This window comes from Molossus molossus, unplaced genomic scaffold (genome assembly GCF_014108415.1).
Source record: "Molossus molossus isolate mMolMol1 unplaced genomic scaffold, mMolMol1.p scaffold_m16_p_4, whole genome shotgun sequence".
NCBI classification, from domain to species: Eukaryota; Metazoa; Chordata; class Mammalia; order Chiroptera; family Molossidae; genus Molossus; species Molossus molossus.
In genome coordinates, this window is record NW_023425377.1 from 44,726,148 (window position 1) to 45,302,863 (window position 576,716).

At 38.8% G+C, this 576,716-nt stretch overlaps 2 protein-coding genes and 1 non-coding gene across 3 annotated transcripts in view; all 3 read right to left on the minus strand.

Moving 5' to 3' along the window:
• Positions 1–109,347: 109,347 nt before the first annotated feature.
• On the minus strand, positions 109,348–431,863 carry CHSY3 (chondroitin sulfate synthase 3). The gene is made up of 3 exons (XM_036241107.1): positions 430,692–431,863; positions 428,186–428,469; positions 109,348–111,754 (listed from the first exon to the last, which is right to left on the minus strand). The coding sequence occupies exons 1-3, from the start codon at positions 431,491–431,493 to the stop codon at positions 110,192–110,194; spliced, it is 2,649 nt and encodes an 882-aa protein (XP_036097000.1). The 5' UTR covers positions 431,494–431,863; the 3' UTR covers positions 109,348–110,191.
• Positions 431,864–537,720: 105,857 nt separating this feature from the next.
• LOC118616721 lies at positions 537,721–537,884 on the minus strand. Its single transcript, XR_004956695.1, has one exon. It is a non-coding gene; the product is annotated as a U1 spliceosomal RNA (small nuclear RNA).
• Positions 537,885–570,900: 33,016 nt separating this feature from the next.
• The window catches only part of MINAR2 (membrane integral NOTCH2 associated receptor 2), an 18,355-nt gene continuing 12,539 nt past the window's right edge, over positions 570,901–576,716 (minus strand). The window contains exon 3 of the mRNA XM_036281619.1: positions 570,901–571,080. Coding sequence (XP_036137512.1) covers positions 570,901–571,080 — 180 coding nt within the window. The remainder of the gene's footprint in view (positions 571,081–576,716) is intronic.

Consider the following 576,716-nt stretch of genomic DNA (forward strand, 5'->3'; position numbering starts at 1 on the left):
TGGATTCAGATCCTTGTTTTTCATGACCTTGATTACTTCATGCCATTCCCTTCTGGCCCGTAGTGTTTTTTGTGAGAAGTCAGCTGAGAGCCTTATGGGGTTTCCTTTGTAGGTAACCTGTTGCTTATCTCTTGGTGCTTTTAGGATTCTCTCTTTGTCTTGAATTTTTGGCAGTTTGATTACTATGTGTCTTGGTGTGGGCCTGTTTGGGTTCTTCTTATTTGGGGCTCTTTGTGTTTCTTGAACTTGAATGCCTTCTTCCTTCACCAAATTCGGGAAGTTTTTTGTCACTATTTCTTTGAATATATTCTCTAATCCTTGCTTATTTTCTTCTTCTTCAGGGACTCCTATGATGCGAATATTTTTCTGACTCCAGTTGTCCCACAGTTATCTTAAGCTGTCTTCCTGTTTTTTAATCGTTTTTTCCTTTTGGTTTTCTGATTGGTAGATTTTTTCTAGCCTGTCTTCTAATTCACTGATCCGGTCCTCAGCTTCCCCTACTCTGCTTTTTAGACCTTCCAATGTGTTTTTCATTTCTGATATGTCATTCTTCATTTCTTCCTGTTGGTTTTTAATTTTCAACTGGTTGATTTTCAACATTTCTATGTCTTTACTCATGGTGCTCATATCCTTACACATGCTGTTGAGCTTCCTCAACATCATGGCTCTAAATTCTAGTTCTATTAACTTGCTTAATTACACCTCATTTATCTCATCTTCCGTGGAGGTCTCTTGTTCTTTCATTTGGCTTTTGTTTCTGTTTTTCACCATTTTGGCTATCACAGTGGGCTTTGGAGTCTGCCAAAATTTCCCTGTGGATGTTGGTGTTGTGCTGTTTATGGCTCCCTCTCCTGGGTTTGGATGAGCCAGGGAGGATCCACTTTAAACACCACCGTCAAGTCTTAGCTTTTCTGGTTAGTGTTGCTAGCCCAGGGAATGGTAGTTATCCTCTACCTTTTTTTGCCTGGAGGCTATTAGTAGAGGTCACCTGAAGACCCTTGGTTTATGAGTTGCCTGAAAAACTCCCTCAGGTGCTCTGTGTAAGAGGTTTTCCCGAGGGTGGGGCAGCTGCTGGTTGTTAATGGGCCTCAATTAGCATTTCAATGGCCACCAGGTGGGATTGAATCTCTGAGAGAGGGGCCTCCGCCTCTCCCCAGGGCCCTGGGAAGGAGTAAAATGACCACAGTCCTGCGTGGCTGCACTCAGCGAAAGCTCTTAGCACCCTCCATATCCCGAGTGTCCCCACACAGTTCCAGTCCAGTCTGCCTTCCCTCTGCCGGAGCCCAAGGTGAGTGGCTGCTGCCAATTTAGCCTCTGTCTAGACTCTGCGTCATGGAGCCACCTGAGACTTTTAACCCAAGGGCGCTGCTTCCAGCCAAGGGCAGCTGCGGTTCTGGCACCAGCCAAGGGCGTTGCACTCAGCAGAAGCCCCAGGACTGAGCCACGGTAGCGGGACACTGCCGAGGTGGCAACAGCTTCCAGCAGAGTCTCCTGGTCCCCGCGAGTCCATGCGGCACCAGCCAAGGGCTTAGCAAGCAGAGATCGCAGGACTCAGCCTTGGTAGCAGCGTCCTGCCCAGTCCCCTGGTCTCAGACAGTTCGTGCCAGTCCGTGCAGCACCATCCGAGGGCTTAGCAGGCAGCATAGTTCGCAGGACTCAGGCGGGGTCCCAGTGGAGGCTTTAGCAGCATCTTCCCGCCCCTGAGTTCCCCGGTCCCCGCCCAGGCCGCTGACCGTGGCCTCCCGGCCCCCTCTCGCGTCCTCGCAAGCCTACCAGGATTGAGTCGGTGTCCCTGATTATGTGGTCTTCCAAGGTGTCTTTTGGTTGCCCCTTCCTGAAGATTTGCCTTTATTTTTGTTGTAAATCCAGTTTGGTCCTGGCAGATGGTCTGTGTAGCTCCATTCACTCTGCCGCCATTTCTCCTTCTCCTGGACTATTTTATTCCATTAAACTATGTGTCTGTTTTCACATCAATAACATACTGTTTTGCTTTAGTTTCAAATCAGGAAATGTGATGCTTCTGTCTTCTTTTTCATGATTGCTTTGGCTATTTGGGATCTTTTGTAGTTCCTTCCAAATTTTAGAAATGTTTATTCTACTTCCGTGAAGAATGCTATTCAAATTTTGATAGGAATCACACTGAATATGTAGGACGCTTTAGTAGTATGGATATTTTTAACAATTTGTATTGTTCCATGAGTATGGACTATCTTTTCATCTATTTGGATCTTCTTCAATTTCTTTTATCCATGTCTTATAGTGTTCAGTGTTTAGATTTTTTACCTCCTTGGTTAAATTCATTTTCAGGTACTTTATTCTCCTAAATGCAAGTATAAATGGGATTGTTTTCTTAATGTCTCTTTTTGATAGCCTGTTGCTAGTGTATAGAAATAAAATTGAATTTTGTATATTACTTTTGTATACTGCAACTTTACTGAATTGCTTTAGTTATAACAGTTTTTTGAAGGAGTCTTTAGAGTTTCTATATATGACATCATGTCATTTACAAATAGATAGATTTACTTCTTCCTTTCTGATTAGGATGATTTTTATACATTTTATGTGCCTAATTGCTCTAGCTAGGCCTTCCAACGTTAGGATAAATAAGAATGGCAAGATTGAGCATCCTTATCTTTTTCCTGATTTTTATGTTTTAACACCCACACAAAATATCAGCAAGCCTTTCCTTTGTAACATTCAGGCAATCCATTGGTTGCCTGGCCAGGATCAGATCACATCACCCTTGTTATTTTTGGTGGAACAAAATTGGCATCTTGTCAGGGAGAGACAATTTCAAAGAAAACTGTGTTCATTTGCGAAAAGAAGGTAGAGTAATCTTTGGCAGATAAAACAGTAAATGTTCTCATTCGGAAGAAAATAAAAAATTAAAACTCTGAAAGTGAATGAATGCAGAACTGATATCACCTGAGGCAACCCAGTTATGTCCTTTGAGCCTATACTCCACCAGGTAACCAATACAGAAGATGAGTTATTCTCTAGACTCTCACAGTTGATAGAAACTCCATTAAATAAACTAGATTATGTACTTGCATAGAACATCAGGGACTCTTCACTTTGTTCTTATATTCTCTGATTACATGAAATTCATGCTTATGAAGTAACAACAAAATGTTAATAATAGTCAACATTTATATAGTGCTCATTATTTGCCAGATTCTGTTCTAAGTACTTTACATATATTATTTAATCCTTACAACAACCTTAAGCTGCAACCATTATTAGCACTCCTACTTAAGAGGTTAGTAAAAGGCAGAGCAGGAATTCAGACTCACATCCTGTTTTCTGCTGAGTATATTATCTTCACCTCTCCACATGCTGACTTTCTTTTATTAAACAGTCAAATCTCAATATGACTTTTAAAAATGGTGAATATTCCAGGGGATATAGACCTAATAAAAGAAGAATTTGTATTTTTTTCTTAATCATGAAGCACTAAATAGTATAATGTTCTTTTGGAGTAAATTTAAAGGAAAGATTTTAATTTGCATTAAAAATTTCTCCACTACCACATTTGGTTTTGTAAGAGCTGTGTTTCATATCTTCTCTGTACTCTAGAAATATTACTTACTTCCCTCATTTAATTTCTCATGCCATAGATGTTTTGATGTAATTGATCTTTTGAAAGTACATAAAGAGAGACTTAAGAGCTGCTTAAGCACAGGAAGAATCTAAGGTCTATACCCACTCACTGGAAATGAAAGTTTTGGAGGAGGTAAAAGTTTCTTGCTGCTGTTTTATAGGAGTAAATACTCCTATACTGTGCCAGGAACCATTTTAAGCACTTTCTCACCTCTGTCACCTCTAGTCAGGTGTGGAGCTCAGTACTCCCTGAGCAAAGGCTACTCTGTGTGTAGTCACTTCTGTTCGTCTAGTCTTTGAAGGGATTCTCAGGCCTTTCTTCATCATCATCACAGGCCAAATTCTTTTAATTGTGCTTATTATCTCAGTGGGTCTCTGACACAGGCAGAAAGCATTTTTTCTGCTGAATTAAGCAAGGCTATAAATTCAAAGAAGATAGCTTACTTTTAAGGCTATGGGGTTACAAATCAATGTAAACAATTTATTTCAGGGGCCTCTACCTGGATCACCATTTAAATTTGAAATATGCTTCAATGGTACCTGAAAGCTTAAATAAAATCGTCTTTTAAATACTTCACATTTTAACACATTCTAATTATTATAATGATTTCACAGATTTTGAGAGTCACCAAGACATTTATTTTCATTTTATGTGTAATGTGACAAAATCAATAGGAATTCTCATTACCCCAAAATACTAACACAACCTTTGACAGAGCTGTTTATTGTACAACACACCATTAGTGGAACCACAAGTTTTACTGAAGCTATAAACTTACTTAATCCTATGATTCTTGAAATTTTAAATGGTGATGGGAAATTATGGTTTTTCCATGATGTCCATGTTTTTACTGTTGAACAGTATGAAGGTAGAACACCTTTAAGAATTAATTTTTTATCATCCTTTTATTTGTGTCACGGGTGTGAATATATATCAAATGATTTTCTAAATTAAAATAAATGAATATTATAGTTTATAAAGAGTAGCATTAAGCAGCAAGATTATTAGAAAGTTATTCTCCTTTTCCCTTCTAACCTAGAAAACCACATTTCATATGGGAAAGAGTTAAAAGCATGGGATACTTAATAACATTACTCTAATTTCTTTTTACTAACTTACTCTAATATTGTCCTAAAGAACATGAATGAACTTTTCATATTCTAAAGGATAAATGCTAAAGACCTATTTCTACAAATAAAGAGTCCAGATTCCATTATATGGTGTTTTGTAACCTTAGATTAAAACTATACATGCAAATGTATATAGATATAGATAATATAGATATAGATAGATGAATAGATATAGATAGATATAGATATATAGATAGATATAGATATATAGATATAGATAGATATAGATATAGATATATAGGTATAGATAAAGTGTGTCTATATATACATACTTTAAAATTATTTTCCAAAAAAATTTTGAAGTAGCCAATTTCTCAATGGAATTTAGTGACAATACCTACATTACAAGTTAAAATAAAATTATACACACAAAATTCTACAAATCTGTTTACTTATATACTTTCAGAAACAGGGAAATCTGTGTGGTTTTTAGAAAGCATTATTGATCACAGATATTAAATTAATGACCCTCTGACACATCTGCATGTCACCAATACTCATTCTCAAGAGTAAAATACAGAGGCTATATGTAAAGGTTTGAGTAACCTGTAGGTTAATCTTTTACTTTATCACCTAATAATTCCACAGACGGTCCAGCCGGTGTAGCTCAGTGGTTGAGCATCGACCCATGCACCAAGAGGTCGCCAGTTTGATTCCTGGTCAGAACATATACCCAGGTTGTGGGCCCGATCCCCAGTGGGGGGCATGCAAGAGGTGGCCAATCAATGTTCTCTCTCATCAATGTTTCTCTCTCTCTCTCTCTCCCTCTCACTTCTCTCTCTAAAATTAATAAAGGAAAAAAAAATTTTTAAATAATTCCACAGACGTTTTGCTTACCTAAAATTATACCACAATAATATTTGCAATGTTGAGAACACATTTAAAAAATAATTAGAACAAACAAATATAAATCTTTTACTAAGTCAATATTATGAAAACTGTAAAGAGTGTGTGAGAAAGACATAATGCATTGTTGTTTTCATATATTTCAGCAAAAATTCTACAAATGTCTGTTATTATAGTTTGAATAACACATGCTAATATGCTGGCACTTGGCAGTGTCATGTTTATAACGTTATACTATTGATTCTATCATTTAAAATTCACCATATTACCTAATTTGGAACCAACAAACCCCTGAAACAGCATCTAAAGCTTAGAACAGTCTGGGTATGAACTCTGCCACAAAGAACTATAATTAACATACAAACTACAGTGCTTGTGCAAATATTCTTAAAAATCAAATAACCTATGTTTTTAAATATACATCTTATTTGCAAAATTTCATTCCCTTCAAATGTTGGATATTCACCTTCACGATTCTCTGAAAACTGCACTTCTATAAATGGCAAGTGTGAATCTCATTCAATATTTGTGAAAAACAAATAATTGGGATTCAATTGTTTTGTTACAGACCTAGTTTCTCTCCTGTTTCCTACCAAAAACAAACAAAAATAATAATTAAATAAATCAGGCATGTGTGTTTTAGAATTTTCAGAGAGTTCTTTTATTTACCTATTGTTACTTTTGAATACATTAAAAAGAATTTTCAGAATACAAGTTACATAGAATATTCATAGTCTAAGAAAAATTTTACTCTGAAGTAAACTAGAAGAAACAAATTCTTAATTTAAATATGTTTATAAAATTTCTTTTAAAAAGACTGTTCATACAATTCCAATATCAAATTTTCTTTCAATTTTGACTTCAGTACAGAAGACTACCTGAAAGTAAAATGTACATGAAAAATTCATGCAAGAAACCTCCCCTATCTATATCTCTATATCTCTCCCCTTTCCTCCCCTACATGCTACTCCTTCCCCACCTCCACCCCAACCAAAACACCACGCTATACTGTTGTGTTGTTTTTTTCTGCTCAGTATGTGGTTTATAAAACATACATTGTTGTTTTGTGTGCATGTATTTTTAATTTATGTAAATGATGTTGAGCTATACAGCTTATTCTGATTTGTTTTTTATTTTGTTTATTTATTTATTTTTGTTACAGATATTTCTTTTTTCCCCACTGATACTTTCCTCCCCCTCCCTCCCCACCCTGTCCCCAGCTTTGTTGTCCATATCCATTGTTCATGCATACATGCATATAAATTCTGTGGTTTATCTCTTCCCCACCACTCCCTCTGCTGGGGATTGTCAGTCTGTACCCCACTTCCACGTCTCTGGGACTACCGCATTCCTCAGACTGTTATGTTCATTATATTCCACAAATAAGTGACATCATATGATACTTGTCTTTCTCTGCTTGGCTTGTTTTGCTTAGGATAATACTTTCCGGGTCCCTCCATGTCACCTCAAAGGATAAGAGATCTTTCTTTCTTACAGCTACATACTACTCCATTGTGTATATGTACCACCGCTTTTTTTCTATTTGTCTACTGATGGACACTTGGGCTGTTTCCAGATCTTAACGATTGTAAATAGTGCTGCTACAAACATGGGGTTATATATATTCTTTCTGATTGGTATTTCAGGCTTCTTAGTGTATATTCCTAGAAATGGGATCACTGGGTCAAATGGCAGTTCCATTTTTAATTTTTTGAGGTAATACCATATTGTTTTTCATAGTGGCTGCACCAGTCTGCATTCCCACCAGCAGTGTACTAGAGTCCCCTTTTCTCCATACCCTCGCCAACACTTGTTTGATGATTTGTTGATGGCAGACATTCTGACAGGTGTGAGGTGATACCTCATTGTTGTTTTAATTTGCATCTCTCTGATGATTAGTGATGTTGAGCATTTCTTCATATGTCTCTTAGCCATTTGTATGTCCTGTTTGAAGAGGTGTCTATTTAGTTCCTCTGCCCATTTTGTAATTGGGTTCTTTGTCTTCATTTTGTCGAGTTGTATGAGCACTCGCTATATATTGGAAATTAACCCTTTATCTGGTATATCATTGGCAATGATGCTCTCCCATACAGTAGGTTGCCTTTCCGTTTTGATGACTGTATTGTTTGCTGTGCAGAAGCTTTTTAGTTTGATGGAGTCCCATGTGTTCATTTTCTCCTTTGTTTCTCTTGCCTTAGGTGTGGTATCAGTGAAAATTCTGCTGCAAACGATGTCTGAAATTTTGTTGCCTAAAGTTTCTTCCAGGATTTTTATGGATTCATGAGTCACATATAAGTCTTTTATCCATTTTGAGTTTATTCTTGTGTATGGTGTAAGTTGATGGTCTAGTTTTATTTTATTTTTTTGCATGTAGCTGTCCAATTTTCCCAACACCATTTATTACAGAGGCTGTGCTTACTCCACTGTATGCTCTTGCCACCTTTGTGAAATATTAATTAAGCATATTGCCTTGGGTCCATTTCTGGGTTCTCTGTTCTGTTCCATTGGTCTATATGCCTGTTCTTGTGCCAGTGCCAGGCTGTTTTGATTACAGTGGCTTTGTAGTATAACCTGAAATCTGGTAATATGATCCCTGCAACTTTCTTCCTTTTTTTTCTAGATTGCTGTGGCTATGCAAGGTCTTTTTTGGTTCCATATGAACTTTTGAAGTATTTGTTCTAGTTCTGTGAAGTATGTTCTTGGTTTTTTGATGGGGATTGCTTCCCCAGGTTTTTTTTTCCTTTCCGTTTGCTTGGAAGATTTTTTTCCATCTCTTCACTTTCAACCTATGTGAGTCTTTTGTTGTAAGGTCTCTTGTAAACAACATATAGATGAGTCTTGCTTTCTTATCCAATCAGCTACTCTGTGTCTTTTTAATTGTAGCATTCAATCCATTTACATATAAGGTGATTATTGATATGTATTTATTTATTGCCATTTTTGTTTAATGTGGTTATATTTTTCTTACTATTTCTTCTACTAATTACAGCAGTCCTTTTAAAATTTTTTGCAATGATGGTTTGGTGCTAATGTATTCCCTTAGCCTTTTTTTTTTTTTTTTTTTTTTTGTCTGGGAAGCTCTTTATTTAACTTTCTATTCTGAATGATAGCCTTACTGGGTAGGGTAGTCTTGGATTCAGATCCTTGTTTTCAGTGTCCTTTGATTCAGTGACCTTGGTTACTTCATGCCAGTCCCTTCTGGCCTGTAGTGTTTCTTGTGAGAAGTCAGCTGAGAGCCATATGGGGGTTCCTTTGTAGGTAACCTGTTGCTTATCTTTTGCTGCCTTTAGGATTCTCTTTTTGTCTTTAACTTTTGGCATATTAATTACTATGTGTCTTGGTGTGGGTCTGTGTGGGTTCTTCTTACTTGGGGCTTTCTGTGCTTCTTGAACTTGAATGCCTTCTTCCTTCACCAAGTTAGGAAAGTTTTCTGTCACTATTTCTTCAAATATATTCTCTAACCCTTGCTCATTTTTTTCCTCTTTGGAGATTCCTGTGATATGAATGTTATTACGTTTCCAGGTGTCCCACAGTTCTCTTAAGCTGTCTTCCTGTTTTTTAATCATTTTTTTCCTTTTGGTTTTCTGATTGGTTGATTTTTTTTTATCCTGTCTTCTAATTCACTTATCTCGTCCTCAGCTTCCTCTACTATGCTGGTTAGTCCTTCCAATTTGTTCTTAATTTCTGCTATGTCATTCTTAATTTCCACTTGGCTGGTTTTCAATGTTTCTATATCGTTACTCATGGTGCTGATGTTCTTACTCATGCTGTTGAGCTTCCTCAAGATCATGGCTCTGAACTCTACCCATGATAATTTGCTTAGCTGCATTTTATTTATCTCATCTTTGATAAAGTTCTCTTGTTCTTTCATCTGGGATTTGTTTCTTTGTTTCACCATTTTGGCTATCTCAGTGGGTTTTGGAGCCTGCCAAACTTTCCCTGTGGGTGTTGGTGTTTTGCTTTTTGTGGCTCCCTCTACTGGGTTTGGATGAGCCTTCGTGGGTCCATGTTAAACACCACTGTCAAGTCTTACTTTCCTGGGTATATTTGCAAGCCCAGGAAAGTTTGAATTATCCTCTAGCTTTTTCCTGGTGGCTAGTAGTCTTAGTTACTCAGTACCTTGGAATGTAGCCCTGGTGTTCGGCATAAGAGGATTTCCAGAGGGTGGGATAGATGCTGGTTTTAGTGAGCCTCAATTTGCATTTCTTTGCCTCACCTGGGAAAGGCTGAATCTCTGAGGGGTGGGAGGTGGCTGCTGCTTTTCCCCACAGCTCTGGGAAGGAGCACACTCACCACAGTCCTTTGTGGCCACAACTCTGCAAAAACTCTGAGTGCCCTCCAAATCCCGGGTGTCCCCACAGAGTTCCAGCCCAGTCTGTCCTCCCTCTGCTAGAGCCCCCAGGTGAGTGGCTGTGGCTATTTTAGTGCTCTGTCCAGGCCCTATGCACTATGGAGTGGGCTTGGTCTTTATTCTCAGAGGGCACTGCTCACAGCTAAGACTGCTGCTGTCTGTGGGCTCCCAGCCCGCCACCCTCTCGTGGCTCTGCAGATCCTACCAGTGTCCCTGGTTTTATGGTCCTGTCCTGCTGCTTTTCTGTTGTTTTTTTTTTTTGTTTTTTTTTTTCCGAGGATTTGTCTTTTAGTTGTAATTCCTGTTCGGTCCTGGGAGATCTACGTAGCTTCTATTCACTCTGCCTCCATTTTCACATCCCCTCTGCCTATTTTGTGCGCAGCTGGGTTGCACAGGCCTTTCTGGTGTTCCAGCACCCTGTAGGTCCCACAGGTAACTGGATAACACAGTCCCTTTGGGGACCCAGCTCTTTTCCTATGTCATGGGCTGCTGGGTTGCACAGGCCTCCCTGGTGCTTCAGCACCCCACAGGTCCCGCGGGTAACTGGATGGCACGGTCCCTGCTGGGTCATGCAGGCCTCTCTGGTGCTTCAGCACCTGGCAGGTACCTCAGGTAACTAGATGGCACAATCCCTGCTCTGTTGTACAGGCCTCTCTGGTGCTTCAGCACCCCACAGGCCCCGTGGGTTACTAGACTGCACAGTCCCTGCTGGGTTGCACAGGCTTCTCTGGTGCCCCTGCACCCTGCAGTTCCTGAGGGTGGGCAGCTGGGTTGCACCAGTTTCTCTCAGGCTCCAGCTTCCCACTGCACTTGTAGGCTACTGGACCACACAGGCCTCTGTGGAGTCCCAGGTCCTCCTGCTTGTGGCTGGGGAGTGCTGCTGCCCCATGGGGCTCAACTGCTGCTCAGCTTTTGCTGTAGTTTTTGGGGATGGGTCTCAGCTGCTGGTCTGTGCTTCTGTTGCCTGAGGATTTATGTCTGCTCCCCAGCCTCTGTTTCTGGGGGTATATCTGGACTCTGATAGGGCTGCTACTATGGGGGATGGTGCTGGGCTCCCGGCTGTCTGCAGCTTCCACAACCAGCACCTTGGGAGCTCCATTACTGTGCAATGGTCTTTGTTGACACAGAGTGTCCTGTCCCATGGTGCCAGGTGTGCTGGTGGGCTCAGGTTGCTGGGCCCTAGCTGCTCCCACTGCCTCCTCCCAGGGAAGACCTGGGATGTTCCAAAATGGTGGAACCTCCCTGCAGCACAGGGAGAAGTGCCCTGAAGGGCTGCTTACCATGGTAGCTGGCTGCTCCTTCCACAGCACAGGGACCTTCTGCTCCACGGCTCTACACTGCTCGGGTTTGGTCATCTACCTTTAAGTCCACTCACACTCTCTCACACACTTGCTCACCCTCTCACACACTCACTCTCCCTCCCATCATGCCTGCCACCATCTTCCCTGATTTGTTTTTTAACTTTTCTCACATAAGTAGTTTCTTATTTTGCTTCTCTGGTTGAATTTTTTATCATGGTTAAATTTACATGCTGTGAAATGCACAGATCTTAAGTACACATTTTGATGAGTTTTGGTAAAGCATTTATTTGCATATAACCATTACCCCAGTGAAATATAGGATAATTCCAATGCTCCAGAAATTTCCTTTTGACTTCATTAGTCAATTCTCAACCACTATTTTAATTTCTATCAACACTTTGCAGATAAAATTTACAAATCAGAAGCCCTAGCTAGGTGGCTTAGTTGGTTGTAGCATTGTTCCATGCACCAAAAGGTTGTAAGTTCAATTCCTGGTCAGGGCACATATCTAGGTTGTAGGTTTGATCCCCAGATGGGACCATTTGGGAGACAACCAATAGATGTTTCTCTCTCTCTCTCCCTATTTCTCTCTTTTTAAAATCAATTAAAACTATATATCCTCAGATGAGGATAAAAACACAAATTTACAAATCAGAAGATATTAAAAATTACTCCTACAAAAGCAAGTGAGGAAATGAACAAATTGAATGATGAAATAAACAGTATACAAGATTTAATTCTGAAATTCTGTAATTACATTTTGTGATATTTGGTCTGTTGGAAGTCTCTTTTGACAAAACTCCCACTTTTAGTTAGAAAAATTTACATTCTAGAACAGAGTGGAATTAAATTGAGAAGGCCTATGATTTGTATCTAAATGTGGTGAAATATTCAAAAGGATTACAAGTAGAATTATGAGTTTAAGCTTTAAAAAATACGTATCAAAATATATTCTAAAACGGGATAAAAGGCAGTACTTGGGAACATATATTTATACATTTCAATATGAAAAGAATAAAAATTGAGAATATTCTCTATTTAGAAAAAATATTGCTTGGCTATTAGCAGGTACCTCACCATGTATAGAAAGAAACTTTCCCCATTAAAACCAGTATGGTCCTGAGAGAGGAGCTGATTAAAAATGCCAAGTATTTCATAATTACTAATAATAAAATTAAACTTTTTAGATTATTGGAATTATTTAAAATAACAAAAGTAAGACCAGTTGAAATTTAAAAAAGAAACCCTTCATAAGAAAACACCAGTGACAATGTATTGAAGAATAAAAAGTTTAAAAGGAGTATAAAGTTTAAAAAATGATTAAAGTATTTAAATATGTATTAAGAATATGTAATTAAATTATGCTATTTTTAATGTTAGGTAATCAATAATTTTAAAAAAATTTGCTTTAATGTTATGTTATGCATGTTATTTTTATTTTAAGAAAATAATATTTAAAAATAATTTTTGAGCAAAAGTATTTTATAGATCCAGACATATAGTGAACCCAATTTCTCAGTCAATAAATAAATATTTACAATTTTAATTATTTTAACAAATTTAACACCCCCTTTTACTTTCCAAAGTGCCCTGGTTCAGACAATAAATTACATAATCACCCTAATAAAGGAGTGGTGTCTTTGAGACCTTTTATATATAACATTCACTCTTTAAGAAAGAAAGATTACACTCTCTAACAATGGGTTTTCTTTTTGTTTCATGTTTGGATAGTTCCTGCCCCTTGACATGGTAGCTGTCTAAGGGGCCCTAGAGTTTCTCCATCTCCTTCACTGCATTAGGCTGAGCATTTAGAATAGTGCCAAAACCCAATAGAGGCTGACTAACACATTCTCTAAAAAATGGTCCATCATTATTGGATGGGTGCATTTTCATCACAACTAATGGGACTTTGTATTCCCACTACAACCATTTATATGAAATTATTTTTATTTATATTTGGCCATGGCAATAAAATGAATTTTACCATGTACTGTTACAACATTTTAAAAATCTATTTTTGTATTATATTTTTACTCGGGGTTTTTAAAAATTCAATATTAAAAGATTCTTCACTTTTAAATACAAATAGAATTTCCCCTAGAACAATGATGCTACAATTTTATGCCCTTAGAAGTTATTGCATTGTCCACTGTGAAATACAAATTACCCTAAATATCAAGAGCATTTATGTTCAAGTGAGGTCACATTAACATTAACTTTAGTAGCATTCATCGTTAAGTAAATAGTGCAGGATTTTTATTCCTACAATTAAAAAATTATATAGCACTTATTATATAAACAGTACTTTTAGCCCCCCACCTCTTTCACACAGTTTTATTTTATTATATTGTATTTTCTTTCCAAAAGGCAAGTTCTTCAAGTTTTTCTTGATCTGTCCACCAGTCTATTAGTATATGTTTATCTCATCAGTCAGCAGTATTGGAAACCTATAAATTGGTTATTAGTATATTACAATGATTTAGTATTTTTAATGGGTGAATAGAAGCATGAGAAATCAAAGATTGCCTAATTATTTCCCAAGGATTGAGATTTTTTTGAAGCTGGAATAAGTTCCTTCAAGTACTAAATTATAAAGGCAATATCCAATAAAAGACAGAATCCCCATAAATTAAATCTGGCATTTGGGTCTGCTTTTCTCCTGACGATATCTGATGATTCCAGAAGAAGAAGCTAAGAGTTTAAAACACTGGATAGTGTGATTTTGACAAACTTTGAGGGCCAGGATCTCAGATAATAATATGATTTTTTATTATTACTATTATTATTTTATTATTATTTTTCCTAAGAGGTTTTACCATCCAGCATATGACTGATTGACCTACACATTTAATCTCTTAAGAATATTTAATTTATCATTTTATATCACAACTATGTTTTTATATACATCATATTCACTTTTCCCCTTTGAGTATCAAGAAGTGGTAGATTTGCACATATTCAATTTATTCCAATTAGTCATAATTATTACTCCCTTTGAGAATCTCACTTTGTACCAATTTAGCTAATGGAAATGCCTCAAAGCTGGCTTCTTTCAACACTGCCTCAGCTATCTTCAAAGCATCTCTGTTTTCTGGGAATATTTCAAACACTTTATTTTTCATGCTTTCCTAGATAAAGACATGAAACCAACTATTCTTCAAATAATATTTTTAATGTAGAGTAGAATAGAGTAAAAAATATGAGCATTAGTTATGAATATGAATTTTTTTTCCTCCATATTCACTGTTAGTATTGATACCCTATTGGGTCTCTCTGGTGGCAGTGATGAAACATATACTTCTTATTAAAATAGAATACTTATTGCATAGGTATTTCCTAATTAACTCTATTAAAATGTTTTTTTCCAATATAAATTTTTAAGTAATTTTTCTACATTAATCTTCTTAATTTTGACCATTCTCCCAAGCATTAATTTCTCCCAATTCCCCTTTATTAGAATTTACACTGAACCTACATATACACATACTTCTCACTACATTGGATTTAGCACAGGTTCAAACTGATATCTCTGCTAAAATCATAGCAACAAAAGGCCTGTGAGCAATTAACTGGGACATTAAATTGTTTTTCCTATTATAGAAAAACCAGGTTTTCTAATACAATGATGGTTATAAAAGGTCTAGCCTGACTTTAAATTATGAACATCTATGGCCAACTATCATTTAAACATCTCTAAATTTGTTCATTTCTCCGATTACATTTTCTTCTTGTTTCTGCCTTGAACTAGAATTATAGTGGTTTCTTACTTCTGGACAAAAAATTTACTTTATTTCAGAAAGTATTTCATTATAAATTTTATTTTATTTTTTTAATCACAGGGATAGATGTACTTATACAAAAGGTAAGAGAATGAGAATGTTACCTCCATTTCCAATCATCACAAGCAAGGTAGTTCAGACCAACAGTCCCAGTGAGAACAATTAGTAGCTGAAAAAAATATTAAAAATATATACTTGATGGTACTGGAGAGATGACAAGACAGTGAAGAAGTCTAAGGCCAAAGTCTGAAAGGCAGAACCTGAGGGAAGTGTGTCCAGCATCTGAAGCTGCATTTCTCCAACTGATGTTTGCTGGACTGAGAAGAGGACGTTGAGAAGCTAAAGAGATAAGCTGTGAGTTTTGACAACTTTGTGCTAGTGGGAAAGAACAGGAGTTAGACCATACGAGGAAGAGGCACCTGGCATCTCTTTTTCACTTGGTGCTGGGATCTCAAAAGACAATATCTTGGGAAGTAGAGTAAATTTGGAGGAATATTGGCTCTGTGATTTTGACTCTGATAACCATAGCCATCTGACAGAAGCAAATAAATGCTTCTTTGAAGGAACATCATCTAAGGCCTAAACAGTATTTCTACATTTTGTTTTCATATTTGATGTCTGTCATTCAAAACTGAAGTGACATCTGAGAAATAAAGTAGCATAAATATAAACCAAGAAAAATAATAGACAATAAAATGAGCGCTCAGGGAATGCAAGTAATGAGGGTACAAGACACATAATTACAATAAATGTACTTACTTTGTTCAAAGAGATATAAAGAAAACAAAGTAAGACTTACAGGAGAAAACTGCAAAAACCGAAACAATCTAAATTCTATAACTTTATTGAAAACACAACCTCCACAGTAAGAACTCTAAATATGGATTTAACAGCATAGTACAAAAATATAAGTCACTCACTGCAAGATAGGTCAGAAGAAAATTTCCAAAAGTAAGTAGAAAGAGATTTTTTTAAAGAAAAAGAAAAATGCAGAAGAAAGAGTAAAATACCCAGGTTATAGAGAAAAACTACAATATATGTGTATATGTACTTGGAGTGGCAGAAAGAAAGGAGACAGAAGATGGGTAGGAATAAGACTAGAAAAGACCCTTGGCTGGTTTGGCTCAGTGGTTGGAGAGTCGGCCTGCAGACCAGAGAGTCCTGGGTTCAGTTCCCGCTAGGGGCATATACCAAAAAAAAAAAAAAAAGACTATAAAAGAAGTGAGAAATTTTCAAAGTTTATTTTTTTTTTAAATCAGGCTGTAGTTGCAGAGAGTCATATGCACTAAACAGAATAAATAAAAAGAAAAGCACATTGGACTTCCATTTCCAGCCAGTCACTAAATAGTGTGAAATAATATATAAATATAACACAATATATAAAAATGTTTTTCAATCAATTAGACCTTAGGAAATGAATGACTCTGATTCCTGAGAGGCAGGAAATAAATGAGTTGCGGCCTAAGACTGCCAGAGTTTATTTCCTGAAGAGAGTTCTCCAGGTCATGCACAGGGACTGGGATTTCAGTAGAATCTTTGTTCCCTGAGTGAGAAGACAGAACTGCAAGTCCAGGGAATTCTAAACAGCTAAAGCATACAGGACAGAGTCCCAGAGACCAAAGGGCTGCACCAACAGAGATTGGCTCCTCTCAAGTCTTTTGCTGAGGACTGATGAGCACATATGACTAAGAAAAGAACCACTGGAAAAAAGTAAAGGGATTACTCCAGCTAAAATGATAATTCTCAGATACAAAAATGTACAAGATATAAAAAAAGTACAATACAAAAACATGCAACATTATATGATATAAAATTCATAATATCTGGCATTTGACAAGAAATTATCAGATAGGCAAAGAAGAAGAAAAATGTTGTACAAAAACAGGAGGAAAATAAATTGAAACTGGCAGAGAAATAACATAGATGTAACTAGCAGTAGACAGGACATTAAAACAATTTTGTAACTGTACGAAATTTCCAAAAATATATAATACTGACTTGTTAAAAAGAGATAAGGAGATATAAAAAGACCCAATATTTCTAAAATTGAAAATGATAATGTAACATATAAAGAAATTACATAGGCTGTGATTAATGGCAGATTGGACAAAGAAGCCAAAAAAGATTTGTAAAATAGAAAACCAGCTGACACTGTACAAAATGAAACACAGGACAAAATTGCAAAAAACAACTTCATGTTTGCTAATATACATGTGCCCAGAGTTCACAAAGAGGTAATAAACAGGAGAAAAAGACACGTGGTGGAAAATTTTTCAAATTTGATGAAAACTACAACCCCACAGATACAAAACACTCAGATAACCAACCACAATCACAAGAAACAAATAAAACTACATCAAGGTGCATCTCAATCAAATTGCTTCAAGCTAGGAGTATAGGTATACTCATAAAATCAACCTGATTAAAAATATAATGTGTACAGATGAAAAGAAATATAGATGACAGATATTTCTTACTAGAAACAATGCAGCCCAAAAGACAATAGAGCAATATCATTATTAAAGTAATGGGGTGAGCTGTCTCAACATAGACTTATTTTTTCAGAAAATATTTTGTTTAAATTAAGAAAACCTAAGACCTGTACTGTTTTTTATTTTTACTTATCTTTTTTTGTTGTTGTTGTTAACTGAGCAGAGTTTATTTTTTTCTAATTTTTAAATTTAATTAATTAATATATTTTTGTTACAGATGTCTCTCCTTTTCCCCCTACCAATTCCCCCATCCCCAACCCTCCCCACCCTGTCCCCAGCTTTTTTGTCCATGTCCATTGTTCAGGCACACATGAATATAAGTTCTGTGGTTTATCTCTCCCCCACCACCCCCTCTTCTGGGGATTGTCAGTTTGTACCCCACTTCTACGTCTCTGGGACTACCCCATTCCTCAGATGGTTATGTTCATTATATTCCACACATAAGTGACATCATATGATACTTGTCATTCTCTGTTTGGCTTGTTTCACTTAGGATGACACATTCTAGGTCCCTCCATGTCGTCTCAAAGAATAAGAGATCGTTCTTTCTTACAGCTGCATAGTACTCCATTATGTATATACACCCGATCTTTTTTATCCATTTGTCTACTGATGGATATTTGGGCTGTTTATAGATCTTAGCTACTGTAAATAGTGCTGCTACAAACATGGGAGTACATATATTCTTTCTAATTGGTGCTTCAGGCTTCTTAGTGTATATTCCTAGAACTGGGATCACTGGGTCAAATGGCAGTTCCATCTTGAATTTTTTGAGGTAACACCATATTGTTTTCCATTGTGGCTGCACCAGTCTGCATTCCCACCGGCAGTGCACTAGAGTCCCCTTTTCTCCACACCCTCGCCAACACTTGTTGTTTGATGATTTGTTGATGGCGGCCATTCTGACAGGTGTGAAGTGATACCTCATTGTTGTTTTAATTTGCATCTCTCTGATGATTAGTGATGTCCAGCATTTCTTCTTATGTCTCCTGGCCATTTGTATGTCCTGTTAGGAGAGGTGGCTATTTAGCCCATGTTTTAATTGGGTTCTCAGTCTTCCATTTGTTGAGTTGTATGAGCACTCTATATATATTTGAAATTAACCCCTAATCTGATATATCATTGGCAATGATGCTCTCCCATACAGTGGGTTGCCTTTCCATTTTTATGGTTGTTTCTTTGGCTGTGCAGAAGATTTTTAGTATGATGTGGTCCCATGTGTTCATTTTTTCCTTTGTTTCTCTTTTCTTAGGTGATATGTCAGTGAAAATTCTGCTGCATGTGATGTCTGAAATTTTGTTGCCTACAGTTTCTTCTAGGACTTTTATGGATTCATGAGTCACATTTAAGTATTTTATTAATTTTGAGTTTATTCTTGTGTAGGGTGTAAGTTGATGGTCTAGTTCCATTTTTTTGCATGTAGCTGTCCAATTTTCCCCAACGCCATTTATTAAAGAGGCTGTCTTTACTCCACTGTATGCTCTTGCACCTTTGTCAAATATTAATTGAGCATATTGCCTTGGTTCCATTTCTGGGTTCTCTGTTCCGTTCCACTGGTCTACATGCCTGTTCTCCTGCTTTGATTACTGTTGCTTTGTAGTATAACCTGAAAACTGGTAATGTGATCCCTCCAACTTTGTTCTTTTTTTTCAAGATTGCTGTAGCTATTGAGGTCTTTTTTGGTTCCATATGAACTTTTGAAGTATTTGTTCTAGTTCTGTGAAATATGTCGTTGGTATTTTGATGGGGACTGCATTGAATCTATAGATTACTTTGGGTAGAGTGGACATTTTAATGATGTAATTCTTCCAATTCATGAACAATGTATGTGCTTCCACTTTTTTATATCTTTCTCTATTTCTTTTTTCAGTGACCTGTAGTTTTCTGCAAATGGGTCTTTTATTTCTGTGGTTAAGTTTATTCCTAGGTATCTTAATTTTTTTTTACCACAATGGTAAATGGGATTGTTTTCTTAGTTTCTCTTTCGGTGAGTTCATCATTGGTACATAAGAATACCATTGATTTCTTGATGTTAATTTTGTATCCTGCTACTTTGCCAAATTCATTTACTAAGTCTAGTAAATTTTTGATGGAGTCTTTGGGGTTTCCTTTTTTTTTTAATCCTCACCTGAGGATATTTTTTCCATTTTTTGTACAGATAGAGCGGGAGGGAGAGAGAGGAAGGGAGAGAGAGAGAGAAACATCGACGTGAAGGGACACATCGAGTGGCTGCCACCCGCACGACAAACCAGGGCCGGGAACAAACTGCAACCGAGGTACGTGCCCTTAGCGGGAACCGAACCCGGGTCTCTCCGGACCGCAGGCCGACGCTCTAACCGCTGAGCCAAACTGGCCAGGGCGTCTTTGGGGTTTTCTACGTATAGTATCATCTCATCTGCGAATAATGAAAGTTTCACTTCCTCCTTTCCAATTTGGATCGCTTTTAATTTTTCTTCCTGTCTGATTGCTGTGGCTAAGATTTCCACTGCTATGCTAAATAGCAGTGGCAAAAGTTGGCATCCTTGTCTTGTTCCTGTACTTAAGGGAAATGTTTTTAGTGTTTCCCCATTGAGTATGATGTTGGCTGTAGGTCTTTCATGTATGGCCTTTATTATATCGAGATATTATCCCTCTATTCCCACATTGCTGAGCATTTTTATTAGAAATGGATACTGGAGCCCTGGCAGGTTTGCCTCAGCGGTTAGAGCGTCAACCTGCGGTCCGGAGAGACCCGGGTTTGGTTCCCGCTAAGGGCATGTGCCTCGGTTGCAGTTTGTCCCCGGCCCTGGTTGGTCATGCGGGTGGCAGCCACTCGATGTGTCCCTTTCATGTCGATGTTTCTCTCTCTCTCTCTCTTCCTCTCTCTCCCTCCCACTCTAACTGTACAAAAAAAATGGAAAAATGTCCTCAGATGAGGATAAAAAAAAAAAAAGAAAGAAATGGATGCTGGAATGTGTCAATGGCTTTTTTGGCATCTACTGATATGATCATGTGGTTTTTACTCTTCCTTTTACTTATGTGGTGTATCACATTTATTGATTTGCAAATATTGTACCAGCCTTGCATCCCTGGATGAATCCCACTTGGTCATGGCGAATAATTTTTTTTTATGTATTGCTGGATTCGATTTGCTGCTATCTTGTTCGGGATTTTGGCATCCCTGTTTATAAGGGATATTGGCCTGTAGTTTTATTTCTTGGTAGTGTCTTTTTCTGGTTTTGGAGTTAAAAGTATGCTGGCCTCATAGAATGAGTTTGGAAGTCTTCCTTCTTCTTGAATTTTTTGAAATAGTTTGAAGAGAATGGGTGTTAGTTTTTTTTTAATGTTCTGTAAAACTCCCGATGAAGCCCCCTGGACCTGGGCTTTTGTTTGCTGGGAGAGTCTTGATTACCCTTTCAATTTCCTTAGTTGTTATTGGTCTATTCAAGTTTTGATCTCTTCCCAGTCCAGTTTTGGGAGACTGTGTTTCTTAAAATTTATCCATTTCACTTAGACTGTCGAATTTGTTGCCATAACTGTTCATAGTAGTTGTTAACAATCCTTTGTATTTATGTGATATCAGTTGTTACTTCTCCTCTTTTATTTCTGATTTTGTATATTTGGGTTCTCTCTCTTTGTTTCTTGGTGAGTCTAGCTCAGGGTCTATCAAACTTGTTTATCTTTTCCAAAAACAATCTATTTGTTTCATTGATCTTTTGAATTGTTTTTTTTACTCTATGTCATTTAATTCTGCTCTGATCTTTACTATTTCCTTCCTTCTACTTGCTCTGGGGTTTTCTTTTTGTTTGTTTTCTAGTTCTTTAAATTGTGAGATTAGATAGTCTATTAGAGATTTTTCTTGTTTCTTGAGGTAGGCCTGTGGTGCTATGAACTTCCCTCTCAGAACTGCTTTTGCTGCATCCATAGATTTTGTGTTGTTGTGTGTTCATTTTAGATGGTTTCCAAGAAGTTTTTAATTTCTTCCTTGATTCCTTCGGTAACCCATTCATTGTTTAATAACATGCTATTTAGCCTCCATGTGTTCAAATGTCTTTGCATGTTCTTGTTGCAATTGATTTCTAGATTCATGCCATTGTGATCTGAGAAGATGCTTGATATGATTTCAGTATTCTTGAACTTGTAGAGACTTAGTTTGTGTCCTATCATGTGGTCTATCTTTGAGAATGTCCCATGTGCACTCGAGAAGAATGTGAATTCTGTAGTTTTGGGGTGCAATTCTCTGTAGATATCTATTAAATCTATTTGGTCTAGTGCTTCATTTAGAGTCTCTGTTTCCTTGCTAATTTTTTGTCTAGAGGATCTATCCAGTGATGTCAGAAGAGTGTTGCAGTCCCCTGCTGTGATTGTATTACTGTCAATTTTCCTTTGAAGTCCACCAGAAGATTTTTAATATATTTTGGTGCTCCTATATTGGGTACATATATGCTTACCATGGATAGATATTTTCAATATTATGTAGTAGCCTTCTTTGTCTCTAGTTAGGGTCTTCATTTTGAAATCTATTTTATCGGATATGAGTATTGCTACCCAATTTTTTTTTGCTTTTCGTTTGCTTGGAAGATTTTTTTCCATCCCTTCACTTTTAACCTATGTGAGTCTTTTGTTGTAAGGTGGATCTCTTGTAAACAACATATAGATAAGTCCTGCTTTCTTATCCAATCAGCCTCTCTGTGTCTTTTTATGGGAGCATTCAATCCATTTACATTTAAGGTGATTATTGATATGTACTTTTTTTTTCTCTTTTTTAAAAAAATCTTTATTGTTGAATATATTACAGATGTTCCTCATTTTTCCCCCATTGACCCCCTCCTCCCCACTCCCGCCCCGCTCCTGCCTTTTCCCACACTATTGTCCATGTTCATTGGTTATGCATATAAGTTCTTTGGTTTATTTCTTCCCGCCCTCCAACCTCTTTCCCTTTGAGGTTTGTCAGTCTAGCAATCAATTTGTACTTCTTAATCTCTTCACCTTTTTCACCCATTCCCGCAAACCCCCTCCCATCTGGCAACCAACAAAATGTTCTCTGTATCTATGAGAATGTTTCTGTTATGCCTGTTCATTTTGTTGTAGATTCCATTTTCGATAGATATGTATTCGTTGCCATTTTGTTTGTTCATATATTTTATCTTTTCCTTCAAAATGACCCTTCATTATTTCATATAACAACAGTTTGGTGGTGATGAACTCCTTTAACTTTTTCCTGTCTGGGAAAGTCTTTATATGGCCATCGATTCTAAATGACAGCTTTGCAGGATAGAGTAATCTTGGTTGTAGGTTCTTGCTTTTCATCACTCTGAATATTTCTTGCCACTGCCTTCTGGCCTGCAAAGTTTCTTTTGAGAAATCAGCTGACAGTCTTATGGGAACACCCTTGTAGGTAACTAGCTGCCTTTCTCTTGCTGCTTTTAAGATCCTCTCTTTGTCTGGAACCTTTTGCATTTTGATGATGATGTGTCTTTGTGTGGGCCTCTTGGGGTTCATCTTATTTGGGACTCTCTGTGCTTCCTGGACTTGTATGTCTGTTTCCTTCACCAAGTTAGGAAAGTTTTCTCCCATTATTGTTTCAAACATGTTTTCAATTTTTTGTTCTCTCTCTTTTCCTTCTGGCACCCACAAGATCCTGCTTGGCACACTTGATGTTATCCCAGAGGCTCCTTACACTATCCTCAGTTTTTTGGATTCTTTTTTCTTTTTGCTGTACTGATTGGGTATTTTTTGCTTCCTTATATTCCAAATCAATGGTTTGCTTCTTGGATTTAAGTACTCTACTATTGAATCTGTATAAATTATTCTTTATTTCAGTTAATGCCTCCTTCTTTTCTGACTGTGCATCCATCATTTCTGACTGTTCCTTTTTTATGCTCTTGAGGCCCTCACTAAGTTAATTGAGCATCCTTATATTTTGAACTCAGTATCTGTTAGGTTGCTTATCTTCATTTTGCTTAGTTCTCTTCTTGGGGTTTTGTTCTGTTCTTTCATTTGGGACTTGTTTTTTGTCTCCTTATTTTGGCTGCCTCTTTGTGTTTGTTTCTGTGTATTACTTAATGAGAGGTATGGGGCTGTCTGAGACCAGATGCTGCTTGTTTGAAAGAATTTAGGAAAACCTGAAGCAGGATCCAAGACAGGCCAATCCTATGGTTAAGCAAGTGGCAACAGCTTGGGTGGGCCTGTACGTTGGGTGGGGCGGGGCGTCAGGAAATCACCAGGGCAGGGCTACCAGTGTGAGCCAGGTTGCTGGAGTCCCAGATATGGCGACTGTCTGCTGCCCCAGGGAAGGGCTCACCAAAGGAACAAAGGCCTCTGACAGCACGTCTGTCCTGGCGAAAGCCCCCTCTCCAGTCCTCGCTCCAATGCCAAACAGCTCAGTTATTCCCTGTGTGTCTCGGGTGCCCCTCGTGCTGCCTCCCCTCCAAGCTTAGAGGGAGTGAGTCTGATAAGTCTGTCGTGGAGCTCCAGCTGCATCAGCTTCCCTGAGTCTCAGTTCCTGCTGGTTTTTGCAGCCAGAAGTTATGAGGACTTCTCTTTCTGGCACTGGAACTCTGAGCAAGGCGTCTGGTGTGAGACTGGGACTTCTCAGTCCTCAGTGAGGACCTTCCCAGCTGAGGTGTCATCCTGATTTTTATCCGCCACACTTGGGTGTGGCACCGGCCCATCCTCCTCCACCCCTCCTACCAGTCTTGATGTGGCTGCTTTAATTCCGTAGTTGTAGGACTTCCATTCAGCTTGATTTCAGGCAGTTTTGGATGATGGTTGTTCTGTAGTTTAGTTGTAACTTTGATGTGGTTGTGGGAAGACGCGATACCGCATTTACCTACACTGCCATCTTGACCGGAAGTTCGATGTGTCTTATTTACTGCCATTTTTATTTAATTTGGTTATATTTTTCTTCCTATTTCTTCTACTAATTACAGCAGTCCTTTTAACAATTCTTGCAGTGCTAGTTTGGTGCTAATATATTCCCTTAGCCTTTTTTTGTCTGTAAAGCTCTTTATTTAACCTTCTGTTTTGAATGATGGCCTTGCTGGATAGAGTAGTCTTGGATTCAGATCCTTGCTTTTCATGACCTTGATTACTTCATGCCATTCCCTTCTGGCGTGTAGTGTTTCTTGTGAGAAGTCAGCTGAGAGCCTTATGGGGTTTCCTTTGTAGGTAACCTGTTGCTTATCTCTTGCTGCTTTTAGGATTCTCTCTTTGTTTTAAATTTTTGGCATTTTAATTACTATATGTCTTGGTGTGGGCCTGTTTGGGTTCTTCTTACTTGGGGCTCTCTGTGCTTCTTGAACTTGAATGCTTTCTTTCATCACCAAATTAGGGAAGTTTTCTGTCACTATTTCTTCAAATATATTTTCTAACACTTGCTCATTTTCTTCTTTTTCGGGGACTCCTATGATGTGAATATTATTACATTTCCAATTGTCCCACAGTTCTCTTAAGCTGTCTTCCTGTATTTTAATTGTTTTTTTCCTTTTGGTTTTCTAATTGGTTGAGTTTTTCTACCCTGTCTTTTAATTAACTGATCCAGTCCTCTTCTTCTTGTACTCTGCTGTTTAGACCTTCCAATGTGTTCTGTATTTCTGTTATGTCATTCTTTATTTCTTCTTGGTGGTTTTTAATTTCCAACTGGTTGATTTTCAATGTTTCTATGTCTCTACTCATGATGCTCATGTCCTTACACATAATGTTGAGCTTCCTCCAGATCATGGCTCTGAATTCTAGTTCTGTTAACTTGCTTAACTGCACCTCATTTATCTCATCTTCAGTAGAGGTCTCTTGGTCTTTCATTTGGCATTTGTTTCTTTGTTTCATAATTTTGGCTTCTCAATGGGCTTTGAAGCCTGCCAAATTTTTCCTATGGGTGTTGGTGTTCGCTGTTTGTGGCTTCCTGTCCTGGGTTTGGATGAGGCAGGGAAGACCCATGTTAAACACCACTGTCAAGTCTTACTTTCCTGGTTAGAATTGGTAGCTCAGGAATGGTACAGTTATCCTCTAGCTTTTTGCCTGCAGGGTATCAGTAGTGGGTATTTGAAGTGCCTGGTTCTTAGTTGAATGAAAAACTCCCTCAGGTGCTCATCTTAAGGGGATTTCCTGAGGGTGGCGCAGATGCTGGTTGTTAATTGGCCCCAATTTGCATTTCAATGGCCACCAGGTGGGGTTGAATCTCTGAGGGAGGGGCCACCTCTCCCTAGAGCCTTTGGAAAGAGTAAGATGACCACTGTCCTGCGTAGCCACAACTCAGCAAAAGCTCTGAGTGCCCTCCAAATCCCGACTGTCCCCACACAGTTCCAGTCCAGTCTACCCTCCCTCTGCCGGAGCCCAAGATGCATGGCTGTGGCTATTTTAGCATCAGTCCCAGCTCTGCACTATGGAGCCGCTTGTGAGTTTAACTCATGGGCACTGCGCTTGTGAGTTTAACTCATGGGCACTGCTCACAGCTAAGGCCGCTGCTGTCCACGGGCTCCCAGCCCCCCTCTCACGCCTCTGAAATCCTACCAGGATCAAATCAGTGTCCCTGGTTATATGGTCCTCCAAGCTACTATTCTGTTGCTTTTTCCTGATGATTTGTCTTTATTTTTGTTGTAATTCCAGTTTGGTCCTGGGAGTCGGTCTGTGTAGCTTCCATTCACTCCGCTAACATTTTGGAATCCCCCCAAGGTATTTTTTTTTTTTTTTTTAATCCTCACCTGAGGACATTTTTTGCACAGAGTGGGAGGGAGAGAGAGGATGAGAGAGAGAGAGGGAAACATCGAGGTGAAAGGGACACATCGAGTGGCTGCCACCCGCATGACCAAGCAGGGCCGGGGACAAACTGCAACCGAGGTACATGCCCTTAGCGGGAACCGAACCCGGGTCTCTCCGGACCGCAGGCAGATGCTCTAACCGCTGAGCCAAACCGGCCAGGGCTCAAGGTATTTTTTATATCAGTTATGTCATTCATCATTTCCACATGATTTTTATTCATAGCTTCTATCTCTTTTTTATGCTGGTGTAGTTCTCATTAGGTTGCTTAGAGTTCTTATTAAGTTGTTTGAGCAACCTTAAAACCATTCCTTTGAATTCTTTATCTGACAAACTGTTTGCCTCCATTTCATGTAGTTCCGTTTCTTGTGATTCCTTTTTTTTCCCCCTTTCATTTAGGGGTTGTTTCTTTATCTCACCATTTTAGCAGTCTGGCAGTTCTCGGCCAGCTGAAGTGTGTTGGGATGGCAGGCAGGTCTGTGTGTATCAGATAAGAGTGCTATGCCTCCCATTCTGTTCTGGTGTGTGGCCATCTGACTAGTGCCTCTCATTTGCTGCGAGTCCTAGAGGGTTTATGGCTGGCAGCTCTGTGTTTATCTGTTGTGGTAGGTGTTGCTGTGGTGAATGGGTCTAGCCGGTGCTTTGCTGGGGTATGTGAGTCCCCAGGGACCACTCCTGCCTGATTTGTGTTGTTGCTGCTGCTGCTGCTGTTGCTGCTGGTGGGGGTGGCGCTCAGCTTCTGAGCCTTGCTGCTGCTGCTAGAAACAGGTGCCTTGACAGCATGGCTACTGTGCGCTGGCCTGTGTTGGCACAGCAGAGGCCTCTTATCTGATGGTGCCAGTTGCACCAGTGGCCGTGGGTTGCTCCTGGACACCTCCTACCAGAGAGGACCCAGCCCCGAGCAGGGAGAAGTGCCCTGCTAAGTAACACACTGTGGTAGCTGGCTGCTTCCGCATCCACAGCTCCTGAACCATCTGTCCTACATCTCTGCATTGCTGTACAATTGCTCATCCACACTCACATCCACTCACTCTCTCTCACACTTGCTCACACACTTACCCTTGCTCTGATCCTGCCCATTGCCATCTTGTTTTCCGCACATACATTTTTTACGTACAATCCCACTGCTAGTAATTTCCCTATGACTGCACTCGTGAATTTTTGCCAAGATTTATATAATTATAAACAACCAAAATAGCATCTATAATAATTATTGATATGCTTGAATATATTCTTACACCTTATTTTATGTTTTTAATATAATTTTCTTTTTTCTTGTTGCTTTCACCTTGCATGTTATTTGTTATATAGATGAGGTTTTCTTAACACTTTTTTTCTGGTGACCTGGAAATTGTAAATTCTATTTCTAAAGTATTATTGGCTACTCTTGATGACTGAGTAAACTTATTCAAGCATGTTTTTCTATCACTGTAGTCAAATACTGTTCTTCCACAAAAAAAGAAATCTTCATAACTTTCAAATATAATGTCACACATGACAAGCATAACATGTTAAATACTAAAACTCTATTTTACTTCCCATTTAAATCTGGTCCTACCTGGTATTCCCATCTCAATAAATAGCATCACTACCTTCCTTGTTTCTCAACTAAAGTATCTAGGAATCATCCCCAAAGCCACAACCTTGGTTTAAGACACCATCACTCTTGCCTAGACTACAGTCATAGACCGTTCATTGGTCTCCCTTTGCCCTTATTCGATTTATTTTCCACAGAGCTGATGTAGTCAAGTTATTAAAAAATAAATCAGATGAAGCCACTTTCTGGAAAAAATATTTAATGACAACTTACTGATCAGATAAAAATAACTAAGATTCTACATTGTTTTATAAGGCACTTAAAAAAAAAAGTATTTTATTTTTAATTTTTTTATTGATTTTTGTTTTAGGGAGGGAAAGAGAGAGATCTTGAATTGCTTAAACAATTGTGAAACTAGTTTTCACAATAGGTTTACTTCTGAATAAAAAGGATGAATTTTTACTGTAATTTGACATTCCTTTAGGTAAGTAGATGAGGAGTAGATACTCAAGACAGGGCCTTTAAGATTGTAAAGTGAGAGATGACATGACTAGGAAGGTCACCAAATGCATCTGCCTTTTCTTTCTGTTTTCTCAATTGTCAGTTTGGTATTTCCTTAGGCTCTGATTTGTTTTCTTCTCTCTACCTCAATGCCCAATGGGCAGAGGTCCACCTTGATTAGTTTATTTACTTCATTCTCACTTGAGCTCGATAAGGACACAACAACAACAACAAAAAATCACAATATCTCTAATAATATACAGATGTAAAAATTCTCACCGAATATTAGCAAACTGAATTCAACAAAGTATTAAAAGAATCATATACCATTACCAAGTGGTATTTATCCCTGAGAAATAACAATGGTTCAACATACACAAATCAATAAATGTGATATACCACGTTAATAGAATAAATGATAAAAATCATATGATCATCTCAATAGATGTAGATAAAGCATATGATAAAATAAAATATACTTTCATGATTAAAATTCAACAAATTGGATATGGAAGGAATATACCTCAACATAACAAAGGCAGTATATGACAAACCTACAGCTATCATCATACTTAGTGGTAAAATATTGAAAGCTTTCCTCTAAGATCAGGAATAAGACAAAGGTTCTCACTCTCACTACCCTTATTCAACATAGTATGGAAAATACTAGCTAGAGCAATTAGGCAAGACAAAGAAATAAAAGGCATCCAAATCAGAAAGGAGGGAGTAAAATTGTCATTATGTGCAGGTGATGCTATCTTACATATGGAAAGTTGTAAAGCTTAAGACAAGTGTCCCATCCTGAAGGCTTCTATATTCTGAGAATGTAATTGGTGTCTCTTGCCCAATATCTGACAGGAAAGTATGTGATCACATCTACCCACTCACTCCTCTTGACTCCAGATTTGGAATTTCTCCAGGTCCAATCATCATCTCTGAAGAGGTATGCACATTATTTATATGGTAAGGTTTTAGGTGACTGTGTTCTAAATTTATCTACCAATTCCAAATCATCAGTCATTCATGGTGAATTTGGGATAAAATCATCATAATACTTGTTTGCCTGATGAAAATTTGGTGAAATCAGTTTAATTTGTGATGCTCGAGCAGTAAAATTGAAGTTATGTAAATGTAAGAGACTATAGAAGTGTGATATAAAATTTCTAACTTGGACTAAAATTTGTATTTCCTTTCATTTATGTTGAACCCTTCAAGAATGGAAGTCATGACTTCTTATTTCTCTAGTCCCAATATATACACAGTGCCAAGCTTTTCCTACATATTCAGGGACTGTTTGTTGAATGGCTGAAAATAATATTTAACATTTGATAAATTTAATATTTCTAACATTTGCCCTGAATTGTAAGCAGCTGCGGCACAATTTTATTTGCCTTTTTTTTTTTAATCATCACCTGAGAATATTTTCCCCTTTATCTTCAGATAGAATAGGGGGTGGAGAGAGAGAGAGAAACATCTATGTGAGAGAAATATATCTACGAGTTCCCTCCCGCATGACCCCGACCAGAACAGGGGACTTAACCACAACAAAGGCACGTGCCCTTGACTGGATTCAAACCCACAACTCTTTGGTCTGCAGGCCAACACTCTAACCACTAAGCCAAACTGGCCAGGGCTATTTACCTTTTTTAAAAAATATTTTTCTTTATTGATTTTATAGAGAGAGACTGGGAGAAGGAGAGAGAGATAGAAACATTGATCAACTGCCTCCTGAACACCCTCAATGGGGATTAGCCTGCCACCTGGGCATGTGCCCTGACTGGGAATCAAACTGGAGACCTCTTGGTGCATGGGTCGACACTTAACCACTGAGCCACACCGACCAGACTTATTTGCCTTTTTAGCACTGACTCAATATATATATCAATTTGATACCCTATCAATTAATTTATATTTTCAAAATGTCCAAGTATTATTATTGGTGGAAGTGAGGTTCATGGAGTACCACTGGAATAAGCACTTCAGTAGGCCCCATGAGAGGATGAGATATAGTAGAAAGCTTTATTTCCATGGAATTTCACCCCTGGATTTCCAAAGTTCCATTTCCCTTAGTCCAGTCATAGAAGAAGTATAGCTGGGATTTCAGTAAATCTAAAAGTAAAGCCAAAGTCCATAGTTTCCTGTCCATGTTGGAGCTGGGTCCAGTTCAGCATCAAGCTAGTTCCAGTCCATGAGTCCACTGTGCATGTGCTCACATGGCCCAGGGCAAATGCAGGGAAGCAGGAGCAAAGGAGCCCTGCAAGCCCAGAGTCATAAGAGTCCCAATACAGCCGAGAGCACAAGAGATCAAATTCCTTTATTTAGGGGCTTAAATATACCAAATCTTCATGAACTTGCAGTGGCCATGCCCATTCTGGCCAATGATCTCTGTTCCCAGGTGTGACTGACAGCAAGCACCTTCCCTATGTCAATCCAACTGTATTGGGCATGCTTCTGTCTTCCCTTTGTCCACACCCCTTCCCCCAGTGTTTTGCAGGGAACTTGTGCTTATAATGGCTGGACTTCTCTTTGCTCTTTTCCTGTTATTAATAACTATCTAATTACAACAGTATCAGTATGATTCTACATAACATAATTTTTTTAAGGCACATTCATTTACCTTGTACTTTCCTGATAATTATAAATGATTGTAATAAGAAGTGAAGGACTATGGACACCAAAAAATATTATTCCAACTAGAAGCACAAACCTGTCATCATGTACCAACTTTAAAAACAAATAAAAGCATGATTTTATTGGGTGAATATGTAACGATCCAAAAAAATTCTGAAAAACATTGCTATGCTGACTAATGATCAAAATGTTTTTGTAGAAATTCCCAAAACAAGTTTGTGAGAAAGTGTTATTACCCTTCTTGTCCTTCTTTTTTTGGCTTGTGTTTGATTTCAGTTATTTTAATCAGTGTTTTTTCCAAGCTTAATTGATGCTGTTTGCTAGTCTCCCCATGTCACATCAAATTAATTTGAATACCCTCTGAGACATCTAAATAGCAATTGCAGTAAATATTCATCATGTGGAATTAATAATGACATCTTGAAATGTTCTGGATATTTTTTCTTTTTTTTTTTACGAGGTCTCTTTACGACAAAAAACCATTACCCAATATGGTATTAAAAACAAAGGAGGGCCGTGGCTGAATTTTATATCACAATGACAGAAGGAAAAGCTGAACTATAAGAGCGCCTGTTGATGAGCTCTGAATAACTCATTTGCAAAGCATAAAAGCTTATCAAGTATGTTGGCCATAGCAAAACCTGAATTTATGATTACTCAGACAATATTTCTAACATAAAATCAACTAAATAATTATAAATTGACTAGATAAATAAAACATCTGTTAATTGCTCATTTTCTGATGCAATGAAATTTCAAATTGAACATTTCCTACCTATAAGGTAAAAATGAAAATTTATTTTCAAATGTTAATTACATAGAAAAAATAAACAAACTTTGCAGAATTATGTATATGATTTCTGGTTTATGGAGAAAGCTTTATCATGACTCGCATTCAGTTAGCATATCATTTTTATGTGTTATGATCAAATGTAAGAGAAGAAAAATAAAGACAAAGGGGCAAAGATGCATAAAATCAAATAACAGAAGACTTGATGTCACTGAGATTTTTTTTAAATGTGCTTTATTGCTTGGGTGGTGCTTGCTTTTGGTGTATAGTTTTGCCTTTCGTGTTTAAAATAAACTTTAAAAGCTAGAAAAATAACTAGATCTGCCAATTGTTGTGATCATTTTTCTTCCTGCCACTCTTCTCATTAGCATTTACTTGGAAAAAGAATAGATTCCAAGAATTGGTGACAGTAATTTTAGTTCCATGTGTTAAAATTTATTTTATTGAACTGTTAGGAAATTTCAAAACTTCAAGCTACCTTGATATAAAATTAATATCAAAATCTGTTTGTCTCTAGTAATCACTAGATTTTTTTAATGCACAATTTCCAAAGAACTAGAATAAAGAGAAAAACAACAACAAAAACTCAATAAGTTAAGTGAAAGGCAGGAAAGATTAAAAAAATAATCCCCTACCCCTCCCCCCCCCCCCAACCACCAAACTTCAGAAAAACAATAATGTAGATCTGGATAAATGCAGAGTGTCTGTTAGTTAGATCGACTTTATAGCCTATTTGGGGTAGAATTCACACATTTTTCTCCTTTATAAACTTTTCTTGAGACGGCATTAAATATTGAGATTAAAGGGTCCACTGGTTCCATTTTCCTGGCAAATACAAGAGTTTATATTTTGTCAAACATTTGGAAATCAAATGTTGGTATTTTTCTTATACTTATTGTCAAGAAACATTTCCTTAGAGATGTCAAACTGACTGCCACTGGAAGGGACACATTTCTCCATTTGTTCTTCCTCCAGAAACTGTTTCCCTTGCCACCTCTGTACCCACTGGTAATGCAAACACATTAGAACAAATTAAAACTAACAATCTGTGCAACAGACACCCACTGCCTTTCACAACGTGTCAAAGGAATGCCACTGGTGCCACTGGTGCAATTAGGATTTAAATGCAATTAGACTTTGACCTCTGTTTTATTTGCTAAATTTAATCTGTTGCTTTTTGTTGAAGATCTTTCTACTTCACTGGAATGTTTATTTCAAAGGCACCATAAAAATTGTTCTTGTAAGAACACATTACTTTTCATAAACTCTTCACAAGCAAAGAGACCCTTCTTTTCTCCTTATCTCCTACAGATGTTCATGAGTATGAATATACACACCTAAGGGGGCCAAACCAAAGTTCCCCAAAATAGCTATGAAGAAATTGAAATTTTGAAAAGAAGTTTAATAGGAGCATTAATTCTAATAGCAATCGTAGGTGATTGTTTCCAGAAAGAATTGAATAAAACAACACAAAATTAAAAGTGAGATGAAGAGCAAAACAGATGCCCTCCATTTTTATTCTGTCTTGTTGGGGGAAAAAAATTAGAAAATCTGACTATAAACACTAAAATCTGTGTTTAGTCCCAGTTCATGTTGATTAAGAAGAATTTATCTGTATGTACTTTATAGGCCACGGAGCAGAATGGGAACCTCAATTAATATCAAATGTCAAATATTATTTCAATCTACTAGCAACTGGAAGAGATTGGAAGTCAATGTCAGTTAAATTAGATGAGCTAAGGTTTCCCAGGGAAAAGTCTCAGAATACATGTGACTGAGAAGTGTAAATGTGGAAGTAAAAAGTGTTCCTTCATCAGTTGATAGAGAAAACACAGACCAGACTATGAATTATAAAGTTTAACAAGATAAGAAATATATAAGGGAAGAAATGCCCCTGGTGAACTAATCATGAAATTAACCATTGATGCTTTAGTTGTACAAATAAACAAGAGTAAAAAGTTATATATTAAATAGTACATCAATATATGTACTTTCATTCATTAGCAATTACAATAGTGTCAAGAACAAGTGTACCAGGAAACTTTGTGGTATTTACACCAATGAATTCACCCTATATACTTATATATCATTATTTACTTTTGTGAAATGAGAAAAAAGTCTAAACGAGAACAAAATAACCAATGACCCTAATGGATATCCTCAAGGAAATATTGTGCAAGAATTAAAGTGTTAATTAAATTTATAGTAACATAAAAATCTTTCACTTTTATAATGACAAACTGAAAACACAGCACAAAAATTTGCATAGAGAGTTTGACTAAAAAACAAAAAAAAGCTGTAAGGTAAACCACAGTCTATGCATAGAAACAACCAAAATAGTCACTGAAGTTTTCTTCAGGAGCACATACTATCAATGATACACATTTCTCTTATGGTTATTTTCCTATATATTATAAGTTATAAATCTTAGTGCATACTTTATATTTGTAAAATATAATATATACTTCACATAATAAAATATAATATAAAATGTAAGATTTTTTTAGGCTCACTTAGGCTCTGCAAAAGTGTCCATTTCCCTTTGCAGGTGTTATATAACATTACTGTATTTACTCACCTCTTTTCTTGAGGTAGAAATTCTTCTATATCCCTCTCAGCTTCTATCTCATTTTCTTCTTCTTCAGCCTGGATTTAAATAAACCAAACATAATCAACTGATAAACAATTAATAACACAGATTAATCATTTTGCTTTTTCCTTTTTTAGCCAATCAGATTTTTTCATTAATTAATTAAATTATTTGACATTATGTTCCTTCCCCCAGTATCTGCACTCCATCTTTTTAATATACTCTTCAACAAAGATGCAATTCATGTAAGGAGACTACCACCAAATATGATGGTAGAATCAAGAATGTCATAGAAGTGTTGACTTACAGAAAACTTCAGGACATTCTAATTTAGTTCGTTAGGCTACCAACAACAAAAACCTTAAAACAATGTATCCCATTTAATGTGGAATTTAGTTTGCTCCTTTCTTTCTTAATTTCCTAAAGTATTCTATCTCATTTTAAAGCTTTGTTTAATTCTCTTCAGTTTTACATAATTATTTTAATAGAGAGTCCTTCCTCAGACAAGGAACAAAGAATAATGCCATCTATTTCCATCAACTTCAGTGTATGTGAATACAAGGTGTCTAGTCACAGTTAACACAGCTAAAGTGCACAGGTCTACTGGATTAGTTATATTTTGTAGTCATAGATTTTATATCATTTTTCTTAATTATGCTAATGAAGATGCATAAAGGCCAAAGTTCTAGTACATCCTTAAATCCTAATGATTTAAAATTCATGTCTAGACTTCCGGTCAAGATGGCAGTGTAAGTAAACGTGGTATCGCATCCTCCAACAACTACATAAAAGTTACAACTAAATTACAGAACAACCATCATTCAAAACCACCTGAAATCAAGCTGAATGGAAGTCCTACAACTACGGAATTAAAGAAGCAGCCACATCCAGACTGGTAGGAGGGGCGGAGGCAGACGGGCTGCTCCCACACCCATGTGTGGCGGAAAAAAATTAGAAAGATACCTCGGCTGGGAAGATCCTCCCTGAAAACTGAGGGGTCCCCATCCCATAACAGGTGCCCAGCTCAGGGTTTCAGTGCCAGGAAGAGAAGTCTCCATAACTTCTGGCTGGAAAAACCAGCAGGAACTGAAGCTGGGGGAGGCTGACACAGCTGGAGCCCCAGGAAGCTCCTTTTAAAGGGCCTGTGCACAAACTTACTAGAGCTTGCACCCTCCATGCTCCAGCATGGGGGAGGCAGCTTGAAAGGCACCAGAGACATACAGGGAAGTACTGAGTTGTTGGCATTGGAACAAGGGCTGGAGAGGGGCTTTCTCCTGGACAGACGTGCTATCAAAGGCCTTTGTTCCTTTGGTAAGCCCTTCCCTGGGGCAGCAGACAGCACCATATCTGGGACTCCAGCAACCTGGTTCACACTGTTTGCCCCACCCTGGTGATTCCCTGGGGCCCTGCCCCACCAAATTTTTAGGCCCACCCAAGCTGATGCCAGTTGCTTTACCATAGGATTAGCCTGGCTTGGATCCTGCTTCAGGTTTTCCTAAATTCTTTCAAACAAGCAGCAACTGGTCTCAGGTAGCCTCATACCTCTTGTTAAGTAATACATAGAAACAAACACAGGGAGGCAGCAAAAATTAGGAGACAAAGAAACAGATTCCAAATGAAAGAACAAAACAAAACTCTAGGAAAAGAACTAAGCAAAATAGAGATAAGCAACCTAACAGATGCAGAGTTCAAAATACTGCTTATAAGGATGCTCAATGAATTTAGTGAGTACCATAGTGAACTTAGTGAGGTTTTTAGAGCATAAAAAAAGAGGAGTCAGAAATGAAGGATGCACAGTCAGAAATGAAGGAGGCATTAACTGAAATAAAGAATAATTTACACAGATTCAATTGTAGAGTAGGTAAAGCCAAGAAGCAAACCATCGATTTGGAATATAAGGAAGCAAAAAATGCCCAATCAGAACAGCCAAAAGAAAAAAGAATCCAAAAAAATGAGGATAGTGTAAGGAGCCTCTGGGGCAACTTCAAGCGTATCAACATTTGCATCTTAGGGGTGCCAAAAGAAGAAGAGAGAGAACAAGTATTCGAAATCCTATTCAAAACAATAATGACAGAAAACTTCCCTAACTTGATGAAGGATACAGATATACTAGTCCAGGAAGCACAGAAAATCCCAAATAAGATGAACCCCAAGAGGCCCACACCAAGATATATCATCATCAAAATGCAAAATATTCAAGACAAAGAGAGAATCTTAAAAGCAGCAAGAGAAAAGCAGTTAGGTACCTACAAGGGAGTTCCCATAAGACTGTCAGCTGATTTCTCAAAAGAAACTTTGCAGGCCAGAAGGGAGTGGCAAGAACTATTCAGAATGATGAAAAGCAAAAACCTACAACCACAATTACTCTATCCTGCAAAGCTCTCACTTAGAATGGCTATATAAAGAGTTTCTCAGACAAGAAAAAATTAAAGGAGTTTATCATATTATTATATGAAAGGATGAAGGGTCTTTTTGAAGAAAAAGATAAAATATATAAACAAACAAATGGCAATGAATACATATCTATCAACAATGGAATTTACAAACAAAATGAATAGGCAGGACAGAAGCATTCTCATAGATACAGAGAACATTTTGTTGGTTGCCAGATGGGAGGTGGGTTGGGGAAATGGGTGAAAAAGGTGAAGGGATTAAGAAGTACAAATAGGTTGTTAGACTGACAAATCTCAAAGGAAAGGGGGTTGGGGGGTGGGAAGAGATAAACCAAAAACTTATATGTATATATGCATAACCAATGGACACAGACAACAGTATGTGGAAAGGCAGGAGGGGGAGGAGTGGGGAGGAGAGGGTCAGTAGGGGAAAAATGAGGAACATGTGTAGTACATTCAACAATAAAAACAAAATTTTTTAAAAAATCATAAAACATAAATAAATAAAAATAAAACATATCTAAATTTTCTCCGTCCTTTTATGCTGATAAAAAGACTAATAAAAATATAGAAAACAAATAATTGCCTCTTATTGGTCTACTGTGACGTGAAAACATTTCAATGTTCATTAAAACTTATCTTAAAATATGAGTAAATTTTCTTTTCACATTAATTTTATTTATGCATAATTAAAGACCAAAATATTCCAACAGGAGAACGAAAAGAAAAAAGAGCACGTAATAAAAAAAATTGTGACTGGTGTAATTGCTTCTATTTGTTTACTGACAGTCCTAGTTTTGCTTATATATATTAGGTACTTCAATTTATAAAAGTCTGAAGTCAGGAAACTCAAAATTATAAAGTAAAATGGAAACTGAAAGTGCAAAATGTAAATTATAATTGATGTGTAATATGCCATAATAAAATTTCTTATGGTTAGGAGTTCATATTAGCTCAGCCATCTATAATTACTGAACAAATAATCAGATGGGAAGAGAATAGATAGGAATTCTGTTCTGAATTGGTTGACTTTACAGACAATTTGAATAGCTAAGCACAATCATCAGAATTACCGAAAACAGATTCCCTTCTAACTCATTTAGTTGGTGCCTCTGCGTATGCTTGCTTTGTGCTATCAATAAATTCTTCCTAAGGTGTTTGTTACAGTGGACTCAGTAAGTTGATAATCTATAAAAAAAAGTCATGCAATTTTCCATCCACTGAAAAAAGCTTGCTGCTCAGGGTTGCTAGATAGGTTTGTACTACCCCTTCCACTGGGTCAGCTCAGCCCACTGGTCTTTTTGAGAGTTGATTATAATATAATTGCTACCTTCCTTCCTCTATCACACACAAAAAAATTCTCCTCTCTTCTACTCTCATGGAACAAAGTAAAAAATTGTATTGCCCCGGAGGTTTTATGAACTCAGTAACTATCTCAGTCTGTGTAAGGAGGAAATTTGCTACCAACTTTGGCAATCCACTGTGCTAACCCACAGCATTCCTTAGAATGACAGCCACTATTCTCAACAATCACTAAGGCTAAACTGGAAAATTTATTCATTTCTCTAGTCCTTGGGCACTTTTAGCAACTCTGGAGTAGCAAAGCCAGTGATTTGGGGTTTCAACAAAATTGTGCTCTGGGGTAAAACATTGTAACTTGGACTATGTCAGGATTTACTGGCTTGGTCCAAATGGAATATAGAAAGACTATGAGTGCACACACACACACACACACACACACACACAGCTGTGTGTAGGCAATGTAGGATTACAAGGATTTTTTCATGACAACTACCACAATTTTCATTTTAACTATCTTTTAAAATAGTCTTTTTCAAGCCCAAATTCTGCTAAAGAAAGTCTGTTTAGCTTACATCTTGCTATATGAATATTAAGCACATATTCATCATTCAGCATATGGAACTTCAATTCAGTCAAAAGTAAAAAATTAGAGTCAGTATAAGGAATTAAAATAGTATGTATTTTTAGTATTTAACATAAATACAATAATAATTAATCTTTATTTAGTTTTTATATGTGCTAGACACTATGCTAAGTTCCACTCCTTAAATATTTTATTTGTTGCTTTTAGCAACTTTGTGAGGTTGATTACATTATTATCTCTCTTTCTAAAATATTAAGAAACAAGCTCAGAGAGGTTAAGACACTTGCACAAAGTACACAGTCAAAAAGTGGCAAAACTGGAATTGGAACATAAATTTGACTCTGCCTGACACCAAAGGTAAGGCTTCCAGGATCTAAAAGTCTTACCTCTCTGGCTATAATACTATGTACCGTTTCTCCTCGACTACTCTGTGTCCAAATCACTCTGGCCTTCATGCAGTTTCTCATACTTTTCATGTTCCTTCATATGTCAGGGTTTCTCTACATAATGTTTCTACTCCTAGACATGCCCCATTATTATATTTTATAATCATATATTTATTGTAATTATTCAATTCATTTTATTCTCCGTTGTTAATGAAATTAAGTACTATGTCTACCTTGCTTACTATTTTTTAAAATAAATATGTCTTTATTGATTTTTTTAGAGATAGAGGAAGGGAGAGAGAGAGAAACATCTATCGGCTGCCTCCTGCACACCCCCTACTGGGAACTGAGCCCTCAACCCAGGCATGTGCTCTACCCAGGAATCATACAGAGGCCTCTCAGTCCATGAGACAATGCTCAATCCACTGAGCCACACTGACTGGCTACCTTGCTTACTATTATGTGAAAAACAGTACGGAGTACTCAAAATGAGTTTTGAAATCAGACTGCCTGGCTTCTGGATTTACTATTTTATGTTGCCCTTGGTGAGTTATTTAACTTCTGTCTCAAGTTTCTTACCTATAAAATGGGAGTAACAATAGCTATTTCAGGACAAATATTGAGAAGTAAAAAAAAAAAAAGTATTTAAACCATATCCTGGTACCAGCAGGATTTAATAAAAATTAGCTATTATTGTTTTGTCTATTTCTGACACCTATAACAATGCTGGTCACATAGTGGGCTCTTAAAACATATTTTTTGGCCCGACAGTTGTGGCTCAGTGGTTGAGCATTGACCCATGCACCAAGAGGATGCCGATTCGATTCCCACTCAGGGCACATGCGCAGGTTGTGGGCCCAATCCCCAGTGGGGGCATGCAGGAGTGGCCAATAGATGTTCTCATTCATCTATGTTTCTCTCTCTCTCTCCCTCTCTCTCTCTCTCTCCCTCCCTCCCCCTTCCTGTCTCTCTAAAATCAATAAAGAAAGAAAAAAATTAAGAAAAACCCATATTTTTTGTAATAAATACACATGCATACATGAATAAATAAGTGAATGAATGACTAAATCTGCTGGAGTTATTCAAATACTTTTTCTGGTTTTATCACATACAGCTATTCAAACTTTGACACTGCCTACCAAAAATTTAGCCACAGAGTAGTGCTACTTATTCCTGCTTCAAGGAACAATCATCATCTCTTTGGATATTCTTGAAAAAGGTCTGGCTTTGGAGTACAGAGGCCATGGATCTGAAGCCACCACTCGTAAACAAATAACTTAGAGTTATTGTTTGGTTCTAGCATCTTCAAAATATTTTTGTCTTCTAAGAAAGTGAGAATGAATACAGAAAATTCATCAACTATGTTTTGGGCTTAGAAAAGATGGGTATACTGAAAATTGCCTTACAGGTATGAAAAACAGAATCCCCTTCTGACAACCACAATGCACGTTGAGCTTTCATATCAATAATAAGGCATGTACCATGTTCCAAGAACTTAACATATATAATCCCCAATCATCATAACAACTCTGAAGGAAAATTGCCATTATTTCCATTTTATCATGGAGAAGACAGATCTTCATAGAAGTTAAGAAACTTGAGCAAACTCACACAGCAAGGAAAGAGTATGACTGGGAAACTACATCACCCTATTTATTCTTGTGTAGTTTATTCTTTACTCAGTAATTAAATTAGCATAAAATACCTTCTAAAGGAAAGATAATTGTTAAAAGGTTACATTTTTAACATACTGAAAGCAATTGGGAAAGACGTTGAACAAAATATCATTAGCAAATGTGGTTTGCCTTCAAATGTCAAAGATAAAAATAATACTAAGACCTCTGGCATCTTTATTGGACAGCCCATCTTTAGGAACAAACTAAGGCAATGGTTTTAGTCATGCTTCCTCAGGAACACAGCTAAGAGGTAGTGGGTAGATTTCAATGTGGAGCTCCTATATGCATCTGTCTCTTGTAAAGAAGGTGTTATATCCTGTCATTATCATCATATTTGCAGAAAAATACAATTTTATTGGCTTTAATGTGTAAAAAAGTAAGATCTTTCCTAACAGAGAAACCCTGGCGGCCATCCTTGCAAGGGGAAGAGGCTATTCCCAAGCTGACTATAACACCACCAAAAGTATTTATTTTAAAACTGAATCTTAAAGCCCTTTGACCAAGCTTTAAATGGCCAAACTGTATCAGGATTCTATCCTGGCAGACAAAAAAAAAAAGTGCCCCAGCTGGGAAAAGCAGTGAAGAGAGATGTGAGTGAGTTTTCCTTTAAATTGGGGTCAGACATAAAATGATGCTCGCAGTTCCACTGACCAAAACGGCCTTAACATTCTTTTCTGTTTGACTAAACTTGTCAGGAAAACAAGTTTCTTCCTGACTATGAGAACCTTTTCCTAGACCATGTCCTTTAGTAACATTTCAAGTGTAAATTATTTGAGGAACAGAAGTCCTCAAAACATGTAAATCTTCTCCCAGCCTTTTACCAGTTTTAGAACCCAGGGATGTCTTTCTCAAGGACCTGGGAGCCATCACTTTGGGAGATAATCAGTAAGAAAGAGAGTGCCCCAGATATCTCCCAGTCTCTGTGGTAAAGTAGGAGCCTAATTTCCACAGGCACCAATTAGCAAACACTGATGGCCTGATCACATGGACCAATCCTCCCTAACATATTAGAATACTTCCCCACAGCTTGCCTCAGTGCTTAAAAACTCTCCCACCCTTTATTTTATTAGTTGCAGCAGGAGTTGAGTTCAATCTCTCTCCCCTCTTGAAATAGTCTTGAACAAAATTTTCCTTACCTGTTTAACTCTGTCCAGTGTAATTTTTCTTTCTGGCTTTGCTAGTTTGTGTTACCATGGGTGAGTTATTTAACTCCTGTCTCAGAACAGAACAGAACAACTTTCAGAAATAACTGTTAGATGGGCAAGTTTCTAAAAGCTCCACATCCACTCTATAATTCAATTGCCAAAATATTAGTAATACCCACTCCAGCTATTATACCCTATTCTCTCTTACCAGTTTTATGTATGTATCCAACACTGAAATCACTATATAATTTTTGAAATATTTTTATTGCAAGATACGTTAGTTTTATGAAATTATGGTTAAGAAAAATTCTCTCCAAAATTTATTATTTAATGTTTCACCAAATTTAGATGTTAAAAAATCATAGGCTGCCCTGGCCAGTTTGGCTCAGCAGTTGGAGCGTTGGCCTGCAGATCAGAGAGTCCCGGGTTCGGTTCCCACGAGGGGCACGTACCAAAAAATAAAATAAAAAATAAAAAATCATAGGCCTTCTAAATTTCACTCCATTCCATAATAAGAGTTGGGGAAGAAGGTAGTAAAAAAAGGTAAATAAAATGGGTCAAATATATGGTGACAGGAGATTTGACTTTGGGTGGTAAACACAAAATGCAATATACAAATGATGTTTCATAAAATAGTATACTTGAAACTCATATAATTTTATTAACCAAAATCACTCCAATAAATGTAATTTTAAAAAACAATACCAATTTATAAGCTACGAATAGAAGTTCATCAAATATACTTCACATAAGTAAAGATATTCCAAAGCACAGTAGTAGGATTTCAAAATTCATCTTATACATTATTTGAGCTCTCATTTAACTTCTTTTTTTCTCCCTTGATTTGGCAGGGATAAATTTCAATGTCTCTCTGCAAGCTTTGGTTTTGAAAATTCAATTTGATAAAGCCTAATTTTTCTTTTTGGTGTTCCATATGTTGAATACCTTTATTAAAGATTTTTAACTAATTTTTAAAAATGTGGCATCAAAATTTATTTTCCAATAATGGTCAATACTATTGTAGAACATTTAGATTGAAATGTTTTCCAAAGGCTCAGCATTTCTAAAATCTGTCTAATAGGGGGTAACAAGGAGAGACACAGTAATGCTGAAATATTTTTATGCAACATGGCTTTACTAGGAAACAATTTGTAATCCTGTTACTATATATAATATTAGGTGTATATTTAAATTTTTTTTTTCTTCTATGTAAAGTGGTAGTACATTACAACTTATTTGGATGCATTGAGCACCTCAACCAATTTCAAGTTCACTTCTGCTCCATCAATGCTTTAATTAATTAAGAATATTAGAACATTGTTTTCATACTATGATGCTCTCAGCTAAAATCTGTATTTACATTATAAAAACAAATGAAATTATTTTAACGATTGAATGAATTCATATCTTTTCCAATAGTGTCACTTTTGATAGAATTCCAGAAGCTTTCCTTTCTTCCACAAATTGAATGGCAAAAAAAATAATAAAATTTTTGTTGGAATTAACTGGTTTCTATTTCAAGCAACTAATGCTATTGACATTAAATTCACATTGAGTAATTCCCCATCGAGTAATTCCCCTTTTACTAATGCATTAATAGCCTTCAATTCACTCTATTTACATATACAACAAAATCTGAAGTGATAATGTGCAAAATTAATATTGATGAAGTTACTTAATGTAAATGAAAGTCAGGTTTCTCGAGTGATATGCAAATTGAACTTTGTAGCTACATGTGTCTTTGGTCACAGTCCTAAGATAACTAATATGTTTTATTTTATTTATTTATTTTTTAAATTAATTTATTTTTGTTAGAGATGTTTCTCCTTTTTTCCCCCATTGACACCCTCCTCCCCACCCCACCCACCCCATCCCTGGCTTTGTTATCCGTGTCCATCGGTTATGCGTACATGCGTGTAAGTTCCATGATTTATCTTTTCCCTCCCCTCCCCACCCCCCTCTTATGAGGATTGTCAGTCTGTACCCTACTTCCATGTCTCTGGGTCTGCCCTATTCCTCAGACTGTTTTGTTCATTATATTCCACAAATAAGTGAGATCATGTGATATTTATCTTTCTCTACTTGCCTTGTTTTGCTTAGGATAATACTTTCCAGGTCCCTCCATGTCATCTCAAAGGATAAGAGATCTTTTTTTCTTACAGCTGCATAGTACTCCATTGTGTATATGTACCACTGCTTTTTTATCCATTTGTCTACCAATGGACACTTGGGCTGTTTCCAGATCTTAGCTATTGTAAATAGTGCTGCTATGAACATGGGGGTACATATATTCTTTCTGAATGGTGTTTCGGCTTCTTAGGGTATATTCCTAGCTGTGGGATCACTGGGTCAAGTGGAAGTTCAATTTTTAATTTTTTGAGGTAACAATATAGTGTTTTCCATAGTGGCTGCACCAGTCTGCATTCCCACCAGCAGTGTTCTAGAGTCCCTTTTTCTCCACACCCTCACCAACACTTGTTGTTTGATGATTTGTTGATGGTGGCCATTCTGAGAGGTGTGAGGTGATACCTCATTGTTGTTTTAATTTACAACTCTCAGATGATTAGTGATGTTGAGCATTTCTTCATATGTCTCTTGGCCATTTGTATGTCCTGTCAGAGAGGTGTCTATTTAGGTCCTCTGCCCATGTTTTAATTGGGTTCTTTTTGTTGAGTTGTATGAGTACTCTCTATATTTTGGAAATAACCCCTTAACTGATGTATCATTGGCAATTATGCTCTCCCATACAGTGGATTGCCTTTCCATTTTGGTGGTTGTTTTTTGTTTTGTTTTGTTTTGTTTTTTTGCTGTGCAGAACCTTTTTAGTTTGATGCAGTCCCATGTATTCATTTTTAAATTAATTTAAAATTTGTTTCTGTTGCCTTAGGTGATGTAACAGTGAAAATACTGCTGCGTATGATGTCTGAAATTTTGTTCCTACATTTTCTTCTAGGATTTTTATGAATTCACAGGTCACATTTAAGTCTTTTATCCATTTTGAGTTTATTCTTATGTATGGTGTAAGTTGATGGTCTAGTTTCATTTTTTTACATGTAGCTGTCCAATTTTCCCAACACCATTTATTAAAGAGGCTGTCTTTACTTCATTGTATGCTCTTGCCACCTTTGTCAAATATTAATTGAGCATAATGACTTGAGTCCATTTCTGGGTACCCTGTTTTGTTCCACTGGTCTTTATGCCTGTTCTTGTGCCAGTACCAGGCTGTGTTGATTACAGTAGCTTTGTTGTATAACCTGATATCTGTTATTGTGATCCCACCTACTTTGTCCCTCTTTTTTCAAGATTGCTGTAGCTATTCAGGTTTTTTTTTTTTGTTCCATATGAATGTTTGAAGTATTTGTTCTAGTTCTGTGAAATATGTCATTGGTATTTTGATGGGGATTTCATTGCATCCATAGATTGCTTTGGGTAATATGGACATTTTTTTTTTTTTTTTTATCGTCACCCGAGGACATTTTTCCATTTTTTGTTCAGGTAGAGTGGAAGGGAGAGAGAGGAAGAGAGAGAGAGGGAGAAAAAAAAAACCCATCAATGTGAAAGGGACACATTGAGTGGCTGCCACCTGCACAACCCACCAGGGCAGGGGACAAACTGCAACCGAGGTATGAGCCCTTAGCAGGAACCAAGCCCGGGGCTCTCAGGACCCTAGGTCGATGCTCTATTAACTGGCCAGGGTGTAATATGGAATCCAAGGTCTGTGCTTCTACATTTTATATCTTTCCTTATTTCTTTATTTAATGTCCTGTAGTTTTCTGCAAATAGGTCTATTACTTCTTTGGTTAAGTTTATTCCTAGGTATCTTAGTTTTTTTGCATGATGATAAATGGGATTATATTTTAGTTTCTCTTTCTGTGGCTTTATCATTGGTGTATAAGAATGCTGTCGATTTCTTGACATTAATTTTGTATCCTGCTACTTTGCTAAATTCATTTATTAAGTCTAGTAAATTTTTGATGGAGTCTTTAGGGTTTTCTATGTATAATAACATGTCATCTGCAAATAATGACAGTTTCACTTCCTCCTTTCCCATTTGGATCCCTTTTATTTTTCTACATGTCTGATTGCTGTGGCTAAGACTTCCAGAACTATGTTAAATAAGAGTGGCAAAAGTGGGCATCCCTGTCTTGTTCTTGTTCTTAAGGGAAATGCTTTTAGTTTTTGTCTATTGAGTCTGATGTTGGCTATAGGTCTTTCATATATGGCCTTTATTATGTCAAGATATGATCTCTCTAGTCCCACATTGCTGAGTGTTTTTATCAGAAATGGATGCTGGATTTTGTCGAAGGCTTTTTCAGCATCTATTGATATGATCATGTGGTTTTTATTCTTTATTTTGTTTATGTGGTGTATCACATTTATTGCTTTGAAAATATTGTACCAGCTTTGCATCCCGGAGATGAATCCCAGTTGGTCATGGTGAATAATTTTTTTGGTGTATTGCTGGATTTGATTGGCTAGTATTTTTTTCAGGATTTTGGCGTCTATGTTCATCAGGGATATTGGCCTGTAGTTTTCTTTCTTCGTAGTGTCTTTTTCTGGTTTTGGAATTAGAATTATGCTGGCCTCATATAAGAAGTTTGTAAGTATTCCTTTTTCTTGAATTTTTTGAAATAGTTTGAGGAGAATGGGTGTTAGTTCTTCTTTGAATGTTCGGTAAAACTCCCCCATGAAGCCGTCCGGACCTGGGCTTTTGTTTGCTGGGAGAGTCTTGATTACCTTTTCAATTTCCTTAGTTGTTATTGGTCTGTTCAAGTTTTCTGTCCCTCCCTGGTCCAGTTTTGGGAGACTATGTGTTTCTAGAGAATTGTCCATTTCACTTAGATTGTCGAATTTGTTGCCATATAATTGTTCATAGTACTTGTCAACGATCCTTTGTATTTCTGTGGTGTCAATAGTTACTTCTCCTCTTTCATCTCTGATTTTGTGCATTTGGGTTCTCTTTGTTTCTTGATGAATCTAGCTAAGGGTCCATCAATCTTGTTCATCTTTTTGAAAAACCAGCTCTTTGTTTCATTGATCCTTTGAATTATTTTTTTTTATCTCCATGTCATTTATTTCTGCCTGATCTTTACTATTTCCTTCCTTCTACTTGCTCTGGGGCTTTCTTTTTGTTTGCTTTCTAGTTCTTTAAGTTGTGAGGTTAGATAGTCTATTAGAAATTTTTCTTGTTTCTTGAGATAGGCCTGTAGTGCTATGAACTTCCCTCTCAGAACTCTTTTTGCTGCATCCCATAGATTTTGTGTTGTTGTGTGTTCATTTTTATTGGTTTCCAGGAAATTTTTAATTTCTTCCTTGATGTCCATGGTAACCCATTCATTGTTTAATAACATGCTATTTAGCCTCCATGTGTTCAAATGTCTTTGCATGTTCTTGTTACAATTTATTTCTAGTGTCATGCCATTGTGATTGGAGAAGATGCTTGGTATGATTTCAATCTTCTTGAACTAGTAGAGACAGTTTGTGTCCTAACATGTGGTCGATCTTTGAGAATGTCCCATGTGCACTTGAGAAGAATGTGAATTCTGTAGTTTTCGTGTGTAATTCTCTGTAGATATCTATTAAATTCATTTGGTCTGGTGCTTCATTTAGAGTCTCTGTTTCCTTGCTAATTTTTGTCTAGAGGATCTATCAAGTGATGTCAGCGGGGTGTTGAAGTCCCCTACTATGATTGTATTGCTGTCGATTTATCCCTTGAATTCCTCCAGAAGATTTTTAATATATTTTGGTGCTCCTCTATTGGGTACATATATGATTATGAAGGTTATATCTTCCTCTCGGATAGATCCTTTCACTATTATGTAGTGGCTTTTTTTGTCTCTAGTTATGGTCTCCATTTTGAAATCTATTTTATCAGATGTGGTATTGCTACCCCAGCTTTTTTTTGCTTTCCATTTGCTTGGAAAATTTTTTCCATCCCTTTACTTTCAACCTATGTGAGTCTGTTGCTGTGAGTTGGGTCTCTTATAAACAACATATAGATGAGTCATGCTTTCTTATCCAATCAGCTACTCTGTATCTTTTTATGGGGGCGTTCAATCCATTTACATTTAAGATGATTATTGATGTGTACTTATTTATTGCCATTTTTGTTTAGTGTGGTTATATTTTTCTTCCTATTTTTTCTACTAATTACAGCAGTCCTTTTAAAATTTCTTGCAGTGATGGTTTGGTGCTAATGTATTCCCTTAGCCTTTTTTTTTTTTTTTGTCTGGGAAACTCTTTATTTGACCTATTTTGAATGATACCCTTACTGGATAGAGTAGTCTTGGATTCAGATCCTTGTTTTTCATGACTTTGATTACTTCATGCCATTCCCTTCTGTCCTGTAGTGTTTCTGTTGAGAAGTCAGCTGAGAGCCTTATGGGGTCCCTTTTTAGGAAACCTGTTGCTTATCTCTTGCTGCTTTTAGGATTCTCTCTTTGTCTTTAATTTTTGGCATTTTAATTATTATGTGTCTTGGTGTGGGCCTGTTTGGGTTCTTCTTACTTGGGGCTCTTTGCGTTTCTTGAACTTGAATGCATTCTTCCTTCACCAAATTAAGGAAGTTTTCTGTCACTATTTCTTCAAACATATTCTCTAACCCTTGCTCATTTTCTTCTTCTTTGGGGACTCCTATGATGCAAGTATTAGTATGTTTCCTGTTGTCCCATAGTTCTCTTAAGCTGTCTTCCTGTTTTTAAATTATGTTTTCTTTTGGTTTTCTGATTGGTTGATTTTTTTCTACCCTGTCTTTTAATTCACTAATCCAGTCCTCAGCTTCCTCTACTGTGCTTTTTAATCCTTCCAATGTGTTCTTTATTTCTGCTATGTCATTCTTCACTTCTTCTTGGTGGTTTTTAATTTCTAATTGGTTGATTTTCAATGTTCCTATGTCTTTACCCATGGTGTTGATGTCCTTACTCATGCTGCTGAGCTTCCTCAAGATCATGGCTCTGAATTCTAGCTCTGTTAATGTGCTTAACTGCATTTCATATATCTCATCTTCAGTAGAGGTCTCTTGTTCTCTCATTTGGGATTTGTTTTTTGTTTCACCATTTTGGCTATCTCAGTGGGTTTTGGAGCCTGGCATATTTTACCTGTGGGTACTGGTGTTCTGCTGTTTTTGGCTCCCTCTACTGGGTTTGGATGAGTGTGGGAGGACCCACATTAAACACCTCTGTCAAGTCTTACTTTCCTGGGCAGAGTTGCAAGCCTAGGAATGATTCAGTGATCCTCTAGCTTTTTGCCTGGAGGCTCTTAGTTGCAGTTTCTTAAAGAGCCTTGGGTTCTCAGTGGAATGAAAAACTCCCTCAGGTGTTCAGTATTAAGAGGATTTGCTGGGTGGTGGTGCAGATGCTGGTTGTTAATGAGATTCAATTTGCATTTCAATGGCCCACTGGGTGGGGTTGAATCTCTGAAGGAGGGCCTGCTGCCTCTTCCCAGAGCCCTGGGAAGGAGTAAGATGACACTGTCCTGTGTGGCTGCAACTCAGCAAAAGCTCTGAGCACCTTCCAAATCCCAAGTGTCCCCACAAAGTTCCAGTCCAGTCTGCCCTCCCTGTGCTGAAGACCAAGGTGAGTGGCTGTGGCTATTTCAGGGTGTGTCCCAGCTCTGAGCTGTGGAGCAGCTTGGGAGTGTAACCCGAAGGCGCTGCTCTCAGCTAAGGCTGCTGCTGTCTGTGGGCTCCCAGCCCCCTCTGTCGCCTCCAATCCTACCAGAATCGATTAGGTGTCCCTGGTTATATGATCCTCGCAAGCTGCTTTTCTATTGCTTTTTCCCTAGATTTGTCTTTGTTTTAATTGTAATTCCATTTTGGTCCTGGGAGACAGTCTGTGTAGCTTCCATTCACTTCACCGCCATTTTGGAATCTCCACTAATGCGTTTTAAAAAGGTGAAGCAGATTTATATTCTCTGATTTTTATATTGTCAGTGTTGTCACTTTTGTGCCCTTGGTGGATGGTAAATGTTCACAAACATTTGAAGTTAAATGTATAGCTCTCTCTCTTTTTTAAGGTAGATGAAGGCTACTTTATGGAATGATTGACCCATGTCATTTCCCAGGCCACTTCCGGGCTGCCTCGCCTCATCTGTCCTGCCTGGGGCCACGCACAGAGCCTTGCCCGCCCAGGCCCCTGGGTCAACCCAGGTCGAAGACCCGCGTGCCTTCACCTCATCTATAATAACATTCCGAGTAACAAAAACTATGTGTTCATTTTTTTCATTAATGATATGATTTTGTTTTTCTAAGCATTGCTTTCAAAATGATTTAATTCCAGCCCTGGCCGGTTTGGCTCAGCGGTTGGAGCCGAGACCCGGTTGGGTTCCCACTAAGGGCACGTACCTCAGTTGCGGTTTGTCCCCGGCCCTGGTTGGTCGTGCGGGTGGCAGCCACTCGATGTGTCCCTTTCATATCGATGTTTCCTTCTCTCTCTCTGTTCCTCTCTCTCCCTCCCACTCTACCTGAACAAAAAATGGGAAAGTGTCCTTGGGTGAGGATTAAAAAAAAAAAAAAAAGATTTAATTCCAAATCGAAAACATTATAAAATGGTAAAGTAACTGCAGATTTACAGCATAGGATACAGAGCCAAATCACCGCAGCAAGAAGCTGCAGTGGGATCACTAACTCCACTTCACACACTCCTGCCTCTAACTCCCATGGCTGCCCCTGACCTTGCGCACCTGACCTCTAGCAGGCTGACACCATGGGGTCAGCTGTGAAAGTCAGGTCACTTTCCTCACTAATTCTTGGAGGTTTCTTTAGGAAAAAGACAAAACTATAAATCTAAAATTATGCTCAATTCCTTGAAGGAAACCTGTGCACGTGGAGCCCTGAATCTTACGCGTCTTCGCTTCGCAGTAAAACAGCCTGTGGAGCTGGCCAAGCAGAGCGCACAGCGAGGACCGGGCGCTCTGATAACCCACTAGGTGAGCAACAAGAGATGAGGTGGCGAGGAGAGCAGGAACTAGACCACGTACTAATGTATAATCCATGGTGAGAATTTCAATAGGATGAATGAATAAATAAACAAATGAAGGAGTGAATTAATAGGAAACTGTTTGATTGATTGATTGATTGATTGCAGGGAGAGGACCGTTACAGTGCACTGAGCGTGGGCGACGCCTCAGAGAACGGTGAAATCCGGACTGAGGTGCCCCCGCTGAAGCCTGATCTCCCAGGATCTCGGGAGATCTAGGTGGGCTGGCAGGGAAGTCCTGGGATGAGAAACACTTGGGTGCCCCTGCCCAGGCTCCCCCTCCAGACTCCAAGCAGTTTGGCTTACCCCACCTATCACAGAGTCCCACTGCCTGTGGACTTCCCCACACCCTCAGCTCCAGTGGTCGGTCCAGGCGCCCAGAAACTGGCTCAGGCGTGAACACTGAGCGTGGGAGGGACCGGGATCCCTCCCTCCACCCCAAACCAAAGCCAGAATCAGGGAGTAAACTGCACATTGCAGGCTGAAAACTATTGCCTTCCAGAAGCTGGAAGGGTCCAGGGCAGTGACCCTGGCTTCTGACACAGCATCCTGGCGCCCCAGTGCGACCTCTGTGAAGGTCCAAGGGCAAAGCAAACCAAACGTGCTATTCCAGGGCCCTTCCGCAGAGCCCATTTCTCCCAGTAACTTCGAAGTGTCTAAAATTCTTCCCAGAAGATCATCACTGCCTGTTCCTCTAGCATTTGCCTTGAGGAGCAGCCTCCGGCCATTACTCTGTTTCTAACCCTTGCCACCTATCAGTTACTCGGAGAAGGGGGAGCTGGCTCCACCCAATCCCCTTCATCGGGAAATATTCTCTCTTTTTGAAAAACACGGGGAATATCAAGAGCCAATGCTTGGTCAGGTGGAATTTGGGATTTCCCAGGAAGGACTTGAGAGTAAGAAAAAAAGATGGCTAATGGCAGTCATCTGTGGAAATCTAAGCTGTGGGATGAGGAGGGTCCTGCATTGCCATGGCTACCGACTCTCCATGTTCTCGTGTGCAGTGGGAGAATTAGACTAAGATTGTTTATGCCTCTAAAATTTAGTTTCAAAATTCTTTGAAAACATTCTCCTTTCCTTTTATTGAGATTGGTGGAAAGAAGAGTTTTCCATAGCTCCCTAACTCCAAGGTAAATTTTAACTGTTTTATTGTGATATATTTTCTGGTATTGGGAAACAATGTGATTCTACCATTTGTTTTTATGACACATTTTGTGACATATTTATATCCTGTGATATTATGCCTAATTAATATTTGGTAAATACCATTTTAAAGTGTTCTATTTATGCAACCAAGGTTTGTTAATATGGAGTGCTCCAAAGAGTGTACATTTTGGTATTTAGATTATCATTTAAATTCTACCTAGGCCACTTCCTAGCATGTGACTTTGAGGAAAATACTTAAACACTTACCCTCAGTTTTTTAATTTGTTAAATGAGATAATCATACCTCAGAAGACAGCTCTGAGGATTAAAAACAATGTAACATATATGCGTGATACATGTTATGCACTCAAAAATTGGTTTCTTTCTTTCCTTTCTTACATTTATCCTTTCTTTGATTTAAATAGTACCGTGTACTTTTTTTGTAAATAAATGAGTTTTTAATTCCTAACATTTTAAAACTTGGCTTTCTATGTTAAAGCTGACACATATATATGTATGTGTATATGTATACAGTAACCCTGTAACGGCTCTTACTGGGTTCCAAGTACTGGTCTAAGTGTTCTAGTAAAATAATTCCTTTAACCCTCACAAGGTATCCATGAGGTTGATAATGTTGCCATGATTTAACAGAGAAGAAAATGTGTTTCTTACACATGGTAAGAAATGAAGCTGAAATTCTAAGCCCCGCAGTGTGTTTCCTGATATGTCCTTCTAACGACTGTATTAAAGCTACAATTTGCTCTATGACAAAGACTCAGCACACCTACAATTTATAAAATGACTTTTCAAAATTAATCTATGAATTATACTGAAATGTGATTGTTTAATTTTTTTTACTTGGCAATTTTTCCATGTACTTGAACTTATTCTCCCTAACAAAATAGCTTATATTAAAAGAAAAATCTAGTAAGGGAAATACCATTCACACTGAACTGCTTGTTTTTCTAAAATTGTTTTGGAAGATGGTCTTAATTTGAGTAAATTTTCATGGTATTATAATTTTGTTAACAGCAAAACAGCACCAGAATTACTGGACCTTGGTTCAGCAACCTTGGTACTTGAGTTTGGCCAGGAAAGAAGTCAGAGTCAAGGAATTCGAATAATAAAAGAAAGTTTATTTAGAAAATGGCAAAGGTAGAGGAAGTGAGCCAGCTAGGCTATGTAAGCTCAGGAAACAAGTTACAGAGGCAAAGGGAGAACGCTGGGTCCTTATCTTAAGGGCTTTTACCTGAATTATCTCAGGGGAGGATCTCAACAGAATATTCATCAGCTTTCCAGGTGTGTCTTCACAGGTCATGGTCTCTGCTGATTGGTCAGTGCCAGGACAGGGGCTATTAGTCAGTGCAGCTGGTCCTGATGTCAGCTATGGTATTGCCCTACCTGGCCTTGCTGCTTTTCTGAGCCTGGAGCTGAAACACAACTGAGGCCTAAATGTTATCTCTAGGGCTTACCACTTATGGGAGTGGGCATGCTAGGGCTTGTGTGGGAGTGGTATGAGGCTATCCTTGGGCCTCCCTTGAGGTGACATGCCAGTGGAGGAAAGGTCAAGGGAGGGTCCAAACTGCATGACCAGTAATATGAAAAGGTCAGGGGGGTCTAAACCACATGACCAGTGAGTGATATGTTGATGGAGGAAAGGTTACCCTTGGGGTGAAGTTCCAACGTAGGTTTGCCTCTTGCTAGGTACCTGAGCTTTCTGCCCTGGTGACCTTCAGTACCTGGCCTATTGTTCCTATTCTGCTCCTGTCTAATTGCCTACTACGTGAGTTTTCCTGGGTTATTACAGTGCCTTGCAATTCAGAACACAGTGTTCTAAGCTTGCTCTAACAAGGATGGGTTGGATATGCAAGAATGTAGCTCAACCCTAGCAAACTTTCAGAATTAAAATGAATAGTCATTTTGAAAAGGACAAGGACATGGTAAAATATTTAAAAGGTCAGAGGCACATTTTGCTATACCTAAAATAGTCACACTTTATCATATAGTTCGAAATGTCACCTAGGTCCAAATTGTACAGCCATTTTAATTCTATTTGCATTTGTGAAATTCTAAGAACATACTTGATAGGCATTTTGAAAGAGATGTACAATATAATTTTGTATGGAAATAAATCCTTTCTTACAGAGAATTCAATTCAGCATTACCTAACAAAACTGAGTAAACTAGATATATTCATGTAGCTCAATACTGAAAATACATGATAGTGGGGAAAATCTAGCATCTCTCACTTATGGAGGACAGAGCACAACGTCTTTCTCTAGTTTTGCTTCCTACCTTCCCAAGACTTCCTTTCTGCCACCCTTATTCCCTTCACTGCATATTTTGTGCCCTTCCTGAATTAACTGAACTGACTTACTGTGCAATTTTCAGCTGCAGTGGTCACTCAGCTGTCAGGTTGGGACAAGACTGGTAGTCTTTGTGCTTGATATTGCTATTTCCCTCTAGATCACTGCAAATGCCTCATGGTAAAAACAGCTGCGTTCCTGAGATTCTATTACTGGGCTATACTCATAGCAACCTCCTATATTTCTACCCTGGACATACTCTATATTAACAGGAAGTAAAAGCCACCAGGAACAGAGCTATCTATGCTCTTTGTGTGTCTTTTTTCTTTAATTCTTTAAAAATGATTTTTAGAGAGAAAGGAAGGTAGAGGAAGAGAGAGAAACAAACATTGATGAGAGAGAACATCAACTGGCTGCCTCCTGCATGCCCCCCCTGGGGATCAGTCCCACAACCTGAACTGGTGACCTCTTGGTGTATGGGTCAATGCTCAACCACTGAGCCATATCAGCCAGTCTCTGTGTGTCTTTTTCTTACTCTGAGGACTTTTTTTTCACCTCTGATTCTCTCAGTGGGTTGGATCAGTCTTCTTTCTCTCTCTGAAGAGCTGATTTCTCTGGTGTTCTTCTTCATGGACCAGCATGGTTGACTTAGGCTCTGCTTTCTATCTCTTTTTTTTAGATTTTATTTATTTAATTAATTAATTTATTTTTGTTACAGGTGTTTCCCCCACCCCCCACTGATTCCCTCCTCCCCTGTCCCCAGCTTTGTTGTCCATGTCCATTGTTCATGCATACATGCATACAAGTTCTGTGGTTTATCTCTTTCATGTTGAACTGACCAACAAATGGACTAGTCTTTGTGTCCTATTACTAAATCCCCAGGAGCATATTATTATCTTAGCCTAGGCTATGGATTGATGCCTATTGACTCAGTCAATTCGCTTGACAGCAGGGATTCATTCACCTATGGTTTGAAGATAGGGGTGAGTGTTTTTAGAAAAAAGAGAGTAGATTGAATGACTGTCACTTTATCCTTTCCTCTCATAATGTTCTAAAGCCAAAAACTGGTGTTTAAGGATGATCTGCATAACATAGAGTATGTTGAAAGACTATTACTTTTCCTTTCTTGCACATGATTTACTACTAAAGTATCTATTTTTTAATTTTGCCATTTTATACTTTTTTTTTTTTTATCATTTCTTCATTTTGTTTTACCTTTGACGTACATAAATCTGTAGATATGTTTGATAAAGCTTGAAAGCTTTTTGGCCCTAAATGTGTATATGAATAGCAGGATAGAAGATCAACAGCTACATTAAAGGTCTGTCATGCACTCCTTTATAATTACAGAGCAATAACTCATATACTAATAATATTTTAGGACAGTTTTAAGCATATTTGATAATATACATTATATAAAAGGCTATAATTGTTCAGTGTTCTCAAAAGCCTTTTTAGACACACAATACAATGCCTCTTTGAACACCCTGTCATTATTTTTCTTTTGCTAAATTTAGTTCAGATGTCATAGTGATGCTGCTGAAAGCAGAGTATTGACAGTTCCCATTCACAGAGGGCTTGCCCTTGCTGGTACACTTACAGACTGTTTTCCCCACATAATGCATTTCAATTTTATTTCAAATAAAAACATTTTTTGAGTAGCATTCCAATTGTTTCTTCTTTGTACAAAAGTTTAAGATAAGTGGCTATATTTCTCTGCATTGAAAGGAAATGAATGAGCTGGGTTGGTGCCTTTAGTGTTTATTAATTTCAAATCTAAATTGTCATGTTTTGCTTTTAAGAACTTTTTGCTGCATTTTCCTAGGTCTCCGTCTGGCTTTTGTGAATAGCAAGTATCATAGGAAAGGGATAGAAGAAATAAACAAGTTTGATAGGCACACATAATGCATTAGGTTCTTTAAGAACAGCCTGCTATCAAAGGATATCTGAACTGTTTCTGAGTTTGAGCAGAAAATCTAATGCACCAGGTTTTAGGTATAAGTGTAGGTATGTATGTATGTACATATGTCTACCCTCCCAGCTAGAGATAATCTCTTTACTCTAGCCTTAGAACATTTTATATGCACCTTGATGTAGTGTTGGTATCTATATTTTCACAAATGCATGCACATTAAGTAGGATATGCTATGTCAATTTAGTTTTCTATCTTCCATGGGCCTAGTACAGTGTTTCTCACAGAGAAGGTAATTAATAAATATTCATTAAGTGAAGAAATCAATGCTGTTTGAAGGAGAAATCTGGGCAGCTAGAGTGAGTGTTGAAGCTCAAGAGCAAAATTCTCCACAGTCTGGTGTTAAAGAGTTTCAAGCAAAATGGCCAGTGTTACCACCTACACTGAGCTCCTGGTCAGAATTGCTACTGACACACTCTTGGGAAGGGACAATAAAGAATATAAGAAAGTTCCATAAATAAAAGTGCCCAAGACAAACAGAAAAAAAGTCCCCAAGAAAACATAGATGATAGGAGAAAAAGGAGAAAAAAGTCATAAAACATAAATCTACTGAAGATTAAAAATATAAAAATAGGATTTTTAATGTAAAAAAATGAATAGAAAGTTTAAAGCATATTAGTGGAAAAGTAGATAGATATTGAAATTAAACAAAAGAAAAACAATAAAAGGTAGAAGAATGTAAGTGAAAAACAAGAGACAAAGAATCAAGCTTAGAAGAGTCATATCTGAAAAACAGACCTAAAAAATGAAGTGTAGGAATAGAAGGGAAATCATTATTTTAAAAAAATACAGGATTGAGACATTAAAGCTAAAGCAAGTTAGGTTATAATAAAAATTTCTAATTGATTGTTGCTTGTATATTGATGTTTGAGCAGTGATCTTGGATCTTGCCCTATTTATCATTCCTATTCAATATTTTACTGCAAGGCCTAGTCATTGCAAGCAGGCATGAACAAAAAAAGAAAGAAAAGGCAGAAATAAAACTGCCTCTATCAATAGATGATATGATTCTGCATAGATAATCCCAATAAGTCTACAAAAAAGCTATTAGCAATTAGTAGTTTTAGCAAGATGCTAAAATACAAAGTCAACATACAATATCAATTGTATTTCTATGTACTAGCAAAGAACAATTAAAAACTGAAAAAAAATTACTTTGCAATAGCACAGAAAAACATGGAATGCTTAGGTATTATTCTAACAAATTCTTTATAAGATATGTATGCTGTGTATTGCAAAACACTGATATAAGAAGGAAAAAGGACCTAAATATGTGAGGTACTGTGTTCTGTATAGAAAACTCAATATCCTAATATCTCCCCAAACTGATCAGTTAAATACCACTACCTACATATTAGAATGACTATAATTAGTAAGATAAAAACCTGACAGTACCAAATGCTGGAGGGCTGACAATACCAATACTAGAATTTTCCAATTGAACAGCTAGAATTCTCAAACATTGCTTATAGGATTGCAACAGAGAAAAACAAGTTTGGCATCTTTTATGAAATTAAATATCTACACATAACCCATCAATCCTACTCCTAGGCATTTACCCAAGCAAAATAAACTTATGTTCACAGAAAAATCTATGTGTGGATGCTTATAACAGCTTTATTCATAATTTCTAAAAATTAGAAATAATTTCAATTTCCTTTGGCTGCTAAGTTAATGGTACAACAAAATGCTATTCAGCAAAGGAAGATACAAACTACTGATATAGCAAACAAGATGAAAGACTTACAAAAGTAGTATGCTAAGAAAGGACCATGTCATTCTGGAATAGGCAAAACTATAGGATGAGAAAAATAATCAATAGTTACCATGGGTTGGAAATCAAAGGAGAGTTTGGTTCTGAAAAGGCACCAACATTTTAATTTAAGGAACATCAAAACAGGTACAGATAATATAGTTAAGATGTGATAGCATTGCAAGCAATAAGTAACATTAGCTCAGTATTTGTCATTTGGCCATTTAATAGGTTTATTAAATTGAAATTATGGAGGACATGTAACCCATATGCTTTAGGCTGATCACTTCATATCTAAAGTAATATTTTCAATATCTGTGTCATATTTCAAAGGTCTATTTGAAAAAAAAAGAGAGATAAAAGCATTTGTACAGAACTAAGTGTCTGTACATAATCATGTCATATTTGGAATGTTTGAAATAAGTAAGGATGATTGAACTTAATATAATTGTCTTTTAAAAAAGATAGAAAAAAATTACAAGTGCCATGAAAAAGCAATGATTCATTACACTTTGTTTCTCCAAAGAGGAGAACTCAGACACATGGTTGAAGTTACACTCATACATACTTGGGCCCTAAATAAAGACAGCAACAATGAAAGGGCTGTCATAGAAAGAATAGTAACATAACAATACCTGAATACCTTTGGGTAAAAATTGGGTAACCATATGTTAGAATGCTTTGAAAGAGATTCTTTGTATTAATGGGCAATTTAACTAAATCACTCTCAGGGCTATGGTAGTGGCCATGACCACTCTTGCAGCCACAATTAATCTATTGAACATCAATATTAAGACAGGCATTGTGTAAAATGCTGGAAATGGAAATATGTGTTAGTTTCCCCAATAGAACATTTCTAAATTTGATGGAGGAGAGAGACTGTAATTCTGTGATTTATAATAAGAAATACATATTGGGTCTTCTTCCATGGTTCTTGGCTCAGAGCTGCTAATAGGAGGTAAATGTTTCTCTTAGTCTTATGAGCACTCTGGCAAATTGATTGAATCCAAGGAGGGTTCAATGGGGTCATGGGAACCTCTGGTTTATGGCTACTTGGTCAGAAGTACAGGTAACAAACCTGGACTTGTGACCAGCATCTTAAATACAAGGAGAGGGTCATGGGAACCTCTAATGTAGTCTGTCAGTCAGAGTACAAGTAACAACCCGAGCTTGGGACTGGGGTCTGAGTGTGTATGGGGAAGGGGTGGGTGGGGGGGTGGTTTGTGGGATGAGCCCTCAACTTGTGGAGTTTGATGCTATCTCTGGATAGTGTTAGAACTAAGTTGAATTGTGGGACACCCACCTGGTGTCTGGAGACTAGCTTCATAGTGTGTGTGGGTAACACCTCCCCTCTAGTGGAATTGAGTCCAGAACCTAACTTAGAGACATATACACAAATGGTAACAGTATAATAATGGTAACCACATATCGAGAACACTGAGGAAGATAAAACTGACTAACATTCCCAACCCTCTTGCCTCAGGGTAAGAGACTGGTCCATACAGAGAAAAAATGTGAAATAAAGGTGAAGTGATTGGTTTATAAAGCAGAGAGAACAGCCTGTGCTTTTATATAGCCATGGGAACGAGATGGCAATGCTTAAGAACCACAAATATACACTAGAGCTAGAATAGTTGTCTGCAAACCTCATTTGCATACTGCTGGCAGAATATTTAGACTTTGAAAGCATATAAACAACTGGTAAATATTAAGGGATTTATTTTGAAATCCTCAATTCACTAAATTTGTTTTCATAAAACTGATGTGCTTGAGAAAACACCTTTTTTAAGGCTCCATGGAGGAGAATCAGGGTATTATAGCCTGTGCGGGATGTTCTAAATTTTGATGTACTGTGTAGTGGGGCAGAGGGAATGAGGACAATTATCATATGAAGACTTTGCTGCTTCTTGTATTAGACTTCCTAAAAATATATCACTCCTGAGAAAATAAGAAAGAAATATAGAAGCCAGCAAAGCTTATTTTCTGCTGGTGACAAATCCATGGCAAGATTGTGTGTCTTGTCCATCTATTTTAGGATGAGATTTTCCAAGATTTGTTTGTATAAAACAGGGAGCAAATACCTAATCTATGAGAAGCAGGTCCTCTCTGCTGTCTTATTAAGAAAATACTTGGGAAGAACTCTCATACATCAGTGTCTTCCTTTTTTGCATAATTTAAGCATGAAAAAGTTAAAAATGCTACTTTTATTTCTGACAGATCAATGTTACATATTCAAAAAACTTGTAAAAGAGGCTAGTTCATGCTTGAAATATTCCTGAACATTTATTCAAACGCATTCAAATATAGTTCCATTAAAGTTTGCCAAGAGATTTATTGAAAGCCATAAATCTGGTCTCATTTTTCATTCAAATGAAATTTTCTGCTCATTGTTACTTGTCAAACACTTTGCTGCTTGTTTACTTATTCAAACTAAATGCATATTAGATGTAGATTAGCTTAATCTGAATATTGTGAATTCTATTTTAAATAACACATATATTACATTATTAACATGGTATTGAAGCCCTCATCTACCAGAGGGTCAATACCTTCCTTTTGTTGGCTGCTAATTTCAATAAATTAGCCCAATTTCACTTAAAAATATTGAATGATATTTATACATATACTTATAGGACAAAAATACTTGTTCCCAAATTCAAAGTAAAGCATAATGTCCTTAACTTTAGAAAATCTCTTTTATTTCATTATGACTAATTCCTCCCTCTTGAACACTGATATAATGTTTTAATTCTGTCAGACTATGTTTATAAACATAATGGTTTTAAACCATGAAATAGTATTATAAATCTAGCTAAAGATAACAATGCCTACGTGTCCACATTGCTGGCCTATTTGGCATGCTTTCATAAGGTCCTTCCAGATAATCTAGAGTATTAAAATTTGGAGTGAATGTATAGTTCTTTGTTCATGAGGGGTAAACAAATCAAATTATTTTTCCCAATTGCATTTCATAAAGTTCCTTCCAATGAAAGCATAACAAAGTTATCACTGAATAAGTCATGATAAATTTTTTTTTAATAACTTCCAAGAAACTGAAAAATTAAATGACTCTAATGACAAAAATAGTAACTATTGTGCAGGTCATTAGTTTCAATTCTTTGCATTCAATAAAACTGAAGGAAGTCTCATCAGATTGTCAACCATAAATCTTTAATTTCTATAATAGATCAAAATGTGATTGTTGTCATATAACTCAGAAGTTTAAGTAATTGAGTGACTTTGAACTAATAAAATTTCTTCCATTCTGTTTACATATTTGTGAGAATGAAGCTTCTCAACTTTTATATCTATAGAAAGAAATGAATGCCAATCATTAATTTTACATTGGATATTTACTGTCAAAATGTCCAAAATATGTTGTTTCAATTACCTATTTACTAATAATTGCTGTATTACTAGTTGACTTCAGAATAAATATTTTAACTCTTAAAACCTTTGGTTGCAGGGAACTCAAGAACCAAACTCAATGTTTAAATATATTTCTGTTGGGGAGCTTCAAAAATAGATGAAGTCATCTGGCCATGTGGTGGGGGAGAAGAGAAGAGAGCTTTAAGAAGGACAGTATGGAACTCTGGACAACTAGCTCAGTTGGTTAGAGTGTCATCTGGAAACACTAAGGTTGTGAGCTTGATCCCTGATCCCAGATCCCCATCCGGTCCTGGGACAAGGCACATATAAGAATCAACCAATGAATGCATAGATGGGTGGAATGCAAATCAATATTTCTCTCTCTCTCACTCTCTCTCTCTATCCCTTCCTCTTAAATAAAATCATTGAAAAAAGCCAGACAGTATGAAGAGAAGGCCAAGGAGGAGAAAGAGGTAGATGGGGGAGGGTGGGAGAGGGAGGAAACCAGTTGAGACATGCTGTATTGCCAGAAATGTGCAAGTACCTTGTAGGCATTGCATTGCTTAATTTCACAAAGAATCCCACGGGACAAGTAGAAGTACAGAAAAGATGAGGAATTCCAGGACCAGAGGGTGAATGTCATAAAGTTTAAAAGACAATCTTCATAAATTAGATATCTTTACTTTTTATAAAACTCCATTTCATAGTCTCTCCTTACATTCCAAATGTATAATACATGAAAGCAGCAAAAATGTATCTTCACTTTAATTTTGGAAATTCATTAACTCCACATACATGCTTTCCTTTTATTTAAGCCATAGAAAGACAAATAATTGATTACTGACTCTTACAGATTAAGGGAAGAGGTGAGGGATATAGAAAACATGCAAACTGGCATAAAAAATAAACATGATGTAGTAATTATAGTCAGTGTAATTTACTTTTAATTAGTTACAACCAATAATAGATCAGCATACTAAGTGCCATTTAGGACATTGAAATTAAAGCAATCTTTAATAATTTAAAAATATAAAATTTCACTAAAAGTTTCCGTGAAATTTGTTGAAGCTGGTATTTGGATGGGGTTAATAAATGCCACATAAAAGGATAAAATAGGTGAAACCATCTGAAATTTCTTTACTTTTAAATATATATACAATGTCTTTGCAATATTACTGTCGTATAAATGATCAACCTGGTACTTTCCACATAAAACATTCTCTGAAAACACCGTCCTCCTAATACTTTTACCCCTCAACACTGACTGTGCTAATTGTGCGAAAAGTCATTTCTGAAGATAAACAAACAAGAAAGCCTTGAGTTGTAAATGTTGGAAAGACAGTGGTGTCCTGGGTGTAGCTCCCACTGACCATGATGTCTCCCTCCATCGTGCTGCGAGAACCAATGCAGTATAACCTGAAGGTGCTTAAGAATATGGTGAGCTTTCATAGATGACCCCTCTTGTCCAAGATACCATCCTGATTTTTAGCCTCTGCAATCTGCGTTTATTTGGTTACATGATTTCCTGTCTTCTTTAATAGAGTTTATAGTAAAATATTCAATGAAAGATTCTTTATGAAAATTAATGATTATTAAAAATAGTTGTGATTTTAAATGTTGTGATTATTTTTAACACTCTTTACTCTCTGTAATAAGGCCATTTATATGATACCAAAAATCCCTTGGATAATCTAATTTGAAGAAGATAAGGTTGCATCTTCCAGCATGGTAGTCACCAGCCACATGTGGCTATTGGGTGCATAAAATATGGCTAGTGACACATGCTGAAATGATATTTTGCACACATTAGGTTAATTAAAATACATTATTAAAATTTATTTTGCCTGTTTCTTTGTACTTTTTAAAAGTGTACTGCCGCACCAGTGTCACTCAGTGGTTGAGCCTTGCCCCATGTACCAAGAGGTCACCAGTTCAATTCCCAGTCAGGGCACATGCTCAGGTTGTGGACCTGATCCCCAGCGGGGGGCCTGCAGGAGGTGGCCAATCGATGTTCTCTCTCATCAATGTTTCTATCTCTCTCCCTCTCCCTTCCTCTCTCTCTAAAATCAATAAAGAAAAAAAAATTTTTTAAAGGGGTGGCTACTAAAATGTTTAAAATTATAGATGTGGCATGCTTTATATTTCTTTTGAACTGTGCAGGTAAGCCCTGTCCACTCAAATCACAGGCCATAAAGGAGAGGGGTTTTTGACGTTAAGAGTAGACAGGCAGCAAATGGTACCTCTAGGAGGTGGAAAGTAGGATGCTTTTCCCACAGAGGGAAGCTATTTGGCTGGTGATTGAGGGAAGAGACTTTGGCATTAAAGGGTCTGGGGTTTGAGTTTTATTTTCCATTTAAGAGTTGTGGACAAATTATTTAATATAATCCCTTCTCTTTTGTAAAAATGATATTATTTTTATCATAAGAGTGTTGTGAGGAATAAATAAAATAATAGCTATGGAAAGCACTTAGGCTATTACCTTGCTCTACACTGAGCGCAAAATAAGCACTAACTCTATTGGTGGTATTCTACTATGATTATAGACATATATGAATTAGACATATAAAGGGATCAAATAGTGATAAATGATGATAAACACCTGGATGAACAATATAAAATGTACAGAAACATGTTCTCTGAACACAGCCATGCTCCTGGCATGTGCTGGATACATGACTGACTCAAGCATTTAAAAGAACAGTGAGTATGATCCCTGAGAGCAGTTTAATGTACAGTAAAGCACAGAGATGTTTAGTCATGAAGTTATGAGAAAAGCACTTGCCTTCTTTAAAAGTATATAGTCCATACCCTGGATGGTTTGGGTCAGTGGTTAGAGCATCGGTTCATGGACCAGAGTCTCCGGTTGGGTTCCCGCTAAGGGCACGTACCTCGGTTGCAGTTTTTCTCCGGCCCCGGTTGGGGTTGTGTGGGTGGCAGCCACTCCATGTGTCTCTCTCACATCGATGTTTCTCTCTCTCTCTTCGTCCTTCTCTCCCTCCCACTCTATTTGAAGATACATGCAAAAATGTCCTTAGGTGAGGATATAAAAAAAAAAAGTATACAGTCCATAAAAGTTTAAATTATATAGACTATGACCAACAAGAATGTAAAGACTGTTTCACTAAAAGTTGTAAAAAGTTTCTTGTGACTTGAATCAACCATTCGAAGTTGGTAAAAATCTAATAAGTCAAGTGTTATCCATTTTTATAATTTCAGTGAGTAAATTAACTGGATAGACACCTGTTTTTAATAACAAGTATAAAGAACATTAAAAATCTTTATAATTTAGCCAATTAGATAGGAAGAAATGCAGCTATTTATTTTATTCAATAAGCATTCCTATAAAATTAGTGCATTAAAACTTTAATTGTTTGTATTAATTATATTCTAATAAGCTGAAATTATAATTAAAAGTTAATAAGACAGTTGGAAGTCTGCTAAATCCTTTGATATCAGAACAAAAAGTATAAATTTTATTATTTTAAGATTAATTTTAAAAAATATCAAATCTACTTCAACAGTCAGGCAGGTTTTGTCCTTGGAGAAGGAAATATAATTTTCTTCTAAATGAAAAAAGGCTATTTCAGATTTTCTTTCAGGCCACTAACATCACATTACTGGACAATTGTGCTTTCACTGTGGCCAAAAGGTGAAAGGGGAAAATAGATCTTGAAAATGCCAATAGGGTCTTTCCAGCTTCTAAAGTTGCAAGCAGGTAGTAATCAATTATCTCCTGATGGAACAAAGATTAAAGGCTTTTAAAAAAATCCTCACCCAAGGATATGCTTTTATTGATTAGAGAGAGAGAGAGATGTCTGTGTGAGAGAGAAATCATCCATCCTGTACTTACCGGACCGGAGAACAAACCGGCAACCCTGGAGTGTGTCCTGAGCAGGAATTGAACCGGAAACCTTTTGGTGTAGGGATGATGCTCCAACCTACTAAGCCACCCAACTAGGGCAGATTAAAAGCTTTTAAGAAAGCTTTTTTCTCCTATAAAACTATCAACCCAGTTTTAAAAACTTCAGGAAGATACGAGTGCTCCAAAATATAGAGATGATTTGTTTCAAATCAAGATGAACTAAAATGGAGGGAGAGGATTTTCTCATGGCTCTCCTGATTAAACATTCTTGAGAAATATACTTGATTGGATCCTGTGTTACTATTTCTTTAAATCAGATGCAACTATCACAATCCTTTTAAGTGAGTTGTTTTAAAATATTGAATATTTATAGTCCCTGCTTTTTTCAAAGAATTTTTGAAGCTCACAGATCTGTAAGGTTAACATAAGCACTTACTATGTGGCAAACACTCTAAGTACATTATTCCATTTACTGCTCAATTTCCCCGCCCCACCCCCACCCCCCAGCCCCCAGAAAGTGAGTGCTATGGCTGCATCTGATTTTAGGGTGAGACAGTTGGGACCTAACGGGGTGCAGTAATGAGTCTGGAGGTTAGAACTGGCAGGTGCAGCCTGCAACCCAGACAGGCTAACTCCTGAACCCAACATGAGCAATTTGAAACCTTACTATAAATTAGCTTCACAAGTTCTGACTCCTTGCCCAAGAAGTCAATTCAGGAAGTATGGGGAGTGACCCGTCCCGCAGGTCGAGCAACACTACGAGGACTCTAGAGGGGGAGTGAGGATGAGGAGGGACAAGAAACACGAGAAATGGAGACAAGACAGGGCTCTGATCAAGTCTCGTTTATTCTGGGGAGATCCACAGTATATATAGGGCAAGAAGCAGAAAAACAAGAACATTTGTTGCCAAGCTATAAGTCCTGAAGCAATTTCAGGTAAATATCCGGGGTGTAACAAAAGACAAACAGAGCATAACTGGCTGAGTAAATGGTTACTTAAAGGAATGCAGAAACATTGTTTACAGAGGTATCCTGCCTTGGGGCAGGAGATGGCAGAGCAGATTTTAGCAAAATGGATGCCATGCAAACAGTCTCCCACAGGGGAGTAGCTGAGAAACCTGCCTTTTTTACAGATACAAAATGGTGTTGGTTTTATTTGTTTTGCTTTCCCAATGTTGTCTTTTTTTTTTTTTAATCCTCATCAGAGGATATTTTTCTATTTATCTTCAGATAGAGTGGGAGGCAGTGGGGAGAAAGAGAGAGAGAGAAATTGACCTCAACTAGTTGCCTCCCCAACCAGGGTCTGGGACAACAGCAACCATCCAACCAAGGTACCTGCTCATGCCCTTGGCCAGAATCCAACCCGCAACTCAGTAGTGCGCAGGCAGACAATCTAACCGCTGAGCCAAACCGGCCAGGGTTCCCAACGCTGTCTTCACCCAGTCTTGAGGCCCTGGCTAGTGGTGGTCAGTTCCCCTTCTTGAGCAGCTGATTAAGTCTACACTCCAACCACTTCTCACTTCTCTCTCTCTTTTTTTCCCCCCCATTTTTTGTTCAGATAGAATGGGAGGGAGAGAGAGAGAAACATCGACATGAAAGGGACACATCGAGTGGCTGCCACCCGCACGACCAAGCCAGGGCCGGGGACAAACTGCAATCGAGGTACGTGCCCTTAGCGGGAACCGAACCCGGGTCTCTCTGTACCACAGGCTGACGCTCTAACCGCTGAGCCAAACCGACTAGGGCCCAACCACTTCTCTTATTGGAGCTCACACTCTGGGCCACAAAACACCCACCCTAATTACTCAGGGCCAGATACTAAAGACAACTAGACAGAGCCCCAATACCCTAGAAACCCCGAAATTATTCAAATTAGCCAATTCACTGGGAGTTGTAAAACCAAGCTAACCCCAGCGGAAAGAGGGGAGCTGCCCCTGCTGCTGCCGCTTGCTGTACCTGCCCCAGCATGCACTCCCACAGGCCCTGCCTGCCGGCCTTCTCTCCGTTCAGCCTGTGAGTGACAAAGAGTTCTGCCTTTCACCTATTGGAGTGTTTGCCTTGTGTCTCACCACCAAAAGAACCTTTAAGTTATAAAACAATTGGTGCTGGAACAGGACGGCAAGGCTACGGCCCCTGACTCTTGAAGAGCTTCTTGAGGGTTTGCTGTTGGTTTACGGAGTGGTCTGAGGCATCCCAGAGCAGCTTGGGCCTGAACAGGAAGTCACGTTAGCCTTATTGCCCACTGGTGTGCGCCAGGACTCTCTGTGGGAATATTCAAAACAAGCAGTGGCATAGGCTACCCTCCAGAGACCAGAGACTAGCCCCGGGGGGGCCCACTTTAGAGCAAAAGGAGAGTGAGTCTTTTGAACCTTATTCTCCCAGTCTGCACTCTTATATAGAAATTAAGTAATGAATAGATAATTAATCTCATTCCTTTTATATTTAACTGATTTTATCTGTTCTTAAATCTGAAAAAAAAGTGGGGGGTGGCTCATAGTGGATTAGTACAACCTTAATGCTGTGGTTTCATTCATTAAGGTTCCCAATCCAATACCCAGTATTATTAAAATCACTAACCCCATTTAATCAACAACTGGTAAACATACTGCTATTATAGATTTGCTAATATGCTCTGTTCTGAAGTGCCTATTTCAGCAGCTTGTGTCTCTAAAGGGACACATACACATTCGCTGGGCTACCATGGACTACCTCAGGAGCTCCTTACACAGTCCTTACAGCCAAGATCTGAACTGTTTATGTCTTTCTCCAGGAGCACGGGTACCGACACTACCTTGATGACACCCTCCTCCAAGGAGGTTCATGTCCCACATTCATTGACGACATTAAGTTCGCTTTTAGTCCTTTTTGTTTCTGGAGACAGTATATTCCTCATTACAAGTTTTACTAAAGATTACTAATGCTGCTACTCTGGAATCAGCCCACTTTAAATGGGCCCACTCCAGCAAAAGGCGCCAGAATCTCTGGATGCATGGGCGTTCCTGTTAGTGCCCCGAGAGACTCCTTCCCTACAGAGGCTCCAGCGGCCCCTCTCCTGCTTCCTGGGCCTAAGATCAAGTGTTTGATTAGCCATCGTCCCTATGGCTCTTCAAAACGATGGTGCACCAGATTCCCGACCCATATTTATACATATGAAATCCAAGAAAAGGTATAAGAAGGCATTTGAAGTCTGAAGTATGGGGCAAAAGGTGGAGGAGCAAATTTACTTTGTTAATAGTAGAATTTGGGGGGATAAGGACAGACTCAAACTTTTACTTTTTAAGTATAACTCTGTGTGAAGAGACAATAAAGGTCAGAGAGAATAGATACAAATATTCTATTGGAAGGACTTTGAAATAGTAAGAGATCATAAGAGCTAAATTAAGAAAACAACAGTGTGGCTAGAAAGTTCAGTAAACAGTTTTGAAATAGACTCTAATCAAATGAAATGAGAACTGAAGTAGAGGAAATATCTGTGAAGTAGTAGATCACCAGCATGAAAAATGATGACAACTGTCAATGACAGTGGAAGAACAAAGTTTCCTAATTGTTTAAACTCCAGGATTCCGTCCTGTCCAAAAAGTGGGGGAGGAAGTCTAAATAATTACTAAGGTGAAAGCAAAATTTATAATATATTATAATATATACATAAAATATATAAAGTAAAAATTCTGATGAAAAACCATTTTGATTGTTCTGAAGTTACCAATAAGAGGTCACTTATGTAAGAATCAGTAGCAAAAATAAATAAAATCATTGAGTATTTTTTATTTTATTTTTTAGAGAGAGAGAAACATCGATGTGAGAGAGAAACATCAATCGGCTGCTTCCTGTACGCCCCTACTGGGAATCGAGGCCAAAACCTGGACATATGCCCTGACTGGGAATTGAACTGGGACCTCTCAGTCCATGGGATGATGCTCAATCCACTGAACCACACCAGCCAGGCCATTGAGTATTTTTTAAAAGGAAACATAATGGAATAAACTGAGTCATTGGCCTGAATAATTTACTAAAGAGGCAGATATATTGAAGTTGATAAAGCAAAATGAATTATTTAAAAATGCATGAATTCTTACTGATTATGAAAGAACTCATTTGTATGTAAGGCCCATAATTTTTTTAAATCAGGAGAACATTTTAAAAAACACTCTATAGTGATTTATCAAAGCATTTGTAAAAATTTCTCCCGAGACTTTAGAACAAAATAGAGAAACGAGGCTCACTGATGTACACAAAGTTTCAATTGACTCGTGACAAACCAGAAGTAAGAAAATAAAATTTAGTAGGCATGCATAAAAAATGGGGCATTAAAATAAAACTATTGGATACAGCTAAACCATGGAAATAAAATGTAGTAACAACTTAAATCCAACATTTTTCTGTTATGATTAGGAAGAAATACCCAAATAGCATATACCTCCTAAAGAAAGCATATAATACCCATGTAGTATTCTTGCCAAAAAGAAAAAGAAAAGAAAGAAAGAAACTGAACTGAATGTAATTTTCTGATTTTTATGAAAACTCACAAAATTATTTCTGGAAAATATTGTATTTTAACTGGTTTTTATGAAAACTGATGTTTATAACTAGTCAGCAGAGAACAGATAAAGAGGCTGAGTGGACAACCCATTTAGGAAACTGCTCTTGGGAACATGCCACTAGCCATCTGGAAAGCTTTAGAAACAGCTGGTGAGACAATTTTAAAGGAGTTATCTTATGGAAATGAAACTGGTGAGTTCGTGTTTCAATAATAATTTGGTTTGCAATAGTGATCGTGAACAGAGTTGTCTCCAATCACAGTTTTACCTCAGCTCCCACTTTCTTTTGACGTTCCACTGAGACTATTCATGCCACATCACCAATGACCTCCAGTGGTCAGTTCTCTGTCCTTAAGCTACCTGATTTATCAGTATCGTCTGCGAAGTTGGCCACACCCTCCTGAATACACTTCCTTTATTTGGCTTAGGACCTCACTCTTGGTTTTCCTTTTGCTTCACAGACTATTTCTTCTCAATATATGTTATGGAGTTCTCTTTTTCTTCTAAACCTCCAAGAGTTTGAGGTTAATCTAATACTCATCTTTCCCCCTCACTTGCTCTTCAATCCAGCAGCAAGTCCTGAAGGCCTATATCTTCAAAAGACATACCACGTCTGACCTCTTTATCATCACTATGACTGTCACGTTAGTCCACGTTACCGGATCTCTCACCCGCACTAACAGGTGTCTCGCTTCTCTACTGTTCTGCGACATGAACGTTCTCTGCCCCTCGGGGCCTCTGTGCCTTCGCTCCGCACGCACCACTCCCACTACAGAGCCTTGCTACTCGCTCTCTCAAAGACAATCCTTTCTCCAATAACTGCCACTTCTTTTCTACTACCCTGCTCTACGCTTTCTCGTAGCACATAGGGATCATTGAAATTCTAGCATAAATCTATGTGCTTATTGTTTACCTCCCCCAATTAGAATGCAGACTCCACAAAGATAGTACTTTGCCCCTTGAACACCCGGGTGTATCCTCAGCATAAGCGGAATGTCAGGTGTGGATTATTTGTTGGATGAGTGAAATGATGAAGTGAATTGCAGAATAAAGTAATAATCCCACTATAATCTGCTCTGATCAAAGTCATTCAGAGTATTTTGTTTAACATTTAGAACCACATTTTAAGGACATTGTCAAGGTAGAACTGTCGGAGCTGGCAATGATGGTGTTAGGGGTTGAACTGTGTCCCTTTCTCCCCAAAATAGGTTGAAGTTCTACTCCCGAGTACCTCAGAATGCGGACTTATTTGGAAAGAGGGTTGTGGCTGATGTAATTAGTTAACACGAGGTCATACTGGAGTAGGGTGGGTCCCCAATCCTGCATAACCGGTGTCCTTATAAGAAGACAGCTACACACACAAACACAGAGAATGCCGTGTAACGATAAAGGCAGAGATTGGAGTGAAACAGCAGCAAGCCTAGGAATGCCAAAGATTTCTAGCAGACCACCAGAAGCTAGGGAGAGGCAAGGAATGATTCCCCTACAGGTTTCAGAGGGAGGATGGCCCTGCCTAAACCAACACCTTGATTTTGGACAGCTAGCCTGCAGTACTGTGAGACAAATTTCTCTTGTTTCTTTTAATTTTTAATATATATGTTTATTGATTTTTAGAAAGAGGAAGGGAGAGAGAGAGAGAGAAATATGTATATAAGAGAGAAACATTGATTAGTTGCCTCCTGCATGCACCCCCACTGGGGATCAAACCCACAATCCCAGCATGTGTCCTGACCAGGAATTGAACCAGCAACCCTTTGGTGAATGGGACTACGTTCCTACCCACTGAGCCTCACCAGCCAGGGCACAGATTTCTCTTGTTTTAAGCCACCCAGTTTGCAGCACTTTGCTATAGCAGCCCTAGAAAATTAATACAGATGGTAAGTCTAGAAAATCATGTATTTTTGTGGAATAGATATTTCATTTTAAAAAAAGAATGCTTGCATGAGAAGTGTGATTATGAACAAACATGAAAAACAACTTTCGATGCCTTGATGGGATACTGCAGAGCAGAAAATGTATACTTATTTGAGTAGGTTTGGAGGACATATCCTGGTTATACGTTAACTGGGGTCATATTTCAGAGTTGTAAAATACTAGGTAGTCTGGGTTTACAGCTCGAGAAAGAGAAAGCCAGATGTGTCTGGCCGCATCTGGTAAACAGTCAAAGAGGATCTACTAGCTGCTTATGTAAATGGGAGCTGGGAATTCTGCTGACAAAGAACTCAAGCAGTATGCTGCTCAAGTTCAAACACTTCTGTGCATTTACGGCAAGCGTCCAGAGTGGAGCTAAAAGAGTCTGTGTTAGAAGACTACTGAAGAACTTCCAAGAAAAAAAACTTAAAGAAGAAGCAACCAAGCACTTTGAGGGTATACTAGTTAGGGTTGAAGCAGAGAAGTAGAACTGTGATGAGCCATATGGAATAGGGATGAGACGACACAACTGTGGGACCTGGTGAAGAAATCTATGAAAAACTGTTGCGACCACGTCTGGTGGTGGGCCTGAATAGTTGTAGGCCAGCAGGGTCAGAAGTTGGAATGGAAAACACAATGTGAAACGTGAAATGGGAGAATGAGACTAAACTAGAACCTGAAACCCATAGTAACAAACTGAAATCACAAGGTCAAACTTTAACCCATGTCTATCTTTCATTACCTCTAACCTCAGCCACATGGGGGATCTCCAGACGAGGCTGTTGTCCTGCTCACAGAGCTGCACATGTGTGTCCCATAATCAGAGAAGCTGGAGGAAATCTGGCAGGAGCTGGATACACAGTGGGGTGAGTGACACATTAGTCCCTGAGAACTATTCCTTGGCACCAAATTTTATGGAATGCCAAAAACTTAGTAAGCAAGATAAATAATATTTTAATGCAATATTTTTTTTTTTTTTTTTTTTTTTTTTTATCCTCACCCGAGGACATTTTTCCATTTTTTGTACAGACAGAGTGGGAGGGAGAGAGAGGAAGAGAGAGAGAGGGAAACATCGATGTGAAAGGGACACATCGAGTGGCTGCCACCCGCACGACCAACCAGGGCCGGGGACAAACTGCAACCAAGGTACATGCCCTTAGTGGGAACCGAACCCGGGTCTCTCCAGACCGCAGGCCGACGCTCTAACCGCTGAGCCAAACTGGCCAGGGCTAATGCAATATTTTAAAAGTAAAAATTGGTGCATAAATCTGTAATGAACAAAATATCAAAATTTTAAATAAAGACATTTAGTGTCTAACAGGGTTTAGGGTAAGGCTAGTGAGGTCAAGCCATGCTAGGGCAGGGTCAGATCCTGCATTTTAACAGTATAAATGTTAATAGTGTACATTCTTAGTGATGTAGCAGGATCAAGAAAACCCAGTCTCTTTCACAGGCCTGTTTAGTTGCATTGGCCTAAGTCTGGGGATTTGTTGAAGAGATTCAGTTCTGACTTCTGTTTACCAAACTAGAGACTGGTCTGAATTAGTCAGTCAACACCAGAAAATCTCTGTGGATCAAACCACCCTACTCACTGCTCCTCTGCTGCCTGCTACAGAAACCATGCCCAATTTATTTCTAGTAATTTCCTGCCACCACTTGGCTCCTAGTGTCCTGGGATCCTGTTTCCTCCACTGAAATCATGCCTTAAGTTTGCGAACAGCAGTTCCCACTGTCATTTCTTGTCTACCAACAATAGCTATGACAGAGCCCTTCAACGATGCTGATGATTTATTCTCACCACCCTCGTGGAGAGACTGTTCTCCGACCCTTCTGGAAGAAAAAGTTAGGAGTTGGGTATATGATTTACATAACAAATCCACTTCAGAATTCTGATATCCTTAAACATTTAGATACCTCCCTCTATGGCATGCCAAAGAAGTTTTGACAACTCAACTTTTTTCAGCGTGGGTCAGCTTCGGGCCCAGGTTTCTTTGAGTCAACCCAGGAAACTGCTAGAGCAAATCCGAGCTGCCCAAGTTAACACACAGAATCCAGAATCTCTGCTCAGTGCATCCATTAACAAATTCAGTCCATTGCAACTTTATAGTCCTTCCATTCTGATTCAGTATGCCCTGGGATCTACTCCCATACATGTAACCTAGATTTGTATCACTGTGAAATGACAAACTCTTGGAACTTTTGATGTGGTTTGAGACTCCTCATAGGTTATACTTTTTATCTCATCTCCTGGGGTTTTCTGGGACTTGAACCTGATTATAGCTCTAGAGGGCACAGTGGTGTTGAAGTCCTTAGTTGGATCAACAGTCCCTTGTAAAGGAATAACTACCAGGGAAGGAGGCAAGCAGAGCCTGACCTCCCATAGAAGAGAAAAACTGTGTCTACTGACAACGGAAGTTTGACAAAAGTTAGTGGTCAAGGTGGTCAGCTGAACAGGTTGCTGCCCTATCCCAACAAGATAAGCCAGCAGATCAACAGCAACATGTGCTACCATGGTGACACCTAGTACCCTCCTTACACCGGCCTTGGGAGCTATGGCAGCTGATGCACTTCTACCCTCTACATGGCACACTTCCTTCTGTGGCCAACCGCCACTCAAAACCACGATGGGGCGTCCCGGACTGAAGGCAGTTCTGCCAACGTGGCGCGTGTCCGTGCTGTCGTCGCTCCCGTGGGCTGGCGACCCGGGGACAGGGCTGGTCCAGGGCTGGAGCCGGATTCCGGCGGCGAACAGGAGCGGGAACTGCGGCGGCGGCGGTGCGGGCTCCTGCTCGCCCGCGCTCCAGGCCCTGGTTCCCTGCTCTTTCAGGGGCGCAGGGGCAAGCGTTCCGCTCCTCTGGGACCCGGGTCCCTTCACTAGTGACGTGCTTCGTTGCTGGTTGGAGAGCTGGGCTCGCTCGGGGCAGTTCCAGGTGTCAGGTTTCGGGTGGCGGACAGAGAAGCCGGCTGGGCGCTGGGTGACCGGCCCCAGGCTCCTCACCACCCGCCTTGCTCCCACGCGGTTCTGCCCTTGGCTCTCTGTCCCCCAGCGCCCTGAAACGGCAGGAAGAAGCCACAGAACATTGGGACCAGTGGAGCCGCCGGTGCCCAGCCGGACTCCCGGGAAGCGTGGAGCCCACCCGGGATTTACATACAGACTTCCAGCGTCCTGGTAGTTCCCGACTGGCCGTCGGCGTTCATGTTACACCGAGGGGCTCAGAAGGGTGTTAAAAAGCACTGTACCCGCGCTGGGGCCACACTGAGGCAGGATGAGAACCTCAGGAAAGCGGGGCTTGCCCGGCGGCTCCGCCAGCTTCCCGCTCCGGGACTCCTGCCAGCCGGTCTGCGGCCTCGCCCCAAGGCCAGGGCCACGGCAGCTGCGAAGGGGGTGGAACCGAACACTCACAGAACAAACACACCGAGGAGACAGAGGAGGAGAGGAGGAACCCAGAGGCGGGAGAAGGAGAACTCTGTGCTGAGCTGCGGCTGAGGGCGTCGGCCAGAGCTGCAGAAGTACTCCACGGGTCTGCCCCGGCCGGCCGGGTTGGCTCAGCGGTTAGAGCGTCGGCCTGCGGTCGGGAGAGACCCGGGTTCGGTTCCGCTAAGGGCGCGTACCTCGGTTGCAGTTTGTCCCCGGCCCTGGTTGATGTGTCCCTTTCACGTCGATGTTTCTCTCTCTCTTCCTCTCTCTCCCTCCCACTCTATCTGTACAAAAAATGGAAAAATGTCCTCAGGTGAGGATAAAAAAAAACAAAACAAAACAAAACCCACGGGTGATTGTGAGGGCACGGCGAACTGACGGCCGTGCACAGGAGCTGGAAGAGTGGACAGCAGAACTGGGTGACCAGAACTTCAGCAGCAGGTGCGTGAGTCCTTTAATGGCAATGGGAACTTCCTGCACAGATTTGAACTGGAGCCTGGCTTGTGGAGATGCCACATGAAACAGCCGGGCAAGTGTATTTGAGCTGCCTGGATTTCTGTTTATGGATTATCCATCTTGGAATAAGTGCAAATGATGAGCCCGGAAATGGAGGAAAGGGCTGCTTGGATTTCATTCTGCAGGGGACACTGAACTTCACAGGGCAGATGTATTTGGGGGCAGCGTGAATGGCTGGCTAGGTGTACTTTGGCTTCCTGGAGCATGGCTCCTGGTCTGACCTCTGTGGATATTTAGTGCTCACCCTTCTTGCTTAGGTTCTCTATGTGTCAAAACCAGCCTGTGTCACATGTGTTAGGAGGCTTCTGTTGCACTTGCAATATATGTTTGAGAGAAATTGAAAAGTTTGCCTTCTGACTTCGTTTACTTCTTGATTAATGAACACTAATAGTTCTGGAACTTCTTAGTCAACTGGTTGTTTTCATCGTATGCAAAATAAAGTGAAATGTAGCACAAAACAAAACACCACAAAAACAAAAACCATGATGGGTGGAAGGGAATTATCACAAAAGTAGTTTTAGCTTAGCTAAATGGTTTTTGTGTGTGTTTGTTTATAATAATTTTGTACATCAAATCAGAGTGCACTAGGACTGATACTATTTTCTTTTGAAATACAAACTTTTTGTTTTGTAAATATACTTTGTGGAGAATACATATGGTTAGAATGAAATAGAAATATATTATTTATTTTATTTTATATTAAAACTCAAAATGTTTGATCATTATCATATCAACCTAAACCTTGGAGATACTTTAACTTTGACTCTTTAAAACTGACTCACTTTAATTCTCATTAATCATTGAAAAGTAGATATTGGTAGTGTTTCTACCCTCACCATCTCCTAGAAACCACATAACACAAGAATAAGGAAAGAAAACTACAGAGGCCATTCAATTTCACATGCTCCATTCTAGGCTATTGTCAACATTAGTTTCTAGTACATCAATCACTGATGTATTTCCTGAGACAAGATAATAACTGGCAAGAGCATCTGCATACCAAGTACAAAATGAGGACAGGAGCCTTGCTTGCTTTCAGAAAAATACATCAATATCTACCTGATTAAATAAAATAGTTCGCATTTGCCCACGATCTCATAGTTCTTCAGGCTGCAAAGTCAAAATAAAAGTCACTCATAGACCTGTTACAGGACAACTAGAATACAAATGCTAAAGTGTAAATTAAGAAAGAAGCTCTTAGTAACTCATAGTTAATTAGAAAGGATCAGGTCAGGAATTTGGGAAAGTGTCTGGGGACAGCCATTGTCAAACTTTACAACCTGTTTTTCCTGTGACATTCATCTGATCTTCCAGCTCTTTTTTCCCCCCACTTTTTATTTATCTTGATCTTTATTATAGAGTATTATTTATTATAGAGTATTATGGAGTATCACTTTGTCCCCCCTTTGCCCCTCTCCTCCCAGTTCCCACCCTGCCCCAGGCTTTCACCACCCTATTGTTTGTGCCCATGGACAATACATATACCCATAAAAATTCTTTGGTTAATCTCTTCCTGCTCACCCAACCCCCTTCCAGCTCTTTTTTAACATGAGCTCTGCATTGATTGCCCCTATGTTTCTATGTTTCCTCTGACACAAGAAGTTGGATCCCTTTCCTTTTGGCTTGTAGGCATGTCAGGTAGATCTACTGTTTCCTCTGCCGCAGCCTTGATCCATCCTGACAGATGGCATAAGTGGTACAGTCTTTCCCTATCTCCTCTTCTTGGTGTATTAAGAGGGAATAGTACAAAGTGAAAAGGGAAGGGAAGGGGAGGGGAGGGGAGGGGAGGGGAGGGGAGGGGAGGGGGAGGGGAGGGGAGGGAGGGGAGGGGAGGGGAGAAGGGAAGGGAAGGGAGGAAGGGAAGGGAAGGGAATTTAATGGGATCCTTCACCTTTATTTTACAAATTCCCTCTCAGAATTCGTTCACTCACTCCATCCCCAGGTACTTGATATTTTCAAGATGCTATTTCAATATCTGAGACTGCTATCACCCTTCACCAGCACACTGTCTTGACTATCTGCTAGGCTACCTTTAATTAGGTTCTTCTAAGATCAAAACATTAACTAAAAGTATACATGTGAACTTGATATGCTGAATGTTGTATTATGATAATTTGTGAATTAGTGGGCTCTCAATTAATGATTATCATTATGCTTAATATTTTTTATCTAAAATTTGAAATACAGTGATATCTACACATGTAATTTATCTCCCTCTTTTACAACATCTTTTTTGAATGTGATATTTGATAAGTAAGAGAATATATATAACATATATATAAATTAGAAAGCATAAAATAAAAAGGACACCTATAATCCCACTTCCAATTTAAGATCTAGAACATAACCAGTGCCTTGTATGTATGTGTGTTCCTCTCTTAGTTGATCTCATTCCTCCATCCCAACAACATACCCTAAATTTATTAACTCCTGCTTTTTCTCTATACAGTTTTATCATATATATATGTATTCCTAAAAATATGTTGTTTGGTTTTATTTGTTCCTGAGATTTATTTATATACATGGAATCTCCTTAAGGACTTACTTTTTTTAGTGCAAAATTAGTTTGTATGTAATATCTTGTAGACCTTCTTTGTATAGTATTCCATTGTATACATATACTAGAATTTATTTATCTATTCTCTTGCTAACATCCATTTGGGATGTTTCTGGTTTGTTGCTAGTATAAGTAGTGCTGTTGAGAACATTTTTTGTATAGGTTTAGTGGTGCCCATTCTTTATGGTGTATGCCTAGAAGTAGAATTGCTGGATTATAAGAAATGCAAATGTTCAAACACACAATATGTGTCTTCAGACAAGTCCTACACATTTGGGTAGTAATAGTTTTGTTTTACTATTATCAACTATTCTAAATATTATTTTTCCTAATTTTATTTCTAAACTAATATCTACTCTTCCTTTATTCTGATTTATTTATAATTCATTCATTTTTACTGGGGTTGTTAGTCTATTGACACTTGCTTGTATTATCTAATTTTTTCTGTTTGTCTTTTTTTTCTATATTATTGGTTTTGTTTTTCCTTCTTCTTATTTTTTAAATCCTCACCTCAGGATATTTTTCCATTTATTTTCAGACAGAGTGGGAGAGAGAGAAACATTGATGCAAAAGAGACACATCAACTGGTTGTCTCCTGCACGACCCCAACCAGGGCCAGGGACTGAACCACAACCAGGTAGATGCCCTTGACCAGAACTGAACCCGCAACTCTTTGGTCTGCAGGCCGATGCTCTAACTGCTGAGCCAAAGCAGCCGAGGCTCTGCTTATTGTTTCAGAAACGTGTATCCTATATTTCTTTTAGCTTTTATCTTTGAATTTTACCCCCAGAATTCTAACATTAAACAATTTATTAACCCTTCTCCATAATAAAACATGGCTCTTAAAACAGTCATGTCCCACCTAACGTACATCTACTATTATTTTGTATTTTAGTTTTTTGACTATACATAAATATATATACACACAATATTTGTTTAGATTTACATATATTTTCCATTTCATATCTTGCCACTTTCTTTACATTTCAGATTTTCCTCTTCCTTAAAAGTATATGTCCTGTTGTGAGAATTTCCTCAGAAACCCAAGCCTGCCACTGTGGCAGAAGCAGGCTATCAAATGATTAATTTTTAAAATACCCAGATAAAATGAAGCTCATATAATTGCTCTACTCAGGATGAACACTAAACTCAAATAGTGGATTTTTATAAAGTTAGAACTATTTTTTTTAAAGCAAATTCCAGATGGCAGAAATATCCTCCCAGTTGGTATATGTGACAGTATTATGAGCACTTCTAATTCCATATATTTTATTTTATAGAAGTCCATGTCTCCATTTCATTGATTTTTAAAAAGTTCTCTTATGTTCTTGGAAATAGTGATCTATTCTATAATCAGATCCTAGATGCTTGTCTGTCTCCCTGCATTATATCATTTGCTTTATTTCTTAGAGATCTCTATGGATCATGACCACAGTCTGAAATATTATAGAAGCACAATGAAAATCTAACTCAGAAATCTTAACTTTCCTGTGAAATCACAAATAAAAAAATTGTGAGCGTGCCTCATTATGAATCCATACAGTATACTAAAATTATACTCAGCCAGATGTCTTCTATATATATGTTAAAATGTCAGAGTATTTAGATAGATTGAATGCATTATTAGTGCCATTCAGTTAGACCATTTACTTATCAAAGAAAACCTCGAGGTCAGTAAGGCATTCTTCACTACCTACACTGATGTGCAAAATGTCTTCAAAGTATCTACCCAGCAAATAATTGGTTCCATTTCTAAAAAAAGTTTCAGCATTCTTACGTAAGGAATTTTAAAAGTGCTAACCAAAAGTGTATTTGCACACTTCTTTACAGAACCACAGTTTAAGTAAAATTACCCTAGAAATCTTATAGATATTCATTAGACAGTTATTGAAAGGAAGAGAGCAAGGGAAGTCAGAAATTGTTGGCACAGTCAGCTGGGAAGCAGAAGCTTGTTTGCTTCACCAGGGAGCTTCACACTCCTCCCAGGAAACCTTTGGTCCATTCCCTGCAGATCCCTGGGGGATGCATAGAACAAAGGGGAGGTAAACACATTTGTAATAAAGTCAAAGTGGCCAGGAGGAGGTGCTGGACCTGTCAGTCCAACCTAGGGAAAAGATCATTGCCTAAGGGGTGGACCCCATTAGAAGCCCACTAAAGTTTGGGAAGTTGATTGGTTATTTTGAAAAAGATCCTGGTGCCTCCCAAGCCTGAGAATACATAATGCCAGGTGAACAGATCTCTCTCTCTCTGATTGGCATTGTCCCTATTTGTTCTGTCCCTGCCCAGGAGCACATGAGCATCTTAGTCGAGTGGCCGCCTGGGGCCCACAGCAGACTGCATGGGCTCCAAAGGACTATGAAACAGAAACTCTGGGAACTGACCTTTGTCTTGGCCTTGTTGAAGACATGGTTGTACTTTTTTCATGGTGGGACAGATGATGATGGGGTAATGGGACATTGGAAGCCTAAGGGCAGGGTCAGCCATCACAAATAAATCATCTTGCCACATCTTGCCAATCTCCTGTGTGTGAATCCTCAGAATTCTTTCCTCTTGATCCCATGGAAGATACTGTTTGCAACCCACAACAAAAACATTTGTGGCAATAAAAATATTTGTTGAGGACTGGAAAAGCAAATGGCATTAAGATTTATTATTAAAAAGTCTGATTTTAAATAAAACTCTAGATAAGTTACTGAACTGCTACACACATTACTGAGCAAAACAGTCTTTCCTACCTGGATATTTTAATGTGAAGTTTTTAGTAGGTTTCTTGCAATTGTTCCTTTGATTCTGTCTCTCTTGGTCAGTGTCCCACCTGTACCAGGTAATACTGCTATTTTCAAACTTCGATGAAAACCACACTACAAAGTATGGAACCTCATCACCTGAGTGTTTGCTGAAAGGCCAGATGATTTTATTCTGTATTCTTACAATAAAGTAAGCTAGAGAGAAGAACATGTTATGAATATCATAAGAAAGAAAAAATACATTTACAGTATTTATTGAGAAAAATCTGCATATAAATGGACCCATGCAGTCCAAACCTGTGTTGTTCAAGGGTCAACTGTATATATAGCTATATATTAATGATGAGACTATAGACTATAGATATAGACTATAGATATAGAATTGTATCTATATAGAGGTAGCTATATAGATATCTTTTCATATCTATATACACATACAGTAAATGTGTAAATATACAATAATGTATTTTCTCTTCCTTATTATATTCTTAATAACATTTTATTTTCTCTAGCTTACTTTAAGAATGCTATATATAATACTTATACAAAATATGCATTGATAAACTGTTTATATTATCAGTAAGGCTTCTGGTCAACAGTACGCTATTAGAAGTTAACTTTTTGAAGAATCAAAAGTTATATGCATATTTTGACTGAACAGGGGTCAGCACCTCTAACCCCTATGTTCAAGAGTCAACTGTATATGGAGAGAGTGAGAGAGAAGTATGTATAGAAAGAGACTTATCAAAGATACCAGCACGTGCCCCTTTGGGGAGCCATGCTAGAGGTGCCTAGGACAATCACAAACTCCATTTGTGCAATTAGGATTTTTAGCCCTAGAACGAGGACTTTGATTACTGCCCCCACTTTTTGTTCTTTCTTATTGGTTTATTCCAACAGCTATTGACCACACATTAGTTCCACTAAAGCCACTACTTTTTCTGCCCATTGTAGATGTTTTCATTCACTGACAGCTTTCAGGCAAATCTAGTGTATCCATCCATTCCCCCACCCCAATATATTTGAGCTCACTAGAAATATTTTATAACCTAAATCAGATCACATCACTTCTCTGCTTACAATCTCCAAAGGCTTCCTATATCACTAAAAGTTAAAGCCAAAGTCATTACTTCTTACTATGCCCTACATAACCTGGCTCCTCACTGCCTCTGAGGCCTCATCTCTTTGCCACCTTCCACCCCTGCCAGCTTTATCACACATGCCTCTTTGCTATTCCTGCAACATCAAGTAGAGTCCCACCTTAAAACACTGAACTTGCTATTTCCTTTGCTGAGGACATATTACTTCAGATATCAACCTCTCCTTAGTTAACTCAAGTCTTTGCTCAACTCTCAACTGTCACTTTATTATTGAGTCATTCGCAGGCTACTATGTACAGAATAGCAACCTCTGCTCATTCTGGCACCGCCTATCGTCCTTACTCTGCTTTACCTTCTTCACAGCATAAATATACTCTGACAGATTGTATATTTGCCTGATTTCTTTTCTGTTTCTTCCAGTAGAAAATGAGAATGGTACTTTGTTTTGTCCACTGTTAATCTCCAGTACTTGGAATGGTACCCAACACTTAGGAGGTCCTCATTAAATATTTGCTAAAGACTGATTTTCTAAGGTATTTTATTCTATTCCTGTGCTGATCATTAAACGCAGATTTGCACTGCAGTACAGATTCACACATTTTTTGTTCTGTGCATTGCATTCCTAGATCTTTAAGCACTGAGATTGTGCAAAACCTCAACACAGCACATAAGAATGGAATGGATAAACAAAAGAATATTGTGACATAGAAACAAGATAAATTTCTAGATAAGAGTATGTTTACAGGAATAAAGAATATACATTTTGTGAAGAAATAAGAAATCAAATATACACAGAGACATCATCTGTTTATTTATTTATCTTTATTGTTGAAAGTATTACAGATGTCCCTCCATTACCCTTCCATTGACACCCTCCAATCCCGATGATTAGTGATTTTCATTACCTTGACTACTTCATGCCATTCCCTTTTGGCCTGTAGTGTTTCTGTTGAGAAATAAGTTGACAGACAGCCTTACGGGAGCTCCTTTGTAGGTAACAAATATCTTTTCTTATGTTGCCTTTAAAATTCTCTCTTTGTCTTTAATTGGCATTTTAATTATGATGAGTTCTGGCATGGGGCTTTTTGGATTCTTCTTGCTTGCTACTCTCTGCTCCCTGAACTTGCTTCCTTCACCATGCTAGGGACATTTTCTGCCATTACTTTTTTAAACAGGATCTCTATCCCTTTAGTTTTCGTATGGTACTCTTATGATGCAGATTTTGTTATGTTTGATATTGTCCCACAGCTCCCTGAAGTTGTCCTCCTGCCCTCTTCTTTTTTTATTGTTTTTTTTTTCTTTTTGATTCTCTGATTAAGTGATTTTTTCCCTACCCTGTCTTCTAATTCACTGATCTGATTCTTGGCTTCTTCTAATCTGTTGTTTATTTCTGCCAGTGTATTTTTATAACTGGATGTTCTTCATAGTTTCTATGTCTTTTTTCATGCTGTTTTGCATCCTTATAATCATTACTTTGAAGTCTATATCTGATCAATTGCTTATCTCCATTTTACTTAGCTCTTCTTCTAGAAAATTCTCTTGTTCGCTCATGTGGGGCTTGCTTCTTTGTCTCCCCATTTTGGCTGCCTGTTTGAATTTGTTTCTGTGTATTAGGTAGGTCTTTTATGCCTTCCAGTTTGGGTAGTAGATGACTTGTGGGATTCAGAAGAACAGACTCCCTGATCATCAGACATGGGTGCTCTAATAATGTCCCTTGTGTGCATTGTGTGGGCCCTCCTATTGTAATTGAGCCTTGATTATTAGTGGCTCATCAGTGCATGGGTTTGGCCCTCAGGCTGAATGACAGTAAGGTGGAACCACCAACACAGTGTGCAGGCTGCTATGAAGATGCTTATCACATGAAGCAGAATTGGCCTTAGCAGGGTTTGGAGCCTGCCAAAATCTCCCTGTGGATATACTGTTTGTGAAGTTTATTGGTCCTGCTCTGTTGTTGACTGAAGAAGGCCACTGGATTTATTGGTTTTAGGCCTTTCAGAGGGTCTCTGGTACAAGCCAATGTCAGATGCTGTTTGTGATGGACCATGAGTACCCTGTTTGGAGCTATTAATAATCTGCAGCCTGTGCCTCCCTCTGCTGTGGCTAGGGTGTATGAAAAGGACCAAGCTGAACACCAAAGACTGCTTTTATTAGCCCTTGGCAGAGGAGCAGGTCAGGCAAAGACTCAAAGCACCCAAAGATCTGCCTCTGTATGCAGGTTGACTATTAATCTCAGTCACTTAATGAGCATCGGGCTGTATTCTTCAGCCAGGTGTAAACTCCACAGGGTGTGACAAGAGAGTTTCCAACAGGTGGGGTAATTGCTTCCCCCCAGGCTAAAGCTTCACTGATAGGAACACTTTGCCTGAGATAGATGGTTTCTGCAGCATGGGGAACAACTTAGCACAGGGATCCTGGTGGCTGCTTTCTCAGCTCTCTCTCCAGACCAACCAACCTGAGATTCTCCTCATGCAGTTCTAGGCCACTCTGTTCTCCCTCTACCAGAGCCCAAGGTGCATGGCTGCAAATAAAATGTAGTGTTTTAGCCCTTTAACAGGGTGCCTGTGTTTCTGGCCATCTCTCCCTGCTAGATAGAACCTCTAGTGCTTTGCACAGCTAGACATTATTTGAGCATCTTTCCTGGTTCTATTACTCTCATCTGGGAAGCCCAGCTTGGAGTTTAGACTCAAGACTTCTCAGGGGGAACTCCCCACATCTGAGATAGCCCTCCAGAACTTTGCCTGCTGCTTATGGGAGCCCAGCCAGCCCTCTTGTGCCTCCACAATTCCTCCCAGTGTTGATGTGGGCTCCTCTTTACATCCTTGGTTTTAAGGGTTCTCTCTAGCTAGCCTTCAGTTGGTTATTCAGGATGATTTTTCTATATTTTAGTTGTAATTCTAGTTTGGTCCTGGGAGAAGGTCAGTGTAGCTTCCACTAAATTTATTGCCATCTTGGAACCTCACCTCGTCTGTCTATTTAGTTCATCAAAGATTTTGAGAGTGATGAATAACTGGAAATGTATTGAAAATTTGGGGACCTGAGCAGACTCTTCTTTCTCTTATGTGATTCTTCTTACTCAGCAGCTTGGATGCCTATTTGACTTGGTCTAGGATACTATGACACCTGATTTATAATGAATAATACAATTTACAAGCAAAATAAGATAAAGTAATAATTTTTCCAAAAAGCTTTCCCCTGGGAAGTTCTGCTTGTAAGTACTAGCCTGAGTTGACTTTAAGGCTTATTAAGAGAAAATCAAAGATTTGTAAATGGTCCTGTTTGTTTTAAGTAAGAGTAGGAATGCATCATTTTTATCCCCTAGGGAGAAAATATGCAGCAACTTGATTCTAATCTTTCCACTGCAGAGGCCAGAAGCAATTTCCTCATAAGCATTTCCATTCTTTTCCCCCAAGTCCTCTATTAAGTAGCAAAAATGTTCACTAAGAGAAACAGGAGAGTTACATGAATATAAAACAAAAGAACATATTTAGGTTATTTGGGTTAGAAAGTAAAGCAGCATGATCTACATGATTTCTACTTTTTAAAAACTATTGAGGTTATCTTGGTGGCCTAATAAATAACCAGTTGTAAGAGTTTCATAGGAATACACAAAGAAAAAGTATTCTTTATTATCAATGTATTGTGTTTGAGATATATTGATTAGGCAAGCATACAGTTGATAATATTATATACACTTTTACATATTTTGGTCTACCTCATCAATCATGAACTGACAGTACTTATTTAAATTCACCTACAACTATTGCAAATTTGTTACTGAACTCAAGGGGTTTACTGCTTGGGGTATTCTATTCAAGAACAAGATGTGGTTGTCATTAGGTAGTTTGAGTTAGTTGTAACAAGGAAAGCAGGCAGGAGATTTATATCCAAAGCTCTGTCTCCTGGAAGGGAGGCTTAGCCACTGTTTACATACATTATTTGATTTCTTCTTTGCAGTTGGCTAAGTTTATCTGGTTGTGGTTCTAATCAAGCTCAAGCTCATCTGATTCCAGCGGTGTCTACAAAATACTGTGCTACCTTTTAGTATTTAGCAAGAATAACATTTAGTAAGAACTGCCCAGACCTTGAGATTCTTGTCCTATCTAACACACTTCTACTAACATTTCTGCTTTATGTATTTCTGTGGTGTGATAGTGAATAAAGATATTATGTTTATTTTGGATTTGCGCGTTTCATCATTTAAAAATGCCCTTATTTTCTTATTTAACATTTTGCTGTAAATGAAACTCATCCACCAAGTCTACTACTTTGCTAAATATCCAAATACATCTTTCATCCCATTAGTAACTATTTTTATATCTGGATATTAATCTTCCAAATTTAGTCCTAGTGCTACTCTGATATAATGAAAACTCATAACTAAATTATAAATTTAACCACTACCAACACATTTTGGAAGAAATAGTAAAGGATAAAAAAGGGAAAATCGATTCAATACGTAAATATACAAATAAAAAAAACCAACAAACAAACAAAATACCATGGGTCCACTGTTATACTTATTTCTCCAACTGACCTTGAGGTCACAGATGGTATTTATACCTTCCATATTCCTCAGCTGGTAGGATTCAGTGATACCAACCTTTCTTCCAGTGGGGTCTGAGCCGTGGATTTTTTAAAAATTGATTTGTTTGAAACTCTCATGAACTGGATGCAGAAGTGGTAAGGAGCATTCCAGAGAAACTGCTGGGTTTCAGATACACTTCTCCCTTCCTCTATCGTGTAATAACATCAATCATATTCACTCTGGGATCAGTCACCAGACGATCTACCACGTCCCTTCTTGCTTCATTGTTCGAAGGGCAGGAGAAGCCCCAGTAATCAACTGGAAGCCTCAGCATTGAGGTCAATTGAACCATTATTTTGTGCCCTTGTGAAAACATTTCTGCCTTGAAAACCAAAAATTCTAAATTAACCAAAAGCATAGTTACAGGGAATGATAGCAAAATCTTCACAACAATGGTCATTAAGAGAAATAATGAAAAGTACCACACCCTTGGAGTCTATATTCTGGCTATGGAAAGAAAGAGAGAAAAAGCATTGGATCCTGGTTACTGGTTCAGAGCACAGAGCATCATGTGCAAGTTGTTGTCACCCAGATGGTGTCATATTGAAGTAATTTATTGACCATTGCACCATTTCGTAATAAATTCTTTAAGCATCAGCCTATTTCCTCACCATTTCACCATAAAATAGTTTCTTTGTTAAAAGCCATGTATATGGTATACAATTTTGAGAGATAAGATATTCAGGATTGTCTAAGAAAGACAAATCTGCATCTAGAATAAATATTTATTCTGCTGGGGATAAATTTCTGCCCCATTCATGTTGACATGTTGGCTTATAAAACACTCTCCTCTTTAACCTGAGGAAAGAGGACCAGTTTTGGTCTCTGCTGTTAGGTGAGACACTTAGTAGTGCAATTAGCCAGATAATCTTTGGTGAAGAAAAGCCAAGGTTATTGAGAATACATATACCTTCCATCTTTGCCACTGTGGCTACTTTTCTCATTAACCCATCAAGCAAACAAACACTGAAGTAATGGGGAAAAGTCACACAGATATCCATGGAATGTGTCATTCTGATTATTGAAAGCCTGAGCCTGCAGTTGGTGCCTTTGATGAATATTCATACAGGACACATATTCTTATACTCTGAGACATTCTGAGAAGGTCATCCTTAAAATAGGCTCAAATCTTGTTCCTAGTCCTCAAATCCTGTTCCTTCCAATTATCTGACCATTCTGTCCAAACTTTAGCCACTATTCATGAGCCAGAATACATTCATATTCCTTGCCATTTGTTTTTCCAGGCCATCCAGATATATCACCTAAAAACAGAGACAACAGAATTCAACTGCTTTCTCACTGTAGTTGAGGATACCCCTGAAATACTGCAACAGTCCATTCCTGGCTAGTACTATCACACTGTGCTTACTTATCTGCAAACCAGGCTCACGATTTCCTTCCTCAGTCACTCTGGGATCTTGACATGTGGCCACAGACGTAAGTTGAGGAAGAGGTGGCAGTGCCACAGGAGTAGATGCCCTGAGTAGACCCCCTGACCACTAAAGGGCACACGCATGCCCAGTACAAAATAGCTCAGCAGGCCTTGGTCTATGGGGCACTCCAGGCCTCTGGGGCTATGGCCTGCCCAAACTAGCTGGATATTGTCCTAGGTGGAGGGACTCCCCTTGCAATATAGACTGATACTGAGGCTGCAAATGTGATGACAGTTAGTCCCCATTTGGTCGTGCTGCTCATGGGATGGTGGGTCTCTCCAGGAACTGGGATTCCCAGGTGTCTCTTTCTACAATGAGTCAGTCTCACCCATCAAGGCTTTAGTGTTCATGCCATGTCTGCCTTCAGGATGAATTAGGGTCTCTGCAGGTGCCGGCTGGGACACTGGCAGATGCCTCATTTCCCACAAGAGTTTCAGAGAGTAAACTGGACTCTAAAGAAGGAGTCTGGCCGGACTGGATCTGGGCTGGGTCTCATTTCCTCTGGCTCCAGAGAGCTGCTCAGGATCCACATGTGCATTCGCTCTCTGGCTCCACCTCCAGCGGCTGTGATTACCCCAGGATTCCTAGGTGTCTCTTATTTGAGAGAGTTCCCAGCCAGCTCCTCCCTACCTGGTCCTAGCAAGGCTTTTGAGTTTCCCCCAGCTCTGCCTTTGTGGGGAATAGACATTAGGATAGGGATTAGATGCTTTGGGTGTCCCATGAACCTACTCTAGTGGCTTGGACTCTCACCACTCTTTGTGTGTGTGTATGTGTGTGTGCGTGCGTGTGTGTGCACACACGCGTGTGCACTTCCATTTTATTTTATTTATTTATTTTTTAAATTTACTGTTGGCACTATTACAGATGTCCTCCATTTATTCCACCTTTACCCACATCCACCCAGGCCCTGCCCCTCCTCCCTCTGGCCATCACTACACTGTCTGTGTTGCTATGCATATATGTTCTTTGGCTAATCTCTTTCTCTTCTTTCATCCCTCTCCCCCACCCCCCTGACCTCTATAATCTGTTCCATGTATCATGAATTCTCCTAGATCTCTGGCTTCCTTGAACTTTAAAGCACAGACATGCTCAGTTCTCACGTCTTGGGCTAAAGGGCAGTCTGGGCCTGTGAGGCCTAGCAGGATCCAACCCCTTGAATATTGTCCTGGGTAGAGGGCTGCCTCCCTCCCAATATGATCTGAAACTGGGATGACAAAGGTGGCAATGGTCAGTCCACATTAGGACCTTTTTACAAACCAGCAAACTACAAAAGAAGATATAAAATAAAACAGGTACAAACATCTGACATGTGAGACAATAGTAGGGACTGTAAAACTTGGAAGAAAATACCTAGGCTGGTGACATTGGTTCGTCTGATTACAGGTGTCCCAGAGTGGTAAGGAAATATAAGAGGTATTGTCATATAGTGGTTAAGATTGTGAGTTACACCCTGGCCAGTTTGGCTCAGCGGTTGGAGTGTCGACCTGTGGACCAGAGAGTCCTGGGTTTGGTTTCTGCGAGGGGCACGTACCAAAAAAAAAAAAAAGATTGTGAGTTACAGCCCTGGCCAGTTTTTTCAGTGGTTAGAGTGTCAGCCTGCAGACCAAAGGGTTTTGGGTTCAATCCCTGGCCCTGCCTGGTCTGAGTCTCTGGAGGCAAACAATGTTTCTCTCTCCCTCCCTCCCTTTCACACTGCCTAGAGATCATTGGAGAAATGTCCTTGAGTGAGGATTAACAACAACAAAAAGATTGTGAGTTATAGAGAAACCACTTAATAAATCAGTGATTGGGTCTGTTACTTCTTTGAGCCTCACATTTGCTAATAATAAAATGGTAATACTAATTATATATGTCTCAGAGGATTGTGTTGAGCTCTAAATGACAATACATAAAAACTTTTAGAACAGTACATAGCACATGAAAGAGTTGAGTAAAAGTTAACTATTGTGGTTTAGATTATAAGAAGAATCTTCTTAGAGATGCATGAAAAATATATATATATGTATATGAAAATTGGATTCTGCAGCTCATCTAGAGTTGACTAAAAATATCTACAATACCATCCCTACATAAATAATGAACAAGTCAAAGAGATGGCCCCTCAGGGAATTGGAGCTTGAGTTAATCACAGGTGAACATTATTTACAACTTCAACCTAATTCCAGCTCAGCATATCTTGGGAGGAATCTGAATCATCAGCCCGCAACAAAACTGATAGAGAACAAAACTTGCATTGATTGAGAAATAAAGAAAACATATATATTCAGTCTCCAATATTATTCTCTACATGATTCTCAGAATACAATAAACTGTAAATATATATCCAGTGGGTGTGGCTCAGTGGTTGAGCATCGACCCATGCACCAAGAGGTCACCAGTTTGATTCCTGGTCAGGGCACATGCCCAGGTTGTGGCCCCAATCCCCAGTGGGGGGCATGCAGGAGGTAGACAATTGATGTTCTCTCTCATTGATGTTTCTATCTCTCTTTCCCTCTCCCTTCCTCTCTCTCTAAAATCAATAAAAAATAAATTTAAAAAAAACCTGCAAACATATGCAGAAGGAGGATAATGTGACTCAGAATTAAGAACAGTCAAGAAAAGCAGACTTGCAGATAGGCAAGCTATTGAAATTAGCATGAACTTGAATACAGTGTACGTTAAATAATTTAAAGGAAAAGATGGGTGTAATGTGTGATGATATGAAACACTTTAACAAAAAAATAGAAACTCTGAAATAAACCTAAATAGAAATTTTAATCATAAAATTTAGTAACTAAAATTAAAATTCCAATGAATTGGTGTTTTTATTTTCCTTGCAATGTTCAATCTGCTCTTTATATCATGATCTAGTGATTGCTCAAGGAAGTGGAGGTTAAATCCAAAATGAAATATCACAAAAACTAAAATGAGCAAGAATTTATGTACCAGAGACATTATAATTAACTCTCATTTGTGCTGGTAAGGGTGTAAGTAAAATAGTAAACCATTCTGAGCAACCCTTTGCACATACTAATAAAATTAAACATAGACCTATTCTGTGTTCTAGCAATTCTACTTCTTGGATTGCATAGTCAAAAGAAACAAGAGCCTGTAGATACAAAAAAAGAATGCATAGATTTAATTATAACCCCAAATCAAAAACAACTAAAATGTCCACCCATAGTATAATTCATTTAAAAATTGTGGTATATTCAGACAATAGGATACTATATAGCAGGGAAAAAAATCACCACTACATGTAACTACATGGATAAATCACAAAACATTATATTGAATGGAAGAAGCAAGACTCAAAAATGTACCCATTATATGATTCTGTTTATAGGAAAGAGAATGAAACTAATTTATGGTGATGGAGTTTAGGATGGTGGTTACCTCTGGGTGCATAGTTGGCTATTTACTAGAAAGTGTCAGAAAAACTTCTCAAGAAAAGGGATATGTCTTGATCTGGGTGGAATTAATATGTGTCCACATATATAAAAATTCATCAAGCTGTACATTAAGATTTGGGCATTTTACTGAATTCAAGTTACTTGGCAACAGCTAAATGGAGGGCTCACTTTAGCACAGGCTATTCAAGTAAACTAGAATGTTTGGGAATTTTCAGGATTGCATAGCTAAGTAAAAAAATAAAACTAATAACAATACAGTAAATATGATGTGCTTATAACTTACGAGAATACAGGATAATATCTATTAAGTAGCTCCTAGTACTGTAATTTTGAAGTTTCTTATTTAAAATGCTTTAGATACTCTAGAATCCTGGTGCTTTTATTAGGGTCCTTCATGCTCTATCTCCTGGTAACTTAATCTGATTCTGTGTTCTTATTTGTAAAATAGAGATAATATTACCTTATAGGATCATTGTAGAACAAAATGAGAAAATATCTATAATTAGTAGATATTTGGAAAATGAGTAGATACTAGTAAAATTTATTATTATTATTTGTAGTAGTCAAACTTTTTTTTTTTTTTTTTTCAGATATAAATACTGGTTAAAAATAGCCCAAGCACTATTTTAAGGCTATTAATAACAAATAAAAAATTATTTCACAGTAAAATATTTCTGAGGATTTATTCGAAAACTAAGAAGAGATATTTAGGGAGGCAAATTCATTTAGATTTCTTTTTTTTATCCTCACCTGAGGACTTTTTTTGCATTTATCTTCGGAGAGAGCAGGAGGGAGAGAGAGGAAGAGAGAGAGAGAAACATCGACGTGAGAGAGACGCATCGAGTGGTTGTCACACACACGACCCCAACTGGGGCTAGGGACAAACTGCAATCGAAGCACCGTGCCCTTAGCAGAAACCAAACTGGGGACTCTCTGGTCCACGGGCCGATGCTCTAACCGCTGAGCCAAACCGGCCAGGGCCATTCAGATTTCTTATATGGAAATATTTGGGGAAGGGTGAAACTTTATACACATATATAGATGCATGGAGAGATAGATAATTTTATAAACAGTATATTAGAAATGTTCACAAAATTAAAGATAAAGGTCATGGACTTTAACATTTAATTATGAAAAAAATTCTAAAGTCATGTTTGTCCTTGCCATTCTCCATCTAGCCCTTGATTACAGAATAAATTCCAAAGTCCTTAGTATGACAGTAAAGGTCTTCATTTGGCCTCTTTTTGGAAAGATGATCCTTGCCTGCTCTCTTTTGTCCACAGGAAAAGCTTGCAGATTCTTCTATACCTCCAGTGAACTCCTCTCTGGGGCATCTCCTGTGCCTTGCAATGGCTCTTTGCTCTTCTCCCTCCTTTGCTAGACCATGCCTTTCTTAAAGCCAAGAGCCCTCTATTAATCAATTTTGATTGACCAGAAATGAGGGCCTGATGAGAGGAGGACAGTAGACACACCAAAACCATTTTCTGAATAAGTGACTATTTAAAAGTCTATAATTAATAGGAGAAAGTGTGGAGAAGTCAGAGGACAGGCAGCTTTCGGAAATTATCGGACATGTTCACTCTTCAAACCAATGTACATACGAAGAGCAGGAGTGTCGGCATCTGCCCGAAGGAAGAATGCTGAGAACTAACGATGTAGCAATAGCTTTTGATTTTTAGAGCACTAAGTAGCTATTTAGAGCCGTTCATTAAAGGTTACTTAAAAAAAAAAAAAGAAAAAGATGATGAAATGTGATGACCTTTAGGTTAAAAAATTATTACTATTATTATTATTATTTACTGCAATGGAAAGGAGAAAGGAAAAAGAAATTTTCTAACATCCCATTCTTGAAAATTAAAACTGTTGGATAACAGGAATATTGAAAGTACATATAAATCAGACTGTTCTGAATTATTTTTTTAAAAAAGGAAGAGGGTGACATCTATGACAAGAAAATAATGACAAGGTAACACATTGTCTATGGGAGCATCAAAGATATTGTTTGTTTGTAGGAAATGTTAAACATGTATTATATATATTTTTATATAAAAACGAGTTTATTTTTATTTTTATTTGTTTTTGTTATTTTATGAGCTAGTGGTATGCAAAAGTGCTGGGTGAAAGTGCTTAGTTCTTCAGAGCACTTGAAAATTGCGAGAGAGGTAAAGCAACCAATTGAACATACTCTGGTGAGATTTAAGTTTCCTGTGTCGATTTGACATTACTTTTTGTTTGTTTTGTGTGTGTTTTTTTAAATATATTTTTTATTGATTTCAGAGAGAGGAAGGAAGAGGGAGATAGAAACATCATTGATGAGGAAGACATCAATTGGCTGCCTCCTGCACACCCTCTACTGGGGATTGAGCCTGAAACCCAGGCATGTGCCTTGACCGGTAATTGAACCAGGGACCTCCTGGTGAACAGGTCGATGCTCAACCCCTGACCCACACCAGCCTGGCTGTTTTGTGTGTTTTGTTGTTGTTGTTGTTTGTTAATCCTCACCTGAGGATATTTTTCCATGGATTTTTAGATAGAGTGGAAGGGAGGGAGGGAGAGAGAGAGAGAGAAACATCAATGTGAAAGAGACACATTGATTGGTTGCCTCCCATACAACCCTGATCAGGGCCAGGGGGATCAAACCTGCAATTTAGGTGCATGCCCTTGACTGGACATTGAACCAACAACGCTTTGGTCCGCGGGCTGATGCTGTAACCACTGAGCCAAACTGGCTAGTGCAACATTTAGGTTTAATCAAAAGTCTTTGTTGACATGTCTTCATACCATGGCATCTGCAGCCCGCTAGAAACCTTTTGTGTCTGTGAGAGACTGACAGGCAACTGTGCAAGAATTTAGTGAAGTTCGTTTTAAATCTACATTCCATGAGTACACCTGCTTCTTCCTGAGGAAAAGAATAATTTTAAAAGGTCAACTCTTTGTCCTTTTCTTTATGGTTAAATGCATCATTTTGTTCATTTTAATTTGTCTGATATTGAGAATGATGTTTAGAGCTTTGAGGAGAGTCAGTGTTCCTTTGCTAGCTTTAATCCCCAGTTTGCAGGAGAGGAAGAGGTGAAGCAATTTTCTAAGCATATTGAATGTGTGATATATTTATTTATTTATTTATTTATTTATTTATCCTCACCCGAGGCTATTTTTCCATTTTTTGTACAGATAGAGTGGGAGGGAGAGAAAGGAAGGGAGAGACAGACAGAAACATCGACGTGAAGGGACACATCGAGTGGCTGCCACCCTCACGACCAACCAGGGCCGGGGACAAACTGCAACCGAAGTTCGTGCCCTTAGCGGGAACCGAACCCGGGTCTCTCCAGACCGTAGGCCAATGCTCTAACCGCTGAGCCAAACTGGCCAGGGCGAATGTGTGATATATTTAAAAGAGCTACAAATTCTTTTTAAATATTCCCATTGAGAAGTAGAGTGAAATCCCCTCCTTTTTAGTCACTTACTTGATAAATGGAATTTGTTCAAGTTCTGAAGATGGATTATAAGAAGCCTGACTTCCAGATTCTGTCTTGGTCTCAATTTTTGTTTTTGGAGTCCTGAGCTGCTTTGTAAGGATCTCAACTGCCCTGGAGCAACCATACATTGGGAAGCCCAGGTCGCAGAAAGAGGGCTGCGGAGGATGAGACAGCATGGGGAGACCGCGGACCACGAGCACCACGCCTCCCATGTGTGAGTGTGGACACCGCCGTGGAAGTGGGTCCCCCAGCCCCAGCCCTCCAGCAGACGCTATGGGAACTGGCTGGGCCCTTTCAGTATTTCTGACTCACAAAATCATGAACAATAAAAATGTTTGTTTGAAGCTGCTAAATTATGGGATTAGTTGGTTATGCAGCCAATAGTTAACTAGAACAAATGGGAATCTACTGCAAACTTAAAATACATTTTAAAGATCAACTTTGCTTTCTATTTCTACTTCAACTTCAGTAGAGCATTTGAATAAATAGTAAAATAATTTATTAAATTATAAAGGTAAGAAAAGTTATCCAAATTGCATGTAATTAGGTCACTTAGAAAATGTTCAACTAAAACACTTTTATTATTTTTGATTACAGAAATTATAGTAATAACCAAAAAATGGATATACTTCACACTCATCCTTAATTTTCCCCTGAGCATTGCTAAGCTGTCAGCATTACCAACTACCGAAACATTTCTGGAGAACAGCGTGTGCCTTTTGAGCTGGTTGGAAATCGATGAGAGAAGAGGATGTTAAGTTTATAAAAACAATAAGTGCTTCTGCATTAGTGGATGCACTAACTTCTGCCAGGAGAAAACATTTTATTTGAGGGATAAACAAAATTATAATGCTGGAATTCCATTTCAATTGAAAACAAGCTTGTAATGTCTAGTAATATCTAGCCTTTCATGGGATGAGTAGTTTTATTTGTTTGCTGTTTTTTTTGTTTTGTTTTGTTTTGTTTTACTTGTAAGTGTGGATACAACAAAATGCCACATTTCTGCCTAGAAAATAACATTCCAATGAATGGCTGCAGATTTAGAAGTGAAATGTGATAGAAGGAATACCTGTTATGATGTTATTTTTTCAGGAGAAAGTTTATAAGAGTTTTCTAGACAGAACCATTGAGCCAGACTTGAATTTTACACCTTTTAAAAACAGTACTTTATTGCTTGTTTTAGTTTTCTGAATCAATACAAAAGTGGGCCTTCCAAAACCTAATTTCATGAGTTATTGACAGGAAGAGAATTGTGAAAAAAGAAGAAACAAAGTCACCCTGATAACCAAGGATTAAAAGAAAATAAGACATTTTATTTATTTATTTATTTATTTTTATATACCCAGAAGTGAGATTGCTGGATCAGTAGATAGTTCTATAGTTATATATTTTTATTTTATTTTTTTTTCTCACCCGAGGACATTTTTCTATTTTTTGTACAGATAGAGTGGGAGAGAGAGAGAGGAAGAGAGAGAGAGAGAAACATCAATGTGAAAGGGACACATCGAGTGGTTGCCACCCGCACAACCCATCCAAGGCCGGGGAGAAACTGCAACCGAGGTACGCGCCCTTAGCGGGAACCGAACCCGGGTCTCTCTGGACCGCAGGCCAACGCTCGAACCGCTGAGCCAAACTGGCCAGGGCGAAAATAAGACATTTTAAAATGGGGACTAAGAGACCGTATGGTTAATTCCCGACCTCAGTAGAAACCCCGCATCCTGCTGCAGACACTGCCGCAGCATGTCATATGTGTGCTGTTACGTCACTAAGGTGATCTGAAGAGCAAGTGCACTGGAGTTTCAGGAGATAATGTCCCATGAATATTTTCACGTATCTTCGTGGTCAGAGTTTTCTGAGCAGAGTTGAGTTCTAGCAACCTGGATTAAAATATGAACAAGCAGCAAGCACACTTTGGAAGCTCAATTTCATATTCCCCAGTGAGAGATGTACAGATTTATCTCCAAGCACACTTTGGAAGCTCAATTTCATATTCCCCAGTGAGAGATGTACAGATTTATCTCCCCTGCAACCATTTGTTTAGATTACAGTAGTAATGGTTCTAGAGACCTTGCCCTCCTCTCCCGAGAGTTCATCTGTTCACATCAGAAAGATAAGGTCTCGCCTTCTCCTGAGGAGACAGCTGGGCTGGACACCCTATGAAAGCTCTGAGACTCCTGGTTGCAGAGTTCGTCTCCTGTGATACCGACCCCACCCCTTGCATAGCAGGTGCATCTGGACTGCAGTGCATCGGCCTGGGGCATGGGAAACCAAAAAGTGACCAGTCTGTCACTAAGCCAGAAAACTCATGTCTTCTGTCAGGACAAAAGTAATACAGAGATCAAAACTTAACAGGGCTGTGGTCTATATGGTGAAGTCCCCCATTCCTGTGGTGAAAACTATGTTGTTTGGGGTTTGGAGCTCACTAAGTCTGCTTAATCATATTCTTATTGTTATTCTTTTTCTATAATTCTGAAAAATAATATATTCTAATAAAGACAGTACTATTTGTTGAGAAATGTTATTAAAGATAAAAATTAAGCACTTATTTTGTTAAGTAGAATTGCATACAAATTTTAGCTAGACCCAAAACTCTATGCAACACCAGAATTTGAGAGTAAGGGCAGGAAAATTATTTCTCTCACTTATATGAGATGGATGAGAGTGTTGGGGGTAAGGTGCAGGTTTTGTCAACTTTACATTTCTGATCTTGGCACAGTGCCTTGGATTAGCCAGGTGTGAGGACGCTTTAGTGGAGGTGAACATAGGAGTTTGTTCTAAGACACAGTTTGTATGTTGTGTGGCTTCTGAGATCAGAGATTCACCCTCAAATTTTGTACATTCAGTGTAATAATGAAACTAATATAAATAACCTATAATCTGATCATATTTAATATGTCCGTCATGAAGGCATGACGTCATGATAGCAGAATAATGGTTTGCTTGGAGGCTATAATAGGAAGAAGGAGAAAGGTATTTCTAGTAGTATCTCCATCATTTTAGACTGGCAGACTGGAGTTTTCTGGGATGCCTGGTAATTACACGCTGCTAGTGAAGAAGCCAGAGCTCACCTGGAATTAGCAAAGGTCAAGGGGTATAGCCCAATTCTCTTTCACTTATACATACATGAGTGATGGATATAACACATCAATTAGCCATTAGTGATTAACTGTGGTTAGTCACTCCTTTCATTGATCACTTAAAAGACATTGCCTTCATGTCCTACTTTTCTAGTTTAGTTGCAAAGTAAACATAATTGCAAAGTTCAAATAGTTGACTTAAAAAAACTGTATAACAGAAGTGAGATCAAGATACTGCAGGCCTCTGATTATTTTTATTTGCTTTTATCCTTTTAGCCTAACCATTAGATTTTCATTTATAAGAATATAGTTTTTTAAAATAATTATTCTTGCATGGAATGCAAATGCAAGTTTTTAATTTGCCCTAGTTAATATTTTACAAAATGTAATTTAATAAATTCTGAAAGTGAAATAGGCCAAAATATATTGCCTTCTGTAAACTAGTGGATACATGCTCACAAAAATAGTTTATTCAAACAGCTCTCATGGCTGAAGGAATATAGTAATGTGCTATAGAATGTCCTACGACTCCCTATAGTAATGGAAAGGGGAGTATTGCCCTCTAGAATAAAGGCACATGATCCAGGGAGGTCTCTCCCTTGGAAAATAGTCATCTATGTTCCTTCTGACTCCCAGGCAAAGGCTCCCTTGACCTTCAGGCCCCCGGAGCCTGATGGCAGTATGATTTAAAGTCATCATCTGTTTTCATTAACTCCAAACCTGTGCTTACCAGACAACCTTTCCCCCTAAATGTTGCTTTTAAGAAGGTTTTGGATATTGCCCTGGCCAGTGTTGCTCAATGGTTAGAGTGTCAACTGAGCACTGAAGGGTTGCAGGTTTGATATCCAGCCCATTGGGGTGCATGTGGGAGGCAACCAATCGGTGTGTCTCTCTCACATGAATGCTTCTCTCTCTCTCCCTCCCACTCTATCTGAACAAAAAATGAAAAAAATGTCCTTGGGTTAGGATAAAATACTACTACTACTACTACTACTACTAATAATAATAATAATAATAGGCCAACCAGTATGCCCTTGTGAATGAATCAGCAGCTGTTATCTTTGTATTGAGGACGCAACTGGAATTCTGTGCCTTGTGAGATTTTCTAATACAGATCAATCATTTCAAAACCTGCTCAAACCCCTAGATAAGGTGGAGCCCTGAGTCCACAAGGGTCGCTGACAGATCCCAGAGCTGTTCAGATTCAACAGAAGACTAGACTCTCTTAAGTCATAGTCTTTGATGTGAAACTTCAAACATCAGAGATTGGGGAGCATGAATTCGGTGAGGGTCACACCCAGAGACTTGGTTTACTTTCATATTTTGGGAGAAAACAACAACTTTCAAAGGGAACCCTGCCAGAATTGTGTCCAGTAGGCCGAAGGAAGGAAGAAGCAATTGTATCCGTAGTATCCTTGCTGATATCCTGAAGGAGACTTTTAATTGGAGTTTGGTTTCTTGTGTTTTGTTATTATTATAGGGAGGGGGTATTTTCCCCCTGCATTGCTTGGTATTTAACAAATATTCAGCTTAGACTAAAAGATGAAAAACTGGCTGATGAATGGGTGGAGGGGTAAAATAATTCAGGACCCCGAATACGATGAAGTTAGATATCCAGAAAGCTAAAATAATGAAAAAAGTGAACCAAAAAAACAGAACGAGAGAAAGAGATTTAGAAGGCTAGCTGGTAGAGAAGACAAAAGTGCAGAGGAAGAAAGATGAGCTGAGTCTGAACAGTCAGTATCAGTGGTGCCCATTCTGAGTCAGTCCATGGTCCCGGTATTGAGATGCGTGAGCCAGTGTATGAGCTCAGTGTGTGCGTCCCTCTCCCAGAGCCTCACAGCACCGAGCAGGAGACCTATTGCCCCTCCTCTCCTGAGTGTGCATTTCAGAGAGGAAGGAGACTAGGAGATGGGCATATAAAAAAGAAAACAAAGAAAATACCAGGTTCACTGTGAACAGACTATACCAGACAAAGGAATAGGGGATGCCCTATCAGAGTGACAATAACTGTCTGATGGTGATAAACAGAGAAGTCAAGGAACCTAGTTGGAGGGGTGGCAGAGGGAGCTATTTAAGACTGGGTGGTTAGGAAAGCCTCTCTCCCAAAGTGACGTTTTTGGCGAGATCGGATTACAAAAAGGAGCAACCATGAGAAGAGCCCAAGAACAAACTTTCCAGGTTCAGGCAGCAAGCAGGGCAGAGCCTAAAGGTGGGGCAGGCTTGGCGTGCTCAGAAGTCCAGCAGGGGTCAGTGTGATCGATGGGAGCAAAGGAAGCAGGTGTAGTGAGGGGAGAGGCAGGGAGGAGGCAGGGGCAGGTCACACTGTTAAATGACAGGATAAGGAGTTTAGGTTTTATTCTAATAAATGTAAAACTTTAGAGAGTCTTAAAAGAGAAGTAGCAATGAGTGTACATAATCAAAATCCTGCTTATTTTTGGAGTTTTATAACACTCAAATTCAAATACTTGGGTCTTCAAAAGTCAGTGTAGATTTTTTTTAAAAAGGAGACTAAATATTCTTAGATATTATTTTAAAACAAAATGAATCCAGTCGTCCCTAGAGTGATTTCCTGTTTTTTAAACTACATTTAAAAGAACCACACTGGGCTTCAGTGGAAAGCGAGAAGAGGTTAGTACTCTGCATCTTTGATCTATTTTGAGATGAAATATATTTTTCAAAAATTAATCTTTAAAAAATTATTTGATTAATTATCCGCTGAAAGATTACACTTTCTGAAGATGCTGAAGAAATCAGTTAGACGGAGAAGTGGATCTGGCTGCTCCGCCCAGGCGAAGAGATGCTGCGAACAAGAGAAACAGGACGCAGGTCACAGCTCCTGGTTTCGGAACCAGTTCCCCCCCGAAAGCTGTGCTGGCGTCAACAGGTCAAGGAGTAAAGAGAATATAAAAATACCTATAAAAGCACAGAAGGAAGAAGCAACTCATTTCCACGCACTTATCTCCCAAAAGATGGCAATTTCCTTGTAGCCAATGTTTTGCACAGAAATTTAAAGCTCAAATTTCTTTGCTGAGAATGCCCAGGGAAATAATACCTGCAACTGACTCACAACTGGATTTTAAAATAATTTTCTTTCTTTCTTTTTATTGATTCTTCTTGGTTTTGAGAGAGAATAGGGAGAGGGAGAGAGAAGCATAGATGGGCTGCCTCCCATATGCACCCTGACCGGGACTGAACCCGCAGCCTGGCCATGTGCCCTGACTGGGAATCAAACTGGTGATTTTCAGTGCATGGGACAATGCTCAAGCAACTGAGCCACACCAGTCAGGGCCACATCTGGATTATTTAAAACCAAAAATGTGCTGTTACAAATTGTCCCAGAATATCTTCCATTAAAAAAATGGCTGACATTTCACTGTATGATTCATAGTCAAACATTATTTTATTAAATAACAATAAAATTAAAATATTTAAGAAGTAAGCTCAATAAATTATGCATTTTAAAAGCATATATAAAAGCAAGAAACTTTATTCCAAAATACAGGGGTTGGCAAAAGTAGGTTTATAATTTTTGAACACATGAAACAGAATTTATTCTTTTATTATTATTTATTAATTATTGTATTTTTTCCATTCGAACTGTAAACCTGCTTTTGCCAACTCCTGTGTGCGCATTCTGTGAAGTTTTAAAGTCTTTCTTTTAGACATTTGTCCTGCTATCTGTGAGTCTTTATTTTTTAATATCCACCTTCTCTCCTTTAAGGTGTTTTAATGTGACCAAATTATGAACTGTGGCATTATGGACAACCCAGTCCCTCGGTGTGGATTGGTGTTGCCAAGGCAGTGGTTGGAACAAAATGAGATGTTATTCTTCCACGTTGTTGCAAATAAGACATTAGTGTATGATTATTAAGTGAAGGAACTCAGGAAGGAGGGAACGAGAGGGGGAGGTGGGGAGAATGGATGGAAGAAAATTTTTCTGCCAGAACCATTCGCCATCACTGACAGGACACCAGTATAAATGCTACTAGACCTTGATCAAAGAGCACCCTGAGCCATCTTTAAGGCAGGAAAATAGATAGATGCACACTCCATCCTGCCTCACTCATTGTTTCTGGGGAAATGTCTCTCTGGACCCAGGCAGACCTGTGTTTGAGTCCCAGCTCAAACCCAGACATTTTCATTTTGGAGAAGAAAATGAATCTGTCATCCATTTTGCTCATCTGTAAAATGGGAATAATGGCACCTACTTTAGAGTTGAAGCTCAAAGGAGTTAATGTTTCCCCAGTAACAGTGTAGAGTAAGTAAGCACTTAATGGACAATAGCTCTTTTGCTATAATAATGATGAATCAAATAACAAATACATCACTTTGCCTTTCCCCCTCCTTATTAAAATGGCTTCTTGTATGAACTGACTAAGGGGAGAGGTGTTTGGAGACAAAGAGACCCTTTTCTGAATTAAAGGCCCATGGCCTAAGGGGCAGGGGTAACCGCAAAGGAGCAATGATGATTTCTTTGCCTCCTGAGCCCTTCGTGAGCTCTTAGCCTTCTTTAAAGAATTCTGCTGGTCTTACGTAGAATATGAACATATAAACATTATAGATATTGGGGAAACATAGTGATAACTATGTAAAACATAATTTTTGATATTCTTTTTAAAAAATATTTTTTCTTTATTGATTTTAGAGAGAGGAAGGGAGAGAGGAGAGACATAGAAATATCCATGAGAGAGAACATTGATTGGCCGCCTCCTGCATGCCCCCCACTGGGGATTTGGCCCACAACCTGGGCATGTGCTCAGACCAGGAATTGAACCAGCGACCTCTTGGTGCATGGGTTGATGCTCAACCAGTGAGCCACACCAGCCAGGCTTAATTTTTATACTTAAGCTTCATATAATAATGGCCTATCACATAAATTGCAAAATATATATAAACTATCTTTTATTATAATTTAGTTTCTGAAAGCAAAATAGTTTCTAAAAATACACATTAAGATTTATTCATGAAATCTCTTTTCTTCTAAATAAATAAATAATTAATTTGTAAGTATTTTGGTGCATTATTTTTCTATTAAAGTACAAATCTGAATTTAATGTTAGACAGATTAGTTGAGAAATGGGGAGCACTCGGAGGGGATCGGAGTCTCAAACTTCTCTGCCTTCTGCTGTTCAACTAGCTATGAAAGAGGCAGTTGGGGTCCCTGCCCTTGGGACTCCAGCTGGCTAACAAGGAGGAGAAGTAAATTCCAGCATGCTTTAAATAGACCAGGGTTGCTAATGAAAAAGAGTTGAAAAATTTATGCTAACTTCAGCCTTCAAGTTCATGATTTATACATTGGCAACTTCTCAAAAGCAATACTAGAGACTAATAGTCTAAAACTTATGTATCTTGTAGCAAGTGTTTCCTAAGTGTGGGAGACAGGGAAGAACACACTAGCAGAGAAAAGGAAAAATTTTAAAAAGCAGACACACAATGCACTGCCTTCACCCTTCATTTTCTTAGCATTATGCCTTTAACATTTTATTTATCACCTATTAAAGATTTCCCTTTTAGAAATAGATATTAGAGCCACTTTGGTGGGTAGAGGAGGGAAAGGGAAATAAATTCGAGGCTGATTGTGGTGACCGGATAGGTAACAGATTAGATACAGGAAGTTATTCATCCTAATGCTGCCGTATTTATTCTTGTTTTTATGTGAATCTCTGGCACTGAGTTATTTTTGACTGATGTCAAACTGAACATGTGATGCCAGAGTCAAGACATGTTTATACTTCTGTACTTGAAATTCACCCACAGGTCTTAGCTTTTATTTTGCATATACACAAATTTTCTCCACTTGGATGAAATAAGACAATGTGATATTTTGGGGAACTAGGGGATAGGAGCCAGGGTAGAACTTAGAAAGAGATGGAGAACAGCCCTAGAAGGAGGCCTGACAGAGGGGAGAGGTTTCTTTTCAGTGATGCATATTTCAGTCTTAAAGTTTCTACTTGAGAGTACTGTTCTCAAACAAGTTGTAAGTAAATATTTGTTCATTGATTAACATTGCAGATAACTGCAAGTATTCTAAAGGAAAACACTTCTTTTTTTCTGGTGAAGTCACTCTTTTTATAAGTCTATTTAAAATAAAATTGTATCCTTCTAATCTTATACTCACTAATTCCTTTGGAATTAATCCTATAAAGACTGAAGTTGGGTCTGAATAAAAAACCTGTGCATGATGGATAATGAAAACTAAATGATCCCAGCTTTTATACCAACCTATGGACTAATACATATGGATTGAATTCGATTAGAATAAAATCCTGCATGGAGTAGGATTTCAAATATGGTGCAGACCTTGGCAGCTTCAGACATAAGAGCGAAGAGGGAAACAGGTGCTGGTCAAACAGGCTGCAATACAAGAATATGCTGGCATCTTTGTGCCAGTGCCTGGTGGCTTGCTGCTTGCTTCAGATATAACTGTATAGCTGTGGGGGTGAGGGGTTGATGGACGATTTGTAGCCTTGTGATATGCATTCTCACAACCTGGCCAGCCTAGGATTAAAGTGTGTGTGTGGACAGACAGGTTTGACTGATAGACAGGAAGACCACCTTGCTTGCATTGAATGCTTCTTTTCTTTTGCATGTGAATAAGATAAGGTTTTCTTGACTATGGCTGGAACACCTCCTCAAGAGGACTAATGGGTCCTAGGACTCAATAATGTCTGTGTTTGTTATCTTTTAGTTTCAAAGTGTCCCTCCGCCTAAAATGCAAGAGACAAAGCTAGGCTATATGGTTTGCAGAGATGCCATCTCAAGGAAATATTTTACATAACTCCACCTGTAACCTTGGGGTACCAATCTGCAAATAAATGGGACTGCGTCCAAAGATCTGGAGCATTTGCTGCCTTGCAAAGCTCCCTCTCACTCCAAGCAGCATGTGCTTGTAGTCTCATTGCCTTGCACCAAACCTGGCAGGCGGAGAGATGGCATATTGCCATCTGGGGGCACCATCACGCCCACCATCTGCCAGGCAGTGCAAGTGCCCTGGAGAGGCTGTGGGCACAGAGGCAGAGCTGCACCGGCATATTCCACCAGCCACCCTGACCTGTCCTGTTGCTACTGCTCGAAAACTGAAGTCTAAGATGCTTCTGAACACAGCAGACAGACTACCTTACTGTATGCTTGACAGTGATCGGGATGCTAATAAAAGTGGAGATGGGGAAGGGAGGCAAGTCAGCACTAAGAACTGATAACATCCCTTTAGGGCACCTTACGACACTATTTTGCCCATTTGCCCCGTAATCACCATACTCACAGGCTACTTCCTAAAGAGATATGTCTTCAACAATTCCAGTAGTACCTTCTGACCTGTGGAGATACGTTCCAAGACCCTAGTAGATGCCTGAAACCATAAATAGTACAGAACCATATATATACTATGTGTTTTCTCCATAAATACTTATAATAAAGTTTAATTTATAAATTAGACACAATGAGATTAACACTATTAGTAATAAAACAAAACAATTATGACAATATACTGTTACAAAAGTTATGTAAATGTACTGCACTCGCCCTTCTTGTGATGATGCAAGGACACGACGCCCACGGTCGACGTGAGGGGGGTGAGTGAGGTAGCACCGGGACGACCCGCGTAGCCTCTCCCCCCTCTCAGCACGCTGGCCTGGGTTTCTTTCTCCTTCTTCACAGTTCAAGGATAGGACATTCGTTCTCACCTCCCGGAACGACTCTCTCCTCACTGAGGCCAGAGCGTCCACCTTTCACCCGCAGGAAGCACTTCACGACTCCCGGCCCGTCCCTTGCCAGCATCACTCCTGTCGTGCTCTGGGTCACTATGACGTAAAATCAAGGTGACCTGAGCACTAGCACTCAACACTGACAGCGGATCTGGTAACCGAGACGGCCACCAAGAGAGCACCGGGCAGCGGCCCAGAGCTGGAGACACTGGGCACATGGATGAGTCACGCGCTGGGGACAGAGGGGCACTTGGGAGATTTCTCACTGCTCAGAATGGTGCACAGTGAACACCTATGGATCACTTATTTCTGGAATTTCCCATTTAATATTTTCAGACTGAGGTTGACCACAGGTTGCTGAAAGGGAAACTGCAAATGAAGGGGTGACTACTGTAAGAGCAGTCCCCTCTGAGAGATCCCTAGGGTAAGGCACATCAGGTTCCTATGACGTGGGGGACAAAGATGCAGTCACTCAGAAAGCAGGTGTCAGGAAAGAAAGGTTACAAAATGTAGGTTGTACTGATGCCTTCATTCTCCTGTATAAATCTCATCACCGTGGCCAAGGTAGGGCCACAGGCTATTTTACTGGCTATTTGAGACTCATATTGATATATTTTATCTGCTTAAATAAATCTTCTCTTAGGTGGGGAGATGCAAAGAGGGGTGACACAAAGTTTTTCTAGGTCCAAGTCTAGCTTGAGCTGTTTCCTCTAGGACAAGGCAGTCCCGGGTGAGGGCTCACTGGGCCTGGCGGCACTGTCGCCTCTCATTTGGGCAATTCCAGCCGTTGGAAAGTGGCCTCATCTTCTGGACCTCCTCTCGGAAGAAGGAACTGCCCAGGGCCAATCTGAAAATGCAACTTGGTGAAACCAGAGTATCCCAGCCATGGGACTGCTGACTAGAGATGGGCTCAGCTTTCTTATGCTAAAAACAGAGGAACTTTATCATTTACCTGTCCAGTGTACATGTGTTCTCTTGGTTGGACTTCCAGCCCACATTTGGGTATCTCATTCCTGTAGCTCCCCATATTTTAACTAGGCATAATGGTCTCCCCTTTGAGATTCAGAAATATCTCGGCTCTGACAAAGCTGCTTTAGCCAAGTCTGTATGGGTGAAGGGACGTAAATAGCCAGGCAATGGCGTGGTGGTGCTCATTGCGGACAGCTTGTGCTGTCAGCTGGCTGGGACCATACAGAAGGGCCGCTACTGGCATCAGGAATTCTGAGCATGTTTTTCTGCTGGCTGAGGTCCAGGGACATGTGAGTAAGTACACAGAAGAAACCCTTTCTCGGAGCAGTATTACTCAGAGGTGGAAGACAGAGAGATTAAAAGCTTGAAGAGGCTCTGAGTAAAACAACAGCAAAATTAGCTCTGTCAGAAAGAGCGGACAGCAGAAGCAAGCTGCATGGGGTCTCAGGATGGCTCGGAGGCAGCTAGACCCTTGCTCTCCCATTGTCGCCTACATCTCCCTCCAACTGAGAAGCTGCGGGTCAGAGTGAAAAGACAGCTGCTTCAGATTCTGACACAAATTAAATCTTAACACTACAGCTGTATGAGCTTGAAACAAGTTACTTAATCAGTTGTGGCCTCAGTTTCTATATCTGCTGAATGAAGAACATAACATCAATACTGCGGTATCTGTTGTAAGGATTAAATTTAAAAGGACAATGCAGGTTAATGCAAGTGTGGTGTTGAAAGGACAACAGCTGATCAATAAGATGATGTTGATGAAATTGTTACTGGGGAACATTGAAACAGAACCTCCATAGCTCTCTAAATAAGGTAATGTCAATAACATACATATATTGTGCTCCAGGTTGCATTCATAATTTGTTGCTCTTCAACCTTAAAGAAATTTTGAGCAACAGATACTAAGCAAATTTAAAAAAAAACAAACAACTCTTAATTTTATAATTCTAATAAATTTTCAGTCAGGAAATATTGCAGTGCTTGAAAAAAATCACAGGAAAGCTTAATGCAAAATTATAAAATAGAATTTAAATACACCTATGTGAATTTCAGTCCAGTGGGTATGTTCAAATAAGATCTGTACATTCCCTTGTCTCATCAGTGTAATTTCGCAGGAACAGTGGGAGAAGGCCACTGCCTTCCTGGGCTGCTGCCTCATGACTAAGACCTCGCTGATTTAAATGGGGCCTTTATATTTAACCCTCTGTACAACTCTCTGCTATTTCAGTTGTCTAAGTTAAAAAAAAGAGCAGACCCTGATTTTTTCATTAATAAAACATTAATAATTGTTATTAGTAATAGATCTTCCCAAATAACTGTCTTTACTGCATGTTAACATATACACTGTTCAAGAAAATAAAACCTGCAAAAGAGCTAAGTCTCACAATGTAGAAAAATGAGCTATTAAAGCAAGGGTTTGTGAAGGCCAGCAACAATATCAGAGCAGAGATCAATTCTGACTTGTTGGCTCTGTCAAGTTTTTTAACATCAAAAAGTGCCATTAGCCCTGGCCGGTTTGGTTCAGCGGTTAGAGCGTCGGCCTGCGGTCCAGAGAGACCCGGGTTCGGTTTCCGCTAAGGGCACGTACCTCGGTTGCGGTTTGTCCCCAGCCCTGGTCAGTTGTGCGGGTGGCAGCCACTCGATGTGTTCCTTTCACCTCGATGCTTCTCTCTCTCTCTCTGTTCCTCTCTCTCCCTTCCACTCTACCTGAACAAAAAATGGAAAAATGTCCTCGGTTGAGGATAAAAAAAAAAAAAAAAAAAAGTGCCATTAATTCCTTTCTAATGAATATGACATTATGAAGCTTATATGTTGTAGTCAAGGAGGGTGCCATCATGTCTCTTGCAATATTAAGCAATGCTACTTTTGTGAGGCCCCAAAAGGTCTTCACAAAAACATTACCATCACTACAGCAAATGCTACATGGCCTGTCAATCAGATCCAAATCATGGCAACAATTTATAACAGTCACTTTCAAATCTATTTTAATGCCAATTTTAGTCTTATTGTGTGAAAGAAGACACTCAAAGTGCAGAACAGTATGTACAATGTGCTACCTTTGTGCATATAAAGGGAGGGAAAATAAAGCACATGTCTCTTCTGCTTAAACTCTAGGAAAACATGCACAAAAAACACGCACACACCCAAAACAGTGGTGTGTGTGGTTGAGACAGACCTGGGGAAAGGGAATGGGACCAAAAGTTGTAGACATTTTTAAATTTAGTTTAATTTTGGAACCATACAAATGTATTACCTATTTACAAAATAAAATTTAAAAAGTATGCTTTCATGAGGTCTTCTTGCATGGATTTTCATTTTCTCTCTTGAAAATGATATTTTTCTACCAAGTGAAACCATTTATTCAGTTTTAAAAAAGAATGATATGTGAAATTAAATGAGATATTCTGTGTTTTCTATAATTGCACAATTATAATTGTAATATTAATTTTATAGTCATAATTTCCCCATTGATTTTTGTATCACTGAGTCATCTACAATCCATCTTAAAGGCTGTTTCTGACCTGTTCTGGGTTCTGGTTGATCACAAAGCTGAGGAGGTTGAGGATGACTGCTTCTCGGGGACTGGAAATTATTGAATAAAGAAACTGCTCATTTTAATCATGTACAAAGGCTAGATTTAAAGCATAATAATACAAACACCATGCCCATAATCTCTTATTCACTTTCCAGTCTGTGTAGCAAGCACATTTTGGTGACTATAACCACTATAAGAAATACACTAAATATGAGTAAAAGAAAACAACACAACTTTTTCAGTGTTTTTGAAAAAGAATACTGTTATACCTGTGTTTTATTATAAATAACCAGGTTCTGTCATTTTTATCTTCTTGCCAGCAAATGAAGGACATTGTTTCATAAAGCTTCTAAAATGTACATGAGTATTTAATTAAATCATATTTCCTTGAGAAAATAAAGGTCATTCGCATTTATCGCAGACAGTTGTGAGGAGTACATAATTTTCTTAAGACCAGGGTAGCCAGTACCGGTTGCTTGTGAAACAAAACTCCTCAATTTTTAAAACCTTTTTTAAAAAATAAACATACAATCATAAGTGTTCATTTACTTTAAAAATTCTAAAGATGAAGAAAATTATTGTCTATATATTTAAGTCCTTGTATAAATTACAAAACTCAAGTTTATGTTACAGAGTCCCTTCCCCATAGGAAGCATAAAGCACTTTTGTGGTACCTTTCACCAGTAAATATTTGTATCACATTGAATTTGACAAACAAAATAAAAGTTGATATTGCATCTGTCAGCCCCAAGAGAACATTCTTCTAAGCTGTCTCTCATGATGAATGAGCTTCAAAAGTCACTTGATCACCATGGTTTAACTCAATCTCAAATAAAGATATATCAACGTAATACTTCAGTAGAAATCTGAAAAATCAGTGAACTGCAGACTCTTCTTGCTTGAGGTCAACAAACACCCTTTGGAAGACAACCAAGAGTTGTTTAAGACCAGGACAACAAAATAAAATTATGACAATAATAATTATAATAATAAAAATAACAATAATAAAATAATAACAACAACAACCAACAATGAGGTAAACTCCCCTTTTAAAAGGCAATATGTGTTGCCTGGACTGTCAGGAGAGAGTTCGATTGTACCTGACACCCAAATGTTTTTCCAACCAGAGTTCAGCCAGTTGCATGGTTGATGCAAAAGTACTTGCCTTGGATCCTAAGCACATCTTATACTGCTTAGGGTCCAAGTTTGGGTCACAATAAACTGGATGGAAAATATGCACCACTCCTACTTCTTGACTTCTGAATGGTCTTAAGCCAGATAGAATAACTTTATTGTAGAGATCTACATCTTCCAGGCCCCAGCCCTGTATTGAGGTATCAAATCCACCTGCACGCAGAAGATCACTTTTATAAATACAGGTAATTCCATATCCATAGTCTCTCCAAAATCCAGTCTTCTTTGAGAAGACAAAGTCATCATCAGTAGGAGGATTTCCCCCATTGATTACCTTTGGATCATACTGGCTAAAGATGATGGGGTAGTACACCTGTTGTCCCTGAATTGTATTGTCTCTACATCGTTGGAGAAAGTCTCCTCTGAAGATCAAGTCAACATCACAAAATAGCAGCAAAGTATCATTGTCAAACTGGGAAGAAGCCATTTCAAGACCAAGACCTCTGGAAAACTCTCCCTTCATGGGGATCAGGGTCATTTCTGCTTTAGGGTGCTTGTTCTGATAGTCTTTTATCAGCTCAGTATGCTTATTGGAATCTTGGCCAGAATCCCTACTGAAAAGAATGATGGTGAGTTTTACATTCTGCTTCGGGATAAGACAAGTATTTTCAAAGTTGTCCATGAACCTCAGGAAAATGTCATACCTTCCAATGAGAGGAACAAGAATGTGTATTTTCTTGTTATTGTGCCCTCCCATTTCTTTGGCACCTTGAAAAGAGGACAGTATCTTTAAAGAATTAGATATAAAGGAAAATGACTCAGTGTCACTGTTAATACTCTCCACAAGACTGCTGACATCTAGTTCTTCAATTTCTCTGAAGAAAGGCTTGCTGAACAACTGCTGAAGATAGGCATGGCGTCTCACTGGCACGGTCAGCTTTCTCCCCTTGTGTCTTTTGTATAAGAGGAGTAAATCCAAAATGTACTCCACCCCATGAATGGGGTGAACCCTGCGGTAGCCATACTGAATTTCCTTGAAGTCAATGAGCCGTCCCCTACTCTTGGCATTCTCGTTGATCATCTCCATCACCTGGAGGACAGTGTCATCCAGCGCTGTTCTTAGGATGCTGTTGATGCTCTGTCGAGGGGGCTGGTTCTCAGATGCAGAGTAAAGGAGCTTTCCTGTCAGGAACTCCCATTCTATCACCTCGTCCCTCTCCTGAGGCTGGAAGTGGTTGAAAGAAGGCCTCACTCCCAGCCGCTGGTCCTCTTTGCTCACTTCACTGTTACAGAGCTTGCTCATCAGCGCGCTCTCCCGGTGGAGCTGGATGGTGCGGTAGCGAAGTTCAGAAATTTTGCGGCTCAGCATGTAATTATGAAGCCTGTATTGGTAGGCAGGCCTTTTGTTGGGATGAAGTGTTATGGCTGCATGGATTTTGCTGTTGTGAAGGTCTTGAATATAACCCTTTCGATTGTGTTCATAATTTTCATGGAACAATTGCTGCATCTGAAAAGCAAAAGGAAACCAGGACATTAGAATAAATTTTAAAAGAAATAAAGCAATAGCTCTGGACAGTGTCACACAGTGATTAGAGTGTCAGCCTGTGCACCGAAGGGTCTTGGGTTTGATTCCTGGTCAAAAGCAGGTGTCTGGATTGCAGGATTGATACCCGGCTAGTGATGGAGAGTGCAGGAGGCAACTAATCGGTGTCTCTCGTACATCGATGTTTCTCTCTCCCTATTCCCCTCCTTCCCTTCCACTCTCTCTAAAAATCAATGGAAAAAATATCCTGAGGATTAATTACAATAACAAAATTTTCAATTAAAATATTTAATAAAAATTAGTTATATGGTATTTAGTAACAAAATGAGTTGTAAATTTTATAAATAAATGAAAATAATTTTACAATGTCAAATTCATATGCTCAAATCCTATAAACTAATCTGTCTATTCATATGCAAATACTGCATGCTAACTTCCCGCTATAGATTTTGAAATAAAAAATCTTTGTCCCTCTACTCATTCTGAAATCAACCTAAAATATCAAAGAAAACAAGAACTGAATATATCTATAACCCTCCAATGGATCACTGTGAGGGAGAGGCACAATGGGGAGCACATGGGTTTTTCTAAAATATGGGCATTTCACCTGAGGTATGAACTCAGGGTATTGCCCTGTTGCTTAAAATGGCAATATCACTCCCAGAGCAGACGTAAATTTTATTTAGTATCTGATATACCATTTTTATGGACTAAGTTCTTGGTAAAATAAGGTGGGAAAGAAATTATATTGATCTATACTCTTGTCCAAAATTAGACATGCATGATATCCTTATTCACCAGAAAGTCTCTCTGCTAGTCTAGAACAAGCTCACGTCTTCAGGTAGAAACAAAAATGAGGAAAATGTAGGATTATGAGATCACACTTCAAACTGCTAGCTAGTTCCTCCTCTGCCAATCAGTAAAGAAACCTCCATCACAACCATTCAAGATAACTACTGGAGGAGGAGGAGGAGGAGGAGGAGGAGGAGGGGAATATATTAATGAATAATAAGAAAAGAAATATTGCAAGCTTAAGAATATGTATCCAAAGCAAGTAAAAGTTATTGACCTATCAAATAGAGTAAAAAGAAAAAATGCAATCTCCATAAAAAAGAACTCAGGGAATAGATAAATGAGTTTAAAGAAGATAATACAACCACTAATAGTTACATTAAAAGAAGCATGAAAAGAGATTTGTGGAAAACACAGGAAGAAGAGACTTGAGAAATTTTTATCAAAATAATAGAAATATAAAGCACAACATATATCTCCATATCATATACATATATTTAATATAAATTATTTATTTTATTTTATTTTTTGTTAATCCTCATCTGAGGATATTTTTCCATTGATTTTTTTTTAGATAGAGTGGAAGGGAGAGAGGGAGAGAAAGAGAGAAGAAACATTGATGTGAGAGAGACACATAGATTGGCTGCCTCCTGCATGACCCCAACTGGGGTCAGGGATCCAACCTGCAACCCAGATATGTGCCCTTGACCAGGAATCAAACACTTGACACCTCAGTTCGTGAGCCAACACTTTAACTGCTGAGTCAAACTGGCCAGGGTTTTAATATAGATTTTAAATTTGGGTATCTATTTAAATACTATAAAATATATTAAAGGAGATAAAAATACGTATGTAAAATATGTCTGAGGGTCATACTATCTGTAAAATAAAGGTGGATATATGTGTGCAATTAGGCCAAGAGAAAAACAAAATAAAATAAACAAATAGAACCCACTTTGGCTCTAAGAAAAGAATGAATCTTGCCACAACATTCTCCACAGCAACTTGGCTGAATAACAGTAGAGCAGAGCCGAGGAAGACCCCAACAAAGCAAATTAATGACTCATAATTTTATATTCAATCAAACTGGAGCTCAAGTTATCCAAACCAAGATAGAGTTCAAAGTCATTGCAAAAATAAACAGCTCCTAACATGTAAGAGCTTGTGGCAGATTGGTGGTGATAAATTCTGTGACACTCCTCCTATGGAAAGGTGTGGTCTATGATCCCTTCTCTTAAATCTGGGTGACTCTGTGACACTTTAACTAATGGACCACAGTAGAAATGACACTGTGCCAGTTTCCAGATTAGCAACTTCTATTCTTTGGCACTCTCACTGAGCAGAAGCCAGCTGCTAAGTAAAACGTCTGAGTTAGTTTCCCTATTGCTGGCCAGGACCTTCAGTAAAACGTGATACAGCAGAATCCTTGTTCCAATCCCTGAGTCAGGGAAGAAGTTGTCAATATCTCATTTTAACACATTAAAGAAGTTTCTTTCTGGTTCTAGTTTGCAAAAAGTTTTTATCATGAATAAGTTTAGATGCTAAGCAAATGTTTTGTTCTCCATCCATTGAAAAGATTGTGGGATGTCTCTTTTTTACTGTTATGGTGATTTGTACTGGTTGATTTTCTATGAAACCACCTTTTATTCCTTGACTAAATTCATCATTATACTCTATCCTTTTTACATATGGCTGGAATAAATTTGTAAATATTTGTATAGTGTATACTGTGAGATACCAATTCTCCCCAATTGATATATAGATACAGTGCAATTCTGGTACAAATCTCATGACAAAAAAGTTGCTGTTAATATTATCAAGTTGATTCTAAAATTTATATAGAAATCAAAAGTCAAGGATACTGTCCGACCGGTGTGGCTCAGTGGTTGAGCGTCGACCCATGCACCAAGAGGTCGCTTGTTCGATTCCTGATCGGGACACATGCCCAGGTTGTGGGCCTGGTCCCCAGTGAGGGGCATGCAGGAGGCGGCCAATCAGTGTTCTCTCTCATTGATGTTTCCATCTCTCTCTCCCTCTCATGTCCTCTCTTTCTAAAATCAATAAAGGAAACAAAATTTTTTTAAAAAACTCAAGGATTCTAAGAACAATCTTTTTTTTTTTTCCTCAAGTCGATGTTTCTTTTTTTTTTATTGATTAATTTTTGTTACAGATGATTCTCCGTTTTTCCCCCACTGATTCCCCCCTCTCCCTCCCTCCCTGCCCCTTCCCCAGATTGTTGTCCATGTCCACTGCTAAGAACAATCTTAAAAAAAGATACATTACAAAGAAAAAGTTAAAGAAATTTAGACAGTATGATATTAGTAGAAGGATAAATAATAGAACAAAGGACCCAAATAATCCTTAAACAAATGTATACATGACTTAGGACTTATTACTTGACTTGTAACAAATATGACACTACAGAGTGAAGAAAGGGTGGTCTTTTCAGAAGACAGTACAAGGTCACTTGGATACTCATATGGAAAACAGTAAAAATTGACCCCCTACATTCCACAATGTAAAAAACCCATCCCAGATGAATTATTAATATAAATATAAAGGTAAAAAAATATAATTTCTAAAAGTTAACACAAGAAAATATCTGCATGACTTTTGGTTAGGTGAAGATGCTTTAAATATGACACACAGTACTAATCATAAAAATAGATTAATAAATTGGGCTGCATTAAAATTAAGAACTCTGGCCCAGGTCGGTTTAGCTTAGTGGTCAGATAGTTGGCCCTTGGACCAAAAAGTTCAGTGTTTGATTCTGGTCAAGGGCACGTACCTTGTTTGTGGTTCAGTCCCAGCCCTGGTAAGGGTCATGCAACAGGCAACCAATCAATGTGTCTCTCTCACATGGATGTTTCTTTTTTTCTCTCTCTCTCCTTCCCACTCTATCTGACAAAAAATGGAAAAATATCCTTGGGTGAGGATTTAAAAAAAAAAATTAAGAACTCTGTTCCTCAAAACCATCATTAAGACATTATAAAAGGAAAACTAGAGAGTAGAAGATCTATTTTTAATAGATCTTATCAAAAAGGACTAATACCCAGAATATGTAATGAACCCATACAAATTAGTAAGAAAGAAGGACAAACCCAATTAAAAATGAAAAAACCTGAACAAGCACTTCACCAAAGAGAATATGCAACTACCCAATAAACGTACAAGTACATTCTCTAGTTCATTGATCATCAGAGTAATGCAATTTAAAGTCACAATGTGATAACATTATGGACCTCTAAGAATGGCTTGAAACTGAACAAATGGATAATGCACTGTCAAGATTTGGAACTCTAATACATGGCTGGTGAGAATGGAACTTGGTTCAACCACTGTGGAAAACTGTATCAACTAAAATGACCATATACATTCCCGTGACTCAGTAATTCTAGTCTTCGATATACATCTGATACAAATGTATACCTTCATATTCTTAAACATATACAAAAATTTTTGTAGTAGCATTATTCAAAATACCCCCAAACTGAAAGTAACCCAAATTTATATCAAGAGTAGAATAGATAAATATCATATATTCACTTAATAGAAAGCAATACATCAATTAAAACAAATGAAACACTACTACTCACAACAGTGTGGTCAAATCTCACAAACAAGTGAAGGAAGCCACATACAAAAATTATATTTGTTTGATTGTTTGTATATGATATTTAGAAACAGGTAAAGCTAATCTATCCTGTTAGATATTAGAACAGTGATCAAAGATCAAGAAAGGGAACTGGGAGCTCTGGGATGCTCGCAATGTCGATCTGGGCCATGGTTTACACGTATGCATTCAATTTTTGAACATTGATTGAACTGTTACTTAACATATTTGTCTGTTATACTCCAACTAATAACATACATTATTTAAAAGTATACAGGCCAGCTGGTGTGCCTCAGTGGTTGAGCATCAACCCATGCACCAAGAGGTTGCCAGTTTGATTCCTGGTCAGGGCACATGCCAAGGTTGTGGGCCCAATCCCCAGTGGGGAGCGTGCAGGAGGTGGCCAATCGATGTTCTCGCTCATAGATGTTTCTATCTCTCTCTGCCTCTCCCTTTGTCTCTCTCTAGAAATCAATGAAGAAAAAAAAATTTTTTAAATGTATACACATACATGCATGTGGAATTAGGTAGATTTTTCTGATATGCATATAGATAAATGTTTGTGTGAATATGTGGGTGGGGAGAGGGAGGGAGAGAGAAAGAGAATGAGAACAAGAAAAAATATATCACAAAAGTTTCCCTAGAGAAGGTGAACTAAAAGGAGCAAGTCCAAGACCATAGTAGATTCTTAATGTCCAGTGTTTCACCTGGTTGCTTTTCCATACTCAGATTTTTCAAATCAACATCCTTTGACTTTGAAGACTAGAACAGGAGATATTTTGAGAAAGATTTTGGATTTGATTTAAGATTTAATTCAGTTGCATCCAATATTTTTTTCTGAAAACACATGCCAATAGCTACTTGAAACTATAATCTATATTAAGTCAAATTAGATCCATGATCTGCAGTGGGCTGTCATATCTCCATTTTCGTAGCATTATTTTTATCTGAAAATTTTCAGCATTTTACTTTATGTAATTTTTATATACATTTTTTTTCTTTTGATGCATGAAGTTTAAAAAAAAAACAAGCACCTTCCTGCCCTGGCCTGTTTGGCTCAGCGCTTGGAGCATAGGCCCACAGACCAGAGAGTCACGGGTTCGAGTCTGATCAAAGGCATGTACCTCAGTTGTGGTTTGGTCCCCAGCCCTGGTCAGGGTTGTGTGGGAGGCAACCAATCAATGCATCTCTCTCACAACGATGTTTCTTTCTCTCTCTTCCTCCCCCTCTGTCTGTAAATAAATGGAAAAATATCCTTGGGTAAATATTTAAAAAACAAACAAACAAACAACAACAAAACACCTTCCTATCACATATAGACTACTAATTTTACCACCTCTAAAAAGTATTGGCTATCTGAAACTATTCTTTCTTAAGGCATGCTTTACATTATTAAGAAAAAGGAAATGTTCTAAATTAAATAGAAAACATTGCTCAGAGGTAAATAAACTATTAAATTGCAGACTTATCACTCTTCTTTAGTGATATGATTAATACTGTGCAATTTGATAAAGATGGCATTTTGTTATAGAACAAAAAATGTCTTAGTATTGAAATTTTAGCTAACTTGCATCACTCATCATTTGCAATGCAAGATGTCTTCACAGTGCTTATCTTTCTAATGCACTCCTTTGCAGAAATATTACAGGCAAACCAAGACAGTGATGGGGACACATTATACATTATACATTAATACATATAGGTGGTACAGTAATAATGAGAACATCTTGAATTTATGTCATATTTTGCATTGAGAAGCATACAGCATATCAAAATCTTCTATTCTTATATATAGGGAGGCCTAAGCTATACAGGATAGACATGAGAATGTTATACATGAGAATGTTTAAGAGCCTAGCTATGGAATCAGCCAGACTTGGATTTGAATTCTAGCTCTGCAAATTCTAACCTATTTCTAAGTCAGTCTGTCTAAATCTCAGTCTCCTTATCTATAAAAGGGAAAATGCCAACTACCTAAATTATATTAAAATGTTTCCCAATAAGAAATATACACACACACACACACACACACTCTCACACACAGTGCTTAGCATTGTGTCAGGCACATAGAAAACACTTCATAAGTGACAACTGTGTATAAATACTAGTTCAGGGATTTGCCAACCTGTTCCTGAGATTGTTCTTTTTAGCTAGGAGTTTTCAGAGAATGAGAGTGGCATCCTCAGCTGGCTTGCTTCATCTTTGTTTATTTCTGGAAATGCCTGGGAAGTCATACTTTGAGCACATACACTCAGTGATCCAATGTACCTAACATGCCATTGAGGCACTTTCTGCTAACAAAAGTCCTCAACATTTTACTAAAAGACAGATAAATTATTGTAGAGATTTCAGAAACCCAAGGTTCAAGAGGGCTGAGTGATTTATTTAACCAAAGGTCTAGTGAGAAGAAAGACATTAGATTAAAGCTCGAATAAGTAGCCAGTTTTGCTAGTAAATTTTGAAGGTAGCATATTGTTACAAAGTGTAAAATTTACTTTTCAAATTATATTACTTTGAAATAATCCAGGGCCTCTCCTTTAGTTGGTTTCCTCTCCTTTACTGAATTTTCAGTTAATGCCATGGTACCTCCAGAGCCTTACTCTGAAAGGAAAGATTATGTCCCAGTTACAAAATCACAGCAGCTATTAACACTAATGTGTCCTGACTGACCCCGGCACTGTAAGTGTATCATTCGAACTCTCACCCTCTGGGAAGAAAAAGATCTGAGAAGCTACAGAAAAAAATCTGTTTTAAAAATCAGAGAGTGGAAGAAAAATTGCTAAAATATAGTTGTATGTTATTAATCTTCTACTAGAGAAAACTTCCATTTCCCCCTTAGGTTTATTAATAATGAAAACATAGCAGAGTAACTTCTGAAATGATCACAGCTATGTAAATTAAGGACTTCCACTTCAGCAGTTAAAATGTTAAAAGAAACAGTAAGGGCTTGACTGCAACCAGGCACAAGGCAATTTTTGGAACAACGCAAGTTCATAAAATTAGATTGTGGTGGTGATTGAACAACTGTGTACATTTACTTAGTATTATTAAACTCTACACTTACAAAGGGAGAATTTGTAGAACGTAAAATGTAAAAAGGGCCCTGGCCGGTTTGGCTCGGCGGTTGGAGCATCAGCCTGCGGACCAGAGAGTCCTGGGTTTGGTTCCCGCTAGGGGCACGTACCAGGAAAAAAAAAAAAAAGAAGTAAAAAGGCTAGTTTTAAAAAGACATAAGGAATGTTAAAAATTAAATACAGCAAACTCCAGCTTTAAAATAGAAGAGAATGGAACAACACGTAGTCACTAAACTATGTGTAGAATTTCTGAAAGCTGATGAGGTTGAGCAAAATCGTCTGGAAGCCAGTGGAGACAAAACACCAAGCAATGTCAGTGGCAAAAGGGTTCAAGAACAGCAGATCTCAGAAATAACTAGGCAAAATATACTGCCTGGCAATGTAGGGCATAAAACTGATTCTTTGAGTGTAGCTGTGGGAGCGGGAACTGAAGTGGATCCCACTTGGTGGAAACGTTTCGTTTCAGAGAAGTAGAAAGGAAGTAGAAGAGAGAGCCACAGAAAGCAAGTTACACAGCTAAGCCATGCTTTCATGAAGCAGGTTTAATCTGAGACAGCAGAGCGGACCAATGCCTTTTCTTTGTGGAGGTTAGCAAGCCTAGAACTGTAATAAACATCTCTGCCAAAAGAAGTCTACGGTGACGAAAGGAGATCAGACTTTGGATGGTGGACATACAATACAATATACAGATGATGTATCATAGAATTGTACACTTGAAACCTACATTATTAACCAATGTCACCCCAATAAATTTAATTTAAAAAATAAACCTATGGTGAAGTGCTTTCCAGGGAAAAGTAATTTTTCCAGAGGTAAGTATGTTTTCTAAAAAGAGGAAAGAGTACAGTACTAACACAAAGTTTCTATGAAAAGGAGAAAAAAAACAAGATGAAAAACCAGCCTTTCTACCCACTGACTCTAAAAAACCCCAAAGGTATGGAATTGAGGAAAACATTAAGCAACTATTTTACACACATTCCTTTGTCTTTGAAAACAGCAGAGTAGAAGTATAAGACCTAAGGGGTGTGATTGGCAAGATGTAACAATGTTAGCTCACAGAACTAAGAAGTAAAGAATAAAAAATAAATTATCACAGACATGAAACAAAATCAGAAGGAAAAGAATACATTGTGGAAATCTCAGTAAGGGATAGAAAAAAATAAAAATTAAGAAAGCTAAAAAATTGAATAGAAATAAAGACTATAAGGTGAAAAGTCATGCTAAAATATTGACTATACAGCTTTACGCATGCAATGTAGACAATTTTGGGAAACACTAAAAGGTACACTGAAACAAGTATACTTTAAAGTAAAACATGCAAAAGTATATATTTAAAAAATAGTACAATGGATTAGAGAAACAATTCAGGATTTTGGAGTATTTGGTATGTAGTAACTGCTATTTGAGTTGTAAGAGTTAGCTATTATTATTGTAGTTATTTGTTTTTACTATTATTATTAGTGTAGGTATTGAATGAATGGGTAAATAAGAATAACCTTGATTAAGTTTTCCTCAGAAAATAATTAGAATATGCTTAGTATTGCCATCATTTGACTTCAGGTCATCAATTAAAATCTAAAACATTGAATTGACATCATGATGTCTCTGCTGAAATGAAGGGAATATAAGGAGCCAAGCCTGATTGGAAAGCTGTTCACAGACGTCTTTCATTATTGCATTAACATTTTTTTCCATTAAGAAGAAAATTTCCTTTATTCATTTGTGTAAAGAAGCTTTATCAATTTAGTGCACCCTTTAACTTAGAAAATTCCCTTTGAATCTCTTCCTGTGTAGGAGATTAAGGACGATTTGAGAAAAGGAGGGATTCTTGTTTTAGGAAGTACAGAGTCTGCAAATATGAATAATTTATAAATATAAACAAGAAAATAAATCATTAGAGTGGTATAAAATATAATGGTGCATTTGTACCTTAGGGTTGGTTAATTTGCCTTACAAATATTTAATCTCATTTTATTCTGTATGATTTATTCTCTATGATTCAGTTATGCAGTATTACATAACTACATGAAGAGTTTATAGCCCTTACTGCAAATGCCTAATGATCATTAAATAAAACCAGTATATATATAATGGTTCTAAGCAAAACACTGACTTTTAAAATTAAAACTATTATTTTCCCTCAATTATTGTCTTCAAATACTAACAGTAAAATTCACTTCTCTGGTGATAGTGAAACAATAAAAACAGTACCTAATTCTAAATGCCAAATATATATATATATATATATATATATATATATATATTCTTTCTGATTGGTATTTCAGGCTTCTTAGGGTATATTTCTAGAAGTGGGATCACTGGGTCAAATGGCAATTCAATTTTTAATTTTGTGAGGTAACATCATAGTGTTTTCCATAGTGGCTGCACCAGTCTGCATTCCCACCAGCAGTGCACTAGAGTCCCCTTTTCTCCACATCCTCGCCAACACTTGTTTGATGATTTGTTGATGGCAGACATTCTGACAGGTGTGAGGTGATACCTCATTGTTGTTTTAATTTGTATCTCTCTGATGATTAGTGATGTTGAGCATTTCTTCATATGTCTCTTGGCCATTTGTATGGCCTGTTTGGAGAGGTGTCTCTTTAGGTCCTCTGCCCATGTTTTAATTGGGTTCTTTGTCTTCCTTTTGTTACGTTATATGAGTACTCTATATATATTGGAAATTAATCCCTTATCTGATGTATCATTGTTCATAGCAGCACTATTTACAAAAGCTTAGATCTGGAAACAGCCCAAGTGTCCATCAATAGACAAATGGATAAAAAAGCTGTGGTACATATACACAATGGAGTACTATGCAGCTGTAAGAAAGAAAGATCTCTTATCCTTTGAGACAACATGGAGGGACCTGGAGAGTATTATCCTAACTGAAACAAGCTAAGCAGAGAAAGACTAATATCACATGATCTCACTTATTTGTGTAATATAATGAACCTAACAGTCTGAGGAACAGGGTAGACCCAGAGACGTGGAAGTAGGGTACAGACTGACAACCCTCAGAAGAAGGGGTGGTGGGGGGAGGGAAAAGATAAACCACAGAACTTATATGCATGTACGCATAACCGATGGACATAGACAACATAGCTGGGGGAGGGGTGGGAGGATGGGGAGGAGGGTGTCAATGGGGAAAAAAAGAAACATTTATAACAAAAATAAATTAATAAAAAAAAGGACGTGGAAGTAGGGAACAGAGGAACAAACCTCAGATGAAAGGGAGTGGGGGAGATAAACCAAAGAACTGATATGCATATGTGCACAACCAATGGACACAGACAACAGTGCGGTGAAGGTGGGGGGGAAGCAGGAATGGGGAGGAGGGTGTGGGTGGGGGAAGGAACATCTGTAATGCTTTCAACAATATAGATACATTTTAAAAATAAAAAAATAAAAAAAGATCTGAAAAAGAAAGAGAAAATACACATATATCACTCTATGACTGTAGAGAGAAAAACAAATGTTCAAGGGTATAGCTTGGATAAGTTGTCACATAACATTAAAAGGAATATTTTGCTACTTACATTTATAAAAATAATGACACCTTGGAAATAGCCAGATCTAGTCCACAAAATATACTTTAAAAATTTACTGGACATGTAATATAGTTGCATGGAACTAAATACATTTATGTGTGCATACACACACCTAAATAAACACAAGTAAAACTGGGGAAATCTGAGTGAGACCAGGTGAATATATCAATGTCAATATCCTGACTGTGATATTTAACTACTGTTTAGCAAGATTTTGCCATTTGGGGGAAGTAATTAAGGGGTACATGGAATTTATTTGCATTATTTTTTTTTTACAACTGTATGTGAATCAATAATTATGTAAAAAATAAAAGGTTTAATTTAATCTATACTGTACAAAATTTTAAAATAAAATATTTTGTTTCTTTTTTTAAAAGAAATCACTCCAAAGTATACTTAAAAGCATTAGGTATTGACAACTTGTAGTCCAAAGGTTGTAGGTGTGATTTTAAATTTTCGGGGGGGTGGGGGAGGGGTGAATTTTCCAGTTTTTTTCAGTCCTATAAACCATGTTTGTTTTATGAATTTATTTGCCTGGGGGCATTTATGTTACTGGATAGCTCTTTTAAAGTAAATAAAAAACTATTTTAAGTGTCTTCCTTTTGAAATTCTGTCACATGCTACAACAGAGATGGACCTTGAGGACATTATATGAAGTGAAATAAGCCTGTCACAAAAAGACAACTACTGTATGATTCCATTTCTCTGAAATATCTAAAGCAGGGAAATTCATTTAAACAGAAGGTGGAATGGCAGTTTCCAGGGCTGAGGGGTAAAGGAACGGGGAGCTGTTTAATGGGCATAGACTTTAGTTTTACAAGATGAAAAAGTTCTAGAGCTTTGTTGCACAACATTGTGAATATATTTGACATTACTCAACTGTATACTTAAAAATGATTAAGATGGTGAAGTTTTCTCTTTTTCTTTTATTTCACATGGTCCGCACCTAAAGACTTATATTCACAAGTCAGTCTGGCCAATTAATATAATTTGTTGTACAATTTTATCCAGATTAGGTTCATTCATGGGCAAGATCTCTCTCATGGTAGCAATAAATGGTTCCCTGTGCTATGGGTTCACATTTTACATATTATAATCCTGCAGAAAGAAAAGTAAACTTGCCACCCAGGCGAGTTGGTGCTGCTGAGAGCACTGAACACAGCACTGAGCTGTGCCTAAGCCAGACCCGCCTCAGACTTTCTAGTGTCCTAAGAAAGGAGTTTCTCCTCCTTTCCAGGTAGATTAGCTGTGGTTCTGTCAATTGTGGCCAAAGGCATCCTGTTGAAAAGGGTCCCATAAACTGATACGCTTTAGTTCCAGCTGTGTACCAATGGTCTCATCTCCTCACCTGCCTTTGTTTAATGAGCTAACTCAGTCTTGCTTGAAGTCCAGTCTCATATGGGCAATCTGGACCATTAAAACTGGTATTTTTCTTCCTGTTACATTGCATTTTGTTAGCTATTTTAGTTTTTAAGAAATCTGTCAAAGAACACAGAAAATAGCTTCCAGATATACAGGTTGAGCAAAAGTTGGTTTACAGTTGTTCTTGTGGAAAACAATACACTAATGCATACTCGCAACTGTAAACCTGCTTTTGCCACACCCTGTATATGATCAAATGTTCTCAACAGTATATTCTCTACAGTTTAAACATACTTTTAGATAACATAAAATAATCATGTGATATACGTTTCCTGGAGGGATATTTTAGACACATGCTATCTTAAGCAAATATCAAAGAGATTTAAAATCAGAAAGAAATCACTAGGTTGATCAGATTTCAGTTTATAATGTTATGTAGCACATAACACACAATCATTTTAGTTAAATAAAACCATATACCTTAACTTAAATTACCCTATGAGAAAGAAAAGAATACCCTTATCAACCCCCGCCCCAAACTGCTAATGATAATCTAACTTGACTGCTCATCAATTTGCTTGATTTATCCTACTATAAGTATATTCAGGCAGTGTCCACATAGATGCTTCCTGATCTGTAGTTAGGATAATAGTGGGTGATTTGTTGAAACCTACTCAATTCACTTCCCCTGCAGATATTTTAAAAATTTTGGTAAAATGTTAAATACATTTTTGCTTTCATTATTTCCTTAAACTTTTTTTCTACTCATAATTTATTACAGAGAAGAGGAAAAGAATTTCAGGAGGTTGTCAAGTTGCCACTTTGCAAACAGCGCATATCCTTTATTTACGTAATACCGATATAATTTACCCCTCATTGATGGTTTAATTTATCACACCATCCCTAATAGCAAACAATGGGAAGGAGAGAGGTATTGCTTCCAAACTAGGCTTTCAAGACCTCTGAAAAGCAAAATGTAAAGATAGTTGCCATACAAGGTTGAAAGATGTTAATGAATGTATTGTATCACTTGGAGGGGATGTATCAACTGTATGATCACACTGATTGTGCATAAAATTACACTTCACTTTCCAAATAAAAAAAGAGAGAAAATAATTTGCTTTCTAATTCATGGGTTTTATTCCAGTTATGAAACATTTCAAACCCCAGGTAAACTCCTATTTAACTATAGGTGCTAAAGCCAAAGTAAAATATTTTCTTGGTTGTTGTTGCAGTTCATTTTTTATTTCTGTTTGCCCACAATTCCAGCAACCAGCCATTTTACCTCATGAAAAACTTAACATGAGCTTATCTAATTCTGCATAAACATCATGCCATTCACTAACTAGAAGGTATAAAAACAGGGCAGGTAAGGATGGGGGTAATATTTTGTACAAAGGATGACATATACTTCTGTGATTATGGACTTCAACTATATATAACAATTTTTAGTGATCATCATTGATGTTTCTATAGTAACCTTCAGGGAAATTTGAAGTTCTGTTCGCAAGAAGCTAATGTTTGATGACCTTCCAACAAAAAGAAGAACCATTACACAGTGTTCATTGTTAATTGGCTTTTGTTCAGTTTCTTATGTCAGCAGATCTATGTTCAAATATATTCTGACCAAACCTTTCCTGATCCAATCCTCCCCAACATTTTGGCTACCTGATTTACTCATTTAAAAAATATTCATTGACATTTGCTGATGACAAGGTATTGTACATAGAAAACCCTAAAGACTCCACCAAAACACTACTATATTTAACAAGTGAATTTGGCAATGTAGCAGAGTACAAAATCAACATCCCAAAATTGATGGCATTTTTATCTACCATAATAAACTCTCAGAAAGAAAAACTAAAAAAAAAAATCTCATTCACCCTTGCAACGACGACAACAGAAAGATACTTAGGGATAAACTTAAACCAAGTTAAAAGACTTGTACTTGGAAAACTATAGGACATTGAAAAAACAAATAGAGGAAATGTATACCATATTCATGGATTGGAAGAATTAACGTTATTAAAATATACATACTACCCAAAGCAATCTATAGATTCAATGCAATCCCCATTAAAATACCAACAGTACAGTTCACTGAATTAGAACAAACACTCCAAAAATTTATGTGGAACCAAAAACACCTTGAATAGCTACTGCAATCTTGAGAAAGAAGAACAAAGTTGGAGGAATCACAATACTGGACATGAAATTATACTACAAAGCCATTGTAATCAAAACAGCCTAGGACTGGCACAAGAACAGGCATACAAACCAATGGAACAGAACAGAGAACCCATAAATCAATCCACAGTATTACAGTAAATTAATATTTGACAAAGGTAGGCAAGAACATACAATGGAGTAAAGATAGTTTCTTTAACAAATAGTGTTGGGAAAACTGGACAGGCACATGCAAAAAGATGAAACTATACCATTAAATTACACCATAGATGAAAATAAACTCAAAACGGATGAAAGACTTACATGTAAGTACTAAGACCATAAAAATCCTTGAAGAAAACATAGGCTAAAATCTTAGACATCACACACAGCAGAATTTTCACCAGTACATCTCCAAGGACAAAAAAAATAAAAGAAAAAAATGAACAAAATGGGAGTACATCAAACTAAAGAGCTTTTCTGAACATCAGAAGAAACCACCGTCATAGCAGGATACAAATTAGCATGAAGAAATCAATGACATTTTTATACACCAATAATAAAGTCACAGACAGAGTAAATGAAAAAAATCCCATTTATGATTGCAGCAAAAAAATTAAGATACCTAAGAATAAACTTAAACAAAGAAGTAAAGGACCTGTTCACAGAAAAATACAGGACATTGAAAAAAAAATAGAGGAAGATATAAAAAAGTGGAAGCATATACCTTGTTCATGGATTGGAAGAATCAACATCATTAAAATGCCCATACCACCCAAAGCAATCTATAGATTCAATGCAATCCCCATTAAAATACCAATGACATATTTCACAGAACTAGAACAAATACTCCATAAGTTTATATGGAACCAAAAACAACTCCAAATAGCAACAGTAATATTGAAAAAGAAGAACAAAATAGGAGGGATCACAATGAGATATCAGGTTAAACTACAAAGCCACTGTAATCAAAACAGCCTGGTACTGGCACAAGAACAGGCATATAAATCAATGGAACAGAAGAGAGAACCCCGAAACTGACCCAAGACATTATGCTCAATTAATATTTGACAGAGATGGCAAGAGCATACAATGGAGTAAAGACAGCCTCTTTAATAAATGGTGTTGGGAACATTGGACAGCTACATGCAAAAAAATGAAACTAGACCACCAATTTACACCATACAAAAGAATAAACTCAAAATGGATAAAAGACTTAAATATGACTCATGAATCCATAAAAATCCTAGAAAAAAATGTAGGCAACAAAATTTCAGACATCATACGCAGCAGAATTTTTTACTGATACATCACCTAAGGCAAGAGAAACAAAGGAAAAAATGAACACATGGGACTATGTCAAACTAAAAAGCTTCTGCACAGCAAAAGAAACAAGCATCAAAATGGAAAGGCAACCCACTTTATGGGAGAGCATAATTGCCAATGATACATCAGATAAAGGGTTAATTTCCAAAATATATAGAGTGCTCATACAATTCCACAAAAGGAAGACAAAAAATCCAATTAAAATGGACAGAGGACCTAAAGAGACACCTCTCCAAAAGGACATACAAATGGCCAATAGACATATGAAAAAATGTTAAATGTCACTAATTATCAGAGAAATGCAAATTAAAACAACTATGAGTTATTACCTCACACCTGCCAGAATGGTTGCCATCAAAAAATCATCAAACAACAAGTGTTGGCGAGGGTGTGGAGAAAAGGGGACTCTAGTACACTGCTGGTGGGAATGCAGACTGGTGCAGCCACTGTGAAAAACAATATGGTGTTACCTCAAAAAATTAAAAACTCAACTGTCATTTGACCCAGTGATCCCACTTCTAGGAATATATCCTAAGAAGCCTGAAACACCAATCAGAAAGAAATATATGCACCCCTAAGTTCGTAGTAGAACTGTTTATAATAGCTATGATATGGAAATAGCCCAAGTGTCCATCAGTAGATGAGTGGATAAAAAACTGTGGTACATTTGCACAATACATTTACAGTATACTATGCAGCTGTAAGAAAGAAAGATTTCTTATCCTTTGAGATGACATGGAGGGTCCTGGAGTGTATAATGCTAAGCAAAATAAGCCAATCAGAGAAAGACAAAAATCATATGACCTCACTTATTTGTGGACTATAATGAACAATACAAGCTGATGAACAAAATAGACCCAGAGACATGGAAGTGGTGTACAGACTGACAAACCTCAGAGAAGGGGGGAGGGGAGAGGGATGAGACAAACCAAAGAACATATATGCATGTATGCGTAACCAAAGGACAATGCTCGGGGAGGATGGGGGGGATCGGGAGGAGGGTGTCAATGGGGGAAAAAGGAGAAACATCTGTAACAAAAATAAATTAATATAAAAACAAAATTTAAAAAACAAAAAAGAAAACTGACCATAGACCCTCAGCATCCCAAAAGCACTTGGATGGTATCACTTGGGGTGGGGGTGGGGGGTGTTATCGGACAATGAAAAGCTAAGAAAACTCTGTGATAGGAGGAATAGGGAAACTAAGGCAGAAAATTAGACTAAAGCCAACAAGCTTTGCAGACTACTTGTAGCAGGCCTTGTCTCAGGAATAAGGTTAAACCTGTTCTCACAGAAGAATGCAGGAGAGGAGGGGGAATGGAAGGGGAGAGGAGGAGGAATCAGAGATCACTTAGTGCAAATCACGCCAAAGTTGTTAGGACAGCAGGGAGGAGGAGAAAAGAAGAGTATAAACAACAACAACAAAAAAGCCAGGACTTGTGATTTAATTGCCAGTAACCTCCCATAAATTCTGGGAACGCATAACAAAGAAAAGGGGAAACTTTTAGAGTGAATCTGTACCAGGATATCTATCAATGGAATTTTTTTAAAAACGTATAGACAGAAGGGTATATAAGGCAGAAACCACCTACCCTACTTGCTCTTCAGATTAGTTGAGAGCCCATCTGTGCTTCATAATCCAAATGTATAGTTTTGCTGCTTTGTTTTATTAATATATGTGCATGCTTTAATGTTTTACTAAATTCACTTGCAGTAATATTTTAATAAATTCACTGAACACACACATATAGACAACAAAGAAACCACCATCAATGAAAAGGGAACCTACTCCATGGGAATACATATTTGCTAATGATATGTCTGACAAGAGGTTAATTTTCAAAATATATAAAGAACTCCTACAACTCTATAAGAGGAAGACAAACAATCCAATTTAAAAATGGGCAAAAGACGTGAAAAGACACTTCTCCAAAAAGGACATACATATGACTAATAGACATATGACAAAAATGCTCAGAGTCACTAATCATCAGAGAAATGCAAATCAAAACCACACGGAAATATCACCTCACACCTGTCAGAGTGGCTATCATCAATAAATCAACAAACAACAAGTGCTGGTGAAGATGTGGTGAAAACGGGACTCTAGTACACTGCTTAGTGGGACTGCAGACTGATGCAACCACTATGGAACACAATGTGGAGTTTCCTCAAAAAGTCAAAAATGGAACCCAGTGATCCTACTTCTGGGAATATACCTCCAAAACCCTGAAACAGTAATCAGAAAGAATATATGCAACTCTATGTTCATAGTGGTGCTATTTATAATAGCTAAGATCTAGAAATAGCCCAAGTGCCTGTCGGTAGATGAATGGATAAAAAAAAAAACTAGTACATTTACACAGTGGAATACTATGCAGCTGTAAAAAGGAAGGACCTTTTACCCTTTGAGACAGCATGAAGGGACCTGGAGATTATTATATTAAGCAAAATAAGCCAGTCAAAGAAAGACAAGTATCACATGACCTCACTTATATGTGGAACAAAACAAACTGATGAATAAAATAGATCCAGAGCAATGGAAACATGGAACAGACTGATGAATCTAGGAGGGAATGGGGGTGTGTGGTGGAAAGAGATAAACCAAAGAATTTATATGCATGTGTGCATTGCCTATGAACAGGGACAATGGGGTGGTAGGGGCCTGGGATGGGGGGTGAGCTGGGTTACGGGGTAATAGGGGGAGAAGGGGAGATCTGTAATACTCTCAACAATAAAGGTAAAAAATAAATTTCTAAAATAGTTAAAATTAAATTAATTTATTAGAATTTATTAAAATGCCTTTTTATTACAATGCAATTATAGAAAATTTTATCAGCTTTTAAAAAAATGTAACTTGATAAGCTTACCTGAAAATATCTATGGTGTCAAAAAGGCTTGCAAAGGAGGATATCAAATATCTTTGAGTAATTTAAATAGTGTGATAACAGACCAAGAACAGACAAATAGATCAAAGAATAAAATGATCAATCCAGAAGGAGTCCTACATATATACAGAAATTTAATAAATTAAAGTGTAGTATTTCTAATAGGTGAGTCAAGGATAAATTATTTAACAAATGCTGTTAGCATGATTGTCTATAATACAGAAAAAATACATCTGATTCCTAATTTAGAACACACACACAAATATATATTCTAGATAATTTATATATGTATTAAAGAAGAATTACCTTTTTTCTCTCTTTTACAAGGATGAGATATTTTAGAGCCTACTCTGAGTAATGAGCGAATGCATTTTCATTGAGAAAGGACTGCACATGTTATGGGGTATACACAGGAAAATTCTCCACTGGACTCCAAGAATTCTCTGTTTCTGCCACTTAAATTTCATAGGAAAAGACTTGAGATTAATAGATTTCACTTTGTTTTCTTAAGTAAGGTGTACCAAAGTCACTGAGTATATTTGTCTGAAGAAACACAATTAAGTTTTTGTTGAGCCTTTTTCAGACGGTCTTCCTCCACAGACTGCAGAGAATCTCGGGGCAGGGCTGAGAGTGCTGGATCTGCCGTCAGTGACCCGGGGGGAAACGCTGCTCTGCCAAACGTGACCCAGCACACGTCACTTAATATATTTCTTTATCCTGGTAGACTTACCAATACAGTGTAAAACCTATTATGGTTATCATGAAGATTATATTAAATGGTACACAGCACGTTCTGAAGAATGTCTTCCATACAGTAACCACTCCATAAACAAGCATTTCCCATGAATAGTAGTGATGAATATCTCCGAGAGCCTATAGCTATGCTCCCTGGAAAGGAACAAAAAAGACCAGAACTTTGTTCCACTTTCTGGAGCTGTCTCCTGATACCACCAGCTGCTTTTGCTGCAGCTGTGCTGAAACGCTCTGCGGGCATCCCTTCACCCTCTACCCTACCTACCCTCGCTTGCCAGCGGACAAGGCCACCTGGATTAGATACTTCCCAACAACCGGAGAGTCCTTTCTGAGGACATAGAGTTGAAACCAGAGTAGGTTTCTTCTAAATACTGTTAGAATATTTCATTGAATGAGAGAGAAAGAAGGAAAATTTCCATGAATTTCCCCCTGTGAGAATAAAAGAATCAAAACTGTATTTAGCTCAGAAATGGGAAACATGTAAGAGATACCAGAACAGCACAGAGTCTGTCCTTGCAAACCGTTTAAGGGATTTTGAAAGAAAGCAAGAGGCAAAGGGAGGGACTTAGAGGGAAGAAGACAGATGTTTGACAAGAAAGAGGCCCAAAGCTCCAGAGATGGATGGGCCTTTGACAGAAACAAAGACTTTTTGTGTTACCTCAGAGGAAGTGAGAAGTGGGGCTCAGACGCGGGCAGGACCTACGATCCTGTGGTGGGCAGATGGGGGTTGTCTGTAGTAGGGCTTCTAAGTAATACTTCCCAGTCAGGCAAGCGTTGGGATTAAGATAGCCAGGAACTTGCTTGTTCTCAATTTAACTCTGCTTGGTTGAAATGAGTAAATCTGTGATTTTAATTTACATAATCTTTCCATGAATAAAAATAGAATGCAAAAACTCAATCTGTTCCTGATTTAGACCTCAACTGCAATGCAAGATTTGACAGAAATCATCTCCTAAGATGAAATTGTCTTTAAATGGTGCTAACCCATCTCAAAATAGCCTATCTCCAAAAACATATGGCTCCTTCAAACACTTTTCAAACCACTGTGTTGCCTTCGACCTTCTTTTTAAAAAAATTTACTATTAGGGAATTTTATTGGAAATGTTTCATGTCACATTAGGTAGGCACTTTCACTATGAAGCTGTTCCATGGTAAGTGTTGCCAGTAACCGTTTACCTGGGCTGCGTTCCAGTAATCACTGGTGCCCATCTCTGCTTCTAGTGGCCCTTTCAAATACTACCAATGTACTAAGTCTCACCACTCACACCTCTAATCATGTGTACAAAATTGCTATGATAAGTGTAATTGACATGGGCTAATTCAGTTGTTTAAGTCATTAGATTTAATTTGCATTCTTATAGAGAAAATTCATATTACATAATTAAGATACTGCATTCAAGCTTTTATTTCATGTCTTTCTGATGTCTCCATTGACATGGTTGAAAGGATAAAGGGGAGGGGATACAAAATGTAAAAGAAAAGTACTTATAGCTCAATTTAAAGTTATTGCAAGTACAACTTACGAGTGAAACATACTTTAAAAATCTTAATACAGAATAAAAAAATAAATGTTTTATAATATACTGAAAAATCACTGTAATTTTCTCTTTCTCTCCTTACACTTAGGAACACTTACTTTTCAGAGACCTGATGCAAAAACTTAGGAATAAACTTTCAACTCATCTGGAATTTCCTTTATGAAATATCCCCACTGACAAAATTCATGCCCTGATCAACATCTGCCCCTGATTTAGTAATCAAAGGCCCTCCAGGGCCCAGTGCTGAGCCTTTAAAGCACAAGTTGTTCCATTTGATGTTATATGCTTTTTTTAAATCCTCACCTGAGGATATTTTTCCATTGATTTTTAGATAGTGTGGAAGGGAGGGAGGGAGACAGAAGAGAGAGAAAAACATCAATGTGAGAGAGTGAAAGATATTAATTGGTTGCCCCCCCCCCGCCCCCCACAACCCCAACCAGGGGCCTTGACTGGGAATCGAATCTGTGATGTTTAAGTCTGTGGGCTGATGCTCTAACCACTGAGCAAAACCAGGCTGGCCTGATGTTAAATGCTTTCTATCAGGTCCCTCTCTAAAGTAAGCCAGTGACATTAAAGATTTACTAGGTGCTTTCGTTGGCAATCAACAGAGGGTAGACTCTATGGTTACTTGACTCTTTAAGAACAAAACAACATCCGGGCAAATAGCAGAGTTAGGATTCCCATTCTGGCATTTCAGGCTCCAAAGGTAAGTTCCCACCACACCACTCGCTATTCAAATGACTCGGATAATTGGGACTCGGTACCTTGGTTAATGATTTATTGCTTAGACAGATCTGACTCTCAAAAATTTTCTCTAGTAGACAAGCCTTTGGCCCTTTAACTCTAAACCACTGGTGTTAATTTTAACATCTAGTGTCAGTGCCTAATGCAGGTTCTATTCCTTCTTCTATGTGACATTCCTTTATGTGAAAGATGGCTGTGATCACTTAGGTCTGCTGCTAGCCTTGGAGTTCCTATAGCCTTCGAGTCACTCGCCTCTAAACATATTTCTGCTAGATTTGAGTTCCCTTAAAGCAGCAGTACTCAACCTGTGGGTTGCAACCCCTTTGGGGGTTGAACAACCCTTTCACAGGGGTCGCCTAAGACATAACAGTAACAAAATTACAGTTATGAAGTAGCAATAAAAATAATTTTATGGTTGGGGGTCACCACAACATGAGGAACTGTATTAAAGGGTCATGGCACTAGGAAGGTTGAGAACCACTGCCTTAAAGTATAACAACCAAACTAAACACTCGATAGAGTTCCAAATGTACCCGATCAGCACAGGACTTGATTTGGCTCGTTGTCTTGGCCTTTTGAAAATGTCGTGTATCCCTATTCTCTTTTGCAGCATCTATTCTATTCACCATCACAGGGCTCTACACAGGACCTGCTTGTTGTCTATGACTTCACCCAAGTCATGGACAAGAATGAGAGCGAGAAGTCAAGTTGAGTGTCTGGCCAACAAAGGTCTTCTCTCCAGTTTCACATTTAACCTTATTGGCTGGATGTTTGGGAACTACAGGTAAATTATCCATGAATTTCTGTTTGGTTCTAAGCCTGACCTCAAATCACTCAAGTGATCTGGACAAGGAATTTCACCCATAAACCTTAGTTTCTTAAATTCAAACACTGGGAATGACAATACTTCCTCACAGTTGTGGATTCTAAGATATCTCAGAGTGGATACTCAATAACAAGTATTTCCTGCTGTGAAAAAACAGTCTCCATGCTGTTGTCAGAGAGAAGGGTCAAGAAGCCTGTTCTATAGCTTCCATTAGTAGCCCTATATGATGCTACTTGCTTACACATAGTTGACCTAGTTCATGTAGCAATTAATTAAACTCTTTAATAATTTGTCCCATTGTTGGTTAAATAAAACTGTCTCGGCATTTACCAATATTAAGCCCCCGCTGAGCACAGGTGGAGGGGCCCTGATGCGGAGAGTGCACCCCGGCTGGCCTCCAGGCTGCTTTCCACTGGTCTATTTCCTCAGTCAAATAACTCATCCTGTCATCCCACTTCTCTGATCTGTAAAGTGGTAATGATGATATTGGCCCATCCACAGGCAGGCTGTGGAGCAATGCTAATTAATGTGGACTGAACACTTTGGAAATGAAAATTGCTATTTAAATGCTAAATATGTGTATTCAGCAGAGGACCAGTATACCTGGGGATGAACAGGTCCGGGATGCTGAAATGGCTTTGCCGTGCTTAGCTTACAGTGGGAAGCCAAGTAAACAACCCGCCCCTGCTCCAAATCCACTCTTTCTCCCTGTTTTGAAACTACACAACTGTGAATGGATTTTGTGACTGAAAGCTAGAAATAAGCAGTAACTTGAACGGTTTTTGGAAGGCAGAGGATATACTTTAAGGGACTGTCAGAAAGAGAAGTACCTACTGTGCTCAGGGGAGAAGTGATTCCAGGTAGGATAAGGTTTAAAGAAACTTGACAGTTTAAGACTTTTTTACTGTAAAAACTCAATATCACTGATAAAGGTATAATTGCTCTCTTTTCAGACAATAATATCCATTGATTTGGATTAACAGATATAGCTTGCTCTCAAATTCTAAACTGTCAGGTTAAATAAATATTTTGAGATTGCAAAATAAATTGAGGGTGTAAATGGTTGAAACACGAGAGACTGCATAGGCCATCTCAGACTTCTGCTCAGGCAGCTCTTCCCTAGCCGAACAGCTGCTCAGAGGAGTCTCACCGATGTGTGGTACCAGGAACTACCAGCTTCTGAAAAAGAAGTGGCTAAACATTCCCCAAAATGACTTTCCACTAACTGGCCCAGCTTAGGATCCCTCCCTTGCTTGAGGACATAAAAAACCAAATACCTAAACCATCTGGAAACGTTTTATTTGAGTTGTCTTTTTACCCCACCAGAGGCCTGTGGGGGGATTTGCATTTTCAGGGCTTTTCAGTTTTAAACAGTTATTTAATCATCTTGGAGGACAGGGATATGCAAAGCTGGTAGTGTTTCTTGGGAGGATTGATAGCAATTCAGTGGAGGAAAAGAAACGTTTTGAGTTTGAAGTGGAAGGTTGCATTAAACATGAAATAAACACTACTTCCTGGGTTGCAAGAGTCTGAAAATAGGCCCTTGAACAGATTTTGAAATGCCAGTCTCCGATTTCTCCAGTGAAGCCACTGGCACTATTATCCTGATTGCTACGCAAGGAGAGGGCCAGATGGCTTGCCCTTGAACTGAATTCAAAGGGCCTTCTTTTATGTGAACAATTTTTTTTTCAAAGTGAGGGCTTCCTAAATACATAGAGGTCCATATTTACTGTGCAAAGGGAATCTGCTGGCCCATTACAAACTCCCTACCCAAGTCCAGTACTCTGTTATCTTGGCACACCGAATAATGGAACCCACAGCGAAGTAAATCAGGGAAATGCCTCCCACTGCCCAGGGAGGTGGTCTACTACTGAGCCAACTTTACATTCTCTACTGAAGAACTGAATATGTTGGACTTGTTATTCAAGGTTCCGGTATGGGCATGACCTTGGAGCTTGTTAGAAATGCAGACTCTCAGGCCCCACCCAGGAATGACTGAGTCAGAAACTGCAGTTTAGCAAGATGCCCAAGTGACCTGGATGCAAGTTCAAGTTTTAGCTATACAGGGTTATTCAGTTCCCACCCAATTCTCTGTCTCTGTAGGAAGCTCTCTAACTCCCTCAGTTGTATTATCTCCCACTTCTTAAAATAACTTTAATTTCCCTGCTGCAATATTGAATAGAAAAGAATTTAATCTGAGGGATACACAGAAATATCACAGGCACCTCAAATCAAAGTTAATTCACAAATACACTAATATCTATTGAACATCTATGTGCTATGTAACATTCAGAAATAAAAAGACACACGCTCAACCCAAGAGCTAAGAATGTCTATACACACATGAATACTCACAGCACTGGAAGGACAGACACACAGAAACATGGCATTAACAAAGCTCTGACATTCTGAATGGGCAAAACTAAGATATAGATTAAGATAATCTTGAGTTAGATGTGATGATGTTTTAGATTTTATTCTGTGTACGAAAAGGGGCCACGTGCTAACCTGACAAGCTCAGCCTTGCAAACTCAGAGACCTAAAGTAACCACACAGGATGGTTTGAAATGAAAACTTTATATTTATTTATTTATTTTTAATTGTTTTTTCTTTATTGATTTTAGAGAGGAAAGGAGAGGGAGAGAGAGATAGAAACATTGATGAGCGAGAACATCCATTGGCCACCTCCTGCATGCCCCCCACTTGGGACCTGCCCCACAACCTGGGCATGTGCCCTGACCAGAAATCCAACTGGTGACCTCTTGGTGCATGGGTCAATGCTCAACCTCTGAGCCACACTGACTGGGCAAAATGAAAACTTTTTAAATAAAAGCAACTTATGGCAGGTAGTCATGTCCTAGGCTAGAATCTTCCTTGACTAATCAAATCTATTGTCTTTTACATCTAAAATAACATTCCTTAGAAATGTCAGGGTAACTCCCCCTTTCCCGACCCCTCAAGTCACAACCAATCCACCAGGGTGGAGACCATAAATCCTCTCATTGTTATTGTTAACCTGTTCATTGTTGACTGTTAATTATTGTGTACCCACCTATGTAAAAGATGTATGTGTTTATCATTTTACTTTTCATCCAATCCCAGAGGTTCCCCTCTTTGCTTTCTCCCACCTCCCTAATCTATCACCAGTGAATTTCATGTAACCCACTTACATCTTCTCTTTCTATTGTAAAGTATGAAATAAGGTGCAAAACTGCCTTTCTCCAGAGCATTATCTCAGTCTGTTGAGCTTTTGCTTCCCAGCAATTGTCAACAGTTTGACTCAATCTCACAAAAATTCTTCACAGCTTTGAATATTTCTTACGTTGACAATTCTAAGGCTTTTGAAATTTAAAACAAATTCTAATACCTATAAGAAGCAGGAGCCCAGTATTGCCATATCTTCTGATTTTTAGAACTAGCCAGAAATCCAGATTTTGTCATGTGCAATCTCCTAATGTTTAAGTACTGGCTACAACAAACAAACAAACAACAACACAAAACACAACCTAACAATGAATAGACCAGACAAACTACCTCTGTGGGCAAACTGAGTATTTGGACCCAACAGAGGCTTGGCAGCAGCAGCCTGGCAATGGGGCTTCCACACAAGGCTGTGGCATTTCTGGGGCAGACAGAGCAAGAAAGCACAATGTGACACGTGCTTAAGTGGAGTCCGGTGGGCAGAGGATGCGAGTGAAAAGCGACGAACTCCCCAGAGCATGGGAAAGGCTGTTCAGGCTGGGGATTATGAGCTGAGGTTTCAAGATCTAGAGATGCAAAGTATCATGGGAAAAAGTATTCCAGGTGAGAAAAGTAAACTTGCAAAATGTAAAGACTTGATCAAGAATGACTTTTTTGATGAAAGATGATAGTTCAGAACGGCCAGGCGAGTGTACAAAGGCAACAACTTTGCTTAATTTTAAAGAGTTGGTAAATATCTTATGCTTTCCTCTTAAGAATGACCATTCTCCAGACAAGAAATAGAAAACTTTCTTTTATCAATAGTTGCTGTTATGTGATGTATCTTTGATTTGACTGGGGCTATAGAAAAAATGCACATAGAACTAGGGACTTTTATAAGATTTCACCAGAAGGAAACTCATATTGACAGAGGAAGTAAACCAACATTTTAACTGAGCCACCATCTTAGAAATGACATGACCCCTTTCGCTTCCTGCTTCTGTAAATTGCTTATGGCTTTCTCGCCCAAAGAATGCCCGCCCAGCCACTATAAAGCTAGGCGCACCCTACAACTTGGGCCCAGAATTTGGAGACTGCCTCCTCTGGGTCCTCATGTGTGAATAAAGGAACCTCTTCTTTTCTCTGGTGTTCTGTCTGAGTCTTTTCCATGACATTTTGGTTCCCTGACCAGGAAACGACTCACACAAACAGGTGATTGTCACCGGGTGAGGTGGCCCTGTGGGCGCTCGGTGAAGCCCTGTGATAGAGAGAAGCACACGCCCCAGCCATTTTGGGTCCCTGCCCATTCTGGGCTCCATGATCAGCTGTCAGCAAGGTTCACACCCCACCCAGGCTGCCAGGGGAAATGAACGGGACCAGCTTCAGGGACTGCGCAGCTTCAGGACCAGTGAGTGCCCTGGGGACCAGGAGCCCGAGCACAGGCCCACCCTTGAGGTGGAAGGAGAGACTGATCACCTCTCAGGCCTTCCAGCCACCAGGCAGGACAAGCCCTAACGGGAGGGGATGTTTAAACTCGTTTGAATGTCAGTGCGTGAGTGAGTGTGAATGTCTGTGTGGCTCCATCGGTGCAAACCTACAGAATCTGAGTGGGCCCCACCTGCAGTACCATGGTGACCTCATATGGCTCAGGGCAGTATCGGGTTCTGGGGGACACAGTCCCTCCCTGCGAACCTGATCCGAGTCAGGGGTTTGTACTGACCTGCCAAAGCTAAGAGGCACTTAAATCCCCATGAGGGGAGCGGCCAGGCGGGCGAACTGAAAACCCCCACCCCTCGTCTGTCTGTGCCGTTATGGGAGGAGAAACCATGGGAGGAGGCCCATCAACAGTACTTGACTGCAGGTTGCAGAATTGTGATCGGTTCTGGGGCCAGGATCCGAGCATGACCCTGAGCCAATTGGAAACCTTCTGTTCAGCTGTATAGCCTAGTTTTGGGGTAGGCTGGCCCCCTGAGGGAACCCTCAACCTGGGAATCATATGGGCAGTACATCTGATAGTAACAGAGAGGCCAGGACACCCAGACCAGTATCTCTACATAGATAGATGGCAGGAACTAGCTCAGGACATGCCAAAGTGGCTCCAACACTGTGCTGGGCAGAAGCTGAAATTGGCAGGGGTGACTGGAAAAAGGAGAAAGACCTCAGCTCGCCAAACGCGAGCAGTCCCTGCCCACGTCCTCATGGCTCAATCTAAGGAGGCACGTCGACTCCCCCATTCTCAAAGGTAACCCAGAGGAATAACCGCCCATCCACTTATACCCCAGGCCCCCCAGAAATCAACACTCCACCACCATCTATCTCGCCAGCCCCAGAAGCGCCCCCGGCCTCCCCGGTCTTGACAAGGCGCCGGCAATGGCAGCCACTCCAGATGCCTCTCAGAGACCCGGGCCCCGCCACAAATTGGGTCAGATGGTACCAAGCAGTAAGGATGGACCATTATTTATTTCCAACTGTTCACCACCACTGACCTCTTAAACTGGAAGCACCATACCCCATCCTACTTGGACAAACCCCAGGCCCTGATTGACCTTATGGAGTCCATCATGCAGACACATTGTCCCACCTGGTATGACTACTGACAGCTACTCCTCACGCTGTTCATCACCGAGGAGCAAAGGCGCATTCTCCAGGAAGCCCACCATATCTGGAGACCACAGCACCCATGGGCACTTTAGACCCAGCCCAATGGGCAAGAGCAGCAGCACCTGAGGCCCAACCTGACTGGAACAACCACTCAGAAGAAGGAAGGGCCACGCTTCAAAGATACAGGGATGCCCTTCTCCGAGGGTGGGGGCCCGACGGCCTACTAACATGTCAAAGGTAGCTAATGTGACTCAGTGTCCTGGGGATTTTTATGAACGTCTGTGTGAGGCCTATCGGAGATACACCCCGTTAGATCCTAAAGGGCCAGACAACCAGAGGATGGTCAACACGGCGTTCGTCTCCCAATCAGCCTCGGACATCAGGAAGAAGCTTCAGAAACTTGAGGGCTTTGCCAGAATAAACATAAGCCAACTATAGAGATTGCCAACAAGATATACAATAACAGAGAGGAGGCGGCCGAGTGGGAGGCTTGAAAAAGAATGGAGAGAAAGGCGGCCCTCCCAGCAGCCACGCTAGGAAAGCCCCTGCCACCCAGGAAATGCCAGCAGCCAGAAGGAAAAAGCAAGCCTACACACTGGAGTGTGGAACCAGACCAATGTACATACTGCAAAGAAAGGGGACCCTGGAAAAGAGAAAGTCCCAACCAAAAGAAGAAAAGGCAGGCCGATAGGCAATCAGGACCTGAGACCCAGGTGCCTACCATCCTCAGTCTGGCAGGCGCAGACTCGGACTAGGGGACACCGGGCTCACTACACCTCGGCCCCCATGAGCCCGTGGTCCAAATGACAGTAGGGGGCCAAATCCTCTCTTTTTGGTAGATACTGTGGTAGAACATTCAGTAGTAACAACCGCGGTTGCACTTCCTTCAGGGCATGAGATGCCACCGGACAGCCTAGTGTCCCCAGACAGTTTTGTCAAGCTTGAACTGTAGAACTCAGAGCCACCAGGTAAAGCATGAATTCCTGTACATGCCAGAGTGCCCAGTTCTGCTCCTGGGACGCGACCTGTTTTCTAAGCTAAGAGCCCAGATCTCCTTTTGCCCATCGGGAGAGGCTCACTTACAAGTTGGCGCCCCACACCTCATAGCAGTCTTAGTTCCCTGGGAAGAAGAATATTGACTATATAAGGAAGCGAAGGAAGGCCAACGGGAGCCCACAGAGGGAAGGGGGTTTGACTTTCAAAAGAGATACCAAGAAGTCTGGGCAGAAGACAACCCGCCAGGATTGGCAGGGAATCATCCGCCTATAATTATAGAACTGAGGCCGGGAGCCCAACCGAAACAGATCCGCCAGTACCCCTTCCCCAGGAAGGCTAGGCTGGGCATCACAGAGGTCATCCAGAAGCATCTGAGGGAAGGTGTACTTGTCCCAGGCCAGTCCCCCTGGGACACTCCCTTGCTGCCAGTGAAGAAGCCAGATGGGAGCAGATACAGGTCAGTACAGGACCTGTGAGCAGTGAACGAGGCAGCAGTTGCGCTGCACCCCGTGGTACCGAACCCACACACGCTCCTTAGCCAGCTCCCGCCGGAGGAGGCCTGGTTCACCTGTTTGGACTTGAAGGACGCCTTTTTCTGCCTTCGACTTGTGAAGGTGAGCCAACCGCTCTTTGCTTTCGAATGGAAAGTCCCCACACTACGGGCAAAGACCCAACTGACCTGGACCAGGTTGCCACAAGGATTTAAAAATTCACCCACTTTCTTTGGAGAGGCCCTGGCCAGAGACTTAAAACCGTTTACTGATACAGAAACGGACCGAGTGCTGCTACAATATGTAGATGATCTCCTACTGGCCGCCCCCACATTGGACCAGTGCTGGGAGGGTACCTGCCAGCTCCTTGAACAAAGGCAGGTACCGGGCCTCATGGAAGAAAGCACAGCTATGCCAGGCCCAGGTAAAATATCTGGGATTCCTCATTTCCTAAGGGAAACGGGTCCTGGGCCAGGAAAGGAAGCAGGTCATAATGGCCCTACCAACTCCAGCCAATGGAGGGAATTTTGAGAGTTCCTAGGGGTGTCCAGGTTCTACCTAATCTGGATACCGGGGTATGCAGCATTAGCCAAACCACTTTACCAAGTGCTAAAAGGCCCAGGCACAGCACCCCTCTTATGGGAAGCTGAACAGGAGAAAGCCTTCCAGGCTATAAAAGATCGTCTTGGGCACGCGCCAGCCCTAGGGCTGCCAGAACCCAGGCAGCCTTTCAACCTCTACACGCACGAAAAGGAGAAAATAGCATTAGGGGGTCCTTACACAACTAATGGGACCATGGCAAAGGCCAGTTGTATACCTGTCTAAACAACTGGACAACGTAGCAGCAGGCTGGCTGCCCTGCCTGAGGGTCATAGCTGCAGCTGTCGCTCTCTTCCAGGAGGCAGACAAACTAACACTGGGGCAAGAGATCAACATATTTGTTCCCCACGCGGTATCTAGCCTTCTGGCTGGACAGGGACACAAATGGCTCTCCAACCCAAGACTGACCCAGTACCAGGGACTTCTCCATGAGAATCCCCGAGTGAAAGTCAGCACTGTCCGGGAAATAAACCCGGCTACGTTCCTCCCTGCTGAGCTGAGAGAACCAGACCACAACTGCCTCGAGACAACTGCAGAGGTGCCTGCCAGCCGTCCAGACCTGCGGGACCAGCCTCTAGACAAGCCAGACTTAACGCTCTGCACCCATGGGCACAGTTACATGACTGAGGGGAACGAATGGCGGGGTACGCTGTGTGGACAATGAGAAATAACTGAAGCAAAGCCCCTGCCGGCTGGCGGGTCCACCCAAAGGGCAGGACTCTGGGCATTAATTAGGGCGCTTGAAACAGCAGAAGGAAAAGGGTCAATATTTACACAGACTCTCGGTATGCCTTCGCCACCATACATATCCATGGGGCAATCTGCCGAGAGAGAGGACTCTTAACAGCCGAGGGGAAAGAAATTAAAACCAAGGCAGAAATACTTCGACTGCTAGAAGCAGTCTGGGCCTCTTGGGGAGTAGCAGTAATGCACTGCAGGGGCCACCAGAAGGAAGAGACAGAAGTAGCCCAGGGAACAGAAGGGCAGATCAGGCAGCAAAGGCAGCAGCTACAGAAAGGGAGGCCCCGACAAATACCCCAGCCATAGAAGGTACCCTATTAGAACTGAACTTCAATCATCCAGACTATACCCCGGAGGAACAGAAATGGGCCATATAAGAAAACTGCCTCCAAACACCCACCAGCAAATGGAAACTGCTGGACAAACGGCTTACATACCCCAAGGCCAGGCCAGCAATCTCGTCAGGCAGTGCCAGGCCCTCACACACCTAGGGAAAACATCTCTAGAGGCCTTACTCGAGAGGTGTTACTACTCATGTCTGGACTATGTATAGCGACAGCAGCTCGATGCCTGGCCTGTACCAGGAACAATGCAGCAGGTCACCCAAAAAGGCTCCCTGGAATACAACACAGGGGACAACAGCCTCTTGAGGACATACAGATTGATTTTACTGAGATCAGGCTAAACCTGGGATACAGATACTTACTCGTATTAGTCTGTACTTTCTCTGGATGGGTAAAAGCATTTCCCACGAGGACAGAAAAAAGCAGAGAGGTAGTGAAGACCCTCCTCAGGGAAATTACCCCCCGCTTTGCGTTGCCTATGACCACTGGCAGTGACAACGGGCCAGCGTTTGTTGCTAAAGTGCTCCAGGAACTAGCAGCACAGTTAAAAATTACTTGGAAGCTACACACTGCCTATCACCCTCAGAGCTCATTAAAGGTAGAACGCATGAACCGGACTCTAAAAGAAACCCTTTCAAAGTTCCATCAGGAGATTGACCTGCCCTGCCCTGGCCAGACCTGCTACCCTTAGCATTGTTCAGGGCACGAAACGCCCCTAATGCCACAGGGTATACACCATTTGAGTTAGTTTATGGGAGGCCACCAGCCATACTACCCCTACCTACAGGAGAGCTTCGGATTATAGGGGAAGCAGGGCAGACTAAGTACCTCCAGAAGCTAGGGGAGACACTTAGCCAGATACATCAGGCCGGACTAGGCCAAGGACCCTTACCACAAAGGGGGCAATGCACTCACATAAACCAGGGGACTATGTATGGATTAAAGACTGGAAAAAGAAACCCCTCCAATCCACATGAACCAGGTCCCACCTTGTCATACTAACAACCCCTACCACACTTAAGGTTGCAGGAATCACCCCCTGGATCCATCACAGCCAAGCCAAGAGGGCAACGGACCCAGCAGATTACAGGAGGACAGATGGGGACCCAGAGGACCAGCCGCCACGGTTGCCGACCCTGAAGCTGAAAAGGAAACCAGGCATTGTCGGAGGCTCAGAGGAATGGACAGTTGCCCAGGATGATACCTGACTGCAGTGGGAAGTTTTGCTATAATCTTAGGAATTGGACTGATGACTGTAGCCCCAACAGAATGGAACACCTGGGAGCGACTGCCTCCAGGGGAGACATATCTTGGGCTTGTCTGTGCTTTTGGATACTTAGTATGCTTTGCTTAGCAGACCCTGCCCCAATTCAAGCCCCTGTATGTAAATGTAGCAAGCCTGCAGAAAGGATAGACTTGCAGGAGGAGTAGCAAGCTATAGATTCCCTGCATCCCTTCACACATGCCACTGCTAGGCCCGCAGAGTGCCTACAATGCTATCTCCCAGGTATCAACCAGGCTGGGCCCCCCACATGTGTCTGGGACAATAAATTATACATGATGGGGAATTTGGGAGGGACTAGAATACCAGAGTCAGAGTGTCAGGCATACGGGCCCCTGGGTAGACAGGTTTGTTGGAGTACCTCATAACATGGACCATAGTCCAAACTTTAGAGTCCACTGTAACCAGGCAGGCCACGGCCAAAATACTGGCCCTCCAACAGTATCAGTACAGATATCAACTCCTACCAAGGTCTGAAGACCCAGATCATAGAGATCTGTATCATGATGCAATTGGCAGCAATAGCAGCTAATAGCATCAAAAGGGGGGGATGGCAGAGGAAGTAAACCACCATTTTAATTGAGTCACCATCTTAGGAATGACATGACCCCTTTCGCTTCCCACTTCTGTAAAGTGCTTATGGCTTTCACGCCCAAGGAATGGCAGGCCCAGCCACTATAAAGTTGTAGGCATGCCCTATAACTCAGGGCCCAGAATTTGGGAACTGCCTCCTCTGGGTCCTCATGGGTGAATAAAGGAACCTCTTTGCTTCCTCAGGTGTTCTGTCTGAGTCTTTTCCATAACAATATTCCTTAGGCCAGTAAGTAGTTTGTAATAATTCCTTCAGGTTTTAGATATTACTGGGGAGATTTTATCAGCCCAAAATATGCCTTTTCAGCTTAAGTGGTGTCTGAACTGGCTATTTTTAAAGAAATGATAAACATAGGAGAAGCTCTGAAAATTTAATAGAAGTTCCCCTTTTATAAGGGACATTTATATTTTTAAGGGAAATCTTCATTTGTAAGGGTGTCTCCTTCTCTACCTGGAAGATGGGGATGACTGAGTCTCTTGTCATTGGAGGGGGTATTGACTTATATCTGCATAACAACCTTACTTTTGTTTCCTGTGCTTTTCCTGGTAACCTCCCATAACTAACCTCTTTGATGTCCCAACGTTTTCTGTTGTCTTTATTGGAGGTGGTATTTAAAGTGGTGGCTTGGGCCATTTCTGAGTGTAGGTTTTCCTAGATATCTCCTATGGATACAGGGGGTATACATGTTATTAAATTTCTGTATATTTTTTCTCTTGCTAACCTGTCTTATTACAGGGGGATCTCATCCAAGAACCTAGAAGGATGGAGATAAAATTATTTTCCTCCCCTACATTGCCAAAAATGAAGGAAGGGCTTTGGACAGATGTGCAAAAAGCACTAAATGTTATCAATCAAGATGGCTTTATGTGTTCTTTGCAAAACAGCTTTTAACAACATCTGTGATTGTTTTATTTGCCGCTTCTGTAGAAAGCTTTTATATCTATTGCTATATCTGTAGTTTTAATTGTAAATATTCTATCTGTGATTTTTAGTTATTTATTTACCGCCAATGTTAGCAAAAGAGCATCAGTAACCCTCCTCTCTTAGTCACCATCATAGAACTGATGGGAAAAGTTTTAAATGCTCTTTGGTATAGAAAAGAGCTCAACACAAAAATATCTTCAAAAAATACCAGAAGAGAATTGATTAAATTTATCAGAACATTACAGCATGCTGTTAAGCACATTTTATTTAATTTTTCAATATGTGTTCTGAAAATTATTAGTATAGTCAGTCTGTGGCTGCTTCTTTCTGAATACAGAGAGTTACAATGGGAAGACTACAACTGTCAGCACAAGTCAACACTTTTGATTATGGTCATAAAGTTTGCACATTAATCTGGCCTCACCTCAAATATTTTGCTATTATTTCTTCATAATAAACATTAGAAATAATTAGTTTTAATTATTTAAAAAATGTAATTACAAAATTGAACTACTTTACTGAGGAATGTATGACATAAAAAATTGTACATATTTAATGTATATAAGTGGATGAATTTGGGGATACATACACACTCATGAAACCATCAACACCATAGACATATCCATCATTTCCCCAAGTTTCCTATCATCCCCATTATTGTTATTTTATTATGTGTGTGTGTGTGCGCGCGCACGCTTGCGTATTATGAACACTTAACATAAGATCTGCCCTCCTGGATCAGTGGATTTTAAACTTCAGTGTGAAGAAACAGCTATGTGTGTGTGTGTGGTGGGGGTGTGTGTGGGGGGTGCTTTTTAAAATGCAGATTTCCAGGCCTTGCCTGCGGAAAGTCTGATTCTGATTTTTCTAAGGTGTCCTAAGTGATTCTGATGCACATGTCTCAGAATTGTGTTTTAATTCATGCTGAGCTGATAGTGTACTGAGTGTTTGGCCCAGCCAAGTCTTCAAGGAAGTTAAGAACTTCTGAGATGTATGCACAATGATAATGCCAGTGAGTGCAAACTCTGTGAGGGGAAGGATTTTCCCTGTTTTGTTCACAGCCATGTCCCCAGCATTGTGACTGGTACATAGGGGGGACTTCATAATCATTTGTTGATGTGAAAAAATGAAGTGAGCACATCAGCACTTGTTTTCTGAACTTCATGCCTTTCTCTTGTTCCCAATCGCACACTAATCATCAGCCAGTTAAAGAGCTCATATCACAACCTCATGAAAAAAGGCTTTTGCAGGCTCAGAATGATGACATTCTGCAAAGTCATCAGCAGTCCTGAAACTATAATGTTGATTAAAGTTTTCTTTTATGACCACCTAGAAAACTGAGCATGGACCTGACAGAGTTGCAACAACTTGGGGGGATCATAACAAATGAGGTTCCAGATCCCAAATGCATTCTCTAACACATCATACAGAATATTGCCCCTATAGTCCCAGCAAAATGTTGTGTGGGTCTGAATGATACTGAGCTACAGAACTCATTTTCCTTTTTTTCAGACCCTTTGAGCATGTGAAATGCTTCTGTATTTATTGTCATGCTCTGAAACCAATTTGGTGTGTGCTGCAACTGGATCACGAGGTGATGGGGTGCAGACCCACATAAATATATGATTTCTTTAAAGAAATCTTTTATTTCTCAAGGGTACATGAAAATATTTTTATGAAACTTTAAAGTTATTTAAAACACAGAAGGAGAGATCAATGTAGCTGCAAGTTTTCTTCTTCCAAAGAGACTCAGAAGAGATGAAAAATCAGTGGTATTAACCACTGAAGCTACTTCAAATGTGCTTTTCATTAATAAGGATATAAGCACTAATACAGTTTATATATCCAACAGAGGTCCTAATTTATCTTGTAAATTCTCACACTCAGCAAATGAAAGTTCACAGTGCTCTTAACATCACAGGTATAAGTAATCCTTGTGAGACTGCGTTAGCCCTAAATATCATACTAGCATTAGAATTCTATTGATAGTATATGTTCATGTATTGATTGTTATTAATACTGGTTGACTGACTACTTCTCTACTTAGCAATAGAATTTTCAGTGGTTCTCTAGTGCACATTATTTCTGCTTTTTTTCCATGTTAACGTAAAAACTATTTAAACCAAAGAAAGACAAAGTAGCTATACTTATATTAGACAAAATAGACTTAAGATAAAGACTGTAATAAGAGACAAAGAAGGGCATTAAATAATGATAAACAGGTCAATTCAACAAGAGAATATAACATTTAAAAATATTTATGTACCTAACATAGGAGCACTAAATATAAATAAGAGTGCCTAATAAAGCAAATATTAACAGATCTAAAAGGAGAAACAGACAGCAGTACAATAATAGTAGAGAACTTTAATATCTCACTTATATCAATGGATAGAACATCCAGACAGAAAATCAATAAGGAAGCATTGGCCTTAAACAACATGCTGGAACAGATGGACTTAACAGATATTTACAAAATAATTCATCCAAAAGTACAGAATACACATTCTTTTCAAGTGCACATGGAATATTTTCTAAGATAGATCATATATTAGCCCACCAAACAGTTTCTTAAAAAAAAATTGATGACTGAAGTCCACATTTCTGACCACAATGGTATGAAATGAGAAATTAATTACATGAAGAAAACTGGAACATTCACAAATATGTGGAGATTAAACAATATGTTACTGAATAACTGATGGGTCACAGAAGAAATCAAAAGCGAAGTCAAATAATACCTTAATATCAACAAAAATGAAAATGTGACATACCAAAATTTATGATGCAACAAAAGCAGTTCTAAAAGGGAATTTCATAGCAACAAATGCCTTCATTAAGAAACAAGACAAGTCTCAAATAAATAACCTAACTTTACACCAAAAAAAAAAAAAAAAGCTAGAAAAAGAACAAACAACACCTTGAGTTAGTAGAATGAAGGAAATAAGAAAGATTAGAGCAGCAATAAATGAAATTGAGACTAGAAAGACAATAGAAAAGATCAATGAAACTAAAAGCTGGTATTTGAAAAGATAAACAAACTTTTAGCTGGACTCACCAGGAAGAAAAGAGAGGACTCAAATAAAATAAAAAATGAAAGAAGAGATGTTAAAACTGATACCACAGAAATCAAAGGACTACTATGAACAATTACACACCAAAAACTTGGACAACCTATATAAAGTGGATAAACTCTTAGAAACATACATCCTATGAAGATTCAAGTATGATGAAATAGGAAATCTGAACATATTAATCACTGACAAGGAGATTAATCAAAAACTTCCCAACAAACAAAAGTCCAGGGCCAGACTGCTTCACTGGTGAATTCTATCAACATTCAAATCATTAATACCAATACTTCTCAAACTCTTCCAGAAAATAGAAGAGTGGGGACAGCTTTCAAATACATTTTATAAGGCCAGTATTACCCTGGTACCATAACCAGACAAGGATGCCAGGAAAAAAAGAAAAAAAAAATTATAGGTCAATATCACTGACAAACATAGATGTAAAAATCTTTAACAAAATATTGACAAAACAAATTCAACAATACATTAAAAAAGTATTATACACAATGACCAAGCAATATTTATTCTAAGAATGCAAGATGGCTCAAATCCACAAATCAGTCAATGTGCTATATATACCACATTAAAAAATGATGGATAAAAATCATATGATCACCTCAATAGATGCAGAAAAAGCATTTGACAAAATCAATATACAAAAAAATCTGTGGTAATTTACACAAATTATCAACTATCTGAAAGAGAAATTTAAAGAATAATCCCCTTTACAATTGCATCAAAAAAATTAAAATATCTAGGAATAAATTTAAGCAAGGATGAAAAACTTGTGTATTGTAAACTACAAGACATTATTGAAAGAAATTAAAGAAGACAGTAATAAATAAATACCCATGGCTTGGAAGAATTAATATTGTTAAAATGTCCATACTACCCAAAGCAATATACAGATTCAGTGCAATCCCTATCAAATTTCTACGGTACTTTTCACAGAAATAGAACAAACAATTCTAAAATTTGTATGGAACTTCAAAACATCTCAAATAGCCAAAGCAATCTTGAGTAAAAAAAGAATAAAGCTAGAAGTGCATACTCCCTGATTTTAAACTATATTCCAAAGCTATAGTAATTTAAACTGGATGGTATTGGCATGAATGCAGACACATAGATCAATGGAAGAGAATAGAGAGCACAGAAATAAACCCATGTGTATATGGTCAGTTAGTTTATGACAAGGGAGACAACAATACACAATAGGCAAAGGATAGTCTCTTCAATAAATGGTACTGGGAAAACTGGACAGTGATACGCAAAAGAATGAAACAACCACCATCTTACAATCCACAAAAAATGAACTAAAAACGTATTAAACACTTGAATGTAAGATCTGAAACTATTAACATTCCTAGAAGAAAACAGGTGAGGTGACCCGGCTGGTGTGGTTCAACGGTTGAGTGTCGACCCATGCACCAAGAGGTAGCTGGTTCGATTCCCAGCCAGAACACATGTCCAGGTTGTGGGCTCAATCCCCAGTGGAGGTCATGCAGGAGGCAACCAATTGATGTTCTCTCTCTCTCGCTCTCTCTTTCCCTTCCTCTCTCTAAAATCAATAAAATGTTTTTTCAAAAAAAGAAAACAGAGGTGGTAAGCTCCTTGACATAGGTTTTGGCAATGATTTTTTGACCTGACACCAAAACAAAAACAATAAAAGCAAAATAACCAAGTGGCACTATATCAAACTAAAATGCTTCCGCACAGCAAAGAAAGCCATCAACAAAATGAAAAGACCACCTGCTGAATGGTAAAAAACTGTAAATCATATCTGGTAAGAGGCTAATATCTAAAATATACAAAGAACTCATACAACTCAATAGCAATAAAATCAAACAATCTGATATAAAAAATGGGGCCCAACTGGTGTGGCTCAGTGGTTGAGCATCAACCCATGAACCAGGAGGTTGCCAGTTTGATTCCTGGTCAGGACACATGCCCAGGTTGTGGGCCCGATCCTCAGTGGGGGGCATGCAGGAGGCAGGCAATCAGTGTTATCTCTCATCAATGTTTCTATTTCTCTCTCTCTCTTTCCATTCCTCTCTTTAAAATCAATAAAGAAAAATATTTTAAAAGTGGGCAGAAGATCTAAATAGACATTTTTCCAAAAAAGACATACAGATGGCCAACAGGTACCTGGGAAGATGCTCAATTACGGAAATACCTGTCTTAGAACTCTGGTTACCTTAGTGTGACTTATAAGAGTCCTCTGTTTCATGTTCTGCTTATTTTTCCGAGTAAATCAGTATCATCTTGTTATTATAACCATTCTCATACTTAACGTTGGAGGAGTGTTCCCTTTCTATTTCAACTGATGAAATAGACTAGTTGTGACAATGATCAAAGAAAAGAAATAGTGAAAGAAGAACTAGCTAGCTCTTTATGCTAAGCAATTAGTACACATTTATCTACAAATAATGTTCTCTCTGTTGTAATTAAAAATCTATTTTTTCAAGTAGACACAGAAAATTGTAGCAATTCATATTTGTGTGAAAACAGCATTGACAAGTGAAAGATTGAGTGTTAGGCCTTTATACATTTTCATACTTTTACAGAAAATAGAATGCATGTTCAGTTCTGGGTACACTATTTCTGTCTCTACATGTAGCTTTTTCCCCCCTCTTTCTGCCCCCCTCACCCACCCACTTCCTACCATCTCCAGTGTTCTGATTAATGGGAAATCCTCAACTCCACTCACACAGGTTCATTTGATTCTGCCTTATTTCCTGGAGGTCAGTCCTTCCAGAACAACTGGAAACTCACCAAAGCAGCTATTAAGGCCATCGATTCTCCTTCCTTAGAAAGTGGAGATGGGGTCTTGACCAGATGACTTAGGATCTCCCTACACATTTACTAGCAGCAGAAACTTCCAGGATAATTTTTGCTCAGAAACAGCTCAAAAGTAAGGTTTCGATGATCTTAAGTTTATGCTTTCATTTATCTCTTGATATTATATAACTAATTCCAACAACAACAACAAAAACACTTTAAAAAGGGACAGATTTTGATGCCTTACTTCAAAATAGTTTCCTCAAACATAGTCACAGTGGAATATTTTATTTCCTGTTTAGCTAAAAGTAACATTTCAGAAAAGTGAGGTTGCAATTTTCCAATTGGAAAAGAAAAATTATAAACAAAAGGCCAAGATTCTCACATTAGAGAATGTTTGTAGCCAAATGAAGTCATGAATTATTTTAAATAAATAAAATCATTACACACACACACACACACACACACACACTTATAAGTTTCACAGATCCCCATCTAAAGTCTGTGGCTTTAAGGATTGGACATATGAGCAACAGTCTAAATAAAAGTCAGGAAATACTGATTGCTGGTCCAGTGATGTGAAAATCACATTACTAATGGAATTTTTAAAAATTGCTTCAAAACCTTGTAACTGCACCTGACTTGATAGCTGAATTTTGTGCCAAGTAACTACACCTTTTTTTTTTATTGATTTTTTTAGAGGAAGAAAGGAAGGGAGAGGGAGAGAGAGAGATGGAAACATTGATGAGAGAGAAGCATCAACACTGATTGGCTGCCTCCTGCACATCCCCTACTGGGGATCGAGCCCACAACCTGGGCATGTGCCCTAAATGGGAATTGAACCAGCAACCTCTTGGTGCATATGTCGATGCCATTGAGTCACACCAGCCAGGCAAGTAACTACACTTTTGACATAAAGTCTATTGTAAGCACAACCATTCGCTAGAAATTTGTTTTAAAATCATACCAGTAAGCAATATAGTAATACAGAATCCCTAGAAATATAAGCATTTGCTTCCAATTCCTCTACAATTGTCCAGATCTATTATGATTATTATGAATATTCTTTGCCATATTTTAAATATAGAATAGTCAGAGTAGATCTATGTGGTTTTCATACTCTCTTGTAAAAACTCAGAGGGTAGCCACATGTCCCCATTAGCAGGACAGAAGAAAGCCTCTTGAACTTAAAATAAAGCAGCTCCTATTCTAAAAAATTGCTTTTAGATTTTCTTACAATGTATTGCTCTCATCTATTCTTGCTGAAAGCTTTTTGCCTCACCAGCTTCAGTTTCAAGATGTAAGGTTATCACATTCACTGTAACCGGGAGCTCACACTAAGCAAGACTTCAGTGATCTGCTAAAGTATAACAGAGCCCGCACAGCTTGCTCAGAGCTTCTAAACCTCTAAAATCGTCACCTGCTGTTATCTCTACCTCTCTCTCCAAGGTTGTTTCTCCAGTGTCTTGCCCAAGGGAACACCCTGAGCCAATCAATCACCAGCCTTGGCTGAATAGATGTTTTGGATACACTTCTTTTTGAGAGCCTCATCATTATTCTACTTGAACAAAAGGGTCCAACCTACAGGAAGTGTATAAACTCTTGAGTTAACATATTCTTATCTCATAATCCATCACTATTTTAGCAATCTCTTGCTGTTGCTAAATTAGATTAAGGGTTCATTATCTATGTGGCCTCTATTTTCTCTGTATTATCCTTGCCAATAATTATGAAATAAACAAAATTGGCTAGAATGATTCCTTTTATATACTGAGTGGGGAAAAAGTAGGTTTACAGTTGTTAATATGGAAAATAAAACAATAGTTAATAAATAATACAAGAATAAACTCTGTATTTTGAGTACTTATAACTGTAAACCTACTTTTGCCCCACCCTGTATATTACATAGGATTATTCCACAAACAGTAGTTTTTTAAAAAAGAATATACTGATTTATAACTATGATTTAATAGTTTATATTTTCATAAGGGTTAGTCTAGCCTTTTGGACCTCTAAGTAAAATTAACATAAATGCTCACTTTGGAAAGTTTATTTTTTACCATAAAACAAAATTTTCTACACATGTTATTTATCATCATTCTTGTGAAAAATACATCTCCCACAAGCACAAATTAAGAAGGAACTTTCATTTATCTCTCCCTTAGAATACTTAAAAAAAATTAATTTATTTAAATTATTTTTATTAATTTATTTTTGCTACAGATATGTCTCCTTTTTCCCCCACTGACACCCTCCTCCCCATCCCCTCCACCCCGTCCCCAGCTTTGTTGTCCACCCCGTGCCCAGCTTTGTTGTCAGTTTGTTTAGTTCATTATATTCCATAAATAAGTGAGATCATGTGATATTTGTCTTTCTCTGCCTGGCTGGTTTTGCTTAGCATAATACTCTCCAGGTCCCTCCATGTCATCTCAAAGAATAACAGATCTTTCTTTCTTACACCTGCATAGTATTCCATTGTGTATATGTACCACAGCTTTTTTATTCACTCATCTACTGATGGACACTTGGGCTGTTTCCAGATCTTAGCTATTGTAAACAGTGCTGCTATGAACACAGGGGTATATACATTCTTTCTGATTGGTGTTTCAGGCTCCCTTAGAGTACTTTAAACCATTTTCCATACTGTGAAACATTCTTTCATTCCACAAATATTAATCAAACACCAATATACAATGTGTACTGTACCAGACCAGGTATATAGAGGCAAATGCAATGACATGGTACAGGCTTTCTACCAGGCTATTTTCTTTTTCTTTTCATACATTTGATTTCAGAATCTTATGAGGATTATCAAGAAATTCTCCTTTAGGAATATTTTATATATATAGGCTAGGGAGATTGTATATATTATATATGTAATATATGTCTTATATATCTCATTATATATTTTATATATGTATATATATAATCTCTATATATGAATATAATCTCTAGCTTTGGCTGAATCAATTTTTGGGTGTTTTCCTTTGATACAGTTTCATTATTGTTTTACTTTAGCCAAGGGAAGGTATACACACACACACACACACACACACACACACACCCCTATTTGTGCATTTTAAATAATCTTTAGTCCGTAGGGTTTTTAGGTAAAGATTAAAAATACCTCTGTGATAATGGGTTTTTTTGTTTGTTTGTTTGTTTTTCACACTCCTGCTTCCCCCCCTGCCACTCTGTCAAGCACCTACCCACCACAGGGTCAGCCTCATTCTCAGCTCTGGAACTAATTCTGTTTCTGGGCAGACGGACTCTGGGCTAATAGTTCAGCATTAGGTCAGCCTTGTTGTCTGCTCTTATTCTAGTATCTGCTCTGTTTTGCCTTCTTTCCTATAACCCACCTTCTGCCATGTAAACAGGTTCCGTTTACAGAATCTCTGCCTGGCTGGCTGCCTCTGAATCCTGCCCTCTAAAGCCATGCCTGCCTGCAGTGCGCCTGTGGGCACAGGGTCCTTCCTTGCTGGCTCCACCAGCCTTTCAGACAAAGCCTGCCTACCTTTTGGTGGGTGTGAGTCTTCCTCACTGCTGCTGACAGCCTAAGTCTACCTCTGGCCACAGCCTGCTGCCAGACTCCTAAGGAGATGCTGCCCTTGGCTAATTTAGAGATGCCCTGGACCTGGTGTGGGCTCACCCCTCGCACAGACTTGTTCCTCTTTGGATCCACACTTCTGCCAAATAAGCTTCAATCCTGAAAGCAACACCTGTAGTAGTGATTGGTAAGCAGGAGTTACAAACCTGCCATGTCTGGCATACAGAGGTATTTTGTTTGGCAAGTACTGTATTGAAACACAGAGATTTCCTTCCTTCCTTCCTTCCTTCCTTCCTTCCTTCCTTCCTTCCTTCCTTCCTTCCTTCCTTCCTTCCTTCCTTCCTTCCTCCCTCCCTCCCTCCCTCCCTCTTTCTTTTAAAAAAAGTCACTGCTAACATTTAAAAATTAGAAAGTTTCACATAAAATCACCCAAAAAACAACAACCACAAAACTGGATTTCCAGGCTGGCTTGAAGGTGGAAGCTATAACGTGCTGGATCCATGCTGCCACCTGGTCCTCCTCTACCAGAGATGAGCTGCCCTGATTCTTCAGGCTCTGTGTGACTTCTCCCTCTGGATGTCACAGACGCTGAGTAAGCTGTTGTCTTCCTCAACTGCAGCCAAATGTCAATGACCCTGTTCATCATATTTGTACCGTTGCTTTTTTTTTTTTCCCCAATATGGAAGATTTAAGTAGAATGTTAATATATTCTTCTACTTTTGTTTCTACTAAAAGTGGGAAAACATACAATCTAGCCATATGCTAAAAAAAAAAAAAGTACAAGAATCAACCAATGAATGCATAAATAAATGGGACAGCAAATCTGTGTTTCTCTCTCTCTCTCTCTCTCTCTCTCTCTCTCTCTCTCTCTCTCTCCTCTCTTCCCTTCCTCTTTCCTTCTCTAAAATTAAATAAAAATGGAAGGCGTATTTCTTAATAGAATAGAAGACTATTCCTAAATGTTTAATGTGTAACATTTCTGATATACTACCCGTCAAACCCCCACATTCATATTGACTGCCTGATTCCTGTTGGCATTTAAGTTTTCGACCTATATAATATTATGAGTGCTTTGGGGAAAAGGATCTGGATGGTGAAAGGATTCAAATATAAGCAAAAATACTGAGCATACTGGGATAAAAGAAAACTTAGAGGATCATGGTAATCTTCACATATCAGGAAGGCTGTTAGAAGAAAAATGAACATTTTCTATATGGTCCCAGAGGCCCGATACTGGGGAAGAACTGTAGGGAGACATACTTTGGGACATGAATGGAGGACCACAGGGCACGACTTCTTTCCTGGACATGTGCAAGCAGGGTCTACAGAAACACCTAGAGACCTTAGTTTTCCTTTTAGCCCTCAATGTATATAATTATTATACAGTGGAAGACATTATTGAGAACAAAGATTTTTTTCAGTTTTTTTCTGAAGAGGAGAGGCTGGGGACAGGATGTGGGTAAGGGAAATTGCGGAAAGAATGAAGGCTGGTAACAGTTTTGAATACTGAGTATCACTTGGAGCTGGTGGAAGATCAGAAAACCCTCAGAATTGGGAAGGCACACTAGACTTTTTGAGGCTTATTAGCCTTTGGGCACTGAAGTACTTTTTTTCAGAGAAAATATGTTTGGATCTTCTTATTAGAAAGTACAAGTTCCACAGGAGAAAAATCCATGGAACAGACTCTTCGGTGATTAAGCACAGAGATATCTACCGTTTCTTCGCAAGTTAAGTGCCAACAAATGCTACTTCACATTTGCATTAGGCATATGCTAGGATCAACCAAAATAATATATCTTTTAAAATAAAAGTGGCTTTTTAAGTACAAATATATTCCTGTCTTTGAAAATGAACACTGTAAAATATTCTGTGCATAACAACTAAATCTTTTATTCTGGAGTATTTTGTTCAGTTAAAGAAATAGAAAATTCAAAATACAATAAATTACCCTTTTTTCTTCTTTTTCTCCTCCTGTATAAGTTAAAAAATGTTTTCAATCCTCACCCGAGGATATCTTTTTATTTATTTATTTTTTTAGAGAGAGGAAAAGGGGCAAGGGAGAGAGAGAGAGAAATATCATTTGGCAGCCTTCCACATGTGCCCCAACTGGAGATCAAACCTGAGACCTGGGAACCTGGGTATGTGCCCTGACCAGGAATTGACCCTGCCTTCTGGTGTACAAGACAACGCTCCAACCAACTGAACCACCCGGCCAGGGTATATGTTAACATTTTTATGGGTTAAGGGGTATGTCTCCTTTGTGTCTATGGTGGATAACCCAAACCCCTGTATATAGTGGTAGCTTAATAAATATTACTGAATATTGACTAAATTTTACTAAAGAAATCTTTTTAACTACCCTGACATTTTTACAAGTGGCCTCAGGTAATTTCAGTTGTTTATTTGGGTTTTGCTTCAAAATTCATGTTATTATAGATTTCTTTAAAATCACAAAGCATATATCCTTCACATGGTACACTATATATTACATAGATGATCAGACATTATGACAAACCTTAAACAAAAGTGTTCACTATATTTTCTAAATGAGAAGAAGAGGCATTTAGGAAACAAATATACCTTAACAAAATGCATAGCTATGCAAGTCCAATTCTCTCTAGCAAAATGTGAAAATGCTTTAGCATGTTCGAAATGCATCCGCTATTTGTGGCTGATACTTATGACAGCCAACAAAATGAAGCCTCTCTCCCAGGAAAAAAGTAAACTGTGCTCAGGGTGATTAGCTAGACGCTTCAAAATGATATCCATATTAAAAGATTTTTTATTTTAATTATTATTATTGTTTTGTTAATCCTCACCTGAGGATATTTTTCCAATGATTTTCAGACAGAGGGGAAGGGAGGGAGGGAGGGGGAGAGAGAGAGAAACATTGATGTGAGAGAGATACACTGACTGGTTGCCTGCCACACGACCTCAACTGGGGCCAGGGATAGAACCTGCAACTCAGGCACATGCCCTTGATCAGGAATTGAACCCATGACCCTTTGGTCAGCAGGCTGACCCTCTAAGTGCTGAGCCAAAGCAGCCAGGGCTAAAAGCTTTTTTAATAAACAATTTTAACTATATTATTCTATCACTGTCTTTCAGAGATCATAGCTCATACTCTCTGTTTTTATTTTATTTTATTTTATTTTATTTTTTCAGCTCTAAATTCTTATCTTTGAAGTAGGAAATGTAAGAAAATTTTAGAAGAAAAAAGAAAAACAATTTGTCAATTGGAAAGGAAGAGTTTATCATAGATAAGAGTGTGTGGGGGGGGAATCTACTTTGTTACTAACACCATGGACTTCTCTTGAATTTTCTTTCAAAAATAAATCTTGTGGAATTGAAGACTTGATGTCTTCATGGGAATTTCAATACTTTATTTTCTGTTTATACAACATATTAGCCAGTCCTTATTTATTATTTTGTCGTATCTGTATACTATTATCTGAAGCAGTGGGATTATCCATTTCCCTGATATTTTTTAATTATGCAAATGACAAAGAAATTAATATTATATATTCACATACATACCTGTATGTTAAAGAATTAGAAAATCTAAAATGTAATAAATACTTACCATTTTATTTTTCTCCTCATGAATAAGTTATTTTACAGGTTACCATATAAATAACATCTAACCTGAATATTCTTTAAATACTATATGTCCAGAATTTCCATTTGTTTGCATAGACAGAGCTACAATTCCAACTATATCATATGATCTCTCATAAAAAGTGGGGATTTATTGGAAAGTATAGACATGAATATATTTTTATGCAATGAAACTTGCCTTTAAAGGTCAAAAGACAAGTCACAAACTGGGAGAGAAGATTTGCAACACATATAATTGACCCAGGGTAGCATACAGTATACACAATAACAACCAAATCAATAGACAAGAAGGTGAAAGATGAAGACATTTCTCACAAAAGGAACAACAATGACCAGTAAATTATAAAAAAATGCCTAACCTTTTAAGTAACCAGGGAAATGCAATTAAACCTCAATGAAAAATCATTTCTATGTATGCAACTGCAAATAGCAAAAAGTCAGAAGGTAAGTGTTAGTAATGATCTGCACTACAGAGAGACCTGCCTATGCACCTGCTGGAAGTGTAAGCCGAGACAATCACTTAGGAACAATTTGGCACTCCTCAGCTAGCTATGACCCCATGGCAAATCCATCGCTGAGAGTATACCCAGGGCAGGACTTCTCAAAGTGTGGTCCTCAAGCTCTGGTACTGTCTGCAACAAGACTGGCAGAGAATCTGAAACTGTAATAACAATTTGACAGAGTAATTTTACAACTGTTAAATCTAATTAAAAATTAGGCTAGAACTTTTTTTTCTTAGAAGTTAATTTTTATTATCTTTGGTGTTTTTTACAAAATGTTATTTTTAATCTTTGAAGTACTGATAACTAAGCAAATAAAAAAGAAAAATGAAACAGATCAGTTAACAAAGTTTGAGGAGCACTACTCTAGAAAACTCTTGCATTAGAAAGTTGTCAAGAATGTTCATCTCACCCTAGTTGGTTTTGCTTAGTGGTTAGAGCGTTGGCACACAGACTGGAGAGTCCCAGGTTCAGTTCCCGCTAAGGGCACATATATCGGTTGCAGTTTGTCCCCGGCCCAAGGGCACATATATCGGTTGCAGTTTGTCCCCGGCCCTGGTTGGGGTCATGTGGGTGGCAACCAGTAGATGTGTCTCTCACATAGATGTTTCTCTCTCTCTCTTTCTCCCTGTCTCTCCCTCCGCTCTATCTGAAGATAAATGCAAAAATGTCCTTGGGTGAGAATTAAAAAAAAAAAATGTTCATCTCAATCTTATTTGTTATAGCAAAACAACCACACAAACTTTAAAAATGGAAACTGAAATAAACCTACAAAAAGAAAAGAAAAAAAATCCATTAAAAGGGACTAGATAAATATTTTATGGTATACCCAAACAATGAAATATTATCCAATAGTAAAAATTAATGCATTATATTCTAAACTATAATAATGCAAAATAACATGAATAAATCCTGGAAAAGTAATGAGTGAGTGATGAAAGCAAATCCCAGAAAGATCTATACAGTGTAACACCATTTTTATAAAACTTAATAACATAACTAATTCATTAAATAATGGGTTGATTAATGAATTAATTATTATAGTTTTTAGGCATACATACTCAAATAATAGAATTGTTTTTTTAAAGCAGGAAAATCATGAACTCAGCATAGTGGATCCTATGCTAAGGCAGAGGGATTAGAATAGGGGAAAAGTAAATACTGTAGACAGATTCATTTATTGATGATGATCTGGCTCTTGAGTTGGATGATACGTTAAAAAATGTTTCTATTATTATTAGGCTTTATATTCTAAATAAATATTATAGATATTTTTGGTGTATAAAATAAAAATATGTTCCAAATAAAATTTAATCTCTTGGAAAACAACTGTCAAAAATTTAGCGGTTCAAGGTTACAAGTAAACAATTCTGACTAAAATGTCAAAATAATTAAAATCTCCACCTAGATTATGAAATCTATACAAATATTTAACATTGGATACTGTAGTAATATATGCTGTTAAAACAAAAACATAAAAGTTATGGGAACATAAAAAAACTGTCATGGTATTTCTGCAAATCCACATATAGTTGAAAATCAGAATAAAGCTGACAATTATATATCCCATATATAAAAATGAAATCACACCATAGCCAGTGTTGCTCAGTGGTTAAAACTTCAACCTGCACACAGAAGGGTCTTGAGTTCAATTTCCAGTCAAGGGCATGTAACTGGGTTGCAGCTTCAATCCCTGGTTCCCCGTCAGGGTTGTTTGGGAGGCAACCAATTGATGTGTCTGTCTCACATTGATGTTTCTCTCTCTCCCTCCCTCCCGCCCTTCCACTCTTTCTAAAAAAAAAGAAAAAGAAAAAAATATCCTTCTCAGGAGAGGGTTAACAACAACAACAAAAAGAAATAAAATAAAATCTCATCTGGTGTTAGGAATTTGGCATTCTTTCATAGTTGAAATATTTCTCAAGTACCTATCACATCTCAGGCACAAACCTGGGGCTGAAGTACAGTGGCAAAGTCAGCTGTGAAGATCAAGATGGAGGGAATTAGGAGAGGCAATGGGATGCTAAATAAGTGATCATCCAAAATCACTGGGATATATGAAGATAATAAAATACAAGGACTGTGATAGAGACGACAGAGATGTGAATTGGGGGGAGGGGGGCTCTAATACAGGGTGGTCAGAGATGTCCTCTATGAGGAAGTAGTCATTAAGCAAAACATTTTCTGCTAAAAAATACCTGCTTATTAAATGGTCCTAAATGGGAACAAGTTTGAAGTATTAAAAAATAGAACAAGATTGGTAAGGCTGAAGCCATGAAGTTGGAGAAGTTTTCCAGGGGAGGTCATGTGGCCCTTGCCCACCATGGGGATGAGTTTCTCAGAAGTTTGTTCGTCAACTTCTTTGGGGTTCAGTCAGCACAGTCTTCCTGAACATTTAGGACATCTTCATGGACACAACTGCCAACTCGACACAAAGTCTGTTTTTGCATCATTTGCCAGACAACACTGCTGATGTTCAGTCCCATATATTCAGCTACCTGCCGGACTTGTCCACTTTGTGTTGCCACATTGTACTTTCCAGGAGTGTAGCCCCTTGTGTGGCATTCCTGTTCTGTTCACTCAGGTGGCCATGCAGAATTTGGAGTTATCCTCAGCTCTTGTCCCACTCACCCTCCACTTCCTGACTGTGTACTATTCATTCTAACTTGGAACGTCTGTCTTCTGTCCTCCCCTCCACTCCCACCATGACTTTAGAAATTTTTGTCTCACCTATATCATTAAACTAGCCTTTTTATTATTTGTCCTGACTCAGGTCTTGCCAAATCTCCAATCTGTCTTCCACATGATTTTCACAGTAACCTTTTAAAAATGCATATCTGGCTTAAAACCTGCCAAACTATTTGGACTTTGACCTTTCACCTTTATTAGGAAACTTGAGGCATGTGAGACCTCTGGGGTCTGTCCCCTGACTCCCTTCTCTGCCATTTGCATGCAGGGCTCTGTCAGGATTTAGACCACAGTTCCCCAGGTGGAAATGATCACTCTCTCCTTTGGCCCTCATTGAGCCTCATATAAACTCGCAATGGAAAACATCATTGCTCCTAGTTGATAACTGCCTCATTTCTTTCTATGCTCTGTGGATCCTCAGTATTTAGGGCAGAGCCTACTAGTCAAGTGGTCCTGGGTAGCTTCTGTTGGATGATTCAGGAGTGAATTAAGCTCTGTCTGTTTAATTTCTAAATACATCTCAAACTATTATTTTCTTTCCATCATCCCTGCCAAAGCTTAGGTCTGTGTCTCATCAGCTTTTGCCTGGATGATTTCAGTAGTTTCTGAAATGGTCCACTCTCATCTTTCTCAACTCCATCTGCCATACAGCTGCCAGAGCTAAAATCCATTCCTGTTGCTCCCTGCCTGGAAACCCTAGCTGCTCACAGCTCCGGGGTGTGAGGATCCGTGACTGTCCCGGGGATTTCTGTACAGCCATCATCGCATTCCCAGTGCGCCCCAGTTATGCCAAACTACTGACAGGTTCCCGAATACATGATGCTGCCTCTTGCCTTGGATGGAGCTCACTCCTTGTGCTTGAACCTGTCCCCATTTCTCTTCTTGCGTTGCTCCTCCCTCATCCCCTTCTCCATCTCCTTGTTCATCTTCTCAGCCATTAAGGTTCCAATCAAGCATTCCATTCTTAGTGAAGCCTTCCTTTGAGCCCTACCGGGCTCCTTTCCAGTTCCCACAGTATCCAATGAACATTGTAATTTCAGAACATCATGTCCTATTATTTTTCACCCACTGGTGTGTCTCCTTTACTAGCTTTATTGAAGGCAGTGGTGTGGAACTTTGCTTAGTGAATCCTGAACACATGACATAATGCTTAGAAAACACAGGGCCTTCAATAAATGTTTGGAAAACGTAACTTCTCACATCTGCACCACTATCAACCCAGTCCAAGCCACCATCATTTCCCATCTGTCTCCTACTAATCTGAGCACCCTATCTGAAATATGCCCTTCCTCTTCATCTTTCTCTGCTTACCTTTATTTTTTACTTTATGACACTTTGGGAGTACATGATATGATTTGTCTCTCTGTCTCCATCACTAAAACAGATGCTCTGTGAGGGTACGAAGTGGCTCATTTGTTCACTGCTGTATCCCCAGTTCCCCAGAACACTGCTTAGCACATGGTAGATTCTTAACTGCAATATATCAAGTGGTTGCCAATAAATACACTAAGGTAAATCATGAGTCTTAGGGAGGGTAATATAATAAAATAAATAAATAAATGAATGTTTGGAAGAACAAAAGAAAAATTAACATTCTTAATTTCAGTCAATTGGTAAGGTACAGCCGCTAAACAACTATATAAGCAAAAAAAAATGGATTTTTCTGATTTCTTCTGAGTCTGAAGATTAACAAGAGTAGCAAAAGAATCTTCTGTCTCTTTTACCTTTATTAGGAAACATAATTAAGACATGGTCCCTCTTGAGAAACACTAGCTTATTTCCAGAGAGATGAGTAATGAGTTCAGCACCACTTGCAGAGCCTGAGAGCGTTCCGAATAGGATTTCGGTGCCAGTTTTGACACGCAGGGAGACCGATTCCTTGTGAAATGAGGAGGCAGAGGGAAATGATGGCAACAAACAATATTAGATTTGAAAGTGTGTAAAAATGTGAAAGAACATGACTGGCATGAGCTCCAAAGCTAATGTAAACAAATGAAAATATCTGAAAAGGAATTAAAAGTTTATTTCAGACAATTAAAATGCTCCTCGGGCTCATTTCCTAAGACAAATCTTACCATCTCTCCAGCAATTCATTTGCGGTACTTAAAAGGAATAAGGTAAATCTGTATTTGTTGGAGTGAATGTTTTAAGAGAGATTGTTGTGTGGAAGAAAAATTAAAGTACAGACGAGTATTTATATATTCACTTTTATAGCTAAAAAGAAGAGACCACTTGTATACATGTGCACACGCGTGCATACCTACAGCCATCTATCACTACCTGCACAGAACATTTCTGGAAAGATGATTCACAAATGGGTGACTCTGGGGACTCTGGAGGATGGGCTGACATTGGAGAGAAATACTTTTCCTTGTTTACCGTTCTGTAGCTCATGAATATTTAGCCGCATGCCACATAATAATCAGTGGAAAAAACACAAAATGTGAAAAACCTCTTAAGTAAATAAAACCAGAGGTGATTGTGCAATTTAATTATTCACTTAGCTTTAAGAAACCTATGCTGTTCTCCTTACCATTCAAAACATTGAAATATGACACTGTGTACAGATAAATGTTGCAGGCAAAAATATTACATATTTTTTAGTTAAAACCTTCAATCATAAGGTCTTATATAAATCAAAGTAATAGTATTAATAGTAGTAAGTAATTTCAAGATGATTTAATAATTTTTAGGAATAACATTAAAAACTCAGTTAAGCTTCTCCTTTCAGCAGGTGAAGCCCCTCTTGAAGACAGTAAATGTCTTCAACATATGTGAGATGTGACATAAACTCACAATGAGAGATCCCAGTGGGTGAAGGTCAGTAGGATTCAGAAGTCTCCATGTTCTGGACCAGTACCTGCCACAGTCACTATAATGACCCTAAACCTTTTGGTGTCTCATGGAAACATATAACTTGTATATTATATTTTGATTTCTAAGGTTCCTCTTCTAAAGTTACTATAAAACTATGACTTCCCTAACTGAAATAAAACAAGGTAAACAGAAAAACCTGGGTTTAAATCCAGATCTGCCACTTACAAGCTGTGTGACCCCAGGAAAGCAATTTAGTTTCTTTGGACCTCGTGCCCTTGGATAACAAAAGGAACAGATTACACTGGGCTGTTTAAAGGATTCATGAGAAAATGTAAATGGCACTTAGTAAATGCTCAAATGTTATTAACATAACACTAATACGTAATAGTTGTTAATCATTACCTGGTATTGTTTTTATGAAACAACTGAAATCAAAATCAAGACTTAGAATTAAGCATGGGGTGGAAGTAGATGGTCAAAATAAAAGTAGAGCTGGGGAGGGGGCAACCCAAACAGCTTTCCCGCGGCTGCTCTGCTCAGGTGGTAGCTCCTTCACGTGGCCCTTTCACTGTCTTTTTTACCTTACAGACTTATCTCTGTGCTTCACTTCTGAAACCTACTTTCTGAGGTATAGTAAAAATATTAATGTTCATTCATTCCAAGTTCTTGACAATTAAAAGTATAAATGATGTGTCCCAGACGGCACCTAAGGCCACCCAATAGTTATGGATGTCTATATACCACAAGGGGCAATTCCAACACTGACTCAGAGGAAAATAAACATATTACAAGTCATTTGCACAATTATTTCACAGATGATTGAGAATTTAATGAAAGCAAAATTATTAAAACTTTCTAACTTTGCCTCTGTCAAAGAGCTGAGACTAGGAGGAGCTTTTGATAAATTGGTAAATGACTAAATGGTCTTTTACATAAAAATCCCAGGACTCAGTGCTAATAATACATCTCTCCAACACGTTCAATGCTATTACAGAAAGTCAAGAAGGGCCATGTCTTATACTCCCACAGTAATTTCCAATAAAGATTTTTCCAAGTAAATTATACCTAGTAAAGGGCTTAGAAAATATTAACTGTGACTTTTACGTCTTTGGAGAAAGACTACAGAAGTGTCACTCTGAATCCTGTATTAGCCTTTCTCAGAGTTTTCAAACCTTAGTATGATTGACATTTGGGGACAGAAAATGTTTTGTGTGTGAGTGAGTGCACGCGCGTGCGTGAAGGTGGGCATCCTGCACATTACAGGACGTAGGAAATCTGACAGCATCCTGGCTTTTACTGACTAGACGGACCCCCGCTATCACCATCATGAATACCGCCAGACATTACCAAATGTCTTCTTGGGTGGGAGGGAAAACTGCCCCCAGTCGAAAACCATGGGGGCTATCTGTACTAACCAAATCAATTCTCACTATCCTAAGCCTATTCTCTTTCTAAAAGACTGTATATATTACATGTTTAATTTGCTTTGGGAGGGGAGGGTGTCTAAGCATTTATATCTTTTGCTCCTTCATCAATTTATTTATTCTTTTTCTATTTTATTATTATTATTGGTTAATCCTCACCGAGGATAGTTTTCCCACTGATTTTTAGAGAGAGTGGAAAGAAGAGAGTGGGAAAGAGAGAAACATTCATACGAGAGAGAGACACATCGATTGGCTGCCTCCTGCACGAGGTAACCGGGGCTGGGGATCAAACCTGCAACCCAGATACATGCTATTGATGGGGAAATGAAACTGCAACCCTTTGGTGTGTGGGCTGATACTCTAATCACAGAGCCACACAGGGCTATTTATTCTTTTTCTAAAGAAATGATCATTAGTTATAAATATTACTTTAAAAATTTTATTTTTCGATTATAATTTACATTCAATATTATTTTGTATTAGTTTCAAGTGTACAGCATAGTGGTCATGCAATCATATACTTTGGAAGCACTTTAATGATATTTATGAATCTAACCTGCCAACTGTTATTCTACAGGATGAAAATTGTTACTAGCAAAGCTTTTGTTTTCTTCTTTGCTTTAATTTTCTGCTGACTCTCTTTCATGTAAATGACTAGGATAGTGTATTGGTTATAATCATCATAATAATTATTCCCCCTCATGTTTAATTTCTCATTGTGGACACAAGTCCACTATAAATCATATCTACTGTGTTGACTATTTTGATATTTCCATGGGGAGATACACATGTGATTTACATACACCCCCCATACACAGATGCACATGCATACGCCCATGTAGGGGGTGTATGTAAACCACATGTAGTGGTATGTGATACAGAGTGGAGGTAGACAGGATGCAGCATTAGGTCCTGGGGAAGCATCTTGGATGGCTGATATCTCCAGCCATCCCTCAGTAGAAATTTGGGGCTTAATTTTTAAGACAGATTATTGAAAATTTCAACAAAAGTGGGTGAAGATGAGAAAAGTTAAATACAGTGAGAGTGTGAGGTCCTGCAGACGAAGGGTGAAACTGGACTTTTGGTGAATTAGCTGCCAATGCTGCAGAACAAAATAGACTTAGATACAGAGTTCATGAACGTGTGGAGAACAAGAAGAAGGCAGAGGGACACAAAAGAGGAAGAAAATGAGACTTCTTGAAAAGTTCAGTTCTGACTCATTTCTGATGAGGCAGAAGCCAGAGCTTGAGAAGGAGCTCACAACAACAGGAATCACTAAACAACACTGTGTGCAAAGTAGGTTACTACTTGTCCTGTGAGGAAGGTCAAACCCAAAACAAAGGGCATCTTCCTGTTAGAAGATTTAGGGGAGACTACAGTTTAGCCCCAAGAATGTCAGTTAAGAGGACTGCTGTCTTTATGAAGTATGTATGTATAGCAGAGCCATTGGAAAGTAAAAGGTTTAGCTACTTATATCACCTTGGATTTCAGTATTGTGGCTTATATACCAAGAAGAATGGGTTATTTATAATAACATCCACCATATTATATTATAATCATTTAGTGCTGTTTTTAATATTTCGCCTTGTTCTAGACTATGAGCTCTCTGAGGTTCAGGACCTTGTTTATATTACTGTGGCATCTCCAATTCCTAGTATAGAATGAGTCTTACGATAAATGACTTTAATCTGATGAATTTATGACTGTACCAGGAAGAAGTATGCTGGTTTGAGATTGTCTCAGCGCTTGAACAGCTTAAAGTTGAAATGGGAAGTGGATTTATTCAACAGATATTTTCTGAATGCCTACTATGGGGCCACTGAGTTTACAACAGTTCAGATGTCTATGCCCTTGTGGAGATTACATTCTGGCAGATAAGTTAGAAGGGAAAAGAATACATTGATTAACAGTAAGTTCAAATGGGAGAACATCATGAAGGAAATTAACTGAATGATGAGGTAAGAATAGCCATACAGGACTTAACTATAAGTAGGGTGGACAGGGAAGGCCTTTTTTGGGTGGGTTGGGAGTAGGGATCATAGTTTAGGTAAGACCTTAAAGACAAGGAGGACATTTCCATGGTAGGATTTAAAAGTGTATCCAGATAGAGGAATCAGAATGTGCAAAATTCACTGGTGGATGAGAGCTTGCCTCCCAGGTACACACCTTGTTCCAGGTTCTCAGACACCTGAGAAGACAGACACCTCTGCCTGCGTGGAGCTTATGTTTTAGTGGACACTGTGGGCTGAATGGGTAGACAGTGGCCAACTCTGTAGGGCCTCTAGTAGTGACCTGCACTAGTTCATGGTATAGACTCTGCAGGTTACTGCCCAAGTTTTAATGCTGGACTCACCAGTTATTGCTGGTATAACTTTGAATGGGTTTACTGTCTTCTTGGTGCCTCAGACTTCTAGTCTATCCAATGAGGATATTAACAGTACTTACCTCATAGGGTGCTTGTGGGAATACATCAAAAGATACATTTAAATATGGGTTATTATCTTTAGACTTGGTACAGATATTGGATTTTACTTGAAGTGCAAATTTAAGCCTTTCCTGGGTTTTCAGTAGGCCGATGCCGTGACCAACCAGGCGTCAGAGGTGCTTCCTTGCTGCCGTGTGGAGAGCAGAGAGGAAGCAGCAGAGACCAGTAGGAGGTCTACTGCCCATCAAGAGGCAAGAGCAGCATGGAGACATAGAAAAGTGCACCAAAGTGTGTGTGTGGGGTGTTCGGGCACACTGAGCATGGATGAGAAGAGAAAGAGAGCTATCCAAGAACGCTCAGGAGTTTCCAACTTTATCTCTTCAATGATTTCCTAAGGGGGAGACAGCTGTGAGGAAACAGATTTGGGGAGCTATTCTAGAAAGCAGTCTCAATGTGTTAGTGTGGTCCTACCAAAGGCTATCTGAGCAGATGATCAGTGGGTGATGGGCTACACAAGCAGTGAAGGTGAAAGATATTCCTTAGGAAGCATGTGCAGATAAAAGAGGAAGAGGGAAGAGTGGGCTCTAAGGAGCCTCAGTGAGCCAAGACGGGTGGGGAACCTCCGGCACGCCCTAGAAGGCCCGAGAAATCAATACCAGCTAACATCACACACCTCACCAAATTAGCCTGGCCAAATATAGCAGGCTAATTTTTAAGTTGATAATGTTGTATGACCCATGAATGATGTTATGAACATCCCAGGGGCCCTTGGCAGAAGAGGTTCCCCGCCCCTGGGGCCGGTCTGGGAGCGGGCGCAGGGAGAGCAGAAAGCACGACCCAGTACCACCATTTCCTAGAAACAGTTTCTGGTGGAAATGGGTCTGAGGAGTACTTCTTCAGAGAAGATGAGCACCTGTGTGGCAGTTTGTGACGCCGAGGGAGTAGTAAAGACAAAGGGAAGGCAGCAGGATTGCTCACTGCAGGAAGGCGCTCCGATGGTCGGCCGACTAGGAGAAGCGCGATGCCCACCTGGTGTCCCGCCCAGTGAAGGGCGGAAGCAGTGCTGACTGTGAACTGTTGTTCGAAGACTAAAGGGGTCTCAGTGTCCCAAGGAGGAGATGTGACAGCAGGATGGGTTACTGTAAACCTAATTCTGTGTAATGAGGAATTATTTAGTGAACTAATAGGAGCCTCAAAAAAGTGATCGTAGCAGTGCAGATTGTAAAGCTAGGGAGAGAACAGTAGAGAAGAATCTAGGGACACACCATCGATTTAAAAATATAGACTTCTAAATGGCTACATGGGGTGGAATTCTGGGAGAGGATGGTTCCGAAGAATTGGGAGGTCTGAAGTGCATAAACTGGGCGAGCCAGTCAAGAGCCTAAAGGCAAGGTGACCGGTGGACAGTGCCCAGGTATATAACCTTCTGGTCACTGTGCTATCAGAAAGGAGACCTGGCCCTTGGCGGACCTGCCTAGGGCCAGTTGGTAGTGTGCGGGTTCTTGACTTCCTCTAGGAAGCTTCACAATGCGAGTCCAGGCAGAAGTCAGGGTTCTGCTGACTTCATTGCCATTTGGGTCTGAGGTCAGGAAAGCAAAATAAGGATGAGCAAGAGAGAGGGAGAGAGGAAGAAGAAGGAGGAAGAGAAAAAGAGAACGAAATAAGGAAGTAGGTAAGGAGAAGGGGAAGAATAACAAAAATAGAATAAAGAAAGAGAATGAGAGAGAGAGCGAGAGAAAACTTAAGGAAGATATATGTTAACAGTAAGAAAATTAAAAAAATAAATCATGTAAGTGAAAATATATACTTAGACCATTTGTCTATAAACTCATCCTACTAGAATAAACACTTTATAAAATTTAGATTATAATGAATTAAATTACTCTATTTTTAGTTTCTCATAAAATTATCTTGATGTAGAAATTATTTTATTTAAAATTTCTTTTTCTTTATTGATTTTAGAGAGCGAGGAAAGGAGAGGGAGAGAGAAATAGAAACATAGATGAGAGAGAACATTGTTTGGCCGCCTACTGCATGCCGCCCCCGGCCCCCCGCCCCGGGAATTTGGCCCACAACCTGGCATGTGCCCTGACTGGGAATTGAACCGGTAACCTCTTGGTGCATGGGTCCACGCTCAACCAATGAGTCACACCAGCCCAATTATTTTCTATCATTGTGGCAATATTTTCCCCATCAAAAGCCAGTTTTGTTTTACTTGAGATTCAGAGGAAAAGTTTGTTAACTGCAATATTTTAAATAATATCAGTTTACAGGTATGTAGCACTTTATAGCTTCAAGAGGATTTCACGTGCTTCCCTTCACTGGGACCCCCTGGCCTCTGTGAGGTCAGGAATGTGGTGGCGTCCACACAATAGCAAGGAGACCAAGGCTTGGTGTCTGCAGCTTCCTGCAGGCAGTGCCAGCTCGAGTTATCACTTCTGACAGAGGTTGCCTTGTTCTTTCCATTACTACATGTTTTTACAACAAAATTTAAAATTAATGACTTTAATATAAATTTTTCTAAATTGCTATGTGTATTTGCATCATCGCTTTTATAAAGAAGGATAAAGGTCTAAACATTTTATCAGCTTTGTAAATAACACATGTATACCCCATAAGGGAAGATTATCATTCTATTTTGCAACTTAGAAAGAGAAACAGGATAATGACTTTCTTGTGTGATATAAATTAATTTGTGCCATGTAAACAGGGAGGATTTCTGACAAAGCCAAGAGATTCCATTGTTTACTTAAAAGTTTGGAACCCTTAGTTTTTCAATCAACTGACAACCCAAAACTCTTCAAGTAATCTGGACTGCTAGCCTCAGGCAAAAGCTAGAGGATAACAGTACCTTTCCTGGGCTGGCAACTTTAACCAGAAAAGTAAGACTTGACAGTGGTGTTTAACGTGGGTCCTCCCTCGCTCATCTAAACATAGGAGAGGAAACCACAAACAGCAGAACACCAATACCCAAGGGAAAACTTGACAGGCTCCAAAGCCCACAGTGATAGCCAAAATGGTGAAACACAGAAACAGAAGCTAAATGAAAGAGCAAGAGACCTCCACTGAAGATGAGATCAATGTGGAGCAATTAGGCATGTTAACAGAGCTAGAATTCAGAGCCATGATCTTGAGAAAGCGGAACAGCATGAGTAAGGACATAGAGACACTGAAAATAAGCCAACTGGAAATTAAAAACCATCAAGAAGAGATAAAAAATGACATATCAGAAATGAAAAACACATTGGAAGGTTTAAAAAGCAGAGTAGAGGAAGCTGAGGACAAGATCAGTGAATTAGAAGACAGTAGAAAAAATCAACCAATCAGAAAACCAAAAGAAAAAAAAACAATTAAAAAACAGGAAGACAGCTTAAGAGAACTGAGGGACAATTGGAAATGTAATAATATTCACATCATAGGAGTCCCCGAAGAAGAAGAAAATGAGCAAGGGATAGAGAATATATTCAAAAAAATAGTGACAGAAAACTTCCCTAATTTGGTGAAGGAAGAAGGCATTCAAGTTTAAGAAGCGCAGAGAGTCCCAAGTAAGAAGAACCCAAACAGGCCCACACCAAGACAAATAGTAATTAAAATGCCAAAAATTAAAGACAAAGAGAGAATCCAAAAAGCAGCAAGAGATAAGCAACAGGTTACCTACAAAGGAAACCCCATAAGGCTCTCAGCTGACTTCTCACAAGAAACACTACAGGCCAGAAGGGAATGGCATGAAGTAATCAAAGTCATGAAAAACAAAAATCTGAATCCAAGACTACTCTACCCAGCTAGGCTATCATTCAAAATAGAAGGTCAAATAAAGAGCTTCCCAGACAAAAAAGGCTAAGGGAATACATTAGCACCAAACCAGCACTGCAAAAAATGTTAAAAGGACTGCTATAATTAGCAGTAGAAATGGGAAGAAAAATGGAACCACACTAATCAAAAATGGCAATAAATAAGTACATATCAATAATCACCTTAAACGTAAATGGATTGAATGCTCCCATAAAAAGACACAGAGTAGCTGATTGGATAAGAAAGCATGACTCATCTATATGTTGTTTATAAGAGACCCACCTCACAACAAAAGACTCACATAGGTTGAAAGTGAAGGGATGGAAAAAAATTTTCCAAGCAAATGGAAAGCTAAAAAAAGCTGGGGAAGCAATTCTCATATCTGATAAAATAGATTTCAAAACGAAGACCATAACTAGAGACAAAGAAGGCAACTACATAATATTGAAAGGATCTATCCAACAGGAAGATATAACCTTGATAAACATATATGCACCCAATATAGGAGCACCAAAATATATTAAAAATCTTCTGGAGGACTTCCAAGGTGAAATCGACAACAATACAATCATAGCAGGGGACTTCAAAACCCCGTTGACAGCAATGGATAGATGCTCTAGGCAAAATATTAGCAAGGAAACAGAGACTCTAAATGAAGCATTAGACCAAATGGATTTAATAGATATCTACAGAGAGTTACACCCCAAAACTACAGAATACACATTCTTCTCAAGTGCACATGGGACATTATCAAAGATATACCACATGATAGGACACAAACTAAATCTCTACAAGTTCAAGAAGATTGAAATCATATCAAGCATCTTCTCAGATCACAATGGCATGAAACTAGAAATCAATTGCAACAAGAACGTGCAAAGACATTTCAACACATGGAGGCAAATAGCATGTTATTAAACAATGAATGGGTCACCGAGGAGATCAAGGAAGAAATTAAAAACTTCCTGGAAACCAATGAAAATGAAGACACAACAACACAAAATCTATGGGATGCAGCGAAAGCAGTTCTGACAGGGAATTTCATAGCACTACAGGCCTACCTCAAAAAACAAGAAAAATTTCTTATTGACTATCTAACCTCACAACTTAAAGAACTAGAGAGCAAACAAAAAGAAAACCCCAGAGCAAGTAGAAGGAAGGAAATAGTAAAGATCAGAGCAGAAATAAATGACATAGAGACCAAAAAAACAATTCAAAGGATCAATGAAACAAAGAGCTGGTTTTTTGAAAAAATAAACAAGATTGATGGACCCTTAGCTAGACTCACCAAGAAACAAAGAGAGAGAACCCAAATACACAAAATCAGAAATGAAAGAGGAGAAGTAACAACCAACACCACGGAAATACAAAAGATCTTTAACAACTACTATGAACAACTATATGGCAACAAATTCGACAATCTAAGCGAAATGGACAAATTTCTAGAAACACACAGACTCCCAAAACTGGACCGGGAAGAGATAGAAAACTTGAACAGACCAATAACAACTAAGGAAATTGAAGAGGTAATCAAGACTCTCCCAGCAAACAAAAGCCCAGACCCAGATGGCTTCACGGGGGAGTTTTACCGAACATTCAAAAAAGAACTAACACCCATTCTCCTCAAACTATTTCAAAAAATTCAAGAAGTAGGAAGACTTCCAAACACGTTCTATGAGGCCAGCATAATTCTAATTCCAAAACCAGAAAAAGACACTACAAAGAAAGAAAACTACAGGCCAATATCCCTGATGAACATAGACGCCAAAATCCTGAACAAAATATTAGCAAATCGGATCCAGAAATACATCAAAAAAATTATCCACCATGACCAAGTGGGATTCATTCCAGGGATGCAAGGCTGGTACAATATTCGCAAATCAATAAATGTGATACACCACATAAACAAAATGAAGAATAAAAACCATATGATCATATCAATAGATGCTGAAAAAGCCTTCGACAAAATCCAGCATCCATTTCTGATAAAAACGCTCAGCAATGTGGAAATAGAGGGATCATATCTTGACATAATAAAGGCCATATAAGAAAGACCTACAGCCAACATCATACTCAATGGACAGAAACTAAAAACATTTCCATTAAGAACAGGAACAAGACAGGGATGTCCACTTTCACCACTCTTATTTAACATTGTACTGGAAGTATTAGCCACAGCAATCAGACATGAAGAAAAAATAAAAGGGATCCAAATTGGAAAGGAGGAAGTGAAACTGTCATTATTTGCAGATGACATGATATTATACATAGAAAACCCTAAAGACTCCATCAAAAATCTACTAGACTTAATAAACGAATTTGGCAAAGTAGCAGGATACAAAATTAACATCAAGAAATCGACGGCATTCTTGTACACCAATGATGAACTCACAGAAAGAGAAACTGAAAAAACAATCCCATTTACCATTGCGGCAAAAAATTAAGATACCTAGGAATAAACTTAACCAAAGAAGTAAAGGACCTATTTGCAGAAAACTACAGGTCATTTAAAAAAGAAATAGAGGAAGATATAAAAAAGTGGAAGCACATACCCTGTTCATGGATTGGAAGAATTAACATCATTAAAATCTCCATACTACCCAAAGCAATCCTTAGATTCAATGCAATCCCCATCAAAATACCAACGACATATTTCATAGAACTAGAACAAATACTTCAAAAGTTCATATGGAACCAAAAAAGACCCCGTATAGCCACAGCAATCTTGAAAAAGAAGAACAAAGTGTAGGTGGGATCACAATACCAGTTTTCAGGTTATACTACAAAGCGACTGTAACCAAGACAGCCTGGTACTGGCACAAGAACAGGCATATAGACCAGTGGAACAGAACTGAAAACCCAGAAATGGACCCAAAGCAATACGCTCAATTAATATTTGACAAAGGTGGCAAGAGCATACAGTGGAGTAAAGATGGCCTCTTTAATAAATGGTGTTGGAAAAATTGGACAGCTACATGCAAAAAAAATGAAACTAGAGCATCAACTTACACCATACACAAAAATAAACTCAAAATGGATAAAAGACTTAAATGTGACCCGTGAATCCATAAAAATTGTAGAAGAAAATGTAGGCAACAAAATTTCGGACATCATACGGAGCAGAATTTTCACTGATACATCACCTAAGGCAACAGAAACAAAGGAAAAAATGAACACATGGGACTACATCAAACTCAAAAGCTTCGGCACAGCAAAAGAAACAATCATCAAAATGGAAAGGTAACCCACTGTATGGGAGAACTTCATTGCCAGTGATGTATCAGATAAGGGGTTAATTTCCAATATATATAGAGTGCTCATACAACTCAACAAAAGGAAGACAAAGAACCCAATTAAAAAATGGGCAGAGGAGCTGAATAGACACCTCTCCAAACAGGACATACAAATAGCCAAGAGACATATGAAGAAATGCTCAACATCACTAATCATCAGAGAGATGCAAATTAAAACAACAATGAGGTATCACCTCACACCTGTCAGAATGGCCGCCATCAACAAATCATCAAACAACAAGTGTTGGCGAGGGTGTGGAGAAAAGGGGACTCTAATACACTGCTGGTGGGAATGCAGACTGGTGCAGCCACAATGGAAAACAATATGGTGTTACCTCAAAAAATTAAAAATTGAACTTCCATTTGACTCAGTGATCCCACTTTAGGAATATACCCTAAGAAGCCTGAAGCACCAATCAGGAAGAATATATGTACCCCCATGTTCATAGCAGCACTATTTACAATAGCTAAGATCTGGAAACAGCCCAAGTGTCCATCAGTAGATGAATGGATAAAAAAGTCGTGGTACATATACACAATGGAGTACTATGCAGCAGTAAGAAAGATCTCTTATCCTTTGAGTCGACATGGAGGGACCTGGAAAGTATTATCCTAAGTGAAATATGCCAAGCAGAAAAAGGCAAATACCACATGATCTCACTTATATACGGAATATAATGAACATAACAGTCTGAGGAATACGGTAGACCCAGAAACATGGAAGTAGGGCACAGACTGACATCCCTCAGAAGAGGGGGTGGGGGGGTGGGAAGAGATAAACCACAGAACTTATATGCATGTATGCATGATCAATGGACTTGGACAACTAAGCCGGGGACGGGGCGGTGTGGGGGTGGGGAGGGGGTGCCAATGGGGTAAAAAAGGTAAAATATCTGTAACAAAAAAATAAATTAAAAATTAAAAAAAAAAAAGTTTGGAACCCTTAACCATGTCCAACAAGTGGCATGCCATGAATAACGAGCTCAGAAGCCCTTTTTACCTGACCCTTTTAAATGAGCCCACACTTCAGGTTGGTCAAACATTGACTCAAACAACCTCCCATGGGCCCTTCGGTCAAGGGAAGATCTGAGCTAAAGTGATGATATCTTCCATGAATGCTATATTTCAGGCATACTAACTGGTGGAGAATGACTCAACGCTGTGGACCATCCACATAATTGGCACAGATTATCATGAGGAAACCAGGCACAGGGGACTTCCTGTATCCAGCTTAGTTCAGAGGTGCATCCCTAGAAGCAAGGAGGTAAGTGTGCCTGTGCACATTTCCCTAAAGCACTGGCCGACTAGAAGAGCCATAACTTTGCTTGAGCATTCTCCAGGCAGAGGTGTTGAAAGAGGGGGGAAAAGATCTCACAGTTTCATCAGCACACACACATGCCCTTCCTTTAATGAGAAATAAAGGTGTTAGGGAAATAGCTTTTAATTTTGCTCACTTCTGAGAGCAGAATTTTTGAAAGAGATTCTTTTACTCTGTAGAATTTTGCTATTTTCATTCCTCCGTATATGTTCATTGTTAGAACTGAAAACATTTTCTGGGAACTAGCTAAAAACACTGCTTTTTGTATTAAATTCTCCATAAAGATAAAGTTGGCATATAATCCTTTCAAATTTTGTGAACAATTTAAAGTTGCAAGTTGTTAGTGTGGTGGTAACAATTTAGGTACATATTTCCTTTCTTGGTTGATTAGGTGCTGAAATTGTACCTCATTGCTATATCTCAAAGCATGTATTTATAGAATTGAGAACACAAATAGTATATAACCATAATAAAGCATACTCCACTCTGAAATAATCTTTATAGAATAGAACAAAACCTTGTTAGTTCCTCTTCATGGAGAAAAAGCACAAGAAACAAGTTAATCTTTAAGCAGCTGCTGCATTGTTCAGAATTTCAGCTTTGGCAAGTTCCTTATTATTTACCTAAAACTGAGTACTTGAGAATTGTGGGACTGTCTAGTGTTCCTAATTTATGTCTTAACAATAGTCATAAATAAGATGAGAATAACATAAAATACTTTTATTCATAGCATTATAGAAAATGACTACCAGATAGTAACTGAGAACAAGGCATAATTATGTTTTAGAGTTGATGGTTATTATTAATTAAAGAGGCATCGGTGCTTAGCAGAAAGACCATGGGCTTCGAGTCAGACAGATCTAGATTGCAACCCAGAATCTATGCTTATTGAGTAGGCAAGTTTCCTGATCTCTCTGCTCTTCTTCAGATTTCACACGGGGACAAGCACTTAGCATGCAGGGCTGGTTGTTTTAATGATCAGAGGTAATGCAGGAATGGGCACCGTGAGGGCAGAAAACAGGGGCCTACTTTGGAAATATTAATATTATTGACATGATTCCCCACAGGTTGAAATTTAGAAAAAGGCAAAGTCCATGATGATTAGCTCAAGAGAAAAGTGTGGCAGGAGTCACACCGACTCATGCTATGGCATTTATGTCTAGCGCAGTGCGTTTGATAATATCTACTTGGAAAACAAAGCTGCAGCTCAACTCAGATTAGATTCCCTGATAGTGTCTGCTCACGTATCAGAGAAAAATAGATGCTGCCTTTGCTGGGAGATGCCAGCATCTTTCCTGTCTGTTTGAAAGATGCCCCAGTGGGTGCAAAGCAGAAAGCATTAGCAGAGCCACACGGGCCATGAGCAGCGAACCCAGCAAGGCCCTTTTTCGCATCTGCTGAAGTCAGACAGAGGAGGCTTGCAAGTGAAGTAAGAGCTTACAGGAAGAGAGACAATAATGACAAGGTGACCCCACAGTTCCCAGTGGTACTCTTCATTCCTGGATAACTATTAAAGTGCCCCTTTTATCTCAAAGTGTCCTGGTTGGTATGACCTAATATGTGGTCATGCTACTCTTAAATTACAGAATTAAAAAAACAACAACCCATAAACACCAGAAAATGAAATGTGAATGATCTGACCATTCACATCCTGGCTGACCAGGGCAAAACACAAAATCATAAATTCGTAAGATCAATGTGCATTCTTCAGCTTCGAGACAGAGTAGGGTCTCTCTCTCTCTCGCTCTCTCATTCTCTTATAACAAAATTACAAGCCAATCTTACCACTAGAGGAAGAAAAACAGATGGGCAGTGTTCTTTCTAGAAAGTTCTACTTAATACCACAAGCATAATCTCGTCTCCACTGATTCAGAGTTAGTACCTTCGTGGCTATAAACACAGCCCATAAGGATGGATTTGAAGCAGAGCAGCAAGATTATGCTGCAGCCTCAGACCTAACGGTCTCACTAACCCTGCAACCAATAACCCCTGGTCTTCCTTCCTTAGGTGAGGTTACTGAGCCCAGCGGAGGCCATTCAGCAGGAAATCAATACACACATATTTATCCAGTCGCCATCATGGGCTAGGGACTCTGTAATGACAAGAAAACTATACTGGGGACAGACATGAAATCAGTTCCCGTGCAACCTCAATTAGAATAGCATTTGTCAAAGGACAATGAGAAAATAAGTATAGAAAAAAGTGTGCAAAAGCTAAAACTCAGGTATTAGCATAATGACCAATATGAAATACATCAAAAAAAGGGTGGGAGGGAGCTACCTTGAGAACTGGGGGGGTTACAGCCCAGCTTAAAAGCTTGGATTAATTGTGTCCCTTTTATTAGCTACAAAGTGGGAAGGATGACATTCCTGGGACCAGTTTGCACAGTCATGAGAGATAAACTAAAAAAACATAAAATTCAGGCCCCCCCCTTCCAAGGTTTCCTTGGAGAGTAGCACATCCGGCAGGAGCAGCTCTCTGGGACCACTTTATCTCTTTGCTTTGGGTTTCGCTACCAACGGTTCAAGAGATTCAAAGGCACCACAGTCCTGTTACAGATTTGGGGTCAGAATGTGGATCACGAGGCTAAATTTTGACCCTCATTTTCTTCCCTTAAATTAGATATTTACTTGGAGTTTATGGTTATCTCTATATTGAAATGTCATTATCCCTAGCTCGGTATTTAATTTCTAACCATTCCTCTCTCTTGTTCTCTGGGGATGAAGTGAAAAGGCAGAAAATGCAGTACCACTGACATGCGATCCATTTATTTTTTAACAAGCATCTTCTCAAGTAGAATTTTTACTGACATTGAGAGCAAAATGTGAGAGATGTTTTGAGAATAAGGAGAGAGAAATCACACGTAGAGCCGAATTTAAAGAGCTGCATTTCTGAACAGCAAAAGTTCAAAGTGCATGTTTTTTGTATTCTTACCCAAAGAACTTTCTACAAATTGAAGCATTGATAAACATGTACAGTAAGACACAAACACAGTTTCCCGTTTCACAGACATGGTTATGAAGGTTACTACTGCTGGCTCCTTCTCAGGAGGGTGTTTCTATGGAGGAACTTCAGGGCAGAGGACCAGGGAGGAAGACTCGAGATGCAAGCTCAACCTCACAGGCTGAGATGGTTCAGTGGCGCTTCAGCCCTGGGAGACACTGCTTTGCCCCAGGGCACACATGCCTGTGACACCCATATAAACCACCCGAGCAAATTCTCTATTTTATCATCTGACTTTTCTGAGCCTTATATGGTTTAATCCATTCTATGCTTTTTCCCCCATTGGTCTAAGAACTGTTCATCTTACTTTGTTTATATTAATTTCGTCACCACTGTAGTACAAGCTATTTTGCGGCACTAATTGTGTCTCTGTGTGTGTATGTTTGTGTACTGACACTTGAGAACTTGAGAGGAAGAGCAGAAGCTGATGGGCCCTAACAGACTTATCTGTAATATTACCATATTCGTTTGATTGAAAATGGTGAATTTAAAACCTACTCTTTTTCTGAAATAGTCTCCCTATTTGGGACTCAATAGACACATTTTCAAATTACTCTAATTTTATTTTTAATACTCTGGCAATTCTTTAAAATAAATCTTTTGCTTTATAAATATTTGGTGAAAATGTTTTTAGTTTTTGACTCTCTTGGCTGTTGGACCTTGCACTAACCTCTCTGGAGGCGGGGGTCACAACCTACCAACTCAAGAAAAGGCCAATAGACTTCCGGTCAAGATGGCGGCGTAGGTAAACGCGGTATCGCGTCCTCCCACAACCACATCAAAGTTACAACTAAACTACAGAACAACCATCATTCAAAACCACCTGAAATCAAGCTGAATGGAAGTCCTACAACTACGGAATTTAAAAAAGCAGCTACATCCAGACTGGTAGGAGGGGCGGCGGTGCGAGGGGTGGCGGTGAGACGGGCTGGTCCCACACCCACGTGTGGCGGATAAAAATCAGGAGGCTCCCACAGCTGGGAAGGTCCTTCCTGAGGACTGAGGGGTCCCCGTCCCACACCAGGTGCCCCGTTCAGGGTTCCAGTGCCAGTGCCAGGAAGAGAAGTCCCCATAACTTCTGGCTGGAAAAACCAGCGGAAACTGAGGCTCAGGGAAGCTGAAGCGGCTGGAGCCCCAGGCAGCTCCTTAAAGGGCCCGCGCACGGACTTATCGGGCTCTCTCCCTCTAAGCTCGGAGGGGAGGCAGCTCGAGGGGCGCCAGAGACATACAGGGAAGAACTGAGCTGTTTGGCACTGGAGCGAGGGCTGGAGAGGGGGCTTCCTCGGGGACAATCGTGCTGTAAGAGGCCTTTGTTCCTTTGGTGAGCCCTTACCGGGGGCGGCAGACAGAAGCCATATCTGGGACTCCAGCAACCTGGCTCACACTGGTAGCCCCGCCCTGCTGACTCCCAGAGGGCCCGCCCCGCTGACTCCCTGAGGCCCTGCCCCACCCCACACAACTTTCAAGCCCACCTAAGCTGTTGCCACTTGCTTAACCATAGGATTGGCCGGTCTTGGATCCTGCTTCAGGTTTTCCCTAAATTCTTTCAAAAGAGCAACATTGGGTCTCAGCGAGCCCCATACCTCTCATTAAGTAATACACAAACAAACACAGAGAGGCAGCCAAAATGAAGATACAAAGAAACAGGTCCCAAATGAAAGAACAGAACAAAACCCCAATAAAAGAACTAAGCGAAAGGGAAATAAGCAACCTAACAGATACTGAGTTCAAAATACTGCTTATAAGGATGCTCAATGAACTTAGTGAGAACCTCAGTGAACTTAAGGAGGGCCTCAAGAGCATAAAAAAGGACCAGTTAGAAATCATGGATACACAGTTAGAATTGAAGGAGGCATTAACTGAAATAAAGAATAATTTACACAGCTTCAATAATAGAGTATGTAAATCCAAGGAGCAAACCATCGATTTGGAATCTAAGGAAGCAAAAAATCCCCAATCAGAACAGCAAAAAGAAAAAAGAATCCAAAAAAATGAGGATAGTATAAGGAGCCTCTGGGACAACTTCAAGCGTGCCAACATTCGCATCTTGGGGGTGCCAGAAGGAGAAGAGAGAGAACAAGAAATCGAAAACCTGTTTGAAACAATAATGGCAGAAAACTTTCCTAACTTGGTGAAGGAAACAGACATACAAGTCCAGGAAGCACAGAGAGTCCCAAACAAGATGAACCCCAAGAGGCCCACACCAAGACACATCATCATCAAAATACAAAAGGTTCAAGACAAATAGAGAATCTTAAAAGCAGCAAGAGAAAGGCAGCTAGTTACCTACAAGGGAGTACCCATTAGGCTGTCAGCTGATTTCTCAAAAGAAACTTTGCAGGCCAGAAGGGAGTGGCAAGAAATATTCAGAGTGATGAAAACCAAGAACCTACAACGAAAATTACTCTATCCTGCAAAGCTATCATTTAGAATCGATGGACATATAAAAACTTTCCCAAACAAGAAAAAGTTAAAGGAGTTCATCACTACCAAACCATTATTATATGAAATGATGAAGGGTCTTTTTGAAGAAAAAGATAAAATGTATGAACAAACAAAATGGCAATGAATACATATCCACCAACAATGGAATCTACAAACAAAATGAACAGGAAGAACAGAAACATTCTCATAGATACAGAGAACATTTTGTTGGTTGCCAGTTGGGAAGGGGGTTGGGGGAATAGGTGTAAAAGGTGAAGGGATTAAGAAGCACAAATTCATTGCTAGACTGACAAACCTCAGAGGGAAAGGGGTTGGGGGGGTGGGAAGAAATAAACCAAAGAACTTATATGCATAACCAATGGACACAGACAATAGTGTGGGAAAAGGTGGGAGGGGGGCGGGAGTGGGGAGGAGGGGGTCAATGGGGGAAAAATGTGGAACATCTGTAATACATTTTACATCCAACAATAAAGATTTGAAAAAAAAAAGAAAAGGCCAATAGGTTGGATTCCAGCATATTTGTTCCAAGCACATGAAATCTAAAGGTGAGATAGCAGCTCACAACATAGAAAAATTGCTGTGTGGTCAATCAACATCTCCCTCGACCAATAACATGAGAGCAAATGGACACGAGAAATGCCCCTAGGCAATTTTCTCACATTATATGCTGCTTCTAATATGTGTTGGTATGGGGTTGGGGGGGTTGGATGATGGACGTTTTGTAACCTTGTGTTAATGCACTCACGAAAACCTGGCCTGCCCAGGTGCATTTGAGTGCTTCATTTGCAGGTAAATAAGGGTTTGTTATCTTTTGGCTTCAAAGTCTCTTCCCGTAAAAAACAAGAGACAAAGCTTGGGTGTATGGTTTACAGAAACGCCATCTCAAGAAAATAATTTACATAAATCTGCTTGTAACTTGGGGGTGCCAATCTGCAAATAAATGGGACTGAATCCAAAGATCTGGAGCATTTGCTCCCTTGCAAAACTCCCCCTCACTCCAAGCAGCGTGTGCTTGTAGTTCATTGCGTTGCACTGATCCTGGCAGCCGAGAGACGGCATGTTGGTAGAACACTTAGAAATGACATGAAAGGAAAGCACACTATACTTTAATAAACTTACTCCTGGCTGGCAATAATCGTTTTTCACTGATTGCAAAATATTTAGGTAAGCCAAAATATTTATCAGTTTCCCGGAAATTTGGGAAGTCACAGAAGCAGCACTACTCTCAGCCTGACACAAACACTAGCTGCTGTGTAGCCATAGCCATGGGACTGTATGAACACACCTCTTTGAAAATGGACACAGGTACTTTCTTCCAGACAGTGTTGTTAGAATTTGTGCTACTTGCCACAGGCTTTTAGAGAATGAAAATGTATACTTTTTATTTTTCTTTCCAGTAAGTCTTCAAGAACAAGCCTAAGAGGGGAATCATTCATCATTAAGACATGAACAACACAAAACAAGAGTCCTGCTTAGATAAGGCCCATCTTTTGCTTTGCCCAAATCTTATCATAAAATCTGAAAAGAGATCTAATTCAACTTCAAGAATATGGTCTAATAATTATAGAAAGAGGGGGAAATAACAAAAATAGTAACAAATTGAAGAGTATCTAAATCTGTTCTTATCACAGATTGATTTTATGTACTGTATATTCATTCATTCACTTATTTACTTATTCATGTATTCATGTCTACTTTGGCAGGTCACAGATATTACCAACATTACAACTGAAAAGGGGTTTTGTAGTCACCTAATTCACAGTACTCATGCACACACCTGGGTGCAGGATCCTTACACGCAGTAAGTGCTCGATGAATACGTGCCTGCCAGACTGATGAACTGTGCAGGGAGGGCAGTGCGGCCCAGACCTCGTCCAGGGTCCCTCTGCCATGAACCGCGGGCCAGTCTCTTGCTTTCAGCCATTGCCAGCTCCATCATGCCCAGCCTTATCCCTCTCAGCCTCATTTTCTTCATTTCCAGAATGAGATAAGCAATTTGGAGATAAAACAAATGTGTTTTCCCTTATTGTTTGTCCACACCAATGACAAAGTATGCACATCTTGTTATTTCTTAGAGGCAAAGAGGTAAATACTGAAATGAACAGGGTCAAGTTGATTCAACAAGATTACTGCCCTAAGTTCCTCAAAAATTACATAAACACAACAGCATACAAACATTTCACAGTAGTTATTTAACATGAGATGTACCCCGTGTATCTACATGTATGTCGAGGCTGTGTTGGGGCTGAGCTTCATGGTTAGGCCTACAGAGCAGCTCTGAGAGAACACAAAGAACACAATGGATGCACAGTCTGGCCCTAAATGGAGAAAAATGTTTACCTAAAGAAAAAATTCACAATTCTCCTCTATCATTTTATATTTACTTCACATTTTTTCTCTAAATACATTAGAAAAATGGATCTTTGTGTCTCTGGTGTGTATGAAATATGGCTCCATCCGTCCATCCCTCCCATTTACTCATCTAGTCAAATTACTTATGGAGCCCCTGCTATGTGCTAAGAACACTGCTAGATTTGAGGACCTTGCCATTCAATGTGTGGCTCAGCAGCAGCAGCCCTAGAACCACTGAATCAGAACCTGCAGTTTAACAAGACCCCCAGGTGATTTACATTTGAATTCAAATTAGGGAAGCACTATAAAGACTTAGTCCTCACCCTTGAGATTTACAGAACAGCTGGGCACATTTTTAAAAGGTGCTGATCCCTAGATGGATGAAGCCCTGTGGGCACATGGCTTGGTAAGTGGAGACATTTTTGTGCAAATTAAAGGAGACTCTCCTTCCAGGCAGTCTCATCCAGTGCTTGGACTCAGGGCTACAGAAAGCAGCATGCAGGCCAGATCCCAGTGACTGGCTGACAGCAAACAGTAGTAGTGCTGTTCAGTGTGTTCCTGAGACCTTGTACGCTTTTCCTCCCTCCCTGCCTCCCTCCCTTTCCTCCTTCAATTTCTCTCTCTCCCTCCCTGCCTCACTCTCTCTTGCTCTCCCTGTCTCTCTTTCGAGTAATAGACTGTATATTCTGTGGGAAGACAATGTTGTCAACATTTAGACCTTGGTAGCAATATAAGAAAAAAAAACATGGCAGAGTTATTTGAGGGAAGTCCCTACAATGATCTAGGCAAAAGGAAATGAGGCCCTGGAGGTGGTAACGGACACCAAAAAGCAAGAATGGAAGTCTCTGCATGTAAATGAGTGGATGGGGTTCGCAAGGGGCAGAGAAGAGGTTTCTAATTTAGAAAACAACATGGATGATGAGTCAAGGATACAAGCAATGAACGTCTACCAGGGAAAGGAAATCCCTGCAGTCAGGAGTAAAGATCAAATATTCAAATAGAAACTGGAATAAATACAGAAACTCTGAGCCCATGCTGGTCTAGGAGGGACAGTGGCCATGAGGTCTGAGACCCTTCAAAGGCATTTTACACACTAAATGCCCACATAATAAATCAAATGCACAAAGAAATAGCTGGGGTATTTAGCACAGTTTCATTTTCCTCACGCAGCCAACCCTGACTGCTGCAGTGACAGCCACAAAATGGCATGTTTGTGCAAATAATCTGGGAACTGCTGAACTGCACAGAAAGACGACATAGAGCGAAGAGCATCTGCTCTGGGGTCAGCCAGTCCAGAGCTGAAATCCTGCAGGTTCCACTTTCTAAACACAACCCTGGACAAATGAGTTCTTTCCTCTAAATCTCAGTTTTCCTGCCTGTACAAAGGGAAGGTTTGATGCTCTTATCTCAGGGTCAAAGATGAAATGGTCATCCTGATGTTCTCAGGATAGTCTTTTTTTTTTCCGAGTAATTCTGACATAGCGCTATTTATTCTAAGATGTGTCCAGGTTGAAAGCAAACTGTATGCTCCTGCCTTGTCATAGGGACATTAAAAGATGTGATGTGTTAAAGCACCGGGCTCCTGGTCATCTTTCTCCATCCACCTGTCTGTACGTGAAGGGAGAAGGCCTGATGCCACATCTGGAACACAGCGTGTCGGAGAGCTCCTAGTTCATGGGCCCTTGGCTAAGGAAACACTTTAGCAAAGTGCTTTATCCAGGGTAATTTAGGAAGATTTCACTGCCATTGAAAGAAAAGGCACAATTCTCCATTTTAAGGTTACGTGTGCAGAAAGAAAATTGATGGTAATTTGCAAAAGTACTGCTAAAAAATATACTCTGAAGCTCATGCTCACATGCTCTGATTTATTCTCTCCATATACAGAGAAATAACCTCAAGTCAATGTGGATCACAGTGTGGATTATTAATAAGAGTAGTACTGTAACCCTGGGCATGCTGTTAATTGCCTTCTTAGAATAACCTGGTCTATTGATAAAACAACTTGGCAAATTCTGATTGTTTTGTTAAGTTTATCTGCATTTAAAATACTATGGATGCCCTGATTTGTATATACAAGGTAGGCAAAAGTAGATTTACAGTTGTTCATATGAAAAATACAATAAATAATACAAAAATAAACTTTCATGTACTCACAACTGTAAACCTACTTTTGTCCCATCCCATATGTTAGAAATAAAGTTAAAATGTTAGTCATTAATGCTAAGAATTTTGTGAAAATGCAGCAGTGTTTCTCTGAGCACCAAAAAATAATAATCTGGAGACATCGGTATTCAGTAGATATATAGTATGTTTGATACTAGATGGGTTACTTATTCCTACCTCTCAGTATTGAGCCATAAGATCCCAAGTCTGGGCAAGATGTCTTGCCCAGACATCTTTGGGCTTTGGTTTTATTGGCTATAAAATAAATGGTTTGGAAGCCTTTATTTCCAACATTTCATCACTAAAGTTCCATGATTGAATGGTTCCTTAGTATAGAAAGTACTGACATTTGATACATCTTCCAGGCCCCTCTACATCCTGGAGGCACATCAACACCATCACTCCTTCACTCCCACCAACTCCTTGTCCTCCACCAGGAGGGCTTCCAGCTTTCCCGGTGCCCAGATGGACCTCCTATTGGTTCCTCATCACACCATGTGACAGGTTTCTGCGTTCTCCTAGACATGCTCCCATCCAGTTCCATCTGAGTGCTAAGAGGTTGCTAGGTAGGAAGAGACACACTCACACTGTAAGGAATAAGATGCTCTCCATTCCTATCTCAACTCTTTTATCCAGCCTCCAAAATGTAGCCTGTTTCCCCTGGAATGATGCCAAACTGTCTACCTACTTCACAAAATATAATACTTACTACTCAGTCAACAATTCTGTTTTTACTGCAATAATTTCTTTAAAAGTCAAATGATTTAAGCTAAAGCCAAAAGGTGATTTCCACTAAGGGCAAGTTACTCAAGTCATTTAGGATACTGCTTGGCTAGGAGAGCCACAGTGGATCTTCTGACCTTTGCTGGCATGGCCTTCAGGCTGGCATCCTACCAGCGGCACACAGATGGCTCTGTGTGATCTCAGGCGACCCACACAGGTAGCAGAGTCTCCATTTCAGGAGGAGAGCTGGACTAATGAAATCAGGAAGCATCACTCCACTTGGAACCAGCCAAAGGCCCACAGAGGTGGAATAATTCATCACAGCCAACTACAGTGACATCAGGAAGAAAGAAAAACATGTGCCAAATTAAGCTTCTTGCCCAGACTGTTAAAGTTACAGGATTTATACTGCCCATGAATCTTCCTACTCTTTGATTCATAGGAACTCTTGTCTAATCCATAGGAAGAGACATACCAGAAGAGGTAAATATTGGATATAAAAAGTGACAAACCTATTTCTAGAACATACTTAAAAGCATGGTGCTGACTTGGACCTAGAAGTCAGTATTTATAGCCTGACTGGATCAGAGATGAACATTACAATTAGTGCTCTATCCTTGTCACATTTTCGTGAACTCCTGTAAGATAATTAGTATGATTGCTTCAGGCTGTAGGAGTATAACCCTCCTCTTTTTCACTGCTGGAAATGTTATTATTGCTATTTGGGTCACCTATCTTAACACTTCCCAGAAAGGATTTTCAGACATAATTCTGGGAGGCAAGTGGGGGAATCCAGGAAGATTCTGGAGAAGAAATGAGGCACTGATAACCTTCAGCTGGGTCACTCTGGGATATATAATGAACTGAGGATAAAGGCCTCCCCTAGACAAAAAATGAGAACCTATTGTGTGCTCAGTGTGGGGAAACAAGTTGGAAAGAGGAGGAAAACGAATCTTTGAGCCATTTTAAGGAGTCTGACCTGAGACTTGGAAGACCATTATAAGTCTTCCCTAGGCTGCTAGTCTGGAAGAAGTATCAAGACAATTTCATTCCAAACAGCATCTCTGTCTTGAGTATCATCATGTAACCTGACTGTGCTTAGATCAAATGTTATTTAGCACTAATGATTACATGCTACTTGTTTGAAATCCATGAATATAACTGGGCACAGGAAAAGTCACCAGAGACAATGCTCCAATACCCCATGTGAGAAAAGGAAAATTGAGCTCGAAGTTACTCAAATGTGACAGATTGGGACAGATAATCTTGTGGAAGTAAAAGAAGCTATAGGAACAAAGAGAGAGGCTGAATCACTGGTTTAAGAAATGCCAGAAAAAAAGGGCGGTCAAGTGTCAGATTCCGACTCGGGCAGAATGATGAGGGCTGAACATCCTACGTAGTAAAGAATTTGGTGTTTTAAGCTACGGTAAACCGGAGATATAAAACATAATGTTAGAAAGTGTTAACATTATGTTAACATGTGTTAACATGGAGCCCTGGCCGGTTTGGTTCAGCAGTTAGAGCGTCGGCCTGCGGTCCTGAGAGACCGGGGTTCGGATCCTGCTAGGGGCGCGTACCTCGGTTGCAGTTTGTCCCTGGCCCTGGTCGGTTGTGTGGGTGGCAGCCACTCCATGTGTCCCTTTCACATCGATGTTTCTCTCTCTCTCTCTGTTCCTCTCTCTCCCTCCCACTCTACCTGAACAAAAAATGGAAAAATGTCCTCGGGTGAGGATAAAAAAAAAAAAAAAATTGTTAACATGGAGAAACACTTTCTGGAATGGGAAATTCATGCATTGCTTTGCAGTGACTTTTTCAGATCTAATATTGCAATTTAGGTATATAAACATATTTCCATCAAAACATTAAAGTTGATTATTTGCTCACAAAAAATTCTGTTCTCTGTTTTTATGGAAGCAAAATTATATTAAAAAGCAAAACCTAAAATCTTTCTTTTTGAAGTGTGGAGTGGAGAGGAAGAATGAGATTTGAAAAAAAAAATTTGTAGATACAATACTCTTTCAATCTCACTGGGAAAGATTTGTAAAAAGGTCAAGAAAATAGAATCACCTAAGTCCAATAAATCCTTATGTACTATTTGCTTAATTGTTTCCTGCATGCACACACATTTTGCAGAGTCGTGATCATACTCTACATACAAAGTTGTGTATAATGTTTTACATGTGTCAACTGCACATTCCAAAGTGATAGCTACAGACCCCTTGACAGCTGACAGGTTCAGGAATAATTTAGGGAGAACTGTTCCACACTACAGTGACATCTTTAGGAGTCAGCTAAGGACAGATGTTCCTGCAGGCAATGGGCAGGAAGAGAATTGAACAAGCAAAGGGAGCAGGAGGACCATGTTACTCAGCCTGGGGCTGCTAGACAATATCCTAAAGGAGAGTGAGAAGGGACACAACCTGAAGAGCACATGCAGGCATTTTAAATATGGCAAGACAATTAAAAAAATAAAGCCTTTTGCTTCAGGAACATCACATGAGAAAGCTCTCAATGAATCTGTTTCTGGTGAATACATCACTATATTGCTTACACACGCCCATTACCCTGCATGTTCATGACACCTCTATGAGATGGGGACTCTTATTACTGTCAATGTGCAGAGATGAAAAAGTATTACATGCTTTCACATGTCTAATCTCACTTAGGAGCTTCATGATCTTTTTAAAATTGAATTGATTGGGGTGACATTGGTTTATAAAACTATACAGGTTTCAAGTGTACAACTCAATAAAACATCATCTGCACACTGCATTGTTCACCCAGGGCCCCAAGCAAAGTCTCTGTCTGTCCCCATTCCCCCTCTTTCTTTTTTTTTTTTATTAATTAATTTTTGTTACAGATGTTTCTCCCTCTTCCCCCACTGATTCCTCCCTCCCCCCTCCTCCCTGCCCTTTCCCCAGTTTGTTGTCCATGTCCACTGTTCATGCATACATGCATATAAGTTCTGTGGTTTATCTCTCCCCCACGACCCCGTATTTAGGGGATTGTCAGTCTGTATTCCACTTCCTCGTCTCTGGGACTACCCCCTTCCTCAGAATGTTATGTTCATTATAATCCACAAATAAGTGAGATCATATGAAACTTGTCTTTCTCTGTTTGGCTTGTTTCACTTAGGGTGATACTTTCCAGGTCCCTCCATGTCGTCTCAAAGGATAAAAGGACTTTCTTTCTTACAGCTGTGTAGTACTCCATTGTGTATATGTACCACTGCTTTTTTACCCATTCGTCTACTGATTGACACTTGGGCTGTTTCCAGATCTTAGCAACTGTAAATAGTGCTGCTACAAACACGGGGGTACATATATTCTTTCTGATTGGTGTTTTAGGCTTCTTAGGGTATATTCCTAGAAGTGGGATCACTGGGTCAAATGGAAGTTCCATTTTTAATTTTTTGAGGTAACACTATATTGTTTTCCATAGTGGCTGCACCAGTCTGCATTCCCACCAGCAGTGTACTCGAGTCCCCTTTTCTCCACACCCTCGCCAACACTTGTTGTTTGATGATTTGTTGATGGGGGCCATTCAGACAGGTGTGAGGTGACACCTCATTGTTGTTTTAATTTGCATCTCTGTGATGATTAGTGATGATGGGCATTTCTTCATATGTTTCTTAGCCATTTGTATGTCCTGTAAAGAGAGGTGTCTATTTAGTTCCTCTGCCCATTTTTTAATTGGATTCTTTGTCTTCCTTTTGTGGAGTTGTATGAGCACTCTATATGTATTGGAAATTAACCCCTTCTCTGATATATCATTGGCAATTATGCTCTCCCATACAGTGGGTAGCCTTTCCGTTTTGATGATTGTATCTTTCGCTATGCAGAAGCTTCTGAGTTTGATGTAGTCCCATGTGTTCATTTTCTCCTTTGTTTCTATTGCCTTAGGTGATGTGTCAGTAAAAATTCTGCTGCGTGTGATGTCTGAAATTTTGTTGCCTACAGTCTCTTCTAGGATTTTTATGGATTCATGAGTCATATTTAAGTCTTTGCACCATTTTGAGTTTATTCTCGTGTAGGCTGTAAGTTGATGGTCTAGTTTCATTTTTTTGCATGTAGCTGTCCAATTTTCCCTGCACCATTTATTAAAGAGGCTCTCCTTACTCCACTGTATACTCTTGCCACCTTTCTCAAATATTAATTGAGCATATTGCCTTGGGTCCATTTCTGGGTTCTCTATTCTGTTCCACTGGTCTATATGCCTGTTCTTGTGCCAGTACCAGGCTGTTTTGATTACAGTGGCTTTGTAGTATAACCTAAAATCTGGTATTGTGATCCTCCAACTTTGTTCTTCCTTTTCAAGATTGCTGTGGCTATTCAAGGCCTTTTTTGGTTCCATATGAACTTTTGAAATAATTGTTCTAATTCTGTGAAGTATGCCATTGGTATTTTGATGGGGATTGCGTTGAATCTATAGATTGCTTTGGGTAATATGGACATTTTAATGATGTTAATTCTCCCAATCCATGAACAGGGTATGTGCTTCCACTTTTTTATATATTCCTCTATTTCTTTCTTCAATGACCTGTAGTTTTCTGCAAATAGGTCCTTTATTTTTTGATTAAGTTTATTCCTAGGTATCTTAAAATTTTTGCTGCAATGGTAAATGGGATTTTTTGCTTAGTTTCACATTCTATGAGTTCATCATTGGTGTATAAGAATGCCATCGAGCCCTGGCCGGTTTGGCTCAGCGGTTAGAGCATCCTCCTGCGGTCCGGAGAGACCCGGGTTTGGTTCCTGCTAAGGGCATGTACCTCGGTTGCAGTTTGTCCCTGGCCCTGGTTGGTCGTGCGGGTGGCAGCCACTTGATGTGTCCCTTTCACATCGATGTTTCTCTTTCTCTCTCTCTCTCTCTCTCTCTCTCTCTCTCTCTCTCTTCCTCTCTCTCCCTCCCACTCTCCCACTCTCTCTGTCCAAAAAATGGAAAAATGTCCTCGGGCGAGGATAAAAATTAAAAAAAATAAAAAAATAAAAAAAGAATGGCATCGATTTCTTGACATTAATTTTGTATCCTTCTACTTTGCCAAATTCATTTATTAAATCTAGTAAACTTTTGATTGAGTCTTTAGGGTTTTCTATGTATAGTATCATGTCATCTGGAAATAATGACAATTTCACTTCCTTTTTTCCAATTTGGATCCCTTTTATTTATTCTTCATGTCTGATTGCTGTGGCTAAGACTTCCAGTACTATGTTAAATAGGAGTGGCAAAAGTGGGCATCCTTGCCTTGTTCCTGTTCTTAAGGGAAATGCTTTTAGTTTTTGCCCATTGAGTATGATGTTGGCTGTAGGTCTTTCATATATAGCCTTTATTATGTCTAGATATGATCCCTCTATTCCCACACTGATGAGCGTTTTTATTAGAAATGGATGATGGATTTTGTCAAAGGCTTTTTCAGCATCTATTGATATTATCATGTGGTTTTTATTCTTCATTTTATTTATGTGATGTATCACATTTATGGATTTGCGAATATTGTACCAGCCTTGCATCCCTGGGATAAATCCCAGTTGATCATGGTGGATAATTTTTTTGGTGTATTGCTGGATCCAATTTGCTAGTATTTTGTTCAGGATTTTGGTGTCTATGTTGATCAGGGATATTGGCCTGTTGTTTTCTTTCTTTGTTGTGTCTTTTTCTGGTTTTGGAATTAGAATTATGCTGGCTTCATAAAACGAGTTTGGAAGTCTTCCTTCTTGAATTTTTTGAAATAGTTTGAGGAGCATGGGTATTAGTTCTTTTTTGAATGTTCGGTAAAACTCCCCCGTGAAGCCATCTGGGCCTGGGCTTTTGTTTGCTGGGAGAGTCTTGATTACATCTTTAATTTCTTCTGTTGTTATTGGTCTGTTCAAGTTTTCTATCTCTTCCTGATCTAGTTTCGGGAGACTATGTGTTTCTAGAAATTTGTCCATTTCGCTTAGATTGTCGAATTTGTTGCCATATAATTGTTCATAGTAGCTGTTAACAATCTTTTGTATTTCTGTGGTGTCAGTTGTTATCTCTCCGCTTTCATTTCTGATTCTGTGTATTTGGGTTCTCTCTCTTTGTTTCTTGGTGAGTCTAGCTAAGGGTCCATCAATCTTGTTTATCTTTTCAAAAAACGAGCTCTTTGTTTTATTGATCCTTTGAATTGTTTTTTTGGTCTCTATGTCATTTATTTCTGCTCTGATCTTTACTATTTCCTTCCTTCTACTTGCTCTGGGGTTTTCTTTTTGTTTGCTCTCTAGTTCTTTAAGTTGTGAGGTTAGATAGTCTATTAGAGTTTTTTCTTCTTTATTGAGGTAGGCCTGTAGTGCTATGAACTTCCCTCTCAGAATGCTTTTGCTGCATCCCATAGATTTTGTGTTGTTGTGTCTTCATTTTCATTGGTTTCCAGAAAGTTTTTGATTTATTCCTTGATCTCCTCGGTGACACAGTCATTGTTTAACAACATGCTATTTATCTTCCATGTGTTCAAATGTCTTTGTATGTTCTTCTTGCAATTGATTTCTAGTTTCATGCCATTGTGATCTGAGAAGATGCTTGAGATAATTTCAATCTTCTTGAACTTGTAGAGACTTAGTTTGTGCCCTAACATGTGGTCTCTCTTTGAGAATGTCCCATGTGTGCGTGAGAAGAATGTGAATTCTGTAGTTTTGGGATGTAATTCTCTGTAGATATCTATTAAATTTATTTGGTCTAGTGCTTCATTTAGAGTCTCTGTTTCCTTGTTAATTTTTGTCTAGAGGATCTATCCAGCAATGTCAGCGGGATGTTGAAGTCCCCTGCTATGATTGTATTGCTATTGATTTCTCCTTTGCAGTTCTCCAGAAGTTTTTTAATATATTTTGATGCTCCTATATTGGGTGCATATATGTTTATCAAGGTTATATCTTCCTGTTGGATAGATCCTTTCAATATTATGTAATGGCCTTCTTTGTCTCTAATTATGGCCTTCATTCTGAAATCTATTTTATCAGATATGAGTATTGCTACTCCAGCTTTTTTTTCTTTTCTGTTTGCTTGGAAGATTTTTTTCCATCCCTTCACTTTCAATCTATGTGAGTCTTTTGTTGTGAGGTGGGTCTCTTTTAAACAACATATAGATGAGTCATGCTTTCTTATCCAATTAGCTACTCTGTGTCTTTTTATGGGAGCATTCAGTCCATTTACATTTAAGGTGGTTATTGATATGTACTTATTTATTGCCATTTTTGTTTAGTGTGGTTCTATTTTCCTTCCCATTTCTCCTGGTAATTACAGCAGTCCTTTTAACATTTCTTGCAGTGCTGGTTTGGTGCTAATGTATTCCCTTAGCCTTTTTTTGTCTGGGAAGCTCTTTATTTGACCTTCTATTTTGAATGATAGCCTTGCTGGGTAGAGTAGTCTTGGATTCAGATCCTTGTTTTTCATGACCTTGATTACTTCATGCCATTCCCTTCTGGCCTGTAGTGTTTCTGTTGAGAAGTCAGCTGAGAGCCTTATGGGGTTTCCTTTGTAGGTAACCTGTTGCTTATCTCTTTCTGCTTTTAGGATTCTCTCTTTGTCTTGAATTTGTGGCAGTATGATTACTATGTGTCTTGGTGTGGGGCTGTTTGGGTTCTTCTTCCTTGGGGCTCTCTGTGCTTCTTGAACTTGAATGCCTCCTTCCTTCACCAAATTCGGTAAGTTTTCTGTCACTATTTCTTTGAATATATTCTCTAACCCTTGCTTATTTTCTTCTTCTTCAGGGACTCCTATGATGCGAATATTATTCCGTTTCCAATTGTCCCTCAGTTCTCTTAAGCTGTCTTCCTGTTTTTTAATTGTTTTTTCCTTTTGGTTTTCTGATTGGTTGATTTTTTGCTAGCCTGTCTTCTAATTCACTGATCCAGTCCTCAGCTTCCCCTACTCTGCTTTTTAGACCTTCCAATGTGTTTTTCATTTCTGATATGTCATTCTTCATTTCTTCCTGTTGGTTTTTAATTTTCAACTGGTTGATTTTCAACATTTCTCTGTCTTTACTCATGGTGCTTATATCCTTACACATGCTGTTGAGCTTCCTCAACATCATGGCTCTAAATTCTAGTTCTGTTAACTTGTTTAACTGCACCTCATTTATCTCATCTTTTGTAGAGGTCTCATGTTCTTTCATTTGGCTTTTGTTTCTTTTTTCACCATTTTGTCTATCACAGTGGGCTTTGGAGTCTGCCAAATTTTCCCGGTGGGTGTTGGTGTTCTGCTGTTTGTGGTTCCCTCTCCTGGGTTTGGATGAGACAGGGAGGACCCACTTTAAACACCACCTTCAAGCCCTGGCTGCTTTGGCTCAGCGTTTAGAGCGTCGGCCTGCGGTCCTGAGAGACCCGGGTTCGGTTCCCGCTAAGGGCGTGTACCTCGGTTGCAGTTTGTCCCCGGCCCTGGTCGGTTGTGCGGGTGGCAGCCACTCGATGTGTTCCATTCACATCGATGTTTCTCTCTCTCTCTCTCTCTCTCTCTCTGTTCCTCTCTCTCCCTCCCACTCTACCTGAACAAAAAATGGAAAAATGTCCTCGGGTGAGGATAAAAATATAATAAATAAATAAATAAATAAATAAACACCACCTTCAAGTCTTAGCTTTTCTGGTTAGTGTTGCTAGCCCAGGGAATGGTAGTTATCCTCTAGCTTTTTTTTTTTTTTTTTGCCTGGAGGCTATTAGTAGAGGTCACCTGAAGACCCTTGGTTTCTGAGTTGCCTGAAAAACTCTCTCAGGTGCTCAGTGTAAGAGGATTTCCCGAGGTTGGGGCAGCTGCTGGTTGTTAATGGGCCTCAATTAGCATTTCAATGGCCACCAGGTGGGACTGAATCTCTGAGGGAGGGGCCTCCACCTCGCCTCTCCCCAGGGCCCTGGGAAGGAGTAAAATGACCACAGTCCTGCGTGGCTGCACTCAGCGAAAGCTCCCAGCACCCTCCAAAACCCGAGTGTCCGCACAGATTCCAGTCCAGTCTGCCTTCCCTCTGCTGAAGCCCAAGGTGAGAGGCTGCTGCCAATTTAGCCTCTGTCTAGACTCTGCATTGTGGAGCCGCCTGGAACATTTAACCAGAGGGCGCTGCTTCCAGCCAAGGGCAGCCGTGGCTGTGGCACCAGCAGAGGGTTTTGCACTCAGCAGAAGCCCCAGGACTGAGCTGTGGTAGCGGGACACTGCCGGGTGGCTGCACCTTCCAGTAGCGTCCCCTGGTCCCTATGAGTCTGTGCGGCACCAGCTGAGGGCTTAGCACGCAGAGTTCGCAGGAGTCAGCCTGGGTAGCAGCGTCCCGCCGAGTCCCCTGGTCGGAGCCAGTCCGTGTCAGCCTGTGCAGCACCAGCCGAGGGCTTAGCAGGCAACAGAGTTCACAGGACTCAGGCGGGGTCACAGCGGAGGCGTTAGCAGCAACTTCCCGCCGCCGAGTTCCCTGGCCCCAGCAAGTCCGTGTGGCACCAGCCGAGGGCTTAGCACGCAGAGTTCACAGGAGTCAGCCTGGGTAGCAGGTCCCTGGTTATGTGGTCCTCCACGGTGTCTTTCGGTTGCCCCTTCCTGAAGATTTGCCTTTATTTTCCTTGTGAATCCAGTTTGGTCCTGGGAGATGGTCTGTGTAGCTCCATTCACTCCGCTGCCATTTTTTTTTTCATTTCCCCTCTTTCTTTGCCCACCTCCACCTACTCCCCACTCCCTTTTCCCTCTGACTATCACCACACTGCTGTGTCTATGTATTTTATATATATATAATGTATTTATATATAAATGTATTTACACATATATGTAAATGTATTTACATATAAATACAAAATGTATTTACATATAAATACAAAATGTATTTATATATATAAGTACATATATATACATATATATGTATGTGTATATATACATATACATATATATATACATATATATATATGGCTTAATCCCTACACCATCTTTCATCCAGTCCCCCTCCACCCTCCTCCCCTCTGAGAGCTGTCAGTCTGTTCCATGTATCTATGCCTCTGTTTCTGTGTTGTTCATCAGTTTATTTTGTTTATTAGCTTCCACATATAAGTGAGATTACATGATACTTGTCTTTCTCTGACTGCCTTATTTCACTTGGCACAATACTCTCCCAGTATATCCATGCTGTCACCAAAGGTAAGATCTCCCCCCCTTTTTTTAATGGCTGCCTAGTATTCTATTATGTAAATGTACCATAGCTTTTTTGTCCACTCATCTACTGATGGGCTCTTGGGCTGTTTCCAGATTTGTGCTATTATAAATAACCCTGCTATGAACATAGGGGTGTGCATATATTTTTTTGAATTAGTGTTTTGATTTTTAGAATATATTCCCGAAAGTGAGATCACTGGGTCAAAAGGCTGTTCCATTTTAAATTTTTTGAGGTAATTACATAGTGTTTTCCACAGTGGCTATACCAGTCTGTATTCCCACCAACAGTATACTAGGGTTCTCTTTTCTCCACATCCTCTCCAGCACTTGTTGTTTGTTCATTTATTGATCATAGCCATCCTGACGGGAATGAGGTGCTAGCTCATTGTGGTTTTAATTTGTATATCTCTGATGATTAGCGATGTTAAGTATTTTTTTCATATACCTATTGGTCATCTGTATCTTCTGATTGGAGAAGCATCTATTCAGGTCTTTGTCCATTTTTTAAGTGGGTTGTTTGTCTTCTTGGTGTTGAATTGTACAAGTTCTTTATATATTTGGGATATTAACTCTTTATCAGATGTATCATTGGCAAATATGATCTCCCATTCATTGGGTTCCCTTTTCATTTTGTTGATGGTTTCCTTTGCTATGCAAAAGCTTTTTAGTTCGATGTTGTGCCATTTGTTTATTTTGTCCTTTGTTTCCCTTGCCCAAGGAGATATATTGGCAAAAATATAGCAATGTCTAAAATTTTACTGTCTATGTTTTCTTCTAGGATTTTCATGGTTTAGTGACTTACATTTAAGTCATTAGCCCACTTTGAGTTTATCCTTGTGTATGGTGTAAGTTGGCAGTCTAGTTTCATTTTTCTTTTTTGCATATATCTGTCCAATTTTCCAATGCCATTTACTGAAGAGACAGTCTTTACCCTCCTGTATGTTCTTGCCTCCTTAATTGACCATAAAGATATGGATTTATTTCTGTGTTCTTTATACCATTCAATTGATCTATATGCCTGTTCTTGTGCCAATACCATGCTGTTTTGATTACTATGGCCTTGTAGTATAGTACCTCCAACTTAGTTTTTCTTTCTCAAGAGTGCTGAGGCTACTTGGGGTCTTTTACAGTTCCATATACATTTTGGGAATATTTATTCTATATCTGTGAGATATGTCATTGGTATTTTAATAGAATTGTGTTGAATCTGTACATTGCTTTGGGTAGTATAAACATTTTAATGATGTTAATTTATCCCATCCATGAACATAGTATATGCTTCCACTTGTTTGTATCTTTCTCAATTTCTTTTTCCAGTGTCTTATAATTTTCCAAGTACAGGTCTTTTACCTCCTTGGTTAAGTTTATTCTTAAGTACCTTATTTTTGTTGTTGTTGTTGTAATAGTAAATTGTTTTCTTAATTTTTCTTTCTGATAGTTCATTTTTGGTGTATAAAAATGCCACTGATTTCTGAATATTAATTGTGTATCCCAATCCTTTGCTAAATTAATTTATTAGATCTAGTAGTGTTTTGTTCAGGTTTTTAGGATTTTTCCAAGTACAATATTATGTCATCTGCGAATAATGACAGTTTTACTTCCTCCTTTCCAATTTGGTTGTCTTTTATTTCTTCTTCTTATCTGATTGCTGTGGCTAGGACCTTTACTACTATGTTGAATAAGAGTGGTAAAAATGGACATCCCTGTCTTATTCCTAATCTTAAGGAAAACACTTTTAGTTTTTTCCTGTTAAGATGTTAGCTGTAGGTTTGTCATACATGGCCTGTATTATGTAGGTACGATCCTTCTAGTCTTACTTCACTGAGTTTTTATCATAAATTATATTTTATCAAATGCTTTTTCTGCATCTATTGATATGATCATGTGTTATCTGTCATTTTGTTTATGTGTCATGTTTATTGATTAGTGAATATGGTATCAACCTTGCATCCCCAGAATAAATCCCATTTGATCATGATGTATGATCCTTTTAATTTATTGCTGAATCCGGTTTGCAAATATTTTGTTGAGGATTTTAGCATCTATGTTCATCAGGAATATTGGCCTATAATTTTCTTTCTTTGTAGTGTTTTTATTTGGATTTGGAATTAGGATAATGCTGGCCTTGTAAAAAGAGATTGGAAATCTTGCTTCCTCTTGAACTTTTTGAAATAGTTTGAGAAGGATAAGTGTTAGTTTTTCTTTGAATGTTTGGTAAAATTCCCCCGTAAAGCCATCCGGTCTGGGACTTTTGTTTGCTGAGAGTTTTTTTATTACTGTTTCAATGTCATTAGTTGTAATCAGTCTATTCAGGTTTTCTAAATCTTCCTGATTCAGTTTTGGAAGGTTGGATGTTTCTAGGAATTTCTCCATTTCTCCAGGTTGTCCAATTTTTTGGCATATAGTTGTTCATAGTGTTTTGTTACAATCCTTTGTATTTCTGTGGTGTCAGTTGTTACTTCTCCTCTTTCATTTCTGATTTTATTTACTTGGGTTCTCTCTGTTTTTCTTGATGAATCTTGTTTATCTTTTCAAAGAACCAAGAGTTTCTGGATCTTAAGAAGTTAGAAGAATAGCGATGTCCAACAGGCCTTCACTATATTGTTGATTATTATATATATCCACCATGTCTTCTCCTCTGTATCAACCACCATAACTTAAAAAACCTTATTCATAATGTTCTTGTTGGAATAATCTCTAGGCTTCTAGTTGTTCTGCTGTCCTTGTAAGCCAATATCAAGAAAAATTAAAATGACACAAATAAGGTTAATGGTAACTACATTTGGAATAAAACATTTTAAAATCTATAGTGATGTTTTGTTAGTCTGTTTCAGACAAACCATTTATAGCAACAATGAAGAAAAAGAATGTGAACAAAACTGAGTCTGAAAATGATTTAAATTATATAGGACAGTGAAGTAACCTCATATCTTCACATTAAAAACAATGCAGTTCTCATGGCAGCAATAGCAAAAGGAGGAACATAGTTTCAGGACTTATATAATGAATTATTATTGACTCCACAAGTAGAGAGACATTTTAGCACTTTCCTGCTTTGCAACAGTATTTTTTGATGCAGCATATTTTCATAGAAGATAACTGATTTTTATATACCTGTAAATGAAAAGCACTACAAAAATAGTTCCATTTGCTGATGGACAGGGTTGGTAAAACAGCTTAGGATGGTGTAGTCTTTCTTGTAAGTCCATCTCTCCTGTAATTCCTGGGAAGCATCAGACTAAAGATTATACATGAAGAGAAAGCCATATTCCAGACAAAGAAATCATGTGACAGGAACAAAATTCATCAACATCGGATGCCTGCTTGGTGCCAAGTAATGAAATAAAGGTGTATCCATTGATATTTCTCTCACATCGATGCCTCTCTCTCTTTCTTCCTCTCCTTTCCTCTCTCTCTAAAATCAAAAATTTTAAAATGTATGTACATTATATAATTGCTAGGTCTTCCTTCTTTTTTTCTTTTTCCTTAATTCTGGATTACTAGCTATAAAAGAAAACATAATTTTGTAGAGTAAGCTTAAAATGTTCTTTTAATAGTTCCATTTTGCTTTTGAAATTAAATACACATTGTGACATTTATCAACTGTAAGATAATGAAGTACACAGAATTGTACTGGAAATACATTTCTGCAGAGAGCAAAACTCACACTTGTATTTGAAAGGACATATGAAAGAGCGAAGTTCTGACAAAACATATTGGGACATTATGCATGATTCACACAAACACTAATATTTTGGAGTAGAAATATTACCAGAAAAATAATCTATAAATTTATCATTTATTTTCCCTCCTAGGAACATTACTTGATATTCTGTCTCACTTTCTTAACAGAAATTCTCTCTAATATATATGATACACACACACACACACACACACACACACACACACACACGATGTATATATATCATCTATAAGATATATATATCATTTTTATAGCATGACTTACGAGTATAGAATTCTAAATATAATACATCTTTCATCCCAACACAGCTACACAAGTAACAAGATTAATATTACTATTAGCTTAAAATGTGACTTTTAATTTACTCTAAATATCTTCTATAAATGAGCCCATAAGAGTACTTTCCTGCATTACATTGCTAACCACTGAATTATTTAGCCAAAGGATAATGGAGTAAGAATGGCATAGAACAAAGTACCATAAAGGGGAAATAGTTGGATTGTGGTCAAAGGAACAGTAAAATGAGAATACTCTACATCTACAATCCCACTTCTCTTTCATTGCCTTTTTTGTCTGTTTAATCTCACTTTCCCCATCTCTCATCAAAGACTCAATGGCAGCTTGTGCAATTTACACACTAATTTATCAAATCGAAACAATGCCAGCCCATGCCTCTCACATCAACAAAAGGGTAATAAAAATATTTTATGTTTATTGAGAACTGAGCTTTTACATTTACATCGTTCTTATAATTAGAGCGACTGCTTTCCAGTAAAGTGTGGCTGGACTATTTAGAGAGGCCCTGTTCTATACTGACCACAGCAGCAGCACTTTAAAAAGTAGAGAGGTAAATTCACAGGCCCTACTGCAGTTTTACTGAATAACAAACTCTAGGGATGAGGACTGAGAATTTGTATTTCTAACAAGTTTCCAGCTGAGACCCATGAAGCTGTTTCAGGGATCACCCTTTGAGATCCAAGGGATTGGAACATGGCTTCTGAAGCTAGGCTCAGTCCCTTAAAAGCGGAGTGAGCTTGAGGAATTTAAGTCAGTTTTCTCTCCCGTGAGAGGTGGGTTAGTGCACACCTCAAAGGACTGCTGGATGGGTTAAGCGAGACAACCACTTAGGACTCTGCCTGACATCTAGTAAGTCCTTTATATGTGTTTTTAAAAGTGAAATTGTATGAAATCAGTTGTATTTGTTATATCTTACTCACACAGTTAATTTGTTTTACCTGTTTATACTCTTCCAGCATTTTATTTCCAGATGGCTAAAATAAATCAGTTTTACCCAGTGGTTCCCAATCCCTACTGACTATTAGAATCACCAGGGAAGCTTTTTAAAAAATATTGATTTCATGATTTTGATTTATTTGATCTAGGTGGAAGCCCAGGCATTAGAATACTTTAAATACTCCCTAGGAAATTCTAACATTCATCCAGGATTGGAAACTATTTCCTTAACTTATAAATACATGGTATGTTTCCAAAATACAAAGGTCATATTTGGGATTCTTTGTTAATCAATGTAAAGAACTTCATACTGACTACAAAATTCTACTGCCATGCACAGAGCTGTTTAAAAACCTGGGCTGACTGCATAATCTACTCACAGACTGAACATCTGGATCTTGACATATCAGAGGCCTTAAAAAAATCAGCCATATATCAGGGTTATAAAGTGTATACATTCAGGCAATCTATTGCAATGTGTACAGAATTTTAAATGCCTTTCTGTTTGAAGAGGTGTTCCTTCAATCCTGGGAATACTACTGAAAACACATCATAGCAGACTCCTGGCATTTGAGCGTTTAACACTATTAGTTTTCATCCGGAGGGTCCATAGCTACCGGGATTTGTACGTTACTGAAACATCGATTTGAAGGATTCACATCATGGGTCTGGTGAATTGGATTCAAGCTGCTGAGTCAGTAGTGGGCCTAGCTCACTGGGCAGTATCTTTTCCCATCCATCACATTTTCAAAGATAAAAACCTGCAGGTTTGTGGATGGACAACAGGCAACATGTCAGAAACAAAATGGTGAAAGCTGAAAAGTAGCTATAAAAAGCTATTCATAGGAAAATTTCAATTCTTAACAAAAGCATAGGACTGTCCAAACACTGTTAGTTCCCAAGCCTGGATATTTCTAAAGATCTTACAAATATTCCTCTTTGGAAGATATCAAGAATATGCTGTACAAACAGTTTAAAGGTCTCTAATGCTACACATTTAGATTTAATTCATACCCAAGTTAATAAAATATAAAGAAGCAATGCTTCTTACATGAAATAGAAAATAAGTTGGAATCTTTTTTTTTATCCGAAAATACTGCAAGTAAGCGTCCATCCACTATGAAGATTATCTCCCTATCCTGGAGACAGATCTTATGAGGTACCAGCTTCACATACTGTCAGCGTAAAGCCCTCTGGGCAGAAGGAAAGCCACAGATTAGATGGTGGTTTATCTGGGTTCTCCCTTGAGAAAGGTTAGAACATATTTCTTAGGAATTACAAAAACTTAAGAAGCAACAGCTCTCAATAGCTGCTTTTTCTCTGTGTGTTTTCACAGGCATGGTAGTACAAGGAAGAGAATCAGAATATTTTTTCTTAATCCTAAATTTATGTATCTACTGCATTTAAAATACAACTCTTCATGGTGAAAGTTTTGACTAAAGGCAAAACTTCAGTCAAATTATTATTAGGAAATTAAATGAGAAACAATGGTGACTATATCAAATGGATGCTCACTAGAAGCCAAAGCTAATTTTCAAAGTCACTATAAAAACAAGGTTCTAGAGCATTTCTTTCAGACAAACCCCAGGAGAAAAAATCAGAAGCAGCCAGGTTTGCTATTGAGGCCCATGATCTTTCAATGTTTCTCTTTATCAGGGAAGTCACAGGTTGTTTTATCTCCAACTTCAGTGTTTAAAAGTCTTTTACTTTAGTAAATTATAAGTGATGGTTTTCAAAGCCACTTTGAACCTCCAATTCTCTATCCCATCTCATAACTGCATAATTAAAACCCCATCTCTAGCCAACCTCACCTTTGGAGTTCTGTAGAGTCCTCAAGTCACTTATGGGTTACCCAGAAAAATTATGAAGACTAAATGAGATAATATAAGAAACCTGCCTACGACAGTGTCTAATTCTGAGTAGGATCAAGATTATTTTCAGATTCCAACCTCTTATCAAGTCTCCACCAAGTATTTTCAATATTCATCTGCACAATGTTTTGTAAAGTATTACATATGCAAAATTTTGTTTTTGAAAATTACTCAAGAATAGAAAATTTTGTTATTTAGAGAAGAGGCAAAGGTGAAGTCCTCTTTGATTCAAATGCTATTTATATTCTATATTGATGAGGAAAAAAAACTTGAACTTCTGAAATTTGGAAGTTAAAAAAAAAGTTTCATAAAGATTTTAAAATTCTCCTTGTTGGAGACAACTTCAAAGTTATTAATTTTATTTTCTCTTACTTTTACTTAAAACATTTTATTTGAGAGCTTTCTACCAAGAATTTCCATTTTGCACTGGTAGGGAGGGCCACAGTGTGTTTCCAAACCTTCCCTTCTTATGACTTTCAATGGGAGATCACCCCCTAGTGGAAATGTAGTAAACAATGCCATATTTCTCTGCTTCATTTTTTGGTGAAAATTTAAAGGCAATTTGTGACACTTAAAATGATATTTATACTCCTAAGCAATGTAGGTTTCTAAATTGTAGTGAGTGCCCATTTGCATAAGAACAGATTAATAGTTTAAAAGTTTCTTGAACTTGTATCCCAATGAACAATTAATACCTATTTCCATTATAACATTTATTTTATTTTCAGAGAACTGGGCAACCAAGGTAAATTATAGAATTTTACAGCAGTAGATTACAATATTCTATCTTCCCAAGAAACCTAAGGGATGAGACATAATCAAATGAAAAATACCCATGCTTTAGATTATTTAGGCCCAGTTTTGTATAAGAAATTGTTCATAAAATATGAAATATTAATATTTACCTTATACTGATTAAATGCCATATATCAAGACCATTTTGTGGGCTGAGAGATGTTATTGCATTAATAAACCTTATAAAATACTTCTGGATAAAAATGCTTAATTATTGTCTCTATTTGTGAATCTACATCTGAGATGATAATATAGCATTTGAATATTCTAATAAAAAGCCTAAGTACCAATAAAGTTCTTTTAAATGTTTTAAAATTTTATTATATTTATAAAGCAAAACCAATCAATTCAATTACACTTTTGCTCAAACCTCACATTAATGGATCATAGCCTCATAGGATATGATAAGTTTGACAATGCATTACAACCTAGATTAGTTGTTAGTTTTACATGTTTAGCATTATATGAAGTATTGATTACAAGTATTATTCCTGAAAGACCAGAACTTCAATCTTGGGTAAGTGAGAAATTAACCACTTAAAATAAATTAGCCAAAGAAAGTTATTTATTAGAGGACTTACGGTCAAGATGGCAGTGTAGATAAATGCAGTACTCGCCTCCTCCCACAATCACATCAAAATTAAAACTAAACTACAGAAAAACCATCATTTAAGACTGCCTGAAATAGAGCTGAATAGAAGTCCTACAACTATGAAATTAAAGAAGAAGCCACATCGAGACTCAGCAATCCCCATACCTCTAGCTAACTGGCTCCAGACCTGGTACTAGAAGCAGCCAGCCTTGGTTCACAGCTTGGCTTTGTCTGGGCATCTCTAAGACCAGCACAAGAAGCAGCCACCTGTAGATCACTTTGTAGCTTATCGCTGATGTTCCCAGGTAGAACATAGGAGTGGCTGATCTTGTCCCAGAGCCAGCTCACCCAGTGGGTGGTGCTCACCCACATCAAAGCACCACCATGCAACCATCTTCACAAGAGACACACTCAAGGAGTGGATTCAGAGGGTACCAGAGCCCTGCTAAAGTAAGTCTTGCTCTGTGTGGTGGGCCCTGCACAGCTGATCCTCCAAGGTAGTTAGAGGTCAGTGGTCAGTGGGCAAGCCAGTCCTTGCAACTGATCAGCCTGAGTAAATCCCTCCCATTGATGTGCCAACAGCCATCAAGACTCAATTACAACAGAAGGGTGTACAGTCCACACTAGGGGTGCACCATGAGGGCCTAGCTGGGGTGATCAGGGAGGCTGCGCCATTGGATCCTACAAAACACCTAAAATAATAAGCCACCCTAGGAAGCCTAAGAGACACAGCAACTCTACCTAATACATAGAAACAAACACAGGGAGTCAGCCAAAATGAGGAGACAAAGAAACATGTCCCAAATGAAAGAACAGAACAAAACTCCAGGAACAGAATTAAACAAAACAAAACAGAGATAAGCAATCTAAAAGATACAGAGTTCAAAACACTGGTTTTAAGGATGCTCAATGAACTTACTGAGAATTTCAAGGAACTTAGTGAGAATGTCAATGAACTTGGTCAGAACCTCAAGAGCATAAAAAAGTATCATTCAGAAATGAAGAATGCACTAACTGAAATAAAAAATAATTTACAGGGAATCAGTAGTACAGTAGGTGAAGCTAAGAAGCAAACCAAATATTTGGAATATAAGGAAGCAAAAAACACCCAATCAGAACAAAGAATCCAAAAAAAATGAGGATAGTGTAAGGAGCCTCTGGGACAACTTCAAGTGCACCAACATTTCCATCATGGGGGTGTTAGAAGGAGAAGAGAGAGAGCATGAAATTAAAAACCTATTTGAAAAAATAATAACTGAAAACTTCCCTAACTTGGTGAAGAAAACAGACATACGAGTTCAGGAAACATAGAGAGTCCCAAACAAGATGAACCCCAAGAGGTCCACACCAAGAGACATCATCATCAAAATGCAAAAGATTAAAGACAAAGAGAGAATCTTGAAAGCAGCAAGAGAAAAGCAGTTAGTTACCTATAAGGGAGCTCCCATAAGACTGTCAGTTGATTTCTCAAAAGAAACATTGCAGGCCAGAAAGGAGTGGTAAGAGATACTTAAAGTGGTGAAAAGTAACCTACTACCAAGATTGCTCTGCCTTGCCAAGCTATCATTTAGAATCGATGAACATACAAAGGGTTTCCCAGATAAGAAAAAGCTAAAGGAGTTCATCACCACTAAGTCAGTATTATATGAAATGTTGATGGGTCTTCCTAAAGGAGAACAAGAACAAAAATATGAACAATAAAATGGCAATTAATACGTAACTATCAACAATTAAATCTACAAACCAAATGAACCAGCAGAACAGAAACAGACTCGTAGATGCAGAGAACTTTTTGCTGGTTGCCAGATGGGAGGGGGCTGGGGGGCTGGGTTAAAAAGGTGAAAGAATTAAAAAGTACAAATTGGTTGTTAGACCGATGAACCTCAAAGGAAAGGGGGAATGGAGGGCAGGAAGAGATAAACCATAGAACTTATATATGCATATAGAACTTACATATGCATAACTAATGGACACAGATAATAGTGTGGGCAAGGCAGAAGCGGGGTTGGAGAAGGGAGGAGGGGATCCATGGGGGAAAAAAGGGGGTACATCTGTAATACATTCAACAATAAAGATAAGTTTAAAAATAAAACAAGAAAGTTTCTTATTAGTATTAAGGTACTTTACATAGAATCTGGGTTGCCCTATAAAATGTATAATATATAAACTAATATAAAGATATAAAGCATTAATGCAGGAGAATAATTTTTAAAAATAATTCTCTGGAACTGCACAAAGAAATTCCAATAAGAGCATAATGTTTACAGATAATTTCCAACATATCATTAACAAATTTAAATATATATCTGTATGTATATTTGTTATGTAAAAATTTTTTGTAAGCACTTTAAAAATAAATGCAGGGAGATTCCAAAATGGCGGGGAAGTGAATGGAAGCTACACAGACCATCTCCCAGGACCAAACTGGAATTACAACTATAACACAGACAAATCGACGGGAAAAAGCAACAGAAAAGCACCTTGCGAGGACCATATAACCAGAGACACTGACTTGATCCTGGTAGAATTGTGAAGGCCTGAGAGGGATGCTGGGAGCCCAAAGACAGCAGTGGCCTTAGCTGGGTGTGGCACCCTCGGGTTAAACTCCCAAGCAGCTCCACTGCACAGAGCCAGGACAGAGGCTAAAAAAGCCACAGCCACTCACCTTGGGCTCCTGCAGAGGGAGGGCGGACTGGACTGATACTGCGTGGGGACACTCGGGATTTGGAGGGCACTCAGAGCATTTGCTGAGTTGCATCCACACAGGACAGTGGTCATCTTGCTCCTTCCCTGGGCTCTGAGGAGAGGCTGCAGCCCCTCCCTTGGAGATCCAACCCCACCCTGTCGGCCATTGAAATGCTAATTGAGGCTCACTAACAACCAGCATCTGCCCCACCCTTGGAAAATCCCCTTATGCTGAGCACCTGAGGGAGTTTTTCAATCAACTGACAACCCAAAACTCTTCAAGTAACTTGGACTGCTAGCCTCCAGGCAAAAAGCTAGAGGATAACAGTACCTTTCCTGGGATAGCAACTTTAACCAGTAAAGTTAAGACTTGACAGTGGTGCTTAACATGGGTCCTCCCTCGCTCATCTAAACCCAGGAGAAGGAGCCCAAACAGCAGAACACCAACACCCACAGGGAAAACGTGCCAGGCTCCAAAGACCACAGTGATAGCCAAAATGGTGAAACACAGAAACAACAGCCAAATGGAAGAACAAGAAATCTCTATTGAAGATGAGATCAATGTGGAGCAGTTAGGCATGTTAACAGAGCTAGAATTTAGAGCCATGATCTTGAGGGAGCTCAACAGGATGAGTAAGGACATAGAGACGCTGAAAATGAAACAATTGGAAATTAAAAACCACCAATAAGAGATCAAAAATGAAATATCAAAAATAAAGAACACATTGGAAGGTCTAAAAAGCAGAGCAGAGGAAGCTGAGGACCAGATCAGTGAATTAGAAGACAGGGTAAAAAAAAAAAAATAAAAATAAACCAATCAGAAAACCAAAAAAAAAATTAAAAAACAGGAAAAGAGCCTAAGAGAACTGTGGGACAACTGGAAATGTAATAATATTCGCATCATAGGAGTCCCCAAAGAAGAAGAAAATGAGCAAGGGTTACAGAATATATTCAAAGAAATAGTGACAGAAAACTTCCCGAATTTGGTGAAGGAAGAAGGCATTCAAGTTCAAGAAGCACAGAGAGCCCCAAATAAGAAGAATCCAAACAGGTCCACACCAAGACACATAGTAATCAAAATGCCAAAAATTCAAGACAAAGAGAGAATCCTAAAAGCAGAAAGAGATAAGCAACAGGTTTCCTAAAAAAAAAACCTCATTAGGCTCTCAGCTGACTTCTCAACAGAAACACTACAGGCCAGAAGGGAATGGCATGAAGTAATCAAGGTCATGAAAAACAAGGATCTGAATCCAAGACTACTCTACCCAGCAAGGCTATCATTCAAAATAGAAGGTCAAATAAAGAGCTTCCCAGACAAAAAAAAAAAAAAGGCTAAGGGAATACAGTAGCACCAAATCAGCACTGCAAGAAATGTTAAAAGGACTGCTGTAATTAACAGGAGAAATAGGAAGAAAAATATAACTACACGAAACAAAAATGGCAATACATAAGTACATATCAATAAGCACCTTAAATGTAAATGGATTGAACGCTCTGGTAATAAGACACAGAGTAGCTGACTGGATAAGAAAGCATGACTCATCTATATGTTGTATGCAAGAGACCCACCTCACAACAAAAGACTCATACAGGTTGAAAGTGAAGGGATGGAAAAAAATCTTCCAAGCAAACGGAAAGCAAAAAAAAGAAACTGGGGTAGCAATACTAATATCTGATAAAATAGATTTTAAAATGAAGGCCATAACTAGAGACAAAGAAGGCCACTACATAATATTGAAAGGATCTATCCAACAGGAAGATATAACCTTGATAAACATATATGCACCCAATATAGGAGCACCAAAATATATTAAAAATATTTTGGAGGACTTCAAAAGAGAAATCGACGGCAATACAATCATAGCAGGGGACTTCAACATCCCGTTGACACCACTGGATAGATCCTCTAGACAAAAATTAGCAAGGAAACAGAGACTCTAAATGAAGCACTAGACCAAATAGATTTAATAGATATCTACAGAGAATTACACCCCAAAACTACAGAATTCACATTCTTCTCTAGTGCACATGGGACATTTTCAAAGATAGACCACATGTTAGGACACAAACTAAGTCTCTACAAGTTCAAGCAGATTGAAATCATACCAAGCATCTTCTCAGATCACAATGGCATGAAACTACAAATCAACTGCAACAAGAACATGCAAAGACATTTCAACACATGAAGGCTAAATAGCATGTTATTAAACAATGAATGGGTTACCATGGAAATGAAGGAAGAAATTAAAAACTTCCAAGAAACCAATGAAAATGAAGACACAACAACACAAAATCTATGGGATGCAGCAAAAGCAGTTCTGAGAGGGAAGTTCATCGCACTACAGGCCTACCTCAAGAAACAAGAAAAATTTCTAATTGACTGTCTAACTTCACAACTTAAAGAATTAGAAAGCCAACAAAAATAAAATCTTGGATAAAGTAGAAGGAAGGAAATAGTAAAGATCAGAGCAGAAATAAATGACATAGAGACCAAAAAAAAAAAAAAAAACAATTCAAAGGATCAATGAAACAAAGAGCTGGTTTTTCGAAAAGATAAACAAGATTGATAGACCCTTAGCTAGACTCACCAAGAAACAAAGAGACAGAACCCAAATACACAAAATCAGAAATGAAAGAGCAGAAGTAACAACTGACACCACAGATATACAAAAGATCATTAACAACTACTATGAACAACTATATGGCAACAAATTCGACAATCTAAGTGAAATGGACAAATTTCTAGAAATACATAGTCTCCCACAACTGGACCGGGAAGAGATAGAAAACTTGAACAGACCAATAAGAACTAAGGAAATTGAAAAGGAAATCAAGACTTTCCCAGCAAACAAAAGCCCAGGCCCAGATGGTTTCATGGGGGAGTTTTACCGAACATTCAAAAAAGAACTAACACCCATTCTCTTCAAACTATTTCAAAAAATTCAAGAAGAAGGAAGACTTCCAAACTCGTTTTATGAAGCCAGCATAATTCTAATTCCAAAACCAGAAAAAGACACTACAAAGAAAGAAAACTACAGGCCAATATCCCTGATGAACATACACGCCAAAATCCTGAGCAAAATACTAGAAAATGAGATCCAGCAATACATCAAAAAAAATTATTCACCATGACCAAGTGGGATTCATCCCAGGGATGCAAGGCTGGTACAATATTCGCAAATCCATAAATGTGATACAGCACATAAACAAAATGAAGAATAAAAACCACATGATCATATCAATAGATGCTGAAAAAGCATTCGACAAAATCCAGCATCCATTTCTGATAAAAACGCTCAGCAATGTGGGAATAGAGGGATCATATTTTGACATAATAAAGGCCATATATGAAAGACCTACAGCCAACATCATACTCAATGGGCAGAAAGTAAAAACATTTCCCTTAAGAACACGAACAAGACAAGGGTGTTCACTTTCACCACTCTTATTTAACATAGTACTAGAAGTCTTAGCCACAGCAATCAGACATGAAGAAAAAATAAAAGGGATCCAAATTGGAAAGGAGGAAGTGAAACTGTCATTATTTGCAGATGACATGATATTATGCATAGAAAACCCAAAAGGCTCCATCAAAAATCTACTAGACTTAATACACGCATTTGGCAAAGTAGCAGGATACAAAATTAACATCAAGAAATCGACAGCATTTGTATACATCAATGATGAACTCACAGAAAGCGAAACTAAGCAAAAAATCCCATTTACCATTGCAGCAAAAAAATTAAGATACCTAGGAATAAACTTAACCAAAGAAATAAAAGACCTACTTGCAGATAACTACAGGACATTGAGAAAAGAAATATATAAAGATATAAAAAAGTGGAAGCGCATACCTTGTTCATGGATTGGAAGAATTAACATCATTAAAATGTCCATACTACCCAAAGCAATCTAGAGATTCAATGCAATCTCCATCAAAATACCAACAACATATTTCACAGAACTAGAACAAATACTTCAAAAGTTCATATGGAACCAAAAAAGTCTCTAAACAGCCACAGCAATTTTAAAAAAGAAGGACAAAGTAGGTGGGATCACAATACCAGATATCAGGTTATACTACAAAGCCACTGTAATCAAAACAGCCTGGTACTGGAACAAGAACAGGCATACAGACCAGTGGAACAGAACAGAGATCCCAGATATGGACCCAAGGCAATATGCTCAATTAATATTTGGCAAAGGTGGCAAGAGCATACAGTGGAGTGAAGACAGCCTCTTTAATAAATGGTGTTGGGAAAATTGGACAGCTACATGCAAAAAATGAAACTAGACCATCAACTTACACCATACACAAAAATAAACTCAAAATGGATAAAAGACTTAAATGTGACCCATGAATCCATAAAAATTCTAGAAGAAAATGTAGCCATCAAAATTTCGGACATCGTATGCAGCAGAATTTTCACTGCTACATCACCTAAGGCAACAGAAACAAAGGAAAAAATGAACACATAGGACTACATCAAACTAAACAGCTTCTTCACAGCAAAAGAAACAATCGTCAAAATGGAAAGGCAACCCACTGCATGGGAGAACATCATTGTCAATGATACATCAGATAAGGGGTTAATTTCCAAAATATATAGAGTACTCATACTACTCAACAAAAGGAAAACAAAGAACCCAATTAAAAAATGGGCAGAGGAGCCGAATAGACACCTCTCCCAATAGGACATACAAATGGCCAAGAGACATATGAAGAAGTGCTCAACATCACTAATCATCAGAGAGATGCAAATTAAAACAACAATGAGGTTGTCACCTCACACCTTTCAGAATGGCCGCCATCAACAAATCATCAAACAACAAGTGTTGGCGAGGGTGTGGAGAAAAGGGGACTCTAGTACACTGCTGGTGGGAATGCCGACTGGTGTAGCCACTATGGAAAACAATATGGTGTTACCTCAAAAAATTAAAAATTGAACTGCCATTTGACCCAGTGATCCCACTTCTAGGAATATACCCTAAGAAGCCTGAAACACCCATCAGGAAGAATATATGTACCCCCATGTTTGTAGCAGCACTATTTACAACTGCTAAGATCTGGAAACAGCCCAAGTGTCCATCAGTAGACGAATGGATAAAAAAGCAGTGGTACATATACACAATGGAGTACTATGCAGCTGTAAGGAAAAAAGATCTCTTATCCTTTGAGACGACATGGAGAGACCTGGAAAGTATCATCCTAAGTGAAATAAGCCAAGCAGAAAAAGACAAATACCACATGATCTCACTTATATACGGAACATAATGAACATAACAGTCTGAGGAATATGGAAGACGCAGAAACATGGAAGTAGGGCACAGACTGACATCCCTCAGAAGAGGGAGTGGTGGGGGTGGGAAGAGATAAACCACAGAACTTATATGCATGTGTGCGTAACCTATGGACTACGACATCAAAGCCGGGGACGGGGCAGGGGAGATGGGGAGGAGGGTGCCAAGGGGTATAAAAGGAGAAACATCTGTAACAAAAATAAAATTAAATAAATAAATTAAAATAAATTAAAAAAAAAAAAAAAGAAGATGAGAGGGCGTTGGGGATTGGGTGAAAAAGGTGAGAGGATTAAGGAGTACAAATTCACTGCTAGACTGACAAACCTCAAAGAGAAAGGGGTTGGGGGGTGGGAAGAAATAAACCAAAAACTTATATGCATAACCAATGGACTCAGACAATAGTGCGGGGAAAAGGCGGGAGGGCGCGGGAGTGTGGAGGAGGGGGTCAATGCGGGAAAAATGAGGAACATCTGTAATACATTCAACAATAAAGATTTAAAAAACAAACAAACAAACAAATAAATGTACAACTGGAAGGCATAAACTATAACATAAGTCAGGAATCTTAATTTTTGCCCCTCCTTACTCACAAGGCTGTTGGGAGTACCAAATGTTAAAAACAATGTATTTGGAAGTCCTTCATAAATTATAAGGAATTATAAAATTCTCAGGTGTTGCTCTCTTTGTAGTTGGATAAATTGTTTCGATAATAAAAAATATTTCTCACTGTAAATACTGAAGAAATCTACCAGCCTCATGGAAGTGTGTGCAGAGCAATGACGCAAACACCCTAAGGCGTGCCTCTTCTGCTTCTGGCAGGAGGTCAGTGACAGCAGAAGTAAGTTCACTGATTTGGCGAACTGTGGGGAGAGGTGAAGAGGCTAGCGGCTGCTTTGCATGCATGATACCAATAAGAATTAGACCTACTTATTAAACTGAACTGACTTGATTGATCAAATATCACCAAAGTTTACACTGTATCTGTTCCAGTCTAGTCTTTGATTTCTGAGTCCTGCCAGGATCTGTAGGAATGCTCACAAAGCATTTTTTGACAGTATATTTAATAGCATAAGAGTAAAGTTTGGGCTGTGTCAACTTTGCAAAAGTGGTATATGTATGTATAAAACAGAAAGAAAACAACTTATTTTCAATTTATTTTAATATCAGTACCATTTCCTTTATAGAGACATAAGATAGCCCTATAAAGAATGCTTAATTATTCAGTAAAAGTGACTTCAAGCAAGTCCCCGTCATTTAAAAATATATGGTACTCATTTTGCTGAACTAGTGAAAACTCTACATCCCTCTATTAACATTAGCTGTCATAACCGAAAGCATAACCAAAAATGGTCACTGAGATTCTAAGTATATGTCAGACAAAAACTTCTTCGACTAAAATTATCAACCTTCCTTAACATTCATGCAGAGCCAAATTGGTTCTTAATTACTGTTATTTCTCTGACCAGGCTAATTTCCAGGTTTTATTGTCTATGCAAGAAATAAATGTAGTAAGCGGTACAGTTACAGGTAGGTATCAAGACTCCAAGAACATTAACAGCTGAGAGTGTAAATCTATTTGGGGACAGACAAGCATAACTGTAACAATGTGTCATATAATTGTGAATATTTATAATAGGTAATTAAAGTCATATCAAAGCTGTGTTCAACACCTTCCTGCCAACCATCCCTTCTCACTCCCATCCCACTTTATTTTCTTTCACAGAACTTCATCAACACCTGGGTTAGCTGTCTGTATCTCTGCAGTAGAATAAAAGCTTCTTGAAGGCAGGGACTTCATTTATTTTATTCCCTGCTGCATCCCCAGTGCTTTGAACAGTGTGCCTGGCACAGGCAAGGGTGTTCTATCTAACTGGTGTGTCCATTGGGGTGTGGATTGTCCTTCTGTACAGCAGGGGGCAATATGCCCTCAACAGGAAGTAAAGGATTTTGTGATAAGGTAGATCATTTACACTATTCAAAAGCACTGAAATTATGTGAATCAATGGAAAAAAAAAATGTGTATGGCAGTATAATACACCCAATCAAGCCATTACAAAGCTAAGCATTGTTTCTTCATATGACTAATAAAATAAATTTCTCTTACAATAAATATGGCTGATTAAATGCATCATGTGGTACAGTAAAACTTTTACAATTAGCAACTTTTTTTTCTTTTCTGAGAGAAGCTTGAAACTCTTATTCTCACATTTAAATCCATTTGGACTTGTTTGCTTTGGGAGGCTTTTAAAGAGTCTCAATCAGAGTGAAACGCTTTCACATATTCACAATGAAAAATATATATTCTTTTATTTTCACCTGAGGACTTTTTTTTTTTTTTTTTTTTTTTTTTTGCATTTATCTTCAGATAGAGCAGGAGGAAGAGAGAGGGGAAGAGAGAGAGAGAGAAACACAATGAAAAATATTTTTAAAAAAACTGCTCACTATCCCTGCCCGTGTGGCTCAGTGGATTGAGCATTGTCCCACGAACTGAGGGGTCCTGGTTCCATTCCCAGTCAGGGCACATGCCTGGGGAGCATGCAGGAGGCACCCGATCTATGTTTGTCTCTCACATCAATGTTTCTATCTCTCTCTTCCTTCCTCTCTCGCTCTAAAAAATAATAATTAATTAAAAATAAAATAAGTAAATTAAAATAAAAACTTCACTAGAAAGTCATAAAAGAAGTCAAAAGCAGTCTTGAATAATCAGAACACTACGTCCAGATCATCTGGTGTCAGTGTGTTTTCTGGCTCTGCTTCTTCTACGCCCTCCTCACTGTCGGGCTGGTTCAGAAGTGCTCCCTCCACAGTCACCTTCATTAACTCCTCTGGGCTGGTGCCTCTTAGCTCTTGAATTTCTCCAGGACCCATATCTTTTTTTTTTAATCTTCACCTGAAGACATTTTTTCTTTTTTCTTTTTAAATTGTTCAGATAGAGTGGAAGGGAGAGAGAGAGGGAGAGAAACATCGACATGAAAGGGACACATTGAGTGGCTGCCACCTGCACGACCAACCAGGGGACAAACTGCAACCAAGGTACATGATCTTAGCGGGAACCGAACCCCGGTCTCTCCGGACCGCAGGCCGACGCTCCAACCGCTGAGCCAAATTGGCCAGGGCGGGACCCATATTTTGAAACCCTTCACACCTCTCCGCTTTTGCCAGATCCACAATCTTAGGATCTTCTTGACTGGCTCTGTGGTCAATTCTGTGGTGTCATGCACATCTGGACACAGTCACTCCAGCAGGCATTTATCATTTCAGGTTTGATGGCTTTCATGGCTCTTTCTATAACCACTATGGCATCTTCAAAGGAGTGATCCTACCAGACTCTCATGATGTCCTCTCTATTGGTTTTTTCCCCCATAGTGTTGACAATCCTTTCCCTAGAGTACCATGTATAATGAGCCTGTAAGGTCCTTATGACTCCCTGATCTAGAGTCTGAATTAGAGACGTTGTGTTTGGGGACAAGTAGACCTCTTAAACACCGTCAGTGCTGAACTCACGGGGGATTCGGGGTGGCTAGGGTCATCGTCCAATATCAAAAGAACTTTAAAAGGCAATCCCTTACTGGTAAGGTACTTCCTGACTTCAGGGACAAAGCCCTGATGGGAAGAACCAATCCAGAAGAAAAGCTGTCACTGTCTAGGCCTTCTTATAAAGACTGGCAGCTGGTGTCCTCTCTTCCCTTCAAGGCTCAGGGGTTAGCATCTTTATAGTTAAGGGTGGTCTTGATCATAAACCCGATGGCATTTGCACAAAACATAGAGTTGGCCTGTCCTTTCCTGCCTTCAGTCCTGGTGTTTCTTCTCTTTCTTACTAATAATGTCCTATGTAGCATTTTTTTGGTCCAGAATACGGTGCCTTGTCTGCATTAAAAACCTGTTCAGGCAGATATCCTTTCTCTTCAAATGATTTTTTTTTTTTCAATATGTTTTTCATATTTACTTTTTAAAATCCAGAATGGACCAAAAAGAATAATGAAGGATACAGGTGCCAAAGGCCAGAAAGTAGGTATAAAAGTATGCCATAAAAAATAAGGAAGCCTTATTATCTTGTTTTAAAAGCTGAACCTAACATAAATACTTAGCTTAGTGTTCCACTGATCTAGCTTCCCCTGCTCTACCTCTGAACGTGGCATGACGGGCTTGCAAGGCCTCAGTTGAAGGATCCCATGTACACATAGGCTGGTACTCAGTACTTAAGTATCTTACCCCTATATGGCCTCATTCCAGGTCAATGAATGACTATCTTCATTGTTGTGTGGGGGATGGTTTCACCCCTTTGAAATATGGCTACTTTGGCATAAAATATTGTTAAGTCTTTATAATGGTCAATAAATCATCGTCTTCCCCTTGATGTGCAGCTGAAAAATGATAAGCTAGGGACAGAACACTGTGAGCTTTGTACTGTTGGAATTATCACACATTAAATGATCATTAGCTATCAGTCACTAAATTTACATATTAAGGAAATTATATATAGAATACTGTAAAACCACAGTAATTGACTGGTCTACCCAGTTTTGCTCAGGAAATCCCTCCACTCCCAAGCATCATAATGTTATTTGGCTCCAAAGTTTATGGCTATTACTGTTTCTCCTCTTTGATCTTCCTCCTGTTCCCACTGCCAGGACTTCCAGAGCCTTCGGCCTCAGAGGCCATCTTCCTGTATGCCACTCTGAAGAGCTTCAACCATGCTTGCTGAAGGGAAGGTGCTGTCTGCCTTATGTTTTCTCCAGTTTCACTCTTTTTGAGCAAGGAACTCCTTAATTTTGGAAATCTCTTCTTTCAGCTTGTTGCACTCAGCAGGCAGTAGGTCCTTGAATCCTCCCATCCTCCTTTGTGTGTCGTGGATGATCCCTTCAGCAATGTTAACTGCTTCAACTTGTTTCTTCGTCCACCTGTCTTTTCAGTGACTTTCTTAATAATGTCTGGAAACTCGTGTGCTGCTTCTTGGTTGGTAGAAGCTGCTTCTCCTGTTATCCTGACATCTTTTAAGCCACCTCTTTCTAAAATTATCAATCCATTTTTTGTGGTATTTAATTCTCCAGCTTTAGATCTATCACCTTCCTTTTGCTTTAAGTTGTCATATAAAAGTGACTGCTTTTTCTCAGATCATATTAGAGTTTTTGGGTATGCATTTCCTATAGCAATCCTATACCCATTTAAAAGCTGCATTTTCAATACAAGATAAAAAGATATTTTGCAAAAAGTGCAAGGATTTCACACCTACTGGTGTAGCTGCAGCAACAGCTTCATCCTTTTTTTTTCAATGGTCCTTTCTCTGGACACATTTATCTTGAATGTTGGGAGACTGCAGCTGTAGACTTTAATTTACAGCGCATAGTGAGCAGTTCCACTTTTTCTTGTAATGTCACAATTTTCTTCTGCTTCCTGGGAGCACCTCCAGCATTACTAGTGGCCCTTCGTATGGGGCCCTAGGGTTAGTCAAGGTTTATGGTGTTGCACTAAACATGATAAAAAATAGGCGAGAACCGCCAGAGATCACTCTTGACTGAGATAAGCAATTTACTAGAGAGAGGATCTGCTCACGTGGAGATGATTAGTGTCGCCGGCGTTTTAAGTGGATACTGGGAACTCCTGAGCTCACCGCAACAGCGACAGGAAGTGTGTAGACAATCATCACAGTAGCACACTATGCATCACAGTTAATTTTATACAGTTATGGTTTAAAACTGCACTTTACATTTGGTTCCATTTCTCTTGACTGAGAAGGGTGTCAAGTACATACATTTTGATAAATTTTAACATTTTATAATAGATTTGTATATATTTTATGGTAGGAAAATGATAAAATACACTATTATCTCCATATATATTATGCATTCATGACATACCTAAATTTTTCTTTCTTTTTTTTTTTATATTTCTAGGCTACGAGACTTATCTGCAAAGTTTTTCCAATTGTCACAAATCTCCAAATTAAAAAAATCCATGTGTAGGTGGACACAAACAGTTCCAACCTGTGTTGTTCACGGGTCAGCTGTATGTAGTTGGATCTGAATTGACTCAGAAAACTATAAACTACATGACAGTGAAAATGTAGATGTGTTGGTGAGGGTGTGGAGAAAAGGGGACTCTAGTACACTGCTGGTGGGAATGCAGACTGGTGCAGCCACTATGGAAAACAATATGGTGTTACCTCAAAAAATTAAAAATGGAACTTCCATTTGACCCAGTGATCCCACTTCTAGGAATACACCCTAAGAAGCCTGAAACACCAATCAGGAAGAATATATGTACCCCATATTCATAGCAGCACTATTTACAATTGCTAAGATCTGGAAACAGCCCAAGTGTCCATCAGTAGATGAATGGATAAAAAAGCTGTGGTACATATACCCAATGGAGTACTATGCAGCTGTAAGGAAAAAAGATCTCTTATCCTTTCATACAACATGGAGGGACCTGGAAAGTATTATCCTAAGTGAAACAAGCCGAACAGAAAAAGACAAATACCACATGATCTCACTTATATACGGAATATAATGAACATAACAGTCTGAGGAATACGGTAGATGCAGAAACATGGAAGTAGGGTACAGATTGACAACCCTCAGAAGAGGGGGTGGTTGGGTGGGAAGAGATAAACCACAGAACTTATATGCATGTATGTGTAACCAATGGACATGGACAACAAAGCTGGGGGCGGGGGCGGGAGCGGGGGGTGGGGGGTGGGGGAGGGGGATGCCAATGGGGTAAAAAAGGAGAAACATATGTAACAAAAATAATATAAAAAATAAATAAATAAAAAATTTAAAAAGAAAATGTAGATGTGAAGCATATCTTTTCTATCTCAGTGAATGACTCTGGTAGTGAGACAATCATTTTGTGTAAACATTAGATATCGGAAATAAAACAGTGCCTTGAAATTCTGAAATTCTTGTGTTCAAATTATTTTTTAAAAAGAGAGAAAGGGGAACAGAAAGAGAAAGGAGAAGGGTGTGGCTTACACTTAAGCCTTAATCGTACCCATACTTTCCACCGCCCGTCCATCACCGCGTTGCTGTCACATTAATCACCCCTAAAACTACGTGGGCCACTCTGCTCAAAGAGCAACAATGGTTTCTCTGACCTGATGAATCCAACCCAAATACCCCTGTCAACTGAGACCTTTGGTAGCTTGAATTTACCCTATTTGTCTCTTATTAGCACCTGTGATAGCACCTTGAGAAACAAATGTCCTGGCAAACCCAGAGCCCTGGTCGCCCCGCCCCTGCCGGTGTTCAGGGCAGCGCTCCTCCCGTCTGGTTCCCGACTCTCATTCTGTGGCTGTGCTGTGAAGCCTCTCCTGAAACAAGGTAATTTCTCCCCCAGCCCCCAAGCCCCCAATTTTTCTTGTTTGAGTCTCATTACGTTTAATCAACAAAGCACACTGGTGATGGAAGGTGGTATTTGAAAGCACATTCGGTTCACTTGATGAAGAGTGTTAATTCACTCCTGAAGCCACATACACATGCCTGCGAGCTCCTTGGTGAGAAAGGACCCCCACAAGAAAACACCCTAGCGAAACGTGCCGAAATATGTGTTTAATCAACAGCTTCCATTTTCATCTGCTGGCAAAAATCACGGGAGCATTTTTTAATTAATGTGAATAATCAAGCTATCTATGCTTCTGCTGAGTTTTATGGGCTGGTGATATACGCAGTAAAAGGTAAGCTTCCCAAAGCAAAATTCAACTTAAAAAGAACCACAAACTAAACAGAAATGAACATAAAAATGTGCTTTCAAGTTTAACTACCAAAAGGAGCATATGCATTTGTCCATTTATGAGAAATGAGTGCTTCAAGTCCATCACCACGCATTTACCCTCTGCCTAGAACAAGCTGCTGCTTTTAAGATAGAAGACATTTTTAAGATATCAGAGACTCCTGCAATCCATTACTAATGAATTATCACAGAGCAAACAATGAATCTTCACAAGTTCAAGTAATGTGGCATGTACAAAGCAAGGGGGAGACAGAATTAGGGTGATATTGTATAAACAGGGTGAAATGCTAATACAAAGAGCAAAGCTTGCCTCTAAGTAAGAAGCCAATGCCCTCGGGCAAACTTATGCATAACACTGAGAATTCCCTATTTGCACTAGTACTTTAAGACTGTTCACACAAAAAAAGATTTCATTTTGAGTAAAAAAAAAAAAAACAAAACAAAACACCTTTTATACACATATACATACCTTTATTTTTTTCTTCAAACTGAGATTTTTCTCTCTTAATATATCTGATAATACAATGCTACCTAATTTCCTAGGACTAGAGTATGCTCAGCAAAGAGGTGGATCTCAAATGGACCAAACTATAAAAAGAAGATAATTATAATAATAATGAAAATTCAGCTCATAAAGGGAACATTTATGCACGCCTTTTAAGACGTACTTAGCCTTCCTACATTTACCTTACTTTCTGCTCTCGATGTGGTACAATACCAGAGAAGCAAAATCTCAATGAAATAATTCTAATATAATCTTCACAATCTATTAATTTCAGAATTCCACAGATCCCGTCACTTCTGGATTGCATATAACCCATCTCCTGCATAAGCAGGTTTGTCACACAATTTGCAAATGTGGCCAGAAGGTTAAACAAGACCACAGAATATGCTATTGCTAGAAAATGTCAACATTCGAGCAATGGTTCTGAAAGTGTGTGGCTTATTCCCAGTAGGAGTCTCTTAATTAGTCTCTGCCATATGTTCCTCTGGCTGCATCCATGGTTGTGTCTAGGCATAAGGAAGCTAAGCAGTTCTATTTTTCTAGGAAGGCATGTAATTCAAATTTTTGTTAGGCAAATAACGTGCCCTTTGAGTTCTTCGGTAAACACTTTCATCCTCAACCAGAGCATTCTGACAGTTACTGTATAGTCTTCTCAGGGAACAAGCTGCTAGGAGAACATGCAGGCCCTTAAGAAAGGGAGCAGAATAATGTTCTGAAATAACAGGCTAGAAGACACCCTGTTTCCAGGTTCCATCTTCACAACCAGGCCAATACATAGAAGCTTAAATTCCAATTAAACCACATTCATAACTATACTTCGGCTTTAGATTCAGGGATTATTCGTGGTCACAATGTTAGCTCATCCTTTTAATTGTGCTCTTATATCTTGAGGATAGAATATCAGCCATGTGCTTAAATACCAACAAGGTAACGAGCCCCAGCTTAAAGTGCAATCATTGTCTTGCTCCTTCTCTAGATCATAAAGTAAATGTGGTTTCTGATAAAATGATTGAAAATATTACTGCCCACTAGGTTGAAATTTTTTTTGGTAGGAAGAGAGTGGTTAAAAAACAAAAAGAGAATCTATCTCAGTAGTTAACTCCCAGTAAGGATTTTTAATTGTGTTAATTTATTAAAGGACTTCATTACAATAACTTATTAAATGGTAAACATTTTACTGGTAATCTTTGAAATATTTTAAAGTTCGATGTTAAGGAGTTATATCTTAACTTAGATATAATTCAATTTTGTGATAGATACTGAGCACAATTCTCGGTGTGTGTGTGATCACTTCTTTTTTTGTTTCCAGCTTTTTTGAGATATAATTGACATAACAGTGTGTAAGTTTAAGGTGTACAGTGTGATGATTTCATATACTGTGAAATGATTATTACAATGGAGTTAACACCTCATCACCCACACAATTACCTGTGTGTGTGTGTGTGTGTGTGTGTGTGTGTTGAGAATGTTTAAGATATACTGTCAGCAAATTTCACATATACAATACAGTGTTGTTAATGATAGCCACCGTACTTTATATTAGATCTCCAGAACTTATTCATATTATAACTGGAAGTTAAAAATTTGAACCATATTTTGGTAAAAATAATATAACTGACAACTTCAAGGTAAAAACGAAGCATTTCAATGTCATAATATTATAAACAATGCTGTTTTTCTGATTACAGTCTATTTGCAACATCCCTTACAAGCTGAAAAATGAAAAAAAATTGAATATTCTGATCCTTTCACACTAATGCAGAGGGAAGAACTGAATCATGACAAGGCTGATAAAAAAACTGAAGAATGACAGTTAATATGGCTTAATTTTCAGCCATTGGCAGAGTTCAAACACTTCCTAAGTCAAAAAACTGACAGTAATTATAATTAAGTGACTTACCAACATCATTTTATTGTACAATTATGGAATTATGTACCTATATATGAATTTCTAACTATAACCACTTACTTGAGCTGTCTTACTTGGGATACCTACCCTTCAAGACTGATTTAATTTGAAAATATCTTATAGATTTGATTGATATGGTCATGTCATTTTGGTGATTTTTTTTTTCCAGGAAAAACTTTTGTGCTGGGCAGTGATTCTCAGAAGTTTGTGATGCTTGCTCAGTGGATGGTAGTGAGGAAGAGTACATACTCTATGTTTCAGTGGGGGAAGTGAGAATAGAAAAGGAGGCATTTATTTATGTGGCCATCAGTCTGGTTGGAATTACTCTTTGACAGTGTTAAATAGAAGAACAAAAGAAAACTCAGAAGGAGTTTTTCAAGGTTTTGCAGCATTGTGATCACTAGTGAGAAATGGGAAGACGAAGAAATAGTCTGCATTCCTCAGAGGTCCTCCAGCCGTCAGACAGTTGCTAGCAGTCATAGTTTTCTATTAAGGAGCACTTCAGGGACTGTTTAATATATTTAGATTCAAAGGGATAGTTGATACCTTTGGGGCATCTCAACTGGAGAAATTTAGATAAGATAATTGAAACATTTGATTTAAAGGCAAAATTGAACTGAGTTTTTTCATGACTGGTACAGTTGATGTTTGATTAAATCAACAAGTCAACAAATGGTAGCTTTTTATGATTTCTTTAAGTGTTGAGATAATTATTACATATTTACAAATTATACATTTCTCAAATATTTATAACCTGGGTTAAGTTACTTATCTTCTTTAAGCCTGTATTTACTGTAATTTTTATAATGAAATATCAACTTCGTAAGGTTAGTTTGAGGATTAAATGATACAGTTCATGCAAACCACGTAATACAGTGCTTTGAGCATAATAAGCACTCAATAGCAGCTGTTTATTTAACTATTATCACTAAGGGACCTAAATTTAGCTTTTCTATTCAAGTTTTAGGTAAAATCTAGGGACAAATCAATAATCAACTGACATATACTTTGATGCATTAAGCATAAAACATATGAATGAATTCAAAGTCTAAATCTTCAAACAGAGGATGTCAAAAGCCTCCCTTTTATGTCTTATATGAATATTTCCATCTTTGTCCCTGGGCTCATAAAAACATTCTCCCACGAATCCTTGATGTTTTCCCAAATACACTATGTATTTTCTAAGTTTCTCCCTTTAAAACTCTCTCTATATCTTGTGATCTTTTCAAATAAAATGAAGAACAAATGGGAGAGGCCCAGGGACTCATCACAGATGAGCCAGCCCTGTCACACGGGACTCTGCCCAGCCTGTGATGCAGCCCAACTCTGCTGTGCCCATGCTGCCACCACACACACCAGGCAGCTCTGCCAGCTTGGCACAGGCTGGTGTCAGGGGATTGACATGGTTCTCAGGTGCCACGCTCACCTCATGATTGTAGCCTGAGGATCTCTGCAAGAAGGATTCCTGGAAATGCTTCCTCATTTGCCTCTGACCCAATTCTAGGCTCACAAATGCAATTTATAACAATAGACACCTCCTCACATAGGTAAAAAAGAAAGGAAAAGATTGACTGCTCAACCTCTTTTATAGGTAATAACTTGCATATATGAAAGAATATATTATGTTTAAAATAAAATCATTCTCACACATTCATGTGTGAACCAATATGTTAATTCACTAACAAAGGCAAGGGACAAGTTTTGAGAATTCTGTAAGACTTCACACAACTACAACATCCCTGGCATCTGTGGTAAGATGTGGTCCAGTTTTGGTTAAAGAAGATATGATTAACAATGAACACACCTTCTTGCTTCCATATTGCTAGCAGCCAGAGGAGGTATGGGAAATGGAAAGCATTACCTTGCAAATATTTTCCCAAAGAGACCTGATTGAAAAGAAGCAATAGAAGTGCCAGAAAGAGAAACAAATTCAATATGATCATTGCATTTTTATCAACTGCCAAACACACATTAGCAGATAGTCTTCAAACCAGTTTGTAGGAGCTGGAATTAAGGTTTATTTTTAGAAGCATGAATGGGGGAGGGAGGATAAATGTGTCGATTTACCCATATGTTACATCAATTACAGACACTGTGCTGCCCAGCTGCTCCTGAGATCGCATGCTGAAGACAGAATGGATTTAAATCTGTCCAGCGCACTTCAAGGGCTGTGCTGGAGAGTTGAGTCAAGCCCACATTGTAAAATAAAGCCATTTTCTAAAGGAAAGTTAAAATACAGTTAAGATCTTTCAAAGACAATAATAGATAGGTTCTGATTATAGAAAATGAAAAGCAGCTATCACTACTCACTGTTATTCAAAGTTAAATGATTGGTCAAGGATCCTTTGTCATTTTAATTCTAATTTCATACTTTCAAATACCTTGATGATTCCTTTTGGTGAATAACTATATAAATCTGATTTTCTCCCCCTGGGTTTGAGAAAGTAGAGCTAGGAATTTGAGTTTTCAGACGTCACTTGCCTTTTCCTTACTTTCTGGAGTCACCTCCATGAAGTACTAGTTCCAGAAAAATTAGTCCATACTGTTGTTATTCTGAGTAATTTACTTAAATCATCTTATGTAGTTCTCTCTGCATACTTTAAGGTAAATGTCTTTATTGTCCTCATCACCCCTCTCCCCATTTAGAAAATTTTATTTCAGAGAAGTCTCCATTTGTCTAAGGTCACAGCCAGTAAGAGGCAGAGTGAATATTTGATCCCTAGTAGGTTGGTGCTGAGACTCATGAACTGGCCACCATACCATGAGTGCACCATTCTCACAAACACCCACCTTCAAATTCTGCATATAATCTATAAACATGGCAGCATCTACCTTCTAAGTTATAGGAGAAAGACTGTTCTTCATTGGGAAGCATGCAAATCAATCTCTATGAATTATTACTTTTTAAAAAGAGAGCTCCATTGCCCCTTCCACCATGTGAGGACACAGCAAGAATACTGTCTCCTATGAACCAGGAAGCTGGCTCTGACCAGACACCAAATCGGCTGGTACCTTGATCTTGGACTTCTCAGCCTCAAGGATGCTAAGAGATAAAGATTTGATATTTAAGGAATGGTATTTTTGTTATAGAAGTCCAAAGGTACTAAGACATCCTGTTGTGATGTCATGATATTGTATTATAATTTTAGAAGATGTTTCCACTGAAAGAAAACCCATGCATTACAACTGCATGTGAGTCTACAATTATCACAAAATAAAACATTTAATTAAAAATAGTACAAGCATTGCCCAGCCGGTATGGCTCGGTGGTTGAGCATTGACCCATGCACCAAGAATCACTGATTCGATTCCCAGTCAGGGCACATGCCCAGGTTGTGGGCCCAATTCCCCAGTGGGGGGCATGCAGGAAGCGGCCAATCGATGTTCTCTGTCATCGATGTTTTATATCTCTCTCTCTCTCCCTTCCTCTCTTTCTAAAATCAATAAAGAAAAAATAATAGTACAAGCATTTTAACATATAGTCACATGAAATGAATCTGAAATACAGACTAAACAAAACTAAAAAGTCAGACTTGTGTTTTGAAAATCCAAACCCTGGAGAGAACCTCAAAAGGCAGCCTGGGGCTGGCAGTGGAACCCTGAAGAAGCATTTTCTCAATGAGGGCATTCTCACAGGCAGCAGGAGACCCCAGTCTCTCCTGGAGGTTCACCTGAGACATGCTAAGAGGAGAAAAACAAGCCATAGCTGCCCGTCTTTGGGCTAAATCCAAAGAGAGACTAAGAGGAAGGTAAGAGTCTTTCTCCAAGTCTTGTCTGGTCACTGGTCATATTGACTGACTGGCTGCTCCAGTCAGTCCTCTGTTGGATACATATCTAATAGCTATTGTTGGGGAATTATTCAGAAGGGCCACTCAGAACATGACAGGGGCTCCAAAGAGGCCACTCTGCAAGCAGAGCAAATGCATGGCCAACTGTACTATAATTTGCATAGGAACCAACAGTGTAGGGCTCCTTGGATAGTCAATAATTCCAAATCTCTTAGCAAATTTATAGCTAAGCCATGACATTATCAAGCAAAACTTCTGTATTATGTATGTGAGTGTGAATGCCACTAAGGAGACCAAAAAAAACCAGACTGGGTCCCTAAAATACTGCATTTAAATATCAAAACAGTATAGACCACGAATTAGAACAGGTAAAAGAGAAACAGCAATAACGGTAATACTATAAAGAGATCATGATTTATGGATAACTCAGTGTCTCAGTCAAGGCTCGCCTTCCAGGTCCTTCTCCCTATTAAGACCATTGGAAGTAGCCAGCTCTGTACTTGGGATGAAGAGACTGAATTTTGCTACAAATGGAAGATGACAATACTACTTCTAACTGCAGGTACTGGTCACTCATTAAAAAAAAAACAACTCAGAAGAAATGGTGTGCAAAAGTTTTATTTCACACTATAGAAAGAATATTTGCTAGGAAAAATAAAAATCAAAAAAGACTTTTTATTTTGAAATAACTTTAAAGAAGAGTTGCAAAAATGGTTGCACAAATCCCAAAAATCTTTCACCCAGCCTCCCCTCTGTTAAAATCTGTTTTAATTTTAATAATCTGTTTGATTTAGCTCAAGGACAAATGGAACGCTTCAGGAATCTGCATGGCATCCTCAAGCAGGGGCCATCTAGTCTCCTCTGTTTGTTCAATTTCAGAGTACGTGCTGCCGAAGTGAGCAGTGTTAACATCTTACATAACCACGGAGAACTTACAAAAATGAGGAGCTTTGAAACAATCCTATTAACCAAAGTTCAGAACAGAACTCATTCAGATTCCTCTAGAAATGTAATTTTTTTGTCCCAGGATCCAGTTCAAGGTCCCATGCTGCCTTTAGCTGTCATGCCTGCTTAGTCACCTGGAGTCTGTAACAATTCCTCAACCTTCCTTATCTTTCATGACCGTGAGTTCCTTGAAGAGCACTGGTCAGTTATTTTGTAGATTGTTCCTCAATTTTACTTGTTTGATGCTTTCTCATGATACAATTGAGCTGGATTATCTGGAGTGATGCCACAGACATTCCTTCTCAGGGCATCATATCAGAGCACTCATTGTGACAAGAGGTGTTAGTGGTGATGTTGACATTGGCTAAGATGGTGGCAACCAAGACTGTCCAATGTAAAGATACTATTTTTCCATTTCTAATTATTAACTATTTTGCAGGAGATACTTTGAAACTCTGCAAGTCTCCTGGTTTTGCTTAAATGTAGGCCACTAATTTAACATCCATTAGTGGATCTTGCCTGCAGCAATTATTACTGTGGTATTCTAGTAGTGATTTTCTATTTATAACATATTTCTTTTTAAAATTAAATGTATAGGGGTGACACTGGTTAATAAGATTCTATAAGTTTCAAGTGGGCAATTAAATAATACATCATCTGTATATTGTGTTGTGTGCTCATCACCCCAAATTTAGTCTCTTTCTGTCACTATATATATATGGTTCCCCCTTACCCTCTTTTTCATTTACTTATTTATGGCAATCTGGGCTCATGGGTATTTATTCTTTTCTTTGGGTCCAAAACTATCGCTGTTTTGTTTTTCAAGCTCTTTCAGCTTAGTTCCTGTGCCCCTTTCAATGTGCCTCATCTCCTGTCCCCTTATTTTTAGCCCCGCTCACTTTCTGGCATCACAAGATGCTCTATTCTCATCTTGTATTTTCCCTGCCCAATCTTGAAATCAATCCAAGGGCCCCTAGTTCTTTTTATTACAGAATGCCATTTAGAAACCAAGAGATGGGCACTAAGTGTGCTCATTGCTACCAGGAAAATCACTGATTCTAATCCCTTCAGTGAAGAGAGCTAGGAAATACACGTATGTATATTAACTTGTGCATACATACTTATCTATATTTCTGTATCTATTTCTCTGTGTGTGTTTGTATTTCATGCATCGGGGTGATGAAATTGTCCTTCGATAGTTCTGCCTCTCTAATCCAGTAACACGGGGCTCATTTTGCCCCCTTTCTTTAGTAACTTCTTACTCTGACAGTAGTAAACCTGGCCTTCATTATCTATAATACATTTCCTTATTTGTTCTACTCTAGTATACATGTAATTAGTTTCAGAATGCCTTACAGAAAGCCTGTGAGAAACAAATTCACAAACGATTATAGTGCTTACACAGTTCTTTTGGTTATTAACATATGGTATCCAGTCCAAGCACTGCTTTCCAAAGTTACTTAATGTCAGCTCCTTTCTCCCCATCCCCTTCCATGTGTCTATGCCATTCATGTGTAATACAGTTAGGCTCACTTGTCAGAGTCTGCATTCTATCTTTTGTCCCATCTCCTAATTGATTTTTTTAAAATTAAAGAGTAAAACCCACTTTTTATGATCTACAGTTCTATGGATTTTGACAAATGCATGGACTTGTGCATCCACCTCCACAGTTCCATCTTGTAGGACAGTTTCATCACCCCCAAATTTCTCTATGCTCCGCTTCCCCCACACCCCAATCAAAGCATGCTTTTGCTTCAATGGTGTATGGTTTGGAATGAATTAGAATTAAATGGAGCATTTTAACCATATAACAATACTACTACTACTACTAATAATAATAATGATAATAAATGCTTCTGAAAGTACAGTAAAAAAAAACAAAAACCTAATCTGTAAAGCTACAAGATGTTGTTGTTCTAAACTACATTAGTGCTTAGATTTGGCCTTTGGTGGTTCTAAATAGTTCAAACAATGACCTCATGGATTTTTGTTGTTAATTTTTCCCTCTTTGAATGTTTACATTTGGAATCCTCTGTGCAGGCCATAGCTCAGCCTGAGTACTTACAGAAAGGGGGTAGGGGGGAATACCAGCTGCTCACTGATGCCTCCGTGTGGCGCAGGCCGACCTCATTTCTGGGAAGCGGCAGGGATTGCTAGCAGGGCTGCCTGTCTGCCCACCCTGCCCTCTGGAGAGTGTGCTGATGCCTAATGGCTCCCGCAGACAGTGCAAGTGCATTTTTGTATGTATTATATTATTTTATTATTATTGTGGGTAACAGTGGATGATAGTAAAAGGGATGGAAGACAAATAATTGGCAGGGTGTTAAGAGAAGGATATGTAATACTTTTTAGCCATCAGAAAAGAAATTTAAAAACCACTTCTGATTATTATTTTGTGGATTTTTTTAATGCCTAATTAGCAAAGTGTGCTTTCTGGTGGTTGCTACCTGTAGCTACAAAAAGATAGAAGGATAGTAAAAAAGCCACTCTGAGAAGATGCTGTCTCCTTGAGGCATAAGTAAGCAGAGGAGGTCATGTCCAAAGCACAAAGTTGCTATTGCCCTAGGCCAGCTGCTGTGTGATTCTGAGCAACCTACTACATCTCTCTCTCATAGTTTCCTTCTAGGTAAATTAAGCCACATAATATATAATTGTCAAAGTTGTAATAATTAAGCAAGTTCTAGCATTTGCAGCACCTAGTACAACGAAGTATGCAATAATAATGAACAGTTATAATTAGTACTAGTATAAGTACATATTTTCTTAGATGATAGAAAAGTCTAATTATATGGGAGTAGCAGTATTTAATATATACAAACAGTATTAAGCACTTTCAAATAACCATGATTACAAAGAATGTCTATGTGGTTGGATCATTCAAATAAATGGAATAGAGCTTGTTTTTAAAAAATGATAACATGCACTAATACATCTAAATTTCTTTCCATGTCTGACTGTCTTACAAAGTGAAGTTCTAGAAGACTGAACCATGCCTTTTTGATATTTATATCTCCAGGCTCTTCCATCAGTAGGCATAAGAAAGCACTCTAAATTAAACTGAATAATAAATGTTTCAGATCACAGCAAAGGCTAATACATAAAGGGAAAGATGGTCAGGAATATCCTGGGTACCTTAAAAAGTCCACATTTGGCTCTGGCCAGGTAGGTTAGTTAGAGCATTGATATGCCAGGGTTGTGAGTTCCATCCCTGGTCAGGGCATATACAAAAATTAACCAATGGCCCTGGCCGGTTTGGCTCAGCAGTTAGAGCATTGGCCTGCGGTCCACATAGACCCAGGTTCAGTTCCCGCTAAGGGCACGTACCTCAGTTGCAGTTTGTCCCTGGTCCTGGTTGGTTGTGCAGGTGGCAGCCACTCGATGTGTCCCTTTCACGTCAATATTGCGCTCTCTCTCTTCCTCTCTCTCCCTCCCACTCTATCTGAACAAAAAAATGGAAAAATGTCCTTGGGTGAGGATAAAAAGAAAAAAAAAGAATCAACCAATAAATGCATAAATAAGTGGAATAACCATTCAATGTCTCTCCCCCTCTCTCTTTAAAACCAATCAATACATTTTTTTAAATGTCCACATTTTAATACTTCAAGGAATCAGAAGAACACTGTCTCAGGAACAGATAGTATATAGTCCCTTTACAGTAAAGAAAGTTCTCAGTATTTTACTCAGAGGTGCAAACCTAAACGTAATCCAAGTAGAGGTCCTGGCTCAACACTATGCCCAAATCACAGTGGATTTTGGACAATTTAGGCAAGTCTGGCTTATTAGTAGGGTAGGCCTGTCAGTACTTTCTACATTACATCTGTAACTCAGATTTGTCCCCCAAAGGAACCTCTTTGCCATAGTGTGACAAATGTCCCAGGACAGGGAGAAAAGCACCAGGCAGTATTTTGAGGATTCCAAAGATTATGGAGGTTCGGCAGCAGCCAGGCAAGTTGGGGGTGGGGGGTGGGGGCAGGGAAGAATCAGAAACACAGCGGGGCTTCCACATGACCTAGTGTCAGACATCACTTAAAGCAGCAGGAACAGAGAGGAAGAAAATGAGATAGATCCCAAACAGTCACTGACTGTGTTTGTTTATGAGAATGAATGAGACCAGATTCCCTCTCTGGGGATTTCCAAATGCAACTGCTGGTGACTTGACTTGGGCAGGAGTCAGCAATTAATGGGATCCTTCACCATTCATGGATTCCTAGCTTAAACCCCAGGCTAGTTAACGTTATTTTACAACGGGGTACCTAGAAATACCAGTTAACTTTGAAAAGAGGACCGTAAAATTAGAATTTTAAGAAAATTTCTTGAAGTACCTTTTTTTCAAGTGCAGTTTAAAAAGCACTATTTAAAAAAATCTAAATATAAGGCATTCTTAGAGAAAGTAAGCATTAATTTCATGTCTTGTTTTAGGCACTGTTATATCACATAATGTGCTATGAACTTTATGAAATATAATTACTTTAATCTTACTGATAATGAACCTGGAAATTAAAGAAGTGAAACCTAGCCGGTGTGGCTCAGTGGTTGAGCACTGACCCATGCACCAAGAGGTCGCCAGTTTGATTCCCAGTCAGGGCACATGCCCAGGTTGTGGGCCCAATCCCCAGTGGTTGGCATGCAGGAGGTGGCCAATCGATGTTCTCTCTCACTGATGTTTCTGTCTCTCTCTCCCTCTCCCTCTCCCTTCCTCTCTCTCTAAAATCAATGAAGAAAAAAAATTAAAATGAAGTGAAAAAATTATTTCGGCAGTGCATGTTCTTAGCCACATTATAGGACTAAGACCCAGAAGGATCTTCAGAAGATCCTTTGGCCTAGTCCTGCCATCAAACATTTCAGCTACTCACAGCTGGTGTGCAGATAAAGCAGTGTGCTTAGAATTTTCATCCTCTTTTTTGGGGGGCTATATTTCAGGATGAATTCTCTTTATCAAGTAGGAATTCCAGTTCACATGTTTACATTTAATATCACAAAGGCACAAGGGAAAACATAATGCTTCAAAAGATTTCCAAACCTGAACAGAACTGCTTTCTGACAAAAATAGAGATTCTCACTTTAGCAAATCCAGGACACTGGGATAATTACATCCGAAAAGGACTCAATCACAGTCCCGATAAGAGGAAAGCAGGAGCCTACATAATTAAACTGAACAAAAGCAGACTGTTTTTTCTTAAAAATGTTCAGAAACAGCAGACCTGGTGCTTTGGGCAATGGTCCAAATTCATTCCTGATAAACAGGAATTATAAATACTTCATACACAGGACGTCCCAAATGAAAAGGTCTGAAAGGGAAGAAAGCAGCCGTGTTGTCAGCTTCGAGCAGGATATACTAACAGCAGGCCTCAAACAGTATATTCACATTCGCTTGTTTCATAGGCAAAAGCAAAGTATTAAAAGATTTCCTTTTAAGAATGAAAAGGTTGCCCTGACCGGTTTGGCTCAGCGGTTGGAGCGTCGGCCTGCGGTACAGAGAGACCCGGTTCGGTTCCCGCTAAGGGCACGTGCCTCGGTTGCAGTTTGTCCCCGGCCCTGGTTGGTTGTGCGGGTGGCAGCCACTCGATGTGTCCCTTCACGTCGATGTTTCTCTCTCTCTCTTTCTTCCTCTCTCTCCCTCCCGCTCTATCTGAACAAAAAATGGAAAAACGTCCTTGGGTGAGGATAAAAAAAAAAAAAAAGAAAAGAATGAAAAGGTTTATAAAGGGAAGATTCTGTCTGAGTGGAGGCACTGCTCCTGAAGTAACTGCTTCCTTCTCCCCTGCAGGTGATGTCACAAGCACGGCCCCGTGAGGAGACAGCTCCGTGTTACTTGTGTACATCCTCCGTAAATAAACTTGTGCGTTACAGTCCACGAGCAATGAATGTAACCACAGGGAAGAGAAACGTGCAGATGTTGGGATGTGATACCTGTTCTCCAGAGTCTGGAGGACACAGGGATTGGTATATGCTCACCGCTGAAGATGTTTAAATGCTCTGTAGACCTAGAGCCTTCAGAGTGAGGAGAGAGCAACAGTGGTGAGAGGAGAGAGACCAGAGGTGGACCCTTGACAGAGGGAGTCAACCTTGTGTTTTTGCTGAAAGTGACTCCACCTGGTGAACATGTGGATGGGAGAAGTGACCAGGAGGGAGGCCCCAGTAGCTGGGCACTGAGGAGTAGTTAGGTGCAGGGGCAAACTGGAGGGGGCCCCAGGCCAGGGGATGGGAAGACCCCAGTGGGCACTCTCAGAGGAACTCATGGAAGCACCAGATAAGTAAAAGAATCTGCATTTGTACATCTAGTTCTCTCCGAAGGCACCGACACATACCCTCCCTTCCTCCTCTTCACCCCACTCTGCAAAGCGGAAGCAGCCCCGAGCAGGGGATCATAGGGACTTTCAACTTAGTAAGAGATTGAAGCTTTGATACAAAGCTAAAATGGACTCTTTATTTCCTGGGGGGAGAGGGGCCTAAATAAATTCTTAGTACCTACACTAAATGCAAAAGCCATGGGATCTGGGAATGATTTTAGCCTGGAGCATGAAGGAAAGACAGTGGTATGAAAGAATGAGGATGCCTGCCCCTTCCTGTGTTCAGCCTGCTCAATAAGCCATTTGCGACTGCATTTTCACGTGGAAGTGTGAATAGTGGATGGACAGCTTCTCAGCCACAGGTGCCATCTGAGCACATGCTGACAATAAGGTCCACTTCTCTCATCATCAGGACTTCACCGACACCAATTTACAGAGCTACGCATGACCTTTACAGGTCTGCCTACATATACCCACACAGAGAGACATGTAATAATTATGCATACACACAAATAAATCACGGAATCCAGTTCTCTAAATAGACTAGAAGAAATCCGACAGGCATGGTCAAGTCAGGCGATGCCGATTACTCTAACATCAATTCAGCAAGTATTTTCAACCAAACTTGTGAATCCACTGTCTCAAATAGGTAAGATACTGGAAATTTAAGTCAAAGTTCTACAACTGAACACATTTTGCAAATTTGCAAATTGAAACCATTGCTAGGCAAACATTTAATACCCCCTTGAAGGCAGCATTTTTTTCTGTTCGTCCCTTGATGCTTTATTAAATCTATTAAAAAATGAGTTTTCTGCTGTTGAATAAAATAAGCTCCATATCAACCAAGATAGAAAATGCTTTGATTTACAAATCATGATTCTAGACAAGTTTTCTGACAGTGAGTTGACTCACTGTAACCTGCCTGTGATGTTTTCAAGGCTGCTTCACATATCACATATCTGTGTCATTATTTGTTTAACAATATATTTACATTTTCCTATTTTAAAGTCTGTTATAAGAAATTCCCACCTTTTGAAGAGAATAAATTTTCAGCAATTTCACATATCTGAAACATAATCACACACCTAGATGTAAGTAGAGAAAGGGCTTCTTTAAGTGTATCAGAGCTAACATAAATTACGTTAAGAGGACTACAAAACATCCTTATCCCATAGGAAACTTGAGTTGTAGACAAATTACATTGATTAGTTTAACAATATTAGTTTTTAGGCTGGATTAAAAAAGGGTGGGCAGTAGGGCTATTTTATTGATAAAAGTGCACATTTCACATTTAGAAGAAGGAAAACACACGAACACAATCTCCAAGGTGAAAATAAAAAGAAAACAGAAAGACCCGCACAAGTCTATGTCTATCTGTAAAGATGCCAAAAAACACATACTCCTGAAAGGCTTCTGAGGTGTTTCAATACAGAAAAATAAAACGGCAAAGAATATCTCTTATAATGTTTTTGGATCATCATAAAAATGTTTACTGATAATTGAAATAATATATTTCAAGAATTCATAGAAATATAAATTCATTTTAGAAAGAAGTATTGGAGAAAACTGACTATAATAAAAAAGCATAGAAGGAAATGCCTATTATCTAAAACATTCATTTATATTCATCTAATTAATTAATAATGCCAGATAAATTAGATGCTACCACATGTAATGATTCAAATTGGTTTACCTGCTTATGACATGGACTTGTTAGCCTTAAATTGGTGGAAATAAGTGAGAAAAGAGAAAGATGGGATGTCTTTTTTTCCTATGCATACACTTCCATAATATGCTAAGATAGCAGAGACACATTTTTAAAACAATAGAACAGGATCAAGTGGAAAAGATGCCATGTCAGTTCAGTACTCTATTTTCATATAAGTACCCATGTAGGAGGATGAGGAATTGGTAAATGAATTGGCTTTCCTGATGACCAAATGGCAAACCCCTAATATAAAATAAAATAACTGAAAGGAGACTAAAAAGTGCTTTTGAATACAGTAATCACTTGTTACATCAACAAAGAGAAAGACAAATATTCAGGTCTTGGGCAAGTTATGTTTCCACACTCTAATCAATGGCAACTTGTTACAGTGAAAATAACCGAAGCTCCTTATTTCTGTCACCACTGTTTCTAGGACAGACACAGTTCTTTCTCTTATTAAAAAAAAAAAAAAGTTCTTAAAGGTCAGGTTGGCAGAGGGGATAAATAGGTGGAGTGCTGAGAATTTTTAGGGCAATGAAAATACGCTGTGTGATTTATGATGGATACGTGTCATTATACATTTGTCCAAATCCATAACACATACACCACCAAGAGTGAGCGTTAATGTAGACTATGGACTTTGAGTGGTTATCATGTGTCAATGCAGGCTCATCAATTAGAATAAATGTACCACTCTGGTGGGGGTATTGATAATGAGGGAAGCTATGCATGTGTGGGAGAAGGCAGCATATGAGAAGTCTCTATACTTGCCTCTCAATTTTTTAAATAAATTTACTTTTATTGAGATATAATTGACATATAACATTATATTAGTTTCATGTGTACAACATAATGATCCAATATATTAATATGTTTCAAAATGATCACCCCAGTAATTCCAGTCAGCATCCATCCCTGCAAATAGTTACACATTTCTTTTTTGTGATCAGACTTTAAAATTTTTTCTTAGCAATTTTCAAATACATAATACAGTGTTAACTACAGCCACTGTGTTATACATTACATCTTTCGGACCTATTTATTTTACAACTAGAAATTTGTACCTTTATTTATTTTATTCATATATTTTTCCTTCCTCTCAAATTTTCTGTGATCTTAAAACAGCTCTAAAAAAAAGAAAGTCTCAAAGAAAATGTTCTCCAGTCTCTTAGAACTCCTGAACCCAAGCATGTGTGAGTAATTCAATATACCCTGTTTCTGTAATTGGGAAACAAGTGTTTATCATGTGTTCGCTGAAGATTCTTTGTGAGCACCACCAAGAACATGTAAACATGCCCCCTGCCCCTGCTCCATCCCTCCTCAGCCTTGCTCTTTGGAGATAAAACACAATATGTTCAATAGGGAAAGAGTCATTTTAAAATCGGTAGACAGGGAACTTGGTCTGATTCCATAATTAGGAATTAGCACTAATGAGATGTATTCATATAAACTATCATAACAATGAAGAGAAGAGACTCTTTTCATAGCATTCAGTTCCAAATATAAAGCATCATGAGAAAACGTTCTAACGTTCTATAAGTCAAACACATGATTTGAGACAAACTCTATTGAGATTTGAATTTCCTTTCTCTGAATAAAACACACTAGTAACTGCTTCTCACATTTGTCTAACCAGAATTCTTTGCATTAATTTTTTTAAATCCTCAGCCGATGATATTTTTCCATTTATCTTCAGATAGAGTGGGAGGCGGGGGGCAGAGAAACATTGACCTGAGAGAGACAAATCGCCTGGTTGCCTCCCTCACGACCCGGATCAGAGCAGTTTGCAACTGAGGTACACCATGCCCTTGACCAGAATCAAACCTGCAACTCTTTGGTCCGTGGGCTGATGCTCGAACCAATGAGCCAAACTGACCAGGGCTAATTTTGTTACAGAGAATTAATGTTTTAAAAAATGTAATGAGTCATACTGCAACTATCAACAACTTGTTATTTTTTAAATCAAAGCTCTCTTTCATATAACACACACACCAAAATTTAGCCATCTACTCTAAATGTCATTTCTGCTGGGCTTTTGAAATAGTGACTGTCATCATCACAATTTCATGAACCTCTCACAGAGAGAACTAATGCTAACACGTGGGTTTGCATTAGTTTGAACTCAGGTGAGAAATACCATAATGTATACACCAGACTATGGGTATATGTGGAGAAAGATTATGTTCAATGCAGAATCTAATTTCATCTTCACTGTTGAGAGTATTACATACTTAAAGACATCCACCTCCTATTTTTCCCCGATTGCCCTGTTCCACCGGTTCTTGCCCTGTTCCAAGCCTTCACTACCTGTTGTCTGTGCCCATGGGCAATGCATACACGCACATAAGTTCTTTGGTTAATCTCTTCATACCCTACCTTCCCTTTGAGATTTGTCAGTCTATTCCATGTGTTCATGTCTCTGGTTCTGTTTTATTCATTAGTTTATTTTGTTCATTAGATTCCTCATATAAGTGAGATCATGTGATATTTGTCTTTCTCTGACTGGCTTATTTCACTTAGCATAATAATCTCCAGGTCCCTCCATGCTGTCTCAAAGGGTAAGAGATCCTTCTGTTTTACAGTTACATAATCCTCCATTGTGTATATGTACCACAGCTTTTTTATCCACTCATCTACTGATGGGCACTTGGATTGTTTCCAGATTATAGGTATTATAAATAACACTGCTATAAACACAGAGGTACATATATTCTTTCTGGTTGGTGTTTCAGGCTTTTTAGGATATATTTCTAGAAGTGGGATCACTGGGTCAAATGGCAGCTCCATTTTTAATTTTTTGAGGAAATTCCATACTGTTGTCCATAATGACTGGACCAATCTGCATTCCCACCAGCGGTGTACCAGAGTACCCTTTTCTCCACATCCTCACCAGCACTGTTGTTTGAGAATTTGTTGATGGCAGCCATTCTGGCAGGTGTGAGGTTATACCTCATATTCAGTTTAATTTTCATTTGAGTGACTTTGAGCTTTTTTTTTTTTTGGTCCTCATCCGAGACCATTTTTCGATATCTTGTTCAGATAGAGTGGGAGGGAGAGAGAGAGAGAAAAACAAAGATGTGAAAGGGACACATCGAGTGGTTGCCACCCACATGACCCAACCAGGGCCAGGGACAAACTGTAACCGAGGTACACACCCAGAACCGAACCCGGGTCTCTCCAGACCGCAGGCCGACGTTCCAACTGCTGAGCCAAACGGGCCAGGGCAAGCATTTTTATTTATATGTCTCTTGGCCATTTGTACACCATCTTTGGAGAAGTGTGTGTTCAGATCCTGTGCTCATTTTTTTTTTTTATCCTCACCCAAGGACATTTTTGCATTTATCTTCAGATAGAGTGGGAGGGAGAGAGACACATTGATTGGTTCCCACCCACACAACCCCAACCAGGGCTGGGAACGAACAGCAAATGAGGTATGTGCATGCCCCTAGCAGGAATCCAAGCCAGGACTCCCTGGTCCACAGGCCGATGCTTAACCACTGAGCAACATCGGCTGGACTCCTCAGCCCATTTTTAAATTGGATTGTTTGTCTTCCTTTTGTTGAGTTGCATGAGTACTTTATATATTTTGGAAATTAACTCTTTATCCAACATAACATTGGAAAATATGCTCTCCCATATAGTGGGTTTCCTTTTTATTTTGATGCTGGTTTCTTTAGTTGTGCAGAAGATTTTTAGTTTGATGTTGTCCCATTTATTATTTTTTTCTTTTGTTTCTCTTGCCCTAGGCAATGTATCAGTAAAAATTCTGCTTCATGAGATGGCTGAGATTTTGCTGCCTACAGTTTCTTCGAGGATTTTTATGGTTTTATGACTTACATTTAAGGTTTTTATCCATTTTGAGATTATTCTTGTGTATGATGTTAAGTTGGTAAATTTATATGGAACAAGAAAATGACTCCAAATAGCTATAGCACTCTTAAAAAAAAAAGACCAAAGTTGGGGGGATCACAATACCAGATATCAGGTTATACTACAAAACCACTGTAATAAAAACAGCCTGGTATTGGCACAAGAACAGGCATATAGATCAATGGAACAGAACAGAGAACCCAGAAATTGACCCAACCCATTATGCTCAGTTAACATTTGACAAAGGTGGCAAGAGCATACAATAAAGTAAAGACAGCCTCTTTAACAAATGGTGTTTGGAAAATTGGACAGGTACATGCAAAAAACAAAGAAAACAATTTAATCCAATTTACTTCTGATTAAAGACTCATAAGAAGAGAGAATTTTGTCCGGCTGGTGTGGCTCAGTGGTTGAGCATCAACCCATCCACAAGAGGTCGCAGGTTCAGTTTTTGGTCAGGGCACATGCCCGGGGTGTGGGCCAGATCCCCAGTGGGGGGCATGCAAGAGGCAGCCAATCGATGTTCTCTCTTATTGATGTTTCTCTCTCTCTCACCCTCTCACTTCCTCTGTCTCTAAAATCAATAAAAGAAAAAAAAAATTTTTTTAAAGAAGAGAGAATTTCTCGTCTTAGTGAGAACTTAGGATTGCTTTCTTTAATTCCTGTTAAATCTTTGTGCCAAATATTTTAAAAGGGAGGAAAAGAATAAGTTGTGTGCAAAATGCTGTTTTGAGATATTATACAATTTACTAAATTTAATTCTTGCACTATGCCATTGGTTATATATCTTCAAATCAGAAACAGGAGTTTAGAGCATCAAAAAGACCGACCAAGATCAAACAGTAAGTGAGGCGTCTCAGACCGCTCAGCTCTTTTCTGCCTGCATGCTGCCCATAATTTTGGGGTATTAAACAGAATGAAACAATACAGATGGTTTTTTAAAAGAGAAGCCAGTCTGTTCAGCTCAGCACACACTGATTTCTGGTCTTGATTGTTTTCCAGAGATTACATTAAATATGACTAAAACTTTATTTACATTTCCAAATTTTACCTAATTCCCTAAGAACAGGGCCATCACATTATAAACAAAATAATAGGCTAATTTCAAAGTGGCCTGCCTGCAGAAATAAACTGTGAGAAATAAACTGTGGGCTTCAATTGGCAACTCACAGAAATCAGCCCAATTATAAAACAGTCCTGTAGTCAATATGGACAGAGTGCCTACTACATACAGGCACTATGCTGGTGACAGGCAATGAGAGCGTGCAGTGGAGGTATGACCTAGTCAGAGAGGAAGGATAGGCTTCCTTGGTAACTATATTTGGAAATAAAAAAAAGGATATATTTTAAAAAATTTTTAATTTTTAAATTGGGAATTCATCTCATGCAAAGTCTCCACTTTATAGATGAATAAACTAAAGGCAAATCTACTCATTTTGGCCACAGAGCCATTAAATAAATTTAATTATTTCTGGTTTCTGGTACCAGCCTCATTACAGACAGATAGAGAGACAGACAGGTGTATGTGTATGTATGTGTACATGTGTGTGTGAGTGTGTGCGTACATATGTATATACATATGTAAAATATATATATGTATATATATAAAATATGTTCAAGTTTATGTGTATGTATATAAATGTTCAGGTGTATGTATGTATGTATGTATGTATTTATTTTAAATCCTCACCCAAGGATATTTTTCCATTTATTTTCAGATAGAGTGGGAGGGAGAGGGAGAAAGAGAAAGAGAGAAAGAAACATCGATGTGAGAGAGACACATCGACTGGCTGCCTCCTGCACGACCCTGACCAAGGCTGGGGACTGAACCACAACCGATGTATGTCCCTAGACCAGGCATCGAACCCCCCAAACCGTGGTATGTGCCCCGATTAGGAACTAAACCTATAACCTTTTGGTGTACAGGATGACACTCCAAGCAACTAAGCCACCCAGCCAGGGCCAGGTATATTTCTTAAGGGCTGAAAATATTTCCAAGTATGGCCAACTATGAACCTGCCAGAAAACCAACAACAGAAAAATGTAATGACTCCACGAGGCCATATAGATCCTTAGAAAGAAGCCAGAGAGAGCTATTAGCCTTCTAATTGTCATACTGATGTTGTAACCACAAACTTCTTTGCTTCTAATATGTATTTTAAAAGCACAGAAGCATCATCTGTAATTACCATTGAAACTTACACCGAGTACTTCATATGAATATCTGGTTTCGTTATAACATCTCTATGCAATAAGTATGATTTTATTTTATTTTTACAGAAGAAAGAACACAGATACGCAAAGGTTCAACTGCTTGTCTGAAGTAAGGCAGCTAGTAAGTGGCAGATTCAGTATTTTGAACTCAAGTCTGTACAATTTTTATCTGCATCCTTCACTGTCTTCTGCCTCTCTCCAAAACTGTTTTCCATAGATTCTGGAGAGAACGTCATTCTAGATTTGAGAACAGTCACTGAAATCACAAATGCAAGCAGCAAAAATACTTGCTTTTAAACCCAATAATACATGTTCTCCTCATAAGCCTGAAATTTATCCCAATGTCAAAAATCAATACTACCACAGCCATGAAAAAGTTTTCCTTGTAAGGTCTGATTTCAAGTATTTTTCAAAAAAGAAATATTCATTTATTTAAATACATCTACCGGTGCATAAAATCTATTTGAAAGGAAGCACTCCTCTTAGAAGAGATGACAGCAATACAAGTCAGACCCAAATGTCTCAGGAAAGCAGCTCTGGCCTCAGCTTTGAGCTCTGTCCTCTTTACAATCTACCTCCAGGCTGGGAAAATGTTAGAATGAATGTTGCCAAGGGCCCCAGAAGCATAAAAGAGAAAAAAGCAGACACTTGGTGTGTGGCGTCCTATACAACAGCTCTCAGTATGCAGCCAGTGTTTTTCATTTGATGTTTTCTGGAATCCTCACAATGTAATCTCATCAACCCTCGGACTAACCTTTGGAGGAAAAGGAATCTCAGTACTTAGTGTCTTGCTTTGATGACTAGAGCATCCTGGACAAGTGAGCGCAGAGGGTCAAGTGATTAGAGAGAGGCTGAGCACAAGAGACAGTGTGGGGTCAGGTACCAGTGGATCCCTCTGATCCTCCACTGCTCTGCACAGCCTCCCAGAGAAGCACAGCTAGTTTCTAGGCAGCTGCCTGCCCTCCTCTCTCCTTTGTATCCCAGCAGAGCATCAACAAAGATCCAAGCACTGAGCAAAACAGTCAGGGCCACTTTGATGAAGTTAACAGGAATTTACTTTGGGGTTTTGGATGTTGTACATGTGTGTTTTAAATTTTATTTTCAACCACAGTTTACATTCGATAGCATTCCACACCAGTTTGAAATGGACAGCAAAGTTCCTGGAAACCATGCACTCTGCAGAGTGGTCCCCTGCTGCCCTGAGCAGCCACTCGCCCTGTTACCTGTTATCTCGGCATTATTGACTGTGTTCTCCATGCTACAATCCGCATCTCTGTGGCTATTCTGCAACTACCAATTTGTACCGCTTAATCCCTTCACCTCTGTCACCCTGCACCCCCCCCCCCCGACAGCTATCAGCCTGTTCTCTGTATCTATGAGTCTGTTTCTATTTAGTTTTTGTTCAATAGATTGCACATTAAAGTGAAATCATATAGTATTTGGTGTGTATTTTGTGTTTTTAAGGACCAGCTATGCAGCCTAGATCTAAATGACCTTTGTTCCTATAATAGTGAGCAATCTGGCTTAACAATGATTAGAGCCACAGGTGGTGTTTGAATAGCTGGTAAAAAACTGAAGGGTCAACTTCCACTGGTGACAAAACTGATATGTGAACCTTTAAAATCTTTACAAAGTGATCTCAGAAATTAAACCATTGGTAATCCCAGAGTGATCATGTCATTGAAATGGGCAGCTTTTCAGGGACCACGACATGTGTTTCTATATGGCAGCTCCACAGACAAGCGCTCCCCATTATCTTCCTGAAACAGTGTATAGGCCACAGCATGAAGAACATATAACATTTAAGGAAATGGTATGTGGTGTTGCTGAAGCCCCATTTGGTAGGCTGGCAAGAAGGCATTTCGGATTCAGGTAACACAGATACAGCAGGCAAAGTTGTATGGATGGCCCCCTCAATGTAGTGTATTTGGGATCTAGAGTCAGACAGCCTGATTTAAAATCCTATCTCAATTATTTATAAACTATTTATCTTGGATGAGTTATTTTAGCTCTCACATATATACATACATGTATGTATACACACATATGCATATATACTTCAAAACTACTATTAACTAAAAAGTTAGACACTAAAGTTAATCATCATGTATTTAGGGTTATCGGACCTTTTATTGGGTAACATGGGTATTTCTGAATGATCCCTGTTGATATTCAGATTTCTTGGATAATCTCAAATTTACATTTATCAGGATAAAACATGTGCTTGTATACAAAGTATAATATGCATTAAGAATTTCCAACCCCTTTTCTTGCCTACCTCTCTGAACTAAACCCACTGTCCGGAATGGTGGACAATATTAATTCTGCTTGATGCATGAGGCATTTACAGGTGTTGCTGGAGGAACATCTTCACATGACAATGTCCCAAGGTTACTCTACTAGCCTCCTTTACACTTTTTGTCTTGGCTTCTGCCACACTCTAGCATGTTATGGTATCTTGTGACTTCAAGTTATAAGGACGGAGAGTTGCCAGTATATCTTCCTACTGTATATGTGGTTGAAATTAAAACAAATTCCAGAATCACTGGGAATGTAGGTATGGAATTTTGAGATTTTATGAAGAAGGCCATAATTCTCTTCTAGCCATGTGGGTGCTATTTATGTGTCTCTTCCATCTATTTTTGTCACATTTTTCCTAGTCTAAAATCTTTAACTCAAAGGAAAGACCACTGACTCCCCCACCCTAAATATTACATTTAAATCCTAGCAGGAGTACCCTGGCCAGTTTGGCTCAGCGGTAGAGCATCGGCCTGCAATCCAGAGAGACCTGGGTTCGGTTCCCGCTAAGGGCACATACATCGGTTGCGGTTTGTCCCCAGCATTGGGTTGTACGGGTGGCAGCCACTCGATGTGTCCCTTTCGCGCTGATGTTTCACTCTCTCTCTCCCTCCCTCCCCACTCTATCTGAAATAAATAAATAAATAAATAAATAAATAAATAAATAAATAAATAAATAAATCCTAGCAGGAGTAATATAGCATCCTTAAGAAGAAGATGTACTTATTTTTATACTGAAAGTAAATGTTAAGTAAAATTCTTATGTGTGTGTGTATATATCTAAATATATATTTTTTCTTTAGAGAAAGAACTTTAAAAGTGTGTACATAGAAATATTTCTAAAAATATTAAACTCAAGGAAATGTTAAATTATTTAAGTCTGAAATTATCTATGGTTACACATCCATGTATTCATTCATTCATACACAGATATTTATTACTCTCTTACTCTACAAGACTCAGAATACAAAATGAAAACAGTTCTTTTCCAGTAGAGCCTTTTAAGCTAGTTAAGAAATGAGAGATGTTCTCGAATAATTATGATGTGGTATAGTGTGGGATGGAGCCACAGAAGAGGTAGAAACTGAACTGAAATTCATGGGATTTTGAAAAAAGAGGTTCACGTATAGTGGGGAGAGCAGGGTGCCCTGAAGCCAAAAGCCAAGCCCATGATGAGATGGAGGGCAAGCACGGTTCATGGACAAAGCTGCATCTGAGCCAGCTGTTTACAGCCCTCAGTAAATAACCTAAATAACTGTAGAGAAAGGCATTCCCGGTGGAGGAAAACGGGTATGCAAGGGTGCAGAAGAGCACTGGAATAGAGTCCGTGTGTCAAGTGGGTCTGTAGTCAGTACAGTGAGGCTGGTACCAGGAAGGCAATAGGTAGATAAAATGTAGTTTCATACAAGACATAAATTCCGAGTCTGGACGCGGAGAATGGGAAAGTATTAAAGATTACGAAGACTTTAAGCCTCCATAGCTGAGATGGGGGTGACAGCCTTTAAAGAAATAGGAAAATCAGGTTAAACAAAAATAGCATTTTTGGAAACCATGATAAATTCAGGTTGTGTATCACTAAATATGAGGTACTGGGATAGCAACATAAATATCACGAGTAATATGAATAAATTATTTGGGCCCATATAAAAAGATCTCAGGTGACACAAGCATTACTTAATCTCACGCCACTGACATTGGCCCTCTCCTCAACAATGGCACAGCACGCGATGGCTCCTGTTCCCCGAGGCACCACTGTCTTCTTTGCATTTTGTATGTAATATGTACTGTACCTTCAACTGATTTACCTTTACCCTACTAGATGCAAAGCAATTTGAGGTCAAGATATATACCTGGTGTGCCTGGCTGGTGTGGCTCAGTGGTTGAGCATCGTCCCATACACCAAGAGGTCACTGGTTCAATTCCCGGTCAGGGCATATGCCTGTGTTTCAGGCTCATCCCCAGCAGGAGGCAGGCAGGAGGCAGCTGATCAATGTTCTCTCATTGATGTCTGTCTGTCTGTCTGTCTATCTGTCTCTCTCTCCTCTCCCTTCGTCTATCTTTAAAATCAATAAAAAGCATATTTAAAAAGATATATACCTGTTTTGTCATTATATTCTTCATGGTGGTTAGCAAAATGTCTTCTGTATATAACAGCCACTTAAAAAATAAAAATTTGAATGAATAGGGAAAGGAAATGAGTCTGCCTAGAGCACCTAAAGAAGACCAAAAGAAAAAGAACAAAGGAACTTTGGTATATTCCATAAGGAATGTTTTCCATTGATTGAAGACTATTGCGTTAAAGTATATGATATATAAATACAACCAATCTCTTTAAATCTCATACTGCTTTATTGTTTTGTCACTTTATTTCAATTAGTTTTAAGGTATTCCAAGCACCTGAATGTTAAAAAAGCAAGGTGATTTATTTTAACTTTAGGTCCAAGATTACTTAAAAAAAAAAAAGGAGGAAAGTGTTTAAATTTTAAATTTTCCCTATAAAACAAGGAAAGAATAATGAATTCAATAAATCTGAAATATTTTATGCAAATTTAAGGTGTGTATACCACAATATCCGTTTTCTGTTGTTGAAAAAAAATGACAGTAGTTTCAACATAAATGGTACAGGACCTCACTGCGTGTGAGACTTTATAGTCTCAAGCCCTTTTATTCCATTGCACACTGACAACATTCCAGTATGACAGGAAATTCTTATTTCATTTACAAATGATGCAACCGAATGTCAGGGTAACTTGTCTGAAGGCGTGTGGCTATTAAGCCAAAAAGCTGAATAAGTGTTCCCTGTCTTCTGACTTTTTCTCCTTTATTATTATTGTTAGTATTACATATTTGTTTAACCCCAATTGGTCACTCTCAGATATTCAGCTTTCCTCTTTATTTCGTGTAAAAGCAAAGCTTCCATCGTATTCAATAACTATTGAATCCTAAGTGTGGAAGCAGTATTTTTGTTTGGCAGGATTGAACATTTATGCCACTAGTAGGCTAATGTAAAAAATCAAAGGAATGAATATTCTTATAATCTTTTACAAATCATTTCTTCTCCCAAGACCATTTACTAGATCAAACTGTTTCCTATTTTCAGAGCGAATAAATAGGAGTATTCAAAATATTTTCCACACATATATAGTTTGACCTTTATAAATACTTTGAGAAATTATATAGCAATTTCATATTCTATCAATATTTTATTTTCAGTAGTTCCAAGATTTGAAGACAGTTAATTTGATTATATCCAAATCTATCCTCTTATTTCCCTGTATTGTGAGTTTTATTCACCGTGTTGCTGCGTCTTTTAGAAATGTGCACTGTATCTCCTCTTAGTCAACGCACTGTGAAAGAGCTGATAGCTGAATTTCCGCTGAAAGAGAATTGTTAGCTTGTCTAATGTGATTTCATTTTACAAGGACAGACAAGGAAAAACAAAGTTAGGTGAACTAAAGTCTGAACCCCCACTGGGAGAATATTGGTCTTTACAAAATAGTTCTGCAAACACAGGTTTGTTACTTCAAATCTCTGTATCTCATTTCTCCCATCTGTGGACTTTATTATGAGAATAAGGTAAAAAATAAATGTGAGCATGCTTTGAAAACTGTATGCAATATACTCTCTAACATGAAAATTTTGGAGAACATTATTATATCGATTTCAATTTTTCCAATGGGGATATTTTTCTACTCAGCTATATATACTTTGTTCTGTACTCTGAGGTGAAATAAAGCTGCTTAGTTTCCCACACAGATATGACATGGTGGGTGTTTTCCCTCATGTACTAACACTGTCAAACTGGTCAAAGGATGAGCTCAACTCTTCTCCTAAAAATATGCAAATATCAAGTTTAAAAATTAATTTTGTTTTTGTTATTTTTTTTTCTTTATTGATTTTAGAGAGAGAGGAAGGGAGAGAGAGAGAGAAACATTGATGAGAGAGAACATCAATTGGCCGTCCCCTGCATGTCCCCCACTGGGGATCGGGCCCACAATGTGGGCATTTGCCCTGACCGGGAATAGAACCGGTGATCTCCTGGCACATGGGTCAATGCTCAACTGAGCCACACTGGCCAGAATAAAAATTAGTGGTTAGAGTGTTGGCCTGCGGTCCCGAGAGACCCGGGTTTGGTTCCCGCTAAGGGCATGTACCTCAGTTGCAGTTTGCCCCTGGCCCTGGTTGGGTAGTGCGGGTGCAACCACTCGATGTGTCCCTTTCATGTCGATGTTTCTCTCTCTCTCTCCTCCTCTCTCCCCCTCCCACTCTATCTGAACAAAAAATAGAAAAATGTCCCTGGGTGAGGATAAATAAATAAATAAACAACAAAAAAATTAATTTTAAATGGAAACCTTCATTCATTTCCAAGTAAACATCTAAATGGAAAAGATTAAGCCAGAGGAAAAAAACTAGTTACCATTTCACTGAACAAGTGTTACTTTTGGTATACAGTTATAAAAATGTGCCTTTGCTGGTTTTCCAATAGTTAAAAAAGAGAAGGGGGAGGGAAGAGATTAACCAAAGAATTTATATGCATAACCCATGGACACAGACAATAGTGTGGTGAAGGCCTGGGTGAGGCGAGAGCAAGGTAGAGGAGGTTAATGGGGGAGAAGGGGGGGCATCTATAATACCTTCAACAATAAAGATAAACTTTAAAAAACAACAATAGATGTGCTTATGAAGCTCTCTAAATAGCATTATTACCAAGAGAACATTGCATTGCTTTATTGTTAATGTTGAGTATCAGACAGGATTTCACACTGTTAAGTTGATATCATCTTTAAAAAATATATAGTTAGAAGACATCGAGGTATGGATATTTGAACACATTGACATATGACATGTACAGGAGACCTCCAAACCCTTTCCCCTGCCAATAAAAAGGAATAGAATGAAAGTGACTTCCAATCTTTGTTGAAGCACCAATAAAACAGATCGCCGTTTGAAAGCAGTCAAAATCTGACTGTTCTTACTGTGTTTATTCCTAGCCAGTTTTATTTTGCTGCTGAAAACAGCTTTAACTCTACTGAGATTTATTTTACTTTTACTAACACTTCAACAGTATTGAAGATCTGTATATTTTACTAAAGTAGTAAAAGTTGAATTTATTTTTGTAAAACTGGAATAAATAAGTCAAAAGTACAGCCTTTAGCCAAATAAATGAGTACTGACTTTAAAATTATTTTCCAGTTTCAACTTTCAATAAAATAAATTGCATTTAATCACTTCAAAACTGCACTGCCTTCCATAATTAATTGCATGTTTGTACCTAGAAGCTGTTTTTATTTCATTATTTTAGCCAGAAAAATAAATGGGGAATGCACTGTGAGGAACCAGGAGAAATCTGGATTTGGAGTATTCATTCATCCAAGTCTTTGCTTTTCAATCATTGTGCCCTAATCTTGGCTCATCTTTGGCTAAACACCCAATTTTCCAGCCTTCACTAGTAAGCAGCTTGATAATCCAGTCAATATCCAATCGATTCTAGGAACAGCTCAAATTACTCGATTAGTCTAACAGCTACCATTTCTTTTAACATTATATGACATTGAGTGCCTAACAATAATTGAAATGAAATAAAAATGTATGTTCTTCACGAAAAATCTTATTTATGTTATGATTATGCATGTATATATAATTTTCATGAAGAGAAACATAGAGAATACTCTCATAAATTAATAATGAATGGAAAGATGTTTCTGAAGTTCTGAAGAATGTACTGTGCTTGTAAGATAGCCCATTAACAATAAAATCAAATTTTCATTACATCTACTATTAGTACATTTTTCTTAGACATGTGATCTTCTCAGCGTTTCTGATTCTATAACCATGAAATAGATAATATACACATAGATATATATGTGCATATATATACACATGTAAGTTACATTAAATGTTAATGTCTTTACAAAAATTTAAGATAAATACCAAATGAAAATACTATAGTAGTAATGGTAATAATATGACCTCCAATTGAAATATCAAAAATATCAAAGGTAATTCATTATTTTTCAATTACAGAAAAATTATCAACCAACATCTTAATTTAGGAAAAAATGGCAAGAAGAAAGGGAAACATAAATGTAAGTAATAGATAACTTTTGTTTTCAAAATTATTAGATTCCTACCTACTAGCTATATATCTTGATCACAGTCTAGAATATGTTATGTATCCTGGAACACTAATCCAATAATAATAAAACAAAGAAACCAAATGGTATATAATATGTTATGCAAATACAGCCATAAAGTTGCACAGATTTAAGTATCAAAGTCAGCAAAGATGCATAGCTATAAATGCACTTGCCAAACAGACCTTGGCACACCAAAAAGAAGAAAAAAGTTCTATGAGAAAATTGTTCCATGTGGGTTCTTTTTATATTTTTGTTTCATATAATGACATTGAAATGTATATTTTGTTCATGACCATTCTTTTAGCTGAAAATTAATATTAACAATAATCTCCTCCTATGTAGTCTTATATCTTCAAATACATGTATCTCCCACATCTGGAAAGATGATACAGGGGCTGTGTGCCCATATGTACATGTGTTTGTGCAGTCTCTTTGATGAACTTGGACATTTCTATCTCTTTAATAACACTGTCTATTTAATGAGCTAATTAGTAATTATGTTTTCAACATCTACTAAATTAATTTAAAAGTGATTGAAACCTGGATAGCCTAAAAGGGAATAAGTAAAATTTTTTTGACAACATGCTTACAAATAGAATAAAATATGTACACATCTTTTAGGTATCTCATCCATTAAAAAATAATTACTGAGTTCTAGACTGGTAATAGACTCTGGTATTACATTCTGTGGATGCTAAAATTAATAAAACTGAATATGTTTCCTCAACAAGTTTGCACTGTGGTGGTTACTGAACTACCCATATAATTCATTTTCTTTCTCTACTTGAACTGTGATTTTTCTTTCAGAAAGTATAAAATATAAGCATGAACTGGTTATTTAAATAATCAAAAAATACTTCATAAGTCTTGTCTTTGGCAAGTGATAATTCCAAACTCTAGATTAACAAAACCAATAAAATGTAGAAATCATTCATTGTAGTATGCAAATATTACTACATGTTAATTAACAAACATTTACACTATAAGTTATTGAAGCAGAATGAACATACGTTGTGTGTGTGTGTGTGTGTGTGTGTGTGTACTTTAATTGGGTAGAATTTCTCATTTCCTCTCTAGGGAAGCCTATATGAACAGTTATTGCAGATACTCCAAAAGATGGCTGCGCACACACATTCACCTTTCTGTAAAAATTGTCTTTGATACCTAATGATTTGTGTGCTCCAAAACCCTGCCCCTGACCAGAGCTTACCAACTCAGGGAGAAGACCCCTGATTCAAGCTGGAACACTCAAATTCTCTCTCCCAGGAATTTCACTTTTGGGTGGAGCAGCCCAGTAATAGGAAGCCACTGGCAGTCAAGGCTGGAAGGGGCCAGCCATCCTATGGTCGTGGATTACAGAATTACCTTTGTTATCACTTGTCTAGCAATGTTGTTCCGCTCTGCCTTCAACTAAGCAAATCACCCAGTCTTTTCTCAATAAATCCTCAAAACCAAAGAGGGCTGTGTCAATTTATATCACTTATAAGACAAATAATTGATAAAATATGTAAGTAATTGGGTGAGGGAAATGGAGGGACAAACTAAAACCACTTAACCTCTATTCTGGTATTCATTACAGATGATATTACCAAATATGAGATGACAATTACCCCTTTAAAGGGCCTGGCTGTTCAGAAAATATAAAAATGCCCATAGGATTAAGAGTACTATTATAAAAAAGAAGCAAGGTACAAAGTGTCCTTCTAACTTTATAAAAATAAAGTTATTCTCAGTCTACTTAATTTAAAACTGAAGGTTTAAAAACACTCACTTTAGTGAATTGTTTTTATTTATTAATATCTTACACTTAAAAGTTTAATCTATAGCAATCTAATATTGCTATACACAATCCTTGCATAAAGTTTACTTCAATACTACTTAAGTATTTAAAAAGATTCATTTTAATTTAGGCCACATTTGGAGGTTTTGTTTTTTTTTAAATAGCAACAGACTATAACAGATAAAATTTAAATATTATATAAAATCAAAGTATACCAGAGAGTCCCGGGTTCGGTTCCCATTAGGGGCACGTGCCAAAAAAATAAGTCTTTGATACTAAGTAAAAAGAAAATTTGGACAAATCACAGAAAAGGATTTTAAGTCCAAGGTAGAATTCATGATAAGTCCCCAAAATTAAAATATTAAATATTATTAAGGTATGTATCAAACTGTGCCTTATTTTTAAAAAAGTGTTTCAAAATAAGTATGTATCTGCTGTTCTGTTCAACGTTTATTGAAATCTGGATGCTTTCAGAATAGCTGCATTTTTTATAGGTATCATTCCTGTTCAGGTACACGGACTATTCAAGAATCCACTTCTTGCCTTGGTCAGGTGATCAGTTGACTGAAGCATCATCCCAAACACCAAAAGTTTGCAGGTTCAATCCCCAGTCAGGGAGCGTGCAGGAGGCAATGAATGGATGTTTCTCTCTTATATCAATGTTTTTCTCTCTCAAATCAATGAAGAGTGCATATCCTCTGGAGAGGATTAACAAAAAACAAACAAACAAAAAAATCCACTTCTTTCATTTGTATTAGAGAGAGACACTAAAAACCAGACTACTCATTTTCCCTTGTCTGGGAGTTACACACTACCTGTTTCAGTTCCAATTTTGCTAGTAACTCCTTTTATGCATTTGAGCATTTTCTTTTCTTTTTTTAATCCTCAGCTAAGGACATTTTTTCATATTTTGTTCAGATAGAGTGGGAGGGAGAGAGAGAGAGAGAGAAACATCGACGTGAAAGGGACACATTGAGTGGCTGCCACCCGTATGACCCAACCAGGGCTGGGGACAATCCGCAACTGAGGTACATGCCCTTAGCGGGAACCGAACCCAAGTCTCTCTGGACCGCAGGCCGACTCTCTAACAGCTGAGCCAAACTGGCCAGGGCCATTTCAGCATTTTCCTTAACCTGAAATATTTCCATCTTATTTCTTTAGCATGAATTTTTAATGAATTCCTACTGTAAACAAGAGACTCCATTACAAAGAAATGTGCATTTCTGTGATAAATCTATGTAACAAGACGTCTACCCACTTTCCTGATATAAAACTGTGGAGAATTTACTCGATATCACTGAGAGTGTATAGGAGTGTAGCAAGGCAAGAGGGCACAAGGAGAGGGGGCTGCTTGCTCTTCAAGGTCATTCCTGGTATTGACATAATAAACACTCAGTAAGACATTTTAAATCAGTAAACAAATCAATGAAATCATAAATTTATAAGACTATCAGAAAAAACTTTAGAAAATCATTAAACTGACTTAGGCATAAACCTTCCTTCTTGAACAGCTTGTTTATGAGGAATTACATCGTTGGGGGTAATCAGGGTGGGCTCTCAGGTCAGAATGAGGCAGGATAAGAAGAGGCTGGAAGAATTCCTTGACAAGTGTAATGGGGAAACTGAGACAGACAGCTGAACAAACTGGCCAAGCAATTTACAGCCAGGTCACCAGGCAGAAAGCCCCAGGTGCCTAGCAACAGGCAAATCTGTCACTGGACCTCACTCCAGGGTGGCCTTTCCTCCCCTGGCATGTCACTGGTCATGTGGCTTGGACACCCTGACCTTTCCTCCCTAGAGATAGCATCTAGGCCTCATTTGTATTTCAGCTCCAGGCCCAGAAAAGCAGCAAAGCAGGGTGGCCCTGGCAGGACCAGCTGCAATCACTAATGAGCCCCTGCCCTGGCACCAACCAATCCGTGGAGACTGTGACCCTGAAAGGGCACACCTGGAAAAGCTGATGAATATTCTACTGAGATCCTCCCCTAACCCTCCTCTAAACTCAGCCTCTAAAAACCCTCATGAAGGACCCAGGGCTTGCTCTCCCTCCCGGGAGTATGCTGGTGCCTTTCCCTTCTCCCTCTTCTTCCCCCCACAGGGGTACATCTCCTAAATTTGAAGGGATTCCACAAGACTTGCAACCAGGGGAGCACGAGCAGTGGCAGCTTGTCCTGAGCTAAACCCCTGGACCTGTCCCCAAGGCCCCCTTTTCTCTGACTCTCCAGTGAGGGACAGCAGCCCCACTTGGCTCACTCTTTCTCACAGTTTCTAGGAGCCCTGCCTAGGCTCCCCATTGCTTCTTCTATCCTAAGCCCTTCCTTATTTCATGTCCCCAGCTTTAATAAATGTGCTTTCAACGTCACCTGAACTGTTATGAAATCTTTTCTGCACGAAGTCAAGAACCCACACACCACAGGCTGGCCCGAGGCAAACCCACTCCGGCCCTGTCCCTGTCTGGTAACATTACCACCTGCTCTGCCAACCCTGACACCTACTAGCTCAGGGACCTTCGGAAAGTTACTTCTAGATTCTGGTTTCTTTATCTGAAAAATGAATTTAATAACAGTTCTCACCTCATCATGTTGTGTAGATTCAATGGCACAGAGTGATCAATAAGTGTTAGTCATTTTTTAACACATTCTGTCAGCTTACCTAAATCAAAAGATCAGCACTTTGAGCTAGACAATGATAGTGGCAGACTATAGATAAATTGACTGCAAACATCACATACCACCATACCTGATGAATGCTTTTAGAAAATGTTTTTATAGACTCATACTATTCAAGACTGTGCTCTTCATAAGGAAACATATTTTGGTGTGATCTTGCTTCCTATTATCTACCAGATTTTTCTTGGCATCCCTTTTGCCCTGCTATTTCCCTCCCAATACCAACCTGGGGATGTTAACTGATTTCCCCAAAGATTTTTACATTAGAAAAGGGATAGAAAGAAAAAAAAAGGAGGGACATCTGTAATACTTTTAACAATAAAGATAAATTTATAATTTAAAGGAAAAAACAAAAATATTTTAAAAAGAGAATAGAAATTTTGTTACATAGTCTTTCATGCTTTAGTGGAGGAGTATTTCTCTCCCACTGTTTTCCTGGTGACTTCTAACAAATAGGAAATTGGCACAACTGAAGATAACCCATCCTGTGAGCACCTGGACCATAATTCACAGTCAGAGGCGTCCATTCAAAGTAGCAGAGAGACGCTTCAGTAATTATGAAATCTTCTAAAAGTGAAATAGCCAATTAGTGGATTTCCATCTTAATTTTAAATTTTCATGGGAAACTCAAGTGTATTCAATTCTTTCACTTGCAATTATAGAGCTAATTAACAGAACTGGTGGTGCTCTGTGTATGATAATGACACTTAGTTGTTGGCTGGAAAACCAATGAAGAAATAGCAAATGAAATTTAATTCAACATGAAAATAGGACACATTGAAGAAGGGATGAGAACAGGTGCTGGCAACTTAAATATTAAATAGTTACACACCAGATATTCATATAGTTGTCTGGACATTTATGTGCCAAGTACACTTATTCAATGGGACAGTTATTTATAGACTGACAACCATTAAACTTCCACAAACCTAACCTATGGCTCAGATATATTTTCTAAAAAGTTCTAGATATCCTGGGGAACCTACATAACATTAAATCATTCAACCATGCTTTATTGTAATAGATAACTTGGAATACAAAGATAAATAAAATGTAGTCCACCTCTGATATCAAAATTGAGTAATAAAAAGCAGCCATGCCAGCATCCACGGTTATTCATAGTCTCTCCTTAAACATCCCTTTTGCCTTATTGCTCCAACCTCTCTGCCATGAGGGCACCCTTCCCTGGAACCTTCCTGAGGAGCAGCTGTCTCTCTCCTACAGGCTCAGGACCATCACGTGTAGAGGTTCAGTTGGTGTCCTGACTGCCACTGCGCGTATTCCCCTGCTCACCTCCACAAAAACTCAGTTTTGAATTTCCTATCATCAAATTATACCTACTGTCCCTCCTTGTCACAGTCAAGTATGGCAATGCTGGACCACTCTCCCTCAATTCTTGACAAACGTATTCCCTGGTTCTTGTAAATGTCTTCACTACTGTCATAATATTTTAAAATATTAACATCCACAAAAACCTACCTCCTAGTATTCTGGTTTCTCAAATCCTTAGCCTCTTACCTCTAATAATATAAAAACTCATCACCGCTTTACCTCACCCCTTCTATCTTAAGCCTTACTCTCTACCTTCCAGTAAATGCAACCCATACTCTCCATTTCCATTAACCCATCCTATGACCATCATCTTCTATCATTATTCCAACTCACTCTTTTTGTACCACCACAATTATTCAACCCCTCTAGGACCAACAGTTGATTAATCTAATCATTATTTTACTTATGCCCTTACTTTCCTTCTTGTTTAGCTTAAAAATCCATGGTCCTTGCCTGGCCAGAGTGGCTCAGTAGGTTGAGTATCTTCTCATGCACAGAAAGGTTGCTGTTTCAATTCCCAGTCAGAGCACATGACCACGTTGTGGCTTCATTCCCCAGTTTGGGTGCATACAGAAAAGCAGTCGATTAATGTTTCTCTCTCACATCACTGTTTCTCCTTCTCTCTCTCCCTTCCTCTCTCTAGGCATGCCCTCATGTCCTTAATTATAATCTTTATAATAATCTTTACCTTCAATTATTGTCACTCACCTGATTGACTCATTCAGTTTTTGAAAACACATCTGCAAATGCATCCAACTCTCTACTTGCACAGTTGAATGAGTTGAGAGCAAAAAGTGCTTTCCACATCATCCTTCTCATCCCAAGTTGTCAGGTCAAAATATGTAGAGTCAGCTCTGACCCCTGTCTTGCTCTCACATCCCCACATCCACTTCATCAGCAAATCCTATTGACTGTAAAAATATACCCAGCATCTAACTAGTTCTTACCACTTGTACTAATGCCATCCTAATCCAAACCATCATGTGACCTCCATGGATGAAAGGATTCTTGCTTCCTGCATTGCTCTCATATGGTACTGTCAACACACCATCCTCTACTACTCTCCTTGCTTACTGCCTACTAACCACACTAAACCTGATCTTTCCATTGACTTTTCCCTCTGCCTGAAATACCCTTCCCCCAGACAGCCACATGGTCCGCAACCTGAGGTTGGATGGTATTTTTAGTATCAAAATTAAGAAACTGGGAACCCATGAACTCTTTAGAGTAAAGACAGCAGAAACACTTGGATTGTCAATTTAGCTAGGAAGAGTGAAAAGTAAAGCCAAAAGAATCAAATATGGGGAAAGATATTGTGAAAAAAATTTAGGAAAGAGACTGTCTTATTATACCCCTGTAATGGTCTCTCTAATTAGGAGGCATGTTCTTAAAAACATTGATGGATCCAGCGGGAAACAGTCATGTAGCAAATGACACTTTAAATTAGTCACAGTTTTTTGTTTGTTTGTTTTTGCATGGAAGATTGCAGGGTTGAGGGGAATCTCAGATCTAAAATCTTGACACCTAAGACAACAATTATGCCCTGGCCGGTTTGGCTCAGCGGTTGGAGCATCAGCCCATGGATCAGAGAGTCCTGGGTTCGGTTCCTGCTAAGGGCAGGTACCTCAGTTGTGGTTTTTCCCCGGCCCCAGTTGGGGTCATGTGGGTGGCAGCCACTCGATGTGTCTCTCTCACATCAATGTTTCTCCCTCTCTCTTCCTCCCTCCCGCTGTATCTGAAGATAAATGAAAAAATGTCCTCAGATGAAGATAAGAAAAAAAAGAATAACAATTATTTCATCTAGTTACTCAACGACATTGGTTTCCTTCCCATCTCCCTCCTACTTATATACTAGAAATAACTTTAACTCTTCTAAATAAATATTTCTACCCCAATAAGTCTGTTTAATAGAAATATTCTAGATTCATACTTTTATTTTGCAGCTATTTGAACAAGTTGAGAGATAGAACAAAATTTTGTCTCAAAGAGTCATCCAATTAGAAAATATTTGCGTGCCCACTGCATGAAAACTATTCTATTAATTTTGTACAGAATATGCCAATTTTATAAATGGCCTCTGCACTCAAACCATATTACAAAAGAGAACCCCAGAGACACAGCTAATAAAATTGTAGAAAATGGTATATTCATAGAGAAGTTTATAGGATACTAAATCATTGTGAAACTTAACAGGAACGGAACTATTTGCCTGGTGAAATTAGAGACTTTAGGAAGGGGGCTAAGTTGCTCCTGTTAGACATTCCTCCTTGTGCGTATAGCAAACCATAATGAGGACGTTAGTAAAGAACCATTTCCCACCCAAAGTCACTACAGCTTGTGTTGTACAAAATTATTTTAAAACAATAAAAATGAAATGTAGACAGGATGAGAAACTGATGTGTTAACTTGCAAAATTCTAAAGCACTGTTATGAAACACATTTCCCATATTAGCAGGCCACTGGAAAGGAATCTGGCACAGGCCTGGCTGGCAGCAGTCCAGCCTGGGATCAAACAGCACCCTCGCCGAAGTGGTCACAGCCCATGAAAGACCCTAGAGCCTGAACATGTGCTAGAAAGTGTCAGAACCGGAGGGGTCCTCCTGTGCTCACTGACCAGCCTGCACTGCAGGTCTTTTCCTGGTCTGAAGGTGAGTCTGCACCCTTAGAGAAGATGACCCTTTACTTCCTTCATGGAAAAGTTAGATTATATACAGAAAATCACCTAAAAATGCCAAAGTTGTATATGCAAGTTAAATAAAAATTACTAAAATGAACAAGTAGACTAAGTACATCTTTATCTACTTTGATAAAGGACTGAGTGAAATTCTTGGAGCTGTGAAGCAAGCTATGCCTTTGTTCTCCTCACATCCTTTGTGCTGTAGTAAAGTCCTACTGTACCAAATGGCTGAGTTCCATTTTGTTTTGAAACCACTCTCAAAAATAATGCTGGACTTACAGCATGAGGTCCTGGGTTCAAATTTCACCTCTGTGACTGATTCATTGTGGACCTTTGGACAAATCACTTAGCTCTCATGATCCCTGGTTCTCTCGTTATTCGAAAGAAGGAAGGTTAACCAAGCAGCCTCTGTGCCCCATCATGTGCTATGATTTGAGCGATAACAAAAGATTATACCCAGAGTGTCCTGGAATAACACCTAGCACAGTTGTGTGTGAAATCAGTAGGAATGGAACTCAATAATCACCTATGTATCCTCTAGAATGTGATAAAACACAGAGAAACATGAGTAGGGGCATTGAAAAGGAAGGGGTGATTGGCAGAAACCTCTAGCAGGAGCAGGAGCAGGAGAAAAAGAGGGTTTGAGGAAGTATGGAGAAAGGAAGGCAAAGATCCGTGACTTTGTGTTGGTAGTCTCAGGGCACGGTGTGTCCCATTCTGCGGTTATTTTCCATGGCAGAAGCCAGTACATGTTTGGGAACAGGGAGTTCATTAATGCAACACAACTGAAAGCACACTGGGGAGACCTCAGTCTAACATAAAGCAGCATGAACAAGGAGAGTGTTTAGAATTAGGAAAACGAGGGCCCTGAACCAGTGTGACAAGGAAGGGTAGCCTGTGTAAAACAGACATTTCAGTTTAGTAAGCTGGAATCTCACCAAACTGGAAAAGTCAATGAATAGCTGTGATTAAACAATGATGTTAGACCATAAAATTGGGACATATTAACAAATTGGATCAAACATAGGACTAGAAGTTCATCTTTCTCTAATCTTTTAATGTGTAGTGAAATAGTGATAGCTGAGACATCTCACATTTAGCCAGCTTTTCTTGAGTTATGACGTTAATCAGCAAGGGTTTTAGGGACAGTCTTTGGCCCTCTGTGATCTCCACCCATTTCTCAGATGCACCCAAGAAAAAATCTGCCCCAGGGAGGAGTCACATACAGCACGGACTTTGGTGAGCTGTACATAACAAGCAAACTTGTTTTACATCCAGAGCTTTAAAATCCCTGTAATCAGAATTTTCTAAGGAAAGGAACAGAGAGAGATCCATTGTCTTCCATGACTTGTTTTTTGTTTGTTTGTTTGTTTTATAAGCATGAGACAGAGAGCTGAGAGCTGGTACTAATTCTTCAATGAATTTTCAAACATTGTTAAGCAAGAACTTTACAAGCGAGTTAGTCCTAAATGTCAGTTGTTGGCCAGCAACAGAGGCCATCTTCCTTCAGAGGGAATCTATTCCTTCAAAATAACGAACACCAAGTTTATATATTAAAGGAAAACCCAAACAAGCATCACAAAAAACAACAGATTTTCAAATAAATGTAGTTGTTCTGAGGCATTGGCATCTGTTGACTCAGTACTAGAAAAATAACAGACTTCTTCCACATGAATGAGTTCCAGAAAGCAAGTTTTATTTGCAGCATATGAAGAAGGTCATTGCACAGAAACTAAAGAAGAAAAAGAAACCTGCAAACTGACATACGCAAAGTAGAATACACAGATCCCTGACTGTTCAAAATAAAAAATACTTCTCCCAGGCAGCTACTCGGAGAGAGGCACCTCCTTCACCTGAACACAAAGGCAGCATCAGAAGAAGGGAAAGAACACAGCATTTCATAGGCTGCATGACTATTTGGGGACCTTCTCAGCTTTTCTTTCTTGTGGTAAATGACTTTGGACTTAACTTTCTGGACCTGACAATTGTTTGGGAGAATTCTGGGAGTACCTCTTGCCGTTGGGAACTCTCTCAGATTTTATTCTAGAGGAAGAGTAAAGCATCTGCAGATTCAAACATCATATATTCACTATGTAAAATGTGAAGTCAATGAATAGCTGACAAGACTTGCATCTGTTTCCCAAATAAAGTTAAATTATTTGAACTGTTTTCTAAATTCTTCACATGTGTCATAGAAGGAGGTTTGCTCCTAAAACATGCTTAAAGCAAGTAAAGACCATTTCAAAATGAGCTCCTTTATACCAAACACAAAATAGATGGCCAATGAAGAATTGGAGCAATAAACAGACCTCACCTCCAGTCCTGGCTCAGTCACTGGATAATTGTGTACAAATTCCTTAACCTCTGTTAGCTTCAACTTCTTCATGTAAAATGGACCTTACACCTATGTGACACGCCTGCTGTAGGATAGGAAATAATATGTGTAAAACACCTGATACATTTCTGACAGAGTATTTACACCTAAAGATGATTGCTAATAATACTATTAGAAATATCTATTAGCTCATGTGCTAATGATGAAAATATTTTTAAATGTAAAATTTTCTCCAACTAAATGCCAAGACAGTAGTTTTTTGTGTTTGTTAGCACATCTCTATGTTAATTTGCCAAGTCTCCTACAATTCCTCTTTTTTTTTTTTAACTCTAGAAATTATATAGCTTTATTCTTTTTATTTTTCATGTTTGCTTATTTTAAAAATAAATGTATTGGGGTGACATTGGTGAATACAATCATATAGATTTCAACTGTGATCATATAGATTTCTATGGTATAAGCTCTGTATTCTGCACTGTTGTCCACCAGCTAAGGTCAAATCATCTTCCATGACCATGTATTAGGCTCTCTACCCCTGACCCCCACATCTCCTTTCTCCTGGTAACCACCACACTGTCGTCTGTGTCCGTGAGCTTTAGTTTTACATCCTACATATGAGTGAAATCATATGGTTCTTAGTTTTTCCTGGCTGACTTATTTCATTTAGTAAATGGCAGTATTTTGTCTTTTCTTATGGCTGAGTAGTATTCCATTGTGTATATGTACCACACCTCCTTTATCCAGTTCTCTATCTCAGGACACTGGTTGCCTCCATGTCTTGGCCACTGGGAATAATGCCACAGTGAACATAGGGGAGCATATATCTTTGTGAATACATATTGTTGAGTTTCTCAGGCAAATACCCAGGAGAGGGATTGTTGGGTCAGGTGGTAGCTCTACTCTAAAGTTTTTGAGGGACTACCACACTGTCTTCCATAGTGGCTGTACCAGTCTACATTCCCAACAGTAGTGAATAAGGGTTTCCTTTTCTCAACCTCTCCCACACTTGTTATTACTTGTCTTGTTGATAAGTGCCACTTTAACAGGTATAAGGTGCATTTCATTGTAGTTTTTATTTGCATTTCCCTAATAGTGAAGTTGAGCATCATTTAATATATCTGTTGGCTATTTGTATGTCTTCTTGGGAGAGGTGTCTGTTCAGGTCCTCTGTCCGTTTTTTAGTTGGATGGTTTGTTTGTTTGGTGTTGAGTTTTTCTTTTTTTTTTTTATCCTCACCTGAGGACATTTTTCCATTTTTTGTTCAGGTAGAGTGGGAGGGGGAGAGAGGAAGAGAGAGAGAAACATCGATGTGAAAGGGACACATCGAGTGGCTGCCACCCACACGACCAACCAGGGCCGGGGACAAACTGCAACCGAGGTACATGCCCTTAGCGGGAACCAAACCCGGGTCTCTCGGGACCGCAGGCCGACGCTCTAACCGCTGAGCCAAACCGGCCAGGGCTGGTGTTGAGTTTTTAAAAAAAATATATTTAGGATAGTAATGCTTTGTCAGAGTTTGCAAATATCATCTCCCATTTGGGTGGATGCCTTTTTGTTTTGTTGTCAGTTTCTTTTGCTGTGCAGAAGTTTCATTTATTTTTGCCTTTCCATACTTCCCTTGCCTTTTCGGTCAAATTCATGAAATGTTCTCTATGACCAAGGTCCATAAGTTTAGTACCTATCTTTTCTTCTATGTAATATATTATTTCAGATCTTATATTTAGGTCTTTGATCCATTTTGAATTAATTTTTGTACATAGGAACAAACTGTAATCTGGTTTCATTCTTCTGCATGTGGCTTTCCAATTTTCCCAGCACCACTTATTGCAGGGGCTTTCCCTTCTGCACTGTGTGTTTCTGGCTCCTTTGTTGAAAATTATTTGCCCATATATATGTGGTTTTATTTCTGGGCTCTCAGTTCTGTTCCATTGATCTGTGTGTCTGTTTTTCTGCCAACACCATGCTGTTTTGATTATTGTAGCTCTGTGGTATAGTTTGAATTCAGGTAGTGTAATACCTCCAGCTTTGGGGTCTTTTGTGGTTTTGTACCAATCTAATAAGATTTTTTTAGTCTATTTCTTTAAAAAATGACATTGGGCCCTGGCCGGTTTGGCTCAGCGGTTAGAGCGTCGGCCTGCGGTCCTGAGAGACCTGGGTTCGGTTCCCGCTAAGGGCACGTACCTTAGTTGCAGTTTGTCCCCGACCCTGGTTGGTCGTACGGGTGGCAGCCACTCGATGTGTTCCTTTCACATTGATGTTTCTCTCTCTCTCTCTGTTCCTCTCTCTCCCTCCCACTCTACCTGAACAAAAAATGGAAAAATGTCCTCGGGTGAGGGTAAAAAAAAAAAATGACATTGGGATTTTGATGGAGATTGTATTAAAGCTGTATATTGCTTTGGGTTATATGACCATTTTAATTATGTTGATTCTTCCAATCCATCAACACTGAATATTTTTCCATTTTGTTGTGCCTTTTTCAGTCTCTTTTAATAATGCTTTGTAGTTTTCAATGCATAGGCCTTTCACATTCTTTGTTAGTTTTATTCCTAGGTATTTTATTCTTTTAGTTGTAATAGCAAAAACTTTTTCTGAAGTTTCATTGTTAGTATACAGAAAAGCAGTGGGTTTTTGTACATTAATTTTGTATTCTGCAACTTTACTGTATTTGTTTATTGTTTCTAATACTTTTTTGAGTGAGTCTTTGGGGTTTTATATATACAGAACCATGTCATCTGTAAAAAGTGACACCTTTACTTCCTCCTTTACAATTTGGATGCCTGATTCCTTTTCTTGCCTGGTTGCTCTTTCTAAGGACTTCCAGAGCTCTGCTGAATAAGAGTGGTGAGAGTGGGTATCCTTGTCTGGCTCCTGATTTTAAAGGAAAAGCTTTCAGTTTTTCACCACTGAGTATGATATTGGCTGAGGGTTTGTCATATACAGTCTTTATTATATTGAAGTACCTTCCTTTTATACCCATTTTACTCAATGTTTTAATCATAAATAAATGTTGCATCTTATCAAATGTTTTTTCTGTATCTATTAATAAGATCATATAATTTTATCCTTTCTTTTGTTGGTGTAGTGTCTTATATTGATTGATTTCCCTATGTTGAATCATCCTTGTGCTCCTGGAATGAACCCCACTTGATTATAATGTATTATTTTTTCAATGGATTGTTGTACTAGATTTGCTAGTATTTTATTTGGGATTTTTTATCTGTTCTCATCAGAGATATGTTGTATTGTCCAACATATGGTCAATTCTTGAGAATATTCCATGTGCACTGGAGAAGAATGTATAATCTGATGTTCTGGGATGAAAGGCGCTGTAAATGTCAATTATGTCCATTTGGTCTGTGTCATTTAAGGCCAATATTTCTTTATTGATTTTTCTGTTTGGATGATCTATCTAGAGTTTTCAGTGCAGTATTAAGGTCCCCAGCTATGATTAGGTTTTGGTCTGTTTCTCCCTTTAGTTCTGTTATATATATTTTGGTGCTCCAATATTAAGAAGTATTATATCTTGATGTAGTATCCCCTTTACCATTATAAAACGTTCATATTTGTCTCTTGTTATCTTGAAATCTATTTTGTCAGATATAAGTATGGCTATACCTGCTTTTCTGTGGATGTTATTTGCTTGGAGAATCATGTTCCACCTTTTCACTTTGCATCTAGCTTTGTTTTTGCAGCTTACATGTGTCTCCTGAAGGCAGTACATGGTTGGGTTTTGTTTCTTAATCCAGTCGGCTACTATATGCCTCTTTATTGGTTAATTTAGTCCATTTACATTTAGGGTAATTACTGATGTATGAGGATTTTCTGTAGCCATTTTATCTTTTTTTTTCTGGTAGCTCTGTGCCTCCATTGGCTCTTATGCTTTGTGTTTTTATTATTTTTGTTTGGTGGTATCCCACACTTCTTTCTTCTGTTTCCTCTTTTTTTTAAGCCATTTGTCTTTGTTTTTGTTTTGTGTGTGTGTGTGTGTTACCATTACATTTATGGAAAAGAAAGTTTTAGATATACAGCAGGTTTTTTTCTTTTAAGTATATCTGCTCTCCATTCTCCTTTGCAAATTCAAACCTTTATCTTCTTCTTTTACGTTTTTGTCATCACAAATTTTCCCTGTTTTTGCTGTTAAGTTTGTTGGTAGTCTCACTTGTAGTTTTGTGACCTTTTGTTCTTTGTCTCGGGTAGAATAACCTCCTTGAGTATTTCCTGCAATGAGGTTCTCTGGTGGTAAATTCCTTCAGCTTTCTGTATCTCTGGAAAAGTCGTGATTTCTCATTCATATGTTATTCTTGGCTGGTAGTTTCTTTTTTTTTGGTAGCTTGAATTTGGTTCCACACTCTTCTGGCTTGTAGAGTTTCTGCTCAGAAGTTCATTGATAACCTAATGGGTTTTCCTTTAGAGGTCACTTCCTCCTTTCCCTGGCTGCCTTGAGAATTCTTTCCTTGCCATTCATTTTTGACAGTTTTAATACAATGTACCTTGGAGAAGGCCTCTTTGGATTGAGGTAACTAGGTGTGCTGTTTGCTTCTTGGATTTGATAATCTAGCTCATTCCATAGGTTTGGGAAGTTCTCATCAACTATTTGTTTGATATATATATACTGCTGAAAACTATATATATATATACATACACACACACACACACACACACACATATATATACATATATATATATGGCTTTTATACACACACACACACACACACACCCATATATGGCTTTTATACACACGCACACGCACACACACACACACACATACACGGCTTTAATTCTCACCCAAGGATACTTTATTTTGAATTGATTTTAGAGAGAGGGAGAGAGAAAGAGAAACATTGATATGAGAGAGGAACATCAATCGGTTGCCTCCCATATGTGCCCCAACTGGGAAGCAAACCCACAGCCTAGGCGTATGCCCATGTCCAGAAGTTGAACTTGCAAACTTCTGGTGTGCAGGACGATGCTCCGACGAACTGAGCCACATGGTCAGGGCTATTTGTTTTCCTTAAAAGTCTGAATAGAGAGGCAAACTTAGAGTGATTGCTTCTATAGACATCTTTAAGGACTTTTAGAAACCCTCCTTATCAGTACTTGAAACTGATGGTCCTTATGATTTTAATTAAATTTAGCTTCAAACCTAGCTCTAGGAATCTCCTTTCTCTCCCCTCCCCCTCCCACTTCTCTCCCTCTCCTTCCTCCCCACCCAAAGACCTACTTAGCCTTTCTCCCAGCAACCCCAAGGCAGCAGAAGACAGTAGCCGGGACCTGAATGATGGTCACACTCGTCTGGACCTCTGGCCAGATAAAGGTAACATCTTTATCCAAGTTATGTTTCAGTTCCTGAGCCCTAAGATGGAATGACCCCCAGGCTACTTTTCCATGAAACCAGACAGAGGAACACTGGAAAAGACCTCAGAACTATCCTCAAGACCCGAAGAAATGTTTTATTACCCTGTCCTCACCTCCAACCAATCAGCTCCCAGCATGACCCCTTAACCCATGGTGTCTTGTGATTTTGTCCTGTATAATCTGTAACCTACACACAGGCCATCAGGGAGTTGGGTCTTTAGAGCATTAGCTTCTTGTCTCCACATGGGACAATTCAATATTAACTTATTTCTTCGTTCTATACTGCAAACTCCTGATTGTGCATTTCATGGAGCCAGGGCACACAGACAAGTGGACCTAAGGAAAAACATTGGGGTTCCACTAACATACTTTTCTAATTATCCATGAAATAAAAATACTAATTTTAAAAATTGGATATCCTATTCAAATATTTAATACAATAACAATGCCAGGCTCTAAGAGAAAGAAAGGTGGAAATTTAGGAGAAGAATAGAGAAAAGAGATACAAAACTACTACACAAATGTATGTCTCAAAAATCCCAACAATAATAAATCAGATAAAGAACATTTTAGTACAGTGGAGACTGTACTACTGAAACATGCCAAAGTTTGTGAACCATTTGAGGATTGGTGCATATGTATAAATGAAAATTGAGACACAAAGGCTAATTAAGTCATACAGTTTAAGGAAACACCATATTGTTTTCCATAGTGGCTGCACAAGTCTGCATTCCCACCAGCAGTGTACTAGAGTCCCCTTTTCTAAACATCCTCAGAAGCACTTTTTTTTTGATAATTGATGGCAGCCTTTCTGGCAGGTATGAGGTGATAGCTCATGGTCATTATAATTTGCACTTCTCTGATGATTAGTGACATTGAGCATTTTTTCAGATGTCTCTTGGCCATTTATATGTTCTCTTTGGAGAAGTGTCTATTCAGGTCCTCTGCCCATTTTTTTTAAATGGATTGTTTATCTTCCTTCTGTTGAGTAGTATGATTAGTTTATATATTTTGGAAATTAACCTCTTATCTGATGTATCATTGGCAAATATATTCTCCCATACAGTGGGTTCCCTTTTCATTTAGATGCTGGTTTTGGTTTTTTTCTGTGCAGAAGCTTTTTAGTTTGATGTAGTCCCATTTGTTTATTTTTTTTCCCTTGTTTCTCTTGCCCTAGGCAATGTATCGGTGAAAATTCTGCTACATGTGATGCCTGAGATTTTTCTGCCTACATTTTTCTTCTAAGATTTTTATGGTTTCAAGACTTACACTAAAGTCTTTTATCCATTAAACAATTTAAAATGAAACTGCCATTTGACCCAGTGATCCCATTTCTAGGGATACATTCTAAGAAGCCTGAAACACCAATCAGAAAAAATATATGCACCCCTATATTCATAGCAATGCTATTTATGATGGCTAAGATCTGGAAACAGCCCAAATGCCCATTAGTAGATGAGTGGGTAAAAAAGCTGTGGTACATATACACAATGGAATACTATGCAGTTGTAAAAAAGAAAGAACTCTTACCCTTTGAGACGACATGGGGGGATCTGGACAGTATTATGCTAAGTGACATAAGCCAGTCAGAGAAAGACAGATAGCACATGATCTCATTTATTTGTGGAATATAATGAACAAAATAAGCTAATGAATAAAACAGATCCAGAGACATGGAAGTAGGAAACAGACTGACAAATCTCAGAGGGAAGAGGAGTAGGGGGATGGAAAAAGATAAATCAAAGAACTTATATGCATATTTGCACAACCAATGCACACAGACAACATTGCAGTGAAGGCAGGGGTTGGGGGCAGGAGCAGGGAGGAGGGTGTCAATGGGGGGGAGGGACATCTGTAATACTTTCAACAATAAAGATAAATTAAACAATAATAATTTTTTTAAATAAAAAGTTATACAGCTTATTGATTTATGCTGAGATCCCGTTCCTTTTATTTCATTTTCAACCTTTCTCTACCAGCATCCCAAATCAAATAGTTGATGAGATTCAGGCCAGTAGATATATATTCCCAAAATTATTGCTCAGATTATTTGAATATAATAAAAAATCTTTAAAATGTATACTGTTTCATAAAAGTGAGAAAATCAAAAATCAAAAACATACAAACATCTAGTTATAAAGTAATTAAGTCATGGGTATGTAATGGACAGCATGGTGACTACACTTAATAGTACTATATTGCATATTTGAAAGTTTCTAAGAGAGATCTTAAAAGTCCTCATCAGTCACACAAAGAAAAAAAACAATGTAGATATTTATAAACAGAAGACCAAGTTCGACTGTTAAATCTTAAGAGATTTTAAAATGCAAGAAAGAAAACAATGCTAAAAGAAGCCACACTCAACAAAATCCAGGAGCTATTTATTAGTCACTGAATACAAAATTATTTTTAAATGATCTGCTTTTTTGGTTGGGCACTGACTCCTATCAGAAAAAAAATCCATATTTTCTCAATATGCTTAAAAAATTAGATAGCCAGAGGGGAGTTAATACATACCTTGAAAGTATGGTCATTATTTATTTCAGTTTGATATTTAAAGAGTCTGACCATTTTATTCACTGGAAAAATCTTCATAAGGTCTGGCAAATATGCAAATTAATAAAATAAACATAGTATTACTAACTTCTAGGCCTAATATTTAGAAATTAGGTTTCTGGTTTATAGAAAGATGGATTTCCTTATAAGTTACTTTTATTTTGTTCTTTTAAATGAGCCTCAGACTTTAAATTTAATTAAGAAATAAAGCTATGTGCATGGATTTTGAAGTTACAATTCACTATACAATTTTTTATCCTCACCCAAGGACATTTTTGCATTTATCTTCAGATAGAGCAGCAGGGAAAGAGGGAGAAAAAGAGAGAGAGAAACATTGACGTAAGAGAGAGACACCAAGTGGTTGCCACCCACACGACCCCTACTGGGGCAAGGGACAAACTGCAACCGAGGTACATGCCCTTAGCAGGAACCGAACCCAGAATTCTCCAGTCCGCGGGCTGACACTCTAACCACTGAGCCAAACAGGCCAGGGCCACTATACTATTTTTAATCCACAATACATTTTTTTCTCTTATGAGTTTCATCTGGTTTACACAGACATTATCTGATGTGAATAAAATTAATTTTGTGTTAATAATGGTTTTGAGAATTCTTTCACTTCTTGAAAGACCTCTGATAAGAAGTTGAGCAGAGACGTGTGTGACGTAGACGGAACAAGGGGGAGGGTGAAGGGAAGAGGAAGAAAAGAAGGCAGCAAGCATATGTGATAAAGACTTAAGTTTGAAGTACGTTAAATTTGGAGGTTGAATAAACATTTTGGTATGAATATATTCATTAACAGAGAGTAAACACTGGAGAAGATACAAAGAGAAAAAAAGCCAAGAATTATAGACCATTCTACCATTAATTTTTTTATACTTACATTAAAGGGCATTGCCAATCAATAAATGCAAAAGTTTAATTGATTTTTTGCCATCAGCTCTGAAAATGAATAAAAAAGCTATAAATAGTAATGATGTAACTGAGCTATGCTATCAATGACAAATATTAGTATTGTGTGATTATTAATAAGATTTTTCTTTCAAAAGTAGCACATTATATTTTCTGTACTTTTTATAAGGAGCCATCCAAAAAAAAAAAAAGAGAGAGAAATATTTCAATTTTAGTAAACAATGATACCAGTAAGAACAATTATTGTTTAATTAACTAATAGTTATTGGGGAAGTTATTTAATAGTAATTTATGACACATAATGTCATAAGCACACAATATTTTTTACAAACAGCCAGAAATAATGCCATTTGTATAGTTTAAGAACAAGCTTCTTCATAATTTCAGGTGGTTTCCTTTAAAGGAAATACTAACAGCAAACACACATATAGTGCTTCCATGTCGTACACATTGTTACGTGTTTTTTGTGTATTGACTCATATGGTCCTCTAAACAATCCTATCAAGCAGATATGTTATTATTCTTAGTTTATATATAAAGACATGAAGTCACTGCAGTTAAGAATCTTGCCCCAGACCACACAACTAGTAGGATTTAAACCGGGATTTTACCCATGATCCAAATCACTAAGCTATACTACTCTATGTAATAATGCTTGCTATAAATTAAGGCTGATATTCACTTTAGGAGAATGTCATAGGTGTGTAAAGTTAGTTTCTTTCTTTTTTTATTAAAGTGGAAACCAGCTATAAAACATAAAGATCAATTATGAAAGTCAACCTTCCATTTATCCTTTGCTTTTATACTGAGATCAGTGAAGATTCATCTTTGGCTCCTTTTGAAATTGCTTTTGTTTTTTCCAAAATTTTTTTTGAAATATCCTTTTTTTTGTTGCACAGTGCTACAGCCCAACTCTATCAAAGCTCTTTAAGAAAAAGAAAGGGAAAAAAAGCATAAATATGGGAACCACAATAAATGGAATGCTAACAAAAGGGCAGCACATGTTAAATCAAACAACACTAAGCTGTCAAATGAATTGCTCAAGTTTTTTAGTTGTTTTTTTTCTAAGTTTCATTTTTAATGACCTAATGACCCAGACTTTAGTTGTTGCTGCTGTGAATCCTCATCCAAGAATATTTTTCCACTTATTTTCAGAGAATAGATGGGAGGAGGAAGGGGAAGAAAGAGAGAATGGAGAGAGAGGGGAGGGGATAAACATGAATGTGAGAGAGACTCATCGATTGGTTGCCTCACATGCCTTGACCGGGGCTGAGAATCAAACCTGCAACCCCGGTATGCACTCTTGACCGAGAATCAAACCCATGACCCTCCAGTGCATGGGCTGATGCTCTAACTACCGAACCACACTGGCCAGGGCCAGAACTTGCTTTAACCAGCTGAGTCAGAAAGTTTAAGTGCCAAAGTAAAGCCATCAGATACTTTCTGGGTCAATAAATTGCATCCAACATAGAGAAGTTAGGATATGCAGAGGAAACAAATTACAGTATTAGATTTTCAAGACATGTCACACAAATCTCAGTTCTTAGGGCATTACAGACGGTCCCCTCTTCTACCAAGGAGAGTCTTAATAAGCACTGAATTCTAGGCAACATTAACTCTTGAGCTCCAAGAAAGAAATTCAACATCAATTCTCATCACTCTTCCAGATCATTCTACTGGCATCATTTTTCTCATATGTCACTTCTTGGTGTAGGTGACCAGTTGCCACAACGACAGCTCTTCAGGGAAGGGATGAGAGTGCTGCTGCCACTACCCAGAATGAACTCAGGCAGTGAATATATCATCTCTTCATGATGCCCAAGCCTCACTGGCACCCACCTTGGAAAACTGAGTCCATTCCCGCCACAGTGCTTCTGGCTGCCGCCGCTGTGCACCAATGTCCTGTTCAAACCATCCTTTGGGAAGCGGAGGGAACACAGGGCTGCCGCTAGGATACCTGTGTCTTCTCATTTTCTGCCCTTAAAGACATTATCTGGTTATCGGCTCTCCTAAGTAACAGCTGAAGAAACTCCCATGTCTCTTCTAGTATTTCATCAGTACAAAACAAGCCAAGGACTAAAGATATTTCTCAGTTATTCCCACCTCTTCTTTCTTTACTTAAAAAAAAACAAACAAAAAAAAAACGTTTTTATTGATTTTTTAGAGAGAGATAGAAACATCAATGTGAGAGAGAAACATTTATTTTTTATTTTTTTTTTTTTATTTATTTATTTTTTTTTTATGAATTTTTATTTATTTTTTTGTTACAGATATTTTACCTTTTTACCCCATTGGCACCCCCCACCCCACCCCCTCCACCCTGTCCCCGGCTTAGTTGTCCATGTCCATTGGTCATGCATACATGCATATAAGTTCTGTGGTTTATCTCTTCCCACCCCCCCACCCCCCATCCCCTCTTCTGAGGGATGTCAGTCTGTGCCCTACTTCCATGTGTCTGGGTCTACTGTATTCCTCAGACTGTTATGTTCATTATCTTCCGTATATAAGTGAGATCATGTGGTATTTGTCTTTTTCTGCTTGGCTTCTTTCACTTAGGATAATACTTTCCAGGTCCCTCCATGTCGTCTCAAAGGATAAGAGATCTTTCTTTCTTACCGCTGCATAGTACTCCATTGTGTATATGTACCACAGCTTTTTGATCCATTCGTCTACTGGTGGACACTTGGGCTGTTTCCAGATCTTAGCTATTGTAAATAGTGCTGCTATGAACATGGGGGTACATATATTCTTCCTGATTGGTGTTTCAGGCTTCTTAGGGTATATTCCCAGCAGTGGGATCACTGGGTCAAATGGAAGTTCAATTTTTAATTTTTTGAGGTAGCACCATATTGATTTCCATAGCGGCTGCACCAGTCTGCATTCCCACCAGCAGTGTATTAGAGTTCCCTTTTCTCCACACCCTCGCCAACACTTGTTGTTTGATGATTTGTTGATGGCGGCCATTCTGACCGGTGTGAGGTGATACCTCATTGTTGTTTTAATTTGCATCTCTCGGATGATTAGTGATGTTGAGCATTTCTTCCTATGTCTCTTGGCCATTTGTATGTCCTGTTTGGAGAGGTGTCTATTCAGCTCCTCTGCCCATTTTTTAATTGGGTTCTTTGTCTTCCTTTTGTGGAGTTGTGTGAGCTCTCTGTATATATTGGAAATTAACCCCTTATCTGATACATCATTGGCAATGATGTTCTCCCATACAGTGGGTTGCCTTTCCATTTTGATGATCGTTTCTTTTGCTGTGCAGAAGCTTTTTAGTTTGATGTAGTCCCATGTGTTCATTTTCTCCTTTATTTCTGTTGCCTTAGGTGATGTATCAGTGAAAATTCTGCTCCGTATGATGTCCGAAATTTTGTTGCCTACATTTTCTTCTAGAATTAGAGAGAAACATTTAGATCACCTGCCTCCTGCACGCCCCCTACTGGGGATCGAGTCCATGGGACAATGGTCAATCCACTGAGCATAGGCAGGACCCAGCTCTTCTTTCTAAATCTAGTAGTGAAAAAACCTTAGCTCACAAGGAAAAAGCTATACTCTGTGATAACAACAGAGATATTTAGAAACTACAGCCACATATTATAAACCATAGAATGGAAACCAAGGTCTTATCTTTATAAAACTTTTGTAGATTACCATATCCATAGCTAAAAATGACCGATTTGACAAGGGGCAGATACTAAGTCCTACTGGGAGAGAAGAGGGCATGTCAAAACACACAATTGTTTTTCAAACAGTATTATGCAACTTACATTCAAAACGATCATTGAGGATCTGCTCAAGATGAAGGTCAGAGCACAGGTTACACTTCACTTTCTTGTCATAAATCCCTACAAATAACAGAATGTACAGACCCACAAGGAGACACACCCAAAAGAGTGAAGAGCAGTGATATCAGACTGGAGTGGCTGGGTAGTCCTCCACCTCTGCATGCACACTTAGAATGAGAAATACCATATTCTCCCAACCACATCTCCAGACCCTTATTGCCCCCCTGGAATAGTTAGGCTCCAGGTGGCTGACTACATTCAGTAGGATCAGAAAGCCCCACATCTAGAATATACACTGCTAGTATCCTAACCCCAGCAGCACAGCCTAGCTGCTCACATAGTAGGAGTCTGGCTATACTAAAATGCTTCAGTAGTCACATAATATTAAGAGCTAGTAATTATTAATACTAAACACTTTATTGTTCTCATAACATTAAAACTTAATGCCCATTGAGTGGTAGGAATGGGGGGTATGCTAGGTTGCCTTCTAAAAACTTTGCATATCTTAATCATTTCAATCTCATGAAAACCCTGTGGGGCGGGAGCTCTAATTGCCTTTAATTTACAGGTGAGGAAACTGACACATTGAGATGTGAAGAATTTAATCACATCCCAGGCTGTGGGCTCTCTGGACCTCATACTCTTGACTACTTCACTTACTACTGATTACCTCACTAGACTTTTTCTTCAGCTAACAGGGAATCTCAATTACAAGGGTGAGCATACAGATATTTGAGGAAAGCCAATGTCATGAAAAACAGGTAATGAGTATTAAAATATATAGAAACCAAGTTAACAGACTAAACTGCTCAAGAATTTAGATTAAGTATAATTGATATCATCAGGGAAATAAAAGGCTATAACATCTACAAGAAAGAATCAGTTAGTTTCCAGAGAAATGACAAAAATGATCACTCACAGTTAAATCTTAGTAGGTGAGCTGAATAGAATGGGCACAGTGGAAGAACAAACTAGAAGAATGAGACATGGAATTCTCACAGAAGCAGTTGAAAATACAGACATCAAGATGGAAAGAAAAGCCAAAGGCTGTGCAGGACTAATCCCAATATTTGACAGTAGGCTTTCCAGAAACATAGCATAGGAGAATAAAGTGAGAGAAAGTGTAAATAGAACAAAATATCCCAAAACTAGGGAAGCTTTTAGGTTGTCAGATTTAGACTTCCCAATGAAGGCTGGGCAAAATGAGTAAAATAGATAATCATGATAAACTTTCCAGAGTTATTAAACGTTTCTATTTCATAGTTTTTGGTCACCTCAAAGTTAACATAATGAGAACAAATCTAAGACTGAGCTCTCCTAATCTAAACCGACTCATTTTAATTTCGTTATTTCTATCATTAATATTAATATTCTTCTCAATCCCTCAGGCTCCAAATGCAATGCCCTCTTAAATGTTTCCCCTTTCGGACTTCTATAGATTGAATCGTGTCCCCTGAAAATTTATATGTTAAAGACCTAACCCCCAATGTGATATTAATCAGAGTTAGAAGAGGTTATGAGGGTGAGGCCTTCATGACAGGATTAGGGCCCTTATAAGCAGACACACCACAGGGCTTGCTCTCTCTCCACCATGTGGGGACACAGCAAGAAGGCAGCTGTCTGCAAGCCAGGAAAAGTTCTCACCAGGACCTGACCATGCAGCACCCTGATCTCAGACTTCTAGCCTCCAGAGTGGTGAGAAAACAAACTTCTGTTGTTTAAGCAACCCAGTTTGTGGTATTGTATTATGGCAGGTCAAGCTAAGACATTTACCATATTTATTCATTATTCTATAGCCCTTCCAGTATAAAGAACAGAGACTTGGGCCAGTACAGGAGCCATTGTGAAGTCACATGTGGTATGGAAAAGGTGATTAGTGTTCCTACCTGCAATTCCATAATTCTTACCTTCCATTCTATATAACTTCTCCTTAATAATATTTCCTGCTTCCTTACAACTTTGCGTTTCTATGACACATTTTGGTCCTGACTTTGTTGCTGCCCTCAATGTCTATACCATCCATTTGTTATTTAGAATTGATTACATCCTAGGTTTGGCTTTATTTACTTAGTCTTCCTGTGATTCTGTTCTCCTTTATGAGACTCAGTCTATAAAAAGTAGCTATTTTTCTTTTTATAACAAATTGTCTTAATTGTTCAATTTAGGGAGAATGTCTCTATATAGAAATGCATAAATTGTTGAGCGCGTCCAACTGTTAAGATATCACCTTCCTCTGAACTTGTTTATCATTATACAACTGACTCAGCAGCTAATCCTGGGTTTGAGGTCCAATTTACCCCTTGTTCACTATCTTTCATAGTTATCAAATGTTTATATTATTTACTTATCATGGTTATAGCTTCTTGTTTCTTCTAGGCATTTTTTTCCTAGAGTGGAGCCTTTTCTAGCATTTAATGTTATGTGATCCAACAATGTTAATGTCATGTGTTTATTGATTCAAGTCCATTTCACTCAGTCTTAGGAAGCTTTGAGAAAATGTAAGCGCTTCAGCTTTTCCATTTTCAAAATAGGGGTTGAAAGGAGCAAGCAAAGCCTGTCAACATTATCTAATGACACCTTTCACATATTACTGAAGTACAGAAAGCCATGGCCAAAAACATGGCTTCGTTAGAAGAATCGGAAAAATATTCCCAAGACTGGGTTCAGCACTTTTTGATTAGACAGAAGTCTCTCAGTTTTTCTTCTGGCTAAACTTCTCACTTATATTCTCTCAGAGCAGAGGAGTCCATAAATAAAAATTGTTATTATTGGTGGCAAGCTGGTGTGACCAGTGCATGAGACCAATGCTTTGTCACAAAATATTTCTTAGCAATATTTTTATTGATGGAAGTTCCAAAAGGGAAATATCCACAATGGCTATTAGATAGTTAAGAGTTACAGAGTTAGTGGCTGGCAAAGGTATCTGGTTCACTACTTTAACACCCCACTTTCTGTGGGAACTAAATTCCCCAATTGGGGTGAACTCACAGGAGTTGTGATTGAACTATGCAGCGACTCGGTGCCCCTCACGGGGAGATTACTGCATGGGTTCTAGAGGCGAACTTGGCTAATCCAATTCATCTCTCCTGCAGTAAGATTTGGGTGAGAGGAAGTCCATTACCTCTGTCTACACGCTGTACCATGCGGGATGGCAGCTGTGAGGGAACAACTATGGCAGGGTGGACTGAGAGTCCGCGAAAACTCATCTGTAGAGAAAAAGGAAAGAATGACACAAATACACCCAGAAAAGCAGAGGGGAGGAAAGTGTTGCTCTTGGTTTGCTCCACCTTAATCCTTTCAGTACATTCCACTTTGTTTTCAAATCTTGATGGACACAGTTGTCCTTCTCAATTCTACTACCAAAGGTCTGTCCCTCCAGTGTATTGCATCTACTTTTACACGGCCCGATACCTCCTCTGGCAACTAACCTACATCTGGTTTACAAGTCCATTCACAATGTACCACAACTTGCTCTTCTCTCCTTGCCATCTCCAAAATATGCCATCAGTTTTGCATTTCATCTTGATCTCTGTCCCCAGAATATGCCTTAAATGTGACCCCTATCTTGTCCCAGATGTTTGTCCCTTTTTTCTAATGCCTGATTCTTCCTTATCACTCCAGGTAGTCAAGCTTGCCCTCATCACATAAAATGTCCCTGTCCCACCCCCAGGGATTCATGGCATCTTATGATAGTTTTCTAGATCATTCTTTTGGTTAATATCACACACATCGTTGCAGTCACTTTTCTTCTCTGGTGTATAACAACTTGACTGCAGTGTGAGCACCGCAGGCTCCCAGTGGGCTCCCCGTCAGTGGATGCAGTAAGTTATGGGACCAGGAAAGTAAAGCAGGCTAGAAAGAATCCATATTTAGTAAAATCCTATAAATAGATGTATAGTCTCTAAAGAACTTTAGTCTCTCTTTTTATAATTAAAGTTATTGTTTTTGGTCATTTTCAATTATATTCCTTGTACTTTACTTACTTACAAAAGCAGTGTATGAATATATATTTACCCTAAAAACAAACCCAAATAATATGGGATTGCGAAGCGTATAATATGAGACCTCGACTCCATGCAGCACCCACCCCCCAAACCCATCCTCATTCACACATCTCCACAGAGGTGATCACTGTTGAGAGTTTGATATATATTGTTCAAGGTCCTTTACTGATGATTTACTTATGAATATGAATATGTTTTAATTTTGTTAACAAAAATAAGAATATTTTATAATTCTAAAATTATCTTTTCTGTATAAGAATAGATGGTTTAGCCTGGCAGGTGTGGCTCTGTGGATTGAGCATCATCCCATGGATTGAGAGGTCTGTTTGATTCCCAGTCGGGACACATGCCCAGGGGGTTGCGGTCTTGATCCCCAGTAGGGGGCATGCAGGAGGCAGCCGATGGATGTTTCTCTCACACATGGATGTTTCTATCTCTCTCTTCCTTCCTCTCTCTAAAAAATCAATTAAAAAAAAAGAACAGATTGTTTATCTCTCTATGATAATACATATAAATGTACCACAATCTTTGTAATAGCTGCATCAATAGTCCAAAGATAGATGTATATCATCTATGATGCTACCATCAACTTATTGATGGGAATAAATTGTTATTGCAACAATGTTACAGTGAAGAAAAGTAAATAAATTATGGTGAATTCATTTCTCAGCTGAGTTTGGTGACAATACTACCAGTTGGTTTTACCAAGATTTGATGAGTCTTGCTTGCCTATATGGGTTTATCAATATTGAAAATGAGTTTATTTAACAGACCAAGTCCAATTCTTATTCTCTTGACAGTAAAGACAGGCTCTTATCTAGAATCTGATTCCAACTATTGTGATTCCAGTGCCCATATTCCTTTCATTTTATCAGGTTTTCAGGTTTCCAATTTTAAAACATTTTTTTAATCCTTACCTGAGGATGTGTTTTTATGGATTTTTAGAGAGAAGAAGAGACAGCGAGAGAGAGAGAGAAATATTGATGTGAGAGAGAAACATCAATCAGCTACCTCCTGTACACGCCCAAACTGGTGATCAAACCCACAACCTAGGTAGGTGCCCTGACTGGGGATTGAACCCACAACCATTTGGTGTACAGGACAATGCTCCAACCAACTGAGCCAGTCAGGGCTAAAACATATTTTTTGTTCCCAAATGTTAGTGCTTACTAAATCTTCATTAAAGGGTAAAATTGTATATGCAACTAGTTCTTATGTAACATTCATGAAAATCATTATTTTTTAGAAATTGATGGTATTTCAACAAAGCAGATGGTTAAATTAAGATTTCACAACATAACAATAAATTGCCATTCTTTGTGTAGACATAGCACTACACTTTCCTCTAGTTGGCAGATGGTATCGTTTAAAAATGCCCACTTTTAACTATAATGTATTGTTTGAAGAAACCACAAATGAAATTTAAACCATTTTTAAGCAGGAAAATATAACAAATGGAAGTAAATTTGAATTAGTCTCACAAAATCTTTAACAAGAGATACTAGAAGATAATTGACATACAACCAGCAGCACTTACAACACTGGAAGGGGACGTCCAAGCTGGAAGAGCAGCACATAAGTACGACCCCGAGGGAGCTGTATGTGTGGAACAGCTAAACACAGTCTTACAGGACCAGGTGACTTAGACATAATTCTTTGGTTCTTAATGTTCAAATATTAAGAAGACATAGCTTACACATCATACTCACCAAAGGTTTTCCTAGGTACCTACAGGGTTGAAGAAACAGCTTTAAGATACAAGGTTCTACTTTAAACTCCCTTGGTAAAACATTCAAATAAATAGAAACCACAGAGAAAGTGTGCTATCTAACCAAGAGAGTGGCATGATAACCAGTTTATTAAATCATTCTGCTGACTTCACAGAAGAACTTTATTTCCTCTCATCTGTGAACTGCTAAGAAGAGGCATGGTTACTGACAATCTCAATTAAGGACGTGGGAAGACATGTAGGAAATGTTTTATCATTGATTGATCACTGGCTGTGGAAGAGAACCACTCCATTATGCCTTAATTAATGAGTTCATTAAACAGTATTTTATCATGATGTTTACAAAGCACATCCTAGTGGAGTTTATCCTCAAGCTTATCCTGTAACTAGAGTACTTTGACAGCTCCTCATTCAATTAAAAAAATATATATTCAGCTTCAAATAAAATAGCTTGAAAGATTTTTCCCAGAAGGCTAGTCAGTCTTCCTAATTTTGAGGAGCTATTACATGGTGGCCTTTGGCTTAGGACAGCATGTAGGGGAACATCTGAGAATGATTTCTTGTTCTTTTTCAGGGCATGTGCCACCTATCTGTAGGCAAAGTGTAAGGGGACACAGCTTTAACAAATTATTTTCTTTCATAAGAGAAGCTTTGTAGGACTTACACATGTTCCCAGTTGAAAGAGAAACTCCAGTTGCTGTCCATGAGAACATTTCATAAAATATCTTCTTGGACTGATAATTTCTTCCCAGTCATTAAAACCAAAACTCTCAACTCTGGCCAAGTGAGTGTCATACTTAATCTTTCACTTAGAAACTACATCAAGTTCTAAAGTAAGAGTTTGGGGATGTATAAATCTATCTAATGACTTAGGCAAAATTATAAATGTTGTGAATTATGTAACCACTATCCCATCTTTTTTCCTGCAACTTTGGTAAAGGGGGAAAAACTAGGGCTGAAAAGTGGATTTCATGCACAATCTGGATCTTAGTATCTATCCTCATCATCTCATTGACGGTTGGAAGACTGGGAAAAGAGAATTTGTAGAATAGGTAAATAACAAGAGCAAAGAAGAAGAAAAAGAAAAATAGAGAAGAATCAAACAAACAAACAAGAAAAGAGGAGAAATGTGCCAGGGGTATGTGCCTAGATCTGGACTTGGAGGGGCCCCTAACTGAGGGCGGGTGTGCACTCCGAGACACGCAGAGACCGGCCCTGTCCACCCACTTCCACCGCTACCTCAGCTGTGCTCTGTACTTAAGGGGACACAGAGAAGAACTGTATCTGCTGAAATAATCATACACAGAGTGAAAAGTATAAACTGTAAGATAAAATAAGAACAAAAAATGACAAAGTACATAGAAATATTCATGGAGTAGCAGGAGTATATTTCAGGGAGTAGCTATATATTTTACTTTATATTAAAACTACTTTTTTCCTTTTACCTTTTTCTTTCATTTTTTTTCTTAGCTTCCTTCTTTTTAAAGCCACACATTTGCAAAGGAGATAGGGTTATACTTATTTTTACTTACAAAAGAAAGAGAAAGAATGGACACTTCTAAGATTTGCAAGTTAAAACAAAAAAAACCCCTGACAATACACTATTCAGTAATTACAGAAAGCAAAATGTTATACTAAAATTGGATTTATAAAAGCAGTTAAAAATATGTGCACATGTAATACAATGGCATTATTCTATTGGATCTGATTAGATAATGACAAAAGAAAAAGTGATGAAAATGTAAAGTATTAGTCTTTATTTTCTGGCATTAGTGAGAGTTCTATATTGCTTTTGATGCTTTTTAGAATATATTACGTAAGAAGTATTTTTTTTTAACTTTGTCTCGGCTAGCAAATTGCACCCAGCAGAAATGTTCCTCTTATATTGAGACAACATTTGATACAGAAAACACCTGGATGATGAACAAGAGATCATGATGGTCTCCAGGTGGCCAATGCATTACCATCTCAAATAGTTTGGAAAACACTTTTTTTCCTACAATGTGTTATCTAACTTGTCATTGGTTACAGTGCATTTATAAGATCCATGTGGATAAAGACCCTTGTCTGGTATATCTTGATAACACATTCAGAACTCATATGGCACTGTATACACAGCAGATGAAAAAGAACTGTCTGTTGGAAAAATGAGTCATTACTACTCCTAAAAGTAGTGAAATCTTAAGGGAGGAATAAGATTAAAGTGAAGAGAGCTCAAGTCATTTCAATGCCTTTTTGAATATGAACACCATTTGTACTGGACAAAGTTTAAAATGTTTTCTCTTTCCTGTACATCATTCCAAAGGTTTTGTAGAACAGATTTAAGCAACTTTTCAAATACACTTTTAAAATCTGAGGGTTTTTTTTCTTGTATTTATAGAAGATATGCACCACTGGAACAGGAGTGGAGAAAATGCCATGTTTTAATATTTTATTTTAGTAAATATTACCATTAATTTAATTTAATAATTAATTTAAATATAATCTCTTTAAAAAAGATAACAACTGAAGACACTGAACTTATTTACAATGAACTTGCTACCAATAAAGAGGTCCCAAAACATCTGATTTTTCTAGACACACCTTTTAACATTAAATTTAAAAAACTAAAATTCTGATTTCATGCAGACGTCTCTGTGAAAATTATTTATTGATGCTTAGCTCTCCATTCATTTGAGAGGTTTGCCCTGACAACCTTCCCCAAGTCTAGGTTCCCTGTTCTTCCAATGTAAATGGTTTGGGTGTTGTAATTACCAATTGATTGTATCTTTTACTAGATGGTAAACTCATTCAAGTCAGGAAATATGTCATATTTAATACTGTATCTGCAGGTACAGTTTTAGTGAAATTAGTTGTTCAACAGATATTTGGGATAATCACAAGATTAAATCTATTAGCCTACAAGTTTAAGGTCATGGTGAAAATGTCAAGTTTTAAAGCACCTTAATTACTAGCTAAGTTTTTTTTTCTATGATGACATCCCTCTCAGCATCTCCTCAAACCTCAACTGTGTATTTTAGCATACAGTAATACAGTAAAAGAATAACATAATACACATGGTATTTCATTATTAAGCAGTTTAATGTTTGCCACAGATAAAGTAGCTCACCTTCATTTGTGTGCTGCATTGTTTCCTAACCTTCAAAAGGATTAGAAAGCAAGAAATAAGTTCCAAATGCAGTATCGTTTCTACTTAAATCTAATTTTATAATAATAAAGTGGCCTCCCTGGCCCAGTGCTTTCTTCCCTTTAATGAGGTTATTTTATTTTTTCCTTTATTGATTTTAGAGAGAGAGGAAGGGAGAGGTAGAGAGAGATGGAAACATTGATGAGAGAGAACATCGATTGGCCGCCTCCTGCATGCTCCTCACTGGGGATTTGGCTCACAACCTGGGCATGTGCCCTGACTGGGAATCGAACAAGAGACCTCTTGGTACATGAGTCAATGCTCAATAACTGAGCCACACCGGCCGGTCTAATGAGGTCATTTTAAAATCATGAGTTATAATAGTTGTTTACTGCTCTCCAGCCTTACTGGCCTCAGTAGAGTTGAGACTGTTGCTTACCAAATGGGCTGAAAAGCACATTGGAGTCACAGAAAATAAGACAAGATTGCCAAGGGCCCAGCGCAGCTATATACTTAATGATAGTTCACCCCCTTCCCTGCTTGCCCAGCCACTGAGCACTGAGAATCTCCCATAGCAATCAGGTCTGAAGCTCACCCTGGTGGGCTGGAAAGCTTCACCCACTTGGGGGGTACACAGTGTGTTCCTATTCATTGACATAAAAGTGACACATTTTCTATCTTAGAATACTCACCAGATTTTGTGGGATCCAGGCCGAGGCAAATTAAAGGTGGAATGCACAACACTTCCAAACCCTTAGCCAGTGACAGTAGTTCCCATGGAGAGCACCAATCTTCTATCGCAGATATATTTTCAGGTACACAGAACTGATTAGTCTCCCTTTCACTCTGATGCTCTCAGGACTAACTTCATCTTGCCCACATCCCTGGCCACCAGCAAAAAGCAAACCTCCCAAATCATACCACTCACTATCACTCACTTTCAGCCCCAGTGTGTTCTCTGCACATTTTCTAATTCTCCATTGCTCTACTCCCTTCTAACACCAACATGACCTCTCAAACCCCATCTCTACGATCACTAAACTTTACCCTCGTTCTCTTCTTTAAATAGTTCCTTTACTTTCCATTCTCAAATTTGAATGTACCATGAGCCCATTGGTTTCATTGTTGTTGTTTGTTTTTTTAACTAGTCCTCCTTAGTGAATATTCTTTAACTTTCTTTTATGATGCATGTACCTTGGCACCAGGAGGTTGAGATGAGGGTTCCTGACCTGTTTTCCTATTTGTAATTCTTTTAGTCCCATTAAAAACCTAAATTCTTTATGCCACCAAATGCACCATCCACCAAATGTTCTCGCTAGTGTCAATTATCAAATTCAGGCCATGTATGGACAACCTTGATATCTTCTCCATCATCCTTTTAAGTGACATCAACATCTTGTAAATGACCCTCTTATACTCTGATGTCTTTTTACCTTGACTTAATTACATCCAATAAAGTTTTCCTATTCCTCTTCTCAGCCTCCTATTCCCATAATACTGTAGTCTTAGTTTTCACCTGGACATATTCCAGCTCCTTCCTCTTGTATACAGGTATCTCACGCTGACTACATCTTCTTACCCTTTCATTTTCTCACATACATAATTCATAAATGCTACTACTTCATAACGTCTTTCAATGACCCTTCTACTTTTTCACTGCCCATCACCATCCTCTTAGCTTCCCTTATTTTCTTACATGGCTTTAATTCCATGGCTCATCATTATAGACAAAGCCTTATAAATGTTTCCAGTCTTGGCCACCAGAGAAAACTCCTGACCCAGATTCAACACATTTTTCTGCCATTATCTGCACCTGTACCTGAGCACCTAATTTTGCTAGAAGAAATCATCAGATTCACAAAAACAAACATCACATGGCACTCAAAACTGTCAGGAAATTCATGTTTCCTAATAAACTCAATGTCATAGTCTCCAAAACGATTATTTAACACATTTTTGTCTCCCTTGAACCGTCCCAATTCCTTCCCTGACTCATTCTTACCTAATAAGTATACTTTTTACGTTATTGAGAAAATAGAAACTACCAGGTGAGGATTCCCCCATCTTCCCATCATTGAATCTACAAATCTGCCTGCATGTGACGCTCCTCTCTGCCCTCCTGTTACAATGGAGGAGGAGACCCTTTTCCTAAAGGCCAAGTTCTCCACCTGTGCTCTGGATCCCACCTTCCCTTGTCTCCTGGGATTCTGCTCTTGCACGATATTATCTTTGCCTTGTACCTTGTCCTTTCTGTTAGGTCATTCTAATCAGCATGCAAAAACATGGTTAAGAGTTTTATATATTTAAAAAGCATATATGTCCTCTGACTTTATATTCTATCAACCATCTTTCTTTTCCCTGCTTTAAGGTAAAAGCAGATAAAATATTTCACTTTCTTCCTGTCCTCTTTTTTTTCCTATCAGTCATGCTTCAGTACACTCCAATTGATGTCTGTCTACCCTGCTTCTGAAACTTCTCATCAAGCTCCCCTACAAAACCCCATGTTGCTGAATTCAGTGGCTCTCCGGCTTCATTTGTTAGCAGTACCTGACACAGCGAACCTCCTCTCCCCTTCTCGACACATTCTATTCTGCTGGTCTCATAATCCTACCCTCTGCTGGTCTTTACCCTACTTTCTCAGTGACTCCTTGGTCCTATTTCCTTGTTCTTTTCCCTTTACTTGAGCTCCAAATGATGAAGTTTATTGATAATCAATCCTGGAATTTTCAGATTTTCTCAACTTATGTTGTCTTCTTAAAATAAACGTATGATCCTGGACCCTTAATTGCCATTTATAAACACTGAAAATTTATATATTTTAGGGTATGTATTTCTAACTCTGATTTATTCTTTAAGTTATAGACTCAATTTAGCTTTGTACCTGACAGCTCCATATTGATGTCTAACATGAATTTCAACCTCACCATGGCCAGATCTAAGTCCTGATCCCTACCTTGATACTGCCTCCCTAGTCTAGTCTCTCTCGTCTCCACCACCCCAATAACACCACCATTCACTCAGTTTATCAAATAATAAAAACATAAAGATATCCTTGATTATTCTTTTTCATCTTTCTTTCTAAATCAACAAGCCCTATTAGTTCTGCCCCCAAAATTTATCAGTAAGCCATCAATTTTTATTTCTGTTAACACCCTCATCAGCAAGCATTTTGGCAGTCTAAATGATCTCCTAGCTTCTACCTTTGTTCCGATAATCTAATTCTCCAGAGAAAGCCAGAGAGATCTCTTAAAACAGTAATTAGATTCCATTGCTTCCCTGTTTTAAAAAGTTATTAATTCTTGCACTCTTCTTACAATAAAACTTTCGCAGTTGTCTATGACCTTTTGAGAATGAGCACTCTCTGCTCTCTGGCCCCATGCTCCAACACTCTCAGTATTGCTCAGTGGGACCTCAGTGAGCCTGGCCTTCTTGTTTTTCCTCAAATACAGGACTGTCACTGCCCTGGTCAGGACAGTTTCCTTATTAACCAACTTCCTTAAAGTGGCCTTATCCCATTACTTTCTATCACATCACAGCATTAGCTCCCTTCCTTGCACTTCAAAGAATACGCTTGTTTGTTTTTCTGTTTATTTAATGCCCCATGAGGCCTTCAGTCTCACAAGGGCGGGAATCTGCTCTCCTGTTTACTTTCAACATTCCCAGCACTTGGCACAGTGATGAACACTGAGTATGCACTCAATAAATATTTGCTTAATGAACACAATGAATGAAGAAATGTATGAGAACACACCAAATTCTTGTTCAACATCCTCAGTTACAGTACAGTCATTTGTTATAGAACCACAGTGCTGACATAAGAGACCTTATGAGCTGAAGTAGTGTTTTTTCAACATAAAAATATACTGATCTTAAATCTAGAACTAAATTGTAATTAAGTCCAGAAGCCAACATTTTTCACTACAGAAGTTTTAAAGATTGTTCTTGTCCCACGATCTTGAGCACAATGATAAACACTATAAAACTTGTGCATGTGTCAGGTGCTTTCCCAGTGATTTCTTTTATTATTATTAGTAGTAGTAGTATTTTCTTTATTGATTTTAGAAAGAGAGGAAGGGAGAGGGAGAGAGAGATAGAGAGAGATAGAAACATCAATGAGAGAGAACATCAACTGGCCACCTCCTGCATGCCCCCCACTGGGGATCAGGCCCACAACCTGGGCATGTGCCCTGACAGGGAATCAAACTGGTGACCTCTTGACACATGGGTCGACGCTCAACCACTGAGCCACACTGGCCAGGACCCAATGATTTCTTAAATTAGTTCTGTTACACGATATCAAACAGAATAAATGAATAACCAACATTATGTGTGACTTACTTCCAGATTAGAAGGCCAACCCTGTGCAGTAGTACTGAAAAAGATGATCATTTACACTGTCCATGCCCCTCATTCATGACTGTAGATGGGATCATGTTCTAACACTTGATTTCGAGATGGTTTGTGCATTATTCCTGTCTGCCAAAACAACGCAAACAAACCTATGTAGGCAAGATTGTGAATAGGGAAAATATCTCAAGTAGCCTGCTACTTACCTTCAACTCTACGTCCTCCCCTTTCTGGACATCCAAATACATGCAAAGCCCTCTTTTCCATCCCTCATCCCTTTATTAAAATCTACACTCAGGAAAAGATGCAATGAATCTTCAACCTGGTGCCATAAATTATAGGATAGCAAAATAGGTGACTTCTCCCTATTTGAACATTTAACATAATATGAACATTTAACAATAAGCTTTCAATTTAGCAGAGCAAATAAAACAAAATCAGCTAAAAAAAAAAAAAAAAAAAAAAGTCAACTCTAACATGGGAAATTTTTGCATTTCTGACCTAGTTAAGTGGACAAAAGGACTGCTTGTTAAGATAAAATTTATGTCAAGATTGAGAAATATATCTCAGCTTGCTCACCAGGTCAGCAGTAGTTTTACCTAAGTTTCAGGATTTAGGGTAACTACCTGAGGTCAATTACTTAGCTCCCAGCAATCAAAGTTGGCTATGTCAGTTCTTGAGGTTGAATTCTATAAATTACTATCATGAGCCAGCTGAGGAAGCAAAAATCAAACTACTTTTCTGAACATATTTTTGTGTTTCTGCTAATGAGGGTTAGATAATATGTGCCATTATAATAAGCAGAAACTCTTCTAGGGTACTCCACACAAGAAGCAGAATAATGAATTCATGTTTATCTGCTCTACAAAGAGTGAGGAAAATTAAAGACAGCAATGCACCACTTAGCTCATAAGTCGTCCTGCTAACTGCAGCTCTTATATATTTCCCTATGTGATAAAAAAGTCATTGATTTTATCTCAAAACATCATCATTGAAAAAACTTAAAACAAAATCTTATAGAGAACCCATATCAAACTTAGGAAACATCTGCTATATATCTTTAAAAGAAAGCATATAAATATTGAAACCCTGTCTCTTATGTGCAGGGTGCTGATCAAACAAAATGATGAGCCTGCTTGTTAAAACCAGTAGACAAATATAATTGATACTATAATGAGAATTTATCATTTTAAAATTGTTATAGGAGGTACAAATAATTCAAAGGTCGAATGTATGAATATTTATTTTGCCTTCATCTAATTAATGATTTGCCTGAATAATTGCTGTCTAGGAGAAAATGAGTATTAGTTAGGTGCTATGCTGTAATCAATTTACATGCAAATTAACATCTAGAAGGTAGTAACGATGTCTGGTAACAAAGGAGGTTCTTGGTTCTTAGCTCCAAACTTCCTTAGATTTCTCTGCAAGCCGTCATGGCCTGACCACCTCACCCTTCCTGCGCTCTCCCCAACAGTCTACAAAGATGCAGGCATCTCTAAAGAAGGTAAGGAATACTGTGACATTTCTTAAAATTAGAATACAATGATTATGCTCTTCCGTTATGCACTGTTTATTTATATCTATATTAAAATATAACTTTCAAAATAAGCAAACTTTTACAAAATTGTCAAAAGAGGAAATTTTAATGACTGTACATCAGTACTTTAAAGTCACCATCTGGGCCTTTCTCTTTCATTGAACCTCATCTTGACAGAATTAGGATATACCTTTTGAGAAAACACAGTATTTTAATTATTCTGTCAGTTTAGTACAATGAACAGAGTGAAGTAACAAATGCCTTTCTAGTCACTTCTGGTATCTCTTACATTTGATACTAGTAATGAAATCATCTAGTTGGAGAAATGCAGCATTCACTTGACCTTGGGTTGTGCTGCCCGGAGGCAAGTTCAGGTGCTCAGGTCTTATTCAGGAGCACTTTAGGGAAAAAGGGGGTGAAGGAAGCATATAGAGCAGAAGGAACTAAGCTCAGTGTGTTCTAACTGGAATCCAGCTTCAACCTGAGTTTTTGGGAAGCAATAGGTATCAATTGCCAAATGTAGAGCAGAGTGGACTCCACCTTGAAGCAAAGGGGCCATCTGGTATATCCTCTTATCATTTGGTCATTGTGTGGGGAAGGGAAGTGTAACCCCCGTGGAGGGTAAGACAATTCAACTCCTATTGGAGACAGGTTGAGCTGTTAGTAGTCAAAACTTGGAGAAGCTTGCTGAAGGACTCACCTGTAGTATAGGTGGGGATAGAGCACACCCCAATAGCTGAGACAGCTAGGATCTTCTTTCGTTTTGCATCTGTTCATCAATACTAATTTGCCTCTGCTAAAGAAACAGCCAAACAATTTTCTGCATGAGCTTACTAAATATTATTTTCTCTTCTGGAAATAAATAGATCACTTTGTGTGTCTAACCATTCAGGTGGCTGTCCGAAGTGACCTGTATGAAACACACACCAAAGGTGTTTAGGAAAGAACCACTTTTCCTCCTTCCTCAAGAAATACTGTCAACATAGGTTGAAACCTGCTCATTTAGGTGTTTGATATAAGAATCAATTTTCCTGAAACCTAACCATTTGTTCATTTTGACTGCCTATGAAGTTTCAAGTTATTTGCCTTTCTAATTGCCATCATCATAGCTACACAATATAATTTATAACTTTCCATGGATATATACTAAAAATATTAGGGTCACAAAGCATTTATCATAAACCACTGGGTAAATTCTCTGCTGGTCTGAGACTTCCCCATCTCTTTAAAATTAAATATGGGCAAAGAAAGGCAGTTTTGACCATCCTAACTTTTCCCCCCCTCACCCAAGGGTATTATTCCATTGCTTCTTAGATAGAGTGGAAGAGAGGGAGGAAAAGAGAGAGAGGGAGAGAGAGGGAGTGACGGAGAGGGAGGGAGGGGGAGAGAGAGAGAGAGAGAGAAATGTGAGAGAGACACATCGATTAGTTGCCTCCCACCCGGCTCCAACCAGGACCATGTACTGAACCTGCAACCCACGTATGTGCCCTTCATTGGGAATCGAACCTGCGACCCTTTGGTCCATGGGCCGATGTTCTAATTGCTGAGCGAAACCAGCCAGGACAACAGTTCTAACCCTTTCACAGTCTCAAATACATATGATTACATGTCTGAACAATTTGGGGGAGCACATTTGAGAATGAATATCTTGTCACACAATACAGAAATTGGTACTCCAGAAGACTGATGACAGTCTAATGCTGACAGATGGCCAAGAGAGCTTTCCCTGGGACTTGATTTCACAGAGTATACTCTAAATGAAAGACAATCATTCACTATTTCCATGAAAATGGCCACTGATTAGGGGTTGAAAATTCAATTTATTTTGAAAACAGCTTTATCTCAGATTTAATGGAAAAACATCCAAAGACTGGGACGACAGCTCATGTGCCAGGGCTCTCAAGTACCCACTTAGCAGTAATCAGTGACACAGTCTACACAGCATGGAAATCCGCACTACAGTTCAAAAGGTTTACAGTCACACTTCACATGGAAGAAATGGATTAATTTCACCTTAGCCAACCTCCCTAAGAGTTCACTGTCAGTGTCAAACTTTGACAATAAACTAACAGAATCTGTTAGTTGGACATCCAGAATCTGTCCAAGGAGAACACTGGACAATTAAGTATCATAAAGAAAGTCGGGCACCAGAAAAGTTCGTACAGGGCAAATCTCCTTGCTACAACTGCTGTTTAGGAAAAAATGTTTATACCAAGGGGAAAAACTCCAAGTCTCAGACAATCTCTGCAACAAAATTCCAGTACATGAAACAATCCTGTATAATTCTTAAGCACTCAACAAAACAACTTCAGTAATATTATGAAACAGTTACAAAACTGTCCTCCCTCTACCCTCTTAACACAAACACATACACACACCCAGTCTATCATCTAGCATCTCGTTTTATTCTATGAACTGTCCTGTTGTTATTAGAATTCTATCCTGGTAGATACTCTAAGTAACTCTAAGGTCTTAGAAAGAAAATCTGCCACAGTATTGCCATCTTGTTTTTGGTGACTCTTAAGAGGTAAATCAAAATTAGAACAGTGTTTTGAAAATATTATAACTCTAAACTCTTACTCGATTTTTTAATTACATCTCTAATAATTTTTTATGAAACATTATGTTGTAAAATTAGTCATCAAAATTTTTGGCATTTCTTTTACTGGTGTTTCTGTTTCTTTAAAAAAGTGTACTAGGGCCCTGGCCAGTTTGGCTCAGCAGTTAGAGCGTCGGTCTGCGGTCCGGAGAGACCCGGGTTCGGTTCCCGCTAAGGGCACGTACTTCGGTTGCAGTTTGTCCCCGGCCCTGGTTGGTCGTGCGGGTGGCAGCCACTCGATGTGTCCCTTCACATCGATGTCTCTCTCTCTCTCTCTCCCTTCCTCTCTCTCCCTCCCACTCTATCTGTACAAAAAATGGAAAAATATCCTCGGGTGAGGATAAAAAAATAAATAAATAAATTTAAAAAGTATACTAGGTGAAAAGGAGAAAAGACTGGGATATAAAGATAATCAAGTGACCACGCTTGCTTCTTCTTTCCTAATAAGTTTTCTTATAATTCTGCTTTAAGAGAAGCATTCACTCTTGACCATAATAACGAAGCATGTATTACATATTGTATAGCACAGTGCAGATAAGCGTACCCTTCTCGGCCTGCAGCATGCTCACTGTCTTCTGTGGCATATATAGAGGGAACTGGTCATTTGGCAAACAAATGGTCTAACAATTAATTAACTATTGAGAAGGTAGACAGTGCCCCCCCTCCCCAAATGAGCTTACTCATAGTATCACTAAGGTTTTGCTGTATTTCAGTCTCTCCCAATCATTGCATGCAGGTATGAATCTGTGCATGCAAAATCTCTACATTATTTGCTCTTTTTAGTTAAATACAAATTAATAAGCATATATAACAGAAAGCTTGTCAAGCCATTTTGTAAATCATAATTATGACCAAGGATAGTATAGTCATCCTATAAGTTAATAAGTACATTTTCAAGTTTAATGACAATTGGCTATATTCTTACTAGAAGGCAATAGACCAATACTGCCTTATAACTTTACAAGGAGATAACCAAAGAGTGGTGCCTTTTTCATTATCACTGAATTCTGTTCAGGGACAAATGTTCTGGAGACGAAAGGAAAGGATAATTACACAACATTAATACTCTGCCCTTTTCCTAAGCAGAATTATCTAAAGTGATTTCCTATGGATAAATATAGAAAATACAAATTTCAGCAGCACCCTCTGCAGTAGAAATTAACCTACTACAACAGGTATCCTTTGAGGTCAGCAGCACTACATATCATAGGAGCTAATGAAAGATCAAGCTCAGGTTAATAATATTTATCTCACATCCTCTCATAGCCATTTTTTAAGTCAAATAGCACCACAAAGTAAGGGTCAAGAGGATAAGTTATTCTAAAAATAAATATCTCATTACCAATACTAATGACCCTTGGATTAAAAAACAATCTGCATTCATTTCTCTATATATGATCAAAGGACTGCTTTAAATGAAGGTTGAATTCAAACAACTTAACTACTTAAGCCCCAAGGGGTAGGTTATCTCTCCTAGGGGTCCAGGCTCTGAGATACTAACTGTGGCCTGCTATGAACCCAGCACTGTGCTGGGCACTTTGGGGAATTATCACCTTTCCCCTTCATTAAAAAAAAAATTATATAATGAGAATGAATCATATTGTTAATAAAGAATTTAAATAAAATAGGAGATTATGAAGTGAAAAGGAAAAGTCTCTTCTCTATCTCATTTTTTAAAGGTAGCCACTATTAAGGTTATTAAGGTTTTATGATGTGTAATATCATAGAAGTGGCATTGCTAGGGCAAAGAACATGCAAATTGCCTTTGCCTACCTTCCCCAAGTGTCTTTCTTGTTGATATAAAACTTTTTTTAAAATTTCATTGTTTTATGTTTTATAAATATGTTTCTAAATTGTCCTTTTCTTTTGAATTCACCAAATCTACCAGCCTCTGCCCTGTGGGCACAACACAACTCAGCTCTTGGCACCTTTCTTGGAAAGAAGCAAGGGATGTGGGCGGAGTGTAGCACTCAGGTCCAAGTTCTCCCTAACAGCCGCCTCACACTATTTTCAACCTTTTCCGCAATCTCTTGCCAGTTTAGCTACGAACATGAGTTTTAAGCAATAAACAAATCAACTTCATGTTTAAAAAGGAGAGCATCTGCTTATTTTTCCTTTTGCTGCTTGTGCTTTAGGTGTTTTATGATTTCAGGTCCTACATTTAAGTCTTTAATTCATTTTGGGTTAATTCCTACAAGTGGTGTAAGATATGAATCTAGTTTCATTCTTTTTCATGTGAATGTCCAATTTGCCCAGTAACACTGAGTGAAGAAACTGTCTTTCCTCCATCTAGTATTCTTGGCTATTGTCATTTTTTTTTTTTTTTTTGACAATCTAAGGGAAAAGAGGTCAGTGCTCCTGACTGAATAGTCATCTATTGCATATTTTAAAAATTCTTGGGGCACACCAGCTGAAAATCACGGCTCTATATGTCTGTCTTTATAGTAATACCATGCTGTTTTGATTACTACAGCTTAAGAATGTGGCTTGAAATCAGGAAGTGTAATGCCTCCTGCTCTGTTCTTTCTCAAGATTTCTTTGGCTATTTGGGGTCTTTTGTGATTGCATATAAATTTTAGAATTGTTTTTTCTACTTCTATAAAAATGCCATTGGAATCTTGACAGAAATTGCATTGAATCTGTAGGTGGCTTTTAGTAGTAGTGTCATTTAAACATTAATTCTGCATAGGAAAGGAAACCATCAACAAAATGAAAAGGCAACCTACTAATGGGAGAAAATAATTGCAGACCATACATCTGGTAAGGGGTTAATATCCAAATATGTAAGGAACTCATACAATTCAACAGCAAAAACAAACAATCCAATTAAATAGACATTTTTCCAAAGAAGATATTCAAATGGTCAATAGGTACATGAAAAGATGCTCAACATCACTTATCATCAGAGAAATGCAAATCAAAACCACAATCAGATGTCACCTCACACCTGTTAGAATGACTATTATTGAAAATAAAACAGATAACAAGTATTGGTGAGGATGTGGAGAAAAGGGAGTCCTTGCACACTGTTCTTGGGAACGCAAATTGGTACAACCACGATGGAAAACAGTATGGTAATTCCTCAAAAAATTAAACCTAGAATCTCCATATGATCCAGTAATACCACTTCTGGGTATATATTCAGAGGAAATGAAAATGGGATCTTGAAGAGATATCTACACTCCCATTTTCATTGCATCATCATTTATAATAGCCCAGATATGGAAACAATCTAAGTGTCCATCAGTGGATGATTGGATAAAGAAAACGTGGTGTATACAAAATGGAATGTTATTCATTCATAAAAAGAATCAAATTCTGTCATTTGTGACAACATGAATGAACTGTGAGCACATTACTCTAAGTGAAATAAGTCAGACACAGAAAGACAAATACTATATGATCCAACTTACATGTAAAATCTAAAAAGACCAAACTCACAGGAACAGAAAGCAGATTGGTGGTTGGCAGAGGTGGAAGGTGGAGGGTGGAGGAAAAGGGTAAAAGTGATCAAAAGCTATAAACTTCCAGCTATAAGTAAGTCGTGGGGATGAAATGCATGGCATGGAGACTATAGTTAACGATACTGTGTTGTATATTTGAAAGTGCTTAACAGAATAGATATTAAAAGTTCTCATTACAAGAAAAAAATATGACCGTGAGGTGATAGATATTGTGTAAACTTATTATAGTAATCATTTTGCAATATATACATATATCAAGTCATTATGTTGAACAACTTAGCTTATACAATTTTATATATAAATTAGAGCTCACTATACACAAACAGGTAACATGTCAGAAAGAATAAAGGAGAAAGTAAACAGTATCCATTTAAAAAGCAATCTTAGAGCATTTTAGATACTTTTTAAATGTGGTGATCTGGGTAAGTTATGATATGTAAACAGTAAAAAATGGAAGAAATACATTAGGAAAATCATATCTAGAGAATTTAAAAATGCACACAAATTTTAAATTTGGTAATCTCAAATAGACAAAATAAAAAGATACAGAAGATATAATTACTGGAGGGTGTGAGAAGGCTGTTGCTACTGTTTTTGCTCAGTACATTCCCTAAAGAGTGCATGCTTCATGTGTATTAATTAATTAATTCTCCATGTCCTGGAGCTACTGCAAGAGAGTATGCATAGATCATTGCCATGTTACATTAGAGTATGGGACAACACTGAGAGGCTAAATCCATCTTCCTACATTGTGTTAAAACAGCCAGTACACCTGGAACCAAAGCTACTCTCTTCATCGGTCAGAATGGATCAAAGTGAGTATGTTAGCATGTGCAGTTTTTAAATCCAGGATGATCATGCCTGGCACAGTGATGCTCATGAACTACTCACTGAGCAACACTAAATGAACAGCTGAGTAAGTGATCAGCCTTCGAAAGGTGCTCTAGAATTACCCTGGGAATGCTAGTCTTCTGACCATCCACATACCTTGTTTTTAATTTCAATGTCTTGGCAATTAGCTGTACAGATTTGAAGATGTCATTTGTATTTAAAAAGCAAGGAGTTTAACTAGAAGTATTTGTTTTCAGAGTGACTGAGTATCTGATCTAATTATCAGAAGTCTGGTCCATTTTCTGCTTCCTGTATCTTGAGGTACACTTGCCACGTCACTCATTTCTGCTCACTGTCCCAGCACTCTGTACAGCCTGTGGTCATCCACAGGCCTCCCGTTGCTTTACTTTATAGCCCATTTAGTTTGTTTTTCCTTCTCCTGTCTAGCAATGCCTTGTACTATGACTAGTGCACACTAAATGCTTACATGGTTATAATTGGGTTGTAGATATTCACATACTCTGGTAACTCCATCTTGTGTTTGTTCAAGCTAAAGCCTTGGAAGTAGACTGAACTCCTCTGGTTGTGTCAATCCATCAGGACATCCAATCGGCTCTATCTTCAAACCATCCAGAAAACTGCCTCTTCTCCCCCTTCTCCCCACTACTATGGTCAATCCAGGTCACCATGATCTCTCACTTGCGTTATTGCCACAGCCTCCTACCTAATCTTTCTGCTTCTTCCTTTGCCTTGATACAGTATATTTTCAATATAAGTTGAAACGGAAGTCAGACCACTCTCATCCCTACGATCACAATACTCTCTGCATTCCCATCTCTCTCAGCATAAAAGTCCTATTTCCTACTGTGACTTACGAGGCCTAACCCACTGTCCCTAGGACTGTTCCAACCTCGTCTTCTCTGTGCCTCTGTCCTCTCCATACTAGCTACTAGCCACAGTGACTGCCCTGCTCCTTCTTTAACACCACAAGCAAGTTCCTGCCTCAAGACTTCGCACTGACTTTTCTCCCTGTGTCCAACGTCCATCTTCTAGACATTTGTCTGACTCAAATGCTATTTTCTCAATGACAACTCCCCAATTTAAAATTACAGAACACTGTTCACTCTCACATCCCATCAGCATACTCTGTCCAGACACTCTGCTTCATGTTTTCATCATAGCACTTATTATCAGCAGGTGTGGTAAATACCTTTCTTACTTATTTTTATTATCTCAGTTTTCTAAAATATGAGCTCTGTGAAGTAAAGGGCTTTGTCTGTTTTGCTCACACTTTTATCCACAGCCCCAAGCACTGTGCCTATACCATAAATATCTGTTGAACGAATACTTTCCTGGTTTTGAAAGGAAACCAGTTAAATGTCACTGATGAGAATGGTGGCAAACGCTCATAATAAAATGTTGCTAAAATTGTCAGAACTCAGATTTCTATTTGGGGAACTGAACCCTTCTTTCAAAAATGTTAAGTTGTACCTCTTATAAATATGGAAGAGATGAATTCTGAATAACTTAGGAAGCTACTAATGACAGAGTCTCCCATAGGAGAATCATCCCAGATTAAATGCTAAAACCTATCAGAATATTCATTATAAAAGGAAGAAAAATTTGCTTCCATTTCATTTATATTCTTTGTAAACAATAGAAAACAAAACAGATCCCACCTTCTGCATTATTCTGTAACATAAAGAAGTAGAACTAGCCACAATTAATGTATGTTCTATCTCAAGTGATAAACACCAAAACCGTATGCAAACAAGCATCTGGGAGACCTTATTGTACAGACACACTTGAGCAGCAGCCAAAGGCAAATTTAGTGGAAAGAGATCAGTTACTCTCCTCAGCAACTTCTTCTTCCCTAACACATTCACTCTTTTTGCAACTTGTTAAAATGTTTTTGCCTAAAGAAATAAATACATTTTTACATTTAAAGCTACCTTCCAAATATGCAGGGAATTGCAAGTTGGACTTCTTGAATTTGTTCTGAGATAGTTAACTGTATTTACTCACTTGATCTGTACTAATAGTAAGACCAGTAATTGATAAATATAATCAAAATCAAGCGTTTTAAGAGAAAAACAACTCATGGACATGAACAGCACAGTGTTGACTACTGGGGGAGGGAAGAAGGGGTGGAGGAGAGTAGAGTGGGGGATAAATGGCGACAGATGAAGACTTGACCTGAAGTGGTGAACACACAATGCAGTATACTGGTGATGTGTTGTGGAACCATGTACCTGAAACCCGCATAAATTTGTTAACCAGTGTCAACCCAATAAATTCAATAAAAAAGAAAAAGTTTTAGTGGGACAAAAATAAAAATATATATGTAAAGTAAAGAATGTAAAAAACATTTTAGAAGTCTATCCTAACTTGGGCAGCCTAGTAACAAAAACTCTGGGATCCTCAGACACCCAGATTCCAGCCCCTCCATTTACCAGTGGGGTCTGCATCCCATCTATGAGGGTTAGTGTAAGGGTCACAATCCGGTAGGGTTTGTAAATAAAGTGCTTAGTAGTATCTGCTAGAGCAGTGCTAGTTATTATTAATAAAAAAGCACATCAAGCCCTGGCAGGTTTGACTCAGCAGTTAGAGTGTTGGCCTGCGGACCAGAGAGACCCAGGTTAGGTTCCCACTAAGGGCACATACCTAGTTTGTCCCCAGCCCCAACTGGGGTCATGTGGGTAACAACCATTTGATGTGTCTCTTCCACATCAATGTTTCTCTCTCTTCCACCCTCTCTCCCTCCTGCTCTATCTGAAGATAAATGCAAAAATGTCCTCGAGTGAGGATTTAAAAAAAAAAAACAAAACATTTAAAGCATCTAATTCTTTCACCATTCAATAAAATTCCACTTACCACAAAATAAGGTTTCATGAAAGAGAATCAGTAAAAGCACATCTGGGGGTCAGGGAGACCCCAGCAATATTCCCTCTTTCCATTAACACCTGTTCTCTCTGGATCTAAGCTCTGGGGAGGGTGACACCTCAGGCAAGTGGAAGAAAGAAGAGTTAAAGACCAAACAGAGGCCCTGGCCAGTTTGGCTCAGCGGTTAGTGTCAGCCTGTGGACCAATGAGTCGTGGGTTTGATTCTGGCCAAGGGCACGTACCTCGGTTGCAGTTTGTCCCTGGCCCTGGTTGGGTCATACAGGAGGCAGCCAGTAGATGTGTCTCTCTCACATTGATGTTTCTCTCTCTCCCTTCCTCTCCCCCTCCCTCCCTCCCTTGCACTCTATCTGATGATAAATGTAAAAATATCCTCGGGTAAGGAAAAAAAAAAAAAAGCCAAACAAAGGAAAGACAGGAGTCAAGTCTGTGCTGGGGTAAGAGGGGGGGAAAATTCAGAATTTTGAATTACTACACTAGATTAAAATTTTTAATTAACTTAAATGAGACTGTTTCATGACTAAAAGGACACAAAGGACTCCTATGAGTATAAACAGAAATGCTAGGGGATTTGTTACAAATGGAGATGCCCTACCCAGCTTCCCCTGCAGGAAAGCACTGGATGCCCATGTGTGAGGAGGGTGCGGTTAGCTAACAGCCTCCATGTGTCAGCTTCATCTGGGTCTGCCTTAGCTTTTCTCTTTCTTTTTTTTTATTTTTTTATCTTTATTCTTTTTTTTTTCCCCTTTTATTATTCATTTTACAGAGAGGAGAAATGAGAGGGAGAGAGAGACAGAAACATCGATGAGAGAAAACATCGACTGGCCACCTCCTGCATGCCCCTCACTGGGGATCAGACCACAACCTGGGCATGTGCCCTGACCGGGAATCAAACCGATGATCTCTTGGTGCATGGGTCGATGCTCCACCACTGAGCCACACTGGCCTGACTGCCTTAGCTTATAAGCCAAGGGCACAGTCTTCTCAGGGTGACCCCCAGCCCATGACTGAGCAAGACTCTAGTCCAGGACCTGGCTATCTCCACCGACTTGAAACTCTTCTAAAGAGCACTCTTCTCAAAGCTCCCGGCTGGGCTGGCAGCAACTGTCTGTGCTGTGGACGACTGGTGGCTCCCTGGCCCCATCGAGCCAGCTTTTCCCCTGTCCTCCCACAGGTGTTAACTCTGCAGAAACCGTGTGCACTGTCTACCTCAGGGTCTGCTCACTGGAGAATCCAGCCTGTGACAGGACTTATTTGAGAGTCATCTTGGGAAGCTCTAGCAAACTTTGGGAGTACAGGTTTATCCCAAAGCACCCACCTCTCTTTCATTTGTATTCAGCTTTGCTTCCTTGGGCATGTTTTAGACAGCTGTCCACTCTATCATCAGTGGACTCATTTTATGCCCTCAGAACGGTCTCCTTCAATCCTCTCTCAACCTGAGATGAGGTGAGCAGCACTCCTTGGAAAGTGAGTGATCAGAATGCACAGTGGAGTTCTCTCAGTAAAGCGCCTTAAAGACTGTCACCGGGTTTGGGTAGGAGATGGCATCTCATGTTCTTCTCTTTTTGGAAATGGGAGGTGTTGAGGGGAGTCTAGACAAGATCAGCCAAAGTTTCCATTTTAACATTATTAAACAAGTAAACACAGTCTAAAAAATTTATTATATTATTAGACACATAAAACATATAATCTAAGTGCTATGAATATTATATTCCAAACAATATCTATTTTAGAAGGAACATACTCCCTTACTATAAAGTTGTCACACATTTCTAATATGTGAGAAAAAATAATTTTCAAATGGATCTCATAAGAGACTTTAGCTACAGGGAAAAGAACATACTACAGAGAGATGCAACAGACACCTTCCAAAGCCAAATACACATCATCACACAGTTGTATTTATGGACAGGAAGTAGTGGAGGAAGAGCAATCAACCGTAAGTGAAATACAAGTTTGCTTTTACTTGGAATTGACTTAAGGTTTCATTGAATGCTACACTCTCTGATTTATCAAGTCTCAACTGCATCAAGTTATTTCTGAGCTGAAGATTCTCTTTTCCTTCTCAGAGTTTCTAGTATGCCTCTGTGGAATATCAAAATGCTTGATTTGAGCACATTTCTGTTAAAACAAGCTTATATCAATAGAGATTACTTATTTTTTAAAATAAAATTAGTAAATTGTTACATATTTACCCCAATGTTGCTATGTGACACTACCTTGCATGCTTCATGAAGGAAGATATATCTATTTGGTTCACTTTTGTGTTCCAAGCATCTTATTTAATTCAGGAAATTGTTGCATAAATAAGTTAACTTTTGTCAAACCATACAGGGTATTAAAGACAGTTTATAGAACAAGGTACATATCATTCATATTTTATGTGAGATATGTACCCCTATAGACCTCAACCAGTTGAAAACTTGTATAACTGATTCTGATGATCAACGGCAATTTTATTGGTTTACTAATCAAAGCAATGTTGCCACATGGGATATCATAAACAGAGTATACAAATAATCGCCCATCTTTGAAGTGTTGCAATTCTTTTTTTAAAAACATATGTTTTTATTGATTTTTTTTAGACAGAGAGAGAGAGGAAGGGAGAGAGAGATAGAAACATCAATGTGAGAGAGAAACATCAATTGGCTGCCTGCTGCATACCCCCTACTGGGGATCGAGCACACAATCCGGGCATGTGCCCTGACCAGAAATTGAACCAGTACCTCTCAGTCCATGGGATGACACTCAATCCACTGAGCCACACAGGCTGGGTGAAATGTTACAATTCTTTAAGAAGTAAAAGTTAATTTGTGGTTCTACTCTATTAAAAATTATGTAATTTTTATTATACTGTGTGTACTGTCTCACACAATGAGACAATAATACTGTATATTACACTATTTCAAATTTATTTACATAATTAAAATTTGCATAAAATCCATTAAAGAATGAGAGTATTCCTTGGATGAATAAAATTAATTAGAGTCTTATAGTATCAATCCTTGAACAGACCTTCAACCCTTGCACATGTCAGTAAAGGTGCAGAAGTTATGGACCATCCAAATACACATAAGGAGCAGAGTCCCGGTCTTCTTTATATATATCACCTACCTTTTATCTTCAGTAAGCACTATTTATTTTTTCAAAGAAAAACAAAGACCTGGGGTTTCATTCTCCTAGAACGTGTCTATACTTCTGCTACATTCATGCTATTAAAATTAAGAAAGTAAAAACTCTTCCGTTTTGCAATTAGTACCATGCAATTAGGCCAAAACCTCCTTTAATTTTTCTTGTAGCAAAATGTTTTTAAAGAAATGAATATGCTGCCCAGCTGGTGTGGCTCAGTGGTTGAGCATTGACCCATGCAACAAGAGATTGCCAGTTCGATTCCCAGTCAGGGCACATGCCCAGGTTGTGGACCTGATCTCCAGTGGGGGGCATAGAGGAGGCAGCCAGTTGATGTTCTCTCTCATTGATGTTTCTATCTCTCTCTCCCTCTCTCTTCCTCTCTCTCTAAAATCAATAAAGAAAAAAAAGAAAGAAATGAATATGCCCATGAGTACTTTTAAAAATTGTTGACAGTATTAAAGATGTTCTCCATTTTGTTCCCCTTTGTCCACCTCCACCTAGCCCTCACCCCAACCCAGGCATTCCCCACACTATTGTCAGGGTCCATGTGTTATGCATATATGCATATATGTCCTTTGGTTAAACTCTTCCTGTCCCCTCCACAGCCCTCCCCCATGAGATCTGTCAGTCTGATTCATTCATCCATGCCTCTGGACCTATTTTGTTTATGTTTATTTTGTTCAATACATTCCATATATAAATGAGATCATGTGATATTTGTCTTTCCCTAACTGGCTTATTTTACTTAGCATAATAATCTCTATATCCAACCATGCGGTCGCAAAGGGTAAGAGCTCCTTTTTTTTTTTACAGATTTATACAGTCAATTAATATTTTACAAAGAAGGCAAGAGATACAATGGAGTAAAGATAATCTCTTCAATAAATGGTGTTGGGAAAATTGGACAGGTACATGCAAAAAAATGAAACTAGAACACCAACATATACCATACACAAGAACTCTAAATGGACAAAAGACTTAAATGTAAATCATGAAACCATAAAAATCTTAGAAGAAAACATAGGCAGTAAAATCTCAGCCACTCATTTAGCAATATTTTCACCAATACATCTCCTAGGGCAAGAGAAACAAAGGAAAAAATGAAGAAATGGGACTATATCAAATTAAAAAGCTTCTGTACAGCAAAAGAAACCACCAAAAGGGAACCCACTGTATGGGAGAACATATTCACCAATGATACATCTGACAAAGGGTTAATTTCCAAAATCTATAAAGAACTCATACAACTTAACACCAGGAAAACAAATAATACAAAAAAAAAGAAAAAAGAAAAATGGTGGCGGAGTGAATGGAGCTATACAGACCATCTCCCAGGACCAAACTGGATTCACAACGAAAATAAAGACAAATCGTCAGAAAGGGGCAACTGAAAGACACCTTGGAGGACCACATAACCAGGGACACCGACTCAATCCTGGTAGGCTTGCGAGGACGTGAGAGGGGGCCGGGAGCCCACGGTCTGCAGCGGCCTGGGCGGGAACCAGCGGACTCGGCGGCAGGAAGTTGCTGCTAATGCCTCCGCTGCGACCCCGCCTGAGTCCTGCGAACTCTGCTACGTGCTAAGCCCTCAGCTGGTGCCACACGGACTGGTACGGACCGGCTCTGACCAGGGGACTCCGCGGGACGCTGCTACCTAGGCTGACTCCTGCGAACTCTGCGTGCTAAGCCCTCGGCTGGTGCCGCACAAGCACGCGGGGACCAGGGGACTACCACCCCGGCACTGTACCGCTACTGCGGATCAGTCCTGGGGCTTCTGCTCAGTGCAAAACCCTCTGCTGGTGCCACAGCCGCGACCGCCCTTGGCTGGAAGCAGAGCTCTCAGGATAAAAGTCCCAGGCGGCTCCACGATACAGAGTCTAGACAGAGGCTAAATTGGAAGCAGCCACTCACCTTGGGCTCCAGCAGAGGGAAGGCAGACTGGATTGGAACTGTGTGGGGACACTCGGGTTTTGGAGGGTGCTAAGAGCTTTCACTGAGTGCAGCCACGCAGGACTGTGGTCATTTTACTCCTTCCCAGGGCCCTGGGAACAGGCGGGGAGGGGCCCCTCCCTCAGATAGTCAATCCCACCTGGTGGCCATTGAAATGCTAATTGAGGCCCATTAACAACCAGCATCTGCCCCACCCTTGGGAAAACCTCTTACACTAAGCACCTGAAGGAGTTTTTCAGGCAACTCAGAAACCAAGGGTCTTCAGGTGACCTCTACTAATAGCCTCCAAGTAAAAAAAAACTAGAGGATAACTACCATTCCCTGGGCTAGCAACACTAACCAGAAAAGCTAAGACTTCACGGTGGTGTTTAAAGTGGGTCCTCCCTGGCTCTTCCAAACCCAGGAGAGGGAACCACAAACAGCAGAACAACAACACCCACAGGGAAAATTTGGCAGACTCCAAAGCCCACTGTGATAGCCAAAACGGTGAAAAATAGAAACAAAAGCCAAATGAAAGAACAAGAGACCTCTATAGAAGATGAGATAATGAGGTACAGTAAAGCAAGTTAACAGAACTAGAATTTAGAGCCATGATGTTGAGGAAGCTCAACAGCATGTATAAGGATATGAGCACCACGAATAAAGACATGGAAATGTTGAAAATCAACCAGTTGAAAATTAAAAACCAACAGGAAGAAATGAAGAATGACATATCAGAAATGAAAAACACATTGGAAGGTCTAAAAAGCAGAGTAGGGAAAGCTGAGGACCAGATCAGTGAAATAGAAGACAGGCTAGAAAAAATCAACCAATCAGAAAACCAAAAGGAAAAAACGATTAAAAAACAGGAAGACAGTTTAAGAGAACTGTGGGACAACTAAAAACGGAATAATATTCGCATCATAGGAGTCCCTGAAGAAGAAGAAAATAAGCAAGGGTTAGAGAATGTATTCAAAAAAATAATGACAGAAAACTTCCCGAATTTGGTGAAGGAAGGAGGCATTCAAGTTCAAGAAACACAGAGAGCCCCAAGTAAGAAGAACCCAAACAGGCCTACACCAAGACACATAGTAATCAAACTGCCACAAATTCAAGACAAAGAGAGAATCCTAAAAGCAGCAAGAGATAAGCAACAGATTACCTACAAAGGAAACCCCATAAGGCTCTCAGCTGACTTCTCACAAGAAACACTACAGGCCAGAAGGGCATCTCATGAAGTAATCAAGGTCATGAAAAACAAGAATCTGAATCCAAGACTACTCTAACCAGCAAGGCTATCATTTAAAATAGAAGGTCAAATAAAGAGCTTCCCAGACAAAAAAAAAAGGCTAAGGGAATACATTAGCACCAAACCAGCACTGCAAGAAATGTTAAAAGGACTGCTGTAGTTACGAAGAGAAATGGGAAGAAAAATAGAACCACACTAAACAAAAATGGCAATAAATAAGTACATATCAATAATCAACTTAAATGTAAATTGACTGAATGCTCCCATAAAAAGACACAGAGTAGCTGATTCAAGAATGCATGACTCATCTATATGTTGCTTACAAGAGACCCACCTCACAATAAAAGACTCACATAGATTGAAAGTGAAAGGATGGAAAAAAATCCTCCAAGCAAACGGAAAAGAAAAAAAAAGCTGGGGTAGCTATACTCATATCTGATAAAATAGATTTCAGAATGAAGGCCATAATTAGAGACAAAGAAGGCCACTACATAATATTGAAAGGATCTACCCAACAGAAAGATATGACCTTGATAAACATATATGCACCCAATATAGGAGCACCAAAATATATTAAAAAAACTTCTGGAAGACTGCAAAGGAGAAATCGATAGCAATGCAATCGTAGCAAGAGACTTCAACACCCCGCTGACATTGCTGCATAGATCCTCTAGACAAAACATTAACAAGGAAACAGAGACTCTAAATGAAGCACTAGACCAAATGGATTTAATAGATATCTACAGAGAGCTACAACCCAAAACTACAGAATTCACATTCTTCTCAAGTGCACATGGGACATGCTCAAAGATGGACCACATGTTAGGGCACAAACTAAGTCTCTACAAGTTCAAGAAGATTGAAATTATCTCAAGCATCTTCTCAGATCACAATGGCATGAAACTAGAAATCAATTGCAAGAAGAACATACAAAGACATTTGAACACATGGAAGCTAAATAGCATGTTATTAAACAATGAATGGGTCACCGAGGAGATCAAGGAAGAAATCAAACACTTCCTGGAAACCAATGAAAATGAAGACCCAACACAAAAGCTATGGGATACAGCTAAAGCAGTTCTGAGAGGGAAGTTCATAGCACTACAGGCCTACCTCAAAAAAGACGAAAAATTTCTAATAGACTATCTAACCTCACAACTTAAAGAACTAGAGAGCAAACAAAAAGACAACCCCAGAGCAAGTAGAAGGAAGGAAACAGTAAAGATCAAAGCAGAAACAAATGATACAGAGACAAAAAAAAAAAAAAAAAACAATCAAAGGATCAATAAAACAAAGAGCTGGTTTTTTGAAAAGATAAACAAGATTGATGGACCCTTAGCTAGACTCACCAAGAAACAAAGAGAGAGAACCCAAATACACAGAATCAGAAATGAAAGAGGAGAGATAACAACTGACACCACAGAAATACAAAAGATCTTTAACAACTACTATGAACAATTATATGGCAACAAATTCGACAAACTAAGCGAAATGGACAAATTTCTAGAAACACATAGTCTCCCAAAACTAGATCAAGAAGAGATAGAAAACTTGAACAGACCAATAACAAGAGAAGAAATTGAAGATGTAATCAAGACTCTCCCAGCAAACAAAAGCTCAGGCCCGGATGGCTTCATGAGGGAGTTTTACCGAACATTCAAAGAAGAACTAATACCCATTCTCCTCAAACTATTTCAAAAAATTCAAGAAGAAGGAAGACTTCCAAACTCATTTTATGAAGCCAGCATAATTCTAATTCCTAAACCAGAAAAAGACACAACAAAGAAAGAAAACTACAGGCCAATATCCCTGATGAACATAGATGCCAAAATCCTAAACAAAATACTAGCAAATCAGATCTAGCAATACACCAAAAAAAATTATCCACCATGACTTTGTGGGATTCATCCCAGGGATGTAAGGCTGGTACAATATTCGCAAACCCATAAATGTGATACACCTCATAAATAAAATGAAGAATAAAAACCACATGATCATATCAATAGATGCTGAAAAAGCCTTCAACAAAATCCAGCACCATTTCTGATAAAAACGCACAGCAGTGTAGGAATAGAGGGATCATATCTTGACATAATAAAGGCCATATATGAAAGACCTACAGCCAACATCATACACAATGGGCAAAAACTAAAAGCATTTCCCTTAAGAACAGGAACAAGACAAGGATGCCCACTTTCACCACTCTTATTTAACATAGTACTGGAAGTCTTAGCAACAGCAATCAGACAGGAAGAAAAAATAAAAGGGATCCGAATTCGAAAGGAGAAAGTGAAATTGTCATTATTTGCAGATGACATGATACTGTACATAGAAAAATCCCAAAGACTCCATCAAAAGTTTACTAGACTTAATAAATGAATTTGGCAAAGTAGCAGGATACAAAATTAATGTCAAGAAATCGATGGCATTCTTATACACCAAAGATGAACTCACAGAAAGAGAAACTAAGCAAACAATCCCATTTACCATTGTGGCAAAAAAATTAAGATGCCTAGGAATAAACTTAACCAAAGAAATAAAGGACCTATTCGCAGAAAACTACAGGACATTGAAAAAAGAAATAGAGGAAGATATAAAAAAGTGGAAGCACATACCCTGTTCATGGCTTGGGAGAATTAACATCATTAAAATGTCCATATAACCCAAAGCAATCTATAGATTCAATGCAATCCCCATCAAAATACCAACGGCATACTTCACAGAATTAGAACAAGTACCTCAAAAGTTCATATGGAACCAAAAAAGGCCTCGAATGGCCACAGCAATCTTGAAAAGGAAGAACAAAGTTGGAGGGATCACATTACCAGATTTCAGGTTATACTGCAAAGCCACTGTAATCAAAACAGCCTGGTACTGGCACAAGAACAGGCATGTAGACCAGTGGAACAGAACAGAGAATCCAGAAATGGACCCAAGGCAATATGCTCAATTAATATTTGACAAAGGTGGCAAGAGCATACCGTGGAGTAAGGACAGCCTCTTTAATAAATGGTGCTGAGAAAATTGGACAGCTACTTGCAGAAAAATGAAACTAGACCATCAACTTACACCCTACACAAGAATAAACTCAAAATGGATAAAAGACTTAAATATAACTCATGAATCCATAAAAATTCCAGAAGAAACTGTAGGCAACAAAATTTCAGACATCATACGCAGCAGAATTTTCACTGACACATCATCTAAGGCAATAGAAACAAAGGAGAAAATGAACACATGGGACTACATCAAACTAAAAAACTTCTGCACAGCAAAAGATACAATCATCAAAACGGAAAGGCTACCCACTGTATGAGAGAGCATAATTGTCAATGATATATCAGAGAAGGGGTTAATTTCCAATACATATAGAGTGCTCATACAACTCCACAAAAGGAAGACAAAGAATCCAATTAAAAAATGGGCAAAGGAACTAAATAGACACCTCTCCAAACAGGACATACAAATGGCTAAGAGACATATGAAGAAATGCTCAACATCACTAATCATCAGAGAGATGCAAATTAAAAGAACAATGAGGTATCACCTCACATCTGTCAGAATGGCCGCCATCAACAAATCATCAAACAACAAGTGTTGGCGAGGGTGTGGAGAAAAACGGACTCTAGTGCACTGCTGGTGAGAATGAAGACTGGTGCAGCCACTATGGAAAACAATATGGTGTTACCTCAAAAATTAAAAATTGAACTTCCATTTGACCAAGTGATTCCACTTCTAGGAATATACCCTAAGAAGCCTAAAACACCAATCAGAAAGAATATATGTATCCCCATGTTTGTAGCAGCACTATTTACAATAGCTAAGATCTGGAAACAGCCCAAGTGTCCATCAGTAGACGAATGGATAAAAAAGCGGTGGTACATATACACAATGGAGTACTATGCAGCTGCAAGAAAGAAAGCTCTCTTATCCTTTGAGACTACATGGAGGGACCTGGAAAGTATCATCCTAAGTGAAACAAGCCACACAGAGCAAGACAAGTTTCATATGATCTCACTTATTTGTGGAATATAATGAACATAACAATCTGAGGTGGGGGTAGTCCCAGAGACGTGGTAGTGGGATACACACTGACAATCCCCTAAATAGGGGGGTGGTGGGGGAGAGATAAACCACAGAACTTATATGCATATATGCATGAACAGTGGACATGGACAACAAACTGGGGAAAGGGCAGGGAGGAAGGGGGATGGGGGAATCAGTGGGGGGAAAAGGAGAAACATCTGTAACAAAAAGTAATTAATAAAAACTAATAATAATAATACCATTTAAAAATGGGCAAAGGACCTGACACCTCTCCAATCAGGACAAATGGCCAATAGACATATAAAAAAAAATGCTCAGCATCACTAATCATCAGAGAGATGCAAATTAAAATGACTACAAGGTATCACCTCACACCTGCCATAATGGCTTTCATCAATAAATCAACAAACAGCAAGAGCTGGCAAGGGTGTGGGGAAAAGGGGACTCTAGTCCACTGCTGGTGGGAATGCAGAATGGTGCAGCCACTATGGAAACTATAGGGAGTTTCCTCAAAAAATTAAAAAAAAAATTGCCATTTAACCCAGTGATTCCACTTCTGGGAATATATCCTAAGAAGCATGAAACACCAATCAGGAAGAATATATGTACCCCTATGTTCATAGCTGTGTTATTTACAGTAGCTAAGATCTGGAAACAGCCCTAGTGCTCACCAGTAGATGAAGGGATAAGAAAGCTGTAGTACATTCATTTACACAATGCTATGCTAATGGTCTTAACTGCAGACCATCTTCACACCTTGAAAGGAAGGTTCAGAAGCTAGAGACCTGACTCAGAGCACTCTAAGAAAGTAGCTCGAGGGGTAACATGGAGTCCCAGTAACTGTGCATGAGGACCCTGACTCATTAAAGAGCCCACCCAGAGGGCACTGTGGAATCATGTCTCAGGTAAGAGTTGAATCATTTCAAACATGGATTTTAGAATTAATGTCAAATTACTACTAATATAATACTTTGCAAAACTATTTAAAAAACACTATTGAATTAATGAGTTATTTTTAGAAGACAAAATAATAATTAACAGTGCTATTCGAATTTTTCTATTTCTGACCTAAGCACCAGCAATTATATCAGAGTTGTGACACATGCTCCTTTGGGGACATTAACTCTGAAATGGAGTTTTTACAATAAAAATAACTATTCAACTTCCTGATAAAGGAAATTTAAATCATACTGCATCCATTGCTAGAAGAAATAAAAAACATATCAATTTTTAAAAACTCTCATAAAATCTTTAGAGACAGTATAAAGAGCAGTGGTTGCCAAGGTATGGGGATCTAAGGTGGGATGAACAGGCAAGTAAGCACAGAGGATTTTAGGGCAGTGAAAGTACTCTGTATGGTACTGTATCCATGGACACATGTCAGTGTACAGTTGTCCAAACACAGAGATTGTCAATATCAATAGTGACCCCTACTGTAAACTATGAATTTGGATGACTGATGTGTCAATATAGGTTCATCGGTTGTAAAAAATGCACCATTTTAGTGGGGGATGTTGATCATGGGGAGGCTGTGCACAGGTGGAGGCAGGAGTATATGGGAAATCTCTGTACCTTCCCCTAAGTTTTGCTATAAATATTAAACTACTCCAGAAAAAAAATCAAAGCCTTAAAAATACTTTTCTAAACCGGCACCACATAAAATTGGCTAAATGTCACATAAGTATGACATTTAAAGTTTTCCTTTTCAATTCATTAGAACAAAATATCAGTGATGATAAACATTTTAACAAAGAAAATTCAAGTTGTTAAAGTATACAAAAAATACACACACACACACACACACACACACACACACCAACGTAGAGAATAAATTAGATGTTCTCTTCAAAGGAAATAGAAAAATAAAGAGAAACAAAAATCAGAAAATTAACTTAAAAAATTTTTGTTTTCTTTATTATTTTAGAGAGAGAGGAAGGGAGAGGGAGAGAGAGAAACATCAATGGGAGAGAACGATTTGCCACCTCCTGCATGCCCCCCTAAGGGGATTTGGCCCACAATTTGGACATGTGCCCTGACCAGGAGTCGAACCAGCGACCTCTCGGTGCATGGATCGATGCAGCGAGCCACACCAGCCAGGCAGGAAAAAGTCAAGAACAGGGCAGGTATAAATATTTATGTCTGCAGGAACTTTCAGTTAGAATATCCAAAGATTACGAAGAGGGTCACTCCACTACTTCTTAAGTTTTTCAGCTGTACAACCATGGTATGCTGGGCATGTTGCTGAGAATGAGAAGTCTAGACTTCAGCCCCTTATTCTGAAAGGAAAGGCAGATGTGGGGCTGGGTTAGAAGAGTCAACACTTCTGTGTACGCAGTGGCAACCAATGTTAATTTTCTCTCTGTGTTCCTGGGAGTTCTGGAAGGTCTGAAACAATGCATTAAATAAAATCTCACACATTATTGTTTAAAAAAAAAGGTAACTGGGAGCTATTGGGGAAGAACCACAAATGCTCAATATATTTATAACATACTGCAACTAAACGTCAAAATTAAGATTATAAGGACTAAACAGTATAAATATCTAAATCAAACACCTCGTTTTATAGATGAAAAATGGACACCCAGAGAATTCAAATTCCTCCCGAGGCAGGGGCATGCATAGAATAACAACATGGGCTTGGGCCAGGCTATTTTCTCACACCAGCTCAGCTGTCTACTTGATATACCCAGGGCAAAATACTTAATTTTTCTAAACCTCCATTCTCTCATTTGTTGAAAGGGAATAAATATAGTTCTAAACTCTCAAAGATGTTATGAGGATGTAATGAGATTATTAAAATGTACAGCACAGGCCTACTACATAGTACACACATAAGAAGCTACAGCATGTATCATCAAACACATCCACACTGAGGCTAAGAGATGTGGGTATAACAAAACTTCTGGCTCCAGACCTGGGGAGACTTCACTCACTCCTGGAGGGACTGGGGTAAGTAGGCTTCGCGGGAGATATGGAGAGGTAGAATTCTCTGTGAGATCACCAACACTGATTTCCATGTAAACCTGTCAGAAATCATCCTGACACCAGTGTCTACCAAGAATTATGAACAGCACAAAGGGAAGTAGGGGGCAGGGAGACAGAAGAGGTGAAGGGACAGAAACAGAGGGACAGAGCCGGAAAGACAGAGAGAAGGAGGGAAAGAGAAGAGACTCAGAGCAGGAAAGAGACAGGAGAAGGAGGGTGAAGGGAAAGACAGGGAAATAAAGAAAGGAACAGATGCAAAGAGGTAGAGAGAAGAGTGGCAGAGGCAGGAAGAAGGAGACAAAGAGAGAAAAACAAAGGGAGATAGTTTTAGAGATCAACAAAGACAAAGAAAATAGGACAGAAACAGACAGGCAGAGACTAAAGCAGAGAGGAGTAGAGAGAGAATGACAGGAACAACGAGAGGGGGAGAGACAGAGAAAGTGAGAAGGAGAAGGAGGAGCAGGAGAAGCAGGAAGAAGAAGAAGCAGGAGGTAGAGCAAGAGCAGGAGGAGCAGAGGAACAAGAACATAAGGAAGAGCCGGAGCAGGAGAAAGAACAGGAAGAGGAGGAACAGAAAGAGAAGAAGCAGGAGGAACAGGAGGAAGAAGAAGAGTAGGAAGAGCAAGAGCAGGAGGAGGAGCAGGAGCTGAAGGAAGAGCAAGAGGAATAAGAGGAGGAGCAGAAGGAGCAGGAGGAAGAGGACAATAAGAAAGAACAGGAGCAAGATCAGGAGCAGGAGGAGAACGAGGAGGAGGAGCAAGTATAAGAGGAGGAGCAGGAGGAGAATGAGGAGAAGGAGCAAGTATAAGAAGGGGAGAAGAGATAGATTTTTTTCCCCAGCCTTCTCTCCAGATGAACCTGAACTAAGACCACCTCTGGATATTTCAGTAATGTGAGACAGCAATTTTATTTGGGTTTCACTTCAACCAAAATTATTATTAAGTAGCTATATGTATAGGTAACATGTTGGATATTTGACCAAATAATAATGAGTCATAATTATTGAAAATTACTCTGCATCTAATATTTTTTTTCTTTATTAATTTTTAGAGAGAGAAGAAGGGAGAGGGGGGGAGAGATAGAAACACTGATGAGAAAGAACATGGATTGGCCGCCTCCTGCATGCCCCCCACTGGGGATCAGGCCCACAACCTGGGCATGTGCCGTGACCGGGAATTAAACTGGCAGCCTCTTGGCGCATGGGTCGACGCTCAACCAGTGAGCCGCACCGGCCAGGCTGCATCTAGTATTTTGTTGCATGTCTTATTTATTACTCTGAGGATCAGAGTAATCCTATATCATATTAACTTTACAGATAAAATAAATGCTCAGAGAGGTTCAGGAGCTCACCTAGCCAGTGTCACACTCTTTGTAAAGACCAGATAACAACCAGCAAAGCCATGGCTCGTCTTCCCACTGCCTATTCTCCTTTCCCAAAACTGCCTAGGGTTTGGGCTTTCCTAGATGTCAAGTGAGAGACTAGATCCTCTATCTGCTATAGTTTCATTAGACTCACATTATAAAACTTGCTAAGTGCAGTGCAAAGCAGGGTGTCTTAAAGCCAGTGTAAAGTGCCCCCCCCCCCAATGTCTCAGGAAGTATCATGGTGCTAGAGAAATGAGAAGTTGAAGTTAACATGGTGTGTTGGGGCACATATTTAGTCGGAGTTCCTGAAGGGACTGCAAGAAAAAGTCACATGAGAAAGTGAACCCTCATTGATGATGGCAATAAACACAGGAAAAGAGAGCACTAAGCACCCTACTATCCATTATTTTAAATTAGATTTACACACACACACACACACCACACAATCCTTGGGAAAATAATATTTTCTTCTTACAAATTACAAAAAAAGTGAACTAGCCAGTATTTTTTTAAATGTGATTACATCCCTGACCAGTTTAGCTCAGCAGTTAGAGTGTCGGCCCTCAGACCAAAGGGTCTCAGGTTTGATTCCTGGTCAAGAGTACTTTTCTGGGTTGCAGGTTCGATCCCTGGCCCCAGTCTGGGTCATGATGGAGGCAACCAACCAATCTCTCTCACATCGGTGTTTCTCTCTCTCCCTCCTTCCCTTCTACTCTATCTAATAATCAATGGAAAAATATCCTCAGGTGAAGATTAACAGAAAAAAAACAAAAAAAAAGTGATAACAGAATAAAACGTTACAAACATTTTGGTTCACTATATGTTGTTATTGAATTCAAATTTAGACAGACTAATCTGTCATACTTTAAAAAGGAAGGCCAATTTTTATTATAATTTATTTATAAGAACTTAATTTAAAAAAAATTTTTTTTATTGATTTTTAGAGAGAGAGGAAGGGAGATGGAGAGAGAGATGGAAACATCAATGAGCAAGAACATCAATTGGCCACCTCCTGCATGTCCCCACTGGGGATTGGGCCCACAACCTGGGCATGTGTCTGGATCAGGAATCGAACCAGTGACCTCATGCATGGGTTGATGCTCAACCACTGAGCCACACCAGCCGGGCTATAAGAACTCAATTTTTAAAACACAACCTAATATAACTACCCCAAAAAAGTGACATACAATTTTAAAGGCAGCAAAATCTCATTTTCTGAGAATCAGTTCGGGACTATGTTTATTAAACATAATTTCCCTATAAGAATACAAATTGGCCAATCAGGCTCAGAAATTACAAGGCATAAATCCACTTACATTAATTCCACTAAAATGTATCACTGCTATTTCTACATCCCACCTGACAGTCCATAATAATGTATTTTCCTGATATAAAGCAATGAATTCCATTGAAGGAAATCCTGCTTACCAGTGTTTTCAGCAGGCAATTTATTTCTAAAAGAATTATCTTTTTTACTATAGCATTTAATTATAATAAAAACAGTTTATATTTTAATCATTTTATTACTCACATTTTAATACTTTTCTAAGTATAATGTGATATTTTTCAAAATGTTGGATTGGTGACTAAGAGGGGTTACTAGAGATAAACAGTAATTCCTATGTACGAATGCTAGAGGCAACTGCCGTGGTGATGCAGACATTTCAAGGGAAGGAAGGCTAGACCACAGAGACGAGAGACAGCACAGAAAAAAGATGAATAAATAGTCACTCTTCTTGGGTCAAGGTAACATAGCCCCATGAGATTTCCTTTGCAACCATGTATATCTCCTCTCCCTCACTACCTTGATCCTCCAGCTACCACCATTTCTCACCTAAACACCCACAAAGTGCTGTCTGTTAGGGACACTGATCTCTCCCGGCTTCCTTCTTTGCCCCTCCATTTATTTGCAACATGGTGGCCAAAATGATCATAAATCAGATAATATCACTTTTCCCATTTAAGTAATTCCTCGGCTTCTTTTGTTAAAGACAAATCTTTTTGGTGACCCACCAAGGGCCCACGTGATCTGGCTTCTGCCGACTCTCCAGCTGGTCTAAGTCTCCCTCTTTCTTGCTTCTCACTCTGGTCATGCTGGTCACATTCCTGAGGTGGGTTCCCACAACAGCACCTCATGTATGTTGTGCATTTTTATTGATTGATTGATTGATTGATTGATGATTGACTTTAAAGAGAGAGAGAAAGGGCGGAGAGAAAAACATAGATTTGTTGTTCCACTTACTTATGCCTTCATTGGTTGATTCTTGTAGGTGCCCTGACTGGGGATCGAACCTACAACTTTGGCCTATCAAAATGATGCTCTTACCAACTGAGATACCTGACCAGGACCTGTTTTACCTTTTAACTAGAGCACCCTTCCCTGCATTTTTCACATGGCTGACTTCACTAGGCTCAACCTACAGGTTGCTTCTGTAGAGTGCGCTTCACTGACAGTTCCACCGGATCCAAATTATGACCCTCTGTTACTGTTTTTCTCATGAAGACAAGTCAAGCTAAGGGGCCAGCAAACTAGGAGGACACTCAGAGCACTGAACCATGAAGGTCCCTGCTATGACATTGGAAATGAGTATTACACAGTGGAGAAAATGTGTATTTATCAAAATCCTTCTCAGGGGAAGAACTGTTTTATTTTATACTCTACAATCTGCTCCAGGCCATAAATTAATCACTCATTAACCATTTGCTGAACCAGTTCATGACTGCAGAGTCATAAAACAGAAATAAACCTCAATGCTACCTTACTCAGTTTTGATCCTGGAACTCTGAAACTCAGAGAACTGATTTATAAAATTGGAATTAAAATAATAGCTGCCCAGACTATTTCATGGCACTTTTCAAAAGATTAAATGAAATGATAAATGTGAAAAGGTATCTTAACTCTGTCAAACACTTTTTAGTGTTGTCAGCATCATTAACTTGTCCAGTTAATTCCTTCTAACATCTCCTCCATTTCCTTTAGCAGAAAGCACTGGAACTGGGGTTGGAAGACCACTTCTGTGATCAATAATATCAGTTGCCTTTTGAATTCCACTATTACTCACTTAAGTTTATAAATAGTCACCTACAAAGTAATGGTAGGAACCAGTCAGAATGTGCCTGCCTCAGACTGCAGGTGCTGTGTGGACATTGCCTCGATGTTTTGTCTCATTTTTCCCTTATAATAACCAAGGAAAGGCTGAATAAATAGAGATCGATGCAATAGCTTTCATATATAAAAGATTTAGATGAACTACTACCATTTTGAAATCTCATCAAACTCATTTAAATTGGATTCGACCTCTACTAGAAAAGCTAGGGGGATAAAACTTGAAGATATGTTATTCCTCATGTGGAAAGAATTTGGATCCCCCTGGGGGTGGGGATGACACAGTTACAAGACAGGCAAGAAGCAAGCCCTAAATGGAACAAGAGCGGTTTCAGTATCGTTGGGCCTTCTCATCACAGAGAAAAATGGGGACAGCGCTGAAGCAATAAACAGGGGGTACAAGTAGGAGCCAGAATAAGCATCTATACTGGTTGCAGATTTTATGTGCTGTCAGACCACGGCATTTTTCATTAAATTTATCATTTCACTCCCTGCTCAAGATGTATTTAAAAAAAATAAACTATAAATTATAATTGACTGAACAGGGTGTCAAAAAGAAGACATCATTGACAGAGAGAATAATTAGTAAAGCTGGTACTGCTCTCAAAGACTTTTCTATAATTGTCACTTTTTCTAGGATCAAATGCAAGTTATGTAATATTACCATCAGTGGTAGTATTAACAGCAGCAATTCAAATACAAGTGTGCACATGAAACCAAAAGAGTTAGCACAATTTGTAGTCATGACCACTTATTAGGATTACAGACAATGCTAACATATGCCAAGAATGTAAATATACTGCAGAATGGTGTTACTTACAAACACATGAAAATCAAAGTTAATAATAGCCATGGTAGCATTAGCTGATATAAGTGGAATAGATACTCACTAATCTCACAGGTATATAACTAAATTACTTTCTACATTAATACTATAAATCAAACTGTCAAATCAATCCAGCCTTCATGGGGGATTGTATTTCCAAAAGCAAATTCAGCTTTCCAGAGGACAGAAGAAATTGAATCCACTTTTCCAACAAATGACCTAATTCATTCATACCAGTAAAGAATAATGCAGTTAGTTACCTCTATACTCCATGTGCCTGACAAGTTATATGAATGATTCCAACAGATGGCACAGAATTACATAAAATACAGATTGGCAAGACAATAAGAAATACAAACTGTCTACTTTCTAATGTTACTAAAACACCAGTTATTAGAGAAGTAAAGTCTTTATAACTTTGTGAGTCGTAGCATATTTTGAAAATGTGACACAATTGCTCTTTTCTCATTTCTGAAATATTTATCATAACCATGCATTTAGGCGGTGTTTACCTTTTTCTGGTAAGAAAAACACCACTAGGTAATAGAAATTAACTGAAGCAGAAAAAGTATCAAAATGTACTCCAGTTTTGACAAGATTTGACAGAATAAACTTTTGTGGTATATGTTTGTTATGTATATGAATATGTGTGTGTGCATGTTTGTGTGTGCATGTGGAGGGGAAGTGGGGAGAGAGAAAAAACAGGTTGTTTTCAGGTTTCTGTCAGCATTTTTTTCCTGCTTAAAAACACAAGGTTCCATTTCCATGGAAACTGAGAAGAAAAGCAATTTTTTTTCCCACTTATTTTCATCCCATATTTAGTAGGATATGAAAAGAAAATCGGGTTGCATTGATGTAGTTAGAACAGAAATTCAATCATGACTGAAAGTAATAGTAATAAAAATGTCAATATTGCTAGCTAAGTATTATTACTATTTGGGCACATTATTGGTGGTGATAGTAAGTGTAACATTATAATCACAAGTGTAGGCTTAGCAACCAAGAATTTCATGGTACAGCACTTGGCCGTGGCCCTTTAGCTAAACTTAGATAATGCTAACACGGGCTTACTGAACTTGTGAATTCGGATAAAATTCTTGTGACTAAACCCAGCATCGTAAGCATGTAATGAGAAAAATAGGAGTGCAGATGCTACATATACTGTATTGGCAATATAACAACAAAGAGACAGAGGTCCTGCTTTCAAGGCTTACTACTTTAACAAATAAAGACTTTTATTCACCTTTTTGTCATGTAATCATACATGGACATTGGCTACACAGTAAGTTCTGGGGACACATTACTGAATGAAATTGGGTTCCTTCTCTTAGAGTCTAAAATAGAGTTGAGAAGAAAAAACATGTAGAGAACTTAAAATGCTATGGTATGTGGGGAAGCTGGATAAATGTCTGCACAAGGACAAACCTAAGCACAGACTTGAAGCATCTGCTACACCTTGAGTAGGAAACAGGGTAAGAGGCAACAGGCTTCCCGGGGGGAATGGACAAGCAACTTCGCTGGCCAAATATAGCTACTGCTTAGGTGAAGGTCAGCAGCTTTCATGTTTATGAGCTTGGGGATTTCTAGGCCTTATTCCCAGAATCTCTGATTCTGCATATGTGAGAAATAATCTGGGAACTATTATTTTTTTATGTGCATTTCAGGTGATTCAGATACACATGGTCTTGGGTGGAGAAAGACTGCCAGAAGGGTAGCGTGAAAAGTCACAAGGAAGAACTCAGGGCTTTCTCCAAGCCAGGAAGAGTTTGAACTTTAATCAAGGAGATGTGGGAGAGCCAGAAAACATAATCTGGGAAATAGGAGGGTCAAATTTGTGTTTTAGTATGATCTTTAAGACAACAGTATGGAGAAAGTATATGAGTCTCATTGTCACCATCAATAACCCATGAAAATAAGATGTTCTGATATTACTCAGCAACATGCTAATTGGAGCTTATTTTCCCATTATTATTATTTTTTTTTAATTGATCTTAGAGAGAGGAAGGGAAGGAAAGAGAGAAATACCGATGTGAGGAAGAAATTTGGATCATTTGCCTCTCACATGCACCCCAATTGGGGATCAATCCACGACCTGGGTATGTGCCCTGACTGGGAATCAAACCTGCCACCTTTGGTGTACAGGATGACACTCCAACCTACTGAGACACACTGGCCAGGGCTTATTTCCTGTTATTTTAATGGAACAGAATTATAATGTGTAAATAAGTCAGTCAAAATCCCTAACATTTTTCTAAAGCATATCAAAAATATCTATAAGCTAACATTTCCAGGTGGAACAATATGATTGCTGAACCACAGGGCTTTATGAAGAGTCACATGGCCCCCTATAGTACCAGTGATATCATAGGTACAGAGACTAAAGGCGTTCAAGCTGATGTATTTTTGCTAAATTAGAAATGTTTAAAATTTTCCAACACAAAGATCAAGTGAAAATATTCTATGTAGTTTAATTGCAAAAACCAAAAGGAGTCTTACTGGGGAAATATGAACCAGGTTGTGATACTGTGGGGTAAGAGTGTATAAAGACAAGCTAGTCTGGACTTGGATTAATAAGGTGGAAATTGCAATGATCTAGGTGAGAAAGGGATAGATATTTAAACTAAGGAGGAGGGGACCCAAGTGGAAAGACAAGAATAATGAAAAGGTGATACAATTAGAAATATTAAGAAAATAAGATAAAACAGATAATAATTGTGGAGGGATGAATGAGTACCTGAAAGCAAAGGATGCCCAGGTTTCTGGGCTAGGGGATGCGGAAGTTGATGTTGCCATTCACAGAGATAAAGAATACATGATTATCAGCCGACAGTCTTATTGGATCTCCTTTTTAGGTAACTGCTTTCCTGATGCTGCTTTTATGATTCTCCCTTTGTCTTTAACCTTTTGCATTTTAATGATGATGTGTCTTGGTGTGGGCCTCTTGGGGTTCATCTTGTTTGGAACTCTCTGCACTAAAAGCTAATATAATGTAGTATGTCAACTATAATTGAAAAAAATTTTAAATAATGCCCTTGCCAGTTTGGCTCAGCAGTTGAGCATCGGCCTGCCGACCAGAGAGTCCCGGGTTTGGTTCCTGCTAGGAGCACATACCACAAAAAAAAAAAAAAAAAAAAAAAAATTAAATGATTTAAAAAAGAAGAGGGAAAAGAAAGAGAAGGACAAAATGAGTTATTCTAGAATATATGTTAAACTCTAATAATATTGCCATGTTGATGATAATTATAAAAACAATTACACTTCAAAAATATATATAAATAGTTATTTAAATGGGAATATAACACATTTTTAAAAATATTTTAGCCCTGGCAGGTTTGGCCCAGTGGTTAGAGCATCGGCCTGCGGTCCAGAGCAAAATATTTTATATGAAATGTATTAGGATAGAACCATAAAATATAAACAAGGCTGAGTAACATCACGTTCGAAGAGGTTTGAAGAGGGTTAGAGTTGGTTTTTTCATCTCTGTGACACCACGAAAGCAAGTGGAAACAAACCTGTTTTTGTCACTTTATGAAGTTCCCACATTAAATGCATTTAACATCACAACTTTATTATGTTTTATTTAAATGTGTTCCTAAGCCATGTTTTAGTAAGCTTTATATTATACACCAAAAGATCGTTCATAGAACATTTTTTGAAAATGACTTCAGGGTTGAAAGGAAGATGGACACAGATTTCCTTGAAAAGAGACTTTTTAAAAGCCTGACAAACTTCCTTATTGGAGAAGATATGATATAAGGACTTCTCCGGAGATCAGTTCAGCCAGCTAACTTTTTTTCTTTCATTGCTCACCACTGCCATCAGGATTACAAATTTCCCCCCAGGGCCTGCAATCAGTAAAAGACCTATTGGAGAAGCAGTAGGAATTTAAATGACTCAGCAAAGCCTGGGGCAATGGAGATATTAGCTTGTTAGTGGATCTCAAGTTCAGAGGGGAAACACAAGGAGTAATAATCTAAGTGTGGCCCTGGGTCGGTCTGGGGCCCAGAGAGACCCAGGTTTGGTTCCTTTTTTCTGTTCTGCTTTCTTATCTTTTTAATTGAATATTGTTTTATCCTGTCTGGTCTGCCCATCTCTGCCTTGCCTCCTTGGCACAAGCTGAGGACAGAAGTCACTGAATCCTTCCCCAGCCGTCACTGCACCCTGGAGCACAGGGCACCAACACCGCCAGGGTCACCCTGCCCTTAGCTATGCTAACCTGAGCACCATGAGGCCCCAGCAACAAGCCTTCAAGTAATTTTTTTTTTTTTCAAATCAATTTACAATTTAGGTTGATCATCTATGAGACACAAGTCTGAAAATGCACTCTGATCATAATAAACCCCCAGGGAACTATAAAATATCACAGCTCAAAAGCCTCCTGTTCATCCAAAGGAAACAAAGACATGAAATTTCCCTTCACATGCCAGAAAAGTCGACTACGGCAGAGCCCTGTACTTATGAAAAGCCCACTACCTGAGTAATATGCTCCTGACCACATCACAGTTTTGGAAACAAGAACCTGAACTGCTATCAGTATCCTGTCCAGGGTCCTACAATTTAATTAGCAATAATTACCCTATCTGCAACACTGAAATACAGGACAAAGTTTCTGATGACTCGTACAGCCCATCTTCAGTCATTGAAGGACAGTTGATAACAAATCAGCTCCAGTAAAAAGTTCCCTGAGAAGTCCTGACGATACTCCTGTGCAAAGCAAACAAGGAAACTGGGAAGAAAACAGGAAATTTAAAAATAAGGCAAACACCACATAAATAAAATGAAGAATAAAAACCACATGATCATATCAACAGATGCCGAAAAAGCCTTTGACAAAATCCAGCATCCATTTCTGATAAAAACGCTCAGCAGTGTGGAAATAGAGGGATCATATCTAGATATAATAAAGGCCATATATGAAAGACCTACAGACAACATCATACTCAATGGGCAAAAACTAAAAGCATTTCCCTAAAGAACAGGAACAAGACAAGGATGCCCACTTTCACCACTCTTATTTAACATAGTACAGGAAGTCTTAGCCACAGCAATCAGACAGGAAGAAAAAATAAAAGGGATCCGAATTGGAAATGAGGAAGTGAAATTGTCATTATTTGCAGATGACATGATACTATACATAGAAAACACAAAAGATTCCATCAAAAGTTTACTAGACTTAATAAATGAATTTGGCAAAGTAGCAGGATACAAAATTAACGTCAAGAAATCGATGGCTTTCTTATACACCAAGGATGAACTCACAGAAAGAGAAACTAAGAAAACAATCCCATTTACCATTGTGGCAAAAAAATTAAGATGCCTAGGAATAAACTTAACCAAAGAAATAAAGGACCTATTCGCAGAAAACTACAGGTCACTGAAAAAAGAAATAGAGAAAGATATAAAAAAGTGGAAGCACATACCCTGTTCATGAATTGAGAGAATTAACATCATTAAAATGTCCATATTACCCAAAGCAATCTATAGATTCAACGCAATCCCCATCAAAATACCAACGACATACTTCACAGAATTAGAACAAGTACTTCAAAAGTTCATATGGAACCAAAAAAGGCCTCGAATGGCCACAGCAATCTTGAAAAGGAAGAACAAAGTTGGAGGGATCACATTACCAGATTTCAGGTTATACTACAAAGCCACTGTAATCAAAACAGCCTGGTACTGGCACAAGAACAGGCATATAGACCCGTGGAACAGAACAGAGAATCCAGAAATGGACCCAAGGCAATATGCTCAATTAATATTTGACAAAGGTGGCAAGAGCATACAGTGGAGGAAGGACAGCCTCTTTAATAAATGGTGCTGGGAAAATTGGACAGCTACTTGCAGAAAAATGAAACTAGACCATCAACTTACACCCTACACAAGAATAAACTCAAAATGGATAAAAGACTAAAATGTGACTCATGAATCCATAAAAATCCCAGAAGAAACTGTAGGCAACAAAATTTCAGACATCATACGCAGCAGAATTTTCACTGACACATCACCTAAGGCAATAGAAACAAAGGAGAAAATGAACATATGGGACTACATCAAACTCAAAAGCTTCTGCACAGTGAAAGATACAATCATCAAAATGGAAAGGCTACCCACTGTATGGGAGAGCATAATTGCCAATGATATATCAGAGAAGGGGTTAATTTCCAATACATATAGAGTGCTCATACAACTCCACAAAAGGAAGACAAAGAACCCAATTAAAAAACGTGCAGGGAAACTAAATAGACACCTCTCCAAACAGGACATATAAATGGCTAAGAAACATATGAAGAAATGCTCATCATCACTAATCATCAGAGAGATGCAAGTTAAAACAACAATGAGGTATCACCTCACACCTGTCAGAATGGCCGCCATCAACAAATCATCAAACAAGTGTTGGCGAGGGTGTGGAGAAAAGGGGACTCTAGTGCACTGCTGGTGGGAATGCAGACTGGTGCAGCCACTATGGAAAACAATATGGTGTTACCTCAAAAAGTTAAAAATTGAACTTCCATTTGACCCAGTGATTCCACTTCTAGGAATATACCCTAAGAAGCCTAAAACACCAATCAGAAAGAATATATGTACCCCCATGTTTGTAGCAGCACTATTTACAATAGCTAAGATCTGGAAACAGCCCAAGTGTCCATCAGTAGACGAATGGATAAAAAAGCGGTGGTACATATACACAATAGAGTACTACATAGCTGTAAGATAGGTCTCTTATCCTTTGAGACTACATGGAGGGACCTGGAAAGTATCATCCTAAGTGAAACAAGCCAAATAGAGAAAGACAAGTTTCATATGATCCCACTTATTTGTGGAATATAATGAACATAACCGTCTGAGGAATGGGGTAATCCCAGAGATGTGGGAGTGGGGTACAGACTGACAATCCCCAGAAGAGGGGGTGGTGGGGGAGAGATAAACCACAGAACTTATATGCATGTATGCATGAACAGTGGACATGGACAACAAACTGGGGACAGGGCAGGGAGGGAAGAGGAAGGGAGGGATTAGTGGGGGAAAAAGGAGAAACATCTGTAACAAAAATTAATTAATAAAATAAATAAATAAATAAAAATAAGGCAAACAGAAACAGTAAGACAAAAACAAAAAATAAAAGTATTTATTAAGCCATATGGGAGCGTAACAATTAGGTTAAAAATGTGGTTATGTGAATTAAAATAATAACCCCCCCCAAGAAAAAGAAAGATAAAGAAAAATATACTTAATATATGTGTCAGTTTACAACTATTAAAATTTATTTATGACTTTTCAGATTCTAATCTGCTCTCAGTGGCTCATTTATCTAATAACAAGGATCAGGATTGTCTGAAAATGACTCTGGGCATGTTTTGCCTAGACCCTAAGCTAACTGGGACCGGGGCTCCTCCCTCCTGACAGGAGGGCCATCCGGGCCAGTTTCTGCTGACTCACATCTACCCACTGAAAGAATGGTAATATTCCAGGGGTTCTAAGATCTGCAAGCACTGGGCAGCTGGGCATTTAAACAGCTGAAATTCTAAATCCAGGCTTTTGGCACCCATCAGCCTGTGTTTCACCATCTGCAGCATGGTTTCAGAAGCATCCTAGCCCCTAGCCATGACACACTTCAGCCTTTTCTTGTCTTTCTGATCCTCAGCTATGTACATTTTCCCAAGACAGCCTATTCCTTAACTACGTATGCTTTATAGTTGAGGCAGAGACCCAGGTGTTCTCATAAAAGACAACAGAAAAAAAGCCACCTTGCACCACCTTCAAATACAGGCAACAGAATGCCATCTTCTATTGTTAAAATCATGGGCTTAAAGAATAGACCAGGGGTATAGAGAGTCATTGAAATGTGAATATAAGCATTGGCTTACATATCACTAACCTAAAGGAAACCAGGCAGAATTTGAATAAACTGTTTTAGTTACTTTTCCTCTCTTTTTTGGTTTACAGGAGATTATTTTTGTGGGTTAAATCTCCGAATGTCAATTGCAGGGATTCAGACTTTTTGTATTGCTCTAACCTAGAAATACAGAAAGCTGTCGGTGAGAGCATGTTCAGAATAAGGAATGCCAATTTTTATAGCATAAGGATCTTTTAAAAATAATATGCTACTCATTTCCATGAAATAACTGTGAAGAAGAGCTAATGCACAGGCTTTGAAATTAGTCTATACATACAACTCCACCCCTCACTAGACAATGATGCCTACATTTTCAGAGAATGCTCACTTAGTGCTATTCTCGTGGAATAAAGGAAGGGGCAAGACATTTCCAGCCAGGTCCTGCTTCTCTTGGTTCCCAGCTCAGGCCCGTCACTGGATTCTGGCCCCAATCCCTGCCACAGGCACAAAATGACAGTGCCTAATGTGTTATTGGCAACACCTCCACCATCTGGTAACTTCTTCAGTGACCTACTTACTCGATTGTGTTAAAAAAAAAAAAAAAAGGGAGAATTAAAAAAAATAAGTTCCAGAGAGACCCATATTCTTAAACTTTTTGAGTCATGACTGTATGACTGTTTCTCAAATAACCTTTCCTTTCCTGTGAGCATAAATTCAACCTCCAGGGAACCGGAGGACTGAAAGGTGGAGCTCTCGGCCTAGACTCCTGAGCACACACATAAGAAAAAATGCAGGAAGTGTACCAAGCTTTTACTAGAATCTACGAAATAGCTATCAACTTCAAGGTTACACAAAGGGAGGTGGGGGGAGAGGAGAGGGAAGAGACAGAGAAAAACAAAAAACAACAGAATGCAATTAAAAGGCAGTAGAAGACAATATATTAGAATATAAATCCATGTTAGAAAGACCTTTTAAGCGTACAGACAGAAATGATGTAGATTTAAAAATAAAGTATAAATTTGGGTTGAGTTGAAATTTAAAATCAGAGATAATTCTGTCATTAACTTCTCCATTACTGACAGTTGGGTAAAAATTATGTAACCTCATTCTATCTACCTTGTTATTTGTACTGTTACCCAAAGTGTTATTTTTATAGTACCTGTCAAAACTTTACAACAAAATCATAAGATGCTTTTAAACACAGAGATGGAAAAGCATACTTAGCCTACCCTTATGTCTCATAAAAAACAACAAAAGGTAAAATATATGTTATTCTTAATCATTATCTTAAAATCTAAGTGTTTATTCTTTTAAAAAGTCATGAGTTCTTTAAATATAATGATCATCTTTATGAAAATACTTTTTTCACTGTTCAAAGTTGGCTGTTTCTGAGACATAATGCTGAAATTCATCACAAGGTTCTTGGCAAGCAAGAGATTATAGCCTTCTGAATGAATAAAATGATGTAGTGTAAGAGAGAAATGACAACCAAATAAGTCACAGCCTCACAAAAATAAGCAGTTCTTAGAGCAAATACAAAATGAATTCAAATGTAGCCTTCAGTCTTTGGTACTGACATGAACTGGATTGAGGATTATATTTTTAAAGATATATGTATATGCCACTAGGACTTGAGCCTGTGATAAAGACACACTCTGAACACAAATACATATTTAAGGAGAAGGATTTATGTCATATCATGTATTATTTCCCTCCTTTAGTCACTCAACAAACACTTCCTAAGAAGCTGTTTATAGCAGGCAAGCAGAATGTCATACGGTGGGCATATCACAGGGAGTTACAGACAAAGAGTGCCTGACCTCATGGAGTTTTCAGTCCAGTGAGCAACACAGAATTTAGATAATAACTGCACATGAAGATGGAATTATATTGTGCTAAGTGCTATTAACAGTTGCCCTGAGAGACCATTTAGAATGGGGCATCAGGGCAAAGCCTTAGAGAAGATGAATAACTATGCATTTTTTAAACCATCTATAATAGCGTCAACAATAAAAAAGAAAAAATTCTGCATGATAAATGTGATAAAGTTTTTTAAAAGGCCAAAAAACAAATTGAAAAAATAAGTTTGCACACTTATGGCAAAGAACCAATTTCTTTATTGAATGAAGTGTTCCTACAAATCACTGAGAAAAAACAGAAATACAAAAGAAAAATGAGCAACAAAAAAATATACATAATGGATTTCAAATGAATAAAAAAATCTTGAGCCTTTTATATAATAAAAAGGGCAGGTTAAACTACCTTTTAATGGACCCTTTAGCCCTTGCTAGTGTGGCTCAGTCGGGTATCCTTCCATGCTCCTGAAGGTTGTGGGTTCAATTCCCGATCAGGGTACATGCCTGGATCTCTGGTAGGGGGCATTCTGGAGGCAACCAATCGATGTTCTCTCTCTCCCTCTCTCTCTAAAAACCCATAAAAAATTATTTTAAGGTCCATTTATTTTTCATTAATCAGATTAGTGAAAATCAAAAAGAGTGATCAGAAAGAATATTGGTGAGTAACTGGCAGAATAGGCATTTCACAGACTCTTAGGAGTGTAAATTGTGGCAACAGACTTAGAGCATAATTTGGCTAAATGTATTATAATTTAGAGAGCACAAACCCTTTAACATGTTTTACTTCAAGAATTCATCCTGTAGATATTTTTAATGTGTATATAAAAACTATTTACACTAACATTTATCGTAGCATTGTTTTTAAATATTAAAAGGCTGAAAATTATCTTTTTTTTATTTTTTATCCTCACCCGAGGACATTATTTCCATTTTTTATTCAGATAGAGTGGGAGGGAGAGAGAGAGAGAAACATCAATGTGAAAGGGACACATCAAGTGGCCGCCACCTGCACGACCCAACCAGGGCCGGGGACAAACTGCAACCAAAGTACATGCCCTTAGTGGGAACCAAACCCAGGTCTCTCTGGACCACAGGCTGATGCTCTAACCGCTGAGCCAAACTGGCCAGGGCTGAAAATTATCTTAATGCTTATTAATAGACTAATGATTCAATACATGGCATTATATCCACATAATGAAATACTGTGCAGTTGTTTTTAAAAAACAGATGCTTATGTATTAATACAGAAAGATTTTAAAAATGCATACTTTTATTTATTTTTAAAATTTTATTTTTGAATTCCAGTTGACATTTAATATTATTTTATATTAGTTTCAAGTGTACAGCATGGCTAAACAATTATATAATTTACACAGTCATTCCCCCAATAATTTATGTACCCACCTGGTACCATATGTAAGTATTACAATATTATTGACAATATTCCCTATGCTGATCTTTATATCCCTGTGACTGTTTTATAGTTAGCAATTTGTACTTCTCAATCCGTTTACCTTTTTTACCCAGTCCCCTTAGCCCCCTCCCTCTGGCAACCATTAGTTTGTACAGGGACATACTTTTAAGTAGGCAGAAATAATCAAGGGGTTATAACAGTGAATGTAGTATTCATTTAAATATATAGAGTAAAATGTTTCTGAATAGTTTACTGCTAAATCACTACAAATTAAATAACTGATTATTTCTGAGCATGTAGCCAAGGGGTCTGAGGTATAAAACACACTTTCATGTCATTGTACAGTTACTTTGATTTCCTAAAACTATGCACAGATACTTTTTTACTGAAAGAAAATAACTAGCTTGAGAAAAGTAAGATTAAATAATGGGTAGCATTGTTGCTTTAACTTTATTATCTGAGGGAAGATGAGTTGGGTGTCATCTTTTGTTAATATAAATTGGTTTTGACAAAGCAAGTGCAAACAGTAAACTAGTCTGGCTTTCTTTCACTTGTTCAAAAATGCTGTCCTCTAAACATGTTTTGAGTCATCTGAGAAAAATGTCCATTGGTAGACTTCAATCATCAGAAGTTTATGTCAAGATGATTCAAGAAGGAGAAAGAAACTAACAAACATTATGGAAGGCATAGTTATGAGCCAGACATTGGCACTTTACATGGTTTCATTCGTTAGTTCAAAAACTCACATAGGGATACTGAAAACAAGTCATATAAAATCTCTATTTTTGTTGTTTTTTTAGTATGGTGGGCAAGACACATCACAAACTAGTAAACAAATAAATTTGTTACAGATATGATAAATGCTGTACAGAAGTGAAAATAAATACAATGATGTCAAAGTGCGTGTGTGTGTGTGTGTGTGTGTGTGTTGGGGATGGCAGACCTCAGAATTACTATGTGCTTACTATTACGATAATAAGAAATTCTTTGAAACATCTAGTCTGGTTTAGAAGTCCGCTTCCTCAAAAACTTGATTACATGAAACATATCCACAATATTAGTCAAGACAGAACTTGGCTGTGTATTTTTGTTGTTATTGTTGTTAATCCTCACCCAAGCATATTTTCCCATTGATTTTTAGATAGAGTAGAAGAGAGGGAGGGAGGGAGGGCCAGGGATCAAACCTGCAACCCAAGCATGTGCCCTTGATTGGGAATCAAATCTGCAACCCTTCGGTCTGCGGGTCGATGTGCCAACGGCTAAGCCACACTGGCCAGGGCTTGGCTGTGCATTTTTAAAACGAGGTTGGGGCATTGCATCATCCCTTAAACTGAAGGGTCATGGTTTCAGTGCCCTGCCAGGGCACATGCCCAGGTTTCGGGTTGGCACATACGGGAGGCAGCTGATCATTGTTTCACTCTTGCATGGATGTTTCTCTGTCCCTCTGTCTCTCCCTTCCTCTGTCTCTAAAAACCAATAAAAAACATATCCTTGGGTGAGGATTAAATTTAAAAATTGAATAAAATAAATAAAACAAGGTGTTTCTAACAATCAACTAAGAAACCAAATCAAGCAATCCAGTACATTGGCTCGAAGATGGACACTGTAGCAGACATCAAGTTCTACATTTTTAAATGTAGGAAGATGTAACATAAACACATCAACAACTCTAGGGTTCCGAGAGGCAAAAATGCCATGTGTTCCACTAGGCTTCCTATGCACTTTCTTAGGACATTCACAGACAGTGTATGAAATAATAGTTTTTCAAAAGATCCTACAAGCAAACTCTTCCATTGCTCCAAGGAGATGGCAAAGCAACTGGGCTGTGTGGGCTGAGTACATCAGTGACATTCAGCATTCAGGCTCCAATGTAACTTATGGTAATAATATAGACATTAATAACACGTTTTAATAATAATAACAGTTACTGCAGTTAGGGACCTCTCAGACACAAAATCATTTAAATGGAAATTACTCTGACAAGGATATTATTATCCCTTTTTAAAGATGGGAAGTTCAATAACTTTCTCAAAATAAAAGATAGAACCAATCTTTAAAACGAGGTCTAACTGGTTCTAAGCACCATGCTCTATAGAACTTGAGAGAAAAAAAGAAGCGGGGGTGAGTGGGAGGAGAAGACAGAGAAAGGGGGAAAAAGAGGGAGGGAAAAGGGAAGAGAAAAAGAAAAAGAAAAGAAATTCCCAAACACTCAAATCAAGCATTTCCCACCCTGAAAATTGTGATCCTGAGAAGGGGATATTGAATGCAATTGGAAAGCTCTTAGGGCACATTCACTGTTTACAAGGAATGAATGCAACCTTTATGAACATATACTACGTTTTAATGTACACAGATGCTTTGGAACCTGGTCATTCTCAAATGATATAGAGGATAAACAACCCTGGAGTCAAAATGAATTACTGGAACTAGACTCCTGATCCCAACATGAACTGCCATATAAACTTGAGTGAGTCACTTAAACTTTCAGAGTGCAATTGTCTCACCTGAAATAGCTTATCATAGTACCCACTTATTAGAGCTGGAATCAAAATTAAGGGACAATATTTATAAACCATTTAGAACAGTGTTTTAAATGCCAAAACACTGAAGAGAAGTTTGCTATTCAAAACACAACACACTCAAACAAGTGCTCAGAAACACTGAACAAAATGTTATTTCATTTTAGCTATTATGAAAATAATGCTAATGAATATGTGTGAGAATTTAAAGCTACTGCTTTAGGGCACAGTTGGATACAACATGGCCTGACTGGGGATTTACTAAGAAAATAGACCATCATGTTGCAATTACAAATGGCTTGGTTCTTTTGAGTAAAACGTTTAGGCAGATGAGAGATTTAAATGCCAAAACCACAAAAGGTGACAGCCATCGCAAATGGTTTCTCCAGCCATCAAACACTGGATGTATTGATGGGACAGGTCTGCTGGTCACTATCCATCTCCTCTGCTTATAAACTGCCAATAACAGACATCAAGACTGCTTTCCTGCTTTGGCAGTACGATAGAAAATATATCCCATTTAAAAATGTAAAGTGTATGGACTGTGTTCAAGAACTAAAGACAAAATCTTTAAAAAAGAAAGCTATTTTTTCCCATTCTGTATTTTATGTTTTATTTGTAGTTTACTTCAGCACCCTTTTGTAATTAAAAATAGCAACTGAGTGACGTCTGAGTGAAAGTTCTAAAAGTTTGTATAAAATCTATTAAAAAATAAATACAAGTAGGGGCGATATTCTTATTCCTTCTGAAAAACCATTCGGCTTGATCATGGAAATCATTTAGTTGGGAAGCCAAGGTAATGTACTATTGAACTCTAGTCAGATTTTAATTGACTTTTCTCACTGGGACTGAAAGGTAAAGGTATATGCTTAGCACACGTGTGTAACATTCTGGAAGAGAAGGCTGAGTGCTTACAGGTCTTCAGTCTCAGAAAGCTGCCTTACAGGGTCACACAACTGGTTTGAACTGCTCAAGGAATGCCCAGAAAACATCAAAGGAAAGCTACAGAACAACTTTAACTAATTAAAAGTTTTTTTCTTCCTTGACTGTCTGTTTCCAGTGCTTCTGGGCCAGAATTCAATGGAGGAACAAAGAGTAGCTAGTACTATAGGCAGAGTCCTTTCCAGCACTCTAAACAGAGAGGGCACTCGTCACAATGCAGCTCGCTACAGAACTGCAAGAAGCAACTTCATTTCCTCCAAAATCCTTGGGGCAACACTATTTTTTTTAATCTAAGAGCCAACAGTTATCTGCTCCCCTGATTCCCAATCCAGAACAGGAATTCTCCTCTTCTCTCTCTTCCTCTCCTCTTCTTCCTCCTCTTCTTTCTCTTCCTTCTATGCTTTTATCCAGTGATAGATTGCCTGTGCATATTACCCATGGCTCCTTTCCACCTATATCACTTCTAGAATTCGAATTTCATGATTGTAATAATGGCAACAGAACAGAATCAACAAGAACAATGATGAGGGTAGGAAATGGTTAAGACTTAACTTTTTGAAAGACTCAAAGCTTATTGATCAGAATTCAATGCCTTATCTACAGCTTACCTTTATTATTATTATACTATTATATGAGACTGGAATATTTCTACTATTAAGTCAGTTACAACTAGACAGTGAAGTTAAAGTCCATGAAATCAAGGAACAAAATCTTGAACATGTCAGTGTTATCATGACTTTGTAAAAAGAACAGGAAGGGTGATTAATGTATAATGAAATGTCATACTTGAGATGCCAAACATAAATTAGTATAAAAAAGAGCCAGAAATCTACAAATCATCCTGATTTCATCTGTACTCTCAATTCCACTTTGACTCTATCTTCAATTTTTTAAACTCTACCTCCTAAATTTTCCTTCAGAAGTCCAAGCTGGCATCACTGTCACCTCCAGACTCATCTTTCTCCAATTAACTCCCCACCTGCCACTGGATGTTCTTCCTTAAAGGCAAATATGATCATGCTATTCCTCAACTTAAATACTTTAGTCACATTCCTGCAATTATACAGACAAAGACCTGTAACTTCTCCAGCCCCTTCTCAAGTTACCCCTAATGATCCACTTGGTATCCCCCAGTGATCTGGCCTTGGTGCTCCATCTGTCTGCAATGCCATTCCTGCTCATCTTAAACCTGTTAATAATAATTCCTCCACTCAGTCTTCACTTAAGTGTCATCTCCATGGGAAGGCTAGATTACATGCCCTTCCTCTGCACAGTCACAGCCCTCTGGGTGTCTTTCTATGGTGCCTTTGTCAACCGTGATGTTATCACTTTACTGCTTCTCTATTGTCCCTATTCCACTGTCAACTTCTTTCTTTCTTCCTTTCTTATTTATTTATTTATTTTTTATTGATTTTAGAGAAAGACAAAGGGAGAGGGAGAGACAGAAACATCGATGAGGGAGACTATCGACTGGTCGCCTCCTGCATGCCCCTGGGGATCTGGCCCACAACCTGGCATTTGCCCTGACCAGGAATTGAACCGGCGACCTGTGTGGTTGAGAGGTAAACGTACTTTCTGAATTCAGTCACATTTAATACTGCCTGGTGGGAAGGCCAGACAACCAGAAAGCAGTACACGCGCGTGCGTGCGCACACACACACACACACACACACACACACACACTCTCTCTCGGAGCATCAGCTTCTGTTCCTGCTGCATCCAGATTCTCCACCTAAACCAAATCACTGGGTGTCCCTAAGCCAATTCCATTTATATTCTTTTAAAAATATTTTCAATCATATCCCTTGATTATTTGAGAAATCCCTACCAATTTTCACATACTCTTTCACATTATAATCATCTGGTATATTTATTTAAAAATTAGATTTTCAAATATGCTCTGTTTTTTTATACATTGGAAAGTTCTATATGCCCATGATATATTGATTGACATACACTTCATAAGGTGGAATAAAATATCTAATCATTTTGAAACTTGATTATATAGTAAACAATATTTTAGACTAGGGGTCAGCAAACTATGACTCCTGAACTACAAGTTTTGGTAAATATATTTTTAGTGGAACATACAACGTTTATTCATTTATAGATTATCTATGTGGCACGCACAGCACAAAAATGGAGTAGAACAGTTGCACAGGGACCACATGACTTGCAAAGTCATATTTATTTACTATCTGTCCCTTTGCAGTAAAAGTTTGCTAAATGCTATTCTAGGCACTTTAGCTATATTAAATCATTAAATCACAAAAACAATCCTATGAGGTTGGCACTATAATTATTCCCTTTTTATGGATGATAAACTGAGGCACTAAGTGGATAAGTAATTTGTCTACACAAAGTTAGCAAGTGGCAGCGCTGGAACAAGGCATTCTGAGTCCAAGCCTGTCAAGCCAATTTAATAGAAAGGAACTAAACAAAGAACGTTACTTAAAATCTCTTTTTTGTTGTTATTAAATCTGTATCTTTTTTTTACTTTATTTTTATTGTTGACACTCTTACGAATGTTCCCACCCCTCACTTTGCCTATCTTCATCTTATTTTCGACTGTAACACATCGATTTTACAAAACTTGATGTGAGACGGAAAAGAGTGAGACAGTTTCTGCAAACTGGCAAACCTGGTTGTCAGTGTTTTTATTGGAGTCAACCAGGAGCATGTTATTTAATATACAGTTTGCTAGCTGTGAAATTAACAATCATTTTTTTAACTATCCAATAGTAATGTATATCTTATAACAGTAATTATTTATATATAAAACATAGTAGTGTCCTTCGGAGTCATGCTATGTGTTCTAAAATCCAATAAAATCTACTTGAAATAATCAATCTTGATGCTTCCTTCCTTCAGTCATACACTATTTTCGTTTTGCTTCTAAAAGGTGAGGCTTTAGGGCCAAATTGTTAGAAAGCATCAGAATTACCAATTATTTCAAGTAGATTTTATTAAATTTCAAAATCTTTTAACGTGTCTCTCCTTTCTCCTGGAGGCAAATGTCCCAAGCTGTCCTCCAGGAGGCTAGTGGGCCTCTCTGAAGTACAGGCTGAAAGTCCTTCCCTTCTTCAATTTCTGATGGCCTTACACACTTCCAGGAAAAAAAAACAGATCTTCTAAAATCCTGAATAGTAGTTAAAATAATATAATTATAAGTATTATTTTCTCTTGAAAAGTCAGTAGCTCCAAAGGCTCTACCTTTTACTTGATTAGCCCAATGATCTAGTTAAAGGTAATCACTCACATAGGGGTAGTTCTAACATAATGTAAATAATGCATTCATTCCGTACTATTTATTGAGCACCTACTATGTGCTAGGCTTAGTTCTAGGTATCGGGAATACAGCAGTGAACAAACAAAATTGATTTTTAAAAATCCTGATTAGTCATCCTTAAAGCTTATTATAACTATACTTTAAACTATCTGTAAATAAAATGCCCTGCTATAGATTTTTAAGAAAAATTTAAAAATATAATAAATTTGTATTTTTTCTTTCCAAATCAATACACAAGTAGTAAAAAAAAAATTTATTATTTGTGCTATTGAGTTGTAAGAAGGTGCCTTCCTATAGATATTATGGTTCAATCTGCCTAGCAATTTTTACACATGTTCTTAAAATGCTGATTCTTAATCTTTTTCCTCCTGTCAAAAAAGGACTTTTCCTTTTTCATTAAGATTTATTTATTGTTTTAGAGAGAAAAGTAGGGAGAGAGAGATAGAAACATCAATGAGAGAAAAACATCGACTGGCTGCCTCCTGCACGCCCCCCCTGGGGATCAAGCCTTCAACCTGGGCATGTGCCCTGACCAGGAATCAAACCGGGACCTCTCAGTCCATGGGACAACACTCAATCCACTGAGCCACACTGGCTGGGCAGAAAAGGACTTTTTCATGTGACAGTTATGACTTGGGAAAGTAAATAAAGAGAGAATTTTTGCTCAACACCATTAAAGTCAGTAATCATTCAATTATTTATATGGTGAAGTCTTGTACATTCTGAGGACACAGTAGACAAAGCACAAGACACAGCAATATGGAAAAGGCAGAGCCTACAGCGGTTTTTCTGCTTTTCTAAAAGATACATGAATTCATGTGCTCTGAAGTGGTAGAGGCTAATGCTGACTATCAGCAATCACAGAAAATGATATTTCTAGAAGATGCTATGAAAACCACTGGGGCTTCATGGCCGTCCTTGCCATCCTTACCACTGACTGATTCTTTAACAGGGTTCATTAATAGGTCTGCTTCTCAAAAGGCATCTTGTAAGGAAGGTAAGGGAAAATAATGATAATCTTTTAGATGAATGATTTATTATAAACATCTTCAGCTTGTGTACTACCTCCTGAGTGATTAGACAGGATGAAAATAATTTAAGAGATCTGGACTTACATGCAGGAGGGCTCTGGTGCTATTATTCATCCAAATTCAGGGAACTATACAGATGTTATCATCAGGAAAGCATTCCCTAGACAAGGACAGTAACTTATTATTAGCCCTGAGTCCAAACGTCATTTTATCTCTATAAATGTATTGCACTCCTTGGTTCACTCCTTTGTATATATATATATATAAAATTTATTTTTTCCAGCTACCTAAAAAATTTAACTGGTAATTATAAACTTCATGGCACAATGTAAGTTACAAAAGGAAGATTTTGAGAATGCTCTGAAACAGACAGTCATGTTATCTTCAGTTGATGTTAAAAGAAAGGCCTTGCCCTGGCCAGTTTGGCTCAGAGGTTAGAGCGTCAACCTGCGGAACAGAGAGTCCCAGGTTCGGTTCCTGCTAAGGGCATGTACCTCATTCCAGTTTGTCCCCGCCCCGGTTGGGGTCGTGTGGGTGGCAACCACTCCATGTGTCTCTCTCACATCGATGTTTCTTTCTCTCTCTTTCTCCCTCTCTCCCTCCCACTCTATCTGAAGATAAATGCACAAAAAAAAAAGTCCTCAGATGAGGATAAAAAGAGAAAAAAAACAACAAAAAAGAAAAGCCTTAGCCACAATTACAGCTACAAGAGTTAGCAACTCTTTTAACATATTTAACAACAGAAAAAACTGGTTCAAATGTAATATCATTATTCCAAAATATTTGTTTATTTTTCTTACTGGCCAGTTATAACTTAATTATAATTTATACTCAAGTAATGCATGATACAAACATGTCCTGTTACACATATGTCTAAGACAAAAAAAGTATTAGTGCACATGGCAGTATTCTTTTCCGAGGAACTAAAACCAAGCCACAGAACAAACACCAGCTCTCTACCACCTGTGAATGAGATCATTATTTTCCTTGAGAAGTCATTCCTTTGAACACTAGAGATATATATATCTTTGCTACAAATCCAGTAAATTTTAATTCAGAGATTATCCAAAAGATATTTTAAAGAAGCCAAAATCATTAATTAAGAAATATCTCCTGCCCTGGCCGGTTCGGCTCAGCAGTGAGAGCGTTGGCCCACAGACCGAAGAGTCCCAGGTTCAGTTCCCACTAGGGGCATGTACCTCGGTTGCAGTTTGTCCCTTGCCCTGGTTGGGGTTGTGTGGGTGGCAACCAGTCGATGTGTCTCTCTCACGTCGATGTTTCTCTCTCTGTCTTCCTCTTTCTCTCCCTCCTACTCTGTCTGAAGATAAATGCAAAAATGTCCTCAGGTGAGGATAAAAAAAAAAGAAATATCTCCTATTATTAATTACACAGAATCTGTCATAAAATGTAATAAGTAAAAAAGTCTATTAGAATAAAACATTTTGTGCCTAATTCTATGACAAGGACAACATTTTGCATTCTGTAGTACATCATTAACTGGGATGAGTGTTTGGCATTAATTTTGTATTAGGAGAGACCTCTCCTTTTCAAAAAGCTGTATTAGTAACATAATGTTGAATTCCCCACATACAGCCCATAGAATTTTATGGAAAAACTGATGAACATAACTCCTTCCACCACAAGTTAGATTCTAGAGTTAGTGGTGAGATTTTTATGCTTCGTGTATTCTTTATTTTAATATTTTTATTTCATTAAATATCAAGGTCTAATATAACCACTAACCTTTGCAAAAACTTGTACTTTGGATAAAAGCAAGTTTTTAGCAATTTAAATACTTAGAGAATAATGAAAAATATTACTGCAGTTTTTCATGATATCTATTTTCCAGCTTATTTCAATCTATTTTTACTCATTATTTTTACTCTAAATCTCATTATTAAGAAAACTTTCTTTGAAATACATAAAATGGCAGTAAACTAATTATGCTGGTACTTTTTTAGAAACCTGTAGTATACGGAAAATTAAAAGATAGTCTCAATCAAATAAAGTGTGAATCCTTGATTGTCGTAATACTTAACAAATGAGGTTTCTGATGAACTTTGCAGGTATCGTGAAGACAGCCCTCCTTGTTTACTACACTTACATTTTTTTACTAAAATGCATCAGGCTGTTTTGCTTAATATTCAGGAAACTATCATGATCATAAGTGAATCTTTGACTGATGACTGAGGGTTTGGTGATAATTCAAAGGGATAATTCTGAACATAATTAGCATTCTACCTTCTGAAGAGTTGTTCGGGCTGAATTCATTTCCTGGAAGCTGGATTAGGTGCTCTTTCCCTATGTGTTATGCATGAATTGGTCTTAACACTTAATAAACTACACCGAAATGAATGTGTATGTGCTTGAGCATCCTAAAGGCAATTTCATGGTTTTATCATCACCACCCACCCTCCCACTGGGTATACAGTTGGTATTCAATAAATATGTGTTAAAGTGAATCACTCATAGCCCACATCAGAAAAGAATGAAAAGGACTTCAGGTCAAAAAGGCGGCATAGGTAAACGCAGTATCGCGTCCTCCCACAACCACATCAAAGTTACAACTAAACTATAGAACAACCATCATTCAAAACCGCCTGAAATCAAGTTGAATGGAAGTCCTACAACTACAGAATTAAAGAAGCCACATGGAGACTTGTCCAGTTTGGCTCAGTGGTTAGAGGGTCAGCCTGCAGTCCAGAAAGACCAGGTTCGGTTCCCACTAAGGGCATGTACCTCAGTTGCAGTTTGTCCCCAGCCCTGGTTGGGTCATACGTGTGGGAGGCAGCCACTCGATGTGTCCCTTTCACGTCGATGTTTTGATTTCTCTCTTCCTCCCTCTCCCTCCCACTCTATGTGAACAAAAAATGGAAACATGTCCTTGGGTGAAGATTAAAAAAAGAAGCCGCATGGAGACTGGTAGGAGGGGCGGAGGCCCAACGGGTGTGGAGGATAAAAATTAGGAGGCTACCTGGGCTGGGAAGGTCCTCCATGAGGACTGAGGGGTCCCCATCTCACACCAGGTGCTCAGATCAGGGTTCCAGTGCCAGGAAGAGAAGTCCCCGTAACTTCTGGCTGGAAAAACCAGCGGGAACTGAGGCTGAGGCAGCTGGAGCCCCAGGCAGCTCCTCTTAAAAGGTCCTCATGGACTTACTCAGACTCACACCCTCCAGGCTCCAGCATGGTGGAGGCAGTGTGAAAGGCACCAGAGTCATATGGTATTACTTAATGAGAGGTTTGGCATTGGAGCGAGGGCTCCAGAGGCAGCTTTTTCCTGGACAGACATGCTGTCAGAGGCCTTTGTTCCTTTGGTGAGCCCTGCCCTGGGGCGGCAGACAGACGCCATATCTGGGACTCCAGCAACCTGGCTCACACTGTTGGCCCCGCCCTGGTGATTCCCTGAAGGCCCCACCCCACCCAACTTTCAGGCCCACCCAAGCTGTTGCCAGTTGCTTTACCATAGTATTGACCTGACTTGGATCCTGCTTCAGGTTTTCCTAAATTCTTTCAAACAAGCAGCATCTGGTCTCAGCTCGCCCCATACCTCTCATTAAATAATACTTAGAAACAAGCACAGGGAGGCAGCCAAAATGAGGAGACAAAGAAACAGGTCCCAAATGAAAGCACAGAACAAAACTCCAGGAAAAGAACTAAGCGAAATGGAGATAAGCAACCTAACAAATGCAGAGTTCAAAACACTGCTTATAAGGATGCTCAATGGACTTAGTGAGAACCTCAGTGAACTTAGGGAGGGCCTCAAGAGCATAAAAAGGACCAGTCAAAAATAAAGGAGGCACTAACTGAAATAAGGAATAATTTACACAGATTCAATAGTAGAATAAGTAAAGCCAAGATGCAAACCATCGATTTGGAATATAAGGAAGCAAAAAAAACACCCAATCAGAACAGCAAAAAGAAAAAAGAATCCAGACAAATGAGGATAGTGTAAGAAGCCTCTGGGACAACTTCAAGCGTGCCAACATTCGCATCTTGGGGGTGCCAGAAAGAGAACAGAGAGAACAAGAAATCAAAAACCTATTTGAAACAATAATGGCAGAAAACTTCCCTAACTTGGTGAAAGAAACAGACATACAAATCCAGGAAGCACAGAGAGTCCCAAACAAGATGAATCCCTAGAGGCCCACACCAAGACACACATCATTATCAAAATGCAAAAGGTTCAAGACAAAGAGAGAATCTTTTTTTTTTTTTTAATCCTCACCTGAGGACATTTTTCCATTTTTTTTTGTTCAGATAGAGTGGGAGGCAGAGAGAGAGAGAAAGAGAAACATCGATGTGAAAGGGACACATCGAGTGGTTGCCACCCACACGACTCAACCAGGGCCGGGGACAAACTGCAACCAAGGTACATGCCCTTAGCAGGAACAGAACCTGGGTCTCTCTGGACTGCAGGATGATGCTCTAAACGCTGAGCCAAACCAGCCAGGACCAAAAGCGGTTTGTTACCCACAAGGGAGTTCCCATAAGACTGTCAGATGATTTCTCAAAAGAAACTTTGCAGGCCAGAAGGGAGTGGCAAGAAATATTCAGAGTGATGAAAAGCAAGAACCTACAACCAAGATTACTCTATCCTGCAAAGCTGTCATTTAGAATCAATGGCCATATAAAGAGTTTCCCAGATAAGGAAAAGCTAAAGGAGTTCATCACCTCCAAAAAACCATTATATGAAATGTTGAAGGGTCTTCTTGAAGAAAAAGGTAAAGAATATGAACAAACAAAATGGCAATGAATGCATATCTGCTGACAATTGAATCCACAAACAAAATTAACAAGCAGAACATAAACATTCTCATAGATAAAGAGAAATTTTGTTGGTTGCCAGATGGAAGGGGAGTTGGGGGAATGGGTGAAAAAGGTGAAGGGATTAAGAAGTACAAATTGGTTGTTAAACTGATAAACCTCAAAGGGAAGTGGGGTAGGGAGGTGGGAAGACATAAACCAAAGAACTTATATGTATATATGCATAACCAATGGACACAGACAACAGTGTGGGGAAAGGGAGGAGTAGGGCAGGAATGGAGAGGAGGGGGTCAATGGGGGAAAAATGAGGAACATCTGTAATACATTCAACAATAAAGATAAGTTAAAAAAAAAAAAAAAAAAAGAATGCAAAGACTTCACCTTCCTAGGAGATCAAAGAATATTTAAGCTTAATCTAAGTTTATACAGTAGGAAAAAATGTTAATGTGGCTCTAAAAATGGATCAAATAAACTTATTTTATTTCATAATAAGTAATGTATTATATCACTTCTAATTATAATATTGACAAATATGGCTCTAGGTCTACGAGAACAAAGAATAAAGTAGATTCAATTACACTGTCCGAGGAGTGTAAATGTAAAAAAATCACAATTTACCGCAGCACTGAAGCTGCCTGGAAGAGACCCTGAAAGTTTAGAGATTTCAACAGTCCATCCTGGAAACGTTACGGAGTCGATACAGAAAGAAAAGAGAGATGAGGCAAAGGCACAACTTAAAATACACAAAAGATGTCTATTTTCTTGTGCTTTTGAACTCAGTAGGTATATAATACAGTCATTTTCAAAGTATACCTTAAAAGGGTCAATTTTTATTGAGAAATAATTATGCTTCACCATAACATAGAAAGTTACAAACTGGTTAGTTTAATGATAAAAAATAAAATGCAAATTCCCACCAGAAAATTAAAATGTACATTAACCATTAATAAAACCTATTATTTATTGAGCATGTATTGCATGCCAGGTACTGTGTTAATCCCTTTACCTACATTGGGCCATTTAATTCTTAAAACAGCTTTGTGGAGTGGCTATCATTTTCAAAAATTTTTTCAAAATTTTCACTTCTATCAGATAAGGAAACATTAAGATGTGAAATAAACTTCATGTTTCAATTAAAAGCTAAAATTATATACACTTCTAATCAAGTTTTAATTCTTTTTTTAAATATGTTTGATTATTTAGAGAGAGGAAAGGAGAAAGAGATAGAAACATTGATGTGAGAGAATCATCTATCAGCTGCCTCCTGCATGCCCCCTATTGGGGATCGAGCCCGAAACCTAGGCATGTGCCCTAACTGGGAATCAAACCAGGACCTTTCAGTCCATGGGACAATGCTCAATCCACTGAGCCACACCAGCCAAGCTTAACTTTTTTTTTAAATCCTCACCAGAGGATATGTTTTTCATTGATTCTAGAGAGGAAGAGAGACGGAAAGAGAGAGAGAGAAACATCTATTGGTTGCTCCCTATATGTGCCCCAACCAGAGACTGAACCCAAAACTTGGGTATACGCCCTGACTGGGAATCTAACTGAACTCCTCAGTGCATGAGCAATACTCCAATCAACTGAGACACAATGGCCAGAGCTCTACCCATGTTTAATTCTACGTTGCTAAGTGTGGCTTCTGACACTTTGCTTTAATTAAATTAATATAAATTTTCTAAAGCCTTGAATGAAAGGTTTCACTTATAATTGAATTTGATGAGGCTAGTAAAATACACTGGGAAGAGTGAATGAAAGGTTCAGTATTAAAAATAGTAACTGTTCTATCCTCCACTCCTTTTTGAACATAGCTCTGAATTGTCCAGAAGAAAACTACATACTGGGCTACAAATTTTGATTGAATTATTTAACTGCTTTTAAGACATTCTGTTGCAGCCCTGGCCAGTTTGGCTCAGTGGTTAGAGCGTTGGCCTGCGGTCCAGAGAGACCCGGGTTCGGTTCCCACTAAGGGCACGTACCTTGGTTGCAGTTTGTCCCCGGCCCTGGTTGCATCCTGCGGAAGGCAACCACTTGATGTGTCCCTTTCATGTCGATGTTTCTCTCTCTCTCCCCCTCCTACTCTATCTGAACAAAAAATGGGAAAATGTCCTCGGGTGAAAATTAAAAAAAAAAAAAGACATTCCGTTGCAAAGTGGAAAAGATGATGAAAGGACATGAAATAAATGGATGACAAATATGTTCTTTATTTGTCCTATGTTTAAAAATATTTGTAATTATTTTTAAAAAGCCAACAACTGTGTTAGTACAGGGTTCACTGAAGGGTTGTTTTTTCATCAGAAGAATACAGTTAAATATAGAAGTATATGGAGAGAAGAATCATTGAAGACTGAATTCCTGTCACATAAATAAATTAAATAATAGTGCATTATAAGGAAGATAAAAGAAGATTTATATAAAAAAAAACTAAATTATTGGACCATATTACTAAAAGATAATACATCAGTAAAAATAAAAATATACATGGCACTCAAATCCTATTAAAAGGCAAGCCTTTCATCTCTAATTGAACCAGTTGTTATGAGTTAAAAAGTTAATATACCACAAGATATCACCCAGTGTAACTTTAAGTCAATTTTTAAACCTCACTTATGATTTTAAATTTTTAATATAATATTTTCCACATTAGATTTATTCCTTGTTTATATTGCTCACTACTAAAGAAGCAACAGTATTTCTAAGGAAATAATAATACTAATGGACATTTTTATGAACCTGCGGATAGCTACATAAATACATAAATAAATACAGCTGTAGTTAGGAAACTAACCATATTTTAAGCTTAAAAAATAAATTATCAAACATGCTCAGTGTTTTTCTTCTTTTTTTTTCCAAGTAGATTTAAACTATTTTTATATTTAAATAAACTAAGATAATATAAAATCACTGCAGAAAAATCATCAAAGCATAAAAAAAAATACTCAGTGCTCAGAAGCAAACTCCATCAACAGTATGGGCTTATCTTCAGTAAGATTTGTACATACAAATACATTTTTAAAATTTTTTTAAATTTATTTTTTTATCCTCACCCGAGGACATTTTTCCATTTTTTGATCAGCTAGAGCAGGAGGGGGAGAGAGGAAGAGAGATAGAGAGAGACACATCGATGTGAAAGGGACACATCGGGGACAAACTGCAACCGAGGTACATTCCCTTAATGAGAATCAAACCCGGGTCTCTCTGGACCACAGGCCGACGCTCTAACCGCTGAGCAAAACTGGCCAGGGCCATTTTTTTAATTTTTAATTCAATTTATTATGGTAACATTGGTTTACAAAACCATTCAGGTTTCAAGTGTACAACTCAATAAAACCATCTGCATACTGTACCATGTGCCCATCGCCCAGAGCAAAGTATCTTTTTGTCCCAATTTATCCCCCTTTACCCACCTCCACTTCCTCTAACCCCTTTTCCTGTGGCTATTACCACATTGTTGTGTGTGTCTATGTATATATGTTTTTTGGCTAATCTCTTCACCTTTTTTCATCCAATCCCCTCAACCCCCTCCCCTCTGACAGCTGTCAGTCTGCTCCATGTATCCATGCCTCTGTTTCTATTTTGTTCATCAATTTATTTTGTTTGTTAGATTCCACAAATAAGTGAGATCTTATGGTATGTCTTTCTCTAACTGGCTTATTTCACTTAGCATAATAACCCCCAAGTCCTTCCCTGCTATTGCAAAATGTAAGATTCCCCCCACCTTTTTTAAGGCTGAGTAGTATTCCATTATGTAAATGTACCACAGCTTTTTTGTAACTAAATTAATTCTAAACATGCTGTTTAATAATATGTTTTTTTCCTTATTACATACCATAAAGATCTAATAAGTGTAGACAATAAACATTATACTTTTAAGTGTCTGCATCATGTTATATTTTACTAGAATGCTATGATTTTTTTTAATCACACCCCAATAATAGATATTTTGGTTGCTTTCAGTTTCTCCACTATTATAAATAAATCTTCACATTTCCCCAAAAATGTGTTTAGTTTTTTCCTGAAAATAAATGTTAAGGAGTAGAAATGTTGAGTTAAAGAGTATACATAAATGTTTTTTAAATAAATTGACATCTCACTCAAGAATCTCTTACTACTTTTAACTATTATTTAATACCCATAGAGAGTACCTATCATAATTTGTGAAAATTCACCATTTCCCTCAATCTTTCCATAGCCTCATTTCCTCTACTAATGAACACTCCCTTTTTCTCAATGTAATTCAAAATAACCAGAAGGTCAGGGTTACAATTCACACAGAGATACAAGACTAGATGATTGTCTATGTATACCTATTCTTTCATTCAAATATATCATATTATGTTTTTAAAAGCCACATCAAACCTCAAAGAAACTACAAAATTTAAACTAGCCTTGCCACATGTCTCAAAACTATTCTTCCTTTTTTTTTCTAAATTTTGTCCTTGTGGAGAATGCATTCAGATGAAGCTTGATTCTGTTTTTGAAAGTTGTAGAGAGGGGCTGTGGTAGTGAATGCAAGGACACCAGAATACACTAAAAGGTGGCATCAAACCTACATCCTTAAACTGAATTCTACATCCTCACAAGAGAATTAGTATCAATAATATTTACATATATACACATGTACACTTTAACAGGTATAAATATCCAGTGGTTTTGAATACTCTTATAATGAATGTTCAATTCAACAAACATTTGAGAGCCTGCTGCATTTTAGAAACAACTCATTTCTGCGGAGATCTAAAGAATGACCTCTGCTTCTTGAGCTCAAGGAGTTTCCAGTACATCTAACTTTGAAAATTATGAGCAAAGCTACTAAAAAACTCATATTAGCATAATTACCATTGACAAAGTACTGTATATTAAATAACTTAGGTATGACTAAAGTAAGTCATCTGTATTAGATATAAGTTTGGGGATCAAAGACATACTACAAATATTACTTAACATATTTCACTGGAAGCAGAACTTTAACCATCTCTTTTTCAAAATAAAAAAAAGCAATGAAAGTAACTAGAACCTCAAGCTTGGAACTGAAGAAATCTTTTAAAAATAAATGACATTAAGGTTCAATTCACAGCAATGTAAGCTCCTGAATAAGTAATTAACACATTTACTTTCTATAAAGACAGAAAGCTGTATCTGAAATGAAAACCAAATGCAACAGAAACTGACAAGGAGGACTGAGGAAACCTAATGGAAAAAAGGTTTAGATGCCTTTTATAATTGCCATTTAGATGGCTTTATTTTTCTCCTTAAGTAGATTATATGCTTTGTTTTTTAACTTATACACTTAATGGTAATTTTGAACAAGCCCAAGTCAAGGAAATGACTTGATATTTCCTGATATGTTGTTACAAGTATTTATTTAATGAAATCTTACCATTTTCAACAGCCTGGATAGACCTAGAAACTACAAAATTTCTAGAGGTTATTATGTTAAGTGAACTATGTCAGTCAGAGAAAGAAAAATACCATATGATTTCATTTATATATGGAATCTAAAGAACAACAACAACAAAAAATGAACAAACAAAATTAAAGCAGACTCATAGATACAGAGAACAGACTCATAGTGGCCAGAGGGGAAGAGGCTTGGGAGACTGGGTAAAAAAGGTAGAGGGAGTAAGAAGTACAAATTGTTAGTTACAAAGTTGTTACGGGGATGTAAAGTGCAGCACAGGGAATATAGTGAATAATAGTGCAATAACAATGTATGGTGCCAGGTGGTACTGGAAATATCAGGAGCACTTTGTGAAGGTAAGACTGACCACTCTGCTGTACACCCAAAACTAATACAAAATAATATTGAATGTTTATATGAGCATACTGTTGGGATGTTGGTTAGACTTAGGTATTTAAAATGTTTATGGACTGTCTTACTCATTTCCGACATGATTTTCTTTTAGTAAGAGTATAATGCAAAAATCAACAATTCTAAATGTTAAAGGTTACAATGCTGCATTTATTTATTTATTTATTTATTTATTTATTTATTTATTTATTTATTTATTTTGTAACATGGAGCACAATGTCCCTCTGAATTGCTTAAGGAACATTGGGGAAAACATTTTTCAAAAGTAAAGGTTATAGGACTTCCAGTCAAGATGGCAGCGTAGGTAAATGCAGTATCACCTCCTCCCACAACCACATCAAAATTACAACTAAACTACAACACAATCATCATTCAGAACCACCTGAAATCGAGCTGAATGGAAGTCCTACAACTACAAAATTAAAGGAACAGCCACATCGAGACTGGTAGGAGGAGCGGAGGCGCAGATGGACTGGTCTCACACCCACGTGTGGCGGACAAAAATCAGGAGGGACACCTCGGCTGGAAAGGTCCTCCCTGGGGACTGAGGGGTCCCTGTCCCATACCAGGCATCCAGCTCAGGGTTTCAGTGCCAGGAAGAGAAGTCCCCATAACTTCTGGCTGGAAAAACCAGCGGGAACTGAGGTGGAGGGAAGCTGAGGCTGCAGGAGCCCCAGGCAGCTCCTCTTAAAGGGCCCACACAGACTTACTCAGACTTGCTCCCTCTAAGCTCAGAGAGAAGACAGCTTGAAAGGCACCAGAGACATACAGGGAAAAACTGAGCTGTTTGGCACTGGAGCGAGGGCTGGAGACGGGGCTTTCTCTGGGACAAACGTGCTGTCAGAGGCCTTTGTTCCATTGGTGAGCCCTTCCCTGGGGCGGCAGACAGCCGCCATGTCTGGGACTCCAGCAACCTGGCTCACAGGGTTGGCCCCGCCCTGGTGATTCCCTGAGGCCCCGCCCCACCCAACTTTCAGGCCCACCCAAGCTGTTTCCAAAGGCTTTCCATAGGATTGGCCTGTCTTACATCCTATTTCAGAGGTTCCTAAAATCTCTCAAACAGGCCTGGCTGGTTTGGCTCAGCGGTTAGAGTGTTAGCCCATAGACCAGAGAGTCCCAGGTTTGGTTCCCGCTAAGGACACATACCTAGGTTGCGGTTTGTCCCTGGCCCTGGTTGGAGGCCTGTGGGTGGCAGCCACTCGATGTGTCTCTCTCACGTAAATGTTTCTCTCTCTCTCTTTCTCCCTCTCTCCCTCCCACTCTATCTGAAGATAAATGCAAAATGTCCTGGGGTGAGAATTAAAAAAAAAAACAACTCTCAAACATGCAACATCTGGTCTCAGCGAGTCCCCATACCTATCCTTCAGTGGCCGCAGGCCTGGCACTAGAAGCAGTCAGCCTTGGTTCACAAATTGGCTTTGCCTGGGCACCTCCAAGCCCAGCACAAGAAGCAGCCATCTGCAGATCATTTTGTAGCTTATGCTGGGTGGCCCCAGGTAGAACACAGGCAGAGGCTGACCTTGCCCCAGAGCCAGCACACCCAGTGGTCAGCTTCAGAACACTTTGAAGCACCACCCCCCAATCACCTCCACAAGTGACACACTCAATGAGTGGACTCAGTGGGTACCAGAGCCCTGCTAAAGTAAGTCTTGCTCTGTGTGGTGAGTCCCTACACGGCTGATCCTCCAAGGTAGTCAGAGGCCAGTGGTCAGTGGGCACAGCCAGTCCTTGCAGCTGATCAGCCTGAGTAAATCCCTCCCATTGACGTGCCAACAGCAATCAAGACTCAATTACAACAGAAGGGTGTACAGTCCACACTAGGAGTGCACTTCATGGGTGCACATTTAGAGTGATCAGGGAGGCTGAGCCACTGGATCCTACAGGACACCTACAACAATAGGCCAGCCTATGAAAAGTAGGATACACAGCAACTCTGCCTAATATATAGAAACAGTCACAGAGAAGCAGCCAAAATGTAGAGACAAAGAAACATGTCCCAGATGAAAGAAAAGAACAAAACTCCAGGAAAAGAACTAAACAAAATGGACATAAGCAATGAATCAGATGCAGGGTTCAAAACACTGGTTATAAGGTTGCTCAAGGAACTTAGTGAGACCTTCAAGTAACTTAAGGAGACTGCCAAGGAACTTAGTGAGAACATCAACAACATTAAAAAAGAACAAACAGTCAGAAATGAAGGATGCACTAATTGAAATAAAGAATAAATTACAGGCCCTGGCTGGTTTGGCTCAGCGGTTAGAGCGTCGGCCTGCGGTCCTAAGAGACCCGGGTTCGGTTCCCGCTAAGGGCACGTACCTCGGTTGCAGTTTATCCCTGGCCCTGGTCGGTTGTGCGGGTGGCAGCCACTCGATGTGTTCCTTTCACGTCGATGTTTCTCTCTCTCTCTCTGTTCCTCTCTCTCCCCCCAACTCTACCTGAACAAAAAATGGAAAAATGTCCTCGGGTGAGGATAAAAAAAAAAAAGAATAAATTACAGGGAATCAATAGTAGAATAAGGAAAGCCAAGAAACAAACCATAGATTTGGAATATAAGGAAGCAAAAAATACCCAATCAAAACAACAGAAAGAAAAAAGAATTCAAAAAAATTAGGACAGTGTAAGGAGCCTCTGGGACAACTTCAAGCTTGCCAACATTTGCATCTTAGGGGTGCCAGAAGGAGAAGAGAGAGAGCAAGAAATTGAAAACGTATTTGAAACAATAATGGCAGAAAGCTTCCCTAATTTGGTGAAGGAAACAGACATACAAGTCCAGAAAGCACAGACCATCCCAAATAAGATGAACCCAAAGAGATCCACACCAAGACACATCATCATCAAAATGCCAAAGGTTAAATACAAAGAAAGAATCTTAAAAGCAGCAAGAGAAAAACAGTTCATTATTTACAAAGGAGCTCCCATAAGACTGTCAGCTGATTTCTCAAAAGAAATTTTGCAGGCCAGAAGGGAGTGGCAGGAGATATTCAAGGTGATAAAAAGCAAGGCCTTACAACCAAGATTACTCTATCCTGGAAAGCTATCATTTAGAATCGATGGACATATCAAGAGTTTCCCAGACAAAAAAAAGCTAAAGGAGTTCATCACCACCAAACCAGTATTATATGAAATGTTGAAGGGTCTTCTTGAAAGAGAAAAACAACACAAATATGAACAATAAAATAGCAATAAATACATATCTATCAACAATTGAATCTACAAACAAAATGATCAAGCAGAACAGAAACAGTCTCATAGATACAGAGAACTTTTTGTTGCTTGTCAAATGGGTGGGGGCTGGAGGGATGGGTGAAAAAGATGAAAGAATTAAGAAGTACGCCCTGGCCTGTTTGGCTCAGCGGTTAGAGCGTCGGCCTGCGGTCCCAAGAGACCCGGGTTCGGTTCCCGCTAAGGGCATGTACCTCGGTTGCAGTTTGTCCCCGGCCCTGGTTGGTCGTGCGGGTGGCAGCCACTCGATGTGTCCCTTTCACATCGATGTTTCTCTCTCTCTCTCTTCCTCTCTCCCCCTCCCACTCTACCTGAACAGAAAATGGAAAAATGTCCTCAGGTGAGGATAAAAAAAAAAAAAAAAAGAAGAAGTACAATTGGTTGTTAGACTGATGAACCTTAAAAGGAAGGGGGGAGGGAGAGTGGGAAGAGATAAACCAAAGAACTTCTATGCATATATGCATAACCAATGGTCACGGACAATAGTGTGGGGAAGGCAGGAGGAGGGCAGGATTGGGGAGGAGGGGTCAATGGGGAAATAAGGGGGAACATCTGTAATACATTCAACAATAAACATGAGTTGAAATAAAAGTAAAGGCTATAATTATAAAAAGTAAAATAAGCAATTATATAGTTATTTGAGCTCTATAACCATTCCCGTCCTGGTTTCATATATCACATCCCAATGCATATGCTCAGATGTTTGCTGTAGTAGATGTTCATCTAAAAACATATCAAATTTTTGGGAGATATTAGAATCAAATGTTGTAAGAGGGATTGGTTAAATGAAGGATACCTGGGGAACTAACCTTTTTGGAAATTGTATTCCTTTAATATTATTTAATATAGATCTTTTTAGTTCATAAAAGACTAATTCTAGTTTTGAACTAACTCATCACATCTTTCTTCTTCATGAGACCTCCACTGTTCATCTCCAACAGCTGTAGGTGTCCAAGACAGAGACACTTTCAAAGCAACTGTGGTATCATAAAGAGCAAATAAAATGGTCAGTATTCTTTAAAAAGACAAAACTCCAGCCAGCTGTTTCATTTCTTACACAGGTCTCCTGGGTGCTCGACAGCCCAAACCTAGGGGAGTTAATGTAATGGCTTCAGGCCCCTGAGCCAGTGAAGTCAGACTCTAAAAAGCCTCTAACTATTGATCTAAAAACCTTAATAAGTATCTAAATCACCTGTAAGGTATAGAAAGAGATGGCGTTGGTGCATATAAGGTAAATGGACAAACATTTGATAGATGTTGAATTAATAAACACCTTGTACACAATACACAGAAATTGCATTCAAGTGTTAACTAAATCTTAGGGCAATCTGAGTAGCAGAAACAACACTTGATTTGCAGTGATGAGGTTCTACTTCTAACTGGCTACTGGTATGTGACCCCAGGCAGGCACGAGGCAGTCACTTGGTCTGTCTAGTCAGCAGTGTCTTAATTTACAAAACAAAGGGTTTTGACAAATCTCGAGTTCAGATCACAGGGCTTTGCTGGATGCTGTGCAAATGGATCCAGGTTGTACCTCTGGTTTCAATCAGAGCATCTCTTCTTTTATCTCTCTTTTACACACAGAATGTAGAATGGGGTCAGACCAGCTGAGATGCAGCTCTGACTGCGGACACTTCCTAGCCTGGGGGAGTTACTGCAACTCCCCATGCTTCCATCTCCTTGCCAGTTTCAAGAGGAGAATGATGGCACCACCTCAAAGACTAGCTCATGTACTCCATATAACAATCCCATACAAAATACTTAGAATGCTGAGGTGGACAGAATATCAGCCTAGATTTCATACAATAACTAACATGTTGTCATCATCATCCTAAGGAAAATCTCATAAGAAAGATGATTTAGAAGTAATTTCTTCATTGCACTGATGTTTCATGATGCTGAACACACAAAAAGTTTCAAAGGAAAATATTATTCGCATACCCACAGAATGACATGCTATAATGTACACAAAAAATGGCTTACAAAATGGAAAAATAATCAAATTCAAGAAAGCACTTAGTATTTAAAATTTATATTTCACTGTCACAGATAAACTTTCAAAGAAATACTTTTATCACATAAGAAGTAATTAGTAATTCATTGTATTAAAATATTGTTTTAACATTAAATATCATAACAATCAGCTTATAATGAATGCTTTGCTTACATTCCTCCACTTGCTGCTTCCTTTAGAAATGCAGGGTCAAGGAGAAGTCATTTGGTCATATCAGAAATTATGAAGTAACTATTTTTTAAGTAATAATTACAAAGAGTTTTGAAAACTAAAGTTTTGAGCAGATGCTACTATATCAGAAACAATGAAAGGCAAAGTCTTACCAGATTTTAATATCACCATGTTTAACATGACTGCTCTATACTATATTTTATACCAATAGCACATTTTCCAGTGTAAATTATAACTGGAAAGCCTTTCTACAGGAAGAGCAAAGGACACCTGATGGTGGCCTGAAATCTCAAAGAGCAGCTGTGTCCTTGCCCATCTGCTGTGTTGCCCACCATGGCACCCACGAAGGAGCCCTGTGCTCAGCTTTCCGTTCTCGGGACCCTTCCAGCTGTACCATGCCGTTTCTCTAGAATGGCCAAGGGCACCCAATGCCCTATCACACTTGACAGCCCTGAAGAACCATAAATAAACTGGGGTTTTTGCTTTTTATTCTTGACCAGGGGACCTTTATTTTGACAAAGATAACAGACTCTGGTGTTCTCAAACCCTACCTTAAAGATGAGCAACACGAACTATATCAAGAGCACTGGAGGGCAGGTAGGGATGAGCATAAACACAGTTTAAATATTTCAGTGGGAATTATTGTTCCTCTGACTGGTCCAGCATACCGAGCCAGAATCAGTCCACAGAGGGGCCATTAGCTTCTCATCCTGTGGTGCCAACCCGCACACTCAGACTGGCACATGCCACCGTTGCGTGTGATTCACACAGGGAACCAGGCAGGAGTTGAACCACATTAGGATAAAGGGTCTCAGCAGTTCAAAGACATCCCTTCTGATTGAGGACTACTAGAAAGAAGCTATGTGTCAGGAAATCCTATTTGCTCCAAAACAGATTTGATGAAATTCTAACATTTCATATCAGCTACTTGGGCTAATAAGTTATTTTTACAACTATAAAAATTCATGGGTGATCAATCTATTAAGAATGTAGGGCAGATAGTAATTTGCCAAGCAGACAAGTAGTGTATTGTTCTAAGAGAAAATCAAACCAGTTTGGGGTTTTGAGGGAGTAGGTATTTTTTTTTTTTTTTTATCTTCACCCGAGAACATTTTTTCATTTTTTGTTCAGATAGAGTGGGAGGGAGAGAGAGAAAGAGAGTGAGCGAGAGAGAGAGAGAGAGAGAAACATCGATGTGAAAGGGGCACATCGAGTGGTTGCCACCCGCACGACCAACCAGGGTCGGGGACAAACTGCAACCAAGGTATGCGCCTTTAGCGGGAACTGAACCCGGGTCTCTCTGGACCACAGGCTGACGCTCTAACTGTTGAGCCAAACCAGCCAGGTCAAGGGACTGAGGTAATTTTTATTGAGAATGTGAGTGGGGAAAGATCTTGCTGTAAAGTCTGTTCTTTGTCCATAGAGAGACAGTGAAAAAAAAACCTAAGCATAAAAATGCCTGCTCCAGAATGATGTGCTTTAGAAAGACAACGGCAGAGGCAATCATTTGGAGAGGGGCTGGACGCTGAGGCTGCACCTCATCATGCTCTAGGAGAGACTGCAAGACCTTTAATCAAAGCACTGCCTGCGAAAATTGAAGGAAGTAAATTTTACCAAATGACTGCTGAAAATTTCTGACAGAAATCACCAAATAGCAGTGGATATTAGAAAGAGAGAGGGAGAGAGGGGGAAAATCACTTTGAAGTCTTGAAGAAACTAACTTGCATTGAAAATGATCTAAAAAATTTACCAGTTATTCAAAAAGAAACATTTTTTTTCTCACTTGAACAGAAACAAGAGTTTTATATTCAGAAAATAGCTAGTTTTACAGGAATACAATTCAGAGGTATATAAAAAAAACAGGAAAAATGGCTCAGCTCACTTGAGTATGCAGTTAGAGGTAGCCAAGCCAGGATGATTACAGAATTCTAGATTCACCAAAATTCTTTATTTAAAGTATAATTAGGGAGGAGGTAGGGGTGGAAGAGGTATAGGAAGGATAAATGGTGATAAAAAATAAACTTTGCAAATAAAAGTATAATTAAATTAGGAGAAATAAAGCAGGAATGAGTTCTTTTTGGAAAGCTTATAATCTTGCACTGAGTAATGTGCTATAAAATCAAAAGTCACAGCTGAGAGGATTCACTTACTGGTAAGGTGTGACTGGTGCAGGCAGGATCTATGGCACAAAAGTTGCATAAACACCACAGCCAATGATAACTCACAAGAGAGGAATTCAATGGAAGAGCCCTCAAAGGGGATAGAGGAGTAGGGCATCATGTGAAAGAGTTACAAAGACAGTGTTAGAGCAACAGAAGGCATGAGACTCATCATGAGATCAGAGAGCATGAGTGACCCATCACAGGACCCGGTCAGTGGGCTAAAGATCATGTCAGAAGAGCCAGAGCAGTGCTTGGGAGAAAAGAGCACAGCAGGCAACATAGGCCTATGAAACAGAGACGATGGCCATGGGAAGACACAGGTACAAAACAAAGACACACAGGCAACTAGATCACACTGGCAGCAGAGAACATGCAAGAGGGCACATCTAAGAATTGGATTCTGGGAGAGGACCAAAGTGGAGAGTTTCCCTACTTCTTTCTTGCTTGGTTTTGAGTGAGTGATGAGTAGGTGGGGAAAACATCCTTGAGTTGTCCAATGGCAGGGCATTTTTTCATATCCATCCAGGCACACAGACATACACACACACACACACACACACACACACACAAATTTGACTGCAGAAATAGGCCCGTAGCTGCTGTCATGGTGCAGCTTTCCCAGAACAAAGCTCCTGAAACAAACATGAAGATTATTACTTAACTGAGAAGGGTTACTACCATCAGGTTATGAAAAAATACTGGGATGCCCACTTCTGTATACACACAGATGGGGAGAAATGAAGCAGGCTTGTTCACCACACCCTGGACAGTAGGAAACATTCTAGGGACAGGGGTTAAACATCCTCAAGCCATCCCTTCTCTCTTGCATAATTTTCATCCTTTTATCTTTCCAGTACCCTGAAGTCTGTTTAAACACCAGATTTTCTTTCTTTTTTTTATTAATTAATTTTTGTTACAGATATTTCTCCCCCCCACACTGATTCCCCCCTCCCTCTCCCTCCCTGCCCTGTCTCCAGCTTTGTTGTCCATGTCCATTGTTCATGCACACATGCATATAAGTTCTGTGGTTTATCTCTCCCCCACCACCCCCTCTTCTGGGGATTGTCAGTCTGTACCCCACTTCCACGTCTCTGGGACTACCCCATTCCCCAGACTGTTATGTTCATTATGTTCCACAAATAAATAAGATCATATGATATTTGTCTTTCTCTGTTTGGCTTGTTTCGCTTAGGATAATACTTTCCAGGTCCCTCCATGTAGTCTCAAAGGATAAGAGATCTTTCTTTCTTACTGCTGCATAATACTCCATTGTGTATAAGTACTATTGCTTTTTGATCCATTCGTCTACTGATGGACACTTGGGCTGTTTCCAGATCTTAGTTATTGTAAATAGTGCTGCTGTGAACATGGGGGTACATATATTCTTTCTGATTGGTGTTTTAGGCTTCTTAGGGTATATTCTTAGAAGTGGGGTCACTGGGTCAAATGGAAATTCAATTTTTAATTTTTTGAGGTAACACCATATTGTTTTCCATAGTGGCTGCACCAGTCTGCATTCCCACCTGCAGTGTACTAGAGTCCCCTTTTCTCCACACCCTCGCCAACACTTGTTGTTTGATGATTTGTTGATGGCGGCCATTCTGACAGGTGTGAGGTGATACCTCATTAAACACCAGATTTTCTTAGGATGCTTTGTTTTGGTATAGTTAGAACTATTAATAAATTCCTAATATAAATAAAAAATATGTTGTTTTTTCAAAGTGAACATACACTAAAATACTAAATGTAAATTAAACAAGCAAGTATAGGAGCACTCCCCTCTTTTAATAAAATGTCTAGTGAAGGAATTTCAGTCCAAACCAGTCTCTCTCAGGCAATGGATGGCTAAAGGCCACTCCAAATAGAAGAGAGATCACAGGTGCATGTCAGCAGAACTCTCTTCACCTCAGACACTGAGGTGCTCTTTTACCCACCCCTCTGCACCACCAGCTTTAATACTAATTCTTAAAGCTGAGTTTTGGGTTAAATAAAAAGAAATATTAGTCTCTGGTAGTTTGTTACTCAGGTCATAAAAAGATTAAAAATACCAGCTTACAGATGGCACCCTGACAATGGATTATTACAGGAAATAGACACATTCTAGCTTTATTATGTAGTTAAAGGCAAAACAAAAACACACAGCTCATGATGACAATGTCAGAAAGACAATTAGGCTGAATGGAACAATATGAAAATTCACATGTTTGCAGTGATAAGCACATTTTATGTTTGATAAGCTTTTAATTGATTTCAGCATGTGATTTCTCATTTTTAAGTAGAATCAGTTAGGTTTTTCGTGAATCTTCAAACCAACTGAAGTATCAAATCAAGTAAAAGTACAAGTTCTTTCATAGCAGATTACTTATAACTAAAAATGTGTGCCCTTGGCCCTCTGTCTCACAGGTGATTGACAAAGACAGCAAGTAGGTACGTAAGGCAAAATTCTTCCCTACTAAAATACTCAGTGCTGAGGAATTAGTCCTAGTCTAATGAGGTTTCAACTTGAAAGGAGTTAAACAACCATAGCTGCTGGTCCCTAGAAATCACAAGCCCTGATCCAGTATCTGGGTTTATTAATTGAACCTTTATGCATTAAGTGCCAGTGGTGGCTGTCGTCCAGCTAGGTGTTGCAAAAACAAACAAAAATGAATGTATGAATGAGGATATGTTTACAATCTATTTGAAGATACAGTCATATGTTGATGATAGAGATGAATGAGCACACAAAAGGGCAAGGAACAAAGAATAGTGAAACAATAAGGGTCAACAGAATTCTGGGAAGGGGTGACTAAAGGGAATGGAGACAGTTGAGCATGTCTTGCCAGGGAAGGTGACTTGAGCCAGACATGAAATATGAGTAAGATGTGACACAGCAGCATAAAGACTCAAAGCACAGAGAACCCTACAGCAACAGAGTCATGTCAGTAGCCACCAGGGCAGATGCCAAGAAGAGGGAGGTAGATAACCAGCCTTTTGGATTTGTGGGCTCAGAGTGGCAGCCTAGAGACAATTTGGAATGTTTTTAGAAGCTGATGATATATTTCTTAAGTCAATCTAAATAATTTATATTTATTTATTCCATAGGTAGAAAGCAACATTGATGCTCTTTTTGTTCAAATTACTTATATGTATATATGCACAACCAATGGACACAGACAATAGTTTGGGGAAAGTAGGGGGGGGATAAGAATGAGGAGGGGGGGATCAATACGAGAAAAAAGGAGGGACATCTATAATACTTGCAATAACAAAAAAGAGGAGGGCTTCTTTAAATAAATAAATAAGCCCTGGCCAGTTTGGCTCAGCGGTTAGAGCATCGGCCTGCGGTCCGGAGAGACCCGGGTTCGGTTCCCGCTAAGGGCACGTACTTCGGTTGCAGTTTGTCCCCGGCCCTGGTTGGTCGTGCGGGTGGCAGCCACTCGATGTGTCCCTTCACGTCGATGTTTCTCTCTCTCTCCCTTCCTCTCTCTCCTTCCCACTCAATCTGTACAAAAAATGGAAAAATATCCTCGGGTGAGGATAAAAAAATAAATGAATAAATAATCAATAAAACAAAATGAAAAACAACAAATTACCTACGTTAATTCAGTCAAAATTCCAATCTGCTTCATAAGGGAGAATCCATCTCTTGCCAAAAGTATTCAGTCATTGTTGGTTAAACAAGGCACACTGAGAGCTGCTCTCTAAGGAAGGCAGCCCTTCCACGTTTTTGAATTAGCTAGAGATGAAGAGATGTGTAAAACAGTGTAGCTGAATTCCCAGGAAAACCCAAGCATGTGCAGGTTTACAGTCACTAAACATGATCTTATTTTACAAAACAAACGTCCTTGGAGACAAATTTCATGCATAATTTTGGACTATCCCCAAGTCTCAGCAATGCCTCGTCACTTCTTATAAATGTTTGTGGACTGACTAAATGGAAAATATAAACTACATGAACAATGGCTCTGAGTATTATTTTAAATTGCTGAAGCTCTTTTCTAACATGTGATACAGAATAAAACATTTGAGGTTTGAAAGCAGATAAATCTGAGTTTGCAGTTTTTTTAGCAATGTAACTTTAGACCAATAACTTCGGTAAGCCACAATTTTTTCATTTGTAAAACAGAGGTAATATGTAAAAATATTGCCTAGTTCAGTGCCTGGTCATGTAATAACAATTCAACCTACAGTACATAGTATTCTGATGCTAGTCTTTTATTAATCAATGACTGAAGGTTTATAAAGCTAAATGAAGAGCATGTAAAAATAAAACTAGGAACAACCCCACATTATTATTTTTTTGACTATCTTTATAATAGCATCTTCTTAGAAAAACGTATTATATTTGATTAATTAAATAATGTATGAAATATCTACTGTCTTCCTCTGTTAAATAATGCCAAACCTAAAAAGTTCAGTCTCCTACCTTATTAAAATTAAAATATAGCCCTGGCCAGTTTGGCTCAGTGGTTGGAGCGTCGGCCTACGGTCCAGAGAGGCCCTGGTTCGGTTCCCACTAGGGGCGCGTCCCTTGGTTGCAGTTTGTCCCCAGCCCTGGTTGGGTAGTGCGGGTGGTGGCCACTCGATGTGTCCCTTTCACATCAATGTTTCTCTCTCTCTCTCTCTCCCTCCCACTCTATCGGAACAAAAAATGGAAAAATGTCCTCGGGTGAGGATAAAAAAAAAAAATTAAAATATATACAGAGTCACTTCCATCTCTTTTTTTTTTTAATTCTCCCTCAAGGATATGTTTCTATTGCCTTTAGAGAGCGGGAGGGAGAAACATCACAACCTAGGTATGTGCCTTGACTGGGAATCAAACCCACAACCCTTTGGTGTACGGGATACACCAAATCCAGCCACCCAGGCAGGGCATGTCCATTTTCTTATAAATTAGAAAACAGGCCCTGGCCGGTTTGGTTCAGCGGTTAGAGCGTCGGCCTGCGGTCCTGAGAGGCCCGGGTTCGGTTCCCGCTGAGGGCACGTACTTCAGTTGCAGTTTGTCCCCGGCCCTGGTCGGTTGTGCGGGTGGCAGCCACTCGATGTGTTCCTTTCACATCGATGTTTCTCTCTCTCTCTCTGTTCCTCTCTCTCCCTCCCACTCTACCTTCACAAAAAATGGAAAAATGTCCTCGGGTGAGGATAAAAAAAAAAAAAAAAAAAAAAGAAAACAGAATCATCTTGAAACTTCTCATTTTAAATCTCTCGGACCTGTTCAGTACAAATTCAAATTCCCTTTGAATTTTAAATATTCCATTTTCTTCTAATCATTTTCATGTATTTATTCATTTTTATGTTTTTAATTGATTTTGAGAGTTAGAGATGGAGAGAGAGAGAGAGAGAGAGAGACATTAATAGGTTATCTCCCATACATACACTTACTGGGGATTGAACTCAAAACCTAGGTATATGTCCCTGACAGGAATTGAACTCACAACCCTTTGGTGTATGGGACAATGCTCCAACCAACTGAGCCTGGCCAAAATTTCATATATTTTTAAACAGAACACTAAAGAATCTGCCCTGACCGGTTTGGCTCAGCGGCTAGAGTGTCCGCCTGCGGTCCGGAGAGACCTGGGTTCGGTTCCCACTAAGGGCATGTACCTCGGTTGCAGTTTGTCCCCGGCCCTGGTTGGTCGTGCGGGTGGCAGCCACTCGATGTGTCCTTTTCACATCGATGTTTCCCTCTCTCTCTCTTCCTCTCTCTCCCTCCCACTCTGTCTGTACAAAAATGGAAAAATGTCCTTGAATGAGGAAAAAAAAAAAAGAATCTGCTAATGCCCTGGCCAGTTTGGCTCAGCGGTTAGAGTGTCGGCCTGCGGTCCAGAGAGACCTGGGATTGGTTCCCACTATGGGCATGTACCTCAGTTGCAGTTTGTCCCCGGCTCTGGTTGGGTCGTGCGGGTGACAGCCACTCAATGATGTCTGTCTGTCTGTCTGTCTGTCTCTCTCTCTCTCTTTCTCCCTCCCTCCCTCCCACTCTATCTGAATAAAAAAATGGAAAAATGTCTTTGGGTGAGGATTGATTAAAAAAAAAAAGAATCTGCTAAGAATACATTTAATAGGTACATATTGCAATAAATCTAATTTTCTAGCTTCATGGAAAAGAGCTGTCATGATTTTATAGTTATCTGACATAATGGAGGCATTTACGTTGACAATAACAATAATAATTTAGAATTGCAAACATCTAACTTTTCCCCCAGTGCTATCCCATCCGTCATCAGGTTTGGACATTTACCAATTTCAAATCACAGCATGGCTTCTGGCAGCACAGCTCTCAGCCCAGAGTGGTGTTGGCATTATTAATCAAACTAGATCCACATATCATGCGTTTTCACAAACAGGAGAAAACTATGTCCACAGTTATACAAAGAAAATCACATCTACAGTATCAACCGAGTCACACAGAACAGTGTGAAAAAGTACAGGAGCTGAGAAAAATTACACGAGCCACAAAATGTTCCTACGTGATGAGTCCAATTCCACTCACATGGTTTAGATAAATATAAAATTACTCGGAGAGTTCATCCACTCCTCACCACTGATCAAATGCAAGCATTCTTTAATGTTAGCATGCCATTTAAGATCCCTCTCACTGTAAACATTTTCAACCCAAGACCATTTATTATTTATCTACTGGTCCATCTATCCATCCATTGCTGAAGTCAAACAAATATATATACTGAGTACCTCCTATATGCAAGTCACTCTGCTAGGCCCTGGTGATCTACCTGTTTATAAGACAAATATTTTCTCTGATTACAAGTTGCTCACAGCCCTGTGGGAAAGACAGAGAAGAAATGAGCCAACAGACAAATAAGATAATTACAAAGATGTAGTAAGTCTTAAGTAAGAAGCAAACAAAAGGCTAACGTGAAGATCTACATTAAATAGCGTAGTCAGCCCTGGCTGGTTTGGCTCAGCAGTTAGAGCATCAGCTTGTGGACCACGAAGGGACCAGAGAGGCCCGGATTTGGTTCCGCTGGGGACACGTACCTCAGTTGCAGTTTGTCCCTGCCCTGGTTGGGTCATGTGGGTGGCGACCAGTTGATGTGTCTCTCTCACATCAATGTTTCTCTCTCTCCCTCTTCCCCCATTCTCAAAAAAAAAAAAAAAAACCCCAAAATTCAAAATAAATAAAATAGTGTAATCAAACAAGGCCAACCTGAGAAGACAGCCTTCAAGGGGGGCTCTAAAAGATGCCAAGGAGGCAGCTTTGCAAACGGGAAGAACCTCTTCACAGGCCAGGACAGTGTGGCAAGAACCCCAGAGCAGGAAAGAGCTTGGAGTGTTGGAGAAACTGAAGGAGGCATAAGACTCGTTTTATTTACTCAACAAATAAATAAATATGTGCATAATGTTGCTCCAGCCTTTGGTTGTGAGTTCTTTTTCCCCCCTTGATTCAACAGAAAGAAAACTGCCTTAATGGATTAAAGTAGAACACTGTGCTCAAGCTTATATTCCTGGCTGACCTTCAGCTCTTACAGAACTAGCACTTAAGAATACCTAACCGGAATGATTCCACCATTGAATAAAAGATAAAAGAATGTAAAATTGGGAAGGAAGATATATTTCTACTCCAAAGAATCTGGAAAATCTACTTGCATTAAGCTTTGAACTTGCATGTCCTTTGTGTAAAGAGGAATGAATTAAATACTTTATGAGGAAGTTTCTATTCAGGCCTGAGTTCAGTCAAGCGAATAAAAATAACTGATAGCTATTCCACAGTATTTCAAGCTAAATGTCTACAAAGAGCAAGAAAATGTATTTAGCACGCAATCAATATACTTGATGATTGAACTACAATTATTTAATGCTTAGTTGAAAAAAATATGCATCATAAACATGATCCATTTAATTATATTAATGTTTAAGCATTAAACATTAATGAATAAATCATTACCTTGATAATGAAAGTAGTATCAATTGCTTTAAATAAAGTAAAATTTATACTGATTCCAGAAATCTCATTCCAAACTTGTACCAATTTATTTAACCCTAGCTAAACTACCTCTTAACCTCATGTGTGTATGCATGTGTGTGTCTGTATAAGCACAAAGTAAAATTTTTGAAGTATCATTTTATAAGAAAACAGGAAAGGATCTATCACAATGGCATCAAGTTACTTCTACTGACCCTTGGACACCCCTCTTGGAAGAGATGGTAATTCTGTAAAATATACACAAATACAAAACAATACTGATTTAACTAATGTGATATCCATTGAGTATAAACATTTTTCATAGCAAGAAATCATTCCCCCAAGTGCTCATGAGATAACTTAAATCAGTGGTTAAGAAATACCCAAGAAGTGAGTTAAATGTAGGTTTCCAGTCTTCCCTTCCAGAGATCCTGACTCAGTTAAGTCTCAAGTGGTGCCGAGAAATCTGCAGTAACTCACTCCCACACATTTCAGATGCAGGTGGCCAGTCAGCAGCCTGAACTGTGGCAAGCACTGCCCTTCATACCCAGGACATCCCAAGAATGTTTAAATACACATTGGCCTATTGGCTCCAGGATCTTATTGTCACAGAATGCTTACATTTAACAAAAAGTGTAGTCAAAATTATGGTTCACATTTGCTTTTGCTCCCTCAGAGTTTGAGAAAGACCTGTCATTTATGGATAGTTATACCTGAACTCAAAAAACAGGTGAGGATCCAACGGCTCAGGCGACTAAACACTCCACTTATCCCATGAGTGGAGTTGAAAAACCCTACCTGGCTCTTCCCAAGGTCACTGTTAAAAGTTCCAAGTTTTGACCACCTATCAACACAGTTTAATGTAGCACAGTGCATTTTGCACTCAATATTCAATATAAGTTTGCCGAATTACAGTGAGACACGTCATTTAATATTGTAAATATGAATTTTGCCTTCAGAAATTAGAGGTAAGGCTTTGACTTTAAAAAGAGGCCAGACTTGAGAGCACGTGGCCAAATTTCAAAAGCATTAGCAGCACAGACAAACTAAAAATACAGAGTCCCATAGAGTTTACTGCAAATTCATTTTAAACTGTATTTATGTAAGGATATATAAAAACATATTATGAAAAGATATCTCTTTAATAAAAATAAAAAATGAATGTAGATTTACAGCATAGTCTATATTTAACAAGACACAATCTACTTGCCAACACCTTAACAATGAGTGTGAGGACTTCCTCTATACTAAGAAAACATTTTATTTTAACTTGTAGTGGATTTTAGAAGAGTGCACATTGTAGTTTGTGGTGAGGGAAGAGGGACTTAGTTCATAGAAACGGATCTGCAGCTTCTCAGGGTTTATTTCTATTATGTCATATTTGCCCCTTTCTTGCCACTTCAACAAAGTAGTTGGGCAAAGTCAAAAAATGACTTGGCGGTAAATTAAACTAAATGAAAGAAAACTAGACATTAATGTTGCTTCTAGATGTGTCCTTTAAAAACCCCTTCTATGGCTGATTCAAACACTCTGGCAAATTAATGCCTGTCAGATGAAGTGTGTAATGCTTGAGGACATGGTCAGGTGTAAGCACAGTTTGCCTTTGAATGATCTTTTCCAGTCACTCCCCGTCTTCTGTATAATTAGTAGCCACTCTCCCAAATCACAGTCCAGTGAATGAGATGCAGATAAAGGCTTAAAGGTCTGTGCCACAATTCAGTCTTAATGAAAGTCAATATCCTTTTGCCAAGAAAGCTCAGATCACATTTGGCTTTCTCAGATAATTAGGAGGATTTTTATGAAACCAAATAGTAGCTGTGACTGGTAAATATTAGACCTTTTAAATAAATCCCATATTTTGCCAGAAAAAGAACAGTTTAGAAGTCATTTTTCAGAAATAAATGTGTTTTCTTCTCTTCAAAGGACATTTAAAAGTAACAAGATACACATATATGTTGTGCACACCCAGCACTGGTGTGTCACATAAACACTTTCTATCAAGTATGACCACTGGAAAGTCATTATTCACATTCCTTGATTCTTCTTCGAATATCAACTCTCTAGACTGGCACAAAAGGCCCTCCGTTCACTGATTCCACCTTCCTTCAAATGCTTTTCTCACTCTATATAAATGGGACCCCATCCTTTATAACCAGCCCATTCTCATCCTTCTACGCCTTGTACTTTCTGAATGGCACTGCGTGCCCTAAAATGTCCTGCTCCTTCCTACAGTCTGCATTAGAAGACAAGCTGTCACTTGGAGTTCTGCTGAGAATGTGTTCTATGCACGTAAATCCCAGAGATGTCTACGCACATGAGTACGGCGTTTTCCAGGAACCATTTCCGAGCTCTTCCCTGTCTCCAGACGTCATCCTGCTGATGATGTTAGACAACCTCCAGGAGCCAGGGCTGTCTGTCTGTCCTCCCTAGGCTACTGCCACCTGAGTCATGCAGACTCTCTGCAGTAAATTTGATTTTATTCAGTCTCATTTAGGTAAATAAAATTATCTGAAGAGAGAGATAATATTTCCCTTTTCCTCCCTCCCTTTTCTAGTGGTAAGAATAACATACCCACAATGAAGAAAGAAAAATTAGAGGACTTCCAATGGGAAAATAACCCAGATTAAAATATCTATGCCAAAAAAAAAAAAAAATCCAGATTTTGTTTTACTCATTTTTTATCACTTAACTTTTCAATTTCAATCTAAAATCTAATACCTAAGTTTGAGACTGTAAGTTGCATTTAAAAACTTATTTTGATGCCAAATTTGAAAGACTCTAGGCTGTTAAATATTTAAATTTTGAACAATTTTAACAAAAGATAATTAATTTTCAATTCTGAAAAATAAAGAAAATTGAAATAAGTGGATCTAACAGTCTTAAGTTATTCCCTGCCCTCATACACACAGAAGCAATATTCTGTTACACACGTAGAAACACCATGGGTCAGACAACACCCAAATGACCACACTTTCAAATACATTTGTTAGAGTTGGATGTTCCTCCAAACTAATGTTTGAATCAAGCTTACTTCAAATCACTAGATGAGTTTCATATTTAATTGATATATAGGCAGTGAAGCACATTAAAACAGAATGTGGGAGAGAAGCCTACCATTTTTATTTTACAGATGAGGACCCTAAGGGCAGTGGAAGAATGAAGTATGATTTTAAACATAAGATCCTTTGATAATAAAGTGAGTGTTTTTTCTATTATAACCCTGTCACTGTAAATTGGTTATATAAATAGAGGATGGTCAGAAGCATTCAATTTTTTGCCTTCTTAAATTGCTTTTGACACAAGTAACACTAGACACGTTGAGACCCTGCACAAGGCATCCCTTCACTTTAGGTACAAAATTACTCACAGTATGCTCTATGTGAGGCAGACAACTTGGTCACCAAGACAGAAAAAAGTCAGGCACCGTCTCCCTTCTTATTGTTACCTTTTTTGCCATTTTCCTTTCCCTTTTCAAGGCCAGAGCTAAAACATTTCAAGACAACTTATCCTCAATAGCAGGGTAGAGTCTCTCTCTCAAGTAGCCATTGCATAAAACTGGAAAATGTTATGGAACTGAAAACACCCCTATTTACTAAAGAATCAAGCTTGAACTTGCAAGCTGCATATACTCCAAGCTGATGTGATGGGAATCTTTCCGCTGTGGTTCCTCTAAAATATACTGAGCCCCGAATAAAACTGTTCATTTATTGTTAAAATTGTATTCTTTAATAACACCTTATTATCCAATGTAATGCTCAGGACAGCCCCGTGACATGGCTCTTGTGATTTCCCCCTTTCACACAGAAGTTCAAAGAGAAGGGGCATCGGGCAAGCAGGTGGCAGAGCCAGGACTGAAGCTCGGCGAGCTTTGCCGAGGGGCCTGTGCACCTGCTGAGCGGTGCACAGAGGAGCGCGAGGCTGGGGCCGCCATTCACCACACAAGACACCATCTTATGTACAAGGCAGCGGATAGTTTGCAAAGATAAATTTATTTGGATGAAGAGATTAAATTGAGGAAGAATATTCCACACTGGAGCTTCCACCACACAAACATGCCTCGAACTTTCAACAGCTGTTATTCTCCAACTGTTTAGTATTTCTAATACTTTAAAGAGAATTTTTCCTTAACAGCCTACAGTACAATTACAGGATAACATCTGGAATAAGGCATGTTGTCAGAAATGTTAGGATGACTCTTTACCTCTTCATAAGTGTGTACAGATCTCCCCTCATCAAAATTTGTTTCTGATGGATGAAATCCAGACTACTTGAAATATGAGAAGAGTTAGCTGACTATGTCTCATGTAATAGCTTTTAAAATAATAATTTAAGACTCTGATCTCACTAGTTGAAATGTTTTTCTACCAGCAAATTTTACAAGAAACAAATAGCTTACAAACTAGTATTTTATAACATCTAACAAAGTCTCTGGTAACTGCCAAAGAGACATATTCTGCACTTCTTTTCTTACTGCAAAGAATTATTGAAGAAGAAAATGTTTGACAAGTGTGGAAAGACAATTACCCTTTAGCAATTAATTATGTGTTAGAATTAGCAACCTCCTACGATTCCAGTTTCTTTTTGAAATCTGTCAATTATCTTGTTTCAATGAAACAAGGAAAACTTTTCTTCAACTACTCTCAAAAGGAGGGTATTAATACGCAGTGTATTTAAATGGAACAACCTCAAGGCTCTCTACAAAATAGTGTATTATAACTAAAATTGAGGAGTCCACAAAGCAAGTGCATATAATGTGTATTTCACTGTCAGTACTGACAGTTAAAGCAAACTTTTGATGACCTGCATGTCAAACAAATTGTACTACAGATAAACACAATGCAAATTCTTCAGTAAAGTGAAAGAGTATGTGAGAGTGTCAGGTTTCTAACCGGTTGTTTGGACTGGATGCTTGTGTCCCTCCCAAGTCATATGAGGAACCCTCAATTTAATGATTTGTGAGGTCATTAGGACACCAGGGTGGAGCCCTCAGGATGGGATTAGTGGCCTCAGTGGAGCAGACACAGAGGTGGCTGTCAGCCAGCCAGGAATTATCACTAGGAACCAAAGTGCAGGGCACCTGCACCTTCCTCTTGGCCTTTTAACCTCCAGAACTGTGAGAAATAAATTTCTATTGTTGAAGCCACCAGTCTAAGATGTTTTGTTATTGTCACCTGGATTAACTAAGATACTGACAGGCAAAATCCTTGGGCAACACCTAGCCAAATTCTGCTTATTTTAAGATGACAAATCTAAGTATTAAAGAGGTAACATAATTTGCTCAAAGTCAAGTGCCAGTGTTTACCGGAGGCTGATCTAAAAAACTGATTTCTGATACTTTTCTGAGCTTTATTTTATGAAATAACATGCACCCACACCACTGCCCAAACTCTTGCCTCCTGAAATGCAAACTCCTCTTAAATTCAAGTCTTTGCTAACACACATACCCAAAGAATTCAAACTAATATTGGAATTTGGAATCACAAAAAAATGTTTTAAATTTAAAAAAAAAATTTCTTTATTGATTTTAGAGAGAGAGGAAGGGAGAGAGAGAGAATTAGAAACATCAATGAGAAAGAACATCGATTGGTAGCCTCCTGCATGCCCCACACAGGAGATTGGGCCCACAACCTGGGCATGTGCCCTGACCAGGAATCGAACCAGCGACCTCTTGTTGCATGGGTCGATGCTCAACCACTAAGCCACACCGGCTGGGCTTAAATTTTTTTTAATATTTGCTGGGGAGTTGGAGGCATGGAGCAATGTTTTCAGTCTTACCTATAGCTCTCTGTTGGACCAGCTCTGACAAGTACATTGTCCTGAGTAACTATAACAATACTGCAGACACTAGCCGATTGGCTCCACTAGCCAATCACCCACAGATGTGATGGAGAAGGTCCTACTCTCTCTTCTTGATTCTGGTACCAAGTTGTTTAGAAAGCCTCCATTGACTTCCCAGCTCACTCAAAGGAAAACCAACAGCCAGACCATGGATTTAAGGCCTAAAGTGGTCTGCTCCCTCCTGGTGTGTCACTGGTCCTTGTTCACTCCTCTCCTCAATTCCCTGGCCATGTTGCTCAGCCTGTGACCCCACCAAGCATGTCGCCACAACAAAGTACTTTCTCCCCTGGAACACTCTCTCCTCAGATATTCCCAGGGGTCATCACTGCACTCCCTTCCAGTCTCTGTTTACATGCTACCTCTGAGAGGCCTTTTCTCAATTCTTCTTTATAGCACTTGCCAGCACTTGATCTGGAATAACTTATTCGTTGGTTTGTTGCCTGTTTTTCTGAACTAAAATGTAAATTCTAAGAGGACTGATATTTAGTTTTCTCATCTTGAAATCCTTAGGCTCTTCTTGAATTAAAAGTCTTCTTGGCATATAATAAGCACTGAAAATTTTGAACAAATAAGTTTAATATATAAAGGTTTTGTTAATGCTCTTATATATTTATGAAAATGTCACACTCAAATTAAATTTTTTAAGACAATGACCTATATCAATTTGTACTCTGGCTGTGAAGGAACTGGTGCCAGGGTATTAGTATTAGACTTGCCCCTGGAATACCAACTCATTCTCTCACTCATTTGCTCAGTCAGAAGTTATTTACTGAGTGTCTACTATGTACGAGGCAGAGAGGATACAAGCAGTAGACATGCAGCAGAGAGAAAAGTAGATTTTTTACAAAGAATCTCCTGTCATGAGCTTACATTCTATGAATTGCCAAAAGAATAGTCACAATCTCAGTCACTTGCAGCTTTGATGAGATGAGAACTATCACTTTTAACTAAAAAGGATAGAGTTGCAACAGAAATAGGTATCAGCAGAGCTGGCTCCCGTCGTGCACAAGGCCTGGCAGCCTGACGGTTTCTCGTGCCCACCATCCATCCTCTGTCCCTACAACACACACACACTCTTTCTTGGCACTGTACAGCCACCAGCATTGACATCTATCTTTCAAACTGCAACCAATAAAATACTCAAAGGCTAGTGCCCTAATGGCAAAGTAAAGAACATGGCTCAGCCCCTGATTCTGACGCCAGGGACTGTCACAGTTCATTGTGTTTGGACTGGCAGTAAGGCAGACACCAACACAGCATTCCCATGAAACATGGAAAAAGGTTTTTCAATTTTAAAAAATTAGCAGTTTCAATCAGTAGAAATGAAAGCATACAAATGATTTAAGTTATATTTTTATAGAAGATTAAACATATTTCAAAAAAGATATCTATGTTTGAATGACAATAAACGCATGGGGAGGGGGAAGAAAGATCAAGAATTCTTTACTTCTAGAGCTATTTTCAGTCACAGCTCTAAAAGTGAAAAATGAAAAGAAATGTTTATACCATGAGCAGCTTCATAGTGCAAGAGTTTATACAGGGAGGAATACCCTTCATATTAATATGAATTTTACACATAGCAGAATTACTAATAACCTGTCTTATGTCAGTAACTTAAGATTATTTCTAAAGTGATTGAAATTTTGTGCATACTATTTGCTATCCAGGAGGGCTGGGAGGATCATACTAAATAACTCAACCCTAGATTGTTAAATCACAGCTGTTAAAATAAGGAGAGCTGAAGATTGTGCACTTTTTGAAGCTGGGAATTCCAAAGAGAAAGGAGGTACATATATTGCCAGGAAGGGCGTGGGAGCTATCGGAATCTCCACACTACCCATGGATGTGCACTTGGGCCGTGTTAGCCCCTAGCTTCAGGGAAGGTTAGAATTACTCCCTTCTCTTTCCTGGACCGTGATCACCGTCCCCTACCTTCTCCTCCCAGACTGGGAAAAGCCTGACTGATGGGGCAGGAGAAGCTATGGCAGCAGTACTGGGAATTCCACCTTATCCAAGGACGTAACTCCTCTCCTCTACCGGTGTACACACTCACACTCAAACCAGACCAGCAGCAGGCACATCAGCTTCTCTTTCCTGGCAGCAGCTTCCAGCCCATATAGAAAGCCAGGTTCTTGAGGAAGAAGCTGCCCCTTGACCTCATTCCCATGCAGCATAGACATTCCTGCTGCCCATGAGGTGGGCCCAAGGGGAGGCTGCCCTTCTTATGTATTCCTCACCGGCACACATGTTCTGAGAGGTGAGAATGGAGGAAATAAGTACTATCATGACTCAGACGTTTTTCATCAAAAGTGAATTCTAAGGGATACAGAGAGAGAGAGAGAGAGAGAGAGACAGAGACAGAGATAGAGACAGAGACAGAGAAACATTTCTTAGGGTTTTTCAAATTCTTAAAGGAAAAAAAAACTGACATTATATAGGATTGAAGACCAGCTGAACCAATACCATAGAAGAGAATAAAAATGTGTGTTTTCTGAGTCCTATAATATCTGAAACATTCAAATGATGACTAAGGGCAAGTAATGCCAAGCAGAAGGTTGTAGACACTGTTCAGTGCTGCTCTGGGCTTCATCCCAAACACAACTAAAAATAGGTTGATTTGATTGCTGAAAGAGGGCTGCATTCAGAAAACCAGCTGAAAATGGACTCCTCAGTGTCATCTGCTAGTTGTTTCCTCACTGCATGCATCACGTGTCACTAACATGTTAACAGTACACACTGTGACCGAATAATGTTAAATTTATACCAACCCTCTGAGGAGTAGCACAGGAATGAGATGTGGCTGTTCATTCCAACTGGGAATTCAAGTGTCATAGTGAAGTTGCAAACTTTCTTTTTGCTTCTTTATCTATACAAGAAGAATTAAAAACAATTTTTTTCCCTTTATTGATTTTAGAGAGAGAGACAGAAACATCGATGAGAGAGAACACCAATTGGCCGCCTCCTGCATGCCCCCCTTAAGCCCACAATCTGGGCATGTGCCCAGACCAGGAATTGAACCAGCGACCTTTTGGTGCATGGGTCGACACTGAACCACAAAGCCACACCAGCCAGGCCTATACAAGAAGAATTTTAAAAAATGTTTGTTGTGCTTACCTTAAAAAGTAAGTGAGCTATCAACAAGGTAGTAGGTGAAAATAGTTTCATAGATATTAAATTGCTATAGAGATTAGCAACCTCTATAATCTACTCCCTTAGCCTGAGAAATAAAATAAGGTCATACTTTTCTTTAATAATCAATAGGATTCTAGCCCTTGGCTCAGCACAGAAGTCATCTCCTCCACTGTAGTCTTGCTGGACTACTTATAAGTAATGGTTAATCTGGTCATTAATTCTGGCTTCATGACTTAAACTCAACAGCTGCCTTGAATTTCCTAGAAACCACCTTGAGGTCAGGAGAACTCCAACAACAGAACATACAACACAAACCCCACCTAAAATTGGCTGCCCCAAATGGCTACCAACACCCACGGCTGCTGCAATCTAGTTCACAGACATGTGTTCTAACCTCTTATAGAGTCAATTTATCCTTCTAGATAACTTCGATAATTCTAGGTATCTCCTCTCTTTCTGCTGGAGTTTTCATGTGAATGCGATACTTCAAGCAAGAATTCTTCCACTGAGTTAATATGCACAAAAAAAGCCAACGTCCAACAAGAAGAGGAAGCAGGATTCTTGCTTAACCAGAGAGAGAAGGTGCTGGGTTGGAGAACAGGAGCAGAGAGAGCCGGGCAGGGCTGCAAATGCAGGCGGGAGTCAGTCGTCCATGGTGGGTCTCCCAGGCTATGAAAAGGAGTTTGGTTTTTACTTTGCTTGTTATTGGAAGTGACTAAAGAGCTCCAAGCAGAGGAGTGACAGGTCATATTTAAAATCAAAACAGATAAATACAGCTTCAAATTGGAGAACAATCTGGATGAATTAGTAGGCTGTTGTAATCTCTCTGGTAACAGGTGATGCTAGCCTAAATGAGGGTGTTCAGAGCAGATATGGAAAGAAGTAGATATTCTGAAGACCTTTAAGAAGCAATGTCAACAAGACTTGGGAATAGATTGAATTCAGGGAGTGAGAGAAGAAGAGATCTCATAAATGACTCATGTTTCTATGTGCAATTGGCTTGGAATGATGCTATTTACTGAGATCGGAGGCTCACAGGCAGGGGATGGTGTTGAAGGTCATGCATTCAATCATGGAGATGTTGAGTCTGAGTCCTGATTGGAGTGATTCCTTTGAGATGGAAATGGTATGGTAAAGAGATGAGAGTAATTGATAACAAACATTTTCTGAGAGAGTTGGGAATATAGGGGGAAAGCCCAGATGAAGGGATTAGTATAATACAAGGCAGGACCCCTCTTATATAACTGAGGAAAAGTTGAAAGCATGTCTGCAGATATGGGTAGCTTCCCGGTTTGGGCTGAGGGAAGCTGAGTTTCCATGTGATGACTTTCATTTCTTTTAGATGGAAGAAATAGGGTCTCTGTGGAGAATGACATAGGAAATAAGAAGTGTGAGAGTAGAGAAGGTTTGAAAATATTGAAGGTTTTTTTTTTTTTTTTTAAGTATGTTGACCAGAGAAACAAAGTACGGTTGTGGTACAAGTTAATGTCTGGTTGTACTTTTATAAGAAAGTTTGAGCTTAAAGGGAGTTATAATATAGAGCAAAATGCTACTGAAATTTTAGTCTATGATGTGAAAATACACAAACACACACACCCAAGAAAGGAAGAAAAGCAACAACAACAAAAAAAGGTGCATAGAGAGAAAAGTAGGAAACAGTTGAATGATAATGCTGAAAGAAAAAAAAAAAAAATTGGGATCAGAGAGGGACCGAGGTAATGCTGAAAATTAGAAACACAGCCCTGGCCAGTTTGGCTCAGCGGTTAGAGCATCGGCCTGTGGTCCGGAGAGACCCGGGTTCGGTTCCCGCTAAAGGCACGTACTCTGGTTGCAGTTTGTCCCCAGCCCTGGTTGGTCGTGCGGGTGGCAGCCACTCGATGTGTCCCTTCACATCGATGTTTCTCTCTCTCTCTCTCATCCCACTCTATCTGTACAAAAAATGGAAAAATATCCTCGGGTGAGGATTAAAAAAAAAAAGAAAATTAGAAACACAGAGGGATGAGTAAAGCCTGAAGTGGTTTAGGGCTTCTGGGTGTCAGAGAAAAACCAAGGGCTAAGTTATATTGTATACAGTAGGCTCATATATTAGATGAAGGTGATCACAATTGACCATTGTTCCTTAAAGGAGTAAGTGATTTAAAATTCTATTTTCAAATGAAAGGGTTCAACTTGGCAGTTCAGACAATTTTGAATAATAATTTTCTCTCTCTATTTTGCTGTGGTTTCATATGTAGGTATTAGAAGAGATAATACTCCAATGTGAACACAGTTATTATACTCTCAGTACAAACCCTTTTATCACAATTACACCCTCCCCTACTTTTACTGACTTTATACGTTACAATATGTTACAATTAGGAAAGTAAGCATCTTGAGCAACATTAGCTGTGTCAGAAGTACTAAATTTAAAGAGAGAAAGAAGAAAGCAATGATGCCTCGCAGTGTATTCCATGCATTAGCTGTAATTTCCACTGCCCATTTTCTGAAAACTTACGTCTGTGCCATTTATGGTGAAAAGCAAGTCAGACTTGCCACAATCAACCAAACATTCCAATTCAAGTCACTCTGGGAAGAATTTCAACTCAGAACACACTGTGGAAATTTTCTACTGGTTTGAGTATATCCACTGGTGGACAGAGTATTCACAGGAGCTTAGAAAATAAATTGTAATTTGATCTTTTAAAACACTAGACACAAAGTAAATTACTACAAGGGCATGCCTTTATGATACTCCTCCCTATTTATGCTAACATTGGGAATAGGGGACATATAAAATCTTCCATTAAAACCTGCTAAATAGATTCTAGGAAAAGAATAAACTACTTCTTAAACAATTAAACAAATTAAGTATTTTTAAAAATAGGAGTGTAGAAAACAACTGACTTACTAAAACAATTCTGATGCAAAGTTTCACATTTACCAAATCATCAGAGATTATTACATTGACAGTTTTAAGACACTAAAAATAAATAAATCTAACCAAAGCTAAAGTTGAAGATAAATTACTTTTTTTATCATTATTTTCTCATGTATTCCAATAAAATGTCCAAATCCTCACTCATCTCACTACAGTTGTCTGTTTCAAATAATAAAATGTATAAATTGATTTCAGCTATTCCATTCAAAAGTATCAACCCTTGAATTATTTTATTTATTAAAAATGTACCAAGTAATAAAATCCCAACATTTATAGCCATTTTAAAGAATTTAAGAAAATAAATATTTTGAAGACACATTTTTACCATGTTATTTTTTGGTAAAAAAAACTTCAAAGAGCCTGGGCCGGTTTGGCTCAGCGGTTAGAGCGTTGGCCTGCGGTCTGGAGAGACGCGGGTTCAGTTCCCGCTAAGGGCGCGTACCTCGGTTGCAGTTTGTCCCCAGCCCTGGTTGGTCGTGTGGGTGGCGACCACTCGATGTGTCCCTTTCACATCGATGTTTCTCTCTCTCTCTCTCTCTCTCTCTCTCTCTCTCTCTCTCTCTCTCTCCCCCTCCCTCCCACTCTATCTGAACAAAATATCGAAAAATGTCCTCGGGTGAGGATAAAAAAAAAAAAAAAAACTTCAAAGATTCTCCAACATTTGGGAAATCAAAATCCATTCATTCATTCAACTGTTTTAGTGAGTATCTCCTATATGTCAAATACTAACCATCCTTCTCTGGACAAAATCAGGTAGAGGAAGAGGCGGGTAAAGCCAAGAAAGGCAGCGTCAGGGCCGAGTTGGAAAGACGTGCGGAGAACAGACGAAAGCTGGGCATACTACTGTCTGTACAGTGAGGAAAGTGCACTGAGGGTCCCAGAATAGCCATTTTAACTTCACCAAACTGTTGTTCATATCATAAAACCAACTAGTCTACTCTGAACTCTCAGGATTAGGGATTTCCTAAGGTTTGTGTGAACAACAGAACCAGCATCAGAAATGCTTCAACATTCAACATGATTCAACTTTGGGGCTGTGGAATAATCAAAAAGATATCAGAGAAGTTTCAAAGTGCTCTTAAGAAGTTAAAAAATGCCCACCGGTGTGCTCAGTGGATTGAGCAACGTCCCATGGACTGAGAAGTCCCAGTGCGATTCCCCATCAGGGCACATGGCCTGGTTGAGGTTTGGATCCCCAGTAGGGGACAGTCAGGAGGCAGCTAATTGATATTTCTCTCTCACATCAATGTTTCTTTCTCTCTCTCCCTTCCCCCCTCTCTCTCTAAAAAAACAAAAACCTGTATACAGTATATGTCAATCACAGTAACAGGAAAAACAGTACCTTAAACTGCAACAGTCTCCTTTTTTCCATGGAGGATATGTTCCAAGATCCCCAGAAGATGCCTAAAACCTCAAATAGTACCGAGTCACATGTATACTATGATTTTTCCTATACATACATACTGAGGACAACATTTAATTTGTAAATTAGGCACAGTAAGAGACTAACAATAACCAATAATAATCTAGAACAATTATAATACTATCCTGAAGTAAAATTTGGGTGAATGTGGTACCTTCCCCTCTCTCTCTCTCTCTCTCTCTCTGCCTCTCTCTCCTCTCTCTTTCTCAAAATCGCTTATTGTACTGTACTCACCTTTTCACCTAAAGGAAGCACCCATGGCTTCTCTTGGGCATGTCCAAATTGCCTGCATCACTATTCTCATATTTGAGGGTCATCACTAAATAAAATAAGGGTTATGTGAATGCAAGCACTGTGATACCTTGAGAGTAGAGCTGATAACCAAGATGCTATTAAGTGACTAACAGGCAGGAGCATCTACAGGGTGGAGACACCCAAAAAAGGGATGATTCGCAACCAGGGCAGAATGGAGAGGGTGGCACAGGATTTCATCAAACTACTCAAAACAGTGCGCAATTTAAAACTTATAAATTATTTATTTCTGGAATTTTCCATCTAATATTTTTGCACTGCAGTTGACTGCATGTAACTGAAACCATGGGAAGCAAAACAAAGCATAATGGGGGACTACTATACAACAAAATGTACATAAAAAGTAAAACTGTGATTAAAGAAAGTTTCCAAATTTGTTACTGCTCTCAGCATCTTTCCCATGCTGGTGATAGAAATCTTAATGCAAATAAGTCTAAGAATGCTATCTATGTAAACCACTTCTTTTTATAATTTTGCCTCTTTAGCTGCATATTCAAACTGAATAACAATAAGCTCAACTATTCCAGATCATAAAGATGTTTGTTATTTTTCCCTAGTTAACAATATTGAAAGTGACACATCTCATATTCTTTTACATGCAAATTAGGGATTTCTTTGCTCTACTGAGTTATAATAAATATGAATGTGAAAAAATAGAGGAGAGTATCTGTGTTCAAAATTTTTATTCATAACAGCCGAATTTCAAGATGTGAGCCATAATTCAAAATACAAACTCTAATCCCAGAGATAAATTTAGGAAATATGAAGGGTAAGCATTAACAAGTAATAAGTTATTACTGGAAAAGGATGAGATTAGCATTGTTCCAATCATTTGACCAACAGTATTTACATGACTACTAGGCAAAAATATCTAAGAAACATACAAAGATAATTTAAAATTAAAATATTGTTCATAACAAGATTAAAATCTAACATTAACTATAATATCGGTACACAAATCAGAATATGAAGCAAAATTTGGTAAATCTCACAAGAGAGACAGAAATAAGATTGTAAGTAAATGGACTAGAGAGGGCACATTTCATGGGGGTTTATCCAGGAAGACTTCGCTAAAAGGGGAAATTCAAGCTGACTTTGAATGTGAATAGGACCTGCTATGTTTGGCCAACAATCAAGGGCAACAACTCATTTATTTAGGCAAGTTGGGAAATATTAAGTGCTGTATTTTATTCTTTTGGGGATTAATCTTCACACATTTCTTTGGCCATTAAAAAATTATCTCTCTCTAAGAGAAATTACTTCACTATTTTCTTTTTTAAAAAGCAATAAACACAGTTTAACATGGAGATTATATGACCTATTATTCATAGTGTATAGTTCCATCTTCTATTTACTTTTGATCTCCAGAAGACTACCTACTTCTCACTATACCTCTTTTTTCTTTTCTATTTCTATGGGTAAAGAAAAACAAGAAAGCAACCTTGTTGGAAAAACAGGAAAACAAAATCAATGAAGTCCTATATGGGCACAGACAGTCCACAGCATAGTGATTGCCAGGGGGACGGGGGTGGTGGGAGGAGGTAAAAGAAAGGAAAGGGGAGATATTGGTGATGGTGATATGACTGTGATTTAACCCAGTTATTAATAACAGGAAAGCTGCAATTTAGACACATGCCCAGTAAAGTCTGGGTGACGTAGGGGAGGGTGCTTGCCTGTCAGTCACACCTGGGAACAGGTCATTGGCCAGAGTAGGAATGGCCACTGAAAGCATGAGAAGATTTGATATTTAAACTCCTAAACAAAGGGGTTCTCTCCCTCTTGCTTGCCTGTGCTCCTGGCTCTCTTGTTGCAAGAGGCATGCTCCCCTGCATTTGCCCACATGGCCCACAGCTGTGTGGACCCCACACACAACAGACTAAGGGACTGAAACTAGCCTGATGCTGAGCTGGACAACTCCACAATGGAATGGAAACTTGGGACACTGGCTTTGCTTCTAGCTCTGCTGAATCCCCAGCTACACCTCTTCCAGGACTGGTTTAAGGGAAATGGGACTTTAGAAACTGAGAAATGTAATTTTATACAAATAAGGCTTCCTACCACATCTTGTCCTCTTGGGGGGGGGGGCTCCAGAAATGCTTATTCCAGTAGCACCCCAAGAACCCCACTCTCACTAGCAACAGAGAAGGGTAATCTATGCATTTCTCCAATAACAATGGAAGGAGATGATGTATTATAGAATTGTACACCTCAAACCTATATAATTTTATTAACCAATGTCATTCCAATAAATTCAATTTTAAAAATAAATAAAGTTCATAATTTTTCTCTAAGGTTTTTGTGACATCCACTTTGGAATTTCAGTGCCTTTTTAAATTAACTTTCAATTCTGCTTTGCAGGTTAAAAATAATTAACACTTAACTTGTTAATAAGTAGGATTTCTCTGAATGTAGAACAGGAGTAAAGTAAAATTTAATGGATAACAAAAATAATTCAACAAAAGCACATAATTTACCAAAATGTTAAAGTAACCTGGAGGACTGCTTTCCAGTGCAGGCTAGGAGGTCATCCACTTCATACCTCCTCGTTTGCCTGTTCACTCTAAGCAGTACCTTTCAGCCAGCTCATCCCCCTCGCACAGATGCACGGCTCCGGAGGAGGGCCAGCAGGAAATAAGCCCAGTCATACAACATCAGAAGAAATCCACGCTGCCACCTTAGAATAATCAACCAAAGCTCTCATTCAAATATGGGCAGACAACCAAAAATCACCAGATTTCCAAGGAAAATCAACAGCATGAGCTAGAAGGAACAGGAAAAAGGTGCTAATTCAAGTTACAGAAAAAAAAAAATAACACACACACACACACAAACTAATAACACACCAATATTCAAAAAGGTGTCATACCCATAAAAAATAACTGGGTGCTCTGAAAAAAACAACAACAACCTGAAAACATTAAAACCCTTTAGAAAGTTACAAGTTTGTCAATTTAAAAATCAATTGAGGGTGTGGAATATAAATTTGAATATACTGACCAGGGTGTAAATCTGAGAAAGAGGAAACTATGAGAAATAAAACAGAGAGAATCAATACAGCAAGTAAAAGATCTGACTAAAAACAGAGAGAATCAATACAGCAAGTAAAAGATCTGACTAACAAGCATTCATTTCAGAAAAGAAATGAAGAAAAAAAATAGAGCAGGGGAATGTATTAAAGAAATAATAGGGGGGAAATCCCAAATCTGAAGGGATCTGAAGTATTGATATCAAAATGAATATGAGCCTACACCACTGAGACATACTATAATTGTCTTGCCACCCAGTATGTATATTTATATCCATGTTTACTCTTTCAGTGGAGCCAAACAGGGCTTCTTTCTTTCTTTCTTTCTTTCTTTCTTTCTTTCTTTCTTTCTTTCTTTCTTTCTTTATTTCTTTCTTTCTTGTCTTGCTGTCTTTCTTTCTTTCTTTCATTGCTTTCTTTCTTTTCTCTCTTCTCTCTCTCTCTCTCCCTCTCTCTCCCTCTCTCTCCCTCTCTCTCCCTCTCTCTCCCTCTCTCTCCCTCTCTCTCCCTCTCTCTCCCTCTCTCTCCCTCTTTCTCTCCCAAATAGGGTGCTTTTCATTACCCTGAGCTAAGGGTAGCAGCAGAGAGTCAGATTTAATACAAACATAAATCATTAGCACCAAAATGAAGATAAGAATATCATCAATGCACACCATGAAAAAGGCTTTGTAGTTCAGAGAGGATGACTAATTGTTTAGCTGTCATCATCTGCTGAAGATTATACAAAATTACTAGATTTGGTAAATTAAAATCAATAAAATTAAAATATATTCTTAGAATACCTGTGTGTGTGTGTGTGTGTGTGTGTGTGTGTGTGTGCATACTAGTTTAATCATTCTTGAATGGCAGTGGATTCTAAAAATTATTCTCGAAGTTTCCATGGTATCTGTCATACCCGAGTATTAAGCAATATAGCCATCACTGTTTCCTATTTATACTCTTCCAACTGTTTCTCAAAAATGAGGACATTTTTCCATTTTTTGTTCAGGTAAAGTGGGAGGGAGAAAGAGAGAGAGAAACATCGATGTGAAAGGGACACATCCAGTGGCTGCCACCCACACAACCAACCAGGGCCGGGGACAAACTGCAACCGAGGTACACGCCCTTAGTGGGAACTGAACCCCGGTCTCTCGGGACCGCAGGCCGGTGCTCTAACCGCTGAGCCAAACCGGCCAGGGCTTATATGTTATTTTTTGCACTAACATTGCATATTTGAATTTATTGGAGATTTGACCAAAACCTGAGTAATCACATTAACTCCCAAAATGTGGAAAAGGCATTATAAAACACTATACTCATTCTCATACTACCTTTTCTACCTAATCTCATTTATATAAACATATATTGCTTCAATATAATCACTCATATTAACCAATTATTAAACATTAAAAAGCAACTTACATTCAGATGCTTCAGTATTTAATATAACCCATATTTAATATCAAATAGAACATTTCCTATATTTTGCTTAAATGTACCTTTTTTAATTAAAAGAGAGTATAGAGCCCTGGCCGGTTTGGTTCAGCGGTTAGAGTGTCGGCCTGCGGTCCTGAGAGAACCGGGTTCGGTTCCCGCTAAGGGCGCGTACCTCGGTTGCAGTTTGTCCCTGGCCCTGGTCGGTTGTGCGGGTGGCAGCCACTGGATGTGTCCCTTTCACATCGATGTTTCTCTCTCTCTCTCTGTTCCTCTCTCTCCCTCCCACTCTACCTGAACAAAAAATGGAAAAATGTCCTCAGGTGAGGATAAAAAAAATAAAAGAGAGTATAAATTCATGAAAAATTATCTATGAACTTAGACAATTTCAACCTAAACAAAAAGGTCACATAAATTTTTAATTGTTTGAATTGTTAGGTTTAAAAAATATTTTTTTTACTTTTAATTCTATAATTTTATATTTTACTGTGACCTAACATTGCATAATATCCTTATCTGAAGAAATCTTTTCAGGAAATATGTTTATTCCCCAAGTCCCCTTACCCGTCCTCAAATTAGTTTTTAGGAAGCAGCTATGAAATGAAAAATAAAAATTTCTAGAGATCTCTATTTTTTTCTGCAACAACAAAAAGTTACTTCAACCATGCTACTAACATCAGCCCACATGCCTCGCGAACAAAAGCAGCAGCTGGAGAACAGGCAGTGATGCTCAGTGATGTCCAGCCCAGCACCTCACTGACCTCACTGAGCCGAGTTGTGCTTCTCTGACGCTGTTACTGCTAGCGTGGGAAGACTGTTAAAAATAAGTTTTGTGGCTCGAATTATATTTTTACAGTTTCACTTCTCTCAAAGTCTTGTTCTTCCTTTCTCCGAGAGAGAGTCAGAGCCTTTTAGATCTACCCAATTAAAAAAAATGTCAAAGTACCAGACAGCTGAAGAGTTTTTTTAAAAACTTACTGGCAAAGTTTGCAAGCTGGTGCTCAATGACCAGCATTATTTTTCCTTAAAAAGAACAGAAACTGAATAAAAAAGCCCACAAACATTTTTACATGTCCTACCATCTGTAAGGTATTATGCTAAATACTGTGAAGAATTTAAAAATGATTAGAAGTACTCAATTTTTATCTATCCATCTCTTCTCCCATACTGTCCCAAGTGAAAAATCCATGAGTCTCTTCTCTCTATTCTTTCTCTGTATTCTCAACATATAACAGTGTTTCTCAAACTTAACCAAATAAAAGTACCTTTAAGGGCAGAGGCTAGAGTTAATACCCCTAGGGATTGATGGTATAAACTCAATGCCTTAAACGAATCTCTTGTTTCAAAACTTAAACAAAAAACTTAAAAATTCCTATAAATTAGGTGCTTAATTTTATTCCTTAGCACAGCTTTATTTCATTATAACTTTTTGTCCTTAAAACTTCAAGCAAAGCTGAGACTTCAGGAAGCTGTGCCATATTTGTCCTGTGACTTCTCGGAGTGCCCAGGCCAATTTGAAAAGAACAGACCTGTGGTTTTGGGGTTTGCTCCCTCCCAGCAGGCACATGTGCCTCCTCCCACATTCCTCCTTCCCGAAGTCCCTGAATGCTCATCTTCACCTACAAAAGCAGGGCCAGAGCTCACAGACGGCCTCAGGGTGACTCACTGACTGGACATTGGAGTAGTCAGATATTTAAGCAGACATCTGTTTTTACTAAAGCACAACATTTCCAATCCAGCTAATTTTGGTCGACAAATTCAAAGAAATAAAAAGAAAATAACAGATTTCCTACTATGGAATATTAGTGTACTAAAATTACCATTTGACATTAGCATTTGCTTTAAAAAAAAAAACAAAAAAACCCCACAATTTTCTTAATCTTTCTGTGTCATTCACTTTGTAACCAAAAAGCCATTGTTTGTTCTAAAATATGAACACACACATTGTAAAGGATACAGAGAAAGGAGACTTATTGCTCCCCTTACCTGTGTGTTTATTGACTTCATAAAAAGCATGTACTACTTTTGTAATTAAAAGAAGAAAAACTACAGAACTTTGAATTTTCATCTGTAAGCAGGATAAATTTGTTTTCATGCAACACTTTCAAAAGTGTATTGATCTAAAAAGTTAGATCAAATAGTTACAAATATATGTTCTAGTCAACAGTTCAAAATACTAAATCCATTTCATTGTTCCAAATGAATGAACAGAAGGCCCACAGGCAATTTATACACCATTTTCACACATAGCTTCTAGTTCTGTTTAAGCAAATTAAAACAGAGCTCCTTTATGTTCTATTACACCACCAGTCTCCAGAGCTAGTCTTCTCCCGCCTCCCCACCTCTACTAGAAAACTACATGGGTATTTAGATGAGTCACTTATCTTGGTCCAAGAAAGACCTCTGGGTTAGAGGTGCTGACTCTTCTCAGATTAATTTCTGCTGGACCTTTTCCAAACTCCACAGGACGGAGAGATTGTAGAGCAAGTATTGAGGCCAAGAGGAAAACAAGAGTTCTGTGACTATCGCTTATCACTTTCCAAGTGGAAACCCTAAATTTGAGAATCTTCGAAAGATTATCATAAAAAATATTTCATATCAAATAGTAGAAAAATATTCCTAGAAAGTAATTACTGCAACTCTCATACATGTGTGTTCCCTGCCTCACATTCATCTAATTTTGAGAGATTTCCAGTTAATGCCTTCCAAATTGTTTGGCGACGTTTAATAGTTAACTCCTCCACCTCATTCTTATGGTGGCAAGCCACAAACATGGCAAACTGTTAACATTTGAATTAACAATAATTTAGCGTCACACTTGTTTTGTAGTTTATTTAGGGCACAGGTTCTTTTGAGTTCAGCATGCATATATAATCATTATTTTCAGAAGCAATTCCTCCAGCAGTTTCTTCTGTCTGAACTACTGCAAAACCTTTTCCCTAGTGGGTGTTGATGATGCTTTCATTTTCGTTATGGTGTTAATATATTATATCCATATTAAGTCTGACCCTCATCTGCTACCCTTCACTCATGATAATGAAAAGAGTCTTATTTCGCTCCAATAAAAGAGTAAACATGGATATACAGCAGGCAAGACCGTATAATGGTGTCATCCAAATGATTCATAATCTCTTCATGTATCACGATATATTTTCTATTATCATCAAACAAAAACACAATTACTTCTGCAGAGAACTTGCAAACCCAAAAGAATGTGACTGTTCATTCCTTGAGGTCCGAGAAAGGACCCCGATGGAGACTTTCCATTGGAGGCAGGATAAATATAAGGATCAAATGAAGCTAATCTGGTGAACTGCTATCTATTCAGCAACATGCTGTAAGTGAAGAAAACATTAGACATACATTCTACCTCCCAACTCCATCATCAAATAAGATTATTTTAAAACTTCAAACCATTGTGTGCACTCCCTCCCTGATCCGGTGAGGGACAGCATAAAAAGCACAGGCTTTGAAGTCAGATTTTAGGAAGATTATTTAACCCCCTCCCCTCAAAGTATCAGTATTTTTTTACCTGTGAAACAGAGATAAAAATACATACCCTTATGGTTATTGTAAAAACTAAATAAGTTAAATATATTATGTTATGCACGGTGTCTAGTGCAATAAGTGTGAATATCTTCTTTTATTCCAGCTAACTGGTACCATCTCTTTTGGGAATAAACTTTCAAATAATAACTATTTGATTTTATTATTATACCTAAAGAAAATCTATATTCAAGAATGGGGGGTGCATTTATTTAATTTCATAAAAGTTATAGAAAGTTAACAAATGTAAACTTGCAAATATATAACAGACATTTTAGAGACTAACTTTTATAAAAGAAAAATGGACTCATTTAAATAGAACAAATTAACAGTATTCTTATAGTTTTGATCAGTGTTACTCTTTGGTAATATTCACTTGCAGATGGTTTTTATGAGCTACTATTCATATTATGAGAATTTAAATGGTCCTTGCTGTATTAAAAGTGATAAAGTCAGAAGTTTGGGGAAATTTCATTATGTCAAAACATCATAAGGCACTGGCATAAATCAGTCTACTACTAAAGCTCTGTGTGTGTGTGTGTGTGTGTGTGTGTGTGCATGCACGCGTATATACAATTATATACAGCTATTAGTAGGTAAATGAATATATATTATATATAATATACATATATATCTCATCCACATAAATACACTCTCACATAGATCTCTATGTCTATGTATACTAAGTACATATAGTCTACATATATACACATGAGGATAGGCATTGAAGTATTTTTTATCAGTGAAATTTTTAAAGCGGTATTTATAAAAAGAGAGACAATGTCAATTTTATACAATCCCCCCTCAAAAAAACATATTCTTACATCTTTACGAATCAACATAGAATTACTAGTGTGTGGATTTATTCTCAGTGTATTTTATAAAAGTTAAACATAATGTCTAAAGATTATATTCCTAAAATAAAATTTTTTTCAGAAGTCTAATGACATATTTTTGACAAATACGTCTTCTGAATATTTTATTATTTTTTTTTTAATCCTCATCTGAGGACATTTTTCCATTTTTTGTTGAGATAGAGTAGGAGGGAGAGAGAGAAAGAGAAACATCAATGTGAAAGGGACACATCGAGTGGGTGCCACCCATACAAGTTGCAGTGGGAACGAACTGCAACCGTGGTACATGCCCTTAGTGGGAACCAAACCCGGGTCTCTGTGGACCATAGGTTGATGCACTAACCGCTGAGCCAAACCGGCCAGAGCTGAAAAGCTTCAATTTTTATCACATATAAGTTACAACACTAAGAATGAGTTCATTTAGCAAGAATCAAAAGAAGATTCATTACATCTTAAATAATTCAATGGTCAAAAATGTACCTTACATTAAACAAATATTGTTTGCTTTTTCTTTAAAAAGCAAGCAGGATGCCACTCCCACATTCCTTTAGATATAGAAAATCGATTTAAATTTCTTATACCTTATACATCATGTATGGTGCCCATAGGTAATGAGAATATATTCCCCATGTCTTCAAGGACTGAGGTAACCCAAACTACAAAAGGGATTTAGAACATTTCTATTTAATATCAGGTCTTTAAAGAACTCTTTCAATAACGCTATAATTTTACTAATATAAACTACTTAGAATCTAAGATAATATAACAAGATCATATTTCTTTAATAGTTCTGTAACTCATAACAGAAAAGGATCCCTAGTGAATGGGAATAATATCTGTCATTATCATATGAAATAGAATAATCAGAATTTAAGATATGTTTGGTTTTTATGTCTTCATATCCTCAGGCTTTATCATCTCATCTTGAAGTAGTACTTAGAAAAAGATTTCCCATGTTAATTGATATTGCAGGCTCTGCATGAAAAAGCTATGACACCTTGACTTTTAGTCCATCATCTTCAGCACAGTGACAATGGCTCCTGTCCCACATGTAAACCTGGACTCATGAGTTCACTACATGGTATAAATTCAAAGCATCATTCAGAATAAGACTTTCCATATTCCAAGTCTTCATCAGCAATATTCTAAGTTTGTGTTTATCTTTTATTTATTTTTAAACAATTTTATTATATTATTCTTTTTAAATTAAGTTTATTGGGGTGACATTGGCTAATAAAGTTCTACAGGTTTCAAATGCACAGTTCTGTACACTGCAGCATGTGTTTGCCATCAAAAGTCAAATCTTGTTTCATCACCATATATTTCACCCCCTTGACCTTTTACTACCCCTCCACCCCACTTCCCCCTGGTAACCACCATACTGTTGTCTGTGTTTATGAGTTTTTGTTTGTTTGTTTGTCTTGTTTGCTCATTTATTGCTTCTAGGTTTATGTCCTACATATAAGTAAAATCACTTTCTTTTATTTTTAATCTGAAAAATTCTTTTTGGGATACCCTACCTGCATAATTGAACTTACATTTAGGCAAGCAGGTAGGCAGGCTTGGTTTTTAATCCAAAGCAACTTGTCTTGACATTATACATTATTATTTGAAGAGAAAAATTCAAAATATACAACTTCTAGATTTATTTCTCAAATTATGCATAGAGATAATACCTAAAGTTATATGTAAAACAGTGAGAGAAAATAAGTAAAAATGCAAATTTCTATTCAAATATTATAAAATTTGAGCCCTAAAGTCATATTAAAAACTCTTTTGAGAAGAGAATGAACCAGTGAATGCAGATTAATAATCAGTATGACTTGAAATTACAAAAAATAACTGAGGAATTGCATCTCTTCTTGAAGAGCTTATAGGAAGTGGGGATGAGACAGAAAACAAAAGAGAATAATAAAGCAAGAGAGAAAATTCTAAATGAAGGAAGATATTTGCTCCCAGGGCAAAAAGGAAGACTCCAAGGAAGACGTGGTTATTGAGGTAGCCCTTGAAGGATGGGCTACATGAATAGGAGCAGAGAGAACTCCAGACTCAGGAAACAACCTGAGTAAAACCACAGTGTCAGAAACGTATAATAAAAGCTGAGGGCAATGAGGACTATATGGCCAGAATGCGGGTATGAGAGGCAACATGAGGGCAGAACAAAGTATGCTATGGATGTGGTAGTTTAAGACCCTGAATGCCACATACATTTTAATTTTTTCTGAACTTTCATCATTTATACACCATTCTTATGTTTGAGGAATTCCCCATCTTATATCTGTCACAGAAGCAAAAAAATTGAACATAGTCATGTTCACAACCTTTCTTAGAGCTAGGGGAAGAAAAAGAATTCCCCACCATGCCACTGATCCAGGAAGCCAGTGATATGAAGAAGCATAAATGGTACAGGTTGCTGGCCTGCAAGTTGGAGGCTCAGAGGCAGCTGCATCTGATCTCCTGAGCTCCAGGCCAGTGTCTGCTTGCTGTATGTACAGCCACAGCAACACCTGACATCACCCCAGATAGGTTGGAGCATAACTCTGGGCCTGGCCTCAACCTGGGTCTCAGGCTCCACCAGAATTCTGTGAATTGCCCAAAATGCTTTAATAAGTCTCCTCTGTATAAATAAGCTAGAGATGGTAGTTTGCTTTCAACCAAGAATTCTTACCTATAAGCCATGCAAGGGTGCTTGACCTTTATTTTGTAGGATATATAGAACCAAAAGTCAATTACAGGCAAATTAATTTTCTCCAAATGTGGGTTTCATTTAGAAATATTATTTATTTTTATGGTATAAAGAATTTTATAAATGTGATCAAGTTTTACCAAAATTTTACATAGGGCATATATATGTATTATTTAATTAATGGTTTAAAATGATGTAAATATAGATTATCTTTTAATTAGTATTTTGCTAGAGCTTTGAAATACTGAAGTTTTTTAAACCTTCAAATTCTTTTTTTGCCACAAGTTGCCTTCCAAATCAACAAATAAAAGTTGTCATAGATGCAAAAATCCTCAACAATATATTAGCAAACCATATCCAGCAATACATTAAAAAAACATACACCATGATCAAGTGGAAATTATTCCTGGATACAAGGTTGGTACAATATCCATTAATGTGATACACCACATAAACAAAATAAATGATACAAATCATATGATGATATCAATAGATGTAAAGAAAAGCATTTGACAAAATCCAGTACCCACTTGTGATAAAAACTCTCAGCAAAGTGGGAATAGAGGCATCATACCTGAACATAATAAAGGCCATATATGACAAACTCACAGCTAACATATTCAATGGAGAATACCTGAAAGCATTTCCCTTAAGATCAAGAACAAGACTGGGATGTCCACTCTCACTACTCTTATTCAATATAGTAATTGAAGTCCTAGCCACAGCAATCAGACAAGAAGAAATAAAAAACATTCAACCGGCTGGTGTGGCTCAGTGACTGAGCATCAACCCATGCACCAAGAGGTCACTGGTTCGATTCCCAGTCAGGGCACATGCCCAGGTTGTGGGCCCGATCCCCAATGGGGGGCATGCAGGAGGCGGCCAATCAATGTTCTCTCTCATTAATGTTTCTCTCTCTCTCTACTTCTCCCTTCTTCTCTCTCTAAACATCAATAAAGAAAAAAAAATCCAAACTGAAAAGGTTAGAAGTAAAACTGTTATTTTCAGAATAGAGAAACCTAAAGACTCCACCAAAAACTACTAGAACTGATCAATGAATTCAGTAAAGTAGTAGGAAACAAAATAAATATTCAGATTAGTTACATTAAACATTTTTTTCAGAGTTTACATTCAATATTACTCTATATTAGTTTCAGATGTACAGCATAGCAGTTAGAAAATCATATACTTTACAGAGTGGTCCCCCTGATATTTCAAGTACCCAACCGGCTCCATATATAATTATGATATTACTGACCACATTCCCTATGCTGTTATTTACATCTCTGTGACTATTCTGTAACTACCAATTTGTACCTCTTAATCCCTTCACTTTTTCTCTCCAGCTCCCATAACACCCCTCCCCTCTATCAATTGTCAGTCTGCATCAATTTCTTGTTTATTTTGTTCTTTGCATTCCACACATAAGTAAAATCATATGGTATTTGTCTTTCTCTGTCTGACTTACTTCACTTAGTGTAGTACCCTCTATTTTGTCACAAAGGTATGATTTCATTATTTTTTATGGCCAAGTAGTATTCCATTGTGTCTAGGTACCACAGCTTTTTTTTTCTTTTCTTTATTAATTTTAGAGAAAGAGGGAGAGAGAGGGAGAGAGAGATAGAAACATCAATGAAAGAACTACGTATTAGAAAGGGAAACTAAGAAAACAATTTCATCAAACAACTGCATAAAAAAAATAAAACACCAAGGAATAAATTTGATCAAGGAGGTAAAAGACCTGCACTTAGAAAAGTATAAGACACTGAAGAAAAAAATAGAAAAAAATACAAATAAATGGAAGTATATACCATGCTCATGGATAAGAAGATTAGCATCATTAAAATGGTCATACTAGCCAAAGCACTCTATGGATTCAACACAATTCCCACAAAAAAAAACCTAAAGCCATATTTCATAGAACAAGAACAAATAATTCAAAACTTTATATGGAGCCATAAAATAGCCACAACAGTCTTCAGGAAGTTGGAGGTATCACGCTACCTGATATCAAACTATACTACAAAACCATAGTAATCAAAACAGCATGGTACTGGCTTTAAAATAGACATATAGATCAATGAAACAGAATAGACAGCTCAGAAATAAACATACACCTATATGGTCAGTTAATATTTGACAAAGAAGGCAAAAACTTACAACGGGGTAAAGACAGTCTATTCCATAAATGGTGTTATAAAAATTGGATTGATGCATGAAAAAAAAAAAAAAAAAAAACCAGACCACTTTTTTACACCATATACAAGAATAAATTCAAAATGGATTAAAGAATTAAATGTAAGACTCGAAAACATGAAACTCCTAGAATAAAACATAGGGAGTAAACTCTCTAACATTTCTCTTAGCAATATTTTTCTGATATATCTCCTCAAGCAAGGAAAACAAAAGAAAAAAATAAACAAATAGGACTATATCAAGCTAAAAAGGTTTTGCACAGCAGAGGAAGCCATCAACAAAATAAGAGAAAAAAAACCTATTAAATGAAAGAAGATATTCACCAATGATACATCTGATAAGGGGCTAATATCTAAACTTTATAAAAAACTCATATAACTCAACATCAAAAAAAACAAACAATCCAATTTAAAAAATGGGCAGAGAACCTGAATAGACACTTCTCCACAGAGGACATATAGATGGCCAACAGACATATGAAAAGATGCTCAACATCACTAATGGTCAGAAAAATACAAATTAAAACTACAATGAGGTATCACCTCACACCTGTCAGAATAGCTACCATCACTAAATCCACTAACAAGTGCTGGCGAGGATGTGGGGAAAAAGAACCCTCATACACTGTTGATAGAAATGCAGATTGGTAGAAAACAGTATAAGAGGGTCTCCCCAAAATTAAATATGGAACTGCTTCATAACCCAGCAATTCCACTTCTGGGTATATATTTGAAGAAACCCAAGACACTACTTGAAAGAATATATGCACCCCTGTGTTCATTGCAATATTATTTACATTATGCAAGATATGGAAGCAAACCAAGTGCCCATCAATAGATGAGTGGATAAAAAGTAGTGGTACATATATACAATGGAATATTACTGGACCATAAAAAAGAATAAATTCTTACCCTTTGTGATAGCATGGATGGACCTAGAGGGTATTAGGCTAAGTGAAATAAGTTAGAGAAAGACAAACACCATATGATTTCACTTATATGTGCAATCTAAAGAACAAAATAAATTAAAAATTTTAAAAAGACTCATAGATACAGAGAACAGACTGAAGGTTGACAGAGGGGAGAAGGTTGGGGGGCTAGGGGGAAAATGTGAAGGGATTAAGATGTACAAATTGTTAGTTACAAAATAGCATAGTCAATAATATCATAATAATTATGTATAGTGCCAGGTGGGTACTTGAAATATCGAGGAGAACACTTTGTAAAGTATATGATCTAACCACTATGCTGTACACCTGAAACTAATGCAAAATAATCTTAACTGTAAACTGTAATTGAAAAATAAAAGATTTAAAAAGAGACTGTCCCCAAATACCCAGCCCTATGCCCGGATCTGCACAGTCTGGGTTTAAAAGCATTGACCAGGACACTGCCCTGCATCAGCTCTGCAGATAAACACTGTCTAAACGGCGGCCAGAGACTTCTGAGCCATTTAATGTCAACACCTGAATGTGGCAATCTTGGTTTAGAGTCTGAGAGCTGTGAATGTTGTTATAACACTTATTTTAAAATGCAATATTTCTATGTGATTAACTCAGAATTTAGTAAAAAGTAAATAAATCAAAAGAGTATCCTCATCTTATTTCTAAGTACAACAACTTTCATTTTTCTTTTTTATCCATTCTTTCCTTTTCATCCAAACAATTCTGTTCGTGACGAATTCCCCAATGTAGCTATTTATCATACTTGTTGTGGATGAATGAACTCTGAAAATGTAAACCGTGCCAAATGAATATTTTGTCCAAATGACAGATTGTCAAGAACCAACCTTTTAATTGGATGAATGACAGAGTGGCCTCAAGAGTAATGTCTGTCTTCTTTATTGACTCAGGATAATGAGTGTTCTGAGGCAAGTCTAATTTAGGGTCCTAGATAAAGATATGGATTGCCAAAAATAAACAAAATTTTTCTTTTATTTTCTTACTTCATAATTCATATATGACTAATGTGAACACTAGAAGGAAAAATATGATGCATAATAAAGAAAAAAAAACACCTCTTGCTCTGGACAGTTTGGCTCAGCGTTTAGAGTGTCGGCCCGCGGACCAGAGAGTCCTGGGTTCGGCTCCCACTAAGGGCACATACCTTGGTTGTGGTTTGTCCTCAGCCCCAGTTGGGGTCGTGTGGGTGGCAGCCAGTCGATGTGTCTCTCTCACATCAATGTTTCTCTCTCTCTTTCTCCCTCTCTCCCTCCCGCCCTATCTGAAGATAAATATGCAAGAAAAAATGTCCTCAGGTGAGGATAAAACAAACAAACAAACAAAAAACACCTCTTTTATGGTTGTGATTAGAAAGAGAAATGATTTAAACATTAAAAGGACTGCTCAAAACAAAATATTTCGGAAAGGTTACCTAGAACTGTGCATTTGAGTACTTAAATTAAAATTTTTCTCACACAATAAAAAAACTGCATAAAAGAAAACATGTTGCAACCAAGGAAATTTTATCTTTACTAGAAACATACTTCTTAGCACAATAGTTAAAATAGCTCTTTTTAGTAATTTGTCTTTCTTTAAAGCCCAACTCTGTTTCATTTAACATGAAGCTCTAATTCTTTATTTTTAAATTTATTTATTGTTGACACTATTACAGATGTCCCCCATTTTTCCCACCAGGCCCACCTCCACACAGCCGCCACCGTCTCCCCTGGCCTTCACCACACTATGGTCTGTGTCTATATCTCTTCACCTTATTTTTATCCAGTCACACCCACCGCATACCCCTCTGATATCTGCCAGTCTATTCAATGCAGCCATGGCTCTGGTTCACTAAGTGAGAATATATCTTTCTGTGACTGGCTTATTTCACTTAGCCTAATAATCTCCAGGTCCATCCATGCTGTCACAAAGGTAGGAGTTCTCTCTTTCTTACAGCTGCATAGTATTCCATTGTGTATACATACCACAGCTTTTTTATCCACTCATCTATTGATGGGCACTTTAGCTGTTTCCAGATCTTGGCTATTATAAATAACACTACTATGAACAGAGAACATATTTGCCAATGATAAGGCATTAATTTCCAAAATATAGAGAGAACTTACACACTCAACACCAGGAAGACAAACAACCTAATTGAAAAATGGATATAGAACCTGAATAGACACGTCTCTAAAGAAGACATACAGATGGCCAATAGACATATCAAAAAATGCTGAACATCACTAATCATCAGAGAGATGCAAATTAAAACTACATTGAGGTATCAACTCACACATGCCAAAATGGCTGCCATCTATAAATCAACAAACAAGTGTTGGCGAGGGTGTGGAGAAAAGGGGACTCTAGTACACTGCTGGTGGGAATGCAGACTGGTGCAGCCACTATGGAAAACAGTAGGGAGTTTCCTCAAAAAAGTAAAACTAAAGCTGCCTTTTTAAAAATTATTATATTATTATTTATTAATTGTTGTATTATATTTAATTATTTTTACTGTTGAGAGTATTACAGACATCCCTCATTTTCCCCTACCTCTTCCACCCTGCTCCTGCTCCCACACCCAAGCCTTCACCCCACTATTATCAGTGTCCATTGGTTATGAATATATGCAGGTAAATTATTTGGTTAATCTCTTTCTGCCCCCTCCTCCCCCCTCCCTCTGGAATTGTCATTTGGCTCAGCAATGCCACTTCTAGGAATATATCCTAAGAATCCCAAAATACCTACCAGAAAGAATATATGCACCACGATGTTCACAGAGCCTCTAATTTTTATTATAAGATTCTTATTATGCCCATCATCTGGCAATAAACACACCATGTTTGTCATTTTTCATTTCCCACTTACAAAAGCACTCTAAATTTCAATAAACAGAGTACCCACAGTACTTTACATATTAACATACTCTTATCAAGAATAATAGTGTGATATAGTATCCACAAAGTCCTAATTATACTGAAAAACATAAGCATATTGAATTGAGGTAATGATATACATTCCATTTTTATCCAATTCTATTCGTACAGCATTATGTCATAAGTATTTTTCTATTTCATATAATAAACATAGGAAATCATTTGTAATGGCTCTCTGTATTTCTGTCATATAAATACACAGTTTAACTATTTCTCTATCCTTTAGGTTATCTTCCATACTAGATAATACACACAAATCTAAAATCATCTCTACTTCCCTCAGGGTAAATGACTGAAAGTGACATTGCTATGACAAAGGACAGATTACAAATAACCAACACAAAAAACTTAACAACTTTGAAATTTTAAGTGTCCATTTCACATGAACTTCAAGAAAGCGTGTTAAAAGCTAGGGCTTAAGAGTTTCAAAATCAATAGTTTTATTTTTATTTTTTTAATTTTTTATTCTTTTTTTTGTTACAGATATTTCACCTTTTTTACCCCATTGGTACACCCCTCCCCACCGCACCCCCACCCCATCCCCGGCTTAGTTGTCCATGTCCATTGGTCATGCATACATGCATATAAGTTCTGTGGTTTATCTCTTCCTACCCCCCACACCCCCTCTTCTGAGGGATGTCAGTCTGAGCCCTACTTCCATGTTTCTGGGTCTACCATATTCCTCAGACTGATATGTTCATTATATTCCCTATATAAGTGAGATCATGTGGTATTTGTCTTTTTCTGCTTGGCTTATTTCACTTAGGATAATACTTTCCAGGTCCCTCCATGTCATCTCAAAGGATAAGAAATCTTTCTTTCTTACTGCTGCATAGTACTCCATTGTGTATATGTACCACGGCTTTTTGATCCATTCGTCTACTGATGGACACTTGGGCTGTTTCCAGATCTTAGCTATTGTAAATAGTGCTGCTATGAACATGGGGGTACATATATTCTTCCTGATTGGTGCTTCAGGCTTCTTAGGGTATATTCCTAGAAGTGGGATCACTGGGTCAAATGAAACTTCAATTTTTAATGTTTTGAGGTAACACCATATTGTTTTCCATAGTGGCTGCACCAGTCTGCATTCCCACCAGCAGTGTATTAGAGTCCCCTTTTCTCCAAACCCTCGCCAACACTTGTTTGATGATTTGTTGATGGCAGCCATTCTGACAGGTGTGAGGTGATACCTCATTGTTGTTTTAATTTGCATCTCTCTGATGATTAGTGATGTTGAGCATTTCTTCATATGTCTCTTGGCTATTCGTATGTCCTGTTTGGAGAGGTGTCTATTCAGCTCATCTGCGCATTTTTTAATTGGGTTCTTTGTCTTCCTTTTGTTGAGTTGTATGAGCAATCTATATATACTGGAAATTAACCCCTTATCTGATACATCATTGGCAACGATGTTCTCCCATACAATGGGTTGCCTTTCCATTTTGATGTTTCTTTTGCTATGCAGAAGCTTTTGAGTTTGATGTAGTCCCATGTGTTCATTTATTCCTTTGTTTCTGTTGCCTAAAGTGATGTATCAGTGAAAATTCTGCTCCGTATGATGTCCAAAATTTTGTTGCCTACATTTTCTTCTAGAATTTTTATGGATTCACGGGTCACATTTAAGTCTTTTATCCATTTTGAGTTTATTTTTGTGTATGGTGTAAGTTCATGGTCTAGTTTCATTTTTTTTTTTGCATGTAGCTGTCCAATTTTCCCAACACCATTTATTAATAGGCTGTCTTTATTCCACTGTATGCTCTTGCCACCTTTGCCAAATATTAATTGAGCGTATTGCCTTGGGTCCATTTCTGGGTTTTCAGTTCTGTTCCACTGGTTTATATGCCTGTTCTTGTACCAGTACCAGGCTGTTTTGGTTACAGTCACGTTGTAGTATAACCTGATATATGGTATTGTGATCCCACCTACTTTGTCCTTCTTTTTCAAGATTGCTGTGGCTATTCGGGGTCTTTTTTGGTTCCATATAAACTTTTGAAGTATTTATTCTAGTTCTATGAAATATGTCATTGGTATTTTGATGGGCATTGCATTGAATCTATAGATTGTTTTGGGTAGTATGGACATTTTAATGATGTTAATTCTTCCAATCCATGAACAGGGTATGTGCTTCCACTTTTTTATATCTTCCTCTATTTCTTTTTTCAATGACCTGTAGTTTTCTGCAAATAGGTAATTTACTTCTTTGGTTAAGTTTATTCCTAGGCATCTTAATTTTTTTGGTGCGATGGTAAATAGGATTGTTTTTTCAGTTTCTCTTTCTGTGAGTTCATCATTGGTGTACAAGAATGCCATCGATTTCTTAACATTAATTTTATATCCTGCTACTTTGCCAAATGCATTTATTAAGTCTAGTAGGTTTTTGATGGAGTCTTTAGGGTTTTCTATGTATAATATCATGTCATCTGCAAATAATGACAGTTTCACTTCCTCCTTTCCAATTTGGATCCCTTTTATTTTTTCTTCATGTCTGATTGCTGTGACTAATACTTCCAGTACAATGTTAAATAAGAGTGGCGAAAGTGGACATCCCTGTCTTATTCCTGTTCTTAATGGGAATGTTTTTAGTTTCTGTCCATTGAGTATGATGTTGGCTGTAGGTCTTTCATATATGGTCTTTATTATGTTGAGATATGATCCTTCTATTCCCACATTGCTGAGCGTTTTTATCAGAAATGGACGCTGGATTTGTCGAATGCTTTTTCAGCATCTATTGATATGATCATGTGGTTTTTATTCTTCATTTTGTTTATGTGGTGTATCACGTTTATTGATTTGCGATTATTGTACCAGCCTTGCCTCCCTGGAATGAATCCCACTTGGTCATAGTGAATAATTTTTTAGATGTATTTCTGGATCCGATTTGCTAATATTTTGTTCAGGATTTTGGTGTCTATATTCATCAGGGATATTGGCCTGTAGTTTTCTTTCTCCCTAGTGTCTTTTTCTGGTTTTGGAATTAGAATTATGCTGGCCTCAGAACGTGTTTGGAAGTCTTCCTTCTTTTTGAATTTTTTGAAATAGTTTGAGGAGAATGGGTGTTAGTTCTTTTTTGAAGGTTCGGTAAAACTCCCCCGTGAAGCCATCTGGGCCTGGGCTTTTGTTTGCTGGAAGAGTCTTGATTACCTCTTCAATTTCCTTAGTTTTTATTGGTCTGTTCAAGTTTTCTATCTCTTCTGGGTCCAGTTTTCGTAGACTGTGTGTTTCTAGAAATTTGTCCCTTTTGCTTAGATTGTCGAATTTGTTGCCATATTGTTGTTCATAGTAGTTGTTAACGATCTTTTGTATTTCCGTGGTGTTGGTTGTTACTTCTCCTCTTTCATTTCTGATTTTATGTATTTGGGTTCTCTCTCTTTGTTTCTTGGTGAGTCTAGCTAACGGTCCGTCAATCTTGTTTATCTTTTCGAAAAACCAGCTCTTTGTTTCATTGATCCTTTGAATTGTTTTTTTGGTCTCTATGTCATTTATTTCTGCTCTGATCTTTACTATTTCCTTCCTTCTACTTGCTCTGGGGTTTTCTTTTTGTTTGCTTTCTAATTGTCTAAGTTGTGAAGTTAGACAGTTAATTAGAAATTTTTCTTGTTTTTTGAGGTAGGCCTGTAGTGCTATGAACTTCCCTCTCAGAACTGCTTTCGCTGCATCCCATAGATTTTGTGTTGTTGTGTCTTCATTTTCACTGGTTTCCAGGAAGTTTTTAATTTCTTCCTTGATCTCCTCGGTGACCCATTCATTGTTTAATAACATGCTATTTAGCCTCCATGTGTTGAAATGTCTTTGCATGTCCTTGTTGCAATTGATTTCTAGTTTCATGCCATTGTGATCTGAGAAGATGCTTGATATGATTTCAATCTTCTTGAACTTGTAGAGATTTAGTTTGTGTTCTATCATGTGGTCTACCTTTGAGAATATCCCATGTGCACTTGAGAAAAATGTGTATTCTGTAGTTTTGGGCTGTAATTCTCTGTAGATATCTATTAAATCCATTTGGTCTAGTGCTTCATTTAGAGTCTCTGTTTCCTTGCTAATTTTTTGCCTAGAGGATCAATCCAGTACTGTCAACGGGGTGTTGAAGTCCCCTGCTATGATTGTATTGTTGTCGATTTCTCCTTGGAAGTCCTCCAGAAGATTTTTAATATATTTTGGTGCTCCTATATTGGGTGCATATATGTTTATCAAGGTTATATCTTCCTGTTGGATAGATCCTTTCAATATTATGTAGTGGCTGTCTTTGTCTCTGGTTATGGTCTTCATTTTGAAATCTGTTTTATCAGATATGAGAATTGCTACCCCAGCTTTTTTTTGCTTTCTATTTGCTTGGAAAATTTTTTTCCATCCCTTCACTTTCAACCTATGTGAGTCTTTTCTTGTGAGGTGGGTCTCTTGTAAACAACATATAGATGAGTCATGCTTTCTTATCCAATCAGCTACTCTGTGTCTTTTTATGGGAGCATTCAATCCATTTACGTTTAAGGTGATTATTGATATGTACTTATTTATTGCCATTTTTGTTTAGTGTGGTTCTATTTTTCTTCCCATTTCTCCTGCTAATTACAGCAGTCCTTTTAACATTTCTGGCAGTGTTGGTTTGGTGCTAATGTATTCCCTTAGCATTTTTTTTGTCTGGGAAGCTCTTTATTTGACCTTCTATTTTGAATGATAGCCTTGCTGGGTAGAGTAGTCTTGGATTCAGATTCTTGTTTTTCATGACTTTGATTAATTCATGCCATTCCCTTCTGGCCTGTAGTGTTTCTTGTGAGAAGTCAGCTGAGAGCCTTATGGGGTTTCCTTTGTAGGTAACCTGTTGCTTAGCTCTTGCTGCTTTTAGGATTCTCTCTTTGTCTTTAATTTGTGGCATTTTAATTACTATGTGTGTTGGTGTGGGCATGTTTGGGTTCTTCTTACTTGGGACTCTCTGTGCTTTTTGAACTTGAATGCCTTCTTTCTTCACCAAATTAGGGAAGTTTTCTGTCACTATTTTTTTGAATATATTCTCTATCCCTTGCTCATTTTCTTCTTCTTTGGGGACTCCTATGATGCGAATATTATTACGTTTCCAGTTGTCCCACAGTTCTCTTAAGCTGTCTTCCTGTTTTTTAATCGTTTTTTCCTTTTGGTTTTCTGATAGGTTGATTTTTTCTACCCTGTATTCTAATTCACTGACCTGGTCCTCAGCTTCCTCTACTCTGCTTTTTAAACCTTCCAATGTGTTTTTCATTTCTGATATGTCATTTTTTATCTCTTCTTGATGGTTTTTAATTTTCAGTGTCTCTATGTCCTTACTCATGCTGTTCAGCTTCCTCAAGATCATGGCTCTGAATTCTAGCTCTGTTAACATGCCTAATTGCTCCACATTGATCTCATCTTCGGTGGAGGTCTCTTGCTCTTTCATTTGGCTTCTGTTTCCGTGTTTCACCATTTTGGCTATCACTGTGGGCTTTGGAGCCTGTCAAGTTTTCCCTGTGTGTATTGGTGTTCTGCTGTTTGTGGCTCCCTCTCCTGTGCTTAGATGAGCAAGGGAGGACCCATGTTAAACACCACTGTCAAGTCTTACTTTCTTGGTTAAATTTGCTAGTCCAGGAAAGGTACTGTAATCCTCTAGCTTTTTGCCTGGAGGCTAGCACTTGAGGTTACTTGAAGAGTTCTGGGTTGTCAGTTGATTGAAAAAACTCCCTCAGGTGCTCAGCACAAGGGGATTTCCCAAGGGTGGGGCACATGCTGGTTGTTTATGAGCCTCAATTAGCACTTCAGTGGCCCACAGGGTGGCGTTGGATCTCTGAGGGAGGGGGGGGCTGTTGCCTCTGCCCAGAGCCCTGGGAAGGAGCAATATGCCCACCGTCCTGCGTGGCAGCAACTCAGCAAAAGCTCTGAGCACCCTCCAAATCCCGAGTGTCCCAACACAGTTACAGTCCAGTCTGCCCTCCCTCCGCCGGAGCCCAAGGTGAGTGGCTGTGGCTTTTTTAGCCTCTGTCCCGGTGGGGCTGCTTGGGAGTTTAACCTGAGGGCGCCGCTCCCAGCTAAGGCCACTGCCGAGCTGCCCACTGTGGGCTCCCAGCCCCCGTCTCGTGCCTTCGCAAGTCTACCAGGATTGAGTCAGTGTCCCTGGTTATATGGTCCTCGCAAGATGCTTTTCTGTTGCTTTTTCCTGTCAATTTGTCTGTGTTATAGTTGTAATTCCAGTTTGGTTCTGGGAGACGGTCTGTGTAGCTCCGTTCACTCCGCCGCCATGTTTCTGGTCTCAAAATCAATATTTTTAAAGGAATTAAACTGCTAGGTATACATTATAAATTTTATAAATGAGAAGTTGATTCATATATAAACATTAAAAGCATTCTTCCAAAGACATTTAGAATTATATTAAAGAAGTCAAAGATTAATATTAAATGTAATTAGGGTTATGTAAATCCCATTCATCAGGTACATTTATAATCAACTATTTTTGGAAGTTTAGCTGATTTTGATATGTTTGAAATGATGGCTCACTGAATTAAGAAATTGTTAATGATTTTCAGTTGTGCATAATTATTCTACATACACGTAAAATTAACAAACATCACTTGAAACTATTGAAAGGCTATTCTTATAAATACAACATTATGTAAGCTCTCCTGTTACTCCCTTATTTATTTAATTTTTTAAAAATGAATACTTAGCTCTAGAAGTTTGCTCTTAAAATATTTCTTAAGTTATATTTTTGCCAATGTTAGTTGAATAATGTTGTATATCTCCAAAGGAGAGGGCAGAACAAGAATGTATTGAAATAGCTGCCATGCTGACCAAACCTAACAGCCTGGTGTTAATTTCAAAACATTCCTCATTCTGCCAGGAAATGGCCTTCGCGGTGCCTTCCAGAAGCACACTCATGAGATGCATGTTCCTTTGAGGCTCTCTAGGCTAAAGCTTACCATTCAGAATTTGGGCCAGATCATCTCAGAGTCTGCATTCAGCTCTAACCTTCCCATTAGACAGCTCATCAGCCACGTTAGACTTCAATAAAAAAAAAAAGGTTATTAGAAGACATTTTTCTTTATATTCTAGTATCTCTTTTATCATCTAGTTCATAAAGCATATTTTTAGATCCACTGTCTCATGCAACTGTCACAATCCAGCAGGAAAGAGAAGAAATCTATTACTAGTCCTCTTTTATAGGTGGTTCAGAAAGACAAGGTGATGAGCTAGCTGATCTCAGAGCTAATAGAAAAACCTCCTTATTACCAGGCCAGTCAACATTCCACTATACCTCCTAGCATTCCCTGGTCCATTTAGGTAAAAGGCCATAAGTTATTTACCACCTTAGAATTAAATAAGAGCCTAAACAATCTCAATATACTTTTCTTTGAAGCCATTATCTTGTTTAAATGGATATCAGCATTTTTAACTGTTTCAGAATTAACATGAAAATTTTCTGGAATACATAGAAAAATAATTGCATTTAATACACATAAACTAAACATGAATCAAAAGATGTCAACACACTAAAGCTGATATTGGACTTAAATATGCAAAAATTATAAACCATTGGTTATGCTCAAACCTTAGTAAACAATGCAGGTGTGCTGGTTAATTGTATGTGTCAACTTGGCTAGACTAACTAACTATTGCTATAAATGTATTTTTTAGGTGTGGCTAACATTTAAATCAATAAAGTTGAATAAAGCAAATTACACATCATAGTGTGGGCGGGCCTCATCCAATCACATGAAGGCTTTAAGAGAAAAGAATGAGATCACCAAAAAAAAAAAAAACTAAAAAGAAAGGAATTCTGCCTCTAGACTGCTTTCAGATTTGAGCTGCAACATCGATGCCTGCCAGAATTTCCAGCCTGCCAGCCTTCCCTGAAAATATTGAATTAGTCAGCCCCCAAGTAGTGTAAACCAATTCCTTAAAATCTCTCTCTTTATAGATGGCTAGATAGGCAGATAGCTAGATATACAACCTATTGGTCTATTTCTCTAGAAAACTCCAATACTATAGGTTAGCTGTGTTCACGCCTATTCCCAAGCTCCTTCTCCTTTGCTTTCTTCTGTTATGGAAGCTAGAAGTACTCAATTTACCCACCTCCCTTGCAGCCACAGATGGCTATATGACCCAATTCCAACCAGGAATATATAGGCAGAAGTGCATGGGGAGAAATAACCTCATTGAAAGCAGGACTAATCTCATGCCAGTAGAAAGTCTTTCCCCTTCCAACCTGGAACTCAGATGAGATACTTAAAAGTGCCTAAAATCTATTAGCATGAGGACAGAAGGCAACACTCTAAGCAAAGGCAGAGCAAAAGGACAGTAAAAGCAGTGGACCATGGTGATATCACTTAGCATCCACTAGTCATGGCCTCCTTACCAATGCATCTGGCAAATTGACAAACAAGAGCCACTATGGCCAAGTTTTCTGTTTTCTTCAGTAAAATGCACTCTTATCTGACACAATAACTTGTACAATGTCTTTACACACTTCTACCCAAATACCTATAGCATTAGGCTGGTAAATACTGGTTTCCATATAGAAAAGTTCATAAAAACTAATTTTTTAAAATACAAATATTAAAGGCCCATGTATAACTTATTAAGCACTTAATAATTTTCTTATTTCTAAAATTTGAGTCAGCACATAATAAGTGTCTTCTTTTTTTTTCTTTATTGATTTTAGAGAGAGAAGAAGGGAGAGAGAGAAACATCGATGAGAGAGAACATCAATTGGCCGCCTCCTGCATGCCCCCCACTGGGGTTTGGCCCACAACCTGGGCATGTGTCCTGACTGGGAATCGAACTGGTGACCTCTTGGTGCATGAGTCGACACTCAACCATGGAGCCACATGGGCCAGGTGGTGAGTGTCTTCTTTTCAAAGGCCTTCTTTGACAGCTATGCTGGAAGAAATAAGCCCTGCCAATCGTTGAGACCCCTGAAGCAGAGGCAAGTTCTACATAAGTACAAACAGTGGTAGAACAGCATTAATAAATAAGGTTAGGTTAGATATATTTTGAATTACTTACAAAGTTTCATTAAATAGGAATTGTTTTCAGTAAATTTTTTAAAATGAAAAACACACACACACGCACACACACACACACACACACATTTCTTCTGTTAACATGACATATGAGCCTAAAATGTTGTTGTAGGCAGGTTGTAATAAGGTCATGGAGGCTGAGACACAGGAATTGGATTCGAAAAATTGAGACACATTTGACAAAAATTTGAATAAAGCTGTTTGCAAAGAGGAAATTAAGTTAACCTAGTGGCCTGAGGATTCCCTGAATTCCAAGACCTTATTTTAACCAGAAGACTAGAAGACATCCTTAATCTCCAGAGATGAAAGAAGATTCTCATTCGTATTTTTGAGGGTTCATCTATCATCCCTTGTCTATAGTCTTCGCATTGCTTTTTGTCAACAGTTCAGCTCTTATATAGTCACTGACATTGTCGGCCGTATGCAGGTAGAATCTCTAGCTCCCTCTTTTGGTGCAGTGGCCCCTCTTCTTCTTCTTCTTCTTTATATATATTTTAAAACCTATTTTATTTTATTGATTGGTTTGTTTTTGTTACAGATGTTTCTCATTTTTCCCTCACTGACACCCTCCTCCCCTTCCCCCTGCCCCATCCCCAGCTTTGTTGTCTATGTTCATTGGTCATGCATACATGCATGTAAGTTCCGTGGTTTATCTCTCCCCCTCCCAACACCCCCTCCTCTGAGGTTTGTCAATCTGTACCCCACATCTATGTCTCTGGGTTAATTTTGTTAATCTCTTTTAGTTCATTATATTCCACAAATAAGTGAGATCATGTGATATTTGCCTTTCTCTGCTTGGCTTATTTCGCTTACCATAATACTCTTCAGGTGCTTCCATGCCATCTCACAGGATAAGACATCTTTCTTTCTTACAGCTGCATAGTATTCCACTGTGTACATGTACCACAGCTTTTTTATCCACTCATCTACTGATGGACACTTGGGTTGTTTCCAGATCTTGCTATTGTAAATAGTGCTGCTATAAACATAGGGGTACATATATTCTTTCTGATTGGTGTTTCAGGTTTCTTAGAGTATATTCCTAGAAGTGGAATCACTGGGTCAACTGACAGTTCAATTTTTAACTTTTTGAGGTAACACCACTGTGTTTTCCACAGTGGCTGCACCAGTTTGCATTCCCACCAGCAGTGTACTAGAGTCCCCTTTTCTCCACACCCTCACCTACACTTGTTGTTTGATTATTTTATTGATGGCTGCCATTCTGACAGGTGTGAGGTGATACCTCATTGTTGTTTTAACTTGCATCTCTCTGATGATTAGTGATGTTGAGCATTTCTTCATATGTCTCTTGGCCATTTGTACGTACTTTTTGGAGAGGTGTCTATTTAGGTCCTCTGCCCATTTTTTAATTGGTGACTCCCTCTTCTTTAGTTCCAACCTAAGGAAAGCCAGCCTGACCACCATGCCCCCAGGGCATCCTACACAGCCCATGTTTGGAGAACTGACCTACCACCTACTCTTCAAAGTCAAGATCAACTTCTCCATGAAGCTTTCCTACCCAAACTTCACAGCTCCCACATTTATGGCTCCTTTTAAGCATCTATAGTGCTGGTCTCATTTAGCCATCCTTTCTAATTAGACTCTAAACATTCAAGGAAGGAGACTGTGCTTAGAGCAATAAATGAAATTGCTAAGTGCTTCAAATACACTCATTCAGACATGGTCTAATGTTCTGATATTTCTACTGGATGACCTTACATTTACCTCCAGCACCTTTCTATAACTGTTATCAAAACACCATCTTTGTTTTCACATTCTACCTGCAGCAAAGCATCTGGCTGGCACTCAATCTGAGCCAGAACACTCCAATAACTCCAACAAAGATGGTAATAAGCCCATTTATCATCAAGAATTTTCCCAAGAATTTATTAACAGCATAAGTCCATGTAAACATCACTCCTAGAAACAAATAATTATAAAACAACCATATTAAAACTCTGAAACAATAAGGTTTCTACAAAGTTTTAGTTCCTTTAACTATACATATATTTAACTATTCCTGTAAAATCTAAGTACTGAGCAGTAAATGAAAAGTCTTCCTTCTATTCTAAACTAATACCAGAACAAGGAACATTTTCAAGATAAAATAACGAGTTCTCATAGTATATCCCAATAAGTGAAATTCTAGGGTGATACATATACCCATATGTACTTTGTTCCTAAAGAGTACAACAGAAAGGAAAACAACTTAGACATACAAAAGCTGAAAGGATTCATCACCAGCAGAAATGATCAAGGAACTGCTTTCTTTGGGCAAAAGAAAGATGAAGCCTAATGAAAATGGTATGAAAAGCACAAGTCAATGAAGGAATGAAAATCACTGAAAATGGAAACTACATGAGAACAGTAGTGCCTCTCCCTCTTATCCATAGTTTCACTTTACATGGTTTCAGTTACCCACAGTACACCATAGTCCAAAAATACCAAACTAAAATTCCAGAAATAAATTGCAGGCTGCTCTGATTAGTCTCAGAAAATGGTAAAAAAGAAAAACAATTTAGATTAAACTGACAGCCTACATTTTTATTCTTGCCCTGAGGCAGAGTAAAATACACAATTTTCTGTTTCCATTGAAAATGAAAACTTCATTATTAGATATTTTGCTAAGGATTGGAGGAACTATAATAATTTTGGTTCCTTCCATTCACTCTTCATAGATCTCTTCTAGAAAGAGGAAGAGACCATCTCTTACAGGTAACCACACCTAGTGGAAAGAATGCTAAAATTGATGACAGTAGCTCTCCATCTGGGGTCCTTACCATCTGATCTTTGTCACCTATCTCTTTCTTTACAATTTCCTCATAATGAATATACTTGAGCATTTCTACTCCAATCTGACACTGTAGTTTGAAAATAAAAATGAAATGTCATTCTTTGAGTCGTTAGTCAGAATGTCAATGTACATTTCAAGAAGAATATGGTTTCTGGAATCAAATAAACCAGAGTTCAAAGCAAGATACTAATAATTCTCTAGCTGGTGACCTAGAGAAAGTTACTAAACTGCTCTGAGCCTGTTGCCCATTTGTAGCATAGTCATCTCACTCTCCCTTATAGCCCAGTACAGTGCTTGATACATAACTAGGGATCAACAGTTTATTTTCATAGCTATATATACATATGAATCAATTTGACAGCTATTATTATTATATTATATACTCAGGAAGAAGGTTAGGAGCGTAGATTATTGCTCATCTTAAGCACAATGAAATATTAGACATTTCAGATATTTCCTTATTCTTTTGTTAAAAATATTTTATTGATTTTTAGAGAGATAAAAAGGGAGAGGGAGAGAGAGACATCAGAATGAGAGCGGAACATTGATCATTGATTAGTTGCCTCCTGCATACCCCCTATCAGAGTTTGAGCCCTCAACCTGGGCATGTGCCCTGACTGGGAATCAAACCAGCAACCTTTCAGAGCACAGGACAACACCCAACCAACTGAGCCACACCAGCCAGGGCGTAGTGCTTATTCTTAATGAGCTAGAGTAGAAATTAATACAACCATATCAAGCTACAGGTCAGCATTTGATCAGGTTGTCTACATTGCTTTTTACACTACAATAAGTCCTTGTTCTGGCTTCCATTGTCTTCACCACAGAGTACATACCTTATCTGTTAAAATGATGCAGAGACTCATCTAAATTTACGTCAATAGTGAGCATAGCATTCAAAAGAAACAAATCTGATCAAGACAGTGATACAAATGATGCCAGCATTACCTGCCAATTTTTAAAATAAAAGAAAATCTGTTAGACCCAGATCTGGATTAATTTGGCCAAGCTACATTAATACTATACGATAGGAAAAAAATATGGCAGATTTTTTTTTTAAGTTTTTCACAATTTTCTAATATTCCAAAATCTGTGACTGATAAATGTATATAAATTGGCCATAAGAAGCATATGCCATTAACATCATTCTTGATTCAACTTACCTAGGGATTGTGCAGGCTGGCAGGAAAACTTGATGTCCCATTAACTCATTTATATAACCTGGAATTTAACACTAGCATGGAGAAATGGAAAACCAAAATAGCAGTTCACTACTCAAATCCCTACAAGTATTTTTTTAATAGTGCTTTCAACCACAAACCTGCCTTTGGACAAAGAATACTATGAAAGCAGGGGTTATTTAAAAAATAAAAGCACAGGGGGGAAAAAAATGGCGGCAGAGTGAATGGAGCTACACAGACCATCTCCCAGGACCAAACTGGATTTACAATGAAAATAAAGACAAATCGTCAGGAAGGAGCAACCGAAAGGCAGCCTGGAGGACCACATAACCAGGGACACTGACTCAATCCTGGTAGGCTTGCGAGGACGCGAGAGGGGGCCGGGAGCCGGGAGCCCACGGTCTGCAGCGGCCTGGGCTGGGACCAGCAAACTCGGCTGGGACCAGGGAACTCAGCTAAAAGCTGCTGCCACCTCGGCTGCATGCTAAGCCCTCGGCTGGTGCCGCACGGATTCGGCAGGAAAATGCTGCCGCCTCGGCTGCGACTGCGGCTAAGTCCCGCGAACTCAGCTGAGGGTGGTGCCGTAGACTCAGCCGCCCTTAGCTGGGAGCAGCGCCATCGGATTAAAAGTCCCAGGTGCTCCACAACAGGGAGTCTGGACAGAGCCTAAATTGGCATCAGCTACTCACCTTGGGCTCCGGCAGAGGGAAGGCAGACTGGACTGTAACTGTGTGGGGACACTCTGGATTTGGAGGGTGCTCAGAGCTTTTGCTGAGTGCAGCCACGCAGGACTGTGGTCATCTTACTTGTTCCCAGGGCCCTGGGGAGAGGCGGCAGTCCCTCGGAGATTAAACCCCACCTGGTGGCCATTGAAATGCTAATTGAGGCCCATTAACAACCAGTATCTGCCCCACCCTCGGGAAATCCTCTTACACTGAGCACCTGAGGGAGTTTTTCATGCAACTCAGAAACCAAGGATCTTTAGGTGACCTCTACTAATAGCCTCCAGGCCAAAAAAAGCCAGAGGAAAGTTAAGACTTGACAGTGGTGGTTAAAGTGGTTCCTCCCTGCCTCATCAAACCCAGGAGAGGGAGCCACAAACAGCAGAACACCAACACCCACAGGGAAAATTTGGCAGACTCCAAAGCCCACTGTGATCGCCAAAATGGTGAAAACCAAAAACAAAAGCCAAATGAAAGAACAAGAGGCCTCTACCGAAGGTGAGATAAATGAGGTGCAGTTAAGCAAGTTAAAAGAACTAGAATTCAGAGCCATGATCTTGAGGAAGCTCAACAGCATGTGTAAGGACATGAGCACATGAGTAAAGACATAGAAATGTTGAAAATCAACCAGTTGGAAATTAAAAATGATATATCAGAAATGAAAAACACATTGGAAGGTCTAAAAAGCAGAGTAGAGGAAGCTGAGGACCAGATCAGTGAATTAGAAAACAAGGTAGAAAAAATCAACCAATCAGAAAACCAAAAGGAAAAAACGATTAAAAAACAGGAAGACAGCTTAACAGAATTGTGCGACAACTAGAAACATAATAATATTCGCATCATAGGAGTCCCTGAAGAAGAAGAAAATGAGCAAGGGTTAGAGAATATATTCAAAGAAATAGTGACAGAAAACTTCCCTAATTTGGTGAGGGAAGAAGGCATTCAAGTTCAAGAAGCACAGAGAGCCCCAAGTAAGAAGAACCCAAACAGGCTCACACCAAGACACATAGTAATCAAACTGCCAAAAATTAAAGACAAAAAGAGAATCCTAAAAGCAGCAAGAGAAAAGCAACAGGTTACCTACAAAGGAAACCCCATAAGGCTCTCAGCTGACTTCTCACAAGAAACACTACAGGACAGAAGGGAATGGCATGAATTAATCAAGGTCATGAAAAACAAGGATCTGAATCCAAGACTACTCTACCCAGCAAGGCTATCATTAAAACTGAAAGGTCAAATAAAGAGCTTCCCAGACAAAAAAAGGCTAAGGGAATACATTAGCACCAAACCAGCACTGCAAGAAATGTTAAAAGGACTGCTGTAATTAGCAGGGGAAATGGGAAGAAAAATAGAACCACACTAAACAAAAATGGCAATAAATAAGTACATATCAATAATCACCTTAAATGTAAATGGATTGAATGCTCTGATAATAAGACACAGAGTAGCTGATTGGATAAGAAAGCATGACTCATCTACATGACTCATCATACATATATATATATATATATATATATATATATATATATATATATGAGAGACCCACCTCACAACAAAAGACTCACATAGGTTGAAAGTGAAGGGATGGAAAATAATCTTCCAAGCAAACGGAAAAGAAAAAAAAGCTGGGGTAGCAATACTTATATCTGATAAAATAGACTTCAAAATGAAGGCCATAACTAGAGACAAAGAAGGTCACTACATAATATTGAAAGGATCTATCCAACAGGAAGATATAACCTTGATAAACATATATGCACCCTAGATAGGAGAACCAAAATATATTAAAAATCTTCTGGCGGACTTCAAAGGAGAAATCGATAGCAATACAATCATAGCAGGGGACTTCAACACCCCACTGACATTACTGGATAGATCCTCTAGACAAAAAATTAGCAAGGAAACAGAGATTCTAAATGAAGCACTAGACCAAATGGATTTAATAGATATCTACAGAGAATTACACCCAAAAACTACAGAATTCACATTCTTCTCAAGTGCACGTGGGACATTCTCAAAGATAGACCACATGTTAGGGCACAAACTACGTCTCTACAAATTCAAGAAGACTGAAATCATATCAAGCATCTTCTCAGATCACAATGGCATGAAACTAGAAATCAATTGTAAGAAGAACATACAAAGTCATTTGAACACATGGAAGCTAAATAGCATGTTATTAAACAATAAATGGGTCACCGAGGAGATCAAGGAAGAAATCAAAAACTTCATGGAAACCAATGAAAATGAAGACACAACAACACAAAATCTATGGGATATAGCGAAAGCAGTTCTGAGAGGGAAGTTCATAGCACTACAGGCCTACCTCAAAAATCAAGAAAAATCTCTAATAGACTATCTAACCTCACAAATTAAAGAACTAGAGAGCAAACAAAAAGAAAACCCCAGCACAGGTAGAAGGAAGGAAATAGTAAAGATCAGGGCAGAAATAAATGACATAGAGACCAAAAAAACAATTAAAAAATAAATAAAAGCACATTTTACATAATTAGGAATTATCAGTATCATTAGTTATATACTTATATACGAAACTGATCATTGCTATACAATAACACCTAAAAAACAATGAAAGGAACCTTTCTCCCATTATTTCCAGACACATTTTACAACTGTCAAATTGGTAAACCAATGTCACTCATTAACAACTATTTCAAGCAATTCTTCAAATAATATATTTGATAAAACTTTGGTCTAACTCAAATAAGATTTACATTTAAATAAATCTTGGATAGTTTGAGAGTGTAGGCTAGGTCGGTCTTTGCATCTATTAACATAAACCTACTTCATGTGACCCTTTGTTAAAAGTAGGAACAGAAAAAGTAAACAAAGAAAATTGAAACAGATATAGATACAGAGAACAGACTGATAGTTGCCAGAGGGGAGTGATATTGGGGAATGGGTGAAAAAGGTGAAGGAATTAAGAAGCACAAATTGTTAGTCATAAAACCGTCACTGGGATGTAAAGAACAGCATAGTGAACATACTCAATAATATTGTAATGTTATGTAGGGTGCCAGGTGGATACAGGAAATAACCAGGAAAACTCTTTTTAAAGTATATGACCATTTGACCACTATGCTGTACACCTGAAACAAAACAATATTGAATATAAATTGCAATTGAAATTTTTTTAAAGTATCAAAATCGAAAAATAAATTCTCTCTTAATCTGGCAATTTAGTTTTATAAGAAAAGTGTGATCAAAATTCTTATGTGTCCAGCATATTGGGTTAATGTGGTTGACTCATTTAAGAAATAGACTGAGGTAGAATAAAACCACGTAATAGTATTTGAACACTTATGAGCATTAGAAAACATCCACCAGACCCCCACCTCAAGTAGGAGAAGAGCCCTCGCCAGGGAGCTTAGTTGGTTACAGCACTGTCTCCAGTATGCCAAGGTTTGGGGTTGGATCCTTGGTCAGGGCACATACAAGAATCAACTAGTGGATGCATGAATAGGTGGAACAACAGGTCAATGTTTCTCTCTCTCTCTCCTTCTGTTCCTCCCTTCTTCTCTCTCGCTCAATTCAATAAATTTAAAAAAAATTTTATAGAATAAAGGATACAAAATTAAAATTTAGTTAAGATTAAGAATATTAGAACTTAGTTAAGATAACAAACAAACAAACAAAAAAACCCAGAAAATTCAAAGTATAGAACCTCATTAAAAAGTCTACACTTACAGGGTGTGCTTTGAATTTTTGTTTTATTATAGAAGTGTCATAACTATATTATAGTCATAATTATGTATTCCAATCAATATACTACCATTCGTTATATTGCTTAGATTTCAAAAGCTGTTTTATGGTATACTGTTAAATGTTCCTCAAATGGAAAAACAAATCAATTTTAATGGATTTGAAATTATTTTTCTAATTGATTAAGTGTTAGGCAATCTCTATGCAGAATTTACTGGGTTGAATGTATAAATATTATGATAACACATATGTAACAAATGTGCATAATAACAAGTCCAATCAATTACATGCTTATAACCAGTAAAAATAAACACTTACAAACACTACTATAAAATATATTGTCAGAAGAGCAAACACTGATTAACAAAGATTATTTGATTATAGTGAGTCTTTCCATTGACTCTCCAAAGTCAGAAGACATTCTTGCTATAATTTAATGACCACAGTTTCATAAATCTTTATAAAGTTATTTAATTTCAAATAGAGGAAATCAAGACAAGATAAAGGTTAAATATGAGAAATGCAGAATTTTAAACTATAGGGAAAATACATGAATCTTAAAATAAGCAATTATATGGGTAAGAAATCAAGGATGATGGATTTAAATGCAGTGTCATTAATCTGAAGTTACCCTGCTCTAAATCTATTTGTAGCTAAAGCACCTATAATTAATTAAGACACTGCCCTGGCCGGTTTGGCTCAGCGGTTAGAGCGTCAGCCTGCGGTCCTGAGAGACCCGGGTTCGGTTCCCGCTAAGGGCACGTACCTCGGTTGCAGTTTGTCCCCGGCCCTGGTCGGTTGTGCGGGTGGCAGCCACTTGATGTGTCCCTTTCACATTGATGTTTCTCGCTCTCTCTCTGTTCCTCTCTCTCCCTCCCACTCTACCTGAGCAAAAGGTGGAAAAGTGTCCTCGGGTGAGGATAAAAAAAAAAAAAAAAATTAATTAAGACATAAAACATAAAACAGAACTATACATGTTCATAATTCCAAAACTCCAGTTTCACATAGTAAGATATGTACCTTAAGAGATTAAGAACACTTAACTGAAGCCATTTTGGATAGAAACTAGATAAAATAATTCTACCTTATAAGAATAACCTCCAGATGTAACAACTAAATGTCATGTAAATATGCAATAAATTACTTATCTAAAACTTTCAACCAAAATTTCAAGGGAAATAAAAAGAACTTTGGTCTATTGCCAAATAATGTTGTATGATAAAGTTCCAAGTTCCATGTTATACGCTTTGATGACCCAAAATTTGTTTTGTAATCCTATTGCAGAAAATTATACAATGACATAATTAATATATTGCATACAAGTTCTGGTAAATCACATATAATAAATAAAAGCCCAGCCCTGGCCAGTTTGGCTCAGCAGTTGGAGCGTTGGCCTGCAGACCAGAGTCCCGGTTTCAGTTCCTGCTAGGGGCACATACCAAAAATAAATAAATAAATAAATAAATAAATAAATAAATAAATAAAAGCCCAATAATATGGCATTTCCTCAAAGAATTAAAAATTGATCTGCCATTTGACCCAGTGATCACACTTCTAGGAATATACCCTAAGAAGCCTGAAACACCAATCAGAAAGAATATATGTACCCCCATGTTCATAGCAACACTATGTACAATTGCTAAGATCTGGAAGCAGTCCAAGTATCCATCAATAGATGAGTAGATAAGAAAGCTATGGTACATATACACAATGAAATACTATGCAGCTGTAAGAAAGAAAGCTCTCTTATCCTTTGAGATGACATGGAAGGACCTGGAGAGCATTATGCTAAGCGAAATAAGCCAATCAGAAAAAGACAAATACCACATGATCTCACTTATTTGTGGACTATAATGAACAAAATAAGCTGATGAACAAAACAAACCCAGAGACATAGAAAGGAGTACAGTTCAGATTGACAAATCTCAGAGGAGGGGTGTGGGGGATGGATGAGACAAACCACAGAACTTATATGCATGTATGTGTAACCAATAGACATAGACATCAATGCTGGAGGAGGGGTTGGGGAGGAGGGTGTCTAGGGGGGAAAAAGGAGAAACATCTGTAACAAAAATAAATTAATAAAAATGGCAATAAAAAGTAAAATATAAAAGCCCAAATTTATAGTAGCATTCATGATGCTTTATGTCCATTATTTACTTACTGTTCATTTAGTAAAACTTTTGTGACTCTCTGTTAAATCTGTCCTCACAAGCTCATATATTAATAATTGTTTTATGTCTATAATACATATATTAAACATAATATACATAAGTAATATATACTATTTATATAATTAATATGTAATATATTAAATGTAATATTTTGTATGTTTATACTAAATATATAATTTAATATAAATAATTTTCAAAAATATAAAATGTGCTTTTAATATTACAATTTGCATTAAGATACCTTTCAGATCACACTATATGTATCTAAAAAATCAAATCATAAGTTTACATGTCCAAATGCAAATTATTTTTTAGAATACAAAAAAAAAAGGAACATGAAATTAGAAATGTCACACCACTCAGCTCTTTAAAATCTTTTAAGCCTTCTCAATCTCTTATTAAGCCTCTCTTCTGCCCTCTGGCTCTTACCTGTCTGGAACCTCATTTTCATGCCACTTTCTCCCTAAATTTTTATACTTCAACCACATTAGCCTCCAGTCAGTTACACCTCAGGGCCTTTGCGCTGGCTATTTCCTTAAACTAGCTAAATCAAATCTTCCCAAGTTCATTCTGAAGCTTGGCCTCTGGGCTCAAATGTCACCTCTTCCCAGAAGCCTGCCTTGGTAAATCTATCTAAAGTTGACTCCACATTTAGTCCTTCCAATGTCATCCTGTTCGTTTATTATCAGAGTTTGTGATCATCTCTTTGGTTACTTGTTTATCATCTATCTCCTTCCATGAAATTATAAATTCCACAAGGTCAGGGAATAACCTATCCCAGCACCCATCAAAGTATATGAAACCCAAGAAGTACTTAATAAATATTTGTAGAATGAATGAATAAGATCTTTTTTAAAAATCTAGTTATTTGGGGAATCTGTTACTCTTTGAAAAAATGTCTTAGCAGTTTATAAAGGTGGAAATTTGCACATTGATTTGAGGATGTTGTGCAGTCCATTTTCCTCTTGCTCTCTCATAACTACATGCAACTTCTCTTGCAATAAGAGTTTATCCATTTTTTAAATACTAAGTAGCATTAAAATAAAATAAAAGATTTTGTTTCTTGAGAATGAGGTACCGATATAAGAATAACTCCAAGAAATAGCCTTTATTGATAAAAGAAGCATTCAGAACAATGTGTATAATATGCTACTTTTTGTGGCAAACAAAATTGGGGTGGACAGAGTACAGCATATACCTTATTGTCTGACATGAGAAAGAAACTCTGGAAAAAAGGATGAGAGAGTTGACAGGCAGGTAGAGGACAGAATTTGGAAGATTTTTTTCACTGTATTTTTTTTATGCTTTTAGGTGTCTAACCATTTTATAATATCACTGTTTAAATCACTAAATACAATTTAAATTTTAAATAATTTTAAATAAATTATTAACCTTAACAAATTAAATTTTAAACAAACTAAACTTTCATTCTATGATTGTGATGTACTTTTTCTTTTAAAATTTTAAACAATTACTGCTTCAAAATGCTTTTTAAAACATTTTAAAATGCCAAATGTTCAATGCATTTATGGCCCTGGCCATCATGGCTCAGTGATTAGAGTGTTGGCCCATGCACCAGAGGGTCTTGGATTTGATTGCGGGTCCTGGTCAGGGCTCATGTGAGAGATAACCAATGTGTCTCTCTCACAGTGATGTTTTTCTCTCTCTCTCTCTCCCCCACTCTCTCAGAAGATAAATGTAAAAATATCCTCAGGTGAGGATTAACAAAAATAAATTTAAAATAAATAAATAAATGGAAAAAAATATCCTCAGGTGAGGATTAACAACAAACAACAAAGGCATTAGTGTAGTCTGATAATACTCACAATGGAGTGGTTCCCCTGCCTGCCTAACTGGGAAAGTTGTTCAATCTATGTTGGTCTCACATTTCTACTAAAAATTCGTGTCTACAAAGGCTGAAAAGCTGTACATAATATCTGCCTCCACTTCTCACCCCTTTTCCTGTGTGAGCTCACACTTTATTACTCTGCAGCCCTACTCGACTCTAGTTTCTCTTGCTTTCTGCTGAGTTCTGGACTTACCAAGGGCACTTCTCTGGGAAGTCATCACCTTCTGTAGATGATATACAAGGCCGTTCATAATCATTTCACCAAAAGCCTTTGAGCTTTATTTCTCCTGCCTCCAGATACACTTGAACCAAACACACAATTGCTATCATGCTGTTCTCCCATATTTGTCTTCCCATGTGTCCCCACTTACCTGGCAATGTCCCTACACATTACTTCTAGTTTGGAGAAAGCCTTTCATTTTCCTGTTCTCCTCAGGGACTTCTTCCCTTACACTCCTGTGTATGTACCTCAATTATAGCAGTTGGCTATGGCAATGGGCTTGAAAATACTTGAGAATGACTTGTTGAAATCAATTAACCAGTTAAGTTATTAATTAAGTTACAGTTTCTGCCATCATCGAACAAATCATTCTTTTTTTCCTTCTCAGCTCCAATTTAATAAGTCAACGTTAGAGCAATCAAGTCAATGAAAACATTCCTTCTATATGGCACATCTAGGAGATACTCTGGTTTCCATTCTAACCACCACAATGAAGCAGGTGGAGGGATTTCAATTGTAAAAAACACAACATCTGGGAAGCACAATAAAGTGAAGATCAATAAAACAAGGTATGCTTGTATTTTAGGAACACTATTACTATCTATTACTCAAATGTAATAAATAAAAACAGTTATAAAACCTTAAGCCTTGCATGTATACACAATACATTTTTCCTAAGAATGTTTTAAAATTCACCTTAAATTTTTTTTTATCCTCACCTGAGGACATTTTTGCATTTATCTTCAGACAGAGCGTGAGGGAGAGAGGGAGGAAAAGAGAGAGAGAGAAACATCGACGTGAGAGAGACACATCGACTGGTTGCCACCCACACGACCCCCACCAGGGCTGGGAACAAACTGCAACCGAGGTAGGTGCCCTTGGCAGGAACCGAACCCTGGACTCTCTGGTCTGCAGGCTGATGCTCTAACCGCTGAGCAAAACTGTCCAGGGCTTGAATTTTAAAAAAAAGAAGAAGAAAAAAAAAGAAGTACTATGCAAACATGAACACCAGACCATGAGAAAACACAATACGGTTGTGAGTAATGGCTTCATATTTATTGTCTTTAATCCAGTGAATAGCTCCTCAGAACAGATGTAGAAAGAAATACAGAAGTGTTCATTACTTTACTGTGATTTTCCCAAAAGAAAAATAAAACAAAAAGTAATTTTTAAGGAATGGTTAAAGAATGAGTAGGATATTTGAAAACAAAAATTTAATAAAATAATTTATGCAGTGGTCTAAACCCTGGAGCCACGTGAGCATCACTAACGTGGGCAGTTTTATCCCTACCACACACTCTGCCTGCCTTACCTGTCAGAGATTCTGATCTAATGGGTCAGGGATGGGTTTCAGCATCAGAATTTTTCAAAGTTCCGCAGGGGATTCCACTGTGCAGTCAGAGTCAAGAATCACTAAATCAGCACCTTCCCCGCTGTAGTAAAGCCTGTCCTTCAAAAGCAATTGCAATAAACTCTTTCCAATCAACATTATTTCTTTCCCATGAAGGAAAAAAAGAATATGAACATTTTTAACTGTAACATATTAATAACAGTTAACAATTACACCAGAATTATTATGTATGAAACATTATTCTAAGAGCTTCTAATATATTGACCTTTTTATTCCCCACAATGGCCCTGGAGAGTTGGCACAATTTTAGCCATTTTTTGCTGTTCTGCATCTGCAAAAATAGCTAACAGTTGCAGAATGCTTAACACTGCCAGATATTATTCTGAATGCTGCTATATACATGGACTCATTTAATCTTCCCAAGGGTTCTGTGAGGTAAGTACTGTTCATATATCCATTCGGTAGATGAGAAAACTAAGGCACAGAGAAAAATAACTTGTCCAAAGCCTTACAGGTAGTGAACGGCAGAACTGGGATTTGAAGCCACGTAGCTGTCTAGCTCCAGACTTCATTAAAAAACAAAATCCTAGTGCTCCATGCTATACAAAAGGCACAAAATATATTCATATGCAGTTGCATTACTAAACATGTCTTTATTTATCTCCTCTACAGAAGACAGTATTCAAAGAGGAAGATGCTCATTTAAGAAGAGTGAAATACGAATTATTTGATTTTAGTTCCAAGACAGGTACCACTGCTGGATCCAACTGGAGTTTTCATGACTTAGAATATAAAAGAATTAAAGATGACAAAGACAAGAAACCCAGTTCTCTGTCAGTCATGAAAACAAGAGATTGGTAGCAGACTGACTCCTCCCTGTGAGCTCCCTGAGGACAAGAAGGCCTATGCACCTTCTCTGCCAAGAGCAAGTGCTGGGTGAACACGTCTGAGCAAATGAAATCAGCTACATACGATGTAAGATGACTGAATTCTAAGGCACACTATTTTCCATTTATTTAACACTATGTTTTTCATATTTCAAGATATTTACCATGTTCCTATTTCATAAAAAATGTACTTCTGTATAACAGAACATTAGATTAAAATACATTGTTTTTCATCAAAATGTTTCAATATTTTAATTTATGCATGCCAATTTTACCTTAAAGTTAAATATACATAATAAATTTAATAAACATAATTATTTATAGAATTTATAAGATACTTATATAATTATTCAGTTTATGAAAACAGACACTTCTAAAAATCTGCTCAATAGGTAACCATATTGCTAACTGGAGGCCAAGTCGTTAGGTATTCTCTTAGGTCTGACTCTTCCTCAGGTGGGGTGGCCATCTGGTGCTTTACCTGGTTTGATTCCTCCCTTTGTGGCTGCTGTCTCTACCTTCGTCTTGATTAGGAAAGTGCAGACATATAGATCTCCCCTTAACCAATAACACAACACCTACACTCTGGGTTCTTACCAGAAAATACACATAACTCAAACTTCCCTTTGACCAACCTAATATAAATCATTTGAATGAGAACGTCCATGAAGAGCTCTCTGAAGAATATTCTAAATTTAAAAAAAAAAATTAAGTAAGAACCATAACTGCATTGTCTCCAAGTAGAATTCCTCCTGCAGAACTGCCCTTCTGCGTTGCAGTCCTGGCTTGTATTGAGGGGATATAGGAGAAACACCCCGAAGAACCACGCTATTCCACTCACGGAGAAGTGCTGCTGAGCTTGTGAAGCCTCAGAGCCCTGTCTGTTCTCTGGTGAAGATTTCTGTCAGGCCTCAGTATCACCATAAATTAGGGTTCTCTTTAATGCCAGAAAAACAGAAGCCCAACATGTATTTTTACAATTTTTCTCTTATTTTCCTATACTCCCCCCCATTATTTCATCACACTTTAATTGTACTTTATTGTACATTATTTTTATTAATATGTATATTTTTAAACATCTCTTTTGAAGTACTAGTACTCTATAAACAAACAGTTCTACAATAAAAATAAATGAAACTGAAAGGGACAATGAAAAGTTCAGATACCATCAACTGTGAAGAATGAGGGACATGACTTTCAAAATTATAAATGGTGAGTAAAGATTTTATAATCTCAAGGAATTAAGATATCCATTGCTTTCATTTATTAGTTCCAAAGAGTACCTGCTGAATTATTTGAAATATTATTTTGATTCAGTTAATTTAGAAACTTGTAACATACTTATTATACTATAAATGTCCAACACCTTTTCAAGAAAAGGTAGCATTAAATGTCATGTCATGAGTCATGATTTACATGCAATGAAGCCTTAACTAGAGGACGTAAATGAAGAGAACATTAGAATCCTGAAAACTGCAACCCCTCGATACTTCAGTTTACTTAGGTTTTCCTGTGGTTCACTGATATCAAATAATGACTCAAGACACAGATTTTTTTTATTTCAATGAAGTTTAGCTCAAATACCTTATTAAAAGTTATATCTTTGTGCAAAAGAAATAACATGCTAAATCAAAGTAAAATGTGGTATAGTTATATGATAGAATAGACTTCTTTGTATGTTGAACACTAATCCACTAGGTAGAAAAGAGACTAAAATAAATGTTTCTCAAAACAACTGGCTAGTCCTAGCCAGTCTTGCTCAGTGGTTAGAGCATCAGCCAGTGGACCAAAGAGCCACGGTTCTATTCCAGTCAAGGACACATACCTCGGTTGCAGTTTGGTCCCCGGCCTTGGTCCAGGTTGTACAGGAGGCAGCCACTCGATGTGTCTCTCTCACATAGAGGTTTCTCTCTCTCTCTCTTCCTCCCTCCCATTCTATCTGATAAATGCAAAAATATCCTCAGCTAACAATTAAAAAACAAACAAACAAACAACTGGCCAGTGTGACTCAGTTGGCTGGGTGTCATACCATATACTGAGGTCTTGCTAGTTCGATTCCAGATCCGGGCTGTGGGCTTGATCCCCAGTGGGTGGGGGGTGGGATGCATGCAGGAGGAAGCTAATTGATGTTATGCTCTCACATAGATGTTTCTCTCTCCCCCTCTCCCTTCCTTTCTCTCTGTAAATCAATTTTTAAAAATCTTTAAAACAAACAAAAAACAGCTTTTTGGAGACCAAGATAAAGAAAGTAAAAGTAGAAAAATGACTTGGAATTTTTTCAGGAAATTAGAATCTTTATGCTTAATTAAAGAGAAACTATCCAAGGTTTTCAAACTAATATGAATATTTATGTTATCATGAAGCTTAAAACATTATCTAAACTTAACATTTTTCATGACTGTTGGAAATCACCTTCTTGAAAAGCATACATCATCACGATCCAGGTGATAAGGCGTCCGTGAACAATGAAAATGAACTAGCTGAGAGCACAAAATACGGAAAAATCATACTGTGTTTCTCCTTCAACTCGGAATGCAATTTTATTTTGTACAATGAAGGAAACAGTGTGACAGTAAAGAGATTTCATAAAATCAATGCATGATGATTTCATCTGACAAGTGGAATGGGGGCTGGAAAAGTAGGTGTTAAAAACTAAATACAGCTGAATCAGAATCAAGCAACAATTTTTGAAAGACTAAATTTTAGATAAAAATTCCAGAGTTGTAGTTTTCCCTAGATATTAATATACCTCTTGGGCATACACCATGTTCATGATACAGTAAAATCGACATTACAGAAGAGGGTGGAATACTATGCAGCTGTAAGGAAAAAAGACCTCTTGTCCTTTGAGATGACATGGAGGGACCTGGAGAGTATTATGCTAAGCAAAATAAGCCAGTCAGAGAAAGACAAGTACCACATGATCTCACTTATTTGTGGAATATAATGAACAAAATAAGCTGATGAACAAAACAGACCCAGAGATATGGAAGCAGAGAACAGACTGGCAAACCTCAGAAGGAAGGGGGGTGGGAAGAGATAAACCAACAAACCAATATGCATATATGCACAACCAATAGACACAGACAACAATACTGTGAAGGTGGGATGGAGGGGGGAGTGGTGAGGAGAGTGTCAAAGGGGGAAAAAGGAGGAATATCTATAATGAAAAAATAAATAAATAAATAAAGTTAATTTTTTTTTAAAAGAGGAAAATCCATAATAAGGGAAGAGGCTAGAATGATATGCAATAACTCTATCAGAATGGCACACATATTGTAACCTTAATGGTTATATTAAAAATAACTTATGTGTAGTTAAAATCTTTATGGTGTAACTCTCTGGTATTACAAGCCCAGAAAAAAATTTCCAGAACATATTCTTTCGTGAAATAATGGAATTTTCTAGGATGTTTATAGCCTTTAGGGGGCCAAGATTAGACATAAGACATTCTGAAATTCACTCTTTAAGGAATCTAATAAAAATTTATTTAGTCAACCCTGGCCAGTGTTGCCAAGTGGTTAGAGCATCAGCCTTCTCACCAAAGGGTCGCAGGTTTGATTTCTGGTCAAGGGCTCCTACCTGAGTTGCAGATTCAATCCTCGGCCCTAGTCAGGACATGTGCTAGAGACAACCAATCGAGGTGTCTCTCTCACATCAATGTTTCTCTCTCTCTCTCTCTCAATGAAAAAAAATCCTCAGGTAAGGATTAATCCAAAAAAAAATCTGTTTAATCATAAGAAATAGAAATGGCTTCTTCAGCTCAGAGAGAAGTATATTTTATCACCATAGAGCTATGTTTTCTTTGAAACAACATTTTATTAGATAAAGTAAAGATATATATTCTGTGGCTCCATTTAACTGTAAACATTAAAAAGACAAATTCAGGCTGGCCGGTGTGACTCAGTGGTTGAACATCAACCCATATGTCAGGGCACATGCCCAGGTTGTAGGCCCAATCCCCAGTGGGGGGAGTATGCAGGAGGCAGCCAGTCGATGTTCTTTCTCATCGATGGTTCTATCTTTCTCTCCATCTCCCTTCCTCTCTCTCTAAAATCAATAAAGAAAAAAAATTTTTAAAAAGACAAATTCAAACTATTCTAAAAATGACTCTTAGATAGATGAAATGCAAAACTACCTAATAGGGAAAAGAATCATTAAAATTAAAATTAATTTAGTGCTTGAATATAAGTGATCCTACTAGAACAAAAAACAAACAAACAAAAAAAAAAACAGAACTTCCAGTTCTGCTAAGACATAGGCCAAAAATGAATTATATAAAAAACTTTTAACAGTAGGGACACTTTCTGGTTATTTAGTAAAAACATATCTACAAAAGAAAGTATAACTATATTATATGACATACAATTCTAACAGCCAAGTTTTAAAAAATCATTTCTTCTGTAAATTATTTAAAATACACATCTCATTCTCACTGGAAAAATCTCTTCATTTACTAGAGACTATGTTAATGAAATTTGCAACATGGATTATCTGGTTCAAAATATCAAGACTCTTATGCCAGCCTACCTAAACCACTCAAAATAAATGCGCAAGGAGAATTAAACATGCAAGGGGTTAAAAAAAACATGCAAGGAGAACCTCGTGGACAACAGGACATGAAGAGGACTGAAGACTGCTAAAGTCATCAAAAACCGAAAACAAAAAACCTTAAAACACTCCCTGCGCCTGCCAAACAATGTTGAAGAGCCCTATGCAGCCTCCCAAGCTGCCAGATGACAGCTCAGATAACTAGAAAAACAGTAGCCAAGACTGAGCTCAACCAAAGATGAGAACTTAGCCAACAGTAGATGCCAATAAATTCTAACACTCATGGAGTGAATAGAATAGAATAGAATAATTTTTCACGAACATTTAGTAATTTTACTGATAAAGTTTGAGGTATAAATGAGTATAACAGCAACCAGTTAAGTCCCTTGAACATCTGCCTTATGTCCTTGAAAACGACATTTCTACCTGCAGGTGGGGGAGGGGAAATCTCAGTTCTGACTCTGCAATTGTCTCAGGCCCACAGAAAACCAGTCTGAAGCTCACCAGCAACCAAAGGCCTTCTTATTCAGAAGAGGTCAAGCCATTCCTGGGCCCTAAGTGTGATCTGGGTGCACTTCTGTGAGCCCTTGGAATATCAGGGTTGGCCCATCATGAACACATTAATTTACTGAGAACCTGATGAAAAGCAGTGCATATCAACATGTGTTTGTAATTTATTTTATTTTATCATTAAAGTCAGAGGGAAAAAGGAACAGTGGTGGAGTTGACGGAGAAGGAAACCGAGCAAGAGGAAGCTAACAGGAAAGATAAATCTTCTCAGACCACCAGGACTTTATGGTGAGAACCAAAGCTACACAACATTTCCTGAAAACCCTGAAGAACTTCGAAAGGAGGTTCCAGCTGCCTAGAGAGACAAGTTCCTGTGAGCTGACTGCAAAATGGGATACTACTGACTTCTTTTCCTACTGAAAATTCTAGAGAAACTGAGAAAAGGGGCTATTATTCTGGAAACTAATCTAGAAATCTATACAGTAATAAAGTTTTAATGTAGATAAAGTCTGATCTGTTTGGTATTCCTTAATTACATATATTAAATAATCCCTTTAAATAATATTTTCCATAATGTCATCTTTTTTTAAAATATGTTTTTATTGATTTTAGAGAGAGAGGAAGGGAGAGAGAGAGAGAGAGAAACATCGACGTGAAAGAGAAACATTGATTGCTTGCCTCCTGCAACCACCAGAACTGGGGACGGAACCTGCAATCTGGTTATGTGCCCCGATGGAGAATTGAACTGATGATCTTTCCATGCACCGGAATGTTCAACCAACTGAGCCACAATGGCCAGGTTTCCACACTGTCTTCTTAAGATCAATTATTTAATATGATGTTCAAATACTGAAGCAAATATTTGTAATGCATGTTTTAAACACTCTTCCATGTTTTATAACTGGAAAAAAATATTTATAGTCTGACTTTTTTGATATAGATGAATCAATGAATCCATGTATATATAATATTGTACACAATCTATTCAGCATTGTAACAATAGCTAACATCTATTGACAATTTACTATGTGCCAGACACTATATTAAGAGCTTCATATGGATCATTTCACTTAATATCCAAAATCTATGAGGTAAACACTGTTACAGTGATACCTCGGTTCTCGAACATAATTCGTTCCAGGAGGACGGTCGAGAACCAAATTGTTCGAGAACCGAAGCAATGAAACCCAATAGGAAATAATGGAAACTGGATTAATTCGTTCCAAGCCCCAGAAAATGCCTATTTACTGGCCTAATTTGTATATAATATGTAGAAAAACATAAGTCTCAACAAGAAATAAAAGTGTACAGTATGTATTAAAAAAAATAACAGCTTTATTCTTAAGGAAAGTAGAGATGGTTGATTTTGGCACGCCATACTCAGCAGACAGATCCGAAACACGTGTACCCTGTTCATATTTGGCAATGATTTCTTTCTTCAGCTCAATAGTTGTTCTCACAGCTTTCCGCTTACCTTTGTCTGCATTACCACTTCTGGCTTTCTTTGGACCCATGTCTAAGGGTTAAATTCAGTGTAAAGCGTGACTCTCTCCACAAAGCGTGACTCTCTCCACAAACCGTGACTCTCTCTCTGCACTCACGCTGATGACGCAAGCAAGGCGCGCTGGGCCGAATGAACGCCATTCGGCTCAACTCGGCTCATCTCGGAAGTTCGAGTTCCAAATATTTGTTCGGATTCCAAGACAAAAGTTTCTCGAATCTCCTGGTCGAATACCGATTTGGTCGAAAGTCAAGGCGTTCGAGAACCGAAGTATCACTGCCACTTTCAGTTCAATTAAACAAGGCTCAGAGAAGTAACTTACAAAAGCTAAACAAACTAATAATATTGATGACAAACCCAAATTCAAGGTTTATATTTTCTTCTCTCTCTCTCTCAATATTGTGCTTAATTGTATATACAACCCAGAAAAAGTAAACTTCAATTGAACAGAAAAGAAGAATACTATAAGATTCCTGTTATATAAAAAATATAATTTATATTCAAGAAAAGCTACATAATTGATTTATTTTAATATTTTTGTCCAGTTCTCCTCCTATAAGATCTGTGAGTCTGTTCATCATTTTTTAAATATATAATTCCATCATGAATGTTTCATCTATTTAAACTAAAATATCATGAACACATGTTCATAATAGTGCTGTTAACTCAGCAAGAACTTTATTAGGAAGAAAAGTCAAAATCCATAAAAAAGTCCTGAAATCCATAAAAGGTACAGATAAAAGAAATTCAAAATTTTAAGAAAGTCCTGTCACCGACAGTTCTTTTAAAAGTAATATGGAAACAAAATTACTGATCAATTTCATAACATATTCTATAACCAGATGTGAAATCTCACCTTTACTCAGGATGCCAACCCAGAATGGAATAGATAAGTTTTTCCATACAATGTGAACACTAGAAAAGATGGACATCGTTTCAACTAACCTGAAATCCAAACTGGAAAGCTTTAGTTTGGCTGTGCGCCAATTGACCTACTCAGGTGTTTCATAAATATGCTATTCCTTGGTAATAAAATTTTCCATCATTCTTTTAAAGAAGATGTTGAGACTTCGTATTAGGATTAAATCAATGCCTCCTTTAAAATAAATATTGTTTAAATCGATCCATTAAAGAGTGAAATTCCAAAACAAAATAAATTCTATATAATTGCTTAGCAAAACATAAAAGCAACATTCTGAAACAGTATTATTTTAGAAAATAATATTTTCTATTGCTAGGAAAATGTGTAGAAATTATTTTTCATACAGATTCTGATCTCAGTGGTGGACAAGTATTGGACTAAAATTCAATGTATTGTGAAAAGTTATTAAAAATATGACAAACATAAAGTTACATCCTGTAAGACTTAGAGTCCCTTTCGTTTGTCTCTTCCTTTATGTCAGTTAATGAAAAGACCTGTTTCCACTATTCCAACAGGAGAATACACATCTGATAACTCCTCTTCACTTTAACCAGAACAAAGGCTATATTACCATTAAATCAATTCCTGAGCATGTAGGTCACTTGAGCATATTTTACTCTCTTGGAGCACTAATGGGTAGATTGCTACATAAGGATTGTACCTTCATAGCAGAGTCAATGAAAACTTGAAGAGAGGGACGGTTAAACAACAGGTTTGTTAAAACTTTGTATGTGATGTTAAGGCCTTAATTTTCCATCTTTATTTTTAAATATGAATGATTTTTTTTTACTGATTCAAACAGAGTAAGTCTGCAAAACAATATCCACATGTTAACAAAATCCACTGGATGTGTTATATATATATATATTGCCTTCCAGTTAGTTTTATATTAAAAGGCAAAAGGTAAATCTTTTTCATTGAATTTATTCTAAATTGCCTATTTTTAAACTATGATGTGCTTGCGTGAATTTTTATTCTACAATGTAGTTGTAAGATAGTTTTATAAAAGAAAAATTTCGGTTTTTCTTATCAAAACAAATGAGATATGTAATATTAAGTTTGCATAGTATATATTCCAAATAACTACTTATCAAATAAATTTTACTTTCTGTAATAAATATAAGAACTATTTTCCCCACAGTGTAAATACCACAAAACAGAAAAGAGAAGCAAAATTTACAAAAGTGGGAATTAAACTTCTAAAAGAAAAATAAATACGACTGTGTTATCTTGAGGTATAACGACTTGTATTTTTTTTATAGAAAGTATTTTCTATACTAAGGAACATGAAAATTTAAAAAGTAAATTAGTTGTTTTCATTTACAAAGGTGTGCACTGGGTAGCTAAACGTATTAAACTCCCACTACTTGAAAACCACTATACTTAAAACTGCAATATACTATTTAAGTCTTAAATCAGTTTTTACTATGATTCTCTTTCAGAAAAACTATTTTTTTTAAATTGTATCTCACTTAAAAACCAATTTCTGAAGGAAAAAACCTAAGAGTATTTTATAAAACTAATTACTGCAGTTAAACAGCAGTTTATAACTCAGATTATTTAAATAATAGTTGCTGTTCAAAAAACAGTAAGGGAGACATAAACAACCTCTAGGAAGCCAAACAAAATTTTATCAAGCAGTTACTTAACATCTTCAGAACTACTTCTGTTCTTCTAGATAATTCTTTACTTAAAATTTTGTGAATAAATTTATCATAACTGAGATATTATAAATTAACTTTTCCTGAACTTTTAAAGAAATACATGTGAAATTTCCACATGAAAATCAGATTTTAAATATTTGAAAAAAACAGATGTAATTACATACCTACCCAAAACAACAACAAACAAGAAAGTACCAAATGCTAAAAGCTATAGCCCAAGAGAATTGATCCTCTTGTTAGAGACAGAAAATGGATACATATGTATATAAACACCAATAAAGCAGATAAAAGGGGAGAGTATCTTTTAGAGATGTGTCCCTATTTCTAGGCTGCTGATTAAGAGTAACATGGTCATGCTACTGAGAAAATCTCAGACAGGCCTTAGCTCTAATAAGAAAGGTATGTCCCACATCACCCTGTGTCCATAACCAGCTGCTGCTATCATTTTCAAGCAAATGCAAAGATACAGAGAATAAACAGAATTACTGCCCAGACTGTAAAGAGGCATGCACCTGTGATATGTGAACATTTGCATCACAGCTCAAGTCTTACCTCATAAGACCAGACACACTGAGTCCCACCAAACCGTCGAACACATCTTCCTACTTCCACGTCTTCATGGGTGGTGTACATTTCTCTGAGGCATTCACCAATATGTGGCACCATCCTCCTGAGGACCTCTCGACTGAAGATCATGCCAGGTCCTCCCATACAGAAGTTCTCCCCAGGCTCCAGGCCCAGCTTTCCGAGTTCCTCAATATTCCCCAGGCCAGTCTGGCCCAGGTAGAGGGGCTTGCTGCTATTTAGTGATCTAAGAAACTCTTCTAACTTGTCACCTACAAAGAGAAAGGCAACAATCACTCCTTTTCCTAATTTAATAATCATTTATATATACAAAGTAAGGGACAGAATTTCCAATATTGTGTGTAAATTCCCCATAAGTCTTATACAATTGAAAAGAAGAAAAACCTCTCTGAATATTCTATTATTTTAAAAAACTAATTTATAGTTATTAATTGAATTGTAATAAAATTGTATCAATCTTCTAGTCAAGGTCACTGAAAAACCCTAAGTCTAACAATCATCAGATTAAATTTTGTTTTTATTTATTGATTTTTCTTTTTTTAGAGAATTAGAAACATCGATTTGTTTGTTGTTCCACTTATTTATGCATTCATTGGTTGATTCTTGTATGTGCTCTGACCCCCAGGATCAAACTGGCAACCTTGATGTATGGAGAGGAAGCTCTAACCAACTGAGCTACCCAGCACAGGAGTAACAATCATCAGAATATTAAAGGGGAAATAATGATAAGAAGAATTGCGAGGTTTTTAGCATGTTTGAAGTAATGATAAAATTCCCAGAAATATTAAATATTGATATTTAGCATTGACTGATAAAGTGTTAATATCCAATAATTATTTTCCTCCTGACAATTGATTTAATTTAGTGTTTTGTCCTTAACTTGCCTTGAAATTTTAACTTTGGAACTTTGGAATGCACCTTTTTAGAAAAAAATAAAGATTTAAATTAAAGGATAATCGGTTTACTTATAGTGAAGTCATCAGGAAAAAACAATTTAAAATTAACTAACACAGTTCAAAAGCATTTGGTATTCTACAAAATGATAAACTGGAAATAAGTAGTCACCTTATATTCCCAGTCAGCATCTTTACTATCATTTTTGATGAGCACAGCATCTGCAGTCATTATCTTGATCTCATGCCACGCCCCTTGCATCTTAATGAGTTTCAGCTGACTATTATTGGGTTCTTAATAAAAAATGCATTTCATTCTTAATAAAAATGGAAAGAATATAGCACTACAATATTCTGAAGGACAATCTTTCAAAGCATTAAGAGAAATGTTTGTTTTTTCCTTGAGTCCTGGGAAAGGTACTACTACCTGGATCAGGGGAAGACAATGAGGCTACAAATAGATAGGCAAAAACGAAGAAAGGGCAGCCCCCCTCGCCCCCGCCCCAGCCAGCCTTTGTCCAAAAAGCTAGGTAATCTGATAAGCACAGGGAAATCTCAGTTCCATTGGCCCTTCTACTTCCCTTGAGTCCCTCTTCATCCCCGCAATAGGCTGGACTGGAAAGATTTACTCCTGCTCTCAGGAACTTCTCTCTGCGTTTAGAAATCTCTGACCAGAGCCACCCACACTCAGGGTAAAGGACCACGCCTCTTTAAAAAGCTGACAAAGTTTTCTCAAGCTGTGGCTGCGCGTGGTTTGGGGGACTTCCAGCCTCTGCTTATCGCCGCCGCAGCCAAGACGAACTGGGAAATATCCATACTGGTGTGTGCTAGACAGCATAGCTTGGAGCTCTAGGGTCTGGATAATTTGCGGACGCTGTCCCCTTCTTCCCACCACCAAATCTGACAATACACCCATCGCCTGGGGTTTTACTGAGGTGTGGCGGGGGGTGTTGGGACGGCTTGGTGCTGCACTGTAGCAGCTGGAACGAGCTGAGCGTGGGGTGCTGGGGATGCTCAAAGACTCCCAGTGCGTGAGGGATCGTACAAGAGGGAAGGTAACGCACAGGAGAGGGTCCGGGACAGGGAATCTGAATGCGCTAGATCGGTTAAAACAAAAATGTAGGGGAACAAAGCAAGAACAGCGATCTCCAGACTGGCTCTCGCCGGCATCCTCGGACTTCCCTTCCTCCACCGAGGGCACGCCCCTCTGGACTGATTTGGGAACCTGCCACCACCCCCGGCTTTCAGAGCAGGCAGAACGGGAATAGACTTTACTTGAACCCTAAGATCCTGGTCCTCACCTCTACCACACTGTAAAGAGTTGAGCTAAGCGCTGGGCGGAAATGAGAAAGCAAGAGTGAAGAAGGCGGATAAAGCCGGGCAGGTGTGACAAGAACCCAAACCGCAGGAGAAGAGGAGGAGCGAACTAGGGATGATAAGTGGATGGGAGGGGTGGGGATGGCGAACTGGAGGCGACAGGTGCCCAAAACACGTGCCGGCAGAGAGAAGCTGGGCAGGGGTTGGGGTTGGACGCGGAGAAAGGAGGCAGGCAGGCGGGACAGCCGGCGATGGGAAGTCACCTTTGATGTAGATATCGTCGTCCGCGCGCATGAACCACTCATACTTGTCCAGGTAGTGGTCGTGCATGTACTTGATCATCATGAAAGACTTTTTCTGGGGAGGATAGGAGTCGTCCACCCCTGGCAGCTCGATGACAGGCAGGGCTGGCGGGGGCTGGCCAAGTCCGGCGTTGAGAGACTGCTGGCTGGAAAAGAACTCCACGCGGCCAGGAATGAAGCGCGCCCAGGTCCGCTGTGCCGCTAGCGCGCGACTGCCCAGGTACTTCTGTGCGGTCATCACCCCCACGTAGAGGAAATCTCGGGGTCCGGAGCTCGGGGCGGCGGCACTCCCGTCCCCACTGCCGTTGTGGCTACTCCTCGGCCGGCCGCCTCTCCGCTGCCCAGCTGCTCCCCCGTCCTCCTCCTCGGGTTCCCCCTCCGCTACGGCGACGCCGGGGAGCCCCGTCGCACCTTCAGGCTCGCGTCCTCGTCGCCGCTGCTGCAACGGAGGTGGCTGCTGCCAGGGGCTGCTTCGAAAACTGGTCACCCCAGCCGCTGGTTCACGCAGCTGCAGCCCCTGGAGCTCCTGGCGCGCGGGGGTCGGTGACTGCTCCGGCCGCGGTCGGGGCTGAGGTTGGGGGAGCAGTTGCTGGGCGCCGGGGCCAGCGGCCGAGCGGCCGTAGTAGGAGCAAAGGCTAGAGCCGCGTCTCTTCCTCTCGCTCAGCTCGGCCACTCTGGGGGCGATGAGCCAGGACGCGGCGGTGAAGCCCAGCACCAAACCCAATGCCACGCTCATCCACGGGCGGCGGGAGCGCATGGCCATCGCGGCTGCCTGGCGCCGACGCTAGCAGAGCGGCTGCGGCGCTGCGCGCGGGTCTGTCGGCTCGCACCCGCCCCTCCTGCGCCTCCGCGCCCCCAGCCCCGGCCGCTGCCTGCCGCCCAGGCGCCGACGCCGGCTTGGGCTCCGAGCGCTCTGGGCGCCTAGCCCGCTGCTGGTTGCAGCCGCCGGCCGCGCTCCCGACTCGGCTCTGGGTCGGGGGCTTCCGAGCGAGGGTCGGGAGTGAAACTTCTCCCGGCGGCAGCAGCGGTGGCTGTGGCCGTGGCGGCGGCGGCGGCAAGAGGAGCTGCAGGAGGAGGAGGTGGAACGGCGGCGGCGCCGGCAGCGCGTCCGCTCCTCGGCTGCCACCCTGTCACTGGCGCGCCTGGTCCCTCCTTCCTCCCTCCTTCCCGAGCCCCCGCCCTCGCTCCCCGCCTCCCGCTCCCCCCGCCGCCGGTCTCCGGACAGGCCGGGAGGAGGAGGAGCCTCGAACACCGCCTCTGCCAGCTAGGGCGGGAGTGCGGGCACTCGTATTTCCCGGTCCTCCGCCCTCCGACGCCCCCCGTCAGTGCCTGGTCCAGAGCCGGCCTGCCCTCCGGAAGGAAATGATCCGGTCCGGCCACCTCCTGCTTCCAGCGCCGACGCCCCCTTGTCCCTCCTCCCGCGGCTCTGCTCTCCATCCCATTTCCCGTCCCGTCCCGCCCCTCCGCCAGCCTCGAGGCACCCGCGTCCGGGGACTCCGCTGCCCTCCTCCCGGCGCGTCGGCTCCGCTGACCTCATCGGTGGGGCTCGGGTCCCGGAGCCCAGGCTCGCTTCCCCTAGCCCACGGCCCGCTACGTCCCGGCGTGACCCTTCCCCATTCTGCCTGCCTAGGTCCGTCCAAGCTCCTCTCCGTGTTTTCTGTCCTTTTCGGGTTTCTCCCTCGGCTGCTTGTCCCTCTCACTGCTCAGGAAACCAACTGCCCCATCCCATCACCTCCTCCCGGCCTTACTAACTCCCTAAGCCCTTACCTGCATCCTTCACCGCCTCTCCACAGAAGCACCATGGTCATTCACTGGGTGTCTCTCCTAAAAAATCTCAGAGGGTTGGGAAAGACCTAACCCCGAAAGGCTGTTGGAGATCATGGGGAGTGGGGGCTCAACTCCCCAAAAACAAAAATTCTGTGTTCCCCACCTGCTGAGTTAGGAAATATGGGCCTGCCCAGGTGTCCCCTCCTGGGCTCTCCTACTGGTCTCATGTCTAGAAGTGAGAACCAAGAACTGTTTTCAGTCTTGGTAGTAGACTGGGTCAGTAGGACTAGAGAAATGTGGACAAATTATAGGGCCAATACCTGGAAGATTCAAACTAAGAAATTTCTTACTCGCCCCCCCGCATCCCCTATAAGTGAACTTAATCATAAAATATAGTTTTTATTCTTGTCTATAAACCATTTTATTTTCTAAGACCATGACAGGATATATTTTACCTCTCCAATTAGAAGGGAAAATCTTCAGTAACAGAGTCTCAAAAAAAGTTAAATTGTATTGGCCAAAATCATTGCAAGTTACATTATGAAGAAATTACTTGAAGATATGTGACGTTTTGAAGAAGGAAGCATTTAACAACTTTCTCTCTAGAAGTTGTGAAATTAACTGTAGTCTGAGGTGCATTTGGCATCCCAAACCTTTCCCTCTTTTTCAAATTTCAGTCTTCTGTTTTGTACATCAAACGTAAAAGGATGGTATTGAATGGCATTAGACATGGAGCTCCATCCAGCAAAGGGCTGGCAGCATCCCTGGAACAGTAGGCCTGGCTGCCTGGAGCCCTTGGAGGAGTGGTTGTTTCCACACCGGTCACTGGCATGAGCACATCAGACTAAATGTTTCATCTGTGAATCAAGAATCTAGGTCTTGCCCAGAAACACTTGGAGATACAGACTATTGGACTCTGGTTCTCAAAGTTTAATTTTAGTTAGAATACAAAACTAATCAAGCCCTGGCCTGTTTGGCTCAGCGGTTAGAGCGTCCGCCTGCGGTCCGGAGAGGCCTGGGTTCGGTTCCCGCTAAGGGCATGTACCTCTGCTGCAGTTTGTCCCCGGCCCTGGTTGGTCGTGCGGGTGGCAGCCACTCGATGTGTCCCTTTCACATCGATGTTTCCCTCTCTCTCTCTTCTCTCTCTCCCTCCCACTCTGTGCCACTCTGTCTGTACAAAAAAAAAAAAAAAATGGAAAAATGTCCTCAGATGAGGATTTAAAAAAAAAAAAAAAACTAATCAAACAGGCCCCTTCCAATTTAAAAAAAAATGCATTGTCCCAAGGACATTTTAAACTTTCTAGAATAGTGCTGTTCAATAGGACTTTCCTCTGTGCTGTCCAATAAGGCAGCCGCTAGCCATGCATGGTTATTGAGCACTTGGAATGTGGCTAGTGTGATTGAAGAAATGATTGTTCAATTTTATTTTATTTTAATTAACTTTGATTTAAATAGCCTTATGTGGTTAGAGGCTGCCATTGTTGGACAGCATATTGTCAGAGGAAATCCAAACCATGTGGTAAATTGTAAAGAACAAATAGTCCCACCTACTCTCTTCTGCAATATTCTGCCAGGCTTTGTTCCAGTGGGTGCCATTCACGCCATTGATTTACAAAATCATTAATTTTATTTGGGCACAAATAACCCACTTATCAACTATTAAAACATTTTGGAAGAAAATCAACTTCATTTGTTCTTTTATTCAACAAGTGGTGTTAGAGATTAAGCATTTGACAAGGTAGAAGGCTCTAAACATGGAAATGTCGACAAGATATTCACTGCCACCTATCATGAAGTTTACAGTGCAGGGGAGAATACAGATATTAAACACCACACGACAAAATGAATTACAGTGGTGACAAATGCTATGAAGGAACAATCTAGAGTGTGAATTCTGAGGGGATGTTTGTATGAGCATCTGATTTAGTCTGGGAGTCAGGGAAGGTGTTTGGAGACATTGAAATAAAATGAAAATATTGAAATGATGTTCTATACCAGCTAAGTGACCTTGGGCAAGTTATTTAAATTATCTGAGCTTTAAATTTCTCATCTGTAAATACTTTTTTGTGAGGATTTATTAAGACATTACATGTAAGTGCTTGGCACATTGTCTAGTTTATTGTAGGAACTCAGAAAATGTTAGTTCTCATTTTCAAATCTCTTCCTTTACAATAAAATCTCTTAGATATCAACTTCCTTATTTTTTGTAATATTTCATCCTTTCATTTGTTTAACAAATATTTATTTATTATCTACCCTAAGCCAGACACTATTCTAGAAAAACAGCAGTAAATGAAACATGGAGGTTATATTCTCCTAAGGAGAGATTCTATCATCTATCTATCTATCTATCTATCTATCATCTATCTACTGAGTTATAAGTGGTTTTGAAAACTATAGAGAGATAGTGGGTGTACACATGTATTGGAAGCCATATAAAACTAATTGATCAAAGAAGTTCTTTCTGATAATTTTAGCAAAAAAAAACAGAAGAAAGTGAGAAAATTTAACAATGAGGATGTCTAAGGAAAGATTTTGCAGGAAGAGGGAATAGCAATGCAAAGGTTTGAGAGATGTGGTATACTGAGGACCAGCAAAGAGGTCAACGTGGGTTGGCAGTGGGAGGGAGCTAGTGACTTACTGATCATTTAAACCAAGGCTGTCCAATAGAATTATAATGTGAGCCATAAATGCAAGACATAGGATTTAAATTTTTTCTTGTAGCCACATTTTTAAAGGTGAAATTAAATGTAATAATATGTTTTATTCAATTCAACATATCCAAATATTATCATTCTTACAGGTGGTCAATATAAAATTATTAGTGAGAAAATTTACATTCTTTTCATTGATACTAAGTTTTCCAAACTCATTGTATATTTTACACTTACAGCATAAAATTCAGACTAACCACTTTTTATTTAAAAAACAAAATTTTTAATTGATTTTAGAGAAAGAGGAAGGGAGAAGAAGAGAGAGATAGAAACATCGATGATCAAGAACCACTCATCACCTCCTGCACGCCCCCCACTGGGGATCAGGCTCACAACCTGGGCATGTACCCTGATGAGAATCAAGCCAAACAACCTCTTGGTGCATGGGTCAACACTCAACCACTGAGCCACACTGGCCAGGCAGACTAGTCACTTTTTAAATGTTGCATAGACACATGTCACTAGTGTCTCCTGTATTGGACATTGCATATTTTAAGCCTTGAAGACATTTGTAAAGATTTTAGCTTTTCTTTTTTCCCTTTATTGATATGAGAGAGAGGGGGGAGGGGGAGATGGAGAGAAAGAGAGAAACAATGATGAAAAAGAACATCGACTGGCCATCTCCTGCATGCCCCCCACTGGGGACCAGGCTCACAACCTGGGCATGTGCTCTGATCACAAATCAAACTGGCAACCTCTTGGTGCATGGGTTGATACTCTACCACCGAGTCATGCCAGCCAGGCAAGATTTTAGCTTTTATTCTGAGCGACAACTAAGTGATATGGTTTTTACTTGTTTTATAAAGACCACTTTAGCTCCTATGGGAAGAAAAAACTAGATAGAGAAAGAAGTGGACTCAGAAAAAGCATTTATTTTTTTTTTCTTTATTAATTTTTAGAGAGAGAAAGGGAGAGAGAGAGAGAAATACTAAAGAAAGAGAACATCAATTGGCCACCTCCTGCATGCCCCCCACCGGGGATGAGGCCCACAACCTGGGCATGTGTCCTGACTGGGAATCTAACCAATGACCTCTTGGCGCATGGGTCGATGCTCAACCACTGAGCCACACCAGCTGGACAGAAAAAGCATTTAAAACATTACCGAAGGGACCCCTTTGGGGAATACTCTTTCCTTCTTCCTACATGGTGTCTTTCTCATGTGTAATATGTAGAGGATTTGGGGAAGTTTTTTCTGCCAGTTTAATTTTATATTTATTGAGATTCCTCTAGCTACTTATTTGTTATTTCCAAAAGTCAGTAAAGTGATTTTCTCATACTGTAATGTTTAAGATACCTGAGTTTTAGAGTAGGTAATTTTCTGGGAAATCTCTACCAAGCACTGTTTTTTATTAAAATCAAAAATAAAGTAATACATCTTTATTTGGATAAAAGGTGTGTGAATGGACACATTTGTATGGAAACTATCACTGAAGAAATGCAAACATAACAAATGTATAGTGAAGTACAGCTAGATCTGCATACTATGTTGGAAGAAAGAATACAGAAATTTAGGTAATTCTAATATCTCTGGCTAAAAATGACTAAGATTGCTGTTCTTATATAAATAAAAATGTTTTAATAGTTATAACTATTTAGCCCTGGCCGGTTTGGCTCAGCGGTTAGAGCGTCGGTCTGCGGTCCAGAGAGACCCGGGTTCAGTTCCCGCTGGGGGCACGTACCTCGGTTGCAGTTTGTCCCCGGCCCTGGTTGGTCGTGCGGGTGGCAGCCACTCGATGTGTCCCTTCATGTCGATGTTTCTCTCTCTCTCTCTCTTCCTCTCTCTCCCTCCCGCTCTATCTGAACAAAAAAAAAAAAAAATGGAAAAATGTCCTCGGGTGAGGATTAAAAAAAAAAAAAAAAATAGTTATAACTATTTAACCTGATAAAATCTCTATGAAGCACTTCAGTAGATTTTGAGAAAAACAATAAAACAAAAACTTTTTTAAATTATTATAATTTCCATAGAAACTGATTCCTTGTCCTCTCTACATCCTTCAACAATTTCAAACATGTCCACATTTGACTGTTGTCACACATAAATCATTTGCTACCTTCTCTGAGCTAAAGCTAGTAAAACATAGGAGTCATCTGGATTCACAGTGAAGCAGAGCTCCTGTAGGGGTTGTGTCCACCCACCTTTGGGATGTGTTAAGGTCAACACCCTGAAACCAAGTCTAACACACTTAGAGCCATTCAGCAGACTTTTCTGAAGGTATTGCATTGAGTGTTTAAATTAATTAGAAAGAATTAGCAATAATTTTAAAATTGCTGGAAGAAAGGTACAAATGAGCTTAAAAGAGAGGATATTATAGTTTGATCAGCTATGAAAGGTAAATATTTAAATATGTGGTTCAACATAGGCTTCTGCTCCAAGATATAAGCAAGTTTAAGCTAGTACTGACACACACTTTGATGTAGTATTTTACTGTTACATTTAGAATGTTATTTTTTCTTGACAGATCAAGGCTAAGTTGATTTCATTTGCGTGAAGCAACTGTGGCATCTAGTGGTTCATAATCATAATGTAATTCAGTTTGTCTCTAAGGGAGAGAGTGTGTTATAATATATTTTAGATGCTGGGGAAGATTGTAATCCTTGAGATATAATAATATAACCATTAATTATATCTTTATTTCCTCAGAAATAAACACATGAGGAGATGATAGAAGTTTATATACCAAAATATGAACAGGTTGTTACTTAGAGCACATTATAAGACTGTGAAAATTGTAGAGTCTAATGCTAATCCATCTGAGGTTAACATGAAGATATAGTTAATTTTTTTATACCAACTGGACATTTGATACTACTAAGGAATTATTTCATTTTTAGGTGTAATAATGCTGTATGGCTATGTTTTTAAAAAGTCATTATTTTTCAGAAATATATACTGAAATGTTTATAGATGAACTGGTATGACGTGTGGAGTTTAAATAATATGAAATTGAGGGTGGTGTTATATGGATGGTGATGGAGGTAGGGCTTGGTGGGTGAGGACTTGGTGACTGTTGGGGATGGGTGATTATTCTTCGGTAGATTTGAAATTCTATATAATAAAAAATTTAAAGAAAATATTTCATTTAAGATCAGCATACATTTAGTTATCATTTCCTACAGATTTATCTGACTCTAAGATGGTCCATATGTCTAAACTATCAGTGTACTTTGAGAAGAGAATGAGACTCTTGCTGTCACTTATGACAGGGTCAGGAGGTAACCGTATCAGAATTAAAACTCCCAATTCTTCTATTTCCCCTGGACTCCAATGACAGTCTCTTAGACATAACTGAAACACTCAATCAAGCTTTTACAAATAAAGAGGTGCTGTTTATGATGTGAGAATTTTTGTTTCTTTGTAAGTAATAATAGTCTATGATTAGGCAATGAGCTGCAAAGTCTTCAGAGAGCACCTAATCACCCATCTAAATTTATTCCAACAAGGATTTTTATTTTTATTTTCTTTGTTCATTGTGCTCCTAAAGTGTTAATAAGCTCCATTTCAGTATTTTCTCTTTGAAAAGTTAAAATGCATGTGTTACTTTCCTTCCTTTTTTAAAAAATTTTCAACCTGTTAATTTCTTGGTCTCTTTTTCTGTCCTAAATATCACTGCTGTTGAAAAGAAAAATAATAATCATGTATGTAATTAAAATGTTTCTAATAGCCACATTTTAAAAATAAACAGGTAAAATTAATCTTAATAATATACTTTATTTTATTTTATATATCCACAATATATCCAGTTCTGACGATTAATTCTTTTTTTTTTTTTCATCTTCACCCGAGGACATTTTTCCATATTTTGTTCAGATAGACTGGGAGGAGGAGAGAGAGAGAGAAACACCGACGTGAAAGGACACATCGAGTGGTTGCCACCCGCACAACCCAACCTGGGCCAGGGACAAACTGCAACCCAGGTAAATGCCCTTAGCGGGAACCAAACCCAGGATTCTGGACCGCAGGCTGATGCTCTAACCGCTGAGCCAAACCGGCCAGGACTGACGATTAATTCTTAAAGCTCACTCTTTGAATAACAAAGAGAGAACTGGATTTCAGAATGTTGACAAGATTAATTGTGCTGCTTTCTTATGTAGCAATACAAACATTTTGCATACTGAAACATACAAATATATATATGAAAGGGCCAAGGGATGAGCATATCAGAATTCAAATTTCTTTAATTTCCCCTGGACTCCAATGACAGTCTCTTAGATAATGAAAAACCCAATCAAGCTTTATAAGTAAAGAAGCACTATTTGTGATGTGAGGATACATATAAGTATTTTTGTAGCCACACTATCATTACAGACTAAACACAAGAGGAGAGATTAGGGGTCTTTTCTTTTATGCCTACTTTTATTAAATTTCAGGGTATTTTACTAAGATGCAAGAGAGGTTAGATGTTTCTTCTCTCAGCCCACTGTCATTGTATCTGGAGTAGGTGAGACAGGTACAGTTTATGATTTATTTGAAGGCTGCTGCACCCAGCAGTGACCTTTCATTTAAATCCATAGTGAACTAGTAATAACAAGTCTTTCAATCATCTTAAAGTCAGGTTTCATGCATTCCAATAAAATAGTAGCACTGGGAGGGCAGAGCTTTTTTTAAAATTATTCCACTCTTCACAGTTATTTTTGTTTTGGAAAATATACTTGTGTTCTTATATTATTAGCTCATGTTAATATATAATAAGTTTGTTATCTTTATATGAGTTAGGTAATATTTAAATTTTTATTTTTTATTTCTCATAAAATTAATGTTTTTCATTGTTTACATTATATACATTATATACCATGTATCTATTATAGTATTTTCTCATTAATTTTAAGACTGTGTAGGGGTCCTAGACACAAAACATTTGAGAACACTGGTCTAAGGAAATTCCTTCATCCATCTCATTCTCCTTCTGGAAATTGCACAATTTTTTTAGAAGTGATAATTAAGAGTTAGAGTGTCTTGTTCCTGATAGAACACTGACTCTACTAGTTTAGGATTACATAGGGTGGCTGTCCTTGAGTTCGTGTTTTGGAAGCTTTGACATGTTTATAAGTATATTATTGCCTCTGTTCTTTTATATTTACACGTATCTCATTCTAGGATGCCAGGGGCTGGACTTTTCTTTGCATGTGCTGCTGTTGAAAGGGAATGGCAGGGATGAACCTTCTAAGACAAATAGAATTTAATTTAGATCTTGTAACAAATTAGGATCTCTGACAAATTTGGGATTACACTTTTCATTTCTAAAAAACAAACTGTAGAACAGTACATTGTTATAAGGCTACAACTATTTTGTATTATTGTGCCAAAGGAAAAATGTCTCAATCAGTTACTTCTAGACTTCAAGTGTCATAAAATGTAGTGAAGACAAAAGATAAAATTGCCATACCAATAAAGTAGAAGGTGTAATTATTTGCCTTTTGAAGCCAATTTGAGCTCTAGGAATAGACAGAATGCAAAATCCAAATAAAATTGTGAACTAATTGAAAAAGGTAAATTGGCTCCTGCAAATGAAACAAGTGGTCATTGTTTGGAAATTGCTATTAGAATAGTGTTCAAGATGGAAAATATGAGTGGGGAGGAGTGTAGTGGTGATACTGTCATTGGGCCCCTGTGGCCTTATCTCTGAATTTTCACTGGGCAGAAAGAGGACTAGAAGATGAGCCTTAAGAGAGGAATATAAGCAAATGCTTGCCTCATAGCTAAGTGATTTCTCAGCAGTACTTTCTGCTTTCATCACCCAAACTGGCACAAAGAGATTCAAAACAGGCATGGCCGAGGCACACCCAAGAAATAACCAAGGGGTGGAGTGCTGCATTCTTAAGACCTTTGCTAGAGTTCTGCTGACCACACCCTCCATCCTACCCCACACTCTTTTCCAGACTGCACTTCCCATGTCTACCTTTACAGAAAGCAAACAGGAATAGCACAGCACTGTCTGAATCAGATTAAAATTAAATTTAAGTTCTAGTATTAGCAGCACAAGGTTGGGACTCCAGGAAATGGTATGGCCATCAGAATCAGATCAAGTCTTATAGACACATAGAACCCAATGGACTGTGACACCTTACCAGTGATTACTTTGGCACCTGGTTCAAATTTCTCAAAGTGGGATCCTCAGGACTCCTACATAAATATTTCTAATGTTTTAATGTGTATAACTATTAATAGTAAATCTAGAGTTTTTCTGAATCAGAATCCCTGAAGGTAGGGGAAGGAATCTATTTTTATATCTAGACACCTGAGCAATTAATAAACATACTAAAGTTTGTGACCTACACTTCCAATCCTCCTTAATAACTGGGATAATTCAAAATCTAAAGAACATACATTAAACAAATTAACATAAAAACATTATTATACCCTTCTACCGATATTTACCACCCTTACAAAATATGGATGGATAGCTAAAATTCTAGGTTCTCCAGCCTAAATGAGAGAAGAACCCTCATTCACTTGCTATTTGCAAATTGGATGTATGTACATTTCTCTTTGTCTTGGTTTCTCTATATCTTCAGATCAGAATTTGAGAGAAGCCATTTATTTTAAAGTGACCCCAGGGAATACTGGTAGGAGCTTGGAGAATGGAGAGCAGAGGTAATGGGAGGAAGGAAAGCAATAAAGAATGAATTGTGAAGTCAGGTACCACTGTAGATAGCTGGAATTAATTCCATTTGGGAAACCCTTGTAGTTAAAGTAAATGCAGACTTACCCCATGGGAAAAGCAAACAAGTTGGTCCTATTTGCATTCTACTTTCTTTCAGTCCCTGAGTAAGGGCTGTTCCCAGGAGACACTAATTTCCCAGACTTCCAGACTGCCCCTTGCACAGTCAGAAAAGGCTCTTCAGCAAAGACGTAAAGAGGCTGGTAGTTGGAAGACAGACCCCTGGCAAACACTGCAGTGGAAAGGGTATGAAGATGTGGGCAGGACTCGGGCAGCCTCTCTTCTAACCCACAAGTTAAAAGCAATGTTCACTCTGAAAGCCAGACTTTTGAACTTTCTGTACTACAATAGACACAAACCATATGAGTATGTAACCCTTAAAACACCAAGTAATAGTTTCAAAAAGTGTGCCTTGCAAATTTAGATTTCTTTTCATTGGGAAATGCACCTTATAGAAACAATCTTATAGGGCTATTGGAGTACTAATTTTTTTCTGTTACCATCCTTGTTGAACTAGCAAAGTTCTTGGCAGGGGGCCACTGTGGTCATTTTACTGTCTCTTGGTTTGGGGAATTGCCTTTGGCTATTTATTAAAATGTTTTGCTATAAAAATCTCAAATGTACAAGAAGTGTATGGACGAGAACCTCCCGTACCCATCATCCAGCTTCAGCACTTCTCCAGTCATGACCAGTCTTAGTTTATCTATATCTTCACTCACTTAGCTCCTGCTGGATTATTGTGAAGCAAATCACAGGCATCATTTAGCTATACATATTTTTATATATAGCTCTAAAAAATAAGAATTTTTAAAATGCCATTACCATATAAAAATTTAACAGGTATTCCTTAATACTATCAACTATCAAATAATTGTTCAAATTGTCAACTGTCACATTAGTTTTATATTTTTTACAATTGTCTCATCGATTCCATTTTTACACGTTCACATTTTTCTGTAATCAGTATTGTTTTATATGTCTCTCAAGCTTCTTAATAGGTTTTGCCTCGAGCTCTTATTTTCTTTGTATTATATTTGGTTTTCAAAAAACTGGATTAATTGCCCTATAGGGATTTTCTTTGCGGATTCCATTCCTGTGTCATTTAACACAGGAATGGAATGTCCTGTATGTCCTGTGAATTGGTGAATTGGTGTTATGATCTAGAGAATTACCAGATGCAAGTTCAATTTTTCTTTTTGAATAAAAGTACTTAATAGATAACATTATGTTCTTTCAGCAGGAGGCATATAATCTGTGTCTCTGTGTCTGATGTAAGCTGCTTTTGATAATGAATCCCCAGATTAGTTAATTCATTGTAAGTCTCAAATGGTAATAATTCCAGTTCTACCACTGTTTCTGCCTTTATAAAGTGGAATACTTCTATGAACAGAAAAGTTCCTATTGTCTAGTGGTTACTATTGTCTGCGTAGGAAAGCAGCATAGAGGGCTCACTTTTTAATCCTTAAGTTTTTATAATCCAGGAATTTGTAAAAGATGGTTGATCAGATAGATATATCTATATAGATAGATAGATAGATATAGATGATAGATATAGCTATAGATGATTTCCTAGAAATATGGAATTTCTAATTTATGCAAAATTTCACATGACTTTTTTTCTTTTGACATATAATATTATATTAGTTTCAGGTGTATAACTTATGATTAGACATTTATATAACTTACACAGTGATTAACCCGATAAATCTAGTACCCATCTGACAGCATATATAGTTACTACAATATTATTGACTAAATTCCCTATGCTGCACTTTACATCCCTACAACTGTTCTGTAACTACCAATTTATACATCGTAATGCCTCACCTTTTTCACCCATCCCCCTAATTCTTTTTCATCTGACAACCATCAGAATGTTCTCTGTATCTATGAGTATGTTTCTGTTCTGCTGTTTATTTTGTTTTAGTGTTTGGATTTCACATATAAGTGAAGTCATCTGGTATTTGTCTTTCTCTGATTTATTTCACTCAACACAATACTTTCTAGGTCCATCCATGTTGTTGCAGATGCAAGATTTCATTCTTTTTTATGGCTGAAACATATTCCATTGTATATAATATGTACCAATTCTTATCCATTCATCTATTGATGGACACTTAAGTTGTTTCTATATTTTGGTTATTGTAATAATCCTGCAATAAACGTGGATATTTATATCTTTTTGATTTGGTGTTTTGGGTTTCTTCAGATAAACCAGAAATGGAGTTGCTGGGTCCTTCTTTGTCTCTTGTTATAGCCTTTGTTTTAAAGTCTATTTTGGCTGGTATAAATATTGTTACTCCAGCTTTTTTGTTTTTGTTTTCACGACATATATTTTTTCATCCCTTTGCTCTCAGACTGTGTGTATTTTTTATCTGACGTATCTTATAGAGAGCATATGTAAGGGTCTTGTTTGGTTATCCATTGTCACCATGTCTCTTTAGATTGAAGCATTTAATCCATTTGCATTTAAAGTAATTGTTGATAGATATGTATTTATTTCTGTTTTATTATTTATATTTTTATCTTTTTACTTCTTCTTCTTCTTAAAGACCCTTTAACATTTCTTGCAATACTGATTTGGTGGTGATGAACTCACTCCTTTAGCTTTTTCTTGTCTGGGAAGCTCTTTATCGTCCTTCAATTCTAAATAATAGCTTTGCTGGGTAGAGTAATCTTGGTTGTAGGTCCTTGCTTTTCATCACTTTGAGTGTTTCTTGCCATTCCCTTCTGGCCTGCAAAGTTTCTGTTGATAAATCAGCTGACAGTTTTATGGGGCTTCTTTGTAGGTAACTAACTGCTTTTCTCTTGCTACTTTTAAGATTCTCTCTTTGTCTTTAACCTTTGCCATTTTAATTATGAGGTATCTTGTGGGTCTTTTGGGTTTATTTTGTTTGAGACTCTCTGTGCTTCCTGGACTTGTATGTCTATTTCTTTTACCATGTTAGGAAAGTTTTCCATCATTATTTTTTCAAATAACTTTTCAATTTCTCTCTCTCTCTCTCTCTCTCTCTCTCTCTCTCTCTCTCTCTCTCTCTTCCTCCCCCCCCTCCTGGCACACCCATGAGGCAAATGTTGGTACAATTAAAGTGGTCACAGAGGCCTCTTACACTATTCTCGTTTTGGGAGGGGGGATTCTTTTTGCTGTTCTGATTAAGTGTTTTCCGCTTCTTATATTCCAAATTGCTGATTTGATTATCTGCTTCATCTACTCTACTGTTGATTCCCTGTAATTTATTCTTCATTTCAATTAGTGTATCATTCATTTCTGACTGGTTGTTTTTATGGTTTCCACATCCTTTTCTATGCTGTTGAAGTTCTCACTAAGTTCCTTGAGCAGACTTACAACCAGTGTTTTCAACTCTGAATCTAGTAGATTGCTTGTCTCCATTTTGTTTAGATCTTTTTCTGGGGCCACTTAGTAAGAGATATGGGATATACAGAGGCCAGATGCTGCTTGTTTGATAGATTTTAGGAAAGTCCAAAGCATGAGCCAAAAGAGGCCATTTGTATGAAAACGCCACTGGAAATGGCTTGTGTGGGTCCACACATTGGGTGGGGTGGGGTCTCAGGGAATCACCACCGCTCAGTGAGCAGTGTGAGCCAGGCTAATGGAGAGTCAGATATGGCACCCACTTGCTGGCTCTGTGAGGGCTCAGAAAAGGAACAGTGGCCTCTGCCAGCACTTCTGTCTGGGATACAGCTGTCCCTCCAGTTCTCACCCTGATGCCATACAATTCAGTTCCTCTCTATATATCCCTGGGGCCTTTTATTTATTTATTTATTTATTTATTTATTTATTTATTTATTTATTTATTTATTTATTTTATCCTCACCTGAGGACATTTTTCCATTTTCTGTTCAGGTAGAGTGGGAGGGAGAGAGAGGAACAGAGAGAGAGAGAGAAACATCGATGTGAAAGGAACACATCGAGTGGCTGCCACCCGCACGACCAACCAGGGCCGGGGACAAACTGCAACCAAGGTACGCGCCCTTAGCGGGAACCGAACCCGGGTCTCTCTGTACCGCAGGCCGATGCTCTAACCGCTGAGCCAAACCGGCCAGGGCCCCTGGTGCCTTTTAAGCTGCTGCCCCAGCATTACAGCACAGAGAAAATGAGTCTGAGTGAGTCCCTGGGTGAGTCCTTTAAGAGGAATGCCTGGGACTCAAGCAGCCAAAATCCCCACTAGTTTTTACAGCCAGAAGTTGTGGGGATTTCTCCTTTTGGCACCTGAACCTTGGGCTGTAGGGCCTGGTATGGGGCTGGAACCCATCCCTCCTCAGTGAGGATCTCCAAAGCTGAGATATCCCTCCCAATTTTTATCCATCACATGCGAGTGTGGGACCAGCCCATCTGTGTCTCTGCCCCTCCTACCAATTTCAGTATGGCTTCTTTATATCCTTAGTTGTAGGACTTCTATTCAACTGGACTTCAGCTGGTTCTGAATGATGGTTGTTCTGTAGTTTAGTTTTAATTTTGATGTGATTGTGGGAGGTTCCAAGTACCACATTTGCCTACACTGCCATCTTGACCAAAACTGAAATTACGTAAGAATTGTAGGAAAATTCTTTTTGCATTCAAAAGAGGTTTAGTAGGGTTCAATATGGGAAAGGAAAAAATGTGCTAAATGCTGTTATTTTCTATAGTGAGTGTTTATGTCATTGTTTTCTATGTGGTGTTGGCTTCACCCATAGTTTGGGATCTTCTGATATTTGTTCCTGTGCCTCTTTTCTTCTTACGTTTTCATTAACAACCCAGCAGTCAAACATCAGGAGATCTACAATGCAGCCCGTGCCCTTCTCTCAGTACTGCCACACATCTCTACCCTTCTACAGAAGGTACAGTTCTGCTAAATATTTCTTCACCTATAAAAAGAAGGGCAGCCTGGCCAGTGTAGCTTAGTGGTTAAGTGTCCACCCATGCACCAAGAGGTTGCCGGTTCGATTCCCGGTCAGGGCACATGCCTGGGTTGTGCGCCTGATCCCCAGTGAGAGGCATGCAGGAGGTGGCCAATCAATATTTTCTCTCATCAATATTTTTATCTCTCTCTCCCTCTAAAAATCAATATAGAAAAAAAATTTAAAAAAAAAAAAGAAAGAAAGGGTACTGGGCTAGAGCAGAGGTGAGCAGATTACAGCCCATCGGCCAAATTCAGCCTACCACATTTTTTTTTTTTTTTTTTTTTTTGGTATGTGCCCCTAGCAGGAAAGGGACCTGGGACTCTCTGGTCCCCAGGCCGATGCTCCAACCACTGAGCCATACCGGTCAGGTCCTACCACCTTTTTTTGATGGCATCCAAAATAAGAGGAATTTGCCCTGACCGGTTTGGCTCAGTGGTTAGAGCGTCGACCTGCGGTCCTGGGAGACCCGGCTTCGGTTCCCGCTAAGGGCGCGAACGTCTGTTGCAGTTTGTCCCCGGCCCTGGTTGGTCATGCGGTGGCAGCCACTCGATGTGTCCCTTTCACATCGATGTTTCTCTCTCTCCCTCCCACTCTATCTGTACAAAGAATGGAAAAATGTCCTCGGGTGAGGATAAAAAACAAACAAACAAAAACAAAAAACAAAATAAGAGGAATTTTTACATTTTAAATTGGTTTTCCATTTTTAAATTATTGTATTTTAAACGTTATATGAGTACCTTCATAATATCCTCAATTTTGCCTCTGGGCTTGCAAAGCCTAAAATATTTAGTATTTAGCCCTTTTTTTAAAAAAAGTTCACCAATCCCTGGCCAACAGCAGTGATTTTCAAACTATTTTTAGTAGTGGAACATTTTTTCTTTTAAAAGAAAAAAATCTTATACTAAACTGCTTTGCTTAAAACAAACAAATGCATATTTATTTAAATGTATTTTAAATTGTTAATAATTGCTCACTAAAAAATTCAAACAGGAAAAGGAGTCTTCTTTGATGAATGTGATAGACTGAAATAAGGAACAACAATTTTGACATTGGGCATTAGAGATGACAATTACAGTCTTAGAGAAGATTCAGCCTACAATTTAGTCCTGTGAATTTTTTGCTAAGTGATTTCAAAAATAAAATCCTGTTTCAAGCAGATTAGTGGCTATAAATAGCAGCACTTTTTAACAGCTCACCTTGCAATCGTAGGACACTGAAATTAAACTAATCCAAATTCCTAAGAGTTGTACTTTCAACATCAAAAATAAGCTCTCAATCAAAAATAGCAATCAGACAAGAAGCACGGACAATTTCAAATGAGAGATAAAGTTGTCTATTTTAACACTTTGGGGCTTTTCTTGTCACTGCATCACAGACAGCTGTGCTATGAGGAGCAGACACGGAGCAGATGAGTTCGTTGCTGCAATTTTATGTGAGTGGACGTAAGCAAGCTTGAATTTTAAGAAGAGTGGTGAAGAACAACCACCTTCTTGTTCCCAGGGTCCTTAACAAAATGTTCAAATATGTGCACAAATATGACCGTTGAAGCTTTATTCTGAAGTTCAAGCAAAAACAAGGTTACTTGAAATCACAAGGTTAGTGTTAGTGAAAACTAAAGTTACATTTTGAAGAGATTAAAAATAGGCTGAAAATTGGGTTGAATAAAAAGTACTCTTGAAAATCTCTTACTTGCCCCTAAAGTAGATTAGATATGGTCTTGGATATAGATCCCATGTGATATATTTTATGCTACTTATGTTTGAGGACTGCTGACCTACATACAGTAAGGAAAAGCATTTATTCAAATGTGTGCACATTCTGCCTTCAAGATAACCTATCAAATCCTTGCAGTGACTGGAGAGTATGTGGAGAATGTAAAATACCCCTGTTTTCAGAGTTTAACTTCTATTGAGATACCTGAATCGCTTTGCAGGTGTTTGTGTGGATCAGGTGAGTTAAACAAGATGAATACGCCCACAGAAGTTCTGAATCACAGAAGGTGCTTAATAAATCTTTCCTACATGATTCTTAAGTATATGTATATATTTAAATAAGTGATCACATTTTTCTCTATAGTTGTGTGGGTATCTGAAGCTCCAACAACAGTTTGGAATAAGAGATACAGCCGTCTATTTGAACACTCTCAGTGTTAAAACATACACACAGACGCAGACATCTATAAAGAAATATTTGAGCACTTGTTCTAATGTTTCTGAGGTGGCATTTGCTTTTATTCCACAGATCATCTTGAGCCCTATTTGTTGATTCCACAAAGACTTCTATGTGGCCCTGTTCTGGGTGCTGGGGTTCCATCCTGAAATAAAGCAAACCAATTCCCTTGCCCTTGTTTCAGGGAGATTACACACTCGCTGGTGGCAGGCCATAACATGAAACACAGCAGTGAATTCCATAATATGTAAGACGGTGAGAAAATCTCAAAACATAAGTCAGGGGAAGGGAGAAGAATGTAGAGACAGGGAGGCAATGCTTAAATAAGGGTGGTGATCAGGAAGGTCTCTTTCGAAAGATGGTATATGAGCAAATGCTTAAAGGAGAAGAGGAAGCAAACCTATTGAGGGCGGTGGAAGAGCACAGCGGGCAGAGGGGGGCATGCTGGGATGTCCTAGAACAGCGGGGGGTGGGGGATACTGGAGTGTGGGCCCGGGAAGTGCGGGAGGAGGTAAGATTGGCACGGTGAACGGTGAGGGACGGCCCCTGGAGTACCTTTTGTCTAACCCGAGGCTTCCACCTGGACTGGGAAGGGAAGCGTGGCAGATGCTGGGCAGAGGAGGGGTGTAACCCAACTTAAGTTTTAATGCACATTCCTCCAGAAGGGGCCTCCTGGAGTTAACATCTTATGTGAAAGTTAGGATCTCAAATTAAGTTTTAAGTAACACCCCATTTAGTTATCCCTTCACAATATAATACCTTTAGGTTTACTTTCTGTTTTTCATTATAGAGTAAAAATAGAGGGGGGGAAAAACCCACTATTTTTAGGTGGAATTCCAATCCAACATTTCCAGAAACCACCTTACAGCCCCTTTGTGGACCCACAGAACACAGGTTGATGACTCTGAGTTAAATGAGCATAAAGACTCTCCAGTGCCAACATTCTCCACCCCTCCTCACCGCACACAGCCTGACTTCCATTTTCTCGCTATAGGTATTTATGCCTGACATTTTTCATCTATTCTCCAGCAGTTGTTAAGTATTTATCCTGCTAACGGTGTCTCCACACTCCATCTAGTCGCTGTGTGGGGACCCTGCTGCATCCACTTTGGCATCTCCTCCAATGAGGCATCTACTCCCTTCCATTATATTGTGAAGGGAGACACATTTCATTGGCCATACTTCAAGATGACTTGAGGTGATGAGATTTTCTGGGCACGTAGTATATTACTTAAGAGGTAATACTGTCTATGATTCAAGCTGCAGATCCTGGTTAGATATTTATAATAGCCCTGGCCAGTTTGGCTCAGCAACTGCTGAGTGTTGGCCTGCTGACCGAAGAGTGACGGTTCGATTCCGGTCAAGGGCAGGTACCTCCTTCACAGTTCGGTCCCAGCCCTGGTAGGGGTCCTTCAGGAGACAACCAATGGATGTATCTCTCTCACATTGATGCCCCCCCCCCACCCCATGTCTGAAAATAAATGAAAAAATATCTTTCGGTGAGGATTTTTTTAAAAAATATATTTATAATAGAACAGTATTTTTAAGGTTATAATTGGTGCTTATCCCCTGGTCTCTCCTTCCTCCTCCTATTTCAGGCCATTTGTATTTCCTTACTCCTTTTTTGCAAAACTGAAAGTAGAGGGCTTGAGGAGGACAACAGCCATTCTCATCTTTTGTAAAAGTATTAGTTCACAGATGAGATCTTTTGGGTTAGCCCAGTAGATAAGGAGAGAGGAAGAGTAAGTCCTTTGGGCCCAAATAGTGAGAAAGATGACATTTCTAGAAACTGTGAATGGGACCAAGATTTGTGGGACCCTGTGAGTCCCCCTAGGTAGTGGCCTTCAAGGAGCCTGGACCCTCAACACAGTGGTTCCAGCCTCTATAAGGACCTAGAGCACCCAGTAGAAGAGAAGCAGAGAGCCACTATACTAAAGGGACCATGCTGACTAGTGATGGATGGATGCAGACCACACCTTCAGCGGTGTTCTAGATAATTGATGCTGTACACAATCCTAAGATTTTCAACAACCGTGGGGTGGGGGCATATCCCAGCAATGTCTTAGATTTAATGTCTTACTATCCTCAGCAAATGGAGGCCTGGAAATTGACTGAAGATGGCTTTAAAAAATAAATAAATGTGACATGTCATGTATACTGAGTGTGCAGATTAAGATTTACACCATACATAGAACCTCCTCCCTTAGGCAATAACGACCTTTAAACATATCACAAAATAAGTTCCTTTCTCCAGCGACACTTCTGTTATACACAGAAAGTTAATCAAGTATTTGCTGTTGCTTCTAGTTCTTATAACTTCTGAATTTGTTTCATTAAACATTGTCCTTAGTAATCACGTTTATTCAGCTAAAGAATATGAATAAATGACACTCATCCAATGGAAATTTTCCACTCTTTGATTTTATACCCTCAGGAAATTGCAAGAGTTATGATGCATAGAACATTTAACTATTTTTTAAAGAATTAATTATCACCACACACTGAAGGAGCAGATCAGATGAATGTCTAATTTCATTCATTTAAGTATATTTAATCTTTTAAAATTTGATACTCGCCATGTAGCAGTCTGAGAATGAAAAGGATGAAGCCGCAAGGAGGACAAGACCTAGACTGTTCTGTGATTTAAGTATCTGAATCTGCAATATTGGGAAGCCCATTCTTAGATTGTATGCCATGTTCCGTAAGCTAGTTTACAATAAATTTCTGTATTCACAACTAAAAGATTGTTAAGTGTGCTTTGAAGCCAGACCACTAGTAATCACAGCCCAGGTCCTTCACTTCCCAGCTTCGTGACCTTGGACAAGTTACTTTGATCCTTTGTGCCTCAGCTTCTTCCTCTGTAATAGAGACATAATAGTGATACCGGCCTCCTTAGGTGGGGAGTATTAACTGTGTACGTATATTACAGCACTAGGCTTGGCCTTGGTAAGTGCTCAAAAAATACAAGCTCCTCCTATCATATTAAGCAGTGGGCACACTGAAAAATAAAATCACCTGGTTAAGAATAGATACATTAAAACAACCAAGTAATGGCAAGAAATTGAAAAATCACATTAAAACCAAGTAAAGATAGAGAAAATATAGCCTACTGAAATTAAATGGAACTCCAAGAAAGGCGAAGAAATTCTTAGTAAAAAATAAGAACATAAAAAAAAGTGAAGACATAAATTTTTATATTTGATGACACCAGCAGCACAAAATCCATGAATCCAAAGTTGCCAACCAGTGGCCCAGACATTCTATTTATTTTATTTTTTAAATGGAATCTTTGACTTTGGCACTAAAACAAAAACTCTATGGATAGCACCAACCAGTAGCTATTCTAAACTGGCAGTTTTTGTTAGCTATTTCAGTACCTTAGTTGTAAATTTTCCCTAATATTTTTTCTGAGTGGTGTTAACAGAATTATATGAAACTTGAATATTAAGTTTCCAGTTTCCTGAGAATTTTATACACATAGAGCACATTTCTACAGACATGTTGTAACAGATATTTAATGGAATGCAGTTCCAGTCTGAGGCTTTTAATTAGAGTTTGAGGCAAGTAAAATAACACATTAAAAATCAAATCATTCTATATTAAAATTGGAAAATAAATTATATGGCAGCAATTTTTATATAAAAATGCTAATTTGTGTTAGTATTTTATTGTTTCATTTTAAATATAGCTAGTCAATTCCTAGGCTTGAATCAAAATGTAAGAATGCAAAATGGATATAAAATAATATAATTAAGAAAATAGAACAAGTCCTCAACCTGACTAAAACAAGGATTTTTTTATTGCTGAGAACATCTACCTATTCTATAAATATTAGGTTTTTATTAAACTTTAAGATAAATTTTATTACTTTTTCTCTAAAGTGAATCTGGTAAGAGTGCTCTGGAATGGAAGTATTAGCAAAATATTACAAAATACTGCAAATTCATAATTTTACTAAAATAAATGAGGGAACCTATCTGAATATTATTGTACCTAATCATTTCTTTTTAAAACTTTTGAATAACACATTTTATTTTATTTTTTTATCTTTATTATTGTAAATATTACAGATGCTCCCCTTTCCCCCCTATTTATCTCCTCCTCCCAGATCCCACCCCCGTCCTGCCTTCCCCACACTATTGTCTATGTCCATTGTAATAATTTTATTTTATATCAACATTACCGAATAATTTACAGAAATATTTAAACAGTATAGTCCCTACATTTCTCTAACTGGAGTTCCCTGTCTCCAAAATGCCTGTGACTTAGATGATATATAATTATGTGCACATAGCCACTATCATTAAGCTCCTTTAAATAAATAGATAATCATCATGGTATTAAGTTCACACATGTAGTCATAGATGTCCAAGGAATGAAGGCTCCTTTTCTAAACTATCCACAAGGAGAAACAGGCACTGGATTGGAGGGGGATTTTAACAATAGCTCATTATCTTTTGTTTTAAACAGTGTCTTTCAATTAAAATTTCTACTGCATTAATATTTTCTTAATATAAAACTAAACTTCCTACAGGGCTTTCCCTCTCTTTCACTTTCCTCTCTCAAGTAAAATCAGGGTACAGAGGAAACTTTACAGTACTTAAGGCGAGGGCAAAGGTTTCTCCACTCTTGTCTTGTGTGGTCCTTGTATCAGCCTTGCCTTGGGAGCCAGTAAAAGTGCCTTTGATCTTTTTAATCACCTCTCCACCAATCCTGTTACTTCCCCTCATGGTGGAGAGGGGTCAGCCTGTGGGTGGTCTACCAGGGCTCTGAATAGAAAACAAGGTGAAAGCTATTCTGTTCTCCACTTTCTCCAGAACATGTCTAATAGACATCCCCAATGATTCCTGGGTCACTAGCCTGGAAAGGGAAAGTCAGGACACAGGACATAGACTGTTTGTGTTCTTTGCCCAATCCCAGGTCAATCAAGGCAGTCTCTCTCTCTCTCTCTCTCTCTCTCTCTCTCTCTCTCTCTCTCTCTCTTCTTTGCATGATAAGGACTACTCTTACCTTGTTCCAGTTTTGTTCTACTCTTGGCTCATGATAAAATTCTGTAATCCAATAAACAAAGCTTGGCCCCAGATATGTTAATGAAATCCTCCTCTCAACAATGCCTAGCTTTCATGCCTATTTTTATGTTATTCACTCAAAAATCCCATTCTGAACATCAAATGCTAACCGTTAACTCCATCTTCCTTGGCACCCTTCCATAACAATCAAAATCTATGCTGAAGAAACATGCTTGTGGAAGAATGAAAAGAAAGAGTAAAAGGAATTTTTCAAAGGATAAAAATGCAGAAATGTATTTCAAAATCTATTATTTACTTTTCAATTATAATAAGTCAATACTTTTTTTATTCAGACATAGTGAACACCTGCATTGTTATGGTCAACTTCAAGTTAAATATGTTTAGACTTCATGAACATTTATGGAAGGGGATGGAAAATAATGTCAATTGGAATACAAATTTAACCATACAAAAATAGAAGGGGAAGAGAACAGATATTGCTCCAGCAATAGCAATCTGAAGATTTTGGACACATAACTAACTCTCTCCTTCAAGGGGATTCTCCCCATGCACCATCTCCTCCTCCTCATTACTATTGTATAAAAATTTTATGTCAGAGTTGTCTTTAAGCGATACAACAGTCAGTTGGAACCATGACTAAATTTAAAGAATAATATAGCAAAGAAAGGGAGAGTGACTGTCTACCAGAGAAGAATACAGTGGATGAAAAGGGGCCACATACTGAATCTGATAGGCTCAGGGGAGGCCCTACAAACTCAGAGACCCAAAGGAATCATGTAGGATGGTCTGAACATAAAATTCCTAAATACAAGCAGGTCATGGTGGGTAGTCAGGTCCTGGGCCTATAGATTCTTTGACAAAGTCAATCTTTACCTTAACTGAGCCTGTCTATTGTCCTTTTGCATCCATGATAACATAGTTTTGGTTGTCAGAGTGATCTTTTCCAGATGCCCTAGGGCAAAATCTCCCACCAGAGCAGGAGACCACAGAACCCCTCATTGTTTTCTTATTTCCCCAAATACCATCTCTATATGCTGTGAATGTTAATTATTAATTATCCTGCACCCACTAATGGAAAAGAAGGCTGTCTCTCCAATTTACTTTTTATCCAGTCCCAAAAATTTCTCTGTGCCTTGCTTTCTTCTGCCTCCTTAATCTACCACCAATGTATTCTATGTAACCCTCCCCCACTTGTGTCTCCTCTGATTCTAATGTACAAAATACACTGCAAAACTGCCATTCTCCAAAGCGTTTTCTCAATCTGTTGAGATTTTGCTTCCCAGCAATTATGACTTGGACTGAAATAAACTCATAAAAATTCTCTACAGGTTTGAACATTTTCTTTTTTTAAATTTATTTTATTTTATTTTTTGTTGCTTGATTTTAGAAAGAGAGAGGAATGGAGAGAGAGAGAGAGAAAGAGAAACATCAATTTGTTGTTCCACCCATTTATGCACTCATTGGTCACTTCCCATATGTGTCCTGATTGGGATCCAACCCGGAACCCTGGTGCATCTGGACGATGCCCACAAAAGCTGAGCTACCCGGCCAGGGCTTGGATGTTCCTCATGTCGACAATGCAATGGCTATTGAAACTTTGCTTCTTTTGGGGGGGGGAAAGAGAAGAACATTTCCATTTGTATGAAGAATACTTGCATTATGTCAGGTAGAAATATGGAATTTCCAGTTTTTATCCAAAGTTTATATGGATGCCAAGCAGTCAAAAGTTGATTTGCTAGTTATTACGCTATTCTCTCTCAGCTCCAAATGCTTCTTCCATATTCATTTTGAGATATTAAGGCTGAAATACTTCAAATCACATTGCCACTTTGGGTGGCTCCGTGTGTCTCAGCTGACACCCAGGACCAGGGAAAAGAGAGAGACTCAGGCTGTGGGAGGGAAAAGGAACTTGTTCCATCCTGTTTGCCTTGTGTTTGTCTCTTGTTTGTTTCCTGCTCTTATCAATCCTTTAATGAAAAATTTCCAACAAAGGAAACTGTGCTTTCTTTCTGTAGCAGTGTTTGGATTAATTCTTTCTTTCTCCAACACTTTCAGAATCAGCTTCATTAAGCTGCCTTCAGAGACCCTCACGCTAGCCCAATACAGTGGACTCTAGAACAACATGAATTTGAACCACACAAGTTCACTTACACATGGATTTTTTTCATTTTGTGAACAGATGATATAAATTTACAGTATCAATAAATACAGTACAGTACTGTAAATGTATTTTCTCTTATGATTTTCTTGATAATGTTTTCTTTTCTGTAGCTTACATTGTTGTAAGAATACAGTATATAATACATATAACATACAAAACTTGTGTTAATCAACTGTTGATGTTATTGGTCAGACTTCCAGTAAACAGTAGATGATTTGTAGTTAAGTTTTGGGGGAGTCAAAAGTGATGAGGACTTTTGGCCATGTGTGGGGTGGGGATGGCGGTATGTCAGAGCCCTGACCCTCATGCTGTTCAAGGGTCAGTCGGTAATGCCCTCCTTAGAGATCTGAGTTTCAGCTTCATTGGGCCCCTCCTTCAAGCTTCTATTTTATACCGATTTCCATCTCTTCACTTTGTTTTCTCATATCTAAGGGGATACCTGCTTCTTGCAGTTGCTACCCTTGTAATACCATAGCGTTCTTTTTTGCCTTTTTCAGTTAACAAGATAAAAATTGCTCTTGTTAAATGATCTCTCTTTTAAAATAGAAATCCCTTCTTTTAAAATACCAGACTAGTCCAGCCGGTGTGGGTCAGTGGTTAAGTGTCGACCCATGCACCAAGAGGTCACCAGTTTGATTGCCAGTCAGGGCACATGCCCAGGTTGTGGGCCCAGTCCCTAGTGGGAGGCATGTAGAAGGCGGCCAATCGATATTCTCTCTCATTGATGTTTCTATCTCTCTCTCCCTCTCCCTTCCTCTCTCTCTATAATTAATAAAGGGAAAAGTTTTCTTTTTAAATACCAGACTAATACAAATGATACGTTTTTGTGAATGTTCTATGTGTTCTGAAAAATAAAATATTTGCTATCTTTTGGGGGTGCAATGTTCTGTATAACAGTATGTTCCAGACATTTTCTAAAGACATTGCATATATTAATCTATTTAACTAAAAATATTTTAAAAAGAAAAGAAAGAAAATCCTGGGTGATAAGAATTCCCATTTATAGGCCCCAAAAAATAGCAATTCACCCAAAATCACACAGTGATTAAATGTGAGAGCTGGGATTCCAAACCTGTCGGAATATTGCTCTCAGCTGCCATACGTGATATATGTGTATTGGATCCAAGATCATATCAATCAGAGTTTAGTGAAGGAAATAGAAACCCATTTAGATATTTCAAGCAGCAAAGGATTTACTATAGGGGGTTAGGTTTTCACAAACCCATTGGATGAACTAAAGGGCCAGAAGCTGTCACCAAACTTTTGAGTTAAAAGTCACCCCCTGACACAATAATCCAGATTCCAGGAAACTATTGCCGCCATTCATAATTCTGGAAACTGTTGCTGTCACTACATCACTGTTGTCGACACAGCTACTCTGCAGCAGATTCTTTACAATGGGATACAAATTATTTTCATGCCCTACTCTTTCCAATCTGTGTTGCCTTTAGACCACAGCTTTCATCAAATCCCCTTAATAATGATCCCCAAGATGACCACATCCTGTTAAAAAATAAAGTGAAGCATGTTAAAATTTTCAAGAGTCTTTCTTTCTTTCGTTTTTTTTTTTTTTTTTTTTTTTTGCGAACATCAATTCAAATTGGGCAGCTCCAAACCGGAAAGTGGTTAGGGACACTCTGAGGACAGGAGCCCAGGAAAGGCTTTTAGTACAGCATTGAGAGCAAAGCCAGGGAACTGTTTGACTGGCTATAGTTTAAATGGTTGCCTTATTTGGGAACCAAATAAGGTCGATGATTGGATGTTATCAAATTTCCCTTTTTGGGGAAAGGAGAATATTTAAAGGAATTCACTCTGGCTTAGGTTTGGTTTATTTATGGAGGCCACCTCAGACTAATGGCCTTGAATGGGAGCAGAATTTGGCAGCCCAAAATATGTCTCTTAGGCAAAAGGATTATTTTAGGCTGATTTTTTTTTAATCCTCACCAGAGGATATTTTTCCATTTATCCTCAGATAGAGGAGGAGGGAGAGAGAGAGAAAAACATCAATGTGAGAGAGACACATTGATTGGCTACCTCCCGCACTACCCCAACAGGGGCCAGGGACCAAACTGCAACCCAGGTACACACCCTTGACGGAAATCACCCGTGACTCTTTGGTCTGAGGGCCGATGCTCTAACCACTGAGCCAAACCGGCGAGGGCTAGACTGATTATTTTTAAGAAATATCAGACATAGGTAAAGCTCTGAAAACAGAGTAGAAGTTACCTTTTTGTGAGAGACATTTACATTGAAAAGAAACCTCCATTTGTAAGATTGTTTTCCTCTTCCATAAAGAAGAATGACTAAATCTCTAGCAAGGTTTATCAGTGCATAAGGCAGTGACTTAAATCTGCACAGCAACCTTACCCTTGTTCCTGTGCTTCTCCTTGGTAACTTTCTGTAACTAGTTTCCCTTCCCACCCCCAACATCTTCTCTTGTCTTTAGCTGGAAATGGCATTTAGGGTGGTGGCTTGGGCCATTTCAGGAAATTATTTAGTTTGCCTGAATTATTTAGTATACAGGAGGTATGCATGTTGTTGAATTTTTTTTGTTGTTGTTATTTTTTTCCTGTTAATCTATCTTTATTACAGGGGATGAGGTGGAATGAGGGTGGTGTACCTGAGTTAAAAGAAAATCATTTTTCCATTCCTCTCCTACAGCTTCCTAGTTTAATTCCTTTAACAATTCTAATCCCTGGGACCTGTGAATATGTTACCTTACATGGCAAAATGTCTTCTCGGGTATGATTAAATTAAGGACTTTGAGATGAGATTATCCTGAATTAGCTGGGTGAGCTCAATGTAATCACAAGGCTCCTCACGAGGGGGAGGCAGGGTCAGATCCAGAGAGAACAGAAGAGGCTGTTGGCTCTAAAGGTGAAGGATGGGTCTATGGGCCGAGAGGTAGAAAATGCAAGGAAACGGATTCTCCCCTAGAGCCTCCAGAAGGACACAGCCTTGCTGACCACTTTAGGACTTCTGGTATCTCGCATTCTAAGAGAATATATTTGTGTGGTTTTAAGCACTACGTATGTGATACTTTCTCACAGCAGCCATAGGAAACTAATGCAACAGGAACAAACACAAAGTCTGACCCAAGAGGAGACAACTTACACTCAGAAAGAATTGCAAGATTTTGCTAATTCCTTTTTCTTTTTTTTTTTTTGGTACCTGCCCCCAGTGGGAATCGAACCTGGGATTCTCTGGTCCGCAGGCCGACGCTCCAACCGCTGAGCCACACCGGCCAGGGCTTTGCTAATTTCTATGGAGAAAGCTAGGGAATGCGTGTAGAATGGCCCAGCTAATGCCGTGTTCCTTCTTCTCTGCCCCAGCACGTTTAAAATCCAATCCCACACACCTTTCAGAGGAGGTCGCTACCAGGTCTTTAAACAAGGCGGAGCCAGCTCAACACAAGGGAGAGGAGAGGCGGCCTCTGCTGGCCAAAGGAGCTCTGGACGATTCATGGCTTCAGAGTTCCTGGCTTCATTCCACTCCAGCCTAACCCCAACATTCCAATTCTCGGGGGGTGGGGGGTGGGCGCTGTTTTTCAATCAACCCCCACACTTTCACATAAGAGTCCAACGGAGCCGGGGGATTCTGTGATTGCAAGATCAGACTCTACCTGATTTTTGGCTTATTTTGCTACCATCCAAGCACATTCTCCACCTGTAGCTCCTTGTCCCTCAAGCGTGTTGTGTTTCCTCTACATCCCCACACTGTTGCTTATGAGTCCAGCTCTCTCTCATCCATCAGGTAGACTCTACCCTCAGCTTAACAAAATTCCACCCATCTTTTAAGATCCAGTTTATGTTTATGTTTAATCTTTGTTTTTTGGTTCTTTCCTCATTTTTCTCTTTAGAGCAATATAGACTTCTGAGTATTCATTATATTTACTGTCTATTAAGTTATTTTAGTATTTTGAATTTATTGCTACTCATTATCCCATTCAAAGTAAATGTAATTATTTAAAATGTCCGTGCCTACCAGTGCTTTGTGAAGGATAGAAAGTCAATAAGTCATGACTGAATGAATAAAATTTATACAATAAAGATAGGTTGTTTCTGTCATTTAAAAAAAAAAAATCGGGTTTTTTTCTAAATTTCAAAAGTGACATTGGCTGAGGTTGCAAGCTTTTGGCTTTCCAAGGTATTTTGATTTTCTTTATAGATTATATTGCTTTACACGAAGTTTTAAATATCCCAGGGAAACAATCCATTTACAAAAATCATTAGTGAGCAGTTAAGAATTTGCTGAACATTTATAAGTGAGATGGAGGAATGTATCTAAACCAAAATCACTAACAAATAATTCGGTAAACCCTTATTGGGTATATCTGGTCTTGTGAAAGTCTTTGTTAGCCAGCTAACTGACCATCTCTCTTTTTTTTTTTTTATCCTCACTTGAGGACATTTTAACATTTATCTTCAGATAGAGCAAGAGGGAGACAGGGAGGACGAGAGAGAGAGAAACATCGACGTGAGACACATCGAGTAGCTGCCACCCACACGACCCTAACTGGGGCAGGAACAAAATGCAACTGAGGTACATGCCCTTAGTGAGAACTGAACCTGGGACTCTGGTGCGCGAGCCGATGCTCTAACCGCTGAGCCAAACTGGCCAGGGCAGTGACCACCTTTCTGACCCTCAGTATAACACTGAGCACCTCTGCCTCTTCCCCCACATTGCATTTGGCAGAGTTGCTTTCTTTTTCACCTAGGAACCTGGGAACTAACCTGAGATGCTTTTGTTCCTCTTAATAAGCTTATCAAAATATCTTACTCCATAAATCTGTTCACACTACACTTAAATTGTTGCACTAGTTGCTGAAATATTTTCTACAAAACATGTTAAACTTATATGAGCAGACATAGCTGTCTCAGTTTATACACATAGGTGGTTGGTTACAGCTATGTGTTACTTGAAATCTACTCGTTATACAGCTTTATAGCACTGGAATATTTGCTTTCTATGTTACACCTTAACTGCTTTTTCAGACATTAATTTTTCTCTTTCTTTACTATTTCTTAATTGTCCTTAATATTCATATTTACAACAATCTTTTTTTTCTACTCTTTCCAAAGCTCTGATTCTCTTCCTTCTGTAGCAAAATGAGTCTATTTTCATTCATTTTTCTGGCTTTTTAATTACTTTGTGGTTTTATACACAGCTCTAGTTATTATAAGTATTCACATCAGAAGAGTTTTGGGGAATTGTTCAATTCAGAGTATTTATTTCTGTAATACATGGGGTGCATCTTCCTACAACCCCTGACTCTCTATTTTCTTCACTTCATTGACAGACACTGTGCCTGGTCCGCTCTGCTTCCTGGCAGCTTCTACTCCCTCTTTCAATTAATGACGGGGAGCAGTGGGTGGTGAAATGCCTGGAGACACGCACCGAGTGCTCGTCACACTCCACGCTCACCACACTCCGCGTTCACCACCGGCCTCTAACGGCAACGAGAAACAGAAAGGGAGAACTCCTGGGTCACGCCAATGCAGACAAAAAGGCTGTGCAGCAGGGTGGCCTCTGGGTGACAGCAGTCCTCCAAAGGAAAGGAAAAGCGGACATCTGGAGAATAAAAGGAAATGAATGCAAGAAGTCATAGGCTTAACATCTTTCTCTTATCACTCTTACAGCAACACTTACTTTAAAATAAAATCTCCTAATTATTTGTGCTATATTTGCATTAAGCAAAGTCAGGACTATAAGTTATAGAATTTTCAAATTTGATCTGTGACACTCTTTTTGGTAAATTTATGTTTCTGTCACAGTTCTCAAAGAAAATAAAAATAAGCCCCACTTATTTATTGCTTTCTCTTTTACTCAATTATTTCCTTTGTGTTTTCTTGTAAAGATCACGATACCCACATATGGGAGGAATTTGCCTTCCTCATAAAAAGCAGCTGGAATGAGAGATTAAATATCAAGTCTAATTCACGGGTGCCTTGGAAACTAGGAGGGGTTGACACAGCAAGACTAGGAAAATGGGGACACCCTGAAAGACATAAAGTAAACAGAAACAAACTGACAAACTGATCTCAAAATCTAGAAGATTTGAAAACTTTGAAATTCCAAAATTTATGTAGATAAACACACAAAACAAAACAAAAACACCCAAGTCCAAAAGGTCTTTCTTTTTCTCTTTTTTTAAAAGCGGAACCTAAAAATAACCACAAGATAATGATATAACAGGGACTGAGTGAAAATGCAGGTAATAAAAACAATAACAGAGGCAGTTTGACCCACTGACTCTTGTATTTACCCTTGGGCCATTCTCTAGCCTCCACCCCAGTCACCTGCAAATGGTTGTTTTTCACCCAGAAACAGTCACCTGACACATGTCTTCCATGCCCACGCCCACACCTGTACAATCAACAATAGTGGTCTGGTTCCACAACATAATTTTTTTGATTCTTGGTGAATACATTATTTGAGGTGATATTTTTTAAGCTTGTTACATCAATTGAGAAATATAGAATGAAATATTCATATTTTAAAATAGGAAGTTAAGCCCTGGCCAGTTTGGCTCAGCGGTTAGAGCGTCGGCCTGCGGTACAGAGAGACCCGGGTTCGGTTCCCGCTAAGGGCACGTACCTCGGTTGCAGTTTGTCCCCGGCCCTGGTTGGTCGTGCGGGTGGTGACCACTCGATGTGTCCCTTCACGTCAATGTTTCTCTCTCTCTCTCTTCCTCTCTCTCCCTCCCGCTCTGTCTGAACAAAAAAATGCAAAAATGTCCTCGGGTGAGGATAAAAAAAAAAAAAAAAAAATAGGAAGTTAATCCTGTGAAATACAGAATTCTGTAACAGAAGACAATAAAAGAAGAAAAACATAACTGATCAATCCAGCAAAGGTGAAGAGAAGAATAAAGAAGAAACATTATGACAGATATAATTTTTTTGAAAATAGAAGAATATAACCAAATTTTATCTCCCCCAAACCTGACATTGAATTGCTATCAATAATTCATCCATCTGCATATTCCTCTGTACTTCCACATGTGCGTATAAAGTTCTTAATAAGCCTCAGGACACCAAGTCCAAATGTCAATCCACTTGAGTCCCATGAGCTACTTCTTAGGGTAGTCCTTTCAGAGTAAAAGCAGAAGGCTGAATTTGAGTAACAAAAAATAAATTTACTCTGTACAGCAGTGGGCAGCTGTAATTAGAATATGAAAAAAAAACAACAAAAAACTACCAAGTCTGAATTGCCTTATTTCCTCCCTCTGGCACCCACGGGTGATTTATTTCCTCTTTCCTGATCTTTCTTTTTCATAATGTTTCTCAGGCTGATTAGCTCCACTCTTTTTTTTTTTTTTGCTGGGTTTATTATACAGGAAATGACTTCTTTACCATATTCATCCTTCAGTTTGGGGTTTCTGGAGCAAATTTTCACCAAGCTTTCTTCATCATTATGTGGGGATTTTTGTTGTTAATTCTCACCTGAGGATATTTTTCCATTAATTTTCAGATAGAAAGGAAGGGAGAGAAAGGGAGAAAGAGAGAACGAGAGAAACATAGGTGTGAGAGAGACACATTGATTGATTTCTTCCCACAACCCTGATCAGGGCTAGTATTGCATATGGAACCCAGATGCAAGCCCTTGACTGGTAATTGAACCTGAGACCCTCCAGTCCACAGGCTGATGCTCTGACCACTGGGCCCAACAGCCAGGTTTTCATCATTCAGTTTTGCCTATTTGATCTACAAACAAGGCGCTGTTGAGTTAAAGTCAGTTATGGACAATGAGAATCTGCAAAGGCATGAGAAGTCTCACACAGACGTTTCTTATGTGTGCATCTTACTAGAGAAGCAGTGCTGAAGTTTAGCAGAGATGAGCACTGGACAAATTGGTAGGTTTTTGTCACTCATGGTAGACCCAAACCTCTGGGTCTATGAGAGTACTCTTGGCCGTCTTGGGCGCTGGACCTAAACCGAGTGACATAAGGCATAGAAGAATAAGTTCCCTTCTGCTGGGCCATGGTTCCTTTCTCACAGTTTGTCAGTGAGTAGAGCAGGCACTATGATATTTGTATTACTCCAGCTTGAACAGAGTCCATGAGAAAAGCAATAGGTAGGTGTGATCAGAAGCTTTCTAGATTTGAAGACATATAGGCTCATATTGACCCTTTAATGATTCATATTCTTTTCCTCTATCCTGATTCTTAATCTATATCACACACTCAAATTCCTCCCTAGAACATCTGCAAATATAAACTAGGAGGAACACGGGCAGGTAAACCAAGTCTTGACCTGTCTTTAAGTTACTAAATACTTCATTTGTATGTGTTTGTTTCCTTGTTATAATATCCTTAATATAAGGTAGAGTTCCTGTTATTTAGACCATCCTGAACAGCTTTACTGAGGTATAATTAACATAATTATATAAAAATTATATATGTAAAATAAATTGTACAGATTTAGTGTACAATTTGATACACTTGACATAAATACGTACCCATAAAACCATCGCTTCAGTCCTGATAATGAACATGTTCATCACACCCAATAGTTTCCTGTGCTCCTTTAAAAAACATCCTTTCCTCCTACATCCCACTCTTATTCACTACTGATCTGCTTTCTGTTACAGTAGTTTGTTTACATTTTCTAGAATTTCTTACACATGGAATAATGTAGTATGTACTGTTTTTCGTCTGGCTTCTTTCACTCATCATAATTAATTTGAGATTGATCTATATTGTTGTATGTTTCATTAGTTCATTCTTTTTTCTTTCCGAGTAGTATTCTATTGTATTTACTACTATTTACATTTTTTTTCCATTACCTGTTGATAGATATATATGTTATTTCTAGGTTTTGGCTAATACAACTAAAGCTGTTTTGGACATTTGTGTACAAGTCTTTGTATGGGAGTGTTTCATTTTCCTTGAATAGATACTTAGGAGTGAAATGACTGGGTCATATGGTAGGTATATATTTAACTTTTAAGAAGGAGTCAAGCTGTTTTCCAAAAATGTTGTACTGGTACTGTTTTACATTCTTACCAGCAGTATGACAGTTTCAGCTCATCTATATCTTTAACAGTAGGCATGGTCTTTTTTATTTAATGTAATGGTATTCAAATATGGTTCTAATTTGCATTTCTGAAGTCACTAATGATTTGGAGCATCTTATTTGAATACATCTTTACTGTCTGATCTGGCGAAACATATGTTCAAGTGTTCCGTCCATGATCTGCCAGTTCTTGTCTTATTATTTAGTAAGTCTTTATATATTCTAGAGTGAAAGTCTATATAATAATTTTGTACTATATGATTAAAAACATATAATTTTCTCCTTACCTTTTGGTTTGCCTTATCATTTTTGTATCATGCCTGTTAAAGAGCAAACATTTCCATTTTGATGAAGTCCAATTATTGACTTCTAGAGTTCATAGTTTTATATCCTATTTAAGAAGTATTGCCAAGTTTAAGGTCACTAAGATACTCTCCTATGTTCTCTTCCAGAAAGTTTAATGGCTTTAACTTACATTTAGGTCTCAGATCCATGTTTAGTTAATTTTTGTATGTGGAGTAAGGAAAAGATCTCTCTCTCTCTCTCTCTCTCTCTCTCTCTATCTATCTATCTATCTCTCTCTGTCTCTCTGCATTGGGCTGTCGAATTGTTCTTACTCCATCTGTTTAAAAAATTATTCTTTTTCCACTTAACTGCCTTGGCATTTTGTAAAAATCAATTGATTATGTATGTGGTCAAATCTTAAACAGCATCTGCTTAGGTCACCTTTTGATTCACTCAGATCTGCTCAAGATTGCCATTAAGTTCATTCCATTCTGTTACTTATTTTTCAAGGTGGTAGGCAGTCATTTTTTTAAAAAATACTTATAACTTGTGGGTTCATTGAACTAGCTATATTATTTCCTGCTGCAGTTAGTTTCAAGTAACAATCATCCTTTCTTTTCCTACCACCCACTGAACACCCCTTTCACTTTAGCTAACACATCCGCTAGTCTAGGTTGCTTGCTTCTTGAGTCACCCAGCTCTTTATCTTTGAGGGTCTAAACTGGCTTTTTGCTCCTGTGAGATTGTTATAACTGTCCTGTATAATCATCATGGACATGGAAGGAACACATGTTTCTCCAGTGAACCTCTGAATACCAAAATAGTCTGCTTCTCCAAGTTATGTGTCAGCAACTCTTAAGGCCTCCTGACACTTATCCTTGCTGGCCTAACAAATCTATCCTTTGCCTGCTGGTCAATTAGTATGATAAATCTAGAATGACCAAGCTGAAGTCTTATCGTCAGGTTTAATGGAATCCATACTCTGTCACATGATAGAAGAAATCCCATTTTCCCCAGGAACCAGGGTTTCTAGTCCAGAAATCCTTAAAGTTTCAGAAACAGGGAGGACAATGTCTCCCAGTGGGTCACTCAGACTGACGGGAAGGAGGGTTACTCTTGCTTCTTCATCTTGATCCTGGATGAACATATTTTATCTTTTGGGGATGCTGAACCATAAAATGGCTATTGGTTCAAAGTATATACTGCTTCTTGAATAGTAATTACCCACCCCCTTGAGGGTGTCATTCTTATTTTAATAACTTTAGCTATGCCTTAAGAAGCTATGGTGTTTCCTCAAAAAATTAAAAATTGAGCTGCCATTTGATCCAGTGATCCTTCTTCTAGGAATATATCCAAAGAAGCCTGAAACACCAGTCAGAGAGAATATATGGCCCTGGCTGGTTTAGCTCAGTGGTTAGAGAGTCAGCCTGTGGTCCAGAGAGACCAGGGCATGTACCTCAGTTGCAGTTTGTCCCCCACCTGGTTGGGTCATGTGGGAGGCAGCCACTTGATATGTCCCTTTCACATTGATTTTTCTCTCTCTCTCTCTTCTTCTCTCTCCCTCCCACTCTATCTGAAAAAGGAAGGAAGGAAGGAAGGAAGGAAGGAAGGAAGGAAGGAAGGAAGGAAGGAAGGAGCGAAGAAACAAGAAACAAACAAAGAATATAGGTACCCCTATATTCATAGCAGCACTATTTACAATTGCTGAGATCTGGAAACAGCCTAGGTGTCCATCAATAGATGAGTGGATATAAAAGCTGTAATACACATACACAATGGAACACTATGCAGCTGTAAGAAAGAAAGATCTCGTATCCTTTGAGATGACATGAAGGGACTTGGAAAGTATTATGTTAATTGAAATAAGCCAATCAGAGAAAGACAAATACCACATAATCTCACTTATTGGTGGAATGTAATGAACAAAAAAAAGCTGATGAACAAAACAGACCCAGAGACATAGAAAGGATTATGGTTCAGACTGACAAACCTCAGAGGAGGGGGCTGGAAGGAGGGATGAAATAAACCAAAGAACTTATATCCATATATGCTTAACCAATGGACATAGACAATAATGCTTGGGGGAGAAGAGGGCGGGGATAGGGAGGAGGGTGTCTGCAGGGGAAAAAGGACATCTGTAACAAAAATTAATTAATTCATAATAAAAAAAAAAAAGAGAGAGAGTCTGTTCTATCAGGTTGGCAGTTTATGGAAATAAGCATTCTATGGAAAAGAATGAAAAAAACGTAAGCATATATCAATTCCTGTAAAACCAAATTTTTGTGTCCTCTAGGCTGAAAGAGGTCTGATTTACTCCACTGGCCACCAGGTAGCTGTTTAGTTTCTTGAGGAACGGTGCCATATTGAGAATCTAACATCATTTTTTCTATTGATTAGTTGAAATTCAACACATAGTAGTAACTCTGGCAGCCTTGGCATGCACATGCAAACCCTTATGATTGACTCTCTGGACACTCCATTTAAAGAACAATTTTCTCTTTTTTTTTAATACATTTTTATTGATTTTTTTTTTTTTTTTTTTAGATTGAGAGGAAGGGAGAGGGGGAGAGAGATAGAAATATCGGTGAAAGAGAAACATCATTTGGCTGTCTCTTGCATGCCTCATACTGGGGATTGAGCCCATAATTTGGGCATGTGCCCTGACCAGAAATTGAACCAGCAACTTCTTGGTGCATGGGACAACACTCAATCCACTGAGCCACACCGGCTGTGCTAAAGGTTATGCATATGTGTACTCTCACCTCAGACCACTCCCCTTCCACACCTATCTAATGACCAGTTATACCATTTAAAGATCTCCCCACAATCCCTGGACCTTGTGGTCAGTTGGATGAGTGTCATCCCATGAACTAAAGGTCACTGGGTCAATTCCTAGTCAGGACACATGCCCAGGTTGCAGGCTCGATCCCCATTGGGGAGTGTACAGGAGGCAGCCGATGGATGGTTCTCTCTCATTGATGTTTGTCTTCCTTTTTCTCCTTCCCTCTCTCTCTAAAAATCAATATATATATATATTTTAAAAAGGTCTTCCCACAGGGGAACTTTGTCTCACTGCTGTCTTTTGAGGACAACATAGAGTGAGATTGTAGTGTAGCAGCAATACATTTTTGGATTTTACCCAACATGAGAAAGAACCTATCACATTCTTTCAGCTAATCATAGGGAATCCCCCACAAAGCCATGAGTATGAGCAGTGGGATTGGCATTAGTACAAAAGACAAAGGTGTCTTGGAGAGGAAATCTGTATCATCTTTAACTTTCTTATCCCCTCCAGGCCCCCTTTGCCCTGAACTTGAATGTGTCATTTCCATCTTATGCTTTACCCTTCGATTTTATTACTTGGTCGGTCTGACAAATTTCAAATATTGATGGGCATCTCCATCATATAGTCACCTGATGCTCCAAAGTCAGATACCAAGTTCTATGAGTATCCAGTAGCATGTTAGGAGTTGATTTTTAGATGATGAATAGTTCTTTCTTGCAGACGGCATTGTCTTGATCTAAAAGTATAAACTGTCAGTGCTGGGACTCTTCTCTTAGAGCTTGCAGAAAAGGTGCATGGCATTTTTATCAAGAACCCTCCAGTACCATCAGATCTGCCATGACATACGTCCCATGTAGCAACAGGGCTTGTAATCTAGCCTGAACTTATGAAAGAACCTCATTCAAAAGTGACAGCCTTCCACATTAGCCAATAAATGGGTTCATATCACCTGCCATAACTCATCTCACTTTTTGAGGGTCCAGATTGGTAGGTTAAATGGGGATATAATGGGAACTTGTATCCTTCTATATTTCCAGGGTAGCACTAATCTCTGCAATTCCACACTGGATGACATATTGTTTCTGATTTATTATCTTGGCCTGAGTCAGCAAGTTCAAGAGCTTCCACTTGGCCTTTCCTCTCTTCTTGCTCTTGCCCCACAAGCCAGGGAACCAAAGTGAGGGTATTGCCAGCTATCAAGTATATCCATACCAATTATGCACTCAGAAACTAGGAAAACGACATATTGGCAAGACAAACTTTGAGCCAAGATACTATCACCAGCCTCTGCAGTCTTACAGGGAATCCATGAAAATGGTTTTGTGCCCTGTATTAGTTACCTCAGACTCTGTATCCAACTACCCCTCTAAGATTTGAATATTCTCCTTTCCCAGAGAAAGCACATTATATGGAGAAATGCTCATAGGTCCCTAAGGAGAAGGAGTGAGGGAATCACACTATAAACATTGCAGGCATTTCAGAATCTTTCTTCAATGGGACCTGTCTTTTCTTAAATTTATGAGTCCCAGGACTGAGAATAGGCTCAACTTCTCAACAATGTGGGTTTCCCATCACCAGCAGGTTAGAGCAAAAGGAAATCTCTAGGCCCTCAGGGGAAACACAACCAGCTATTGTGTGATGTTGTATAATAAATCCACTCTGATGTGCCCACTTTGCTGAGGCTTTCCTCAGAATTCACCCAAGGAATTCCAGCTTTTCCATCTATCATTTTTTCCAACTTCAAGGGGCGATATTAGCAGTCTATTATGAATAAGTGTAGCTGTCACTGCTAGGACATTAAACCCTAAATCAGAGGATATCCTCATCCAGTACCCAACATGCTCTTTCAGTCCCTGCCAAATACACTTTTGCCAGGTCCAGAGGTGTTTTTGATGAATAATTCATTTCCCTCCAAAGCAGGGCTCATACTTCCCTGATCAGACCATGTTGAAACTGAATTGAGCCCTGCCCAGTTTGGCTCAGCGGTTGAGCGTTGGCTTGTGAACCAGAGTCCCAGGTTTGGTTCGTGCTAGGAGCACATATCACAAAAAAAAGGAAGGAAGGAAGGGAGGGAGGGAGGGAGGGAGGAAGGAAGGAAGGAAGGAAGGAAGGAAGGAAGGAAGGAAGGAAGGAAGGGAGGAAGGGAGGGAGGGAGGGAGGAGGAAAGAAAGAAAGAAGGAAAGAAAGAAGAAAGAAAGAAGGAAAGAAAGAAGGAAAGAAGAAAGAAAGAAAGAAAGAAAGAAAGAAAGAAAGAAAGAAAGAAAGAAAATAGAAAGAAAGAAAGAAAGAAAGAAAGAAAGAAAGAAAGAAAGAAAGAAAGAAAGAAAGAAAGAAAGAAAGAAAGAAACTGAATTGAGTTAGTGGTTTAGAAGCAATAGGGAAAGTTAGGGCAGATCCTGAGAAGAGCCAGAATCCCCTTTCAAGGATATACCTCCCATTAGGCCTGTAAAGGGTCTCCAAGCAAGGAGAGGTGCTCTTAGCAAAGAGAGGGAGACACTGTGCTGGCTGTGCAGTTTCGGGCAACTCTGGGGGTCTAGGTCTCAGGCACAGTCATCTGCATGTTCTCATCCCATAGCTCAGGATCTCATTCCTTTATTAGAGCTTGTGAGGGCTGTTCATGCGTAAATCTGTTAGTAAAAAACCAGTGCCTGAGAGTGAACTTTGAGACAGTCTACCCTTTGATGTCGGGAGATGAGGAGGTCTTTAATGCTACCACGGAGCACTTTGGGCTTTCATATGTTGACCTGAGTTGGGAGTTAACATATCTGATACTGTCATTTTCTTTCCTTGGTGCATAAATAGCATGGAGCAGTTACTGATCAGCCTCACAGCCCTCACCATCCTGCTCAAATGCCCACAAGCAGTGCATTGCCCCAGAATCTCAATCTTGCAGCCCTGAGGATATTCTTAGCCTCATCCGCCCTGCTGATAATTAGGTTCTTATTGGCATCAACAGTTCAAGTGGGCTTCTTTTTGTGCCTCTGACCTGAATGTACTCCCCTCTCAAAAATAAACTGCCAGATCTCTCTCACTCCTCTTCCCCAATCCCCTGAGACAGGCTCATCTGATAAGGTTACTGAATGACAGAAAGTGATGAAATTGCAAAATCCCTACAGGCAAAGAAAGTTCCTGTAGAATGAGGCATGGCTGAGAATGCATCTTCCTGCCAGCACCCAGCAGGGAGGAGAAGGGGAGGAAAAACAGGAGAGAGGGGAGAGACATGGAGAGAGAGGGGTGAGACAGAGGGGATGGGGCGGAGCAGGAAGGGAAGGATGGAAAAGGGAGAGACAGACTGAGACAGAAACAGAGAAATTGACCTGAATGAGCATCCAAACTTTCCAGTCATATAAATGATAAACTAATTTTTCTTTAAAGAAATATCTTCATAGCAAATTTTTAAAATCCTTACCCAAGGATATGTTTATTGATTTTAGAGAGAGAGAGGAATGGATGGAGGGAGAGAGAGAGAAAGAGAGAAACATTAATGTGAGAAACATCAATTGGTTGCCTCCCCTTTGGGCCCTGACCTGGGATTGACCCCGAAACCTGAGTATGTGCCCTGACCAGGAATCGAACCCACCACCTTTTGGTGTATGGGATGATGCTCCAACCAACTGAGCTTTAAAAAGGAATTTTAACAGACAACAATGTGGTGAAGGTGGGGTGGGGAGTGGTTGTCAGGATAGGGAGAGGGGGTGTTAATGGGGAAAAAAGAACGGGGGGACATTTGTAATACTTTAACAATAAGAATACATCAAAAAATAAAAAAGAGTTTTAAATTATATAGGAAATAAAGACTATGCCATTGAGTCACAATAATATTTCTAGTATACATCACAGCATGATGGATTTTTTCCTACCTGCTGAGCTCATTCTCCCCTTCTGTACGGTTTGGTGGTTTGGCCAGGCAGTTGCTTCTCTAAGACACATCTGGCTATGTCGTTAAGTTATTCCTGAAGGTTTTGGCTATTGCCAAAGTGGTCTGCTGGTTTAAAAAAACATCAGAGTGCCATCTTGGGAAATATTACTCTTGCAGACTGCTGTTTACAATCCAACTCAGCTACCCAGACAAAGCTATTTTTTTTTTATCATCTCTTAAATGCTATGAGAGAAAATGCAGGGAGGAGTTTCTGTCTTTATCATTAAGGTTAGTCACATTTATTTTTTCCTTATTTACAATATACTGATTAGAGGTGTCAACATGTTCTCAGGTACAGAGGTCCTTCCAACATATTTCCATTTTAGGAGAAATAGAAAACATCCTCAGAGCCTCTCCAAAATTCTTCACAGAAAAAGGGACATAGGTAGAAACCATAGACATTCTTCTCATTTTTTCCTTCTTTATTTTATCCTTTTGCTGATCTTCCACTTTTTGGGTGTTCAAGCTAGTGAGAAAGTATTTCCAGGATGTGACTCATCTCCAAGTAGCAGATAGAAAAAGTAGAAATCCTATACTTTTATTCTCATTCTAAATATACAACCCTCTTATGGGTGACAATGTTGTTTTCAGAGTATTTAATACAAATTTAATAAAATTTTCAAAGTATTTTAATAAACAACTACATACTGACCTTTCACACACTTAAAAGCAGATGTGTGGGTTTTGTTTTTTGTTTTTTTTAAAAATCTTCACCTGAGGATATTTTTCTATTTATCTACAGGTAGAGAGAGAGGGGGAGAAAAAAGGGAGAGAGAAACATCGTGAGAGGGACACATTGACTGGCTGCCTCCCCAACAACACTGACCAGGGCCAGGGAGGAACCACGACCTAGGTACATGCCCTTGGCTGGAATCCAACCTGGGGCTCATTGGTCCACAGCCAATGCTCTAACAGCTGAGCAAAATTGGCCAGGGCTGTTTTTTTTTAACACTATGTGCCAGGCACTCTTTAAACACCTTCTTCACATCACTCATTTCACTGCCCCGACACTCTGTGCACTGGATTCTATTTTTAGCTTCAGTTTAGGGACGTAGAACTGAGGTAGAAGAGGTTGTGTAACCGGCCTGAGTAAGCGGTAGAGCTGGGACGGAGATGAGGTTTGTGTCAGAACCCGTGTTCTTACCCAATCAGTTAAACGGCCTGTGTGTACTCTCCTCATTCACAACTGAGAGGGAGCGAGGTAGACACCTTGAAGGAATAGCCCCCGTTTCCGTTCTCCTCTAGCATCTGCTTGAAGGTTCGATGGTCAGTTTGATGTCAGAAGCCTTGCAGCATTTCCTTTCATTTCCTAAGGTGACACAAACGTGCTAGGATTTTAAAGGATACAGTTGCAAATTAGAGACCTATCTCTGACCAACTGTCTAGGAAAACAAAACAAAACTGGTTTTAGTTCAACCAATGGTGCTTCTAGTCAGCTTATTTTCTTCATTCAAAAATGCAGGACAGCCCTGGTCGGTATTGCTCAGTGGTTGGAGCGTTGGCCTGCGGTCCAGAGAGACCTGGGTTCGGTTCCTGCTAAGGGCGCATGTCCCTAGCCCTGGTTGGGTCGTGTGGGTGGCAGCCACTCGATGTGTCCCTTTCACGTCATTGTTCCTCTCTCTCTCTCTTCCTCTCTCTCCCTCCCCATTTATCTGAACAAAAAATGTCCTCGGGTAAGGATAAAAAAAAAAAATGCAGGACATGTTCATAAATCACATGTGTATAAAAAGAAAATAAAATGAACTCGAGAGAGAGCAAATCCCAAACCAGCCACTGTGTCTGCTTTTAAGCCATTATTATTACCTCGCTAGCTCAAGCCACCAGCACTACTGACCTGGACCATTTCAATAATCTCCTAACTGTCCTTGAATTTGCTCATACCCACTCTCCAATAATAGCAGTTCCCACATCAATGACTTCTCAGTGCAATCTGATGACTTCCAGTCTCTTCAAGACTTTCAAGTCCAGGCTTCAGGCTACTTCTCCAGTCTTTTTCCTCCTATTCACAACTTGTCAGCCTCACTGAGTTCCTTGCAAATTTCTAAAAATGCTCTTTCTGTATTCCTGAGGATCCTTGTACCTGCTATTTCCCTTTTCTTTAGCTGCATGTCAGACTGATTTTTTCTATAATCAAGTTTGTTTTAAATGTTACTTCCTCAAACAGGCTTTCCCTCACTTCCATTCTCAATTAAATATTCTCTCTTTATTACTGTTCTGATTACTTTTCTTCTTTGAAATCATTGCACTTTGTTATAATCACTTATGTATGTCATTGTTTAAATCTATCTTGGTACTAATCAACTGTATACCCAGCGCACACATGACACTGTCACAGCATTGACCACCAGGTGGCACCAAAGCACAGCAGGGATCAGAAGACCTTTGGAAGCTAGGCTCCTGTTGGTTATTCCGTCAACCTGGTAACATCACGGACCTGAGGTTGAATTTTTGGACCAGCTCCCCACCCAAATATATTCGAGTGGGGTTTCATAATATCGTGTTCTGTTCTGATTCTACACTTAGAAGAAGTTTGATCTATGAAAGAATTAGAATATAGTTTTAATGAATTAGACATGTCTTGGTTCTAAAGACCACAACTCAGAAGTCTTAGAAATACAGCCCTGGCCGTTTTGCTCAGCTGTTAGAGCATTGGCCTGAGGACCAGAGAGGCCCTGGTTCAGTTCCCGCTAAGGGCACGTACCTCGGTTGAGGTTTGTCCTCGGCCCGGTGGCGACCACTGGATATGTCTCTCTCACGTGGATGTTTCTCTCTCTCTCTCTTTCTTCCTCTCTCATTCTGGCTCCATCTCAAGATAAATGCAAAAATGTTCTCAGGTGAGGATAAAAAAAAAAAATTAAGTCTTAGAAATACAGAACATATATCAAAATAAATTACTATTCTAATAATACATTTATACTAAAACCTACTTTGGAAGTAATGACAAAGATCCCTACTACTCTGAGTTGTTCAATAAGAGGCAAAATGCTTAGTTGCCCAGGACTCTGTAAGAAATTGAAACTGCCAGAGATCGGATCAGCTGACTCCAGAAAATTTCAGTCTTGAGACTACATGCTTCTGGAATCCAACTGAAATGTTTAAAAATATATAGACGTTCTTTAAAATGGTAGTTTTGGAACTCTTGGTATTACTCTTCAGGAGAATAACAAATCTCCTTTATAACGTTAACATTAAAAAATGCTTGGATAATGGAATCAGACTGACCTGAATTAAAATCACTTTCTACCTATGTGACCTTAGACAACTGTTTTTACCTCTATTTCCTTCTTTCTTTCTTTCCTTCCTTTCTTCCTTCCTTTCTTTCTTTCTTTCTTTCTTTCTTTCTTTCTTCCTTTATTGATTTTAGACAGAGAGGAAGTGAGAGGGAGAGAGAGATAGAAACATCGATGAGAGAGAACATGGACTGGCCGCCTCCTGCTTGCCCCCCACTGGGGATCAGGCCCCAATTTAGGCATATGACCTGACCGGGAATCGAACCAGCGACCTCTTGGTGCCTGGGTTGATGCTCAACCAATGAGCCACACCAGCCAGATTATTTTCTTATTTCTAACTGAAATAATAAGGCCAAATGACTGAGTTATCATTAAGCCTGAATGAGGCCCAAGCCATTCTTTTATTATTTTTTTAAAATCTCACCCAAAGAGATATATATTTTTTTCTATTTATCTTCAGACAGAATGGAAGGGAGGGAGAGAGAGAGGGGGAGAGAGAAACAACGATGTGAGAGGAACACATCTACTGGTTGCCTCCCACACGACCCCGACCAGGGGCGAGGTACGTGCCTTTGACTGGACTCAAACCCACGACTCTTTGGTTCGAGAGCCAATGCTCTAACCACTGAGCAAAACCAGTCAGGGCCCAAGCCATAATTTATATTTGATTTTAAAAAGATAATCTATTCTGTAAGGTATATAATGATTAAAAACTAACAAAGGGTTCATCACCACCACCAGCAACAACAAAACTCAGAATTTCTCTCATGCCTAATTGTTTCCAAGTCACTTTTAAATACAGCAAATACTGTAATGTACACCCTGGCAGGTGTGGCTCAGTTGGCTGAACATCATCCAATGTACCAAGAGGTCGCTGTTTTGATTCCCTGTCAGGACACATGCCCAGATTTAAGGCTTGATACCCGGTAGGGGGCGTGCAGGAGGCAGCAGATTGATGTTTCTCATCAATGTTTCTCTCTCTCTCTCCCCCCCACTAAAATCAACAAAAACATATTTTTAAAATGATAAAATAAATGGCAAATAATGTAGAAAGACTGAAGTTGAAGAGAGTTTCTACTTATTAAATATATTTTTAAAATAGAAAAAGTTTGGAAACTATTTCCCCCTGTTCCAGTCCGGGTGGGCACAAATGTGCTTTTCCCTTGGGTTTCCATCTTTTGGATAACCAGGAGACAAGAGGATTTAGTGCAAGAGAACATAGAAAAACACTTCTATATCAACAGGGGTGCTAGAAAGGCAAAAAGGCCTTTGTTTTTATTAGCTTCGGCAGCTTAGTGGAATTAGAAAAATCACCCTTGGCTTATAAATGGGAAGAAATATTGAGCAGCCAGCAGACAAGTGTAGGAGCTTTGACAATAAACCAGTTTAACGCCAGATGCTCCTTTATGCTAAATCCTGAAAATGCTGTGACACTAATCCAAGATTTGGAGGGGTTTATTCAAATATTTCAATCAATAACTATGTAAAATTAAAGTTAGAATATCATGAAATATATTTTACTGTGTTTTTTTTTAATATGAATCTATAAATATGGCAAGACACTGAACTCAGAGGTCAGAAAGCTGGATAATCATCTTATTTTTTTTATTAATTAATTTTTGTTATAGATGTTCCTCCTTTTTCCCCCACTGATTCCCCCCTCCCACTCCCTCCCTGTCCTGTCCCCAGCTTTGTTGTCCATGTCCATTGTTCATGCACACATGCATATAAGTTCTGTGGTTTATCTCTCCCGAACCACCCTCTCTTCCAGGGATTGTCAGTCTGTTTCCCACTTCCACGTCTCTGGGATTAACCCTTTCCTCAGACTGTTATGTTCATTATATTCCACAAATAAGTGAGAACATATGACACTTGTCTTTCTCTGTTTGGCTCATTTCACTTAGGATGATACTTTCCAGGTCCCTCCTTGTAGTCTCAAAGGATAAGAGATCTTTCTTTCTTACAACTGTGTAGTACTCTATTGTGTATATGTACCACAACTTTTTGATCCATTCGACTACTGATGGACACTTGGGCTGTTTCCAGATCTTAGCTATTGTAAATAGTGCTGCTATGAACATGGGGGTACATATATTCTTTCTGATTGGTGTTTCAGGTTTCTTAGGGTATATTCCTAGAAGTGGGATCACTGGGTCAAATGGAAGTTCAATTTTTAATTTTTTGAGGTAACACCATATGGTTTTCCATAGTGGCTGCACCAGTCTGCATTCCCACCAGCTGTGTACTAGAGTCCCCTTTTCTCCACACCCTCGCCAACACTTGTTGTTTGAAGATTTGTTGATGGTGGCCATTCTGACAGGTGTAAGGTGATATACCTCATTGTTGTTTTAATTTCCATTTCTCTGATGATTATTGATGTTGAGCATTTCTTTATATGTCTCTTAGCCATTTGTATGTCCTGTTTGGAGAGGTGTCTATTTAGTTCCTCTGCCCATTTTTTAATTGGGTTCTTTGTCTTCCTTTTGTGGAGTTGTACGAGCACTCTACATATATTGGAAATTAACCCCTTATCTGATATATCATTGGCAATTATGCTCTCCCATACAGTGGGTAGTCTTTCTGTTTTGATGATTGTATCTTTCGCTGTGCAGAAGCTTTTTAGTTTGATGTAGTCCCATGTGTTCATTTTCTCCTTTGTTTCTATTGCCTTAGGTGATGTATCAGTGAAAATTCTGCTGCGTATGATGTCTGAAATTTTGTTGCCTACAGTTTCTTCTAAGATTTTTATGGATTCATGAGTCACATTTAAGTCTTTAATACATTTTGAGTTTATTCTTGTGTAGGGTGTAAGTTGATAGTCTAGTTCCATTTTTTTGCATGTAGCTGTCCAATTTTCCCAACACCATTTATTAAAGAGGCTGTCCTTACTCCACTGTATGCTCTTGCCACCTTTGTCAAATATTAATTGAGCATATTGCCTTGGGTCCATTTCTGGGTTCTCTGTTCTGTTCCACTGGTCTATATGCCTGTTCTTGTAACAGTACCAAACTGTTTTCATTACAGTGGCTTTGTAGTATAACCTGAAATCTGGTAATCTGATCCCTCCTACTTCGTTTTTCTTTTTCAAGATTCAGGGTCTTTTTTGGTTCCATATGAACTTTTGAAGTACTTGTTCTAATTCTGTGAAATATGCTGTTGGTATTTGGATGGGGATTGCATTGAATCTATAGATTGCTTTGGGTAGTATGGACATTTTAATGATATTAATTCCTCCAATCCATGAACAGGGTATGTGCTTCCACTTTTTTATATCTTCCTCTATTTCTTTTTTCAATGACCTGTAGTTTTCTGTGAATAGGTCCTTTATTTCTTTGGTTAAGTTTATTCCCAGGTATCTTAATTTTTTGCTGCAATGGTAAATCGAATTGTTTTCTTACTTTCTCTTTCTGTGAGTTCATCATTGGTATATAAGAATGCCATCAATTTTTTGACATTAATTTTGTATCCTGCTACTTTGCCAAATTCATTTATTAAGTCTAGTAAATTTTTGATGGAGTCTTTGGGGTTTTCTACATATAGTATCATGTCATCTGCAAATAATGACAGTTTCACTTTCTCCTTTGCAATTTGGATCCCTTTTATTTTTTCTTCAAGTCTGATTGCTGTGGCTAAGACTTCCAGTACTATGTTAAATAAGAGTGGTGAAAGTGGGCATCCTTGCCTTGTTCCTCTTCTTAAAGAAAATGCTTTTAGTTTTTGCCCATTGAGTATGATGTTGCCTGTAGTTCTTTCATATATGGCCTTTATTATGTCAAGATATGATCCCTCTATTCCCACATTGCTGAGTGTTTTTATCAGAAATAGATGCTGGATTTTGTCACAGGCTTTGCCGGCATCTATTTATATGATCATGTGGTTTTTATTTTTCATATTATTTATGTGCTGTATCACGTTTATTGATTTGAGACTACTGTACCAGCCTTGCATCCCTGGGATGAATCCCATTTGGTCATGGTGGTTAATTTTTTGGTGTATTGCTGGATCCGATTTGCTAGTATTTTGTTCAGGATTTTGGCATGTATGTTTATCAAGGATATTGGCCTGTAGTTTTCTTTCTTTGTAGTGTCTTTATCTGGTTTTGGAATTATAATTATGCTGGCTTCATAAAACAAGTTTGGAAGTCTTCCTTCTTCTTAAATTTTTTGAAATAGTTTGAAGAGAATGGGTGTTAGTTCTTCTTTGAAAGTTCAGTAAAACTTCCCTGTGAAGCCATCCGGGCCTGGGCTTTTGTTTGCTGGGAGAGTCTTGATTACATCTTCAGTTTTCTTAGTTGTTATTGGTCTGTTCAAGTTTTCTATCTCTTCCTGGTCCAGTTTTGGGAGACTATGTGTTTCCAGAAATTCATCCATTTCACTTAGATTGTCGAATTTGTTGCCATATAATTGTTCATAGTAGTTGTTAACGATCTTTTGTATTTCTGTGGTGTCAGTTGTTACTTCTCCTCTTACATTTCTGATTTTCCGTATTTGGGTTCTCTCTCTTTGTTTCTTGGTGAGTCTAGCTAAGGGTCCATCAATTTCGTTTATATTTTTGAAAAAACAGCTCTTTGTTTCATTGATTCTTTGAATTGTTTTTTTGGACTCTATGTCGTTTATTTCTGCGCTGATCTTTAATATTTTCTTCCTTCTACTTGCTCTGGGGTTTTCTTTTTGTTTGCTCTCTAGTTCTTTAAGTTGTAAGGTTAGATAGTCTATTAGAGATGTTTCTTGTTTTTTGAGGTAGGCCTGTAGTGCTATGAACTTCCCTCTCAGAACTGCTTTTGCTGCATCCCATAAATTTTTTGTTGTTTTGTCTTCATTTTCATTGGTTTCCAGGAAGTTTTTAATTTCTTCCTTGATGTCCTTGGTAACCCATTCATTGTTTAATAACATGGTATTTAGCTTCCGTGTGTTCAAATGTCTTTGTATGTTCTTCTTGCAATTGATTTCTAGTTCCATGCCATTTTGATCTGAGAAAATGTTTGATATAATTTCAGTCTTCTTGAACTTGTAGAGACTTAGTTTGTGCCCTAACATGTAGTCTCTCTTTGAGAATGTCCCATGTGCACTTGAGAAGAATGTGAATTCTGTAGTTTTGGGGTGTAATTCTCTGTAGATATCTATTAAATCCATTTGGTCTAGTGCTTCATTTACAGTCTCTCTTTCCTTGCTAATTTTTTTCTAAAGGATCTATCCATTGATGTCAGCGGGGTGTTGAAGTCCCCTGCTATGATTGTATTGTTATTGATTTCTCCTTTGAAGTCCTCCAGAAGATTTTTAATATATTTTGGTGCTCCTATATTGGGTGCATATATGTTTATCAAGGTTATATCTTCCTGTTGGATAGATCCTTTCAATATGATGTAGTGGCCTTCTTTGTCTCTAATTATGGCCTTCATTTTGAAATCTATTTTATCAGATATGAGTATTGCTACCCCAGCTTTTTTTTTTCTGTCTGTTTGCTTGGAAGATTTTTTCCATTCCTTCACTTTCAACTTACGTGAGTCTTTTGTTGTGAGGTGGGTCCTTGTAAACAACATATAGATGAGTCATGCTTTCTTATCCAGTCAGCTACTCTGTGTCTTTTTATCAGAGCATTCAATCTATTTACATTTAAGGTGATTATTGATATGTACTTATTTATTGCCATTTTTGTTTAGTGTGGTTATATTTTTCTTCTTATTTCTCCTGCTAATTACAGCAGTCCTTTTAACATTTCTTGCAGTGTTGGTTTGGTGCTAATGTATTCCCTTAGCCTTTTTTTTTTTTTGTCTGGGAAGCTCTTTAATTGACCTTCTATTTTTAAAGAAAGCCCTGCTTGATAGAGTAGTCCTGGATGCAGATCCTTATTTTTCATGCACTTGATTACTTCATGCCATTCCCTTCTGGCCTCTAGTGTTTCTGTTGAGAAGTGAGCTGAGAGCCTTATGGGGTTTCCTTTGTAGGTAACCTGTTGCTTATCTCTTGCTGCTTTTAGGATTCTCTCTTTGTCTTTAATTTTCGGCACTTTGATTACTATGTGTCTTGCTGTGGGACTGTTTGGGTTCTTCTTACTTGGTGGTCTCTGTGCTTCTTGAACTTAAATACCTTCTTCCTTCACCAAATTAGAAAAATTTTCTGTCACTATTTCTTCAAATATATTCTCTAACCCTTGCTCATTTTCTTCTTCTTCGGGGACTCCTATGATGCAAATGTTATTACGTTTCCAGTTGTCCCACAGTTCTCTTAGCTGTTTTCCTGTTTTTTAATTATTTTTTTTCCTTTTTTTTTTCTGATTGTTTGATTTTTTCTACCCTGTATTCTAATTCACTGATCTGATCCTCAGTTTCCTCTACTCTGCTATTTAGACTTTCCAATGTGTTTTTTATCTCTGATATGTCATTCTTCATTTCCAACTGGTTGATTTTCAACATTTCTATGTCTTTTCTCATGGTGCTCATGTGTTACACATGCTGTTGTGCTTCCTCAAGATCATGGCTCTGAATTCTAGTTCTGTTAACTTGTTTAACTGCACCTCATTTATCTCATCTTCGGTAGAGGTCGCTTGTTCTTTCATTTGGCTTTTGTTTCTGTGTTTCACCATTTTGGCTATCACAGTGGGCTTAGGAGTCTGCCAAATTTTCCCTGTGGGTGTTGGTGTTCTGCTGTTTGTGGCTCCTTTTCCTGGGTTTGGATGAATCAGGGAGGACCCACTTTAAACACCACTGTCAAGTCTTAACTTTCCTGGTTAGAGTTGCTAGCCCAGGGAATGGTAGTTATCCTCTTACTCTTTTGCTTGGAGGCTATTGGTAGGGGTCACCTGAAGAACCTTGGTTTCTGAGTTGACTTAAAAACTCCCTCAGGCCCTGGCCAGTTTGGCTCAGTGGTTAGAGCGTCGGCCTGCGGTCCGGAGAGACCCGGGTTCGGTTTCCGCTAAGGGCACGTACTTAGGTTGCAGTTTGTCCCCGGCCCTGGTTGGTCATGCGGATGGCAGCCACTCGATGTGTCCCTCCACGTCGATGTTTCTCTCTCTCTCTCTTCCTCTCTCTCCCTCCCACTCTATCTGTACAAAAAATGGAAAAATATCTTCGGGTGAGGATAAAAAAAAAAAAAAAAACTCCCTCAGGTGCTCAGTGTAAGAGGATTTCCAGAGGGTGGGGCAGATCCTGGTTGTTAATGGGCCTCAATTAGCTTTTCAATGGCCACTGAGTGGGGTTGAATCTCTGAGGGAGGGGCCACCGCCTCTCTCCAGGGCCCTGGGAAGGAGTAAGATGGCCACAGTCCTGCGTGGCTGCACTCAAAAACAGCTCTGAGCACCCTCCAAATCCTGAGTGTCCTTACACAGTTCCAGTGCAGTCTTCCCTTCCTCTGCCGGAGCCCAAGGTGAGTGGCTGCTGCCAATTTAGCCTCTGTCTGGGCTCTGCACCGTGGAGCCACCTGAGACTAACCTGAGGGCACTGCTCCCAGCTAAGGGCAGCCGAGGCTGCGGCAGCTCCCAGCCAAGGGCATAGCACCCAGCCAAGATCACAGGATCCAGCCGATGCGGCCCCAGGTTCCAGTTGAGGCAGCTGCTGTCCCAGCCGAGGCCACAGGACCCAGCCGAGAGCGCAGCTTCCAGCCGAGGCCGCAGCAGGTGCAGCCGGGGCCGCAGGTCTGAGCTGAGTCCGCTGGTCCCAGCCGAGGCCGCAGCAGGTCCCAGCCCAGGCTGCTGTGGACCGTGGGCTCCCGTCCCCCTCTCACGTCCTCGCAAGCCTACCAGGACTGAGTCAGTGTCCCTGGTTATGTGGTCCTCCAAGCTGCTTGTTTTTGCCCCTTCCTCACGATTTGTTTTTATTTTTGTTGTAATTCCAGCTTGGTCCTGGGAGATGGTCTGTGTAGCTTCCATTCACTCCGCCGCCATTTTTTCTCTAACTCTCATCTTATTTTTTTTTTAATCATTTTTTTAAAATTTTCAGTTAGAGTTGATATACATTATTATATTAGTTTCAGGTGTACGCTCCCGTAACCAGACATTACATAGCTTAAAAAGTGGTCATCCCAATAAATCCTACACCCATCTAGCTCCATGCCTAATTATTAGAATATTATTGACTATATTCCCTATACAGACGTCTCTTGTTTGTCACAGTTAATCTGTTCCAGACTCTAGCAGTTGCACCTGAAGTTGAAGGATTCCTGGGGTGTTTGAATACATAGGCCTACAGTCCATGTGTACAGTAATTTCCATTGTAATTATAATACAGGGGTATATAATTGACTCAGACAACCAAGCACGCTCTGTATCATTTTCACTATCTTGATCAACTTTTTCATGAATATACTTGAAAAACCTGCGATAGTGTGAAGTTGTGAACATCAAAGCGCAAAGTGGTGAGGGATGACTATACTGTACTTTACATCCCCATGACTATTCTGCATTAATCAATTTGTACTTAATCCCTTCACCTTTTTCACTCAGCCACCCCCAATCCCCTTCCCATCTGGCAACCAACAAAAAGTTTCATCTATGAGTCTGTTTCTGTTCTGCTTCTTGATTTTTAAAAAATTTTTGTTACAGATGTTTCACCTTTTCCCCAGACATCCTTCTCCCCCTCCTGCACTGCCCCGTCCCCAGCTTTGTTGTCTAAGTCCATTGGTCATGCATACATGCATATAAGTTCTGTGGTTTATCTCTTCCCCCAACCCCCTCTTCTGGGGATTTTCAGGCTATACCCTACTGCCACATCTCTGGGACTACCCTGCTCTTCAGACTCTTATGTTCATTATATTCCACATATAAGTGAGATCATATGATATTTGTCTTTCTCTTCTTGGCTTGTTTCACTTAGGATAATACTTTCCAGGTCCTTCCATGTCATCTCAAAAGCTAAGAGATCTTTCTTTCTTACAGCTACATAGTACTCCATTGTGTATATGTACCACAGCTTTTCTACCCATTTGTCTACTGATGGGCATTTGGGCTGTTTCCAGATCTTAGCTCTTGTAAATAGTGCTGCTATGAACATGGGGGTACATATATTCTGTCTGATTGGTGTTTCAGGCTTCTTAGGGTATATTCCTAGAAGTGGGATCACTGGGTCAAATGGAAGTTCAATTTTTAATCTTTTGAGATAACACCATATTGCTTTCCATAGTGGCTGCACCAGTCTGCATTCCCACCAGCAGTGTGCTAGAGTCCCCTTTTCTCCACACCCTCGCCAACACTTGTTTGATGTTTTGTTGATGGCGGCCATTCTGACAGGTGTGAGGTGATACTTCACTGTTGTTTTAATTTGCATCTCTCTGATGATTAGTGATGTTGAGCATTTCAGACTTCTTAGGGTATATTCCTAGAAGTGGGATCACTGCTCTGACCATTTTTTAATTAGGTTATTTGTCTTCTTTTTGTTGAGTTGTATGAGCACTCTATATATTTTGAAAATTAACCCCTTATCTGATGTATCCTTGGCAATTATGCTCTCCCATACAGTGGATTGCCTTTCCATTTTGGTAGTTGTTTCTTTTGCTGTGTAGAAGATTTTGAGTGTGATGTAGTCCCATGTGTTCATTCTTTCCTTTGTTTCTGTTGCCTTAGGTGATGTATCAGTGAAAATTCTGTTGCATATGATGTCTACAATTTTATTTATCCATTTTGAGTTTATTCTTGTGTATGGTGTAAGTTGATGGTCTAGTTTCATTTTTTTGCATATAGTTGTCCAGTTTTCCCAACACCATTTATTAAAGAGGCTGTCTTTACTCCATTGTATGCTCTTGCCACCTTTGTCGAATATTAATTGAGCATATTGTTTTAAGTAAATTTCTGGTTTCTCTGTTCTATCCCATTGATCTATGTGCCTGTTCTTGTGCCTGTACCAGGCTGTTTTGATTACAGTAGCTTTGTAGTATAACCTGAAATTTGGTAATGTGATCCCTCCTACTTTGTTCTTTTTTTTTTTTTTTTCAAGATTGCTGTAGCTATTTGAGGTCTTTTTTTGGTTCCATATAAGCATTTAATTATTTATTTATTTATTTATTATTTTTTATTTTTATTGTTGAATGTATTACACATGTTCCTCATTTTTCCCCCATTACCTCCTCCTCCCTACTCCTGCCCCCCTCCTGCTTTTCCTGACACTGTTGTCAGTGTCCATTGGTTATACATATATGCATATAAGTTCTTTGGTTTATTTCTTCCTACCCTCCAATCCCCCTTCCTTTTGAGGTTTGTCAGTCTAGCAACCAATTTGTACTTTTTAATCCCTTCACCTTTTTCACCCATTCCCCCAATCCCCCCCTCCCCAATCTGGAAATCAACAAAATGTTCTCTATATCTATAAGAATGTTTCTGTTCTGCTTGTTCATTTTGTTTGTAGATTCAATTGTCAATAGATATGTATTCATTGCCATTTTGTTTGTTCATATTTTTTATCTTTTTCTTCAGGAAGACCCTTCAATATTTCATATAATAATGGTTTGGTGGTGATGAACTCCCTTAGCTTTTCCTTGTCTGTGAAACTCTCTTTATGGCCGTCAACTCTAAATGACAGCTTTGCAGGATAGAGTAATCTTGGTTGTAGGTTCTCGCTTTTCATCACTCTGAATATTTCTAGCCACTCCCTTCTGGCCTGCAAAGTTTCTTTTGAGAAATCAGCTGACAGTCTTATGGGAACTCCCTTATAGGTAACAAACTGCTTTTCTCTTGCTGCTTTTAAGATTCTCTCTTTGTCTTGAACCTTTTGCATTTTGATGATGATGTGTCTTGGTGTGGGTCTCTTGGGGTTCATCTTGTTTGGGACTGTCTGTGCTTCCTGGACTTGTATGTCTGTTTCCTTCACCAAGTTAGGGAAGTTTTCTGCCATTATTGTTTCAAATAGGTTTTCAAATTCTTGTTCTCTCTCTTCTCCTTCTGGCACCCCCAAGATGCAAATGTTGGCATGCTTAAAGTTGTCCCAGAGGCTCCTTACACTATCCTCATTTTTTTGGATTCATTTTTCTTTTTGCTATTCTGATTGGGTGTTTTTTGCTTCCTTACATTTTAAATTGATGATTTGCATCTTGGCTTTACCTATTCTACTCTTGAATCTGTATAAATTATTCTCTGTTTCAGTTAGTGCCTTCTTCATTTCTGACTGCATTCTTCATTTCTGACTGGCCCTTTTTTATGCTTTGAGGCCTTCACTAAGCTCTCTGAGGTTCTCACTAAGTTCATTGAGCAGCCTTATAAACAATGTTTTGAACTCAGCATCTGTTAGGTTGCTTATCTTCATTTTGCTTAGTTCTTTTCCTGAGGTTTTGTTCTGTTCTTTCATTTGGGACCTGTTTCTTTGTCTCCTCAATTTGGCTGCTTCCCTGTGTTTGTTTCTATGTATTACTTAATGAGAGGTATGGGGCTAGCTGAGAACAGATGCTGCTTGTTTGAAAGAATTTAGGAAAACCTAAAGCAGGATCCAAGACAGGCCAATCCTATAATTAAGCAACTGGCAACAGCTTGGGTGGGCCTGAAAGATGGGTGGGGCAGAGCCTCAGGGAATCACCAGGGTGGGAGCCAGGTTGCTGGAGTGCCAAATATGGAGGCAGTTTGCCACCCCAGGGGAAGGGCTCACCAAAGGAACAAAGGCCTCTGACAGCACATCTGTCCAGGAGAGAGCCCCCTCTCCAGCACTCGCTCCAATGCCAAATAGCTCAGTTCTTCCCTGTTTTTCTCTGGTGCCCCTCAAGCTGCTTCCCCTCCAAGGTTAGAGGGAGTGAGTCTGATAAGTCCATGTGCAGGCCCTTTAAGAGGAGCTGCCTGGGGCTCCAGCTGCCTCAGCCTCCCTGAGCCTCAGTTCCCACTGGTTTTTCCAGCCAGAAGTTATGGTGACTTCTCTTCCTGGCATTGGAACCCGGAGCAGGGTGCCTGGTGTGGGACAGGGACCCCTCAGCCCTCAGGAAGGACTTCCCAGCTGAAGTATTCTCCTAATTTTTATCTGCTACACGTGGGTGTGAGATCAACCCATTGAGCCTCTGCCTCTCCTATCAGTCTCGATGAGGCTTCTTCTTTAATTCTGTAGTTGTAGGACTTCCATTCAGTTTGATTTCCGGTGGTTTTGAATGATGGTTGCTCTGTAGTTTAGTTGTAACTTGGACGTGATTGTGGGAGAATGCAATACCACGTTTACCTACGCCACCTTGACAGGAAGTCGATTCCATATGAACTTTTGAAGTATTTATTCTAGTTCTGTGAAATATGCCGTTGGTATTTTGATGGGGATTGCATTGAATCTATAGATTGCTATGGGTAGTATGGACATTTTAATGATGTTAATTCTTCGAATCCATGAACAAGGTATGTGCTTCCACTTTTTTATATCTTCCTCTATTTCTTTTTTCAATGTCCTGTAGTTTTCTGCAAATTGGTCCTTTACTTCTTTGGTTAAGTTTATTCCTAGGTATCCTAAGTTTTTTGTCACAATGGTAAATGAGATTTTTTTTTTTTAGTTTCTCTTCTGTGAGTTCATCATTGGTGTATAAGAATGCCATCGATTTCTTGACATTAATTTTGTATTCTACTACTTTACCAAATTTATTTATTAAGTCTAGCAGATTTTTGATGGAGTCTTTAGGGCTTTCTATGTATAATATCATGTCATCTGCAAATAATGACAGTTTCACTTCCTCCTTTCCAGATTGGATCCCTTTTATTTTTCTTCCTGTCTGATTGCTGTGGCTAAGATTTCCAGTGCTATGTTAAATAAGAGTGGCAAAAGTGGGCATCTTTATCTTGTTCCTGTTCTTAAGGGAAATACTTTTAGTTTTTGTAAGAATGAGGTGGAACGAGGCAGTGCAGGGTCTCCAGAAGTGCAAGTTTATTGGGAATTAGCCTGCCCGACTACCTCTGAGGAGAGAGTCGCACCGTCTTGTACAGGCTAGGGATTTTTAAACTCAGGGCTTGGGTGGGGGGGTCGTTCAGCTGAGGAGATGTGGTCATCTTTGATTGGTTGGGGGCTGGGGTCTCCTGAAACTTGTTTTTCTTGTTGAGCGACCATTTGCAGTTTTGGGTGGGTTAGGGTGGTTCCATCATTCCGTTCTGCCTGACTGGAGTGATGGGTTTTCGTTTTCTGGAATGAGAGGCTTAGGGAAAGGTTAAATGATAAGAATGATGGGTTTTGGTTTCTTGGAATGAAAGGCTTAGGGCAGTAATACGGAAGTTAAGAGCTAACATTTCCTGACTCTTAGTTAATATAAGTTGGAAAATAAGTTTGTGTTGATTGGAACTTTGGGTTGACCCCTAGGGAGGGCCTCTCGGGCAAGAGTGTTCTGTAGCTACTTCCTGCTGTTCTCCCTATGGGTTGATCCTTCTGGGGGGTCAACCTGGGGTAGTTGGGTGTAAGTTTGGAGTAGTAATTGGTGGTGGGCGACCCTGGCGAGCTGGGTTACACAGGAATGTAGAAATTTCAGAAAACGTGGGAGAAGCAGTAAGAGGAGAGAAATTATTATTAGTGGAGTTATAAGTGGGAGTAGGATGTTAAAGAGGGGGTTTGACCACCATTGGTTTAGTGGTGATGATCCTCAGTCCTGTGATTGTGGAGCCTCTCTTGGAGTTTTCGGAGAGAGTTAATATATTTTCCTCTACTATACTAGTTTCGTTGATATAGTAGCAGCATTTTTCTTGGAGGAAAAGGCAGGTACCTCCTTTCTCAGTGGTTAGAAGGTCCAAGGCCCATCGGATTTGGAGGGCAACCTCTGCTAGGGAGGTGAGTTGTTGTAGGAAGGCTAGAGAGGCTGCTGAGTTCTCGAAACCTCATTCTAAATTGGCCTGTATTTGTTTGGTCATTTTAAGGCTGTGTCCGAGTCCGGTCCCCCCCAGTTCCTAGGGCTGCTACTGAGGTGAAAAAGGTGAGGCCTACATGAAATGGGAGGAAAATAGCCCGCTTCTGGTGGGGAGTTTGAAGGATTCCAGCTACCTCATCCTCAGTGTAATAATATAGAAGCTGTGGGGCGAGAATTGCTGGGATACATGGGCCCGGAAAGGTGGTGTCGATGTGGTTGGTTAGAGTGTGGTTACACCAAAAGAAAGTTCCCCAAGGACTTGTAAAGTCAGAGGTAATTTGATGAGTTTGATTGCATGTCAGGTGGGAGATGTTCTTTAGTAGCATAAATTGTAGGTGTTATTTGGGGTGTATAAGGGCACGTGGTCTAGGGAAAATGAGGAAGCAGGGTGGGTTTTAGAAATGTTGAGAGGGTATGAGAGTGGGATTGCAGCCACTGGAGGTTGATCCAGGAAGGCACAAAGGAAGCATTGAGAGGGTTCGACTTCCTGGGTTAGGTTTAGAATTTGGACTCCCTTTTTATTAGATTTAGCAATGAAAATGGGGTTTGTTTGTTAGAAAGATGTTCAGTTAGGGAAGTTTCCTGGGCTAAGATTATGTGGGTGAGGTCTTCTAGTTTCTGAAAAGATATTTTTTGAGGGACATATTGAATGATGATGCTGTCAGGGAGGTTGAGCTTGTTAAGATCTGCTGCTAGGGCCTGACCAAAAAAGAAGGGGCTGTCCCAGAATCCCTGCGGTAGGACTGTCCATGTTAGCTGCTGGGAATGCAGGGTGTCTGGGTCGGTCCAAGTGAAAGCGAAAAGATTCTGGCAATCTGGATGTAGGGGGATGGTAAAAAAGGCATCTTTGAGATCCAGGATAGTGAAGTGGAAGGTGTTTGCTGGACTGGTAGAGAGAATAGTATATGGGTTGGATACTACTGGGGTGATGGGGAGGATGGCCAAGTTAATAGAGCATAAGTCCTGCACGAGTCGGTAAGTGCCATTTGGTTTGACGACGGGGAGAATTGGAGTGTTGTAGGGGGAATTAGTGGGGATTAGGAGGCCTGAGGCTAAAAATTTGGAGATGAGGGGTTTTAGGCCCTGTAGATGTTTTTGAGAAATGGGGTACATTAGGAAAGAGAGAGACATTTTTAAGGGATATTTTGATGGGGGTCTGGTGAGTAGCTATGGAGGGCTGGCTAGTGTCCCAGACCTGAGGATTAACAATAGAAAGGGAAATGGAAAAGGAAGCAGAGGAATCAGAGGAATTTGGGGTGTGGCTGTCATCCAGCAAACAGAATATTCTGATATTTTGAGAAAGGGTTGTAGGTTTCTTTGGAGGGAAGAGTTGGAGGGTAGTATGAAATTTGCTTAAGATATCCCATCCTCGGAGGGAGGTGGGGTATTGGGGCATGACTGGGAATTGATGTGTAAATGAAGTTCCTTTTAAGATACAAGTTACAGGAGGGGTAATAAGGGGGCAGGTACGCTGACCCGAGACCCCCACTACAAAGGTTTGAGAAGAGCTGAGAGGGCCATTAAATTCCAGGAGGGTGGAGAAGGTGGCTCCAGTGTCTATGAGGAAGGAGATTTCCTTTCCTGCTATGTGAAGGTTTACCCTGGGCTCACTGTTGGTGATATGTACTGGGGCCGGTGTCCCAGGGCCTCCTCAGTCCTCTGCCGCCAGTCCCAGAAAGTCTGTTACTGTCCTAGGTGGGGCATTGTTGGGGACAGCTGACCTGAATCCCTTTGGCGCTCAGGGCAATCAATTCCCCAGTGGTCCTCATGGTGACAGTGTGGGCAAGGCCCCAGTGGGGGATGAGGGTTTGGGCACTGTCTTGCCCAGTGGCCCATTTGTTTGCATTTGAAGCAGGGGCCAGGAGGATTTGATTGAGGAGGTTGTCCCCTAGAGCCTCAGCCCCTAGGACCAGTGTTCCCTTAAAGGGGCTTTGCTAGCATAAGGTAGTTCTCCTGTTGTCTTTTCTGTTGCTCTTCCTTCTCTGTTTCCTCCCGGTTGTTAAAGACCTCAAAGGCAATATGTAAGAGCTCTCTCTGAGGTGTCTCGCATCTGTCCTCAAGTTTTTTGAGTTTGCTTCTAATGTCAGGGACAGATTGGGAGATGAAATGGGAGTGGAGGAGGGTGGTCCCAGCTGGGGAGATGGGGTCCATACGAGTGTATCTATGAAAGGCCTGGGAGAATCATTCTAGGAATTCTCCCAGATTTTCTTGGGGCCTTTGAATGATTACTTTGATTTTGTCATAATTGACAGCCTTATTGGCTAGTTTTTCTAAGGCCTGAAGAAGGTAGTCTATAAGACCATCGCATTCCCTATGATTAGCATGGCCAAATTGATAGTTCCAATTTGGGTCATTGGGGGGAACTGCTTCTCTCTCTAGAGGGAGGTTATTGTCCCAGGCATGTGCCTCATCTGCTACTTGCTGGGAGGTCGCCCACACCTGACACTTATTGTGAGCAGAGAGGGAGGAAGTAAGGATGACAGAAAGATCGTACCAGGTAAGATCATAGGATTGAGTGAGGTACCAGAACTCCCTGATGTACGTGTCGGGATCAGAGGAAAAAGAGCCAAGGTGGCATTCAATTTGGGATAAATCAGAGAGGGAGAAGGGGATGGCTACATGCACTATTCCCTCAGTGCTAGCTACTTCCCAGAGCGGATATAAACCAGTCTGGGGAGGTTTGCTTGGATGGAGAAAGGGGGGAGATGCAGGGGAAGGCTCATCTGATGGAAGAGAAGAGGTATTCGGATAAGGCGGAGGCGGAGCGGTTGGTGCAGTGGGAGAAGGGAGTGTATCTGGGACAGGAGGAGGAGGAGGAGTGGGGGCCTAGAGGTCTTGAGGGTCAAAAGAATCAGTTGAAGGCAGAAGGCTTGGGGGATCGGGCTAGAAGAACTTGGTGGGTGGAGCGGGTAGAACAAAGGGAAGGGTGAGAGCAGAGAGAGAAGAAAGCCTGCACATAAGGAATTTCTGAGGCCTTGCCTGTCCCGTGGCAGAAATTATCTAGGTCCCTTAGAATATTGAAGTCAAGAGTGCCATCTTCTGGCCATTGAGAATTATTGTCGAGTTTGTATTGGGGCCTGGCTGTATTGCAGAGGAATACGAGTTTGCAGGGCCTCAAATCGGAGAGGCTGAGGTTTTTTAGGTTTTTCAGTAGGCAGCCAACGGGGCTTGAGCGAGGCGGTTTTGATTGAGATGACCCCATTTCGTAGAGAGGCAATGACAGGAGAGGGTGTCCCCGTCTCCAATCAAGGCCTCTGGAGGACAAGCCTGTAGGAAGGACAAATCAAGAAGGAGTTGTCACCCAGACTTGAATGCCCGAGAGTAGTGAGAGTTCTGACGAGGTACCTAGATTTCGAGACGAGAGCGAGATGGGCAGGCCACTCGGCAGACAGGGGTGAGTTAAAATCAAAACCATGCGTAGGTGGAAAAATAAGGGAGAATTTCGAGATGAGAGCAAGATGGGCAGGCCACTCGGTGAATTTTGAGATGAGAATGAGATGGGCGGGCCACCCGGTAGCAAATGTAGGTGGAAGAATAAGGGAGAGTAGAGAAGGAGAGAAAGAGTGTGAGAAGAGAAGAGTGACCGTGCCTAAAATATGGAAGGCCAACTGCAGAGAGGAGGTAGAAATTCCTTACCTTCTGGTTTGGCAGGTAGCAGGGAGTCCGGGATGGGTTGGAGCCGGCCAATCAACCCACACCACAATCCACCCAGAATCTGGAAGTTAGCCTGGACGAGCTTCTGCAGCCGACTGCTTCCCAGACAGTAAGGGTGGTCCATGCTACCAAGCTCCCGTCCCAGGTTTTGGCACCATTATGTAAGAAGGAGGCAGGAGGCGGTGCAGGGTCTCCAGAAGTGCAGGTTTATTGGGAATCAGCCTGCCGGACTACCTCTAAGGAGAACTGGCTTGTACAGACTAGGGATTTTTAAACTCGGGGCTGGGGGGGTGGTGGTTGTTCAGCCAAGGAAATGTGGTTGTCTTTGATTGGTCGGGCCTGGGGTCTCCTGAAACTTGTTTTTCTTGATGAGAGACCGTTGGGAGTTTTGGGTGGGTTAGAGTGGTTCCATCATTTTGTTCCCCCTGACTGGAGTGATGGGTTTTCATTTTCTGGAATGAGAGGTTTAGGGAAAGGTTAAATGATAAGAGTGGTAGGTTTTGGTTTCTTGGAATGAAAGGCTTAGGGCAGTAATATGGAAGTTAAGAGCTAACAGTTTTTGCCCATTGAGTGTGATGTTGGCTGTAGGTCTTTCATATATGGCCTTTATTATATTGGCATATGATCCCTCTATTCCCACATTGCTGAGCATTTTTATCAGAAATGGATGCTGGATTTTGTTGAATGCTTTTTCAGCATTGATATGATCATAAGGTTTTTATCTTTCATTTTGTATGTGGTGTATCACATTTATTGATTTTCAAATATTGTACCAGCCTTGCATTCTTGGGATGAATCCCACTTGGTCATGGTGAATAATTTTTTTGAAGTATTGCTGGATCCGATTTCTTAGTATTTTGTTCAGGATTTTGGCATCTATGTTTATCAAGGATATTGGCCTGTAGTTTTCTTTTTTTGTTGTGTCTTTTTCTGGTTTTGGAATTAGAATTATGCTGGCCTCATAAAATGAGTTTAGAAGTCTTTCTTCTTCTTGAATTTTTTGAAATGGTTTGAGGAGAATGGGTATTAGTTCTTCTTTGAATGTTTGGTAAAATTCCCCCGTGAAGCCATCTGGGCCTGGGCTTTGTTTGCTGGGAGAGTCTTGATTACATCTTCAACTTCCTTTGTTGTTATTGGTCTATTCAAGTTTTTTATCACTTCCAAGATCAGTTTTGGGAGACTATGTGTTTTTAGAAATTTGTCCATTTTGCTTAGATTGTCCAATTTGTTGCTGCATAATTGTTTATAGTATTTGTTAATGATCCTTTGTATTTCTGTGGTGTCAGTTGTTACCTTTCCTCTTTCATTTCTGATTTTGTGTATTTGGATTCTGTCTCTTTGTTTCTTGGCGAGTCTAGCTAAGGGTCCATCAATCTTGTTTATCTTTTCAAAAGAGCAGCTCTTTGTTTTATTGATCCTTTGAATTATTTTTTTGGTCTCCATGTCATTTATTTCTGTTCTGACCTTTTACTATTTTCTTCCTTCTATTTGCTCTAGGGTTTTCTTTTTGTTTGCTTTCTAGTTCTTTAAGTTGTGAGGTTACGTAGTCAGTTAGAAATTTTTCTTGTTTCTTGAAGTGGGTCTGTAGTGCTATGAACTTCCCTCTCAGTAATGCTTTTGCTGAATCCCATAGATTTTGTGTTGTGTGTTCATTTGTATTGGTTTCCAGAAAGTTTTTAATTTTTTCCTTGATTTCCATGGTAACCCATTCATTGTTCAATAACAAGCTATTGAGCCTTCATGTTTCAAATGTTCTTGTTGCAATTGATTTCTAGTTGCATGCCATTGTGATCTGAGAATATGCTTAATATAATTTCAATCTTCTTGAACTTGTAAGAGACTTGGTTTGTGCCCTAACATATGGTCTATCTTTAATGTCCCATGTGCACTTGAGAAGAATGTAAATTCTGTAGTTTTGGGGTGTAATTTTCTGTAGATATCTGTTAAATCCATTTTATCTAGTGCTTCATTTAGAGTCTCTGTTTTCTTGCTAATTGATCTATCCCATGATGTCAGTGGGGTGTTGAAGTCCCCTGCTATGATTGTATTGCTGTCAATTTCTCCTATGGAGTCCTCCAGAAGATTTTAAATATATTTTGGTGCTCCCATATTGGGAGCATATATGTTTACCAAGGTTATATCTTCCTGTTGGATAAATCTTTCCAATATTATGTAGTGGCCTTCTTTGTCTCTAGTTATGGTCTTCATTTTGAAATCTCTTTTATCAGATATAAGTATTGCTACCCAACTTTTTTTTTCTCTCCATTTGCTTGAAAAATTTTTATATCCCTTTACTTTAAACCTGTGTGAGTCGTTTGTTGTGAGGTGGCTCTCTTGTAAACAACATATATGTGAGTCATGCTTTCTTCTCCAGTCAGCTACTCTGTGTCTTTTTATCAGAGCATTCAAGCCAATTACATTTAAAATGATTATTGATATGTACTTATTTATTGACATCTTTATTTAGTGTGCTTATATTTTTCTTCCTATTTCTTCTACTAATTACAGCAGTCCTTTTAACATTTCTTGCAGTGCTTGTTTGGTGCTAATATATTCCCTTAGCCTTTTTTTGGGGGGGGGGGGGTCTGGGATGCTCTTTATTTGACCTTCTATTTTGAATGATAGCCTTGCTGGATAGACTAGTCTTGGATTCAGATCCTTGTTTTTCATGACTTTGATTACTTCATGTCATTCCCTTCTGGCCTGTAGTGTTTCTGTTGAGAAGTCAGCTGAGAGCCTTATGAGGTTTCCTTTGTAGGTAACCTGTTGCTTATCTCTTGCTGCCTTTAGGATTCTCTCTTTGTCTTGAATTTTTGGCATGTTCATTATTATGTGCCTTGGTGTGGGCCTGTTTGGGTTCTTTTTACTTGGGGCTCTCTGTGCTTCTTGAACTTGAATGCTTTCTTCCTTCACCAAGTTAGAAAAGTTTTCTGTCACTATTTCTTCAAATATATTCTCTAACCCTTGCCCCTTTTCTTCTTCTTCAGGGACTCCTACGATGTGAATGTTATTATGTTTCCAGTTGTCCCACAGTTCTCTTAAGCTATCTTCCTGGTTTTTAATTTTTTGTTGTTGTTTGTTTGTTTGTTTGTTTTTGATTGTTTGATTTTTTTCTACCCTGTCTTCTAATTCAATGATCCGGTCTTCAGCTTTCTCAACTCTGCTGGTTAGTTCTTCCAATATGTTCTTTATTTCTGCTATGTTATTCTTCATTTTAACTTGGTTGGTTTTCAATGTTTTGATATCTTTACCCATGGTGTTGATGTCCTTATTCATGCTGTTGAGCTTCCTCAAAATTATGTCTCTGAACTCTACCTCTGATAACTTGCTTAACTGCATTTCATTTATCTCATCTTTGATAGAGTTCTTTTGTTCTTTTATTTGGGATGTTTCTTTGTTTCACCATTCTGGCTATTTCGGTGGGTTTTGGAGCTTGCCAAATTTTCCCTGTGGTTATTGGTGTTTTACAGTTTGTGCCTCCCTCTACTGGGTTTGGATGAGCATGGGAGGACCCAAGTTAAGCACCACTATCAAGTCTTACTTTTCTGGGTCGATTTTCAAGCCCAGGAAAGGCTCAGTTAGCCTCTAGCTTTTTTCCTGGAGGCTATTAGTCTCAGTTACTCAGGGGCTTGGAATATAATCCTCAGGTGTTCTGTGTAAGAGGATTTTCAGAGTGTGGGGCAGATGCTGGTTGTTAATGAGCCTCTATTTGCATTTCTTTGGCTCACTTGGGTAGAGTTGAATCTCTGAGGGAGGGGCTGCTGTTTCTCCCTGCAGCTCCAGTAAGAAGCAAGCTGGCTCCCATCCTTTGTGGCCACAACTTAGCAAAAACTCTGAGTGCCTTCCAAATCCAGGGTGTCCCCACAAAGTTCTAGTCCAGTGTGCCCTCCCTTTGCTGGAGCCCAAGGTGAGTCGCTATAGCCAATCTACTGCTCTGTTCTGGCCCTCTGTGCTGTGGAGCTGGCTTGTGATTTTAACCCCCTGGGCTTGCTCACAGCTAAGACCGCTATTGTCTGTGGGCTCTCAGCCTGCCACCCTCTCACACCTCTGCGGATCCTACCAGTGTCCCTGGTTATATGGTCCTTTCCCCCTGCTTTTCTGTTTCTTTTTTCTGATGATTTGTCTTTATTTAGTTGTAGATCACATTTGGTCCTGGGAGATTGTCTGTGTAGCTTCCATTCACTCCTCCACCACTTTCTCCTCCCTGCTTGTTGATTTTGTTTGTATATTTAATTGTCAATAGATATGTATTTATTCCATTTTAATGTTTATATTTTTTATTTCTTCTTCTTAAAGAAGAACATTTAACATTTCATATAATACTGGTTTGGTAGTGATGAACTCTTTTAACTTGTTCTTGTCTGGGAAGCTCTCTATCTGAAATTCTAATTGACAGCTTTGCAGGATAGAGTAATCTTGGTTGTAGGTCCTTGCTTTTCATCCCTTTAAATATATATATTTTTTTGCCACTCCCTTCTGGCCTGCAAAGAATCTCTTGATAAATCAGCTGACAGACTTATAGGAGCTCCATTGTAGGTAACTAACTACATTTCTCTTGCTGCTTGTAATATTCTGTCTTTGTCTTTAACCTTTTGCATTTTGATGATGATGTGTCTTGGTGGGGGTTGCCCAAGTTGGGGAAACCTCTGTCATTATTTTTTCAAATAAGTTTTCGATTTCTTGCTCTTTCTCTTCTCTTTCTGGCACCCCCATGATGCGAATGTTGGTATGCTTGAAGTTGTCCCAGAGGCTCCTCACACTATCCTCAGTTTTTAAAATTCTTTTTTCTTTTTTGCTGTACTGATTGGGTGTTTTTTGCTTGCTTATATTCCATTTAGATGATCTGATTCTCAGTTTCATCCACTCTACTGTTGATTCCCTGTAAATTATTCTTTATTTCAGTTAGTGTATCCTTCATTTCTGACTGGTTCTTTTTTATGCTGTTGAGGTCTTCACTAAGTTCCTTGAGCATCCTTATAACAAGTGTTTTGAACTCTGCATCTAGTAGATTGCTTGTCTCCGTTTCATTTAGTTCTTTTCCTGGAGTTTTGTTCTGTTCTTTCATTTGGGCCATATTTCTTTGTCTCCTCATTTTGGCTGCCTTCCTGTGTTTGTTTCTATATTAGGTAGAGCTGCTATGTCTCCCAGGCTTGGTAGCATGGCCTAATGCAGTAGGTATCCTATAGGTTCCAGAGGCATAGCCTTCCTGTTCACCCCAGATGAGTACTCAAGGTATGCCCCTGATGTGGGCTGTACACCCTCTTATTGTAGTTGAGTTTTGATTGCTGTCATCATGTCATTGGGAGGGGTTTACCCAAGCCAATTAGCTGCAAGGACTGGTTGTGACCCCTGACAACCGACCTTCAACCACATTGTAGGAATGATGGTTGATCTGTAGTTTTGTTGTAATTTTGATGTGGTTGTGGGAGGAAGCAAGTTCCACGTTTACCTGTGCTGCCCTTTTGGCCAGAAGTCTTGGATAATCATCTTACCCTTGCTTCTCACTTGTGGTGTGAGAGTCACTGGGCCTCTGTCTCCTTGTCTGTGAAACCAGAAGGTTGAAACAAATGATCCCTCAGCTTTTAAGTTCTCTGAGTTCATGCTTTCAAATTTATTCATTTCTTCAGTCAGTAAGTCAATCAGTTATTAGTTGAAAAAGTCATCAATCACCAATGTTAGGCATTTGGACATCCAACAACAAATATTTAATGAGCTCTGATTATGTGCCAGGCCCTGTTCTTAGCTCTGAAGGATATAATAATGTAAAACAACAACTACTAAACACAATCAAACAAAAAAATGACATAAGTTCCTATTTTTCTCTGCTTTATATTCTAAAAGTAAAACATACATAATAAAAAAAAAATTAAATACATACTATGTTAGAGAAAGCCAGAAGGAAATGTCAGGGGTTGAAATTTTGGGTTTCACTGGGAAGATCACTTTTGATTAAAGGTAGGAAGAAGATGAGGAAGTAAACCATGAAGATACGTGGGGAAGGAACCTTCCAGGGAGAGAAAACAGATCAGAGGTTTGCCTGGCAGGTCCAAATATTAGCACAGAGGCCAGTGTGGGTGGGGTAGATTACCCCAGGGGCAGAGTAACAAAGAGTGACATCTATCCATTCAAATCCTGGAAGAATGAGTGGACACTCCCACAGGATAACTGAGAATTTGATGAAGCAGATATTTATAACAGTGAGCAGAGTTAAGAGAAGGAGAAAAAAAGATGGGAAAAGCCCCAGGGAGATCTGGGCTTAAAACAGAATGGGAGGGAGAGATTACCAACCACAGAGAGAGTTGTCACTGTGAATGTATACAGAGTGGAGACGAGGGTTCCCAACAGGGACTGAGGGCCTGGGTACATAAATCCAGCTCCTGCCATATGGAACCTGGCAAGCAGAGAGCTATTGGTATAAGTACCCTACTCCTCTTTTCTCTTACTCTTCTATCTCTTGACAGTGGTCCCCATTGTCCAAGCTCAACTGGAAACCATGGGAAGGGGACCTACTGATTACCTTGGCATGGTCACAGGTCAGCTTCCTAGAGCACAGATCAAGAGGACAAAGGTGGATTAAAAAAACAAAGAATATATAGCAGATGAGGTCATAGAGCTAATGAGGATCTAGATCACATAGAGAGAGCCTCAAAAATCATAGTGAGGAAGTAAGGACTGTTTTTTAATGATGTGAAGCCTACAGAAAAGTTGCAAAAACAGTATCAAAACTCCTACATCCCTCCATGTTAACATTTCCCACATTTGCTCCATCACCTTCTCTCTATATATGGACTTGATGCTTATCACACCTAAATAATCCAATAACTCAGTCTGTATGTTTCAGAAAACAAGAGCAGTCTCCTACAGAATTGCCATAGAACCCTTTAATTTTGGAAATGAATATTGATAAAGCACCGTTGTCTAGTTGTCTAATTCACAGACCTTATTCAAACTTTGTCAAGTGCTGCAACTGGACTCCCATCCAGGATCACAGGTTGCATTTGGCTGTCATGTCCTGTGAGCCTCCTCCAACCCAGAAAAGTTCTGCAGCCTTCCCTGCCTTTTGTTCCTCTACAGTTTTACAGAGTACAAATCTTTGCTTTTGTAGGACACCATCAGCCTGCATTTTTCTCATGTACAGTCTCAGGCCATGCATTTTTGGCAGGAATGCCACAGAAATAACACTGTGTCATTCATAGTACCCCATCTCAGGAGACACGCAAGGTCAACCCATTCCCACTACTGCTGACTTTAACCTTGCTCACCTGTCAATTCAGTCTCTCTGTCAGATTTTTCCACCATCTTTACCAAAATATAGAGTCAACATTTTTTTCATTTTTATTTGCTTGTTTGTATTTAAATTCATGGGGAGATATCCATATATTATGAAAATATTTTAACCTTACTAACCTCTACCTGTTAGCCTTATCAGCCACTGATATTGTTTGAGGAATTAATAACCGCTATGATAGCAAGATGCCAAATAGTGGCTGTTTTCATCAATCTTCCTATATACTATATAAGTTGATGTATAAAATAATACCTTCCCTTTCATTTATTTATACATATATTTATATCAGTAAAATTTTTGTTTTCTACAAAATGAGCTCCTATTATATTCAATGTTTTGTAAGCTGGAATTCTTATTATTTATATTGATGCACTCCTTTCACTAATTTGGCTACAAAGGTCTCTCCAAGTTGGATCTTCTGTCCTCTGACATGTCCTCGTCATTCTTTAAGCTTTTCCTTTCTTTCTGGCACAAGAAAGATGTTCCAGGTCCCTCTTCCAGTTCTCCTGTCCTAGCCCTGGACTCGGCCATATCTCCAAGGAGTCTTGGTTTCTTTCAATGGAGGATGGTATTTAGAAACCAAAATCTGCGTTCTTAGTATACCAATTGCTACAAGGTGTTATTGCTTTTGGGCTCTTTCAGCAGACAGAGCATATATGCATGTGCATGCATATAACACCATTTCTGTATCTTTCTGTTTATATAGTCTTTAAAAGTATGAATTCACACCAATACTTCTAACTCTAATCCAACACCCATACACAGGTCAAATAAGTTGAGGACTAAGTTTGTGTTTAGCAATGTGGAGTTTCTTGGTGACTTTTCTAAGAATATTTCTAGTGGAATGTGGAGGCCAAAGTCTGTTTGAATAGGTTCAAGTGAGTAAGATAAATGAAATCAGAAACAGTGTATAAGACAACACTGCAAAGAGGTTTTGGTTTAAAGGGAAAGAGAAAAGCATAATACTCATTGGATTTGTTATTAAGCTGAAATAAATAATAGTATAGTTGACTAGAGATGTGAATGTTGCCAAAGAGAAGAACAAAAGTATTTTCCATGTAGAGTACCAGGAGATTAAGTAGAGCATCTGGGCAAAGATGCAGGTCTGTGGGTAGATATGGAGGGAGCTTGTTGAAATGTTCTTCTGATTGGGGAGAGAATGGGAATTAATCATTTGGTAGAGTGTTTAAGTAAAAGGAGACAAAGGATATAGTGTGAGTGCCAGGCAACTATAAGAGCCCATTTAAGGCTAGTAATCATGTTTTTAAAGTGAGACAAGTTAGCAAAATTGTATATTTTTCTTTAGTCCCTTTTGGCTACAGAGAGTTGAAATTAACCAAAGGTATAACCAAGGGACAGAGATGAAAAAAGACAGAGGAGGGAGTTGAGAACATTTGCTGGGAAGTGGTTATGATTGACAGTGAAATTTAAGCTAGAGAAAGAAAGATGAGCTGGTGATAGGATCAATGCTTTGAAAGTCCTGGTGATATCTCAGGGTTTATTAGGAGTGAGCTGGAGAGACATGATGTCAGAGAGTAGCAACTTTGAAATTGAGATTATAGGGGATTGTCGTTATTTATAGTGACAAGGTCAAGGGTATGACTATAAGGTTTAAGTAGGTGAGGTAAGATAGTGGGGGAATATATCAAGGACCAAGAGGCCAGAGTATTAGATGGATTGTTTACATAGGTATGGACATTACCAAGAAGTAGCAGCGATTTACTTCTGTCAAGGAAATAAGATCGCCAGGGGAAAAGAAGCAGTGTCCCTGCAGTGATAGAGGATGGCACTAAAAAGAGTCGGGGGTACTACATCCTGATAGTATGAGAGGCATGCCTGGAGTTTTTAGGGATGAGGAAGAATGATCTGAAACCAGCAGTGAGGACAAAGGAGGTTGCTGACTCCCTTCTACAGGCGTGTGGGAGGAGGGGCATGGGAAAGGAAACAGCCGTTCCAGAGAGGCAGCAGAGAAAGCAGTGTCCTCAACTAAGCCCCAGATATGTCTAGAGCAAACTACAAAGGAAATGCTCAGAGTGATGGATGAGGACACAGGGAATTTTGTTATTAAAACTTTTGAGTTATAGAAAACACACCAAAAGGATTCCAAAAATTGTACAGGCATAAAAGATGGGGTCATAAAAGGCAATAGTACAAAGCCATCTGGAGACTAGAGTGAGGTTTGAGCGATGACTTAGCATGCCGTGGTTACACTCACAAAAATGAGGAGGCGATGACAGGGCTCCATGCTCCTCTGAGGGATCATGGAGATGGACTGGGACCACTGAAGGGATGTTTGTGGTTCTCGTCAGCCACATGCAGGTTTAGAGACCTCAGCTGACTCCTGATGTTGATGGTGTAAAATCCCGCAGACTTCAAAATTACTCTGCTTACTGAGGGGTGATCTTAACCTCCACTCCCAGACTCACCCTAACTCTTGGTGACAGTGGTGAACAGGACACATTTAATGATATAAATGCCCTCATTTATAATGCATATGTGTAAGTGTGTGTATGATGAAATAGTAGACCTCTTTGGAGATGTTTTAAAAAATTAAACCACAACAGTAAAAGTGACTGGGACACCCTACTGGAGGATAGTCTTCATTTTTGGGCGCCTGTCACAAAATGTAAAAATAAGATGAAGTTTTTTTGGGCAATTAGATAAATGTGGCCATCAGACCCTCCACTTTCCAATCTCTGTTAATAAGGACTCCTGCCTCTTCTTAATTAATGCTTGTTAGTTATTCACTTCTGATACTATTTCACTGTTTTCATTCCTACTGTTCTAATACTCTGTTATGATGGTTGTAGAGTTGCATATTCATTTCATATAAATTCATCCTCTAAGATCTCTTATTTTTTTCTCCAGCTTATTTCAGTTATCACACATTTTGTGATTTGGGCAATTATTTCAAATTTTAATATTGATAAAATTTACAAATAAATGACTACTACTCAGTACCGATTAATATCATCATCTGTAGGTTAAGGGGTTGGTTTTCACTTGACAGCTTGATGTTGGTGCACTTGTCATCAGGATCATACAAAGTCTCACCTCAGCTGAAGCTGGAGAGAAAGAGCCTAACATTATATGTATATCACCAATTAATCAATCAATAAAAAAGCAGGAAGGTAAGTAGATGTGTAGATAGACGTGTAGATAGGTAGATAAACAGATGAGCGCAGCATACAAGATGCTCTGTTATTTGGATTACCAGAATCTCCAGGAAATCCTTAGCAAAATGTCCCAAAACTACATCTTTAATGTCAAAACAAACATACCTTTCCTAGCCTATTAATTCACTGCATCTCTCTCCCTGTCTGATCCAAACAACTGCTCAGCTTCTTTGGTTTCTTAAACAATCTTTACTTTGGAACAAGCTGAATTGATCTTGACTAGTCATCTCTCTTGATGGTTAACCATGATTATACAATTACAACAAAAAGTAAGCAAATAAACATGCTCACTCTCAATAATTAAAAAAGGATTAGATTTCAGTAACAAGTTAGCCCAAACTCAAAATGGCTAATTTAATAGACATTTATTTTTGCTACCATAACAGTCCTGACTGGGCCAATGAATGGATATGGCTGTTGATGGACCCAAGTAGGTAGAGATTGTCATTTCTATATCAGGCTATCATGGTCACCCTTAAAATGGCTTTTTGGCAATTGAAAGGATGGCAGTGAGACAAATAGAGGAAAACTTGAATAGACATTTTTGAACCAGGTTATTGGAATGGTTTCCAATGTTAAATGATTAGAAACATTGTAGTCTGTTCTGGGATTCATTTTTAACCTTGGAAAAGCATTTTAGAGGGTTCCTTAATTGGTATACTATTTTATAAGTTTTTAGAACAGAGAATCTTGCACTCTTTTTAATGTATTTTGCTAAATGACATTTTTGGCACCAGGGCACAACTTTATTAAGTGATCTGCTCTCTGAAATAGGCTATATTTATTTTGAATGATCTAAAGTGGTAGCAAATAACAAAATGGAAGAAACAAAAAACATGCTATAATTATAGCATAAGTATCTCCAAGCTATAATAGATGTAGTTATAATACCAAAACATATACATTTATATGTTTACATTTCTGTCTCTGTCTCCAGGAATGAAACTTATTATGGCAATATTCTGTTAGAGACAGCTTACTTGATTCAGTTATTTCCTATTTTTATATATTTGTTTATTGACCTATTTTTTTTTCTGGTAACACACATTCTTGGTTTAAAAAAATGATGGAAGAAAAATTTAGTCTATCAATTTCTATTATACCCACTTCACATTTATTTTTCTGACATTTTAACATTGTTAATAATTTCTCTCACCTTGGCCCCAAATTTAAGTTAATACTGGCCCTATGAGAAGATTGGGGAATTGGGGCTCTGTCTTGGAGAAAAGCTTCAGAGAGTACTGGCCAGTTATCCATCGGTCACTATAAACTTCTGGCCCTCTGGATTTCATCAGTGGGGTCTGGTGTTTACTACTTGAACTTGAGCTGGTTTAGAAGATTTAAGGGGAGATTTGTCATCTCCTATATCTTTTAATTGCTCTGTGATTTTGACCAAACTTGGAACAACTCACCATTTATTTTCTTCCTTGGGTCAACATGATGAAGAGCCATAGATAGTTTTCTTAGTCTTACCTACCAGGCATTCCTACCATTGCTCTCCTTGATGATGGCAATAGTGCAGATGGAATTTTTTCTTAGGGTGACAAGCCTGGCACAGGATACCTCTAGAAATGGAAAGGTCTCAAAGCAGTCTGGTACCAAGGACATATAATCAGTGATCCATCTGCATTAGGACTTGGACTTCCTCACTTTCAGGCCAGTAAGACCATACTGTCTTTTTCCTTCTCTAGTGTTTTGTTTTCTGTGTGTCAAGGACATGAAACACAACCTGTTTGTCTGTTTCTTCTGTGTTAACCTGACACACAGGATGGATTTAAGAACAAGATCTTCCCAGAGTGCTTTCCGCAGAAAGATGGAAAAGGAATTTAACAAATGGGTGTTACAGTTCATAAGCAGTCTGTCCCCAACCCGCTCCAAGCGCCAGCATCATGAAAGCACAGAAATGCCGCTAATAGAGACACAGTCATTCCTGTCTTTTTTTGCCCATCACTAAGGAAATACCTCTGGCATGGAGCCCCTCACTGGTGTCATCTCAAGCCATGCAGCCCCAAGAGGTCTAGAACTAGCCCCAGGAAGCTTTCTCTCACTTATTTTTATTGTAGTTACAATACAATCCAGATATTTTTCTACAACAGACTACCTGGAGGGTTCCTTTATCTCATAACTTTATGGAAGATACTTATAATTTTTTTATACAGTTAACTTAGCACAAATGCTTAAACCATATATAACCAATTTCTAGTATAAACTTTTTATTCCTCTTAGCAGAATTTAGTTAAAATGCTAAGCTCATGCCTCAAGAATTCTCTATTCAGTTCTGGGAGGGGTTTGTCTTCTTTAATCAGTCAAGACGGCCTGGACCGCTTGTTTCTGCCGCCTGTTCTTGCTGCAGACGCTGTGTTCCAGGCCGGCTACTGCTTGTGTTCCTCTCTCCAGACAGTCCTCACCTGCTAATGCTGCCATGTATCCAAGGTCACAGATACAAGATTTTACTGTGTTTTTACAAAGATTGTTTTTTTCCCACAAATCTTGCCCATTCCTAGAAGGTACAAATGTCCTTTTCTCTTTTATTTACTGTCTATTCACTTGCCTATGATTTTTGCCTATCCAAATGTGCCTACATTTTTTTATCTACCAAAAGGTTTCTTATGAGGATAAAATATATATCTGTTTAAGAATAATTGCAATTTTAATTTTTTTTAAATTGTACATTATTTAATCCAGTTGTTACGACAAAGATTATGTGATGAAGAGGGTAGATACAATCCAAAGTTTAGTAATGACATGTAAACTAAAGTTCATAGTTTAGATTATTCCCTTCAAAGAAGGTTAAATCACTCAACAAATGAAAACAATGGCTTGGAGTCTAGTTTCTCCAGACAGGGCTAACCTAAGGAGCCTGTCTTTGATCCTGAAGCTGTGTCAATTTAGGGAGGTCTCAATCTTAATGCCAGCACCACTGCTTGTGAGCACATGACTCTAGGCATGTTCCTTATTATCTATTTTCTAATCTGTAAAATGGAGATACAGTAAAACCTGGATATGACAGACTAATTTGGGTGTCCATTAAAGCCGAAAGTCTGTTATATAATAAAGTAGGCTTTCTGAATGTGTATGTTAAAAATTTGGCAAATTAATTTACCTGTTTTTACTTATGTAGACATATTTGCTCGATTAAAATTAAGTGTGTATGAAAATTTAATTTCACAGAAAAGTTTTCTATATGTATTACTATAATTTTAAATTTATACCGAGTAGGTCTAGTAAATTCGTGCACCCACCAGTCACTGCAAGTAAGCAAGTGCGCACGGCCGGGGCGTGGCTTAGCGCCCGTGGGAACATTGGCTCCTTAAAGCCGCTGCAGCAAGTCATCCCCGCAACAACAGAACCAAACACCAAATACGGAGCGCTGCAATATGATCACCTGCGGATCATTCACAGAGCATTGAGTACAAGTGGTGACTCTTGGATTTAAATATGTAGACTACAGTTATAGATATTGATATTTATTTATGTCGGGGAAATTACTACAGTATTTTTTCCAACATATGACCTATTTGCTAAAATTTGTTAAAACTAACAATGAATTAACAAATAACCTGTTAATTTAATTATAAGCAAATCTTGGTTAAAGGTATTTTAAAATTAACTGTTAATTTTCACATATGACAAAAGAACCAGAAAATGTGTCCATTAAATCTGAAGTCTATTAAATTGAGATCCACAAAATTGAGGGTTTACTGTAATAAGCTACCTATTAGCTTGTTGTAAGGAATTAATGAGGTTATTCATGTTGAGCATCTAAGACATTGCCTTATACATAATGAAAGTTAATAAATATTATCAATTATAATTGAATTAAGACATAAAGTCTGTGTTCATCTGTTCACTTTAATGATTTTGATTTTTTTCTGATGTTGATTTCAGTTTAACCTAATTTTCTTTAAAATTCCCTTGAAAAATGCCTGCTGTTTTTCTTTCTTTCTTTCTTTATTAATTTTTAGAGAGAGAGGAAGGGAGAGGGAGAAAGAAACATCGATGAGTGAGAACATCGCTTGGCTGCCTCCTGCACACTCCCCACTGGGGATCAGGCCCACAAGCTGGGCATGTGCTCTTACCGGAAATTGAACCACTGACCTCTTGGTGCATGGGGGATGCTCAACCTCTGAGCCACACCGGCTGGGCTGCTTTTTAAAATTGAATTGAGAAGACATGGAATAAAATACTGGTCTCAAGAAGCCATAACAGGATTCAGCTCATGTCTCCATTCCTCCAATGTTATACAGTTATTGCTTCAGTTCCTATTTACAGCACGTTAAAATAATCCAGTTAAGGAGCTTGAGAAAAGTGGTGGAAGAGATTTGGGGATGAGTTCTGAAGACCCCACAGTTCCCATAATAGGCCATGGCCATTGGGTCTCTTCTCGTACAATTTCTTCTCTGCTATATAGCAGAGGCCCTGCAGAAGGATGAAGGGTCGTAGCTGTGCTACCAGCCTAGAGATCCAGGGAACTGTCAGGCTTGATGTTAACGCAAGAACTGTTGTTAACACGTGTGGACAACGCTGAGGAGGAACTGGCGCTTTATGGGCAGTCCTGCGGCCCTAAGGGACACCTCACCATCCGATTTAGCTCTCTGCTGAATGAGGGAGCAGATGAAACAGGAACATGCTGACATGTGCTTTGAGAATCAAGAGATAAGGACCCAAATTTGCCGCAGGGAAAGTAATAAAAATTGGTGATACACATTTTATTTTTCAAATCTGTTAGCAGTGAGGGCAGATAAAAAGATCTATAAAGTCTATTTGTATGCCTTTTAAATGTAAATCACCAAAGACAACATACTTAATAAAGGACCACATGTTGAAACAGAATGTATGAGTAAATTGCAGCTTCTTACTAATTAAATAAATCATTTTAAAAGTCCTTTAAATGTTCAAGTCATGGATACTGGTTTGAGAATCAAGAGATAAGGACCCAAATTTTAAGATTGGATAAGGATCCAATCTTGCTAGTATGGATCGTCTGTGTGGTGAGTGAGGAACAGATAACAAAAGGCCACCTTACAGGTGACAGGCTGGTTTCTAAGGTTTAGGTTCTCAAGGGAAAATAAAAGCATTCCTACCCCTGAAAGAAAACAGCTTATGTACCGCAGATGACCATTGAAGAAAATAAGGTGGAAGGAAGAGAAAATGCATTTCAACCTTACCAGCATTACTAATATTTGCAAGTATGAAGGTAGAGTTTAAATATAAACTTTAAACTTTGGCATATACACAGGCACCTAGGGTAAGAGATAAGAAAGAGCAAGATATGCCCAGAGATAACATGCAAAACACCACCTTTCATGAAACCTTTTAGGTCTGCTTTTAAAGCTCGATAATTCAGAGGCAATACCATAGACAAGGAAGAATTCAAGTGTTTTTAACATACTTGAATGAATATACATTGAAAACATCAAAATTCCACCAACAGACATATGCTTCTAAAATCAGTATTGCTGATATAGTCACTCATAATTTATTCTCAAACCTCTATGCATATACTTTAGCATATTCTTCTAAATTGAGAAATAAAGCAGTTTTATAAAACTAAAAATGTCATATAAAGATATATTTCTCACTTTTAATGACCCGTTTTAAAGCAATGATATGATATAGCACTTCTCTTACTGGCATGCAAAAATGAGCAAGGCTTATGCTTTAAAATGGTCATATTATGCTTTGTCATTAAGAAAAGGATTTAAGGGAGACCCGGGAAACCCAGAAATGATTGCTGTGGACTTCCGGTCAAGATGGCGGCGTAGGTAAATGCGGTATCGAGTCCTCCCACAACCACATCAAAGTTACAACTAAACTACAGAACAACCATCATTCAAAACCGCCTGAAATTAAGCTGAATGGAAGTTGTACAACTACGGAATTAAAAAAAAAAAAAAAAGCAGCCACATCCAGACTGGTAGGAGGGGCGGAGGCATGACGGGCTGGTCCCACACTCAAGCGTGGTGGATAAAAATCAGGAGGCTCCCGCGGCTGGGAAGGTCCTCCCTGAGGACTGAGGGGTCCCCGTCCCACACCAGGTGCCCCGTTCAGGGTTCCAGTGCCAGGAAGAGAAGTCCCCATAACTTCTGGCTGGAAAAACCAGCAGAAACTGAGGCTCAGGGAAGCTGAAGTGGCTGGAGCCGCAGGCAGCTCCCTAAAGGGCCCGCGCACGGACTTATCGGACTCTCTCCCTCTAAGCTTGGAGGGGAGGCAGCTTGAGGGGCACCAGAGACATACAGGGAAGAACTGAGCTGTTTGGCATTGGAGCGAGGGCTGGAGAGGGGGCTTCCTTGGGGACAAACGTGCTGTCAGAGGCCTTTGTTCCTTTGGTGAGCCCTTACCGGGGGCGGCAGACAGAAGCCATAACTGGGACCCCAGCAACCTAGCTCACACTGGTAGCCCTGCCCTGCTGACTCTCTGAGGCCCCGCCCCGCCCCGCCCCACACCACACAACTTTCAAGCCCACCCAAGCTGTTGCCACTTGCTTAACCATAGGATTGGCCTGTCTTGGATCCTACTTCAGGTTTTTCCTAAATTCTTTCAAACGAGCAGCATCGGGTCTCAGCAAGCCCCATACCTCTCTTTAAGTAATACACAGAAACAAACACAGGGAGGCAGCCAAAATGAGGAGACAAAGAAACAGGTCCCAAATGAAAGAACAGAACAAAACCCCAATAAAAGAACTAAGCAAAAGGGAGATAAGCAACCTGACAGATACTGAGTTCAAAATATTGCTTATAAGGATGCTCAATGAACTTAGTGAGAACCTCAGTGAACTTAGGGAGGGCCTCAAGAGCATAAAAAAGGACCAGTTAGAAATCATGGATACACAGTTAGAATTGAAAGAGGCATTAACTGAAATAAAGAATAATTTACACAGCTTCAATAATAGAGTACGTAAATCCAAGGAGCAAACCATCGATTTGGAATATAAGGAAGCAAAAAATCCCCAATCAGAACAGCAAAAAGAAAAAAGAATCCAAAAAAATGAGGATACTGTAAGGAGCTTCTGGGACAACTTCAAGCGTGCCAACATTCGCATCTTGGGGGTGCCGGAAGGAGAAGAGAGAGAACAAGAAATGAAAACCTGTTTGAAACAATAATGGCAGAAAACTTTCCTAACTTGGTGAAGGAAACAGACATACAAGTCCAGGAAGCACAGAGAGTCCCAAACAAGATGAACCCCAAGAGGCCCACACCAAGACACATCATCATCAAAATGCAAAAGGTTCAAGACAAAGAGAGACTCTTAAAAGCAGCAAGAGAAAGGCAGCTAGTTACCTACAAGGGAGTTCCCATAAGGCTGTCAGCTGATTTCTCAAAGGAAACTTTGCAGGCCAGAAGGGAGTGGCAAAAAATATTCAGAGTGATGGAAAGCAAGAACCTACAACCAAGATTACTCTATCCTGCAAAGCTGTCATTTAGAATTGATGGACATATAAAAACTTTCCCAGACAAGAAAAAGTTAAAGGAGTTCATCACTACCAAACCGTTATTATATGAAATGATGAAGGGTCTTTTTGAAGAAAAAGATAAAATGTATGAACAAACAAAATGGCAATGAATACATATCTATCAACAATGGAATCTACAAACAAAATGAACAGGAAGAACAGAAACATTCTCATAGATACAGAGAACATTTTGTTGGTTGCCAGTTGGGAAGGGGGTTGGGGGAATGGGTGAAAAAGGTGAAGGGATTAAGAAGCACAAATTCATTGCTAGACTGACAAACTCAAAGGGAAAGGGGCTGGGGGGGGGGGGTGGGAAGAAATAAACCAAAGAACTTATATGCATAACCAATGGACACAGGCAATAGTGTGGGAAAAGGTAGGAGGGGGGCGGGAGTGGGGAGGAGGGGGTCAATGGGGGAAAAATGTGGAACATCTGTAATACATTTTACATCCAACAATAAATATTTGAAAAAAAAAGAAAAGAAAAGGATTTAAGATACATATAGAATGATTCTTATAAGTACTTCCTAATATCTTTCAAACCAAAACTTTACCTGGCATATTTTATAATCTCTAAGATAGAACATACAAAACAAAACAAAACAAAAACAAAGCTAAGTAGGTCACTACTACCTTAGATTTTCTTCCCAGTATTTCACTGGAAACTTGTGTATGTCTGGGTCTAAGTATTGTGTATAAATTAGAAGCACTTTTCAAAAACATAGATGATCTTATAATTTTCAGGTATTTTAGCTACAAAAATGTTAATATCTTGTCTGATACACTCTGAAATATCACCTTTATATTTCTATTCACTATTTTATTAAGTTATATTTAACTGTATTTTAAAGTTGAGGCTCTTGAATAGTCTTTAAAAAGTATGACGCATTTAAGAATGAAGATTCTTGGATCTAGATGAAACCATAAAATGGTAGGAAACCAAAAAATGATAGTAAAGAGGTGCTGACAATCATCAAATACTATTCAAGAGATGAAGTCTTCTCCTGAAAATGGAAAGTGAATCCCTTCTGGGTGGCAAAGGGCTATCACAGACTCAGGAAACCTGGAGGGGACAATATAGACTCTCGCTGATGATGAGCATGGAGTAGAAACCTGAACAAAAGGAAAAGGAACAGGGCTAATAGTTACATGGCAAGCTGAGTGTCAATGCCTATGATTAAAAATAACACTCAAAAGCTATCCAGAAGGACAAAGGTCACCAGGGTTTTAATAGTGAAATTAATTGCCCTGGAGCTAACTATAGATCTCCTAAGGAAAAATTTAGAAAACAATTACAGGGTATTGTTGTACCCAATACCAGATTCTGCAAAAGAACTAGATGGGATATGTATCCTGTGATTTGATTTGACTTTCCTTAATGACTGATGACATTGAGTATCTTTCCATGTGCCCGTTAGCCAATAAGATGTTAGGTGAGTTATCTGATTAGGAAAACTGTTTAATTATACCATGTGCACACTTGTAATCAGATTATTGATTGTTGAGTTATAAGAGTTCTTTATATTTTTGGGAAAATAAATATTGGCAAGGATGTGCAAAAATCGAAACTTTTCATACTTTGATGATGGGAATGAAAAATGTTGTGCCTCTGTGGAAAACACTTTGGCAGTTCCTCAGAAAGTTAAATATAGAGTTATATGATCCAACAAATCCACTGTTAGGTACATATCCAAAAAGATTGAAAACATATGTTCACACAAAAAAATTATTCATAGCAATATTATTCAAAATAGCCAAAAAAGTAGAAATAACCATTAATGGATTAATGGATAAACATGTGATATCTTCATACAATAAAAAAAAATTAAGTACTGAGATTCATATTACAACATGGATGAACCTTGAAAACATGCTAAGTGAAAGAAGCCAGGCACAAATTGTCATATTTTATATAATTTCATTCATATGAAATACATAGAGGAAGTAGATTAGTGATTTTGAGCAAAGGAGGAGAAGTGAGAACGACTGCTAACAGGTACAAAGTATTTTGGGAAATTGTGATAGAAATGTTCTGGAATTAGATATGGTAATGACTGCACCATGTTGTAAAATACTAAAAACCTCTGAATTGTAAACTTTAAAATGGTATAAATTATATCTCAATTAAAAATGAACTAAAATTAGTCTGGCCGGTGTGGCTCAGTGGTTGAGCATCGACCCATGCACCAAGAGGTCATTGGTTTGATTCCTGGTCAGGACACATGCCCAGGTTGTGGGCCCAATCCCCAGTGGACGGCATGCAGGAGGCAGCCAATCAATGTTCTCACTCATCAGTGTTTCTATCTCTCTCTCCTTCTCACTTTTTCTCTCTCTAAAAATATCAATAAAAGAAAAAAAAATTTAAAAGATTGTTTTTTTTTTAAAAAAAAGAACTAAAATTACAATAAGCAGAGAGATTGGTACCTAATTGGTATCTAATTGTATATCGGTTCATTTGTAGATGCAGTGATTCAATTTGAGACTAAAAGTGAACTTAGGTTGCTGTACCAGGAGCACAGCTCCTGATTAGTTTAGATTCAAGAGATAGATTTATGTAAATCACCAGAGCCAGCTACTAAATGTAGAAATGAGCTCCAAAGGCAAGACTTCATTTCTAATAATACTATTTGAGAATTTTGTTATAATTCTGCCAGAGACAAACAAACAAAAACAACAACCAAAAATCTCTCTTGCAATCCAGTCATTGTTTCCAGTGCAACAGATTAGTTTTATTCCAGATTTTTAAAAATACATAAATTCTTGTAGAATTCTTTTCTCATCCAGAAGGTCCAGTTTAGTGTTTTGAATTTTCTTTTAAAAGCTGTTGTCAAAATTTCCTGGCAGCTAGATTTTTTTTTGTTAGATAGCACTTCCCTCACTGAGTTCTCAGAATTGTTTCTCTGAAAAATGTCAACCAGGCATCTGAAAAACAAGCCTGATCACATTTGCTTAACCCAGCTTCCCAAGTTTATTTGCAATATTGCCATTTTCAAGTAATACAATTCAAATCTTATCAATGTTCTTTGAATACAGTTTGATAAACAACTTGGTTAGAGACTAGCTTTGCTCTACTTCTAAGTCAGAGATAAACTTCTAATTTTGGTTGGACATTTGAAAATGCACACTGTTTTGCTCTGGCCAGTGTGGTTCAATAGTTAGAGCACCAGCCTGCACACCAAAGCGTCATAGGTTCGAGACCCTGTCAAGGGCATTTACCTGGGTTGCAACATGTGTGGGAGGCAACTTATGTGGGAGGTGAAAGGGTTAATAATGTTTTAACAAAATTAAAACTCCATTCTGATCAGTTATTCCCACATGTAAACACCTGAGCAGTTTTCCAAAAACCCTGGGACTGACACTCAGAGGAACCATGAAGATAAGAGGTTAATGATGGCCTTGGAAAACTTGGAGGGACCAAAAAAAGAAAGAGATTAGTGACTGCCCTGATCTCTGTAACAAACTCACCTCATTCCCTGCAACAGATTTCTCACTTGCCTCTGCAACAGTTCAGATCAGCCCTGGCACCAATTAAGCGGCACCAAGAGAATGTAGGCTTTTTTAGTTTCTGTAGTTTGTATCTATAAAAGCCAGAGAACAAAGAAATTTCAAAGCTGAGCTCGAAATTTACAGTTCAGCACACCTGCACCCAGGTGTATACAATAAAGCCATTTTGCTCTACACACTGGCCTTGCGTTGTGGATGTGATCTCCCGCCAGCTCAGACCTTTTAAGAGGGAACTTATCAAAGTATCTCTCTCACATAGATGTTTCTGTCTCTCTCCTCCTCCCTCCCTCTCTCTGAAAATCAATGGGAAAAAAATCCTCCAGTGAGGATTAACAACAGCAAAAAAAGAAAATACGTGCTGTGTTTTGAAATTTCAGGATTATGTTTGGTGCAACTTAGATTTACAATTGGCTTTTTATTGTCTCTTTAGGAAAAACAAACAAACCTGGTCTACCTATCTCTGGGCAGTAGTGCTGTCTATGTAAACATAGGACAGTATTTTCAGAGTGTGTGGGCCCTGTTAGTGAGGTGTATTATTCCTGGAAAATTTTTAAAAGAATGTGGTTTTATATAAAAATATATTAAGTAAAGGTAAACTGTTTAATTCACCTTACAATGTTAGAATTGATTTTTTTAAAAAGAAACAAAACTATAATATTTAGAAAAAGTGGCCAGTGTCAAGTTTAATTCTAATATAGCTTATTAAATATATGTTTTTTGTCCCCTCATAGTATGTACATTTTGGGAGCTTCATTTACTGATGGCTATACCCTACTAATGATACTGAAATTCTAATTTTATAAGAAATGATGTTCATTAATTTCCTATGAAACATTTGGAACTTGAGAATTTTTTAGGACAAACCTTCTTGGCCTAAGTTCATGATGTCTATCCATCATTGTCAGCATTTATTGAGAACACAATAACTGTGGAAAACTTTTCAAGTTCTGAACTGTTGTAATAACCTGGTTATTTATCAACAGGAAAGGAGCAAAGGGGAGACTGAATAATATAGGCATGCCATTTGTACAGCTTTGCCAGAAAGTTGCAGTTTAACACTCCAGGTCTTTTCCCCAAAAATCAATGGGGAAAGGGACTGGACAATAGATGCATGTCCAAAAAAGCCTGGGTGCTTGCCTGTCAATCACGCCTGAATACAGGTAATTGGCCAGAACAGGCTTGGCCACTGCAAGGGCATGGAATCTGAGATATTTAATCTCCTAAACAAAAAGGAGTTCTCTCTTTCTTGGCCTCTTGGCCCTCTTGCTCTCCTGACTCTCCTGTTGCAGGGGACACACTTTCCTGCATTCGCCCACCTGGCTCACAGCCATGTGGGACCCACACAGTGGACTGATGGACTGGCTGGACTTCACTGCACTGTGCTGGACTCCACTCCACCATGGAATGGCAACTCTGGACACTGGCCCTGCTTCTAGCTCTGCTGAAACCCCAGCTGTATATTTTCCAGGATTGGCTTAAGAAAACTGGGACTAGAAACAGGGCGATATAATTCTATGCAAATAAAAATCACTATTCTCCTGTGTGAGTCTTTGAAAATTCTTTTTTTTAAGATAGCACAAGAATCCCACTCCCACTAATAACAGAGAGAGGCAACTCACTCAATTTTCTGGTAATAGTTACAGCTTGCAATTAGCTCAAAAATATAATCTAACTTGTGAGCTTTGCAAAATAGTGCTAAGATTTGTACTCTAACCAGTATTTTTTTTTTCATGATTATGTCTGAAACTTCAACTATTAACATACTTTAGGCAAGAAAAGTTTAACAAGATGCCATATCTGCCCTGAAGGATCTGGTCGTTTAGTGGGCAGAAACAGATGAGTGTAGCTTTGATGATGGAACAGTATGCTTGATGCTCTAACAGCATTTTGTACATTTGAAGCAGAAGGAAATTTGGAAAGCCTTCCTGGGATAAGTCACACTTGAACAGAGTTTTGAAGGATGAGTAGGACTTAAGAAAAGAATCAACAGGCAAAATGACTCTCACGCAAAGGGAATAATATGAGTGAGAGTGAAAGAAGTGGAAAATACAAGATGAATTTGTCAATTACTAGCAGCTGTACTACATGATGGGGGAAGAAGACATATCTGGGATGGGCAGTGAAAAGTGATTGACCAGTTTTAGTAGCAGGGAAGGTATGTTCTCTTTGGAGATGAGTGCGGGAGGGAGAGAATAGAGGAAAGAAGAGCAATTAAAAGGCTACTAAAATAATCTAAGAAAGAAATGAAAAAGTCCTAATGAAGTGAGCAGCAGGGAAAATGGGGAAGATAAAACATAATATCAAGGAGACAGAATCCCCAGTTGCTTGTTTAATTTTTTTCTTTATTGATTTTAGAGCGAAAGGAAGGGAGAGGGAGAGAGAGAGTGAAACATCAATAAGAGAGAACATCGATTGGCCGCCTCCTGCATGCTCCCCACTGGGGACCGAGCCTACAACCTGGGCATGTGTCCTGACTGGGAATTGAACCAGCGACCTCTTGGTGCATGGGTTGACGCTCAATCACTGAGCCACACCAGCCGGGCAATGCTTGTTTAGATAAGACTGGAATGGTACTGTGACATGAAAATGGAAAACATCTAGGTCCCAAATAGGCCTCTGGTTTGGACCTGTGTTGTTCTTCATTGAGGTATAGAACAGGGAGAAGTGGGTCTGGAGGATAAAATAACTTCAGTATTGAACACATAATGTAGGGGTCTATAAGCAAGACACTGTGGTAATCACATCAAAAATAAAAGCAAGGCATTGGGAAATGGCTCATGAGGGGAATGGAGGACACTGCATACTGACTTGTCATCAGCTCCAGCTTCCTTCTTGTGGGCGAAGGCTGACACTTCAGGTTGCCAGTCCCTCATCTCTTGTGATGAAGGTATCAGAAATAAATCTAATTTTGCCAATCAGATATACTCATTTGAGATTTGGATTCAAAACCATGTAAGAGAGGAAAAGACCGGCTTGAACTTGTTTTGATGATCCAGGGTGTGGCAGAGGCAGCCCATTCTAGAGACATAGGAGCCATGGCCACTTCTGAGTCTACAGCTTGTTCATCATAGTAGAGGCAGCAAGCCCCTTAACAGTTCAAGGTTTACATGTGCCTTTGATATTTTTTCCCTCGAAGTTTAGCTTAGAGTCTATTTCTTCTATTCTTTTATCCATTCTGGAAGAAGAGTAAAAATTCCCTTTTAGATTAAACCAGATAATGTCTATTTCTGAAACAATGCACTTTCTCAGTAACAGGGCTATTTGTAGGTCACAGAACGCTACAGGAAGTGGGAATCTGGGACCGGTTATCTTACCTGGAAAAGGGTGCATGAATGTGAAATAACAGGAAACTAGTCCGTAGTAGACCATGGCAAAGAATTCATTGTCATCTGTGGTCACTCACTGTCAAAGGAGGCTTTGTTAGGCTTAGTAACTACTGCAGTGGCCCATGGGGGTGAGTGAAGAATACAAACACTGGGTGAGGTGGGAGGCTCACTGCTCCTAACTGTGCCAGAGAAGAAAAATAACAACCTCATAGATGTACGGTCTCATACAGGGTGCAGTCAGAGGTGGAGAGAGCGTCTGTGACTTTCCTGGAAGAATCTCCTGCCTGTGGCTACAAGGGCTGATGTAGCTGAAAAATCAGAAACTGAATTTGTTATTGCGGGATGTTAAATGACAGTGTGGAGCAATGATATTGAATGAAGAGGAGGGAATATGAGATGGATAATAGTGAATGTGAGGTCTTAGGACTCAAAACTCCATCCCAGCACCTCTGCTTTGAGCTGTGATGGGATTTGCAGACCTTTTCTGCCGGTGAGAATATTAAGAAGGCTAATTACAGAACTGCTCTGAAAAACAAAATCACCTGTTTAAAGGCACTGAAGAGTTCCCAAGGCAACCAAAACACAAGAAACAAGATCATAAAGTGAAGGGAAGCATGGATAGGTGAGCTGAATTCGGCTTTTCTCCCTCTAGGTATTTGGCGGTACTTGTGGGATATTGGGGGGTAGGGAAACTAGGAGAATCAGAGATAAAAGGAGATCCCAGCAGAGTTCTGGGCAACTGTTAGGTCTAGAAAGATAAAAACAAGATTTGGGCTGACCAAGAACTTGAAGAGAAGGGGACATGAAGATGAGAGCCCTTCACCTGAAGGGGCTCCTCCAGGCATTTGCACGGAGATAGAGACTAAGAAATCACACTTGAAAGCCATTGCAAAGGATAGAATTTTAGGGAGTCGCACAGCACTGAGGAATCAAAAATTAGGGTAAATGCCCACCTAAGAAGCACTAAAGAGTTTCTAGACTGAATCACAACCCCACTAAATGACAACTTCACTGCACTGAGATAATTAGGATCCTACACCCAGTCAACCCATTCATATCCAGCAAAGAACATGTATCTACATACAAAAACAATACATGCAAATTTGAAAAAGAGAAAAGACAGTGAAAAAAATAAACAGGACTACCAGAGTGGGAATACATGTTTAAAAGGTGTGTAACTTAGGGAACCCAGAAATCAATCCAAGACAGTATGCACAATTAGTATTTGACGAAGGTGGCCAGAGCATACAGTGGAGTGAAGACAGTCTCTTCAATAAATGGTGTTGGGAAAACTGGACAGCTACATGCAAAAAAATAAAATTAGACCACCAAATTACACCATACACAAGAATAAATTCAAAATGTATAAAAGACTTAAATGTAACTTGTGAAACCATAAAAATCCTAGAAGAAAATGTAAGCAGAAAAATCTCAGACATTATACGTAGCAGAATTTTCACTCATACATCACCTACTGTAAGAGAAAGAAAGGAAAAAATTAATAAAATGGGACTACATCAAACTAAAAAGCTTCTGCACAGCAAAAGAAACCAGCATCAAAATGAAAAGGGAACCCACTTTCAGGGAGAACATATTTGCCAATGATACAATGGATAAGGGGTTAATATCCAAAATATATAGAGTGCTTATACAACTCAACAAAGGAAGACAAACAATCCAATTAGAAAATAGGCAGAGGGCCTGAATAGAAACTTCTTCAAACAGGACATACAAATGGCCAGTAGACATAGGAAAAAACGCTCAAAAATCTCTAATCATCAGAGAGATGCAAATTAAAATGACTACGAGATATCACCTCACACCTGCCAGAATGGTGGCCATCAAGAAATCCTCAAACAACAAGTACTGGCGAGGGTGTGGAGAAAAGGGGACACTAGTACACTGCTGGTGGGAATGCAGACTGGTGCAGCCACTGTGAAAAACAATATAGTGTTTCTTCAAAAACTTAAAAATGGAACTGCCATTTGACCCAGTGACCTCACTTCTGGAATATATCCTAAGAAGCCTGAAACACCAATCAGGAAGAATATATGTACCCTAGCCCTGGCTGGTTTGGCTCAGTGGTTGGAACATTGGCCTGTGGACCAGGGAGTCCCGGGTTCGGTTGCCACTAGGGGCACGTACTAAAAAAAAAAAAAAAAAAGAATATATGCACCCCTATGTTCATAGCAGCACAATTTACAGTAAGGTCTGGAAACAGCCCAAGTGTCCATCAGAAGATGAGTGGATAAAAAAGCTGTGGTACATTTACACAATGCAGCTGTAAAAAAATAAAAAAGAAAAAAGAAACAAAAAAACAAAGATCTCTTACTCTTTAAGATGACATGGAGGGACCTGGAGAATATTATGCTAAGTGAAACAAGCCAATCAGAGAAAGACAAATACCACATGATCTCACTTATTTGTGGAATATAATGAACAAAATAAGCTGATGAACAAAGACTCGGAGACATAGAAGTAGGGTACAAACTGACAAACCTCAGAAGAGGGGGGTGGAGGAAAGGGAAAAGATAAACCAAAGAACTTATATGAATGTATGCATAACCACTGGACATAGACAACAATGCCATGGGAGGGGGGCAGGATCAGGAGGAGGCTGTCAATGGGGAAAAAGGAGAAACATGTGTAACAAAAATGAATTAATAAAATAAAAAAAGCTGTGGTACATTTATACAATGGAATACTATTGTAGCTGTAAGAAAGAAAGATCTCTTACCCTTGGAGACAACATGAAGGGACCTAGAAAGTATTGTGCTGAGCAAAATAAGCCAGTCAGAGAAAGACAAGTACCACATGATCTCATTTATGTAACATCATGAACAAAATAAGCTGTCAACCAAAATACATCCAGAGTCATGGAAGCAGAGAACAGATTAACCAACCTCAGAGGGATGGGGGGTGGGAGGGGTGGGAAGAGATAAACCAAAGAACTTATATATGCACAACCAATGGACACAGACAATAGATTGCGGAAAGTAGGAGGGGGGGGTGGAAGTGGGGACTAGAGGGTCAATGGGAGAAGAAAGGGGTACATCTGTAATACTTTCAACAATAAAAAAAGAGGGGGAAAATATGTGTAATTTTATTAGATAGCATGAAAATTGACATTTAAATCATGAGATGTTGTACACACTTACTAGAATGGCTAAGGTGAAAAAGGCGGGCAATCTACATATTAGCACAAATGGGATGCGACAGGAACTTTCATGCATTGCCTATAGAATTATAAGTTGGTACAAAAGGCATACTGACCAAGTGATTCTACTTTCCAGTACATATCTCACAGTAAGCTGCACACATATTAACCAAAACACATCCAACATACAGAAGCATCATTAGTAATAATAATTTTGGGAACACTTCAAATATCTTAAAATAATAGATTGGCTAAATAAATTCTGGCATATTTATAAAATATTTTGCAGTATCGCTTCTCACCCAGAAGTGATTTTTGCCTCCAGGAACATTTGGCAATGTTGGGAAGACAGTTTTGTTTGTCACAATTGGTGTGCTTCCTAATGGCATTCAGTGGGTACAGGGCAGGGATGCTGCTAAACATCACACAAAACAGGTCCCTACAGCCAAGAATTATCTGGTCCAAAATGTCACAAGTGCTGAGGTTGAGAAACCCTGCATATTAGTTTTCTATGAAATTGCCATAAACTATGACAAATGACCACAAGTTTAGTGGCTTCAGCCAACACAGGTTTAGCTAGAAGTTCCTGGGCTAAAATCAGGTGTTGGCAGCACTGGATTCCTTTCCAGAGGGTGGAAGGGAGAGTCTGTTTACTTGTCTTTTCCGGACACCCACTTTGCTTATTGCAGTTCATACTTTATTTCTGACTCTTAGGCCATTTCCTTCATCTTCCAAGCCCGCAAAGCCAGCCCAGTCCCCTCCTATGGTTAATTCTTCCCCTTTCAAGGACCCTCGTGATGACCTTGAGCCCACTAGGAGAATGCAGGCTAATCTTCCCATATGAAGGTCAGCTGACTAGCAACTGTGATTCCATCTGCCAATCATTTCTCCCTTGCAACAGAGTCACAGGTTCAGGGATTAGGATGTTGACATTTTGGGGGCCATTCTTAAGTCTACCTCACCTGGATACATAGCAAACAGAACAGCGTTCATGGATCTCATAAACATGAGGTGAATGGGTAGCACAAAGAGTAGAGAATTTTTGTCTCTGTTTATATGAAGTTCAAAAATAGGCCAAACTAAGCCTATTTTTTATGGAAATTGAAGAATCATTTTCTGACTCAGCCTAGTGTCCTGCACGGCCGCAGGGGTAGGGCCAGCAGCTCTGAGGGCCCCCTCCCCGCCAGAGAGCTTCCTGGTGCTGCGCTCCCGCTCCACTGGTCCAGCGGGCGGGCGTGCAGTCTGGGCGGCTGAGAGGGCTTTTCTAGAAGCTCACCCTAGATTCCATCGCTTCAGCCCTCCCAAACATTCTGGAAGCAATTCAATCCTCTAAGAGAACTCCCTTTCTGCTTAAAGTAGCTTGAGTGGATTAGACTCTCTAACTGAAAATTCACCAATATTGTGAAGCATTGCAAATAGCTGAATAAAAGCTCTTTGTCAGTCAGTGTGAAGTATGAAGCACTGTACTAATACTTTACAAATATTATGCCACTTAATCCTAATGATCATTAGGTACTACTGTCGTCTATCACAGGTGATGCAATTGAGAATCAAAGAGATTAAGTAGTTTACCTGCAGCTAATAATGGCGGTGTCAGCCCAGAGCTCTGTCGGCCAGGGGCTTCTCATTACCCTTTCAGAGTCTTAGCATCCAGTATATCGACTTCACATGAGCTCTTCCAATAAAGATTAGCTCAAAGAAGCATTTAGAGCTTGATCTCCCCCCTTAATGTATGAGCTGCAAGGTCCATCTATCAGAGTACTTCGTTGTGAACAACAGAATCTGTTCTGGCTACTTTAATCACAAAAGCAAGGTATTTAAGAATGTCAAATGGCTAATACATTCACTGAGATACTTTGAAAATAAAAAAGCCTAGACTCAAAACTAAGCTTCTAGCAATAATATTCCAAAACCCGACAGGGAGAACTGGACTACTGCGGAAACTGTGCCCAATGCCTCTGTTGGTGCCTAACACCAGAAATTCAACGTGACTGGCACTGAGGGCACCTTCTGCTTCAGGAACTCAGCCTCACAGCCACTGGCATGCTGCCACCGTCCTGCTGCCCTCCCGCAGGCAGTTGCTCCCATTGCTCATTTCGGAAAAAGAAGGCCCAGCAACGGGTCTGACTGCAGTGCTCTGAGCACACGCCTTCATCCTATCTGCAAAGGAGGCTTTTGACTTCTATTTCCACACTGGAGAGACAATAATCAGAAATGTAGGCATTTCCCCAAAAACAGAAAGGCCAGAGATGATGGGGGATGAAGAATGTGATCAATATCCATTACAAACATGAAGTCCTGTCTCTATTTTCTAACCACATGCTGAAAGAGTTAGGACTTTACAAGTCCCGAGTGTTTTCCATCAGTAAGCTGAGCTGGATACTATCTACTAATTCATTTTGAAAGCCTGTCATTGGCAGAGAATAATCACTTCACAAATTACCCGTCTCACAAATGAATAAAACAAATGGTCATTAGCATGCTGCTGAGTTCTCAGTTGTGCATAATTTCATTTTATTTTTGAGCCTACACAGGCTCCTGTGTGTCTTGAGTTTATAATGGCATTTTTAATACACAGTTGTTAAAGTAATCTCACAAAAATAATTGAAGAATTATGAATTGGACATACAAATTTTAATCACCATGCCTTTAATTAGGCTCATTTTATTTTTCTTTCGAACATAATGACTTTCTGTAATGGTTTCACTTCACTAATATTTTGTAGGCCTTTAAAAAACTACTGTTAAGTCTGAGGAATACAGTAGACCCAGACACATGGAAGTCGGGCACAGACTGACATCCCTCAGAAGAGGGGATGGGGTGGGGGGGTGAGAAGAGATAATCCAAGAACTTATATGCATGTATGCATGACCAATGGACATGGACAACTAAGCCGGGGACAGGGTGGAGGGGGGGTGCCAATGGGGTAAAAAGGTAAAATATCTGTAACAAAAAAATAAATAAAAATTCATAAAAAAGAAAAAAAGGTATTTGAAAGCCACTGTAAAATATGAAAAACAAAACACAAAACTACTGTTAATAACCACAATGTACATTTAGAATTTCAAAGTTCCACTCACTAAATATACATAGATGAGTTGAGTACATCTTTACATCAATCAAAAATCAATTCCTTCTTCCGAGCCCCCACAGTTGGTGACTGTCTTGTGGACACTACCTTGAAAGAGAGCTGGTTAATACACATCCTCTCTTCAGGGAGAAACAAAGAATGCACATTTTTCTGAGGGTTAAAAATGATTTGTATTATTATCATAGTTTATGTTTTTATATATTACTCTTTTGTCTTTATTGTCTTCCTTTACATTAAGAAGCAGTAAAAGAGGCACTTAGTTAATTTAATCACATGTATGAGCTTCCTGTGATGTATCAGATAAGTTGCAGATGTGGAGAATATAGAGCAAGATGTTGAATAGACTACTTAGCTCAAGGTGCTTGTAATTAACAGACACATGGAGATAATGACATAATAGACTATCAGGCCGCTCTGTGAACTAGATATTAATATTCTGTTATAAAATCCTCAGCTATCCTGTGCCCCCTCCCCTGTCAGTATTCATATCACCTTTCTTCTAACCTTTTAACTAAGTTTCTCACAAGAGTTGTTGTCTCAAATTTTTCACACTTTATCTAAAACTATTTACATGAATTCTGCCAACCTCTTACCCACTAGGTCACCCACATCTCTCACCAAGATCACCAAAGCCTTCTCTTACTTGATCATTGACCAGAATTTAACACTTGGCCCTTGATTTCCCTGACACTTCATCTGCTCACTTCCTTTCTCTGTCTTTCTTTGAGCATTTTATGTTGGTCTTCTTTGCCAACTCTTTATGTCTGCCTTTTTAGGTTACTGATTGTTGGGAGTTGGTCCTAATTCTCTTCTGTACATTCCCTGGAACATTTCAACCAAACCTGACCCGTCCCGCAAGTCGAGCAACGAGAACTCTAGAGGGGGAGTGAGGATGAGGAGGGACAAGAGACACGAGAAATGGAGACAAGACAGGATTCTGATCAAGTCTCGTTTATTCAGGGGTAATTCACACAATATATAGGGCAAGAAGCACCTGTTGCCAAGCACCAGGCTTGCCCGAAGCAATTCTAGGAAATACTACAAAAGGAACAAAAGGTCAGTAAAGACTGGCTGATGAGTAAATGGTTACTTAGAGAAATGCAAAATACAGAGATAAAGAAATGCAGAATGCAGAGATATCCTGCCTTGGGGCAGGTGATGGCAGAGCAGATTATAACAATTGATGCCATGCAAAATGTCTCCCACAAAACCTACTGCTGAAATGATCATTTACATACCAAAGACTCCGACACATCTTCCTCACACCTCTGTGCTCCACACTCACTATGCTCCACACTCACTATGGGGCATGATATCTGGCCTTAGAAGCACCCTGGCTCATCACCATCCCCAAAAGTTCACAGGTAAACTCCTGCTTTAGAATAGCTGTTTTCAAACATTTTGGTCTCAGTCATAGCAGCTGTTGAGTCCTCATAGAAATTTTGTTTTTGTGCATTTGATCAATAAGATTTTGCTATACGGTCTTTGAAAACTTTAAAAAATTATTTATTTATTTCAAAAGAATAAACCCATTACGCATTAACCTATATGACATTTTTATATAGGTTAATATAAAATAATATAAATAATTATATGTGGAGAGCAAAAGTTTAGTGAGAAGAGGAGCATTGTTTTACATTTTTAATTATGATATACAAGACATAACACAAGTATATTCTCTTATCTGCTTTTGTATTTAATCTGGAAAACTCTGCTGTACATTACTAAGAGTAAATGAGAATTAAAGGGCAAATGACATGTAATTATTATTACAAAATTAATTTTTATCCCACTGAGCCCCTAAAATGGTCCCAGAAGGGTCTCCAGATCATATTTGAGAACCACTGATGTCAAGTATCACTAGAGCCCAATGTGGGAATGGCCAGGTTGACTCATGTTAAGGATCTCAGCTAGGGAGTTGTGATGAAGTATCAAAATAAAGACATAGTGCATGTGTAAGTGGGGTTGATATGAGTGAGTCTGGGCCCTAACAGGATAAGGAAGGAAAATCAGCTGGAGGCCAAGCCAGATTGGGCGCCATCTGCAAAAGCATTGCTGAAATGGGAACTATGCCACGGCGGGGTAGTTACCATGACACAAGAGGTTGCACTTGTTTGAGCTAAGGGGCTCAGGCACGTTGCAGACAGTAGCAAGAGGATTCAAGAGCAAAGGGTGAGGAAAGGGTACAGGAAGGATGGGGGAAGCCCAGGAAGCTACTTTTCTGAAAAAGGGGTAAGCATCCCAACATTCAGTTTTGACTGCATTCAGCAAGGGCCCAGCATCTTAAATACGATATATCACACTAAATACTAAGAAAATAGAGTCACCGCAAAAATCGGGTACCACAATGGCAAAAATCTCTTGACCAGTAAGATGGTGCAATTTTCTTCAGTAATCTAATGGATGTGGAAATACTGAATGTCTCCAACTTGGCACTTTGTGTGTTCATTTTCCCTGACGCTTTCAACCAGATGACTGCAAAGGAAAGGTTTCCAGTTGTCCCATTTTGTCTAAATTACCCAGAGAGCTGAGCCACCACAGTGGCAAATGAAATTCTGCATTGCACAGAGACCCAGGCCTTGCGGCGAGGGGTAGCTGAAGTTCTGCTCTAGCTCTGCTTGCCAAGTTGTACCCCTGAGTGGTGGCTGTTGCTCAGAGTGGCTTTTCTAATTCCATCCACAGGGCCAGGTGTCAGAGACTGGGAGTTTCAAGTGGGGGGTTGGTGGTGAGATAGCAAGGGGAAAAAAAGCAAGCGAAACTGACATCAGGAAGGGGGGCGGAGTCAACAAAGGGCAGCAGCTTTATTCAATGCAGAAAGTGGGTTTTATAGCAGGATACTGGGCCCAGGGCAGTGCACAAGGCAATGCATGGCGCATGCGTCCTAAGCTTTTGCTGTGTCATGCTGATATTACAGTAACGTGGTCTGCGCTTGCGCAGCCCTTTGGGGGTGGGTCACGTCCTGCGGCCTCTATCAACAACAGGCCCGGTTCCCAGGCCACAACAGCAGGGGAGCATTTTTCTAATTTGTAACAGTGTGTCTCAGCGGCAACTGTGGCTCCACGTGAGAAATGGTTGCAAAATTGAGCAGCGTGATGGTACTTAAATGGCCAATGCCATCTTTTTCCTCCATGGACTAAACGCCCCCAAACTAAGTTTCCATAGCAGAAAAATCTAACTCTAGTGTGAAAAGAACACACAAAGAATTGGGATGGAAGCAAAGCATCGGCCAGAATCTACAACTGTTGTGTTGTAATTTGTTATTTATATCTGGATACACACAGTTGAGAGATCACCTAATTAGAAATTCAACAGGACTGGCACCTTCTGTGGAGTTGTGAGCCATGTGTTGAGGGGTAAAATGATTATGTAATCTTGATTACCAGCTTCCTCCATCACTTGCCTAATATTTCTATTGACAAATTATTTGAACGCAGTCTCAGAAAAAAGAGTGTGTAGAATCCATACACTGGAAATAATTTACACAAAGCTGTGCCGGTGGCAGCTGAGGTAGGAGACTGAACTAAGAGCACATACTATCATTTGAGTAATCTAATTTCATTCCCAGAATTATCATGCGAATCAATAAAAATTCTCAATCATTTCTATGTAGACATTTATGTCTGTACATCTGTATTTATGTATATATGTGTATAGTCTTCACAGCATCTCTTCTTTGGGGGATGGAGTAGGGATTACTTCTTTCCTTTTCTGTATAATTTTGGAGAATTGTGGGGCCCACTCTACCTTCACCAACACAGAGGTGGATCCATGACTCATGCTAGCCAATCAGACTCTCTATCCTCGGAATTCAATTATTAGACAGAAATACCTAGAAGTGGAAAAAAAAAATTGGAGAGGGTGGTCTGATTATAAGACCCTATGACAAATTCACAAATCCGGACTATTGAGATACCTGAAACTGTGCCGTCTCTTGGCCTGTCGGGATTGGTGCAACGCAATGAAACTACAAGCACACGCTGCTTGGAGTGAGGGGGAGCCTTGCAAGGTAGCCAATGCTCCAGTTCTCTGGACATAGTCCCATTTATTTGCAGATTGGTACCCCCAGGTCACAAGTGTATTTAAGTAAATTATTTCCTTGAGATGGCATTACTGCTAACATACACCCTAGCTTTGTCTCTTGCTTTTTACAGGAAGAGACCTTGAAGCCAAAAGATAACAAACCCTTATTCACATGCAAATGAAGCACCCAATACACCTGGGCGAGCCAGGTCTCCCCCCAGGCTAGGATTCTGAGAATGCATTAACAGAAGGTTGAAAGTGCTTAACACAAGGTTAAAAAACGTCCATCTTCCAACCCCCCAACCCCACAAAACTGCCCTGGTTGGTTTGGCTCAGTGGTAGAGCTTCAGCCCATGGACCAGTGAGTCGTGGGTTCATTTCCAGTCAAGGACACGTACCTTAGTTGCAGTTCATCCCTGGCTCTGGTTGGGGTCATGCAGGAGGCAACAAGTTGATGTGTCCCTCTCACATCAATGTTTCTCTCTCTCCCTTTCTCTCCTTCTCTCTCTGTCCCACTCTATCTGAAGATAAATAAAAAAAATATCCCCAGGTGAGTATTAAGAAAAAAGTTAAAAAAATAAAAGTTTTTTTAATAAATCCCCCCTTAAGTTATACATAATTGGTTTCTATTAATTACAACCAAATAAATCTAACAAAATTAGATACAAAAATTGGGTTCTAGGCAATAGACCCTCGGGGAAAAAATGTTTCCTGGATTTTCTTTTCTTTTTTTTAATCCTCACCCAAGGACATTTTTCCATTTTTTGTTCAGATAGAGTGGGAGGAAGAGAGAGAGAGAAACATCAATGTAAAAGGACACATCGAGTGGTTGCTACCCGCATGACCCAACCAGGGCTGGGGACAAACTGCAACCAAGGTACATACCCTTAGCAGGAACCGAACCCGGGTCTCCCTGGACCACAGGCTGACGCTCTAACCATTGAGCAAATTTGGCCAGGGATGGATTTTATTTTCAGATGAGATGGAATAATTGCAGTAAGACTCCAGGACTAGTCAGCTGGCCAAGTGTCCTCACCTGGAGCTGTGTGCCCAGTGACAATGATGCCTTCAGGGATAGGGTAAGGCATTCCAGGCAGTGGGGTGGGGTATTGATCCTGATGGTATTAGAAGACTTAAAGCTCACTATGTGAAATGCTCACTCAAGACACAGAATAAAACTATTAGCCTTTGGGTGACGGAGCTAAAAAACAAAAAGCCATAGTGACTGTAGCAGTGGTCAGAGATCACTAAAACTCAAACTGGGCTATTGATTTTTTTTTAGTTGCTGAATTACAGCAACCTTTAGATTGATAATCTTGCCATGTCTTTTAAGTGAGAGAGCCTTGATCAAATAAAAATGAGATTTTGGTAACTGAAACAATGACATCTGAGAGGATTTTGAAGGTTTTGAGAACCTTGGGCTTAGTGGATCCACTTGAAATAATCTTCACTGCTCTTCTCTTGGCTAGGACATGCCTCATCTGAAACCCGAAGCTAAAACATACACTAGTGCCCTATGGCTTTTAAGTAGGCAGGATGTGAAAATTCTCAACTCTGCCTAGGAGATAATGTGAAAAATCAGAGTACAAATTATTTCAGGGATTCATTAATTTAAATAGGTATTTTTTTTGTGCTTAACCAGGATAGTGGAACAAGTTTGGATTAGGCTACATTTCTTTATATGGGTGAAGTTACTAGGGTTTCTATATCCAACATGGTAGCTCTATTTAGATCTAAACATTTTCTAAGCTCTTTAATACAACTTAAACTGAACACAGACTTTGAATGGCAGAAAATACAAGAAAAATCTTGGCATAATTTGGAAGATAGAGTTGAAAAAATTTGGAGACAAAAATGCTAAATTGTTTCTTATTGTTGTTGTTTTTATTTAATTTAATTTTTTTAAATTTTATTTTTGTTACAGATGTTTCTCCTTTTTTAACCCATTGACACCCTCCTCACCATCCCCCAGCCTCATCCCTGGCTTTGTTGTCCATGTCCATTGGTTATGCATACTTGCATATAAGTTCTCTGGTTTATCTCTACCCACCCACCCACCCCCAGCCCCTTCTGAGGGTTGTCTGTCTGTACGCTACTTCTGTGTTTCTGGGTCTACCCTATTCCTCAGACTGTTATATTCATTATATTCCATATATAAGTGACATCATGTGGTATTTGTCTTTTTCTGCTTGGCTTCTTTCACTTAGGATAATACTTTCCAGGTCCCTACATGTCGTTTCAAAGGATAAGAGATCTTTCTTTCTTTATTACGGCTGCATAGTACTCCATTGTGTACATGTACCACCGCATTTTGATCCATTCATCTACTGATGGACACTTGGGCTGTTTCCAGATCTTAGCTATTGTAAATAGTGCTGCTACAAACATGGGGGTATATATATTCTTTCTGATTGGTGTTTCAGGCTTCTTAGGGTATATTCCTAGAAGTGGGATCACTGGGTCAAATGGAAGTTCAATTTTTAAGTTTTTGAGGTAACCCCATATTGTTTTCCATAGTGGCTGCACCAATCTACGTTACCACCAGCAGTGCACTAGAGTCCCCTTTTCTCCACACCCTCACCAACACTTGTTTTTTGATTTGTTGATGGCGACAATTCTGACAGGTGTGAGGTGATACCTCATTGTTGTTTTAATTTGTATCTCTCTGATGATTAGTGATGTTGAGCATTTCTTCATATGTCTCTTAGCCATTTGTATGTCCTGTTTGGAGAGGTGTCTATTTAGTTCCTCTGCCCATTTTTTAATTGGTTTCTTTGTCTTCCATTTGTGGAGTTGTGTGAGCACTCTATATATATTGGAAATTAACCCCTTATCTGATATATCATTAGCAATTATACTCTCCCATACAGTGGGTAGCCTTTCCATTTTGATGGTTGTTTCTTTTGCTGTGCAGAAGATTTTTAGTTTGATGTAGTCCCATGTGTTCATTCTATCCTTTGTTTCTATTGCCTTAGGTGATATATCAGTGAAAATTCTGCTGCGTATGATGTCCAGAATTTTGTTGCCTACATTTTCTTCTAGAATTCTTATGAATTCACGGGTCACATTTAAGTCTTTTATCTATTTTGCGTTTATTTTTGTGTATGGTGTAAGTCGATGGTCTAGTTTCATTTTTTTTTGCATGTAGCTGTCCAATTTTCCCAACACCATTTATTAAAGAGGCTGTCCTTACTCCACTGTATGCTCTTGCCACCTTTGTCAAATATTAATTCAGCATACTCCCTTGGGTCCATTTCTGGTTTCTCTATTCTGTTCCACTGGTCTATATGCCTGTTCTTGTGCCAGTACCAGGCTATTTTGATTACAATAGCTTTGAAGTATAACCTGATATCTGGTATTGTGATCCCACCTACTTTGTTCTTCTTTTTCAAGATTGCTGTACATATTTGGGGTCTTTTTTGGTTCCATATGAACTTTTGAAGTATTTGTTCTAGTTCTGTGAAATATGTCATTGGTATTTTGATGGGGATTGCATTGAATCTATAGATTGCTTTGGGTAGTGTGGACATTTTAATGATGTTAATTCTTCTAATCCATGAATAAGGTATGTGCTTCCACTTTTCTATATCTTCCTCTAATTCTTTTATCAATGACCTGTAGTTTTCTGTGAATAGGTCCTTTATTTCTTTGGTTAAGTTTATTCCTAGGTATCTTAATTTTATTGCCGCAATGGTAAATGGGATTGTTTATTCAGTTTCTGTTTCTGTGAGTTCATCACAGGTGTATAAGAATGCCATCGATTTCTTGACGTTAATTTTGTATCCTGCTACTTTCCCAAATTCATTTATTAAGTCTAGTAAATTTTTGATTGAGTCTTTGCGGTTTTCTATGTATAGTATCATGTCATCTGCAAATAATGACAGTTTCACTTCCCCCTTTCCAATTTGGATCCCTTTTATTTTTTCTTCCTGTCTGGTTGCTGTGGCTAAGACTTCCAGTACTATGTTAAATGAGAGTGGTGAAAGTGGGCATCCCTGTCTTGTACGTGTTTTTAAGGGAAATGCTTTTTGCCCATTGAGTATGATGTTGGCTGTAGGTCTTTCATATATGGCCTTTATTATGTCAAGATATGATCCCTCTATTCCCACATTGCTCAGTGTTTTTTTTACCAGAAATGGATGCTGGATTTTGTCGAAGGCTTTTTCGGCATTTATTGGTATGATCATGTGCTTTTTATTCTTCATTTTATTTATGTGGTGTATCACATTATTGATTTGTGAATATTGTACCAGCCTTGCATCCCTGGGATGAATCCCACTAGGTCATGATGAATAATTTTTTTGGTGTATTGCTGGATCCGATTTGCTAGTATTTTGTTCAGGATTTTGGCATGTATGTTCATCAGGGATATTGGCCTGTAGTTTTCTTTCTTTGTAATGTCTTTTTCTGGTTTTGGAATTAGAATTATGCTGGCTTCATAGAACGAGTTTGGAAGACTTCCTTCTTCTTGAATTTTTTGAAAGAGTTTGTGGAGAATGGGTGTTAGTTCTTTTTTGAATGTTCGGTAAAACTCCCCTGTGAAGCCATTTGGGCCTGGGTTTTTGTTTGCTAGGAGAGTCTTGATTACATCTTCAATTTAATTAGTTGTTATTGGTCTGTTCAGGTTTTCTATCTCTTCCCGGTTCTGTTTTGGGAGACTATGTGTTTCTAGAAATTTTTCCATTTCACTTAGATTGTCGAATTTGTTGCCATATAATTTTTCATAGTAGTTGTTAACGATCTTTGGTATTTCTATGGTGTCTGTTGTTACTTTTCCTCTTTCATTTCTGATTTTGTATATCTGGGTTCTCTCTCTTTGTTTCTGTGAGTCTAGCTAAGGGTCCATCAATCTTGTTTATCTTTTTAAAAAATCAGCTCTTGGTTTCATTGATCCTTTGAATTGTTTTTTTGGACTCTATATCATTTATTTCTGCTCTGATCCTCACTATTTCTTTCCTTCTACTTGCTCTGGGTTTTTTTGTTTGTTTGTTTGTTCGCTCTCTAGTTCTTTACGTTGTGAGGTTAGATAGTCTATTAGAGATTTTCCTTGTTTTTTGAAGTAAGCCTATAGTGCTGTGAACTTCCCTCTCACAACTGCTTTTGCGTCTTGGTCGGTTTGCCTCAGTGGTTAGAATGTTGTCCTGTGGTCCGGAAAGACCTGCGTTCAGTTCCCGCTAGGGGCATGTACCTCAGTTGCAGTTTGTCCCCGGCCCTGGTTGGGTCGTGTGGGTGGCAACCACTCGATGTGTTCCCTTCACGTTGATGTTTCTCTCCCTCGCTCTCTCCCTCCCACTCTATCTGAACAAAATATAGGAAAAAAATATTCTCGGGTGAGGATAAAAAAAAAACAAAACTGAACTACTTTTGCTGCATCTCATAGGTTTTGTGTTGTTGTGTGTTCATTTTCATTTGTTTCCAGGAAGTTTTTAATTTCTTCCTTGATCTCCTTGGTAACCTATTTGGTGTTTAATCACATGCTATTTAGCTTCCATGTTTTCAGATGTCTTTGCATGTTCTTGTTCAAATGATTTCTAGCTTCACGCCATTGTGATCTGAGAAGATGCTTGATATGATTTTAATCTTCTTGAACTTGTAGAGGCTTAGTTTGTGTCCTAACATGTGGTCTATCTTTTAGAATGTCCCATGTGCACTTGAGAGGAATGTGAATTCTGTACTTATGGGGTGTAATCTCTGTAGATATCTATTAAATCCATTTGGTCTAGTGCTTCATTTAGAGTCTCTGTTTCCTTGCTAATTTTTTATCTAGAGGATCTATCTAGTGATGTCAGCGGGGTGTTGAAGTCCCCAGCTATGATTGTATTGCTATCGATTTCTCTTTTGAAGTCTTCCTGAAGATTTTTAATATATTTTGGTGCTCCTATATTGGGTACATATATGTTTATCAAGGTTATATCTTCCTGTTGGACAAATTCTTCCAATATTATGTAGTGGCTTTCTTTGTCTCTAGTTATGGCCTTCATTTTGATATCTACTTTATCAGATATGAGTATTGCTACCCCAGCTTTTTTTTCTTTTTGTTTGCTTGGAAGATTTTTTTTTCATCCCTTCACTTTCAACCTATGTGAGTCTTATGTTGTGAGGTGGGTCTCTTGTAAACAACATATAGATGAGTCATGCTTTCTTATCCAATCAGCTATCTTTTTATCAGAGCATTCAATCCATTTACATTTAAGGTGCTTATTGATATGTACTTATTTATTGCCATTTTTGTTTAGTGTGGTTATGTTTTTCTTCCCATTTCTCCTGCTGAATACAGCAGTCCTTTTAACATTTCTTGCAGTGCTGGTTTGGTTCTAATGTATTCCCTTAGCCTTTTTTTGTCTGGGAAGCTCTTTATTTGACCTTCTATTTTGAATGATAGCCTTGCTGGGTAGAGTAGTCTTGGATTGAGATCCTTGTTTTTCATGACCTTGATTACTTCATGCCATTCCCTTCTGGCCTGCAGTGCTTTTGTTGAGAAGGTAGCTGAGAGCCTTATGAGATTTCCTTTGTAGGTAACCTGTTGCTTATCTCTTGCTGCTTTTAGGATTGTCTCTTTGTCTTTAATTTTTGACATTTTGATTACTATGTGTCTTGATGTTGGCTTGTTTGGGTTCTTCTTACTTGGGGCTCTCTGTGCTTCTTGAACTTGAATGCCTTCTTCCTTCACCAAATTAGGAAAGTTTTCTGTCACTATTTCTTCAAATATATTCTCTAACCCTTGCCCCTTTTCTTCTTCTTCAGGGACTCCTATGATGTGAATGTTATTATGTTTCCAGTTGTCCCATAGTTCTCTTAAGCTGTCTTCCTGTTTTTTCATTGTTTTATCCTTTTGATTTTTTGATTGGTTGATTTTTTTCTACCTTATCTTCTAATTCACTGATCCGGTCCTCCACTTCCTCTACTCTGCTATTTTGACCTTGCAATGTGTTCTTTATTTCTGATATGTTATTCTTCATTTCTTTTTGGTGGTTTTTAATTTCCAACTGGTTGATCTTCAACATTTCTATGTCTTTACTCGTGGTGCTCATGTCCTTACACATTTGTTGAGCTTCCTCAAGATCATGGCTCTGAATTCCAGTTCTGTTAACTTGCTTAACTGCATCTCCTTTTTCTCATCTTCGGTAGAGTCTCTTGGTCTTTCATTTGGCTCTTGTTTCTGTGTTTCACCATTTGGCTATCACAGTAGGCTTTGGAGCCTGCTAAATTTTCCCTGTGCATGTTGGTGTTCTGCTGTTTGTGGCTCCCTCTCCTGGGTTTGGATTAGCCAGGGAGGACCCACATTAAACACCACTGTGAAGTCTTACTTTCCTGGTTAGTATTGCTAGCCCCAGAAGGGTACAGTTATCCTCTAGCTTTTTGCCTGCAGGGTATCAGTAGGGTTATTTGAAGAGCTTTGGCTTTTCAGTTGAATGAAAAACTCCCACAGGTGCTCATCATAAGGGAATTTCCCGAGGGTGGGGCAGATGCTGGTTGTTAATGGGCCTAATTTGCAATTCAATAGCCACTGGGTGGGGTTGAATCTCAGAGGGAGTGGTCGCTGCCTCCCCCCAGAGCCCTGGGAAGGAGTAAGATGCCCACAGACATGCGTGGCCACAACTCAGCAAAATGTCTGAGTGCCCTCCAAATCTCGAGTGTCCCTACAGAGTTCCAGTCCAGTCTGCCCTCCCTCTGTCAGAGCCCAAGGTGAGTGGCTGTGGCTATTTTAGTCTCTGTCCTGCCTCTGGGCTGTGGAGCCACTTGGGAGTTTAACCTGAAGGTGTTGCTCACAGCTAATGCCGCTGCCAACCATGGGCTCCCAGCCCCCCTCTCATATCTCAGCAAGCCTACTAGGATTGAGTCAGTGTCCCTGGGTATGTGGTTCTCCAAGCTGCTTTTCTGTTGCTTTTTCCTGACAATTTGTCTTTATTTTCATTATAATTCCCGTTTGGTCCTGGGAGATGGTCTGTGTAGCTTCCATTCACTCTGCCACCATTTTGGAATTCATGACTCATTTTTTAATGGATGAAGAACTTCAGGCTGAGTGGGTGACTTGTTCAAGGTCACACTGGTGGTAACTGATCAAAGCTGCTGCCTCCTAACCCAGTATCTTTGTTCATTGATTTTTTGGGGAAAGAGACTAATTTGACAGAACTGCCTGGTTACATGAGGTTGAAAACTTGGAAAGTTGCCGATTACCCTAAAAATAAATCAAAGCCAGAATTTTACTTTTGCTTTAGTTATTAATATTTTACAGCATACATCCACTTTCAGTTATTTTCTTAAGCCAAGTAGATGTCAAAGGAAAATCAACATTTACCTGATCAACACCCTCAGCAACTGACAAACTCCACAGCATAGAGTACAAATAGTTTGATCTGACTCACTGTTATGAGTCTGAAAAGGACTTCCATTTATCTTTGCCTGTTTAAACGTTCCCAGTGCTTTCAGACTTCTTCAAAGATCACCTATTCTATGAAAGCTCTGATACTCTCAACCAGGTATGATCCCTTCTTCTGTCACTATCATTGTGGTTTACTTGTGTTCATTGTTGTTTTATAATACTTTGTGCTGTTAAATTCATCAAACATGGATGCTATTGGACTGGGCAGCTCGAATGCCATAGCCTATGTAAGCAGACTGTGGTCTAAGCCCGTAGTGCCCCGAGATGAGGAAATCAGAATGCTAAGGACAACCATTCTCAGTCAACTAGTCTTTACCCTATAGTCAGTCGATAACTTCTTTTCTGTTTCTGCACTTTCTCTAGATAAGTCTTTCCCTAGATCCTATCACTTCCAGTTTGGCACTGCCTGATTAGAATGGATTTTTATTCAAATAAATTATTAAAATTTTTAACATGCCTCAGTTTATCTTTAACAGTTCTGATGTTGGAAGAGGAAGCTAAGGAGACCACCGACACCCTAGGAGCAATGAGCGACCAGACTAGGTACTGTGGAGCCCCGGAGCTCTGCTTTCTCGCTGCCTCTGGAAGTTGTGGGCAAGTCCCTCTCAGGTCTGAGCTCAGCAGCTTTCTTTCGTATAATGAGCTTTCATGTTTTATTTGAGCATTTCTTTTTCCGGAAACTGGCCAGGGTTGGACTAGGTCTGACTTAGAAACTCCACTGGGTCCAGGGTTGGACTGAGTCTGCCTTAACCTATACTGGGTGCGGTGTGAGGCCTTCGGTAAATAAAACCTTGTCATAAGGCTGAACAAGCAGACGAATCTTACCAAAGATCATCTTGAATTAGAGTAGCCACAGTGAAGAACATTTAACCTAGATAAGCTTATCCATTTATAAAGCACCCTTAGAGAAAAGGGGTCTCAGCCAAGCACTCACCATGAAGAGTAGAGGGAGATTATTTTTTTCTCCTCTATAGTTTCTGGTGGCTAAGACAAGACTTGCTGGGTCATCTCACTCACTTCAGACCCTGCTGACAGCATGCAGGGAAAACTGGAAGAAACCGGCAAGGGTAAGAAAACTTTACCAGTCAGCTCACCTAGATGAAAATGTCATCATCTCTTTTCCAAATTCAGAGAAGCAGGAAAAAATATTTGTAAGAATTAGATCTTTGAATTATGACTCGTGAATATGGTTTGGTACCTGTGTCCTCCTAGGATCAACTATTGCTTTCTTCATCTCATTTTTGTCCTTAGAACTTGGCCTGCCTGAGGCACACAGGTTCTTGTGTGTGGGATACCTACCCAAATGTCAGTTTGGGGTGTCCCACATGGCCAGACAGAACTGTGGGTTGTACTCCATTTGTAACTAGGATCCTTACCAACTATTGGCAGCTCTGAGAGAAACTGTCTCTTTCCTTTCTTTGGTTAGTTTTGGGAGTGGCTATGGGTCTCTTACACCCTCTTTGGGGACACCTCTTGAGTTCATGATATTGTTCATTACTGCCAGAAATATTTACTGTTGCTCCAGCAGAAACCTGACAAGATAATGCAACAGAATTTTTTTCCCCCTATCACAAATTGTGCATCGAGTTTCCCACATTTGGGGAAATTGCAGGGGTCAGCACATCTGGAGGGCAATGAATAAGCCTCACCCTGGAGAAACCACCTTCATGATCATGGTACCTCTCCTGCCAGGTAAGTATTGCAACAGAATTTTAAAAGTAGCTCCATGATCAGAAGTCAGCCAAATTGGAAGCCAATATTCAAAACCTGATAGAAACTTTTATAGGCCTTGTTACCCAAGCTAAAATGAAAGCATGTACCCAGAAGGAAAGAAGAACATTCTGAGGCTTTCTGTGGAAGGAAAAAGACACACAGCTCTAGGTTTAGAACATCAGACTCTTTGATTCCTATCTTAGCTGAAGGTCTCTCTGATATAAAGAAGCAAATTGAAGATAATATAGTTTGGTGGGTGGGTCAACCTCTTGATATCATTCAGGCTGCAACCCAATTCTCAGAGGAATTAAAAACAACCAAAATTGTCATCCTCACAGGGTGATCTGATCATAAATTCCTAACGGGGCTGGTCTGATGGGCAGTCACGCCCCAGGCACAACACTTCTTTTTTTCTTTTTTATTAATTAATTTATTTATTTTGTTAAAGATGTTTCTCCTTTCTCCCTCACTGATTCCCCCCTCACTCTCCCTCCCTGCCCTGTCCCCAGTTTCATTGTCCATGTCCTCTGTTCATGCATACATGCATATAAGTTATATGCTTTATCTCTCCCCCTCTATCCCCTCTTCTGGGGATTGTCAGTCTGTACCCCACTTCCACGTCTCTGGGACTACCCCATTTCTGTACCCCACTTCCACGTCTCTGGGACTACCCCATTTCTCAGACTGTTATGTTCAATATATTCCACAAATAAGTGAGATCATATGATACTTGTCTTTCTCTGATTGGCTTGTTTCAGTTAGGATAATACTTTCCAGGTCCCTCTATGTTGTCTAAAGGATAAGAGATCTTTCTTTCTTTCTTACAGCTGCATAGTACTACACTGTGTATATGTACCACTGCTTTTTGATCCATTTGTCTACTGATAGACACTTGGGTTGTTTCCAGATCTTAGCTACTGTAAATACTGCTGCTACGAACATGGGGGTACATATATTCTGTCTGATTGGTGTTTCAGGCTTTTTAGGGTATATTCCTAGAAGTGGGATCACTGGGTCAAATAGAAGTTCAATTTTTAAGTTTTTGAGGTAACCCCATATTGTTTTCCATAGTGGCTGCACCAGTCTGCATTCCCACCAGCAGTACACTAGAGTCCCCTTTTCTCCACACCCTCACCAACACTTGTTGTTTGATGATTTGTTGATGGCGACCATGCTGACAGGTGTGAGGTGATACCTCATTGTTGTTTTAATGTGCATCTCTCTGATGATTAGTGATGTTGAGCATTTCTTCATATGTCTCTTAGCCATTTGTATGTCCTGTTTGGAGAGGTGTCTATTTAGTTCCTCTGCCCATTTTTTAATTGGTTTCTTTGTCTTCCGTTTGTGGAGTTGTGTGAGCACTCTATATTTATTGGAAATTAACCCCTTATCTGATATATCATTAGCAATTATACTCTCCCATACAGTGGGTAGCCTTTCTGTTTTGATGATTGTATCTTTCGCTGTGCAGAAGCTTTTTAGTTTGATGTAGTCCCTTGTGTTCATTTTCTCCTTTGTTTCTATTGCCTTAGGTGATGTGTCAGTGAAAATTCTGCTGCGTATGATGTCTGAAATTTTGTTGCCTACAGTTTCTTCTGGGATTTTTATGGATTCATGAGTCACATTTAAGTCTTTTATCCATTTTGAGTTTATTCTTGTGTAGGGTGTAAGTTGATGGTCTAGTTTCATTTTTTGCATGTAGCTGTCCAATTTTCCCAACACCATTTATTAAAGAGGCTCTCCTTAGTCCACTGTATGCTTTTGCCACCTTTGTCAAATATTAATTCAGCATATTTCCTTGGGTCCATTTCAGTGTTCTCTTCTGTTCCACTGGTCTATATAGGCCTGTTCTTGTGACAGTACAAGGCTGTTTTGATTATAGTGGCTTTGTAGTATAACCTGAAATCTGGTAATCTGATCCCTCCAACTTTGTTCTTCTTTTTCAAGATTGCTGTGGCTATTTGAGGTCTTTTTTGGTTCCATATGAACTTTTGAAGTATTTGTTCTAATTCTGTGAAGTATGCTGTTGGTATTTTGATGGGGATTGTATTGAATCTATAGATTGCTTTGGGTAGTGTGGACATTTTAATCCATGAACAGGGTATGTGATTCCACTTTTTTATATCTTCCTCCAATTCTCTTTTCAATGACCTGCAGTTTTCTGCACATAGGTCCTTTATTTGTTTGGTTAAGTTTATTCCTAGGTATCTTAATTTTTTTGCCGCAATGGTAAATCGGATTGTTTTCTTACTTTCTCTTTCTGTGAGTTCATCATTGGTGTATACGAATGCCATCGATTTTTGACGTTAATTTTGTATCCTGCTACTTTGCCAAGTTCATTTATTAAGTCTAGTAAATTTTTGATGGAGTCTTTGGGGTTTTCTATGTATAGTATCATGTCATCTGCAAATAATGACAGTTTCACTTCCTCCTTTCCAATTTGGATCCCTTTTATTTTTTCTTCCTGTCTGGTTGCTGTGGCTAAGACTTCCAGTACTATGTTAAATAAGAGTGGCGAAAGTGGGCATCCCTGTCTTGTTCCTGTTCTTAAGGGAAATGCTTTTAGTTTTTGCCCATTGATGTTGACTGTAGGTCTTTCATATATGGCCTTTATTATGTTGAGATATGATCCCTCTATTCCCACATTGCTGAGTGTTTTTATCAGAAATGGATCCTGGATTTTGTGAAAGGCTTTTTCGGCATCTATTGATATGATCATGTGGTTTTTATTCTTCATTTTATTCATGTGGCATATCACATTATTGATTTGCAAATATTGTATCAGCCTTGCATCCCTGGGATAAATCCCACTTGGTCATGGTGAATAATTTTTTTGGTGTATTGCTGGATCCAATTTGCTAGTATTTTGTTCAGGATTTTGGCATCTATGTTCATTAGGGATATTGGCCTGTAGTTTTCTTTCTTTGTAGTGTCTTTTTCTGGTTTTGGAATTAGAATTATGCTGGCCTCATATAAGAAGTTTGTAAGTATTCCTTTTTCTTGAATTTTTGGAATAGTTTGAGGAGAATGTGTGTAAGTTCTTTTTTGAATGTTTGGTAAAACTCCCCCATGAAGCCATCGGGCCTGGGCTTTAGTTTATATCACTTCTTTAGTAAAGGGTTTATCTCTGCCTTTTACAAGCCCTGTGCATTGTTTCTGTACATCTGGGTTAACAGCCTTTGTAATGCCTCTTTCCCCACATGCTGTACCCAATACCCTCCTGGCTTTTTCCCACCTCCACATACTCTTTCTTCCCACCTTTATTCCAAATGTATAAAACAAGCTGAAAACTGTCATCCCCCAAAGCATTCTCTCAGTCTGTTGAGATCTAGCTTCCAGGCACATCCTCTGTTTGGCTCAAATACATTTTTATAAAAAATCTCTAGAGGTTTGGATACTCCCTACCTCCACCGCAAAAACAGAAATGTGCCTGTGATAACAATTCAAAGCCCACTTATCCCTTTCACTAATTCCATATCCTCCCCTATTCCTCTCAAAGGCTTGTAGATATTGTAAAAGGTCTGGATTTAGGAAACATGAGTCCTTCTGGGAGAAACTTGCATTCTTTCTCTGTGCCTTTGAGTGTAAATATTTTACTTTCTCTAGGAACCCAGAGCCATCTCTTGAAATGCAAGCTTTAGGGTGGAATTATTATCAGAAAGGGGGGAAAAAAGAATCTATTTGGAAATTAAGTGAATGAAAAATCTAAAATATCTTTTCCAAAAATGTTAGTAAAAAGCTTTAGCTATCTGAGCAGATAATCCTGCCTTATTCCATCTGCCAGAACACAATTGGATTCCAACTGTTCTCTTACAAACTAGTGAGTTTTGTATTATTGTACATTATTATACCTGTCTTGCAATTAAAATTTTAAACAAAAGCTATAAGGTCTCTATGTCTGTTTATATGTTTATGTATGTCTCTATATGTATGTTATAAATTTGTAATATTTTTCTATCTCTGGGTGGTATTGCCAAAATTAATTTGTAAAGAGCTCTATTTAAGTGAATTAATAAATAGTAAGTGCTTACATTAATTAAGTACACTCTGAGCAATATAAAATCTAGTCCAAATGTTTTTCAAGTTCACATGATTTAGAATAATCTCCAATAAACAAAAGCTAGTTTAAGTTTGCTGGCTTAATTAAAATAGGCATGTCTTCAGTGTTATCAGCTTTAAATATAACGCAGACATAACAACTTTCATTCTGCCTGGGTGTTCTAGTCATAGTTCATGCTATTGCCTACTAAATTTGTCAGCAAGAAAAATAACTTACAAAGTGGGTAGCTGTTTAATTAAATTTCCACAAATAAGCTAAACATAATTATTAAGAAAATGCAGATATAAGTAAGATAAAAGGCCATAAGTAAACTTTTAAACAATAATTGTTTTATGGTATTTCTACTTTAAAAAATTTTCTAAAATCTTTTCAGTAACTTGAAACCTTCAAGTTATATGATGATATAAATTAAGTTAAATGATGGCTATTCATTGAATATCTAGATTATTTACAAGTAAGATAAAAATACTAAAACATTAACTACTGAACATAGGTTTATCTATTCTTGGCAAAGTATACTTTTTCCAACTAAAGCAGAGCCTGGCACTGAGCTCCAACTGTTTTCAGCCTTTCAGAAATATGCCTTCAGAGAGGATAGCATTAAAGGCATAAGCTATGAAGGTACACTGTCTGAGTTTGAATCCCGATTCACAGGTCACTAGATAGACGACTTTAGAAAAATGCTTAACCTTCTTGTGCTGCAGTGATAGCAATTCATCACAGAGATATATTATTGCAATAATTCTTTGCAATACTTGTAAACAATTACAATGCCTAGAATGTACTGTCAACTAAAATGAGCAGTTTCTAATTTTCAGCAATTATAAACCCAAATATTTATGTGAAATCCCAATGTTTATGTCAATAACTTTGTCAAAATTTTAATTACAGCTGTGTATTTTAAAAATATTAAAAACACTGGTCATCAATTTTCAATCTTTGTGAACCTTTTACTTTAGTATCTATGTTATGTAATTAACCAGTTAGTTGATGAGCACTGAGGCTACAGCCGTGAACAAACCAAAAACCTCTTTGCTGCTATGGTTCATTCATTCTAGTGTTGGTGGCTTGTGAAGTGGGAATGAGGGAGGGATGGGTAAGATGACAGACAATACACAGACAAATCATGTATGGGGTGATAGGTTCTATGGAAAAAAATCCTTTTGGTTACAGGGAGATGAACATCTGGGGTAGGATGGAGGAAGACAGACTATTTTATATAGAATAGTTACAGAAGTACTCTGAAAAAAAGGGGAAGTATAACAGAGAATTAAAATAAATTAGTGGGCCAGCCATGAGGTCATCCAGAAGAGCTTTTCTGGTGAAAGGATGAGTAAATGCAATGGCCCAGAGTTAGGAACATACTTGGTATGTTCAGGGAATACCCAGAAGTTCAGTGTGACTTGAATCCAGTGAGGAAGAAGAAGATGAGGCCAAAGAGACTTTTGGGAGCCAGAGCATGTGGAACCCTTAGGTCAGAGTATAGACTTTAGCTTTTGTAATAAGACAGGGTATCTTAGCAATTCGGGCTACTATAACAGGATGTCATAGATTGGTTGGCTTATAAACAATAGAAATTTATTTCTCACAGTTCTGGAGGCTGGAACTTTAAGACCACGGTGCTAGCATTTTTGGACTCTGATGAGAGCCCTTGTCTAGATTGTAGAAGGCTATGGTCTTATAGTATCTTCACATGATGCAGAGGGAAAAAGAGCTCTCTGGCATCTCCTTCTTAAGAACACTAATGTCGGGATGTGAAAATGGAAGTGGAGTGAATAGAAGCTACGCAGACAATCTACCAGGACCAAACGGGAATTACAACTAAAATACAGACAAATTCTCAGAAAAAAAGCAACAAAAAAGCAGCAGGACAGGACCATATAACCAGGGACACTAGTAGGATCTGCAGAAGCACAAGAGGGGGGCGGGCTGGGAGCCCATGGACAGCAGCAGTCTTAGCTGTGAGCAGCGCCCTTGGGGAATAAAGACCAAGCCCACTCCACAGCGCAGAGAGCCAAGACAGAGCAGTAAAATAGCCACAGCCACCTACCTGGGGGCTACGGCAGAGGGAGAGCAGACTGGACTGGAATTCTGTGGGGACACCGGGATTTGGAGGGCACTCAGAGTTTTTGCTGAGTTGCGGCCACAAAAGACAGTGGCCAGTGTGCTCCTTTTTAAAGCTGTGGGGAAAAGCAGCAGCCCACACCTTGGAGATTCAACCTTTCCCAGGTGAGGCAAAGAATTGCAAATTGAGGCTCATTAATAACCAGCACCTATCCCACCCTCAGGCAATCTTCTTATACAGAACACCAGGGCTACATTCTAAGGCACTGAGTAACTGAGACTACTAGCCAGCAGGAAGAAGCTAGAGGATAACTGAACCTTTCTTGGGCTTGCAAATCTACCCAGGAAAGTAAGACTTGACAGTGGTGTTTAACATGGGCCCACCCAGGCTCATCCAAACCCGGTAAGGGAAGCCAAAAACAGCAGAACACCAACACCCACAGGGAAAATTTGGCAGGCTCCAAAACACACTGAGATAGCCAAAATGGCGAAACAAAGAAACAAACCACAAATAAAGAACAAGAGAACTCTATCGAAGATGAGTTCAATGAAATGCAGCTAAGCAAATTATCAGAGGTAGAGTTCAGAGCCATGCTCTTGAGGAAGCTCAACAGCATGAGTAAAGATATAGAAACATTGAAAACCAACCAAGTGGAAATGAAGAATGACATAGCAGAAATTAAGAACACATTGGAAGGACTAACCAGCAGAGTAGAGGAACCTGAGGACTGGATCAGTGAATTAGAAGACAGGGTAGAAAAAAATCAAACAATGAGAAAACCAAAAGGAAAAAAACGATTAAAAAACAGGAAGACAGCTTAAGAGAACTGTGGGACAACTGAAAACATAATAACATACACATCATAGGAGTCCCCAAAGAGGAAGAAAATGGGCAAGAATTAGAGAATATATTTAAAGAAATAGTGACAGAAAACTTTCATAATTTGGTGAAGGAAGAAGACATTCAAGTTCAAGAAGCACAGAGAGCCCCTACTAAGAAGAACCCAAACAGGCCCACACCAACACACATAGTCATTAAAATGCCAAAAGTTAAAGAAAAAGAGAGAATCCTAAAGGCAGCAAGAGATAAGCAACAGGTTACCTACAAAGGAAACCCCATAAGGCTTTCAGCTGACTTCTCAACTGAAACACTACAGGCCAGAAGAAAATGGCATAAAGTAATCAAGGTCATGAAAAACAAGGATCTGCATCCGAGACTACTCTATCAAGCAAGGCTATCATTCAAAATAGAAGGTCAAATAAAGAGCTTCCCAGATTTAAAAAAAGGCTAAGGGAATATATTAATACCAAACCAGCACTGCAAGATATGCTAACAGGACTGCTGTAATTAGTAGAAGAAATAGGAAGAAAAATAGAACCACACTAAACAAAAATGGCAGTAAATAAGCACATATCAATTATCACCTTAAATATGAATGGATTGAATGCTTTGATAAAAAGACACACAGTAGTGCACTGGATAAGAAAGCATGACTCACATATATGTTGTTTACAAGAGACCCACTTCACAACAATAGACTGACATAGGGTGAAAGTGAAAGGATGGAAAAAAATCTTCCAAGCAAATGGAAAGAAAGGAAAAAAAGCTGGGGTAGCATTTTCATATTTGATAAAGTAGATTTCAAAATGAAGGCCATAACTAGAGACAAAGAAGACTACTACATAATATTGAAAGGATCTATCCAACAGGAAGGTATAACCTAGGTAAACATATATGCACCCAATTTAGGAGCATTAACATATATTAAAAATCTTTTGGAGAACTTCAAAGGAGAAATCAACAGCAATAGAATCATAGCAGGGAACTTCAACACCCCGCTGACATCATTGGATAGATCTTCCAGACAGAAAACTAACAAGGAAACACGGTCTCTAAATGAAGCACTAGATCAAATGGATTTAATAGATATCTACAGAGAATTACACCTCAAAAATGCAGAATTCACATTTTTCTCAAGTGCACATGGGACATTCTCAAAAACAGAACACATATTATGACACAAATTAAGTCTCTACAAGTTCAAGAAGATTTAAATCATATCAAATATCTTCTCAGATCACAATGGCATGAAACTACAAATCAATTGCAACAAGAACATGCAAAGACACTTGAAAACATGGCGGCTAAATAGCATGTTATTGAACAATGAATCAGTTACAATGGAGATCAAGGAAGAAATAAAAAACTTCCTGGAAACAAATGAAAATGGACACACAACAACACAAAATCTATGGGATGCAACAAAAGCAGTTCTGAGAGGAAAGTTCATAGCACTACAGGCGTACCTCAAGAAGCAAGAAAAATGTCTAATAAACTATCTAACCTCACAACTTAAAGAACTAGAAAACAAACAGAAAGAAAACCCCAGAGCAAGTAAAAGGAAGGAAATAGTAAACATTAGAGCAGAAATAAATGACATGGAGACCAAAAAAAAAACAATTCAATGGATCAATGAAACCAAGAGCTGGTTCTTTGAAAAGATAAACAAGATCGATGGACCATTAGCTAGACTCACAAAGAAACAAAGAGAGAGAACCCAAATACACAAAATCAGAAAAGAGAAAGAGAAGTAATGACTGACACCACAGAAATACAAAGGATTGTTAACAGATATTATGAATAATTTTATGGCAACAAATTTGACAATCTAAGTGATATGGACAAATTTCTAGAAACACATAGTCTCCCAAAACTGAACCGGGAAGAGATAGAAAACTTGAACAGACCAATAACAACTAATTAAATTTAAGATGTAATCAAGACTCTCCCAGCAAACAAAAACCCAGGCCCAGATGGCTTCATGGGGGAATTTTACTGAACATTCAAAGAGGAACTAATACCCATTCTCCTCAAATTATTCCAAAAATTTCAAGCAGAAGGAAGACTTTCAAACTCATTGTATGAGGCCAGCATAATTTTAATTCAAAAACCAGAAAAAGACACTACAAAGAAAGAAAACTGCAGGCCAATATGCCTCATGAACATAGATGCCAAAATCCTGAACAAAATACTAGCAAATCGAATCCAGCAATACATCAAAAAAATTATTCACCATGACCAAGTGGGATTCATCCTAGGGATGCAAGGTTGGTATAATATTCTCAAATCAATAAATATGATACACCACATAAATAAAATGAAAGATAAAAATCATATCAATAGATGATGAAAAAGCTTTCAAAAAAATCCAGCACTCATTTCTGATAAAAACGCTCAGCAATCTGGGAATCGAGGGATATATCTCAACATAATAAAGGCCATATATGAAAGACCTACAGCCAACATCATACTCAATGAGGAAAAACTAAAAGCATTTCCCTTAAGAACAGGAACAAGACAGGGATGCCACTTTCACCACTATTATTTAACATAGTATTGGAAGTCTTACCCACAACAATCAGACATGAAGAAAAAATAAAAGGGATCCAAACAGGAAAGGAGGAAGTGAAATGGTCATTATTCACAGATGACATGCTACTATACGTAGAAAACCCCAAATACTCCATTAAAAATTTACTAGACTTAATAAATGAATTTGGCAAAGTAGGAGGATACAAAATTAATGTCAAGAATACGATGGCATTCTTATACACCAATGATGAAGTCACAGAAAAAGAAACTAAGAAAACAATCCCATTTACCATCATGGCAAAAAAATGAAGATACCTAGGAATAAACTTAACCAAAGAAATAAAGGACCTATTCGCAGAAAACTACAGGTCATTGAAAAAAGAAATAGAGGAAGATATAAAAAAGTGGAAGCACATACCTTGTTCATGGATCGGAAGAATTAACATCATTAAAATGTCCATACTACACAAAGCAATCTATAGATTCAATGCAATCCCCATCAAAATACCAATGACATACTTCAGAGAACTACAACAAATACTTCAAAAGTTCATATGGAACCAAAAAAGACCCTGAATCTTTAAAAAGAAGAACAAAGTAGGATGGATCACATTACCAGATTTCAGGTTATACTACAAAGCCACTATAATCAAAACAGCCTGGTACTGGCACAAGAACAGGCATATATAGGCCAGTGGAGCAGAACAGAGAACCCAGAAATGGACCTAAGGCAATATGCTCAATTAATATATGACAAAGGTGGCAAGAGCATACAGTGGAGTAAAGAAAGCCTCTTTAATAAATGGTGTTGGGGAAAATTGGACAGCTACATGCAAAAAAATGGAACTAGACCATCAACTTACACCCTACACAAGAATAAACGCAAAATGGATAAAAGGCTTAAATGTGACCCGTGAATCCATAAAAATTCTAGAAGAAACTATAGGCATCAAAATTCTGGACATAATATGCAGCAGAATTTTCACTGATACATCACCTAAGACAACAGAAAAAAAGGAGAAAATGAACACATGGGACTGCATCATACTCAAAAGCTTCTGCACAGCAACAGATACAATCATCTAAATGGAAAGGTAACTCAGTGTATGGAGAGCATAATTGCCAATGGTATATCAGATAAGGGGTTAATTTCCAATATATGTAGAGTGCTCATACAACTCAACAAAAGGAAAACAAAGAACCCAATTAAAAAATGGGCAGAGGGACTAAGTAGACACCTCTCCAAACAGGACATACAAATGGCTAAGAGACATATAAAGAAATGTTCAACATCATTAATCATCAGAGAGTTGCAAATTAAAACAACAATGAGGTACCACCTCACACCTGTCAGAATGGCCGCCATCAACAAATCATCAAACAACAAGTGTTGGCGAGGGTGTGGAGAAAAGGGAACTCTAGTACACTGCTGGTGGGAATGCAGACTGGTGCAGCCACTATGGAAAACAATATGGGGTTACCTCAAAAAATTAAAAATTGAACTTCCATTTGACCCAGTGATCCCAATTCTAGAAATATACTTTATGAAGCCTGAAACACCAATCAGAAAGAATATATGTACCCCCATGTTCGTAGCAGCACTATTTACAGTAGCTAAGATCTGGAAACAATCCAAGTGTCCATCAGTAGACAAATGGATCAAAAAACAGTGGTACATATACACAATGGAGTACTATGAAGCTGTAAGAAAGAAAGATCTCTTATCCTTTGAGACGACATGGAGGGACTTGGAAGGTATTATCCTAAGTGAAACAAGCCTATCAGAGAAAGACAAGTATCATTTGATCTCACTTATTTGTGGAATATATTGAACATAACAGTCTGAAGAATGGGGTAGTCCCAGAGACGTGGAAGTGGGGTACAGACTGACAATCCCCAGAAGATGGGGTGGGGGGGAGAGATAAACCACAGAACTTCCATGCATGTATGCATGAACAATGAACATAGAAAACAAAGCTGGGGATAGGGCAGGGAGGCAGGGAGAGGGGTGTCAGTGGGGGATAAGGAGAAACATCTGTAACAAAAATTAATTAATTAATTAAAAATAAATAAACTAAAAAAAGAAAAAAAAACACTAATGTCATTCGTGAGGGCACCATCCCAGTGACCTAATCACATCCCAAGGTCCTATCTCCTAAATCCATCATGTTGGGGGTTAAGATGTCAACATATGGATTTTGAGGGAACACAAACATTCAGACCATACAAGTAGAAAAACAATGGAAAAGTTTTGAGCAGAAGAATGACATGACTGAGCTATGTTTTTGTTTTTGTTTTTTGTATCCTCACCAGAGGACATTTTTCCATTTTTTGTTCAGATAGAGTGGTAGGGAGAGATAGAAAGAGAGAAACATCGACATGAAAGGGACACATCGAGTGGTTGCCACCTGCATGTCCAACCAGGGCCGGAGACAAACTGCAACCGAGGTACGCGCCCTTAGCGGGACCCAAACACGGGTCTCTCTGGACTGCAGGCCGATGCTCTAACCACTGAGCAAAACAGTCCAGGGCTATGTTTTTAAAAGACTTCTTTAGCTGTTATTTTGAGATTAGACTGTAATTGGCAAGAAGGAAAGCAAGGACACCAGTCAAGAGGCTACTGCAATAATCCTAGAGAGTTCATGTTAATTTAGAAATGCCAATCAAGTATCTGACTGGCAAGATTGAGGAGGTGGTTGGATATCCAGGTCTGGAATTGAGAGGATAGCTTAGGCATTGGAATATTTGGAATTTTCAATGATGGAATTTAAAATCATGGTGTTGTGTCAGATTACCATAGGAATGAAGGCAGATGAGAAGCTGTGAGGACAGAGACCTGGGCACTCAACATAGAGGATGAGAGACTGGAGAGGGTCCAGCAGAGACAACAGGAAAGGAGCAGCCACTCTGCATCATAAGAGAGTAAAGGATGTAGAGGCCAGGCAGTGAATATTTTTTAGAAGGATCATCCAGGCAAGCATTTTTGACAAACTGTATAGTTGAGAACTGAAACCATTGGGTTTGGCCACATTAAGATCATTGGTAATCTTAACAAGGGAATTTTCGTAGAATGTTGGGGAGTGGGGACAAAGCACGTACAGGGTTCAAGAGAGAATGAGAGGAGAGAACACTGAGACCATGATTATAATTTCTCCAAATGTATTGTAAAGCATCAGAAAAATGGGGCAATAGCTTCCTACACATCACACCCTGAACATGTGGCTTTCCTACCTCTGTGCCATTAATCATGGGAAATGCATTCCCCTAGTGCATTCCTCCCATGGGAAATGCATTCCCCTAGTGCTCTTGTTGAAATCCATGTCGGTCTTCAATGTCCAGATTAAAGCACACACCCTCTGCAAGTTCTAATTCCCTAAAAGTCTCCTTTCACTGTCAGCTTAAGTGCATACAAATGGTACTAACAACACTAAATGTATGATATATTGCCTTTTAGATGTTGTGCACCTGTTTCACTGTTTCATCAGACTGCATGTACCTGGGACACTGTGTAGTAAAAACACTTTTTTTCTCCCTCATAGCTAGCTAGGAAGATAGCAGGTAGTTAGGTAGCAGTGGTTTTAATAGTACTACCAGTAGTATTAGGTAGTGGTAGCATAGATAGTAGTAGTTAGAAAGTAGAGAATTAGCTAGGAATAAGTAGGGTTAATTACTACATAGATAGTAGGAAGCTAGGAAGATGATAGCTAATACTTTAAAAATATTTTATTTATTGGAGAAGCAAAGCATAGACGCTGTTACATAAATATTTGTATTTTGGCTTTTGTGTTGTTTCTGCCCATCAGTAGATGAGTGGATAAAAAAGCTATGGTACATTTACACAATGGAACCCTATGCAGCTGTAAGAAAGACCAATCTCTTACCCTTTGAGATGATGTGGAGAGACCTGGAGAGTATTATGCTAAGTGAAATAAGCCAATCAGAGAAAGACAAATACCACATGATCTCACTTATTTGTGAAATATAATGAACAAAATAAGCTGATAAACAAAACAGATCCAGAGACATGGAAGTAGGAAACAGACTGACAAACCTCAGAGGGAAGGGGGGTGAGGGGCAGGAAGAGATAAACCAAAGACTTATGTGCATATATGCATAACCAATGGACACAGACAATAGTACGATGAAGGCAGAGGGGTGGAGGGGAGTGGGGAGGAGGGCGTCAAAGGGGAAATAGGAAGGACAGCCGTAATAACACAATTAATAAATTATTAAAAAATAAAAATAAAGTATAGGGTGCAAAAATAAAACAGTGTGGTACTGACATAAAAACAGACATATAGAGCAATGAGATAGACTAGAGAGCCCAGGAATAAACCCTTGCTTATATGGTCAAATAATCTATAACAAAGGAGGCAGGGATATACAATGAGGTAAAAAGACAATCTCTTCAATAAGTTGTGTTGGAAAAACTGGAGAGATACATGCCAGGAACCAGCCTGGAGAGCAGAGTCCCTGAGTTCCAGCGTTGGGAATGAAGACAACACGGATTTAAGATCGGAAGGATTGTCCTCAGCAGGATCAGCCTCAATATGCTTTATTACATGCCTTTTATACCTTAGAGCAAAAGTTTAGTGATATAAGAAAACAGGATCTTCTTGATATAATGCCCAGGGCTACAACAATGCTGTATAGAATTCGTTTGCCTTACAGATAACAATACTTGTTATCTCAGGTATTCCAAGGTACATTGGGTCACACTTAGCCCCGAGCTATTGTGTAACCTCAAACATAATTCAAGCCTAATTCCTTGAAACTGTGGGAGAGGTTGAGTCTCTGACTCAAGATCTCCAGGCTCCATGGACTCTGTCAGCCAGCTCCCAACAGATACATGTATGTAAACATTAAATAAACTTGGACCACTGTCTTACAAAATTAAACTCAAAATGGATTAGAGACTTGAATGTAAGACCTGAAACCATAAATCTCCTAGAAGAAAGCATAGGCTGTAATTCTTTGACATTGTTCTTAGCAATATCTTTTTGGACATGTCTCCTCGGGTAAGGGTAACAAAAGAAAAAATAAACAAATAAAAGTACATCAAAACAAAATGTTTTGCACAGCAAAGGAAACCATCAACATAACAAAAAGACAACCTCCTAATAAGGAGAAGATATTTGCCAATGACATATCTGATAAAGGGTTAATATCCAAAATATATAAGGAACTCATACAATTTAACACTCAAAAGCAAACATTCCTATTTAAAAATGGGCAGAAGACCTGAATAGACATTTCTCCAAAGAGAACTTACAATGGTCAATAGATATATGAAATCAAAACCACAATGAGACATCACTTCACACCTGTCAGAAAGGCTATCATCAATAAATCAACAAACAACAGGTACTGGTGAGGATGTGGAGTAAAGGGAACCCTCGTACACCACTGGTGGGACTGTAAACTGGTATAGCCACTATGGAAACAGTATGGAGGTTACTCAAAAATTTAAAAATGGAGCTGCTGTATAATCCAGCTCCTTTGGGTATTTATTCAAAGGAAAACAACAACAATTTGAAAGATATATGTGCCTCTGTGTTCACTGCAACATTACCAGTAATAGCCAACATACAGAAGCAACTTAGGTGTCCGTCAAAAGATGAATGGATAAAGAAGTATGTATATACACAATGGAATATTATTCAGCCATAAAAAAAAATGAAATCTTGCTACTTGGGAGAATATGAATGGACCTACAAGGTGTTATGCTAACCGACATAAGTCAGACAGAGAAAGGCAAATACTGTGATTTCATTTACATGTGGTATCTAAAAAAAAAAAAAAGAATGAATAAAACAGATAAAAGCAGACCCATAGATATAGAGAACTAGCTGATGGTTGTCAAAGGGGAAAGAGGATAGGACTAAAAGAAAAAGAAATATGTTTGTATGTAATTTCTTGCTACCCTCACCAGGAGATGCCTTCGTGCTATAAACTGTGTTATACTTGATTTCATTCTGGATGTTTGCCAAGCTCTTTTCTTTTTAAAATCTTCTTTATTTCCATGCTGTATACAGTTCAAGGAAAGATCCTCTCACTCCCCAGTCTCTTTCTCCTCAACCAGAAAAGTTCAAACTCTAGTCAGAGATCATATTTGTTTCTACTGAAATTTCTTTTCTTTTAATACAAACATTAATAACCCTCAATTCCAGAAGTATTTATAGTAGCAATTAAACAAAAGTGTATCTTTTATATATTGCACTTTTTTAAAGGAAAGAATATGAAGACATAGAATTCTGTTTCTGAGTGCCACATATAAGAAAGCTCTAAGGATTCAACAAACACATATAATGAATACATCAGAGGCAATTTTAGAGCATATTTTTAGATAAGATAGTGAAAACAACATAATTATTTTAAAATAGTCAATGAAATTGAAAGGACCCCAAAATATTTAATGTAAATAATAATGAAAGATCAATGAATCTATAAATTAGACATTGTGAGATTGTTTTTGTTAATATTTTATAAAACTTAAGAAAATGCAAGAATATTTGCTTTATAAATTTATTTGTAGATGGTAGAACCAGGCTATTTCAGAAAACAAACACAACATAGACCTCTAACATATAATCTCAACGTTCACTTACTTTTTAAATGACAGCTTGTTTAAGCCTATTTATAGACACAGAACTTTCTGAGATAAGTTTTCATTTGTCATTTAAAGACAGACAGAGGACAGAAAGATGATAGACACAGAGTGTGGCACGAGAGAGAGGACAGAGAGAGATGATAGATCTGTGTATTTGCCACCAGAATCAGGGTACAGAGCAGTTCCATCACCCAAAATCCTCCTTCAGGCTGCCCCTCTGCAGCCACGATCAAACTATGCCAACTCTTGGCTGTCACCTGATCTCTCCTTGGCTATACTTTTGCCTCTTGTCAAATACATTTTATTCAGTGTTTCCCACAAGGGTTCCTACCACTCCAGAGAAATTCCAGAAATCTCTTACTGTCTGGGCGAAGGTTATAACATTAATCACTTCCTTGTGGATAGCTCTGAGAGGAAATGTATTGAAAGAGATAAAGGAGTTTAGATAATATCACGACTCACCCTCTATGGCAGGGGTAGGGAACATCCGGCCAGAGGGCTGTATGAGGCCCACAAAATCATTCGGTCTGGCTCTGCAGGCGGGACTCAAAAATTCAATAAATCTAGGAGCTTTTTTTATAGCAACATAAATTTCTATTAAGTGTATCATAATAATAATGTAAACATTGAGGGACAAGCAAGGAATGTCCATTAAGAGATAGACAGGATACATATGAGAACATGATGGGACAAACACATATGCTTCTCACCAGCTGCCCACAGCCCATCTGCCTGTATTGTGGTGACTCAAAGAACAGTCAGTGCCAGGCAGGCTGGGAGTGTACACACTGCGAAAGTGTTGACACACTGTGGCAAAACTATGGCGACCTGGTGATGAGATGAGATTTTTCTTCATGACGTTGATGAGACTCGCACACTGGATAGTTATTAAAACTTAAGTGGTGTGACATCCTACAAATGGCGACTACAAAGAAAAGAAAAGTTGATGCAGAGAATCGATCTTTCCAAGAGAAATGGACAAATGATTATTATTTGTTGAAGTCAAGGCAAACCTATGTGCCTAGTTTGTGGGGATGCGTCAGCAGTAATGAAAAAAGCCAGCCTGGAGTGTCATTACAGCTCAAAACATGCTGAACTCGATGAATTGGGAGACCTAATGCATCTGAATAAAATCAATGCTATTCAGGGGAGTTTGGAACCACAACAAGCCACTGTCACTAGGCCTCACTGTGACAGAGACAATATTATTCAGATGAGTTAGGTAGTGAGAGAGCCAATGGCAAAGAAGCCGAGGCCTCATGCAGAGGGAGAGTCTGCGAAAGAGTGCATGGCGGCTGCTGCGCAGTGGTTAGCACCGGACGAAGTGAAATTATTTCAGAGTGTCAGTTTGTCTCAGAGAACCGTCTCAGATTGAATTACTGACTTAGCACAAGATATTGAGAAAACACTGACGGATTCTGCAGATTTCCAAAGTTTCTCTCTGGCTTGTGACGAGACAACAGACATAACAAATACTGCCCAACTGGCCATTTTTGTTCATGGAATAACTGCAGAGTTCGACACTCGAGAGGAACTGCTGTCACTGGAAGCCATGCATGGCACTACAAGAGGTGAGAACTTGTTTGAGAGACTTGTTTTATCAATGAAAAAACTTGAGCTAACATTTGAAAAGTGAAGTGGCCTTACTACAGATGGAGCTCCAGCCAGGGTTGGCACACATTTAAAAGGGTTAATTGCATTTGTCAAGAAAGAACAGAATCATCTCAGTCTTGATCCAAAAAATATAATTATATGCAGTTGCATCATACACCAAGGAAGTCTCTGTGCACAGTCACTGCAGCTCAACAATGTGGTGTCGACAGAAGTATCATGTATAAATTTTGTCAAAAATAGAGGGTTTAACACTTACCAGTTTAAGGAGTTATTGAATGATTTTGACTCTGAGTACAGTGATCTTGTTTATCACTGTAAAGTGTGGTGGCTAAGTCATGAGAACATGCTCATGAGGTTTTATGAACTGCGGGATGAAGTCAAGCAGTTCATGGAGATAAAGGGAAAACCGGTCAGAGAACTCAATGATAGCAAGTGGCTGTGTGACGTAGAGTTTATGGTAGACATTACCAAACACCTCTCAGAGCTGAACATCAAGCTGCAGGGCCCCAACTAGTTCCTCAGCTCCCTGCTTTCAAATGCGAAATCATTTGAAGGTAAATTAAGGCTGTGAAAAGTACAACTCGAAAGGAATAACATGGTGCATTTCCCCACTCTGGAAGGACAAAAGCCTTCTTCCACACTTGACTATGCTGGTGAATGTGTGAAACTAACTGAGGCATTTAATGAAAGATTTAAGGACATGAAAAGTAGACAAATGGAATTGAATATCTTTGCTACACTGTTCAATGTGGAACCAGCTGATGTGCCCGATAACCTAAAATAGGAAATCATTCAGCTGCACAGAGACGATGAGCTGAAAGCTAGGTACAACAACCTCCCACTGCTTGAGTTCTATAAACGTTACATAAGCAATGATGAATTTCCCACTTTGAGGAGACATATATTGAAATACGCATCTGTGTTAGGAACAACTTACTGCTGCGAGCAGTTCTTTTCAAAACTTATCATTGCAAAGAGTCAACTGCACAGCAGACTAAAGCTGGAAAAGCAGTTGCGAGTAGCAACATCACCAATACCAGCTAACATCACATACCTCACCAAAGAAAAGAAGTTCCAGCCATCATGTTAGGGGTGTGTTAATTAAATGTTTGACCAAATATAGCAGGCTAATTTTTAAGTTGATCATTTTGTATGGCTTATGAATGATGTTATAAATATCCAAATGTCCCTTGGTAGAAAAAAGGTTCTCCACCCCTGCTCTATGGGCACAAGCACAGGTGATGAGATGACGGAAGAAGACCATAGTCTAAATTCTATCATTCAGAGATGCTGCTCTTATTACAAAACAAGTCACACTCAAAAGGGTATAAGAGATCAAGATTATTTTACCTCTGTCTTGGAATGATTTTTAAACAAGCTCAAGAACACAGCTGACTAGAGAATGTTGTTTTAGATGGAGGAATGAATGGAGATTCTCACTTCCTCCTGGGGCAGGTGAAGTCGGGAAAAAAAGAAAATGAAAGTGGGTCCCTTGAAGACTGTGGGGTTTCTGAGTAATGGGGAGATAAATGTGTCATTTTTTAGATGCAGTTGGAGAGCAGAAACTCCAGAGATGCACCTCATACCATGAGTTCTGGGGAAAACAGTAGAGATGATTAAATGTTATATTTGGACAAGAACTCAATCCTACCTGACCATCCCTGTAGCTTGGGAGTGGCATTGAATGGGGTCAATACCCTTTCTGTGACTCCAGGGTAAGCTGTGGAAATTTGCTTGAAGAGTGAGCTGAGGCCATCCCCCGAGGTCGCCAAGCCAAAAGAAAGTCATAGATCAAGGAGAATCACATTACAGTGATTACATGGACCTTTGGAGGGCCTGATGACTGGCAACTCCAAAACACTGTGTGAGTGGCCACAATGTCACGTGCAGGAGCCATTACCACACAGCACTGGTACCACAGAACAATGAAAGAAAAAGGAACCTCATCCTTCCTACCATGGGTGTGTGAATGATGATCAGAATGAATTTCTTCTTCCTAGGCTTGAATCTCCTTGAGAAGAGGGGGTAGGAAACTCAGCGTTAACACCCAAATTTGATTAAGACTAAATTAGTAATCCTGAGAGGTGGCTGATGGACCTGAATTTATACCAATGCTGTTTTTCTGGAAGCAGATCATTTTCTTCTCACTCAAGTTGGTGAGTGTAGAATTTAAACCTGTTACACAAATTTGGGGTCAGCAAGACTGACTTTGTATCCCAGAAACCAGCTTCAGAGATAGTGTGTGGCTAGAGTACCAACCTCTGACTCATAGAAATCCTGCTGACACACAAGACATCAATACTACATTCCCCAGTGTGCCCAAGGCTTTCTCAGTATTCTTAAATTCCAAAACACATTTCTAAGATTTTATTTAAAATGCAGTACCAAAAGATTCTAAGATGGAGACAGAATAACTAAAAGCTACACTAACCTTCTCCCAGGGAGAAATTACAACTAAAATACAGAAAAATCATCCTGAATAACTACCTGAAGATTAGCTAGAGAGAACCCTTATAACCAAGGACATAAAGAGGAGGCCACATCAAGATTGGTAGGAAATGCAGAAGAGAAAGAGGGCTAGTTGGGTTCCCAAGGAGAGCAGCTGAAATTCTGGAGGGATATCTTAGCTGTGGGGGGTTCCTCATGAGAAGTATGGGGTCTAAACCCCAAGCTGGGCTTCCCAGCCCAGATTAACGGAACCAGGAATGGTGCTCACATAACAACTGACTGTGAAAAGCCCCAGGGGTTCTGTCCAGCAGGGAGAGATGACTAGAAACACAGGCACCTTCTTAAAGGGCCAATGCACTAAATTTCATTTACAGCCATTCAGCTTGGGCTCCAGCAGAGGTAGGACAGAGTGGACTAGAACTGCATAAGGAGAATCTGGGGTTGGTGGTTCTGGTGCAAGAGCTGAGAGGACAGCCACCAGGACCCCTGTGCTGAGTCATCTCCCATGCTTCAGAAACTGCCATTCCCAGGCAAAGCTTTCCCATCTATGCAGCATTAGCATGTTGGTTGGGGGCGGGAGGGGGGGGAATTGCCCTACCTGTTGGAAAACCTCTTGCGCCACTCTGTGGAGTTTATGCCCACATGACGACTACAGCCTAAGGCTTATTAAGGGATTGAGACTAACAGTCAGCCTGCAGGCAGAGGGAGATCTCTGGGTGCTCTGAGTCTTTGCTTGACCAGTTCCTGGACCCAGGGCTAGTAAAAGCAGACCTTGGTGCACAGCTTGGACTTTTCCACATGCACCCAGCACCAGAAAAGGGTGCCACAAGCTGTGGATTGCTGATAGCTCCAAATAGAGTACTGAGGACCAGTCACAGTGTATGAAATTAGTCTGCACCAGCAACCCTCCAAAGAGACCCAACACCAATAAACCCAGTGGCCAGCTTCAGACAACAATAGAGCAGGATCCAATAGGCTTCAAAAGCAGTATATCCACAGGGAGATATTAGCAGGCTCCAAACTCTCCTGAGGTGAATTCTGCTTCATGTGATAAGCAACTGCATCACAGCCTGAACACTATGTTGAGCATTGAGCCTCACTGTCAGCCAGTCTGAGGTTAAGCCCAGGCACAAATGGGCCAATAGCAATTAATACTCTGTTACAACAGGAGGGCCCACACAATATGCACAAGAGACCACCCAGGTCTGGCTATTAGAGAAACTGTGCCACTGGGTCCCACGGGTCAGCTACTACATAAGGCAACCCTACCGAGACTGGGAGTCATAGCAGATTTACCTAATACATACAAACAAACCCAAACAGAAAACCAAAATGGGGAGACAAAGAAACAAGCCCCACATGAATGAACAAGAGAATTCTCCAGAAGAAGAGCTAAATGAAATGGAGATAAGCAATTGATCAGATATAGAGTTCAGGGTAATGATTATAAGGATGCTCAACAGCATAAAAAACTATGAAAAACAACCAGTCAGAAATGAAAAATGATATAGAAGAAATAAAGAATACACTAGAAGTAATAAACAGCAGATCAGAGGAAGACAAGGATCAGATCAGTGAATTAGAAGACAGGTTAGAAAAAAAAATCACTCAATCAAAGAACCAGAAAGAAAATAAAAATGTTGAAAAACAGGAGGACAGTTTAAACATATGAGGCAATATGAAACATAACAATACCTGCATCATAGGAGTACCAGAAGGAGAAGAAAGTGAGCAAGGGATAGAGAATCTATTTGAAGAAATAATAGCAGAAAACTTCCCTAACCTAGCACACAGAGAGTCCCAAGCAAGAATAACCCAAAGAGGCCCATGCCACAACATATCATAATTAATATTCCAAAAATTAAAAACAAAAGGCAGCAAGAGAAAAGCAATTTGTTATCAACAAAGGAGCTTCCATACGGCTATGAGCTGATTTCTCAACAGAAGCTCTATAGGCCAGAAGGGAATGGCATGAAGTATTCAAGGTAATGGAAGATAAGGACCTGAAACCAAGACTACTCCAGCAAGGCTACTATAGAAAATAGAAGGTGAAATAAAGAGCTTTCAAGATAAAAATAAGGCTAGAGGAGTTTATTACCACCAAACCAGCATTGCGAGAAATGTTAAAGGGGCTATTATAACAATAAGAAGAAATAGAGAAAGAGAAACATAAGCATAAAGAATAAAAATGGCAATTAATAAGTACCATTAAATGTAAATGGACTAAATGCTCCATTCAAAAGACATAGGGTAGCTGAATGGATAAGAAAATATGATCTATATGCATGCTGTCTATAAGAGACCCACCTCAAAACAAAAGATTTACACAGATGAAAGTGGGAATGGATAAAAAAAAAATGTCCATGCAATGGGAACAAAAAATAGCAGGATTAGCAATACATGTATCTGACAAAACAGATTTCAAAGCAAAGTCCATAACAAGAGACAATGAAGGTCACTACATAATACTAAAAGGATTGATCCAACAAGAGGATATAACCCTAGTAAACATATATGTACCCAATATAAAAATATATATACTCTTGGGGGACTTTACAGGAGAGATTAACAGCAGTACAGTTGAAGTATGGGACTTTAACACCCCACTGACTTCACAAGATAGATGTTCCAGACCAAAAAATCAACAAGAAAACAGTGACCCTAAATAACACACTATATTAGGTGGATTTAATTGACATTTACCAAACATTTCACCCCAAAACTGCAGAATATACATTCTTCTCAAGTGCACATGGGATATTCTCAAAGATGAACCACATATTAAGACACAAACTGAGTCTTTCCAATGTCAAGAAGACTGAAATTATATCAAGCATCTTCTCAAATCACAATGGCATGAAACTAGAAATCAGCTACAATAAAAACACTCAAAAACATTCAAACACATGGAGGCTAAATAGCATGTTATTAAACAATGAATGGGTTACCAATGAGACTAAGAAAGAAATTAAAAACTTCCTGAAGAATAATGAAAATGAATATGCAACAATACAAAATCTATGGGACAAAGCAAAAGCAGTCCTGAGAGGGAAGTTCATAGCAATACAGACCTACCTCAATAAACAAGAAAAATCTCTAGTAAATTACCTAACCCTACAACTTAAAGAATTAGAAAGAGAACAAGAAAAGCCCAGAGTAAGTAGAAGGAAGGAAATAATAAAGATCAGATTATTCATCATGACCAAGTGGGATTTATCCCACTTATGCAGGGATGGTACAATATTCACAAATAAATAAATGTAATACATCACATAAACAAATTGAATGATAAAAATCTTATGATCATATCAAGAGATGTAGAAAAAGCATTTGACAAAATCCAACACCCATATTTGATAAAAACTTGCAGCAAGTGGGAATAGAGGGATCATACCTCAACATAATAAAGGTCATAAAGCACAAATCTACAGCCAACATCATACTCAATGGGCAAAAACTAAAAGTGTTGCCCTTAAGAACAGGAACAAGTCAGGGATGTCCGCTTTTACCACTCTTATTCAACATAGTACTGGAAGTCATAGCCATAGTGATCAGACAAGAAAAAAACAAACAAAATGCACCCAAATTGGAAAGGAGGAAGTGAAACTGTCATTATTTGAAGATGACATGATATTATACATAGAAAACCCTAAAGACTCCACCAAAAACTGCTAGATTTAATAAATGAATTCAGCATAGTAGCAAGATACAAAGTTAACACCCAGAAATCAATGGCATTTTATATACCAATCGTGAACTCTCAAAAAGAGACACTAAAAAAAGTCCCATTTTTTACTGCAACAAATAAATTAAGATACCTATAAATAAACAATCAAGGAGGTAAAAGACCTGTATTCAGAAAAGTACAGGACATTGAAAAAAGAAATAGAGGAAGATACAAACAAGTGGAAGCATATAACCATGTTCATGGCTTGGAAGAATTAACATCTTTAAGATATTCATACTAGCCCTGGCTGGTTTGACTCAATGGTTAGAGCCTCAGCCTGTGTTCCAGAGAGACCTAGGTTCGGATCCTGCTAAGGGCACGTACCTCGGTTGCAGTTTGTCCCCAGCCCTGGTTGGGTTGTGCCGGTGGCAACCATTTGATGTGTCCCTTTCACATCGATGTTTCCCTCTCTCTCTCTCTCTCCCTCCCACTCTATCTGAACAAAATATGGAAAAATGTCCTCGGATGAGGATAAAAAAAAAAAAGAAGATATCCATACCACCCAAAGCACTCTGAAGATTCTGTGCAATTCCTAATATAATACCAACAGCATATTACACAGATCTAGGACAAATACTCCAAAAGTTTATACGGAATCAAAAAAGACCCTGAATAGTCACAGCAATCTTTAAAAAGAAGAACAATGTAGGAGGGATCACAATACCAGATATCAGGTTATACTACAAAGCCACTATAATCAAAACAGCCTGGTACTGACACACAAAAGGCATATAAATCAATGGAACAGAGAAGAGAACCCAGAAATTGATCCAAGACACTATGCTGAACTAATATTTGACAAAGGAGGCAAGGGCATACAATGGAGTAAAGACAGTGTCTTTAATAAATGGTGTTGGGGAAAATGGATAAGTACATGCAAAAGAAATGAAACTAAACCACCAACTTACACCATACACAAGAATAAACTCAAAATGGAGAAAAGACTTAAACTTAAGTCATGAAACCATAAAAATCCTAGAAGAAAATGTAAACAGAAAAATCTGAGACATCACATAAAGTAGAATTTTCAATGGTACAATTGCCTATGGCAACAGAAACAAAGGAAAAAATAAACAAATGGGACTACATCAAACTAAAAAGTTTCTGCACAGCAAAAGAAACCATCCTCAAAATAAAGAGATTCCACTCTTTGGGAGAACATATTTGCCAATCATACATCACATAAGGGGTTAATTTCCAATATATAAAAAAGAACTCATACAACTTAACAAAAGAAAGACAAACAATCCAATTAAAAATTGGCAAAGGACCTAAATAGACACCTCTCCAAAGAGGACATACAGATGGCCAGGAGACATACGAAAAAAAATGCTCAGTCATTAATTATCAGAGAGACGTAAATTAAAGCAACAATGAGGTATCACCTCACACCTGCTAGAATTGCTACCATCAATAAATCAACAAATGACAAGTTCTGGTGAGGATGTGGAGAAACGGTACTTTAGTACGCTGCTGGTGGGAATATAGACTGGTGCAGTCACTATGAAAAACAGTATGGAGTTTCCTCAAAAAGTTAAAAATGGAACTGCCATTTGACCCAGTGATCCCACTTCTAGGAATATACCCTAAGAAGCCTGAAACACCAATCAGAAAGAATAAATGTACCCCTATGTTTATAGCAGCACCATTTACAATAGCTAAGATCTGGAAACAGCCTAAGTGCCCATCAGTAGATGAGTGGATAAAAAAACCTGTGGGACATTTACACAAAGGAATACTATGCAGCTGTAAGAAAGAAGGATCTATTTATCCTTTGAGACATCATAGAGGGACCTGGAGAGTATTATGCTAAGCAAAATAAGCCAGTTAGAGAAAGACAAGTATCACATGATGTCACTTTATGTGGAATCTAATGAACAAAATAAACTGATGAACAAAGTAGATCCAGAGACATGGAAGCATGAAATAGACTGAAGATCTCAGAGGGAAGGTGGGGGGAGAGATTAACCAAAGAACTTATATGCAAAAATACATAAACAATAGACAGAGACAATAGCGTGGTTAAGACCTGAGGGGTGCAGAAGCAGGGTGGAGGGGGTCAATGGGGGACAAAAGGAGGGACATCTATAATACTTTCAATAATAAAGATACATTTTTTAAAAATTCAGTACTAATTTCAGCTTAAACCTTTTAAACATTAAGCATCTATTGAATAAAGATCAACTTTTAAATATCTGAAGGGTTAAATTGCTCATAAATTTTGTATTCCCAAGGAGAGTGGAAAGGCAGAGGAAAAAGCCAGGACAAAGAAAGGACTTAGAGTTCCAAGCCTGTCCTTTTGTTCCAAAGGCAAAAGGCTACCAAGTAAATGGTACCTTCATGGGAGCCAAGAATGTTAAATTTCACAGTGCAACCCAGGGTCATTAGGGTCTCTCGCTTCCTGATCCTTAGGTTCGAGTTTGCTAAGGAGCCCACATCTTCAACATCTCATTTCAAACTTAAGAAAGAAAGAATCACCCAGGGAGCTTGTCAAACATGAAGATTCTGATTTAGCCGTCCTGGGATTCTGCATTTTTAACAGGCGTATTTGAGTAAAGACAGCACAGAGGACTTGTCTAATGAGTTTGTGCACAGCTGGAACTGCCTTGGTCTGAAGCCTTCTCAGTGTGGAACCCCAATTACTGTCACTTTTCTGTGCTGATGCACTTTGAACCGTCTCGGCAGGCCCCTGCTCCCTACTCTCAGGCTTAATCAGCACAGTTAATCACTCCTATTCTTTGGAAGTTCTCCATTCATTTGTCAGGATTTCCATGTTTTGACACCAAAGAACTACAAGCCTTAAATTGTGTGGGGGAAATAGTTCCACATCCTGGTGCACACCTGCCATCTGGTGGTGAGAGTTTAACTGCGAGGTTGGAAATTCACAGGATCCTTTTTCCTTTTTGTTTCCATGCTGCCAAATTGTGCCTTTTCTGGCAGGATTGAAGAGTTTGAGATATTCAACCCTGATGTTGAATCTGGACCTGCAGGTTTGCAGGACGGTAGGGTCTCCCCCAAATGGGTTTGGTGTCAGCTCCTGTGGAACTGGTCTCCTGTCTGGACTGCAGAGGAGTGGGAGCTTCCTGGGACTGCCATCTAATTTAGGGGTGATCCAAAAAGCAAGGTCAGAGAAATCAGATCCTCTACTCTGGAGCACTAATAGGGAAAAGATGTTCTATCAACACTATTTGCTAAGAAAGAATAATTAATCCATGAACATTCTTAATCACGGAGTCTAGGGTTTACCTAAATTGACAAAATGGTGCAACCTGATGGCATTCTGGGCACACTCTTTTTGCACTTATTTCAATCATGCATTTTCTGTATTCACCCTTGGAGATGGGCTGGGAAAGAACATGGCTGTGAGGTGGAAGAGAAAGGAGATCGCCTTCTCTTATTTTGTCAACTTCTAGAATACACCAAGCTCTCACTGAAGTCATGAGAAAGTAAACACGAGGGGAGAGGTGCATGCAGAGGTTTCGATCTAGGCTCTCACTTCAGATTTTATTCCAGTACGTCTTCTGATGGTCCTGAGCTTCCATCTCTTCTCTTGTAAAATGCAGGTTTTACATTTAATCTCACAAGATTATAGTTGAGATGAAATAAGATTGTGGAGGTGGGAAGGTTTGGAAATCAGGAAATGTAGAAAGTATGATTATGTCTGTGATATTTATATCAGCCAGAGATAGCTCAAACGAAGGCTGGACAGAAACGTTCAGTATGTGGGCAGAAGGATGGGGTGACGGTTGTCCAAGGGCATCTACCAGGAGTCTTTCTGAATAACTCAAAAAATGGCTCCAAAAATTGTGCATTTATGTGTTGATGATGATAAACATCAAAATAAAACTTTTAAAAAATGGGTTTAGAATTAATCAAAGTAGTGTGTGACCATTATATTTAAAAAGAGAAAACAGGAACAGTAAAATTATTGTCTTAATGCTTAAGTGATTATTCTACATATGTCAGCTTTTAAATTATATATATATGTTTTTATTGATTTTTTAGAGAGAGAAGAAGGGAGAGCTAGAAACATCTATGTATGAGAGAGACATCAATCAGCTGCCTCTGCACGCCCCCTACTGGAGATCGAGCCTGCATCACAGGCATATGCCCTGACCCGGAATTGAACCAAGACCACTCACTCCATGGGATAATGCTCAATCCACTGAGCCACACCAGCCAGGCTAAATAATATATTTTAAGAAATAAGTTTAGTTAACTGCTATTTCATTAATAGTGATTAATAAAGTTTTAAATCTAGCCTAGCCATTGTTTTACTATTCAAGAAATTAAACAGTAATCCACTAACTGTGAAGCTAATTCAAATGTGAGGGATTTTAACACATTTCATAATTTGGCAAAACTAACCAGTTTAATCAACACAAGAATTCTTACTTTCTTCTCTTTGTCAGGAACTTGAAAACCGTAAGTATAGTGTAAGTAAAACTGTGTGAGCCTCGACTCTCATTTCTTTGGCCAAAGAAACAGAAATTATTTTTTACTAAAAAACTAATTTCCTTATTTTAAGATTTTTAATTTCAAATTTTTCTTTTGAAAGAGAACCTTTTGTATTTGGTTTTTATATACACATGGATGCATATGTAACAAACACATATATAGTTCTCTGTGCATGCTATCTCTATGTATTCTGTCTCCTTTCAACAGGCCCAAGGCATCGAGAAAAGAGCACTGTGAGATGCCATGTACCTGAGGCAGGGAGGAAGATGAGGCAAAGGACAGATTGCGATGGAGCCGTGAGTGAGGACAGGGCAGGAGCAGCACACGGGATGTTTTGTACACTGAAGAAGAGAGAGCCCCAGTTTGGTGCTATGTTTTCCATGTGCAGAGAGTGCGATTTGATCAGGTACGGGAGTCAGAGTGTCCATAAAAGGAGGGCAGAACAACTGCTCTGGTTTCCAAAGTTGCTTACTTTGGTTGAATATTCTCATTTCAAGTTGGGCAAGAGCCCATACTGAGTGATTATTTGGAAGGAACCAAGTTATCTTTCCTCTAAATAGCACAGCGTGTTCAACTTGTGGGCATGTAAGTACAAATCTAGAGAGGTTGCAATTTAACAACCCCATCTAAATACAATTTGAAAAATTATTTCTCACATATGATAAAATTACATCTTTAATTATATGAGAGGAGAATTTAACAACTGATAAACAATGGACATAGAAAAAAGAGGAATTAAAAATATTTAAAGACTCTTGAGAGAGATAAAAATGTAGAAATTCAGATCATACCATATGTAAAACAAGCAGCAAATTGTTAAATATTCCTAAAATTTTAAACAATTGACAAAGTTAGGAATGGGGTCATCTCTCAGAATTTCTCTGCCTTTAGCATATTATTTGTAGTGGAGTCAGGAGTTCATGCTGATGGTCCCAGCTCTGCCTTCAAGTGTCCGTCTGACTCGAGGACAGTCCCTTTTCTGCAAGATGAGAAGGTATTATCAGCATTAATGGTTGTAAGGAATTCTTGGCACCTAATCTAACTATTCTAATTACAGGAGCGTACTTGGGCCTTTACCAAACTGCAAAATGTCCCTTTTGGAAAATGCCTTTTCATGGGCTGAAAGCTGTCACAGTGCCTGTTACCACCAGATGGCAGGAGTGCACTCTGAATAAATGGAGCAGCCAGGAACCCTTTTTCTTTGTTTTCCTTTCTCTGAACTCTCCACTTGGTGGCAGCAACATGATACAACAGGATCACCTCTGATGAGTTACATAAATTTAATATTCTTTGGGAGCTGTACTTTATTTTTTATTTTGAATTTTTTTAAGTTTATTTAAACCAAACTGACACATACACCGAGGAGCAAGATCTTAAATTATTATTATTATTATTAATTTAAATGTTGACACATTCAGAATCATTACTTAAGCATGAGGACAATAATTTCACTGCTCCTGCTGCCATTGTTTTCTTTTTAAAAATATAATGGTCAAAAACTTCTTTCATTAATTAAAAAAATTTTTTTTCAATTATGTTTTTATTGATTTTTTTTTTTTTTCGGTACATGTCCTTAGTAGGAACCAAACCCAGGACTCTCTGGTCCGCAGGCCGACGCTCCAAACCGGTCAGGGCTCTTTCATTAATTTTAAACTCATTTAAAAAAATGTCTTACTTACTATCATCAACACATAAATGCACTTTTAGAAAGTATTCATGGTTGGATTCCCTTCTTCTAGAATATGCCACACGATTTGCTTTTGACCTCCCTCACCTTAACCTAATATACAAAAACAAAACAAAACTTGGGGGGGGGGGTTCACCTTCTAAATAACCTAGGAATGATTACTATTTGAAATCATTATTACTTAAAAAATTTATGGAACCAGACTTTCTTACTCAAATTTACCCAAAAGAAAAGTGACTAAAGTAGTCACTTCTTTGAAGATAGTATTTATTATTTGTTGACCACCTATTATGTGACAAAGATTGTGTGACAAAGATTTTATTTAAATACTTTAAAAACATTAGTTCGTTGGATCTGGATTGGCAGGGTTTTTTGGTTTTTTTTTATCCTCACCCGAGAACATTTTTCCATTTTTTGTTCAGATAGAGTGAGGGAGAGAGAGAGAAACATCGACGTGAAAGGGACACATCGAGTGGCTGCCACCCGCACAACCCAACCAGGGCCTGAGACAAACTGCAACCGAGGTACCTGCCCTTAGCAGGAACCAAACCTGGGTCTCTCTGGACCGCAGGCCGACACTCTAACCGCTGAGCCAAACCGGCCAGGGCTGGTTTGGCAATTTTTAAGAAAGCCTAGATTTTTAATTTACGCCTTTGTAGTGCCATCATCTCTATATGTTCTATGACATTATTATGGCGTTTCTGCTTGAGCCATTTCAAAGCCCACAGTGCAGAACTGGGACTGCTTCCACAGTATGATTTCAAGTGCACACAGGATGTATTCTATTTATGACATTAACCCTCTCACTGGGTTAATGTCATGTAGTTGCATAACATTAACCCAGTGAGGGATAATAATATATTTAGATTCTTTAGTTACGTTAAAGGCTGAAACGCAGATAGGTTTGGGAGCAAAAGCAAAGTAATAAACTCATTCATGCTGAAATACAAACGGTGAGAGATGAGTAGGGCGGAGCTGGAGAGAGTGGGGTACCAGGTGTGCGGCTCTGCAGAAGGGAAAGGGACCGAGACGGGCCAGGGCTCAGGCGAGCAGCCCCAGGCTCCCGTGGCTGCCCCTCTCCCCGCCTTTCCAGAGCCTTACCTGTACCTGGCCAGAAGCAACCTGCTGCGGCACAAATTCTTTCCACGTGTAGCACAAACCTGAACATGTTTCGAATTCCTTGGAAGCAAACATTGGGCAGTGAAGCTTTGAAAACAGAGTATAGAGTTGGCTCTTGAACTGCGCAGGTCCCCTTGTAGGTGGATTTTGGCAATAACAGTTGGCCCTTTCTCTCCATGGGTTTCACATGCACAGATTCAACCAACTGCGGATGAAAACAGTGTTTTCGCATCCCCCACCGCAGATTCCCAACTGCAGACAAAAGTACTGTTTTCAAACTGCGCTTAGTTGAATCTGTGGAAGAACAGGCCTGGCTGTAGTACAGGCCTGCCTGCCTGTGCGGGGTTTGGCGCCCCTTAGCCCTGTTGTTCAAGGGTCAACTGTAATACGAGTGGTTGTCTAGGAGGTGTCCACAGTGCGAGTGGAGCCGCCATCAGGAAGCCCCCAGGACGTTCATTTCTTCTATTTCAGTTCTAAATTGGACTAGAACATATAGTAGAGGAGGGGAGGAATAACAGGGCAAGGACTGCAAATAAGCTAAGACAATTTTGGGGCACAATGATTTTATTGTACAGTAAAGCTGCACTTTAATGTACTTTATTTCAAGTATCTTTAAGAGAAATACAACAAAATGATATGACAACCCCAAAGGGCAAAAGTTGACTAATGAGAAATAGAAAAAGTCCCTTTGTTGTTTCTTGCACAAGATTGAAAAAAAAAAAAAAAAAGAGCAGAGTGGAGATGAGGGACAGTAGGGAAGTGAGTTCTAGGAGAAAGAAAAGGGTGATGACTTGATTCATCTGTGGCCAGAACCATGTCCCCAGATATTTGCAGGCAATGTGATATGACTCCCGGGAGCCAATAAGCTAGTGCATATCCATAGTAACAACTGCCATGAACTGTGCAAATACTTATTAGGAGTTAGCATCGCTCTTCCCTATGTCTAGTCCCTAGGCCAGCCCTGCTGGGAAGACAATAGTATTCTTTCTCAGGAGAGAATAACTTGCCCAGGGTCCAACAGTTAGCAAAAGACACAGTTCGGATTCAAACCCTGTTCTCTTTGCAGTATTTCTTCAGCTTTTCTAGGGCCTTCCTCCCTAAGCCATGGCTGGTGAGACACACTAACTGACTGCCACCAGGGGTCACACTAGCCAATTTGGATCAATTAGTAAGCACAATTGGCTCTAAATGTAATCAACTCTGTAACTACCGCCTATCCAAATTTAGGTCTACTGAAATTACACCAGGAAACTGGGGCATTATAAAGGATTACTGGGAAAATAACAATACATTTGGAGAAAGTCCCAACCCCCCCCCCTTTTTTTCTGGCTTAAACAGGAATAAAGGAAGGTAAAACAGCAGAATTCACCCCAATAGCTGCAACCAGAAGCTGCTACCCTGTATGCCTGGCAGTTGGCCAAAAAATTATCTGCTCAACTTTCCTGGTGATGACAGGAGGGTGAGGGTGGCAAGGTAACAGTGTTTTAAAAACAAGGTTAATGTAGTTTGAGCATTAAGACAAAATTGTTGACAATTGTTGGTGCTGCTTTGTTCTCTATTAGAGTGTTGGTTGTGGTTGTACATAGTTACTTTTTTTGTGGTTTCAATCCCCAGAATTCCTTCTTCCCAAAGGACAAAGCTCAGACTGGAATTCTTATACAGGGTTCAGAGGACAGAATGGAGAAAGCAGCGGATGTCAAGCAACATTTATGTTCTATAAGACAATTACATTTTAACTGTACGGTCAACAATGCATTCACACCGCATGAACATGTTTTTCTGCAAATGTTTATTTGGAAAAAATTTTAAGATATTTCAAGTGGCTGTGTCTGCGGCAGTTTATTTAGGTGAAAAATGTGCTAACAGTCACTATGGAGACCAAGATGCAGGCAACGAGGAGCAAAATCAGACCTATTCGACAGTATTTTGAATGCTTCTCTTGTTCCTCCTCCTTTTTCAATAATGTATCAAATCCAGGTGTGTACATGTCTCCCAACCAAAACCGTAGGTCATTAGGGTTTTCCTAAAAAAAAAAAAAAAAAAATTACATGGAGAATAGGCTCAGTCAGTAATCAGTACAAGCTTGCAGACAAGACACTCCCAGAGGCACTGAAGGTCTGTGTTCACACTGTCTTGGATGAGGCTTAAGTGTCTTGACTCAGATAAGAGAGGCTAGGCTTCCCTGAACAGCACAAACACTTAAGGAACGTACAACCTCCTGCCTGACCAGAGATCCCTGCTGCTCCAATCTGTAGGTCTGTGTGAGAATTCATTAGGAGGCCTACGTGATTTAACTAAGTTGCTCACACAAAGAGTGTTTCTATCATCTTTTTAGCCATTTTAGTGTCTCTTACATCTCATAAATAGTGCATGTCAATCAGGTTAGTGAGTTGAAATTAAATTAAAATTCATTCCCTGCTTCAGTTGAGACTTAGAGGTTTGATTTTGACAGCAAGGTAGGGATAAGCATGTTTGGTAAGTTTTTCAGTAAATCCAGAAACTGATTTCCATGGGAGGAGGAATAAGACTAAGAGTTCAGGGACCCTTCCATGCTTTGCAGGTTGCCGTCCCCTTGTGGAGGGTGACAGCACGTTCAAGGTGCAGAAACTTTGGCACTATTTGACTTCTTCAGGAAAGGATGCAATACAACCTTCCCCACATCAGTGCCTCATCTTCGTTTCAGCTGGGCAGAATTGTCTTTAATTCATCCTCATCCCTGTGTCCAACAAATCACCTGCAAACTCTACTGTTCATATATTTTTTAAAATCTTCTATTATATCCAGCTATGGTTCAGTGCTAGAGATTCAGGGTCTGTGTCTGGATCCCAGTAAGCACACAACAAATGTATGGTGAATGATGAAACTCGGTTTTCAAGAACCACTTTGTTTTTTCTCAGCTGGATTACTGCAATGGCTTGCAGCTGGACTGCCCACCCTCTCTCTCACTCTGTGGTCTCAGAGGACTTCGAGTCAGCCCATTTCCATGGCCAGCTTTGGGGGTCAGTGAACTAGTTTCAGCCGTCCCAATGTGCAGCTGGGAGAGCCATGTGCATGCCTATAGGGGCTGGGTGGATTCTGGCCATGGCAACACAGTTCCTCTATCACATGGTTACTGGTTTCAATTTCCTAGTTTTAGAAAAACTAAAGTATTAAAATAAAATTTGGGTGACCTGTACAAAAGGAGAGATGATTTAAAAATCTTTGTTTAAATCTTAGCATTCTTTCTTCCTTTTATTTGATGGATAGTGGTTTGATTATTCTGATGCAAATACGAGTGCTGCTGTAGTAAAGAAACAAATTTCCTTTTTGTCCAATGGCATGAAGATCTTTGCCAATTTTAAGCAAAATTAAGCCAAAATTAAGCAAAATTAAATTTTGCCAAAAATTAAGCAAATTTACAAACACAAAAAAAACAAACAATAAGAAAAACTTTGTCTGTGCTACTCTTGTCTTTCATTTTGTGTGTCTCCTACTCAGAGGCCTGCGCTTTGCCTGCGGGGTCAGTGCCTCCGTTCTGCAGTGAGAACTTCCAGGATGAAGACCATCCTCTCCCTTTCTGCTACAGCTGGCCTTCAGAGCTACCTATGGGGCTTCGTTTCCCCTTTCTTATTTATAAAATTAGAAATTTAGAAAAATGAGAGTGGCAAAAAGAACTTTAAAACTTTTATGGTTCGTAGTGGTGAAAAGTTTTCAGGAAGGTTCTGTCTGCTAATTAAGAGATACCGAAAGGGAAGGTGATGGGAGAAGTTGAATTAATGAGATATAGAAAAAAATTATAATAAAAACAAAAGTCATGACTTCCAGAAGCATCCCTCAAGAATAGTTAGTGCTGACTTCCGGTCAAGATGGCGGCGTAGGTAAACGCGGTATCGCATCCTCCCACAACCACATCCAAGTTACAACTAAACTACAGAACAACCACCATTCAAAACCGCCTGAAATCCAGCTGAATGGAAGTGCTACAACTACGGAATTAAAGCAGCAGCCACATCCAGACTGGTAGGAGGGGCGGTGGCGGCACGGGCTGGTCCCACACCCACGTGTGGCGGATAAAAATCAGGAGGACACCTCGGCTGGGAAGGTCCTTCCTGAGGACTGAGGGGTCCCTGTCCCACACCAGGTGCCCCGCTCAGGGTTCCAGTGCCAGGAAGAGAAATCCCCATAACTTCTGGCTGGAAAAAACAGCAGGAACTGAGGCTCAGGGAAGCTGACGCGGCTGGAGCCCCAGGCAGCTCCCTAAAGGGCCCGCGCACGGACTTATCGGACTCTCTCCCTCTAAGCTTGGAGGGGAGGCAGCTCGAGGGGCACCAGAGACATACAGGGAAGAACTGAGCTGTTTGGCACTGGAGCGAGGGCTGGAGAGGGGGCTTCCTTGGGGACAAACGTTCTGTCAGAGGCCTTTGTTCCTTTGGTGAGCCCTTCCCGGGGGCGGCAGACAGAAGCCATATCTGGGACTCCAGCAACCTGGCTCACACTAGTAGCCCCGCCCTGCTGACTCCCTGAGGCCCTGCCCCACCCAACTTTCAGGCCCACCCAAGCTGTTGCCAGTTGCTTAACCATAGGATTGGCCTGTCTGGGATCCTGCTTCAGGTTTTCCTAAAAATTTTCAAACGTGCAGCATCTGGTCTCAGCGAGCCCCATACCTCGTGTTAAGTAATACACAGAAACAAACACAGGGAGGCAGGCAAAATGAGGAGACAAAGAAATAGGTCCCAAATGAAAGAACAGAACAAAACCCCAATAAAAGAACTAAGCGAAATGGCGATAAGCAACCTAACAGATGCTGAGTTCAAAATACTGCTTATAAGGATGCTCAATGAACTTAGTGAGAACCTCAGTGAACTTAGGGAGGGCCTCCAGAGCATAAAAAAGGACCAGTCAGAAATGATCGATGCACAGTTAGAAACGAAGGAGGCTTTAACTGAAATAAAGAATAATTTACACAGCTTCAATAATAGAGTATGTAAATCCAAGGAGCAAACCATCGATTTGGAATATAAGGAAGCAAAAAACGCCCAATCAGAACAGCAAAAAGAAAAAAGAATCCAAAAAAATGAGGATAGTGTAAGGAGCCTCTGGGACAACCTCAAGCGTGCCAACATTCGCATCTTGGGGGTGCCGGAAGGAGAAGAGAGAGAACAAGAAATAGAAAACCTGTTTGAAACAATAATGGCAGAAAACTTTCCTAACTTGGTGAAGGAAACAGACATACAAGTCCAGGAAGCACAGAGAGTCCCAAACAAGATGAACCCCAAGAGGCCCACACCAAGACACATCATCATCAAAATGCAAAAGGTTCAAGACAAAGAGACAATCTTAAAAGCAGCAAGAGAAAGGCAGCTAGTTACCTACAACGGAGTTCCCATAAGGCTGTCAGCTGATTTCTCAAAAGAAACTTTGCAGGCCAGAAGGGAGTGGCAAAAAATATTCAGAGTGATGGAGAGCAAGAACCTACAACCAAGATTACTCTATCCTGCAAAGCTGTCATTTAGAATCGATGGCCATATAAAGACTTTCCCAGACAAGAAAAAGTTAAAGGAGTTCACCACCACCAAACCGTTATTATATGAAATGATGAAGGGTCTTTTTGAAGAAAAAGATAAAATATATGAACAAACAAAATGGCAATGAATACATATCTATCGACAATGGAATCTACAAACAAAATAAACAAGCAGAACAGAAACATTCTCATAGATACAGAGAACATTTTGTTGGTTGCCAGATGGGAGGGGGTTGGGGGAATGGGTGAAAAAGGTGAAGGGATTAAGAAGTACAAATTCATTGCTAAACTGACAAACCTCAAAGGGAAAGGGGCTGGGGGGGGGGGGAGAAATAAACCAAAGAACTTATATGCATAACCAATGGACACAGACAATAGTGTGGGAAAATGTGGGAGGGAGGCGGGAGTGGGGAGGAGGGAGTCAATGGGGGGAAAAATGTGGAACATCTGTAATACATTCTACATTCAACAATAAAGATTTAAAAAATAAATAAATAACAAGGGGAAAAAAAAAAAAGAATAGTTAGTGCTGAAGACTAGCATCAAGAGGTCTATAAATGAGCCTGTGGCCTGAGGGCCACTGCTTTGAGGTGAGTGATTTCCCTTCAGGACGGGTGGGGGAAGCCCGGTGTTAGTAAAGCAATATAGCTATCATCCCATGTTTGATCTTCCTAAACATAACTCATGGAATTTGTCCAACAAAAAATTACTCCTCACTGCCAGTAATGTTCAATTTCCTTATTCTTACATTCAAACATTTTCTTTTAGTCTGGTTTTTAGCCTTATTCTCTCATTATTCCATTACTCCAGCAAAATTACTGCTTACTGTTCTGACAAACTCTCACTTTCTTGTATTTGTGCCTTTTTTCTTGCTACTCCTGACAGAAGGGCCCACCCTACCTCACACTTACCAAACCTTCTATGTCTTTTGAATTTTCCACATCCTTTTAGCCCAGCATAAATGAACCTTTTGTGAAGCCTTTTTTATAATCCAATATGATTTTGTTCTCTTCTGAAACTGCACATCACTTTCTATAACCATGACGGGCACACGCTTCCATCTCCTCACTCTGTCTTGTTCTCTAGTTACTGTTTGCTATTTTGCTCAATTAAATGAACTTTTTGAGGACAGGGACATTAATATTTATCTTTATAGTCCCTTGTCATTCGTGTAAACAACAAAGAGAAGAGAAGGGGCTCTCGTGTATACTCAAGACATATTTGTGAAATAAATCAATACATTTCCCACTTGGAGGAGGTGACTTCTTAGAGGCTGAGCTTCAGACTCCTGATAAAAACACAGGATTATTGTTGCTATGGGGGAGCATCTTTTACGGAAACTTCTCCGGAAAAGAGACTACATTAAGAAGGAGAGATGTTAAATCTGCTGGGAGATTAAGAAACTTCAGACTCTGGAAAATGAGATATCTTAAGGAGTGCGCATTTGAGATTTTAAAAAGTGTAAGATTTTAAGAGATCATAAGGCTGTCCCCTGCAAAAGAAAACGTCTTTCTAGATGCTTAAGGCATGAACAGATATGCATACGAGGTACCTGGAAAATGTCAGTCCTTCACAGCCATAAAGCAGCAGACAAAAAGCCCAGGGCAGCTCTCCAGCTTTTTTTTTTTTTTCTTGGTACCTCTCCTAGCAGGAACTGAACCCAGGACTCTCTGGACTGTAGGCCAATGCTCCAACCGCTGAGCCAAACCAGCCAGGGAATGTTTGCTTTCCTGCTTTTCAGGTATTTCTACATCTTCTATGTGATGGGTGACCTTAGGTGGGGGGAGGGGGCCTAAATTGGGTTTAAGCTGGGTGAATGAGTTCATTGCATACTTTTCCTGTGTTGAAATGCTTTTCTTTTGTTTTGTTACTGAGACACAGGAAAGACTCCAAAATGTAAGTCTGCAATCTTAAATCACGGAGTGGGCTTGAAATGAAATGATCTTTGATGAGAACTGCCTTGCACAGTGCCGAAGACAGAACATTTTATAAGTATTTTTAAATACATGTAGAACAAGAGATTCATAAGTATTCATGAAGATAAGTGGTCACACAACTAGGGGAAATATACATAATTTAGCCAATTAATTTTCAAAAACCTTTTACCTTCCAGGTAAACCTTGTTTCTGTGCCATATCCAATTTGTTGTAAAACTC

Bases quoted from the DNA above. Each gene is read 5' to 3' on its own strand.
- CHSY3 (XM_036241107.1), bottom strand. From the start codon at position 431,493: ATGGCCATGCGCTCCCGCCGCCCGTGGATGAGCGTGGCATTGGGTTTG. The intron at 428,470-430,691 runs GTGACTTCCCAT...TTCTCTTTGTAG, and splicing joins CGACGATATCTACATCAAAG to GTGACAAGTTAGAAGAGTTT. The intron at 111,755-428,185 runs GTAAGACTTGAG...TTTGCTTTTCAG, and splicing joins AGTGTGTCTGGTCTTATGAG to ATGCAGCAATTGTTCCATGA.